The 576,716-nt window shown below is 41.8% G+C and overlaps 1 protein-coding gene across 2 annotated transcripts; it reads left to right on the forward strand.

The window, feature by feature from the left end:
- Positions 1-111,929: 111,929 nt before the first annotated feature.
- On the forward strand, positions 111,930-436,696 carry brinp1 (bone morphogenetic protein/retinoic acid inducible neural-specific 1). 2 transcript variants are annotated; one of them, XM_059638168.1, is made up of 9 exons: positions 111,930-112,438; positions 124,932-125,105; positions 218,968-219,235; positions 343,947-344,137; positions 351,433-351,602; positions 383,863-383,968; positions 409,404-409,640; positions 412,684-412,906; positions 426,273-436,696. In XM_059638168.1, the coding sequence occupies exons 3-9, from the start codon at positions 219,018-219,020 to the stop codon at positions 427,411-427,413; spliced, it is 2,286 nt and encodes a 761-aa protein (XP_059494151.1). In that variant the 5' UTR covers positions 111,930-112,438; positions 124,932-125,105; positions 218,968-219,017; the 3' UTR covers positions 427,414-436,696. The 2 variants fall into 2 exon arrangements, with proteins under 2 accessions (XP_059494151.1, XP_048415240.1); XM_048559283.2 differs by lacking the exon at positions 124,932-125,105.
- The last annotated feature ends 140,020 nt before the right edge of the window (positions 436,697-576,716 follow it).

Below are 576,716 nucleotides of genomic sequence, written 5' to 3' on the forward strand. Positions count from 1 at the left end.
TATCATATAATGTTCAATCTTCACAAAGGGACCTTACACAATTAGGTTATTCTCATTCCCGGTCTAGGATGGCAGTTTCCAGGTTGGTTCCAGAAAACAATTCAGTACACAGGAATCCAGGAATTCCTCTTCTGTGGTATTGCTATGATTTGATTTGCCCAATCTATATACAGATGAAAATCACCCATAAATGCAGCAGTAACTTTATTGCTTGTGTCCCTGAATATATTACTGTTAACAGAAGCTTGTTTGAAGTAAATTAACTTCTGCATTTGCTGACAAAAATTCCATTACTGCACTTCAGAAAGTAACTCATTGGCTGTGAATCACTTTGGAATCTTATGAGGACATGAAAGTTGATATACAAATGAATGTAATTTCTTCTTTTGTTTTGTTCTTTACTTGTATCTTGGTCTTCATATTGATTCATGTGAGAGACTGAAAGGTGTTGTTCATAAATGTTTGCTCTCCTTTGGCATTTTGCTTAAGTTGCCACTCTTCTGGAAGTTGAATCATTATCACAGAAGTTAACTTCAAAACCAATCATTCTTTTCATGTAGAACAACGCGATTGTGCTTCTGAGGTTGAAAATGCATTTTGCATGAGAAATTCATTTCTATCAAGTAAACTTTTAATTTGTGGAGCTAGTAGGAACTGCAAATGCTGGAGAATCTGAGATAACAAGGTGTAGAGCTGGATGAACACAGCAGGACAAAGGGTCTAGGCCCAAAATTTCAGCTTTCCTGCTCCTCCGATGCTGCTTGACCTCCTGTGTTCATCCAGCTCTACACCTTGATATCTCTTTTAATTTTGGGGGATGTTTTTGATTTTTAAAAGTATTGTTAATAAGCTTTTTGTATTGTTGGGGCGAGGGGTAGCAATTGTTGAGGGGGAGGACACAAGGAAAGGTAATGTAAATAGATTTTCAGGAGTTCACTGTCAGCATATGTGATAGCAGATCGGGGAAGTTGGGAATTAGCAAGAACCAGGTAAGAAAATATTTGACAATATGCTGGCTAAACTCTAATTGCATTTGTCTTATGACTTTAGAAACATTGTTGATTGTTTTTGGTTGCTTAAGTTAATTTTACATAAGTTTGCATGCATTTCTGAATGGCATTGTTAATGGGCTTTGCAAGGATGTCACTTACAACCACTGACCTTTACATCTGAACCAACACACTGCTTAAGAATAGTTTGATTTAATTTATTTATGATGGTCACATGTACCCAAGTACAGTGAAAGCTTTGTCTGCCAGCAGTACAGGCAGATCATAGTAAGCAAATACATAAAAAACATTGAGTGCTTAGACGAGAGAGGCAGACAGGTTACACTGCACAGGAGCTCAGCAAAGCAAGATCAACATTAACAAGGTCAAAGACAAACAGTGGGCTGGAAGAACACAGCAGGTCAGGCAGCATCTGAAGGAAAGGAGCAGTCAATATTTCAGATTCTACCCTTCTTCAGTACTGGATGTGGGGGTAGTGGGAGCTGCAGAAGAAGGGGGCTGGGGGAGGGGTGGAGATGGAATGGTGGTGACAGGTGGACACTGTTGGGTCAATGGGAGTGATGAATCCAGTTGATGGCTGGAAGGGAGGGTGAGAAGGTGTAATGAAAAGGAGGAGGTGGGGCTGGAAGGAGAGGCAGAGAATCGTTGGGAAGGTTGCTTGAAATTGGGGAACTCAATTTTGAGTCCTCTGGGTTGTAGGGTGCCCATGCAGAAGATAAGGTGTTGTTCTTCAGATTTGTGTTCCGGGTTGCGATATTATTTGGAGTTAGAGATTCCATTCAGCATTTTAATCAGGCTGTGGGAAGAAGCTGTTCTTGAACCTTTTGTTGCGTGAGTTCAGGCTTCTGTATCTTCTGCCTGATGGAAGAGGTTTTTCAGGGCGCATTACCAGGGTGGGAGGGGTCTTTGATGATATTGACAGCCTTTCCGCAGCAATGAGAGGTGTAATTGGAGTCCATGGATGGAAAGTTGGCTTCAGCGATGGTCTGGGCTGTGCACTCCACCTTCTGCTGTTTCTCATGGACCTGGGCAGAGCAGTTGCCGTACCAGGCTGTTATGTACCCAGACAGTATGTTTTCAATGGTACATCTGTAAAAGTCAGTGAGGGCCCCTATGGATGTGCCGAATCTCCCAAGCCGCCTGAAGAAAAATAGATGTTGTTATGCCTTCTTGACCATCGCATTGATGTGGGAAGTCCAGGGGAGTTTGTCAGTTATTGTCCCCCTTAGGAACTTGAGGCTTTCCAGCTCCTCAAACTCAGTCCAACTGATGTAGATGGGGGGCATGTTCTCTTCCTTTCTTTCTGAAGTCAATAATTGGTCCTTTTGTTTTACTGACATTGAAAGCGCGGTTGCTAACGTTGCGCAGCAAAATAAAATCCTCTAACTCTTCCTGTATTCTGATTCATCATTATTTGATATCTGTCCTACCACAGTTGTGTTATCAGAAAACCTTTTGGAATTTGGTTATACAGTTGTGTGTGTACAGGGAGTGTGGTAGGAGGCTAAGAATGAATCCTATAGGGGCTCTCCAATGTTGAGGGTTATTGTGGATGAAGTTCATATTGGAATTGAAATGAAACAAGAATGATAAGAAAAGGGCTCATTCTCCATCTCTACACAACATTAATATCTGGTGCAAGAAAATATGCAGGCTACCCCATCCAAAAGCCACCAGACATCTCCAGACCTAAGAAAATAAAACAATAAAATTCCTGGCCAATTGGGGAAATATAATCTGGAAAGCATCTCTCCCACTTCTTTGGTGCTTAAAGCTAGTTCAGAAGCTAGTTTGGTCTCGGTTAATGTAATTCTGCATCTAGGGTTTGTTGGCTTGTTCGCCGAGCTGACTTGTTTTCGTTCAAACATTTCGTCACCATGTTAGGTAACATCCTCAGTGTGGCCTCCGATGAATGTTATTCTATTTCACTTGGAATTGATAATGTCTGATCTGTTGTAGTGAGTAGTGTCATTTCCAGTTCTGTATGGGTTTGTATTTGGGATCCAATTCTATAAGTTTTTTGATTGCATTACGGGTTGAGAACCATGCCTCTAGGAATTCCCATGCATGTCTATATTTAGCTTGGGCTCCTACAGGGTCACATTGTCCCAGTTAAACTGATGGCCTTCATTGTCCAAGTTTACTGAGTAAAGTTCATCCTGTTGTCTTGCTGCTAACTAATGGTTGTGTATTCTGACAGCTAGTTTCTTTCCTGTCTGTCTGGTGTAATGTTTGTGGCATGTCTGAGGAGACCCATAGTCTCCCACCTGGGCACACCTTCACACAAACTGGCCGAGGACATACAACCGAGACTAGTTGATGGATCACTCCATTCTATTCACACACCCCAAGAATTCCTCAATACCATCAAGGGCATAAAAATAAATGACAACGAGGTTGTGGTCTCCGTTGACCTCATAGCGTTATTCACATCAATTGACATCCCACTAGGCAAAGAAACGGTGGCCACATTACTAGGTGAAGCAGGAACACAGACCAACAGCTCCATCAGCAATAACTACATACTCAAACTACTAGACCTGTGTCTCACACACACTTCATCTTTAATGGCCAAGTATATAAACAGATCAATGGCACATCCATGGGGTCACACATCTCAGGACTCATTGCAGAGGCAGCCATACAAAGACTAGAACACATTACCTTCCCCCTCATTCAACCTAAATTGTGGATCCGGTATGTAGACAACACATTTGTCATCATTAAATGCACCAAACTAAAAGAGAACCACAACCTCATCAACAGCGTACTCACAGGGATTAAATTCACAAGGTAAGAAGAATACCACAATCATCTTCCATTTCTGGGTGTTAAAATAGAGCGATTGATAATCAGGGAGTTCCAAATATCAGTATACAGAAAAGCAACTAACACTGGCCAAATCCTCAATTTCCACTGCAACCACCCCAATGTCCACAAACAAAGCTGTGTTAGAGCACTATTTAAATGGGTCACCACACACTGCAACATGACAGAACTACACAGGAAAGAGGAAGATCCCCCATACAAAGTCTTCGCTATGAACGGATATCCCCTCAACTTCTTTCACAGGTGCGTGCTAAATAAGCAACGTCAAGAGAACGCAGTACGCCCTAACACTCTGGCTGCATTGCCCTACATCGAAAACATATCAGTACTGACAGTAAGACTCCCAAGACCTCTAGGAATCATGGTGGCACATAAGCCCACAGCCACGCTCTAACAAACACTCACAAGGAGTAAATATTCCATACCCAAGGCATGGAGAATCAATGTAATTCATAAAATACTATGCAGCAACTGCCACAAACATTACATCAGTCAGGCAGGAAGGAAACTAACCATCAGAATGCATGAACATTAGCTTGCAGCAAACAATCTACAGCATGACAGACTTTCCTTAATATCAGTAACCTTGTTCAGCAAAGGCCATCAATTCAACTGGGACAACATAACTATAGTAGCCCAAGCCAAACACAGGCATGCACGGGAATTCCTAGAGGCATGCTTCTTAACCCATAACACAATCAACAAATGTATAGAATTGGACCCCATATACAAACCCATACAGAACAGAACTGGAAAGGACACTACTCACCATAACAGACCGGACAATATAAATTCCAAGCAGAGTGAAATACATTGCTTCATCGGAGGCCTTATTGATGATGTTACCAAGCACAATGATGAAAGGTCTGAACAAAAAACAAGCCAGCTTGGTGAGCAAGTCAACAACCTCATCCACAACCCGAGCTACAGATCTTGCAAAAATCCTAAATACTGTACCTACTCTGGAAAAACACGATCTCCTCCCTAGCCAGTGGCAGCTTCATCTCTCACACGAAATAATGTAGATTGTAAATGTTCAAGAAATGAGTAGAATATTGTTCCACAATTCCACTATTCTCTGCACACCTTTCAAGCCTGAATAACAGACGTAATGGGAACTGCAGATACTGGAGAATCCGAGATAACAAAGTGTGGAGCTGGATGAACACAGCAGGCCAAGCAGCATCTTAGGAGCACAAAAGCTGACATTTCGGGCCTAGACCCTTCATCAGAAAAGGGGAATGGGGAGACGATTCTGAAATAAATAGGGAGAGAGGGGGAGGCGGACCAAAGATAGATAGAGGAGAAGATAGGTGGAGAGGAGAGTATAGGTGGGGAGGTATGGAGGGAATAGGTCAGTCCGGGGAGGATGGACAGGTCAAGTGGGCGGGATGAGTTAGTAGGTAGAAAATGGAGGTGCGGCTTGAGGTGGAAAGAAGGGATAGATGAGAGGAAGAACAGGTTAGGGAGGCGGGGACGAGCTGGGCTGGTTTTGGGATGCAGTGTGGGAGGGGACATTTAGAAGCTGGTAAAATCCACATTGATACCATTGAGCTGCAGGGTTCCCTGGCGGAATATGAGTTGCTGTTCCTGCAACCTACGGGTAGCATCATTATGGCACTGCAGGAGGCCCAGGATGGACATGTCGTCTAACGACTGGGAGGGAGAGTTAAAATGGTTTGCGACTGGGAGGTGCCGTTGTTTATTACGAACCAAGCATAGGTGTTCTGCAAAGCGGTCCCCAAGCCTCCAGACCTGAATAGTTCAGTTGCAAACTTGAGAACATTATATTCTCTGTCACTGTGGGAACCTCAAATAACAATTTTTGTAGATCAGGTTGAAAGTATTTTAAATAACATTTAAAAATGTTTGTTCTTTTTTCGGCTTGAAGTTCATTTGAAATCATTTCTCAAGCTCCACACCTCAAAGAAAAATACAAATCAAAGGCACAGCATTTGGCAGATTTAATGGGAAGGCTGAAGGAAATGCTCATTGTTAAATCTGCATCATTTTCAGCCTGTTTCTCTACTACTCATCTGCACATTTGAGTAGGACCCCATATACAAACTCATACAGAACAGAACCGGAATATTACATGATTAATGCACGGCTCAGAGCCTTCATTCAGATTTCTCGTGAATACAGCTTTACCTTTATTCCTCATCACCCAAAGTAGACATCACAATAAGAACTGAAATGGACATACCACTGTCCTCAAATTCATTAACAGTTGGCTCAATGTCAATTTCAGGAAGTTTCATGGAGGGTTTCTCTCTGTAAGCTCAAGCAAGTGTTTTCATGCAATTTTCTACTGCTCCCTTTATTATGTATGCAGCACATCTCTACAACAGTCCCTTGCACTGTTGTACACTCACCGGTGGGAGACAGATGTGTCATTGACAGCACAGTGGCCATGTACCAGGACAAGAGCTTCCAGGCATGACCTGCCCTTCACATTACATGTAGTGGGAGGGGAAATGAAAATGAAATGTTTCTGAGATCACACAGATAACACTTCATTGCAAATAAAAGTTCAGGTTTGTAGCTGTATTGCTAATTCATATTATCACCTGTCTGATCAACCGCTCTCGTAATTGCAGCTAGAAGAATCAAGCTACAAAGGCAACCCATCTGAAAGCTAATATAACAAGGTGTAGAGCTAAATGAACACAAATGGCCAAGCAGCATCAGAGGAGCAGGAAAGCTGATGTTTCCAGTCTGGACCTTCTGAAGAAGGGCCCAGACCTGAAATGTCAGCTTTCCTGCTCCTCTGATGCTACTTGGCCTGCTGTGTTCACGCAGCTCTACACCGTGTTCTATCAGATTCTCCAGCCTCAGTAGTTCCTACTATCTCTGTAACATCCTTAAAGCTATACTATTTTGGAGGTCTGTCTAAGGGGATGCCATTCTTTCCCTGATGCACACTGTAGCATCATGCCGTTTCATTGTTCAATGCCAGGGCATCCCACACTGGAAAGCCTTCAAATTGTTGAAAACATCAACTTTTACTGAACAACTACAAAAGTAAAGAACTCAAAAAAATAATGACAGCAAGCTGTTTTTACTTTGGGAACAAATAGAAACTGCTTATGTTTCAAACAAGAACACATTTACTATCAATAAATGATTAGTGTACCCTGTTCATATCTGTTGATGTATTCCAGGATCACATCAGTCAGCTAACACAGAGGCTATAGGGAAACAAACATAGAGCAACTTAAGATACAAGCAAACAAGATAACAAAGTGTGAAGCTGGATGAACACAGCAGGCCAAGCAGCATCTCAGATACAAGCAGGAGAGATTTTGGAAACGTTCAAGCTAATGGAGACTGGAATATGGGAGATTGGTTAGAGGAGCATAGCAATAGTCAGATCTGAAGTGAAAGCGTGGATGAGTGCATCAGCAAGCGACGAGTTGAGGCAAAGGTAACATCATGTGATGTTATTTGTAATTTTGGTGATGGTGTGAAAAGTGGTTGAGATTTAACCTCAAAGTTCAATGGTTCACCGTGGAATAGGTCAAACTCAGAGAGTTATCAGGGCAGGAGAAGGATTCAGTGGCTTACGAATGAAGAATAATATGAGGGAGTGAAGACTCCAGTCATCCAAATATTCAAATAGAGTAAATTATGGGCTCAGCCAGTAATGGATGCTGGAAACGCAGTGGATAACCATTTGGAGTGAGTTTGGGGAAGGAAGAGATCTAAAGGTGTTCTGGCTGCAGGTCTAATGAAGTGCCGAAGAGGCAAAGTCTGATCTTATAGCATGCACACAGAATCTGAATGAAGTCTTTGAATTGTGATGTTGAGGAGCATTGTGTAGATGAGAAGTAGGAGGAGGTACAGTCTTACAATCTTGGAGATTTTAACCAGGAGTCTTTCCATTACACCCACTGAATGCTGTGACTTTGATCTGTGCTTATCTTTGAGGTGGAGAGTTTGAGATATGATTTCAAATAGACTTTGAAATATATGAATTAAAATGAATTTCAATTTCAATATCAAAGTGTTTCTGTAGACACCTGTAATAAATATGTAATTGTTAAATTTAAATGTTAATTTATTGATAATTAACACGTTGTTATTACTTCAGAACTGTCTCTACTATTGAAATGACACATATGTTTGAATTGCAAATTAAAATTTTGTGCATATTTAGACTTTGAAGAGATGTTTGTTGAAATGTTGCATCATCAGACTTTTGAAAATAATCGATCTGAAAGAAACTCGTATTAAATACAAAATGAAGAATGTTACAGTTCAGTCAAATATTTTAATTATGAACATATTAATTCTTGACCTTTTTGATGCACATTTCTGGAAATAATTGCAGCATCTAATAGAAAGGCCTGTCTAGCTGTAGGACTCTCTATCAGAACTACATTTTCTGTGTTAATTCTGAAATGGGCTAATGATAAATTTCCAAAGGACATTTTTTTTCATTATTTCATTCACATGATGCTGGCATTATTGGCTGAGCCGGCATTTTTTACCCATCCCTTCATGGCCCTTGAGAAGGTGGTAGTGAGCTGCCTCCTCAAAGTATTTCAGTTCATTTGCTGAAGCTAGACCCACAGAGCCGTGAAGCAGGGTGGTAAGTCTGGGATTTTGATCCCCCACACTGAAGGTACAATGACATATATCCAAGTCAGGACAGTGCGTGGCTGAGAAGGGGACAATGAGGTGGTAATGTGTGCAAATAGGCAGATTCCCATCCTGAGTTCAACTTTTCTAAGCTAATTACATTACCAGCCCAAACTGAGATAAAGTAAATTATCACACACCAGAGATCAAAGGGCGGGATCTTTCTACCCCATATCTTTAAGTTCTATGTTGCCTACCGAATATGAGATTACAAACTGCAGTTTGGTTGAGAACTGATGCTATAACAACAATTTGCATTCATGTAGCTCCTTTCCTGTAATAAAATGTCACATGACAGTTTAGAAGCAATAGCAAGCAAAATTCAAGAAATATAAAGAAATTCTAAGCTAAGCTAATCAATGAGAAAGGTTTTAAGGAGCACCTCAAAGAAGGGAAGAGTAGTAACAGCAACAAAGCCTTTTGGAGAGTAAACTCCAGAATTTAAAATCTTGCCAGTTTGACATGTACCTGTCAATGATAGCACAAACAAAATATGAAATGTTCAAGGCCGTTGCAGACATACTTTTTTCCCTAAGCATAATTGTGCTGAATTGGAGATATTGTTATGCATTCTGTTGTTTTTATTTTATTTTGTTCAATTCCCCCTGAATTGTTAAGACCTCAGCCCACAGTGAGATTTGAAGCAAAAGATTGGAGAAGTCATCCATTACAACATGCACATTACTCATATTTATTGATTTCTACCACATTGTAATTAAGACTGTATTCTGGTTAGGTCAAGAAATGGAAAACGATCAATCAACACAACTCTTTACTCTGCAGGAAATTCATGTCTAACAAGGTCTCTTTCCAAAAAAAATATTTAATTTACAAACTGGATTCAATTGCATCAATCTCAGGATCGATAAGTACCTAAGAATTGACAGTCCACTTAACTGGAGAGGTGTTTGTAAGCAACAGCAAAACAAGAGGCCCTCAGAGAAGTAAAAACAACTACCCTTGAGTTGGTGAAGCAGATGCTCAGGATGAAGGGTGCTGCATTGTCTGGACAATTGATTTGTTTGAGTAATTGGAAGATTTTCTCATAAATGTTCACAGAACTCAACATCATCTCTGGTTCTGAGACCTTGCATGCGAATTGAAGAATTCAGCGATCAAATATCATGGTGGCCAGGCATGAAGTCAGCACATGATGGGTCAAATATTGTATAGGGAGAGGGTATGGGGTGAGTTGTACTTAAAGTGGAAAACAAGTCCTGAACCCCACAAGTGTGTACACTTCATCTTTCATCTTAAATGTTCATCAAAATATCTATTGGCTTTTAAATTGCTTCAGATATAGAAATATGTTGAGAAACCAAAATGAACAAGGTAAGTGTTATTTTTTCCTCTGGTGAAATGCTCTGGTTCTAGTTTAAAGATCAAATAGTTTTCATCTCAGAGAGTGTGGGTGGAGAGTACTCAAACTCAGGCTAAAAGTGGAACTCAGTAGGGACAATGGATCTGCAGTCACTTGAGGCTGTTCGGTCATTTAATTGGATCATAACTGATCTGTAACGTAATTCCATCAACCCACTTTGATGTGTTAACCCTTAAAAACCCTTGCTCGTGACAAATCACTCAATTTCAGTTCTGGACAGTTGGTTTCAATGACGTGAACTGTGGTATCTTAACAGTAGTTCACTTATAAGCAAATTTCTCTTTGTGTTTTCTCTCCAATGGTTCAGAAGCCACGTTTGAAGCTAGTCCTGAGATTTTGTAACAACCAAATACTTCCAATGTCTTCATTCTGCAGCTAGTTCTGGTTCGTCAGTCTTGCTTTTACAAATTTCACTTGCTCTTTATGTTTTGCTTCACCTTGTTCAAAATAAATGGAATTTGTGTTTGTGCGTTTTTCAACAATGCCTAAGTAGGTTCAAATTAAGCATTGTTTAAAACAAAAAGTAGGCCTGTGGTGGCATTTTCCTGCTGGCTTCATGGCCTTATTGCCATATCATATCATGGCCTCACTACTTTTGCAGAAAGAATTCTACAGTCATTGAAAGCACTTTGACATATAAGAACAGCAAGATTGGCACTGATGACATAAAATATAGAGATAATGGGAACTGCAGATGCTGGAGAATTCCAAGATAATAAAATGTGAGGCTGGATGAACACAGCAGGTCCAGCAGCATCTCAGAGCTCCTGAGATGCTGCTTGGCCTGCTGTGTTCATCCAGCCTCACATTTTATTAACATAAAATATAGAGCTGTTTTTATCCCAAAGAAGATCTCAATTTAAAGTTGAATTTTTGAACCTAAATGAGTGATTAGTATGACATATGACCAACCATTAGAAACTTGTCATCACAAGTGTTGGCAATTCTGTACTGCTTTATCACCTAATGTGCCAAAATCAGCCCTTAGATCAATGGTCCACACTTTACTGTTCTTCTAAACCAGCTGTAATTTACCATAGTTTAATCATTTTCAATTTTCTTCCCATTAGTGCAATTGAGTGTCAATGGAGGCCTCAGAACTTGTAGACATTATTGACCTAAGGCCTGACGAAAGCTTCATTCTTTATTCTCTGATAAAATGTCACTGTTTCAATTTTCCCTTGGGTTGTAAAATACTGTAATCTTTCATTTTTTTGCCCAGTAGCTAAACATCTCTTGATATTCTACTTCAGTTCAATATTACAAATCATAAATCTGTCAACCACAGATTCTTATTTGTTTCTTTTTCCTATTTGTGCACCTCCATGTAAACAACACAAAGAGAACGGAGGGACTAGAGAAGGGCATGAGCTCCCTTGAGCCAGTTCTGATTAATATTTAGATTAGAGCTGACCTGCAACTAAACTCTACTGGGGGTTGATTGTAGCCACAGAGGCAAAAATCAAGAGCCAAACTCATTTTCAGGTCAGAAAGCCTCCTTTGATTAGTGTACATTCATGTTAATCTTTTTTTGTGTGGAAAGCCCTTAGGTTTTATGGAAACAAGATTCTGAACCAGTCAGGACAGGAATGGAGCAAGGTCAGAAGAGGAATAGGACTGACTTAGGCATCCTTTGGGAGGTACCACTGAGGCTGCCAGCTTTCCTAAAGAAGGAATCAGCTGATTATATCAAACTTTCCAAAGCACCACAAGAAAATGGCATGTCACAGGGTGAACAGGAAGTCTGGCCCCCATATCAGGGTAGACACTTGCTTCATTGATATTTATCTGTAACAAATGCAGAGGGCAAAGAAGTTGGTCCTCTTCCTGGGAGGTCGCAGGCAAAATTCACTTCATTATCTAATAGGGGTAACTAATTTGTTTAGAATAATTTCCTCTACTCCTCTTCCTCCATCTGTCTCACCTCCTCACCTTGCTCTTCTCCTGATGAGAAACTGAAGATTGTACATTTGAAAAGTATTAATCATATTTTCTGCCACCTTGGCTTCCAACCAGTGCCTAGGGATGTGCCCTTTACACCTCCCTGGTAAGGCAACAGGGTTGGCACGACCCCATTAGTTGCTTTGAACCCAACTCACGTCCCCATTGGCCAAAAGCCAAAGAACATTTGAAAGATGTGGGGTGAGAAGAATAAAAACACACATATCTAGAAGCCACCCCCTTAGTGAAGACTCTTAGGAAAACATGTGGTGGAAGGCCATGTACCAACACAAGAGGACCCAGGAGAATATCCGTCCTATTCTATGAGACCCACATACGGGAAAGAGAGCCAGCCCTATGTCAGAGAGGAAGGTGATTCTAACATCCCAGCTCAAATACATGGAATATTGTTGGTAATATCCTTTCTCAGATGGATAGAGCTAGATAGAGTAAATATTGTGGGAATTTGGGAAATGCTCACATGACATTTTTAATAAGGAATATGTTGTTAATAAAGTTGAGTTGAATCACAAATTGAATTCCAAGTACTTTTTCCAGCCTAACCTACAGAAGTGCTTGTATAAAGAGTTTTTTTTAATGCATAATTTGGTCAAAGGATCCAAAGCGCAGACAGCACACGTCCCCATTTTCCTCAACATTCAGATTTCATTGGTGGTTATGTAAACTACAGCACAATAGCCTGGTACTATGGACCTTACAGGTGAGCACTGGCCTCCATCACCTAACTGGTCAAGGCACTGGAATCTCATCTTCAAAAGCTCGATGGCCTGCTTAATGTCTATTTCACTGAGGATGGACCGTTGGTTGTATTACTTCTGAGCCTCAACTAAGGCTCCTACACAAAATCAGATCGATCTGCATACTCTTAGGGTTGGACTGAAGCAATGACGCAGATTCGACTCACAAAGAATGAAGTGGTCATGGATGCCATCATAAAAGTGGGCTCAAGCACAGAGTAAGTTCATGCTTTTGGTTGCAGACTAATTGGATGATGAGAGTGTGGAAGTTCTCTCTATTGATGTATCACATGGGCTGGTCACTCAGAGCTTTGAAGGACAATGGGTGATTTTGGTGATGTCCTGCACTTGGGAGAATCTATTGGTATTGCAAGGAAAGACAATGCCCACTGTCATTGACATGTCATTGTCAAATATAACATTTTGGTCATGCAACATGGGTATCAGTGGCCTGCAAGATGAGGTGGTGTACAGCCACGTCTAATATACCACCGCAGTCTGCAAGTGATACTTGTAATGAGCTGAATTGTAGAGTTTGAGGTCACATGGTATGTTGATCTTTGGCAGTGCACAGGCAACAGTGCTGCAAGGTGTGGGTCTTAACCAATAAAGACTATTTGACTAGACAGCCATAGATTATGGTGACACTGGTTGTCAGGCATCTTCTGGTAACTGTCTCTGGTACTAGATCCAATGTTAGGAGTTTGGCTCTCATGGCCTTCCTGCACCCCTTTCAGGTTCTCTCCTGATACCTGGGGTCTACCCTTTTTGCATAGGATATACATCCTCATTGCTACTGGACCTTTACCACCCAATAGGGGCCAATTAAATTTGTTTACATACTTGATACAAATGTACCAATGCTTGAGGTTTACATTCTTGATGAAGCACACTGACTACTTGGTCATTCAGGAGCTCATCACTAGACTGGAAGTGAATAGAAATTGAGGAAGCAATCAAGGTTTCTCCAGGGTGTCGTTCAGCCACATGAGACAATCAATGGACTGAAAGGGTAAAAGGTCTGCACTAGATGCTGCACAAATGGTGGCGAGTGAACATAGAATACCAGGGATTTGAATGGGCCTGGTATTTCCCCCAGCATTAAAAGGGTAGACAAACAGGCAGCAAGAATGCCCTGGACAATTTAGCAACCATCAACTTTCAAGGAATAGAGATGACAAAGTGTGAAGCTGGACGAACACAGCAGGAGGTGCTGCTTGGCCTGCTGTGTTCATCCAGCTTCACACTTTGTTATCTTGGATTCTCCAGCATCTGCAGTTCCCATTATCTCTGATCACAACTTTTAAGGAATGTTTGCATTGCCAAAGTGGAAGAGTGGTACACTGCTCACCTAGAGAGCATAGGAAACAGAAGACATTGACAGTATACTTTTTGAAGACCAGGGAGTATTGGCCCAAATATGCTCATGTCCCCTTCATCTACAAGACAAGCAATAAATAAACCTTGATCGCTCTCCCATTAAGATAAATATATTCTCCCTCATGTACATAACCAAAATTATAGACAGTATGGTTTTACCAAAGTCCTGTACATTCGTAGCAAGATTTCCTTACTCTGGTGCTCCAACCTCCTTGCAATACATGCCATCATATCATTTGCCTCGCAAGCTGTACTTTGTTATGATCCTCGATGAGATCACCAAAATTATGCAATGATCTAGTTAGGGTCCAGTAAACTTTAATATGAGTACAACATATTTCAAGCACCCAAGATTAACATGTGATAAAAATGCATAATATACAGTGATTGAGCACCCAAAGGTGAATATCAAATAGCAACTGCAACCAAGGCCCACAGATTTCTAATCGTCTTCCCCTAAACATTAAAGACATGATGGCTCATCACAGCTTATTAAAATTCAGAAGGGATTACAATTCTTCACTTTTGTTCACCTGGCCTTGAAACTCCCTCTCAAGAGCCATTCTGCCTTGGACTGTGTCAATGGCTGCTCACAATCCGGTCAATTACCCTCATTTATTGGGTCTAGGCTCCTGTGGACTCTGAAAGTGCACTCTTGATCTTATTTACAAGTATAATTCTTGCACTTCAGTGACAGCTAGCATCGCTGAGTCACTTCTGCTCGGGTTGTTTTTCTCCCTCGAAATTCCAATCCTGCTCAATTATATCAAGCAAATACTGTCTATGTACTTCTCAACCCTGCTCTTTCAGCTGTGTTGTTATTTGATTCCTCACTGCGTCCCCTTAGACAGTGTCTGTGTAGCACAGTTGCCTTCCCATTTAGAGGCCACCAACTTTTAATGTCAGTCATAGCAAAAACCCATTTTTTTCTGTATATTCTTTCTGGATGGAAATCTACCATCCTTACCTGGTCTAGTCTACATGTGGCTCTAGACTCACAGTATTGTGGTCAACTCTTAGTTGTCCTTTGGTCAATTAGGGATGGAAAATGAATGGTGCATTTGACAGCCACATGAATAATTTTTTTTTTACGAAGTAGATCTAATTGTCACACTCGGAAAAATGAAGCCTAGATCTCACTCCATCACATTGCTCATTTTTGTGATCCCTATACTATCCAGATTGAAATATTAAAAACTTGCAAGAAAGTCCTCGCCTATTGATGGGCAGATTTTCATGTAATTAATTTGGGAACCTTCAAATGGAGCAAATCCTTCAGACTCCCTGAATCTTGACTTTTTCATTGTATGCTGTCTTTCAGCAAAATTTAAGCACAATGACCAAGAAACAGGAGTTTATCATAATCTGCATATTAATTTTCTGCTTTTCATGTACAAGTATACCATATGCACAAAGGACCAGTAAACTGATTGCCAGTTCTTTTCAAAAATACAAAACCTTATTGTCCAGGCACAAAATGGCCATTTTGATAAGAGCTGTCACTGTACACAATTGTGTAGAACAAGAATCAATGCCTTTAGGAAAGGAGAAAGACTAAAATTCTTACAGAGAAAGCAAGAACTGCAGATGCTGGAGTCACAGAGAACACGGTGTGGAGCTGGAGGAGCACAGCGGGTCAGGCAGCATCAGAAGAGCTGGGAAGTTGATGTTTTGGGTTGGGACCCTTCTTCAGAAACTTCATAGTTTACGTATAGATTGCTGCTATGTATTTATGAAAAGAAGATTCATTAAAACTCTATAATTTTGCTTGAGTCATTCATGGAGCCAGAATTGATTAAGCAGATTCAGTGGTGAGTTTGTTTTTAAAAGTAAATGGTCTGTAGGATTCCCTATACACTGTTTAAATAAATGAATACCCACTGGTATTTATATTAGACTTTTCTACATGAGGTATAGGCCTCAAATCGCATGATGCACTAAGTTGGAAATGCACTGACTGTTAGGTCAGTAGACATTCATTTTTACATGAATCAGAAACATTTATATTTTATGCATCAAAGATAAAATTTGAATTTGAAAAGTTTTGTGTTGAATAAAATGATCTGTCTGATCAGATATAAGGAACTATTTACATGATCATCTTGAGTTTGTAACGGGAGTTTAATCATGCGTTCAGAAGGGCTGCTGCACTGTCATGCATGAAGATCGGTACTTTGTGCATGTTTAATAGTATTGACATTGTAAATTGATTTATTTTACAAATATAAACTTATATAACAATGCTGTCATTAATGGTAGCTAAATGAGAGCAATTGGTACGAACGGTATGCACACTAAAGCAATGTTTATTTTAAATTAGCTGTCAGAATAGCTAGTTTAATTAATTGTACCTAAACAGAGTCTGTTCCATGTAAAAATACAGAGCTGGTGGCATTCTCATGGGCAGAGTGTTAACCAGGAACGGCTCAATGGATCTCAGCAGTGGCAAACTAATATTTTGGTTGAACTCTTTGCCTGGATGATTACAATAGAAAATGTCAAAGGTGCTCATTTCCAATTTGTTAAAGAAAGTGGGGAGGTAAGGGATTAAATTACCCTTTACAGAGTCCTTTGATATCGGATGAGGGATATTGTTCATTTTCATTTGTTTGCCTGTGATTTGTTTTATACCCAATATGTTAGGATAATGAAACATTTTTCATTTTGTATATTATGGCCAACTTTTTTCCAAATTAAGCATTCCCTGATCAGATACGGCACAAGCGGATGCAGAGGGAAGTTTCCCTTTCATTTCCCAAATATGAGCTATAGAGCAAACCTCAGAAATTAACCTGCAGTTGCATCACTGTGATAATTTTCTGCTTTTCAATCATACTGCAGCTTCTCTAAGTAAGACAGGTTATTAATACCAACACCTATTAAGAGCTGGACTGAGCTGGTATAAACACGTTTCAGTCAGAATATTTGTGGTCAAGTAGATGTTTGCCCATTAGTCTGGGCTGGATTTGAAGCAAAATGTTCATGGCACCACATACATTGAAAGGTGTCAGCCAAGACAGTTTAGTTCCTTTGATATTCTTTCACAGTTAGATTAGTAGGTGGGTTTCAAAGATTAGTCTGATTATGCCTGGATTCAATTGTAAATTAAAACAGAATTGAATGTTTACAGAAGAGAAATGAATAGAAGGTATTTGGTGAAAAAACAGGGCAATGCAACTAAATTACTAGCTCTTCCATAGGACTGATACATACATTTTGCATTGAATGGCCTTCTTAGGTTTTTTATGACGTTGTCAGAGTTCACAATAGTTTGAAACAAATGACAAAGCTAGTTTTCAGACAAATTGAGCATTTCCCGAAGCGTGGGTGTTGTTAAATTGCTTTAAGTAGGAATATGCAAATGAGCAAGTAACCAGGATACAGAACATGTGATCAGCAATCTTAGTACAGTCTCGATTACAGCATGTTTCAGAGATAGTAGGAACTGCATTTACTGACGAATCTGAGATAACAAGGTATAGAGCTGGATGAACACAGCAGGCCAAGCAGCATCAGAGGAGCAGGTAAACTGACGTTTTCCTGGAATTTCTGAAGAAGGGTTGAGACCCGAAGCGTCAATTTTCCTGCTCCTCCGATGCTGGTTGGCCTGCTGTGTTAATCCAGCTTTACACCTTGTTATCTTAGAGTGCAGTATGAGCTGTGTGAGAGTTAACGCTCTCTTTTCCTGTAACACCAGTTGTTGAACTATCCTGTGACACACCTACAAATAAATGGACCTATGTTTAGTTTACTAGTCCTGGTGTGAGATTGGTAAATTTGTTTAAGCAAACCTAAACCCACATTGGCTGGAACAGAGACTGGTTGTTACTGTGGAAGCCCGAATTTTTGTGATCATCCTGAGAGTCAGGGAGGGATGTAACAATTCTTCTTTCGCTTTTCTTAAATTGGCTTGATGTTGTCATTTCCCAACAGTTGGCTTGGTTAATTGCTTAGTGTGGCAGGACAGTGTGGATTGCAACCATAATGTGAATAGCATTCTCTCTGCTGGTTTAGCTGATTTGGTCTTCATCTGTGCTTTGTGCTTTTATTTTGCATGCCCATTTTAAAATTATTGACACAATAAAATGTTAAAATGTACAATGTAGTATTAGATTGAGATAAAGTTGTTCTAAGCATAATTAAGTATGGAGATTTAATGAGATAACTGAGGAAAGGTGGATTAGAAGGCCAGCAAACATAATTACTATGCCTTGCAAGCAATAAACCTGCCCTTAACTCTACTTCAGTTGCATTGTTATTAATATTGGGGCGTTAAAACTTCTCCATTGAAGCTGAATAGTTTTGCTGCTGTTTATTTAACATTTTGTCGTTGTGTGAGATGAAAGGAAACATAATAATACAGAAAGCCTGGAACTTTTCAAGATTTATTCAGCAGTCTATGGATTTAATATGTAACAGTTGGAATTTGTGATATGGGATTTTGACGCTTTGCCAATTATAAAATGTGAACCCAAGTTCTGAAGTCTTGGTTATGCAACTGAAAATTACAAGAATCAAAGTTTTTTTGTATCTTGGCACTCCAAAGTGTGTTGACTTTTTTTCTTGTTCTTCAGCTTGAAATAATTTTGTCCTGCTTGTTAATTAAAGTGCAAGTTGATAATAGAATCGTACCAACAACACACCTCTGACCTCTTGATGAATCATGTTAACCAACTGGAGATTTAAGGAATCAGACAGTAGTAGAGGAGCAACTGAGGAGAAAAGAAGATGAATTAGATTCAGGTTGGGGACTTAAATTGGAGAAAATATTGAAATAGGGGAAAGTAACGAAAGTATTAAACATTTCACCATTATAAATCTCTAACTATTAACTACCTGTAGGAATGATACTACACAGTTTAAAGTGTTCTGACTCTGGGTGAAAATTTAAGAGCCTCTGGAAGTACATAAATCTTCTCACCAAAAGGTTACTTTGTCCACTCAATAACAACTCCCTTCTGTGGAACCTGACCTTGAGAACCAATGTGCAAATTCAACAATTTCTTAATGCTGACGGTAATATTTTGAGTGAGCTGCCATTTTCACGAGGCTGACAGCAAAGTGTTGCAAATCATCCAAAGGGTGTTACAGGTTACTATTTAACTGCCACAATATGTTTGGTGACTTGTAACTTAATTATATAAGGCACTGTCAAATGTATTATTATTTAGGCAGCATATGATTTCATTTTATTCTTGGGACTTTGCTTTTTTTTTCAGTTTGCTTGTATCATCAACAATTCTTCAGCTTGCAAGCACACCCAAATTTGATACAGACCAGTAGAAAGACTTTAGGGGAATCATAATGTATTGATATTTACATAGAAAACTTTTAAAAATTGTGCAACAGGAGTAGACCACTCAGCTATTCAATATGATCATGGCTGATTATACCTGTTTTTGCCTCATGCCTTTTGATCTCTTTAGCTCTCAAAACTATCCAACACCTTCTTGAAAACATTCAATGTTTTGGCCTCAAATTGCGCTCTGTGGCAGAAATTCTATAGTCTCATCAGTCTCTCAGTGAAAACATTTCTCCTCATCTCAGACCTAAACGGCTTATACAGTATCCTTAAATTGTGATCCACCCACAGCTTTGTGCTCCCCAGTAATCTGGAACATGTTTACTGTTTGCAAATATTGTTCTGTCCCCTTCCATTGCTGTTTCTAGTGCAAACTTGTACATTTAAATTTAAAAAATCCAACATCCTTTTAAAAAAATTCATTTTTATTGCCTAAATTTGGACACAAATTGGAGAAAATATTGAACAAAGGTAAAGTATGTTGAAATGCATTAGACCTTTGTGAACAGTAAGCCAACAAAAAATAACTCATTTTCTAATTATCTCAAAATTATTGGCACACAACAGTTCATTGCTTGATTATCTAAGTCTTAAATGTCTAGAAAAGAACATGGTTTGTCATCTGTAATGTGATAACTACCTTTTGGATATGATATATTAATTGGAACGCTTGAGAAAAATTAACACGAGGACCAAATCCAAACTCTTTCAACTTCCAAGGAAGCAATTCAGATCAAGCTGAACAAGATTTTAGTTAGGGCTGAAATGAAAACAGAAATTGCTGAAGAAACTCAATAAGTCTACACCAGACTCAGAATGCTAACTCTGTGTTTTCATCACAGATAATGCTAGACCTGCTGAACTTTTCTAACAATTTTTCTGTTCACGTTTCAGATCGCCAACATCCACAGTAGCTTGTTTTATTTTTGTGAGGGTTAATATGATGTAGTTGTATTATCTCTACCCCTCAGTTAGAAGGCCAAGGTTCAATTCCCACCAGATCCAGAGGTGTATGAATCGGTTGGTTTAAAAAAATTACAACGGTACCTTCGTACAGTGGTAGATGAAAATATAAGAAGATTTTGGTGCAACATCATGCACCAATTTGAGTTGAATGTGTCTTTTTCATATAAATATGTCTCCTAAGCATCTATTACTCTTGGATAGTTAAATTTTGCCTAAACTGGCAAGATCAGAGCAAAAACAAAATGTGATAGAAATCTTCGTTATATGGTTACTATATTATGCAACTCTGTCATGGATGAGTAGCATTTCCAAGTTAATAGCTGATGTCGCACAAAGAGCAACTGATGAGTTTCCACCGATGTAAAATAAAACTTTTTCTCTTCAGTAACAAAATGTCATGGTATTAGTCATTATTCAGTATTTTTAATATTGTGATAGCCCTACTTTGTCTTGCATATTCTGTGAAAAAGAGAAATAGTACATAATACAGACTATTCTCTTGACAGTTTGATATTTCTGTTCATGCTTAAACAACACTTTGGAAGAACAAGGAGTGAATTATTAGGTATAATGGAGATTGCCAAGAAGAAAAGGTAGCTGCTGCAGTCAGTTAGCACCCTAATGTTTTTATCTTTGCAACTTGGTTAAGAAACCACTAAAGTGCTGGGCAGAACTTTATACTGCAATGATCCTGAGCCTTGCTTATTTAATGCTTTATTTACACTTATGCAAGTGTTCTAAAAATGTAGAAATGTAGTTTTCTACGGACATTGCCAAGTATGTTAGCAGGAACTAGAGTACTGCCAAGATGGTTGCTTTGTGCCACATCAATCTGGATCAGAAACTCATGGAGATTCCAAATTAACTGTGCTGCGTATGCAATGTTGCATCTGATAACAGCTCTGAAAGTGTTGATGTTGAAGCTGCATAACGTTATACAGAACACAAGGTCACATTCTTTCGAGAAGAAGCTGTCCAGAATGAGGTCTTGATGGAGACAGGTTTACCATCTCTGGCTGCTGACAGTCTTTGTAATTAATAATGGAATTCTTTGACGCTGTAATCAGTAGAGTTGATCAGGTGCCAGTAGATGTAGTTTATTTGTACTCTTAAAAGGCTTTCAACACATAAGAGATTAATGTGTAAAATTAAAACAGATAGAATTAGGGATAATTTATTGAGATGGATAGAAAATTGGTTAGCAGACAGGAAGCGAAGAATTGAAAAAAGTTGGGTCTTTTTCTAAATGGCAGGCCATGACGAGTGGGGTAGGGATCAGTACTAGAATGACAGCTATTGACAACATATGTTAATGATTTAGATGAGGGAACTAAATATAATATCTCAATTTGCAGGTGACACAATGCTGGCCAGAAGGGTGAGCTATGAGGAGGATGCAGAGACGTTGCAGTGTGATTTGGACAGGCTGAATAAGTGGACAAATACATGGCATATGTAGTTTAATGTGGATAAATTTACATTACCCGTTTTGGTAGCAGGAATTGAAAGGCAGATTGTTATTTGCCTGTAAAATGAAATAAGAACACGTTCAATAAGATCTGGGTGACACGATGCGTGAATCACTGAAAGTAAGCATGCAGGTGCAGCAGATAATTAAGAACGCAAACTGTATGTGGATCTTCATAGCGAGAGGATTCAAGTACAGGCACAAGGATGCCTTGCTGCAATTAAACAGGAATTGATCAGACTACACCTGAAACATTATGTGGATTCCTTATCTAAGGAAAGGCATTGTTGAAGGTTCAGTGAAGGTTTAACAAATTGATTGTTGTGATGGAAGAAATGATGTACAAGGAGCAATTGAGTAAGTTAGAATTGTATTCACCAGAGTTTAGAAGAATGAGTGTGGGTCTCATAGAAATTAATAACATTTTAACTGCATTTGACGGGAAGAAGGTTCTCAGTGATTGGGCAATCCAGAACCAGGGGTCATTGTTTAACAATATGTGGCAAACCTTTTAGAAGTGAAATGAGAAATTTCTATGTCAAGAGAGTGGCTAGCCTATGGAATTCATCATCACAGAAGGTGGTTGAGGCCAAAACATTGTGTTTTCAAGTAGGAGGTAGGTATAGCTTTTGTGGCTAAAGGGGTCAAGAGCTCTTCAAGGAGGATGAAAATAAAGAGTTGAGCTTGATGATCAGCCATGATCATAATGAATGGTGGAGTAGGCTGAAGGGGTCGATTGGCTGACTCCTGCTCCTATCTTCTATGTTTCTATGCCTAACTAATCAATATAGCTTGTAAATGTTGCTGGGGTAATAATTTTCTTTTTCTGTGATACATTTTGTCAATGCTTATTTGGACAAAGTTAAGAGATCTGAAGCCTCGCTTCCTGATCATTATGATCCCAGCTGGTGAGTGAATAAAATCTAGCCTGAATGATCTTTTCAAAAAAATTTTAGTTAGTGTGGAGGTTATTCATTGAAACAGATTCATATGATACTGCAGACCTTTTTTTGTCAACCGAACAAATGTTTTGAAGCAAAAGATAAAAACAAGAAAGTAACAAGCTACAAAATCAGAAGTTGCTGGAAAAGCTCAGCAGGTCTGGTAGCATCTGTGAAGAAAACAAAACAGTAAACGTTTCAGGTCTGGTGACCTTTCCAGCAACAGCTGTTTTTTTTTCCTGATTTACAACATCCGCAGTTCTTTCCGCTTCTATAAAATAACAAGTTATCTAATTATTGAACAAAGTTAGAAAGATCTTAAAGCAAACAGAAAATGGAGTCTTATTCCAATTCCCAACATTAATGCTTCAGGGGAACTCCTGCTCTCTGACATATTCTGGATTAGATCACCGTTCTAGAAGGACTGTCTGACCTGGCTATTCTTTTGAAGAACACTTAATCTATATGTGCTTATTTTAAAATCCCAACTCTAAATATATATATATATATATATATATATATATATATATATAATATATATATATATATATATATATATTTTGCAGGGTTGTAAGAACATTAGGATTATTTTCTAAAGAACATTTTTGAGTGGGTGTTTTTATTTTGTATTTTCTTTCTCAGCCGTTCCACATTGCCACTGGGAGTGTATGCCTTATTAATGATATGCATGTTGAGATTGCCAGGTACATGTCATGGAAGGATATGGTTTGGCAATCAGCTGGTGTGGAGAGTATGAGATATTACTGGGAGTTGGTGGTGAGCACAAGTTACCATACCCTTGCATTGAAGGTAGAAGTAGTCATAAGTTTTTCTAGGGGAATGATAGAGTGTGAGGGGTGAGGCTGGAGGTCATAAGGTCTTCAAATAAAGTTAGGTTTTTTTAACTCATGCGTCAATTGCTATCAACTCCCTACTAATGACTTGAGATTGATGGGTTTTATTCTATCTTGCATTCATCCTCCCCAAATCAGAGCAAACACTTTGTTTATTGGAATACCTTTTGTCAAAGTGATTTGGCAAATTTTCTGATTTGAGTCACTCACCTCAGTGGGCAAACTCCTAAAAATTATCAGGTCTTATTTCTATATTCCTTCATCTGTCTCATCTCATGATATGCAGTTGTGTTGTTACATTTTTGGACAATTGCAATGGCTGTCAATACACATTGGTTATACCAGAATTGTAGCATTCTCTTCCAATATCTTCAAACAAGGACATTAGAAAAATGAGACATTGGAATACGAACCTGGTTTCCAGCCGGTGTATGTAACTACTCTTAGCAATACATTAACTTGGAAAAGACCTTTAAGAGATGGCAGTATTGGAAATTGGTTAGCTCAGTTGGCTGGATGACTTGTTTGCAATCCAGAATAATGGCAACAGCATGGGTTCAATTCCCCAACTGCCTGAGGTTGCCATGAATGATTTTCCTTTTCAATCCTCTCCCCTTGCTGGAGGCAAAGTGACCCTCAGGTTAAACTATCACTAGTCATCTGCCTCTAATGAGCAGCCCTATGGTTTTAATTAGTCTATGGGAACCTTAGCTAGGCCTTTACTGGGAACACACAAAATGATCTTTGTAAACTTTAACATGTTTCCAGGCGTAGAGTACACTCACATTCCCACACTGTACAGCTGCACACTGGGCCACCCAAGACCAAGCTTATGCCATCTGCGTGAATGTTCATAACTGAGATTCGCAGATTCAAAAGAAAGGGCCAAATTCACAACCACAGCACCATAAACCATCACAATTTTTGTCTGAAATAACCAAAACGGGAACAATTATCATAAGCATTGTGTGCAATCTCTACCACTCTTTGAAACCAAAATTCTTAATAGTCCTCGGTTTATTTACCTTAGAATGAATGGATATTCCAACTGGACCCATTTTGAAAAAAAGTAGGGTCATTCCTACAGTCATTCAGCTTGGAAACAGACTCTTCTGTCCAACCAGTCTATGCCAAACTTAATCACAAATTAAACGAGTCCCACCCGCTTGCTCCTGGCCCATATCCCTCCAATTCTTTCCTATTCATGTACTTATCCAAATGTCTTTTAAATGTTGTAATTGTGCCCACTTCAAACCCTTTCTTAGGAAGTTCATTCCACATGTGAACCTCCTTCTGTGTAAAAAACAATTGCTCATTGTGGTGTTTGTTTCAATGTATAAATCTTTCACATTTTTAATGACCTCATTTGTACTGTTGTGGTGGTATAATCCTGAAACTGCTAATCTGGATGAGCCTTTCAACAAAGTCCTTGTGGTTAATTGGGCTGAAAAGGTACCAAAATAAATAGAGTGGAGGTTGGGGATGTGGTGGGACTATGTGAGGACACTCGAAAGTGGATCAGACTCTAGTTGGCAGAAGATAGCTCAATTTTATAAACTTAATAGAGTGCCAGTGATTTAAGAAAATAGGTTGGTCAAAGCACTGCTGTAAAAAAGCTAGTGCTTACCTCATGTGATACGACAGTGATATCACTGCTTTTTAAAATTTCATTCCTAGACTGTGGGTGTTTATTCCAGCTATTATTACAAAGGGTTATCACACTTTGTTGAACTACAGCAGTCAACATTATGAATTATGGTATCCCTCAATGCCTGGGCAAGGAGCTTCTAGGGTTTTGACTCCTTGGTAATGAGGGAAAGGCAATATATGTCCAAGTCAGAATGACAAGTGATTTGGAGGGGAAATTGAAGATGATGTTCTAACACAAATGCTACCTCATCTTTTATATGGTCAATATTATAGGTTTGAGACCTGCTGTCAAAGCTTGGAACTTGGCTGAGATTTTCATCAAGCACTCATTGACCTTTTCTCTCTCCATGATTCTAAAGTATTTCAAAATGTTTCTGCAGTGATAACATTTCTTGCAGCCACACTATTTGGCTTTGAATAAAAAAAATGAATGTTGGTGGATATTTTTCTGTTGCTAGTTTGTGTAAATACAGTGTCTTCCATGAGCGCAAATCCTTAGCACTACTTCGTCACAAGATTTCCACTGCAAATATCAAAGCATCGGTTTTCTAACCTTCAGACCAAATAGTCTTCTAAATAGAACACTAATCCACTTTTCTACATTGCAACAATATTACAGTTCAAAAATGCTTCAATGTCTCTTAAGCATTTTGAGATATCCTGAATGCAGCATAAATATAACTTCTTTTCTTGCATTGACAAAATTGACAGAGCATTCTCAACAGATTATAGCTTAAAATATATTGTATCCTTTACAGATGGATGAGCGAGAGTGGGGAAGACCACTATTATCTGTGTCTAACTTGTGACCTTAATAACAGAGTAATATAGAAAGAAAATCTCTGAGGCAGATTTATTAACTCATCAGCTTATTTTCTTTCAGACACTGAATTTCCCTTGTGTGTCTTCATTATACTGCACATTGTCAGATCTTATGAGTTCATTTTAAGCACCTGAAGGTATATGTTTTTTTTTCTCTCCTGTGGGGACATGCCAGCAAAAAGCTGCTGCATTCTAGACTTTGCATGGGCTCTGCTCTCTGCTGGTCACACAGCATGTCGGTGAATTTAATGCAGAGACAAGCTGGCTCCTGGCAACCTTTGTGAACTTCTGGGGCAAATGTCAAATTATACGCGTGTGTTTGTGCTGTAATTAAGATTAAATACCACTGGATTTTTTTTTAAATTGGGGATTGGCATGGTGTGCACAAGTTTGACAACAGTAAAATAAACAGAACATGTTGAAAATATGCAGGTGGCGAGCGCAACCAAGTTAATGGGCTAAATTTCCAGAGCTCCACAGAGGTGCCTATGGAGGCATGACAAATTGAAGTGACCCATGTTGTGTTGGCTCTGTGGTATGTGTATCGTGCTTTCAGGATGTGTCAATATAACGTTGTGACTCTGCATGGCATTTTGTTTGCTGTCCATCTGATAACCACTCAAACAGAAATCAGTTGCTTTGATGCCTGCTTCATAACTTGTAATACCTTTTACCAATTTTTAAATAAAGTAATTGATCATGTTAATTAATCCCTGATGAACAATTAATTATTAGACCATTATCAATGACCTGGTAGGTTCTATTCTAAATAATTTTGCCCTGTGGCTGTATCACAGTAGCAGATATCTAATTACAGTACAAAATAGTGCAAGTAGCTTTTATTTTTGATAGGATAGAATTTTGAGAATGGCGCACGGGCCTCTTATTGTATCTGCTTCTTGGTAACTGGGAAATAGTAGGAGACTGGATTATAAGACTGTTGAAGAACTCATAGACAGCAAAAGCCAGGTTGTCCTCTGTCATTTTCACAGCTTTGGCATTATGCACTGAAATAATTGACATCTATAGAAATCTAAGAGTTGTGTGTATAATTTAATTTATGTCTACTCCACTGACACTGACAGCATTTCCAAAGTTTCCCTGTCTGATCCTTTCTTGTTGGAGTCAGAGGTACTCCACTGCATTATGTTGTAGTTTCCTGCTTCATTTCTGGAATCCACCCCATCAGCATGAATTGGACAGCAGGGGTAGTATCTGGGTACTTACTGTGAAAAATGGCCATTAATAAAGCACCCAAAATATGAGGTTGGGATCCAGAAATACTTCCAACATTGGGTTCCTAACATCAAAGGGAAGATTTAGTCCAATAATCTTTTGCCTGAACTGGAGGTTGGAAGTGGACATAGTTAGAATGTCTGAAAAACAATTTGACAAGCACATGAATAAGAAATGTTTGGAGAGATATGGGTCAAGCACAAGCAACTAGGACTAGTTTAGTTTGGGGCTGTGGTCAGCATGGGCTGGTTAGACCGACGGGTCTGTTTCCATGCTCTGTGACTGCATGGCTAAGTTTAGAGATATAACATGTTACAGGCAAATGCTAAGATGGGGCAAGAAAAGATGATTGGATCAGGACGTGGTTTGTAGTGGGTTGAAAAAGAAAGTCTATGTATTAGATCTCTACAGTGCGGAAACAGGTCATTCAGTGCCAAAAATCCACACCAACCCTCCAATGACCATCATGACCCCATCCTGTATCTGTAGCCCTGTATTTCCCATGGCTAATCCACCTAACCTATACATCCTCAGGCATTATGGGGAATTTAGCATTCTCCATCCACCTGGCTGGAATGTCTTTGGACTGTGGAAGGAAATCGGAGCACCTGGAGGAAACCCATGCAGACAATGTGCAAACTGTACACACACAGTTGCCTGAGGTTGAAGTTGAACCTGGGTCCCTGGTGTTGTGAAGCAGCAGTGCTAACTATTGAGCCACTGTGTCACCCAAAATAGAATGAAGACAAGAAAAATATAAATGGTATAAAGGATCCCAGTGCAAGGCGAACATGTGGAGGTATAGATTTTTTTTCACCAATCTCTTCAGAGATGTTGTGACACATTTGCAGAATGAGTCAGACATAAACCCTGGCCTTCCATCTCAGAGGCCACTGCGTCACAGGACCCTAAGAGGTTGCGTAGATGGAAAAGCAGACCAAAGCGTTTTAGCTACTGGCCAGAAGAAAATTAGGGCAGAGGTTACACTTGACAGTGAGCCTGGAAGATCGTGAAGCATTAACTCGAATGATTGGGTAATTAGGTTACCTCTGGACACTGAGGAATTTCCAATCGTGAGTATATTTCAAACTAAGTGAGGTAGGTGAACAAATTTTAGCACTTCGTGCAAGCCCATTCCTCTCGTGTCTCAACTGTAGTCATGTGAATTCAGCTCACTGGTCCAGACACTGCCAAATAATCAGCTTCCAAAGCAGATGGTCTTCTCATAGCTTAAGGAAAGCAGAGAGAAAAAAATAATTCCAGGATACTCAGCCTTTTTGAAAAGGGCGAACCTGACTTTAATGCACAGTGAGAGCTCATTGCAAACCATGCTGTGTGCCTGTGCTTTATCCAGCCAGTTACAGTGCAGGTGGAAATTGACCACAAAACTAATTGACTGCGGAAAACCAGTGACAGCAGGAGTAGATAAAGAGCGAGAGCAAGAATCTGATTTGAGATTCTCCTTTCTTCAAGGCAACTCTTGTCCTCTCTCTGCCTAAAGATCTATGACTTCAGGATTTGCCTGCTAAGTCAGCTGAGAGGCACAGACCCCACTGACAGTGATGGTGAGTAGGAGACTGAAGGCAGATGAATCGGAGTGGAATCAAAGCAAGTGCTGTGTTTTTCTTCTTGTTTCCTTTCCTTTTCATCTGCAACAACTTGCATTTGTATGATACCTTGTAGTAAAACGTCCCAAGGTGCGTCAGGGCAGAATAATTGGGCAAAAATTTAATTCATCACAAAATTTAAGGGCAGTAATCGAAGTCGTAAGTTTGAGGAGAATCGAAAAAGAGATGAAGATTCGCAGAAATTTAAGATGCAAATTATAGAGCGTGATCTATGCTTGAAAATGGCAGAAGCATATCTAATCACACCGTTCTCATCCTTGCATAAGTCTGTTACTGTTCACTGTATCTTAGCACAAAAAACCTGAAAATATTCTTTGTCAAAGCTGGCATCTCTAAATTCAATGGGAAGGGGATGAAGAATTAGACTGGTTATTTTGGTTTAGTGATTTGCTTCTGTTACACATTTTTGAGTAGAACTGGTTCATCTTTCCATCAAAGTAGATCAGCTTTGAAGGTCCTAAATGACTCTGAAGTGAAATAGAATGAAATGATCTCTTTTTTGTATCAATTTGGTTTCTGAGTGGTGTTTCAGATTTCAGCTTTGGATCACTGGGTCTGTGAGTTTGAAGGTTTTAGATTCAAATGTAACTCTGAATTTCATGTAATTTAGGTTGACACTTCAGTACACACTCAAGGAAGCTCAGCACTGCTGAGTGGTGCTATTGTTTGGATTTGTCATTTCCCATTCAGCTGGATACAAAAGGTATTATTTATACATGATTGTGGGTGGCATGGTGGCTCAATTGTTAGCAGTGATGCCTCACAGCAATGGGGACTGTGTTCAATTCCACCCTCAGGCAACTGTCTGTGTGGAGTTTGCATATTCTCCTTGTGTCTGCGTGGATTTCCTCTGAGTGCTCCGGTTTCCTCTCACAGTCTAAATTAGGTGGATTGGCCATGCCAAATTATGCATCGTGTCCAGGAATGTGCAGGGGAAATGCAGGATTACAGGATTAGGGGAGGGGTTGTGGGGTCTGGGTGGGATACTCTTTGAAGGGTTGGTGTGAGTCATTGGGCTGAATGGCCCACTTCCACACTGTCAAGGATTCTGAATAAGGGGCAGTGGAGTTCTCCTCGTGTCCTAGATCACTGGGCCAGGGTGACAGCTATAAATGCCACATTTCAAAGGACAACATGAATTGTACTTGTTTCTGGCACAGAAGACAGTTTCACATTCTACATGGCTGCAAACTATTTGATCTTTGCTTTCAGTCTGAGACCTTCTGATCTGTCAACTTTTCTCATATGTTCATGACAGCTATTTTGTTCTGAAATTGTCAAGAGTACTTACAATGAGAACCGACAGTGCTACAACACCTTGCTCCCATCTATGCAATTTATGTTGGAATTATGGTGAATTCTGTGACCCTTTTAAAACAATTGGTAAGTACTAACATGCAGTATGTAGATGTGAGCATGTATATGATAATTGAGCTAGTTTTAAATCTGATAGCGTAAGATGATCAATAGGAAAATGAATGAGAAACAACATGTAATTGGCAACTGACCCAATGTTTCCAGTGGCCCCAGAGTCAAAATTGTCCATCCTGTGTGAACTTTGAATATCACGTAAAGAATAGTTTGTCTGTCATGAGTTATGCTCGGTCTTACTGTATTTGTCACAGAATAACAGAGCAGCATGTTAAAATTGGTTGTTTTAAAACACTGTGCTGAGATCAACATCTGAAATACAACTGCTGTCCCAGGGCAGCCAGCAGAGAATAAAGGTGAAGATTGAATCGAAACATGTACTTTTTTCCTGTTCAATATTACACTGGCCTGTACATGATCCTTCATTCCATGATGCTTTCTTGCAGTGTAATTATTTAATTAATTATTCCATGTTTCTCACGAGCTCGGATACAATTCTTCTCACCTCTAGATGTATATTGAATGCTTTGTTCATTCAAAACTGGAGAAATATAACCATTCAGAGCTGACAGCGTTCCGTTATACTTTTGCTACCAATCAGTGAATGGGCATGTATCAGCTTTATACAAATTCCAAGTTGAGTCAGCAGCCTGTATGCTTTAAAATCTCAAAAGATGCCATGAAAACCTTGCATCTTCAGACTATTATTTTGGCAGAAGTGCATGATTTTTATTTTAATATCCTTGCATTAAACACCCTTCGGAGTCTAAGTCTCTTTGGGGAGAATGTAAATATCACCAGAAAGGCAGGATCTATCAAAGGGTGGCTCAGTGGCTCAGTGATTAGCACTGCAGCCTCACAGCACCAGGGGTTAATTCCACCTTGGGTGACTATCTGTGTGGAGTTTGCACATTCTCCCTGTGTATGCATGAGTTTCCTCCAGTTCCCTTCCACTGTCCAAAGATGTGCAGGCTAGGTGGATTGGACATGCTGCTGGATGGGCTGAAGGGCCTGTTTCCACACTGGAGGGATTCTATGAAAAAGAAATATAGAATGAAGACAGTGGATGGGAGTGACATGGCAGATTAGCTTAAAAATATGAGATTACCCTCATTGGTAGGAGAAACGACGTGCACACTATTTCTTAAGTGGTGAGAAGTTGGAAAATGTGGATGTGAAAGGGACCTAGATGTTGATTAGTTACTGAAGACTAACATGCAAGTGCAGCAGGCCATTACAAAGGTTCATAGAATGTTAGACACTACTGTAGGAGGGTTTGTGTAGAGGAGCAGTGAAGTCTTCCTCTAATTGTAAAAGAGCTTGGATGTGGAGCACTGTGTGCAGTGTTGGTCCCAAAGCCTTCCAAATAGAGATTTGTTGCCATAGACGGAGTGCAACAAAGGTTGGCCAGACTTGGGGACTGTCCCATGAGGAGAGGTTAGTAAACTTAGCATGTGCTCTCTCGAGTTCTGATGAATGAGAAGTGAATTCAGTGAACCGACAAATTACTAAAAGCGATACAGGGTGTGCTATTTAGGATTGAGATGTGAGTTTTCATACATGAAGGGTTGTAACACTTGGAATTCTCTACCCCTGAGGGCTATAGTAACTCAGCCATTGACTTTGGATAACAGTTGATAGATTTCTGATTTACAAAAGGTATAAAGGATTGTGGAGATAGTGTTAGTTAAAAAACATTATGGTGCTCATTCAGATGAGCTTACTAAATGGCAGAACAAGTTCAATGGGATGAATAGCCTGTTCCTGCTACTATTTCCTATTTTATCTGATGCGAAAAAAAATAACAATTTTGAGAATGAGATCAGAAAACACTTTTTTCAGACAAAGTAATCAAGCTTTCAAAGACCTTTCAACATCTGGAATGGTCCTTGGATATGGCAGTGGAGTCAAAAATGTAAAATATATGTTATAATTTGTCAGACCATAAGTGTTTATTTAAAGAGGTCAACGTGGTTTCTCTCATATGGTAATATGTTGACAATGCAATTAGAACGTTGTATGTCATTTTCCCTATGAACTGGTAAGACTGTGAGTCAGATTATGAGAGGTCAAGTTCCATGGTAACAATCTATCAGAGTACAAAAAGAGTATTGACTATTGGGTAAGTTAACTTTTGACACGATATTAAATCTTGTCTGTCCTCTGGAGGATAAAAGATTCCATGGCACTGTTTCAAAGACTGGAAAGGGTGTTGTCCCTCCTGGCCTACATTTACCAGTTAGCTTGCAATGAAAAAACGTTTGCCTAATTATCATTGCCTTGTTCTTTTTAACTCAATCATAGGATAAGGGCAGACATGCTAGACCGGCATTTATTGCATCTCGAATTTTCCTTGAGGAGATGGATGAGCTACCATCTCAGACTTCTGTAGTCCATGTAGTCAGTATTACCACAGCCTTGGAAGGGAGGGAGTTCCAGAATTTTGAACCAGTGCCAGAAAAACGGTAATATAGTTCCAGGTCAGGATGGTGAGAGGCTCAGACTTGCTCGCGTTGGTACTCCTATAAATCTTCTCCCCTTGTCCTTCTAGGTGGTAAAGGTAGTGGGTTTGGAATGTGGTGACAGGGACCCTCAGTGAGTTACTGAACAGCATCTGGTAGATGGGACATGCTGCTGCCCCTGGGTACTCGTGGAGAAGCAGGAGAATGCTGAAGTTTGTGGATCGGGTGTCAGTCAAACAGCCTGCTTTGTCCTGGATGGTGTCAAGATTTTTGGGTGTTGTTGGAGCTGTACCCATCCAGAGCAAATGGGGAATATTCCGTCACACTCCTAACTTGTGCCTTGCAGTTGGTGGGCAGGGTTTGGGGAAACAGGTGGTGAGTTACTTGCTACAGAATGTAGAACTATACTGCACTACATTTCAAACAAGACTTCATTGGCTATGGAATTTGCTGAGGTTATGAAAAGCATCTTATAAAGGCATAAAGTATGACCAGAAATTTCCACAAAGCAGTCATGATCCTTCCATGTTGCTGAGCTGTACAAATCAGAAAGCTCCTGGATGTCACAGAATGCTGATGGCGTGCAAAGAGGCTATTCAGCCCATCAAGACCGCGCCAACCCTCCGAGGGCATCCCATCCAGACCGCATATTTACCACAGCTAGGGCGGCATGGTGGCTCAGTGGTTAGCACTGCAGCCTCACAGCACCAGGGATCCGGGTTCGATTCTAGCCTCGGGTAACTGTCTGTGCGGAGTTTGCACATTCTCACTGTGTCTGCGTGGGTTTCTGCCGGGTGCTCCGGTTTCTTCCCCCAGTCCAAAATTGTGCAGATTAGGTGGGTCAGCCATGCTAAATTTCCCGTAGTGTTCAGGGGTGTGTAGGTTATAGGGGGATGGGTCTGGGCGGGATGCTCCAAGGGACGGTGTGGGCTTGTTGGACCAAAGGGCCTGGTTCCACACTGTAGGGAATCTAATCTAATCTAACACATCTAGACAGCATATACCCAGAAACTATGAGTAATTTAGCATGACTAATCCACCTAACGTGCACATCTTTGGACTGTGGGAGGAAACCAGAGCGCCCGGAGGAAACCCGCACAGACATGGGGAGAATGTGCAAACTCCACACAGACACTCACCCGAGGCTGGAATCAAACCTGGGTCCCTGGTACTGTGAAGCTGCAGTGCTAATCACTGAGCTACCGTGCTGCCCTGAAGGGAATGATGAAGGGAATACTGAACGGCTAGAGAAATTGAGGTTTTGGTCAAGAAAAAAGAAGAAACAATATGTCAGGTACAGACAGTAGAGATCAAGTGAATCCATAGAACAGTATAAGGGCAGTAGGAATATACTTCAGAGGGAAATCAGGAGGGCAAACAGAAGACATGAGGTAACTTTGGCAAACAGTGTGAAAGAGAATCCAAAGGGATTCTACAAATATATTCAGGACAAAAGGGTAAGTAGAGAGACAATAGAACCCCTTAAAGATCAGTAAGGCCACCTATATGTGGAACTGAAGGAAATCGGGGTCGATACTAAACAAGTATTTTGCGTCGGAGTTTACCATGGAGAAGGATGTGGATGATAGAGAATATCAAGAAATAAATAGCAACATCTTACAGAGGAGGAGATGCTGGATGGCTTAAAATGCATAAAGATTGATAAATATCCAGAACCTGATCAGGTGTACCCTAGAACTCTGGTTGAATCTGGGGAAGTGATTTCTGGCCCCCTTGTTGAGATATTTGTATCATTGGTTGCCACAGGTGAGATGCTGGAAAACTGGAGATTAGCTAACATGTTGCCACTGTTTAAGAAAGGTGGTAAGGAAAAGCCAAGAAACTATGGACCAACAAATCTGACATTGGTGATGGGTAAGTTGTTGGGGGAATCCTGAGGGACAGGATTTACATGTATTTGGAAAGGTAAGGACTGATTAGGGATAGTCAACAAGGCTTTGTGCATGGGAAACCATGTCTCAATAACTTGAATGAGTTTTTTGAGGAAATGACGAAGAGGACTGATGAGTGCAGAGGGGTGGACATGATCTAGATGGAGCTCAGTAAGGTGTTTGACAAGGCTCCTCATGGTAGACTGGTTTCCAAGGTTAGATCACATGGAATACAGAGAGAACTAGCTATTTGGATACAGAACTAGTTTGAAGTTAGAAGGCAGAGGGTGGTGGTAGAGGATTGATTTTCAGACTGGAGGCCAGTGACCATCAGTGTGCCACAAAGATTAGTGCTGTGTCCACTGCTTTTTTGTCATTTATATAAATAATTTGGATGTGAACATAGGAGGAGATGTTAGTAAGTTTGCAGATGGCACCAAAATTGGAGGTGTAGTGCATAGTGAAGAAGGTTACCTCAGAGTATAATGGGATGTTGATCAGATGGGCCAATGGGCCGAAGCGTGGCAGATAGAGTTTAATTTAGATAAATGTGAGATGCTGCAATTTGGAAAAGCAAACCAGGGCAGGATTTTTACACTTAAGAGTAAGGTCCTGGGGAAAGTTGCTGGACAAAAAGACTTTGGAGTGTGGATTTATAGTTCCTTGAAAGTGGAGTTGCAGGTAGTTAGGATAGTGAAGAAGCTGTTTAGTATGCTTGCCTTTATAGGTCAGTGCATTGAGTGTAGGAGTTGGGAGGTCATATTGCAGCTGCACAGAACATTGGTTAGTCCACTTTTGGAATATTGTGTTCCATTCTGGTCTCCCCGCTAGAGGAAGGATATAGATGAGATCACATCAGATTAGATTCCCTACAGTGTGGGAACAGGTCCTTCGGCCCAACAAGCCCACTCCGCCCCTTGAAGCATCCCACCCAGACCCATCCCCTATAACCCACACACCCCTGAACACTACAGGCAATTTAGCATGGCCAATCCACCTAGCCTGCACATCTTTGGACTGTGGGAGGAAACCGGAGCACCCGGAGGAAACCCACGCAGACACGGGGAGAATGTGCAAACTCCACAGAGACAGTCGCCCAAGGTTGGGATCAAACCCGGGTCCCTGGTGCTGTGAGGCTGCAGTGCTAACCACTGAGCCACCGTGCTGCCCACACTACTGTGCTGCCCACATGTCGTGAAACTTGAAAGATTTCAGAAAGGATTTACAAGTATGTTGCCAGGGTTGCAGGGTTGGATCTATAGGTGGAGGCTGAATATGCTGGGGTTATTTTCCCTGAAGCCTCAGAAGCTGAGGGGTGACCTTATAGGGGTTTATAAAATCATGAGGGGTGATAGATAGAATAAATAGAAAAGGTCTTTTCCCTGGAGTGGGGGAATCCAAAACTCGACCGCATAGGTTTAAGGTGAGAGGGGTAAGATTTAAAAGGGACCTAAGGGGCAACCTTTTCAAACAGAGGGTGACAAAGGCATCAAATGGGCTGCCAGAGGAAGTGCTGGAGGCTGGGACATGTACAGCATTTAAAAGTCAGAGGTCACACCACACCAAGTTATATTCCAACATGTTTGTTTGAAATCACAAGTTTTTGGAGCACAGACCCTTCATCGAGTCTCCAAAAGGTTGTAATTTCAAATAAACCTGTTGGTCTATAACCTGGTGATGTGTGACTTCTGACTTTGTCCATATCAGCTCAACACTGGCATCCCCACATCATTACATTTCAAAGGCATCTATATAGGTATATAATAGGAAGGGTTTACAGGGATTTGGGCCAATGCTGACACATGGGACTAGACTTATTTAGGATACCGAGTTGGAAAGGGTCTGTGCCCGAGCTGTTCATCTCTGTGATTCTATGACCAGGATAGAGTTGATAATGTTTCCAAAATAAGGAGACTAAGCTTGAGGGCATAGTTTAAGAATAATCTCCTCTTTAAGGTAGACATGAAGAGTTTTTTGATCCGAGGGCCAATATACGTGAAATTCTCTTGCCCAGCAGATGGTGGAGGCTAGGTCTTTCAATTTATTGTGAACTGAGATAGATAAGTTTTTAGTAATTAATAGAGGTGAGGGTTATGGACTGTAGAGATGAAAATGGACATGTCGCAACAATCAGAATAGCTGTGATGGTTTTGAATGGTGAAAGTGATCTCAAACAGGCAAATGGCCTCCACCTGTACCTATGTGCAAATGGTCACAAAATTCCTCAAGTCCCAACTTAGCCGCAAATGACTTTGGGTAACGACTTGGCCAGAGTCAGTGTTTTGTACCAACAGTTGTGCAGCAGTGGCACCTGACTGAAACTGACAGCAGAAGTTATAAAGTCCTGAGTAGCATAAGCTTTTCATTGCCTTGCTTCCCCTCCAAAGACGGGGAGTCATAGGTCTAATGCTAGCCCACACAATGTGAAGTATTCTTTACCTCATGTTACATTTCACCTCTTGCCCATAACATTAAATTTGTCTCTCCCGATCCTTGAGCTCTGCCTATGGAAGAAGAAGAAATTTCTTGTCCGTCTTTCTCAAACCTCCTGTAATTTTAATAGACTTCCAGGTGGGAAGGACTTCTTCTGGGGATGGGGTCCCAGTCCTGCTCTTACTGATCAAACAGTCTTTCCAACCTCTGAATTCTCCTCCCATGGAGGACATTAAATCACGCTTTATTCCTCTACTTTAGAGAGCCCCCACTTCATTGCATGATTTGAGAATAGGATGGAAAAGTCAGTGTAGGAGACTGTACTTGTAAATCTTTCAAAGGAATTTTCTCTTTTTGGATTTTGCAGCTGAACACTATTCAAGTAAAAATAAATATTTATTGCATCTAATGTTTTTAACCAGAGAAGTTTGCTTTTTTATATATTTTATTTAATCAGGGTGTGGATACTAAATCCCTCATATCTTTTTCAAAGTGATTTTGAAATCCTTTCTTCAATGGCAGTTTACTCGCATTTCTTGCCATCACCATGCCTTTATGCAGAACCTTTATTGTAACCACAAGCAAAGGATGTTCGCAGGAAATAATTGTGACTTTCAATGCATTCTGATACATTTTGGAAGGAGTCTTTATCCAAGTCAATGTTTTGTGAAGTCACTGGTACTTTCAAAAAGGTATGTTAAAGTGTATGCAAGTCTGATAATGCACTGTGCTTAATGGAATTTTAAATAAATATTGTCGGCCTTTGAAATAATAAAATCTTGTTTCCTTATAAATTGTAAATCTTTACTTTGAAGACAGAGTTGACTAAAGCTGCAGTTCATTGTTCTGTTTGAACAAATAATGTTTCAACATTTTTTGTTCGAGGAATAGCTTAAAATTGATAGGTGATGTGAAATAAGAGTTCATATTTGCATTTTAGCTCTGTGTACTTAATTCTATCAGCAGTTTTAACAAAACCATGCTTCCTTGACAATGTAATCTGTGAAGATATTTTTCCCCCAACCCATTCCATCAAAAATAAAATCAGCTGGTGATGGAGTACAATGTTGGTAAATGTGAGGTCATCCATTTTAGGTTGGCATAACAGCAAGGTGCTCTATTATTTAAATGGTGAACATTTGCAGTAAGGGACAGTGCAGAGGGACATGGGTGACCTTGTGGAGGAATCATTAAAAGTTGATTTGTAGGTGTCACAGTTAAGAAGGCGTTTGGAACATTCATTGCTAGGGGGCGGAGTTAAAAACAGGGAGGTTATGCTGCAGCTGTATAAGGCCCTGATGTGGCCATACCTGGAGTACTGCATACTGTTTTGGTCTCCTTACTTACGAACTGGCACTGAAGGGGTACAGAGGAGATTCACTAGGTTGATTCCAAAGTTGAAAGTGTTGTCTTATGAGAAGAGATTGAATAGGCTGGGACTATACTCATTGGAATTTAGAAGAATGAGGGGTGCTTTTGGAAGAACATATACAAGTATGAAGGGGATAGATAAGATAGGAGCAAGGAAGTTGGTTCCACTGGCAGGTAAAAATAGAACTAGGAGGCATAGCCTCCAAAAGGACTGAGTTCAGGAGAAACTTCTTCACCCAAAGTGATATGAATCTGTGAAATTCCTTGCTCAGTGAAGCCATTGAGGTTACCTCATTGAATGTCTTTAAAGCATTGAAATATTTTTGAACTGTAAAGGAATTAAGGGTTATGATGAGTGTATGGGTAAGTGGAGCCAAGTCCCCAAAATAATCAACTATGATCTTATTGAATGGCAGAACAGGCTCAAGGGGTCAGATGGCCTACTCCTGCTCCTATTTCTTATGTTCTTATATAACTCATTGCTACTCTGGGAGGTTTTTGAACATAATTTGGCTGTTATGGATTTCCAAATAATGCATTGCCTATGACATCCTAAGGGTACACAAGTGACTCTAACATTGGAAGTTCTTCCCTTTCAGCAATTTCAAAGTATTCTTGAACATATTGCAAGATTGCAAAGAAACAATGCATTGTGTGAAGAGGAGGGTAGGCCTCTGAAGGACAGATGTGATTGACCAAAGGAAAAATAGGTTAGCTATGAGGGAGAGAAACACGAGGGGAGAAGTGCTTAATTGCATGCGAATATAAAGTATTCACAATTCTAATATCTGCTGCTGACATTAGTAAAGGTGATGAATATTTAACTAAATTGTACCACTGCTGCTCAGCAACAAAAAGTTAATGACTGCTTCTGTCATTGTAATTCATCCTGAACACACTTAAATCACTCATTTAGACTTGCATCAACACTTACACAATGAGACCCAAATTACTGGCAACGAAAGTGTAACGTTACCATCTGTTATACCACAGACTGTTGAAATTGATTCTTGACCTTAGTGCCATGTGGCGCCAATTGCACATCACACTTTGCCCAAGTAAACCAAATTCATTAGTATGGTTGGCATGTTGCAAAAATTTAAAGTTTCAAATTGACGATAAGATACTTAGAACATCTTTTCCATCTAACAGAACTAGGAAGGGCCTAATGAGCTGTTTTATTACGGCATAGAGCACAGACTAGACAAACCTGCACCTTACCAAGACATGCTTCAGTCACATGCTTCAGTGACGGCGGCACCTAATTGAGACCTACAGAATACTGAATGGCCTGGACGAAGTAGATGTTGGGAAGTTGTTTTCATTTGTATGAGAGATGAGGACCTAGGGGCACAGCCTTAGAGTAAAGGGAAGACCTATTAAAATGGAGATAAGGAGAAATTTCATCAGCCAGAGAGAGGTGAATCTATGGAATTAACTGCAACAGCAGGCCATGGAGGCCATGACGTTGAGTACATTTAAGACTGAGATAGACAGGTTCTTGATTATCAAGGGTTACGGGGACAAAGCCGGAGAAATGGGTTGAGGGACTTATCAGCCATGATTGAATGCGGAGAAAGTTCGATGGACCAAATGGCCTAATTTCTGCTCCTTTGTCTTATGGTCTTATGGTCATATAAGAAATTAGTGAGACTCCATAAGATATGTAAGAGCAGAGGTAGATCATTTGACCAACTGAGTTTAGGAGAATGACAGATGACCTTGTTGTAACAGATGTGATTCTTAGGGGAGTTGACAGTTGAGAGGTTTATTTCCCCTTGTGGGAGAGTCAAGGACCACATTACATAATCTGACTGAGGGGTCACCTAGTCGGGAAGAGATGAGGAGAAATTTCTTCTGATCTACCATTCATTAAGATTATGACAACTATTCTGCAAATCTACTTTCCTGCCTTTTTCAATTACTCTTGTTTCACTTACTATTTGAAATACTCTCTATCTCACCCTTGAAGATACTAAATGAAACAGACTGTCTGCAGTAAAGGATCCCAGAGATCCACCACCCTCTGAGAGAATAAATTCCTCCTCATCTCTGCCCCGACTAGGTGACCCCTCAGTCAGATTATGTACTGTGGCCCTTGACTCTCCCACAAGGAGAAATAAACCTCTCAACTGTCAACTCCCCCAAGAATCATCTCATCTCTCTCTCTCTCTCCCCCAAGAATCACATCTGTTACAACAAGGTCATCTGTTGTTCTCCTAAACTCCAATGAGTATAGACCCAAACTGCTCAACTTTTTACTTAAAAAAGATTCGCTCCATGCCTAGTGAGCCTTCTCTGGACTGTCTCCAATACCAGTATGCTGATCTTGATGGCATTCCACTACCTGCAGGCCATTCTGAAAATATTCCCTGTCACAACTTTCTGTTCTTCATTAACTAACAAAACTTAATTTCTATGAATGTTCTACTCTGAACACCATTGACTTTTGTTAGGAAGACTTACTCTGGCACGACCTTATTGAATGCTGTTTGGAATGGCAAATATATTAACTCTATTGATTCCCTGATGAGTGCTCTTGTGTCATGGTGGTAATATCCCTACCTTATGAGCCAACAGGTCCAGATTTAAATCCCACCTGCTCCATATTGTGTAATAACATCTTTGAATAAGCTGATTAGAAAATATCTACATCTGTCTATTTCCTGTTACCTATACTGGTGATCGACTTCTCAAAGAATACAAATACTTTTGTCAGGCATGATTTCCTCTTGATGAAGTTTTGCTGATTCTGCTTGACTGCAATATGTGTTTGTAAACACTCTATGGTAACATCATTTATAACAGACACTAACATTTTCCCAATGAAAAATGTTAAGCCAACTGGCCTATAATTCCATGTTTTTGTTTTGTCTCTGTTCCTTTTTGAATAGTGGTGTTACGCCATCAGCCCTCCTGACTTTTTAATTTTTTTATGCTAATCGTATCTTCTACTACAAAGATCAATGCGCAGTATTTATTCAAATCCTCTGCCATTTTCTTTGCATCATTATTATTTCGTCAGCTTCCTTCTCTCAGAAGTCAGTCATCACTTTAGCTTCTCTCTTCCTTTTCCAGATATTTAAAGAAGCTGTTGGCATCTGGTCTGAAATGACTTGCTGCTTTACTTTAAAAGCTTCTTCTCCCTTTTATTTTAGCCATTTTTGATTGGTAATCAAAACTTTCCCAATCCTCTGGCTTGTCATGATTGTTTATTGTCTTTTCTTTTAATTTGATGCTAGCTTTAACATTCGTGTTGATGGCATAGTGGTATTATCAACAGACTGTTAATCCAGAGACTCAGGTAATGTTTTGGGGACCTCAGTTTGAATTCTGCCAAGGCAGATGGTGGAATTTTAAATTCAATAAAAATCTGAAATCAAGAGTCTAATGATTACCATGAGACTGTGTCGATTGTTGGGAAAAACTCACCTGGCTCACTAATGTCCTTTAGCGGAGGAAACTGCCATCCTTACCTGGTCCGGACTCCATGTGACTTCAGACTCACAGCATTGTGTTTGACCCTTAACTACCCTCTGGGACAGACAATAAATGCTGTCTTATCCAGCGACACCCTCATCCAGGAAATGAATTTTTAAAAAAGAACCACAACCCCATCTTTTTTACTGGAATCTATCTTTGTTGTGTGAGTCATAAACTATTTTTCATGTCTGCTATTGTTCTCAATTGTCTTTTCTGCTAAAATACTTTTCCCAAACCACTCTAGTTCACCCTGCCTTCATTCCTTTGTGATTAACCATATTAAAGTTTAGCACAATGTCTCTGCTCAAGTTTGTCACCCTCACTGGGGGTAAAGTGGTCTCCGTTTCACAGGGAACCTTTTACCCTGACATCATTCATTAAACCTGCCTTTTAAATATTCTTTCCTGTGTTGTCTTAAACTTCTAAAAGTCGACCACATGAGTCTCAAACTTTTGAAATTTATTCAAGCCTACCCAGGGAGAAACTTCACCCAAACTAGCCAGAATGAAGACTGATGACTACAAGAAAACAAAATATCCTACTCCCATCTTTAGTCAAATTAGCACTTCATTGTCCAAATTCCAGTCTTGCTTCATAAAAATAAAAGAGACAGATGGCTAATCAAAGTCATAGGTTAATGATGTTCATGTCTCATTCACCCAGTCAAAGATCAATTAATCTTCTCCCACTCTGGTACTGTTCGCCCTGTTGCTCATCAAGGTCTGTCTTTTCTTTCTGTTTTCCACACTGTTTCTGACTCTGAAATATTCTTATCTCCACCCATTTGCATTTTACACCTTTTGATCCAAGATAATTTCTTGCTGTCGCATTTATTTCATCTAATGCTAACAAAGTTACCCACCCCATTTCCTTCCTGTTTGTCCTTTTGAAAAGGACATAACCCTGAATAGTTAGCTTTGAGCTCCTTGTAACCATATCTCTGTAAAGGCTATAAGATAGCTATTTGCCTCTATTTTTGGCACTAATTCATTTTTTATTTCTGATTACAATGTTCATGCAAGAGGCAGAAATGTTACCCTTTTTTCTGCCCATTGACTATATGCTGTTGTTTTTTGATGTTTTTACACTTTGTCCTTTTCTGTCCCATTCTGAGTATCATTATCTAAATCACTGCCTTGCAATGCTATCCACATGCTTTGTAAGTCTGCATTTCTCCCAAATTTGCCCTCTTTTCAAATCAGAACAAAACCTTCTGACTTACAGCAAGTTTATGGCTCACAACAAAAAAAAACAAGAGTGAATGCATTCAGACAGTCATGTTCATTTGGAACAAAAACAGAAGTTGCTGGAAAAGCTCAACTGGTGTGGCAGCATCTGTGAAGAAAAAAATCAGAGTGAACTTTTTGGGTCCAGAACCTCAGGAAGGGTCACCAGACCCAAAACAGCAACACTGACTATTTTCTTCAAAGATACTGCCAGGCCAGCTGAGCTTTTCTAGCAACTTCTGTTTTTGTTTCTGATTTACGGCATCCGTAATTCTTTCGGTTTTCACTCACGTTCATTTCCTTCCTTCAGCATCAATCCAGCTGGATTTACTAAACTGTCCTTGTTTACTTGTACATGTTTGTCTGCAGGGAGGAACACAGGTTCCTCTTTAGCTCAATTGACTATCTGACACTGCCTTTAATTTTGATTTGATTTAAATTGATTTACTGTGGTCACATGTACCTAGGCACAGTGAAAGGTTTGCATGCAGTACAGGCAGATTGCACCATACAAAGTGCATTAGAACAGAACAAAGAATACAACATTACGGCTGCAGAGAAGGTCCACAGAGAGCGAGCTCAGCATTAAATTTAAAATATGAGATCCAAAAATGCTTGTGGTGCTTGGTGACATTTTGCGAGCTGTCTACAGCAGGTCTTATTCTTACATATTTTATCATTTTCTTCTCTCAACAAAGTCACCAAGCTATGGGGTGTTTGTAGGACAACTTGTCCCATCAGATTAATGGGTTTGAACACTTCAACTTGCCCATGTGGCAATATCTGAGGCCTGAGCATACCAGTGAAGTTTGGCCACCTCTAGCAGGTGTAATTACAACATTTAAAAGGTATCTGGATGGGTACACAAATAGGAAGGGTTTAGGGAGATAAGGGCCAAATGCTGGCAAATGGGACTAGATTGGTTTAAAATATCAGCTCAGTGTAGCCGTGTTGGGCCGAAGGGTCTTTTTCGGCACTGTGTGACTCTATGCCTGTATGCCTAAAACAAAAATGTAGGCCTAGCTATTCAATTCACCGGTTCGTTGCTCCTGGCACAGTTCAAGTGAAACCCATTCCACCCACACTAATCTTTATGCCATGCCTTAACACTGATTTTATTTACCCCGGTACAAATTCATCAGTGGGTCAGATAGTAACCCCAAGGTTCATGATGTTATGTCTTTAATCATTTTGTCAGGGTTAGCAAGTGATAAAATTGCTGTTTTCTCACTCATGAAAATCTAGTAATCAGCTCTTCTCTACTACAGTCAAAAAAACCGTTAATGACATTTTAACCGGGCAGAGGTGTAACCTCGTGTTAAAAATAACTTGTATCTTTGCTGCTACCAACCAGGGAGTTTGTAAAATGGAAAACTTTGTCACTCCTCCTCATGCAGTTGCAGCAATTATTATTTGTTTTGCTCTGGCTTTTCTCATTTCTTTAAAAGCAGGGCAAATATTTGCTTGGTCGTGAACTACGTTAATATTCTGTTCATCAATAGTAGATCGTAAATGTTTATTATTCATTTTCACTATGTGGGTAATGCTGGCAAGGATGCCCATGAACAGAATCACTAGATTCTGATATCTGTGATGATGGCAGCTTCATTAGGAAGTAAAGTAGGATTATCAATACTTTTAACTGCAGATGCGCTAAGACTTTGTTTATTTTCCTGCGCTCTACCAAGGTTAAAGATTGGAAAGCATGTTTCAATTTAATGTCATGTTGGTTACCTCATTATCAACCATCATTCCTGACTGAAAATGATACATCTCTGGAATGTTGCTTTAGTCATTTGGTTTTGAACCTGCTTATTTCTATGTGGTGTGCACAAGTCATAGAATCCTTACAGTGTGAAAGCAGACCACTTAGCCAATCAAAACTATGCTGACCCTCTGAAGAGCACTCCAATCCCCTACCCTAGCATCCTGCATTTCCCACATCTAATTCACCTTGCCTACCCAGTCCTGGAGATTGTGTCTAATTTAGTATGGCCAGTCCACCATTTCCCACACATCTTTGGATTGTGGAAGGAAACCAGAGCACCTGGAAGAAACTCACATAGACACATGAGTAAGATGCACAAACTCCACACAGACAGTTGCCCACTGGTGAAACCGAACCTGGGTCCTTGGTGCTGTGAAGCAGTAGTGCTAACCTCTGAACCATTGTGGCCCATCTGACCAATTCTAACATATAATAAGATCAAAACTGGTGTGATGTTAGCTAGGATGAGACCATGAATGACCACGTTAAGCAGTCGAGTGGATTCAAAGGACTGAATTGCCTACTCCCACTCCTAATTCTTATGTTCCTTTCTCTTTGAGATATCCTAGATACCTCAATTCATGGTAGAATTTGTCTTTTCAATGAGATCTCTGACACTAGGGTCTAAAATATAAACAAATGGAACATTCTGATTTGGTTCACTCCATGTGATATTAAGAAGTAGCTGATTATATTGTACCAGGAAAAGTGGATCCGCTTGAAGACCTGCTAATTAGATCTAGCTGCTCTAACATGTTGCAAGATAGCAGTGTCAACAGCACCGACTCAACAATGTGGAAGATTGCCCAGGAATGCCCTTCCACATACAACAAGATATTTTGTAAACTCTGTAGATTTTTGTAGAACAACACCCTCCCAAATGATGAAAGGAATCTTCAAGATAACTAGCAAGCACCAACTACTCATCAGTAGTTTGCTTGCTGATGCTCAGTTTGGATTCTACCATATCCTGTCAGCTTCTGACCTCATCAAAGCCAAGATGTCTTGTTGAGGAGCAGTTTTCGGTTGACTTTTTTATGGGGGCTTAAAGTTGCAAATTAAGTGCTGTGCATACTTGGTTATGCTTTTACACTGCAGTTGTATATTCCAGCAGCAGGTTATTTGCTCTGAAGAAACAAAACCTAAGAGCTACACAACTGATGCTGTCGATTGAGGAAGGGAGTGAGTGCAGGTATGTTAGGAACTTGAATTCAAATAGAACGGGATGGCAGAAAGCCATATCTGCAAAGCCCACAGAAAAACAATTAAGTCACCAATGAGGAAGTATTTTTGCTTACAGAAACTCTCCTCATCTGGCTCGATCTGCTGCCAATGGGGTGAATGTAGAGTCACATCAGTCACTGGCAGAAGCACGGAATTGTAACAGCACTGAAGATGGTCATTCAGCCCAGTGGGTCAGTACCAGCTCTCTAACGAAGAATCTCATGTAGTGTCATTCTTTTGCCTTCTCCCTGGAGCCCTGCACACTTTTCTCCCCCCTTTTCAAATGGCCACCTAACCCTTTTAAACGCCTTGATTAAACCTACCACCATCGCAATTACTTGAGCAGTGCATTCCAGACCAAACTATTCATAGCATGATATAGTTTTTTTCCTCATATCACTTCTTTGCTGCTTTTACCAATTGCTTTGTAATCATTACCCTCTTGCTCTCAATCACTTTGAGTGGAAATATTCTTTTCCCACTTATGCAATCCAAACCACTCATAATTGTGAATACTACAATCAAATGCCTTCTCTTCTGAAATGAGAACAATCCAACCTTCCTAGTTACCTTCACAACTGAAATTCCTCATCCTTGAAGCTGTCCTCTTAAAACTCTTATGCACTTTCTCCAATGTTTTTACATCCTTCTGAAAGCACAATGGCTATTCTAGGAAGTAATACTCTGGCAGAGGCCAAAGTAGTTATATCAAATATTTCAACATGACCTCACTGCTTTTGTAATCTTGACTTATACACACCCATACCTAGGTCCATTTGCCCCGGGCCACCATTGACAGTGGCAACCTCTTATACCGCCTCTCCACTTTCTTTCGACTAAAATATATCATCTCACACTTTTTCACATTGAACTTCATCTGCCAAGTACCTATTCCACTATTTGTCTATTTGTCCTTTTGAAGTTCAACACTATCCTCCTCAGAATTTACAATGCTTTCCAAGTTTAGTATCATTGCAAATTTTCAAATCGTGCCTCGACTTCCAAAGTTTAGATCATTAGTAGAGTCAGGAAAAACACAAGTCCTAACACTGATCCTCTAACAATTGCAAACCTTCCTCCATCTTGAAAAATATATCCATTAACAATTATTCTTTGTTTCCTAATACTGTGCCAATTTTGTGTCGATATTGCTAATCTCATTTCTATTCCCTGAGCTCTGTTTATTCATAAGTATGTTGATCAATACCATATCAAATGGTTTCTGGAAGTCCACATACACCAACTGTCAGCATTATACTCTAATAAATCCTAATATTATGTCATGAAAAATCCAGCATGTTAGATAAGTGTAGCTTTTTTATCCCACAAGATATCTCGACTGGCTATAATCCATCTTTGTACCTCTACCTTTAATATCACAAAAGATTCCTTGTTGCATTCTTCTTCCTGATTTAGAAGCTATCTTGCTGAAAAGGGATAGAAAAATATTCCCACTGAGAGAATTTGGAAGTACGTTTGTAAAGGCTCCTTTCAGAAATAAAGAGGTAAATATTTCCAATAACAGTGTTTTTCTTGCACCAAGTAACTCTCATCATAAAGTATGATGGAGTAGCAGTTTACCTACTCACATTATTTAGTAACTGCTATGGACTAGACCGAGTCCCCTCCAACCCACCACCTCAGATATATACAGGAGATAGCCTAGACCCTGTATTTTATCTTAGCTAAAGGCAAGTGTAAGGTGCTGCATGTCAGATGTAAATCAATTGATTATACTACTCAGCTTTAAGCAGAACACACTTTACTCTTAATCTATAGTTAAAATGCAAACAAAAGAAGACTTAACAGAATGATACATTAATTAACTGCTAAAAAAAACAACTGTTCCAATATAGTAACATCTCATAAATACACCCTTGGCAAAGATAAATTCAGCAAAACAAATTGTCTCACATGGGATTCTGGTAACAGAGAAAGTTCCAGCTTTCAGCTGGCACAGAGAGAAGATTAATAGCTTCCATGGAGCTTCAAGGCTCCAGCAACTACCAAAAGCAAAACTAATATCCTGATTCTGTGGGAACTTGACTCCCCTCATGCATGCTGCTTCTACTGTTCCAACTTAAAAAAAACCAAGGCCTAAAAATCTGTTTACTTTATTGATTTGGAGTAGACCACTTGTTACCTCTGTCTCAAACTCTCTTAATTTTAAAAGGTCAAAAGATGCCTCTTGAAGCCATAGTATTATCACACCCCTTAAATAACATTGTTGTTAAAATGTGTCCTCTTAAATATTAAAATAGAATAGCATTGAGTGGGCATTATTCAGTACCTTGAGCTATTTGGGGGTTAAAAAAAAACTTTTTGGAAAGCAGGAACTGGCTGTATATAGGAAATTGTTACATTTGCAAAGGGCAGGACCTGTTCCAGTGGAGTCTCTGAACTGCAGTACTGCCAGAAAGAAATTAAGTGACCTGGTTTATGGATATAATGAAGCAATTCGATTTTAGCATGGAATGTTTCCTGAGCAACAACTTTTGTCCTTTCTTTGAAATTCCTCATATCAAATCAGAAGAGTTGGAATCCCACTGGAGAGCCTCATTAATCCAAGTGGAGCATTCTAAAAGAAGAACTGGAAATCTACACTGCTGTCCCCATAAAAGAAAATGTACTTTGCTCATCAATGAGGGCAACCCAGTGCCAATAGTGTGTGTGTAAAGTGACCTCAACTGGAGACCAAAATTTATTCCAAATTAATGTTTCTCAATGTCTCCCAGCCATTGCAGTTAAACTGACAACCCTGGACTCACTTGGCTTATCCTTTACACTTTTGTTTTGAATAAGGGTGCAATGTTTGTGATGTTCCAGTCCTCTTCAACAGGTTTAGAAATGAATTAAAAATTATCACCAATCCTCTGCAGTTTTCATTGTCAATTCTTTCAGTCTTCTTGGATGCATCTCATTTGACCCTGGAGCCTTATCAGTTTTAAGTATAGGCAGTCTATCTCCCTTATGGCTTTAATCCTATCTAATGTCTGAAGTTCCTCTTGTTTCTGGTCTGAGTAAGATCTTCTTCCTTAGTAATGACATGTAAAATATCTGATTAATACTTCTGTAAATACATAGCGTAAGCTCCTTTATGGTTTCAAGTCAGCCTTTGCCCAATTCCGTATCTTTTGCCACTTACACTCCCATACAAAACTAGGGAATTTCTTTTTCAATTGAAGTATGTTTGTTGCTTAATGCTCAAAATATTGATGAGCCTTGTGGATGAATTCAATGTCCTGGAATGAAAACTGAACATGGAACAATTCAGTCGGTCAGACCGCATCTATGGAGATGGGAACATAGCTGATATTTTTTATCGACTTTCTTTCAGAATGGGGCAAGATTACAGATTTATTAGGTTTTAAGCAAATAAACAAAAAAGGGTGGGGAGAAGGAGAACAAAAGACGTCTGTGATGGGATGGAAAGTAGATGAATCTAAAAGACAGAAAGGTTGGGGTACAGAGCCAACGTCAGTGGTAATATTATAAATAAACAAAGCAAAATACATTTAGAGGAGGTGTGAAATGCAAGATCATCAACAGTGGCTTTCTGGAAGCCAAAAAACAGGAAGAAACCAAGACAGTGAAGCACTAACCAGCAAAGACAAAGGAGCCGAAATAGAAACAGAGAATATGGTCTAATGTTGTTTAATTCTGGCTAGAGTCCGAAAGATTGTAAACAGACTGATCAAAAGGTTAGAAACAATTCCTCAAATGTGTATTAGGGATTTTGGAACATTGTGGGAGTCTGCAAAGAGGAAGATCAGAATACGAGAAGGTCAAAAAATAAATAATAACAGGTGACCCGAAGTTCACAGGCTAAGTTGAAATGCTGTTCCATTTGGAAGGAATGTTTGAGGCTTGTACAATCGGAAAGGACAGCAGCCATTCATAATGCTGCCACTGTTACCTCCTCTGGGCACCTCTTCTTCTCTTGACCCAATGTCATTCCCTTAGGCCTTGCACGATCACCTTTTTTGGTCATTTAATCTTCTTTTCCACACTATCACAAACCTTGCCTTCCCTTCCATTTCTGATCCCTTCCTTCCTTTCATTTGCTTAATGCTAATTGTGTCTCTAACTTTCCCCACTTCTGATGAAGGGTATTTCACCTGACGTGAACTCATTTCTGTCTCCACAGGTGGCATGGGAATGGCTAAGTATTTCTTGCACTTTTAATTTCAACTTTTCCATAGTATTTTGCTTGTGCCACATTCTGTAAATTGCTGCATCTTCTCCAAAGGAATTTCTGCAGCTTTTAGTTTGTCCACATTATGCTCTCCATCAGCGTTAGATTGTGCAGTATTGCTAGAAAACTGGTGGGTTTAGTTTGAAGCTATGTGTCAAAAGGAGAAGGCTTAATACAAATTTCTTACCCTTCTGCTCATGGTCTCTCGCCAAGGTTCTCCAGGGATTAGATGAGATCAGAAAGGGTGTAAAGCTCTGTCTGTCATCAGTTTTGACTTCAGTACCTCTGGGGTAGATGAGGATCATGGTCCAGTGATACCTGAGAAAGCTTTGTACTGAGACCAAGATTGGCTCAATTCACAGTGGTTCAGCAGCCTCCTGACCTTCATTGTAGAGATATGCAGGTGAAAAATGAATATGATGAAGTACAGAACGTCCCTAGCATTTATTTAAAAGGATTGTGGGCCAAATGTTTCTACATATCGGTTCCTGTTGAGTTTGCTTTGCCTGTTACAATTTTAATAATGAAATCGTAACTAAGAAGAAAAATAATACTAGGAACAATAGAAAGCATTGATAAACTCTTCGGGGACATCAGTATATGAAAGAGTTATGAGTCTAATACCCAAATATCATAATATCAGATAGTGCCTCTAGCAAAGAAATATATCATCACAGGAAGCATTAAAATGATTGTGATGGTTTTACAGCAGAGGTATCAGTGTGCTGCTTCTGCACATCTCCCTTGTGTATATAAATTAGTAAAATATCTATGCTTTGTCTGACATTTAAGTAAAAAGATTTTGCATTTAGAATAACAGTGCTGAGTATGCAAAACAGGCAAAATAGTCACATGCACAGATATCCAGTGTGAGAAATATTTGTAAAACATGTTAAGAATAAGCGATGTGAAGTGAAAACTTTTCATTGTTGCTGGCAAACTTGGCAAATAATCATGAGAGAGGGTTAAATCAATCAGCAGGTTTGTGGACTAATGTCGCTCAATAGTTGGGATTGGTTTCAGAGCATAGATACATCATGGGTGGATAGAAGATTCCGGGAACTTCATTGCCAATATTTCTGAGAAGGTGTGGTAAGGAAACTCATCTGTTTCCTGCCCATATCAGAGGACAGAGGTAGTGCTGGGAGCTCTTCTCCTTTGGCACGGAGGAGGATAGAACTTATTCATGAGGCCAGCAAGGCAGTAGACGAAAGAGGGTAGGATTTTTTTAAAATTACAAGGTATGAGTTTACATGCTAAAAAACCAAGGAACTTTTTTTTCCTAACAAAAAGTGCCTTTGCAGAGGTGCTCAGTACAGTAGGAAAAATGTAAGTTTATTTAATAAGAGTTAGACATGCAGAAGACGGCTAACGTTTCCATTTTCAGATGGACCAAAACTGGGGTTTGTAATTAGAACAGCTGCACAGAGATTGATCTCACATCACCAAGTCACCCTTTATTTAACTTGTGCACAGTACGTTGGCTCTGACCAGCCAGCTCAGAGCCAGTCCCCAGCATGAGGAGACCTTCTGAATCTCCTGTTTATATCTGTCAGCCAGGGCTCCCTGATTGGGATTGTTAACATGGGCCAATCAAGGATCTCATAACCTACCACACCCATCTGGCCATCATTTAGGTCGTTATGTGATTACAAAGATCATTATGAATAAATCCAGTGTACTCATCATGATGTTCCTCTTTTTGCCTAGAAATTAAATTCATTACCATAAGGACTACTTGATATTGTTGAGGATGCATTTCAGGAGAATTTAAATGAAGACATGGGTAAAAAAGGATTAGAATGTCATCTCAATTCGGATTGGGTGTATTAAAGATAAATTAGCACACTGTGAACGAGCTAATGTGGAGGCAATCATGTAGTTTTATTGTGGACAGTGAAATCAGAGACCCTAGTAATGTTCCGGGTTAAAATCCTGTCTAGACAGTTGGTAAAGCTTGAATTCAATAGAAAATCTATAATGAGGAGTCAAATGATGACCATGAAACCATTGCCAATTGTCAGAAAAACCCATCTGGCTCACTAATCTCCTTTAAGGAAGGGAACTGTCACCCTACATAATCTGGACTACATGTGACTCCAGGCCCACAGCAATGCAGTTGACACTTAATCTCATGTCCTTTAGGATGGGCAATAAATGGTGGCCTGGCCAGCGATGCTGTTATCCCGTTAATGCATTTCTTTAAAATCTGGGCTTTCTCAAACTTTAACAGAGTTAACCCCTTCACGTTCCTTCAACATCATGCATGGAGATTAAGTACTGGTATTAACTTTCAGGATCTGTTTTTATTCTGGATGTTGTGTGCGATTCAATGTCCTGTTTTTATCATGTTTGTGCACTATGTCTGAGTTCTGAGGAGTGATCTGATTTTATCTCCCCTCTTCCACTTGTCACGACCAAAGTTTGAAATTAAAAAGGGTGATGATGATTACCAAATATATACCTATTGACATTTATATAGCTCGGTATTAGAAACAAATCAGTCAGATTTCAAAAGCAACAAAAGTCAAATCTATTGCAAACAAAATCCTCCAGCAAATGTGAGATAACAAGGTGTAGAGCTGGATGAACACAGTGGGCCAAGCAGCATCAGAGGAGCAGGAAGGCTGATGTTTCGGGTCTAGATCATTCTTTCCTAGTCCTCTGATGATGCTTGGTGTCCTGTATTCATTCAGCTCTTCATCTTGTTATCTCAGGTCCACCAGCATCTGCAGTTCCTACGATCTCCCTCCAGGAAATGTCTAAATTTTATTAACAAAAGGCACAAGCAATGCAAATGCATGCACAGGTGCCCATAAAAGCTCTAGTGGTACCTTAGTTGTATTCCTGCCTTTGAGCCAGCAGGTCTTGGGTTCTAGTCTCATGTGCTCCAACATTGTGCAGTAACACTTTGGGACAGTTGATTTAAAAATGTCTAAATCCAAGTACTCATCTTGGAGAAAATTAAAACACAACCTCCAAGTTGCAGCACAAAGAATTAGAACTCTGCAGAAAGTTATCTTAAAAGCACTTTGGCCGAGAAATAAGATAACAAAGTGTGAAGCTGGATGAACACAGCAGGCCAAGCAGCATCTCAAGGGCACAACAGCTGATGTTTTGGGCCTAGACCCTTCATCAGAGAGGGGGATGGGGAGAGGGTTCTGAAATAAATAGGGAGAGAGAGGGGGAGGGGGACCGAACATGGACAGAGGAGAAGATAGGTGGAGAGGAGAGTAGAGGTGGGGAGGTGGGGAGGGAATAGGTCAGTCTGGGGAGGACGGACAGGTCAAGGAGGTGGGATGAGGTTGGTAGGTGGGAAATAGAGGTGCGGCATGAGGTGGGAGGAAGGGATAAGTGAGAGGAAGAACAAGTTAAAGAGGCGGGGATGAGCTGGACTGGTTTTGTGATGCAGTTGGGGGAGGGGACTAGCTGGGCTGGTTTTGGGATGCAGTGGGGGAGGGGGAGATTTTGAAGCTTGTGAAGTGCACATTGATACCATTGGGCTGCAGGGTTCCCAAGTGGAATATGAGTTGCTGTCCCTGCAACCTTCGGGTGGCATCATTGTGGCACTGCAGGAGGCCCATGATGGACATGTCGTATAAGGAATGGGAGGGGGCGTTAAAATGGTTCGCGACTGGGAGGTGCAGTTGTTTGTTGCGAACCGAGCAGAGGTGTTCTGCAAAGCAGTCCCCAAGCCTCCACTTGGTTTTCCCAATGTAGAGGAAGCCACGCTGGGTACAGTGGATACAGTAAAACTCATAGGCAGATTGCAGGTGAACATCTGCTGAACCCACCCTTGTCTGCTTTCCGGAGAGACCACTCTCTCCGTGACTCCCTTTTCTGCTCCACACTCCCCTCTAACCCCACCACACCCGACACCTTCCCCTGCAACCGCAGGAAGTGCTACACTTGCCCCCACACCTCCTCCCTCACCCCTACCCCAGGCCCCAAGATGACTTTCCATATGAAGCAGATGTTCACCTGCACATCTGCCAATGTAGGATACTGTATCCACTGTACCCGGTGTGGCTTCCTCTACATTGGGGAAACCAAGCGGAGGCTTGGGGACTGCTTTGCAGAACACCTCTGCTCGGTTCGCAATAAACAACTGCACCTCCCAGTCGTGAACCATTTTAACGCCCCCTCCCATTCCTTATACGACATGTCCATCATGGGCCTCCTGCAGTGCCACAATGATGCCACCCGAAGGTTGCAGGGACAGCAACTCATATTCCACTTGGGAACCCTGCAGCCCAATGGTATCAATGTGGACTTCACAAGCTTCAAAATCTCCCCCTCCCCCACTGCATCACAAAACCAGCCCAGCTCATCCCCGCCTCCCTAACCGGTTCTTCCTCTCACCTATCCCCTCCTCCCACCCCAAGCCGCACCTCCATTTCCCACCTATGAACCTCATCCCGCCTCCTTGACTTATCCCCTTCCCACCTCCCCACCTATACTGTCTTCTCCACCTATCTTCTCCTCTATCCATCTTTGGTCCACCTCCCCCTCTCTCCCTCTTTATTCCAGAACCCTCTCCACATCCCCCTCTCTGATGAAAGGTCTAGGCCCGCAATGTCAGCTTTTGTGCTCCTGAGATGCTGCTTGGCCTGCTGTGTTCATCCAGCTCCACACTTTGTTATCAGGGTTTCTCCAGCATCTGCAGTTCCCATTATCTCTTGGCCAAGTAATAGCTAAGTTTGGGTAAAATCATTATTTATGCGTACGTTGTTCAAATGTTGGTTTGTAGCAGAAGTCACTTTCCTCACAACCTGTTAGTAACGAGTTGTCTTTCTGGATCAGAATTGGTTGGACACAATTTTTTGGAGAGGGTGGTATAGCTTTCGAATTTTCCAAGCTGGGCCCTCAACTTGGGGTGTTGAGGCATTCCAGTGTGTTTCTAACTTTCACAATTTGAAGAGTGGGAGGTATTTCTCCAGGGTATTTCTCCAGGAAAGTAAGCAAGAAAGTCCAGCAGGTCTTTTACACACAAACTGAATCTCATGACTTCTTTCTAAAAGTATTGTCGTCTCTGTGGCTCCAGTTGGCAGCTTGTATTCTTTGCGAATGCAATATTCTTTTCCTGCTGGAGTCAGTCTACTTCATTTCACAAAAGTATTTTGTTCAATAATTCCAAGATCAGGATAGACCATCAGTCAATTATATTCTAAATTAACATTTCAGATTCATCTCTATAATAATGCTATGTAGTATTCCTTATTTGAAGCCTACAGTGTGGAAAGTTAAACAGCTACTCCATTATACAGCACGCAGAGATTTATTTCGTTGGTAAGGAAAAGACCATATATTTGCTTCACTGTTATGATTTACATCCTCAGCTCGGTGTGGATCATTTGCAAATTTGTTGCCCCAATCTTTCAGTGGAAATGTGCACCTATCCCCCCTCAGTAAGGTAATTTCAGCAAGAGTGATTCTACAAGAAACGTTCAGGGATATTACCATACAAGAATGGAAAATTCTGCACAGCATGCGTTTTTTTTTCTGGAATAGTTATCTGAGAAGATGCACCTGTTTTCTAAAGAAAAGTGTCATTTTCACTGCACTGTATGAAATAAATTGGTATACTGACAGTCAATCATTGTAGAGGAGTTATTTGGTGATATTGTGGCAAATACTTGGAAAAGCAGAGCCCAAATATGTTACTGAGATGTCAACGATCAAATGGGGCTTGTTCAAGGTTATAACAGTCCAAATTCCCACTCTTTTTATCTGTACTTGTAAATTATGACAGTCACCAGGAAATCCAGGAGGGAATTTGGGAAGAATTTTGAAAGCCCCCAGTTTCATTAGATGTGGAACTGAAAGAGGTAGTTGACAGGGTAGCATGGATATATTTAAGAAGAATTCAGATCAATAAATGGGAGTGAAAAAGAAGTGTGCTTATGCTGCTGACATCAGAAAAATAATGAATGAGTTATTCCCACCCAGGATATAGACATGGACAAAGTTCAGTTGTGCATACTTCTGTGCTGTAAATGCTTCATAATATTCAAAATTGTGTACTTTTATTGACACAGTTCATTCTAAATAAGCGTTTGGCCATATTGCGGCGTTTGGTCAGAAAGTGGGGAAGCCTTCAAATTTCAGCACTCCAGTTCTAGACAACATTAAGAAGCAGCTGATGTCAGGTGGCTCAGTGGTTGGCACTGCTGCTTGACAGTACTGGGGACCTGGGTTCAATTCCACCTTTGAGCGACTGTCTGTGTGGAGTTTGCACATTCTCCCTGTGTCTGTGTGGGTTTCCTCCCAGTCCAAAGGTGTGCAGGCAAGGTGGATTGGCTATGCTAAATTGCCCAGAGTGTTGACGGATGTATAGATTTGGTGGAGGATGGGTCTGGGTGGGATGCTTTGAGGGTATTTACAGGCTTTTAATCATTTGCTGAAATTTAAAATTGCACATTTAAAGCATCTGAGTTTTTTAATTATGTCACAACATTACAGTTAACCTCAAGGTTTGTGTTAACCTAAAACATGCTTCATCAGTATTTGCTTAATAAATTCAACTAGGAGCATTATTGATATTGTTCATGAGTATAAATGCTGTGTTACTCAAGGCCTAAATCTGTGTCCCATGTAGTTTCAGCAGATTTTAAGAACAAGATGCATTGGAATTTGCTGCATTTATTCAGTTAGTTGGGTACCAAAGTTACTTGATTAATGTTTATACAGAGCAAAATTACACAAATGATGTTTTGTTGGAGTTATTACTATGAAGGCAGAAGAGTTTCTTCCATTTGTTAATTGCAGTGGTTTACGAATATATCTCTGATTCTGTGGAAGTAGTACACAGAGGAACCCTTTCCCAGCATGCTAAGGGTAATTGACATGTTGTGAAGTGGCACTTATGATGAATCATGAAATTTCTGCACTTAATGTGTGAAGACTGACTTGCGTTCCGAGAGAGGCAATTATTCTCAAAAGAATGCAAAGTTCGTGCAACATCTAATTTTGAATTAGTTGACCTTGTTCCTTCTGCGAATATGCTCCAAGTTATCCCTCCGTCTGTTATCCTGGCCTCTAACAGTGGAAATCAAAAGGAACTTCTGAGCAGTGCCAACTTGTTGCAGGTTAGGGATGGGGAAGTGTATTCAATGTCAGTATACATGATGTGCTGCATCGATGGTAAATGTTGTACAATCTTGTCAGCTTATGTCAGCAGCTCATAGAGTTCATGACAATGTTTGCTTCTACCATCCATTTAAAGAATAACTATAAGATAGTGGCTCAGTGGTTAGTGCTGATGCCTTACAGCACTGGGGACCCAGGCTCGATTCTACCATCAGGCAACTGACTATGTGGAGTTTGCAGCACAGACACAGGGAGAATATGTGTGTTTCCTCCATGTGCTACAGTTTCCTCCCACTGAACATGTGCAGGTTAGGTGGATTGGTCATTGCCTGCAGTGTCCTGGGATGTGCAGGCTAGGTAGATTAACCACTTGAAATGCATGGCTACAGGAATAGGAGTATAGGTCTGGGTGAAATGCTCTTTGCAGGGTTGGTGTGGACTTGATGGGCTGAATGGTTTACTTTTATACTGGAGGGATTCTATGATTCTCAGGCCTGTTTGTTGAGATGGTAGAGCAGAACCACCTCCTGGTCCATCTAGAAGAGCCTGCTTAGTTAATGAGTGATACTTCATTGCAAGTTGAACTAGGTACAAGTTACGTGGAAAGGAATCACATTGTTACAGAGAAGGAGGACCAAATGTTCGGTCTTAGCCTTTTGAAATCCAAAGCTATTCTGCTGACACTTTTATCATGGATGGTGCTTATGGCATTCCTCGGTATTAAGCCTTTTCAGATGCACATACAACAATGAGTAGGGCAGAACTGATGACGCAATATCAGTTAATACACAATAAAACAGAGGAAGACAGGAAGCAACACTACAAAGCAGTGTGAACTGAACATTACAAACTAAGTGGGGAAGAATATTCTGATTATTCATTTCATGTTATTTGTAAATCTTGGCCTGTGGAACAAACTAGGCTCAATAATCAAATATATTTTTCTTGGTTTATCATAGTCCTAAATTGTTGTTTTTGACAAATTAGGTGCAACTTGAACACTTTTGAAAACTTTTCTCTAATTCCATTGTAGCAAGTTATTTCCTGAATTGAGTTACACATTGTGTCACACCCCTGTATTATATTGGGTTGTAAATATGCTGGTGATGTAAAGGATAATGCTACTGTAACATCAAACGAGCAGTCCAGATTGAGGGGTGAAATGGAACAGGAGTGAACCACTGTCCAAGAGATCTGTACCAGTAATGTTTATATCTCAGAGGAAATCAAGTTTGTAGTATGGATAAATGTGAGCCCTACTTTAGGATAAGGACTAATTAGGTATGCTAGACAGTCAGAATAGTAGCAGCCTGTCAGAACAGAGCAGCTACAAAAGTGTAAGTAGGGGAAGAGACGGCCTAATGGTATTATCACTGGACTGCTAGAGACTTAGGTAAAGTTTTGGGGACTTTGGTTCAATCTGGAATTAAAAGTCTAATGATCTTAAATCCGTTGTTGATTATTGGAAAAACCCACCTGGCTCATTAATATCTTTTGGAGAGGGAAACTTTCATTCCTACCTGGTCTAACCCAAATGTGACTCCAGACCCATAGCAATGTGGTTGACTCTCAACTGCCTTTTGGGCAATTAGAGATGGACTCTAAATGCTGGCCAAGCCAGCGATGCCCAAATCTTATCAATGAATAAAAATAAGCGTAGATACATAACTTCCTAGAGATTGAATAGAGTTTGGGTTCTGTGACTGGACAGACAGTACAATTCATGCCATCCATACTGTACACACAAAGCTTGCTACCAATAGTACGAGTTTAAAGTGACACCTTGTCCAAATGGTGGCTAATCATGAGAACGCCTATATGGGAGAGTGTGTCGAATTACTTAAAAGATGGGACATTGATAAAGCATGTTGTCTGTAAATTTAAACCAGTGCAAAAACCCTAATGGTGATTACAGGAGAAATCATATTTTATCTTGGTGAGATGCATTTGTAACCAGCACGAATGAATCTAATGGTATTATTTATCAATTAAGAACAGAAGATAGTTCAATGAAAAAGAGAGCAAGTCGCTTTTCTCATGTGGTTTGTATCCAGTTGAGAAACCATTATCTAATGAAATGCCAAGTCTGTTTTTCTTGTTGCATTTTCTCTGTAAAAATCCAATTTTGTTGTCACAAATTTTCACCCTCTGGATCTTTCCAGGGATGAAATTTTCCAGGATTGCCCTTAGACCAAACTTTCAAATCAAAATCATTTCTGAAAGAACATCTTCTATAATCTGCATTGTAATCAACTAAGTCACAAAATCATCACGATGGTTGACATCACAATCATTGATAATTCCATGTCCTTGATAAGCAACAGCAGGCTCCATGTCACAATATTTGCTTTTTATTCACGCAATTCCCAATGTCCTAACCTGCTGCTGAAGATGCTTGTCCAGCATCCTATAAAGTTCAGGATACATCTGATTTGGTTCACCTTCCTCAAATTCACATTGCAGGCAATACTACAACTGAATTCTGATTACTCAGAGACAGACAAAAATCTGTGCTAGTTTTATGCTCAGTGATATATAGGCACAGTACGGATGCAAACTCAGTTTCTACTCTCATGGTAGAAGGAAGAGTGTCACAAAATTGATGCTGTTAATTATTTATCCTTGAGGAGGGCACTTTGCTGTCTTGCACTTTTCATTTCCTGTTACAAAGGAAGTAGAAAATATTGTTATTCAGTCTCTCAAGGTTATTTTGTTTCTCCATGTACTTTTACGAAAGTGAACATTTGCTTGTTCAACACTGCATAATCTTTTGCACACTGGTCTATTTGTCAGTTATATAAACTGGGAGATTTTTTTTCTGTCCAAGCTGCACAATATTCATGTTGCTCCTGCAGATCCATTCAGCAAACAGGCAACACCCAAACAGTTTTCAGGTAGGTGTGATTAATGTTTGGTCAGAATGGCAAATGAAGTTTTAAGGTGGTAGTGTTTGATGGGTGTGTGTCTGTTGACTAATCACTGTCTGTGATTACTTAAACCTGAGTGTGATGAACGAGATAGAGAAACAAAGCTAAAGGGAGGCAATGGCCTGGTAATGTTATCACTGCGTGTTAATCCAAGTAAATAGCCTGGGGACCTGGGTTCAAATCCTGCCACAACATATGGTGGAATTTGAATTCAGTAAAAAAGTTGGAATTAATTATTTAACTAGGAGCCATTGTACATCATTCAACACACAAGTAATGTGCATATGGGACTTGGCCCTGCAAAGATAGCTATGAATCCAATGTCAATTATTGGGGAAAAAAAACATATGATTCACTGATGTCCTTTAGGGATAGAAATTGCCAATCTTATCTGGTCTGGCCTGCATGTGACTCCAGATCCACAGCAATGTGGTTGATTCTGAACTGCTCTCTGGCAAACAAGGATGGGTAATAGATGCTGGCCTAGTCAGTGATGTCCTCATCCCATGAATGAATAAAAGAAAAACTGTGGGTGAGCAGTTAAAAGTATGAAAGCAGACATTTTGAAGCCTTGAATAAATTTTGTTCAAACATATAAAATGGTGTGTAACATTTCTGCATATTTCTCAGTTATAAAGCACAACAGTCAGACCATGTTGGTGGATAAATCACTTGGCCAATTTTTACCTGCTCAGTTTTCATCAGATCGGTGGGATTAATCCCTTTACGTATATCCAGCCATGAGTTGATGTGCAGGTGGCATTCTGACAACAGATGATACTGAGATGGAGAAAGATGAAAAATGGAATAGAGCCTTTACAGGCAGCAGATGACTCGAGACAACTGTGCTCGAGATGTGCACTATAGTCCAAAGCGTGATTAAACAACCTTTTTACTTCTTTGCAAGACACCAGCCTTCTTTACCTATTTGTGGGCTCCTATGTGAATCGCAAATTTATCTGTTTCCTCTTCAGATGGATTTTCCACCCTTGGTGTGTCATTTGTGAAGCAACGTTCCACACACTGTTATAAACCAAATCTACTACCCTAATAATGGATTTCTCCTACTGCAACAAATTTCTATTTTCATACCTAATGTGTTGCTTTTACTCATTGGGAGACTTATGTAGTACTAGACTTTTGGAAATGATGACCGCATATTTATGAGCAACCCCCAGGTCTGTGGACTTTATTTTGTCTTCTCCTTTTTTTCCAATTTCAAGCCTGTCCCTTACTATTCCTGTCTAGTTGGACACTTTAGACATTCAGGAATGTGTCCTGTTAACAACAAGAGAATATGGAATTATTGAAACACTAGTTTCTCTCTGAAGGTCAAATGTTGGTGCTAGGAAAAGTGAAGGGCAAACTGATGGGCAGTATCAGGATAGGTTTTACTCTGGTGACTACTTTGTGCTGTCATCCCAAAACAACTCTAAGTTTTTGACAAATAGCAAGCAGAATAGCATGCTGTGATAATGGGAACTGCAGATGCTGGAGAATCCAAGGTAACAAAGTGTGAAGCTGGATGAACACAGCAGGCCAAGCAGCATCTCAGGAGCACAAACGCTGACGTTTCCGGCCTAGACCCTTCATCAGAGAGCTTTAAGAAACAAGTCGTACACTGTAACTATATTTCCTGGTATGTAGATGATGCTTTTGCAGCTGCAGAGACTTTGCAAGTAGAACAATGATTAGTATCAATATTTAATTTAATGTAGTAAAATATTCCAAAACGCTTCACAGGATGGTTATGGAACAACATTTGACATTGAAGCTCACATTTGCGGGTGAATGGCCAAAAGCTTGGTCCGTGAGAGAGGTTTTAGGGGCCATTTTTAAGAAGAGGAAACACTCAGAGATGCAGAGAGGGAATTTCAAAGTTGAGTGTTGGTAGCTGATGACATGGACACTGGAGGTAGAGTGATCAAAGTCAAGTTGCTCAAAATGCCAGAATTAGAATTTACAATTTAGGAGTAGGTTTATTGTCACGTCTACTCAAGTATAGGAATACAGGGAAAAGTTTACAAGTCACCCCACACAGCACCATCTTAGGTACAACATATCTAGGTACAAATCTTAGGTACAAAATTGAGAAATAAAGAGGGTTGTGTGATGGGGAGATTGTAGAGATTGGGAGAAGCATGACCAGAGTGCAATTTGGAAAGAAGAATGAGAATCTCAAAATCTCCATACTATTTAATCAGGAGTCATTGTACATCATTCCACGCACTAGTTATGTGTGTATGGGAATTTACCCTGCTAAGACATCATCGTGAATTTTTTAAAGACCTCAATTTGATGGAGGTTGGAGAATTATATTTTCTATTGAGAATTATATGACTTTGGAACTCTCTTAAAAGTGTTAGAAACTGGTCTGTTAAATATTTTAAGTTTGGAGGTAGGCAGAATATATTTATTGAAGAGGTATAATCCATCTTCCTTCTCTCAACTTTACCTGGTTCATCTCTGACTCTTGCATTCTCTTCCTCCATATCCATTTCTATTTCTGGGGATAGGCTGACCACTAATATCCACTACAAACCCCTCGTCTCCCACAGATATCTAGACTATACATCCACACACCCTACTTCTATTTTTCAAGAGTCTCCACTTCTGTCACATCTGTTCTCAGGGTGCCACCTTCCTCAGGAGGACGCAGATGTGTCCTTCTTTCTCCTCAACCAAGGATTCCTGTCACTGTCATTGACTGGGCCTTAAATTGTGTTAGACCCATTTCCCACATTTCTGCCCTCACCCCTCCCTCCCCTCCCATAACAATAACGGCCCCTCTCACTTTCTAGCCCACAAAGCTGTGCATCCAAAGGATCATAAGCCACAATTGCCTCCACTTCCAGCAGGGTTCCACCACCATATACAACCTCTCCTTCTCTCCCTCATCAGCATTCCATAGTGATCATTCAATCTGGAACACACTGGTCCTCTCCTCATCCACTTGCCTCTGTGTTGATTACTCCCAACACAGCCATTTTCACTTCTTATTAGCATTAACACTACCTCTTCCCAACTGCTTTCAGTTTTCGACGTGTTAACTCTTTCCTCTCCATGAATCCTGTCAGACTTGCTTAACTTCTCCAGCACTTTCACCTCTTGTAGTTAGATTCTTATTCAGCAAAGGAATTGAAGGTTATGGGGAGAGGGGGGGTTAATGGGAATGCAGAATTAGAACATAGAACATAGAACAGTACAGCACAGAACAGGCCCTTCAGCCCACAATGTTGTGCCGACCATTGATCCTCATGTATGCACCCTCAAATTTCTGTGACCATATACATGTCCAGCAGTCTCTTAAATGACCCCAATGACCTTGCTTCCACAACTGCTGCTGGCAACGCATTCCATGCTCTCACAACTCTCTGCGTAAAGAATCTGCCTCTGACATCCCCTCGATACTTTCCACCAACCAGCTTAAAACTATGACCCCTCGTGCTAGCCATTTCTGCCCTGGGAAATAGTCTCTGGCTATCAACTCTATCTATGCCTCTCATTATCTTGTATACCTCAATTAGGTCCCCTCTCCTCCTCCTTTTCTCCAATGAAAAGATACCGAGCTCAGTCAACCTCTCTTCATAAGATAAGCCCTCCAGTCCAGGCAGCATCCTGGTAAACCTCCTCTGAACCCTCTCCAAAGCATCCACATCTTTCCTATAATAGGGCGCCCAGAACTGGACACAGTATTCCAAGTGCGGTCTAACCAAAGTTTTATAGAGCTGCAACAAGATCTCACGACTCTTAAACTCAATCCCCCTGTTAATGAAAGCCAAAACACCATATGCTTTCTTAACAACCCTGTCCACTTGGGTGGCCATTTTAAGGGATCTATGTATCTGCACACCAAGATCCCTCTGTTCCTCCACGCTGCCAAGAATCCTATCCTTAATCCTGTACTCAGCTTTCAAATTTGACCTTCCAAAATGCATCACCTCGCATTTATCCAGGTTGAACTCCATCTGCCACCTCTCAGCCCATCTCTGTATCCTGTCAATGTCCCGCTGCAGCCTACAACAACCCTCTACACTGTCAACGACACCTCCGACCTTTGTGTCGTCTGCAAACTTGCTGACCCATCCTTCAATTCCCTCGTCCAAGTCATTAATAAAAATTACAAACAGTAGAGGCCCAAGGACAGAGCCCTGTGGAACTCCACTCACCACTGACTTCCAGGCAGAATATTTTCCTTCTACTACCACTCGCTGTCTTCTGTTGGCCAGCCAATTCTGTATCCAAGCAGCTAAGTTCCCCTGTATCCCATTCCTCCTGACCTTCTGAATGAGCCTACCATGGGGAACCTTATCAAATGCCTTACTGAAGTCCATATACACCACATCCACAGCTCGACCCTCATCAACCTTTCTAGTCACATCCTCAAAAAACTCGATAAGGTTTGTAAGGCATGACCTACCCCTCACAAAGCCGTGTTGACTGTATTTGATCAAGCCATGCTCTTCCAGATGGTCATAAATCTTATCCCTCAGAATCCTTTCTAACACCTTGCAGACGACAGACGTGAGACTTACCGGTCTATAATTGCCGGGGATTTCCCTATTTCCTTTCTTGAAGAGAGGAATTACATTTGCCTCTCTCCAGTCCTCAGGTACGACTCCAGTGGAGAGCGAGGATGCAAAGATCTTCGCAAGTGGCGAAGCAATTGCATTTCTCGCTTCCCAAAGCAGCCGAGGACAAATCTGATCCGGGCCTGGCGACTTGTCAATCTTAATGTTTGACAAAATTTTCAGCACATCAGCTTCGTCTATCTCTATCCATTCCAGCATGCACACCTGCTCTTCAAAGGTTTCATTCACTACAAAGTTGGTTTCTTTCGTAAAGACAGAAGCAAAATACTCATTTAGGGCTTCCCCTACCTCCTCAGGCTCCACACACAAGTTCCCTATGCTATCCCTGATCGGCCCTACTCTTTCTTTGACCATTCTCTTATTCCTCACGTAAGTGTAAAATGCCTTTGTGTTTTCCCGGATTCCTTCTGCCAAGCCTTTCTCGTGCCCCCTCCTGGCTCTCCTCAGACCATTTTTGAGCTCCTTCCTTGCCTGCATGTAATCCTCTCTAGCTGAACTTGACCCTAGCTTCCTCCACCTTATGTAAGCTACCTTCTTCCTTTTCACTAGAAGCTCCACCGCTCTCGTCATCCAAGGTTCCTTTATCTTACCCCTTCTTGCCTGTCTCAGAGGGACATATTTACTCATCACTCCCAACAACTGTTCCTTAAACCGTCTCCACATGTCTATAGTTCCCTTACCATGGAACAACTGCTCCCAGCCCATGCTTCCTAACTCATGTCTAATCGCATCATAGTTTCCTCTTCCCCAATTAAATATCCTCCCATTCTGCCTAATCCTCTCCTTCTCCATAGCTATGTAGAATGTGAGGCAGTTATGGTCACTATCACCAAAATGCTCTCCCACCACAAGATCTGATACCTGCCCCGGCTCGTTTCCGAGCACCAAGTCTAGAATGGCCTCTCCCCTCGTCGGCCTGTCAACGTACTGCGTTAGGAAAACCTCCTAAACACACCTTACAAAAACAGCTCCATTCAAATCTTCTGCTTGAAGGAGGTTCCAATCAATATTAGGAAAGTTAAAGTCACCCATTACTACTGCGTGCACACTTTTCCAAAATCTGTCGACCTATGCTTTCTTCAATCTCCCTGCTGCTACTGGGGGGCCTGTAGTAAACCCCTAACGAGGTGACTACTCCCTTGCTGTTCCTAATTTCCACCCATACTGACTCAGTAGGCAGATCTTCCTCGACAAAGGAAGCTTCTGTAGCTGTGATGCCCTCTCTGATTAGTAGTGCTACACCCCCTCCTCTTTTTCCCCCCTCCCTATTCTTTTTAAATGTTCTAAACCCTGGAACATCCAGCAACCATTCCTGCCCATGAGAAACCCATGTCTCTGTTATGGCCACAACATCATAGCACCAGGTACTGATCCATGCTCTAAGTTCATCACTTTTATTCCTGATACTCCTTGCATTCAAGCAAACACACTTTAACCGATCCCTTGGTTCCTTCCCAGGAAAATCCTTCCCACTAGCTGGTCTACCTCTTGCTACTGCCTCACCTGCATCAACGCTCACCTCTGGTATACAGCTCAGGTTCCCACCCCCCTGCCATACTAGTTTAAACCCTCTCGAACTACTCGAGCAAACCTTCCACCCAGGACATTGGTCCCCTTCCAGTTCAGATGCAACCCGTCCTGCTTGTACAGGTCCCACCTTCCCCAGAAGGCATCCCAATTATCAACATATCTGAAGCCCTCCCTCCTACACCAGCTGCGTAGCCACGTGTTCAGCTGCGCCCGCTCCCTGTTCCTCACCTCGCTATCTCGTGGCACCGGTAGTAAACCGAGAACACTACTCTGTTCGTCCTGCTCTGCAGCTTCCATCCTAACTCCCTGAAATCACTTTTTCTATCCTCAAACCTATTTCTGGCTATATCATTTGTGCCAATATGTAACACGATTTCTGGCTGTTCGCCCTCCCCTTTTAGAACTTTATACACCCGATCAGAGATGTCCCGGACCCTGGCACCAGGGAGGCAACATACCTTCCGGGAATCCCGATCTTGCCCACAAAATCTCCTGTCGATTCCCCTAACTATCGACTCCCCTACCACGAGTACTTTTCTATTCTGCCCCCTTCCCTTCTTTGCCACAGTGTCAGGCTCAGTGCCAGAGAACTGACTACTATGGCTTTCCTCTGGTAGGTCATCCCCCCCAGCAGTATCCAAAACGGTATACTTATTGCTGAGGGGAATGCCCACAGGGGATCTCTGCACTGTCTGTCTGTCCCCTTTCCTCCCCCTAACTGTAACCCATCTATCCTCGTCCTGAGCCTTAGGAGTGACCAACTCCCGGTAACTCCTCTCAATTACCCCCTCTGCCTCCCGAATGATCCGTAGTTCATCCAGCTCCAGCTCCATTTCCCTAACACGGTTTTCAAGGAGCTGGAGTTGGGTGCACTTCCCGCAGATGTAGCCAGCGGAGACGTGTGCCACATCTCCCAACTGCCACATTCTGCAGGAGGAGCAAGCAACTGCCCTAGCATCCATACCCCACTTATCTGAACACCCACTCAATACTAAAGCAGAAAGCTTACTTCAAGTAATAATAACAAATTAATAACAAACTTATGTTCAATAGAGAAAAATTCAAAACACATTTAATCAGCCTTGATCTTATTGAATAGCCAAATGGGTCCGAATTGTTAAATAGCCTACTTCTGTTCCCAATTCATAACTTTCTATGATAGACGGTGGAGACTTAGGAAAGATCGGATTGAGAATCCCTCGTAATATGAATTCCTCTCTAGGATACTCTTACCTGTCTCATTTCATGATTTTTTTTTTGTTGCGATCAGGCTTTTGGAACTGGAAGTTTTTTTTCAAATCGTTTATTAATATTAATGAACAAAAATGGCTTATCAAGTTTGTTTATCGAGTTGAGTTCTGCATATTCATTCTGCTGGTATATTTTGTTGAGTGAATACTATTCCTAGACAGTTGCCCTCAATAGTCCAAGTGCATACATATGTATATAATGAACAACAAACATGAATATTTTAAATAGAGAGCCCCTCCATGGCTCAATAAAAATACTAGAGCTATTACATATATTTTCTCAAATGACCTCCTTCCTTCCAGTTATTTTGGATATAAATTTTTCCATTCTTGGAATATGCAGTAAGTTGAGTGCAGCCGCCCATTCATATCATTATCAACACGAGGAAAGTAGAAACTCGTAAATTGTCTCATTGTATCATTCCATGCATAGACGTTTTTCTTGAAAGATTGAAATTGCTTTCCAATGAAGGTAAGTGCTGAACTAAATAAGAAACAAAATCTCATTTGATCGAGGTAAACAAAAAATCTTTTGAATAAATTCACTGAAATATTTTGAGAAGAAAGAAATCAGTCCACTTTGTTTTTGGATGATGATCCTTTAAGAAAACAAAGATGATAAAAGGTATCCATGATCATAAGAGATTTTCAGAGACAATGAAGAGAAAATTATACCTGTGGCATGAGGTTTGCTAACTAAAGTTCACGATTTGAACACAATTGGTAAAAGAACCAAAAACAGAAATTGCTGGAAAAGCTCAGCAGATCTGGTAGCATCTTTTAATTTGGATGTGATTGGATTTATTATTGTCACATGTACCTAAGTACAGTGAAAATTTTTGATTTGCATGCAGCACAGGCAGATCATAACGTACAAAGGCCATTGGTCGATTAAACAAAATGAAGAATACACACTTACAGCTGCAATTTAGGTGCACGAAAAGTAAGATCAACATTTGATTTGAGAGGTCCATTTAGAAGCCTAATAAAAGTGTATTCCGTGTATTTGAACTTTTGTATCTTCTGCCTGACAGAAGAAGTTAGAAGAGACTGTAACCATGGTGGATGGGGTCTTTGATGATGTTGGTTGCCTTTTGAGGCAGTGAAAAATGTAAATGGCGTCAATGGATGGAAGGTTTGCTTGCATGATGGAGGAATTGTTGTTAACATTTCGGGTTTGCTGACTGGTGTTAACTAGGAAAGAATTTTTTTTTGTGCAGAAGCTAGGATCGGGGTAGTGGGTAAGGATGGGTGGAGTTAGAGCCCAAAAAGAGAGAGAAGAACATTTGGTCAGACAAAAGAGTGGATAAAGATAGGCCTGGGAGAAAGAATAGTGGTTAATGGAGGCAATTAGTGGCAAACAATGGGGTATATGCAGTAGCAAACCATATGATAGCCATGGTATTGAGGATGTGGATTTCTATTGGTTTTGTCTACACTTATAAACAAAATGCTGCAGTAGTTAACTACTGCCTTCTGGAGGATGAGAGATAATGGGAACTGCAGATGCTGGAGAATTCCAAGATAATAAAATGTGAGGCTGGATGAACACAGCAGGCCAAGCAGCATCTCAGGAGCACAAAAGCTGACGTTTTGGGCCTAGACCCTTCATCAGAGAGACGGCCCGAAACATCAGCTTTTGTGCTCCTGAGATGCTGCTTGGCCTGCTGTGTTCATCCAGCCTCACATTTTATTATCTTGGCCTTCTGGAGGATGACTGACAAGGGGATTTTCCCATCTTTACCTCTTAACATTCAGCTTGAGTGGAAAGATTTAATAGACAAGTGATCAATCTGCTTGGCCACATAACATATGCACTTTTTTACAACCAGGTGAAGGGGAGTGGCCAGCCAAAACCCATTTTTAACTTGATCACAATAATTCTTCCTCATTTATAGCCCAGCACACAGTTATCACACTCCAATTAAAATGTCATTCATGAAGAAATAACAGAGAAAATTACAAGGTTTTGTATGAAAGAAATGGAAATTTTATTACCCAAATTATTGCATTATGATACAGATTTCATATCAGAATTAGAATTTATTGTCACATGTACACAAATATAGAAATATATGTACACAGTACACACCAGTGCAGTGAAAAGTGTACAAAGCCAACATTCTCTGGCACCAGAGATAGTAGGAACTGCAGATGCTGGAGAATCAGAGATAACAAGGTGTAGAGCTGGATGAACACAGCAGGCCAAGCAGCATCAGAGGAGCAGGAAAACTAACGTTTCAGACCTAGACCCTTCATCAGAAATGGGGGAGGGGAAGGGGGTTCTGAAATAAACAGGGAGAGAGGGAGAGGTGGATAGAAGGTGGATAGAGGAGAAGATAGGTGGAGAGGAGACAGACAGGTCAAAGAGGTGGGGATGGAGGCAGTAAAGGTGAGTGTAGGTGGGGAGTTAGGGAGGGATAGGTCAGTCCAGGGAGGATGGACAGGTCAAGCGGGCGGAAATGAGGCTAGTAGGTAGGAAATGAGGGTGGGACTTGAGGTGGGAGGAGGGGATAGGTGAGAGGAAGGACAGGTTAGGGTGGCAGGGATAAGCTGGGCTGGTTTTGGGATACTGTTGGGGGAGGGGAGATTTTGAAGCTTGTGAAGTCCACATTGATACCATTGGGCTGCAGGGTTCCCAAGCAGAATATGAGGTGCTGTTCTTGCAACCTTTGGGTGGCATCGTTGTGGCACTGCGGGAGGCCCAAGACAGACATGTCGTTTGAGAAATGGGAGGGGGAATTGAAATGGTTCGCGACTGGGAGGTGCAGTTGTTTAGTGCAAACCGAGCATAGGTGTTCCACAAAGCAGTCCCACCAACTTGCTTACAAAACCAGAGTTTAAAACAAACACAGCAGAAAAGCAATGAAAGAAGCACCAAAAGGTCATAATCATAAAATGGCCAGATCGTAAAGTCTAAAGTCATATCTATGTAAAGTTGTTTGGAATTCTCAGCCCAATGCAGGTGCCCAGGCCTATCCACAGCCCGCAGACAAGGCCAGCCTGCAACTCTCACATGGATCACCAGGAGGCGCCATGTTCTCGCTGATGCTGATGCCGCCACTGCCTGTAATCACCAGGATGCCAGGGAGGTCGCCGCCATTCTGCGCAAGGCCTGGTCTTGTTGCCAATGCCTTGCTGCCACCTCCTTCAATCACCAAGAACCCAGGAGGCTGTCACCGCCAATCCCGTCACCGCCGGCAACCATGAGGTGGCTGCCGCCATTCCACACATGGCCTGGTCTCGCTGCCGTGCTGACGAAGCCCAATTGTCACAAAAGGCTTTAAAGAGAAAAAAGGACCCAAAGTCAAAAAAAACAAATTTAAAAATAGAAAAAAAGCAAATGGCTGCAGATAAGCCTGGGTTTAGCCCTGCTGCTCTGCTGCCATCCTTTTGAACAGTTAGACAACATCACATCATATCATGTTCCCACATAAAAGGCTCCATTCTCACCTTCAGTTACTTCCTCTGCGCAACAGTGTCAGAGGATTCAACTATCTATGTATGTCTGTAATATACAGTAACATCAGTAATCATTGAACCTTGACTGTATGTCAATCTGGGATATTGCACTCTTTTAAATACTTCCTTTATTCATTCACAGGATGAGGGCATCACTGGCTAGGCAGCATTTATTGCCCATCCCTAATGCCACAGGAAGCAATTAAGAGTCAACCACATTACCACATGTAGGCCATGCCAGGTGAGGATGGCAGTTTCCTTCCCTAAAAGACATTAGTGAACGAGATGGGTTCCTCCCCCAACAATCAACAATGGATTCAAGGTCATCATTAGTTTCCTAATTCCAAATATTGTATTGAATTCAAATTCCACCATCTGCCATGGAGGGATTCAAACCCAGGTCCCCCGAACATTAACTGGGTCTTTGGATTAACAGCCCAGCGACAATACCACTCAGCCATCACCTCCCCACTTTGTGCTCTAAATAAATGTCAGATATCTGACGCAAGAAGAACCCAGCTATTTGTGGTAAATAAAAACGGAAAGAATTGTGGATGCTATAAATCAGGAACAAAAACAAAGTTGCTGGAAAAGCTCAGCACGTCTGGCAGCATCTGTGAAGGGAAAAGGAGAGTTAACGTTTCAGGTCCGGTGACCTTTCCTCAGAACGATTTGTGGTAAATGTTGCGCAGACTAATATCGCAAACCACAAACTGTATCATGCCAGCAGTACATAGGTGCTAGAAGACAAGGAAAGAAACAAATTTAAAAGGTGACTTCCTAGCTTTAAAATTCTGCTTCATTTTCCTTTTTGCAAAATCAGCACAAAAATACAACTAAAAAGCGTCTATGACATCTTCATTAATTACATGCATGTAGAAATCTGCTGTATCAAGCCTGCACTTCTGAAAGGGACAGCATCAAGTAATTGTTCACACTTATTCAAAAAGGCAAAAACACAGCGACACATGGCACTGTCACACTTATTCGAACACAGGTATTTTAGAGAGCATAAAGTCACCAAAGAGAAATGGGGAAAAAAGTACATCTAACAATAGATAGGCACATCTTTAATATTCTATCAGAGATTTAACTATTGAAGGAAAATATAATTTTTTTGGATCAGCAAATAACTGACAAAGAATGATAGAATGCTGTGGGTACTGCTAAGTTAAAAAGAATAAAATCCTGGTATTTCTGATTGTGACAATGATAAATCTGATAGCATTTTTCAGATTTGGGAAATCACTGTATTCATCCAAATGTCTTTTAAACATTACTATTGTATCTGCATCTACCACTTCCTCAGGAAGTTCATTCCGATGCAAATGACACACTGTGTAAAAATAAAAATGTCTCTCATGTCTTTTTTTAAATCTCTCTCCTCTCACCTTAAAAACGTGCTCCCTAGTTGTGAAATGCCCCATCCTATAGAAAAGACAATTCCCATTAACTCTATCTAGACCTTTTCTTATTTTATAAACTTCTATCAGGTCATTTCTCAACTTCTTACGCTCCAGTGACAATGGTCCTAGCCTATCCAGCCTTTCTTTATAACTCAAAGGTTCTAAACACAACTGTCCCATACCTGTACTGGTAAATCTCTTCTGAACCCTCTCCAATATGATAATATCCTTCTTACAACGGGGCAACCAGAACTAGACAGTATTCCAGAAGAAGCCTCATCAATGTCCTGTACAACCTCAAGATGACTTCACAATTCCTATACACAAAGGGCTGAGCAATGAAGGCAAGCATGCCAAATGCCTTTTTAACCACCCTGTCTATATGTGAGGCAAACTTCAAAAAATTATGTACCTGCACCCCTAGGTCCCTCTGTTATACAATACCACCCAAGGCCCTGCTATTAATTGTATAGGCCCTACCCTCGTTTGTTAAACCAAAAGTGGACCCAGAACCGATCGCTGTGGAACACCAAGATAACAAAGTGTGTAGCTGGATGAACACAGCAGGCCAAGCAGCATCTCAGGAGCACAAAAGCTGACATTTCGGGCCTAGACCCTTCATCAGAGAGGGAACACCACTGGTCACAGGTCCCCAATCTGAAGAGCATTACTCCATCATTACTCTCTCTCTCCTACTATTAAGCCATTTACTTATCCAATTGGCAAAGCTCATCCCGAATCCCATGTGACCTAACTCTACCATGTAGAACCTTGTCAAAGGTTTTACTAAAATCCGAATAAACAACTACAGCTCTGCCATCATCAATCCTTTTGGTAATTTCCTCAAAAAACACAATGAAGTTTCTGAGACATGATTTTCCTTGCAGAAAACCACGCTAACTGTCCCGAATCAATTTTTGCCTCTCTAAATGTCCATAAATCCTATCTTTTATAATCACCTCCAACAATTTACCCACAACTGAAGCCAGACTCAAACGTCTATAGTTGCTCTGTTTCTCCTTACAAGCTTTCCTAAACAAAGGTACAACATAAGCCACCCTCCAGTCATCAGGCACCTCACCCATAGTTACAAATGATGCAAATATTACTGCAAGGGGTCTCATAATTTCCCCCTTTAATTACTGCAGCATTCTAGGATACACGAGGTCAGGACCCAGAGATTTATCTGCCTTTATATTCTCTCAGACCTCCTGAAGCTCCTCTTCTGTAATTGTGCTCCTGAGATGCTGCTTGGCCTGCTGTGTTCATCCAGCCTCACATTTTATTATCTTGGAATCTCCAGCATCTGCAGTTCCCATTATCTCTTCTGTAATGTGAACTGTTTTAAAAACATCAAAGTTTATTTCTCTGCATTCTCTAGACTCCATTTCCTTCTCCATTTGTACCTCTCCAATCACCTGGGGTTCAACGCAAAGCTGACTTCCTTGATCTTGAAGAGGTCCTACCCTCTCTCTAGTTATCCTCTTGCTCTTCATGTATTTGTGGAATCTCTTTGGATTATCCTTAACCTTAATTGCCAAAGCTATCTCATATCCCATCTTTGCCTTCCTGATTTCTCTCTTAAGAACGCTCTTACACTCTTTATTTTGATTGAGAGATTCAATTGAATGAAATTTTCTATATCTAAAAAAAATTCTCTTTTATTCTTGACTAGAACCTCAGTATTTTATTCTTCCATTGTTCCTTAATCTTACCAGCCTTACCCTTCATTATAACAGGAATAAAATACCTCTGAACTCTTGTTGTCACGCCCTTGAGCGCTTCCGACTTGTCAGACATCCTTTCACCTGCGAACAGTCTACTCCAATCAACTTTTGAAAGTTCTTGTCTCATACCATTGAAATTTACCTTTCTCCAATTAAAAGTTTTAACTTTTATGGAAGGTCTAACCTTTCCATTATCATTATGAATCTAATAGAATTATGATTGCTAGACCCAAAGTGTTCTCACACTTTTACTTCAGTCACCTGCCCTGCCTCATTGCCCAAACAAAGGTCTAATTTTGCTCTTTTAGTAGGAACACTCACATATTGATCAAGAGAAAATTTTTGAACACATTTGACAAATTCTTCACCATCCAAACCTTTAACACAATGGTAGCCCCAGTCAGTGTTTGGAAAATTAAAGATCCCCCCTTTTTGCAACCCTATTATGTTTACATTTATCTGAAATCTCCCTACATCTTTGTTTATTAACTTCCCTCTTACTATTGGGGGAGCCTACAGTACAATCCCTTCAAAGTGATCTTTCGTTTCTCATTTGTAATTTATACCAATATATTTTCACAGGACAATTTTTCAGAAATATCTTCCCTGGCCACTGCACTAATGCATTCTTTAAATCAAAAAAGCTACCCCTGCTTACTTGCCCCTTTTTCTATCCTTCCTGTAGCATCTAAAACCGGGAACATTGAGCTGCCAGTCTTGTCAATCTCTCAGCTAAGTTTCTGTAATAGCTCTGACATCCCATTCCCATGTTTTTAAACATGCCCTGAGTTCATCAGTTTTACCTGTAAGACCCCTTGCACCTATCCTTCTATGTACACTGCTACTTAGAATTCCTCTACTCCCCCTCTCTATCAGTATAAAGTCCCCCTTAATGGAACGAGCAAATCTCCCTGATAAGATATTTGTCCCAGAGATGGTAGGAACTGCAGATGCTGGAGAATCTGAGATAATAAGGTGTAGAGCTGGATGAACACAGCAGGCCAAGCAGCATCAGAAGAGCAGGAAAGCTGACATTTCAGGCCTAGACCCTTCTTCAGAAAATTTGGCCTGCTGTGTTCATCCAGCTCTACACCTAGCTATCTCAGATTCTCCAGCATCTACAGTTCCTACTATCCCCAAAAACTAAATATCTACTTGATAGAAAAACAGCCACTGAAGACTTTTGAATTATCTTTGTACCTTTCCTGACAGTCACCCATCTATCTAACTGATCCTGCTGGGCATTAACTTTTCAAAATCTAATAGCCATCTCACTTTGTACCTTATGTATGGCCTTAATAACATTAAGCCTAAAAATAAGTTCCAATAACACCTTATGTATAACATAAATTACCTTTCATTACTGACAGAAAATAATGTTAAAATAGAAAAAAAATGAAATATATGTATTTCAAATGCATAAAACTTAAATAAAACCAGCCACTCAGCTGATTAACTGAACAAAAAAAAATGATTCCCTTCAACAGATTCCTTTAGGAAATAAATTCCCAGAGCTGACCACATGTAGGACACCTGAAATGAAAACACACCACCTTAATTGACAAAAAAATGCTCGTTCTTCAAACAAATCTTTGCAATATTAAAAAAAACTCTAAAAGGCTTTGCTTTGTTAAAAAAAGCCTCTAAAACACATAGACATTTAAAATTTCTGTATTTAGAATAAAAAAAACACTCAGCTGTTCACTGCAGACCTTTAAAAGCTTGTTTAAGATATGAAGTTTTTTGGGGTTTTTCTTTAATGTCAATGAAACAAAATGATTAAAAACCTTATATTAGTAAAATATAATGACTGTTATAACTGGAAAAAAAACTATAATAAATCTTTAACTGAGCCTGAAGCTCCAGGGCCAGCTGCAAAATTCGTGCTGCCTCATCTTCTGAGGTACTACAGAGTTGTTGCTAGAATGAAACCATAATCAAGTAAATACTGACACTTTCAGAAGTGGACAGCAGGAATAATCCCAAAAGAAGTTGCTCTATTTGTATGGAAAATCAGAGTAGACCTTGAATTCCTGAAGTCATCCAGCCAGTGATATTTCTGTACCACTAAATAGTGATACACACTTTGGTATTTTGGTGCCAAATGTGTTTGAATGAGGATTATGCCTTAACAAGGATTTCTATGAACGGCAGATATAAAAAAGCCAATTTGCAGCTCTTTGCATCACAGTCAAGTTCATTGCCTCAGCAATGCGATCGACAGAGAAACAGATAAAGGAACAAAAACACACATTTTACACAAGAGTAATTTAGATTTCAAAAACATCCTGGTACCGAGACATAAATTTAGAGTGGACAAGAAATGAATTTCAAAGCTAATGTTTCCCATTTGAAAGACACTTAGAGCTTGAAATTACCTTGACTGTTTTCTACTCACTCCCCGCAACTGGTCCAGGAACTCCCCACCTACGACCGGGACACCACCCATGCCCTTCACCTCCTCCAAGACTTCCAATTCCCTGAACTTCAATGCCTCATCTTCACTGTGGATGTCCAACCCCTGTATACTTGTATACTCCATGTGGATGGCTTAAAAGCCCTCCGCTTCTTCCTCTCCTGCAGGCCCAACCAGTCCCACTGCACCGACATCCTTACCCGCCAAACTGAACTCCTCCTCACCTTTAACAGCTTCTCCTTCAACTCCTCCCACTTCCTACAGACTAAACAGGTGGCCATGGGCACCCATATGGGCCCAAGCTATGCCTGCCTTTTTGTAGGATATGTGGAACTGTCCTTTTTTCCACTGCTACACTGGCACTAACCTCCACCTCTTCCTCCTCGACATTGATGACTGTATTGGCGCTGCTTCGTGCTCCCATGAGGAACTTGAAAAGTTCATCAACTTTACAAATACCTTTCACCCCAACCTCATATTCACCTGAACCATCTCCAATACCTCCCTCTCCTTCCTGGACCCCTCTATCTCCAGCTGTGGTGATTGCCTCAACTGACATCTATTTCAAGCCCACCGACTCCCACAGCTACCTAGACTACACCTCCTCTCACCCACCCTCCTGCAAGAATGTGATCCCCTACTCCTCCTCCCCTAATTCCTTCCCCTCAGCCATGTCTGCTCCCAATATCCCAGTTCCACTCCCGCACATCCTAGATGTCCTCCTATGTCAAGGACTGCAACTTCTCCTCCTTTGGTGATCGAAAGTGCCCTCAAATGCATCTCTTGCATTTCCTGCACTTTTGCCCGCACAGTCCCTCTCCCCAACAAAAATAACGACAGATCTCCTTTGTCCTCACATATCACCCCACCAAACTCCACATCCAACATCATTTTCCACCACTTCTGCCACCTACAGTCCAAAATCACCACCAAAGATATATTTCCCTCCCCACTCCTATATGCTTTTTATTGGGGCTCCGCGACTCCCTCGTCCGCCTCACACTCCTCACTAACCCCACCACTGCCTGGCACCTTTCCCTACAGCCACAGGAAGTGCTACACCTCCCCCCTCACCTCCATCCCAGGCACAAAACAAACCTTCCACATTAGACAGGGGTTCACCTGCACATCCATCAATGTGGTCTACTGCATTCGCTGCTCCCAATGTTGCCCCCTCTACCAAGCGGAGGCTCAGAGACCACTTTGTAGAGCACATGCGCTCTGTTTGTGACATCCCACTCCCACTCCCACTCCCACTCCCACTCCTTGGGTGACATGTCCATCCTGGGCCTCCTCCAGTGTCACAATGATACCACCCACAAACTGGAGGAGCAGCATCTCATATTCCACCTTGGGAGCCTACAGCCTGACAAGTTAAATATGTTACCAGTTTCAAAATCTCCCCGCCCCATGACCAAACCTCCCTCTCATGACCTGATATGGCCTGTCATTCTTCTCTCCCACCTACCCACCCCTCCTACCTCACTGACCAATCCCCACCACTCCCTACCTACAATCACCTATCACTGTCCCACCTACCTTCCAAAGCCCCACCCCTCCTCTCTATTTATTTCTGAGCCCTTTCTCTCTCCCCATTTCTGAAGAAGGATCTGGACCTTAAATGTCAACTTTCCTGCTCCTGTAATGCTGCTTTGCATGCTGACTTTATCCAGCTCTACACCTTGTTACAGCAGTTCATAATTCATGTTTGCTTGATCCTAGGAAGAAGTCACAGTTTGTGTGCCTGATGAAAGAAGCTTTTCCTTTTGAAAGGTAGTCTAGGTGGCATAAATAGTAGAGGACATAAATCAGGATTATTGCAGGCTGTTTAATGCAATCACTAACATTGAGCCCCCTGTTATTAATATCCTGGGATTAGCCGCTGACACAAGCTGAGTTAGACCAGCCAAATACTTGGCTATGAGAGTAGGTCTAAAACTAAGTTTTGTGTAGTGAGTAACTCACCCTTTGGCTTCCCAAAGTCTGTCCACTATCTGCAAGCAACAAATTAGGAGTATGATTAAATTCTCTTCACTTACCTAGATGAGTACAGTTCGAAAAACACTCAAGGAGCCTGACATCATCCAGGACAAAGCCAGCTCACTTATCACTGCAGCCACCATAATTCACATTAATTCGCTCCACTACTGATGCACAGTAGCAGCTAGGCATGCTATCTGCAAGATACATTATTGTAGCTTACCAGTCTCCTCTAATAGCTCATTCCAAATCAGTGAACTTTTCCACCTTAAAGGACAAGTCAGTAGATAATAGATACACACAATGTCCTGGCACTATCATCCTTTTGTAATTTTTTCACTGTTACTGCATCAAAATCTTGGAATGTCCTTCCTAACAGAACCAGTGATTCAAAGTCATAACACCTTCTCAATGGTGATTAGGAATGGACAATAACTGTCGGCCTAGCCAATGGTGCCCACATTCCATGAATTATTTTTAAAAATCATTTGAAGAGATGGATATTCATCAGCTAACGAAGTGAATCACGTGTAGCTTTCTTACCAGAGGGCTGGTTTCCGTACTAATGGGCTTCAAAAAGAACAGACAATGAGGAGCCTTTTAGAATGTAGCAGTCCCCAGATTTTTAAAGACACAGATTGTACTCGCTTTTTAAGCTACTGCTACTTTTGTAGCTGGTGGTTCTCTGTCGACTGGCCAGTATCCCAATATTTCCATGGCTCCTGGAAGAAAACAAATTGTGACCAGAAGGGGCTTTGGTTACACAAGCAAGTCTATTGTCTGTCTGGAAGTATGTTGGAAGTCTGGAGTTCTTGCTGTACAATAGGACATAGATTGTGACCATTCTCATTTACTTGTGCTTTATTGATTTCTGTGGCTTTCTGTCAAGTATTGATTTATTAACTGATTGATTTATTGTTGTCACATGTACTAAAATACAGTGTAAAGTGTTGTTTTGCGTGCTATACAACATCAGAGATAGTGGATTCCAGGAGTCCATTGATTTTGAATTTTGAGTGAACCATAAACAATAGTAAGGCAGTCTTCTTAACCAGCCTTTATTGCCTTTTCTTTAAGTATAAGCCAGCACTGTAACAGTTCTGCACAAATCCATGTTTACTACCACAAATGGCTTCACTGATCATTACATCTATTGAAAGTGCAAGATGACTGATATGTAAGATTTTTGAAAGTGTTATTTAAATAATGGATCAAATACAGCAGCGGGGAGACAGAATTTAAAAAAAACAGCCTCTTAAGATTGTAGTTGTGTATTTCTATATGTGGTTGGAGTCTGAATTGTCTGAAATAGGAAGCTGTCAAAAAAAGAACTGTGGATCTGGGAATCAGAACCAAAATCAGAAAGCACTGGAAAAAATTCAGCAGGTTTATCAGTGTCTGAGGAGAGAAGGTAGAGTTTTTTGGGTCCAGTGATCCTTCTTTGGAACTGAATAGGAAGCCGTTTGGTCCATTAAGAGTGTTCTCATGGGTTAGAATGAAAAACAATTTGGTTCATGGAAGGTGCAAATATTCCTCTGAGCTAAAGTATATGAAGTTCTAAATATGGAAACAAAACTGATCACGTGACAGAAATTTAAAGCTGACGTACATTGTCCCATGTATAATCTTCGTATAAAAGGCATAAGCAAGAGATATCATAATTTTCCAAATGTTACCGGTTGACCCGAACAAAACTGATCTTCACACACTTTTCTGCTTCTTGATGCATTGACATGTAGGATGTACAGGAAATCAAACTGCACCTTATAAGTTCAAAGTGGAATCATGCATTACAAAACCTTTATGATGTAGAAGGATGCCATTTGGCCCATTATATTAATGATATTCCCTGAAGCTACCCAACCTAACCCTACATTCCTGCATGAGGCCTGCAGCTCTACAGATCATGGCTCTTCAAATAGACATTCAAATATTTGTTATTTCTCCCTTTCCTAGCCTTTCAAGCAGTGAGTTCCAGGTTTCCTAGCATCATATGCATGTGAAAATTAAATTCTTCACCTGCTCTCTAATTATTCGACCAAATTATGTTAAATCAATGCTCCTGGATATTTGCCTGACTGGGTCGGTAAATAGTTGATCCCTTTTTACTCCAATTAGGCTTATTGTAATATTGTCCACCTCAATTCAGTCATGCTCACCGTCCTGTTTCCTCTTAAATAAATGTTTCCAATTTTAGCAATCAAATGGCTACTCACGTTTCATTGTGGGTATTTCAGTCTTTTGGATAACTGCAGGATTACTCATTTGAGCCATGCTCCTCTGAGAATGGATCCTTAATCCCTTTCAAGGCAGGATCCTGTTCAAAACATCCTATTGCTGGGAAAATACTATTTTCCCAACATGGAGTTCTGTGGTTAAAGTAGCAGATAAATCACTCTCAAACTACATAAAGAATGCTTTACAATAGTTAACCCTATGTCAGTAATTAACAATCATTAAATTCCCACTGTGGAAACAAGCTATTTGGACAAACAAGTTCACACAGACCATCTCTTACTCCTATCTCCCCCACAGCTACCACACTTAATCTTCACATCCCACAACAGTATGGACAATTTAGCATAGCTGATCCACCTACCTTGCACACCTCTGGACTGTGGGAGGAAACCAGACTACGCAGGAGAAATCCACACAGACATCTGGAGAACATGCAAACTCCACACAGACAGTCATCCAACGCTGAAATCGAACCTGCATCCCTCGTACTGTAAGGCTGTAGTGCTAATTACTGCGCTGCTCACAAGTTGATTTTTTTTTGCACACATTTATGGTCTCAGTATATGAGACAACTCTTTTTCACTTCTAGTTTTATCTTTTGACGTTCATCCTGCAGCCTGGATGGGAAACGCCACAAAGAGAGCTGCCGATCGCATGAAAGCTTCTGACCTACAGGCGACAACAGAAACTGAGAGCAGACAGCAGCTATGGCATGTGGTTAGACAGCAAAACCCTTATTTACTCACTCCCATCCTCTGAACAAGTGCAGCGGGTGGAACCGCACACTGAAGCCAGCAAGGTGATTCATTGCCCACCAACTGCAGCTCCCCCCCGACCCCGACCAACCCTGCAGTTTCTGCTCACATCCAAGTTGGCAGCTCTTGCCGTGGCAGAGGCTGGAAGTAGCAAAAAAAAACACAAGAAGTATGCAAAGGTTAAAACGAGACAATCCTCCCATAGATCCTGGTGTCCTGCTAGATCTGGAGCGAGCTAAAAAGGAGGTCGCTCAGAAAGTCGACGTTTTGGGTCAGGACCCTTCTGCAATTCTGAAATAGAGTCCTGACTCGAAGCGTCAACTTTCCTGCTCCTCTGATGCTGCCTGGCCTGCTGTGTTCCTCCAGCTCCACACTGCGCTGTCTCTGACTCCAGCATTGTCAGTTCCTACTATCTCTGCTCAAAAGTTGATCAGATGCCAAAAAACCTGAAGACCAGAATCCAGAGTATGGAAGCACTGCTTGTGGGCTACATTCAAGCTTATCAAGATTCTTGGCGAGTCAGTAGGAATGAGTATAAATGCTGTTCCACCTTCACAGAGATCCAAGTACGTCCACGTGCAAATTCCTGCTGCCGAGACACTTTTCAGATCTGTGCCATTTAGTCCGTACCTCTTCCTAATGCTTTTTCCAGAACACATCACTTCATTATTGCATGTTAAATTCAATCTGCCATTTACTTTCCCATTCTGTTAGCTTATCTCCATGTCAGTCACTAAGTACAAATCCATTACACGATGGTGCACAGTAAGAAAGTCCAACTAGAGCTCTGCTGCACCGGCCGCTCTTTTCTCTTATCCTTTCTTCCCCGTTCTTTTGACCCTCCTTCCTGCTTTTATTTCAACTAATGATTTTGACTTACCCAGAGCAGAACAGAGGAGTTGGAAAGTTCTGCTAGCAAGTCCCGGAGCCAGAGGCAGCGAATACTTGAGCCGAGGGCAGCAAGTCCTGCAGTGGGCGACAGCGAGGGGCAGCGAGTCCCGGAGCAAAGGGCAGCGAGGGGCAGTGAGTCCCGGAGCAAAGGACAGCGAGGGGCAGCGAGTCCCGGAGCAAAGGACAGCGAGGGGCAGCAAGTCCTGGAGCGGGCGACAGCAAGGGACAGCGAGTCCCAGAGCAAAGGACAGTGAGCAGCAGGGAGTCCTGGAGCAAAGGACAGCGAGGGGCAGCGAGTCCCAGAGTGAAGGACAGCGAGGGGCAGCGAGTCCCGGAGCAAAGGACAGTGAGGGACAGCGAGTCCCAGAGCAAAGGACAGTGAGCAGCAGGGAGTCCTGGAGCAAAGGACAGTGAGGGGCAGTGAGTCCCGGAGAAAAGGACAGCGAGGGGCAGCGAGTCCCGGAGCAAAGGACAGCGAGGGGCAGCCAGTCCCAGAGCAGAGGACAGCGAGGGGCAGCGGACCCTGGAATGGAGAGTGGTGAAGGGGGAAGTGAGTCCTGGAGCCGAGAGCAGTGAATGGGGAAGCGAGTCCTGGAATGGAGGGCGGTGAATGGGGAAGCAAGTCCTGGAGCGGAGATCGGTGAATGAGGAAGTGAGTCCCAGAGCAGAGAGTGGTGAATGAGGAAGCGAATCCCGGAGCGGAGAGTGGAGAATGGGGAAGCTAGTCCCGGAGCGGAAAGCAGTGAAGAGGGATGCGAGTCCCAGAGCGGAGAGCGGTGAATGGGGAAGTGAATCTCGGAGTGGAGGCCTGCGAATGGGGCAGTGAGTCCCGCGGTTGGAGAGCGGTGAATGGCGAAGCGAGTCCCGGAGTGCAGGGCAGTGAAAGGGGAAGTGTGTCCTGGAGCGGAGAGTGGTGCATGGGGAAGTGAGTCTCGGACCGGAGCTTGGCGAGGGGCAGCGAGTCCCAGAGTGGAGGGCGGTGAATGGGGCAGCGAGTCCCAGAGTGGAGGGTGGTGAATGGGGAAGCGAGTCCCGGAGCGGAAGCGGTGAATGGGGAAGTGAGTCCCAGAGCGGAGAGCGGTGAATGGGGCAGCGAGTCCTGGAGCAGAGAGCGGTGAAGTGAGTCCCAGAGTGCAGGGCAGTGTGTGGCAAAGTGAGTCCCGGAGCGGAGGGCAGTGAAAGGGGAAGTGAGTCCCGGAGCGGAGGTCGGCGAGGGGCAGCGAGTCCCATACAGGAGGGCGGTGAATGGGGACTCGCTGCCCCATTCACCGACCTCTGCTCCAGGACTCACCAACATCCGCTCCAGGACTCACTTCCCCATTTGTTGACATCTGCTCCGGGAGTCATTTCCTCATTAACTGATCTCTGCTCCAGGGCTTGCTTCCCCATTCACCAACCTCCGGTCCGGGACTCGCTTCCCCATTCACCGCCCTCCACTCCAGGACTTGCTTCCCCATTCACTGCCCTCCACTCCAGGACTCGCTTGCCCATTCACCGACCTCCGCTCCAGGACTCGCTTCTCCATTTGCTGACATCTGCTCCATGATCATTTCCTCATTCACCGATCTCCGCTCCAGGGCTCACTTCCCCATTCACCGCCCTCCACTCAGGGACTCGCTTCCCCGTTCATCACCCTCCACTCAGGGACTCGATTCCGCAGTGGCCGACATCTTCTCCGGGACTCGCTTCCTCATTCACCGCCCTCCGCTCCAGGACCCGCTGCCCCATTCACCGTCCTCCACTCCGGGACTCGCTTCCTCATTCCCCGCCCTCCGCTCTGGGACTCGCTGCCCCATTCACCGCCCTCCACTCAGGAACTCGCATCACCATTCACCACCCTCCACTACGGGATTCGTTTCCCCATTCACCGCCCTCCACTCCGGGACTTGCTGCCCCAGTGGCTGACATCCGCTCCGTGACTCGCTGCCCCATTCACTGATCTTCGCTCCAGGGCTCGCTTCCCCATTCATCGCCCTCCGCTCTGGGACTCACTTCCCCATTCACCGATCTGCGCTCTGTGACTCGCTTCCCCTCGCCGACCTCCGCTCCGGGACTCGCTGCTCCATTCACCGATCTGCACTCCATGACTTGCTTCCCCTCACCGACCTCCGCTCCGGGGCTCGCTGCCCCATTCACCGACCTCCAAGCCGGGACTTGCTGTCCCTCACCTATGTCCGCTCCGGGACTTGGTGCCCTTCGCCGACCTCTGCTCTGGGACTCGTATCCCCAAGCTCTGACCTCCGCTCTGGGACTTGCTTCCCCATTCGCTGACATCTCCTCTGGGGCTGACTGCCCCTTGCTGACCTCCACTCTGGGACTCGGTGCCCTTCGCCGACCTCCACTCATGGATCTGCTTCCTATGTCGCTGACCTCCACTCCGGGACTCGCTTCCCCAGTCGCTGACCTCTGCTGCGGGATTCACTGCCCCTTGCTGACCTCCGGCAACTTTGTTTTTGATTCTTTTAGCTATGTTTTATTTCTGTAAAGTAACACAACTTTTCTTTTTTAATCCACTTTTGGTTTCTAAGGTTTATACCTGGGTATCTAAGGTACAAAGAGGCAACATTGTAAAACTTTTAATTGTATTCCTGTGCAAAAGTACTTGAGTATACGTAGCAATAAGTTATTCTATTCTATCTGTAAATTTAGTCTCATAACTGATTGATATTGTCTCTGTCTAATGTGCTGAAATTTTTAGCACAGAAGTTAAATGAGCATGATTCCATGGAGATCTCATGCAAAATCATTTCTTGATTTAAGGTCATGTTAAACAGTAGTCTGCTGTACCTCCCTGCCGTTCTTTTATGTTGTGGAGATGCCAGTGTTGTACTGGGGTGGACAAGGTCAGGAATCACATAACACCAGGTTACAATCCAACAGGTTTATTTGAAAATGCAAGCTTTCAGAGTGTCATCCCTTCATCAGGGGAAGTGAGAGAGAGGCACACAGGCAGAGAATTTATGGGCAGAGAGATCAAAAGATCAGACAAACGCTGTGATAGGAATGCCAAATAATAAATCTGCAGGTGATTGGAAGTGATAGATATTGTCACCTCTCTGCCTATAAATTCTGTGTTTGTATGCTTTTCTCTCTCACTTCAGCTGACGAAGGGGCTACTCTCCGGAAGCTTGTGATTTTGAATAAGCCTGTTGGACTGTAACCTGAGTGTCTTCTTATTTCTGACTTCATATATGTTGTCATCTGCTTCTGCGGCATTCCAATACCTCCACCTCATGACCATTTATCATATGCATGTCCAACTGCTTAATTTGCAATGTATTATTAGGTTAGTGATTGATACAGCTAAACCTGCCCATACTATTTGCCTGAAACAATAAGTTGATAGTAAACAAAGCAGAAATCTCATCTGTTTATAATCTGAAAATAGTAAGCTATATTTTCAACAGAATGAAGTTTGGGGCACTTAAGAATTGATTGATTCATTTGATTTATTGTCTCATGTCTTTAAGTCGAGCGAAAATCTTTGTTTATGAGCAGTACATGCAGACTATAGGGTAAGGGAAAAAAAAGACAGAGGAATACAAGTTACATCACACAGGGTGTATGGTAGGCTAGATCAACATTAGCAAGAACAACATTATTTGAAGTTAGACAGTCCATTAAGCAATCTAACAACAGCAGGGAAGAAGCTGTTCTTGAACCAGTTGGTTGCATTCAAGTTTCTGTATTTTCTGCCTGACGTATGGATTGTAGGAGAATATTACCAGGGTGTGAGGGATCTTTGATAATGTTGCCACCTTTCTGCGGCAGCAAGCTGTGTAAATGGAGTCTATGGATGGAAGGTTGGCTTGGCCTGGGCTGTGCACACAACCTTTTATAGTTTCTCCATACCAGGCCATTATGCACCTGGACAGTATGCTTTCTATGGTGCACCTGTAAAAGTAGGCGGACTCCTTAGGGACATGCCAAATTTCCTGAGCTGCCTTAGGAAGAGGCATCGTTGTGCCTTCTTGACCGTCGCATCGACATGGAAAATTCAGGACAGGTTGTCAGTTATCGTCACTCCCAGGAACATGATGCCATCCACCTCTTAACCTCAGCTCCGTTGATGTAGATGGGGGTGTGTTCTCCTCCTTTTTTCCTGAAGTCAACGATCAGTTGACGACATTGAGAGAGAGACTGTTCTCACTGCAACACATCACCAAGACCTCTAACTCCTTTCTGTATTCTTACTCGCTGTTCGATACCTGTCCTACCATGGTGGTGTTGTCAGTAAACTTGTAAATGGCGCTCATTTGAAATTTGGCTACACAGTCATGGGTGTACAGGGAGGACAGCAGGGGGTTAAGATCACATCTTTGGGTGGGGCTACAGTGCTGAGTGTTACCGTAGAGAAGTGTGCAGTTTTCTGCCTTCAGTAATAGCTGTCAGTGGGTCAGAAAGCTGACATTCCAAATGTAGAGGGCTGTAGCCAAGACCTAGCTGTCAGAGTTTTGAAGTCAGTCTGAAAGGTGTTGGAGGTGGAGCTGTAGTCAATGAGCAGGATTCTGATGTAGGTGTTCTTGGGGTTCAGATCTTCCAGGGATGAGTGTGTGGACACTGTGGAACTGTTTTGTCAGTGGGCAAATTGCAGGAAATCAAGGCAAGTTGGAAGACTGGAGTTGATAATGGGGCCTGACTAGCGTCTTGAGGCACTTCATGATTATGGAGGTCAGAGCCATTGGGTGTTAGTCATTAAGGCATGTTGCATGAGCTTTCTTAGGGACTGGGATGATGGTGGTCTTCTTGAAATAGTTCAGGACTTTGGTTTGTAGCAAGGAGAGATTGCAGATGTTGGTGAATGCCTCCACCAGCTGGTCCACACAGCATCTTGGCCAGGGACTCCATCCAGGCTCGTCACTTTCCTTGGGTTAACTTCCAGGGGGACCAATCTGATGTCTGCAGCAATGATGGAGGGACCAGGTGTGTCCCAGGCTGTCGGCGCAGGTGGCATTGTGCCACTGGCATTCTGCTCAAACTGAGCACACAAAGCATTGAGCGCATCAGGGAGAGACGTGTCTTTGTCTGCAATCTTGCTCTGCTTCATTTTGTATTCCATTATGCTGTTTAGGCCTTGCCACAGATGGTGGGTGTCTGTATGGTTGGTTGGTTCTGTAACTTAGTCTGGTACTGTGTCTAGGCATCTCTGATAGCTTCAGAGAGTCATATCTGGATTATCTGTATAGGTCTGGGTTGTTCGGCTTGAATGTTGCGTGTGGGTCTTCAGTGGGCAGTGAATTTCCCAGCTCATCCATATTTCCAGTTGGGGAACATTTGGATTGACATCTTTGGTACACAGTCCTCCACACACTTGCTGATGAAGTTTGTGACAGTGGTCGCGGACTCGTCCAGGTTTTTCCACGCAAGAACTTGAACACAGTCCATTGATCCCAAGCAGTCCTGGAGATGGTCTTCTGCTGCTCCGGCCAGCATTGGACATCTTTTTGACAAGGATCCTCCTGTTTCAGCCTTTGCCTGTAAGCGGGGAGGAGGAACATAGCACTGTGATCTGTTTTTTCCGAAATGCAGGCGGAAGATGGAGCGGTAGGTATTATTGATAGTTGTGAAGCAGTGATACAGAATATTCGGTCCTCTGGTGGGCTGCTGGACATGTGTTGGTGGTATTTTGGGAGCACCCTCTTGAGGTTGGCTTGGTTGAAGTCACCAGCCACAATGAATGAGGCCTCGGGGAATTTCATCTCCAGGGTGTTTGTGGCGGTGTAAATTTCGTCCTGGGCATTCTTCATATCTGCCTGCGGTGGGGTGTAGGCTACTGTCAGGATGTAGAGGTGATCCACACAGTGGATACTCCTCTCGAACTAAAACAGTTACTTTATAGCACACAGCCCAGGCATACATTAATCAATTTGTCTCTCTTATGGATGTTTTATCTTTTAAAATACTACCCTAAAGCATGGTGGTTAGCTATCAATTATCATCAATTGATGTATTCTCCATGACAACATCCCTACCAATCATAGTCTACTTGCCAACCAGTACGCACTCATCTTTCACGCTGTCTATGTGCTGGTTTTGGAATTTTGTGAATTGCCCTGATGGCTGCATGACCAAAGATCTTGACAAAATGTGGCCTGCTGCAGCAACAGAAGTTGCTGGTAAAGCTCAGCAGGTCTGGCAGCATCTGTGGAGAGAAATCAGAGTTAACATTAGTGAGGGGAAAGGTCACTCAAACAAAATGTTAACTCTGATTTGTCTTCACTGATACTGCCAGACCTGCTCAGCTGAAATAGTAATTTCAGTTCTGATATACAGCATCCATAAATTCTTTTGGTATTTATATTCATATAAATTGATTTATGATAGCTGTATAAAATATCACAGGGACGTAAGTTGTATTTGGGAGAAGTCTGAGCTACAAACCGTATTTCAATTGCTACTGGATTTTTCTTCTATGCTTAATAACACCTATTTTCCCAATTCTGTATAATTGTGCTCCCAATCCCTTGGTATGGCAGTAGTGAGTGCATTTTTATTACAAGGCACATCCAACAGGGCTTCCTTCCTAAAGGGTCCTGATCATGGGGAGCAAGGTGGTAATGTTACTGGACTAATAGTCCAGGGTCCCAGGCTAGTGTTCTGAAGATATGTGTTTGATTCCCACCATGACAAATTGTGAAATTCAATTTTTAAAATTCTGGAATAAAGGGTGGCACAGTGGCTCAGTGGTTGGCACTGCTGCCTCACAGTGCCAAGAACCTCGGTTTGATCCCACCTTTGGGTGACAGTCTATGTGGAGTTTGAAAACTGTCTGCATGGGTTTCTGTCAGGTGCTGCAGTTTCCTCCCACAGTCCAAAGATGTGCAGGGTAGGTGGATTGGCCATGCTGAATCGCCTGTAGTGTTTCAGTGATGTGTAGACTAGGGGGATGGATCTGGGTGGGATGCTGTGCAGGTTGGTGTGGACTTGTTGGGCCAAAGGGCCTGTTTTCGCACCGCAGGGGTTCTGTAGGAAGAAACTAGTTTAATGCTGAACATGTAACCCCTGTATTGTTGTAAAAATTTGTCAGTTTCATTAATATCCTTCAGGGAAGGACATCCTTACCTGATCTGGCATACATGTGACTCCAGGCCCACAGTAACGTCGTTGATTCTTCACTGCCTTCTGAGAAACTCAGGAGGAGAAATAAACGTTGGCCTCACCAGTGACACCCACATCCCAGGAACATTTTTTTTTGAAAAACATAAGCCAGTTACACAAGTGCACAATTTATACAATGCCACGAACTTTAAACAGTTTGTTTCATGCTTAGAATTAAATATGTTTGCAGGATGTGTACAAGCTAGGTAAATCAAGAGTTGAAAAGTTAATGATTCATTTTTTTCTTCTTTTTACATGGTGTGACAGAGGGTCACAAAATAATTACACGACATGCTACTCAGCCCACCTTTAATTCATCCAGAAATCTTAATATTCACTCCAATGTAAATTCCAACTATTTCTGAAGCAACTCTAAGATTAACAATGCATCTTTGTAATGCACTTTCAATGTATCTTTTATGCTATTTCACAAACTGATTATTCTTTTGTGAGTGCTAATATTAGGTGTGAACTTGAAGTTTCAAGTTTGAAACTGCTTCTCCTTTTCTGATCATACAGTTAGAAACAATATTCTGAATCATTTTTATTCCTGATTTTTGAAACCATTTTATGTATTTATAAGATTCACTTTCAAATACTTTTTTTTGAACAAAAAGAAATTACATCTCTGTAAAGTCCTTGGAACATGTTTACCTGGAATTGCATAGTCCCTTGCCCAGACCAGTGTTTACACTCTACGTGGGACTCCTCTAATTCCTCTTCATTTGACCCTATCAGCATAAGCTCACAGTTCTTTATCCATCCATTGTATATCAGGCTTCCCTACTGAATGCATAATCACCTCAACTACTCTCTGTCATTGGGCGCTTCACATTTTAATCAATCTCAGGGTATATAGGCAACTATTTTATAACACTAGCTGCGGGTTTTGGTCTTCCCAAAAACAGAAGATTAAAAGACAACCCCACCATTTGCATGTCGTCTCTGTCAAGCACTTCCATAAGATTTCTAACCAGTTATTAGTTACCATCTCTTTTCTAGAGAGGAAACAATAAACGTTGCTGCCTGTTCAATCTTTATCAATGTTTGTAGCCTCTTAGTTCGGTTATAATCATTGTAAGCCTGTGTTGGGGGAGGCAATGGCCCAGTGGTATTATTGTTGGGCCATTAATCAAGAGGCTCAGGTAATGTTCTAGCGATTCAGGTTCAAATCTTGCCACAGCAGCTGACGGAATTTGAATACAATAAAAATCTGGAACTGAGAGTCTAATGATAACCATGACACCACTGTCAATTGTTAGAAAAAAAACCCTTCTGGTTCACCAATGTCCTTAAGGCCATTCTTACCCAGTCTGGCTGATGTGTGACTCCAGACCCACAGAAATGTGGCTGATTCTTAATTGCCCTCTAGGCTATCAGGGGTGGGCAATGAATGGTGGCTCAGCTGGTGTCACTCATTTCCCATGAATGAATTAGAAAAAAAACCTGAGTTGAGCCTTCAGAGGTAACTCTGCCACCTCACAGTGATGCAGAAAACTCCAAGGTTAGTTTAGCCAAACTTCTACAAAAAAGGATGATTCAAATGCACATTGTAGACACAACTAATCTACACAGAGGAATACACAGATAGCAGAGAAGAACTTAAAAAAAGAATAAGGATGCCTAAAAGGAGCCATGGAACATCTTTGGCAAACAGGATTAAGGAAAATCCCAAGGTAGTTTACATATATCAAGGTAACTAGGGAAAGGATAGATCCATTCAAGGTCAAAGGAGGGAACTTACACATGGAGCCAGAGCAAGTTGGTAAGGTCCTCATCGAAAAAATTGTATTGGTGAGTCTCAGGAAGGTATGTTGATTTTCTGGGGCATGTAAATATAATAAAGGAGGATCTGTTGGGCATTTTGAAAAGCGTGAAGGTAGACAAATTCCTAGCACCTAATGGGATCTCTCCCAGAATGCTGAGGGAGGCAGAGGAGGAAATTACTGAGACCTTCTACAAAATCTTTGTATCCTCTTTAGCCACAGGAGGGCTCCCAGAGGAGTGGTAAATAGCCAAGACTGTTCATTTTTTTAAGAAGGGCAAAAGGACAATGCAGGAAATCAGAGGTCAGTGAGCTATATATCAGCAGTAGGGAAATTATGGCAGAAGATTCTTAGGGAAAGGATTTATTCACATTTGGAAAAACATGGACTCATTAACAATAGGCAGGGGATGTCATGTCTTACCAACTTTAGAAGTTTTTTGAGGAAGTGGGAAAGATGATTAATAAATGCAGAGCAGTGGATGTTGTCTACATGAGCTTTAGCAAGGCCTTTGACACGGTCCTTCATGGCAGGCTGACACAAAAGGTGAGGTCACATAGGATCTGGATTGAACTGTTAAGATGGATATAGGACTCATTTAGTCACAGAAGAGATTAGCGATGGAAGGGTGATTTTCTGACTGGAGATATGTGACCAGTGGCGTTCCGCAGGGATCAGTGCTAGGACCTCTGTTGCTTGTAACATCTATAAATGATTTGGAGAAGAAGGTAGTAATCTGACTAGTAAATTTTCAGATTACACAAAGATTGAGGGAGTTGCAGATAGTGAAGATGATTGCCAGATGATGTAGCAAATGTGGATAGAGTGGAAATTTGGATGAAGAAATGGCAAATGGAGTTGATTCCTCATTCTGGACAAATGCAAGGTGATGCATTTTTGAAGATCTAATATAGGAGGGAAGTAAGCTATAAATGGTATAACCCTTCGTAGCATCAACATAGAGAGGTGTACAGGTCCATGGTTCTCTGAAAGGGGCAAAGTAAGTGGATAAGGTGGTCAAGAAGGCACATGGCATGCTTGACTACATCAGTTAGGAAATTGAAGCTGGGAACTTGAAGGCTGAGGGGCAACTTTACAAAATTATGAGAGACATGGATAGAATGAATAGTTGGCAGTCTTTCTTTCGCAAGGGAGAAATGTCAATTACTGGAGGTCATAGCTTTAAGGTAAAAGGGGGTAAGTTTAAAGTAGGTGTGAGGGGCTTTTTTTTTACACACAGGGTAGTCAGTGCCTGGAATGGATTGCCAGAGGAGGTGGCAGAGGTAGATACAATGGCAAATGTTTCAGAGGCATCTTGACAGATACAGAGGTATATAAACCATGTCGAGGTAAAAGGTTTCAATTTAGGAAGGCAACGTGTGTCCGCGCAGTCTCGGTGGGCCAAAGGTCCTGTTCCTGTGCTATATTCTTCCTTGTTCACATTAAATTTTGGTTATTAGAGTGTGACTCATACACTGACACTGTAGGAGCTGAAAGTGGATAACAATAAACTGCATCCAATCATAAAAAAAACATTTAAAATGCAGCCTTTCTGTACCATCTGAGTGGGCCATTTAGTTCATGCAACTTGGTTTGAAGATATTGCCTTCATTACCTGCTATGTTCGCTCCAGCAATTTTCTTGATCCATCGACGCCAGATGCTGATACCCAATGGTCTGTGCTAACCAGGTAACTCATCTCTTCAATTCGTTACTTACTCTGTCTTAACAAAAGATTAACAGCATTAATATTTCTTGCAGCCTTCACAATTGACAATGGTGAGGTTCTCAATCTTATTTTTGCTCTGAATTCTGGTATATTTAATTTAAACATCCTCATTTAAGTTCAATTACTGTTGGCTTTCATTCATTTTACATATTTTATACCCGAGCATTAGAGGCACCTTTAGGCTGCATTTTGACTCATTTATCTTTTATTCATCTATTAGGCTATCTAATTTAACGATGTGAAAGTTCTGTTTTTAAGAGGATTTTTTTTTGCTAGTTGAATCTGCAGCCATTGTCACCGTCTTTTAACTGTTGCATGAACCTCAACTGTTCCATCATTTTCTAAGTCAAAGCATAACTCAGCTTCATAAAGAGAAAGTGGGACTCTATATGAAGAATAGCAGTGGCAGGAGAGATGAAACCGAGCAACTGTTTATACCTGACAGAGCCAAAGTATAGCACCCACAGGAAAAGAGTTCAGCTATTTCTAAGTGGCTTAAATCAGGAGATTTCATTGTAACTGATGACTATAGTTATAAATTCAAATTTTTACAAGATTTCATTTCTAAATTTCATTGCATAAAACAGAGATGGCTGAACAGGTGATGTGTTGCAGCTGTAGTATATAGGAATAGTAAATGTCAATGCTGTCCATGGTAGCCACATCCGCCATAAGTGTTGGCTGCTAAGGAACTTTGCATCTGAATTGATGAGTTGGAATCTAAGCTGTGGCTACAACAACACGTCAGGGAAGGGAGAGGAGCCAGATACCATTTCAGGAGGGGGCTACTCCGCTTAGATTAATTGTGTCACTTCTGGTCTATTTTCAGGGACAGGAATACATGACTGTATTTGACGCAGGTATGAGGATCCAGTATTTATCTTTGGAGGTTCCTCAGCCAGTGCCTTTATTGAATAGATGCAAGGTACTTGCTCCGAGTGTAGCCCAAGGCATGTTCTTTTCTATACTGTAAATACCCCATAGATTACAGATAACCCAGGTATTAACGGAAGAAAAGATTCTATAAATGTCGCTAAGGCAAAGGTCGAAGTATTTGGCAAACTAGTCAGACTAAAGGCAGACAGGTCACCAGGAATTGAAGGCCTGAATCCAAGGGTTTTAAAGGAAGGGCTGCAGAGGTCTAGAGACATTGGAGGAACTGACTAGATTTTGTGAGGGTTCTAACAAATTAGAAAACTGCTCAAGAGGGACGGAGACAGAAAACAGGAAACTACAGGCTAGTTAGACATCTGTTTCTGGGAAAATGCTAGAGTCCATTCTTCATGAAGAAATAGCAAGGCATTTATAATGTCTTAACATAATCAAACAGAATCAATATAGTTTATAAAAGCAAAGTCATATCTAACAAATTTGTGAACTGGTAAATGTAGTGTATTTGGATTTCCAAAAAACATTTGATAAGGTGCTGAAGAAAAGTTTATTGCACTTGGAGTGATATTAGGAGTACCTGAGCCCAAACGTCTCCTTGTTTGGCAACACTCCCCAGAACCTCACCATAAAGTAGATAAGTCCTGCTCTGACCGGCCTTGCCAAAATGTGGCACCTCACACTTCCTAAATTAAACTCCATCTGCCACTCCTCAGCTCATTTGCCCATCTGATTAAGGTCCAGTTGTACTCTGAGGTAACCTTCTTCACTGTCCACTATGCCTCCAATTTTGATGCCATCTGCAAACATACTAACTATTCCTCCTATATTCCTATCCAAATCATTGATATAAATGACAAACAACACCAATCCTCGTGGCAAACTGCTGGTTACAGGCCTCCAGTCCAAAAATCAACCCTCCACCATCACCATCTCATCAAACAAATAGACCTGAGTGTATAGGTTCATAGTCCCCTGAAGGCAGAGTTGCCGGTGGATAGAGTAGTGAAGGCAACGTTCGGTACATTTTGTCTTTTTTTGGTCAGTGGATTGAGTATAGACATTGGAGCGTCATGTTGTGTTAGTCCAGGACATTAGTTTGGCCATGTTTGGAATACTGCATTCAATTTTGGTCTCCCTGCTAGAGGAAAGGTGTTGTTAAACTTTAAAGGGTCCTGAAAAGATTTACAAGGGGTTGGAGGGTTTGAGCTAAAGGGAGAGGCTGAGTAGACTGGGCTATTTTCTCTGGAGTGTCAGAGACATAAGGGTGACCTTGTAGAGGTTTATAAAATTATGAGGGGTATGGATAGGGTGAATAGCCCAGGATAGGGGAGTCCAAAACTGGAGGGCATAGGTTTAAGGTGAGAGGGGAAAGATTTACAAAGGACCGAAGGAGTTAACTTTTTCATGCGGAGGGTTGTATGTGTATGGAACGAACTGCCAAAAGAAGTGGTGGAGGCTGTTTCAGTTACAACATTGACTTGGCAACTGAATGGGTACAAGAATACGAATGGGTTTAGAGCGATGTGGGCTAAATGCGGGTAAATAGGACTAGATTGATTTCGGATATCTGTTCGGCATGGACGAGTTGAGCCAAAGACTCTGTTTCTGTGCTGCACAACTCTACTACCCTGGGAGTAATATATGAGCATGGATTGAAGATCAAGAAGACAAGAGTTGGGATTTTTTTTCTTTATTCATTCAAGGGATGTGGGCGTCACTGTCTAGGCCAGCATTTATTTCCCATCCCTAATTGCCCAGAGTCAACCACACTGCTGTGGGTCTGGGAGTCACATGTAGGCCAGACCAGGTAAGGATGCCAGTTTCCTTCCCTGAAGGATATTAGTGAACCAGATGGGTTTTTCACAACAATCAACAATGGATACATGGTCATCATTAAATTTTTAATTCCAGACATTTTATTGAATTCAAATTCCATCATCTGCCTTGGTGAGATTCAAACCCAGGTCCCCAGAGCATTGTCTGGATCTCAGGATCAACCCTCCAGTGATAGGATAATTAGGCTATTGCTTCCCCTTCAACTAATGGATTTTTCTACAGGTTGGACCGACTTAGGTAGTTGAGTATCACAAGGATCAGGCCTTGGGCTTCAATTAAGTACCATTTATATTCATAACTTGGAAGAAGGGACAGAATGTATCCATCCAAATTTGCTGATCATACAAAAATAAGTGGGAGATCATGTTGTGATGAGGGCATAAAAATTTGTATGGGGATAGAGATATTAAATCAAAGAACTGCGGATGCTGAAGATATGAAATAAAAACAAAAAATTGCAGGAGAAGCTCAACAGGTCTGGCAGCATCATGGGAAGAAAGCAGAGTTGGTGTTTCGAATCTGGTGGCTTTTCATCACAAGGTAAGGTCAGAGAATGGGCAAACATTTGGCAGTTGGAACTTAATATAGGGAATAGTGAAGTCACGTATTTTGCTTGGAAGAATCAATAGGCAGACTATTATTTAAAGAAAAATCCAGATTATTTCGGCATATGAAACATAAAAAGTTCACATACAACTACAGAAAATAATTAGGATGGAATTTGCTCAAGGGTCAGAGTTTAAATATCTGAAATTTTGTTACAATTATATATTTAAGGCACAAAGTAAATGCAAGTCGTTTTGCTCACCAGGCAAACAATGTGGTGGTCTAGGTGAGACCACACCTACAGTACACATACAATTTTGTTCTCTATATTTAAGAAAGAATGTATTGTCATTAGAGATGGTTCAAAAGATATTCAGTCATTTGATTCCTAGAATGCAAGGATTGACTTGGCAAACATTACTAAATAGATGAGGCCTTTATTGATGAGAGTTTACAAGAATAAGGGGTAATTTCAATAAGATCCTGACAGGGTAGATGTTGAGAAGACTTTTTCACTCATGGTAAACTAGTTTCCTGCCCTGAAGGATATTAGTGAACCAGATGGGTTTTTCACAACAATCGACAATGGATACATGGTCATCATTAGATTCTTAATTCCAGACATTTTATTGAATTCAAATTCCATCATCTCATTTGCTGTATTAATTAATCATTACTTATCGCTTAATCATTATTTAGAAATCACAGTGACACCTTAGCCATCATCATCTGCTCTGCTTGCAGACAACGGTCACACAAAAACAGCATCACTCACGCTCAAAACAACAACAACAATGTTGCTGGATAGGCATTTGAAGTATACCAGACAAAATACTAAATACTAAAATACCTGGGTTCTAAACTAGGGGACACAGTTCCAGAATTGTGGAGGGGGGTGGGGGCTCATTTAAAACGAAATGCAAGTTAAGTCTTATTCCGGAAGTTAGTGAATGTCTCGAATTCTCTGTCCCAGACAGTAGCAGAGGATAGATCATTGCAAGTATTTAAAGAGGAGGTAGATAGATATTTGAAATATTGGGAGGCTGAGGGCTATGTGTAGCTGGCACAAGGGAACAGGTGAGGTGTGGGGCAGATTAGCCATGATTTTACAGCAAGGAGGGGAGCCTTCAGGGGCCAAATAGGCTATTGCCGCTCCTATTTCCAACATTCTAATGTTCTTAGCAGTGTTCTTGCTTATGAGTGACTGTCAACATAAAGCAATCAGCGTATCACATGGGATGTTAAACAGTGTCCCAGCAATCTCATTTGCTGTATTAATTAATCATTACATAACGTTTAATCATTATTTAGAAATCACACTGACACCTTAGCCATTGTACTATCCTAACAGATCCATCATCTGCTCTGCTTGCAGACAACGGTCACACAAAAACAGCATCACTCACGCTCAAAACAACAATGTTGCTGGTTAGGCATTTGAAGTATACCAGACAAAATACTAAGAGAATGACAGATTTACGATGCCAACCATTTAAACAAAACAAATGAATTTCTCATATCTGTTTAGAATTTGGCATGAGTACAAAGACTGGCTGCTGATGTTCCAACATTGTGTCTTTTTCTCTCTCTCTCTCTCTCTCTCATCCTTATATCAGTACACTCCGTTCAGTCAGATTTGGGCTTTGCTTGTTGCAGCAAAACAGTTTGTTGCTACTTCCTATATTTAAGGCACAAAGTAAATGCAAGTCGTTTTGCTCACCAGGCAAACAATGTGGTGGTCTAGAAAATGGTCCACAATGGCATTTTTGCCATGACAAACAAAAATGCTCTTGTAGGTCAATGAGCATTTGTGAAGAGAGAAACAAAGTTAACAATTGAGGACACTGATTTTCCAACTGATCAGAATAAAAATGGAGAATGTAGTTTGAGCAATTTCAAAGGCAGGGAAAACCAATAGGAAAGGAAAGAACAGAAAGGAAAGTTGGCAGTAGAGTAGAAAGATGATTAAATAACAACAAAAACATTTTATTTATATTGTGCCGGTAACAAACAAACCATACTAAGGTGCCTCGCAAGATCACAATAAAGCAAAACAAACCAGTTCCTAAGGTTAGGGAATGTTTCTAAGCCACCCTGAGGCCACTCTGCATATGAAGGCTTCGATCAGGGCAACTATGGAGTTGCATATCTGTTCACCTCCACCAGGATCGCATACAATATGGTTTGGTCTCACGTCCTGTAAAAGTAGGGATTGTCACTAAGCTAGTGTTTACAAGGATACTATTCTTGACCCAGGTCAGAAAGGCACTGCAAAGGAGACCAACCAGCTACAGAAATTGACGGACGTCAAGCTGGAGAGTGCAGAAGTTGACAAAGGTCAAGGGGGACCATAAAAGGAAATGAGACATAAAAGAAAAGCATTGAGGAAAGGGAGTTTCATGTGGTTCCTAGGAAAATGAAGGAGATGCTTCAGAATGAATCACTTCAGCAAGGTTCTATAAAGATATGGAAGTCCAGGCAAGGTAAGTAACGCTGCAGGAGCTGTAGAATCTCAGAGGGGTGAGTTCACCTTGGTTAAGCTCTCAGAAATTAAAAGAGAAGAGCTCTGAACTGAAAAGAGTTAAGAGTCAGAAAAAAAGCCTGCAATGCAGAAAAAGGCCACTTCTCCCATTGAGTCTGCACCGAACCTCCAAAGAGCATCCCACCCAGACCCACACTATCCCCATAACCACACACTTACCTTAGTTAATCCATCTAGCCTGTACACTACAGGGCAATTTAGCACAGCCATTCCACCCATACTGTATATCTGCGGATTGTGGGAGGAAACCAGAGATGGATACAGGGACAGCATGCAAACTCCAGAGACAGATAGTCACCCAGGACTAGAACTGAACATGGGTCACTGATGCTGAGCCAGCAGCACTAACCACTGAGGAACCCTGTAGCTACCTTTCAAACAAAAAACAGCTGGTTTAGTCTTCCTGTCAGCCTGAGTCCTACAGCTCAGTTTCTCAAGGGACAGCGGGGACACAGAACTGCAGAAAGTCCTGAAACAAATTTACTCCACCCACTATCATGCCAGAAATAAACCTTATCACAAAATCTGACATTACATTACTTTAATTAACTGCATGTTCATGACGATTTAGTACAAACAGGATAATGAATGCCTTTTCCCTCATCAACTTCCTTTCGTTAGAAAAATCTAAAAAGAAACTCTTGCTTGTTCTCTGATGGCTGTAGCAATGTATAGCCTTGAATGTAATAGGAGAGATATCGTTTTAAAGAAAAAAGGCTCATTTTGTGTAAGTTTTTTTTATGATACTTCCTGGATTTTAAATGGCTGTTCTTGAACACAAAGTGAACAAATTGACTGCTTCCAGAAATTTCCAGCAAATGAGACCATAAAAGCCCATTATTGCTTGACTTGGCTCAAATGTTTCACGTTATCAGTGATAAAACTCTATGGTTTCTTACGAGCACCAGATCCACAAAAGTTCCAGTTATATGACTGAAACTGCTCGTTTATTTGAGCCACCTTCAATTACACAGCTTTAACTTTTGCTCATTAGTCTGCTTGTAACACCACAAGAGTAAGCAGCTCCAGGTTGAGTTAAAGGTATGCCTCTGACCTCAATATCTCTCTGAAGTCTAATTTCTGGAAAGAAACCAGTGTTTCATCAGAAAAGTAAACCAATTCTTAGATTTCAATGACTAAACTTTCAACAGTTTGACTGCACGTGCACTTCTGCACAAGGGACTTCTATGTTTAGCTACCTGGGCATTCACTTACAAATCTCTAATTCAAGTAAAATAATTTGGATACCTTTAGTTTTAAGTAATTTGTAATTTACATTTTTTCCCCCTTTTTCTTACTTGGATGCACATGTGTGTCACCCCAGGTTTCCAATGCAGTCATAAGCCATATTTTGTTTCAATCCGAATGAATTTTGTGCAGGCAATATTCAAATTGGACTTCAAAAGTCAGGTTTGGAGCAACACACTGTTGCCTATTTTTAAAATGGGTAAGAGGAATAAGAAATGCAAATTAAAAACCATCTCTTATGGGCAGGAAAATGAATTCAATTTGCCTATTCTGTCTTGCCTGTGACCCAGCACCGGATACCGGATAAGCAGTTAGATAACTTAGCAATAGTGGAGTTGTTGTGAGAGATGATAGTGCGGTGGAGCTAAATGTCATGTGTACGTGTGAAAAGCAATGCTGTCTGATGTATCAACAAGGATCAGCAGGTAGATTGGAAAACCGTTGATCTCTGGGGGATGCCAGAGGTGACACTGCTGGAGCAGATGCAAAAGCTGTTGCAAGTGATTTCCTGGCTAAATTGAGATAGAGAAGAATGAAACCAAGTGAGAGCAGTCTTGTCCAGCCAGACATCTGTAGACAGAAATGCCTTCAAGGATGGCATGTTTGACTGCATCAAAGGGTGAAGGCATCGTAAAGGATGAGGAAGAAATCTTTAATTTTGGTATTGTCACAAAGAATGTAATTGTGACTTTGATAAAAATCTGTTTCAATGTTATGGTTGAGTAGACTCCTGACTGTATAGATTCAAACAGCTGTTTCCCAAAGTTTGGGGTGAGTGGGATCCCCTTTGCCTTACACCACCTGTACTTTTATCACCTACTATGATTTGCCAATCAGAAATCTTCCCTTTCGCTTTATCCTTCCCTCCACTCTGCCTCTTAGTTTAAACTTGTTATAACTTGAACATGATTTAGCTGAGATGAAGGATCATCAACTCAAAATGTTAACTTTGTTTCCCGCTCCACCGACACTGCCTGATCTGTTGATTCTAATCAGCATCTTCTGTTTTATTTCAGATTGTTGGTATCTGCAGTATTTCACTTCAGTGTGTTAGTCACACTATCCTTGTTATCAAAATATGACTATCCACCTTCAGCATTTTCTGCTTTTATATTGATAGCACAATATTTTTCAAGAGGCAGTTCTTGAAAAGTTGGCCTCTTTCCCATTATGCATAGCAATTAGCTTCAGCATTTCCTTTCTCTTCAGATTGTTTCATTGAGCTGTCTTTGAGTTGACTTGATTTGATGATTATTTACAAGTGGTTAAATTGTCATCCACAGTTAACTTATTTCCATATTTTCTTCTGGGGCAGTATTCATAATACGGTATGCAAACTGTTTTGTCATATGTTCTTTTCCTTTTTGTTGATATTTTATTCGTGCTTTCTGTATAATTACTTTTTAAAAAGCAGGACCAGGGAGCTAGCCAATTGCAATTGAAGCTTCTCTATGTTCAGTTTTCCCAGTGGAGATGAACATGTGAGGTATCCCTGACAGGTTTTATCTCTGCCCAATTGTCTGCTCTTAACTCAACGAAAAAGTCATTTTTTAATCTCCCTTTAATCCTTGTGGTATCTGCACTGAGTCACTGTGCAGGTGGCACATAAAGGTTTATCTGATCCTTTTAGCTCCCTTTAAAAACTGCCAGTTTTTTCCCATGTGGCACGGCAGTGAACTTAATTTTCCTGTTGGCTGCCTTCTGCATCTAAGACTTTGCAGGAGGCAAGAAATTCCAAGTGAGGAAAGCCATTTGGGCTCATCTTTATTTACCCAGTCAAAGCAAACCTACATATTCATCTACAAACCACCACCCTGTCCATTTGATTCTTAAACAATTCCAGGGTTTTTGCCTCTTTGATTCTATCGAGTAGTTCATGCTGGGTGATGAATTTTCTGTTAACGGCCTTAAAGTCATTTGTTAATTGTTAAACTTGTGGCTCTTAATCACCACATAATTTCAGTGTTAGTTACACTATTTGGTGTCTTATATTAGTCTGCAAGATCCCTTCGCATTTAGCTTCTGTTGAGGCAGATAAACATAAAATATTGCAAATTTTCCTCATCAGTCAGGCCTCTAGAACAGAGGGTTGGCCTTTTACAGTCTGGCCTCTAATATCCTCAAGCGTCAGTGACAGAACCGCCCACATTACTTGAGATGCCATCTACGCAGTGTGATGATGAATTTTGATTGTCTTCCACTATTTTTAGGGTGGCATGGTGGTTTGATGGTTGGCACTGCTGCCTCACTGTACCAGGGACCCGGGTTCGATCTCATCCCTGGGTGACTGTATTGTGTGGAGTTTGCACAAATTCCCCATGTCTGTGTGGATTTCCTCTGGGTGCTCTGGTTTCCTCCCTCAGTCTAAAAATGCCAAGTGAGGTGGATTGGCCATGCCAAATTGCCCAGTGTCCAGAGGTGTACAGGTTATGTGGATTAGCTGTGGGAAATTCAGCATTACAAGGATTGGCTGGGACATTGGGTCTGAGCGGGTTCGCCTCAGAGGGTTGGTGTGGACTCATTGGGCTGAATGGCCACTTGCACATTATAGGGATTCTATGATTTTCACTGTGTACTATAACATTAGTTCTTGATGATTATTTGACACTATCTGCAGTTGTGGCTCTGAATACGTTCAGATCTATAGGATGTGATCAACATTGTCCTTAATTGTGCAAGTACAGAGAGATGATGGAGTTTTCTCAGCTTCTGTGGCCACACTTGGTTTTAATATTTCTAAAGCCTTCTGAAGGTGCCTCCTCCAATTTACAACGTGGCACCATCCTACTGTCCCAGAAAGGCTGCTGGAGGACAAAGCATCATCTGTTATTCATCCAAACATTAATCCAGTGTTTACTGCCTATTTTTGAGTGCCCTTGGGAAGGAGGTGGTGAACTGCCTTCTTGATTGGCTGCAACCCATGAGGTGTAAGAACACCCTTGCTGCTGTTGAGGAGCGAGTTCCAGGATCTTAATGCAGTGACACTAAAGGAGCAGTAAGAGATTTCCAAGTCTGGATGGTGTGTGGGTTTGAGGGGAAACTGCAAGTGGGTGTCTGTGTGCATCTTCAGACTTGCTCTTCAAGGCCGGGACACAGGTTTAGATGATGCTGTTGGTTCCTTGGTCACTTATTCCATCTTGTACCATGTAGAATGTATACACTGCAGTCACTGTACATTGGTGGGTAAGGGAATGAATATGAAAGGGAGGGAATACAGCACCAAACATGCGGGCTGCTTTGTCTTGCACAATGTCAAATGTTTCAGTGATGTTGGAGCTGCAGCTGACTAAGCAAGAAGAAACTATTATCCTCATTCTCCTCAGCTGTGCAGGTGCTGGACAGCTGGGGAAAATCAAAGATGAATTACTTACTGCAGAATTCACAGTCTCTGGTCTGCCCCTGTAGCCACAGTTTTTCACTGTTCATTTCAGTTTCTGGTCAATGGTAACCTCTACATTGCTGGTTGTAGGGTATTCAGCTTTAGGTCATGAAGGAGAAATAGATATATTCTCTCTTGTTTGAAATGATGATTTCTTGGAGTTTCATGGCATAAATGTTACTTGTCACTTCACAGCTGAAGTCTGGAAGTTGCCCAGGTCTTTGTGCATATGTACACTAGCTTCTTCAGTGTCTGAGGTCTTATGAGTGGTATTGAATGTTACAAGATCATCAGTGGGCATTCCCACTTCTGACCTTGTGAAGGAAGGAAGGTCACTGATGAAGTGGATGGAGATGATTGTGCCTAGGATACTACACTGAAGAACACCTGCAGTGACAGTCGGGGACTTAGATGATTAACTTCTGACAACCACAACTATTTTCCTTTGTGTTTGGAATGGCTCACACACTTGCATTTATGTTTCAAACTGTGGAACTTGGGTGCCACTTCTAATTGATTGGAGTTCTGAGCTGAGCCCTCCTAATTATCTCTTACCTTTACGAGCAGCCACTGTAAACCATCTGGGACAGGATGATCATTTGTGTGCCATGGCGAAATACGCTTTTGTTCATTTGCTACTTTATCTGCATTCCTGTCATCTGTGCCTAACATAATTTACTCAAAACATTTGATACTGTCTGAGCTGGTTCCTCTCATTTCACGTGGATCTTTGCAAACTTCTTATTTCTGAACTCTAACGTGTACAGAATTTAAGCGAGAATTTTATGCTTGTAGTTTCAAAACACTTCACAGTAAAAAGACTTGACATTAAATTCCAGGTTATTGGACTGTCCTGTTACACTCCTATGAATAATAAAATGTGAGGCTGAATGAACACAGCAGGCCCAGCAGCATCTCAGGAGCACAAAAGCTGACGTTTCGGGCCTAGACCCTTCATCAGAGAGGGGGATGGGGTGAGGGTTCTGGAATAAATAGGGAGAGGGGGGAGGCGGACCAAAGATGGAGAGAAAAGAAGATAGGTGGAGAGGACAGTATAGGTGGGGAGGTAGGGAGGGGATAGGTCAGTCCAGGGAAGACGGACAGGTCAAGGAGGTGGGATGAGGTTAGTAGGTAGGAGATGGAGGTGCGGCTTGAGGTGGAAAGAGGGGATAGATGAGAGGAAGAACAGGTTAGGGAAGCAGAGACAGGTTGGACTGGTTTTGGGATGCAGTGGGTGGAGGGGAAGAGCTGGGCTGGTTGTGAGGTGCAGTGGGGGGAGGGGACGAACTGGGCTGGTTTTGGGATGCAGTGGGGGAAGGGGAGATTTTGAAGCTGGTGAAGTCCACATTGATACCATTGGGCTGCAGGGTTCCCAAGTGGAATATGAGTTGCTGTTCCTGCAACCTTCGGGTGGCATCATTGTGGCACTGCAGGAGGCCCATGATGGACATGTCATCTGAAGAATGGGAGGGGGAGTGGAAATGGTTTGCGACTGGGAGGTGCAGTTGTTTGTTGCGAACTGAGCGGAGGTGTTTTGCAAAGCGGTCCCCAAGCCTCCGCTTGGTTTCCCCAATGTAGAGGAAGCCACACCGGGTACAATGGATGCAGTATACCACATTGGCAGATGTGCAGGTGAACCTCTGCTTAATATGGAAAGTCATCTTGGGGCCTGGGATAGGGGTGAGGGAGGAGGTGTGGGGGCAAGTGTAGCATTTCCTGCGGTTGCAGGGGAAGGTGCCGGGTGTGGTGGGGTTGGAGGGCAGTGTGGAGCGAACAAGGGAGTCACGGAGAGAGTGGTCTCACACACCACCCCACCAACCTCCGGATACAACGCATCATCCTCCGACACTTGCGCCATCTACAATCCGACCCCACCACCCAAGACATTTTTCCATCCCCACCCTTGTCTGCTTTCCGGAGAGACCACTCTCTCCGTGACTCCCTTGTTCGTCCCACACTGCCCTCCAACCCCACCACACCCGGCACCTTCCCCTGCAACCGCAGGAAATGCTACACTTGCCCCCACACCTCCTCCCTCAACCCTATCCCAGGCCCCAAGATGACTTTCCATATTAAGCAGAGGTTCACCTGCACATCTGCCAATGTGGTATACTGCATCCATTGTACCCGGTGTGGCTTCCTCTACATTAGGGAAACCAAGCAGAGGCTTGGGGACCGCTTTGCAGAACACCTCTGCTTGGTTCGCAATAAACAACTGCACCTCCCAGTCACAAACCATTTCCACTCCCCCTCCCATTCTTTAGATGACATGTCCATCATGGGCCTCCTGCAGTGCCACAATGATGCCATCCGAAGGTTGCAGGAACAGCAACTCATATTCCGCTTGGGAACCCTGCAGCCCAATGGTATCAATGTGGACTTCACCAGCTTCAAAATCTCCCCTTCCCCCACCGCATCCCAAAACCAGCCCAGTTCGTCCCCTCCCCCCACTGCACCACACAACCAGCCCAGCTCTTCCCCTCCACCCACTGCATCCCAGTCCAACCTGTCTCTGCTTCCCCAACCTGTTCTTCCTCTCACCCATCCCTTCCTCACACCTCAAGCCACACCTCCATCTCCTACCTACTAACCTCATCCCACCTCCTTGACCTGTCCGTCTTCCCTGGACTGACCTATCCCCTCCCTACCTCCCCACCTATACTCTCCTCTCCACCTATCTTCTTTTCTCTCCATCTTTGATCCGCCTCCCCCTCTCTCCCTATTTATTCCAGAACCCTCACCCCATCCCCCTCTCTGGTGAAGGGTCTAGGCCTGAAACGTCAGCTTTTGTGCTCCTGAGATGCTGCTTGGCCTGCTGTGTTCATCCAGCTCCACACTTTGTTATCTTGGATTCTCCAGCATCTGCAGTTCCCATTATCACATCACACTCCTAAGGATTTTTGTTTTCACTTCTTGGGTGATTTTTCATACCAACTACCTGTCTACATAGTGGAAACTTTAATTTGTTTGAACAAAGTGGGTTAACTGAATGTTTAAAAGCAGAGTTATTGGTCCAAATTTCATTTACATTCACGCACAGTTCCTTCCTTTTTTTTCAAGGGTAGAAACATTACTGTCGAGGGTAGGATGAAGAAATCACCTTTAACTGTATTCGATCATCTCAACTTTTTAAAAGTACATTCATTCATGAGATGCGGGTGTCATTAGCTAAACAAACGTTATTGCACATCATAATTGTCCTCTATAGAAATTAAGTCAACCACATTACTGTAAATGTGGACTCACGTAGGCCAGACTAGCTAAGAATGGCAGATCTTCTTCCTTATGCACATTAAATAAAAACTACTTTTATGACATAAATTGGTTGACATGATTCAGAACCTCCAATGTCCCAGGTGATAACATCTATTCTCTACAGCTCGCACAAACAGGTAGCAGTAAACTATGTTTTGCTGTTTATATATTGTGGCCTGATCAATGGGTAATCCAATAGAGAATTTTGTTTGTTACAATGTCAGCGATAACTTGAGCTGGAAGTTACTTTGTTCTGATATGACAAAACATTTTTGTCCATTGTTGTGATTTAATTTGCATTTTTGGATAAATTGCTATATTTTGTCCAGTTAAGGGTCTTGGCAATCTTCTACTTTCTGGGTAGCAGAAACAGAAATAAGTCCAGCTGCAAAAACACCTGGTTTACTCAGCGATAAAACAATGTTATTGTTCTGACTTAACAAGTCTGATTCTCATTTCATCAATCTATAGCCACTGAGATTGTCAAATCTACTCACTATCTCTCATAGTGTGCGAAGCATTGTACTGTGGCCGAAAATCACTTGAGACTAAACATTTTCCAAACTTATACCATATGGGGCTGCAAAACAAGGTTTTGATAAGAGTTGGAAAGATCCTTCCACTAATAATGCAAGGTTTCAAGGATAGGGTAGGAGTATGTGTCTAGGTGGGATGCTCTTCAGAGGGTCAGTGTGGATTTAATGGACCAAATGGCCTGCTTTCACACTGTGTAGGGATTCTATGATTGAAACAAGAATTGGATCTCAACTGAACTGTTAGGGTTAAAAATTTTTCTTCCTTCACGCATTCCTGGTCTGCCCTTTACCAAAGCAACAATGGAAGAGACAGTTTATTCCTGAATACATAAATATTCGGCACCCCATGTTGCACTAACATTTCTTTTGAAACCAATGACAGGAATTGCTCATTACCGCATTTTGTTTGAAACATTTTGATAGCATAACCTGGGGTTGCTGAAACCCCAATAGTTCTTCTCTCAGACTAGCTGACAGGGTGCGAAGCGTCTCTCAGTTTTGTTTCTGGATTGGGGAACAGACAGTCAAATATATCATCACGATTTTCTTGGCAGCACCAAGAGCCTGTTGATAAATGAAGCCTTACTCTGATTTGATGTCCATCTGTTTAGGAGATGGGTACTTGCTGTTGTGCGCTACACTTCCATTTGACACTTATTTTCCAAATTATAAATTGCAACCGTATTTTTCCATAGTGCTGCATGAGAATGTTTATGCAGATAATTCTATGCTAAATCGCATACAGTTGCAAAAGCATACATGGGCCACTCTGCCCAATTTTTCTATGCTCTCTCTTTCTAAGAGTTGTCAAACATAGTCCCTTAGCCCTGTAAATGTGTCCAGTTGACTTTCAAAAGTTCTACTTCACACATTCAATAATGCTTCCAATTCATTTCAACCCTCTGTGTGAGGGGTGGCATAGTGTCTCAGTGGTTAGCAATGCTGCCTCACAGCACCAGGGGCCTGGGTTCAATTCCCCTTCAGGCAATTGTCTGTGTGTACTCCCAGCATCTGTGTGGGTTTTATCCAGCTGCTCTGGTTTTCTCCCACAGTCCAAAGATGTGCAGGCTGGGTGGATTGCCCACACTAAATTGCCATAGTGTTCAGGAATGTGTGGGTTCAGGGAACTGGTCGGGGTGGGATGCTCTGAGGGTGGGACTTGTTGGGTTGAAGGGCCTGTTTCCACACTGTAGGGATGCAATGGATATGGAAACCTGCTCTCATTTACTGTTTAGCATTGGGTGTGTCGTCTTTTCTCCTTGAACTGGAACTTTCTCCATCTTCAAGACTTGTCACTGCTTATATGCTGTTTTCCTGTCCAGTCTTCTACTTTAGCCTATCTCTGCTGGATTCTTTCACAAATTGCATTATTTTTAATTTAATATTTTAAGACTGTCGGGGTTGAAGTAGGCCATTCAGCACATCAAACTCCTGCACCATTCAGTGTAATCATGCGTGACCTGATAATCCTCAGCTCCACTTTCCTGCCTTTTCCCAACAACCCTTGATGCCCTGATTTATAGACAGAACTTCAATCGCAACACTGAATTTTTCCATTTCTTTCTTTGTTGCTTTCCTTATCTCCTTAACTTTATTATGATCACTATTACCTCGATGCTTCCCCCCAATAATAACCTATTCGATCTACCCCATTTTACTGCATCTAGCTCTTAAGGATACTGATTAAAATAAGGTTCTGTGCACAAAGTACAATTCTTGACTTATTGCCATTTACTGCAATTCCTCCCCTTTCCTATACTGAGTATCAGAAACTGCCTGCCCACCCCCCACCACCATTGCTACTCTATTACTTTTATTATGACTATTTGCTGTTACTACAGATTCATCCCTCAGTTTCCTTCTTTATATTAAGCATCACCACCCAGCAATACTGTGAATGTTTATTTGCTTGTTCCTTTTACTGCAACCAACTGGATTCTTTTTTTCAGCCACGTTATCTATTTTAGTGAACTTCCACACTAATTGAGCATAATTAGCATCCTCAATTTCTATGTATGAAATTAGCTCAATATAAAACCCAAACATAAAACACTTTCAAGGAACTGCGTTATTTTTGTGGTGCAATCGAAGCGACTGCTGTAGTTGGAGATGCAGTTCTTTGGAGAAGCCTTCAAGGAGAGCTTGTGTTTTCTTGTCTGTGTCCGTCTGACTATCCACAAGGTCAAGGCTCAGTGGTTAGCACTGCTGCCTCACAGCGTTAGGGACCTGGGTTCGATTCCACCCTCAGGTGACTGTCTGTGTGGAGTTTGCACGTTCTCCCCGTATCTACATGGATTTCCTCCGGGTGTTCCGGTTTCCTCTCACAGTCTAAAGATGCGCAGGTTAGGTGGATTGGCTGTGATAAATTCCCAAAGTGTTCAGGGATATGCAGGCTAGATGGGTTAGCCATGGGAAATGCAGGGTTAAAGAGGTAGGGTGCATTTTGCTGTGATGCTCTTTGCTGACTTGATGGGCTGAATGGCCTGCTTTCAGACTGTAGGGATTCTATGAAGAACTGGCCAGTGGGCAGGGCTGAATTTAATCAGCGGATGGTCATGCGTGTGTGAGATCTTGCTGTGCCCGGGGGCTGCAATTTAAGAAGAAACATAGGAAGTTTCTGTCTCATGAGACCAGCCAATGTAACGGGAAGGAACATCCCCCCAGCATTAGCTACGCATGGCTCTCAAATCTGACAGAGGAAGGCAGCTTGTTCCATGAGGTTGGCAGGACTGTTGGCTCGACTGCATGCTCCAGATCTCTGTACAGTTCTGCCCAGCACTTCCTGCGGTCAGTCGCTTTTCACTCTTGTGATTTCATGACAATGATGTGTAAATGCATTTATTTACCTTCGGCCAGCACAATGGAACTGGCAAGGGAATAATGAAACCGAGTGGCATAACTCCAAAGAGACTGGCATCCAGTCACCAAGATCCCCCTTCACTTACACATGGAGTGTCTTTGGTACTGATCCAGCTCCCTCAGAGCTAGGTCTCATAGTGCGCAAAAACCCTGACACTTCCGTTGCTATCTGTCAGCCAGGGTTCCCTCATTGGAACAAATTAACAGCCCCAATCAGGGAATTCCTATTCTATGAGGTTCAAATGGCTCGTTACCGTCATTACACTATGGATAGCCAAACAATCTGAGGAAGGGTCATCAGGAATTGAAAGCCCTTAACGCTGACGTTTTTTCTTCACAGATGTTGCCACAGGCCTGCTGAGCTTTTCTAGCGACGTCTGGTTTTGGTCCTGAATCTTATATTAAACCCTGGCTTCCATTTGGTATCTGTGAAAGGTGGGGAACAAACCCATTGCCCATTTGGATTCGCTTTGGAGAGAGGAACATCTAGTCCGGAGCTAAAGTTGGGATAAAGGCGATGATGCCGTGTGAGCACGGATCCTCTGACCGGAATACTGAAACATTCCGCCCTGCCTGCGTGCAAACCTCAAGGCTTCGTTTTGCAAACAGTAATTTATTCAGCAGAAAGTAATACATTCAGAAATCGTTGCATGCAGGCAAACATCGACAGTGCATTGCGCGGGAAACAGTCATGTGAAAAAAAATATTTTCTGCAGAAAAAAAATTAATGTGGATACAGACTCAACGTGGATACAGGTTCCTGGCGTGGTTCAGAGTTGGTAATTCCGACTGAGATCTAGACTAAAGTGACTCGCAGGCCCCCGGCACGGGGGTGGGATGGTGTTAAACTGCATTCTGCTAGCGCCGGAGAAGAGAGTGAACTTTTCACCGGCTCACACACTCCGTCCCCGGTGACTGGCAACGGCAGGCTACAGACAGACCCCCCCTCACACACACACACATATACAAAATCCCTTCCTCATTGCCAGCTTCTCAGTCACTAGTCACTCCTAGAGTTGGACAGGTCGTGAGAGCAATTCCAGAGTTTTTGTTTTTATTGACAAAAGATACACAACAATCTTAAACTTCGTCTGCTGGTAACAGAATCAGTTGTGATTTCCAAAGATCCACTTCACAGTGCTTGCTTGATGTGATTTAGGAATTGGAATCAGAACCTGGAGTTTCTCTCTCTCTAATCTGCTTCAGCGACTTGCCAATCGTTTCTGGCTAAATTGCAGCTCTCTCCCTGTGTCTCCAGGGTTTAGTGTCCCCATCGCTCTCTCTCCCCCAATCGATTACTGTTCCCTCCTGTCTGCATCGCCTACAGCTCGCAGATAAGACTCTAATACCGACTTAAACATTAGGTTCTCCTCTTTTAAAAAAAACAGAATTACAGAAATTCTCAACCCACCTTTTATTGATCCCGCTCCAAAACACCTTTTAAGAGAAAAAAAATCATGTTTTTCGTGTAGATTTTGCAATTAATGACTTTAATCTCTGTCTCTAGATGTTTCACTTGGTGTACGTCCCGCTTTCTTATAATTTAAAATAAATCACACCCACCCCCTCCCGAGGGTACGAACCCACGGGGGGGCAAAGGCGGAATAAACACAGCGCGTTCAGCTCCCTGATCCGAGCTGCCAATCAATTTCTGCTTGCAGCTTGTGTATGAGGGAGTCTGCAATTTTCCCCTCCTTCCATCCCGCCCCGTCTCTCCGCCTCCTTTTTCTCATTCTGCTCATCTCTTTTTGCAATCTCCTTCCTCCTTCAGTCTATCCCTTCTCTCTCTCTCTCTCTCTCTCTGTGGCTCCCGGTTCATTCAGTCCATCTCAGTCCCTCCTCTCTCTGTCTGTCTCCAACAGTACAGGACTTTCTCATTCACTACAGATTCCTCTCACACGCTCGGAGCTCCCAATCCGAACAGCCTTTCCACACACAGACACTCGAGAATGTTACTGTATTTGGTGCTCCTGGTCTCTCAAGTCTCGGCGGACGGTCGATAATGAGCGATTTCCCCTTTTCGGTTTTATTTTTATTTTGTTTTTAAATATATCAATCCTCAACAACCCGCCTCAAAGTCTCATCGCTCCGGCATGAAAAGAAGGGATTTCTGTCTCTCCTCGTCAATCGCCTTCAGCTTCCCAGGTCCCTGCCCGAACCGGAGCTGGAACTATAGGGTCGGCTGCAACTTTATACTGAGCTGCTTCGACACCGGGTCTCTGTGCATCTTAGCCGCCCAGGAGAACGGTCATTAGGTGAGACATTTCTGCTGCCGCTGGAGGAGGGAGAGAGAGGGCTGAAAATATTTAACACGATAAAATATTTTGATGGGGTCGGGAGGGGGTGGTGCGGATGGTCAGTGCTTGAGATTGAGAGCTGCAGTGTGACTGAACAAATGAACGGCCGGGCTCTGTGTATGTGTAGCGGCGCTTGTGTTCCCCAGCCACCACATCCCTTTCCAGGTTGGATTTGGGCTCGGGAATGTTGCTGGGATCTGTCGGGAGAACCCGACGGGAGAGGGTAAGGGGTGTGTGTACCTGCAGTGCTTTCAGACTCTCTCGCTCTGAATCGCAGCCATCTACAACCCCTGCCCTTCCTCTTACCTGCGCGTCTGCTGCATGTTTCAGAGCGGGGCTGGTACAAATGGTGTTTAATGTTTACGGTCAAGGTGTGAGCTGCTGAGAGAGAAACCTGCTCGAGGCTGGAGGAAGGAGAACAGCGTGCAGTGTGCAATATATCGAAGGCGAAATGCAAACACGGAGTTGTAGGGGGTTTGAACTAACGGGAATTTGAAATTGGGAAAAAAAATCAACCATATTTTAAATACGTGCGTCTTATTTCATGCAAACTTTGCAATCGAGTAAGCAGTTTATTTTTTATACGTGTGAAGGATGCATTTTAATGGAAGTTCTGTTCCGTATAAATATTCTGTTTTTATTAATCTTGTACTACAGTATCTCACTTACCATGTAATTTTTTAAAAAGCTTTTTTTTAAAAATAGAAATATTCTGTCACCACTTTTTGCTGCTGCAGAGGTAGGCTTAATTTTGTAAAGTCCAACATTCCTTTTTTAAAAGTTTTCATGGATGTGAGACAAGGGACCGGGATCTGCAGAAAGGCGATGCTATCCCACTAGGGGGAGCCGTTACTCTATCCAAATTACCTGTGACTGGAGTGAGGTTTTGCTGTGGACGAGCTCAGTGTCTCTTTAAATGACAACTATTCGGCAAAAAAAAAGAAAATACACCTATAGTTTATTCTGTAGGGTCATCACGTGAAAGGGACGATTTATCCTGCAACATGCAGATTACGTAACATGCCATCTCTTTGGCGATCCCATAGATTGATGCAAACAGCACAGTCTGTTCTGAATCTCCTGCCTTCCAGCGTTGACAAGTTAATGATTGATTGGGTGGGTACTGAGCAAACTACCTACTCCCAGATCATTGACTACCACAGACCACCTGACCGAACCAACTGATTGATGTCAAGAAAGGTGGAATTATTCTTAATGTGCAATGCTGGTTCGCCCTAACCTGCCCATTCCCCAACCCCCAACCCATCACCCACATTGAATGTGCAACTGCCTTTCCCTGGTGCAGAATTGCTGACCTGCCTTGCCCGCTTTCCTGCTCGCCAGCTTTTCCCTAATACTGCCCTCTCCCCCACCTTACCCTAATAGTGCCCTGTCCCCCTGCCTTACCCTAATACTGCCCTGTCCTCCTGCTTTTCCCTAATACTGCCCTGTCCCCCTGCCTTTCCTTAATACTGCCCTCTCCCCCTGCTTTTCCCTAATACTGCCCTGTCCCCCTGCTTTTCCTTAATACTGCCCTGAACCCCTGCCTTACCCTAATACTGCCCTGTCCTCCTGCTTTTCCCTAATACTGCCCTGTCCCCCCGCCTTTCCTTAATACTGCCCTCTCCCCCTGCTTTTCCCTAATACTGCCCTGTCCCCCCGCCTTACCCTAATACTGCCCTGTCCCCCTGCCTTACCCTAATACTGTCCTGTCCCCCTGCCTTTCCCTAATACTGCCCTATCTTCCTGCCTTTCCCTAATACTGCCCTGTCCCCCCGCCTTACCCTAATACTGCCCTGTCCCCCTGCCTTTCCCTAATACTGCCCTATCTCCCTGCCTTTGCCTAATACTGCCCTGTCCCCCTGCCTTTGCCCGGTACTGGCTGGTTTCCTGTTCCTCACTCCACGTAGCTCCCTTGAATTTTTGTTCTTTGTTTTTATTTTAAAGGGAATTAATCATATTCCAGCATATTCCAGTGTCTGGTATCACGTTCACCATCAATCCACTCCTTCCTCTTTTCTAATCACAAAGTGATTCCTTTTCAAGCGGATGGGTTTTTTTTTGGTTTTAACCTGGTGACCATGTGTCCTGGGGAATGGGGCGCATTTGGATTCGAGGCTGTCCGGGGGCGAGTGGACTTCTTGAATTGGAAGGCAGCGTTCTGTGTGCAAAACCCCTGTAACCACAGAGAAAATGTGCCTGGGACTGCACGGTGGAGGGGGAGGGGGGGTGCAACCCACCGTGTGGCTCACAAGTGCTGTGAAGTTTCACTGTCCTTCAGAATAGAGTGGGTAGCAGAGGGGGAGGGAGGGAGGAGAGAGAAATAAACACGCACTGGTGGCTGCCACATCTGGCCCAGTGTTAGCCTGTAAGCACCCTGACTGTTCTGTTGCCCATTGAATCACTTTCAAGCGCACTTTGGCCAGTCTGTGAGAAATAAGACGGTGATCTATAGCAGAGGTAAGTCTATTGCTTATCAGTGTGAGGGAGTCATTCAATGGAAATCCATCCTCTCTGTATTATACGCTGAACACGCGCAGCAGGCCCTGGGAAAAAGCTCTGTGATTTTGTTTTGTGTCTGTGTGATTCTGGTTCATCTTGCAGTGGAGCACAAGCCTTGCAGTCTACAAAAAACTGAGCAGTGCTGCGCGCACAGAAACCAGCAGCAAGCTGCTGCGAGAATTTATTCAGGTAGCAGTGATGAATGTGGCTGGTGCAGATAGACTTGCAAATAGATTGTTTACTCACCCTCCTCAATTTATAACCAGAATGGGCTTTTAGCTATGAGTTCTCGCCAGCAGTTTAATCTCACATCATTAACTGGCTGATTGTCCAATGCCATTTTCTGATTTTATCGAAAAGAAGCTGACAAAATGAGAACCATTCTTGATGACTGAAGGCTTAAAATGTAACACAAAACCCCTGCACAGCCACCCTCAAAACTGTATTACCCATCATCTTATTCTCTGAATAATTTAATCACAAGTCCAATCACTGTGACCTTTATTTTGTGTTTTTTTTTCATTTCCTCTGTGTGTGTGTGTGTGTGTGTGTGTGTGTGTGTGTCTTGCATTTACATTCGCAAGAGCGGGGCAGCTTGTTTTCACATGGTAGTACTTGGTACCCATGCAACTGAGTATAGGGACCCTGCAAGCTTTGTCGACCGTGCAAACTGTGACGCTGCAAATGTTTTGCAACTTGGCATCTCCCACAGATGCCACAGAGCAGAATTTCTGCTGCCAAATTGAAAATCAGGGATGAAAATTGCCAGGGGTTTCTGTTACTTAATACATGCCTTTGAAAAATGAAGCATTTTCCTGTTCTCTGTTGTTACAGGTTGGAGGAATGCTCACAGGTACATTTTTAAAAAGGCAAAAAAGACAGTCAATGAATGAGTGAAGAAACTTTGTTCATTTAATGAAAACTACAAGTTGTATAATTAGCCAGGGGTTTTTGCAGTACAAGTGGCTTAAAGAGATTATTGTTGAGTTCTTGGCTGTGGGTGGAGGTGAATCTAGAAATTTTGCTTAATGCTGGTGTACAAATCCTTTGCCAGCTCCCACAAACTAAAAGTGCCTACTTGTTTAATGTAGGCATTAACCGACTTATTGTGGTTGTGTTAATATTTCTGATGTAAAAAGGAGCTTCAGATGAATTAATGAATCAGTGTGAACATGCTTCTAACATACAGTGTATGTGCTAGACTCTGATGATGAGCAAGTAGGATTAATTTCTGAGAAACAATGTTTAGTTATCAGTAAATGTTAAAAAGTGGAATTGACTGGAAGAGTACCGGAACTGAAGGTCTCTCTATTGTTTCTACCTCATGAGTCACAGTTATAGCCACCTGCACCAACTAGACATTACTAGACATGTCACTTTCAACATTTCTGTTCTAAATGTCTGCCTGAAAACTCCTGAAATACACAGAATTAGAATCAAGGATAACTGATTGATCTTGGCCAGTTTCAACACTCCAGACAGTCACTGTCATTAGTTGTAACATTCAGTTATATCACGGGTGATCTGTATCTTCAGTCAATCCATCTGTCTTGGTTCTACAACCAACAAAAGGCTTGTCTAATAAAAATCTATTGAGTTCGATTTTGAAATTTTCTATTACCTTGCCTCAGTAGTGCTTTTTGAAGGGAGAATTCTAGATCTTTGTGCAAAGTAAAGATTCTTAATAACACCCTTGAAAAAAGCTGGCGCAAATTCTAAGATCCTACCCCAATTGAAAGAAATGGCTTCTTATATCCTTCAACTGTCTTAAACACTTCTAATAGATCATTCCTCAATTTATTTTCAAGGAAATACAAGTCTAATCCGTCCTAATAATTTAATCATTTTAACCATGGTACATCCTGGGTCGGTCTCTGCAGTACCCCTTCCAGAGACACAGTTTCCAAAATGAAAGACAGTCCTCCAGATGGGAGTGTGGACAAGCTTTAACTATCTTAGACTTATATTCCTGCCTTATTCAGATTGAAGGCTAACCTTCCATTCGACAGATCAGTGTTAATTCTTGCTGGTTGGTTTTATATTTTTAGAAACTGATTATTTTATTCAGGCTGACAGCAGGTTTGGCCCTAGGCCCTCCCTGTATTTGATCTCTTGAACTCCCAACACCAACATTTTATCCCGAGCGGGTCTGTTCAGGATGACAACATGAAGCAGGCATTGAACGGGAAATATCCATCAACAGGCTAACACACTTTTAAAGTGTAATAGACTTCTGGCACAATGGTAGTGTCCTTATTTCTTATCCAGCAGGTTCAGGTTCACCTGCCCTGTAGGTATGTCAGAACATGTCTGACCAGGTTGACATAACAAAAATAACTATAACAAGTCAATGGATTAAAAAAAAAGTGATTCCTACTCTCCCACTGGCACTAAAACAAAGGCCGCTCAAGCTTAATTCCCCACCTCTGGACCAGGAGCCCTGGGTTCAAATTCCACCTGCTCCAATGTGTTGGAACATGTCTGACCAGGTTGATTTAAAAATATCTTTGAAAACTTGCAAAGCCCTGTAATGCCTTACCCCTTCTCATCCTGGAGACCAGTTACTAGTGGTGTATCATCCTGGAGACCAGTTACTAGTGGTGTACCGCAAGGGTCAGTGTTGGGTCCGCTGCTGTTTGTCATTTTATAAATGATCTGGATGAGGGAGTAGAAGGATGGGTTAGTAAATTTGCAGATGACGCTAAGGTCGGTGGTGTTGTGAATAGTGACAAAGGATACTGTAGGTTGCAGAGAGACATAGATAAGCTGCAGAACTGGGCTGAGAGGTGGCAAATGGAGTTTAATGCAGACAAGTGTGAAGTGATGCACTTTGGTAGGAGTAACCTGAAGGCAAAGTACTGGGCTAATGGTAAGATTCTTAGCTGTGTAGATGAGCAGAGAGATCTCGGTGTCCATGTACACAGATCCTTGAAAGTTGCCACCCAGGTTGACAGGGCTGTTAAAAAGGCATACAGTGTTTTAGCTTTTATTAATAGAGGGATCGAGTTCCGGGACCAAGAGGTTATGGTGAAGCTGTACAAAACTCTGGTGCGGCCGCACTTGGAGTATTGTGTACAGTTCTGGTCACCGCATTATAAGAAGGATGTGGAAGCTTTGGAAAGGGTGCAGAGGAGATTTACTAGGATGTTGCCTGGTATGGAGGGAAGGTCTTACGAGGAAAGACTGAGGGACTTGAGGCTGTTTTCATTAGAGAGAAGAAGGTTGAGAGGTGACTTAATTGAAACATATAAAATAATCAGAGGGTTAAATAGGGTGGATAGGGAGAGCCTTTTTCCTAGGATGGTGACGGCGAGCACGAGGAGGCATAGCTTTAAATTGAGGGGTGAAAGATATAGGACAGATGTCAGAGGTAGTTTCTTTACTCAGAGAGTAGTAAGGGAATGGAACGCTTTGCCTGCAACGGTAGTAGATTCGCCAACTTTAGGTACATTTAAATCGTTGTTGGATGACCATATGGACGTACATGGAATAGTGTAGGTTAGATGGGCTTGAGATCGGTATGACAGGTCGGCACAACATTGAGGACCGAAGGGCCTGTACTGTGCTGTAATGTTCTATATGTAACATTGTCAAGGTCCACTGAGAAATCTGTGCTTGTTAAATTCTGAGCTCATGTGATTTTCAAGTTTTTGTGGCTACGCCATGGGCAGCATATTTTCAGCTTCTGCGTTTACCAAGATTTTAGCTACTGGCCCCAATGTGGCTCATCTTGGTAATGCTCACTTTGATAACAAGGGTGTGTAACTGTACTAAAAGTGCTACCGAACTGCAAGCTGCAATTGTTGCTAAGAGTGCAAGTGTCTGCTCTTTTTAGTTTGGTTGGTTGAAACTTGACATTGAGAGAAACTGAAACAGATTGAAAAATATTATTGAGGGCGTGGAACATTTGACGCAGAGAGAAGGCAAAGAAATTAACTTGTACCTGATGATAGTGATCTTAATATTTAACCAAATGAATGTATAGGTGGAAAGTTGAGGCAATAATGTATAACAAGAACACACTGTGCAACTATTTAAATGATAGCTTGTGTTTATATCCTGTTGAACATGCAGTTGTAATGCAGATAATGAAAATCTACTACCTTTCAGCCATAGGTCCCCTTCATGAACATAATGTTTAATAATTGACTGGATCGTTTGCTATTCCTTGAGTTTGATGGATATTATGAAGGATAAATGTTACATTAAATTGTTGATCCAAAAACATGAGAGTAAAGTTGAGTAACATTTGGCCCTATCATTTTACCAATTAGGCACTCCAGTGGGTGGTTAGCAGTTGGAATTGTTTGTGAGAAAACTATACTTGAAGCCAGGGCATTAGATTTATTTGTAAAATAAATGTATTTGGAAGATGGGAATGTCATGATTGCAAGGTCAGATCAAATGGGCATGAGGACCTTCTTTATCTAATTTGTGACCTGTCAAAATCGTTTAATGAAGTTACCAGTCTTTTACCTTATCCCCGTGATTTAATTATGTCTTCTGAGCAGTGCCGACAAATACATTCTGTGGACTGGAATCCTATATCGAGCTTTTGAAAAGTCTGTGTTTATTTGTAAAAATGTTCCCCTTTTTGCCTTTGAGGAGATGCATACAGCCCTTAGTGGTGCTTGTTATGAAGTTTGCTCAAACATTGAAAAAAAGAAGCCTTTCACCATCAGGAAGCGTTTATTTTTGTAATATTTCTCCATTGATACATTTTAGGAATATGTTTGATGGTGCTGTAACAATGAAAATAAAAATAAATGGTAAAGGTGAAACTTCTATTTACTCAGATGTAAGCAAAGATGAATGACAAGTTTACAATGTTGAAGGTGAATTCGCAAAGTTTGTAATTTTCAGTCAGATAGTGAAATCTTAGCCTCATGACTATGATGGGAAGAATAATACCTGCCATCAGGAGGCAGGAGGTTGGTGGGGCTGGGGTGAGATGCAGTAAAATAGCTGGGAGATGCACCCAGGATGGTCCACCTTATTCATGGGGAGGTTTCTCACCAGCAGACTGCAAAATGGATCAACATTCAGCTGATTTGAGTAATCAAGGGTCCCACCGAGAGAGACTGCAGATGTTCTGCCATTGGAACTCACCGGGGCTTCTTCACATTTGGTTCAGTTTTCAAGTTTGCCATCAGTTTGCACAACTTTATATTTGTGCAGCTCACTGGTCCAGGGGTATGGCTCTCGCTGTGGACCTTTTATTGACTAAGTACGTGAGAGGTCCCCAGTTTCAACTCCTGGACCAGCCCTTCTGCCATGCCCCTTCCCGCCTGAGATGCTGCTTCATCTTCTCGTGTGCCTCAGCAGTAGCGCCTGTGCTTCAAGCCCAGAAGACCCATGTTCAAGTCCCACCTGATAGACGTGGATAACGTGTCAGTCTGAAAAGGTTGATATTAATTTGTCTGCTGACAGCAGGGCAGCTTTCCTGCATCAGTAGGGAGACCACCAGCTTCATGGAGTGAATTTCCCTGTGGGCACTCAGTGGCTGGTAAAATCTTAGCCGCAGGATGGGGCCTGGTCAGGTTAGTCTCTGTAATCCCAGTGGCCTGCCATCCCCGGGGGTGTTTGCCGAGAAATCATGGGACCTTCTCCCTCGTACATCCTGAATTTTGATTTGCCCTTAACATCCATGAGGAAATTTCCATCATAAGGCTCCCCCAATGTTTAAAGCCTCTGCTATTCTTCCTTGGCATAGGAATGGATGGCCCAGTGAATAGGGTGGTGGGCCCGATATTTAGGAGGCCACCTGCAGTGCACTTGCTGAGCCTGTCAAATGGAGATTTGAAAAAGCAGGGTAAGACCCAATGCGATTGGGTAAATAATGAATGAACGTTTTTGCTGTTTGGTGAACTTCAAGAGTGGGTGCAAATATAAGATAATCACAAAAAGAATGAAGGCACAGGCTTGAACAGCTTATTTTTTATGTATAGAGTGGTTGGAATTACGTCATTGGTAGCAAAACAGAACATAAAAGGATCCTTGGAGTTTAGACAATTGTGATCTTAAAGTACGTTCCACTCAATGAGGCAATTTTGAGTGCAGTCACTGATGTACTGTAGCCCGTTTGTGCAGAGCATGGCCTCTCAAGCTGCAGTGTCAGGTCTTCATTTCTTTCAAAGGGATTCTTTATAACCTTTGCTCATCCGCTACCAACTTACAACTCCAAAAAAATTACATTTTTCAGTGCTTAACTGACACAAGCACAAGATTTTCTTTTTTCTGTGTTTGGTGTTGCTGCTTGTTGACAAGCCCAGTTTGCAGGATTGTATTTCGTCACGATTAGGGAGTAGGCCACCAATGTAAGATCTACCCAATGGTGCTCATGAGTCTGTTGGATCCAGTCTACACACTGCAGTGCAAAGATAACCAGCTTGTGGCATCTATATTGCATCAATGTGGGAGTAGGAGCAATTCTCCCATTTAAGACGCGTGGTGGATTCTTGACATCCCTCAATTTAGCTTCAATTTTCCTCTGGAAAGAGTATTGTGTCCTCAGGTTAAACTCACCACCAAATATCTCTGTCTCATGAGAGAGCAGCCATGTGGTCCATTGGGACTGGGGTGACTTTATTTTTGTTTTGAATTATTCATGAGATGTAGCATTTGTTGTCTATGACTAATTGTAGTTAATCGTCAACTGTACTGTGTCTGGAGTCACATGTAAGGATGTTGGCTTCCTTCCCAAAAGGATATCAGTGATCCAAATGGTTTACTAATAACAATCAGTGGTGATTGTCTGGATGCCATTAGACTACCTTTTAATTCCAGAATTATATTGAATTCAAATCTCCCAGAACATCAAACTAGGTTTTGGATTACTAGCCCAGTGACTTTACTATTACTCCTCTGTGTGTTTCAAAATGGACTATGAGTGACATAAGGCTGTACTGAATATTCTGGGGCATGCTATCGCTCTGGACAGCTACAGCAAAGGATTACATGTGTTATTCAGGGAACCACACTGGTTCCTTGTTGAGAGGTTACAACTAGCTGTGAGCACGCCACATCAGAGTGATAATGATCAGAGAAGCTGACATTAACTAGTGCACTCAAGAAATGTTGTTGCAGAAGCCCTCAACAAGTGTTATGTGATGTGGAGGTGCCAGCGTTGAACTGGGTTGGACAAGGTCAAAAATCACCAGCTTATTGTGCAGCAGGTTTATTTGAACCCACAAGCTTTCCACATGTTGTCTCTTCCTCAGGTGTAATGAGAGAAGAGTCATCAAGACAGAATTTATAAGTAAAAGATTAAAGGATTATATAACTGATGCAAATGTATTTAATCCCGAAATTGGCTGGAGTCAGCCAGTCAATTTAGGCTTATATACATTGGCATCAATTTACATGACCTTTGACCTTTTATTTATAAATTCTGTGTCTTGACACTTCCTTTCCCATTACACCTGAGGAAAGGGCCCCGCTCCGAAAGCTTGTGTGTTCAAATAAACCTGTTGACCATAACCTGGTGTTGTGTGATTTTTGACCAAGTGTTATATAATAGATTGTTTCTAAGTGGCTGGTTATTAGCCGCCACTTCTGATATTCCTACTCCATTGAAGCCTGTGGAATAGCAAAGCAGTTACGTCACCTTGCTTTCTTTCGCTGTCACTGCTTATTGCCTTCCTTATCGAGGGCTGTTTTCAAAACCTGTCAATCAACTTCTGCTACAGCTTCATGAGCAATCCATGGGCGCTAATTATTTCTCCAGAATTTGATCACACCTTCCTCTCAAGGTTTTTTTCCAATCTCCAGATTGAATATGCAATCTCTCCAAGCTGTTGCAGGATTTATATTCTGCAGGCAATTTCCCAACACTTCTCATACTCCTTTATGCAAATTTAGTTGACTCCAGACATTCTGATACAACTAGACTCAGTACCTTCACCCCATTGTTCCGTCTGAGCTCAAAATCTAGAAGCAAATTACTGCCTTCCTTGACCAGAACTTCCTGTGTGACTTGCAGTCAGTGACATACTTTTGAAATTTGCCTCTGTACAGTGTAGGAGAGGCAGCAAACATTGTGTGCACAGCAAGATCCCATATTCACCATGTAATAATCAATTACTTGCTCAAACAGTGTTGAATTAAAGGATAAATATTGAACAGGATTCTGGAGATAACCTGCCTGTTCTTCTTTGAAATGGTGATTTGGCATCTTTCATTACTACTTGAGAGGGTGGAAGGGGCTTCAGTTCAATATCTCATCAAAAAGATGGTGCCTCTTTTCCTGAGTACTGCACAACTTTGTTACTTTTCTTTGCATGAATATCTGGGTGAAAAATAATGAACCCAGAACTTCATCCTTATCTAATCATGTCAGTGTTCCTTCGTACATGCTCCCAACATGAGGGACATCCCTCTTTGGAAGGTTGCTTCGATGAGACTGGAAACTTGCATGCAGAATTGAGGCGCAAGGTATTTTTCAAAATCAAATGACCTGTGTGGCATTTGGGTGGAATTATCGGCTTCTCAGTACATGATTTGATTCATAGGTCAACCACAGAATGTTAAACGTGACAAGAGAATTTAACCAAAAACCTGTTTCTCATCACTTATTTCCTGATAAGTAATGTCAACCTGATCTGTAGTGGGTACTTGAACCTTTCACAGCACATCATTGAACTCCCAATGCAGCCAGCACACACAATGACATCATTGGTATTTTAATGAATGTATGGGTCAGGAAACTTGGCATTGTTCTGCAGCTAAAATGTCTCAGTGTCACCAATTAGAAGTAGGACAAAGAAGGTCAACCTGTCCAAAATTTGGATGAAAGATGATAAATGTACATCATCAAGGAACTTGCTTTCAGTGAACACGTTGTGAAAATCTTAGCATTTGGTGCAGTAATAGAGAATGTTACTGTTGTGATCATCGGATTTTATTTTCTTTTTTCTTTCATTGAATATGGGTTTTACTGATAAGACCAGCAATTGTTGCCCATTTCTTGAACTGAGAAGCTCGCTAAGACTTTTGAGAAGGTAGTTAAGGGTCATTCAGATTACTGTGGGTCTGGATTCACATGTCAACTAGACCGGGTAAGAATGGTATATTTCCTTCCTACAGATCCTTTCCCTGGGTTTTTACAGCAATCAATGATATTTGCTGTGACATCCTTATGGAAGCCGGCTTTCAATTTGTGCTCTCTTAATATCATCATTGGGATTTCAACCCAACTCCCCAGAGTATTAGCCTGGATTTCTGCATTGGATTACTGGTCCAGTGACATTATCATTACGCAGCTATTACATTGAAAATTCGCATTGTGTTATTTGTGTCACTTTATTAGCAACTTCGGCTGCTCAAAAATGAAATGCAGACACTGCCAGCAACATGAACAAGGTTGCATGTATTTAAGTGCTGCTGAGATGGTTTAAATGGGTGACATTTGACTGCTAATTTTTCTTTTTTGTTCTAAAATTGTTTCTTGCATCAGTGGTTACTATCCCGGAGATGATTTGACAAAGCAGTTGATGGGTGGTGCCATCTGAACCAGGCTGTTATTGTGGAACCCTGCCAGACTTAAAATAGCCCTGTGTTCAATGGGTCTACGGTCACTGTATTGGCACAATGTTGTGGTTTTAAATTGTGAGACCAGCAACTACTTTGGATTTAACGAGTCAGCTTTGTAGTTTATTCAGATTCAGTGCTATTTTCTTGCACAAATTGTTTTGGCTGATAGACAGAGGTCTGGATTAATTCCTATCGGGGAGTCATGTGAATATGCATCTTTGTACTGCAGTATTATTGGGGCTGTCGAGTCTCTTCAATCAATCAGCCCACAGAATTTATTCAAGCACCAGTGAGAGAGGCTGTAATTGTGCCTGTGGTGCTCTGTTTGTCCTTGTTCATTGCAGAGTTCCACAGCATTCGGTTTGATCAGCCTTGCCTTTCCCATTGATTGCCTCGCATATGTGACTCACTTTTACAGGAGCTACTGTCATCCAAGTGCAGCTGACCACTGAAGACAACAGAGCCACCCCAACCCCAACATTACAAATTCCTCCTGTGTGCCTGTGGCAGTACACCGAGACCATATGCCACTCCAATTTTGTATCTGCACTCTCCATTGTATACTCTTTTTGAAAATGGTCGATTAACTGAGGTGGGTAAACTATTGGATAAGGTGGATAAAGTAGTATTTCCTCTATCGGTGGTGTTATTTATCAAAGGGACATTACATTAAAAATGAAAATCAAAGTTTTCAATGGTGACACGAAACACTCAAAGCATGGTTAAAATCTGAAAACAAACACAGGGAACGCTGGAGAAACTCAGCAGGTCTGGCGGCATATGTTCCAAGAGAAAAACAGAGTTAACGTTTTGAGTCCAGTATGATTCTTTGACAGAACAGTGTTCTGCAGAAACGTTAACTCTGTTCCTCTCCCCACCAATGCTGCCACACTGACTGAGTTTCTCCAACAGTCTGTGTTCGCTTCAAATTGCTAGCATCTGCTATATTTTGCTTTTGCTATTAGTTCAAATTTGGGTCGCTATCAAAATGGAGCAGAAATTGAAAGATTGGGGAATTAATTTTATTTTTGTTTGGTAAGAACACTGGAAGTTACATAATCTAGGTAGCTATGCCCAGGGAATAGGACTTAGAGAATGAATGACCTGTTTATATTCTTCGAAGACCTAGGGTCAGTTTCTTTACATTCAGCTTCACATCATTGAAATCAGGGTCTGAGGCATAGGCTTTGGTTCTAAATGAATACCTGTCCTGTATACTTTAAAATCAGAGATTCATATCAAGAGCAAAGATTGCATGGTTTATTGTTTATGGTATTACAAGAAGCAGAGGGCATGGATTGAATTCACAGCAAACATGTTGTGTATTAATTTATGTGTTTCATATAACATAAAACAGTTTCTCAGTTTTCAGTTGGCTTTGTCTCACTGTTGTATTTGTTGGATTATTTATACTGCCTTAAGAAGCACAGGAGACACATAAGAACATAAAAACTAGGAGCAGGAGTAGGCTGTTTGGCCCTTCGAGCCCGGTCCACCAGAGGGCTGATTTCATACATTGTTCCTTTTGCAAAAGCAGGTCAACACTGTTTAGATGTTTTAAAATCTGGGGCCGTGGTGCTGTTCCCTGGGGCACAAATTTAAAATAATTAGGATAAGAAGTAAACGGAAAAGAAATCTTCCTTATCTAACAAGTGGTCAAGACTTAGACTGAGCTGCTTGAACAACTGGTAGTGGCAGGTTCATTCCCAATGGTAGTCGACTGTTATGGGAAAAATAGAAAACACAATAACAGGGAAAGGGCAAGCAAAAACACACCAAGTGAATTGCTAATTCAGAGAGCCAGTAGGGACACAATGGGCCAAATGGCCTCCTCAATTCTGTGTAAATACTGTAGAAGTCAGACACAACACTGATTAATGTACCACAAATTCACTTATAATATAAGGATGTCATGCCCCCACCCCTCCCAAATCAGTGTCCAGAATTCAATTCTGCAACAGAACATGAGCCTATGATGTAGCCTACTATTTAATTTGCCCTTTTGCCGTTTTATACTGGAATCTTTCAATATTCTGATGCTGCCTCAGTGAAGATTCAGTGTCGAGCACAGTGGGGAGGCACCTCTTGCTATTTTACTGAAGAGCCCTTGTGTCTATAACCTGAACCCCTACACCCTTGCTCCCTCTCATCCAATGACAAAGCCCAACCTGTCCCTTCTCTGCTTCTTTGTGACATACAGGTTCTTTTGACATTGGACAGACAGTAGTCAGAGAGTCCAGAAGATGAATTGGGGGAATGGGGTGGTGCTTAGTGGGCACATTCCAATTGTGAAGGTGATGAACCTTGGCAGAAGTGGGAGGGTATGGAGTGAACATTTCTGAGGATGGGAGCAATTATGCCAATCTAGTTGACAGGGGAGGACAGCTGGGAGATTGAGAGTTCTTTTTAATTTGCAGAGTTTGCTGGGAGCTGGTTAAAATGTGAGGTTCTCAGCCTCAGTGTTTCAATTGTGAAACAGTCCAGATATATTGTTATTTCATCATGGACGCCAACAACTGCATTATGTTGTTTCCACTCTTTAGTGTGATTAATTTATTTGTGATGATCCTCTGTGACTATTTCAGAGGTTAACTTAAGAGTGAATAGTTCCATTGATCAGTTTACCGTACACTTCCACTTTGATGTCTACAGGCATCCCACACTGCCAGTCTGTGTGTTCTGCAGTGTTTCTAGTTGTCCATTTCTCCACCTGTCTGAGTTGCTGTCACTTAATGTTGGCCACATCATTCCTGTTTTCTCACTATGTTGACGTTCCTCTTGACTTTCTGGATTATCAGTGAGATTGTAATGTTGAAACACAAATGTGGATCAGCTGACAATTCCGACAAGAAAAGACCAGTTAACATTGCAGATATCAGCCCTCTATTAGAGTAGGTGATCAGACGGACTTATAATGTTAACTTAATTCTTCTCCCCAGAGGTACCAAGTGACCTGTCGCACATTTCCAGTTGATTCTGTTCTGTTCTGTAACTTCATTTTTATCCATTCTCAGGATATGAAATTCACTATCAAGGTTGATATTTATTCGCCGTCTCAGTTTTCCTTGAGGAGAACTTCCTGAAATGCTGTGGTCTGTAAGTGCTGGGACTCCCAAGGTGCTGTTCTGGAGACTGTTAGAAGAGTTTTGATTCGGATGGAACAACAGCAACATACACCCAAACCTCTATGATGTATAGTTGGATGGAGACTTGTAGGTAGTAGTATTCACATGCACTTTTCAGTTTTTTCAGCTATGTTACAACAGTTGCAAGACCAGCAATTATCCCTTATCGTCTTTGAGAAGGTGGTGATGAGCTGCCATCTTGAACACATGGGTGGCATTCTAAGCCACTTCGTAGCATAGAAGGGCCATTCATGTTGCTGTCGGTCTAGATTGGTGTGTAAGCCAGACCAAATATGGATGGCAGGTTTTCTTTCTCAAAGGATTTTCATGAACCAAATTAGTTCTGGTCATCATTACTGAATGGCATTTTTTTTCCCCGGAGTTATTTATTTAATTGAATTGAAGTATTTGCAGTGGTGGGATTTAATCACATGATGTTAAGCATGTTTAAACCGTGAGGAGATGATAGCCTATTGATATTATCACTGCACTATTAATCCAGAGCCTGAGGCAGTATTCTGAGGATCTGAGTTCCAATTATACCAATGCAGATGGTGGAATTTGAATTGAATAAAAATAAAATCTGGAATTAAGCATCTAATGATGACCATGAATCCAATGTCAATTGTCAGAAAAAAAGAAAAATCTGGTTCACTATTGCCCTTTTCGGAAGCAAACTGCCATCCTTACCTGGTCTGGCCTGTGGCTGCCATAAGTTTCTTGAATTGATGAAACTGAGAAGCAGTATATTCAGATAGATGCAAGTTACTGCTTTTGATCTTCTCTGGATGTCATGGCTAATGTTTATCCTTCAGACAATTCCAGACCCACAGCAAAATGGTTGCCTCTTAACTGCCCTCTGGGCAATTAGGAATGGGCAACAAATGCTGGGTTGACTAGGAATGCTGTCATCCCATGACTGAGAAAAATAAAACTATTCTCTTATACAGCTAAAATTGTTTTCCAGGTTATTAGTCATGGTTTTTGAGTTTCGAGTTCGGTGACATAACCTCTATGCTAGTGCACCTTAAACCTTACCCTTTAAGTGTTGGATTTGGTCAAGGATTAGGCTTTCCGTTATAATACTGCAAATTGTACTTGTTTTACTGGCCATTAGTTAGTGCCTTTAACCCGACATCCATCCACTCCTTTGCCGTCTGTTTATTCCGACCCCTGCTAATTTGTTGAAGTGGTTTTGACCAGTCCAAGGGATTGCCCATTTTTCAACATACACCATTCTCCAGTGCACTAATTTCCTTTTTCCCATTCTCTGTGTTTGACTGTTGTGTTGTTCTCTCATTAGAGAGAGACAGCTGGCGGTAATTTAACCTGAGGGTTTGGAGGTATCAGAAGATCTTACGCTATTCACATGCATAATTAATGCTGTTCAAAAGCTGTGAGAGCATTTTAACATTATTGTGTTATAATCATTGTTAAATATTGTCGTTTCCGTGAGTTATTAATTGAACTTTGAATATTGTGTCTGGGATGGTGTCAATATGAACAGCCAATAGATTTTTCGTTGAAGTGTCTTGACTTGGTACTCAAGCCCGTATGGCTAAGGGACAGACTTGACAAACAGGTTTTTATTCCAGCTATCATTTTCACATGTTCACAAAGTAAAAATTTCAATCATTTTGTACATGATAAGGTATTTTGGCAGATTAACAGAAGCTGTTGCACAGGACTCCATCAGATCATATTAGTCCAAGCTTCCATGCACTGCATATTTTAAAATGAGATAGCAGCTGCAGATAGAGGAATCATAAATCCAGGCTTAATGTTGGGTTGCATCTGCTGGGAGTCTGTTGTTGAACACCGATTGATGTTAGGATCAGAGTGAAGGAGCCCATCATTTTCTTTACACTGGCAGAAACTCACACTCTATTGGCCATACTTGAAATTCCTCAGTAACTGGTAGTATTCAAGGTGGAGGGTGAAATTATAGGAAAAACAGAAGGGCCGAGCAGGAGATCAGAAATTACCTGTTGATCTGCTTTTCGAAAGAAGTTGAGGTTTGTTGGAGGACCAATGTCTGTTCCGTGGTGCTCCAAGCCTGTGTACCACAATGGGGTCCCACTTCTACTGGCAACTCAGATACCTGTGCTCTCATATTATGATATGTCATTGAATTATGTGATATAAGTTGAATTCATGTGTGCTTTATCCCTGTTTTTGGCTGCCATCAAGTTTCTTGAATTTGTGAAACCAAGAAACTGTTTATTCAGGTAGATGTAGTAACTGGTTTTGATCTTCTCTTGATGTCACAGCAAATGTTTATCCCTCAGACAACTCCAGAAGGTAGCAGATGATCAGGGAGTTATTTCTTTTGTCTGCTGTTTGTGAGACCTTGCTGTGCATGTCTTATTTTCTGTGCAATCTTGGGATGTGAGCATCATTTGCAAGGCCAGCATTTATCCCTCAGCCCTAATTTCCCTCTGAGCACCGTGCTTACAGAGGTTAGTTCAAAGTCAAATGCATGGCTGTGAGTCTGAACTCAACATGTCACGTGAACCAAGTCATGGTTGATTTCCTCCTCTGAAGTAGATTTGTGAACCAGATGGGTTTCTTTGACAGTCCAGTAGTCTCATAACCATTATTAATATAGCTGGTATGTCATTCGAGTTGGCACCTTTACAATACAACAGAAATGGCATTTAAGAAAATTCTCTATTGGCTCTAAAACCATTTGGGACATTCTGAGGCCATTAAAAGTGCCATAAAAATGCAAATGCTTTTATTTTCATTCTTCAAAGAAGATTCCTTTCTGAGTCCTGGCCATAACTCTGTCTCAACAGGGACCTGCAAAACAGCAATGTAACTGTCTGTTTGCTCTATGGCTAGTAGCTCTCATCATTCCAGATTGGATGCTACTTGTAACTTTACAGTACCAGTAAATTAAAATATGTGTAATTTGTTGTGTATGGCACTTGGATATGTTTCAACAATTCATTAATGTGCTATACGTAAATGCATGTCTTTATTTTGCACACGTGGCTTGTGCAGAGCTTCCACACTTCTGGGCCATGGGGGAATAGCTGGAAACTCGCTGTGTGCTGCTTGCTAGTTGCAGGGATCAGACGATGATGTGATTTGACTCATTTAATAACCCTTAAGTGAAGGAAAGTAAAATTTTCCCTAATTTAGTCTGTGATTGACATTTAAAACAATTTAATTTGGGATTAGACCTAACGCTAATTAGCAATCCCGACAGGCATTCCAAACTGTTAGGAACAACAGCTTTATGATTAATCTAGAGAAGCACAGTGCTGTCAAGGAGAGTTTGTTAATTATCTAAATTTGAGGTAAGAGGATGGGAAGGGGAGAGGATGGAGGGGGCAAACAAGAGATGTTTGAGATATGAGTTGCCCTTGATATCTCTGCACACAAGCTGTGCCAAACTTTTGAATCGTGGCAGTACTTACAATATGTTCTTAGCTCCTGTTCTTTACAATGTCACTTAGAGTCCCATCAATGCTGATCTTTTTAGAGATGCTCATTTCAGTGAGATGAATGAATTCGCCAAGCAGTTTGCATGTCTTGATATTCCAAATGTCACTGAGACTTTGAGATGGGGTTTGTCCTTTCTCTACTTAACCAAGTGACTACAAGTACCTGCGCATCAGGTGGGACTTGCTAAGGTTCGAGATGACCATTTTAAATGCAGTTCTTTCTTTCTTCAGGCATAATTGGGAGAAATGAAGTCAGATGATCTATTTCTTTGCCTTTATCTTTTAATATAAAATGTAAAGGTTCCTGGCTTATTAGACGGAACAACACCAAGGCTAGAAATTCAGATGAACAGGTAAAGAACATGATCAGATGGCAATAAATGATATGTTAAAGCTTTATGGGAGGAAGGAAAATCTGTCAGAAGGAAAGACCTGGTTGTAAATTGGGGAAGAAAAGTGTGTCTTGAGATTTTGTCTTAAGCTTTAGATAAAAGGGCAACAAGTTTAAAGGAGCATTGGCCACAGTAGAAAGGATAAAGAATTGGTAAATGGAGGTTGGTTAGAAGGGGCAAAAAGATTAGGCACTAGAATGAAAAAGTGACAGAATCGGTGAGGGGAAAAATTGCATTTGGGAGCAATGTGGGAGATTAGAAACAGGACTAAGCTATTCTGCTGCTGAAGTCTACACTGTTCAGCTAGTACATGATCTGTATATCAACTGCTTTTATCAGCCTTTGCTCCATATTCCTTGATAGCCACTTGACAAAAAAATCTGGTTGTGTCGTTTTTGAAAACGCAAATTACCCCAGTGTTCACTGCCTTAAGATGTCGGGAATTCCAGAATTCTGATGCCATTTGCATGTAGATGTGTTTGCTGGTTTCACTCCCAAATGACCTAACTATAAATTTATGAATATTTTCCATGTTCCTGACTCCTTCCCAGCAGAATTCACTTCTCTGTATCTATCCTGTTGAATTCTTTTGACATTTAAACAGCTCAATTAGGAGACCTTACAGTCTCTGATCCTCAAGGGAGTACGAGCTAAGTGTATGCATCTGAACTCAATTTAATCCTTGGAACCCACTATTATTCTGGTGAATGAATCTTTGTTGCATCCACTTTAAAAATCAGTATATATACTTCCTCTGAGGGCTCATGCAGCACAATGTCCCTGCTTCTGAGCCACAAGGCCTAGGTTCAAATCCTACTTACTCCAGAGACTGTCATAACTCATCTGGACAGGTGGATTAAACATATCCATATTTTTCCTGGGTTGTGATGTCCAAAAATGAATGCTATTCTCCAAGCAGAATCTGACCAAGCAATTTATTCACAATGTACATTATGGCACAATTATTAATTAAAAATCACACAAACAAATCCTGTAGTTTCATTAACATCAATGCTGTGAGTCTTGTGTATCATAATATTGACCAAACAAAAAAAAAGAGAGCCATTGCAGTAATTAGTCTTGTTGATTTTGCCCAAATAAAATGGTTCTGATGCTTATTTGTCAAATTGGCAAATAGAGCAGCAATTTTAAATTCTGACATATAATCGTTCACTATTAACGTCAAAAGCCATCATTAGTAGACAGATGTTCAAAAGAGTGATGATTAGGGCAAGTGATTTGTTACCACAGTGATCCACCTAGAAACTGGACTGTTCGCTGCCTTGGGACCTGTAATACAAAGTGGTTCAGTGCAGAGACCCTAAACTGCGCATTAGTGTGTAGGGCTTGGCGTGACCCAACATGGGACTTTGAACCGCACTGAATTGCTTTGCCTTGTGATTTTCAAAATTTGATTTCCTGCTGGATAAATTCTTCAAAGGCTCTCAGATGCAAACCCAGAATCTGTCTACTGCAGTTTCTCATCCTCAGCCGCTCTACGAAGACTAATCTGGTCACTTCTTGACACAAACTGAAATGTAAAAGTAAGATTGATTATCACTAAATTAGTGATATCTGTGTATCCCAGCAACAACATATTGTGCACTGGAAGGCTTCTGAGTGTGGCCTAATTTAGTAAATGTGAATGAAATGCTCATTGTTCTCACTGCAGGAAGCAGAGGGTAATCTTTCTAAATGGTACTCATATTGGGTAAAATTAAATGACTTCAGGTCGCTTAGCAGTCAGCAATAAAGATGTAGCAATGGATTTTTGGTGGCTTGATTCATCATGTAGTATACAATGTTTTGTTTTAGTTGCTATAGTTACTGTTGTATCCCACCTTGATTGTGAGCAATGTCTCTGATTGCTTTTGAGTTTAGGTATCAAGTAGGTTCACATCTACTGCCAGACACTTGAGCTCAAAAATGTACATTGACCCTATAGTGCAGCACTGAGGGCCTGTTGGAAGCGCCACATTTATGGATATGGCAATTAACCAAGGCTCTAGCTGCCCCTCAGATGAATGTAAAAGACCCTGAGACGCCATTCAGAGAAGTGCTCAGAAGATTTTCTCAGTCTTCTGACTAATATTAGTCTTTCAATCAACACCTGAATGTGGGCATTTTAGCCATCACTATTTGTGGGAGTTGACAGTGTGTAAATTGCTTGCCATTTTGCCTACTTTACAACGGTGATTACTTTCCAACAGCAGTGAAGCAATTTGGATGTCTTCTGATTGCTAAGGGTGACTTACAGATGCATTTTTTTGCCTTAATTAAGAGCTTTGGAGGGTAGTACATGAGTGGCATCCCTCCTTTTGAGTCTGAAGCTCCTGGTTTGAGTCACACCTCAGAACAGCATAACCATGATTTAGAACAAATCTACCCAGGTTGATTATTAGCGTGCAAATTCTCCCAATGTATGCCAATGGCAGACAGTAAGAATGGGAGGCATTCCTGTTTACCTTGAAAAAAAGCAATCCAAAACATCAGCTTTCCTGCTCCTCTGATGCTGCCTGGCCTGCTGTGTTTCTCCAGCTCCACACCTTGTTACCTCAGACTTCAGCATTGGCAGTTCATACTGTCTCTTGTTATAGAAAGTAAAGCAGAGTCTTTATCTCTCTTTAAGCATTTCCTTTTAAAAGCAAATTGTCCTAACTTCTCTAATCTTCATTGTGAGGTGTACTCAATGGAAGTTTTCAAATTTGCAAAGTGTTTGAAACAATGATTGAGGATAAACCAGTTCCGTTGATGAGCATATCAATACTCAGAGACCACAAGACAGGTGGTCAAAGAGCGATGTAGAGAATTTTTGTGAGAACAAAGTGTGAAGCTGGATGAACACAGCAGGCCAAGCAGCATCTTAGGAGCACAAAAGCTGACATTTTGAGCCTAGACCCTTCATCAGAGAGGGGAATGGGGAGAGGGTTCTGAAATAAATAGGGAGAGAGGGGGAGGCGGACCGAAGATGGATAGGGGAGAAGATAGGTGGAGAGGAGAGTGTAGGTGGGGAGGTAGGGAGGGGATAGGTCAGTCCAGGGAAGACGGACAGGTCAAGGAGGTGGGATGAGGTTAGTAGGTAAGAAATGGAGGTGTGGCTTGAGGTGGGAGGAGAGGTTAGGTGAGAGGAAGAACAGGTTAGGGAGGCGGGGACGAGCTGGGCTGGTTTTGGGTTGCAGTGGGGGGAGGGGATGAGCTGGGCTGGTTTTGGGATGCAGTGGAGTGAAGGGAGATTTTGAAGCTTGATCAATGTGGACTTCACATGCTTCAAAATCTCCCCACCCACCACTGCGTCCCAAAACCAGCCCAGCTTGTCCGCTCCTCCCACTGCACCACACAACCAGCCCAGCTCGTCCCTGCCTTCCTAACCTGTTCTTTCTCTCATCTATCCCCTCCTCCCACCTCAAGCCTCACCTCCATTTCTTACCTACTAACCTCATCCCGCCCCCTTGACCTGTCCATCCTCCCCGGACTGATCTATCCCCTCTCTACCTGCCCACCTATACTCTCCAATCCACCTATCTTCTCCCCTATCCATCTTCGATCTGCCTCCCCCTCTCTCCCTATTTATTTCAGAGCCCTCTCCCCATTGCCCTCTCTGATGAAGGGTCTAGGCCCGAAACATCAGCTTTTGTGCTCCTAAGATGTTGCTTGGCCTGCTGTGTTCAACCAGCTCCACACTTTGTTATCCTGGATTCTCCAGCATCTGCAGTTCCCATCATCTTTGTGAGAACTGCGTGTTTTTATAACCAGGAATGCACTGTCATTGGGTGGTGGAAGTAGATTTAATAATAAGCTTCAAAAATAATTGGCAATATTTTTTGTACATTTGTGGGATGTGGACATTATTTGCTCAGCCAACACTGTTTTCCTCATTTCTGTTTGCTCTTGGTGGTTATGAGCTGCTATATTCAATTATATTGTCCATGAAGAGACATCCCCAGTGCTTTTAGGAATGCAGTTACAGAATTCTGATCCAGTGACACTGAAGGAATGATGGTATATTTTCAAGACGGGATGCTCTGTGTGGATTGGAAGGGTACTTGAGAGTTGTGGTCTTCCCATGCAGCTTTCGTCCTTGATCTTCTAAGTAGTAGTAGAAATCATGGGTTGGAAGGGGCTGTCAATGGTCTGAGAGTTTTTGGAGAGTAGTTGGTACACACTGTTACTTCGTAAGGCAGTGGATGTTGAAGTGATGGATGGCGTGCCAGTCAGATGGATGCCAAGCTGTTGGAACAGCATCCATCCAGACAAATAGAGGGTATTCCATCACACTCCTGACTTGTGTCTGGTAAATACTGGACACACTTTGAGGCAATGATAGGTCAGTTACTTTCTCAGAATTCCTAGCCTCGGATCTGCTGTCAGAGGCTTAATACTTAAATGGCTGCTGTAGGTATGTTCTGGCCGATGATAACAGCCAGGATATTAACTGGTGTGGTGGGGTGGGGTGGGTGAGGTGGTGTGGGGGAGTAGGGGTTCGATGATTGAGCTTCAAGGGTATATAGTGAGATTCTCTCTTGTTGGAGTTGGGTATTACTTGCTACTTGTCAGCCAAGCTGAGACATTGCCCATGTCTTGCTGTATGAGAAAGGTGAGGAATTGTGAATAGTCATGAACTTTATACAATCATGAGCAAACATACAAACTTCAGTCTGAATGACAGCCAGAAGATCTTGAAGGAATCAGCTAAGGGTGGTTAGATCGAAGACACGACCCTGAGGGACTGCAGACTCATGCTGTGCAATGGTTGTTTCCTCATCTCACGTCCCACCTGCTTCGGAGTTGTGTAAAAATATCTCCAAACAGGTTAATTAGAAAACATGTACCCTGAGGAACTCTTGTCATGATGTCCTCAAAATTGCACACCCTTCTTCCTTGGTGCTGAATTTAAAGGTCATCACAAGGTCAGCCAGGTGGACTTCATAGAATATGAGTTCTCTGAGTGGCGTTGTTAATCGGGTCCAATCAGGGAGTCTTGGCTGTCAGTCAGGAACAGGAGTGTCAGAGGTTCTGTTCTCTCTGAATGCTGGTTCTGAAGAAGCTGGATCAGTGTCAATGACTCTCCATGCCTAAATAACAGGTGACGGGATACCAGCCTTTGTGGAGAAATTTAAGTGGTGATGAGACAAAGGCATGCGGCATTTGTCTTTGAGTTGGCATAAGCATTTCTGGCATCATGCCGTTATTTGGAAAGTTCAACTCGTTTGATCCTGCTTTCGAAGACTGGGCCAATTATGTGGAAAGAATGCATAATTTTTATAGACAGATGAAATTGGGGCAGATGAAAAGCAACAAGTATTCCTCCTGACAGCTTGTGGACATGTGGCTATATGGGAACACCACCACCTCCAAGTTCCCCTCCAAGTCACTCACCATCCTGACTTGGAAATATATCGCCATTCCTTCACTGTTGCTGCGTCAGAATCCTGGGATTCCCTCCATAATAGCATTGTGGGTCAACCCACAGCAGGAGGACTACAGATCTTCAGGAAGGCAGCTCACCACTATATTCTCAAGGGCAACTAGAGTTGGGCAAGAAATGCTGGCCAGCCAGCGATGCCCACATCCCATAAAAAATGAATAGAAAAACTAAAGCGCTTTTTAAGTTATGAGGAGCCTAACTTTCCCTGAGGCACCAGATGCTAAAATCTTTCAAGATTTGACAGAGTTAGTAAAGGAATATGACGACCCCAAGACTCCTCTAATTCTCAGACACTTGCATTTTCACTTGGTAATTCGAGAACTGGGGAATCCATATTGGGATCTTTGATGAGGTTAAGATGACTGGCAGAGGCATTTGACTTTCTTTTAACCCTGAATGGAATGCTGAGAGACCATTTAGTATGTGGGATTAATGATGTTCCCATGCAAAAGTGCCTGCAAGCTGAAGCCCAACTGGACTTGTAACAGACACTGCAGCAGGCTTCATCATTGGGAAATGCAGCAAGTGGAGCGTTGAGTAACGGGGTATTCTGATGGAAGCAGACACCCTCCCAGTCTGACTGAGCTTGGGGAACACACGTGAGTGAGGGAATTGCAGAGCCTGTCACTCAGGACATACCCTGAACAGAGGGACTCTAGCTCAGCCCACAGCAAAACCCCAAAACAAAGCTAAGCCTCAGCTAAATGGTTAAAAATATTTTTCAGGATCTGGGCCAGCAAGCCATTTCTAGTTGCTGCCAGTATGCGGTTTTGAGACAGCAAAAGAGTCCCACTAGACCTAAATTGAGTGAGAGAATCTGTAGGCTGGTATCCAGGAGAGTGCATACCCTGGGGAAGCCCACCCGCATCTAGTTTGGAACATTTAATTTACTTAGCAACATTCAAATCAGAACCAATCAAAATAAAAGTCTTGTTAAATTGTCACCCATTTCTAATGGAGGTTGATACAAGTGCAGCCGTTTCAGTGACCACAGAACCAACCGTTAACAGGATTCGGCCTGGACTCCAACTCTTCAGTTTGTGCAAGACCTCAACTAGATGGAGAACCTGGACCGAGGAACCTTTTATAGATTAAGAGTATAACTTCGGTTCCGGTCTCTTATGAGAAGCAGTTGGTTCAGTTACCACTGACTGCAGTAAAAGGCTCGGGCCCAATCCTGATGGGGCAAAATTAGTTGAGAAAGATTCACCTGGATTGGCTCAACATTTTTTGATTAGTAAATGGCTGCCTGCGTGATGTCCTAATTCAGTACACAGAAGTTTTTCAGCAAGGTCTAGGGACTATCAAAGAAATCACTGCCACTTTGCATGTCGACCAAGAAGCAATTCTACAATTCTGTAAGCCCCACCCAGTGCCATTTGCTTTATAGGAAAATGTAGAGGCAGAAATCAGAAGGCTGGAAAGCGAAGGAATCATCAAACCAGCCCAGTTTGCGAATGGACAGCATTGGTTGTACTGAATGTGAAGCTTGATGGGTCAGTTCACCTCCTTTTGCAGCTGGATAAACACCCAATCCTTCTCACAATGGATTTATAAGCTGGCAGGAGCCGCCCTTTGCAAAGCTGGACATGAGCCATGTGTACTTGCATACTGGTATGCTACAACTAATACTCATAAGGGTTTGTACCAGTATATAAGACTGCCATTTGGGGTATCAACAGCCTGTGCAATTTTGCAATGGACGATCAAGAACGTATTACAAGATCTGCCCTAAGTTGCCATTTATCTTGATGACATGGTAATGACAGGGAAGACCAATAAGGAGAATCCAGAGAACTTGGACAAAGTCCTTAGATTATTCTCACAGGCAGGCGTATGCCTTGGAGCGAAAGAGAAAAGTGTGTTTCAGGCACCCCAAGTGACCTATTTGGGCTACAGAGCCGATAACGCTGAGTTACACCCATTGGAAGATCAACTGAGGGTGATTAACAGTGCTGGAACTTTTTATGTCTGTACTGAAACTTAGGTCTTTTCTTGGGCTGCTGAATTATTACGTTAAGTTCATACATAACCTGGCCTCCCTGCGAAGCCTCTTCCAGGGATGCCTAACCTGAAGAAGTTACCCTCCTCCCTCCGGACCAACCTCAGGGAATCTCTCTCCCATTGCAACTCTCTTCTTTACTCTTCATCTTCGGTCCGCCTCCCCCTCTCTCCCTATTTATTCCAGTTCCCTCTCCCCATCTCCCTCTCTGATGAAGGGTCTAGGCCCGAAACGTCAGCTTTTGTGCTCCTGAGATGCTGCTTGGCCTGCTGTGTTCATCCAGCCTCACATTTTATTATCTGGCCTCCATCCTGGCAGCTTTGTATCAACTCTTGGGGAAAAAAAAGTTCAGCCTTGGAAATGGTTGCATATCCAAGACATACCTTTCAGGGAACTAAGGAAACAGCTATCTCCCTCCTACGGTGTTGGCAAACTGTGATCCCAAGCCAAATCTGGTCTTAACATGCCATGCCTCCTGTATGGTATCAGGGTAGTATTAGTTCACTTGTGGTTCAATGGAGAGGAATATGCAATAGCATATGCATCTAGGACTTGGGCTAATGCAGAACATAAATAGGCCCAGACTCAGAAGGACTAGCGATCATAGTTAGAGTCAGAAAATTCAACCAATACCTTTTATGGTGCAGTAAGAATGGACCACAGTCCTTTTGTGGCCCAAAATCCTTTCCTGCTCCTAAGATGCTGCTTGTCCTGCTGTGTTCATCCAGCTCCGCACCTTGTTATCTCGGCCAGAAATCCCTGTTAGGTCTCCTGAAAGATGACAAGGCAGTGCTCCCCATAGCTTCAGGCCAGATTCAGTGGTGAGCTCTAATACTAAGTGCATATAATTACAGGTTGGAACACCATCCGGGAGGCCACGTAGCAAATGCAGATGCCTTATGCCACCTCCCACTAGTGGGACACCCCTGGTGGTACCACTGGAAGAGTCTGTAATAGTTTCAGATTTTGTGAATACATTGCCAGTCACAGTGGACAAAACAGACTTTGGATGTAGAAAGATCCAGTCCTGGCAAAACGGAAACAGCTGGTGGTGATGGGGGAGACCAAAGGGCCGTTGCAACCAGAATTGAAACTTTCCTGGACCCGAAGAGACCAGATCACTGTAGAGGATAGCATATTATTATAGGGAGCAAGCGTGATTGCCCTGAGTAAAGGTCACTGCCAGATACTGGCTGAACTCTATGATGATCATCCAGGGGTTTCCAAAATGAAGGTGTTAGTGAGATGTTATGTCTGATGGCCAGGATTGGATGCAGGCAGAGCTGCATTGGTGGGGCAGTGCCTGGAGGGCCAACAAGGAGAAAAATTACTATCAGCAGCTCCCTTACATCTGTAGGAATGACCAGATAAACTCTGGACTCGGTTACACGTTGACCTTGCGGGTTCTTTCACAGACCCCATGTTCTTAGTCATTGTAGATACCCACTCAGAGTGGTTAGCCATGCATGAAGTTCATTCATCAAACATGGGAACAACACTAGGAAACCTGTGTGCCTCTTTTCTAATACATGGACTCCCAAAAGTGTTCGTCACAGGTAATGGGCCATTGTTTACCAGCAGGGAATTTGAATATATCCTGAAGTTGAACGGTATTCAACATGTAAGGACATACAAGGACAGTCCCGTACCATCCATCATTCAGTGGTCTGGTAGGAAGATCAGCCTAAAGTTTGAAGGCAGGGTTAAAAAAAAAGACCCTCAGCATCATTAGATACTAATAAATGAATCTGTAGGCTCCTTTTTTGATTGAAGGATCCCCCCCCACCGTCCTGTGCAAAAACATTGACAGGTCCAGCAGAGTTGCTAATGGGGAGAAGACTCTGCACCAGGTTAAATTTGATCTTCCCGGATCTGGGGGAGAGAGTGACGCAGCGTTAGGGACAACAATGCCAGACAGAAACTAAGCAAGACAGTTTACCTCAGGGGATGGTGTTTGTTGTGGGACCCATGGGAAAGGCCCTGCATAGCCAATGCGTCAGGTCCGGTGATGTATACATTTCGGATAGGTGTGATGGTCTTGACCAAGCAAGTGGACCATATTGGAAGCTGCAAACTCTCAAACAGTAACGCCTAATAGAGAGACACGATGTCAGTGGCAGTCATTCTCACCTCACTCCTTGAGTTCAACTCTTTTGTCCCTGTTTGGATCAAACTGGGAATGACATCAGGTGCTGAGTAGCCTTGGTGGAACCCAAACTGAGCATCATCAAGCAGGCTATTGGAGAGTAATTTTTCCTTTATACCAATATTGATGAATCCTTCTGTCGTTTTGCTGGTGACTGAGAATAGCTGAAGGACAGTAGTTGTTTCTTTGTTTTGGTATATTGTATACAGGATGTGCCTGGTTTCCACATACCTGGACGGTGGCCCCTTTTGTAACCGTACTTGAATAGCTTGGCTCGGTCAGAGCTAATTCTGGAACACAAGCCTTCAGTAATAATTGGAGAGTAATGGGATAGTGACTGATTGATTGGATGGCACTTTCAATGAAATGGCACAGGTATGATGGATGAAAGGTCACATTCAGAGTTGCACATTACAATGAAATAAATGATCTCGTACAGCTCGTACTTCATTCCTCATGAGCACCGTGGAATCTTTCACGTTGATCTGAGCACACCAAGAGGGCAGTCTGCCACCTCCACACTTCACGTCACCTCTGATGAAGAGTCATCTAGACTTGAAACATGAGCTTGCTTTCTTTCCATGGATGCTGTGTGACCTGCTGTGATCTCCAACACTGTTTGTTTTCAGTACACATTCCAGCATCTGCGGTAATGTGCTCCCACATAATGTTTTCTAAATAGCTTTTGCGAAGAAATTGGAGGCCTTGATATTTGGAGCAGCATGTTCTGCTGCCTAGACAAATGACTCAAGAGATAATGAGAACTGCAGATGCTGGAGAATTCCAAGATAATAAAATGTGAGGCTGGATGAACACAGCAGGCCAAGCAGCATCTCAGGAGCACAAAAGCTGACGTTTCGGGCCTAGACCCTTCATCAGAGAGGGGGATGGGGAGAGGGAACTGGAATAAATAGGGAGAGAGGGGGAGGCGGACCGAAGATGGAGAGTAAAGAAGATAGGTGGAGAGAGTATAGGTGGGGAGGTAGGGAGGGGATAGGTCAGTCCAGGGAAGACGAACAGGTCAAGGAGGTGGGATGAGGTTAGTAGGTAGATGGGGGTGCGGCTTGGGGTGGGAGGAAGGGATGGGTGAGAGGAAGAACCGGTTAGGGAGGCAGAGACAGGTTGGACTGGTTTTGGGATGCAGTGGGTGGGGGGGGAAGAGCTGGGATGGTTGTGTGGTGCAGTGGGGGGAGGGGACGAACTGGGCTGGTTTAGGGATGCAGTTGGGGAAGGGGAGATTTTGAAACTGGTGAAATCCACATTGATACCATTAGGCTGCAGGGTTCCCAGGCGGAATATGAGTTGCTGTTCCTGCGACCTTCGGGTGGCATCATTGTGGCAGTGCAGGAGGCCAATGATGGACATGTCATCTAGAGAATGGGAGGGGGAGTGGAAATGGTTTGCGACTGGGAGGTGCAGTTGTTTGTTGTGAACTGAGCGGAGGTGTTCTGCAAAGCGGTCCCCAAGCCTCCGCTTGGTTTCCCCAATGGAGAGGAAGCCGCACCGGGTACAGTGGATGCAGTATACCACATTGGCAGATGTGCAGGTGAACCTCTGCTTAATGTGGAATGTCATCTTGGGGCCTGGGATAGGGGTGAGGGAGGAGGTGTGGGGGCAAGTGTAGCATCTCCTGCGGTTGCAGGGGAAGGTGCCGGGTGTGGTGGGGTTGGAGGGCAGTGTGGAGCGAACAAGGGAGTCACGGAGAGAGTGGTCTCTCCGGAAAGCAGACAGGGGTGGGGATGGAAAAATGTCTTGGGTGGTGGGGTCGGATTGTAAATGGCGAAAGTGTCGGAGGATGATGCGTTGTATCCGGAGGTTGGTAGGGTGGTGTGTGAGAACGAGGGGGATCCTCTTAGGGCGGTTGTGGCGGGGGCGGTGTGTGAGGGATGAGTCGCGGGAAATACGGGAGGCGCGGTCAAGGGCGTTCTCGATCACAGTGGGGGGAAAGTTGCGGTCCTTAAAGAACTTGGACATCTGGGATGTGCGGGAGTGGAATGTCTTATCGTGGGAGCAGATGCGGCGGAGGCGGAGGAATTGGGAATAGGGGATGGAATTTTTGCAGGAGGGTGGGTGGGAGGAGGTGTATTCTAGGTAGCTGTGGGAGTCAGTGGGCTTGAAATGGACATCAGTTACAAGCTGGTTTCCTGAGATGGAGACTGAGAGGTCCAGGAAGGTGAGGGATATGCTGGAGGTGGCCCAGGTGAACTGAAGGTTGGGGTGGAAGGTGTTGGTGAAGTAGATGAACTTTTCGAGCTCCTCTGGGGAGCAAGAGGTGGCGCCGATACAGTCATCAATGTACTGGATGAAGAGGTGGGGTTTGGGGCCTGTGTAGGTGCGGAAGAGGGACTGTTCCACGTAACCTTCAAAGAGGCAGGCATAGCTGGGGCCCATGCGGGTGCCCATGGCCACCCCCTTAGTCTGTAGGAAGTGGGAGGAGTCAAAAGAGAAGTTGTTGAGGGTGAGGACGAGTTCAGCTAGGCGGATGAGAGTGTCGGTGGAGGGGGACTGGTCGGGCCTGCAGGACAGGAAGAAGCGGAGGGCCTTGAGGCCATCTGCATGCGGAATGCAGGTGTATAGGGACTGGACGTCCATGGTGAATATGAGGTGTTGGGGGCCAGGGAATTGGAAGTCCTGGAGGAGGTGGAGGGCGTGGGTGGTGTCACGGACATAGGTGGGGAGTTCCTGGACCAAAGGGGAGAAAATGGAGTCCAGTTAGGTGGAGATGAGTTTGGTGGGGCAGGAGCAGGCTGAGACGATGGGTCGACCAGGGCAGGCAGGTTTGTGGATTTTGGGAAGGAGATAGAAACGGGCCGTGCGGGGTTGGGGAACAATGAGGTTGGAGGCTGTGGGTGGGAGGACCCTGAGGTGATGTCCACGTTCTTTAAGGACCGCAACTTTCCCCCCACAGTGATCGAGAACGCCCTTGACTGCGCCTCCCGTATTTCCCGCAACACATCCCTCACACCCCGCCCCCGCCATATCCCCCCTAAGAGGATCCCCCTCGTTCTCACACAACACCCTACCAACCTCCGGATACAATGCATCATCCTCCGACACTTTCGCAATCTGTGTTCATTCAGCCTCACATTTTATTATCCTAGACAAATGACTGCATGTTTTCACATGTTCTATTCATCATGTGGAGAACTTGTTCAAGGAGCCAGTCTTATGACTTCCTTGCTGTGCTCAGAGTTAGAGAAAACAGTGTATTGAGTTACGGTGATAATGGGAACTGCAGATGCTGGAGAATCCAAGATAATGAAATGTGAGGCTGGATGAACACAGCAGGCCCAGCAGCATCTGCTCTCTGATGAAGGTTCTAGGCCCGAAACGTCAGCTTTTGTGCTCCTGAGATGCTGCTGGGCCTGCTGTGTTCATCCAGCCTCACATTTCATTATAGTGTATTGAGTTACTCCTGGTTTACCCTTGCTGTGTTATAGCCTTAGCTTGCATCTGAGTCTCCAAATCTGTGGGTTCAAGTTCCCACTCCAGTGATTACAGACACTTGACATGCAAATCTGTGGAAGAGTTGTGCTTTTAGAGGTGGCATCTTTCAAATCAGATATTAAGAAAAGATCCTGTCTGCTTTAATAATGGAAAATAGTGCTGGGAAACCTCAGCAGATCTAGCAGGATCTGTGGAGAAATAACAAAGTGTGGGGCTGGATGAACACAGCAGGCCAAACAGCACCGGGGAGCAGGAAAGCTGACTTTTCGGGTCTAGGCTCCTCTGTGCTGCTTGGCCTGCTATGTTCACCCAGCTCTACACCTTGTTACCTCAGAATCTCCAGCATCGGCATTCCCTACTATCTGTGGAGAGATGTCTGCTTTCTCAGTGAGATGTGAAAGATCTAATATCACAACATGAAAAGATCATTTGAGATCTCCTTTAGTGCCCTCAGCATGAACCTTGAAATGTCTGCTTTTGTAACTTATTTCCACGCTGATTACAGAACTTTCTGTGTGCAATTGGTTTTCCATTTTTTTGTATAACAGAAGCCATACTTCAGAAGACACTTAATTGGCTATAAAGTGTTCTGGGACATTGTGAGGCCATGAAAGACACTGTGAAGGCTTTGTTCTTTTTTTATATTTTGCAGTTACTGAATGTTACAGATGGTGGGGGTAGTTGATGATTCAAATTTCAGAGGCCACTGAAACCCTTCTGCATTTCTTGCTTTTGATGACAGTTAAACAGGAATGGTGCACTGTGAAAATGCTACATCTGTGTTGTATTGATGCAATAAGAGTATTATATGCATGCAGTGATAGTAGTCACTCCAGTGGACTATGCACAGTTTGCTTCCTGAAGTACGTAAATTATCAGATAGATAGCAGTCTCCAACAATGGTGATGCTGACGAGATCAGGAAGAATTGAGAGTGAGGCAACTCATTTTACAGTGGTGTATCTCAATCAGTTCTGGTACAAGTCCGTCTGGCTACTTACTTCATTAATGTGTATGTCTTGGAAATCTTGGAAAAACGCAGGGGAGGTAAATAAAGAACATGTGTGAAAATGCTAAGCAATGTATCATGCGATTCAGGATGAATTGGATTTTCCACAGGGGTAAAATTTTGCCAAGAGGTTCATTCAGTTTCAAAAAGCACTGATGGAAATTCGGTGCAGGTCATATTCTGTTCAAGTATAAAGAAGGGAGTGTTGGAGCTACCAGATTTTGGCTACGTATTTTAACTAAAGATGCAACTGCTCCCTCTGGTAGAATATAAAAAGAAATCCTTGATGGGGTGGAAAGAGCAAGAAGCTTTCTCACTCTCAAGACCTGTACAAACTACTTGCTTCAACCAAAGGATGAGGTAGATGTCCCCATTGTTTAAAATGTGTCTGAACTGAAAGTGATTTCAACATTCACAATTGTACAGCTGAACTCAGGTTAAGAAATTTGATTATTGTAGGGGAGGGTATATGTTGCTTGTCTTCACTTCTCAGACTGCTTTAGAATGATCCCAGAGATAAGAAGAATCTAAGACACCTGGTTGGCTTGGTCATTAGGGAAGGTGGAGGTGTGATGTTCATGTTATTGGACTAACAGCCCAGAACCACAGCGCGGTTGATGGTGAAGTTGGAAATTAATTAAAAAAATGTTATTCCAGTGGTGACCAAATAACTATCAATTGGTTCACTAATACCTTGTAGGGAAGTAAATCTTCCATCCTTACCTGGTCTGACTTACATGTAACTTTAGACCCACATCACTCTTAGCTACTCTCGGGTCAATTAGAGATGGACAATCAATGTTAGCCGAACCAGTAATATCTGCATGCAAACAGAAACTGGAATTGCTGGGAAAGCTCACCTGGTCTGGCATTATCAATGGAGAGAAATCAAAGTTAATGTTTCGGGTCTGGTGACCCTTCTTCAAAATGGATGGTCGCTCAGAAAATGTTTTTTCTTACACAGAAGATAGGGTGGGGGGAGGGAATAAGGGATAAATGACAGATGGAGATAGAACCCAAACACAGAGAAGAGCAGTTGGACAAAGGTGTGGATAACGATCTGGCTAGGAGAATGAATAGCTACTGATGGGGACATTTAGTAGCTAACAATGGGTTGTATGCGATAGCAGACCATGTGATAACAAAGCCTGGTGTGTGGGGATTGGGTTAAGGACATGGGAGAAGTGCCCTAAAATTGTTGAACTCGATATTGAGTCCGGAAAGCTGTCGAGTTCCCAACGGGAAAATGAAGTGCTGGCACTGAGCTTTGCTGGAGCAAGGTAGCAACTCTGAGATGTGGATGTTGGCCAGGAAATAAGATGGTGTCTTGATGTGGCAGGCAACGGAAGCTCAGGGTCTTTTTTGCAGACAGAACGTAGATGTTCTGCAAAGTGGTCACTCAGTCTATGCTTCATTTCCCCAATATAGAGGAGATGCGACTGAGCAGCGGAAGCTCTCTGATGAAGGGTCTAAGCCCGAAACGTCAGCTTTTGTGCTCCTGAGATGCTGCTGGGCCTGCTGTGTTCATCCAGCCTCACATTTTATTATCTTGGATTCTCCAGCATCTGCAGTTCCCATTATCAGCAAAAGCAGCAGACTAGATTGCAGTAGGCTAGGTTACAATACAGTATACTGAATTGTGATGCCCACATCCCATTAGAGATTTTTGTTTAAATGCAGGATACAGGGTAATTCTCTGCTTTTGTGCTTTGCTGCTACGCAGCAAGAGTTTGCTAATCATGCCTCACACTAGGAGACTGTGCTGTGGCAAGATGGTTAGATGCTCCCTCAGCCATAGGAGGATTGATAATGTGCAGTTGGCATTTTTCTAACCCAACATTGAGCTGACTAGTCTCATCATTGATCTGTCTGCCCCTCCAACTGTTGCAAGTGTCATAGACATTTGTAAATTTATGGATATTTTCTTTCCGCATGCAAGTGCCCTAAAAAGAGGTGGCAATGTATTAAACAGATGTCTAGTTGCAAACTACCTTCTTGAAGGTATGAAAATAAACGTTTTGTAGTTGCTTTGTTTTTTCCTTATTGCAATATGTTTAAGGATGGATCCAAATATATTTCATGTTCTGTCGGCTTCTGGAAGTATCGGATGTTGGATTTTGATCTTTACTCTAGCAGCACTATTCAAATACATATGCTCACTGGAATGGTCCTGGCTATTTTCAGATATTTTGCTTTATTTTTCTTTTGCTGCATTGCAGTAGAGAACTCACAGACTGAAACTATTTGATGAAAGTGCAGGTGGAGCGATTGACAGCTGTTCCCAGTCATGGGTTTGGATTTCAACCTCAATCGTCATTTAAACTCAGTTATGCATTCTTGAGAGGGGCTTGGATATCTGCCAGCACTAAAAAGATGGCACTCAGCGCAGAGAGACCACAAGTTAAAATGCCTTGACCAACTGAAGTAAAATGATTACAAAGAGAAAACCTGTGGTTGGGCAGTTGATGGAGGGATGACATGGCGATCAGGAGGAGAACATTGAACGTTTTTTGAGTTTGGCAAGAAATAATTATTATTTTGTCTTTGTTACCCTCTGCAGTAACCTCGTGTAAGTCACTGTGAGCTGGCTTTCTTTCTTGCAAACTGTTTCAATTATCCAACTGCTTATGATGGTTTTGTCAGAGATGCATTAGAGTAGAGACTCATCCTTATGTTTTTAAGTTTTTGTTTCAGTCCACTGATGAATAGCTGGGAGAGTATGGAAGCTGCATCATTATGTAACTGAGCTAATGATCCAGTGACCCAAGTTCAAATCCTACCACAAGCCGTGGGAGTTTAAATTCAATTAAATTATTTATGGAAGTGAAATGCTAGTGTAGTCAGTGACGACTGTGAATCTACCAAATTATTGTCAAGGCCCACTTCATTTGAACGCTTTTGGAGAATTTGTAGAATATAGAACACAGTATAGTACAACACAGTACAGGCCCTTTGGCCCACGATGTTGTGCCGAACTTTTACCCTAATCCTGAGGTCTATCTAACCTCCACCCCTACCTTATACTATCATCCATATGCCTATCTAATAGCTGCTTAAATGTCCCGAATGAGGCCGACTCCACTACCCTCTCCGGCAATGCATTCTGCACCACGACCGCTCTCTGAGTAAAGAACCTACCTCTGACGTCTCCTCTATATCTGCCTCCACAGGTCTGTATACAAGTCCAGACCCACAGTAATGAGTATAATTTGTAACTTTCCCAAAAATCTCCAGACAAGCCATTCAGTGGAATTGAGAAAGGTTGCATCTTTCCTTTTATGTTCTGAAGGCTGCTCACTATCACCTTATGAAGGGTATTAAATGCAGATATTACTAGTGATTTCCATATCTTGTGAATGAATAAGAAAAATCAGCAGCGTATGGCATGGTTGTAATTTGAGTCCCAAAAACACACGAACAGTTATAAATGTGATCATGGGGTAGATGAATTTGTTTAATTGCTTCTGGGCAATAATTCAGCAGCACTCACCTTAAACAGACAAGAGAGTAGATGTCACCTCTCAGAATGACTATGTTCAAGAATGAAAAGGCGTGGGATGGGGGCAACAGCATTTAGAGTGGAGTGTTGGTGGAGAGAAAAGGCCAGAGAGAATTTCCCAAGCTCTGCCTGACACACGGTTGGGAGTTAGTGAGGATGTGGTGTGCACCGCCTGCCCTACAAACCAGATCGAAAGACCAAACGAGAACAATATGTCGCTGTTGCCGACCCACAGCAAGGAGTAAATTTGAAGGTCATCAGGAATTTAATTGCTTACATTGTGGTTTCTCTTCCCCCACTGAGGAAGGATGTTCTCTCTGTAGGAGGTGCAGGTTAGTAACACGGCAGGCAGCCGTTCAGTTTCAGCATCGCCATGTGAGTGCTGGTCACTTCTGGGAAAGGGGTGGGTCTGGGGCTGGGAGCAGCTCTGAAGCCTTGAAGTGAAGGGAAGGTTAGGGGGGTGGGGTGCAGTGGTGGCAGGCCTGACAGGAAATGGGGTCAGGAAGGCCTATCTGAGAGGCCATGGGAGTATGGGTAATTTTCAGGAATTGGAGAACCCTAATGGAAGGATTCACCCCCTTCCCAGGCTCCTAGTCAAGCCATCAAGGCATCCGTAATAGCCCTGCTGTGTGTATTGCCTTTGCTCTCTCACCCCACTGGTAAAATATTACTAATGCCGGCGGAGAGGCAGAGGTCATTAGCAAGTGGCAATTCCTTAACCAATTAATGTTCTCAATGGGCTCACTGGTGAACATGGGATGGGGGGGGGGAGGCACGTGAGCAACGGGCAAGAGATGTCCCAAATCTGATTTTGAACTGATCTTGGGCCCCCACCTCAACGACCACCCCACCCGACTAGTACACCCAGCAACCCTCATGTTCCCCCCCCACCCCGTGCACGCACACACACACACACACACATACGTGCACACACATGCACATGCACACACACAAACACGCACGTGCACACACACACACACACACGCGCGCGCGCTCTCTCACACACACACACACACACACACACACACACACACTCCTCCTCCTTCCCCCAGGGTTATTGCAGTGAGGGTGGGGAGCTGTTGGGGGTGATGCTGCATTAATTTCCAATCATTAATACAGCTATGATGGAATCTCTGGCCTCCCCATCAATAACTCAGTGCTGAGTTGCTGCATTTGGAGTTTTGAATCAAGCATTATGTTGCATTGTGCACTGTCAGCTGAATATTTGAAAGGGCTGAGCTGAGCAAAACCTCCACTCGTTGGTTAAGACCTGCCAGATCACATTTACAAGTGAAGATGTGGTGATGTATTGATCTATAGAAGTGAACCTTTGGATCTTCAATTTGTTTTTGCTGAAATTAGTAGGAGGGGATGTGGCTGAGAAGAAAGGACAGGAACAAAATTAAACAAATTTCCTTCAACACGTAGAGACATAAATTCTAAGGGCAGGTAAAGGAAGGCCTTCAGTCTCAGGTAAAATGTGCTGTGCAATATTCATTGAGAAAAAAAAATGAATGATACAGTTTTCAAGTTGAAACATCAAATGTTTTAAGGGTAAGTTGAAGAGAATAACTCTTATTCCTGAAATATGGTAACCCTCAGTTTAAACTCACCAGTAATTGGCTTCTATGAATCAGACAGCAGCCTCTGTGCCCTCTTGGACAATGCTGACTTCTGCTTCACCTTTTGTTCTAAGTACCTTGCCAGGACCAGCTGAGGACCGGATAGACACTGACACAGAAAACTGGAGCATCCCCATAAACTGCAGTCTGATTAAAGGAGGACATTTTAGGAGCTAGGTGCCAACTAATATTTGCTGCTTCGATCTGCCACCAGGGAGGAAGATCAAAAGGATTACGTTAATTATGTGCAGAATTACAAATGTAACTAGAACATCTTGTTTGTCCACATTTATCTGGAATGTGTGTTGAGTTGGATTGGTTCCACCAAGTGCAGCAAATACAAGATCAGCTCAGCTGTGGCTTGAGGCTGATTTATGGATAATGACTTGCATATATCTACTTCCATGATGCAGAAACCCTGAAATCTACAACCTCTCCCCAGAGACACTGGAAGTCTAATTTGTGAGGGGGCACTGGGAGCTCTGAATAACAGCCAAAACTGAAAATTAACAAAGCTCTTTTAACCCCTTTCAGTTTGTTTGGTTTTTGGCTGACACAGACTGAAGGGTCTTTTGCTGCGCAGTAGATCTCTATGACTCCATGAACACGAGGAGCTTGGGACATCAGTTGTAGGAGTGTATGAAGTGAAAACTTCAGTCTTCAGCTTCAGTTTCCAGTGTTGCCTGAAAAAAAAGTTAATGCCCATCACTTAAATGGTGCCAGCTATGGCTCAGTGGTTTTGTGCTCCTAAGATGCTGCTTGGACTGTGTGTTCATCCAGCTCCACACTTTGCTATCTCTGGTTCAAATCCTAATCGAGATACTGGAGTCCCAGCTATGAACTGTGCAAAGCTGATTTGTTAAAGTTTCTGTTGGTTGCCTTAAGTACGGTAGAAGGTCCCTAGGTACGAGGGAAGGATAAGTGAGTTCTGTCTACTGTTCTTGGCTTTATTTGCCCTTGATTGTCATGAGGAGATAGGTCAGGGACAGGGACCCAAAATACTGCCAGTTAGTGAATATCTTTAACAAATATTTGCTGGGCTGTACAACAGCTTTAAAAAGAGTCACTTGGATTTTCCAGAGTTTGGAAATACCTGTAAGATGAAGAAAGATAGGGACGGTGTTTGGGAGAGAGTAAGTGCCTTCACAGCATGAGTGCACCCCCCAACATTTTCCATTATTTCCCCCAACCCCACACAAAGATTCTGATCACTAGATAGCCCATCCTCCAGGGTTGGTAGCCCATATGTGACCCTGTGGCCTCTCGGAGAGTCAAAATGCGTTGATGAAAGGATTGTGTTTTTGTAAAATTTGTGTTCTATCCCCACTCTCGCTCAAACTGTTTTCTACTCAACATGAACCAGTTCAAGACGTAGGCTAAGAGATTAAACTTCAGCATTATCCAAGGAAAATCTGAACTCTTGGCTTTCCTCTCAAAAAATTTGAACAACTTCCTCCCTTCCCAAACCTATGAAACTCATCACTGTTAATAATCAGGTATAATTGGTCATCCGTATATGATCGTGGAAATTTATATTGTCACTTCAAAAGACTAATGTGTAGAAAAAAATGTACTTTAGAACATTAGACAATACAAGTTTTATAGGTCTCTTCCCATATCCCTTAGGTATCTGAGTATATAAGTTTGGTCTAATGTAACTAATTGGGCTGTAATTTTTGACAGAGCTCTAGTTGAAACTAAGTCCTTCCCATTCAAAGCTAGGCACTTCAACAATTGTACCAGGATAGCAGAGACAAGCTGCACCTGGAGTTTAAAGAAGGTGGAAGCATTATAAGCTGTTCTGGTGTGACTTATCGGATGTGAAAGGCAAGTGACTCTCAGGCTGCTGTTGGATGATCAAACCCCTGTGTCACGCAGGTTAATTTAATTTGACACCATCCAGCACTTATAGAGGATCAGTGCATAGGTGAGTGCAAACAGCAACACTGGTAAACCGCCAACTCTGCGACATAAGGCCTAGCTGGTAAAGAAGGAGCTCATTGAAAGTTAATATTAATTACCTCAGATAAGGCAGATTCTGAATGAGATAGTATTTTTAAAGGGAGATTCCACGAAGAGTTTTAAGGCCAGCATCAGATACAAAAGCTTGCGTGCTGCAAAATTGAGCACCCTGAAACGACTTCTCAAGAGAGAAGATTTGAGATTTAAGGCCACTGAGATGTTTGAAAAATTGGACTCAAATAGGTTTTCCTATGCATCAAGAATTGCTATATCCCAGTTGTTAGTTTGAAGATGAGGAGAAGTATGAGAATGAGTAATTCATTCAAAATCTCTTCAGCACAAAGCTTATTGATGTACAAGTGCTGCTGTGGGCAGTTGAACTGAGAAACTTTAAATGTTCCAAAATCAAAACCAATCATTTCTCCATCTGACGCAATTCAAGATTGTTAAATGTTATAAATAATGAAGCAGATAATTGGATGCACAAACTGAATAATCCAGTTGTTTTTCTTCTGCCTGAACTGTCTTGCAATCCTGGTGATATTTCTTTATGATGGCAGGGAGTAAAGAGGAGAAACAAATCTCGGGATCAGTTTTCCTTCATTGAGAACTAAATAAAGGAGATTTGAATTGGAATTGACAAAAGGAACAAAAGCAAAAAAAAAAAAAAATTTCAGTCAGACGTTGATTTAAGTTCCTATTTGTCAATTTTGATAGTTTAAGTGAATGTTAAAAGTCAAGGTTTTTTCCAATAACAGTGAATTGTCCTGTTGAGCTTGTCAATGTTTCGCTTACAACCAACATCGCCATAAATGAGTTTACTCACCTGTCATCTGATTTGGCGTTTGTTGGACATTGTTTTAGTGAGATTAGTTTGCTGCAAACTAGCACACATTGCCTGCATTTGAAAACATCATAAATTAGGTGTGAAACCCTTTTGATTTCCCAATGTGATGTGATAGATGCTATATCAATGCAAGTCCTTTACATAAGTGCTTATCACATCTTCCAGAAACACCTTTGATTGCTTTCATACATAATCAATTACATTGATGTACAGTGACTGTTATAAGGCCAAACTGTAAGATGAAGAGTAATTTCCTTGCAGCTGGAAGTATTCAATTCTCTATCTCCTTGCATGACATGTAAAATACGAGGCTGACTTACGGCTATCCTGTATCTTTCTTTCTCCCGTTATTCGTCTGTAAGCCAAAGATCCATTACAGAGATAGTAGAAACTGCTGATGCTGGAGAATCTGAGACAACAAGGTGCGAAGCTGGGTGAACACAGCAGGCCAAGCAGCATCAGAGGAGCAGGAAAGCTGACGTTTCAGGCCTAGACCCTTCTTCAGAAATGGGGGAGGGGAAGGGGGTTCTGAAATAAATAGGGAGAAAGGGGGAGGTGGATAGAAGATGGGTAAAGGAGAAGATAGATAGAGAGGAGACAGACAGGTCAAGGAGGCGGGATTGGAGCCAGTAAAGGTGAGTGTAGGTGGGGAGTTAGGGAGGGGAAATGTTGGTCCATTGAGGATGGACAGGTCAAGGGGGGGGGCAGGATGAGGCTAGTAGGTAGGAGATGGGTTAGGACTTGAGGTGGGAGGAGCGAATAGGTGGGAGGACAGGTTAGGGAGACGGGTATGAGCTGGGCCCAAGATCTGTGCCTTCTTTGTCAAAAGGAAGCACTTCAAGTCAGATAAAAAAGGGAACTTTGACCATCCTATGATCATAGCCAGAAAAATACAGGAAACCAAAACAGCATGCATTATATCTTGACTTTCACAAATCAAAGCATTTAAGGTGCTTTATGGGAAGCTACCAGACATCGTTTGATGCAAAACAACAACATTACGTATTGAGGCATGTGGCCAGGAGGTTTGTCTGTGTCTTAAGGATTGTCTTGAACAAACAGAGGGAGGAAAAGAGTCAAAGGTAGAAAAGGAAGAGAGTTCCAGTGCTTGGAGACCATAAGAAAGATGGCATGACTGCCCATGGATATGCAAGAAGGCATGACTGGAAGAATACAGAATCCTCAGAGTTGTAGGACAAGAGGACAATAGTGAGATATAAGGAATGAAATTGAAGAGGGAATTGAAAACAGACTTCATAATTTTAAGACCGTAACACTGCCACAGACAGATTCAAAGTGGAAAGGTTTGAAAAGGTATAAACTAAACTTGGGTTCATTTTTTGCAGCAATTGTGGTTTATATTGACATTGACTGGGCATTAATATTTCATAGATAAGTATAAGAAATTGACTCATTGAATCACCTGTTGGACAAAAATATAAAGGAGCATTTAACGGACAATTACATTGTCAAGATTTGTGAAGCGCTTAGCAGAAGACTTGATGTACAACATCTGATAATTCAACAAAATGATATTCGAAAGAGCTTGTAAAACCCCTGAAGCTGTCCTCAATTCTGTTCTTTTAGGAGTTAAGCACCTTGCGTGAGCAAGACTGGAATACTGTCACGAACATCTTGTTACCCTCTCAGTTCGTGATGTGCCGTGAAAGTCTGAGTTAGTTGAATTACATTTTGGTTTAATTCTCAAATTTCTGCTTTCTCCTCCACACTTATAACACAAATTGAAATCAGCCCATGAAGGCCAGTACCCCATCACCAAGTGACCCTTTGTTTGTATGTACTTAGTACATGACACTGACCCAACTAGCAAAGAGCTGGCTCCTGGAGTGAGCAAAACCTCCTATTCATATCAGTCAGCCAGGGTTCCCTGATTGGACCAGATGAACAGCCCCAATTGGGAAACTCATTCTATGAAGTTTATCTGGCTGATTCTATTTCTAGTCACTACACCAAGCTGTGTACTGTCTTTCATTTCTTCATTATTGACAGATTTCGTTTAGCCACAACACCATATTGAGTTCTCACAACTTGCTGTGCTTTCCAATCAAACACTCCTGAAGGCAGATTTCTTCTCTTGTGTCTTTAATTTCCTGAACTATTCTCAAACTCTCATCACCTTCTGCATCCACTATTTCATATTTTCCAGTGTTGAGCTCCATGAAAGAGATCCTACTTCGGGAATAAAAAAAATGCAGTCCAGCTGTGCTATCATAACTGGGCTAAGGGATGTGCTCGGAATTTGTGTTTTGTTGTGACTCCTGCTAAAGCTGTTCAATTATTGCTTTGAAGCTTCAGCCAAATCAAGGTTTTGAAGTGTAATTGAAATTTTCAGCAAATGTTCCTTTTTTAAAAACTTTCCCCTTTGTATATTGGTAACAGGAACACACAGACACTTTTAATAGAAGGCAGGCATGATATCTCAATCACTTTGTAGACAGAGACTTAGTATCTAAGCAGACATTACTCATACAATGGGATAGAGAAGTAACCTGTACAGGATGACTTTTAAAACTAAAATGATGTAAAATAAAAACAAAATTTGCTTGGAAGTAACAAAATCTTGATTAAGAATTTTACGAGATAACTGGCCACTTTGTACATTTGTACTGTGATCTGAAGAGAGTGTGTGCCTGTGAATGTGTAACTTTTTGTTTTTCTGCACCCTTGTACCCCAGTGCATGTCAAGCTTTTTGTTTGCATGTGGAGGTGAACATCGCATTGGGTGTGTTTTGAAAATAGCCCTCCCAGTGGCATATTCATGACACAAGACCATTGGATGCATTGAAATTTTGAAAGTTTCAGGTATGGGAGAGGAGAATTGGCAACTCACTTGTTTCCAATTAATTCACCATAATGCACTTTGAAGAAATTGTTAGTGTGGCCCTGCGAAGATGGAGAAATAATTTTCAATCCCCAATTCACCAGAGGGGGAAAATAAGCAGTAATAATTAGAATTGAATGCAGAGGTTAGACTGGAACTGCACCTTGATGAATTGGAGGAAGATGCATCATTTGCAAGTTTTACATATTTTTTCCCTTCTGGTAACCGAAAAAAAGTTTGGTGCATTTTGGTGGACAGTGGTTAGGTCCAATGCAGGGAACAGTTAAGTTGTTTTAATTGCCAATTAGAGGTTTTGGTCTGGATTGGACCAGTACCTCTCAGTTGGCCAATTTGGCCACTTGCCTGTACAGTGATGATCCTGGCTGTTTTCCTTTTCTATTTTGCCAGTCAGTGGCAAGCCTGGTCACGGCTGCCATTTAGATTTGCCCGTTGTACTCCTCAGGCGAATCCTACCTCATGGCTGGACTTGGTGCTTCTAATTGGGCACTGAGGTTACCCATGGCTTTCAGTAGGACATCTGAATTTAGAAAGAATCGTATGAGATCCTGTATAGCCCAGTGTTGGGTAACTAACCCAGGATTCAAAATCAGTCCCTGTGTATACAGACCTGCCATTGTTCCTGATCTTATGTTCCTCTTTGATGTTCATGTCTATGTATGTGCCTTTGGGCTTAAGGAAAGGCCATGGAGTGTGGGAATGGGACCTTGTAGATTGTATTAGAGTAAGATGACTGGAACTTAATGAATCAAATGGAGCCCTACAGTGTAGAAATGATTTCATACATGGAACTGTGTGCCCTGCCCACCTGAACCATTTGGTTTTGAGTGGAGTGGGGGCAGATTGGCTATGCCCAACCCCTTCACCTTGCCCCCACCAACTACCAGTCCTTTGTCAACCACAACTCACGTCCTTAAATAAACTCTACGCCTAATCCTGAAGCCACTGGTTTTCAAGCGCTGGGCAGTGAATTCACAATCTAGGCAAACAACCCCAGTAACCTATTCACTGGGTTGACTTGGAGCCCCAGTAAACATGATTGCCTTGTTTTTCAGCTCTTTGTGCCAATTAATGGCACCATGAGGAGAGGTTTCATTGTGCTTCATGCTGTGCTCTTGCTTTAAACAACATTTGCCCAATTCCTCAATGGCTGCCTTTCCATGACTTCCAAACTGTCAATGTCCTATTTGGCTCTTCTCCGAATGGCTGGTAGCTCTGAGGGCTGGATAGGCACCGAGGTGAGGATTGCATTGAAGGCTCAGTGATGTTCAGTGAGCACTGGATTGACTGGTAATTTTGGTAATCTTGTCCAGATTTCCAAATGCAGGTTCACCTTATTCTCCAACAGATGGAATGACAACTGTTCCACACAATAAATTCATAGCTCTTTAGTTTCTATGTATTTGCATGTCAGAGAGTATTAATGCATATATACTGCTTGCAAACAGTAGTGAGCTGTCCGAATGAGAGGAATGATGTGCCTTTCAGGGGAAGACACAAAGCACTTCATAACTGCTGAAATCCTTGATAAGTTTAAACGCTGTTGTAATATTCACCATTTCACTGACCTTTTGGTACGCCTGGTGTATAAGTGTAAAGGTGTTCTTTCTGCCGTGAGATAATGCAGCAGGAGTTAGCATCCACACTAGGAGAAATGAGAACCATTTGAAGACAGCGTCTCAATGCATTACGTTTCTAGTCAACACAGACATGAACATTAATTGAAATCATTCGGTGAAACCACAGCTGTGCTAAACTTTAAAGGTAATGAAATTGGAAGGAGGGCAAAGTTAGCTGCTGTGCATTTGGAAAGGAGTTTAGCAGAAAAAAAAATTGAGGAATATTGGCTGGCCTAAAAGAAGATAGTTCATGACACACAGTGTGCCCCAGTGAGGATGATGGATTTTGAGGCAAAAAAGCAGGCGTGATTAGCAAAGGAAATTAAAGATAACATCAAATAAAAGGGAAAAAGAAAACTGGCACTAGGTGGTAAACCGCAGGTTTTGGAGAAATTTGAAAAGACAATTAAAAATGACTGAAAACTAATAAAGGAAGAGAAAATAGACTTTTGTGGGCAAATTAGCAGTTGATTTGAAAATGGACAGTAAGTGCTTCTTAAATGTATAAAAAGGATGAGCAAGGCCAAAGTGATCATAGGCCCTTAGTGAATCAGGGTGGGACTATGATAATAGGGAACAAGTAATTGGGGGTAGAAGAGTTGAAATAATACTTTGCATCAGCCTTCGTGGTAGAGCACACTAATAGTGTTTCAAACTACGCTAATTAATGAAGGGGATAGAAGGTGGGATGGTAGGAAATAAACATGACTGTCACTTTAAAAAAAAGCACAAGGCAAAATAATGGAGCTGGAGGCCAAGAAGTCCTATGGACCTTATGGGTTCCGTCCTGGAATTTGTAATGAAGTAATCACTACAACAGTAGATGCACTGGTAATGATGTTCAAAGAGAATTGAAAAACTGCCAATGTAACACCCTTATTCAAAAAAAACAGGGTTGGGTGATGTGAGACAAGAAACAAGTAACTGCAGTCCAGTTAGTTCAATATTTGTCATTGGGGAGCTATCCGAGTCTATTATAAAGGATGTAAAGTATAGCATTTACAAATACATTATATGATGAAGCAGAGTCAGCACAGCTTCATGAAGGGGAAATCATGGCTGAAGAACTATTAGAGTTCTTTGAAGATATAACATGCATTATAGATGAAGATGAGCCAGTAGCACAATATATTTGGATTTCCAAAAGGCATTTGATCAGGGACAGCACATAAGGTACTTTATAAGATAAGAGTGTCTGGGGTATTTTATTATGATGGATAGGCAATTGGATAATAGAGCTGGGATAAAAGATGTATTTTCAGGATGGCAATCTGGAACATCAAAGTCCACCACCAGTATGGCTCAGCAGCACTACTATTGACCACGCAGTTTGAGTCCTAAAAGGCATAGTTATTAGATTGTATCAGCAGCAGGTGGTAAAGGGAACAACATGAGTGGAAACCATTCTTGACTGCATCTTCACTAATCCGTCTGCCACAAATACATCAGTCCATGACAGCACTGGGAACAGTGATCACAGCGTGGTGCTTGTGGACATGACATCATGTCTTCACATTGACAATGCTATCCATCATGTTGTGTGGTAGTAGCACTGTGTTACATGGAATAGAGTTTAAGCAGATCCAGTAGCTCAAGGCTGGGCATACATGAGGCACTATAAGCCATCAGCAACAGCAGCATAGTTTTCAAATACAACCCAGTGTCGTGGCATATCCTCCACTCTACCATGAGCATCAAGCCAGGGGAGAAAGATAAGAAGGTATGGGCATGCCTGGAGCAGCACCAGACAAATGAGGATGTCAACCTGGTGAAGCTACAAAATAGGGCAACCAGCATGTTAATCAGCATAAGCAGCAAGTGATAAGATAGAGCTGAGTGATCCCACAACCAATGGGCCAGATTAATGCTGCATTTTTCCCACATGCAGTCAGGAAAGATGGTGGACAAGTAGACAACAAGCGGAGGAGGAGGCTCCACAAATATCCCCATCCTCACTGATGGGGAGCCCACCACAACAATGCAATAGTTAAGCTGAAGCTTTCACAGCAATCTGCAGCCAGAAGTGCCAAGTGGACGATGCATCTCGGCCTCTTCCCAACATCACGGGTACCAGTCTGCAGCCAGTTTGATTCACTCCACATAATATCAAGAAATGATTGGAGGACTCAATGCTGCATTAGCATAGAACCTGACAATATTCCAATAATAATAACAAAGACATGTGCTCCAGAACGTACCACGCCCCTAGCCAACCTATTCTAGCACAGCTGCAGTATGGCCATCACAATGTAGAAAGTTACCCAGGTTTTGACTGTTCACAAAAGGCAGGACAAATCTAACCCAGCCAGTTACCACCCGATCAGTGTACTCTCGCATATCAGTAGAGTGATGGAAGGTGTCATTGACAGTGCTATCCAGCAGCACCTGCTCAGCAACAATCTGCTCAGTAACGCCTAGTTTGGGTTCCACCAGGGCCACTCAGCTCCTGACCTCATTACAGCCCTGTGTCAATCGTGGGCAAAAGAGCCAAACACCACACCAGAAAGAAGGTGAGAGTGACAGTCTTTGAGATTAAGCCTGGGGTTTACTGAGTGTGTCACCAAGGAGCTCGAGCAAAATTGGAACCAATGGGAATCTGGGGTCAAACTCTCTGCTGGTTAGAGTCAATATGAAGGCACGTGATTTACAACAGCACTTTGGGCTGGGCAACAAATGAATACAAAATAAGCTCCACAGGGATCACTGCGGGGAGCACCCTTACTTATAGTACACATTCATGATTTGGATGAAGGAACTAAAGTTTGCAGATGGCACAAAAATAGGCAGAAAGGCAAGGCTTGAGGATAACTCAAAGTGTTTGCAGAGGGATTTCGACAGATTACGTGAGTGACTAATGTTTCGTTGGATGGAACACAATGTGGGAAAATGTGGATGGACAGTATTTAAAGGTGGAAAGACTGCAAAAAGCTGCACAAGTGCATTTGGGCTCCTTGTGTGTGAATCACAAAAGCCAGTGTAGATCTTCATTAAGTGGTGGGGAGGACTTGGCCTTTATGTCAAGAGGAACAGGGGATTAAAAATAGGGACAACTTGCTAAAACTATGCAAGAGCTAGTCAGACTTGACTTGGAACATTGTGAATATTATTGGGCCCCTTATCTAAAGAAAAATATCCTGGCATTTGGAGATCATCTAGAGATCATTTACCTAAATGATTCTGGATATCAAGGAATTTTCTTCTGATAAGTGGTTGACTAGCTTGGGCTTATCCTCACCGGAGTTTAGAAGAATGACTGAATTGAAACATACGAGGTGCTTTGAGATCTTGTCAGGATGGATGAGAAGACGTTGATTCTGCTTCTGGCAGAATCAAGAACCAGAGGGCATAATCTCAGAGGTCACCTGTTTAAACGAGAAAGGAGGGTTTTCTTTCAGAGGTTTGTGAACCTGTGGAATTCTGTGCTACAAAGGGCTGTCAAATTTGAGCCGTTGAGTAGATTCAAGACTGAAATATTGAATTTTAATTAGTAAGGAATTCAAGGGTCATGCAGAAAGGCAGAAAAGTCACTTTGATGATTATCAAATCATCCATAATCTCATTGAAAAGTGGAGCAGACAAGATGGTCAAATGGCCCACTTCTGATCCTGCATCTTGTTATCTTATGCAGTTTGGTGACTGAAATCAGAGCTGTTTTCATTATAATTTGAATGCACTTTCTGTATGATGATCTGTCACACCTGCCAACATTCTGACACCCCAGTGACAACAGTGGATTAACTAAATGAACAATTTCTGGAGGAACGGAGGCTGATCTTCACCACTACATCCCACGATGAGATGACAGAATAGATATCATCAGCAATATTATTAAATCACTTCTCCACTGCTTAGATTCAACCCAACCTCACAACACTGGGGTAGACAATACCCTTTGACAAGTCCTTACACTCATATATTCTAACTGTGTGTAGAGCACTAAGAGCGATAAACACACAGGAACTGTTTCTCATTCACTACTTAGATGGTGCCAGTTTGAAAAGTTGATCGAAATGATTTTTCCCAAAACTGATCAAATAAATGTCAAATTCCCTCCTTGAGGAAATGATGCTACTCCATTTTTAAAAATATTTACCTTTTTGTATTCAGTGGTGCACAAACTCGAGTCGTCAAGTTGGGATAAAGTTCATGAAGTCAGACTGTCTCATCATTCAAAGTCCATTTAATTGGAAAATACACATATAAAGGACAATTTCCCTCGATAGTCCATAACTTATGGTGTTGCTGTTGGTGTTATTTTAGTGGGCTATAAAGTGTGTAATGGGCACTGAGACAATTTCTGATGATTTGTATTCCAGAGACTTATTCTGTATCTTTCTGGGCAGATTTTGATTTCATGCAACATCTCTGATTCACAAACTTAGACCTTAGCTTCTGCTGTGAGCTTAAGACCACATTTTTTCTTCATTCATTGTTATTGGTGAGGTTTTACGGTTAGGTACCCCAATTTATGTTTATTCATTTATTATTATAAATTCAGTGGAAAACATATTTCACCAAAATATAAAACAACTATTTGTCAAACCTTAACCCACTCAATGTGAACAGAAAATTTATAATTATCTGTATGGATTTTAGTGGTATAAATGAGAGTGTTCAAATCTGCATTCATGATCGTACATGCAAGAGAATTGAAAAATCTGTTGTAGCTAAGAAGACCCTGTCGTAGTTGGATTATAGGCCAGGCCTGAACTTTAAGAGGCTTCATTAGATCACATTTAAGATTGCACCATGATGTATTGCCTTGTAATTAAGTTCCTCTCATTTTCAGCCCAGGACTTTGTTCACTCTCAAAGGGCACTGCTTCCACAAGAGATGCATGAAATCATTTTCTTTGGATAGCATTCAAAGCTTCTTAAAAAATATCCACTGTTACTTCTATCACACTGATATGACAAAATAGCTTAGTCATGTTTTTCATTAGTGCAGTGCTGCTTTTGAAATTATTTTCAGTTTGATGTAGATGGACATCTGTCTGATACGATCAATATAAATACTTTGGTGCTGCAACTCTGGAATATTCTACTGGCAATATTCTCTTTTGCCTTTCTACTTTGCACCGAGACCACAATTGTTTCCTTTGAACTATGTTATCATCTCAATCAACAATCCACTGAACTGTTTTCATTTTCAGGTATTTATATAGATTTGTGATCAGTGAGATAATTGTTTTATTATCCACTGCTGTTGTACACTGCAGAGATTTAAGGTAGTTTTGAACCTTTTAGCCCTGGTGGTGTTTTTAATTTAAATCCCCCTTTTCTCCACACTCCTTAATAGCCTTATTCCCAAATTACAATCTAGTTCCATTTTAAACCCCTTAGTTGATTCCGAGTCTGTGATTTTTCTGCATGGTATGATCAACGTTTTCAGTGCTTAATGCATTTTTAAATTGTAATTTACTTTTGCACAGCCCAATTCTAGTTAAATATCCTTGACCTGGATTGCGTGGACTTATATAGATTATACTATTGCACGTACAGATTACTAATAGTGTCATCACCCACATCACTCAAAGTCTAGTAAGATTCCATCCTGTGTATCTTTTTGGACTCACTGCCAGATTTGTTGAGTTTATCCATCACTTTCTGTGTATATCACTACTGTATTGTTCTTGTATATCTCTGTTATTTCCCTTGCACATCTATTTAATTTTGCACAATTTCAGGAAGCATAGGAGCCTAGCATGATCATAGCCATTTTGCTTTAAATTTCAAACAGATGCATTTGGTTTCATCCCCTCAAGGACATCCCCTTTACCAAAAGACAATGTCTTTCCTATTCAGTACAACTACACCTCTTTGTTTTCATTTTGTCTTTTTTCTGAACACGTTATATCCTTGAATATTAAGTGCACAGTCCTCACTATTTGTAAACTACATGTCTGTTAATGCTACTGCATTGTATTCCCACATGGCGATTTGTGTTTGTCGCTAATTAACTTTCGTCTTCACATTTTGTCCATTTACTTACATAGATTGTCTTTGTATTCCCCGTAGTCTTTTCTTTTAATCTATTGCTGGAATTACTAATTTCTCTAGTAAAATCCAACATGCTCATTATTATGCACTGTATCCCTTTTTTCTACCTCTGCATTATGGCTTTGATTCCTACCAAGTCCAATCACAATAGCCTCTCTGCAAGAACATTGGTCTCAGTTCTGTAAGTTAAAATCCATTACATTTCTTCCCTCTTTTTATTAATTAAGTTATTTTATCTCTAATCTCATCCTTCAGGATTGTGCACACATGATCTGAGTTGATGGTAAATGCCAGTGCCAAATAATTAATATTTCTTCTGTTTCACTACAATTACCTGTGATTTAGTTCTAATGCTCCCAAGTATTTCATTTTTATTAATGTGCCTGTAAAATATTTTATGTTGCTTTATAATTTAATTTCAGTTGACCTTTTTCCTTAGTTTATTTAACTTCTTGCCAAGCCCCTTCAAATTCTCCTTTATCACATTCTCCCAGTTGTGTATATTTCCAGTTTATGTCTCTTTGTGTATTCTCAATTTTTCTCATTCTTTTTTTTATCCATGGTCTTTCTTTTTATTTTAGTTTTTTTGGGCTTTAAAGGAATATTTTTTCATGGGCTTTCATGGACCCCGGCTAAAGTATTTTTTACCATTGCTCTTCCATGCGATTTACTGAAATCGAAGATTAAACAATTATCTGTTTGTTTCATTTTTAAAACCATTTTTAAAACCTCAGACACATTAAACTTTAAAACTCTTCATCATTTTGTACCAAATTAAAAAAACAAAATCCTTCAAGTTTATCATTTTAATCTTCATAAATGAGGACAGTGAACAGCCAAAGCATTACTCCAAAGAAAAACTTCCTTTATTAATTAATGGGATGAGGGCATCACTGGCTAGGCAGCATTTATTGCCCATCCCTAATTGCCCAGAGGGCAGTTGAGAGTCAGCCAGGTTGCTGGAGGTCTGGAGCCACATGTCGACCAGACCAGGTAAGGATTGCAGATTTTCCTTCCCTGAAGGACATTAGTCAACCAGAAGGGTTTTTCCTGACAATTGATTCATGGTCATCATTAGATTCTTAATTCCGTATATTTTATTGAATTTAAATTCCACCATCTGCCATGGCTGGATTCAAACCCAGGTCCCCAGAATGTTATCTGAGGCTCTGAATTAACAGCCCAGCGATGATACCACTAAGCCATAAAAGAACAATGAACATCAATTCTTCCTGTCACTGGCATTTTACCTTCTCTTTTAAACTGGGTGGATGGAAACCCTGGGCTAAATTTTGAACCCTCAACATTATTGTAACCCTGAATCTGAGCGCATCTATTTCAAACACATTAATTGTATTTCTAGATTAAACATGTTAAACATCAGATTCTGTCATTGAGTGCGTAAGTCCGTCCTGTACGAATAGCACTGTAGTATTCAGTTGTTCAGTGTTTGACTGTGCATTTGTGTGCCTGTGTTACTTGTTCCTGTGCGTGGTCACAGGGAAACAAATTTCACTGCAAGAAGCAGCAGGAAGCATGAGGCACAGATGCTTTAAAACTATCATAAATAGACTTCTTTTAATGCATAGAATTTGCTGTGCCCTCTCTGTTTATTTCTGAGGATGGAACACAGGAATATAGTGTTCTGATGCAGTGTCACTGAACTCAAAATATTGACTCTGCTTTCTATCCACAGATGCTGCCAAACTTGCTAAATTTCTCCATAGTCTGTTTTTGTTTCTGATTTCCAGCATTCATAGTTCTTTTATTTTATTATGGCTTACTTGTCAGCACTTTTTGTATTGACGACAGTTCATGGTATGGTTAGGTTCTCATTTATTCCTGCCATTAGATGTGTGAAAATTGATTTACCCACCATCAACCTCAGACAAGATCTCTATCGCCTTCATTCCTCAGGGGCCTGCTGCAAGTACTTCTTTTTAAATTGTGCATTTAATCATGTTTCCAAACCAAATTAGTCACTCACAGTTTGGATAGTTGGTTCCATTTATTTGGATTATTGGGTTAAGGTACATGGGTAATGTTTGTGTGGGAGCTATACTCTGCCCTGTGTAGACACTCAGCTCCGACAATTGGATCATATCAGAACAACAGGTCTTTCTGGGTTCACTGAATTTTGCAAGGAGTTATTTAGAGCTTAGAATAACAGATGGTTGGCAGTGAGATACAGTCAGTAATTGAGAGGGGTCTGATAGCATTGCCACTGTTTCCAACACCATGTGATTGTGTGATTCGTTGTGTGTCCCTGCCAGCCTGGTTTTGTTGTATCGTTTTCAGACTCTTGAGGAGATTATATTTACACTTTGCAGTGGGACTCATTTTAACCTGCTGGTTGCTGCAGAGTGTTTTTTTTTTGTGTGTTGATATCAACTGTGATACATTTTTTGGTTCTGTTAGACAGGACTTTTGTCCAAAAGGCATTTTTGATTAAAATTCCAAAGTGCTTGTGAGCTTTGATGCTTTGAAGGAGCGGCCTGAACCCTAGGTAGCATCAAGGAAGTTAAGTGACCCGTCTGCTAAAAAAGAGTTATTTTTAATGGAACTATATAAGCAGTACAGAAGAGATTACCAAGAAAATACAAATGGAAGGTTTAGTTATCTTTTGAGGTTTGCATGAGTGGAATAGAGATGGTCACTCCCTCTACCAGCTTCAGAGAATTGTGCACCACTGCCGAGGAAAAGCGATATCCTGGAGTGCAAAACACAGGCCACGAATGATGCAATGCTAGTTCTGCACGAGGCAAAACAAAAGTTATGAAATTAAAAAAAAGACAAAATGAGAAAATCAGCAGGTCTGGCAGCATCTGTGGAGAGGGGAAAAATTAATGTTTCAAGACTAATGTAACTTCTGAAATATCTTCAGAGAAGAAGTTATGAATGTAGATTATGTGCATGAGGGGTTTTGATGAAAGCGCTGTTCCTATTCCACAGACTTTTTTTTTCTGCGTGTGATTCCCACGTCTATTTTAAGTCCTGTTGCAGACCTGCCTTGATTTCCAGCATAAAGCTGTAGGTAACATTGTAGCATTCAAAGCCAAGTGCAGAAAAGAGACTTGGAAATGTATTGGCAGACATTAGTTGAAAATATTTCAAATTGTGCTACAGTTCCTTCCTCAACCTGCAGAATTGAGTGTCGTGCTGTTTTCGATGCCTACCCTTATCCAACTTGAACATGCACATTGAAGTTAACAGATATTCCTTTAGGTATGCCAGTTTTGCAGAGTGATGGCATTAACAATGGATGAACAAGCAAGCAAAGTCTTGAGTCTACCAACGGGCTCATTGCCAAATGGGAAGGCAGAACTTGGCAATGTATGAAAGCAGCCGACCAGGGATGGTAACTTTGGCTCCTTGACTAAGGCTACAAAAGTATTTTTTCCAGTCTAGCAGTGGTAGGTTATATCTCAAAATAGTTTGTTGTATCTGAAGCATGTGGTAAGATTCACGAACTGTGGTAAGACAGTGTCAAGCTGATTTTTCTGTAGCACTTGTTTTAAAATTATTCTTCCATCTTAACAGACGTGATTTGTGATGTGGATATTAAAAGTCAGCACTCAGATGAGATATACCAGTTTGATTGGCACAGGCGGCAAGATGGCTCAGTGGTTGAAACTGCTGCTTCATGGCACCAGGGATTCGACACTGGGGTTACTGTGCGTGGGTTTCCTCTGGGTGATCCAGTTTCCTCCCACAGTCCATGGCTGAGCAGGTTAGGTGGATTGGTTATGCTAAATTGACCGTAGCATCCATGGATGTGCAGGCTAGGTAGATTAGCAGGGTTACAAGGATAAGGTTGAGGTGTAGGTCTGAGTGGGATGCTCTTCAGAGGCTTGGTGTAAATTTGATGGGCTGAATGGCCTGCTTCCCCTCTGTAGGGATTCTATGACTGATTTTACTGCAGCATTGGAGGATAAATTGAGCCCTGTGGTGCCCATTCTATGGACACTGGAGGATTACAAAACAGTTTCTTTTTGTCAGGAAGTGCGTACAGCACTTTAGACTGGAGGGACCTTGCCCAGGTCATTGGGTGAGTGAAATGAAAGCATCCTTTTGCAATGTCTGAAGCCTACATTAGGACCTTTGTTTATGCGAGTAAGGGGCCTAACACTTACTTCAAGTTCCTGCTAAAACCTTATTACAATGTAGCCACACCCAGTCAGTACTTCTTAGAGATAGTCGGAACTGCAGGTGCTGGAGAATCTGAGATAACAAGATGTACAGCTGGATGAACACAGCAGGCCAAGCAGCATGAGAGGAGCAGGAAGGCTGACGTTTTGAGCCTAGACCGTTTCTGAAGAAAGGTCTCAGCCCGAAATGTCAGCTTTCTTGCTACTCTGATGCTTCTTGGCCTGCTGTGTTCATCCAGCTCTACTCCTTGTTATCTCAGTATTTCTAAGAGATGTCTTTTATTAATTACATAGATGCCTCTGTCATCCCAGACCTGATTTCCAGGCATTAACCCTTGATTTTTGGAGGTCATCCCCAGTATGAAAGGCATGAAATGTTAGGAATTTTCCCCACAACAGTTGGAGATTAAGCAACATTCTGTCCACTGGTAATCTTCTAAAGTATTGCAAACTTGAAGCAAGCAGAGTCAGATTCATAAGTATTAATATTTTTTCATTATTTTGATCTTCCTGGACCTTGATAAAATTGAAACTCAAATCACATGGTGGCAGGTCTTTCTATGTCAAGTTATTTCAAGGCCCGTTTTAACATCCAGAATAATTCTTCCTGTCATGAGTCATTCTTTCCCAATAGTTCCTATTGCTTTGAAGTGTGCAGGATTCATTAGTTCAGACATGTTGTTCGCATTTGTTGAAACTGATTTGTGGCATTGCTTGTGTTGACTGCATTGCCAAAATGTTGCTGTCCTCCTCAATTTTCAATGCGATTTTGGTGCATCAGGCTGTTAGCTTTGTCACAAAGACCGAAGAAGGAATGCAGGAGGTGGTTGGAGTTCAAGCAAGGTGTTCACTTCTGAGTTGGGTATTCAACCTTACCACAGCTATCCTCTTGACTTGCAGTCAGTCAGCAAAAAAAAACTGTCACATACGGAATATCATCAGCTGAAGTTTGTATGCAACACATCTAATTTATGGCCCTATCTGTCCCTCCAAATTGTGTCATGAATTTGAAAAGTGCATCTTCCAGGTAGAAATTGAGTCACGTTCAGCTGTTATTGCTGAGCCTGAGCTGTTAGAACATGTAGTTGATTGCGTGAGAGTCTGATTCGCCCCTGGGCAGCCAGCACAACTGCTCAGCACATTGTACTAATGGCAGCTACCAGGTTCAATTTGATCAGATCTGCCATCAGTGCAGTTGTTTATGGTAGCATTGTCTTGGCATGTTACCCAATGAACATGAAACTCTAGCAGAAATTCCACTTGTAAATTTAGCAATGGGATTTTGTCTCAGTAAAGGTGCTAAATCATTTAAGACTCCTTTGCTTCAAGCTCAGCCAAAATAAGTGAACCAGTAATCAGCATTCCTGAAGATTATAATTTTCAGTGGCTCATTAGACATTTGATATCTTCTCTGTATTACACAGACCTCACAATAGCAAATAGCACAACCTCTCTTTCCTTTCCCTTACCTTAGTCCATCTCTCCGCTCATAATTTTGTATCAGTAATGCACCTTGTTGTAAAATATCTGTTAAATAGCTGTTGGGAGGGGATTGGTGGTCAGAGTTCACCCTTCTGACTTGTGTGTTAATTAATTAATCAATTTAAGAACAGCAGGGTGGCTCAGTGGTTAGCACTGCTGCCTCACAGCACCAGGGACGTGGGTTCACCTCCACCGTTGGGCGACTATCTGTGTGGAGTTTGCAAATTCTCTCCGTGCCTGTGTAGGTTTTATCTAGGTGCTTTGGTTTCCTCCCGCAGTCCAAAGATGTGCAGGTTAGGTGGATTGGCCATGCTAAATTGCCTATAATATCCAGGGATGTGTAGATTAGGTGGGTTATACGGGGATGGGTGTGGCTGGGTGCTCTGAGGGTCAGTGTGGACTTGTTGGGCCAAAGGGCTTGTTTCCACATTGTAGGGATTCTGTGATTTTTGATCCAAGAACTCTTGTGTACTAATCAATTAATGACTGAAGACTGGGCACCCGCAAGGCCGTTTGGGGCCATTAACAGCAGTAGAATTGGACTCCAACACAATCTGCAATCTCATGGCCTGGTAAATCCGACACTCGACCATTGCCGGCAAGCCAGGGGATCAACCCTGGTTCAATGGAGAATGCAGGAGGGCATGCCAAGAGCAGCACCAGGCATACCTAAATTGTGGGGTCAATCTGTTGAAGCTATCAAACAGCATGACTTGTGTGCCAAACAGCATAAAAGAACAAATTATAAGCAGAGGTAAACAATTCTACGACCAATAGATCAGATTCTTCTCAGCCTCCTCCAGTGGTGGCTGGCATCACAAATACTAGTCTCCAGCCAATTTCATTCACTCTGAGTGATGCAGCAGATGCTATTGGCCAAGGGGTCTTAACGTTCTGGCAGTAGTACAGAAGACGTGCCGCTCCTCTAGCCAAGCTCTTCCAGTACGATTAATTAACATGTACCTGGCAGTGTGGGAAAATTGTCCACATTTGTCCTAGTCTCCTCTTGATCATCAGTAAGGTGATAGAATTATCATCTACAGTGCTATCAAGAAGCACCTGCTCAGTGATGCCCAGTTTGTGTTCCGCCAGAGCCACTCAGCTCCTGACCCCATTACAGCCTTGTTTCAAACTGGGACAAAAGAGCTGAATGCCAGAGGTGAGGTGAGAGTGACAGTTCTTGACACCAAGATTCGACTGAGTGTGGCATCAAGGTTCCCCAGCAAAACTGGAATCACTGAGAATCGGGGGCAAACTCTCCAGTGGTTCAAGTTGTACCTGGCACAAAGGAAGATGGTCATGGTTGCTGGAGGTCAGTCATCTCAGCTCCAAGGCATCTCTGCAGGAGTTCCTCAGGGTAGTAGGCTCAACCATCTTCATGCGCTTCATCAATTACTCTCCTTCCATCATAGGGTCAGAAGTGGAGAATGTTTGCCAATGTTTGTACAAGGTTCAGCACAATTTGCAACTCCTCAGAGGCTGAAGCAACTCATGTTCAAACAGAATTTGGACAGTTTTCGGGCTTGGGCTGGTAAGTGGCAAGTAACATTCGCGCCATAGTAAAGCCAGGCAATGATCATCTCCAATAAAAAAAAACCTAACCACTGCCCCTTGGCACTCAGTGTTGTTACTAATGCCCTGACTGTCAACATACTGGAGGTCATCATTAACCAGAAATTCAACTGGACTCATCATGTAAACTCAGTGAGTATAACAGCAACTCAGAAGCTAGGAATGCTGTGGTGAGTAACTCACCTCCTTTCTCCCCAAAGTCTGTCCATCAACTAAAAGTCACAAGACTATGATTGAATATTCCCTATTTGCCCTGATGGATTTGACTGCACTAACAGTCAAGAAGTTTGACACCGTCCAGGATAAAGCAGCTGCTTGATTGGCACCACATTCACAAACATCCATTCCCTCCATCATTGATGCTCAGTAGCAGCAGTGTGTACTATCTACAAGGTAGACTGCAGAAACTCACCAAAGATCCATGGACAGCGCCTTCCAAACCCATGATCCCTTCCTTGTAGATGGACAGAGCAGCAGACAGATGGGAACTAGTACCTAAAAGATTCCCTCCAAGCCACTCACCATCCTGCATTGGAAATGTACCACAGTTGCTTCACTTCTCTGGGTCAAAATCCTGGAATTCCCTTCCGAAGTGCATGGTGGGTCAGCCTACTGCACATGGATTGTAGCTGTTCAAGAAGGTGGCTGACCACCAACTTCTCAAGGCAACTAAGGGTGGGCAATAAATACTGGCCCAGCCAATAATGCCTATGACCCATGACTGAATAAAAAAAAAGTTTAAAGAGTATTGAAAATGGCTGCGATTTCACCGCAGAGCAAGGTGATCAGCTGTTAAATAACTTCCATCGCTAACTGTACTGCCAACTGATTTTCACTTGCCATTTACATTTAATTTTCATTTATAGGCAGGCGATGGCCGAGTGGTATTATCACTGAACTGTTAATCCAGAGACCTAGATGATGTTCTGGTGACCTGGGTTCAAATCCCACCATGGCAGATGATGGAATTTGAATTCAATATAATATCTGGAATTAAGAAACTAATGATGGCCATGAATCTATTGTTGATTATTGGGAAAAACCCAAATGGTTCATTAATGTCCTTTAGGGAAAGAAACTGCCAACCTTACTTGGTCTGGCCAACGTGTGACACCAGACCCTCAGCAATGTGGTTGACTCTTAACCGCCTCCTGGACAATTATGGATGGGCCATAAATGCTGCATAACCATGCATAAAAAAATGTTACCTTGACATTGTTGTGTAAATGTCGGTGACTTGCAATGGCTATTTAATATATCAGAGAACCTGTGGGGTGGCCAAGATGTGGTCGAAAGTGGAATTGCCCATGTAGTTTGCATTTCGCGCAAGACGCCATTTTAATGAAGAAGTTAAAGATTGCATTGGAATTGATTGTCTGGTGATTCATTTAGGGTCTGATTGCAGTTTATTTGCCTACATCATTCAGACGGCTGTATACAAATGGAAAGTGCATGACCTGCTACTCTCTCCAAACAGTGACTTGCTAATTGGGTGCAAAATAGTGGTTGTCAGGGGATTTGAGTGTTAAGGATAGATCATCTTTTACTGTCCCCTGGTTGCTGGAAGTCAGAAGAGTATCTTTAAAACCTAGGAGATTATCCAGGACACTTAGAATTCACCAACATTTTCAACACTAATTCTAAAGGATTTCTGAGGGATTCATTTCCAAAGAATTAGGTACTGTCTATTATATCCTTATTGGACACCTCACAGGAACCACCAAGAATAAAAAAGAATGCCTAGTCATTTGTGCCATTTGCCTCCTTGCTGTATTGGAGGAATGGGAAGAGGAGATGAAGTCAGGTAGAGCACCAACTCCTGCAGAAGAAAAGGAAAAGACAGGGAGGTGGACTTGTCTCACCTCCTCACCACAACCCCATTTCGCCTTCAGACACAGAGCGTCCTCTTCATTTGGGCCTTAGGACCAGGTCTGAGAGGCAGTATGCTCTCTCGTTCGTGCTCTTAACCATCCTAAGATATGCAGCTGGGTTCCAACCAGTGTAGACTGCACCTTCGATAACAAAGTGTGGAGCTGGATGAACACAGCAGGCCAAGGAGCATCTCAGGAGCATAAAAGCTGATGTTTCGGGCCTAGACCCTTCATCAGAGAGGGGGATGGGGAGACGGAACTGGAATAAATAGGGAGAGAGGGGGAGGCGGACCGAAGGTGGAGAGAAAAGAAGATAGGTAGAGAGGAGAGTATAGGTGGGGAGGTAGGGAGGGGATAGGTCAGTCCAGGGAAGATGGACAGTTCAAGGAGGCGGGATGAGGTGGTAGGTAGGAAATGGAGGTGCGGCTTGAGGTGGGAGGAAGGGATGGGTGAGAGGAAGAACAGGTTAGGGAAGCAGAGACAGGCTGGGCTGGTTTTGGGATGCACTGGAGGGAGGGGACAAGCTGGGGTGGTTTTGTGATGCAGTGGGGGGGAGGGGAAGAACTGGGCTGGTTTTGGGATGCAGTGGGGGAAGGGGAGATTTTGAAGCTTGTGAAGTCCACATTGATACCATTGGGCGGCAGGGTTCCCAAGCGGAATATGAGTTGCTGTTCTTGCAACCTTCGGGTGGGATCATTGTGGCACTGCAGGAGGCTCATGATGGACATGTTGTCTGAGGAATGGGAGGGGGAGTTGAAATGGTTTGCACTGGGAGGTGCAGTTGTTTGTTGCGAACCGAGCGGAGGTGTTCTGCAAAGCGGTCCCCAAGCCTCCGCTTGGTCTCCACTTGGAAACCAAGCGGAGGCTTGGGGACCGCTTTGCAGAACACCTCCGCTCGGTTCGCAACAAACAACTGCACCTCACAGTTGCGAACTGTTTCAACTCCTCCTCCCATTCCTCTGATGACATGTCCATCATGGGCCTCCTGCAGTGCCATAATGATGGCACCCGAAGGTTGCAAGAACAGCAACTCATATTCCGCTGGGGAACCCTGCAGCCCAATGGTATCAATGTGGACTCCACAAGCTTCAAAATCTCCCCTTCCCCCACTGCATCCCAAAACCAGTCCAGTTCTTCCCCTCCACCCCACTGCATCCCAAAACCAGCCCAGCCTGTCTCTGCTTCCCTAACCTGTTCTTCCTCTCACCCATCCCTTCCTCCCACCTCAAGCCGCACCTCCGTTTCCTACCTACCACCTCATCCCACCTCCTTGACCTGTCCGTCTTAGCTGGACTGACCTATCCCCTCCCTACCTCCTCACCTCTACTCTCCACTCTACCCATCTTCTTTTCTCCCCATGTTTGGTCTGCCTCCCCCTCTCTCCCTATTTATTCCAGTTCCCTCTCCCCATCCCCCTCTCTGATGAAGGGTCTAGGCCCGGAACATCAGCTTTTGTGCTCCTGAGATGCTGCTTGGCCTGCTGTGTTCATCCAGCTCCACACTTTGTTATCTTGGATTCTCCAGCATCTGCAGTTCTCATTATCACATATAGACTGCACCCTCGGTGTGAGTAAGTGGCGCTGGTATATTGTGCAGTGAAAACTGCTTCAAATCAGTGCTTGACTGCTAGACCTGCAAGTGTCTGTTTTAGCCCCTTCAGGCAGACTCATAGTATTGTAATCTGTCTTGAGGATCAAAATTGTTGACTAAAACCAAATTTTCCTTATCGTGTCTTCTTAACATTGCAGCAATTTAGCACCTGTTTTCTCCTCAATAGGAGAATGATTTAATAATAATGTGCATACGTAATGCCCAGGCCATCACTGCCATGCTCAATGTTGTCCTGAAATGATGCCTCAACAGTTTGTTTTTCAACTAGGAATGAAAATAGGATTATGACCAAGAGCTTAAATATGACTGCTGACTCTGTGTATTGTTGCTGATTACATCACACCGAGAGAAAGCTCATTTGAGATTCATGACCTGCGCAAAAACTATACCAGGGAACTTGGTTTTTCTAGGTACAGTGGGAAATCAGGTGACATGTTGACTGACTCAATCTATGATGATGTCCTCATTGTTTTTTTGAAAAGCTAAAGACGTGACAGCGACAGATTTATCGTCAAATACAGGCCAGACACTCCCTCTCCTGTCTTTCCAGACTTGGTGATTTGATGAGGGCGGTCTCCAATACGTTAGAATGACATAGCTTCGTGAGTTGATCACAGCATTTAATTGAAATGCTCTCTAGAGAGAAAAATATGAGGGCTTTATACCCCATGAGTTTGGGTCAGGTGGAATGTAATTTCTTTTAGAAATCTCGAACAGGCATCCAACCATCCTAGAAAATGCCCACTCCAGTTCCCTGAAGAATGGGAGTGAAGAAAGAGAGGTGATCTTATTGAAACATGTAGGATTCTGAAGGGACTTGACAGGATAAATGCTAAGAGGATAGGTCTCCTCATGGAAGAGTCTAGGACCGGAGGGCATAGCCTTAGAATTAAGCCATCCCAATGTAAGACTGAAATGGGGAGGAATTTCATATCTCAGAGAGTTGAGAGTCTTTGGAACTAGTTGCCACAGACAGCTATGGAAACAAAGTCCCTATGTATATTTAGGGTTAAGATAGATAGATTCTTGATCAGGAGGGGAATTAATTGTTACGGGGAAAGGCAGGAAAGTGGACATGAGGAAAATGAATCAGTCATGATCCTCTTGAATGGTAGAACGGGCCTGAGAGGCTGAATGGCCTGCTTTTGTTCCCTGTGGTCTTTTGGGAGAAGGGTCATGACCACCTTTTCACAAGAGGCCAATTGTTAATGTCAGGCCCAAACTCTGCCTCGAGCAAGTAGAAACAGAACGTGCTGGGCAAACTCAGCAGCATTGGTGTGAGAAAACAATTAACATTTTAAGTCCAGTGATCCTTCCTCAGAACTATCAAGTCCCTTCAGAAAAATTAGTTTTTTCTGCTGGCAGCAGTAGTTGAAGGTGGAAAAGGAGTGAGCGGATTTATGAATTTCGAGGCCAAAGACTGGAAAAAAAATGGTAGGCAGACAGTAGTAGACCAGGAAAGACGAGAAGCTAAGTGACACTGATATAGAAAATGGGTTGGCTGTGCTGAAAGCAAGACACTTCAAGACAGGACTTAATTTGTGGGGGTAGATAAGACATAGGAGGATATATATCAGCTCTGAATTTTTAAATGCGACATTGAGTCCTGCAGGCTGTAAGGTACCTAAGCAGATGATAAGCTGTTGTTCTTCATTTTTGAACTGGCAACTGGAAGATTGGGGTTAAGTTTTAGGAATAGAGCAGAGGTGTTTGGCAGAGTCGGGACCCAGTGTGCGTTTTGGTTCCCAGGGAAGAAGAGACCACATTGCGAGCAGCGAGTACAGTAGGTTTGATTGTGATGTGCAGGTAAATGGCAGCTTTACCTGGAAGTTGTGTCTGGGGCCTTGGATTGTTAGGAGGGAGGAAGTAAACAGGAAGGTGTTACAGGAAGTACGGTGGCAATGTGGGTAAGTGTTGGGAGTGGAGTCGATGTAGACCAGGATTTTCAGAAGGGAACGGCCCCTGTGGAATACTAATGAGGGAGGAGAATATGTTTCTGGTGCTAGTATCCCTTTGGAGGTGGTGGAAATGGCAGTTTATGATCCTTTGGGTGGGGTCAGGGGATCCTGTCACTGTTGTGGGCAGATAAAGAAAAGTTGAGGCCCAAAGTGTGGGAAACGGCTTGAACATGGTTGAAGACATTGCCAACCATGGTGACGGGGAATCCACAGTTGGAGGAAATGGCGGATATTTCTGAGGCCCACCTGTGGAAGGTGATATTGTCAGAACAGATGCGATGGAGAAAGTGGGAGAATGGCTTAGCATATTTACAGGAAGCAAAAGGAACAGGGAAACTCATACACTGTGCTGTTACGTGAATCAACACTATTCAAATTTCCAAATAATAGTTTCAAGATATTTTAAATATGTTCAAATACTTATTGGCAATTTGACTGGACATGCAAGGAATAATGGAGGGTTTCTTAAATCTAATAGTGCTTTCATCACATTCACAACATTAGTCCAGTATATGTGATTGCTTTCCGTATTGAGCCATATATTATTATATATTAGCAGGGTGGCACAGTGACTCAGTGGTCAGCATGCTGCCTCACAGCACCAGGCACCCAGGTTCAATTCCACCCTTGGGTGACTGCCTCTGTGGAGTCTGTACATTCTCCCTGTGTCTGCCTTTCCTTCCACAGTCCAAAGATGCGCAATTTAGGCAGATTGATCATACTATATTGTCCATAGTGCCCTGGAATTATGGGCTAGGTGGATTAGCCATGGAAAATGCAGGGATGGGGTAAGGGAGTGGGTCTTGGCAGGATGCTCTTCAGAGGGTCAGTGTGGACTCAATGGGCCAAATAGCCTGCTTCCACAGTGCAGGAATTCCATACCCTGTGGTGTGATTGTCATTGTGCCTGAGGATGGAATTCGTCATTAATTCAAATTTTTACTCTTAAATAATGCATCTTAAGCTTATCTCTTAAAGTCATTCTGTAATAACAGGTTGTTTGAATCAAGCTTTCGCCATGTGGAACTCTCTACTTTAGTGTTCTTCTTTGGAGTGATATTTCAGTTTTTCACTGACAACAGACAGATCCCTTGCATAATTGCTATGGCAGCTCAGCTTCATTGGTAGCGCACATTCTGGGGTCAGAGTTCATGGGTTTTGCTGTTATGGATACCTGAAAATCTCAAACCTGAATTCAAACACCCTGGAAACTGCCATTTTTGTTCCCCTGGAGGGCAGGAATGGGACAATGACTACTCTTTCAGAAGAGACTGACCACTACTGTCAGGCCTGAACTCTGAAACTAATGCTGGTTAGAGTGCGTTCATTGTCAGAAGGTGCATCCTTACCAGGACGATTTGAATCAGAGGCCCTACCTGCCTCTTGAAGTACATGTACAAGATCCCATATTTTGATTTTAAAGAGAACAGTGGCCCTACTCTCAATTTTCTGCTAAACATCTCTCCTTCAAGCAACATCATCCGTTGTGAATGTGATCATTCATTTGTTTGATGATGGCGGGATCCTGCTGAGCATAATTTATTTCTCACATCTGCCTAAATTGCATCAGTGATAACACTTTGAAAAGTAGTTCATTGGATACAAACGCAGTTTGGGGTGTGAAACACAGGGATACCATGTATCTGTACAAATCAAGAAACATCATGACCTGGTCCCATGTGCATTTGTTTGATTCTTTCATTGGTTTCATTGAAAACAGCAGTGTTTGTTGCCTATCCATAAGTGCTACAATTGAGTGGCTTGCCAGGCTAAAATGATTAACTATGTTGAAATAAGTTTCAATTCCACCAGCAGCTATGGTAGGATTTGAACGCATAGTTTCAGAGCCTACACTAGGGAGGAAAATAATCAGCCAAATCAATCGAGTTTTTTTTTTCTCTTTCTGTCATTGAAACCAGTTGTATGTGAACTGACCTTCATTTTTATGTTTTCTCTCTATGCATCTGATTGATTTGGTTGATGGTTAGGTTTTGTAGAGAGTGAATGTGATTCATCAACACCGTGTTTCTTTAACATTTTGCTTTAGTTTGTATTATCAGGATGTTGCCTGGTATGGAGGGAAGGTCTTATGAGGAAAGGCCGAGGGACTTGAGGCTGCTTTTGTCGGAGAGGAGAAGGTTAAGATGCGACTTAATAGAGACATACAAGATGATCAGAGGATTAGATAGGGTGGACAGTGAAAGCCTTTTTCCTCGGATGGTGATGGCTATCATGAGGGGACATAGCTTTAAATTGAGGGGTGATAGATCTAGGACAGAAGTTAGAGGTAAGTTCTTTACTCAGAGAGTAGTAAGGGTGTGGAATTCCCTGCCTGCAACAGTAGTAGACTTGCCAAGTTTAAGGGCATTTAAATGGTCATTGGATCAATGGTCATTTGGGCCAGCACGGTGGCTCAGTGGCTAGCACTGCAGCCTCACAGTGCCAGGGACCCGGGTTTGATTCCAGCCTCGGGCAACTGTCTGTGTGAAATTTGCACATTCTCCCCGTGCCTGCGTGGGATTCCTCCGGGCGCTCTGGTTTCCTCCCACAGTCCAAAGATGTGCGGGCTAGGTGGATCGGCTATGCTAAATTGCCCGTAGTGTTCAGGGGTGTGAGGGTTAAAGTGGGATGGGTCTGGGTCGGATGCTTCAAGGGGCAGTGTGGACTTGTTGGGCCAAAGGGCCTGTTTCCACAATGTCGGGAATCTAATCTAAACATATGGATGATAATGGAATGGTGTAGGTTGGATGGGCTTCAGATTGGTTTCACAGGTCAGCGCAACATTGAGGGCTGAACGGCCTGTACAGCGCTGTTATGTTCTATGTTCTGTGTTCGATCAGTTTAAATCAGGAGAAGCTATAAGTCAAAATCAGTACACGTTGGCATGCTTCCATTTGAGGGTTATTGGTAGACAACCGTGAATGTTTTACACCTTCAAACATTTGAACCTACTGGGAGACAAAGGTGGAGATGGCCTGATCGATTTCAATGTCGCTGTGTTGCTGCTGGTTCAGACCACTTTCACTGAATTGGACTTGATAAACCATTATGAGTGCCCAGCTCATGCATCTGAGGCCATTGCTGTGATGGGAGCAATTACTCATTACCTGCATGCAATTACTTTCTGCACTGGGAAACTCTCCGATGGCCAGCTCACCACAGTTTTGTTCGACACTGAGCACTGTGAGTTAATGAGCATGAGCTTGTTCATTTTAATTTGGTACCTGCATCAAAGCAGAGAACCAAGGGTCGATGCTATGGGAAATCAGCCAGAAATCCGCAGCCAGGTCTTTTGATTTACAGCTCTCTGTGCTTTGTCATTTACGCTGACAGCGTTTTTCTTTTCTCCCCATACTGTAACCAGAAGCAGTTAGTGGGATAACAGTGATAACAGGGATGATCAACGCCTGATATGCATTGTAACCACAGCACCAGAGGGAAAGCATGTGGGCACTTAATGAGGACAGCCAACTTCACAAGTAAAGATACAAACATCTTCTTAGTGTGGGAGTGGAACCCAGGGAGAGACAAGCAAGATATCTCTGAGGGGAGTTTCTTTTTTTGAAGGTTGGCATGGAGATGTACCTCTAATGAAATGCCAAGCCTCCAGAGGATGATTAAAGCTGTCCATATTTTGTGAAGGTTGAGACAGGAAAGTGGGAGATTTGTAAAGACCTATTTGGTTTAAGCAAATTTCTCTTATAGAGGTAAAATCAGAGATCCACAAATCAAAGGCTCTGAAAGTGTGTTTTGTGTTGGATCTTTCAGAACATACTGAAGCTGCTAAATGGTTATTCCTTCAGGCATTTATTTAAGCAGCTAAATTCTAAGATTAGCTGCATAAGGTTTTATAGCTTTGGAGTTTAGTTGCTTCTCATTTAGCATTAAGTTACTGCTTTTATTAAAACAAGACAAATTGCCCCCCAGGCCAAGGACGTAAAATACTTGTCATCATTTACCTCCAAAAATACTGGCTTACACCTTAGTACAAAAGTTTGCAAGGTGAGAACCGAAACATTATAACAAATGTATGTATGTGGGCTGTGAGCACCATTTTCACAATGCTTGTGCATCATATTTAGGCAAGGCAGCCAAAGGAGATGTGTGGATTTCCATGTGGAAATTTTGTGGGATGATTTAAAGATTGCAAACCTAGAACTTGTTGAAAGAAAGATTTTTAAACTACGTAATAAGTTACAATGATTGAGGTTACAGTCTGAAGACTGTTATGTCCTAGCCTGATGTGGAACAACAACAACTTATATTTTAGTAAACTCTAACAGTGTCGATGTCAAACAAAATTTTACGTTCAGGCAGACTGTAACTTAAAAACTAATAGCAGGAGAAGGCCTTTCAAGCCTACTGCACCATTTATTGTGATCATGGCTGATCCTCCTTCCCATCATCACATTCCCCCTTTCTCTCCATACCCTTTGATGCTTTTAATGCTTAAGAATTTATCAATGTCTTTCTCGAATATTAAAAGTGTGCCAATCTTCACAGCCTTCTGAGATTGTAAATTGTAAAGCTTGTCTACCTTCTGAGTGAAGAAATGTTTCCTTGTTCCTTCATGGCCATCCTGAAATCCACTCATTTACAGACTTTCAAACCAAGGAAAACATCCTCCCTATCTAGCCCCGTTAGACTTCTGTACATTTCAATCAATACGTTTCATTCTATTGAATAAAGGTCCAGTCAAAGCAAGCTTGCCTCATATGACATTTTGCCCACCCCCATGCCAGCCTAGGGAATAGTTTGCTGCACTCCCTCGATGGCAGCAAGTAGATCAGGAGACCAATACTCCAGGTGTGTCTTCTTACCAGAGCCCTGCGGCATGGCAGCACCCCCGCACCCCCACTGCGGTACCCCAGACTCTCATGCTCCTGCAATGAAGGCTAACATGCTATTTGCCTTCATAGTTGCTTGCTGCACCTGCCTGTTGATTTTATTGTGCACGCTTTCCAATATATCATGACTTAAATAATACTCTGTCTTTCTGCTTTGTAACACTAAAGTGCACCTTCACTTTTATTCACATTATACCATATCTGCCATGTGTTTGTTCACACACTCGACTTATTGAGATCGCTCTGAGCTTTCCTTTAAAACCCCCTCAACACCGCTCAGTCCTACCCAAATGACTAAATGCGTGGTTAAAGCGCAAAGATTTAAATCATTTCTTCAAGAAAAAAAACAGAGCTGACCAGACAGAGATATTTTTGGAGGAAATTCAGTACTTAGATTGTATTCCTGGTCACCTGTGATAACCCTTGACCCAGCAGCAATACCATGCAGGGAATTTGTAACTTCTTGAAATGCCTAGGTAGTCGATTGAAGTTTTTAAAATATGGATGTTAAAGAGTTTGCATCAATTGTCATTTTCTTAAATAATAAAAGATACTGCTCCACGTGACCCGACAGCAGCACTGATAGGAAAAAGTATTGATCTCCCAAACCTTAGATCCTGGCTCTCTGATGGTCTGCGAGGTTCAAAGCTCAACTTCCAATAAATATCTAACAAGAAAAGAAGTACCAGCTTTGAGGATAATTAATTCAATTAGATATAATAATAATAATAATAATAACAGTTACTTTTATTCATTTGCGCCTGCACCACCATTCAGTACGACCATAGCTGATCATGTCGTCTCAGAATCCTGTTCCAGCTTTCTGTCCATACCCCTTGATCCCTTTTGCCGGTTGAATATATCTAAAGAACTGGCCCCAACAGCTTTCTGTGGGATAGAATCCCACAGCTTCACACCTCTCTAAGTGAAGAAATTCTTCCTCACCTCGGTCCTGAATGGCTTGCCTCCTATTTGTAGACTATGACCCCATGATAACATTGGAAATATTCTTCCTGCATCTAGCCTGTCAAGTCCCATCAAGATTTTATATGCTTCTATGAGACCGTACCCCCCCCACCCCGGCATTCTTTTAAATGTCAGTGAGTACAAGTCCAGTTGATTCAGTCCTTCCTCAGATGTCAGTCCTCCCATCCCTGGAATCATTAGTTATCATTTTAAATCAATTATTCACCAGATGATCATGTGATTCAACCCCACCAGACTAGACTGGAATTTATATTCGACTCAAAACTCCACCCATTCCACTTCAGCCAAATTTCTTCTGAATCCCCAATTGGATTTCTTGCTGAATTCATACTGATAGCTTCTATAGTCTCTTTTTGTCCAAAAATAATAATAATTTTAAATATGTTTATTAGGTGAAACCACAGCTCTCTCTTTTCTAAAAAAAGAAAATTACCCCAGTCTGTTTAACCTTTTGTACTAGTTTTAACTTCATCCTGCTTGGAAAACTTTGTTTAACTGACTTTCTTGACTCTGTACGATTTTTACAATGTACTCAGTGAGTGGGTTCTAACCAAATTTCAAAATAAGTTAAATGTAATGTCCCCATTTTTTAATTTTCTTGTCCTCGAAATAATCCTGAGTGAGTAGATTACTTTTGTTAGGGCTGTGTTGCCGATGTTGCAACATTCAGTGATTTCTGACACAGCGCTCCTTAATTCCTTTGTGGCTGAACCCAATTTAGATTGCTATTTTCCAAATTGTATGTGACATCCTTATTTTTCTCAGAGTTTAAATACCTCAGATTTAGTTCTGTCAAAATTGACTTGCCAAACATAAGCTCATTTTCAAAATCATGTAAGCTGTTACAATTCTGCTCAGCATTGGTCATCCTCAGCCTTTTGGCAACATGTGCAAATTTAGAAATTGTTTTGTTTCCAAAGTCTGAAACTTTTATGTAAGTTGTGAATGGCACTGGTCCTTGTTGGTGCACTGTGAGTTTCAGCTTTCATTTTGCTTTGGGTAAATCTGGGTTGTGTGAGAGCTTTTCTTTAGGTTTCTCACCATGAGGACAAACGAGTTTTCTCACCCTAACTCACTAGACTCACCTTGTTCCTTGCCTACTTTTCCCTGTGGCATCCCTCATGCCTGATTTCTGATGTATCTTATGACACTCTGTTCCTGGAATAGCTCGCCACTCACTGAATGTCTCTGAATTGACCTTCATTCCTGGCACCCACGCCATCTTTAGCTCAATCTGAAACTGCCCTGCATGGTTGCTGATATTTGCCCCAGACATGACAGGTGGGGGTAAATCAGTGCCCTGCTTAGCGGTCAACACCCTAAAGCCGTGGTGGATGGCCGTTGCCATTTCATGCCTTTCTATTCCCTCAGCAGCAGCAGTGGAGGCAACAATACGAGACCATGCCAGCCTGGTCTGAGGTTGCCACCTGATGCAAAGCTGTCTGGAGGAATCTCCAGCACTGTAGGAAGAAGGTCAGTGTCCGCTCCACCAACATAAGTGCGACCATCTCCTGTCTGCTCCCTTGCACTCACTCTACCTCTGGTCCTGTACCCACCTCCCATAAAGGGCTCTACCAGTCTCCTCATTGCAACACCTTTCCCCACTCACTGTTAACCATCCCAAGCCCCAAACCTACAAAGCCTGTATGCTGTCTGCTCTGCCCACTCCCCTTCTTGTGACAGCCCCTCATGTGCACCAACAGTAACAGCTGTTCCAGCCACCTCTGTAAATACCTGCCATGAGGAAATCAGCCACAACTGGACAGAAAGAGTCTGGCGGGCAATATTCAGCCTATTGTTTGGACCTTCATCCTTTATGAGGAGAGAGTCCTGAATCTGATCATGCCAAGGAGGGCCGAGGCTGGTAATGAAGGCTGCCTGTGACAGACTATACTAGGATTCTCTGAGCTATGCCCCTTGACTGGACTGCAGCCTGCTGACAACTGTGAGAAAGCTTTAAGGCCTCAAGCAGATAATACTTATGGCAAAGCATATAAAGGCAAAACCATGCAAGATGGACATGCTGAGAGCATCTAGGGGGGTCTCAGAGTCAGTGTTCTGAGAACACTAAGTGCCAAGAAACCAAGTAAAGAGCTTTGGAAGGCTGTGTTGCTGATGTTGCAATGTTTAGTGATTTCTGAGATGGTATTGCCTAATTCCTTTGTTGTTGGACCCAGTTTAGATTGTTAGTTTCCAGATTTTTCAAAAATTGTAAATACCTCTAATTTAGTTTTGTCAAAATTGACTTGCCAAATGTAAGCTGAATCTTAAAGTCGCATAATCTGGTCCAGTCCATGAGCTGGGCATATATCCCTGAGCACGTAGTGTCCTTGCTGCAGCATTACAAGGAGAGTTGCCAGCATTCCTGTTCAGCTGCAACTTCACTTCCATGGGTTTCAGGGCCTCTTTTGTCATTGCTGCTGCTGCCTGGTTGCAGTTCCAGCAGTGGCCATGGCTTCTGAAGGCTGTAGGGATTGGGGAACAATTGGCTCTCTGGATTGGCTGTCAACTGTTGAGGTCTGAAAGGGTGTTGACTACTAACACCGGACAATTTGCCTGCTGCGTTTAATATTGGATGAGGGTTCCCATAACCAGTTGAGATGGCATTGACCCCTATTTTTGGGCAGTGGGGAAAGCTCCTACTGCTCTGTAAAATCCTGGATCTTAATTTGAACAGAATCATAAACGTTTTCAAAAATGGCAATTTGTGGCAGCTTCAGGGGGATTTAGAAGCCATGTTTTTTCTGTGCTGAAATGTAATTCAAATATAAATAACAACATTTTGTATATTAATACCTGCCTGTGATTTAAATTCTGAATGATATGACAAGATAATCCTTATATCTGTGTATTTGTAGATAACAAAATACTTGCATTTGATTGGTGCTTGATTATATCATTAAAATGTTTCACATCATTAAAAACTACTTTGGTTGTGCGTAAATGTTGGTGAATATATTACAGGCATGCCATGAACTGCAAACAGGCAAAGGACTATTTGAATCTTTGATGTTTTAATCAATTTTGTCCTGAACTTCAAAACTAATTAGATTGTTAAGTGATCTGAAATGCTGTTTAGTGCAGTTCAAAAACAAATCTCTTATTTCAAGGGAAAGAGTGTCATGTATAATTTCCTCTCCCAATATCTCTCTAAAAGATTAATATTATTTTTATTGTTCCAATCAAATGAGTAGAGGTCAAACGGTTCTCCTCTTTTCCCTCTCTTTGGGTTTTTTAAAAATTTAAAGTGATATATTTGGACTATTGAATTGTTTCTGTGTTATGAAAGTATGTGATCAAAAGTTTTTTTGAAGTTCCTTCATAAAGAAGGAAGTTCTTTTAGTTATTGTCAAAGAAATATGGAAAAATAGGAATACACACACACACACACACACACACACACACACACACACACACACACACACACACACACACACACACATACTCTCTCTTCCCCCCACCACACACACACACACTCTCTCTCTAACACACAGTCTCTCTCTGTCTCTCCCAACCACGCACATGCAAGAACACATACACACGCAGGCAAAAACTAAGGTTTGAAGAAGGGAGGATTAAGTAATATTGAGTCCAGTAAAATCAAAGAAGTTGTATGTCTCTTGAAGGCTGCTGACTTGCCTGGCTCCAAGTTTCTGTCATTGAATCTGTTGCTGTCAGCATTAAACTACTTTAATGATGTAGATATATATTCTTCTGTCAGCCTGGAAATGAATCCAGTCTGCTCAACCACCTTCTTGTCACTACATACCCCAAAGCACAAATCAGACTTAAATTCATTTCCGAGTAAATATTTTAGTTATAGAAGATATGAGAGTTCACTTTGCAACTAATAATGGTTGAATGGTGCCTGATGGTTGTTATTTCCAAAAGTTTTAGATGTCTTTGTGAGTCTTCCCAGTGACAAGTCAATTAGTGAATACTCTGCAAGAATGAACACTAAACTATGAAATGACTGGCATGACTATAATTATTCCATTACTCTGAAATATCCACAATATCATGTATTCACTTAATGCCACCAAGCACAATTTGTCCTTATGAAGGAGGCTTGGAGATAAGAGATTATCTATGAATTTAGGCAGCAAGTTAGAACAAGGACAAAATGCTGCCTTTCCTGTCATAGAATTGTGCAGCATTGAAGGATACTATTCGGCTTCCCAGCTACAGCAATATTTCATGCCCATTTCCATGCTCTGTTATGTGCAATGCAATGTCTAAATCCAAAAAAAAGCCGCATAAAATTTTGTGTAAAATTTTGTGCATTGTAAAAGATTGACTTTTGTTTTTGCCACTTGAAAGTTTCATGTAAAGGTAAAATATTTAAGTTGATGTGTATTAATCATAATTTGCAGTTAAAAGATGACATTTATATAGAAAATTATCTTGAAGCATACCAACCTATTCATCTGCTTGTTGGTTAAAGGAAGTCCCGATTGGGTTGTTTCACACATAGTGCCGATTCAGGAATATTTATTTTTCCCTGTGTGGACTTAAGGTAATTATTGATGAGGACAGACCAAGCCAAGCACAAAGTAAAATTTTGTTTGTCTGTTCCTCAGGGAGAGTTGTAGTTCATCTTAGGGTCTTGGACTGTGTCAGATGAAAAGCATAATCCAGTTGTGAGCAGTTCACTGCTTCGAATATTTTCTTGCCCCTCAATTTTTCTTTGTGAATGTGTCAATTCTCAGCCTAGGGATCTTCTTCTGGCAAGATAAAATAGTGCATTAGAAACTCTTAATATTTCATACACAGTTCACCACAGCTGAGTTGGACTTCTTTGACCTTAGCAAGGCAAAAGTTGAGTGAGCTAAAGCCTCAAGACACCTCGTGGGATTATGCTTGTGCCTGAGAGCTGGCTTAAACATGGACAGAATTACAAGCTCTTAGATGTAACATGTTCAGGATGGATAGAGAAGGAAAAATAAATCTGAGGGACTTGACAGTATTAAGCACAGATAATATCACAGTTCAGTAGAAAGGTGTTATATTAGCAGACTAGATTGGTCGTGTTTGGATCGACTTGAGATGAAGATTAGACAAGAAAGCAGTAAGTGAGCAGTGCAGCCTTATAGAGGTTTATAAAATCATGAGTGGCATGGATAGGATGAATAGTCAAGGTCTTTTCCCCAGGGTAGGGGTGTCCAAAACTAGAGGGCATAGTTTAATGTGAGAGGGGAAAGATTTAGAAGAGACCTCTGAGTCAACTTTTTCATGCAGAGGGTGGTGCGTGTATGGGCTGAGCTGCCAGAGGAGGTGGTGAAGGCTGGTACAATTACAACATTTAAAAGACATCTGGATGGGCATATGGATAGGAAGGGTTTTGAGGGATACGGGCCAAATGCTGGCAAATGGAAAAAAAAATTTAGAATATCTGGTTAGCATCGATGAGTTGGACCAGAGAGTCAGTGTATGTGCTGTATGTCTCTATGACAGGCCCTTAATGCAGATATGGGAATATGTTTGATGTATAAGGAGAAAACGTAGGATACCCAAAGTGAGATCTCCATGAATACAACTTAAAACAAAAGAGTAAGGAAAACAATGATATGACAAAAATATCAGAGATGAATGAGTTCAGTCATGTGGAGAGTTTGGAGAGTTGGGTTTGTTCTGCTTGGAGCACAGAATATTAAGATGTATGGTGACAGTGCATTGAGAGTTTAATGGAATGATTAGCGATAAACTGTATCCTGTGGCAAGTGGGTAGTGTTCGGAGTTTGTAGGGTTAGAATGATTGGCAAAAACTGAAGGAGAAATGAGAAATTGCAGAATATGAAGGATAATAAGGTCTGAAAGACAACATCTAAGGATAGTAGAGTCAGGATTCCAGTAAAGCTTTTGAAAGGTCTTGGATGTGTATTTGAAGAGAATGTATTTTTAGAGCGGAGGGGTACCTTGCAGAATTGGCACACTGAGGTGTCAATATAATGCTGACAGCATGTGCCAGCTGATTGCATAGCAAAAACACTTTTAATCAACCACATTGACTACTGGATAGTGAAGGTGGATTGTCCTCAGTTGAGTCAAAGCGGGCCCTGCTGTCAGTTGGAGGATGCTGGTACTGCACATCAGGGGAGGGGTGGGCTAGTGGACTGTCAGTTTGCACAATGTAGCTTTAACATCGTCGTCATGGCTTTGGATGTTTATGCACGGGCGATCTGCCTGACCATAGCCCAGGGAGTGGGTAGTGGTCAGTTCTGAATGCAGTCATAGGATTGGCATGCCATTAGCCAGGGAGCTTCAAACCAGTGGTCTGGCCAGTCATGCCAAAAGGCCAGTTAAGGTCAGTCAGAGGACAGGGCAAAATACAGTCTTGGGTATCTGTCCATCGATCTTTCTTTCAGAAGCTCCAAAGGGGAAGCATATAGGGAGGCAAATCAGGGGCATTTATAGTGGTATGATAAGGACAGTGATTGGAAATGGGTATCTCAATTTTAATGGGCAGCATTTGGAACAGAATCAGAGGGCATGGTGGGCTACAGAGTTAATGAATGACCACCACCATAGCTTCCACGAGTTGAGGGGTACGGTAAAGGAGCAGAGAGGGCTTAAGAAAATTGTAATGTTGGGGTTCAGGGCACACGGAGGACAATTGAAGGTAAACTTCAATGTGGTGTGTCTCAACGTAACAGGCATGAATTGAAATGAGCTGTAAGGGTAACGTGGGGTTGCAGGGTCTTGCAAAGATCCCTGTGAGCATATAAGGCCTGGTACTGGTGGTGCACCCCTAGATGCAAAGTGTTTCTTATAAATGTCTGGAGCAACAGCTAAGGTGGGCAGAGCTACGTTTGGTGGATACCACACCATGCCACTGACAAAAGAAAAACATAAAGCAGGCATTTGTGTAGTCCTACATTGGATTTGCCATTATGTCATTGGTCATTTCATACGTATTCGGAGTAAGGGTGTTTCTGGCTCAGATCCAGCACAAAGTGATTTCTCTTACACCAAGGGCGCTTGCAAAGTGAACTTGGGCATCTAAATAATATTGATAGTAGCTCCAACAGCACTCAAGAAGCTTGCCAACATGCAGGTCGAAGCAGCCCGGTTGATTGGCACCATATCCACTCCCTTCACTGCCGACACTTAGTAGCAGCCAGGTGTGCTGTCTACAAGATGCACTGCAGAAATTCACTAAAGGTCCTAGATAGCACCTTGCAGACCCATGACCACTTCCATTTCGAAGGACAAGGACAACAGATACATGGTAACGCCATCACTTCCAAGTTTTCCTCCAAGCCATTCACCATCCCAATGTGGAAGTATGTTGCCGGTCCTTCAGTGCTACTTGGTCAAAACCCTGGAATTCCTTCCCTAAGGGCATCGTAGGCCTACCTACATCGCATGGACTACATTGGTTCAAGAAGGTGATTCACCACCACCTTCTCAAAGTCAGCTAGCGATGAGCAATAAATGCTGGCACAGCCAGTGATGCCCACGTCCCGTGAATAAATAGAAATAAAGAAAACTGGTCCAGCAATTGGCTTTAAAATGTTTTGATGCAAATACTAGTGGGTCTCCTGGTGTGAAGTTCACTCTGTGCTCGATTCATTTCAGTTCTCCTTCATTTCTGTAAAAGAAAGCCCATGTTTTTGCATTTGTATTTGTCCCAATGCTTGCCAGTATGTGATGTACCCAGGTGGAGAATCAGTAATGGGCAGTGGGGACAGGTTAATGCTGACTTAGCAAATTTTCCACGTAAATACAGCTCAGGGACTGGTAATAGGTGTGGCCTGGTGATTAAAGCTGGCCGACCATGGCATCAAAAAATAAGGAACTGCAGTCGCCAAGGTCTGTGGGAATCCTAATATTCCCAGTTTATTTGTGTCACACCCAACTACCCCACTTCCTCCCCACCTTCAAGTTTATACCCAGCCCCCTCTTCTTTTTACCCCTTTGGAGAGTTTCGTGCCCCATTGTTTCATTGTTTGACATTTCGTTGGAAGCTGTTATTTTTCATTTGAGACACAATGATCAAACTAGCATCAAAAAAATAATTTGCAGCAAATTACAGGAAAAATTGTATCAATCCAACTATATTAATTCAATGTTGCTTTTGATGGAAGTCATAATGGGTCATTTGCTGTTGCTGTGACAGCTGCAGGGAATTAACTCATCAAATGCCTGCTTTCTCCTCCCCCTGTGTATGCAAGTTCATCTCTTTTCTGAATTGGGAAGGATGCAGGTTTCTTGAACACATTTAGTTTCTGCCCTCTACTTGGCAGGAGAAAACGTGAATTCAGGTCTGAGCAGCTAAGTATAAGTTGAGGACGGATTCACAAAGATGTAATGTGCAAATTTGCTGAGACTTAACGTTCATTTGTAATGAGTGTTTTCTCATCTGCCACTCACTGCAGTCTGATCAATTTCTACCTTTGTGGGAATGACAATTGGCAACTTGGGGACCTTTATAGGATCCCAGGAGTGTGGGGCTTTGAGTCCACACTCACCCTTGATACATGGAACATAGAACATTACAGCACAGTACAGGCCCTTTGGCCCTTGATGTTGTGCCGACCTGTCATACCGATCTGAAGCCCATCTAACCTACACTATTCCACGTACGTCCATCTGCTTATCCAATGACGCCTTAAATGTACCTAAAGATGGTGAATCTACTACCGTTGCAGGCAAAGCGTTCCATTCCCTTACTACTCTCTGAGTAAAGAAACTACCTCTGACATCTGTCCTATATCTTTCTCCCCTCAATTTAAAGCTATGCCTCCTCATGCTCGCCGTCACGATCCACAGAAAAAGGCTCTCCCTATCCACCCTATCTAACCCTCTGATTATTTTGTATGTTTCAATTAAGTCACCTCTCAACCTTCTTCTCTCTAATGAAAACAGCCTCAAGTCTCTCAGCCTTTCCTCGTAAAACCTTCCCTCTATACCAGGCAACATCCTAGTAAATCTCCTGTGCACCCTTTCCAAAGCTTCCACATCCTTCCTTTAATGCGGTGACCAGAACTGTACACAATACTCCAAGTGCGGCCGCACCAGAGTTTTGTACAGCTTCACCATAACCTCTTGGTTCCGGAGTTCAATCCTTCTATTAATAAAAGCTAAAACACTGTATGCCTTCTTAACAGCCCTGTCAACCTGGGTGGCAACTTTCAAGGATCTGTGTACACGGACACCGAGATCTCTCTGCTCATCTACACTGCTAAGAATCTTACCATAAGTACTTTGCCTTCCGGTTACTTCTACCAAAGTGCATCACCTCACACTTGTCTGCATTAAACTCCATTTGCCACCTCTCAGCCCAGCTCTGCAGCTTATCTATGTCTCTCTGCAACCTACAGCGTCCTTCGTCACTGTCCACAACTCCACCGACCTTAGTGTCGTCTGTAAATTTACTAACCCATCCTTCTACGCCCTCATCCAGGTCATTTATAAAAATGACAAACAGCAGTGGACCTAACACCGACCCTTGCGGTACACCACTAGTAACTGCTCTCCAGGATGGACATTTCCCATCAACTCCCACCCTCTGTCTTCTTTCAGCAAGCTAATTTCCGATCCAAATTGCTATATCTCCCACAATCCCATTCCTCTGCATTTTGTACAATAGCCTATTGTGAGGAACCTTATTGAACGCCTTGCTGAAATCCATATACACCACATCAACGGATTTACTCTCATCTACCTGTTTGGTCACCTTCTCAAAGAACTCAATGAGGTTTGTGAGGCACGACCTTCCCTTCACAAAACCGTGCTGACTATCCCTAATCAATTTATTCTTTTCTAGATGATTATAAATCCTGTCCCTTATAACCTTTTCCAACACTTTACCAACAACTGAGGTAAGGCTCACTGGTCTATAATTACCAGCGTTGTCTCTACTCCCCTTCTTGAACAGGGGAACCACATTTGCTATCCTCCAGTCATCTGGCACTATTCCTGTAGACAATGATGAGTTAAAGATCAATGCCAACGGCTCAGCACTCTCCTCCCTGGCTTCCCAGAGGATCCGAGGATAAATCCCATCCGGCCCAGCGGACTTATCTATCTTCACCCTTTGTAGGATTTTCTAATACCTCTTCCGTGTGAACCTCAATCCCACCTAGTCTAGTAGCCTGTATCTCAGTATTCACCTCGACAACATTGTCGTTTTCTAGAGTGAATACTGTTGAAAAATATTCATTTAGTGCTTCCCCTATCTCATCTGACTCCACACACAACTTACCACTACTATCCTTGATTGGCCCAAATCTTACTTTCGTCATTCTTTTATTCCTTAAATACCTATAGAAAGCCTAAGGGTTTACCCTGATCCTATCCGCCCACAAATTCTCATGTCTCCTCCTGGCTCTTCTGAGCTCTCTCTTTAGGTCTTTCCTGGCTACCTTGTAGCCCTCAAGTGCCCTAACTGAGCCTTCACATCTCATCCTAACATAAGCCTTCTTCTTCCTCTTGACCAGAGATTCCACCTCCTTTGTAATCCACGGCTCCCGCACTCTACAGCTTCCTCCCTGCCTGACAGGTACATACTTTTCTAGGACACACAGGAGCTTTTCCTTGAATAAGCTCCACATTTCTAATGTGCCCATCCCCTGCAGTTTCCTTCCTCATCCTATGCTCCCTAAATCTTGCCTAATCTCATCGTAATTGCCTTTCCCCCAGCTATAACTCTTGCCCAGTGGTATACACCTATCCCTTTCCATCACTAAAGTAAACACAACAGAATTGTGATCGCTATCACCAAAGTGTTCACCTACTTCCAAATCTAACACCTGGCCAGGCTCATTACCCAGTACTAAATCTAATGTGGCTTTGCCCCTTGTTGGCCTATCTACATACTGTGTCAGGAAGCCCTCCTGCACACACTGGACAAAAAACTGACCCATCTATAGTACTCGAACTGTAGTGTTCCCAGTCAATATTTGGAAAGTTGAAGCCCCCCATGACAACTACCCTGTCTCTCTCACTCCTATCAAGAATCATCTTTGCTATCCTTTCCTCTACATCTCTGGAACTATTCGGAGGCCTATAGAAAACTCCCAACAGGGTGACCTCTCCTTTCCTGTTTCTAACCTCAGCCCATACTACCTCAGTTGACGAGTCCCCAAACATCCTTTCTGCAACTGTAATACTGTCCTTGACTAACAATGCCACACCTCCGCCTCTTTTACCATCTTCTCTGCTCTTACTGAAACATCTAAATCATGGAACCTGCAACAACCATTCCTGTCCCTGCTCTATCCATGTCTCCGAAATGGCCACAACATCGAAGTCTCAGGTACCAACCCATGCTGCAAGTTCACCCACATTATTCCGGACGCTCCTGGCATTGAAGTAGACACACTTCAAACCAACTTCTTGCTTGCCAGTGCCATCTTGCTTCCGTGAAACTTTATTTCGGACCACCCTACTCTCAACCTTTTCTATAGCCGAACTACAATTTTGGTACCCATCCCCCTGCTGAATTAGTTTAAACCCACCCGAATAGCCTTAGCAAATTTCCCCCCTAGGATATTGGTACCCCTCTGGTTCAGGTGAAGACCATCTTGCTTGTAGAGGTCCCACCTACCCCAGAAAGAGCCCCAATTATCCAAGAATCCAAAACCCTCCCTCCTGCACCACCCGTGTAGCCACGTATTCAACTCCTCTCTCTCCCTATTCCTCGCCTCACTAGCACGTGGTTCGGGCAACAAACCAGAGACAACAACTCTGTCCGTCCTAGCTCTCAGCTTCCATCCTAGCTCCCTGAATTTCTGCCTTAAGTCCCCATCTCTCTTCCTACCTATGTCGTTGGTGCCAATGTGGACCACGACTTGGGGCTGCTACCCCTCCCCCTTAAGGATCCCAAAAACACCATCAGAGACATCACGCACCCTGGCACCTGGGAGGCAACACACCAACCGTGAGTCTCTCTCGTCCCCACAGAACCTCCTATCTGTCCCCCTAACTATGGAGTCCCCAATGACTAATGCTCTGCTCCTCTTCCCCCTTCCCTTCCGAGCAGCAGGGACAAACTCTGTGCCAGAGACCTGTGCCCCACTGCTTTCCCCTGGTAATCGTCCCCCCCAACAGTATCCAAAATAGTATACTTATTGTTGAGGGGAATGGCCACAGGGGATCCCTGCACTACGTGCCGGTTCCCTTTCCGTTCCCTGACCGTAACCCATCTGCCTTTTTCCTGTACTTGAGGAGTGACTACCTCCCTGTAACTCCTCTCAATAACCCCCTCTGCCTCCCGAATGATCCGAAGTTCATCCAGCTCCAGCTCCAGTTCCCTAACGAGGTTTTCGAGGAGCTGGAGTTGGGTGCACTTCCCGCAGATGTAGCCAGCAGGGACACTAGTGGTGACCCTTACCTCCCACATTCTGCAGGAGTAACATTCAACTGCCCTGACCTCCGTTCCCATTATTCTAAATTCCCAAGACTGTTAAAAAATAAAGAATAAAAAATAAACTTGTTATCTTACCAATCAGGCACACAGAACCTTTTTTTTGGTCATAGGAGGAGGATGGGTGGGAGACACTACCCGAGTAGTGTTTCGGGTAACGCAACCACACAAATATATTACCTCACTCACTCACCAGTCCCGTGTCGGCTCCTGCTCAGCGCACCACTGCCTAAACAGTGACTCACCGGCTTCCCGACAGGCCCCTGCTCCAAGCTCTTGCTCCTGCTGCAACCAGAAATGGAAGGCACCGGCACTCGAGGTAAGCTTTTTGATGATTCAAAAACCGTGACTCACCGGCTTCCCGACAGGCCCCTGCTCCAAGCTCCCGCTCCTGCCGCAACCCTGATCCTGTAACTCTGTATTTCCCATGGCTAACCCACTAAACCTACACATCCCTGGCTACGATGGGCAATTCAACACAACCAATGCACCTAATCTGCACATCTTTGGACTGGAGGAAGAAATAGTGAAAATAGTCACCTGCGGTTGGAATTGAACCCAGGTCCTTGGTATTATGAGGCAACAGTGCTAACCACTGAGGCACCGTGCCTTTACTCACCTTTCTTCCTGAGCTGAGGCACACTGAACTGAGTTATCTCTCAGTTGTACAGTCCCGGTATCACACTGGTCAGATCTTCGCCAAGGTGATGATTGTTTCCCAATAACTTTCACATTGTTTTTATCAGGTTAGCAAGTGAAAACCCAATTAAATTCCATGATCTATTTACTTACATTGACTTGATTTTAAAATTCTGATTTTTTTCCCTCAAATTCCTCCTGGCCTTTCCCGTCTATATTTGCTCTTCTCTTCAATCCTACAACCCTCAGAGATATCTATGCTCTTCCAGTTCTGACCTCTTGAGTCCTGCTTGATTTTAGTAATTAAATTTTGCTTGTGAGATGTGAGCAGCACTGATTAAAGCCATCCACCATTTAATTCCCACTCCTCATTGTCTCTGAGAACCCAGTAGTGTCTTGTCTTCTTGAGTGACTGTAGTCCTTGTTGGGTGCGTAAATCCACATGGTATGGGGGAAGGAGTTGCCAGGTTTTGGCCTAGCTGTAGTGAGAAACTGTGGTGTAATTCCAAGCCAGGACAACGCTTGTCCTTTTCTGGAGTAGAGGTCACGGGGTTAGAAGTTGCTATCAAAGGATTTTGGTGGTTTCTGCAGTTTATCTTACAAATGGTACATGCTGCTGACACAAGGCAACAGTGGGCAAAGAGGTGAATTTTGGATTTTATCAGTTTGGTTCTGATCAAGCAGGCTGCTTTCTCCTGAAAAGTGTCAAACTTCTTGAATGTTATTAGAGCTGCAGCCATCCAGGCAAGTGGGGAGTATTCCATTACACTCCTGACTTCTGCCTTAGAGAAGGTGGCTTTGGAAAGTCAAGAGGGGGTATTACCTTTACTGCCTGGGCTCTAACTCTTAAATTCACTCTCAAATCCTCTGCAAACCTCTTCCTCTCTTTCCTCCTGTCAAACACACCTCTTTAATTCTGATTATCTACTTTAGATGCTCATTATGTGGCTTGGTGTCAAGTTTTGTTTGCAGATGGTCCAGTCATCCCCTTGGGATGCTTTCCTATGTTAGAAGTCCTGTATGAATGCAAGTTTTTGTTGCATGATTCGGAATGTGGTGTAATTCTGGCATTGCACATTAAAATGATTCAAATTTCTGTTATTCAATACGGCCCTTTGTCTCTGTAACCTCTTCCTGGCGTATATCCATCTGAAAATTGTGAATCCTGTGGCAATAGTCTCCTTTGCATCTCCCAGAACCTTGACTGTGCAATTGAAAACTGAGCCCTTCACCATCCAAACTCAAAACCTTGAAATTCCCCATCAGACCTATCAACCTTTTCATCCCCGTTCTCTCTTCCCTTCCCTTGTGCCCTCTGTCTTCTCTACGGCATCTGTCTCTCCCACTACGGTCTTTGTCCCATTCTCTCGCAGTCTATTCCAGCATCTTTCTCTCTGCTCTTCCTTTCTCACCCTCGCCCCTACTCTCCCTCACCTTTGCTCTCACCCTTGAACTACCAAATACACCCCTCTCCTTTCCCACTCTATCTTCCAACCTTTGCTCTCTCTCTCTCTCTCTCTCTCTCTCTCACTCTTTTCACCTCTCCATCCTCTTCCCTGTCCCTCTCAATACCCCTCTTTACCTGTCATCTCTACACATCCTCACTATCTCCTCTCACTGTTGCCCCTCTCTATCCCCCTCTCTTTACCATTCCCCATTCTCTACTACTTCTCCCTCTACCACCCACATTCTCTCTCCCCCACTCTCTCTTTCTGCCCCCTCTCTTCTTTCCTCCTCCTAACCCTCTTACCCATTTCTTCCCATCTCTTCTGCCTTTCTGTCTCTTCTGCCTCTCTCTCTATTCTACTTCTCTCTTTCCCCCTTTTCTCTTTCTCTCCTCTCTCCTACCCCTGCCTTCCTCTTTCCTCTCTCTTTTCCTCCCCTCTCTCTTCCTCCCCACTTCACTCTCTCTTCCCCCTCTCTCATGCCACTCTGCCTCTCTCCCTCCCCGTGCACCCCTTTTTACACCATTCTGTCTGCTTTTGAGGCCTTGCTTCGGCAATGCCCATTGGAGCTAGGTATTTGTCCCCTTCCTTGACTTGGTGTCAGTTATTCTGTCTGAATTATAATTTTGTGAAGTGTTTGAGATGTTTTACATTTTTAAACGATGCAATACAAATGAGGTTATTGTTGTCTGCGCCTCTTAATCTCGCCAGTATAACTTGCACTCTATGACAAGCATGTTGTGATGCTTCAAGGGTGTTTAATGGAACTGTGCAAGAGATGGAATAAATAATATATTGACATAGTGGTAAATATTTCCTCACAGCTTTCTGATTGAAGGTTCAGATTTCAGTCATGGTCAGGAAAGGGTATCACTGACAAGAGGATGCAGTGTGCTTAGTGCTAGCTGCTCAGTTGCTAACTGGTGACGTTTGCCGACATTAAACTGATGACTTTGCTTTGGTAATCCAAGTGTAGAGAATCATCTCATTTGCAAGCTTTCCCTGCTGATCAGGCTAGTGAGGTCTGACTGCAGGGTTATGTATATATGAATGTGCCTGACAAGCTGCAGTATCTCTTTGCTGCCAAACTTACTGAGGTCAGGCCGTGGTTGACGGGAAAACTTTAAGCAGCTGAATAGATTTATATGTTAATGAATAAAGAAAGAAAAATGTTAGTTGAATTGGACTTTGCTTTAATTAATGGCATTTCCCGTTATAATTCACAGTGTTGGTTCTTCTGCAGTGGACTCTAATTCCCTTATCTGGATGGCGATGGTGGTGAAGATGGTTTAATGGGTTTGAGGCACACTGAAATCCCCTCTAGCATTGTCCCACAGTCCCCAATCACAGTTCAGACTGACACTTGAGGCCTGGTTGATGGGGCCGGCCATCAGAAAAGAGAGAAGAAACAAAAGCACTGTGGATGCTGGAAATCTGAAACAAAAGCAGAAATAGCTGAAGAAACTCAGCAGATCTGGCAGCACCAGTGGAGAGAAATCAGAGTTACCGTTTCGGGTCCAGTGACCTTTCCACAGAACCAGCTCTGAAGACTGGTCACATGAACTGAAACATTAACCCTGCTTTCTCTCCACGGATGGTGCCAGACCTACTGAATTTCTCCAGCTATTTCTGTTTTTGTTTCAGATTTTCAGTACCTACAGTGCTTTTGTTTACTTGCTTCCCTGTGGAACTCCACTTGTCACTGGCTGCCATCCTGAAAAAGATCCCTTTATCCTCAATCTCTGCCTTCTGCCAGTCCGCCAGTCCTCTATAGATGCCAATACTTTGTCCTTAACACTGTGGGCGCTTGTCTTTACTTAGCAGCCTCCTGTGCAGCACCTTGTCAAAGACCTTCTGGAAATCCAAATAGATCATGTTGTTTCAGTCTACTCAGTTCTATAGTTGAAGAAATTCAATTCTTCCAGCAGTGGATTTAAGTTTAACAGCCTGGTAATTTAATCATAATGAAGGAATTGATAGCTGGAGTGGTAAGAGGAAACCAGATGTCATTTGTGCATGTGTATGAAAACATGTGCCTTTGATGATGTCACCTCGAGACAACACATAGGTGATGAGTAGGAGGGGGGAAATGGATAAATCCTAGAGGGAAACACTCGGGGCAAAGGTGCAGGAAGAGGAGGAGAAGCAATTTCAAAAGATTTTCTGGTCATGGTTAGGTGGATAAGAATGACATCAAGTGAGACTGGTCTCACCCAGTTGGATGACACTAGAGAGTGGTTCGATTGGAGGAGGTCAGTACGTTCAACCAGATCAAATGCTATAGACTGGTTTCGCTGGATGAGGAGGGTTAGTTTACCTTTGCCGCGTAAGATACAATTTGAGATGGGAAGATCTGTTCCGATTCTGTGGCAGAGGTAGAAACCTGATGTGGTGGATTTGAACATGGAGTTCCGGGAAAGTTGGGAGGCAACAATGTATTCATAGGCTTTGGAGTCGCAAGGGAGCTTGGAGATGCAATGGCAATTTGTAAGGGTGGTGGGGTCAAGGACAGTTTTGTGGGGAAGGGTGAAAATGGCAGGTTTCAAGGAGATTAATGCAAGCAAGAAAAATGTGATAGAAAAAGTCACATCCTGACCAATAGTACAATTGTGCTCTTACCCTCCCTCTTCAGTTTCCTGCGGCAGTTTCAAATACATGAACACATAAAATAGGAGCAGAAATAGACCTTTCAACCTCTCAAACGTCTCTGCCATTCAAAAAGATCATGGCTGATCTGTGTCTCTTTGGAATTCCACATTCCTTGTTACCCCCGAAAACTTTGGATTCCCGAAAGAATAAGAATCACCTCTGTCTTTAAAAGCATTCACTTATCTCGTCTTTGGAGATAGTATGTCAAAGTAACACAGCCCTTGGAGACAAAGGAAGATACTTTTCATCTCTGTTCTGCAAGGACGATCCCTAAGTAAAAACAGAGTTAATGTTCCGGGTCCAGTGACCCTTCCTCAGAACGTTATGGATGATCCCTAATTTTTGAACAGTCCTCCCCGTTTGAGACTGATCCACAAGAGGAAACCTTCTTTTCATGTCCAGAACATTCAGAATTTTATAAACGTCAATGAAATCACCCCACACTCTCCTAAACTCTAGCCTATTGTCACAAGATAATTCACTCATTCCGGCTAATCTGGAAAATGTCCTCTGACCTGCCTCCAATGCGTTTTTACCGTAACTTATTAAGGAGACCAAAATGGCACACAGTTAGAGTTAAAGAGTCATTCAGTGCAGATTCAGGCCCATTGGCCCACTGGGTCTAAGCCAACCAACAGACACCAAGCCACACAAATCCTGTTTACCTGCATTTGGCCCATAGCCTACTATGCCTTGGCATTTTAAGTGCTCATATGGATGTTTCTTAAATGTTGCAAGAGTGCATGCCTTCATCACCCTCTCAGCCAGTGCATTCCATATTTCTGCCTCCCTCTGGGTGAAAACGTTTTCTTCAGGTCTCCTCTGTACCACTTTCTCCTCGCCTAAACTTGCATCCCCTGATCTTAGACACCTCAGTCATGGGGGGAGTATTCTCACAATCTACCCTGTCTACTTCTCTCATAATTTTATATACCTCAATCAGATCCTTCCTCAGCCAAGGAAAACAAACTGTGCCCATCCACTTTGTCCTCATAACTGAGACTTTTCATCCCAGGCAACAACCTGGCCAATTTCCTCTGCACCCTTTGCATTGAATTTTATTTTTTTGAGCAACGTAAAACGTTTGGGCTTACTTGAACCTCTTAATAAATGTGTGTCATTGTTTACTGCAGCTACTCCAGTGCAACTCAATGCAAAAGTCTGAAGTGACAGCAAATTAAAACAGATTGTGAAAAGTGTCAGGATTGCCTTCGCACAATTCCCACCCACAGCTGGAAGCTCACACATAGGAAACATTTCAATTTAGTTTAAGAGCTCTACTTTTCTACAGCACATGGTTTATGACCTCCCAGGGTAGTAACTGCTTGGTGTTAATATGCAGTTTGCAAATCAATTGCACTCACAAAAGAAATTCAGTTTGATAACTGTTTGCTCTCTTTCTCTTGCGTGGTCTCTCAGGAGATAATGTCTGAACACTTATGTTTGTATTTGTTGTGTTTAGTTACAAGCCATGAACAAGTGTAAACAGACATTATGTGTTTGACCTCACCGAAAACCTTTAGCATTTCTGCAGTCTCTCCTTATAATGCTTAATAGCAAGCAGATGAAAGGAAATTGCCACACTGACAAGCTATTTAGCACACAGTCTGCATATAAGTTTGGGTTCCCGAGGCCTGGTTTACCTAATGCCTCTTCCGTTAGGTCTGCGCTATCAATCATTTTGACTGAATTGTATTTGTGCATATTATTTGGAAGTTTTGGTTGCTTGTTGATGTTAAGCTGCTCCATTGAAAATGAGGCATTAATGTCTTCAGAAGGAGGCATTAAACAAAAGCCCTTTATAAAAGCTGGCAAAAATCTTTGTTCTGGGAATGTTCTGAAAGTACCACTCTGTACTGGGGAGCTGCAGTCTCTAGCTTTGTTTTTCTAATTTGGTGAACTCACTGGTTTTATTCAGTAGACCATTTGATCCATGCCAAGCCAGACAATCCAAGGTTCAAAAGCCACCCTGAGCTTCATTAGCTAACCTCAGTCAGAGCAAGAGGAGCTGTGGTCAAATTCAAGCAAACACAGCAGTTTGCAACACAGAAGGTTCGCGATTTGGCCTATAGCATCCGTGCCTGCTCTTTGAAGGAGCTTTTGAATTCATCCTATTCTTTTAACACTTAAGTTGCACTCTTTCCCCCTTGCCCTTCAGTTTTCTTCCTGTTCAATGATACGTCCAGTTCCCTTTGACTGTAGTAGCCCTTTTATAACTGGGGAATGGAAAATGAGTGTTTTCCAAGGTGCAAACTCTTCCACTGGAGCGACAGAATAAGGCATGCCTCCTTCACAGTTGCAGCTGGACATCCAAGCAGCAACCATGCCTTTGTAAGGTTTATTATGGAGACAACAGTAACAGTCAGTGCATACACAGTAAATTGTCTTCATAAACAACAAATGAACTAAATGACAAATAAGTTGACTGAGGGATAAGTGTCAGGCTGGATTTCAGAGAACCAATTCTTTTGTTTCTTTTGAAATGTGGCAGAACATATTTTTACATCTGATTCAACAGATATAAAGGGCTTTTGTTTAATGCCTCCTTCTGAAGACTAATGCCTCATTTTCAATGCAGCAGCTTAACATCAACAAGCAACCAAAACTTCCAAATAATATGCACAAATACAATTCAGTCAAAATGATTGATAGCGCAGACCTAATGGAAGAGGAGTTTCCCTGGTAAAAAAAATGTAGAAAGTCATTACAATGACCCTTAAGATAGGTTTTTTAAATGTTACTAGTCGTCTGAACTCCTATGCGCCATTGCGGTGAGTGTGATTTAAATTGCATCCCACGCGACTTTCATATTTCATCCATGTGGACTGCACTAATAAGAAGTGGATGGGCATTTTTGTTCTTCAGATAGTAAATCTTTCTACTTCATCTCTTGGCCAAATCCTCCCCCAACCCTGTGACAATTATAACTTCATGCTGACTGTCAAATATCTGTCAGTACTGCTCGAAACTGCCCACTGGGAAATTTTGCCCTCAGTATTGCAGTGAGACTGGAAGAATGAAATTAGACCTTATCCATCTGCACAATAAAGTGTAAGTGCTCTAACAGGTTAGACTAACACATGACTTATTAGAAATAAACCTCTTCCTCGTGTGTTGCAAATGATCCATTCTGTTATGAAATAGGAAAAATGTGAATAAATTATAATGAAACACCAAGACCTTGTCAATGCTCAATGGTCTTGAGGAGGACAAATGCAGCACAAGGCAAGGAATTAATAAACTGTGAAGCTGGATGAACATAGCCGGCCCAGCAGCATCTCAGGAGCACAAAAGCTGACGTTTCGGGCCGAGACCCTTCATCAGAGAGGGGGATGGGGAGAGGGTAAACAACTGCACCTCCCAGTCGTGTGTATCCACTGTACCCGGTGTGGCTTCCTCTACATTGGGGAAACCAAGCGGAGGCTTGGGGACCGCTTTGCAGAACACCTCCGCTCAGTTCGCAACAAACAACTGCACCTCCCAGTCGCAAACCACTTCCACTCCCCCTCCCATTCCTCAGATGACATGTCCATCCTGGGCCTCCTGCAGTGCCACAATGATGCCACCCGAAGGTTGCAGGAACAGCAACTCATATTCCGCTTGGGAACCCTGCAGCCCAATGGTATCAATGTGGACTTCACCAGTTTCAAAATCTCCCCTTCCCCCACCACATCCCCAAACCAGCCCAGTTCGTCCCCTCCCCCCACTGCACCACACAACCAGCCCAGCTCTTCCCCTCCCCCTACTGCATCCCAAAACCAGTCCAGCCTGTCTCTGCCTCCCTAACCTGCTCTTCCTCTCACCCATCCCTTCCTCCCACCCCAAGCCGCACCTCCATCTCCTACCTACTAACCTCATCCCACCTCCTTGACCTGTCCGTCTTCCCTGGACTGACCTATCCCCTCCCTACCTCCCCACCTATACTCTCCTCTCCACCTATCTTCTTTACTCTTCATCTTTGGTCCGCCTCCCCCTCTCTCCCTATTTATTCCAGTTCCCTCACCCCATCCCTCTCTCTGATGAAGGGTCTAGGCCCGAAACGTCAGCTTTTGTGCTCCTGAGATGCTGCTGCGCCTGCTGTGTTCATCCAGCCTCACATTTTATCATCTTGGATTCTCCAGCATCTGCAGTTCCCATTATCACAAGGTAAGGAATTGATGTGTTTTCTTGCATATTTGCCTCCTGTGCAGTATTTACCTCCTTTGATGTGTTGGCCTTTTTTCGTTACTGCTGTTAGTCATGTCTTCATAATCTGACACACAGCAGAAATATAAAAACACAAGAGAATATGAATTGTGGGCAGGAATAGGCCATTTGGACCTCATGCTTGCTTTGTCATTGAAAAAGATATGGCTGATTTGCTTAGTGGCCTCTATTCCACTTTGCTGACAGCCTTCCTCATAACCCTGAACTCTCTTAGACCTTTAATAGAATCGTAGCTGATTTGACATTCCTCACATTCTCTTCCCTGCTTATTCCCCATAATTCCCTGGCTGATAAAGATCTGTCTCGGCCTTAAATATATACAAGGAAACTGCCCCACAGCTCTGTTTGACATGGAGTTCCAAAGACACTCAACCCTCTGACAGAAGAAATTCGTCCTCATCTCAGCTTTAACTTGGTGCACCTTAGTTTTGAGACCATGGTCTCTGGCCCTAGACTCCCCCAGCATTAACCCTGTCAAACCCGTTAATCCGTTATGTGTTTGAGATCATCTCTCATTCTTCTGAACTCCAGTGAGTAGAGTCCTAACTTGTTTAGCCTTTGTTCATGAGACAATCCCTCCATACTGGGAATCATCCTAATCAACCTTCTCTGAACTGCTGTTGATGAATATCTTTCTTTAACCACTTCTCACTGTGCTCCAGATGTGGTCTCACTAGCATCACATACAGTTGCAGCAAGACATCCCTACTATTATACTCCATCCCCTTGAAATAAGGACCAATATTCCATTAGTCTTCATGATAGCCTGCTGCATCTGTGTGGTAATGTTTTGTCGCTTGTGCAAAAGTACCTCTGAGTCCTTTGTATCACAGCTTTCTGCAGTTTTTCTGCATTGAAATAATGCTCTCTTCTTTGGTGTTTCATTCCAAAATTAACAACTTCATATTTTCCCACATTATACTCCATTTGCCAACATTTTGACCACTTAATTAAACTGCCAGTATCTCTCTGTCTGTTTGTGCCCCTCTGGCAACTTGCCTTTCCACCTATTTTTGTGTCATCTGCAAATTTGGCTACAGTATATTGGCTCCTTTCCTCCAAGTCATTAATGTATAATTGTAAACAGTTCCAGTTCCAGTGCTGATCTTATGTGGTACCCCACTGGTTACAGGTTTCCAACCTGTGAAAGAACTGCTGATTCCCACTCATTGCTTCCTGACCATTAGCCAATTATCTGTACGTGGCAGTATACTACTTCACACATCATGGACTGTTATGACTTAACCTTTTGTGAAGGACCTTGTCGAACGCCTTCTGAAAATCCAAATACAACGCATTGACTATTTCCCCTCTATCCACTCTGGTTGAGTCTTACTCAGGAATATACCTAACTCAGTCTTATACATGTTTAATAATCCAACCACCACTGAACCGTGAGGCAGCCATTTGGAATTCTGTTGGTGAAGCTTTCTCCTCCTTTAAGATGTTACTCAGAACCTACCTTTTCAATCAACATTTCGACCATCAGTTCATTTGTTGCCTTTGCCTCAGTGTTGAGTTGTGGCCACTGGTATTCCCACGAAACACCATAGATGTTTTACTTTGTGAAAAGTGCCACCTCAGTGCAAGGATTTGTTGTTAAGTACAAATGAAACTCATCATGAACTGCTTGTATCAACAATTTAATTTGTGATTCTCTGTCACTTTGCTGCTTTTCTCCTCTGCCTGCCTGAAAAATTTATTTTCAGATTATTCAGGTCAAGCAGAGATCAATCGGAATTCTCCTGGAATTAGTTGTAAGCCTCCCATTCACATTTTCTCGTTGGATTTTACAGAGTTCCTGTCCTAGCAGCAGCCTCTAGCCACCATATCCCAGCACACACAGTCCCTCTCTGCCCAATAATCAGTGCTTCATAAAACACCCTTCAGCTGCCATCGTATTGACAGAATTTTAACCCCAAGCCCACCGTTCCTGATGAAAGGACAGAAAGTGAATGACAGTTCCACTCTCTCTTTTTGCTGGCTCCCACATAATTTTCATTAAAACTTAAGATAGTGTAGCACACATAAGAGAAGTGTCCAGTCTTGAGGTGAAGGATTTTTTTTATTTAATTGGGGTAACCTGTCTTCAGCTGACTATGAGCATGGACTATAAGCCAGTATCAACACAGTGTGGAGCTGGAGGAACACAGCAGGTCAGGCAGCATCAGAGGAGCAGGGAAGTCAATGTTTTGTGTTGGGACTCTTGCTATCTCCAAGAGGACTATAAACCAGCCTCCCTGACAAACAGCAAGGCCCTGTATCACGCTCACACCTTCTTGCCCAACCCCTTTGGCAGTAACATCTGATGCATTGACAGTGTGAAAGTGATTTTCTTGATTAAATTTCACATTACATTGGTTTCAGTTTAAATTGAACGTGCTTTGATGCAATTGCGGAGATTTTAGCTCAATGGGGAAACTAAATGTACTAGCACACGGTATAGTTAACATGCATTCATGATTATGTAGAATTGGGGATATATGTTTATTTTGAAAGAAATGATAATATAATTTTTGTGTTTCATTGTATCTACATATAAGGAACTGAAAGGAGACATACTGTGGCCTCATTGGGGAAACAACTTAGGATCCCAGAGAGTGAAACCTGCCATTCAGCTTCTGTTCATTGTCTTTATGACAATGTCTATTATATTGGTCTAGCACAGAGTTGCTAATGCTATATTTCAAGTGCCAGAAGCACCAATATGAGATATGTTTTGGTTGTGTTCAGTAGAACCATCTAAGATGAGGTGGATATCTTCACTACCATCAATCTTTGGAGTTATAAAATCATACAACATGGAAATAGGCCTTTCAGTCCAAAACAGTCCATGCCCAACATATTCCCAAACTAAACCAGTGCCACCTGCCTGCTCTTGTCCCATATTCCTCCAAACTTTTCCTATTCATGTGCTTCTCCAAACCTCTTTTCAACATTGTACCTGTACCTGGACACCACTTCCTGAGGAAATTCTTAATGGAAATAGTCTAAATTGCTGGTACTAAGTGGAAAACACTGCCTGCTCTAAGTCTTCAGCAGAAGTGAGCTTCAATCTTGATAAATAGAATAATTTTATGACAAAATTACTTAACAGCCGGTTACATTAAGTTTGTGATATCTGATGGCCTGTTGTGGGGTCCAAACTTCAGCTGAAGTACAGCTATTGGTACATTCTGATCCATGCAAAAGACTGATCAGCATCACCCAGGAACAGACCTTTCTTTTTCCATTGGATGGAACTTATTCTATGTTGGGCATTAACCTTTTCTGGTCTAGAATGCTTCATACAACAGCTAACATATAATAAAATACATCTTGCTAGAGATAAGATCTTCTTCTCAATAGAACTATGTTGGGTGGAATGGCCATCCACTTTTCAGTCTCTTCCCATGGGTTTCCCAATAGCAAGTTAGATTAGCTATGTTTCCTCTCTGCCTCTGCTTATGTCCGCACTGAATGGACCAGAGAGTTACTGGTATCTCTACAGCTGCATTCCTGCAAGCAGTGAACATTTGAAAGGGGAAAAAAAAATCAGCAGAGGACAAATAAATCAAACATATGTATTTGCCATAACAATTGTCCCCCTTTGTCAATCAAACAGTATCTCACTATTGCAAGTGATCTGATAAGTTCAGTAGCTCTGGCGGGGTAATTTACAAATGAGGTAGCAGGGGAAAACAGCAGCTGATAACTAGACATATTGCTGCATAATGAACAGAATGAATGGAAAAAATGACAATGTCAGGCCAATCCTTAAGGGTCATTGTTGGGTCAGAGCAAAAGGTTTCTTGCCTTACCTTGTCATTTCTCAGAAATGTTCTACGTTTGGATGTTCAGCAACTCATCACTTGACCAGGTTGATTCCATTGTCCCTAGGGCCAATGGCATACCCACATGCAATCCCAAAGTGCATTGGTAAAGATTGGCCATCATGTTGAGGCTGTGGAAACTGCTTGCACTGAGCCTCCATGAAGAGCCTATGCCATTAGATGTGGCTGATGGAAAAGGAGTCAAGTATCACGTGCGCAATGTGAGAATGAGTGTCCCTGCAAAACCTGAGGGCTGAAAGAGCAGAATTCTAACTAACCATTACCCTGCTGCACGATTGTGGACATGGTTCCTTGGGTCAAACATCAATGATGATAATTAGATTAGATTTAGATTTGATTCAATTTAGATTTATTGTCACATGTAATAAAAATGAAGTGAAAATTGTTTTCTCTCACCATGCTTTGGTGCCATCTTGAAACACTGAATATAATGTCGTGTTTTACTGCAATACAGTTCATCTTTCCATCTTCTTTTTTGTAATCTCCGCAACTCCTCCATTCACTGCTTGACATTGGCTGGGGTCTGTATAAAACGGGTTCCGGGGTCTCAGTGTGGATTCACCTCCACCGTTGCTGACACTCCCGCAATCACTGTATCTAAGCTAGAGCCATGGGCCTGGCCTCATACCTCCTACTCTCCTTTCGGCGCTCCTCCAGATGTTGCTGGCAGTCATTGGTCGCTGGGTCCTGGCTCTGGGCTCTACCACAGCCTGTATGACCTCCGCATCAGAGCTGGAGCCAGCCATGAATCTTTCTCAATGTCAATTGTATGCTGTGTGTTATGTATCAGCTTACCTAACATCAAAACACAAAGATTGGGTTCTTGTTGAGACAGATGTCTTTGTTAACAAAACTATTTAGACTGCTGGATATCTCAGACTTGCATATGAACTGCATCCTCTACTAGTCTTTACTATTACATTGCATATACTTGACTGGCTCAGTTCACTCTACTGATTCCATTGCTCAGAGCAGAGAGTGACTGGGAGCATTGGACTTTGATCTAGGAACATCGCATACTGATGTCTAACTGTCTTAGAGGTACACTGCTTGCCCAGCTTGGAAGTTATGTAAGAACACCAAGGGCAGGTCATCTCCATGTGTACTTTCATACTGTCCTCATTTTAAGAAGTTCTACAATGGCTTCTTCTAAGCTGTCCTGTTCTCTTAAATCTGTCCCACTATAAAATCCCAGCTTTATCTTCTCGTTGATTATTATTAATCTCATTCTAATTTCCAGTTCTTTGAAGGATTTTCTATAATTTTTATACGTTGTTCATTATGGTCTCTCACCGTTATTGATTTTCACTGAAAACCAATTACTTCTGCTAAGCCAAACCAGGTTGTCTTAAAGGAACTCAATGCTATGCAGCCTGTGGCCCATTGGAGCCCAAGATCAATTAAAAGGGCAGGCTGCCAGGTCATAAAGACAGGAATGAAAGATGGTATTGTCACACCACAAGTCTGACTTGTTGCTGAATAATGATTTTATTAATTAGGAATGATCAATGTTCAGTCACGTTCAGAACAAGTCGTGCTGCAGCAGGTAACACGACTAGTCATTGTGAATGTGTAAAGCACAAATCCGTGTTATTCCTAAATGAGCAGTCATGAGGAATCCCAACTATACATTATATTTTCCTGGCTTATTCAGTTTATTTCTTTTATATAAGAGACAAAAGCCCAGCCTTGCTGGCAGAAAATGACCCAATCTAGCAATAGCCACATTAAACATGACAGGGATAAAGGCTTCAATATTAATAGCCTAACTGACGGGTGAGAATGGAAAAGACTGGGTCTGCAAGAAATATTCATGCGAACAAGGCACAAGAATTGGCTATTTGGCTGTTTGACCCTGCTCTCCCATTCATGGCTGATCTAATCTTAACCTCAACTCTACACCCAGTAATCTTTCATTCCCATGATAATCTAGAATCTACCTACCTCTGCCTTAAAACCATTTAAATATTCTGCATCCACTGCCTTTTGATGAGGGCAATCCCAAAGACTCTTAAACTTCTGAGAGAGAAAAAAAAAATCCTCATCGTTGTTTTATATCGAAAGCCCATTATTTTTAAACTGTGACACCCCAAGCTCTAGATTTTTCCAAAAAGAGGAAACATCCTGTCAACATTCATCAGGTTGAGTACCCTCATGATCTAATATTGTTTCAATTCAGTCACCTTTGACTCTTCTAAACTCTAGAGGACACAGGCCTAGCCTGTTTAGCTTTCCCTTGTAAGACTATCACCTCTTTCCAGGTCCAGTAAATCTAAATTCGATAAATGATCTTTCCACCATCACTCTTTTAAATAAATCTTTGGCTTCCACCATTTGTATCATTTGTAATCTCTTCGACCCACACTTCCATCCTAACATAATCACTATTCCCATTAACATATCATTCTATTGTCCCTGGTTGTTGCTGTCGTGGGATAGCACGCCTCCGACTACAGCACAAATGTGCGAGAATAATTAATGCGATTCAAATAGACATACCCTTTGACTGTTTCTAAAATAAATGATTGATTGTTTCAGCCCATGTTCTTCAGGGGTATCTTTTAAAATTTCCCCAATGTTTGTCTGTCTTCGAATGATTGTTAATTTACTACCTCAGGTTGATTTGCTTAGTCATCGGAGGTAATGGGGGAGGCCAGTCACTCGTGTCATAATTCAGTCTCTAGTCATTATATAACGACAGCTGGGGACCATATTTGTTGAATTTTGTATCGGCTATTGGCTCAGGAGTAAAAAAAAGTATTACTTTGTGTATCCAGATATGGCATAATTCTGTTTCAAATTATTGTAAATCTTTTCTTTGTTCTTGGGCATTTTTCATTTATCTGTTCCTTTTCTCAGTATGTCAGTCTAGTAGCTTGTAAGTCATGGCCTGTTGACGTTTACTTCTCTGCCTTTTAACTTCTAAGAAAGCAAGTGGTCGTAGGTAGGCCAAGACACAGAGACAAGTGCTTTGTGTTTAAGAGATAGGCCAATGGCAGTAACTTAGTTGTTGTGTTAATTGAGACATACTTCTAGATGGCCAGGACTCATTTACAGGAACACTCCTTAATACTGAAGCTGAGGAAAATTATCCTGTGTAAAAGACTAACATAACATCTTGGAATGTTGCCTAGATTTGATAGCAACCTCTTGTATTCATTGTTGCTTCGAATGAGTAACAGGATTAGAATTTATTCTTGGCACTGTCAGTTTTCCAGTTTCATTCAGGCCAAGGAGATCAGATCTCCAGGTCTGATGCCCCAGAAATGGAACTTTCTGGAATCCCAGTCTTATTCCTGCTCTGGGACAAAACTACTCTTTCATACGCTTTCTAATTAAAGAGTATTAATCGTGCCTTATTGAAACCTTATGGAAGTACCACAAGGATCAATGCTTGGGTTCTATCCATCCATAATCTAGATCAGTGATTTGGAAATTGGGATTAACTGTAACATTGCCAAATTTTCAGATTACACAAAAATACAAGAGAGCTGTGAGGAGGATGCTAAAATGCTTTAAGGGATCTTGGCGAGTCTGAGTGAGTGGACGAACATTTGACTGATGCAATAGAATATGGTAAAATGTGAGATTCTGTATTTTATTAGGAAATATAGAACTAGTGCATTTCTTAAATAGTTTTGAGAAATGTTACACTTCAGAGGAACCTGGGTGATTGTGTTCATGACTCATTAAAAGTGAACATGCAGGTTCAGCAAGCAATTAAGAAACAAGCTGATATTAGCCTTTATTACAAGAAATATGATTTTAGGAGTAAAGATGTCTTATTGCAATTATATAGAGGCTTGTGTATAGTTTGGCTTTATTATCAATGAAAGATATACTTCTCATATAGGAAGTGCACTGAACATTCGCCAACTGATTACTGGGATGGATTAAAATTATAGAATCCCTCCAATATGGAATCATGCCATTCAGCCCATCGAGTCTACACTGGCCCTTCAAAGATCAGAGTTAGTTAATAGCGGACTGTGTTTAGGAACAAGGCATTCATCTCATAAGTAGCAGCTGTTGCTGCTGCATTTGAAATGGTAAAATTGATGTTTTAAATTCAAAGGATTTAAGTGTCTGTGAAGACATTCAGTGAGCATGAGGTTTTGACACAATTCTAGTTGCCACTAAGATTATGTGTCTCAGTATCTGTATATATTTATTTGATTACTGCATGTGCATTTTTGCAGTGATTTGAACAGAGTCTGACATGTGCTTCTTCCAGACCATTTTTGGTAACTTTCCAAACTGAAACACATTCTTCGTTCCTAACCATTTTCCTTTTAAATTTGACCTTATACCAATGAATGATAGTGTGTATTAACCCTGAACCTATGCAATTGTATCATTACTGCTTTGTCCCTTTTAAGCCTGGCCCAGTCTCATCTGTCTCAAAATCTCTTATTCTTTTTAATGGATTGCCTGAAATACTAGCACTTCAAGGGAGGAGATAAATCAGTCAATATTTGTTCCACAGAAAGATTCTTACAGTTTCACCAGAACAAACACGAGGGCTTTGTTCAGATTTACTGCACCTGCAGATCAGCTTCTACAGCAAGTAATTGGCTTTACTGCATTGTAGGGCCATCTGAACATATCATCCAGCAATAAAATGCCTCTTCCCTGTTAACACATTTCAAGCTGGCAAAGTCAAACAACAGCTGATTGCATTCACACACTGAGAGGATTTATCCTTGATTACACAAGTCCCTGGGTTAAATTCATACCAGCATATATATATATATACCAGGTGGTGCCGTGGTAGTGTCCCTATCTCAGGCCTAGGAGACTCAGGGTCAAGTCCCTCCTCCTTCTGAGGTGTATAAAACCACTCCTGAACAGGTTGATCTGAAAATGGCATACTAGATTTAAATACATCCTACCGTCAGCCAGAATGTACTCCTGTGGGCTGATTCCTATATCCAGGGCAGTCAAGTGCTCCTGAGGTATTGTGTGAGGCTGCATTGTTCATTTAACCTCATTGCTCTGGGAAGTTGAAAATGTCGTTTTGCTTTGTGAGAAGTTCTAGAACAACGGTGAACTAGAGGAATGGCTGTGATTGCCATTGTCGCTAACCTAGAACGTTTGCACTTAGAAAGACAGACTGACAGCATTGGATGAAGTGTGCCTCTTGTTTAGGGTGTTATTTGGCAGACACTTGACGGGCCACATGGCCTCCTGCACTAATTCTACATTGGGTTACGTAATTTCAGCCACTTTTGGTGGTAAGGAGCGGCAAAGGTAAACATTGGTCCTTTCGAGGATGAGAAGGCCAATTTAATAACTGAGAATGAGGAAATAGCTGAGACTTTGAACAGTTATTTCTTGTTGATCTTCACAGTGGAAGACACAAATAACATGCCAAAAACTAATGAAAAGAAGGTTATAGGAGGTGAGGACCTGGAAACTATCATCACAAAGGAGGCAGCGCTGGGCAAGCTAATGGGGCTACATGTAGAGAAGTCTCCTGGCTCTGTTGAAATGCATCCCAGGGAACTAAAAGAAGTGATGGAGGAAATGACAAATGCGCTAGTAATTATTTACCAAAATTCACCGGACTCTGGGAGGTTCCTGCAGATTGGAAAACAGCCAATGTAACGCCACCGTTTAAAAAAAGGAAAAGACAAAAAGCAGGTGACTATAGGCCAGTTAGCTCAACTTCAGTAGTAGAAAATGATTGAATCTATCATTAAGGAAGAAGTAGCATGACATCTAGATATAAATTGTCCCATTCAGAATACCCAGCATGGATTCATGAAGGGTAGGTCATCTTTAACGAACTTGGTGGAATTCTTTGAGGACATTACTTGCATGGTGGACAATGGGGAACCTGTGGATGTTGTGTATCTGAATTTCCAGAAGGCATTTGACAAGGTGCCACACCAAAGGCTGCTGCATAAGATAAAGTTGCACAGTATTATAGATAATGTATTGACATGGATAGAGGATTGGTTGACCAGTAGAAAGCAAAGAGTAGGGGTAAATGAGTGTTTTTCTGACTGGTGGTCAGTGGCTAGTGGTGTGCCTCAGGGATCAGTGTTGCGACCGCAATTGTTTAAAACTTATGTCGATGATTCAGAGTTGGGGACTAAGTATGGTATGTCAAAATTTGCAGATGACTCTAAGATGAGTGGTAGAGCAAAATGTGAAGAAGACACTGAAAGTCTACAAAGGAATATAGATAGTCTAAGTGAGTGGGCAAAGATCTGGCGGATGGAGTACAATGTTGATAAGTGTGAGGCCATCCATTTTGGTAGAAATAACAGCAAAACTGACTCTGTTTTAAATGGTTAAAAAATTGCAGCATGCTTTCGTGCAGAGGGACTTGGGTGTCCTTGTGCATGAATCGCTGAAAGTGGGATTGCAGGTGCAGCAGGTAATTAAAAAGGCAGATGGAATTTTGTCTTGGGGGATGGAGTTTACAAACAGGGAGGCTATGCTGCAGCTGTGTAGGGTCCTGGTAAGACCACACCTGGAGTACTGTGTGCAGTTTTGGTCTCCTTACTTGAGAAGAGATATACCAGCACTGGAGGGCGTGCAGAGGAGATTCACTCGGTTGATTCCAGAGTTGAGAGGGTTGGATTATGAGGAGAGACTAAGTAGACTGGGATGATACTCATTGGAATTCACTTGGTTGATTCCAGAGTTGAGAGGGTTGGATTATGAGGAGAGACTGAGTAGACTGGGATGATACTCATTGGAATTCAGAAGAATGAGGGGAGATCTTATAGAAACATGTCAGATCATGAAGGGAATAGATAAGGTGGAGGCAGGGAGGTTATTTCCACTAGCAGGTGAAACTCGGACAAGAGGGCATCGACTCAAAATAAAGTGAAGCAGATGTAGGACTGGGGTCAGGAGGAACTCCTTCACCTAAAGGGTTGTGAATCTGTGGAATTCCCTGCCCAGTGAAACGGTTGAAGCTACCTCGCTGAATGTGTAGGCTGGATAAACTTTTGAATAGTGAAGGACTTAAGGGTCATGGTGTGTGGGCGGGTAAGTGGAGTTGAGTCTCAAAGAGATCAGACATGATCTTATTAGATGGCGGGGCAGGCTCCAGGGGCCGGATGGCCTACTTCTGTTCCTAGTTCTTATGTTCTTAATTCCATATATTTGGGAATTGTTTCAATGATGCTTTGGAAAATTGAGACACAGTATGAATGAAGGTGTCAATTTGGCTCAGTTGTTAGAATTAGAAAGGAGTAGGGACACATGCTTTTCAACGATTTGAGATTTTCTCTGCATGTGTTTCACCTGGATGCTTGTGAGCTGTTGGAAGCAGCACAGTTATGGCTACATTTGCCCACGGACGAAACAGAATTTAACGCCACCTTCTTGCCTGCTGGCTGGAGAGATGGTGAGAACCTCCATGTTGTATATGTTGGGGTAGGCCGATCAGAACCCCTTGCCCATCAGGCACTTAACTGGCCAGCATGTACGGCCTTCCCATGATTTAAAAGCCAGGAGTTGGAAATCCTGATCCAAGAGTTGGCAGCCAATCAATGGCTGGTATCCCTCCATTTTCCATCAATGCTGGAAACTGGTTGTTGCTGATAGTAGACTCAACTGAGGCCTACAATCAACAAGGAACCCAGGCCACAGGTGCATGGGGATGAGATTGACTGGTGGGAATTGGGATGAAGAGTCAGAAAAGATTGAAGTTTCCTGACCTTAATTGGCTTCAAGTCCTGGTGAGTCCACCATTCCAGTGTTGACCAGCTTTGAATGAAGAATGTGTCTTCAACAACCACCTGCTCTATCTCCCCACCCACCGGTCACTTCCCCTGCCCTACCAATGATAAAAAGAAAGGCAAGTGCTATTCAAACAACCGTCCCACCTGTTGCTGGTTCAATTCTGGCTGTGGCGAAATGATGTTCCGTCCATAGGCCCAGACAACTGCAGCCCTTCCTGCCTCCAGAAGAGGAATTCTGGGCTAAAAATGATTACAGATTTTCGAAGAGACAAGATGTTTTACAATCGTGATAAAATGTTTACTCCTGCAATGGATCACAATTATATTGTTCATTCGGGATCTGCATATCATTTGAATGTTATTTTAAATTGTTTTATTGTTTTTTTTAAGATCTGTGCCTCTCCGGTACTGTGTTATCCAGTCACTGTGTCCCTTGTCTGCTTACATCTGTCACTTATCTGGTTGCAGATGGCATTTTGTACCAAGCTATTTCTGAATCACTGATCACTCAGTACAAAGCCACCTTTTTGCTCAGATCTAATCATTAGTTTAACGTGCGACTTCAAAACTATAATGTCCTGACGTGGGAACAAGTTCTAATTAGACAGTTGGGATTCGTATTCGACAGCCAGAATTAATAATTCTGATGGATTTGTAACCTATTGTAAGAGGCAACAGCGGTTAGCTGTGCTCATTAAAACTAAGATTGTCAACTTGTAAAATTCTTGGCCGGCCTTTTCGTCAGCTTTCTCAACCCATGACTTGATGTCATAATTTGGGCAGGCACATGTTACTGGAATGCAACGAAAGGTAATTTTAAGGCTTTCACTTGTTTCATAATGAGGAATTGAGATTTGACTGTTCTACAGCCAAGTGGTTGAAATATTCCAAAGCAACATTTTTTTTGGCTGAGGGCAATCAGTGTACGGGTTGTTGGGTGGAATTGAACATTTAGTTGCTGCTGGCACCTTCGGTTGGGAGTTTGTGCTAGCATGTCAATATGTCAATGCAATATTTATACGTAAGCGTGTTCATATAGGCTTCAGAAATAGTTACACCCTGTTCCAGTACAGCTACAATGTGGGTATCTGCATACTAATATGGAGAATTACGCAGGCAAATCTTGAGCATAGAGGGAGGACAAATCTAACCCAGCCAATTGCTGCCCATTAATCTAATATCAATCATCAACAAAGTGTCATTGACAATGCTGCTAAGTGACACCTGCAAAGAAGTAGCCTCACTATGGCTCAATTTGGATTCAACCAGGACCAGTCAGTTCCTGATCTGACCTTAGTCCAAACATGGACAAAAAGAGTTGAATTCCAGAGGTGACAGTGACTGCCCCTGACATCAAAGCCTCATTTGACTGAGCGTGGCATCAAGGAACGTGAACAAAACTGGAGTTAATGGAAATTAGCGGGAAAGGAAAAAAAAACTCTCTGCTGGGTACAGTCATACCTAGCACAAAGGAAGATGGTTTCGATTATTGGAGATCCCATCATCTCAACCACATGAGTTCCCCAGGGTAGTGTCCTCGGCCCAACCATGTTCTGCTACTTTAGCAATGACCTTCCTCCATTATAAGGTCAGAAATAGAGATGTTCACTGATGCTTGCACAATGCCGAACACTGTTCCTGATTATTCAAATACTGGGGTTGTCCATATGGAACAAGTCCTGGAAAGTGTGCACTGTTAGGCTGATAAGTAGCAAGTAGCATCATGCCTTTCATGTGCCAGTCTTTCATGTGCCAGACAATAGCCATCTCCAACAGCAAAGAATTAACCATTGGTCCTTAAGATTCACTGACTTTGCCACTGCTGAATGCTTCAGTTTCAACATCCTGGTTTTACTGCTGACCAGAAACTAAATTGGACCGGACATGTACAATATTGTACAAGAGTAGGTCAAAACCCAACTCCTGTCTGCCCAATGCCCACCCGCTGTGTACAAGGCACAAGTCAGGAGTGTGATGGAATATTCCCCACCTGCCTAGATGGGTGCAACAGCAGCAGCCCTCAAGAAGTTAGACACCATCCAGGACAATGCTGCCCACTCGATTGTCATCACATCGACCACTATTAAATCAACATTCAGTCCCTTCATCCATCAACATATTATGGCAGCAGTGTGTGTCATCTACAAGATGTATTGCAGAAACTCACAAGACTTCTCCAACATCACCTTCAAACCCATGACTTTTAGCACTTTAAAGGACTAGAGTAACAAATGCATAGGTACACCACAGTCTGCAGGATCTGCTTCAAGCCTGACACCATTCTAACTCATACCAGTATTGTCGTTTCATCATTATTGCGTCAGAACCCTGGAATTGCCTTCCAGTCAGCATTGCCACTGCCCCTACATTCAACCACTACTCCCTGCAGGTTCAAGAAGGCAGCTCACTACCATCTTCTACGGGGCAATCAGGGAGAGGAATTTTTTTAAGAAAACACTGCTATATGCATGTGTGTATGTATATCAGATTACACAGCTGCTTATGGGAGATACTGTTCTGTTTCTTTTTGAAGATTATCGTTGATCTTTACAACACAGGAGTCCAATCAGCCCATTGCATCTGAAGAGACCCAGAATCCACCTTGCTGCCTGGCTCTCACCTTACATGCCTGTATCTTCCTCTGTAATAAACAAGACATTCTTTCAACAACCACAATACCTCCAACAGTTGTGGCATGACGAAACATTGTATACTTTACCAGGATTCTACATGAAGACGTATTTCCTGAGCAGTCTGCTGTCTCACTTCATGTAATTTTAAATTAATAACTCGTCATCAGTCATTCTCCAAGCAGAGGATATTGTCTTTACCCCAAAATCATAATACTTCATTAATTCCAAAATAAAACCTTTACTCAATCCCCATTTGACCTGTTCTGCTTCACTGGAGACCATCCCAATGGAAACAGATCTCCATTATTTCCTGACCCATTGTGTTTGTTCAGTGCCTCGTTTCTTTTTCGATTTATGATTTTTTGATTTACATTTCTAACTACTGGATCTTCCTGGCTGGTCAAGCGAAAGATCCTTTTGAGGGTTGGGACATTGAATCAGGAGCTACACCAGAACCTGGAGGCTGCTGCCACTTAAAGCCACTCTTGCAGTGACCTGTACAGCTGGAAAGTGAAGAGACCCATGTTCAAAGTAAGCTGGATATTTGCATCAAAATCATAGAATCACAGAATTGTTATGGCAGATAACAAAGCCATTCAGTTGTTTGATGTATGCCAGTTCTATACTCTACTGTGATAATTTATTTCTGTTACTTGCTGTCACTATATCCAAGCAATTAATGATGTCAGTGACTGAGACCCTTACTTATGCCACTGTATAATTTCATGGTATCTTTACACTGTCCTGTACTCTCCCTTGCTGGACCAACACATTATCATCAGTCCTTCGTTAGTGCAATCACTGGTGAGGGATTCAGAAACTCAATTTCTACTATCCAAAGAACAACTAAAAGATAAGGGTGTTATTGGGGTTAATAAAATATTAAATAGTAAATATAAAACAAATCTAAAATGTCACTTAAGGGTATGGAGTTTGGAAGGAAAGTGGGTGAGTTTAAATGCAGCTAGTTGCTCAGCTTGAAGAATCAAGGTAAATGTGATGGAAATGACCTTTGCTCATCCCCATCTTTTCTTTGATGTTATTCATGCATTGACAGATGTGTTAAAAATGCTTTCTGTTATTCCTTCTCCTCCAGGACTCCACAGAATGGAGCAAGAATGAACAGAAAGTGGCTGAAAGAAAAGCATGAACTGGAGGTTTATTGAATTCATCTACCTACTGTTTATATGGGATCATATAACAGTAAAGCCTTCCCACCAGGATCCTACAGCCACCCAGAACCATGTCACTAAGCAGTTTGATTGGCTTATATCGGACAGAGGTCCTTTCCACAACTCGAGGGGATATTTATCCTTTGTGGAAAGATATCGTCAAGGATTTACAACCAGATACAAAATATATAGGTAATTTTTCCAACTTTACCTCATACATTGTACGTGTGATTTTTGTCTGTTAGGCAGTGTACGAGAGGCATCCATTTTGTGTACATTGAGCACTTCTATTTATGGAATCTGTAGACACAACAAACTCCAGCTATTTTTTTAAAATATTATGGGCTGTCACTATTTTGAAATGAAGACTCCTTCATGCTTTTGCCTTTGTAGTATTTTAATACCACAGCAACCTGATTGCCAAAGGAACCAAATATAATTTACTTGCCAAGTAAAATTTTATCGTGGATTAAGGAAAACATTTTAACTTTCTGTCAGTTATACATTGCTTGAACAGATTACTGTTGAGCTAGATAACTCCTTCATATAACAACACGCCAGCAACAGAATCTTGCCGCCATGGTGAGGGAAATGGTTGATTAGGTGGATAGAAAGGTTGGCATCAGGAATATACCCTCCCTTATCCTGTCACCTCAGAAGTTGTGAGCAGGACAGGCCATGGTTGACGATCCCACCTCATTGCAGCTTAGGGTCATCAAGGGGTAAAAATGCCTATTTCAGGCTCTCAATGTTCTGAGGCTACAGTTCCTTCAGCTCCAGGTGGCATTAGAGAAAGTAGAGCTACACAACTGGTGACCCATCATGGGCAGTTTGTTGGTGTTAGGTTATACAAAGAAATTGGGAGTGCAGTGGGGGTACTCGATCAGCATTAATTGGTGCGAGACCTGGGAAGTGGACCGAGGGAAAGTGGAGTGGTTGGGGTGGGGGGGGGGGGGGGGGTGGGGGGTGGTGGTGGTGACCTCTGAGAGCCTTCTCCTAGAAATTGCTGTTCAACAGCCTGCCTCTCCTGTCCCTACAACCCTAACACCACCCTCTCAAACAACGCCAACAGTTATCTGTGTAGATCCTCTGTCTGAGGCTCAGAGTGTGGTAGGGGTGGTCAGGAGGGAAGGTGAAGGGACGCGGTAGTGTCCCAACAGTAGCCATGGTGTCTGTGGTGGTACCAAGGTCTGGAGATTTTGATCCTCCAGAGTCCCAGGAAGGGCAGCAATTCCTACTCCAGGTTTGTAATCCTGACAGAAAGACCCTGGCAGTCAGCTGCCTGAGCGATTAAAGATTCGGCAGGCTGTCTGACCAAACTAGGTCAGTGCCACAATGATGCTGCCCAAAGGCTACAGGAACAGCAACTCATATTCCGCTTGGGAACCCTGCAGCCCAATGGTATCAATGTGGACTTCACAAGCTTCTCCCCTTCCCTTACTGCATCCCAAAACCAGCCCAGTTCTTCCCTTCTCCCACTGCATCACAAAATCAGCCCAGCTCGTCCCCGCCTTCCTAACCTGTTCTTCCTCTCATCTATCCCTTCCTCCCACCTCAAGCTGCACCTCCACTTCCTACCTACTAACCTCATCCCGCCTCCTTGACCTGTCTGTCCTCCCTGGACTGACCTATCCCCTCCCCACCTCCCCACCTATACTCTCTTCTCCACTTATCTTCTCCTCTGTCCATCTTCTGTCCACCTTCCCCTCTCTCCCTATTTATTTCAGAACCCTCTCCCCATCCCCCTCTCTGATGAAGGGTCTAGGCCCGAAACGTCAGCTTTTGTGCTCCTGAGATGCTGCTTGGCCTGCTGTGTTCATCCAGCTTCACACTTTGTTATCTTGACCAAAATAGGGGGCGGGGTTCTCTTCAGGAAATTCTTGGTGGGAGAATTGTATTTCAAACCTCCATGGTCAGTCAAAAGGCCCAAAAGCCTAACTTTCATTTGACATGAATTTATCTACCCTTCATCTTTTGAAGCCTCATTGAATGTGAGCCTCCAGACATTGAACCTTTCAGTTACCCACGTACGGGACTGAAACGCAAGTTCTGTTGTACAGTTTGCGGGTTCTCTAAGGAGTTTTTCATTTCTCATCTTAGTGTTCTACAGTGATTAAATGAATGCAAGTTTACCAGCCCTTTGTTAAAGGTTCTGTTCCATGCCTGTCCGTTGTTTTGTTTTCAGATTGAGAGCGTATATGCACAATAAACAAGACAGCACAACAAATTACAGCTAATTTTGATATTTCTGTTTCAATTCTGTGTGTCATGATTGTTGATCATGATGCTGCAATACCAGTTTAACCATTAGGTGGCGTGCTTGTCAGACTTGTGCAGAATGTGCAGTCTTACTGTTGAATATACATGTGGGAGTAAATTTCATTGAAACCTGGTTTTAGTTTTCATGGGTCAGACATTAATGCCCACTGATTTGCTTAAACTTGAATTGTTTTGCGTCAAATGTCTTTGAATCATTATTTTGTGAATGGAAATCAATGTTTGCAGAAGAACATCTGATTGAACTATCAGATAGAAATCCAAATAATCTGGAAAATGCCAATTCTGTCTCCACACATGTAACGAAGAATTGTGATAATGTTGGGAAAATTGACAGACAGGAAAAATGGATGTGCCATATCAGAGTTCTGGCAGCCCAAATTTACAATGAGAAATTCTGAGGGCAATTGCTCTTCTTTTTAGAAGTATAATTTCAGGCTTTTGGATTTGGGATGTAGCAATGAGAGTGAATGAGCAACTGAAAACATAAGGTGTTACCCGAAAGACAGCCTGTTCTCTTAACTGCTGGAACTGAGCAGGCCTTGGGTGCCCAGCTTGCTTTTGGATGTTCTAATTCTAAAATAGGTTCATTAAGTACCTTAGGTAGCATAGATTCTGTACTGTAGAACATAGAAGAGACAGAGGCAATGAACCATTAGCTTATAGATGCTGAAAAAAATGGTAGCTTTGGTTGTCCATTAAGAATAGGGTTTGCAAATCTGATTGGGCCAATGTGTGGCTGCTTCATTAAAAAATTCCTTACTTCCAATTTTACCACACTGTAAAATGACCTTCTATTTTGCCTTACTTCAAAAACTCTCTACCTAATCAGTTGAAGTGTTCAAAGAAGTCAGGAAAAACAATTTTTAGTGACTTCAAGGTTTTGCTCTGGGGTGCCTTGCTGCAACATCTAGCTTTAATCTCAGATTTCTGGAGACTGTAGTGCAAAACCTAGCAGGTTAAAAAGAAGTTAAGCAACCTGGGATGATGTTTGATGGATGATGTTTAAACTCACGTTCCACCAGTTGTCATGGTGGGATTAAACCTGTGTCCCCAGAGCATTAACCTAGCTGCCCAGTTACTAATCCATTAACATAGATTATGATATGTGGATGTCTCCTGCTCCAACCCTGTCCAATTTGCCAGTCAACAAGTGTGAAACTTCTGAGAGTTTTCATTTTTGGATCCTGTTACAAAGTTGAGGCCATGGAAATTGTTTTAGAGGGGCATACTTTGTTTGGGCATCATGTTTGTAGAGCAACTAGATCATGACATCTATCAACATGCAACACAGATGTAACACCAACTGAGCCATTTTGGCATTCAAGTCGATAGCTGATGCATCCCACGGATATCTGAAAGGGAAAAGGTACAACTGAAAAGGTGGGGGAGGGTTTGAAAGTGTAAGCTGTGTATGACCACTGGAATGTAGGATATGAGAAGGCAGATTCAGTCTTCAGATAAAATCACCTCCTATACTTTAAACATTGCTAGCGAGTTTTGAGAAGATTTGCTCAGCGAGCAAACTTACATCCTTAAACATTGCTGCTGGTTATGGAGCTATTGATGACTGTTCCAATACTGTGTAGCACTTTCTCCTTCATGGGAGTCAAAATGTACGGGTCTATCTTTCCTCCTCAGTTACTGTTGCTCCAGTTGCGCTTCAGTGAGAGTTGTACAATCTGTTTTGGTAATATAATTGTCATGGTTGATTAATTGATCGCATACACAAACTCAGAAATGCCTGAGGCTTGCTGCAGTGCTGATGGGAGAAGCTGACATGCAGCCCACATGTCTTGATTGATAGGTAATGTTGACAGGTGAATGTTGGGGATGTGGTGAATTAAAAGCAGACTGAGACGAGAGGTGCAGTCAGTAGGATATGACATTTAAAGATGCATTCTTTGACCTTGAACACTCATGCAAGGTCATTGAACATCTTTCAGCACTGCATCAGAGTCATCGGAACAAGACACCGGGCAATGACCTTCTTGGCTCTGCTTTCTCTCTTGTAAATGACATGGTTGGAGGGTCTCCTTATCCGTCATCCACCAACATCCCAGCAACTGGCAGAGAAAGAACATCTCACTTTGTTTGCATTTTTTCCACTCTGACCTCCAATGGGATATTTGCAAAGTTTGGAGCATGATGTATCTCGTATTGTTTCTGACTGTTTGCTTGGACAGATTGATTCACAGCACACCATCTAGCACCTCATCCAACCCACATTGCACTTCTGTTTTAAAAATAAAGAGTTGCAACCTAACATAAAGTCATACCGTGATGTTAAAGTTTTGGATCCCTGATACATCATGCAGCAAATGAACAATGTGGCCTGGACAACTGTACAAATATACCGTGCAGGTATCACAGGTCATTTACAGTTGAATCAAAAGATGCATTCCTTGCACCCAGTTGTGCAGCTATCCATTTTAGCCCTTCCTTGAATATGTGCCGCATGACATTGCCAGAGTCTTCTGATGGTGGTGATACTTTCTGTGGCATCCAATGGTAAACGATTGAGTTGAAATTACACAGTCAGTTTTCCAGCATTAGTTTAAAAGTGCACAGCAACCCTGTTCTTAGTTAGAAAGAGGACAAAACTTTGAGATTTGTGCTGCAGAATAACTGGCTTAAGAACCACTTACCAATAAAGTAATGGAGTGATAATTATACTCCTGACATTTGAACAGTTATAAATTCATACCTGCTAGACATTCATTAATGTTACTCCATTACACACTTTAATTTTTCTTCTAAAATCAATGTTAGATACTCTGAGGCGATGTATAGTCATAATTAAGAACTTGATGACATGCATTATTGTGATTAATGCATTTCTAAATTGGATTTCGATGCAGCAATGTGCACTGAGTTGTTAGAACTGAGTGCTGTAGCTTCGTGTTTGCACGCATGCAGAATTGGATAAGAAAATTTAAGAAACGGAATAAAAAAGGTGGCAGCTCAGAGTACCCTGGCGTGGAGCCTTTAAGACCCTTGAAAATTCGTAGTTACTTCAAAATGTTGGAGCAAAGTTGTTTGCTTACAGGTTTGCCTCATTTTGAGGGGTGGAAAAATGAAATAAACGCCCCTAAAGTGGAATGTGCAATCATGATCTCTTTATTTTTGAAGGGAAAGAGATCTGAAGCCTTGAGATTGAGTTTACATCAATCCCTCTAGACAATTTTGTGTTTGATCATTTGGAATTGATTGAACTTTATTTAAGCAAAACAATGAAGATGTTTGGGACTTTATTTAATGTATCCAAATGCTTCAAAATACTTAGCAGCAGCTACATTCTTTCACTGGGAGTCTAACCGCAAATATGTCATTTTGATTTGTGGATTGACTCCCTTTGCAGGCATCCGCTTATAACCACCCATTTATAAGTCAAAGCTTTTTGACCACCACGATTATCATGGTAATTTATACCAGTGATCGTGTCTTAATCCTGCTGCAAAGACTTGTTTTCAATGGCAATAAATATCGTGACCTACTGCAATTATCTTTTTGGGAGACTAAGAAAGAGATGTGGAAAATCTGACAGCTGAATCTGTCACTCAGGTTGATTTGATTGCCTGCCTAAGTAAAGTTGCAAAACATAACTGGACTTGGCAGTGCACTGAGAAAATGGCCGATTGTTTGATTCAGGCACTTTGCGCAGTTCGCTGCACTGCAATTCTAAATATGGTCATCTATTGTTTTAATTAAAAGCCAAACCCATCCACTGAATCCGTGTTTGACCTGAGCACTTCCAGGAACACAGTGATAAAAAGTTCACAAGTGAAGCCGTCTGCCGAGAGAATATTCATTTTAAATGATCCAATGCACCAGTCTTCAGAACCACCAGCATTCCCCAATGGGTTTGTTTGGGTAGAGAAGTTTTAAAAAGTGCACTTGATTTGTCTCTGTCTAGCTTAGTGGACCACAATAAATAAATAAATTCATAACTGCAAGCCTTCTGCTCACCATCAACAACCCTCAATCTTGTCACCGTTTGAGAAAAATGCTGGCAATCTGACTGTTAGCATAAAGCATGAGTGATTAGTATTAAAGGGATGGTTCTAACTTGGGGAAAAAAAATCTGGCTTTGGGCCCAATGGGGAAAACAAAACAAAAAAGTACTCTGAAGCAGCAACCTCACTGATCTCAAATTAATAGACTTCCCATTTTACTGATTGATTTGTTTTGATTTGATTTGATTTATTATCGTCACATGTACCTAGGTACAGTGAAAAGTTTTGCTTTGTATGTAGCACAGGCAGATCATATGCAACGTTCACAGGGCGATAGAACAGAGCGAGGAATACAAAGTTACTGCTGCAAAGAAGATGAACGAAAAGCAAGATCAACGTTAGATCTGAAATTTGAGAGGTCCATTCAGAAGTCTGAGAACAGCAGGAAGGAAGCTGTTTTTGAACCTGTTGGTACATGTGTTTAACCTTTTGTATCTTCTGCCTAATGGAAGAGGTTAGAAGAGATTATAACTGGGGAGAGGGGCGGGTGGTAGTGTAGGGTCTTTGATGTTAGCTACCTTTCTAAGACAGTGTAGTTGGAGTCATGGCATATTCTGGAGACAAGGGATGGTCAATCAATCTGTTATCAGCATGCCAGTTAAACCTTGAAGGAAGCTGCATAAATTCAGATTTCTATTTTTCTGCCATATTGGCCGTGACTGAGAGATCAGGAAATCTGGCAGATAACGGAGGTAAGCATGCTCAGATCCAGCTGGGAGATTAATTTAGGGTACTGCTTGTAGACCAGAGGGACATTTCCTTTAGCGCCAATAAGTTTACTCACAACCATTTCCATTGCCTCCATCTTGTGGCCTGGCACCACTTCTTCATAGCAATACCATTGTGACTATCCCAATTCTATCATAAATATCTGATTTCCTCCCCTTTGTCCCTTATCTCCCTGTATCTCTCTCTGACCTGATGCCGCATGATTTTCAAACCCCCATGATCGCCCTGGATTCTTCCAAGTAGATTCCATCCACCATGGTTTCCACTCAATAACCAATAAATCTTGATCTTGTGATCCTGGCTGCTTTTTCATGACTATTCTGTGCCTGACCTGCAGTCAAGCCTGTTAATCAGTTTGGCTTCTCGATGGATATCTGTGCAAAAGGAAATAATGGTGTTGGTACCCTGCTGCCCATCATTCCTCTACCTACTCTGAAGCTTGTCCCATTACTTACTGAGGTTCAGGCACTTGTTACATTGGTCCAATCCAATCTATGTCAATCAATCAATGCCTTCCTTTCCAGTATGTAAATAAGAAATTTATAATAAGTATAAAGAATGCGATCAGTAAAAAAAAGCTCATTAATGAATTTTCTCCATAAATTAATTTTGGCCTGGTATGTGTGATCCTTTAACTGTACATATTGGTGAACCACCATTTGATATAATTGCCAATCTGTTGTAAAAGGGTTTCCTTTACACACCTGGAGGACTACCCGAGAGGCTGTCCTGAGGAGTAGAGATTTAAGCGAACCATAACGGGAAGTTCATCTCTGACTCCCCTGACGCCCACTTTAAGCTGGGACTGTGAGTCTGAGCTCTGCCATCTCCAGAGAAGCAGTGATTTCCATTTCTACCACATTTAACATACAAAGGAAGTCATTGTAAAAGCATTCACGTAGGAAACGAAGACATATATGATTAACATACAGGGATTTGGATTCCAGATGTGTATTTTGAAGAAGATTTTGCAGGCTGTTTACAGCTGGGAGGGAGGAGGGAAGTTTCAGAGGTCTAACATGACAATACTTTAAACTTAAGGCAGACAATTTTGTTTGTTGCAGCTGTGTTTATAATATGGCGACTAAAACACAGTGATGGTGAATAGATCTTTATACAAGTTTATTAAAAACTCATGTACAGGCACATGAGACGATAATAAATGTTGTTGGAAGATATTTTGGAGTAAATAAAGGTTTCTAAATTTTCAGTGTACACGTGACCCAAGAGCTTTGCAGCAGCATTGAAGTTCAGAGTTTCTGTCTGCGTTGCTGTGTGATTGATCTGGATATTTGCATTCACTTTGTGATATTTTCATTTTTAGCCTGGCTCTGAGTGTGTGAAGAAAGGAAGCTGAACAGCTTCTTTGTGGGCTGTCAACAGCTGTGCTTTCAAAAAGGGAAAAGAAAATTAGCTGTTCTTCCTCTCACTCATAACAGTATCTTCTCTTTTTCCCAAGTTAAAAAAAAGCCTGAATCAGCCAGTCAATCTGGAGAGCAGCTGAGCTGTACAGAAAGGTTGGATTCAAGTCTTTGCTAGATTTGTTGATTGTATCCTGGGCGCGGATTGTTGCTACAATTGTCCTTCTATCCTTGAACGTAAATGAGAAAACTCAGCGCACCTTCCCTAGTTCTGATAGGGATCCAGTGATAGCTGAATGTCACGTGTGCGGACATGATGGTTCAGTGGTTAACACTGGTGCCTCACAGTGCCATAGACCTGGGTTTGATTCCACCCTTAGGTAACTGTCTGTGTGGAGTTTGCAAATTCTCCCAATGTTTCCTCTGGGTGCTCCAGTTTCCTCTTGCAGTCCAAAGATGTGCAGGTTAGACCGGCCATGCTAAATTGCCCATAGGGTCTAGGGATGTGCAGGTTAGTGTAGGTTAAATGGGCTTCGGATTGGTTTCACAGGTCGGCGCAACATCGAGGGCTGAAGGGCCTGTACTATGCTGTAATGTTCTATGTTCTGTGTTCTATGTTAGGAGAATTAGCCATGAGAAATGTGGGGTTACAGAGATAGGGTAGAGGCCTGGGTGGGTAGGTCGTTGTGGACTTTATAAACCAAATGGCTTACTTCCACATTATAGGGATTCTGTGATAAGGGATGAAGGTGACGCTGGATTTGATTGTCATGTCCCTGTATTGTATGACATTCCTGATGTGCACCCTCCCGACCCTATATGTAATGATCATTTGGGTGTGGCATCAGGGACATGTGGAGCTCTATGTCAACATGAAAACTGCATCTTCAGGAGAGAAAACTGAGAGGAATGAATGTGAAGCATAACAGATTTGATTAAATTCAAAGAAAGGACAAGCATATGTCCAATGAATGAGTTTCACATTGTCAGGGTCTCTTGAACTTTCTTTTAGTAAATGCTGTACTTTGTTTTTCTGGTGTAATGTGCGGAAATGTAACTAGAATGAACTTATGGGTCCTATGGTATTATTTTTAGAAAAGTAAAGAAGTTGCTCTTGGTGGTCGAGTTAATATTCATCCCTCAATCAACATCTCTGAAAACAGATTAACTAGTTATTTGTCCCATTACAAATTCTTTGACATTGTGCTGTATTAGGTACTGAGCATACTACCCATGTTGACAAGGACATTTTCTGCCTATTACATGCTCTGTCCATCCCTGCAACATCAGGTAGGGTCAGAACTATAGGTCACTGAGCCACTATCCTTGATGCGATAGGTGGCATGACTGCCCAAGGATTTTCAAGGCACATTGTATTAGCACTATTGAAGAGGAGTTGGTCATTCAACCACTTGTGTCTATGATGCCGTTCAGTCACAGTTGAAGGTGAATATTCTATTTGTCTTTTCCACCAGTGTTTTGCATGTCTGGGCATCCAAATTTCTTTCTCCTTTCAAAATCTAGAGAATGTGTTTTGATTTTTTTTCTCTGGGATCCAGAGTGGGATGCCTCACTCATTCATGCTGCTTTCTCATTTGTTTTTGTTCTGTTGCTCCAACCTGACAAATAATTATGCCTCCTAACTTAAGCTAAGCTTTGGTTATTCGCTACTTCTCATTGGACAACATGCCACAATAGGATGCACTCCATTAAAGCATGTTGTGAAGGCTCCAGCATCTAACGGATTGCCGATGTTTCAACACTGTTTCCTCTAATCTCCCAGTAGAGGGGGGCAAGCTCAAACGCTTGGATAATTGGTCTCTTCCGTGAGCCATTATTCTATTAACAATGCAGCTTTCTATTTCTATAGGATTTTTAACAGGGTAAAACTGAACCACTGCAGGAAATATAGGGCAGGTGGCCAAATGCTTGGTCAAAGAAATAGATCTTAATGAGTGGCTGAGAGGAGGGGAGGTGGGATGGAAGAGATTCAGTGTGGGAACTCCAGAAACTGGGTTCTAGGAAAGTATAGACATACCTTCCGGTTGTTGAGCTATTAAAATAGTGGATGCCCTACAGACTAGAATTGAAGGAGTCTAGAAATTGCAGGGGGTTGTTGGGCTGAAGGAGATTTTAGAGAGAAGGAGGGAGGGAAAAGCAAGGCAACAGAGAAATTTGTAAAGAAAATGACAATTGAACGTATTGAATGTTTCAAACAGCTGCAACCAATATTTATTTTTGAATAAAAGATGAGTTCACCAGGTCACCTGTTCACATAGATGGCCTAATTCAGTGCTATATTGGAGAGCATCTGTACTCCAGCAAGTGACCAATGACCTCCATTGGAATTACAGCTCTTAGCACCAAGGCCCGAAGTTTTGCTCCTGAGTTGATGGAATGGAGTAGGCAAAGTTCCTGGCTCCATAAACCCAACTCGGGACAATATGTTAGATTTTGGCTCTGGGATGGTAAGTGTTAGGAGGCCCACAGCCCTGAGGAAGGGCTTGAAAGTAGCCAAAGGGTCTTCCGGGTGTGGAACTGGGCTGTGGGAAATGCTGACCCCCTGGTGCTCCAGCGTTTTGTCTCTGCTTTTAAATAAAAAGCAAGTTTTTTAGTCCTTACCACCTCACTACTCACTCCAACAACCCATACGTATCCATGCTACTTTATGCCCACCTTCCACTCCACATACCCTCCATCCCAACCAAGGCTTCCCATCCCCACAGCACCTTGTACCTCCGATGCTAGCCAATGCCACTGTAGCCCACCAAATGGCCTTCCACACTCTGCATGACTCTAGTTAGCCAATGAAATCTTGTAACCCCTAATCCAACCTAGTGTCAACTCATGCCCCATCATCCCCCACCTTTTCCCTTTACATCCACCATGTCAGTTTACCTGGTAATGACAGACTTAAGGACCAGAGGTGAAATACAGCACAGTTCTTAATTTAAAGATGAATACATTATTTGATTAAAAATGTTTCCATTGATAAAATACCATTCACTATATTTAACTTCCTTCAGTGACAAAATTCTGCATCAACAATGAACATTGGCATTCAAAGACTTTAAAACCTGCAATCAAACTGTGAAATGATGGGTATGTGCATGTGATAATGATTTATTGTGAAATCAGTCATTCAGCACAAGTCTTGTATTGATAGCTCTCATGCCTGTGCCAACAGATGGAATGAAATTGTAAGGGCTGCATTTTTTTGCTGCCAATCGTTTAGTCTTCCAAAATTTAACAGTGGGAAGGTTTAAATGCCTTAACTGTCTATCCATTCCAATGAGCTTGATGATTCCTATGACAGCTTGACAGTTAACTTGGTAGCTTGAGACACCCAAAAAAGAAATGTAATGGCATTCATATCCATTTTTATCAATTACAAAGGACACTGTGCCACTCCATAAGGTATCTTCCAACCAATTCGAAAAGGTACTTCATTTCTCCAAATAACTGCAACATCTTTACATCTTCTAAACGTTGTAAAGCAAAAAAAGTTATATGTTAGATATCCCACTGATGGAACTTAAATCTGTTTGAAGGCTGATGCATTTTTACATGTAATCTGCCCCCATCGCTCAAGATGCGGGATGTGTCTGGGTGGGATGCTTTGAGTATCAGTGTAGACTTGTTGGGCTGAAGGGCCTGTTTCCACACTGTAGTCGCTGTATGGTTCTGTGTGCAAAGTATTGCATGTCCTTATCTTCACAACCGCACGCCCCACTGCCTCAACCCACAGGACAAAAATGGTGGCTTTAAAGTTTTAGCAAAGATCTGCAGCTCAGATTGTGGGTGAGGTTGTTGACTTGCTCGCTGAGCTGGCTTGTTTTTCTGTAGATGTTTCGTCACCATGCTAGGTGACAACATCAGTGAGGCCTCCAGCGAAGTGATGGTATTCTACTCCATTTGGAATTTATACTGCCCGGCCTGTTATGATGAGTAATGTCATTTCCGGTTTTGATCTCTAGGGGTTTGTATAATTGGACCCCATATACAATCCCATACAGAACAAAACCGGAAATGACACTACTCACCATTACAGACCGGATGGTATAAATTCCAAGAGGAGTAGGATAACATTACTTCATCAGAGGCTCCACTGATGGTGTTACCTAGCATGGTGACGAAACTTCTGAACGAAAACAAGCCAGCTTAGTGAGCAAGTCAATACCTCAAAAAAGGTGGGTGCTGAGGTCAGAGATGGGATTTCCAAAGTTGGCTCTCCAACACCGTTTTCATGAGCTAGAGAATCTGTCTGTCTTTATCAACTTTTGGGCCCATGGGTCAGATTGCAGTGAGGTTTCCTCATTCCATAATTCCCACACACAATAGGCATTAATTTTTAAAGGGTACAGTGATGTGTCTTACGAGGTAAATGATTTTAGCACTTCAACAGAAATTGTTCTTTAGTGTTAACATGAATGTTCAACTTATTTGTTACCTGTACAGTGGCTTCAGCATGATTCGCAGAATCAAAGTGATCGTTGAGGCAGTGAGGAGATAGGCCTATTTGGTGAGATTTGGATTTGCTGTGGTTGGCAGCCAGATATCATTGGAAGTTCTACCCTAAAATTAGCAAGGCAAAAAAAAACTCAGACTGAAAGGTCGAAATAATTGGGCAGGAATCAACTTTGATAAAACTAACTACTTTGTGTCAACTTGATGGATGCTGTCAGAACATGAAGTGGAATTTAACGTGGAAAGCACGATTTGTTAGTCTATTTTATTGTTGAAAATACAGTCCAACCTCACTGAAATAATAATGCAAAGATACGTTCAAAACACGTTCATGTTTTCATTTAAAAATCAATTTTTTCCTCACTATAAATGAGGTTTGGTGCTAAAGTGCAAAATGTCATGGCATTGAATTTGCTAACGCATATTCTGTGTGAATGTTCCTGTACTGAAACGTTGTAGCACCTTTAGTTTTCTGGCTGGTCTGACCCACAGTGCCACATGATGGGCTGCAGAGTGTGATGATAAGGCGCCAAATTTCATAACCTGATACTGCCTGTCATTGATGTATGTTGAAAGGATTTTCAAGTTGACTCTCAATGTGTTTAGCCACATAGTAAACGCACATTCCATGGACTGGAGTAGAACTTGAACCTGGAGCTTGTCCCTCAGAGGTGGGTCACAACCCACTGTGCCACAACAGCTGACGTAACATTAGAGGACTGGCTAAATATGTAACTCTCCCCATTGAGTTTGGCTCTCTCCTGTTCTTTGGAATATAGCAAAAGTAATATACCCCAAATTGTGGCAATTGCTATCATGCACTGAGGTCCAGTAGCATGTGGTGTTAGGTTTAAATAACATTGGGAATGATGCGAAAAGAACTTACAAAAACACTCGTGTCATTTTTGTATTTGGCGGAACGAGCAAAACCAGAAGCCACCAAAAGATGGTTATCAAAAAATTCAAGAGAATTTGGAAAAAACTTCTTTATCCAAAGATTGACGAGAGCATGAATGTCGCTACCATAGCAAGTAGTTGATGTAAGTAGTTTTATATAAGAAAATGTAAGCAGGCATATAAAGTGAGGAGTTAGTGGAGAATTGTACTGGTAGAGTTCATGAGGAAGGATGGCAGGAGGCTTGAATGGATTACAAATGCCAGGATAGCCTGTTTGGACTCACTGATTTGTTTGTGTACTGCATTTTTTTTGCACTGAGCCAAAATCAGTCAGCTGTTGTGCAGCCATGTATAAGTAGCAGATATGCCTATAAATGTTCCCAAAGACAAAGGCTTGGGCATGGGGAGAATGAAGGAAATATTTGTGGCCATCAAACCAGAATGAGACAGAGGGGTTAGACTTGCTGTTTTTAGAGCAGATATTAAGGTGAGATTTGGCAGAAGTGTTCAAAGTTCTAAGTATTTTCTCAAGTAATTTAAAACATTTTGATGTTACTGCTAGGACAGTTGATAACTAGAAGTTACTCATTTAAGATAATCGGGAAAGCTAAACAGAGGTGGATGAGCAGAATAGATTTAATGCAATGACTTGTTATAATTGGAAACACATTGCCTGAAAGGACAGTGAAAGCAATCATAATTTTGAAAGGGAAATTGGATAAATTCTTCAAAAGGGAACATTTGCAGAGCTGTGGGGACGAACAAGGATGACATACTAATTGGACAGAGCTTAATTTCCGAGAGATACCCCCCCCCCCCCCCCCCCCCCGGATACATTCGACTGAATTATCTTTCCACTGTAAGGATCTAGGAAGGTGGACTGGATTGCCTTTGGTCCATGAAGATGGGGTTGGAAGTGGTGATGAGGCTGGAAAAATGGAAAGGATCTCCTTTGGTATTGCTGCCTGAGGCATTCCCAAATGTAATACCTATTCCAGATGCAAGATGGGAAAGGGGTCAGCTTCTGGCTCCCTGGATGTAGGCTGTTAATTTACTTCATTAAGGCTCCAATTTATGGCCAACTACAATGGTATTTTCTCAATACAGAACAGCTTTCCTCTATATTTTGAGGAGGCAAGTATAAAGTTCGATTGACCTGTGTGTGATTAGGTTGAAGTTTTGTTTGCAATGAGTGTGCATTGTGTTTGGTTGGTCGAGTATGAGTGTGGACTCAGAGAAAAAAAGAAACAAACTTTGGTAAGCACTGAAAGTTGAATCTAAAGAGTGAAGTAGACATTTTAATAGAGTGTGTAAAACACCTCTAAATTAAGTTCCTGCACACATAGAAATTAGTGTTAAATCTGCCCAGTTCTGAGGCATATGACATATATGTCATGGAGGTGGTGGGAAGACCTGCGTCATACTCACGAAACACTGTTGCCCGAAAATTGAAAATAAAGGCCACCATTCGAGTGGAGCTCCCCCCCCCCACCTCCAGAATGAGTGCTGCAGTGAGGGGAGCTCAACCTTTGCATACAATCCAAACAAAATCCAATCTGCAAATACCTTATAAAGAAGAAAAATGAGCAGCAGTGAGCTCAAAACAGTTCTTCAGTCCCAAGGTCCAGCAAACATAAATTACTCGTCTAAATTATTCCATCATAACCTCCTGCCAGCTGTCCGTCATCCGGGATGTTAGTGGTGTTAATGAGGAAAGAATAATTGATCTTAATCAGTACAGAAGGCTGTGTATACCTCTACATGCCATGTTCACTTTCCCATCCTATCTGTTCCAGTCACGTTCCTTCTCTCTCTTTGTGTCGTCATTGCAAATATTGTGAGATTATGGAGTTTGTTACCAAATTTTCAGTGATATTCATTTTCATTTTTAATCCATGTTTCATTTTAGTGGGGTACAAGTGTTTGAATGTAAGAGTTGGATTTCTCATCAGCTTTGAAGCTGATGTGGATTTGATTAGTGATGGAGACAACTCCCATTTCCCTTAGTTTTTCCCATGCCTCCAGCCACTTTTCTAGTTCTGCTCACTTGGGCAGATGCTCCAACTGGTATTTCTTCAATCTTTGTTCTATGACTTCTTCCTTGACTGTAGGAACATAGGAACAAGAATCACCTATTCAAGGGTGCCAAGTCATTGAAGATTAAGATGAAGAGGCCTTTCTCCACTCAGTGGGTGATAAATCTTTGGAATTTTCTTCCTGAGAGGTTTGTGGGAGCTCAATCAATGAGAAGGAGCAAGACAGAAACTGTTAAGTTTCTGGGGACTAATGACATCTAGAGATGTGGAGAGACTGTGAGAAGGTGGCTTTGAACTACATGATCAGCTGTCATTGGATAGATTAATGGTGCAGGGTTGATGGAGTCCATTGTGGTGGTCATTGCCAGTAGCTCTCTTTTCCACAGCCTACCGTACCTTCTAATGCTTCTTGCGATTATATCCCCTCAATTGGCAACTTGCCCGGCAAGAAATTTACCATGCCATTTATCAAAAGCATCAATGCTGGAATTATGTTCTTGGCACCTTCTCTAATGCAAACATGGAGCAGAACCAAGTTTGTAATCTCGGCAGTGTACGTGTATTACTCTGACGTGAACAGAAAATCTAACAGTTTTCCCGAAGTTTGTGTCAAATTTTGGAGTTACGGGAGTAAACTGAGTTTCTTTTGAGCTTTCAACATAATTAACACAAATGTATGCGATAGCACCAACCCAGCTACTGAGTAGGAAGGTTGGACGATAGTGGAAACTGGATAGCCATTACAAGGGGAGATATAAAGCAGAATATTATAAGGGCCTGAACAATATGGGCTATGGTAAGACTTGTTGCAGAATCAGTCAAAAATTCCAGAATTGTGCTTCATCTTTGATGCTTTTCAAAAATGGTGTGGTGAGCTTCTTGCCAGGCGAGTTGTCAGTTGGGAGGAGATTATTGTGGGAAGCATCGGGTGGAACAGTAGGCTGTGAAAGGGAGGGTTACTGGCAGTGACAACTGCAATGGACTCTATAGGGAGAGCACAGAGGAATAGGTTGGGCATCAGTAGAGGTGTGATATCAGGGAGCAGGGAGGACAGGTGTAGGCTGAATTCAACATAGTGGTTCTCCATGCAGGGGGTGCGATTGGAATAATCTGTTTGGGTATTGATTTATTCTTGTCACATGTACTGTGAAAAGCGTTGTTTTGTGTGCCATGCAACCAGATCATAACATATAAAGTGCATCAGGGTAGCAGAACAGAGTGCAAAATACAGTGTTACAGCTGCAAGGAAGGTACAGAGAGAGAAAGAGATGAGAATTAACATTCGAGAGGGATGTTCAAGAGTCTGATAACAGCAGGGAAGAAGCGGTTCTTGGATCTGTTTGTACATGTATTCAATGTTTTATACCTTCTGCCTGAAGAAAGAGGGTGGAAGAGAGTATAACGGGCTAGAAGTGGTCTTTGATTATGTTGGTTGCTTTCGAGAAGCAGGGGATATTGTAGAACGAGTCAATCGATGGAAGGCTAGTTTGTGTAATGGACTGGGCTGTGTTCACAATTCTCTGTAGTTTCTTGTGATAGTGGGAAAAGCTGCTGCCAAACCATGCATCCAGATAGGATGTGGGGGGAAAAAAATTGCAAGATCAAAGGAAATGTGGAAGCTTCTTGGGGTTCCTTCCTAGTGACCAGGCAAGGTCAGAGCTAATGGTGCCCACCATGAGTTGTGTTCCCTGCCATCATTTGCCTTTCTCTAAAGGCAAAACGCAACTACAAGATGGCTGTGATGAAATCCAAGATAGTTGTAGCCAATGCCAGCTAGCTGGGCAAAGTGCGGATCCACATCTGCTGCACTCCAGGTGATTGAAAGGCCAAGATCATGAAGCAACCATTTGCAAACTGGGCTATGTTTAGTTTCTAGTCATTTCATCATCAATTTACTATGTATGCAGAGTGAAAATGCTTATGGGTCAGAATGTGGTATAAAGGCTTATCATCCGTGATTGTGAATCAAAAATAATGATGAAGGGAGCAGCAATAACAGAAATAACTGGCCAATGCTGATCAAAGGCAACCAATTGTTCATCCAGGTTCCAAGGGTGCTGTGTGAACTGGATGTCCTTGCTGCTTTATCTGTCATCTATGTTTAACAATGGCCTGTCCTGAGTGCAGTGAGAAGATGAGTGATTGTTTATGTTAGACTAGGACAAGAAGCGTTCAGGAGGCTTTCTCTTTTTGATGTAAAGTGTTGGTCACTCAGCTGGCACTGCAGCATCTCCGGGTTCATAGAATTCTTACAGTGTGCAAGCAGGCCATTCAACCCATCAAGTTCACATCAAACCTCTGAAGAGCCCCCATCCAGACCTAGCTCCCTACCATATCCTGTAACCCCACATTTACACCAGATAATCCACCTTGTCAACATATCCCTGAATACGATGGACAATTTCAGCCTGGCCAATCCACATAATCTGCATATCTGCAAACTGTGGAAGAAAACCAGTGGACCAGGATGGAAGCCCAGGCAGACACAGAGCAAATTCCACACTGACAGTCGCCCAAGGCTATAACCAAAGTTGGGTCCCTGGCACTTTGAGGCAGCAGTGGTAACCACTGAGCTACCATGACAAGTTGTGGCTGAAGCTGAATGAATCATAGAGACATTATTTGTGTAAAATATGTCTCATTGTACCTGAATTCCTTTGCTAGTGAGCACGCTGTCAAATTGCTAATGTCTGTCTGAGTGTACAGTGACCTTTCAAAGAAGCAGCAGGTGCAAGGGATGCTGGTCTCTTGATGTATGAGTTCCTCGGGAAACTGCACATGGTAAAATGGGGCTGGATTCAGATGTGACAGATACAATAGAGGCAGGGTAGGTCATTAATCGCTAGAAGAGCCACTAGACCTTGGGATACAATAGAGGCAGGGTAGGTCATTAATCGCTAGAAGAGCCACTAGACCTTGGGATAGAAAACTTCCCAAACAATGTGATGCCATTCAGACTTAACCACAAATGTAAAATTCAAAAAAAGATGCATTCCTGGAAGTTCCATCGCATCTCCCATTTCTCTGTCCAATCAGCCAGTTGTTTTCAATTTCTGATATCATTAACATGAGTAATTGAAGTATTTACAGAAAGTGGAAAGCGAAGAGGTTTTGTTTGTGGTCCTTTTGACTTTTTCTCCAAGACTGCTCACTGTAGGATGTTGAAGGTTACTCTTTAATGTCACCAACACAATTGTGGAATAATGGCAATTGAAACTATAAGGTGTTAATGGAAGTGGTGGGTTCAAGAATTTGTACAGACAGAGTAAAACACCCAGGAGTGACCATCACTATTAAATAGGACAGATCAGCAGTTTCAATTTGAAATATTGATACTTGAAAGTGTAAAGACTGGAGCAACTGTACCTGGTCTGGCCTACATGTGACTCCAGACCTACAGCAATGTGGTTGATTCTCAACTGCCCTCTGGGCAATTAGGACTGAGCAATAAATACTGCCGAAAAGTGATGCCTTCATTCTGTGAATGAATAAAGGAAAAGGGCAGAATCTACACCAGTAAACAAGGGATGAAAACAGAAAGTTCTAGAAAAACTCCAGCCTGTTAGCATCTGTAGAAAGACAAATATAGTCAACATTTTGAGTCCAGTGCAACTCTTCTTTGGAACTCTGAAGAAGAGTTGTATTGAATTTTAAATAGGAACACTTTAAAGCATTAAACATTCAAAACATGTTTGTCTCTCTGCATATACTATCAGACCTGCTTCATTTCCTCCAGCATTTTCAGTTTTATTCCAGATTTCCAGCATCCACAGGATTTTAGCTTTTGTAAACAGTTGTGGGAGTTAAGTAATCAGTAGGACGCCATAAAAGAAAAATGCCCAGTTTTGAGCAGAGCCTTACAGAAAGTAAATTAAAACCACAGAACACATGTAACAAAGCTTCATTGGGATGCTGTTGGGGCTGGGGAGTTATGGTTTCTGAAGAAGATTCTAGATTTTGGGAATAATTCCATGATGAAAGAGGAGTGATCTGATGAAGCTTTTTGAAGCTGTGGCGGCTTTAGATGAGGCGAAAAGGGAAAGATAGTAACGATAGAAATTTCTTCCCTCAGAATTGTTTGAACCTGAGGTGAGGACTTGAAGTAAATTGAGGAGAAATGGGATATATACTTGGAGCAGAGGGACAGTGCAGGCCAGTGATTATTTGAGCAAGAACAGGCACTTAACAAGAGGGAAGAAGGAGGCTTTTGTGGTAATGTAGGACAGGCAACAGCAAAACTGTTGAGCCTGATGCAAATTTTCCCCTTAATGTTATAGATTCTGTCTCGTTGTGCTGTATGTATCCGTGATTACCTGGTCACATGGTTAGAGTTTACTAAATGGTTTCTATTGCAAATATTGATGTTTGCATGCTTAGGCGCACCCTTTGAACTTTTGATTTCTGCCTACAAACAGACATGAAAGTAAAATGTTGCAGGTGCTGGAATTCTGACGAAAAAAAGAATAAAAAATGGTGGAAATACTCAATAAATCTGTCCACACCAATGGATCCAGAAGCAGAATCCTTTGCAACCTGTGACCTGTTGTCAGAATCAGGAAGATGTCATAGTTTTTAAACAAGTGAAAGTAGATGGAGTTTTGTAAAATAAAGAGAAAGCCCATGAGAGCATAGAGTATAGGAGAGATAAAATCTAAAATGATTCATAATGCATAGGTGAAGAGAGTGTTAATGTGATAAATAAAGAAACAAATTGTGTTTGTAGAGGAGGTGTGAACAAGAGGTCCAACAATGAAATGTGTGATGATGCTGTGGCTTTCAGTGAGAGGCTAGGGGACAGGTAGTGAGCAGTCTATGAGAAGATAACAACCTGTGAGGCCTTAGTTGTTTTTTAAAGCTGGAACAATAGAAGCAGCCTGACTGGGTGTAGTCGAGATCTCACAAATCAAGGATTTTTAGCTAGCTTTCAGCAGTTGCTGTTGTGTGCTTGAAAAAGTGGAAGCTACTTTTTCCTCTCTTGATTGCGGCCAAAAACTGAGGGTTCTGTTCCTGGTCTGCTGGATTGCATGTGAGACAAAATCTGTTTTTTTCTGAATTTTCCTTTTTGCCACAGAGTGTGTTTATAGAATGGTACAATATTGGAATGGTTAATTAGTAATAGTTGCTCTATGTATTATTCTGTTGATTTTCCAATGGAGTTAAGTAATTCCAAGTTCTTCTTTCTTCAGTTGTATTTTCACTGCAATGTTTAAATAAATTTTGTTCTACTTATTGCTGAGTTGTTTGACCAGTCGAATCGCACCTGGAACACAGCATCTGCCATTTACTCTTAAAATGAGAAAAAGTTAGGGTTTAGCCTACCTTGTTAATATATATTGAGGGGATCTGGTCCATAACAAATGATGGTGGAAAAGGAAGATAATAAACAAAGACGTGGAGAAAAGGACAACTGAATGGGGGCAAAAGATATGATCTGAAATTTTTGACCATAATATTGAATCCCAAATACATCAAAGTGAGCCATTTTAAGATGAGGTCCGGGTCCACCAGCATTTTGGAGAAGTCAATTATCTCTGTTAGCTGGACATAGTTTTGCGATGCTGAATGACACCAACAGCTTGGGTTCAATTTCCATACTGTCCTGAAACCCACTGGTTAAATCACTACCAGCCATCTCTCTGTCTCTTGAATCAGAAGCAGCCCTATGATCCGTTAGGGACTATGGCAAGTTTATTTAGAGTTTCATTGGAACAGTGCGGGTGGCTGAGAACAAGGAGTACAGTGCAAGCCCTTCAGCTGGAGAATGATAACACCAAGCGACTGGAAACTCAGGGTCAGTTTACAGACTGAACAGAGATGTTCCCTTAAGCAGCAATCTGCTCTTCTTTACATCGTGATTTAAGCAGAAATTACTGCTAACTGATTTCAAAGAATTATAAGTGAATCATTGCTTCACTTGAAAGCAATATTTATGGTCTTTGATGGTGAGTAGTGTTTAGTATTTTTCCTCAGTGATTTTAAAATGTTTGCTGAGACGAAAATTTTCTTCATTTGAAAGTTTGTTCTTTTTTTTGACCTTCATTGAGACATGAACATCACTGGCTGCTCCTAGTTGCCCTTAAGAAGATGAAATGTTGTAGTCCATGTGCAGTGGGTAGATCCACAATGCTGTTCAGGAGGATTTTGACCCAATGACACTGGAGGAACCTTTGAATCTGTATTAATCTTGTATTTTCAAGCAGAGAAATGAAGACCAGATTGAATGAGAAAGTCGATCAAACTGAGGAACCTGCAAAACCATTATTTTACAAGGACAGGCAATCTGTTTTAATATGCTTTAGTTTACTTGCTCATTTCCTTCTTGTACCGTATTCAAAGTTGATAAAGGACAATAAAAATTGACAGTGAGTGTGTTTTCTTTGTATGCAGTATTCTGTTTGTCTTCCAAAACATACCAACTAAAATGCATGCTTGATTACCTTTTCATATCCATCAGGGGAAAAAAAAAGGATGGACTATCAGCTAGCAAATACGAACCCCTTCAGCAAATCAGTGACACTTGGGGAGTTGGCTGTGTCACTAGCATGCCAGGGTCCCCTAGCAACTAAGCAATAAGATATGATTGATCTCAGTAAAGGGAAGAGAAATCATAAAAAAAGGCAGGCTGCATCAGTATAGACAGGGTGTCTCTAAGTGCTTCCAAACATCCTTTCTGATGATTTCCTCCTCTATTTCCTGATTGAATTTATTGTTACAGGGTGTGCACTTTGAGGATTTCGAGGAGAAACAAGCTATTATTCACTAAGGGATGTTTGTCACCTACAGAAATTAATACGTCAACACAGAGCTTTAGTCATTGCAGGAGAAGCGAGATGGTGTGATTAGAGCAGGTTTTGTATAAAACATTTTTGGCAGCTGAGGCAGCAGCTGATGTGGACAAGTTGAATAACACACTGCAGCTTTGCAATTTTTACTGTCAATTGAAAGAAGATTAGGTATCCATGTGGAGAGCTCCCAAGCTACTAAATTCATTACTTCTCCATTTTCCTGAGAACGCATACTGCCCTTTATACGTTTATATTGCTATTTCACATCCCAATAAATGGAGTTGCAGTGCAGCTGGAATGTGTAGAAGAAAGACAGAAAAATCAGTCTTATTATCTAGAGAACCTCTTGTTATTGATACCATATATTGGCTGAAGAATTAGACATATATAAAATGATTATGCAGAGCAAGAGTGCAGCAGATTGAAGATTGGAAGTCACAAGAGCAAAATCAGTGTCTGTAAACATCAGGATAAGCTCCAGCGACATTTTAATTTTGAAGCTTTTGGTGGTGTCTTCTACTTCGAGAGGTAGTGAAGTTGGAGCAGCACTTAATTATGTGGGGAGAGGCCTGCCTTTCACACCCTGTTTGCCCTGAAGGCGAACCTTCCCAGCTCAGCATGGACCTGATTGCATGTGATTGCATTCTCACCGAATAAAATTCACAAAGAAAGGAGAGAACAACAACCTATTACAATGATGCCACCCGAAGGTTGCAGGAACAGCAACTCATATTCCGCCTGGGAACCCTGCAGCCATATGGTATCAATGTGGACTTCACCAGTTTCAAAATCTCCCCTTCCCCTACTGCATCCCTAAACCAGCCCAGTTCATCCCCTCCCCCCACTGCACCACACAACCAGCCCAGCTCTTCCCCCCCACCCACTGCATCCCAAAACCAGTCCAACCTGTCTCTGCCTCCCTAACCGGTTCTTCCTCTCACCCATCCCTTCCTCCCACCCCAAGCCGCACCCCCAGCTACCTACTAACCTCATCCCACCTCCTTGACCTGTCCGTCTTCCCTGGACTGACCTATCCCCTCCCTACCTCCCCACCTACACTCTCTCCACCTATCTTCTTTACTCTCCATCTTCGGTCCGCCCCCCCCTCTCTCCCTATTTATTCCAGTTCCCTCCCCCCATCCCCCTCTCTGATGAAGGGTCTAGGCCCGAAACGTCAGCTTTTGTGCTCCTGAGATGCTGCTTGGCCTGCTGTGTTCATCCAGCCTCACATTTTATTACCTATTACTCTTTCTGGCTGTAATGGTAGAGCCTAAGAACAACAGGGAACTCCAGGCTAGCATACACAGAAAGCCAGCACGTACAGACCAGACACTTAATCACACCAGCAACCACCCCAACACCCATAAACAGAGCTGCATCAGGACATGATTCAAACCAGCCACAACACACTGCACCAACCTGGAATTGCGCAAAGCATAACAGGATCACTTATACAGAGATTTTAAAAGGACTGGATACGCAAAAAGGCACAATCTGCCATTATCTCAGTGACAGACAAGAAGACACAGCACTCTCCTAGACCCACTAGTCACCCTACCGTACATCAGGGACATATCAGAGATGACCACAAGACTACTCGGATCTCTAGCTATCAGGATGGCCCACTAACCAACAGACATCCTGTGACAGCTACTGATGAATGTAAAGGATCTCATACCCACAACCAATGAAACTAACGTAATGTACAAAATACCATGCAAGTATTGTGAGAAACATTACATAGGCCACACTGGAAGGCTACACAAACACCAACTAGCCACCAAGAGACACAACCAATTCTCATTGGTCTCACAGACAAGGAAGGACACACATTCGACTGGAGAACGCATCCATAATAGCACGAGCCAAACAGAGCCGTGCCAGGGAATACCTGGAGGCCTGGCATTCTAACCAGAATTCCATCAACAAGCACATTGAACTGGACCCGATACGCAAACCACTGAAGAACAAAACCAGAAGTAAAACGAACCACCCCAGCAAACAGAGGCATATAAATAACAAGCGGGACAGAACACTGACGCTTCACCCGAGGTACACTGACCAGCAGGATGACAAAACCCCTGCAACCAAACCCACTGGCTCGACGAGCAAGTCTACACCCTCATCCATAACTCAAGCCATAAGTCTTCTCAAAAACCTTATCCGCGTGACATGCCCGACAGGTTAACCTGTGCACGCAGCCGACCATATCAGTGGGGGAGTTGGCGGGGCGCGACCTTGATTAACAAGACTAGCTGCCAGGGCTGGTTCTCACTCCCACCACAAGGGGTGCTGAAGGCAAGAGCTACTGCCACCTGTGACGAGGTGGGATTTCCATCCTTAGCGTTTTGATTCCAAATGAAGGCCTGCAGGTGGTCTCAGAAATGCCCGATTGGCATTTTTAAAACATTCATGATGGGCATGTTGGCATTGCTGGTTGGGCTGACATTTATTACACATTGCTAGTTACCTTTGAAAAGGTGGTGGTGAGCAGTACATCCTGCTATGGAGGGAATCACAGAAGTTTGAACCAGTGACCACTGAATGAACAGCAGAATATTTCTAAGTATGAATGGTGAGTGGCTTGGAATGGATCCTGCAGGTGACGGTGCCCCAAATGTATCTGTTGCCCTCATTCTTCTAGATAATAGCAGCCATGGGTTTGCAAGGTGCTGTTTAAGGAGCCTTGGTGAATTTTGGCAGTGCTCCCTGTAGTTGATACACACTGCTGCACCCGAGCGTTGTTGCTGAAGGGAGCTTGTGGATGTGGTGCCAATCAAGTGTAGGCTGCTTTACCCTGGATGTTGTCAAGCTTCTTGAATGCTATTGGATCAGCACTGTTCCAGGCAAGTGGGGTGCATTCCATCACACTGCTGACTTGTACTTTGTAGATGGTGAGTTGGCTTTGGAGAGACAGACGGTGAGTTAATCACTTTAGGATTTCCTAGCCTCCATCCTTTTATAGACACAACATTTATGTGACTAGTCCTCTTCATCTTCTGGTCAGTGGTAACCCCAGGACATTGTTAATGGGAGATTCAGTGATGGTAACACCATTGAATGTCAAGGGGAGATGGTGAGATTCTTATTGATAAGGGAGTAATTGACTGGCATTTGCACAGCAGAATGTAACTTGCCACTTGTCTATTTTGGATCTGGATATTGACCAGATCTTCCTGCATCTGGACAAGGACTGCTTTGGTATATGAGAAGTCTCAAAATGGTGTTAAACACGAATATGGGAGCATTGGTATGCTAAGCGTTGAGTTACTTGCCAACGATATCTAAGCCTGTGACTGCACTTGGCTGGTCTAGCTCAGTTTCTGGACTGTGGTAACTCACATGGGTTTGAGCAGATCTTCTCTGGCAGAAACAGTATTGGTCTCTTTCCAGCTCTCCAGCCAAGACCCTGAAGCCATAATTTGATTTTACCTTCTAAATATAAAATTTAAATTCCCATTTCTTTGACATGAGTGCATTATTAGCCCATCAAAGTCTGTATCTTCTAATTTAGATTAATCATGTAACTATTACATTTATCTAGCCTGAATTATTAAGTTCTGTAATATTTCTTTGGAAGGAGGATAATTACCTGAGTGTTGTGTCGATATTTCCATTATTTGCCTCATTTATTTTTCCTTTTCCACTGTGATTCTTTTATCTTCTGTTCCTTAGTTTTTTTGTTTGTAGCATTTGACACGTTCCCTGGCTTCTATCTCAGCCTGAACCAGGCTGTTTGTAGCCTTGCCTTCCAATATAAGTTGCTGTTGTTGTTCATTTCCTATTGACCCGAATTGAACTTCTAATCCATAACCTCTCCATAATTCTGATTGCTTACTCTGAAACACCATCTGCTTTCACATGTGTCTTAGCTCATCCGTTGTTTTGCCTTTAGTCCATATTGATTTTATCTTAACTACTGCAATGTTTTTCAGGCTGACTTGCACCCTCCATATTGGACGTCTATTAAAGCTTAGCTCCCAATATGCTAACTTCTACCATGTTCATTCTCCCAGTTTTCATTGATCTATATTAATGCTTCCTCCAGCCTGACACCTCTCCGTGATCCAATTCTGCCCTCTTTCACACCTCCAGCATACATTGCTTCACAATTGGTCGGAATGTCTCCAGTCACGTAACCTTTAAGCTTTTACATTCCTTTCAGAGCCTGTGCATCCTGCTCTCTTCTGAGTGTAAATACTGATTAAAAACTGGTTGTTTAATGGAGCTTTTAATCATCTGTTCAAGTATCTGCTCATTGTTTTTATTAGCTAATGCTTCTGTGAGGTGCTACTGCAATGCTGTGCAATATTAAAAGCGCGTAAAAATTCGAGTTGAACTGAATTGAATCAGCTTTATTGTCACAAATACTCACATGGGTACAGTGAAAAGTTTACAAGCTGACACTTATGGCCACATCTTAGGTACAAAGGTGCCTAGGTACTGATTCTTGAGTAGGGGAAAAAGTTAGAAAAATAGAGAAATACAAAGTCCAATATTTACAGACATTCAAAAGTACAAAATCTTCATAATAAATTAGAAACATCAAAAAAAGAGAAATAAAAATGTTCAGAATAACAGTCCTTCTGCAATAACATAAAAAAAGAAAAATAGAAACAAAGAAAACAAAAGAGAATTTAAGTTAATGAGAGATAGTAGGAACTGCTGATGCTGGAGGACCTGAGGTAACAAGGTACAGAGCTGGATGAACACAGCAGGCCAAGCAGCACTAGAGGAGCAGGAAAGCTGATGTTGCGGGTCTGGACCCAATTTTTTCTGAAGAAGGGTCCAGACACGCAACGTCAGCTTTCCTGCACCTCTGATGCTGCTTGGCCCCCTGTGTTCATCCAGCTCTACACCTTGTTATCTCAGAATTTAAGACAACATCCACTTAGCCCATTTCGTGGCTCTGATCTCGAAGACCCGGCCCCCCGATGGAACCCTGGGCTGGTCCTACCATAATGTCGATGTAAATGCCGCATGGAGTCTCAGACTGACTAAAGCCACCAAAGGGAGATCTAGATGAACACTGGTGAAAACAGCCACCGAAATGAGCCCCAGACCGGTCCAGACCAACCATGACAGCGTGAAAATGCTGCAGACAGAAATGCAGGCCATTGGAATCCCGGATCCAGACTTACCTTGCCTTCAGCCGTTGCCGAAGCAACCCAGTCATAGGATGGACCGGGACCCAGCCATGAGAAACGGCCAGCTTCACATCACATTCCCTATGACAGTAGCCTCCGAGAACCTCCTTCCTCACCCGAATCTGCCAAAAAAAGGTAAAATGTAGGTAACTTGATATTAGAAAAAAAGTGTTATAAAGAGAGCAAAAGAAGAAGGACGCCGCCAGCCTGGTACTCATAGAACCCCCCAGTGTTGGGGCAGTCATTTGGCCCGACAAATTCACACAGGACTTGTGAAGACCATCCCACCCAGATCCACCCCCTTACCCTGTCCCTGCATTTCTCATGGCTAATGCACCTAACTTACACATCTCTTAACACTGTGGACAATTTAGCATGGCCAGCCCACCCAACATGCACATCTTTGGACTGTGGGAGGAAACCGGAGCACCCAGAGGGAACCCCTGCAGATAAATGAGAGAATGAAAAGCATCAGAAAATTCCCAGTTATTCGTAGAATTCCTACAACATGGAAACAGGCCCTTGGGCCCAACAAGCCCACACCAACCCTCAGAGCATCCCACCCAGACCCATCACCCTTTAACGCACCTATTTTATACATCCCTGAACACTGTGGGCAAGTTAGCATGGCCAATACACCTAACTTGCACATCTTTGGACTGTGGGAGGGAACCCACACAGACACAGGAAGAATATGCAGACTCCACACAGAGAGTTGCCCGAGGCTGAGAATTGAACCCAAGTTCCTGGCAGTGTGAAGTAGCAGTGCCAATCACTGAGCTCCTGTGCCATCCAAGAAGCAGATGGGCCAGGAGCCCAAATACTTCCTAATTTACCATTGCCATCTTTGCCCGTTTGGCAAAACATTGTCGTTGCTGTTCTGCATGTTTGGATATTTCAAAATTCCACAGTGGCCGTGTTGTTGAGAAAATTGTGCATGACAAAATGAAGACAAATGCTTCTCATTTGTTAAGGTCCTTCATTGTACCTTGGGCAGCAAATAATTTTTTTTTGCATCGAAGATTATTAGATCTTGCAGAAATAAAACTTTTACCGCAAGGAATCATTTCTGGAGTCTTGGTTGGTTTTTGAACAAATTAGCATCTAATCCCAAGGCACTGCTTGCAGAAGTGAATATCTGTTGGTTTAATTCACTGGTTTTAAGCAGCTTCAGCGAATTAAAAAGTTCTGATCAATTCACAAGCTAAATCTCTGGTTGCAAATATTTGATTTGCAAATTATTAAATGGTATGCTGGTCAATGTAAGTTTTGCATTGTAGAAAAGCACTGCAGTAAAAGCAAGTACCTCAGCATGTCTATGGACTAAAATTTCAATAGCGGAATGTTGTATGGAGACTGTGTTGAATGTTATTTCAGTTCCAGAGGCCACATTGATATTTCTTTCTGTTCAAAGCCTTTGGCTTGTGAAGGACCAAAGGAGTTTAAGCATAAGTAGTAAGAACCTGGCAGGAGATGGGAGATAGGTGTTGAAGGCTAATGAGGCAAAGCCATCAGTGAAATGTTCCTTCTGTCAAATGTGAGCTCTTTCAGTCAGGAACATAAGATTTTTCTTCCAAAATTTTACCTGACTGACTGGATTACTGGCTTAATGACACACAATAATATACCTTCGTCTTTTCAAATTCCACCAGCTGTCATGGTGGGGTTTGAATCTGAGCACCGAAGCATTTGTCTGCATTACACTGGATTACTCGTCCAGCGATGTTATTACTGTGTCACACCTCCCTCCCCAACATGAGATTTTCAATACTTTGGGAAATCGACAGAGCTAGTTTAAGTTGTTTGAGCATAATCTAAAGCATTGAACAATATCAGTGGAAGCCAAACACTGAGGGGTAACAAATTGATTTTGAAGAATTGGAGACAATGTAAAATAATTACTGGACAGGTTTCTTTACGATATTATTTTGTGTGATGAAGAGTATTGGCAGGAATATTGAACCATTATATTTTGACAATTTTTACAATTGACAGTTGGCTAATTAGGCCATTTATTAGCTCAGATACTTCTCACTGTTTAGCTCAGGGGTGACAGTCAGTTTATGAATCAGAATATAGATTTCAACTTGGCTTCAGAATTTATGAAGTATGATAGCTCAGTGCATTAGTGAGAGAGTTCTTCATTGTAAGAAGCTTCATGTTTCAAGTGAGTAGTGTCTCGCTGTTTTGCTTAATGCATCTTTGAAGTAGATAGGAGAATTCCAATTTCATTCACCATTCTGACCATGAAATCAAATGAATTAGTAATGTTGTTCATCACTTTCCTGTTGTACCCACATCTATTGTCCTGTTGCATAAAGCCAAACTTTTAAAAAACCTCATTGGCAGTTATGAGATTTGAGTCATTCTAAGGATGTGGAGGGTGTCCCTTGAATGCAAATTTGCGCCCATTTCAATAACATCTGGATTGAGGTATAGATTTAGAGAGACTAGCGAGTTCTTACTCTGTACTGAATTTAAATTTCACCTGTAAGATGGACCTCAGCAAAAATTGAGTCTGGATCTCTTGGAAGAAAAGAACTATTGATTGAAATGGGAAATAATTGCATAAATTGAGTAACTGAAATATAACTGATGATTGACATACTCAGTTCCTGATTTAAAACATGCACAGGTATGGGAAATAGAGCAAAGAGAGGACAAACAGGTAATGCGCAAAATTGTAGCATCATAACACTTGGCTTTAAATCAATGTGCCTTAATTGGAACTCCTGTTAGGATGAGCTAAGGAAATACAAGGGAACTGTCACATAATTGTGTGCACATTGTAGATCTCTGGACTGCCAAAAGGCAATTGAACGTGAAATGGACAATTTGGAAGGGTAGGTATTGATGAAAAGAATTGTATGAGAATCCAAAAGAAGGTGAGTCAGGTGAAATATTGTGAGAAAGGGCAGCACTTTTGTTTTGGTGCATGCCCAGACCTTTTTTGAGCTATCATTGTGTCACCCTGAGTGGAAGGAATCTGAACAATGCCCGATTTCAATGTTTAAAATGGAGTAGCTCTTCAAATATTGTAGACCATGTTATAAACAGTGACCATTTGCATCTGCTTGGATTTTTCTTTGCTTTTTTTTAAAATTTCAGTTTCTATTATTATAGTCCCACTAAAACTCTCAGGCGTTTGTAGACAGGACAATCTTAAACGGGTTGAATCTGACTGTTCTGTGCAGTCTGTTCAATGCAGAGTGAAGTGTGTTCCAGATTATTGTATGGCCATACATCCTCATAGTTTAGAGGGGACATTGGTAACCATGGGAAAATAAAGTGCTAGGTCAAGTAGAGTGGTTAAAAAAAAGAGCTCACACAGACCATCAACCTTGGCAAATCCTCGCTGGTTAACCTTCAGGTTGTCGGAACTGATGTATTGGAAAGGTTTGATTTTATTATGGGTCTTGTAGTGTACAAAAACAGTGGAAACATGTTGTCGACTGCAGAAATAAGATAAAATTATCTCTGGACAATGGTTGTATGGTGTTTAAACTGGCACTTCATCTTTTCAGGGGTCAGAACATATTTACATCCCTGTAAATCAAGGAAATCTGATCTTGTGGTGCCTGTAGCTCTTGAGATGGATTTGTTTTGTTGAAACTCATTTCTGTGCCCCACTTACATATCAAGTTCTTGCATTCCAAATATCGCATCAGTTGCCTTCCAAATGTTGCTGCAATCTATCTCTTTATCCAAATGTATGATCAAACACTCCATATTGTAATAAATGTCTGTGTGAATTAGAGAAGCTGAAAATGCTGAAGATCGTAGATCAGGCAGCATCCATACAGAGAGGAAATGTTAATGTTTCAGGCCACCGAGGCCTGCACAGTGTAGACAATGGTGGGATTTATAGTAGAATCTTGCAAGAACTCCAGTGAGACCTATCTCAGTGTTGGGAACTTCTCGTGCATCTTAAATGCTTTTGCTGAGAGTGGTGGGGAGTTTCTCACTAAGCAGCAGTGGGTTGCTAATTAAGGGAAATATAGCTTGTTAAAGGCCTTATTAGCAGCATGGCTTGCCTCAGTAATCTTCAGCCTCCTATCATACCAAACACACTAAACAAGTTAGATGCAAGAATTCTCGATGTTGTGACATCAGCTTGTCCTGATGTTGCTCAGCACCAGATGTTATCTCAGCGCATGCTCCATGAGCACAGCTCTGTGTATCCCTCAGACACAGACATTTGCTATTCCTTCACTGTCTTCATCCTCTCCAATCCACTTGTAGGCTGCTGGAAAGCATGGGCCTGTATTGCAACTCGCATTGAAAAGTTGCTGCAAGAACATGGATGCACACAGCACATGGGTTGGCCCAGGCCATTCAACCACACGGTGGAGACTGCACTGACTCGAACCAGCCTGCCAGGCTCTGATGTTGCGTCCTCTACTCGTCCTCAGGGAAGAGGGCTCTCCTTCTCCAAAGAGGACAACCCTATCTGTGCCATCCCCCTTCAAAACCTCCAGGCCCCTGTTGGTGAATGGTAACATCATCTTTCCCTTCTCTGCAATCTTCACATTTTATGTTGAACACTAAGCAAGTCAATTCGAAATACCAGTGTCTATGCAGAGCACGATGGACTTTTAAATATGGTGTAGGCGGTAACAATGCTGGCCTTTTGGTAGATATCTGCTAAGTGGTGAACCATTCTGGGGAGAGCGTGTGGTATGATTGGATATAATCAAATGAAACACCTTCATGGGAGTAGAATAAGTAGTTAATGAGGCTGTTTTGCTAAGATGCTGTGAGAAACCTCACTTTGCCTTGCAGTGAAAATCCCTCCAAAAATAACTCATACTTAGTCAAAGCAAAGAAAGATTCAACCTTATGCCATATTATCAGAACATTGAATTGTTATCAAAAGGCCACCACCATGAAGTGTTGACTCACTTCTACCTACTTCGCAATCGCTGATGGATCTATTGAATATCTGCAGAATTCTCTGTTTTTGATTCCAGTTTTCAGCATCTGCAAAACTTTGCTTTCTCCTACACATTGGCCCCAGTTAAAATAACCATAACAGTCTTGGACCAATGCTTTCAAAGCATCCATTTTATTTCATTTTGAAAGTAAAAAACACAGGAGCTGGACCGGAAACTCATAACAAAGGCAGGACACTGAATAATCAGAATCTGACTGCCGGAACGGACTAGCGTTTCAGTCACTCAGTTGAGTTGATGGACGTGGGCCTGATTGAGGCATAACAGGGGTGAGCAAGCGAAGTGTAAGATAACAAAGTGTGGAGCTGGATGAACACAGCAGGCCAAGCAGCATCTCAGGAGCACAAAAGCTGACGTTTCGGGCCTAGACCCTTCATCCAGGGCTCATCTCAGGCAGGGACCCTGTTGAGCAATTATTACAGCAGCTTTGGTGCAGAAATCCTCATCACTCATCGTCCTTCAATCATAATTATCCATGAAAATAATTGTCTGCGATACTGAGTGACTACTGCAACGTTTATGCAGCACACTAACAGCTTTACGTTTTTCATTTCCGGCGGCTCTTCTCATTGACAAATTTTATTTGGATTTAGAAGTGCAGATGTGGATTGGATGAAAGGCAGTAAAACAAGGCATGCTTCTTTTTATTTGTTTGAGGCTTTTCTTGACTTGTGAATCTCATATTTTAAATAGTTTTATTCAATGAAAGCTTTTGTCTCTTCTTGTAGTATCAGTAATTCGCTACGAACTTTTGTCTGTGGTCTGATGTCACTTTGTTTCACCTGGACCACTAAAAGATAATCTAAAAGCACATTTTCGAATTAATATCTACTTCATCACCAATATGACTTGATTGCCCACATGGTACTGGTTTGTCTACTCTGATTGTGTACCCTTTGAGTCAGACAACAGCTAACACCAGGTTTTCAGCATTCTAAACCAAGCTTGTTGTATCTCTTCTACCTCAGTGATGGAGATGGGTCCTTTCAAGTTGTGCATTGCTTCAGTGAAGCTCAGGCCTCCATGACTGCTGTTGTTTTTTTCTCAGCTTCTATTAAGAATCAAAATGCCATGCAAATCAGATTTGTTGACTTGGCTTATCGTATTCTGAATTCTCAGCAGAGTTTCCTCACTTTGGTGAAATTCAAAATGATAATTTTTAACCGATTTGATACTTATGAAACACGCTAAGGATTTCCTGATGGATTGGACCTGTGTAGTTTTCTTATGAGATTTATATTCAGCGCAGAATTTCATGGCTTCAGTGCCTCTTCATTACTCATCAACAGTTTAGCATCAGATTAGAATCAAGTAAATTCAGCAATTTTTTATGTTTTAGTTCAATATTGGGTAAAATTCAAGCCAGTATTCATATACTCTATAATCTGTGTAAATTGGATCGTGTATTGACCAAATGTTTTGCTTTTCCTGTATCTGTAACTGTGGACTGAAATCAAATAAAAACACAATGAAGGCTGGAAGATTGCTGCATGCATGCAAGTATATAACCTGACACTAATTGCAAAACACTGTTTATATGGCTGCTTGTGAACCAGAAACTGAAGTGTCTTTTTGAAGATGAGATTGAGCCAATGGGATTTGGTTTGCAACAAGAAGCTGATTAATCAATTGGCTGTTGACCAGTCATTGACAACAGTGCCTTCTGCCTGCAGTAACCCTGTGATTGGTTCTTGGGTAACTGAGCAGCTCGGGTTATGAAAAAGATAGGGAGAAGCTTTCAGATGACATCTAAATCAGGAGCAGTCTCCCCCTTCTCTGCAGTAAACTATGTTAAATCTGAAGATAGTCATTTTATTCAAGGAATCACTGCAGTGTGGAAACAGGTCCTTCAGCCCAACAAATCCATACTGACCCCTCAGAGCATCCCACCCATACCCATCGCCCTGTAACCCACCTAATCTACACATCCCTGAACACTACGGGCTATTTAGCATGGCCAATCCACACTAACCTGCACATCTTTGGACTATGGGGGGAAACCCATGCAGACATGGGAGAATGTGCAAACTCCACACAGACAGCCACCCGAGGGTGGAAGCGAGCATGGGTCACTGGCACTGTGAGGTAGCAGAGGCAATCACTGAGCCACTGTAGTTCCCTTGAGTTTTTGTAAGCTGTCACATATCGAACTCTTTTAAGTCTGGTTTTCATAGTTAAAACTTGTCCTGTACTCTTTCTTGATTTTATTTTCAGCAAGCATGGATTTAGATTATTCAGCCTCTCTATACAGCTGACTGAGCAAAATCTTCTTATCCTTCATATGCTTTTGTAAGTACAATGTCAGCAAATGATCGAAAAACCTAAGGTAATTGCCAAAACAGAGAAAAGAGGCCCTACTTTCACAATTCCTGTCTTAGCTGCATGCTTGCACTTCATCACGTACACAAATGTTTTATGCTGTTTAAACATATTCACGTTGAAAAAGGTACTGAGCTTTGTGAGGAAATAGTGGGTGAAGAGTATTTAAGTATAGCACAACCATACAGATCAAAAGATTGTGGGCCTGAACATACAAATCACACACAATTGGAACAGAAATAGGCCATTCACCCCTTTGAATGTGCTTCACCATTCGGTAAGATCATGGCTGATCTTTGTGTGTTTTAAACTCCCGATTCCAATTTGCCCCTGAAGTTTTTTAATTTCCCTGTGTATCAAAACTTTAAATACCTCTGTGTTGAAAAATATTTACTGACCAGCCCTCGCTCTCCTGTCTTTTCTGAGCAAGAGAGATTCAAAATCACACAATCTTCTCAGATTGAAAATAAAATCTCCTCATCTCTGTGCCAAAAGGGTGATCTCTGCTTTTAAGATGGTGCCTCTTCATATGGACTCACTCGCAAGACGAAACATCATTTCCACCTCTGCCTCTGTTCTGAGGAGTTCATTTTTGCTGATTGGGGACAGCAATGAGATGCAACCGAGCTTTTCAAGGATTTTTGCTGAGTACTATTGTCAGGAAGGTCTTTATGAGGTCAGGAAGAGAAACAAGTTCAGTTGTTGCAAGATAGTCAATACCCATTATGTAAGCTTCTAACATGATAAATGGTCAGTTGCTTAAGGTACTGGAGGAATCATTGTATCCATGGAAAAGTACCTAAGCAGTCGGGATAATGGCTTCTAGGAAAAATGGCAAAATATTCTAAATAGTTTTCAATAACAGAATCTATTCTTGAAAGTTGAAAGCCTTATCCCTGAGGGAAGTTGTTCGTTCTTTCGACACACGATAACATATGAAGCGTGTCCTCCTTGCAAGCCGGTACAACAAAAACACTAACCAATCTCTGTCCACGTAAATGGCCGATGCAGACAAAGAAACAGAATTGGAAATAATGTCCAGCAGCAATCATTGCAGTCTACTCAAATAACTTAACAATTGCTTCTCAACACAAATTTGTCATTCCATTATAAAAACAGAAAACCCTGGAGAAACTTTGCTGGCCTTGCAACCTCCATGGAGAAAGAAGTGGAGTTAATGTTGCTAGTGAAATGATGACTTCTGCAGAACAACCAGGTGTGTTAGTCCATTTCCTCTCTCAACTATTTGAATATTTCTGTCTTCCTAGCCAAAGCAACATTGATTTATGATAGATTCCATTCAGTTTTCATGGTGAATGTCCTTGAGACCCATTACAATCCAAGATAACAGCAAAAGGAGTAATAGTGTTAAGATTTAAAAGTGACAACATTCAGTTAGTCTTAACAAGCAGAATGGTCAAACAAGTTGTTTAAACTCTAATATTCATGGCACTTGGGATTGCGATGGCTCAAAGTAGACAATCAAAATGAATTAGATTACCGATATCTTTCCTGTTAGTTTGAGACCACCTGTCTTCACAATTTCACTTTCCCTCAGCATGTTAAAATATTTTGGAATTGGATGAATTTTGGAAAAACTAAATTGCAGGTTAAATCCTCTAAAATAGCTCAAATATTTTGGGTTTTCTGCACGTACATTGTAATGCACAATGGCTTGTTAGCTGAAACTTTCAGCTTAATTCAAATAGGGACATTGGAATGTGCAAAATCCTCCTTAAGCAGCTTAAAGCTCCCTGACATTTGCTCCATTCTGTTTTCTGCTTGCGTGGCATGTTTGAATGATTGATTAAGTTTTGATTTGCACAAAGCCATCCCTTGAGCTTAAACACTATTTCCTCACATCATCCCATGGCTATGCTGTATACAGAGGTGCTAAGAGTGGTATAGCATTAATTCCTGTCACATCACAAGCTCGGATTGGGTTTGGATTGCTTCTGTATCTGACGAGTGGCAAATCTGAAGCAAATCTGTTTCAACAACCTTCCACCTTGAGTTGGGTGTTGTAGATTTTACAAGGAGTTTCTTACATGAGAGGGACATTTATTTGGGATGTGACCATAGTGGTAAAGAGGCATATATCTGTGCCTGGCACAAAACAAAAGGTTTCTAAATGTATGACATAATTCGAAACATTTTAATGCTCAAAGAAAGTGCGAAACTTCCAAACTCCAGCCTTGGATTTATGTATGGGCACATAAAACTAATAAGCCAGTGTTTGATTGATCAGACTCGTCTCTGTTTCCAATAGGGAAATCTCAGGTTATGTGAAGTAGACAGATATGGAAATTGATGTTCAATTTGTTTGTGTCAGGAGGTGATTTCTGACTGTGCAATCATTTTTTCTCATTTGCATATCATATATAATTGATCCATTTGCAGCATCAATACTCTCCCACTGCACCAAATGAAATAGTATTGAGGAAGGGAAGGGATGGTTTACATTGTAAAAATTTGATTTTAGGCCAAGATTTTCCCTCCTGTGAGATGGATGTTACCATCAGGCTCAATTAGGTGTCAATAGCCCATAGACTTTGTGACACAGCCACTCAACTAATCACGGAACCAAAATGGTCAACTAATGGTCAGATCCATATCGGTCTCCATCTTTGCACTCTTCAGCTAGTTTTATTCATTTCGAGAAACAGGCTGGAGGCTTAGATACTGCAAACACTATCGACCTTGACAACATTCTGGCAATAGTACTGAAGAAGTGTGCTTCAGAACCATTCAATCCTGTACCCAAGCTGTTCCAGTACAGCTTCAGCACTGGTAACTACAAAATAATGTGGAAAATTGCCCAGCTATTTCCAGCGGATAAAAAAGAGGACAAATCTAACTTGGTCCTCAATCTACTCTTGGTCAACAGTAATGTGGTGGAATGTGTCATGAACTGTGCCATGAGGCAGCACGTGTTTAGCAATAATCTGCTCATTGACTCACATTTTGGTTCAGTCAGGGCCACTCAGCTCCTGATCTCATCTCAACCTTGATGTAAACATGGACTAAGAAGCGGGACACCAGAGAGGAGGTGAGAATGACTGCCCTTATCATTTAGATTGAGTAGGGCATCAAGGAGCCCTAGCAAATCTGGAATCAATGCGAAATTGGCCTGGAATTGTCAGTTAGTTGGAGATGTATCGAACTGATAGGAAAATGGTTACGGTTTGTACTCTGTACAGAAGTTCTTCAGACTTATGTCCAACCATCTTTAGCTGTTTCATTACTGACCTTCCCTTTTCGTAAAGTCAGAAGTGGGGATGTTCACTCATGATTCTCATTTAGAATTGTTTGCCACTCATCAGATACAGAAGCAATCCAAATCCAAATGTAGCCAGACAGTATTTAGGTTTGGGCTGACAAGTGGCATGTGACATTCTGCCACACAGATACCAACCATTGATCACATCCGCAAGACAACGTCTAGCCATCACTGTTGATATTTAGTTTCATTACTATTACTGAATTCTCCACTTTCAACATCCTTGGAGTTACCATTGAAACTGAACTGAACTGAACTCGAAATACAAATGCAATGGTTACAAGAGCAGGTATGAGGCTAGAAATTCTACAATGATGACTCTTTACCTGGTCTGGCCTACATGTGACTGCAGATCCACAGGCAATGCAGTTGACTCTTACCTGCTCTCTGGGCAATTAGGGATGGGCAATATATGCTGGCCGACCCAGAGATGCCGACATCCTGTGAATGAACAATAATAATAGGACTTCTGCGGTTTTAGAAGACAGTTCACCATCTCATTCTTAAGGACAGTTGAAAATGGCAATAAGTACTGGTGTCAACAATAACACCCACATCCCATTATTGAATAAAAATTGCAGTATGAATGAGTATTTCATTAGTATTATTGATATTCAGTGTGACACTGTGACCAATGGATTCGAGAATGCATCATTTAATTTGATACATCAGTCATAACAGTATCTATGAAACAATAAGAAAGTATTCAGTTGGATCTTGAAACAATAAGTCAATGGAAGCAACATTTTCTAAATATGTTGCAAATCTTTTTTTTATTAATGTCACGTCAAAGAAACATTTCTTTCGGGATGATACATTTGTTAAGATTTCCTCAATGGTCTAGCCATGCTCTTGGGCATTAATTCATTTGATGTTTTCCTTTAGGTTACAATCAAATATCCTACTATCAATTAAGAGGAAACATAATACAGGGCCACAGTGATGAGTAAAACCTTTGAAGTGGATTAAATTTTTTTGACTATTTACTTTTAAAAAACACAATATACCTGAATTGTATCTTCAGGATCGAAATTGAGTTTGTGAGGGAACACACAGAATTCTGAGACTAAGGATCTATTTGGTCAGTTGACTGACCATGTGGCCATCTAATTACTCTGTAATTTTGCAGTAAGTTTGGTTGATGTGTAGCCAGCCCTGGCTTCTGGATGGTGCTGTTGGTGTGCTACTCTCGTAGTATTTTGTTGCAAGAGTGTAGCCTGACAAAAGGTGGCAAGCAATAGGTTTGCTTTCTGAAATGTTCCCTTTCTTCACTGTTGTTGTCTTCCATTGGCTCAAATACACGTTTGAACATTGTGAAATATTTCTATTGGCCACCTGGTTAGATCCAATGGACACATAAGTCTGCAAAGTGGACAGTGACTGAGCTGCCGTCTGGAACAACTGATTACAGTTGTTCATTTCCAAGAATGCATTCATTCAACATGAAGCTCAGAGAAGTCCAAGAGGAGGTCTGAAAATGGTCTTGAAGATCGTATGTGTTCAAATTGGTGGATGTGGAGAAATCAATTCTACGCTTGAGACAAAAAATAAGGAGCATACATTTAAAAGAAAAGCTATTAATAGACCAAGTGAGAAAATTCTTGACACGAAGAGTAATGTGGATGTGGAAGCTGCTACCACAGAGAGGCTTGATGTATCTATGAGAAAGGGAGGAATGCACGGGGACAGATCATAACATTGGTGGGGCGAGGGGAGCGGGGGAGCTGATCTAGAATTAAAACACCAATTTAGACCAGATGTCATAACAAAATGGCCTGGTTCTATGATAAAATGTGAGGCTGGATGAACACAGCAGGCCAAGCAGCATCTCAGGAGCACAAAAGCTGACGTTTCGGGCCTAGACCCTTCATCAGAGAGGGGGATGGGGTGAGGGAACTGGAATAAATAGGGAGTGAGGGGGAGGCGGACCGAAGATGGAGAGTAAAGAAGATAGGTGGAGGGAGTATAGGTGGGGAGGTAGGGAGGGGATAGGTGAGTCCAGGGGAGACGGACAGGTCAAGGAGGTGGGATGAGGTTAGTAGGTAGATGGGGGTGCGGCTTGGGGTGGGAGGAAGGGATGGGTGAGAGGAAGAACCGGTTAGGGAGGCAGAGACAGGTTGGACTGGTTTTGGGATGCAGTGGGTGGGGGGGAAGAGCTGGGCTGGTTGTGTGGTGCAGTGGGGGGAGGGGACGAACTGGGCTGGCTGAGGGATGCAGAAGGGGAAGGGGAGATTTTGAAACTGGTGAAGTCCACATTGATACCATTAGGCTGCAGGGTTCCCAGGCGGAATATGAGTTGCTGTTCCTGCAACCTTCGCGTGGCATCATTGTGGCAGTGCAGGAGGCCCATGATGGACATGTCATCTAAAGAATGGGAGGGAGAGTGGAAATGGTTTGCGACTGGGAGGTGCAGTTGTTTGTTGCGAACTGAGCAGAGGTGTTCTGCAAAGCGGTCTGCAAGCCTCCGCTTGGTTTCCCCAATGTAGAGGAAGCCACACCGGGTACAGTGGATGCAGTATACCACATTGGCAGATGTGCAGGTGAACCTCTGCTTAATGTGGAACGTCATCTTGGGGACTGGGATGGGGGTGAGGGAGGAGGTGTGGGGGCAAGTGTAGCATATCCAGCGGTTGCAGGGGAAGGTGTCGGGTGTGGTGGGGTTGGAGGGCAGTGTGGAGCGAACAAGGGAGTCACGGAGAGAGTGGTCTCTCCGGAAAGCACAGAGGGGTGGGGATGGAAAAATGTCTTGGGTGGTGGGGTCGGATTATAAATGGCGAAAGTGTCGGAGGATGATGCGTTGTATCCGGAGGTTGGTAGGGTGGTGTGTGAGAAAGAGGGGGATCCTCTTAGGGCGGTTGTGGCGGGGGCGGGGTGTGAGGGATGTGGAGCAGGAAATACGGGAGACGCGGTCAAGGGCGTTCTCGATCACTGTGGGGGGAAAGTTGCGGTCCTTGAAGAACTTGGACATCTGGGATGTGCGGGAGTGGAATGTCTTATCGTGGGAGCAGATGCGGCGGAGGCGGAGGAATTGGGAATAGGGGATGGAATTTTTGCAGGAGGGTGGGTGGGAGGAGGTGTATTCTAGGTAGCTGTGGGAGTCGGTGGGCTTGAAATGGACATCAGTTACAAGCTGGTTGCCTGAGATGGAGACGGAGAGGTCCAGGAAGGTGAGGGATGTGCTGGAGATGGCCCAGGTGAACTGAAGGTTGGGGTGGAAGGTGTTGGTGAAGTGGATGAACTGTTCGAGCTCCTCTGGGGAGCAAGAGGCAGCGCCGATACAGTCATCAATGTACCGGAGGAAGAGGTGGGGTTTGGGGCCTGTGTAGGTGTGGGAGAGGGACTGTTCCACGTAACCTACAAAGAGGCAGGCATAGCTGGGGCCCATGCGGGTGCCCATGGCCACCCACTTAGTCTCTAGGAAGTGGGAGGAGTCAAAAGAGAAGTTGTTGAGTGTGAGGACGAGTTCAGCTAGGCGGATGAGAGTGTCGGTGGAGGGGGACTGGTCGGGCCTGCGGGACAGGAAGAAGCGGAGGGCATTGAGGCCATCTGCATGCGGAATGCAGGTGTATAGGGACAGGACGTCCATGGTGAATATGAGGTGTTGGGGGCCAGGGAATTGGAAGTCCTGGAGGAAGTGGAGGGCGTGGGTGGTGTCACGGACGTAGGTGGGGAGTTCCTGGACCAAAGGGGAGAAAATGGAGTCCAGATAGGTGGAGATGAGTTCGGTGGGGCAGGAGCAGGCTGAGACGATGGGTCGACCAGGGTAGGCAGGTTTGTGGATTTTGGGAAGGAGATAGAAACGGGCCGTGCGGGGTTGGGGAACAATGAGGTTGGAGGCTGTGGGTGAGAGGTCCCCTGAGGTGATGAGGTCGTGAATGGTGTTGGAGATGATGGTTTGGTGCTCGGGTGTGGGGTCACGATCGAGGGGGCTGTAGGAGGTGGTGTCGGAGAGTTGGCGTTTGGCCTCGGCGATGTAGAGGTCAGTGCGCCATACTACCACTGCGCCACCCTTGTCTGCGGGTTTAATGGTGAGGTTGGGATTGGAGTGGAGGGAGCGAAGGGCTGCCCGTTCTGCGGGGGAGAGGTTGGAGTGGGTGAGAGGGGTGGAAAGGTTGAGGCGGTTAATGTCTCGACGGCAGTTGGAAATGAAGAGGTCGACGGAGGGTAGGACGCCTGGGGGTGGTGTCCAGGAGGAGGACTTGTGTTGGAAGCGGGTGAAGGGGTCAGTGGAGGGAGGGTTAGGTTTCCGGTTGAAGAAGTAGGCATGGAGGCGAAGATGGCGGAAAAACTGCTCTATGTCCAACCGTGACTGGTATTCGTTGATGTGTGGTTGTAGGGAGACAAAGGTGAGCCCCTTACTCAGGACTAACCATTCGTCCTCAGTCGCCCTCACCCACCCCCAGGCCTCCTGCCCTCCCTCGACCTCTTCATTTCCAACTGCCGTCGAGACATTAACCGCCTCAACCTCTCCATCCCTCTCACCCACTCCAATCTCTCCCCCGCAGAACGGGCAGCCCTCCGCTCCCTCCGCTCCAACCCCAACCTCACCATCAAACCCGCAGACAAGGGTGGCGCAGTGGTAGTGTGGCGCACTGACCTCTACATCGCCGAGGCCAGACGCCAACTCTCCGACACCACCTCCTACAGCCCCCTCGATCATGACCCCACACCCGAGCACCAAACCATCATCTCCAACACCATTCACGACCTCATCACCTCAGGGGACCTCCCACCCACAGCCTCCAACCTCATTGTTCCCCAACCCCGCACGGCCCGTTGCTACCTCCTTCCCAAAATCCACAAACCTGCCTGCCCTGGTCGACCCATCGTCTCAGCCTGCTCCTGCCCCACCGAACTCATCTCCACCTATCTGGACTCCATTTTCTCCCCTTTGGTCCAGGAACTCCCCACCTACGTCCGTGACACCACCCACGCCCTCCACCTCCTCCAGGACTTCCAATTCCCTGGCCCCCAACACCTCATATTCACCATGGACGCCCAGTCCCTGTACACCTGCATTCCGCATGGAGATGGCCTCAAGGCCCTCCGCTTCTTCCTGTCCCGCAGGCCCGACCAGTCCCCCTCCACCGACACTCTCATCCGCCTAGCTGAACTCGTCCTCACCCTCAACAACTTCTCTTTTGACTCCTCCCACTTCCTACAGACTAAGGGGGTGGCCATGGGCACCCGCATGGGCCCCAGCTATGCCTGCCTCTTTGTAGGTTACGTGGAACAGTCCCTCTTCCGCACCTACACAGGCCCCAAACCCCACCTCTTCCTCCGGTACATTGATGACTGTATCGGCGCTGCCTCTTGCTCCCCAGAGGAGCTCGAACAGTTCATCCACTTCACCAACACCTTCCACCCCAACCTTCAGTTCACCTGGGCCATCTCCAGCACATCCCTCACCTTCCTGGACCTCTCAGTCTCCATCTCAGGCAACCAGCTTGTAACTGATGTCCATTTCAAGCCCACCGACTCCCACAGCTACCTAGAATACACCTCCTCCCACCCACCCTCCTGCAAAAATTCCATCCCCTATTCCCAATTCCTCTCCCTCCGCCGCATCTGCACCCACGATAAGACATTCCACTCCCGCACATCTTAGATGTCCAAGTTCTTCAAGGACCGCAACTTTCCCCCCACAGTGATCGAGAATGCCCTTGACCGCGTCTCCCGTATTTCCCGCTACACATCCCTCACACCCTGCCCCCGCCACAACCGCCCTAAGAGGATCCCCCTCTTTCTCACACACCACCCTACCAACCTCTGGATACAACGCATCATCCTCCGACACTTTCGCCATTTACAATCCGACCCCACCACCCAAGACATTTTTCCATCCCCACCCCTGTCTGCTTTCCAGAGAGACCACTCTCTCCGTGACTCCCTTGTTTGTTCCACACTGCCCTCCAACCCCACCACACCCGGCACCTTCCCCTGCAACCGCAGGAAATGCTACACTTGCCCCCACACCTCCTCCCTCACCCCTATCCCAGGCCCCAATATGACATTCCACATTAAGCAGAGGTTCACCTGCACATCTGCCAATGTGGTATACTGCATCCACTGTACCCGGTGTGGCTTCCTCTACATTGGGGAAACCAAGCGGAGGCTTGGGGACCGCTTTGCAGAACACCTCCGCTCACTTCGCAACAAACAACTGCAGATCCCAGTCGCAAACCATTTCCACTCCCCCTCCCATTCTCTAGATGACATGTCCATCATGGTCCTCCTGCACTGCCACAATGATGCCACCCGAAGGTTGCAGGAACAGCAACTCATATTCCGCCTGGGAACCCTGCAGCCATATGGTATCCATGTGGACTTCACCAGTTTCAAAATCTCCCCTTCCCCTACTGCATCCCTAAACCAGCCCAGTTCGTCCCCTCCCCCCACTGCACCACACAACCAGCCCAGCTCTTCCCCCCCACCCACTGCATCCCAAAACCAGTCCAACCTGTCTCTGCCTCCCTAACCGGTTCTTCCTCTCACCCATCCCTTCCTCCCACCCCAAGCCGCACCCCCAGCTACCTACTAAACTCACCCCACCTCCTTGACCTGTCCGTCTTCCCTGGACTGACCTATCCCCTCGCTACCTCCCCACCTATACTCTCTCCACCTATCTTCTTTACTCTCCATCTTCGGTCCGCCTCCCCCTCTCTCCCTATTTATTCCAGTTCCCTCTCCCCATCCCCCTCTCTGATGAAGGGTCTAGGCCCGAAACGTCAGCTTTTGTGCTCCTGAGATGTTGCTTGGCCTGCTGTGTTCATCCAGCTTCACATTTTATCTTGGAATTCTCCAGCATCTGCAGTTCCCATTATCTCTGGCCTGGTTCTATGCTGTAGATTCTGTGTACGGTTTGTAGATTCATGCATGATCTTCACGAAAAGTGAAGCTCATAAATCAGATGTTTGTTGTGTCAATTTCACAACACACATTTCTTCCCCTCCGGGTTTTGGCACACGTTCTCCACATGAAAAGCAAGACATCACACCTGCTGGCTAGCCTGCCCACATTTGGAGAGCATTACCCTGTTCATATTTGGGAAAAAAAACTCAGACTTTATCAGAATATGTATGATGTGGTGGAGCTTTAAAGCAAGACACAATTACAGTTGTGATTTCTATCACAATATGCAAAGAAAATTCAAACAAGGTGTGCTGAAATTCTCTAAAACAACCAACATTGTTTGCATGTGATTGAAGTCAATCTGATGAAGGGACTAGGCCCGAAACGTCAGCTTTTGTGCTCCTGAGATGCTGCTTGGCCTGCTGTGTTCATCCAGCTCCACACTTTATTATCTTGGATTCTCCAGCATCTGCAGTTCCCATTATCACTGAAGGATGTTTGCTTTTCAGCCTTAGCTAAAATGATAGTACTCTCATCTCTGATTGCGGCCTTATCTACACTCACAGGAAAGTGTACAAGATCGCAGAATACTATTTTACAAAAAGTAATGGAATTCTACTCTGGCTGATATTTATTTGTCCACTAACATTGGGGAAAAAAGTTGTTATTTTGTTGGATTTAATGGATCTTTACTGTGACCAAATTGGCTGCCAAGTTTCCCACATCCTGGTAGGCAATAAATGGTAATGGATTTTGTGACAGGCTGAAGTCATTAAAGTGCAACAAAAATACAAGCTTCTTTTTCTTTCCTTTTATCATCAATACATGGAAGTAGGCCAGGGCACAAAATAAGCCCTTTGGCTATCCACGTGAATGCTTCCGCTCTGCCAAAGCAATACTTTTGAATTACAGTCCTAATATGGGTGCATAAGTAACATCTCATGAACTTAAAGCATCTTTGTTCGGTGAACCATCTGGATTTAGACCTTGTCAACTTGTTTACAGCTAAGATTACAAATTGTCATCAATTCAAATCACTTACTTTAACTAAAAGTCAAAAGAACTGCGGATGCGGGAAATCAGAAGCATTAAAAGCAATTGCTGGAAAAGCTCATCAGGTCTGGCGGCATCTGTAGAGAGGAATCAGAGTTAATGTCAGGTCCCAAGATCCTTCCACAGAACTGGGGAAGTTCCTGAGGAAGGGTCACTGGACTGAAAACGTTAACTCTGATTTGTCTGCACAGATACTGCCAGACCTGATGAGCTTTTCCAGCAATTTCTGTTTTTGTTACTCACTTTAATTGTTGTGACCCACATGATCAATGAGTTTGCTTTTTTTTAGAATGTTTGATCTACTGCTAATGATCCTCATTCTCCTCCATACTCTGCCAATGGTTTTCTCTTTTTTTTCTAATTCTGCCTCTCTTCACTGTCATGTGCCAGGTTGAAAAGACCAAAGTGCCTGCTTCTGTTTGAAAATATATCTTATGTTCTTAAAGTCAGTTCCTGCCAAAAGGGCTCTGATCAATGTCAACTGAAATGGTTTCTCTGTAACTAGCTGGTGCTCATTTTAATTTAGTATGCAGTTGTTAAACTGCTGGCATTGGATTAGCTGCCCATTGTCGATCTCTCCTGATTTCTCATTTGCATAAAAATAAATTGCGGCCTTCACACAAAACTCTTTAATGTACTCATCTGATTTATAGAATTTCCCAAAGTCATAACTTCCCCCACTGGTTTTTCATGGTATTATTGACAGGGAAGAAACCTTGAGCGCATCTGCCAAGTTTACAGTCTGTGGCATTGCTTCTTTGCCACTTTCAATGTGTGTACTAGATGAGAGAGTGCATAAGCTGAGGCCTTTCCTAAAGTACGTCACAGTTTCAACAGTGAAGTCAGCAACTTCACCTAAACAAATACATAAGCTTTATTGTGGTAACTGCCTTTTTTTTGGCATTATTGTCAAAGTTTCTTTGTTTGCCTTCTACCCCGTCAGGCCTACTATGTAAACTTGTTCTCAACATGAAATGTTAGCTATTTGTGCCTGTTAGCAGCCCTGCCCAGTGTTCAACATCTTTTTACAGTACTACAAAAGGCAAAATAACAAATGCCTCCTCAACTCAGCCTCCCTTACAAGTCTTAGCAATTTTCGGGATATTTTCAGTTCCAGTCAACCACAGCATATAAGAGTGTGGCACATTTCAGTATGTTCGCGATGCAAGTATCAATGAGGAGTGACCTTATAGAAGTTTGTAAAATGATAAGCGGTCGTTAAGGTGTTTTTTTTTCCCCTAGGGTGTGGGATTTCAAGACTAGGGTCATATTTTTAACTTGAGAGGAGAAAGATTAAAAAAAAAGACATCGGGGTGACAACATATTTTACGCAGAGAGTGGTTCGTGTGTGGGATGAACTCCCAAAGGAAATGGTGAATGTGGGTACAGTTACAATGTTTAAAAGACTTTTAGACAAGTACATGAATAGGAAATGTTTGTAGGGATCTGGGCCAAATGCAGACAGTTGGGCCTAGTTACTTTGCAATTATGGTCACCATGGACTGGTTGGACTGGAGGGTGTGTTTCTGTGCTGTATGACTTATACAAGAAATTGGTATGAATACTTCCGGACCATGATCTTTAGATTTGGTTGGTGATCCTCTTGATTCTGGATTACTAGTTACACCAAGCTTTACAATCAGTCTCTGCCTGTTTCTTGGGCTGCTTGGTATTATCAGTCAGATCCTCATGTTAGTGTGGAAATTATTGCCAAGACATGTGTATTATTTCTTGATGAACGCTCACAAAGATTTCTTGACTGCCTTAGCCTTGGGCTTGCAAACCAGAAAAAGATTTTGCTTTTATTCCCCACTGACGCTCTGCCACTGATTGACCAAGCAGTTCCCCTGAAGCACATACCTTTTTCAGGAGATAGCCAAAGTATCTGGCTACTTTTTCAGAGCAAATGCCAGATAATCTGAAATAAAATGCTGTCAAAAAATAAATATAAATTTGCTTCACATTGCATAAATGAGTTTTCATTTCCGTGGGGACAAACGTTTTTGGGGCCTAAGAATGTTTTTAATCTGAAATCGTGTGTGGTAAATAAAAGATTTAATTTACAGTTATTGGCAGAATCACAATATTTACTTTCCAATCAGCAGAATTGCAGCTTGATTGAAGTCTTGGAAAATTTTCAGACTTATAAAGTGGTCTGCACCTAATTCGAATGTAAATAAAGAGAAAATAACAAGAGAGATAGTGAAAACAGGCCATTCAGCCTATCTGACATAGTAAGAACTGCAGTTGCTGAAGTCAGAGAAAACACAGTGTGGAGCTAGAAGAGCAGGAATGTTTCGGTTCAGGACCTTCAACTTTCCTGCTCCTCTGATGCTGCCTGGCCTGCTGTGTTCCTCCAGCACACTGTGTTGCCTCATTCAGTCTATCTAATGTGGATGGTGGGACGTCTTTAACGACATGAAGGGAAAAAGATCATTTGATAAATGGAAAAATCTGGGCTAAGAAATGAAAGCCAGATTGATTTGTGTAGAATATATCTTGCTTGATTAATTTGATTGAGTTCTTTAATGAAACACTACAGACCCTTGATGAAAGTGAAGAGTTAATGTTATATATGTAGTTTTTCAAAATCCCATTGCTAAAATATCATAGAACAGACAATTGCCATCAAAATTGAGATCCATGGACAAACTGGGCAACTGCTTTGATACAAAGTTAACGAAAGTTCAGAAAGTTGAGAGAAATATGGATTCTTTTTCAGACTGGATGTAGTGTTATTCTCGCATTTTGATAAATATTAACCTTTGGGGTATATTGATAATATTGATCTGAATAGGCAACACACCATTTCAAAATTTGCAGTTGTCACAAAATGCAGAAAGAAGGAGAATGTGAACAGACTTCAGGAGGACAAAAACAGACTAGTGAAACCATGAAAGGCATGGTAGATAAAGTTTAACTTGGAGAAGTGTGAAGTGATGGTTTGAAGAATTAGAAGTGGTATTTTAAAAAAAAGGTGTAATTCTAAAAAGGAGGGTAGGAACAATGTTGTCTGAGGGAGGTACATGTACAAATCTTTGAAGGTAGTTCTTTAAAGATCTATTAAAAAAAAAGATGCTAACCTTTTCTAAAATACTCAGAGCCTTCAGGGCTCAATATCAAATTCAACAAATTGTTGTTGTCAATAGCTTTAAGGCCTGAGGACCTTCTCCTGTGTCCTTACCCCAACCCTCACATACCAGGCTTTGTTTTTACATGTGATAATGGGAATTCCAGATGCTGGAGAATCCAAGATAACAAAGTGTGGAACTGGATGAACACAGCAGGCCAAGCAGCATCTCAGATCTCTGATGAAGGGTCTAGCCCCAAAACGTCAGCTTTTGTGCTCCTGAGATGCTGCTTGGCCTGCTGTGTTCATCCAGCTCCACACTTTGTTATCTTTGTTTTTACATGGTCTGCTGCCACAACTATCCCATTGTCAGCCAGTAATGGTCTAAATTAATGGCTGTTGATTCTCTCAGGCTGATCTTTACCCATATCCCTTTGCCTGCTCAACTGTTTTTCCCTCTCTCTGGGCTTTATCTTCACCTATCATTTACTCCTCCCCCATGGCCATCTTCGGCATAAAAACCAAACTTTTCCTACCTACAACCAATTCTGAAGATCACTGGGCCCGAAACTTTAAGTTTACTTTCTCTCCACAGATGCAGCCCAACTTGCTGAGTTTTCCCAGCAATTGGTGTTTCTTTTATTTCTAAAACACCGGATAGCCTGCACCTGAAAAATTGTTCATCCTGAAGAATGCATAATAGGGTTAATATGGAGCTGTTATTGAGAGAGTAAGGGGGATTTTCTGGAAGGATATGCAGGAAATAACAGCAGAATTGACTGCAGAAAACCTTAAATTTTCTGACTAATTGAACGAAAACATGACCGACTTCGAGATTAATTCTACTTGCCTATCTCCATTCTCCTTAATTCTGTTTTAAAATCTTTTAATCTTAGTCTCAAGCAGACAAAACAGTGAGTATTCACAGCCCTCTGGAGTTAAGGATTGACATATTCCTCACAAATTGAAGAACTATCTCCTGTTTTCAATTCAAGAGGCCAACCCCTTATACTGAACTATCGTTCCATGTAGTAGATATTACCTAGTCAGCAAAAATTCTGTCAGTATCTTGCCTTCAACCTCTCAGCACACACTATTAAGCTGTTACGAGGGTGTAAATCTTCAATTAAATGAAAATACAAGAGAAAACAGAACAGTGAAATTTGAACAGAGATTTAAGAGAGGTGTTCAAAATCATGTAGGATTTTCATTGAGTAAATAAGGATAAACTATTTCCAGCTGCAGGTGAGCCAGTAACCAGAGGGTATAGATTTTAGATAATTGCCAAAAGAACCTGAAGTGACATGAGGAAATAGCTTCTTAGTGAGGTTTTATGATCTGGAATGCACTGCCTGAAAGGTGTAGTGAGCGCAGATTCAGCCCCTGATTTTTAGAAAAGAACTAACTCCGAGATATTTACGGCACAGAAGCAGACCAACGTGACCCATCATGTCTGCACCAATCAAAAAAGATCTGACCACACTAATCCAATTTTCCAGCTCTTGGATCATATCCCTGTGGGCTATGGCAGTGCAAGCGAATATCTAAACACTGCTTAAATGTTATGAAAGGTTCTGACTCAGTCACCTTTTCAAGCAGTAGGTTCCAAACTCCCAATCTCTCTGTTTAAAATAAAATTTCCTCAATTCTCCTCTCAGAATGTGGTATACTTGCATGCAATGTAATAGAACAGGGGCGTTGAACAAATTAGAAAGCCCTTTCAAGGAACTGACTCCTGGAAAATGATTGTATTTATTTTGTATTTTTTTCAACATTAAGATGCTGGCAAAGATTTCTTTAAAGCAAAATTTGAAAATAATTTCAACTACGTAGGGAGAAGGGAATGGAGACAACCAGGTCCCAGATAGGTTGGGTCATAGTGCAAATAGTAGACAAGAGATGAAGTTGAGGGAAATGTGCATGCACTGGTAGACAGGAAAATAAAAACAACAAATAGACAGTGTCAATGTATAAATACAAGATGTAATTGAAATGGCCTAAATGAAGGCCATTACATGTAACATGAATCATTGGCTAAACCCAGCACACAGAAATGAATAACAAAGACATAGACTGTTCATACAGATCTTTCAGAAGAGGAGGAACATTATGGTCTTCTATGTCAGAGAAAACTGAAAGGTAAATTAAGTTGATTTAGTGGGAGGAGTTAAGTGACATACTTTCTACTCTGGTTAGACTTCTCAATATAGGATATGCTACGAAGTCACTAAGCTGAGACGAGAATGACACAAGTAACATCTCTAAATGTTATTTCAGGACAGAAGAGACATTTGAATCAAGAGACTTCAGGAAAAAGGTATAAATTTGGCACGTCAAGGTGTTGGAATGATAGTTGGTTGATGTAAGATGTAACTGCTGCATTTCTTGGCTCATCAGGAGATGGTTCACAGTCAGACCTGGTATTTATAGGTGATCCACGTGATTCCCAGGAAATGGAAACTGTAATGCCAGAGGCACTCAGTTTTCCACGCAAAGGATAACGTTTAACATGACCAGGAATTCAGATATACAAAAACTGATGAGTTAAATGTGTAACTTTAAGTGCTGGGTATAAACATGTAAATGGCAAATCAAGGAAAGGAAGATGTTTGGCAAACTTTCACTAGAGGATCAATGGATCATCTAATATTGCTGAATGTGAGGCCATTTGAAATAAGACAACTGAAACAAAATGCAAATGTTATAACCAGTAAATTAAAAATGAAGTGCCCTGACATGAGGAGAAACTTTTTTAACCTTGAGGTGGTAAACTCATCATAGAATCCCTACCATGTGGAAAATCAGGCCATTCGACCATTGAGTCTACTCTGACCCTCCAAAGAGCAGTGCACCCAACCCCACCTTCTCTCCCATCCCTGTAACCCTACATTTTCCATGGCTAGCCTACCTAGCCTGCTCATCCCTGGACACTGGGCAATTTAGCATGGCCAACCCAGCTACCGACACATTTTTGGACTGTGGAAGGAAATCAGAGCGCCCAGAGGAAACCCACGCAGATGCAGGGAGAATGTGCAAACTCCTCACAGACAGTCACATGAGGCTGGAATTGTACCTGGGCCCTTGGCCGTGTGAGGCAGCAGTACTAACCACTGAACCACTGTGCCATAAACGTATTAAAATCATTAAGTATGTCTAAGAAAGAAAGATTTCTGGATGCTAAACACATCAATGGGTATGAGAGTTTGATGTTGAAATAGAGGATCAGCTGAGTCCATTTTGAATGACACAAGTCTTGATGGGCTGAATGGCCAATCGCTACTCCTATTTTCCATGTTTCTAAGAATCACGTATACACATTTTTATAAAATCACAGAATTGTAGAATCACAGCAGTGGCACGATGTCTCAGTGGTGAGCACTGCTGCCACACAGCGGCAGGGACTGAGGCTCAATTCCACCCTCGGGCAACTGCCTGTGTGGTGTTTGCACATTCTCCTCATTCTCCTGTGTGGATTTCCTTGGGTTGTGTGTAAGTTAGGTGGATTGGCCATGGGAAATGCAAGGTTATAGGGTAGGGTTGGGGTGGGATGCTGTTTGAAAGATCACTGTGGACTCATTGGGCCAAATGGCGTGTTCCACATTAGGAAGTCTATGATAAAGCATTGTACAGCAATTAAGGAAGCCAATCAGCCCTTTGTGCTTGTTCAACCTCATTACTTGTCAAACTGCATTTTTTTCCCTTTCAAGCATTTATCCAATTCCTGTTTGAAAGCTATTAATGAATCTCTCTCCAAGCTAATGTTTAGGCAATGTGCAGCTGATCATTAAAAATCACAGTGAGTGGAAATTTCTCCTCCCTCCTCCTTCTGGTTATTTTGCCAATTATTTTAAAACTGTATTATCCATCTGGACTGTGCCAAAATGCCTCATAAATTTGAACATGTCGATCAAATCTTATATTAAGTCTGCGGCCAGATAATAAATGGAACCCATCAGTTTTTCTGGGAATGGATTTTACAGAAGTAACTTTATTTGAAAATCTTTCAACTTTTACACTACAATATGGTTGGCATTTGAAATGGATCTTTTGAGCTGACATTCAGCTATTTGATTAATAAGCAGTGTAAATGGCAAACATGATGAAAAGGTATGGATCGTGATGAATTTGCGTTTTTTTCTCACAAAATGTTTCGTCAGATGTTAGACTTTATTTTGATCAAGTTGCAGGCCGGCAGGCTATATGAGGCTGCAGTTCTACTGCTGTGATTGGGCTGATTTTCTTTAAAGGAGTTCCAGGAACTGGCCAGCACACATGATTGATTTACAGTGCAGTAAATTGCTCAGACCTATCTATCATATTAATGTTGGAATTTATGTTCTCCTTCCCCCTCCCATCTGTGGCAGCCACTACCACACACCTTTCCTGGGCGAGAATGACAGAAGGTCCATGAATCATAGAACCCAATCCTCCTTGAAGTAGATTACATGACATGACGCGACTGCAAAATGTTAAATCCATCATTACGCTCCTCTCCTATTTTCTGTTCTAAATGCAATACGGGTAACATGGCTTTAACCCTTCCTTCAGAATGTTCAGGAACCAAATCTGAGCAGTCAGAAGAAATAGATGCTATGGTTACTGTTTCAAATACTATAATCTACGTCATTGCAAATAATATAGAGCGATCAAAACAATACTTAGAATCATAAGATCTGGCAATTTTTTTTATTGAAGCTAGTTAATTAGTCCCACTCCTCATTTCCTTTATTAGCCCTGCAATTTTTTTTTTCTGTGTGAATATTACCCATTCTCTTTCGAAAGTTACTGTTGAGCCTGCTTCAGTTATTCTGTTGTACAGTGTGTTCTGATGTATGAGGTAGGTTATGAGGAGATTAATGTTTGTATTACACTGGGTCTACCCATTCTATTGGTGTCTCACCCGTGTGTGGGTGGAGACAGAGAGTTCTTCTCCAGCTTGCAGGAGAAGTAGATGTATCTGTGCCATCTCTCTGAGGACTGAATAATTATGCCTGACCAAATTAGGTCATACTTATTACTATCATGCAAGAAACCTTTTTACTGTCTGAGAACGTTGCGTCTTATGGCAAAATGCCACAAGGTGCCAGGAGTGGTCATCTGGGAAATATGCAACATATTAAGTATCATAACTTGCTTCGGCAAGACTGATCAATGTATGTCAATTTGATATTTTCAATTGAAATCTCTTATCACGATCATTATTGCCCAGTTAATTGGATTGGAAAGCTTATATTCAACAACTGTGACCCTTATGTGCTTTAGACAGCACAAATCTAAACTGATGAACAATTGACTATAAGTGAATAGGATTTGGAGGGGCACATGGATGCCTAATGGATAAGACACTGCCCTCCTAAGGCAGGGATTGTGGGTTCATGTTCCTTCTGGGATGCATTGAGTTCTGTTTTGGGGCAACACAGTGGCTCAGTGGTTAGCACTGCTTCCTCACAGCACCAGGAACCCGTGTTCAGCTCCACCCTCTTTGTGGAGTTTGCGCATTCTCCCTGTGTCTGCATTGGTTTCCTCTGGGTGCTCCAGTTTCCTCCCACAGTCCAAAAAGAGATGTGCAGGTTAGGTGGATTGGCTGTGCTGAATTGCCCATAATGCTGAGGGATGTGTAGATTAGGCGGGTTATGGTGAGATGGGCCTGGGTGGGTTGCTGTGAGGGTTGGTGTGGACTTGTTGGGTCGAAGGGCCTGTTTTCACACTGTAGGGATTTTATGTTCACACTATAAAGAGCAACACTACATTGATAGATTTGGTTTCCAACTCTGCCTAATTAATCAGTTTCCTCAACAACAGTGAAACAAATATCATGCTAAATGAGGCAGATTTGGAGTCAGTAAAAAAGCTAGGCAGCGCATTGCAACCAGTAGATTGTGTACTCACTGAGATAATGTAAGACCAAGGCAGCCACCATGCACCTAACAAAATGTTCCTCTAAAAAAAAGCAATGCTTTAATGACAAATAATCTGTTTTTACAGTCTCGAAAGGGGGTGAAATAATGGCCAGGATATGGAGGATAACTTCCTGGCTGATTTTTAAAGGAATGCCCTGAGTGCTGTTACATCCAACTGGGAGAATAATTGGGGTCTTGCTTGAAATTTCATCCATAAGACAGGTACTGCTGGAAATGTACCATTCGCCTTGTATTGGGGCAGGCCTTGATATCGTCATTACATGCTGTTGTCAGCGCACTGACTCTGAGCCAAGTGTTACATTTCATTCAACTGTTGGATGAAACACACAAGTCTCAGATGAATATAAGTCACCAGTTGTCTGTACCCAGTAATGTTCCTTATGTAACTTTAAGAATTCACACTGGTTTAACTATTGGACAGCAGAGTGGTGGAAACCACGATGGACTGACGGTCGTGCTCATTTTCGTTTTGAGGAATAGTGTAATTTTGACTTTTTAAACCCTTTCTTGGGAGATGGGTGTTGTGTTGCCCACCCTGAATTGCCCTTTGACAAGATGATAGTGAACTGCCCTCTTGACCACTGCAGTCAATGTTGTGTGGGTACAACCAGTGTGTTAATAAGGAAGGAGTTGCAGGATTTTGAGGCAATGACAGTGAAGGACTGGTAATATAGTTTCAAGTCAGGATAGTAATTGGCTTGGAGGGGAATTTTTGGGCAAGGTGATTAATTGTACAACAATTCGTTTGAAGATCATTGACTGACTAAGAGGATTACAAAAGGTGCTGCTTATGTGTCGGGAGAAAGCATTGGACAGCCATACAGAAGTGATATATTTTGCTCAGTTATACATTGACTTTAACTATATATCTCACCTGTGACTATGGCTGTTAATTGAAAGGATAAGGACTGAAAATCTTAAAGCTGCTTCAGCACTGACAATCGGTAGCCAAAGGCTGAAACTACAAGTAGATTCAAAACATTCTTTTCCCACTGTTCATTCTTAATATATTATGTAGAATCAGGTGTTTAAGCAGCTAACGTTACATGGCATTAATATTAGAAAAGCTTTTCATGATGTTTCAGATACTGCAGTTAAATGTTGACAGGTTTATAATGAGTTATGTCACAGGCAAGCACCAACATGAGCTATGAAAATAGAATGCTGTGATCTGCTCAGCGATTTTAACATGTAATACTTAATAACAGTGGCCTGCACTCAGATCTCTGAGGAAGAACATTTATAATCTTGATCTAGTTCACCAAAACTTCCATTAACCACTTATCTTTGTGCTTCTGAATATTTCTTTGAATTTGTCATGCTATTAGATTTCCCTTATTTGCATTTGATTGTAGATCACGGAACAGTGGGAACGTCGAAAACCAGTGAATCTACTTTGACAGGGATACTCCTGTTACTATAGGCAGCACAGTGGCTCAGTGGTTAGCACTGCTGCCTCACAGGGGCAGGGTCTGGGGTTTGATTCCGCTCTCAGGTGACTGCCTGTGTGGAGTGTGTACATTCTCTCTGTGTCTGTGCGGGTTTCCTCTGGGTGCTCTGGTTTCCTCCCAAAGTCCAAAGCTGTGAAGGTTAGGTGGATTAGAACTGTATAGCACAGGAATGGTACCTTTGGCCCACATTTGCCATGCAAAATTGCCCATAGTGTCCACAGATGTGCATGGTAGGTGGATTAGCCATAGGAAATGTAGGGGGAGGGGGCGTGAGTCTGGTTGGGATTCTTTTCAGAGGGTCAGTGTGACCTTGAATGACCTGTTTCCACACTGTAGGGATTTTTTGAATCCTTTCACACAAGTAAAATGTTGGCCATCATTGTGTCTGCTACGCCCTTCCACCCTAAGAAGCACATTCATATAAATACTGGCGTGATTTGTCATGAGGTCAACCAAGTGCATCACATAAAGCATGAATTCCCTGATTGGGGCTGTTAATCTGATCCAATCAGGGAGCCCGGGCTGACAGATAGCAACGGAAGTGTCAGAGGTTCTGTTGGCTCTGAGGAAGCCAAGTCAGCATCAGAGAGTCTCTATGTGCAAATGATGGGTGACTTAGTAATGGGATACCAGCCTCTGCGGAATCATTTCACACCCAAACTTTCTAATCTCTTTTTACAGTGACTTTTTTTTTCTCCCATCATCTCCCAGATTTTCACCTAACATATTCAAGCAGCTCTGGAGCCTGTCGTGTTTTTTCACCTGTACTGTCATGTGCTAGGAATTTACTTTAGGTCTATAATTTATTAGAGTGCCAGTGGTGTTGCGTTTCTAAATCCACAAACATAACCATTTCACCTGATAACTTGTATCCGCACAGGTTTAAACAAGACCACAGCAAAAGCAAGACTTCAGTTGCACATTTTATATCTGAGATTGTTATCCAAACTTATTAAAAGATATGGGGTGAAGGCAAACATTTGCACTTAGTTTGCAGGTTAACAGTGATATCACTTATTGGCAGAACATATCCCAGACTCTGTTCCTATTCTCATCTTCTTGTGCAGTGCTTTACAGATAATTAATTATGATTAAAATGAAGTCAATGTTATAATGATAAAAATAATTACATTTGCACAACACCTTTCAGGACATCAGAAAGCGTTTTACTGTCAATGGAGTACAAGTGTAGTTACTGCCATAGTATAAGAAATGCAGCAGTTAATTTGTTAAACATAGCCAGTTTCTATGAACAATAAAGAAACTTTATTGATAAGAGTTTAAGTTAGATGAATATGAGGTGTTGCATTTCTGTAAGACAAACAAAGGCAGGACTCAGAGACAATGGTAGGTCCTTGGGATGTGTTGTTGAACATAGAGACTGAGGAGTTCAGGTACATAGTTCCTTAAAAATTGCACCACAGGTAGACAGGGTGGTGAAGAAGGTGTTTGGCACACTTGCCTCCTTTGGTCAGACTATTGAGTAGAGGAGTTGACACGTCAGGTTGCAGCTGTACAGGAAATTGATGAGGCCATTTTTGGAATACTGCTACAATTTTGGTATCCCTGCTATAGGAAGAATATTATTAAATTGGGAAGGGAGCAAGAAAGATTTACACAGATGCTATTGGGACTGGAGTTATACAGATAGGCTAGCACTTTTTGCCTAGAGTATAGGAGATTGAGGGATTGAAGTTTATAAAATCATAAGGGGCATATATAATATGAATGTCAAAGGTCTTTCCCAAGGATAGTGGAGTTCAAAACAAAACGGCATAGTTTTAGGTAAGAGATGAAGGATTTTAAAAAGGACCTTTCGCACAGAGAGTGTGGTTCGTATGTGGAATGACCTGCCAGAGGAAGTGGTAGTTACAGGAATAGTCACAACAAATAAAAAGACATTGGACAGGTACATGAATGGGAAAGGTTTAGATAGATGAGGGCCAAATGCATGCAAATGAGGCTTATTTAGTTTGGGGAAACCTGGTTGGCACGAATGAGGGTCTGGTTCCATGGTGTATGACTCTGTCTCTGTTTGTTTTCAGTGCAGGTTTTAATGCAAGGAATGTGATAGCCGATTTGAAACCAGCCAATGAGAGAAATGAGATCATTGGCACTTTGTGACTTTACTTTCTTGTTGAGTTCTGCCTTTGCAAGGTTTGTTGATTTGGTAGAACCATCATGAAAAACATTTTATTTATATCACACCTTCACATGTTCTAAACACGTTATTTTTCTGCAAAAAAAGTGCGTGAGATTGTTTGGAATATTTAGATTTCAAGCCACGACTCTGTGCATAATTATTCTGGACACAGGCACAGACAGAGCATGATAATAATTCACATTCGGGAGGTTTGTCCTCTCTCCTCTGTCATTCGTGAGTCATTCATTTCATTTCCTCAAACTTCCATTTTATGACTTTCTGAAAGTATTTGTAAATATAATGAGCGTATTGTAAAGACCATTTTTTCTGTGTTTTAGGCAAAATGGGAAAAGAGCTTTCAAAAACCACAGATTGTTGAAAGATTAAAGTAGTTTTTGAATGCAAGTAACTTGACACGAATTGTAGGTGTTGTTTATACTGCTGTTTGTCCAAATGATATTAGGGAGTGTGCAGATGCGTCGGAACCAGGAGTGTATCCAAATGGACATTCGGCTGACAACAAGTAGCTGATTGGTCTGTAGACAAGTCATCAGTTATTGATAAGAGTTTAAGTTAGATGAATATGAGGTGTTGCATTTCTGTAAGACAAACAAAGGCAGGACTCAGAGACAATGGTAGGTCCTTGGGATGTGTTGTTGAACATAGAGACTGAGGAGCTCGGGTACATAGTTCCTTAAAAATTGTGCCACAGGTAGATAGGGTGGTGAAGAAGGTGTTTGGCACACTTGCCTCCTTTGGAGTTTTGAGTTTTGAGAAGATTTGTAGCTCAGGTTGAGGTTCTGGATGTGAGTTTGCTCGCTGAGCTGGAAGGTTAGTTTTCAGACGTTTCATCACCATTCTAGGTAACATCATCAGTGAGCCTCCGACGAAGCGCTGGTGTTATGTCCCGCTTTCTATTTGTCTGGTTAGGTTTCCTTGGGTTGGTGATGTCATTTCCTGTTCTTTTTCTCAGGCGATGGTAGATTGGCTCCAAATCAATGTGTTTGTTGATGGAGTTCCGGTTGGAATGCCATGCTTCTAGGAATTCTCGTGCATGTCTCTGTTTGGCTTGTCCCAGGATGGATGTTTTGTCCCAATCAAAATGGTGTTCTTCCTTATCTGTATGTAAGGATACGAGTGATAGTGGGTATAGTCGTTTTGTGGCTAGTTGATGTTCATGTATCCTGGTGGCTAGCTTCCTGCCAGTTTGTCCAATGTAGTGTTTGTCACAGTTCTTGCAAGGTATTTTGTAGATGACGTTCGTTTTATTTGTTGTCTGTATAGGGTCTTTTAAGTTCATTAGCTGCTGTTTTAGTGTCTTGGTGGGTTTGTGGGCTACCCTGATGCCAAGGGGTCCAAGTAGTCTGGTAGTCATTTCGGAAATGTCTTTGATGTAGGGGAGCATGGTTATGGTTTCTGACCCTGTTTTGTCCATTGGTTTGGGTTTGTTGCTGAGAAATCGGCGAACTGTGTTCATAGGGTACCCATTGTACCATCCCCTGAGAAAAAGAACAGGAAATGACATCACCATCCCAAGGAAACCTAACCAGACAAATAGAAAGCGGGACATAACACCAGCACTTCGTCGGAGGCTCACTGATTATGTTGCCTAGAATGGTGACGAAACGTCTGAAAACTAACCTTCCAGCTCAGCGAGCAAACTCACATCCAGATGACAAGGTTATTCTACCTCTCAACAATGATGTGATTGATGCTCAGGTAGTTGAACAGCTTGGGGCTGTGAACAAGACAGAGAGAGACCATCAAATCACCATAGGCTCAGGAGTTTTGTTCTGCTCTCTGCAGTAAGAAATATTTTAACTGTGAAGAAAACAAGCTTATTTTTCCTTCAGCGAATGTTCTAAGCTGTGACTTTTAAGTGGTAAGTCAGAGACATTTTATAAATGTGAAATTAGTCACCTGCAAACAAGTTAAAGCATCTGGAAAAGGAAGGTTGTGAAGCAATATTCTTAGCAGCATAAAAATCATCTGGAACTACTGACCTGCTTTGCTAGTTTTGCCCAGTGCCTGTATTACCCATCTCTTTCATGTGTAAGCAAGTGCAGGTTTATTAGGGTTTAGAGTTTTAATTATTAGAACTATATCTTGACAGTTCATAACTGCTTGCCTGTATCTAGACTCCATTTACTTGTAATGAACAGTAATTCTTCTTAAGTACGGAAATATAATCTGTTCTATTAATCTTGGCCTAAAAGAAAGGTAAGTAGGACAATTCTGTATACTTTTAAAAATCTTTAACTTTTGGGATGACTGAGTGAGTAGAAACCCCTGTGCTGGTTTTCACTAGAGTGTAGGGGGTTAAGGGGTTGACCTTATAAAAGCTTATAAAATTTCGAGAGGCATAGATAAGGTGAATCACAAAGGTCTTTTCCCTGAGGCGGGAGAGTTCAAAACTAGTGAGCATGTTTTTTTAAGGTGAGAGGAGAAAGATTTAAAAAGGACCAAAGAGACAACTATTTTACACAGAGAATGGTTAGTGGATTGTATGAGCTGCCAGAAGAAGTGGTGGACACAGGTAGAGTTACAACATTTAAAAGACAATTGGGTATGTGCATGAATTGGAAAGGTTTGGGGGGATATAGGCCTAATGCAAGCAGGTGGGACTAGTTTAATTTGGGAACATGGTCGGCATGGACCAGCTGGACTGCGGGTCTGTTTCCTTGTTGTATGACTCTATTATGATCAAATGTATTTGTTCTTGGACAGGAATTTCCACTATAATTAGGGAGCAAAGAGCTGGTGGATAATCTAAATGACCAAATAATCGAACGCATTACTACATTCAAATGCAATGCAATAAAATAGAACAAACTTGTGACCAGGGTAACAATGAAGTGTAACTTGAATTTACGTTGCAGTGAGACTGGCTGAAGTACACAGTTTATGCAAGGTATTAAAAACAATGTATTTATGACCTAAAATGTAGAAATACATGTTGAGGTGTTTCACACAGGTATCACGTAAAGACTTTGTGGTTAAGAAAATGAGATCAGGAAGTTCAACCAAAAGTGCTTTCAAAGAAATGGGTTTGAAAGAGGATCTCAAGGATGGGAGGAGATGAAGAAATTCAGGGAAGGAGGTCAGTCATCAAAACAGCAGAGCTAAGGTAGCTAATCGGACAAAGGTTAAGGGTGGTGATGAAGTAGGGAATAAGTGCAAAAAAAAACTCAATGTTTCAAGAATAGCAAGATCAGTATGGGCCATGAAGACTAGTATAGCATTGGATGATAGTACAGGGACAGGGAATGGAAAGGTGTTTATTGAATTTAAACAGTTTTTTTTAAAAAAGCTTAAGTTCTTGGGGGAGAAGATATCACACAAAACATCACATATTAAGGGAATAGATGATCAGGAGTTTATGTGCAATTGGATGAGGTAACGTTTTTAAGGAGCCTGGTACTAAAAGAGGCCAAAGGATTCGAGACCACATAATGACAAAGAAGACAAGTGACAACAAAAAGGAGTAAAGCTGATTGCATGAAGTTTTACATAAAGCTATTTTATAGGAAATCAAATTTTGTGCTGTCTAGCTGAAGCAATTTTGATTTTCAGATAAAATGTGGCCAAGAAAATAACACAGATGTTAATTTAAGTTGATTTTTCAGCTATCTAAATAGTTTTATGAAGGATTAACTCGATAAAAATGGCCTTCAAAAAAATGTTTCAGTCCATTGTGATTTATTTGACTCATTGGCTTGTAGTATCTCTGATGAGGTTGAGTAGTGTAACTCAAAGACTTTCACTTAATAATGTAACATTCTGAAGTGCTGTTTAATTACACCTAATTGGATTTCTAAATATTGAAAAATAACTAGGTTTTGATTATTGACAAGCCTTGACTGGGTTGTGTTGTGAATATTTAAACAATGATGATATAGTTGCATTGCACTGGATATTTCCAGGCCGTTTGAGCAAATGATCTAATCACACAGCTATTTGACCATTGACTGGACTTGTTGAGCAAATAGAATGATCTCAAGCCTGAATCCCCAAAGCTGCCTGTTAGTATTCAGTTGTATGACGTAAATACATTGCTAGTTTTATAAACAGTGTGGTCGTTTGCAGAAAGCAACAGTGGGGAAGGATGAGGAGAGCAATTAATAAAAAGCACAAGTGTTAAAGATGACGAGATCATCAAACTTCCAGTCTACCATCTCTTTTCCTTCCTCAAATGAGCCATGACAAAATTTCCAGGGCATCATGTTCAATGCTGTCCGTAATGCATAAGAGAAGTATTTATCCCAGGAATAGTGAAAATGTCCTCCCTAACTGCTCTGTGGGTGTACCCAAACCACAAGAACTGCAGCCAGTCAAGAAATCTGCTCACCATCACCTTATCAAAGACAATTTGGGATGATCAATAAGCGCTGGAAAAGTAACTGATGCCCTGTCTGGAGAATGAATAAAAATAACATTTTAATAAAACAGTCAAGGCAACTATGACCTACATGAGCAGTAAACTCAGCTGGAAGGTTAGTTTTCAGACGATTCGTCACCATTCTAGGTAACATCATCAGTGAGCCTCCGATGAAGCGCTGGTGTTATGTCCCGCTTTCTATTTATCTGTTTAGGTTTCCTTGGGTTGGTGACGAAACGTCTAAAAACTAACCTTCCAGCTCAGCGAGCAAACTCACATCCAGAACCTCAACCTGAGCTACAAATCTTCTCAAAACTCATGAGCAGTAAAAACAGAAAACTTTGAGAGATTTGCTGAAGGTGCCCAGTTATAAAGTATTAAGGAAGACTGTGACCTTTGGTGCAGTGAGCTGAACTCCTTTTAACTTTTCCAAGGGATATGCTTAGTTGCAGTAGCCATTACATTTATACGTGAATCTCATAAACATTAAATGTAGACATTAGATGAAAAGAACTGGGTCATTGATGCATTGACATGAAAATGTTGAAAAAAAGAACTTGCGTTTAGAGAACATCCTCATAGCATTCTAAAGTCAATACCGTACAATCACTTGAACAAAAGCAAAATACTATGGGTGCTGAAAGTCCGAAACAAACACAGAAAGTGCGGGAGAAGCTCAGCCTGTCTGACATCATCCACGGAGGGGAACAAACTTACCTTTTCAAGTCCATTATGACTTTTCTTCTTCAAAGAAGAATTACAATCACTTTTGGAATTTTTGAAAAATGGCAACTAGTTTTCATAGTACAAGCTCCCATAAGCAGCAATGTGATCATCGGTTTCACTGATGCTGCTTAGTCACTGGCCGATTTGACATTGCATTGAAAGACAGCACAAGCAAGAGGGGTATACTGTCTTAGCTTTGCATTGGCCTAGATTTTAGGTTCAAGCCATTGGACTAGGACATTGAGCCCACAACCATTAAACTCTCAGTGACACAAGTGCTACCAATATGCCACAGCTAATACAGTAGAAATTCTCTGGATTTTGTTTTGGAGAGATCTCATTATTTCACCGTTGGCTGGTGTCATCACTGTTTGTACAGAACAGTAGTTCAGTCTGTGCTGGAGCATTGTGCCCAGTTTGTGGCAGCACACCTGTGCAACGACATGAATGTATTGCAGATGGTGTGCAGAAGATTGAATGTCTCCAGGAACGGGAAACCTCAGTGACACAAATGTTTTGAGAAACGTGGGACTGTTTTCCTTGAAGGTTTAGAAGGGATTTGCAAGAGTTATTCAAAATCAGGAGGTATCTGTACAGAGTAGTTAGGGAGCAATGTATTGCCGTTGATTGAAGGATAGAACAAGATGACAGCACCATTAAGACTGTTGACAGAGGAAGCACTGGAGACCAGAGAAACTTTTTCATGTGGCAGGTGGTTGGGCTGTGGTTTACACTGTTTGAGAGTGTGGTGTAGGCAATTTTAATCAAGGCATTCAAGACAGAATTGAATATAAAATTGACAGTATAAAATAGAGGAATGTGCAGGGTTGTGGTAGGAAAGACAGGGGACCTGAACTCAATTCATTGTTCCTTCAAAGAACCATCACAAACACAGAGGACCAAATGGCCTCTTCCTGTGGTATAGATTTTAAACACCAGTTGACCAAAATTAGAGAAGGATTGCTGGCATATCCTCTGAAACTGGTGAGTTCCCAGCAAAGGCACCCGATGACACTGAGAATGGGTCATTCGCCCATCTGAGAGCTGTTTCTTTTTCTTTGTCACAGCAATGCCACATTCGAATTCCTGATACCGTACATGCGTCTTTAATGTGAATCAAATAATCCTGGGAGACCGTAATGACAGATGAGCAGCTGCTAGGCTGGATTCCTGATGGCTCATGACTTTGAAAACTCTTCTGACGATGCGAGTAAATCTTGTTTAGAATCCTGCTGATTGAAATCAATGAAATTTGCCTGGAATCACAGCGGTTGACTTTTTTTTTCTTTCTTTATGGTTTGTAGCTTGGACAAATCTACTAGTGCAAAGGGCTGCAGCCTTTCAGTCTCTTGAGTATCCCATTGGCGGCCTTGGCTAGACGAGAAGATTTGTAAAGAAGAGTCCCCATGTGCAAATCAAATAACAGTTTCTGGAATTAATGTGACCACAGCTGCATCTTAGTTGATGAGACACAGTCCCAAAGGAGTCTGCCGCTTAAATTAGGAAAAGCTGCTGACATCAAATCGAGGGTTATGCTTTCAGTCACTGAGTCTGGAAAAGTTCATCCTTTTTAACACAATAAGGGGTGTGAGCATACAGTTCCAATTGCTTTAAAAGAACTTAACTCTGGGGTGGCATGGTGGCTCAGTGATTAGTACTGCTTCCTCACAGCACCAGGGACCACCCTCAGACGACTGTCTGCGTGGAGTCTGCACATTCTCCCTGTGTCTGTGTGGGTTTTCTTCGGTTTCCTCCCACAGTCCAAAGATGTATGGGATATGTGGATTGGCCATGCTAAATTGCCCACAGTGTTCGGTGTTGTATAGAATTGGGGGGTGGGTCTGGGTGGAATGCTGAAAGGGTCAGTGTGGACTTGATGGACCAAAGGGCCTGTTTCCACACTGCAGGGATTCTATGACTAACTGGGAAATTTCTGATGCTTTTCATTCTCTCATTTGTCAGCCATGGTTCAGTTTGAAGCAACTCCCACTCTGGGTCATAAGATCCCAGGTTAAAATCCTTCTCCAGGAATTGAGCCTCCAAATCAAGGCTAACCTTCTGCTGCAGTACTGAGGCAATGTGACACAGCTGGAGGTTGTGTCCTGTTAGAATCCTTGTTATTATCCTTTTTTATGTACATTTTATGATTGATTCAGTGAGCTGAGAGTTGAAGGTAACCTTTGGATTGTAAACAGCAATTTGCTTTAAGAAAGAGAGAGAACAAACAAACTGATAATTGTTGACAGGACCTGTTTGGAAGTTTGTTGCAGGCTGATTCTTGTTGAAAGAACACTGTAGGTACTTCAGCTCCAAAGTGTTAGCAGATGTTCAGATGTGTTATGCGATGTGCCTTTAAGATGAATTTGTTCTGTCATGTTTCTTTTGAAATCAAGGGTTGTAAACTTTGAGTCCAGCTCTGCTCTGTGCCCAACCAACTTCTAACTTTAAAAGAAGTCAGAAGCTCCGAAAGAACCAGGAGTTTTAGCTTTAGCTTTAGCTTTCAGTGATTCCTGGGGACTTGAAGCTGCTTGCTGTCTCTGTTATTCCTCTATCTGTTACAGCTAAAAGCTGGGGTTCTCTTCTTGCTGCCAGGATTGCATGTAAAACAATCTATTTTACTGAATTTGCCCTTGCCAAATGTGTGTTTATGGGATCTTACTGTAGTGGAACAGTTCCTGTTTAGTAGCTAAGCTATTAGTTAAGTTCTGTTAAGTTTTCCAGTAGAATTGTTTCAATTCTTCTTTCCTTTGTTTGCATTTTAACTATGTTGTAAGAATAAAGTGTGCTTTGCTCCCAGCCTGGTAGCTGACCAATCAAATCACAGTCAGAGCACAACTCAATGCCTTACACTTGCCACTAATCAATTAAAAAAAGTTGGGGTCTGGGCTACCTTCTTAATATATTTTGAAGGGGTTTGGTCTGGTCCAAAAGAGATTTTAACAGAAGCACCACAGGGAAGCCGGTGACAACCAGCCTAACAAAGGCAGTTTTGAAAGAAATAGAAAGAAGAACCAAAGTATGAACTGTGTTTTTTATTGGTTAGAAGGGTTATAGCTGCCAAAGCTACAGAATGGAGTTTTGATTGTTCCCTGCTTTTTTTCCCCCTATTTTCAACATATTGAATGTTTGTAGAATCTCAATTATTAGAATTAAATGAATATTCCTTGGAGCCTAATGGACATTTTGCATTGATCAGTGTCTTCAGAAGTCAGCAAAATACAATCCCATGTGCTGGTGATACTAAACGTCATGTAAGCTGCTTCAGTGAACTGGCCTGTTCAACCTGCTTTATTTTTTTCTTTTAATTTATCCCTTATCTGTGTTCATCTGACTATCTATGTGTGAATGAGTGCTAGAATCAAAGAAGATTGGGTTAAATCATTGACAGTAATTAGATTAACTTACTGTTTTATCTTTGCTCTGTTAAAGTTACTGCATTAAAATAAATAGTTATTAAAATAATTATTTTTCTAAACCATAAATTTGGTATCTGGCATAGATTATTTACAAAATCTGGTTAAGAATCATTGAGATCAATTTTGTGAGGCATTGTTTTAATTTTACAGTGTTGTAAGTACAGGGATGGGGGTTCTGATTTGATTTTGACTATCTATAATTGTGTTGTGACACTGTTTCAGGTAAGATATTAGCACAGGGTCTTCCTTAACCTTTCAGGTGGATGTTAAAAATCCCATGGCGGTATTTGAATCACTACAGGGAGTTTGGCCAATGTTTATCTTCTGGCAAATGCAAAAACAGATTACCAGCTCATATGTCAGAATGGATTTTGTGGAAGCTTGCTGCTGTATTACCTATATTACAACAATGCTAACGCTTCAAAAGTGACCAGTCTTAATTTGCTGTAAATTGCTTTGAGATATCTGGTGGTTGTGTAATTCGCTATATAAATGCAAGTGTTTATTTATGTTTTAGCTGTTGGAACATTTTATATGAATGAACCAGTGATCAGAGAATTAAGAGCATGAGAATTGTCAAAGTTGCCTTTCCAGTAACATCATAAATTCAGAGTTCAGCCAGTAACTTTCACTAATATGTATTTATGCTGAGGCAGTGTATTAACAATGTTGAACTGAGTCTGGAAGAGTGCAGCATTGCACTTCACATTGACACTGCCATCTGCATTCATACTTCCTGTTCTCCACATGGCACTCTCAGCTGTTAATGCTTTCAGAAATGCCAAGCAGTGGGAAGATATCTACCCACAGATGAAGCATCTCAAGAACATTTTTTCTGACCAGCTATCTTTATCAAATCAAAATCAATTTGCTCCCCAGTCCTTTCATGAAGACACTGACGTTCTGTTATATAGTTACAGTTTCAATTTACCCTCCAGTTCATCACCCAAGTAGCCATTCAGTATGGGCTTGAACATGCTTCTAACCTGTGTTGCAGCTCTGATTCAGCCCTTCTTTTCTGTACTGATGTTCTTGCGCAAGAGGGAGCAAATTACACTGAATGGGGATGGTCAGCCCATTGCTTTCAACATAGGATGCCGACTTAATGTTGAATGCTAAATTGCATGCTATATGTGTTCAGTGTCTTTGAGTGACTGCCTGCTTCAGCAGGGGACACAGGTTCATGCGAGCATCACACAATTTAAAGCTGGATTGTATTAACTTGGACAGCAATACTCAAAAGGTGGAGGTTCATTGTGGCTGGAGAAAGTGTTAGAAATCATGGTGGAAGGAAGCCATATCATTGAAGTTAACAGCCATCAATCAGCCAAACTGTAACCACTGGAGTATTAATATGGAAACTATAGGAAAACCAAAGATTCATGGAAGCTGGACAATGAAAGACGGTACGAGAATGATTGTGAACGCAACATGATATTATTCAGTTTATAAGTTTGGATTGTAATGTTTACATCATGGGTTTTTAGCTTTAGATTGTGGTCAAGTGGACTCTGATAATAAGAGGGTGATAAAGTGTGAGACTGTTGTACAATGGGGAATTGGCTTTGTGGTTACTGCAATTTGATGAAGCAATTGTGGGTATACAAGACAGAAAGAGGCTGTGTTAATTTCCTTTCCTGCTGCTTAGTCAGTTGTGTATATCTGGTGGCACATTAACAGCTGTTAAGTGAACACTAGTACAAAGTAAAGGTTTTATTGCCCTGTTTATGTGGAAGTAAAAACAACGTGCCAAGAAAAGGTGCAGTGGTTATTAAATGTACAGGTAATTACTTCATAATAGTAGTGATAGTGGCAAGGCATGTGCACTTGTAACTGTGAGGTTGTGCAGCATGTACGGACCATCATGAATCTTAGCATATTGCTGAATAGTGCAAGCCTCCTCTGGATTGGTTCAGACTGTGGAACAGTTACTTCAGTATGTTAACGGCCTTCTTCAGTACTTGGCATTTCCTCCTTGTTTCCATACTGCCAACATTTATATGCCACACTAGATTCATAAGCCATGTTGGTAAGGGATAAACCTCATTGCCCAATAGCCACCTTTTGGTGAAGATTTGTAGCTGAAATCCAGATGGCACAACAATCTGTCAGATAATGAAGATGCCATGACTGCTGCCAGGACCCTAGGTACCAGCCTGGGTACAATGATGTGTACGTTTGCACACAAGCTGAATGTTTAGAGTGTGGAATTCCTCTTGGTTATGGTACATCTTCAGAGTTGACTTGCTGCAGTCGAGGAACAATGTGTTTGTAGCCAACAGCACCTCACACAATGGAAAAGCGTGTAGCCCTGGCAGAGCTGAGTGCAAGCCCCACCCACTTCTCTTCCTGGAAGCACTCTTGGATGCAGAATGTGCATATGCAATGGGGATGTGGAACTCTGCGATGTTGCAAATTTCTCCTGTTGCTACCTGGAAGCAGCCAGTGTTGCCTTCACACCCACCAACAATGATGACCTCACCCTGCTGTCATGGTTGGAGTTGTGACTGTAGCAGGCTAGAAATGTCAGTTTAAAAAAAATCTTCGTGCTGCGCGGATATCTTACGCATGATCACTTCGTCTTACATGCGATGTGGGTGTCACTGCTATAACCACTATTCCTAATTGCTGACAAACTAGGCTGTTTTAAAGAATAGTTAAGAGCCATCCACATTTCAGTGGACCTGCAGTCACATGTAGAGCAGGTCCAGATAGCTAATTTTCTTCCTTTACCGAATCATATGGGTTTTCTTACAATAATGATTAGAAGAATGGCATTAAACTAGCTTTTCAAAAAATTTCCAGAATTTAGAGAGTTCCGATTTTACCATCTGCCAAGATGGGATTGAAGCTAACATCCCAGAGCATTAGCCTGGATTATCAGTCATGTAGCATTACCATTTATACCTTTGCCTCCCCATTGAACTTCACAAAGAAGAGCTGGTTAAATTTGGCTTCTTGATAACAGTTCTTCTGCTTTTCATTCTTCCTGTAACTTGTCCTGCTCTGTGTCCATTAACACTGACAGATAGCTCTCCAGGGATCATTGCACCAATGACTGAACGGTGGTGGTTGATGGGAGTCCTTAAAATTAATACCAAGTTCGTCAGTGTATGCTACATCAAAGACTCCTACAACTGTCAAAGGATCAGTCAAAATCAATTCGTGACCAATTTGATGATCTCCTCCTTAATGAGCACAGTCTCAGCCATGCGTGGTTTCGAGAAGAGATTGACTGGAGCATCAATTTTGAGAACCAAAGTCCTGGCATCAAGTCAGGTTAAATCTGCCTTATTCCATACCATTGTGGAAGCTGGCCCATAGGTTCACATTAATGCCTCAGCATAATGGCACATGGTGCGATGCACTGCAGTAGCATGTGCACAGGATGCAGTCATTATTTTAGAACCAAGTAACTCCTGTAGACTGGAAAAGAACAAGTGCTAGGGAACCAAGGTTTGCCATCCTAAACTTATAGTAGAGCTCCATTGATTGTGATAAAAGTGTTAATCTTTATTTACTGCACACTTTGTGATTCAAGGACTTAATCTTTACGTTGGCCTTGACAATGATTGAGTTTTGAAGCACCCAGCAGAAATCAGACAGAGGGCTTGGTTACTTTGGAAATTTCAGATACTTTATTGAATAAAATAGTGGAATTATTGAACAGCCATACGGACTAAAGTTTGGAAGCTGGTCCATGTGTTTATCCAAATATTCGGATGGCAATCCTATGGAGGTCAAGATTAGTGAAAAAAAAGATGTGAAAGTTTGTCTTGTAAAAGAAAATGTATCAAACATTATTCCGTATGTGAAAAGTCATTGTATATAGTGCTAGATTTAAATTTTCAGTCTACTGAGAAAACATAACCAAAAAATGCAAGTGGGCCAGAGCAGCTGAGACATGGAATTAAAGGATTTCAAGCACAGAGAGGAGCCTTAATAAAAACCAAAAGAACTGCGGATGCTGTAAATCAGGAACAAAAACAAAGTTGCTGGAAAAGCTCATCAGGTCTGTCAGCATCTGTGAAGGAAAACATCGAGTTAATGTTTCAGGTCCAGTGTTCCTCAGAACTGTTCTGTGGAAGGGTCACTGGACCTGAAATGTTATCTCTCTGTTTTTTTCCTTCACAGATGCTGACAGAATGTATCCTTCTTCCTCATAGACAGGATTGAACCCAAGACTTCCTTAGTTTGAGGAGCTTCTGGAAAGTGTACTCAATGAGGCTGCTTCACAGAATCCCTATAGTATGGAAACAGGCCCTTCGGCCCAACAAATCCGCACTGACCATTGAGCACCCTACCCAGGCCCATCCCTGCACTTCTTTGGATGGTGGGAGGAAACTGGAGCACCCAGAGGAAATCTACACAGACACAGGGAGAATGTGCAAACTCCACAGACAGTCGCCCAAGGGTGGAATCAAACCTGGGTCCCTGGCAGCGTGAGGCTGCAGCGCTAACCCCTGAGCCACCCCATCATCTTAAATTGCAGAACTGTGGTTAGGTTTTCTTAATGACCTTTGACCATAAACAGAACTTTACATGGTGCCTCAGTGATTCTAGCCTCATCAGGACTGCAAAACACTGCATAACCAGCAGCTCAAATGAGCATAAAAGCATAATCCCTAACATTCTCAGTTATGCATGTAATTATCACTGTGAGAATGGCAGCTAATTGGGTAACTTGCTCTCCTAATTAGGGTATTAGAATAATTCACCATGTTTGTCTGCAATGTTATTATAAATATTCTCTCTTGTAAAATAATTAACATGACCTGAAGCTTGAATTAAATAACACTGGTAACCCTGGGGCTGAAACACCCGAAAAATAAGTTGCTCAAGAGGATAACAACCAGTTTTCATCATTGCTTGGCATTTCACTTCAGTGAAGTACATTATTCTGTCAGTGATGTGGGAAGGCAATAATTCAAAGGCTGTTACTGCCTGACATCTCCAGTCAGTGTCCCATGGTGGAAATTATTTGGAGTTTTGAAGGCAACCAAAAATAATTGAAAGCCTTAATCCAATTTTGTTCAGCTTATTCCTGAGGGTCTCATAAGTATTGACAGAATTTCTCTGGCTTTGAGCAATGTAGTGTTGGTCTTTAAGTCAAAGAGGTGACCCTGAGCATGTGATAAGATATATCCGTACACGGACTCTGAACCTCTCCAGATATTAATTTACTAGAAAGAGCCCCGTGTGCTTTCAAAGTTAGTGAATTGCACTTGTAAATATGGTAAAATGATTAAGTATAAACATCCTTTAGATCAGAATCTACCAAAGGCATGCTGTCTTCATGAAACAACTAGTTTGCCATCATTTGGGGTAAGAGAAATGGCATGCACAACTTTAATCACAATGCTGTTACATTACTTGATGTCTTTAATATGATTACCATTATCAAGTTGTGAATCATGTGGCATATATTCAGCTTGTTAATCCAATACCAATTCTATGAAGCTGGTATTAAATTAAAATTGGTCCTACATTCTTGTCCCATGGTTCTGCAAATTTTGTCTGTATATTTGTTTAAAGTAATATTGTGAAATGTTTTTTTTCTTGCAGACCTTTCCTTTTGAATCTACTTACCGGAAGATGATAGATGGCAGACAGTATTTTAGAAGGCTGTAATTGATTCAGGGAATCTTGCTGAAGTGCAGATTGCAATTCAGTACAGTCTGAATTTTGCATTAAAATTTACACACTTGTCTTCTGGCCTTTTCTCATTCCACTTGTACTGCAATGTGCTATTATACAACACAAAAGCTGGTCAATGTTTTTTAGTTGTTTGTCTCTGTGGAGTCAACTTCACAAATGATTTAAAAGATAACGAACAATTCAGATAAAGGTAGGCAGTCGAGCTGAAGACAAAACAATGACAAGCAAACGAGCATATCAGAAAAAAAGTTGCAGCTTCGGTGTCATACATTAACATTGATGAGCAGCGATGCAGGGATTTCCTTGTCAGTGATCTGTCAGCTGCCAATATTTTGTTTCATTATTGTCCTCTTCTAGATTGCTTTCTGTGCCACCCTCAATTGGTTTTGTGGTTGGCAGATGACTTGTCCTTGCCCTGGAGGTTTAACAGTTTGACCAGAATAGCTGAAGAAGCTGACAGCCAGGATGAGAGATCAATGTAATCAAGTTGATCTCAGTTAACAAGCAGTTGTAGCTTCCCCTATTTGATAACAGATGGTAATGGTTATGACCAGTCAGCTAATACTGATTGGAATCAGTTGTCACTGGTTGTATGATTGGTTAGAGACAGTTGGCTCTGGTTTTCCCAGCCAAAAAACCACTGTCTTATTACCCTTTTTCAATAATTCTGGTTGAACACAATTTATATAAACTCTAATCAGCAAATGAATTAAGATCTGGTGTATCTTCTCAAGAACTAGAAGAAAAAACTTAAATAATGGCAAAATACTGTGGAAGCTGCAAACCTGAAATAAACATGTGTTATCAGCTGGTTGGGCAGAATCTGTGGATTGAGAAACAGATTTAACATTTTGAACCCAGTGTGACATTTTCAGAAATTTGAAAAAAAACACTAACTGTAGCTGTAAATTCCAAACCATTTTTGAAAAAAAAGAACTAAATTAAAACAAAGCACAATTAAAACAAAGCATTGTATAAATTATACAAATGAACACTTTCTGCACACAACTTACATAGATTCCAATTCATCTCCAGAAAATGTTGTTTCTTATAGAATCATAGAGTCATTGAATTATACAGCAGGGAAACAGACCCTTCCATCCAACTTGCCTGCACCAATCAGACATCCCAATCTGATCTAGTCCCATTTGGCAGCATTTGGACCATGTCCCTCTAAACCCTTCCTACTCGTGTACCAATTCATTAAATGTTGTTATTGTACCAGTATCCACCACTTGTTCTGGCAGCTCACACCATGCACATGCCACCTTCTGTGTAAAAATGTTGCCCTTAGGCCCTCTTTATTTTTTTTTCTTTACAACTTAAACCTGCACCATCTCATTTTGGACTTCCCCACCCTGGGAAAAATGCCTTAACTATTTACCTTATCCGTACTCCTCATGATTTTATAAACTTTTATAAGATCACCCCTCAGCCTCCAACACAATGGGAAAAAATGTCTCAGTCTATTCGGCTCAAACCCTCCAACCCCAGCAATATCCTTGTAACTCCTTTCTGAACCTTTTCAAGTTTCACAACGTAATCACTATAGCAGGGAGACCAGAATTGTATGCAGTATTCCAAAAGCGGCCTAACCAATGTCCTGTACAGCTACAACATGACCTCCCAACTCCTATACTCAATGCACCGACCAATAAAGGCAAGCATACCCAACACTTTCTTCACTGTCCTGTCTACCTGCGAGTCCACTTTAAAAGGACTCTGAATCTGCACTCCAAGTCTCCTTGTTCGGCAGCACTGCTCAGGACCTTACTGTTACGTATGTAAGTCCTGCCCTGAATTGCCTTACCAAAATGCAGAACCTCATATTTATCTAAATTAAACTCTATCTACCACTCCTTGGCCTATTTGCCCATCTGATTAAGGCCTCGTTGTACTCTTCTTTGCTGTTCACTATACCTTCAATTTTCTTGTCATCTGCAAACTTACTAGCCATAACTCTTATGCTCACAAACAAATCATTTATATAGATGACAAAAAGCGGTGGACCCAGCACTGATCCTTGTGGCACACGACTGGTCATAGAGCTCCAGTCCAAAACACAACTCTCGAACAGTACCCTCTGTCTCCTACCTTCGAGCCAACTTTTTATCCAAATGGCTCGGTCTCCCTGTATTCCATGTGACCTAACTCTGCAAACCAGTCATGTAGAACCTTCTTGAATGCTTTACTGTACTCCATATAGACAATGTCAACAGCTCTGACTTCATCAATCATCTTTGGCTCTTGTTCCAAAAGCTCAATCAAGTTATTGAGACACGATTTCCCATGAACAAAGCCATAATGACTGTCCTTAATCAATCTTTGCCGTTCCAAATACACGCAAATCCAGTGCCTCAGTATCCTATCCAACAACTTACCCAACACTGAGTCAGACTCATCAGTCTGTAGTTCCCTGACTTTTCCTTACCATCTTAAATCATGGCACCATGTTAGCTGTTTGGTTGTTGAGAGAGTGAGAATGGAGAGTTAATTGTCGATAATAAAGAAATGGTAGATGTAGTCAACAAAGATTTTGCTCCGTCTTCACCACAGAGGATACAAAAAAAATTCAGTAATAGGAAATCAGAAGCTGGATGGAAAAAGAACTTAATGAAATTACAATGGTAAGAATTGGTACTCAACAAACTGATGGGAGCTGAGGGCTAATAAGTCTCTGGGTCTAAATGGATTTCATCCTATGGTCTTTAAAGAGTTGATAATCAGGTTGTTGATGTATGGTGCTAATTTTCCAAAATTGCTTAGGTTCATTAAAAGTTATAATGGTCTGACAAGTTGCAAATACCCCCCTTTATTCAAAAGTGGGGGGGAAGCAGAAACAATCGGCAAGTTAGATCGACATATGGAAGGTGTTAGAAATGATCGTTAGAGATTGTAGCTACATACTTGAATATACTCAAGGTAATCTTGAAGTGTCAGCATGGTTTTGTCAAAAGGAAATCTTGTCTAGCCAATATAGCGAAGTCCTTTGATGAAGTAACTCACTATGGCTGGAGTCAAGCCCATGGACAACTAGATTTAGATTCCCAGAAGAAACTTGTCAAGCTGCCATGTCAAAGCTTATTGAAGAAAATAAAATCTCATTGTGTAAGCCAAAATACATCAACATGGATAGAAGATTGGCTGGCAGAAAACAGAAATAAATGCATTAAAGTTTCTGTCTGGATAGCAGAGTGTGATCACTGAAATTTTACAGGAGTCTCTGCTTCAGTATCATCTTTGGTAATTTGCATCAATGACTGAGATGAGTGAAGGCATGGTAGCCCAATTCACAGATGACACCAAGATAGGTAAGAATTTATGGCTTGAAAAAAACATGAAGTTGCAGACAGTTATAGGTAGAGTGAGTAAGCAAAATTCTGCTAGGTAGAATGTAATGTGGGAAAATGTGAAGTTGTTCACTTTGGCAGGAGGAATAAAAAAGCACAATGTCCCTGAAGTGAAGAATGACAGCAGAATTTTGAGAGGGATCTAGTTATCCAAGTTCCTGAGTCACAAAGGCTAGTATGCAAATACAGAAAGTAACTGAGAAAGTTAATGGGCTGCCATCATTTATTACAAGAATTGAACATAAGTTGAGAATATTACGCTTCAATTAAACATAATTGAGACTGCATCTTGAATATCACGTGCAGTTTTGATCTTCTTATTTAGGGAAGGACTTACATGTGTTGGAAGCAGTTTTAAGGTGATTTCTTAGATTGTTGCTGTTGCAGATTGTCTAATGAGGGTATGTTATGCAGTCAGGTTTCCACTAGAGCTTAGATGTCTGGGTCAGTGCAGAGCTACTGTTCTAAAAGAAGAAGTCACTCTTTAAGGACAGTGATGAGGAGCTTTTTTTTTCTCACTCTGAGGGACGTGTGACCTTCAAACTCTTTGTCTCAGAAGGTGTTTAAACAAAAAGTCATTGAATATTTTAAAGACCGAGGCTGAGAATTCTTGTTGGACAGTGGCTGTGGGTTATCAGGGGTGGAAAGAAATATAAAATTTGAAACACAAGAAATATCAGCTATGGTCATATTGAATGGTAGGTCAGAGTGGAGGGGACAAGCTATCTACTTCTGCTCATAGCGTGTACGTGAACAAGTGAGTCACCCTGATGTAACACGGCACAAGGTCCAGCCTCTTGTAACTTGCAAAAGAGGGAAGTTCAGGTGCTGCTTGTACATTGGAATCAGGAGCTTTGTGGAAACGGACACTCACTTTCATGGAGTCACGGATATTGCACGGAGGGATGAAATGGCAGCCTGGGTCAATTTCAGGATCCCTACTCCATTCCTGTGCTAACCAATATCCAGTGCTGTTTCTGGGCTGATCCAGGTTGTGACACCACACTTGGCTGTCCTGATCTGTCCAGCTCTGTTGAGGGACAGGTATGCCTGAATCCTCCCACCAAACTTCATGGAATCAGTCTGGATTTTAGAGGACTTGATGTTCGTGACAACTCAGCTGAGGGCTCCTCATAATGGAAGCCCATGTTTTTGGCTGCGATGAAAACTGAACAACTTTCCCACAATCCATGTTCCTGTTCCTTCATGGCAATACATCTCTGCCAGTGTTGATACATGCCATCTATCTGAACCGTACCACCAGCAACTTCAGGTAGTCTGACCAGACAGTGGAAGGGGCAAAGGATTAGCCAAACAATTCCCAAAGACCATAGTTCTGCACACTTTTTGATTTATTTTGGCTCCCAAGATCAGTGTGATCTGATTCACCACTACCCTACTCTTTCACGGAATGTGAATAGCACTGAGAAGGGCAGCATTTACTGCCCGTCCTTCATTGTCCTTAAACTCAACGATTTGATAGACCATTCTAGAAGTTGACTAATTGTGATTCTAGAATCATGTGCATGATCTCATTCGTGATGATGGATTTCATTCCGTAAAGGATGTTAGTGAATCTGATGGGTTTTTGAAACAATCAGTCGGAGGCTCATGACATTACCATAACACCACCATCTCGCCATCAGTCTGAGAATGAAGAGTGTAGCAATGCAAGTTATTACTGTTGAAAGCCAAATGATGCATTACTTAAGACAGGATTTAGTTTGATACAATCCACAATAGTATTTTTGTGTCAGAGAGATAGGATAAGAACATTTAATCTTTATAAAGGCAGCAGTAGTACTGGAACAGCTGGTCTGAGTTGAGTAGTAGCATTTATATTTCCTTCCATTTGTTTGGAATTTGAAATGTATTCAGCACCAAGCACTCTGCATTCATTAATGCATCTGTATGCAAAGCTAGCTTCCAAATGTTTGATAAATGTTTCAGTCCTGAAGAGGCAGTAATCTCTGAGCCCTTGAAATTAAGATAAGATAGATTTCCCAAGTGCACAGGCCACGTTGCATCAGCTTTGAATCTGAACTAGAATTACACCACATGCAATATCAAAGAGGAGCCAAGGTGTGACTGTACTCTCATTAAGTTGTGAAGCCCTGATGTGGGTGGTACAGTGGTTAGTCGTTAGTACTGGAGACTCAGGTTCAATTCCAATCTCAGGCAACTGTCTGTGTGGAGTTTACACATCCTCCCTGCGGCAGCATGGGGTCACCCCTGAGTGCTGTGGTTTTCTCCACAGTTCAAAAATGTGCAAGTTAGGTGAATTGTCTGCAGTGTCTAGAGATGTGCAGGCTGGGTGGGTTAGCTGTTGGACCTGCACGGGAGGGTGGGGTGGGATGCTATTTGGAGGGTCACATGGCCTGCTTCTACACTGTAGGGGATTCTGTGAGTCTGATCCTGGATTTACACAGCCATGTAAGTATCTGTTTAATAGTGAAATTGCTTATACCTTACCTGTAGTGCAGATACACTTGAAGTGAAGGCAAGCTCAAGTAACTTAGTTTACTTGTTTTTCTTTAAACTTGTGGCTCCTTTGTCCTCACCGATGTTTATTTCTTCCTTTATTTATGGATACTTTTAACTAAGCTGATCAAACATTGATGAAACACCTTTGGAGTGGGTGAGACTTGAACCTAGGACTTTAAGTTCAGAGGTAGGGAGACCAGCACTGTGCCATAAGAATCCCAAACCTTGTCCTTGGGCCATTATCTAATGGGGACAACATTATTTTGTCTCTTATCTAAACTAGATCTAGATATTTTTAATAAACCTGTTCAAAGTGCTTGAAGACAACTCTGAAACAGGAGGTACTTGAACACTGGCCTTCTGAACCAGAGTTAGAGTCAATAACATTGTGCCAAGAAAGCCCGAGTTTAAGTGCTGTTTGCCAAGTGAGTTTTACATATTAGAACAGGCCAAGCCAATTCTGCTCCAGGTAAGTAACATCCAGCTGTTAGTAATCAACATGAACATTGATAAGACTAAAACCATGTTTATGTAGAGTGTACATTTGGCATTAGTCAGCCCAAGCCTGGTGTTGCCTGTGTAATAGTGTATACAGAAATTTCAACCGGTTTATTACTCATGGAATGTGTTTGCCCAGATGCTTATACTGAATGAAATGAGCAAAGGACCACGGTTCAAACTTGGTTTTAGTAGAACAGACAGTTTTTTTTTAAAGTATTACACAAGTTAAACTCTCTTTTCCCCAACTAGGCTGACTGCCTGAAACGCACACACTACCTGCTCTAGTGAACATGGTTGGGCTGCTGGATCCAATTCACTAAGCTCCCTCATCAGGGCACCCAGGGTTTTCTGAGTACAAAGTTGGGTCTTTCATTGAGTCTTCATGAAGAGAATAGCTGCCGGGTGCCCCTTTGTGTCTCCCCCAACCTTTCTGAGCCCTCCTGGAACATTCTGTGACTTTAACCCTTGGGTCACAGGACAGTGGTTCCAACACTGAGTGAGGTTAGGCCAGGTTACACCATTCTAGGTGTATCCATCTCCTTTCCAAGATTGGGTTACTCCATGGTACCAAGGGGTCTGGCCGAAACTGGGGGATGCACAAACATAATGTCTCTCTGTATAATTCCGGCTGAATACTTCTTCATGAGATTTGGGTGATAATGACTCTCCCATTGTTCAATATGCAATGCAGGTCTGAGCTGATCTTTGCCTTTGGCCTGTGGTAACCTCAGTCTCTTTGCATTCCTTCAGGGTTTGCTTGCAGAAACTGTTCTGCTGATTGTATGTTGGGCCTCGCTGCTTAGGCTGTTGGCCACTTAGCCAGGCTGGGTGTTTGTTGTATCTTGTTGAAGGACAGGACATTATTATATTTTGAACTTAGTCAAATTGTAAATTCTCTAACTGTAGGGAAGATCAATGCCGAGTCTACAACTTGACTGCATTTTGTTACGTATCACTGTTACTTCAGGTATTAGCTGTAAAACTAAAGATGACTAGTTGGGTGAATATTGTTCTTTACTTCCGCGTGTGCAGCTACAATCTTGTTCACTATATCGGATCGTATACCTAAACAGAGCCAAACTCTTTGTAGCACTGCGTGTGATAAATGAGGAGTTAGTACTATTGGTACAGAAATTTAGTGAGGTTTTTCTGTTTCATACTAAAAGCATTTTTCATTCTTCGTGCCTGATTGGGTTAGTCATAGGATAACCTACAGATCAGATTAATTGATACAGCAAACCATGTCATATAAATACATTGCACAGAAAGTACAAGCTGAAACAGTGCGTCTTGAGATTGTTTTACCTCTATTCGGAAAGGATGTAGAAGTATAAATTATCTTAAATCCACAGTGTAGTTAAAAAATTGAAGCATTTCCACAATTGTACCAAGCTTGGAGCTGCACATTTGATTTTACCTGATTTTGACCATAATTACCACTGTTAAGGAAGCAAATATCAGAAATAGGAGTCAATCAAATGGAAGGAATGTGGCAAATAACTTTTTTTATTAATTGATTATCATTTTTCAGAAAAAGGTATTAGAAGCGCAACGTTAAAGTGCTGCTGGATGTGCACCTGGCTTATGTTCTATGTATGATTTTGTGATATGTTCTGGATAAACATTAGAAATATGCCATTGTGCTCATCCATAGACATCTATTTATCAAACGTAAGAGGACTTTTTAATCTGTGTGTTCAAGACACATTTTTTTCATTCTATGCAAGAATGATTTGCACCTTACCCCATTGAAAATCTCTGGTGTTCAACATGATGAGTTTTAGTGCATTACTGGCTATATAGACATGAGTACAGTCATTCTGCCACAATCACATCTAGATGAACAACTGTTACGATAGTACAATTTATTTTCAGGTGTCAAATATCAGTGAAAATTGAAATATGAAATCCTACTGTAAATGTACCTTCCCCATAGTAAGTACGTTTTGATACATGATTTTGGATGTGCATTGATTATTGAGTGCTTTCAATGTATGTTTACTTTAATATTTCCGAATCAAGATAAATGTGAATCAAGTGGATGCCAAATAGGAGCATTCTCAGCTGAAAAATAATCCATCGAGCCTGCACTGTGGCATTGTCACAAATTGAATGTAAGAACAGCAGGAGGCCATTCAGCCCCTTAAGCCTGGTTCCCCCATTCAAGTCAATCCTGGTTGATATATATCTGAACACATTTCTCCACCTTTGATACATTTCATATGACAGCCTTGCAGAGTTTGTTTGGAAATTTTCACTTAGTTCAGCATCCACAGATTTTTGAAAAAAAGTGTGTTCCAAATTTCCTGTACCTTAATTTAATGATCCCTAAATCTTCTGGAATCCCTGACTGGAAGAATTAATCGTCTCCCCTCTCTTCAGTTAGTTCCAGTATTTTAAACCCATCAACGAGATAGCCCTCAGTCTTGTAAAGTAAAGCAACCAAATGTTATGAATATATAACTTGACCTTCACCACTTCAGCCTTGGTATAACACTGGCGAATATTTATTGTATCTCCTCCAAGGTTCCTTCTTAAGGTGCTGTGACCAAAGCCAAATCAACTTCTGGAAATGGAAGATAGTTAATACTGTTTAAAATTGCAGTGTTGTTTCGCCTCCATTGTATTCTGGCACTCTTTAAATTTTTTTTTCCAATTAAACCTGCATGTAACGAGCACTTCCAAGTACAATTTGTAATGGTCCTTCTTCTAATTTTATATTCACTGATATGAAAACCATGGTTTGTTAGAAGTATTACTGCCCAGTTTCTGATGGACAGAATGCAGCCATGGAACTTACAGAGTAAATGAATGGGTTGCAACATATTTGGAATCCAATCATTACTACTAGGTGCAATGCACCAACTTGGTTATTTGAGAAATGCATTTGTACATCATACAATTGCACTAGTCATTATCATGTGAGCTCTGTTGTGTCTCTCTTTCATTTCAGAATGTGTGGCTATTAAAATGCTTTGAACGAGACATGGTGTGAGGAGTGTCCAGTTAGGATTGGGTAGAGAACCAATTACTATAAGAAGCAGGAAGGAAGATTTGAAGTCAGCGACTTTGCACTGCTTAGTCAATCAGAGTGGCTGTGGATTTTACAGTCCCTTATCTGTGGGAATGAAAGGTGCTATGAGATAGACTTGACATTTCTTCAAGTCTCAGAAATAAAGTTTTGAAGAACTGAATAAGAAAAAAGCCTGATTAAATAAGTGTAGCAACTCCATTAGCTATATTAAGGAAAGAGTGTAACAATCTGTATAGCATCCAAGACCTCACTTAAAAGCAGCAAAGCCAGACTGGGGAAATTTTGAGGGCCTTGAAGACACACATTGAACTCTGTACTTAGGTTATTTGTGAGTGGTATGTGTTCAATGTTAGAGGTGACAGGGAGATGGAGATTACTGATCAATATGTGACAACACTGAGACATCCAGTTGATAACGATTTGAACAATTAAAAAGTGATCTCATCAGAGATAGATTTGTCTTAAGTATGATCCTACAATGAATGTGCAGCTGCTGAGAGAGGAGAATCTTACTCTTGAGGAAGCTATTAAACACATGCGGAGACTGTGAGGATGTCGGGTATCAGTGAGGGAATATTAAAAGGTGAACAGATGAGGCCTGGCATTTATACTGAAAGATATCCCATGCTGAACAAGAACAACATGTTGAAAGAGCGAACCGTCTGCCTTTCCAAATCGACCGCTTTTCCTGATTTAGATAAATGATTTGGATGTGAATGTAGGAGGTATGTTTAGTGAGTTTACAGATGACACCGAAATTGGTGATGTAGTGAACAGTGAAGATTATCTCAGAGTACAATGAGACCTTGAACAGATGGTCAAATGGGCCAAGGATTGGCAAATGGAGTTTAATTTAGATAAATGTGAGGTGCTGTATTTTGGCAAGGCAAATCAGGGCAGGAATTATACAAATAATGATAGGGCCCTGGGGAGTGTTGCCAAACAAAGACACCTTTGGGGAACAGATACATCGTTTCTTGAAAGTGGAGTGACGGGTAGACAGAAGGTTAAGAAAGCATTTGGTACACTTGCCTTCATTGTTCAGAACATTGAGAATAGGTGTTAGTATGCCATGTTGCAGCTGTACAGGACATTGGTGAGACCACTTTTAGAATACTGCATTCAGTTCTAGTCTCTGCGCAATTTGAAAGATATTGTGATACTTAAAGGGGTTCAGAAAATACTTATAAGGATGTTACCAGGAAGGAGAATTTGAGCTCTGTGGAGAAGATGAATAGACTGGGGGTTTTCTCCCTTGAGCATCAGAGGCTGAGGTGTTTAGAGGTTTATAAAATCATAGGGGCATAGATGGATAACCAAGGTCGTTTTCCCAGGGTAATGGAGTCCAAAACTAGAGGGCATTGATTTAAGGGGAGAAGAGAAAGATTGAAAAGGGACATGAAGGGCAACTTTTTCATGCAGAGAGTGATGCATGCATGGAATGAGCTGCAAGAGGAAGTGGTAGAGGCTGGGACAATTACATTTAATCGCATCTGGATGGGTACATGAATACCCATCAGGGGACTCGATCAGTTTTGGAAACCTTGTTGGTATGGATGAGTTGGACCACAGGGCTTGTTTCTGTACCGTTTGGCTCTATGACTATATAAACAGTAGATATGAAGCAGAATTCACTCATCTCAGCTGAAACAAGTCTGAAGTTTGGAACAGTAACCCTACGCAGAAGTGTTTTGTGGCATTTTGCAGACCACTAATCCTTCAACACCTGGTCAGATCTGAGAAGATTGTAAAGATTTTATTTTATGGATTTTGAACATCTTCCTGGTAAATATGCTGTCAAATTAGGTGTGAGTGTGAAATCAACTCTGCATTTGTCACCGAGAGGTCCAGCTGCCCTCACATCCAGCATGAAATACAACATTGAAGGTTCAGCAGCTCTACTTATCCAGGAGATGCTGAAAGAAATAAATAAAATAAGAACATGAAATCATTCTTTGAGGTTTTAGTAACTGATAGTAAGCAAGTAGAGACAAACTAGGCAGTTAGCCCAGAACAGCAGAATAAAAGCATGATCAGGAATAAAAGAAAGGAAAAAGATGCACTTGACAATGCCTAAGCCAAGTACATTAATCATTACCTGTTGGCGAAAGGACTTTGCTGAGATTCTGACATATTAAGAGCTATGACACAGAGCTGGCAACCCGAAGATGTGAAAGCAGTGTGACAATTTGCTGGATTTACGAACAATCGCAAAGGGGCCTAATTTGTGATCAGTCTGTGAGCCTTGCCCCAAGCTCAATACTGAGCATGTATTGAGCGACAAAACCAGAAGAAGCTTTCTTTAGAATCAAATAACTAGCAATAAAAACCTGACGTGTTTTGGAAACCATCAACTCAGCAAAAGACATTGAATCTGAATGACAAGCATCTTCCTCTGATCAAGCACTTGCCAAGGGAACAACACACCCCAGTAGAAGAATCATGACAGGAGCAAGATACCAGACTCTCTGATGACACCAAGTCACACACATGGTATTAAACGACCTTGACACCTTTGAGATTATAAATGAAATGCATTTGTTGGGCCAGACAAAAGTGAGACAGACAGTGATTAAGAAACAGCTTTTGTTCAGGAGTCACCATTTTCATTGGTGACGATGGATACTGGGAACTACAAATGATAGCTCACAATTTTTCTTTCGATAAGTTGCTTTGAGAAGTTGATTTGTACCTTGTTACAGTCATATGACATCTGCCATACACTTTTTACTTTGGAATAAATAGCCATTAAAATACGTTCCATGAAACACTGGTGATCAGATGTCATCAGATGAAAGGTCATTCCTTTCAGCTGGTTTAGATTGGGTACAACTGGTGAGTGAGAGAAAATTATTTGTGTGTGCTTAACTTCAAGAAAAGGAGAGAAAATCTTAGCCCCTCAGTTATCTTAGTGAATATCCAAAATAATATTGATCTTTTTTAAAAAAATTTGATGGTAAGCTACTGTTTGTACATTTGCTTAACTGTGAATTAAAAGATAGAGGGATGAACTTGGAAATCAGTGCTGTCCCAGTCAGTCCACTGGATCAATGCACTGAAGATCCAAGATGATCAGAGCAGAGTGTAACTAATTTTTCTCCTGGTCTGGACACAGTAAGATGACCATAATCCGGGCAGTAGTAGGGGCATTAAAGCTGCCTGCCATTCTTCCTCGTTAGGTAAGGATGGGTCCAGCCAGATTTCACAATGTTGCTTGCTATGTTTTGACCCAGGAGAAGATGCTAGGGAGAATGGAAAATAGATGAGAAAAGAATAGGTTCAGCTTCCACCACTCACTATCTGGGTTAAGAGGGAGGCTGGCAGCTTAGACAACATTGAGCCAAAGATGGCAACAGTTCTTGCCGACCTATAGCAACTAGGCTTTCAGTCAGCTAAATCCTAAACTCAGGAATAACCCCAATGTCTATTCATACCCCTGCTTTAAAATACTTCTCAAAATTTTCCTGCTCAACCAAGTTTTTCGTCATCTGTTCAAATAATTGCTTTGATTCAAAGTATTTATATCAAATTATGATCTGCTGTGAAGCGCCCTGGAAATGTTTTTGTACTTTAAAAGAGCTGTATAAATGCAATATAATGTTGCTGAAATTTGGCCCATGCAGAAGTCAGTTCCCTGAGAAGCAGGATAAAAAGAATGACCAAGCAGTATTTGCCCTCGGAAAATATTACAAAGAATTTGTTGTAAAAGCAGTGGAAATTTCAGTTTAGTTTATCAAGTTAACTACTTTTATTTTGGAGTAGTCATTATCTGAGTGTGATCTCACCGAGCGAACATGTTGTTACTGTCAGTCAATTCCCACATTTCAATGTATTCAAACAAACTGTTAATTTTCAATCAGAATAAACTAAGTTTGTAAACTTGTGTTGTGTTGTTGCCTGGAAGAGGTTCCTCAGATGTGATGGAAAAATATTTTACATTGCAAGATTAAGGACTAGTTCATAGTGTGACAGCCACTGCCCTTGATTCATTGGCAAGTGCTGATCTGCTGAATGCTTGTATGAAAGAGTTTGCTTGGCATATAAGACATTTTTAAAGGCTAAAGCACATAAACGTCAATCACGTCACTTATTTAAAATGCCATAAGCACCAACTTCAAATTTAACTTTTATCTTGTCTTTTACAGGCATAGTTTGTTTTCCAGGGCCAGTCCAGCCTGGACTAACATTCCTCAGGCAGTCAATGATTATTGTCAATGCCGTGAGATTGCTTTGCAATGTTAAATATGCCATGTAATTGCCTGTTGATTTTTACAGGTGACATAGATGTTCTGTGCTGGCAGGCTAAATGGCACATGTGAGCCTGACTCAGCCTTCGTCTGATGGCTGTGAAGTGCACTTTCTGCAGTAGGACCTGGACCATACTTCCTGTCTATTGGAGCCAGATGTACCTTCACCGCCACCTTGGCTGAGGTCAACCAACTCAACACTGGCCCAAGCCCTGACCTGCCATATAAAGCTCAGACTTTCTGAACTAATGGAGCAACCCAGGATAGTCAAATGCCATTTCTTGATCCATGATTAAACATCACCTATTCTGCCTTATGCAAATTGAAAAGACTTCACCTCCATCCCAATCTTCAAACAAATTGGAACCTCTGTAAGATCATGGGCCCTTATCTTAGGGCATCCTTCTACCCTGATGTATTTATGTGTGCATTGTTGAATGCTACTTGCCACTGATTAAAGAACAAGAACAATAATTACGTTGCGCTTTTGATAAGGCTGTGCCAAGCCATGTGACAGGAGTGGGTGGTTTGCAATCAGCTCTCATTTTGTATTTCCAACCCTGCTCCTGTAATTATGCCCCATATACCAATACAGGTTGTCCTCATTTTACATGGCTTTGAATGACACCATTTTGCCATACACTGTACTAGCCATTATTCCAATAATTTGCACCTAATTTGCAGTAACGCAGTTGTTATTATTAACCACTGATATGTTGACAGATGTAGAAGTTTTGGACTGAAAACCAAGTTTCTAGAAAAGCTCAGCAGGTCTGGCAACATCTGTGAAGGGAAAAATGGAGTTAACGTTTCAGGTCCGGTGACCCTTGCTCACAGCAGTTCTGAGGAAGGGTAACTGGACCCGAAATGTTAACGCTATTTCTTCCTTCACAGATGTTTCCAGGCCTGCTGAGTTTTCCCAGCAACATTGTTTTTGTTCCTGATTTACAACATCCGCAGTTCTTTTGGTTTTTCCTTCAAAGTTTTGGATGTGTGAGCTGTAGACATAAGGCTTTCAAGTTGCGCTAAAAATATGTAAGGCAGTAGTCAAACCCCAGTTGGAATCCCATGAACCCCACAGTTTTGTGCCCCATATCTAAGAAGAGATAAACTGGCATTGGAGGCAGCCTAGACAAGGGTCACTGGGCTGATACCAGGTGCAGAGGGACTGTCTTATGAATTGAAGTTGAGTAGGTTGGACTTATCCTCGTTGAAATATAGAAGACTGAGAGCCAACCTCATTGAAACCAAAAAGGAATCTGTGTGGACTTGACAGGATAGATACAGAAAGGTTGTTTCCCTGCATGGGACAGTCTAGGACCAGAGGGCATAATTTCAGAATAAGGGGTCACACATTAAAGGCAGGGATGAGGAATTTTGTCTCCAAGGGTTGTGAATCTGTGAAATTCTTTACTGCGAAAGGCTATCAATGCTGTGTCAATAAGTGTATTGAAGCTGAGGTAGACAGATTTTTAATCACAAAGGAAATGAGTTCTGAGGGAGAGCAGGAAAGTGGAGTGAGGGATTTTGAGTTAGGCTATGATCTCATTAAATAGGTTGAATAGCTTCCTTCTGGTTCTATCTCTTAAGGTCTGTAAGTGATGCAAAAAGTGCCCTTTAATGGCTTAATTGACGTTTGTCCCGTCTCTCAAATGCTTTGTTTCTTTTCTGAGGCCCTATGCTCACTGTCCAAACCCATCCAGCTAATAATAACCATGAATCCATTATTGATTGTTGGGAAAAATCTATTTAGGTCACTTTAGAGAAGGAACATGTCATCCTTACCTGATCTGGCCTTTATGTCTCTCCAGACCCACTGCAATGTGGTTGACTCTTAACTGCCCCCTGGGCGTTTAGGAATGGTGACCTAGCCAGTAGTGCTGTTACCCATGACTGAATTTTGAAAGTTCATCCAAGTCTTAATGAGCAACTACAATAAAAATGGAAGAGGGAACTTGCGGAGTTCCACTTCCAGTCCTTAAAAAATGCAGCGCATGCATTTCCTTTCTGCTCATTTGTCCAGCTGGCCAATGGCCAAGACAAGCACCACCTGGCACCTCCTCACAGGAGTCAGGCTGAGATCCAGAAGTCAGCAGAGAGATGGATTGAGCAGAAGTGGTACCACTCGATGATTGGTGTGCCAGCATCTTGTGCTCACTGGCATAAAATGTCCCTTCCCACACACCCTTGTGGACATTGTCTTCTGTACTTTGGCAGATTCATAAGATGTGCATCTTAACTTTCTAACTATATTCCATTATTTAGAGAAACATTGCCATAACATAAGAAAAGTATTTTCAAGTGTTCTAATCTCCTGCAGAATCTGAACACATTTATTTTACAAACTGATCTGTATGTTGTAGGAAGTTCGCCTTCTGGCGTATTTTATTGCCACACCTCTAGCACAGAAGTAAAATTTTCCCCAAATTACCTTCTATTAATACTGGAAAGTTTCTTCTGGTTGCTAGGTATCAATGACATTGTAAACACTGTCGGAGTATTTTGTCTCAAAATCATAAACCAACTCTTAAAAACTTTTAAAATATCAACATAAAAAGAGAGTGTAAGAGATAATCAGAAAGCATTTGCAGTATCACAGTGATAATAGGAACTGCAGATGCTGGAAAATCCAAGATAACAAAGTGTGGAGTTGGATGAACACAGCAGGCCAAGCAGCATCTCAGGAGCACAAAAGCTGATGTTTCGGGCCTAGACCCTTCATCAGAACCCCCTTTCCCTCCCTCATTTCTGATGAAGGGCCTAGGCCCGAAACGTCAGCTTTTGTGCTCCTGAGATGCTGCTTGGCCTGCTGTGTTCATCCAGCTCCACACTTTGTTATCTTGCAGTATCACTGTACAAGGCAAGTGGGTGAAATCATTCCTTGTGTTGCGTGTTTCCTTGGAAGGACTTATTGAGAAGTGTAGGGATCAGTAAGGTGGCACATCCAGGAACATATGCTCCTTTAGGAGGTTGAGAATGGATGCGCAACCTGCACTTCAGAGAATTGTGAGGGGTAAGGATAAATGGAGGTGAGTGTAATTAGTATTGATTTCAAGAAACTCTAATTTAAAACGATGCATGTTCACACAAGAGCGTTTCATGAAAGCAGGAAGATCTATGCATTTATTCTCATTATTTGAGTAATATATCTTGCTGTATCATTCTACACTGCTGTTTTAGCTCTTGGTAAGTGAAAGTAATTTTGCACTCCGCACAACAGGCAAAACCCAGCAGCTAACATCACTTGCAGAGTGTTTCGCCTGGATGAAACATCTGCATGCTGTGCTGCTCCTGATCTGAATTGGATTCTTGTTTGAAGCAGAACATACAAAACACTGGCCACAATAAGTGGGAACAGAAAATACTAAAAATATTCAGCAAGACAGCTGGCATCTGTGCAAAGATAGTTAATGTTGCAGTCCCCACAAATATCATCTGACTTGCTGTTTCTTCAGCATTTTCTGCTACAACAAGCGGAAATAGGTTGGCCCAGCTGTCGTTCATTGAGGCGGGGTGGGGGCAAAATGCTTGGGTGCAGGATACCCTTCATCTGCGCTACCTGACAGACACTAGCGAAGCGAGCGGTGTTTTTGTTGATGAATGTGCCACTTACTGTATGGTTAATTTACCTTTATGTATCAGATCAGCAGCTACTGAATCACTGTCATCTGTTAATGACAGAATAGGACACTGCACTGATGAATATTTAATAATTTTCAGTGCAGCGAAATCCAAATTGATAGCAATCGAAGGAAGCCAACCTGTCAACTTTCTCACTCTGCTAAGAATGCTCAGCTGCTTAGTAATTACATTCAATCTATCCAGAGGAAAATGAATGTCAAAATGGTTGAAATTGCTGGAAGAGGTAAAAGCCCCAAGAATATTCAGCTAATGTATTACACAGTGAGTCATATTTTGTGCCTGTACTTTAGTGGTGATTTTCTGCTCCTCCTGATTATCCTGGACTCTAGAATTAAAGTTAGTGAGGACTATTGCATTTGGTGAGGTTGGTCAGTGTCTTTTTTCTTTTCCCAGACCAACCTGTCCAGAGATGTCATGACGCACCTCTGCAATAGATGACACATGAGATCAGGCCTCCTGGTTCAGATGTAAGGACACTACCACTACCAGGAGAACCCTTATGGATAGTCATTGTAGACTCAATGATTGGAGCATTGCCATAGAGTATGGTAATTATAGATGTGCCAAGTGCATAAGATACTAACCTGCATATTAGCACCACATATTAACTTGAAAAATCAAACTTAACACCAGTGACACCCACTCACCACTTCTGTTGACCACTGCAACAATAATCACTTGTTTCAGCCTAATGATAGAATGCAATGAATGTTCGAGTGCAGGCATGTTTGCTGAAGATGGACAGTTTGTCCCAAATTGGCCAAAACTGTGCAAAGGATTGAAGAAATTCAAGCACGTAAAATTGCTTATTTGTTATATTATAATCCAATTCTCTGCTGTACTAATAAAACTGCAAACGTTATTACTCTGAAATATGTCAAAGAACATGTTTTAATGGAAAGTATATAATTGCTTACTAAATTACTGCCCAGTTGTTTTCCTTCATGGAAGATTGTACATTTGTAATTAGGTGGCTTGTATTTCAGCTGAAATTTCAACTCTAGATCTATTATAGAAATGTACTCAGTTTCAAAATTCAATTTTGTCTCGTTACACCTAAAGTAGAAACTTACTTTGTATCTCAAAACCTGAGTAGTAGACTGAGTGCCAGTCATTACTAAATTAACCTGGCCACAGGAAAGCTGGGTGCCGGAAGAGGAGTAGATTATTTGTAGCCTTTTGTTTCATTAAAATCATCGTCATAGCTGTTCTGCGACTGAGCCTTTTTTAATGCAGTTACCCCTTAATGCAGCGCAGTTTCCTCAACTTGTTGGTACTCATATGAACCAGCAGAATTGTTTATTTGGAAAACTGTTTATTTTTGTTTCTGATGACTTTTTGATGTATCCAATAGTTCTGTCTGTGATTTATACCCTACTATGGGACTTGGCTGTGTAAGCCAAGTCAGCATTGTGGCCCAGTGTTATAGAAATGTTTCATCGTTAGTGGTACCATCTTCCAGATGAAATGTTAACCAGCTGAGCTGGCACTAAAAGACAAAGTGGTCCTACATGAAGAAACCCAGGACCTTCTTGTTGTTTTTGCGATCTTTTAACCCTGAACCAACACCTCCAAAAGCAAACTATTTGGAGATTAATCTTGTTGCTGTTGATTGGGTTTCTGGGATGAATTGTCTACCATGTTTGTTTACATACTAATATTGAACATCAAAGACAATTCTCCGAATTTAAAGAGTTATGAACACCTGGAAATCAAAGACATAATATAAAATGAAAGACATAATAGGAACTGCAGATACTGGAGAATCTGAGATAACAAGGTGTAGAGCTGGATGAACACAGCAGGCCAAGCAGCATCTTAGGAGCAGGAACGCTGATGTTTCGGGCCTAGACCCTTCTTCAGAAATGGGGGAGGGGAAGGCGGTCCTGAAACAAATAGAGAGGGGGGAGGCAGATTGAATATGGACAGAGGAGAAGATAGGTGGAGAGGAGACAGACAAGTTAAAGGAGCGGGGATGGAGCCAGTAAAGGTGAGTGTAGATGGGGAGGTAGGGAGGAGATAGGTCAGTCCAGGGAGGACGGACAGGTAAGGGGGCAGGATGAAGTTGGTAGGTAGGAATTGGAGGTGCGGCCTGAGGTGGGAGGAAGGGATAGGTGAGAGGAAGACCAGATTAGGGAGGTGGGGACGAGCTGGGCTGGTTTTGGGATGCAGTAGAGGGAGGGGAGATTTTGAAGCTTGTGAAATCCACATTGATACCATTGGACTGCAGGGTTCCCAAGCGGAATATGAGTTACTGTTCCTGCAACCTTCGGATGGCATCGTTGTGGCGCTGCAGGAGGCCCAGGATGGACATGTCATCTGAGGAATGAGAGGGGGAGTTAAAATGGTTCGCGACTGGGAGGTGCAGTTGTTTCTTGCAAACCGAGCGGAGGTGTTCTGCAAAGCGGTCCCCAAGTTTCAACTTGGTTTCCCCGATCACACTTTTCTGCATATTACAAACAAATCTTAGTATTACATTTTCTCAAAAAAAAACTACCTTAATCAATTAGCGGTTAGGAATTCAGGGTCTAGCTGGCCAAGTATATCTACCCGGGAATTTTTGACTCATCTCTATGAAAACTCTTTTGTTAACATTCCTCCCTATCATTCCTCATATTGCAGATAGATATCAGCAATTCCTTTCCTTATTGCCATTACCTCTCAAATCCCATTCTGACAGCTCCTGACTTATTCAGTGAGATGTCTTGCAAGTTGCTTCACCTGAAAGTGATGTCACTGTCTAGACAGAACTCATTATGTAAAAGGAGATACAGAAGGAAGTCTGTCAGTAGTTGCAATGTGCCATGAACTAGCTCTGCATTTCATTGGAAAATCATTCAAGAAGTTTTACTCCATGAATGTCACTGAGAATTTTGCTGTCATCATTTGCTGTGAAAAATTCAGAAACTTCAAGTTCAGCTACAGAGAATTACTCTGCTCATTTTGAAAACGTACTAAAAAAATTAAACAGTCATCATGTGTATGGAGTCATAGAGACGTACAGCACGGAACAAGCTCTTCAGTTCAACTCATCCATGTCAACCAGATATCCTAAATTAATCTTGTCCCATTTACCAGCATCTGGCCCTTATCCCTCTGAACGCTTCCTTTGCATACACCTATTCAGATGCCTTTTAAATGTTGTAATTGTGCCAGCCTCCATCAATTCCTCTGACAGGTCATTCCACAAACGCACACCCTCTGCGTGAAAAAGTCCCTTTTAAAACTTTACCCTCTCAATGTAAACGTATGCCCTACAGTTCTGGACTCCCCTACACTGGGAAAGAGACCTTGTCTCTTTAGCCTATCCACACCTCTCATGATTTTATAAACCTCTATAAGGCCACCCCTCAGCCGCTGATGCTCCAGCATCTCCCTGTAGCTCCAACCCTGGCAACTTCATAGTGAATCTTTTCTGAACCCTTTCAAGTTTCACGAATGGCTGCAGCTTTTGCTTCTGTCATGCCATATACTTGGGAACTGTATTCAGCGTGTGCATCGCAATAGCTTGCACCACTGTCTTCTGTTGTTCAAACTGCCAGTCCATTGACTGAGATAACAAGGTGTAGACCTGGATGAACACAGCAGGCCAGGCAGCATCAGAGGAGCAGGAAAGTTGATGTTTCAGGTCAAGACCCTTCTTCAGAAATAGCCATTGACTGAGTGGTTTTTGAGGACAGTTCATTAACGAGCGTTGGGTCGCTCTCAAAATTGTCCCATAAGAGAAAAATAGGAGATTACTTTTAAAGTTGTAAGGTTTTGAAGTTAATGCTTAATGATTCATTGAGTAGATTTAAAATATTGTGACCTTACTTTCTGTGAGGATATGCATCAGCACATGTCGAAGTGGCTTCTGCTGGCATTTAGTGCAATTAGAAATTGTAGCCAACGATTCACTTATGGCGATGACAGATTGCTTTATAGAACACATTATGTGAGGCTGCAGTTGCAAATGGCTATGGGTTGAGATTCAACCATCAGCCACTGGAAACATTTCTCACCGTTTTCTTTTGAAACTGTGGAGATCGTGGATGATTTTTGCAGGAGTGTTGTTTTGTGACTAATAAATGTCTGTGAATCCCCAGGAGCAGATATGACCTTAGTGTGTTTTTTTTTATATCTGCTGAAGTAACCTAGTGGATTAGTGGCAAATAGTCAAATATAATAAGCTCCCTTAATGTGCAGCTTGTCAAAAGTAGCTTGCAGATATACTTCAAGTAAATACCTGCACTTTAAATCAGTTGAAAATTGGAAACAAAGCTCAAATGCAGATTAAAATGAACATGTTTCCATTATTTCTGATTGATGGAGTTTGAATATTGTGTAATATTTAGATATTAATTGGCAGTCCTGTTTTTCGATGGCAGTTATCTTGCTTTATATGTTGTGTCATGAGATGTGGGTTGCACTCTTTATAATGCCATGCTATGGGAACAGACTTCAGATGCAAAGATGGGGAATTATATTGATAAAAGCAATGGGATAGGAGTGAATGAAGGCTGCCTTTATGTAGCCCCAAGAAATGTTCAATTACAAAGTGACTGAAGTATATGCCTGCCCCAATGTTACGCTTTCAGGAAGGATATCTTTCACTAGTGAGAAAAGGCAAATTACAGCTATATCAAAGATGATTTTTTTTAACGAATGCAGAGAATACTGGAGGAAATCAGCAAGTCCCCTCAGCATCTATGGACAGAGGAACAAAATTAACACTTCAAGTCCAGTACAATTTTTCTTCCAAGCGAAAAACCACCTATGCTGACAGATCTGCTGAGTTTCTCCAGTATTGTCTGTGTTTGTTGCAGACTTCCAGCATCCACAATATTTTCCTTTTATTTGAATGACATTTATGAATTTGCATTGCAGAAATATATTTGATCGGTCTAGCTGACATTTATTGTTCATTCCCAATTCATTGCATCAGGCTTTCCAGTGGGAAACTTGTTTTCATCAGTTCTTTTGGTGCTTTGAGTTGAATGTCATGCAAGTTCAACCTGTTCCAGACATTTTGGGAAGAGGGTTTTTGTTGGAGAAGGTGATTTTTATACTTGCTTCCTTTAAGGTTTCTTGTAAAGCCATGTGTAATAAACAAAGAGAGCTGCAGACCTGAGGCAGTTGGACTGTTGCTTCTCTGTTTCTGTCAGTGTTGTATTTACCACCATCTGTTCACTGTGAGGGTTGTGTTTCATGCTATTACCACAGACGTGAGGTGCGTGCTGAAACAGAAGGCTGGCTTTTTAGTGATGGCCTTTGGTAATGTCAAAGTCTGTGAGCCTACATGATGCAAGCCATGTTTGGAGAAAGCAAGTTCCACGCCACTGAGCTAAACTGCATTGCTTGATTGAGTAATTGAATGCAGTCACTGCATCACTAAAATCTGTTATTTATTTCAGCTACGGAGTTGTTCTGTGTCTGGCATTCAACATAGCTACAATAACAATGAACAACATACATCCCTTAGAAATGTTGTCATAATCAACATCAAATTATTTTTGGTAGCACTCAAGTTCCCAGGTAATGGTCAAAACTTGTCAAAATGAAATCGCATAGGCTGAAATAGCATGGACAAGTTGGCAACTTTGTTTTATGTTTTACTTCATTGGGAGATGCACACTGGATTACCAACACACCATCACCCATTCCATACCATCAAACAAAATCAAGATCCATGCCAAAGGGTTTTGAAAGTTCTTCTAAACTGAGTGACCAATCCCTCCCCTAAACCTAACATGAAGTTTAAAATTTTCACTAAATGCCAGAGAAACATTTTAAATCCTTAATGTGATTCGGTATGCAGAAAGCAAACAAAATAGCTTAAAAACAGAAAATGCTGGAGTAACTCAGGTCTAGTAGCATCTGTGGAGAAGGAAACAGAGTTAACATTTCAAGTCTAATATCACTCTTCTATGGAACCATTTTGGTAACTTGGTTCCACATGCATGATAGCGTTATCTCAACCCCTCTATTATTTTAAGACGAATACCAAAAAAAAATTAAGACTATAATTGGAAAAAGATCAACATGAAAAGTTCCCAAACCAAGACGGGACAATTGTGTAATGAAAGAGGAAGCAGTTGATGGTTTACAGGTTCCATTCATTTAGTGATGACAAAATGATTCAAATTCATGCAGCAGATGAATCACTGAGATTCATACTTTTTCATTCACTTACTCTGAGACGTAAGTGAAGAATCTAAACTTGAGTGCAGTGCCGAAGACAGACTGATGCACCATTTCCAACTAATGCTGGTTCCAGTGATGTGTAAAGTGAGCTTCCCATTCACTAGCACTCTATTATAAGCACCACCTGACTAAAGTCAAACCATGTGTCCCTTATGAAAGGCCCCAAGACATTATTGAAGGAAATGCAGGAGAAATCTCCTGATCAACATTGATCTGTCAATCAATACTTAATTATTGGCGAGTTTTGAGAAGTTTTGAGTTTTGTGTTTTAATTATTATTTGATCCTTTTTTTGTTACTATGCTACTGTTGGTTATATTGTTATGTGTGCTATTATGCCATCCACTCCCAGCTCGTGGCTGGAGTGGTTTGCTACTACCATATCCTTTCCTTGACTGCGTCTAAGGGTTTTACTTTGTTTACTGTAGCAAAGGAAAGCCACAAGTGAATCTTAATGAGAAAAGAGTCTTAAGTAAGATGCATGATCACAATCAGGTACAAGTTGTATTTGTAACTTAAAGATAGTTGCTTGGATTTTGAGGGATTCTGGGATATAGATCGTCACTCTGCAAGATTCAAAGCTGCTCCTACCATGCTCTTCCTAAGTCCATTTGACACCTCATGATTGGGTGGAGCTTACTGCTATCTCCGATATTAACCCTATCAGAATCATCTATTTATACAACACTCTGTGCAAATTGGTTTCCACATTTCCTACATTACAGCACCATTACAATTCACAAGCAATTCTTGAGGATTACTTTGTGATATCCTGAAGTGGAGGGTGCTATGCAGATGCAAGTTTGAATAATTTTTCCATTCTCAACTGGAAGCCTTTCTCTGCAGCTCCTTCAGCACTGCTGTGATAATTGGGGTTAATGTGAATGATTCTGTTTTAAGCAGGATAGATAAATATTTTCTTAGAAGAAATAGCTCGAAGCAATGAATAGTTGAACAAGACACAACAGTTCTGTGCGCACACGCTTGTGTGTGTGTGTGTGTGTGTGTGTGTGTGTGTGTGAGAGAGAAAGAGAGAGAGAGAGAATTGCCACTGCCATCTAGAAGGACAAGGGCAGCAGATATATAGGAACAGCACCATCCCCAAGTTCCCCTCCAAGCCACTCAACATTCTGACTTGGAAATAAAACACTGTTCCTTCTATGTCACTGGTTCAAAATTCCGGAATTCCCTCCCTAACAGTATTGTGGGCCAACCCACAGCAGGTGAACTACAGCAGTTCAAGAGACAACTCAGCACCACCTTCTCAAGAGCAACTTGGGTTGGCCAAAAATGCTAACCAACCAGTGATGCCCATATCCCACAAATGAATACATTTTTAAAAAACCCTTCAGTGCTGATTTGGACGGTACTGATAGATGTGAAGGTTAAGAGTTATGCTGGCATTATTCTGAGTTGGAGAAGCGGTTAATAGTACTTCATTGTTTAAAGGAAAATATGTGCATGGTTTGTGTAATGAATAGATTTAATGGACCAACTGACCTTTTTTGTTGTAACTCAATGAAAGCACATCACTTGTAATGTATGGATTGGCAAGGCTGCTCAGATAGATTCTGTGAGGAATGATACAGTCAAGACATCTTCGGTATTTGAATTTTCAACAAGCCTTTGTGTTAAGAGAGAAAGGACTCACCAGCGTTTCTCAACCTGGTCTTAACATTCAATGTACCTCAGTCAGGAGTGACAAGATCAGTTATTTGCAAAAGCATCAACAGAATTCCAGGAACACACAGTATGGAACTCTTCAGGAAATCTCCAATAACGGGATGTTGCACTGAACTCCCACAGGGAGACTGGAGAGGGAGGGAGTAGGGGGTCTTGTTAATGGTTGGTCAATTGCTAATTGAGCTCTGAAAGATGTGGAAAAACATGAACAAATAAAAAAAATTGAATCTTTTATTGAACCCAGCACAACTGCGGAGATTACAGAAGGGAATGCTGCTGGGATCGATCTATACTTTTAGCTGCAAAATGGTAACACATGATTGGAAGGCTTCCACATGCACAATCATAGCACAGTTTGATTTTTTTTCATGTTTCTGTGTAGATTTTGACGAAAGCAGCACCAAAATAATCAGGTTGCACTGAACTCCTGATTTTCCATTTAAATATATAAGCCTGGATGTCACATACTAGGGGGCATGCAGTTAAGTGAGAGGGGGAAAGTTCAGAGACACAAGGGGTATATTTTTTACAAACAGGGTGGTAGGAGTCTGGAACACCAGGGCTGTTGGTGGAGACAGATAAGAAAGGGGTGTTTAAGAGACATTTAGATAAGCACATGATTTTGCAAGGAATGGAGGGCTATGGACTGAGGCAGGCAGAAAGGATTAGTTTGAGGTCATGTTCAGCACTACATCATGGGCCAAAGTGACCATCACTATGCTGTACAGTTCTGTGTTCCATAAGCCACCTTTCAAAGCCCACTCAAGGTAGAGAGATACTGACTGTTTTCATGAACTGACAGCTCTCACATACCGAAGCTGTTCTGAGACTCAACAGAAAGTTGATTCTACAAGATTGGTCATTATAGAGGGAAGTAGAATCGGAATTGCTCATCGTGTTCAGTTGGCTGGCAGAGAGGGTGGGTGTTCCAATAGCAGATGGTCAGATTTCTAAAGTAAATTGGTTTATATTTTTTCATTGGAAATATGGAAGCCTTATTATTTATACATGAGTTTGCAGTTAACTGTGCAAACAAAATATGTCTGACTGCAGTCTGAGGTATTTCATCGATGGAGAAGTGCCTGAAACCGACCAAGCATGCTGCAGTCATTGTCGAGAGGCATCGTAGTAACTACCTTATAATTTGAAGAGGCTGGCTGGATCTTGTCATTCCTGACCAAATTGATCTGAAAAATTCCAAGTGCTACCTCTGACCTGTGAGATGTTATCACTTTTTGGAACTTTGCTGGGGCAGGTATCAATGAGATCCTCGAGCTGTCAGCTGGAGGCTGATGATATAATGGGACTCAGTCAACAGAGACAGGCCAGCAGTCATGTACTCGAGACTGCTCAAAGGATAAAGCAACTGTGTAATTACAGCAGTAATTCAATTCCCTGACAGGGCCAGGAACAGCAAACTCCTCCCCAGTCATTCCTCAGGTTGAATCACACGGTTTGTTTTCATGGAAGATGCTCAAAACAGAAATGAAAGTGGTGGTGGTGAAGGAGGGGGTGTGGAGTAGAGAATAATTTGATGCAGTAAATCAATATTCTGTCTTTTTGTTAACTGGAGACTGCCGGTGTGGTTCACTTAAAGGCACAGTTTCTTCATTACAAGACAAGATGTAGAGGATGCCTTTTCTTTGTAGTGCTGAAGACTGATTTTTTTTATTAGAGGTAACAGATTTTTGAAGAAACTACATAGACAAGCAGATACCATGGAAGCAGCAATTTGCTTCAAATGAATGGGCTTAACCTCGAATTGGAGTTGTAGTCTGTTCAGATTTAAGATGCTGCTAGAACACAGAATCAGAGAAGTCTTATGGTGCAGAGGAGGCCATAAGCACATCATAAGGACATAAGAAGTCAGAGCAGCAGTGGGCATTTCAGACTCTCAACCCTCATTTAATCCATCCACGGCTGATCACATCTCAGTCTCAGCCAGACTTTCCTGCCGCTCCCCATAACCTATTGTGTCTGCACCAGCTCAGGAAATGAACATGATTATGCAGAGTCAAGTTGCTCCTACTTGCTCATTTCCTGTACGTTATCACTGCCTTAAATGCCTCAATTGAACATGTCTCCGCCACACTTCCACACAATGCATTCTTAACATGCACTGGATGAAGATGTTTTACCTCATCACCAAACTGGCTATTTTGACAGATAATGGGAACTGCAGATGCTGGAGAATTCCAAGATAATAAAATGTGAGGCTGGATGAACACAGCAGGCCAAGCAGCATCTCAGGAGCACAAAAGCTGACGTTTCGCGCCTAGACCCTTCATCAGAGAGGGGGCTGGGGAGAGGGAACTGGAATAAATAGGGAGAGAGGGGGATGCGGACCGAAGATGGAAAGTAAAGAAGATAGGTGGAGAGAATATAGTTGGGGAGGTAGGGAGGGGATAGGTCAGTCCAGGGAAGACGGACAGGTCAAGGAGGTGGGATGAGGTTAGTAGGTAGATGGGGATGCGGCTTGGGGTGGGAGGAAGGGATGGGTGAGAGGAAGAACCGGTTAGGAAGGCAGAGACAGGTTGGACTGGTTTTGGGATGCAGTGGGTGGGGGGGAAGAGCTGGGCTGGTTGTGTGGTGCAGTGGGGGGAGGGGACGAACTGGGCTGGTTTAGGGATGCAGTAGGGGAAGGGGAGATTTTGAAACTGGTGAAATCCACATTGATACCATTAGGCTGCAGGGTTCCCAGGCGGAATATGAGTTGCTGTTCCTGCAACCTTCGGGTGGCATCATTGTGGCAGTGCAGGAGGCCCATGATGGACATGTCATCCAGAGAATGGGAGGAGGAGTGGAAATGGTTTGCGACTGGGAGGTGCAGTTGTTTGTTGCGAACTGAGCGGAGGTGTTCTGCAAAGCGGTCCCCAAGCCTCCGCTTGGTTTCCCCAATGTAGAGGAAGCCGCACCGGGTACAATGGATGCAGTATACCACATTGGCAGATGTGCAGGTGAACCTCTGCTTAATGTGGAATGTCATCTTGGGGCCTGCGATAGGGGTGAGGGAGGAGGTGTGGGGGCAAGTGTAGCATTTCCTGCGGTTGCAGGGGAAGGTGCCGGGTGTGGTGGGGTTGGAGGGCAGTGTGGAGCGAACAAGGGAGTCACGGAGAGAGTGGTCTCTCCGGAAAGCAGACAGGGGTGGGGATGGAAAAATGTCTTGGGTGGTGGGGTCGGATTGTAAATGGCGAAAGTGTCGGAGGATGATGCGTTGTATCTGGAGGTTGGTAGGGTGGTGTGTGAGAAAGAGGGGGATTCTCTCAGGGCGGTTGTGGCGGGGACAGTGTGTGAGGGATGTGTTGCGGGAAATACGGGAGACGCGGTCAAGGGTGTTCTCGATCACTGTGGGGGGAAAGTTGCGGTCCTTGAAGAACTTGGACGTCTGGGATGTGCGGGAGTGGAATGTCTTATCGTGGGAGCAGATGCGGCGGAGGCGGAGGAATTGGGAATAGGGGATGGAATTTTTGCAGGAGGGTGGGTGGGAGGAGGTGTATTCTAGGTAGCTGTGGGAGTCGGTGGGCTTGAAATGGACATCAGTTACAAGCTGGTTGCCTGAGATGGGGACTGAGAGGTCCAGGAAGGTGAGGGATGTGCTGGAGATGGCCCAGGTGAACTGAAGGTTGGGGTGGAAGGTGTTGGTGAAGTGGATGAACTGTTCGAGCTCCTCTGGGGAGCAAGAGGCGGCGCCGATACAGTCATCAATGTACCGGAGGAAGAGGTGGGGTTTGGGGCCTGCGTAGGTGCGGAAGAGGGACTGTTCTACGTAACCTACAAAGAGGCAGGCATAGCTGGGGCCCATGCGGGTGCCCATGGCCACCCCCTTAGTCTGTAGGAAGTGGGAGGAGTCAAAAGAGAAGTTGTTGAGGGTGAGGACGAGTTCAGCTAGGAGGATGAGAGTGTCGGTGGAGGGGGACTGGTCGGGCCTGCGGGACAGGAAGAAGCGGAGGGCCTTGAGGCCATCTGCATGCGGAATGCAGGTGTACAGGGACTGGACGTCCATGGTGAATATGAGATGTTGGGGGCCAGGGAATTGGAAGTCCTGGAGGAGGTGGAGGGCGTGGTGGGGAGTTCCTGGACCAAAGGGGAGAAAATGGAGTCCAGATAGGTGGAGATGAGTTCGGTGGGGCAGGAGCAGGCTGAGACGATGGGTGGACCAGGGCAGGCAGGTTTGTGGATTTTGGGAAGGAGATAGAAACGGGCCGTGCGGGGTTGGGGAACAGTGAGGTTGGAGGCTGTGGATGGGAGGTCCCCTGAGGTGATGAGGTCGTGAATGGTGTTGGAGATGATGGTTTGGTGCTCGGGTGTGGGGTCATGATCGAGGGGGCTGTAGGAGGTGGTGTCGGAGAGTTGGCGTCTGGCCTCGGCGATGTAGAGGTCAGTGCGCCATACTACCACTGCGCCACCCTTGTCTGCGGGTTTGATAGTGAGGTTGGGGTTGGAGCGGAGGGCTGCCCGTTCTGCGGGGGAGAGCTTGGAGTGGGTGAGAGGGGTGGAGAGGTTGAGTCAGTTAATGTCTCGACGGCAGTTGGAGATGAAGAGGTCGAGGGAGGGTAGGAGGCCTGGGGGTGGTGTCCAGGAGGAGGACTTGTGTTGGAAGCGGGTGAAGGGGTCAGTGGAAGGAGGGTTAGGTTCCCGGTTGAAGAAGTAGGCATGGAGGCGAAGACGGCGGAAAAACTGCTCTATGTCCAACCGTGACTGGTATTCGTTGATGTGTGGTTGTAGGGAGACAAAGGTGAGCCCCTTACTAAGGACTGACCGTTCGTCCTCAGTCAGTCGGAGGTCTGGGGGGATGGCGAAGATGCGGCAGGGCTCAGTGTGGCTGTCTCCTCTGGGGTTGCAGGCTGTGGGGGTTGTGGGCGGAGCGATGAGGTCGTCGGCCGTGGGCGGGGTTCCGTCGGCCGTGGGCGGGGTTCCGTCGGCGTCGGCCGTGGGTGGGGTTCCGTCGGTGGTTGGAGTATCGGGGTGGGCGGCAGCAGCTGCGGTGAGGGTGGTGTGTGGGGTGTTGTACCTGGAGGTGGAGGTGGTGACTGCAGCAGCGGTTCCGGAAGTTCTGTGGCCGGCGGAGGCGGATGTGACGTCATCGGTGGGCTCTCCGGCCGTGTCCTCATGGTCAATGGCGGCGGGAGCATGGTGGGGGAGGGGCAGGGACAGAGTCGGGATTTGGGAGGCGCAGGAATCCTCTTGTGGGTGGCAGGGGCCCGTGAGATTTTTGGTGTCCAGTAAAGCTGAGTGAAACTGGGTTTTCAGTCTGTGGATCCTGCGGAGGATAAAAAACAGCAGAGGTCCTTTGCAGGCCTGGGAGAGGGAGGCTCTGAGCTGGGGCAGGCTGGATTGCAGTGTGTGGAGGTGCCGGCGCATGGCTGCAAGTGTCTGTTTTGGACTCGCAGGGAGAAACGCTTCTGAAGGGTCTGAATATTCTGGGTGTAGAGGTGGTCACGGTTGGTGCCAAATTTGGAAGGCTGAAAAGTGGACTGTAGTCCCTTGGGGATGATCCGATTCCATAGGCAGGTGCTGAGGAAGGTGATGTGGCTGTGGTACCTGATTTGCTTCACGACATGGTCGAGCAGTTTCAAGGCCGAAGAGATTACAAGAGAGTTGCAATGGGAGAGAGATTCCCTGAGGTTGGTCCGGAGGGAGGTGGGTAACTTCTTCAGGTTAGGCATCCCTGGAAGAGGCTTCGCAGTGAGGTTAAAATAGTATCAGAGATAATGGGAACTGCAGATGCTGCAGAATTCCATGATAATAAAATGTGAGGCTGGATGAACACAGCAGGCCAAGCAGCATCTCAGGAGCACAAAAGCTGATGTTTCGGGCCTCGACCCTTCATCAGAGAGGGGGATGGGGAGAGGGAACTGGAATAAATAGGGAGAGAGGGGGAGGCGGACCGAAGATGGAGAGTAAAGAAGATAGGTGGAGAGAGTATAGGTGGGGAGGTAGGGAGGGGATAGGTCAGTCCAGGGAAGACGGACAGGTCAAGGAGGTGGGATGAGGTTAGTAGGTAGATGGGGGTGCGGCTTGGGGGTGGGAGGAAGGGATGGGTGAGAGGAAGAACCGGTTAGGGAGGCAGAGACAGGTTGGACTGGTTTTGGGATGCAGTGGGTGGGGGGGAAGAGCTGGGCTGGTTGTGTGGTGCAGTGAGGGGAGGGGACGAACTGGGCTGGTTTAGGGATGCAGTAGGGGAAGGGGAGATTTTGAAACTGGTGAAATCCACATTGATACCATTAGGCTGCAGGGTTCCCAGGCGGAATATGAGTTGCTGTTCCTGCAACCTTCGGGTGGCATCATTGTGGCAGTGCAGGAGGCCCATGATGGACATGTCATCCAGAGAATGGGAGGGGGAGTGGAAATGGTTTGCAACTGGGAGGTGCAGTTGTTTGTTGCGAACTGAGTGGAGGTGTTCTGCAAAACAGTCTCCAAGCCTCCGCTTGGTTTCCCCAATGTAGAGGAAGCCGCACCGGGTACAGTGGATGCAGTATACCACATTGGCAGATGTGCAGGTGAACCTCTGCTTAATGTGGAATGTCATCTTGGGGCCTGGGATAGGGGTGAGGGAGGAGGTGTGGGGCAAGTGTAGCATTTCCTGCGGTTGCAGGGGAAGGTGCTGGGTGTGGTGGGGTTGGAGGGCAGTGTGGAGCGAACAAGGGAGTCACGGAGAGAGTGGTCTCTCTGGAAAGCAGACAGGGGTGGGGATGGAAAAATGTCTTGGGTGGTGGGGTCGGATTGTAAATGGCGGAAGTGTCGGAGGATGATGCGTTGTATCTGGAGGTTGGTAGGGTTGTGTGTGAGAACGAGGGGTTTCTCTTAGGGCGGTTGTGGCGGGGGCGGGGTGTGAGGGATGTGTAGCGGGAAATACGGGAGATGCGGTCAAGGGCATTCTCGATCACTGTGGGGGGAAGTTGCGGTCCTTGAAGAACTTGGACATCTGGGATGTGCGGGAGTGGAATGTCTTATCGTGGGAGCAGATGCGGCGGAGGCGGAGGAATTGGGAATAGGGGATGGAATTTTTGCAGGAGGGTGGGTGGGAGGAGGTGTATTCTAGGTAGCTGTGGGAGTCGGTGGGCTTGAAATGGACATCAGTTACAAGCTGGTTGCCTGCGATGGAGACTGAGAGGTCCAGGAAGGTGAGGGACGTGCTGGAGATGGCCCAGGTGAACTGAAGGTTGGGGTGGAAGGTGTTGGTGAAGTGGATGAACTGTTCGAGCTCTTCTGGGGAGCAAGAGGCGGCGCCGATACTCCATCTTCGGTCTGCCTCCCCCTCTCTCCCTATTTATTCCAGTTCCCTCTCCCCATCCCCCTGTCTGATGAAGGGTCTAGGCCCGAAACGTCAGCTTTTGTGCTCCTGAGATGCTGCTTGGCTATTTTCACAAATTACTTTAAATCTATGCCATCTTATTCTTCTTGCCTTTATGAGTGGGAACAGTTTCTCCAAATCTACCCTCTCCACCTGCTCATGATTTTGAAACTCTCTGTCAGATCTCCTCTCAGTGCACCTCCCACTTGTCCCAACTTCTTCAGCCTTCCTTTTAACTGAAATTCCTCATTGCTAAAAGTATTCTTCTCAATCATGTCTGAAATGATTCCAAAGTGTTCACATCCTTTGAATAAAGATGCGCCAAGACTAATAGGTACTCTAATCTCTGTAGAATCTATTTTTAACGATAGTGTTTCATAGACTAACTTAATGAAGCTATAGAAGTGGCTGTGTTTAGGCAAATTGGAAGGCCCAATCCACTGGTAGTAGGGAAAATGTCATCATTATCCCGTCTTTCAAAAGATTGCCAGAATCTGGCACAACTGAGTCATGAACATGAAGGATATATTTCCCTCCCCACCCTCATCTGCCTTCCGGAGGGACCGCTTTCCGTGACTCTCATCCGTTCCACACTGCCCACTAGCCCCACCACACCCGGCAACTTTCCCTGCAACCACAGGAGGTGCTACACCTGCCCCCACACCTCCCCACTTACTCCCATCCTAAGCCCCAAAAAACACCTGCACATCTGCTAATGTTGCCTGTTGTGTCTGCTGTTCCTGGCGTGGCCTCCTCTACACCACTGAGACCAAGTGGAGACTCGGAGACCGCTTTGTAGAGCACCTATGCTCAGCTCGTGACAAACGAGTGCACCTCCCAGTTGCAAATCACTTCAACTCCCCCTCCCACTCCCTGGATGACATGTCCATCCTGGACTTTCTCCATTGACACAATGATGCCACCTGGAAACTGGAGGAACAGCACCTCAGATTCTGCTTGGGAGCCTACAACCCAATGGTCTCAATGTGGACTTTCCTAGTTTCAAGATCTCCCCACCACCAACTTCATCCCCTGACCAGCACCCTCCCCCATCCCCACCTCCTTGACCTGTCTGTGTTCCCTCCCACCTATTAGTTCCTCCTACCGCAGTGACCAATCCCCATCCCCACTTCCTACCTACACTCACCTTTATTAACTTTGTCCCCGCCTCCTTGACCTGTCTGCCTTCTCTCCCACCTGTTTGGTACACTATCTACCTGTTATCACCACACCCCCATCTCTATTTATTTTAGAGCCCCCTTCCCCTCCCCCATTTCTGAAGAAGTGCCCAGACCCGAAATGTCGGCTTTCCTGCTCCTCTGATGCTGCCTGGCCTGCTGTGTTCATCCAGCCCCACACGGTGTTATCTGAGCCATGAACTACTTTGGTTATAAAGGGACCTAATGTGACGCCTCCAGAAACAGTTGTGAGCTCTGCAATGCTATGAAGTGCTAATGGTGGGTCTTTCACCATAATCACCTCCTAAGGATAAACCTTCCTATCTCTAGAGTTTTATCTGCAACATTGATATTGTAATTGGATTGTGTTCAGTTTGTGATCAACGTAATGTGCTGGTAATACAAAATGGAAATCACCAGATTTAAAATGAACAAGACTGTCAAGGGTTACTGATCTAAAAGAGACAGATTGAGCTAGAAAAGATTCTGAAGAAGGGTCACTGTTCTTCACAAGTGTTTCCAGAATTGCTGAGTTTCTCCAAAAATTTCTGTCTTTTCTTCTGAATTTCCAACGTCCGCGGTTCTTCGTTTTATACTAAAATAGAGATCAGACATGATTGAATTGAATGGCAGAGCAGTTTTGGGGATTGAGTAGCCTACTCCTTGTTCTTGTCGATGAATGTTCACTGAACTCTCAGAGTAGGTATCACTTGTGGAATCTGATGTCTACCAAAGAAAGATTTACGTCCAGCAGCAAAAGTTATGGGGAGGAAAATGAAATCAAGTAAAGTCGGTTAGAATTTTGTTCAAAATTGAGAAATTCTGTTGCAGACTTGTAATATTATAATGTGATGCTCTTGCACTTCTTTGACAGCAGGTAACTTGTGATTGAGTTGTTTTTGGAGAGATTTGCTGTTCAGCTCACAAATATGTATTTGTCATCTTGTTCTTAGTCTGTTTCTGACTGCACAACATTGCTCAGGGTCCTATATGTTGTTTTTCTTTCAAGTCAAACTTTAAACTTTGTTAACTGTACCCCATTATTACTAATGGTCCTATCATGCTGAATCTTGGCACTTCTGTGGTCACACAGTTGGAATGATTTTGTGATATGTCATGACAGGCCCTGTAGCCATTACTCAACAGAGTTCAATTCCCTTTCCACCTTCCCTTGCTTTATCGCATCCAACATAGCGGCAAGCTCAGGGAGGAGATGGGTCATGTTGATTAGTGGGATTGTGGTCATGGTGTTGGAGTGCACGAGCAGTGTGAACGAAGGAAAAATGGCACAGAATCACAATGTGAATTCTTAGGGAAGTGGTGAGCAAGAATAGTGCCAGTATAAACTATAGAGGAGGAAGCCAGTCTGAACAAGGGCATAGTTGGCAGAAATTTGACAGTTGGAAGGAAGTGGCTAAGGGCAGGTAATATGAAGTTGTGCTGATGAAAGAGGATGGGAGGAGAATGCTGACATTTCTGTTGTTATGTAATTGGGAATCTAACAAGTAGAGAAATCCAACTGTCTATTTCCAGGTGAATAAAAGCAAAATACTGCAGATGCTGGAAATCCAAGATTTAAGCAGAAAGTGTCGGGGAAACTCAGCAGGTCTGGCAGCATCGGTGGAGAGAGAAAAACAGAGCTCGTGTTTCAAGTCTAAACATGACTTTTCTTCTGAGTTCTAATATAGCATTACGGACCGATATAGGATGTGGAGCCTGGTCTTCTGGTTCAGAGATGGGCACGGTCACTGTGCCACGAGAATGTCTGTATACAACCCTGTGTGGCGACATGCATATCACTTTCAAACCTTCTGCCTTAACCACTCGGCCATGACTACAGGCCTCAACGTCTTTTGTACACTTGATCTTAAACTCTGTCCTTTCTGGTTTTGAGATTGCTCGCTGAGCTGGAAGGATAGTTTTCAGACGTTTCATCACCATTCTAGGTAACATCATCAGTGAGCCTCCGGTGAAGCGCTGGTGTTATGTCCCGCTTTCTATTTATCTGTTTAGGTTTCTTTGGGTTGGTGATGTCATTTCCTGCATTTGTGATGTCATTTCCTGTTCTTTTTCTCAGAGGATGGTAGATTGGCTCCAAATCAATGTGTTTGGAGACAATCTGTCCTTTGTTGCATGGCCAAAGAAAGTACAACGTCCAAGAACTTGAACGCTGTTGCCATATCAGAAGAAGATAGTTAATAACACAAAGCCCTTGCAGATCTTTGTTCAAAGCAAGCAGATAACGTCAGTTGACAATTTTGTTGAGTTAAAAATGATTCTAACAGGAGTTTTATGCGGTGTTTGTGTATCAACAGAGATCTATTCAGCTGAACCATTGAGCAATCTGTTTGGTTTTGAAATTGTAAGATGGCAAACAGAAGCATATACACTAGAGTATTGTAAGCTGCCCTACATAGCAGTCACCTGTGGCCTCGACAGAAATCTCAGGCTAATGTCAACCATAAGGACGTTATAGCTCTACTGTGGACATTGACAGTGAGATGTCTTCTTCAATACAAAAGTGGAGATGACAAATTTTGACCCATGATACATGGGTAATAGTGTAATAATGTGCTGTCTTCCAAGGGAGCACTAACATTATGGTGACATTTTTAAAAGGTACGTTTGTTGCAATTTTTTCCTCTTTAAAGGTTGCATCTCTTCCATCATTTGCATTTCATATATTTCCAGAAACCTTGTTTTGCTAACTACACAAGTTTTGATTTATCAACTATTTGATCTGGATTTTTTTTTACATTTAACCAGTTCAGAAATGTTGATATGTGTCCATCAACTTCGCATTAATGGCAGTAGCTTTTTGTTTAGGTGGAGAAAATATAAGTGGAACAAAAGTTCCTGGAATTGCCTTGTGATACCCACAATCACTGTAAATTATTAACCATTTTTTCAGGTTCATTTTCCAATTTGCAGCTGCCAGACGCCTTTATAAGTAAGGTGTGAGTACGGAAATAAAGTTCTACCTCTGCTGGGGTGAACATCTGTCCATCAACCTGACATCTGTTTCCTGTGAATTTCATGGATTATAGAATCCCTACAGTGTGGAAACAGGCCCTTTGGCCCAACAGGTCCACACAGCACCTCAGTGCATCCCACCCAGACCCATCCCTCATAAACCATCTAATTACACCTCCCTGATCACTACGGGCAAGTTTTCACATCTTTGGACTGTGGGAGAAAACAAGAGCACCTGGAGGAAACCCACACAGACACAGTAAGAATGTGCAAACTTCACACTGACAGAGGGTGGAATTGTACCCAGGTCCCTGGTGCTATGAAGCAGCAGTCCTAACCACTGATCAATATGATCGATAAAAACGGAATCAGATTATTGTTGAACTATTGGGCGAGACAGCAGTATGACTAGTGTAAAAATGATCAGTACAGAAATCACTGCAAGTGTAAGTCACCCTGCAATATTTTGATTATGTATTGTATGACTGGAAAGTGAAAAGATGATGCACGATGCTCTATGTGCCACCGAAATGCATTGCATTCTTGAAGCCGTCAAAAGAAACATACCGTGCTTCATTGATAACCAAGATGGAATCATATTTAAATTGTGCATGCACTTTTAGCTTGTCTTGAACCCAAGTAATTTAGGTAGGTTATACCCCTAACTTACAAGTGTACTATGCCAGCTGAACCTTTCACAAAACAGTTAGGGAGTGCTGCATTATTCGAAGTTCCTTGTTTTCAGTGGAGACTCTAAATTAAGGATTCTGTTGGATCTCATAGGAAAATATTGTCTGGCAATATTCAAAGAAGAGAAAAGTCTCCTATTGTCGTCACCAATATTCCTCCCTTCCAACATAATGATCAGGATTATCCTTATTTTCTATTGTTTGGGCTTTACATCATTCTGAGAATGTGAGGAAGATCCATGCACCATGTTCCTTGCAGTGATTGTCCTGCTTCAGAAAGGACATACATGAAGAAAACTAGAACAGTTGGTTGATGAGTCATCATGCATGAGACTCGTACTCCGGGTGGCAGATCAAGAGCAGCTTTGGCAGAACTTTGAAGCAAAAAAGGAGGAAAGGAATAGAAATGGAAGTTGCAAAGACTATGAACTGTTCACTTATTCGAGATTTTCTGAAGCAAAGTAATCAAAATTTAACTCCAAATTGTGATCTGAAAAGAAATTCAAAGTGAAAAGAAAATAAATCCAGGATGGTTATGTGAATTAAAATGATAACCAAGTGAGATTTTAAGTATCATAGACACGTTGCATGTTCACAAAAAATGTTTGTCAATGGCAATTGTGTGCTCAGGTCGTGACCTTTTTGTTTCAACTATATTATTGTTACTGGTGTATCATTTCCAAAATGGAGTATATAGTAATTATTTTTTATTGAAGTTATTTATGATTTGTCCTTGTGAACAGCGCTTGTTGTTATGTCATATATGCAAGACATTATACAGGCATGGCTTATGCTTGCAAATGAACATTTTTTTTGGAAGACTTTATGCTTCCTTTGAGCCATAACATAATTGTAACAAAAATGATTCATGACCATTCTGATTCTTCAGCCTCCCTGGTGACCAAGAGAAGGATCTTTTGAGTGTTTTTATGCAAATATTTGTTTTAGCATTGGTGAAAACGGTCTGATTAAAATCTCCCGTCCCCTGTGCAACTGTAATTGTTGCTACTTTCAACAGCAAGCAGTTCAGCTGCATGAAATATTTGAACTGATTCAGGAATATGATGTAACATAAAGAAGAAAAGTAGGAGGATTGAATTGACCTGGGATCAATATGACTTAGATTGGATTGAATCTCTACTGCAAACAGTCATGCATTGACACAATACTGCATTTCAGAGATGTGATAAACAGACTGAAAGAGGCTGACAATATGACACTAAGGTAAGTAACCACACTGCAAAATTGGTTAGTCTTATCTTCTGAATGCGACTGCAAGGACTGAAGTGACTCCAAAGCAACATCCAGCAGGGAGCAGAAATTTTATAATGCATCAAGTGGATCATGGGAGGAGTCGAGTCTGTACAACACCAAGGACAGCAACCCGCTTTTCCAAATAGGAGAAGATACTGTCAGTAACTGTGGAGGAACACAGTGCACAAGTGAGAATGTACGAAGAGTTGAAGACTATTTACCTCCTGAGTACTGTTCCCACACGTAGCAAGATTGTGGTCAACCTGTGATATAATTTCATGCACCCATCCTCACCCCATTTCCGTTAGCAGACTCTGTTAACAAAAATTTATTAATCTGCAATTTAAGATTCGAGATTGATCTTAAATCTGTTGCCATTTTTTTGTAGAGAACCTTGAGCCTTTACCACCATTAATATTTGCAGAGGTTCTTTCTATCTAAATTCCGGTCGGGTTCAGAAAAGGTTTCCAAGGATGTGGCTGGGGTTGGAAGGTTTGAGCTATACGGTGAGACCGAAGAGACTGAGGCTATTTTCCCTGGAACTACATAGGCTGAGGGGTGACCTTATAGATATTTATAAAATCATGAGGGGCATGGAGAGGGTGAATATTCAAGATCGTTTTTTCCAACAGTAGGGGAGTGAAAAACTAGGAGGCATGGGTTTAAAGTGAGAAGAGAAAGATTTAAAAGGGAACTAAAGGGCAACCATTTCATGCAGAGGGCGGTGCATGTATGGAATGAGCTACCAAAGGAAGTAGTGGAAGCTGGTACAATTACAGCATTCAAAAGGCATCTGGTTAGGTATATGAATAGGAAGGTTTTAGAGGGATAGGGGCCAAATGCTGGCAAATGGGACAAGATTAAATTAAGTCTTTGGTTGACATGGACAAGTTAAACCGAAGGGTCTGTTTACGTGCTGAACAACTCTATGACTCCGATACCAATGAACAGGACTTTGTCCTCTATTTTTGTCACCTTTCTAAAATGTTCAAACTTGTCAAGCATGATTATAAATTACAAATCCATGCTGGGTCATTTCGGTATGACTGAACATTTTTGAGCTATTGAACTGCATCAGAAATTGCCATACAACAGATATTAAGGTAACGTGTCTATAATCTCCTAGTTTTTTTCTTACATCTTTCTTAAACAGTGATGTAACATAGACAATTTTCTAACATAAAGAAATAGTTCCTTAATCATTGGCCATCTGCAATATTCTCACCTACTTATTTTAATTGTGTGGGAAGAAAATAATCTGGTCCTTAGAGTTGGTAGCCGTTTGTGTCCTTATATTTTTTTTACTGTGTCTTCACTTCCACTTATTTTGAAACGTCCCCATTTATCCTTCAATATTAATTTGCTTGGGATGTTGAACAATCTCACTTCTGCCTTGATTGTAAATATTGCTGTAAAACAATTATTCAGCCTGCCCTCATTTCCTTACTTTCACTTCCAAACTGGCTGCCTGCTATTTACCCTGGATAGCTCTTCCAAACTAACATGTTTCTGATCCAGTAGTTTGAGTTTTCCCATTTTATGGAAGTTGTGTGCAGGGAAGCCCAAGACATCCTGATGTAAGAAAATGTGCTAGATCTTAATGGCACCAGACATTTGATTGCCCTGCCAGTAAGCTGCATTTTGGACAGAATTAGGTCCTGGGAGAAAGAGGTGTCCTCTTCCTCTTCAACACCCAACCCCTGTCTGCTGCCCTCCCTTCCCTGCTAGATTCAGGCTGGCAGATGCAAAACCCAGCAGGATCTGAACCAAGGCCATAGCTGGTGCCATGATACCGCCCAAACAGATTGATGATGCCCCCTTGAAAATGGGTGTTATTTTGATAGGGATTTGGGGAGTACTAGGACATGTGGGTAAAGGGATGGAGGGGAGTTCAGAAATGAGAGAAATATTTAGTTCTCAACAACCAAACCACTGTGATATATCCACTCATTAAAGTCATGGGCACATTGCTGCAGATGGAGGATTAGCTTTGGGAAAGGTGACATCCATACAAGCCAAGTGGGTTGCACCTGAACAGAGCTGACAACGAGCTCATTGCAGGGCAGTTTGTTCATGCCGTTGGGTGGGCTTTTAGCTAACTTGGCAGGATCCTAGGGAGAATTGTAGAGGAGAATATCAAGGCTCACAAAATACTTGGGGATGCAGCTGTCAGCAACATTGGCAATAGCAATTTAATAAGTGAGGTCAGAGTGAGAGAGCAAGAAATGAAGTTCAAAACAGAGTTAACATGCATGTACATAAATGCACAATGTATGATAAATAAATTTGGGAAATTACAGATGCAGATTTCCATATGGAAGTACTATGTTATAGCATTAACAGAGATCTGTCTCAAGAAAGGGCAAGACTGAGTGTAAATATTTCTGGCTCATGATTATTTAGGAAAGATAGACAAGGAAATAAAGGAAAATGGATAGCAGTATATGTTCAGAAGATGATTGAACTGCTGGAGAAGAACGATGCCTCAGAAGGTTAGAGAACCGAGTCAGTTTGGCTGGAGCTAAGGAATAAAAAATGTTCAATTGTACTGTTCCAATTAAAATCTTTCAAAATCTGGTATCCTTATGTTTTGTTTCTGTGGTGAAGGTTTGTCCTGACACATCTCTTCCTCCAACTCGAATAAAGGCTTCCTATGAATGTTAGGCCCCCTGGTGAATTTTGTGGTGAGATTTGGATGGATCTCTCTTGGATTTGGGATTCCTTGAGTAAGATTCACGAGGAGCCTGGTCTTCATCAAGTGTAAAGTCCCGCCAGACCCGGCAGGGAGTGGGTAATGGAGCTTTTTAAGGTCTTCATCTCTGAAAAGTGGCTTTCTTCTAAGCTTTGTCTCCCACCAAGGAAATCTTTGCGCATAAACTTGGATTAATAGCCTCCAATAACTTTGAGAACATACAAGGCTGAATGAAGAAGCATAATCCTGGCGTGTGTTCTATTTAGCGATATTTGTTTCTGTTTGTTTTTGAAAATCACGTTGTTGCTTACCCACCTCATGGGCTTTAGATCGTCTGACGAGTAATTTTCTTTCACAAAAAGTCTATTGTGCCAGCTTTTCAGCTATTATCTGTCTGTTCATCACGTTTAGTCACAGTCTTGTATCTCTTGACTGCAAATCTGCTGGCTGTCTGCCCAAATATCCATCTGGCTGTCCAGGGAAAAACCTGAAAAGACCTAGATTGATACAACAACTTTCATGACCTCCAGACATATCAAAGCACTTTACAACCAATTTTCTTTTTTGCACTGTATTCACCATTGTAACTTTGAAGATATGCTGCGCTGATACTGTGAAATGTAGGAACCAGTTTAGGGTTTGTTGCTGAGGACATTTCTGAGACGGTTACCATTGAACTATGGTTCTCACTGTAAATTTTGCAGTGTGCATTTGTCCAACTCACTTCTATTGTCAGCTATTCCTTTCCGTCATTCCTGGGTTGATGACTTAGCAGCTGCCAATTGAGTGTTTTTTTACAGGTTCACCATTGTTCAGACAAGGCTGAATGGCCTCAGCATGCCCTGGAACCATTCTGTGATTATAATCTTTAACTTCAATTATTCCCAGCCCTTTCTAAAAAGCCTTGTAATTTCTTTACTGATTAGGTGCTTGTCCATTTTGAAATCCCCAGTTGTGTCTTCCTCCATCACACTCACAGACATTCCAAATTCAAATTGTTTGTTTTTCATTGTGTCATCATTGGTTCCTTATTCCACCCACCAAAAAATTTGTCTTCTGGTTCTTAACACTTATTGTATTAGGAACATTTTTTTCAATATCTACGCTGTCTTGCTCCCTACATGGTTTTGTTCTATCTAATGTCCTCTCAATCTTCTCTGAGGACCACAGACACACATAGTGCAATCTATCAATATAAACGGTGTCTTTCATCCTCAGAAAAGATTTTTGTCAATCTTTCCTGGCCTTTTTAATACTCTTCATGCCCTTCTGACAGTGCAGTGCTCCAGATTGGATGTGTTTTTCTAGTTTAGTGTTTTCTAAAGTTTTGCTATCATTTTCCTTGCTTTTGTACTCTTGTACTTCCTTTATGAAGCTCGAGGTGGCTTCTGTTTTAACAACATTTTCCACCCGCCCTGTGCCCTTCAATAATTCATTTACATACACAGGAGATGTTCCATCTTTCTGTCCTTCACTGTGTAACCACAGTACATCACAACTCAGAAAAGTAGATTTCTTTCTGATCTATAGTTTCTGAGCCTTGTTATATCCTTTATTATTTTTTTTATGAATAGCTTGGTGGGAAAGATGGAATGTATAACCATTAATGCTGAGATATGTCTGCTTTTGTTAACTCTAATCTGTACTTGACCCTCTCCAGCATATCTTCTCTGTCCAATTTGGCAATATTTCCCATTGTTAATAGAGCCAGGCTTCTGTCTGTCTTTCATTCCCTTTCCCTTCTGCGTTTCGAGGAATATTAAGGACCCAGTCATAGAGTCATACAGCATGGAAATGGGCTGTTTGGTCCAACCAGTCCAAAACTAATCCCAAACTAAATCCCACCTCCCTGTTCATAGCTCATAACCCGCCAAACATTTCCTATTCATGTAATTATCCGAATGTATTTTAAATGTTGTAATTGTATCCACACCCACCACTTCCTCTGGAGGTTCATTCCGCACACAAACCATGTTCTGTGTAAAAAATTTGCCCCTCATATCTTTTTCAAATCTTTCTCCTCTCACCTTAATAATGTGCCCCTTGGTCTTGAAATCCCCCCAGCCTAGGGAACAGAAAACTACCAGAAAGTCTATCTGAACCCCTCATTATCTTATAAACTTCCATAAAGTCACCTCTTAACCTCCTACGCTCCATTGGAAAATGTACTTGCCTATCCAGCCCTTGTTCAGAACACAAACCTTCCATACCCAGTAACATCCTGGTAAATCTCTTCTAAGCCATCTCTAGCTTCATGATACCCTTCCTATACCTGGGTGACCAGAACTGGATACAGTACTCCAGAAGAGGCTTCACCAACTTCCTGTAAAACCTCAACATGACTTCCCAACTCTGATACTCAAAGTCCTACGCTGTTTTTGAACCAGCCTCTATCATCACCATAACATCATGTATGCACATTTCTGTTCCACTGTCGTCACCAATGTAGCACACTTTGTGCATTTATAATCTTGCACTATAATGTGAATGCTGATTTTATTGCATTACCTATCAGTCTGACTTTTTAAAAATTAATTAACAGGATGAGGGTGTCACTGGCTAAGCAGGATTTATTGCCCATCTCTAATTTCTCAAAGGACAATTCAGAGTCAACCACATTGCTGTGGGTCTGGAATCACACGTTGGCCAGATCAGGTAAGGACGGCAGTTTCCATCCCTAAAGGACATTAGTGAACCAGATGGGTTTTTTTGAGCAATTGATAATGGATTTGTGGCCATTAATTCAAAATATTTTTGTTGAATTCAAATTCGAACCCAGGATGTCAGGACATTATCTGGGTCTCTGGAATAACAGTTTAATGATAATATCACTAGGCCACCACCACCACCACCCCCCACCCCCCGCCAGCCCCTTCTCCTCGTACAGATCTCAGCCCTCTTTCTCCCTGTGATTTTAAAACGAATATAGACCGCAGTTCCTGGCTGTTCTCAGAGTGCACTTGCAGCCACTCAATGACATTCCTGATCTTTGCATCAAGGCTGGAATGTATTGTCCTGGGTTTGAGCCTGTGGTCTCGGAAATACCTGCCTGATCCCTGAACAGGGATGCTTTCTCAACCTTCCTCACTCCGTTGTGGCATTCTTCATCCACGTCTTTGAGCACTATGTTAATGTTTTCTCATTCAAGTTCCTGATTCTTATCCCCCGGTAAGTTAGTTTAAAAGTTTGCAAAGCCACTAACAAACTAAGCCCAAAAGGATCTTGCTGTCTGCTCTTTTTGAGTGAGACCTGTCTAGTCTGTAAAGGACCCACCTCCAGCACCAGTTCAAATCCAAATTCCTACCGTCAGCATCATTTCTCCCATTATGCAGTCACCTGCCGTTCTTTCAATCTATAAACTCATTAACTTGAGGAAAGCAGGAGTAATCTAGAAATTACTGTGTTTTGAAGTACTGCTTGCTAGTCTCTTTCCAACCTCACTAATACCTGATTGCAGGACCTCCTGTCTCTTTTCACTTGTATCTTTAGTACTGACATGCATCATGTTCTTTGCCTTTCACCCTTTCCCCTCAGAGTGCTCTTCCTCCATGCAGGGACATTCTTTACCCTGGCACCAACGTGCCATTCTTTAGTTCCGATACGGAATAGCTTGTTCAGTCTGCAGAACGGAGATTCCCTGCTGTGACGCTAAGTAAACTAAATAGCAATCACAAAACACTTTTTAAAGACTGTACCATAAAGATCATCACTTACTCTCCAGTCTGCACCCTATGTTTTGCTGATGGTTTTACTTCCTTTCTTTCTGAACCTGGCTCCTTGATGCTTGTACTTGCTCTGCTAGTCTGATCTTCTCTCCTTCATGCTGCTTCCTTCGAAGCTCTTCAAACAACCTTCACTTGTCTTCATCAACCCCACCACTACCATTGGCACCTTTGTGGTACTTTCACCAGTTTGCCCTTGGCACTGTTTTCTCTCAGGCTCAGTTTCTCCAATGCCATTTCCTTTTGATTTTTTTTTCTTCATCTGTCCTCCAACTGCTCCCTCTCTTTTCTGATGATACCCTACCACCACCCTTTGCATTGCGGTCCAGCACAGTTTTCCCTTAGGCTCTATCTTGCATTCTTCTCTCTTATGCTTTCTATTACTGTCTCTCTCTTTGTTACTCTTCTTCTTGCTCTCACTACCACTCTCCCCCATCCCCAATCTTGTCTTTCCATTTACTTCATTTGACATCTGTTGTGCTTTCTGATTTAATCACTAATATGCAAAGTAAGAACATCAATATTTCTGTTTTCTCCTCTCTGTATAATAACAACTTGCATTTCTGTAGAACCTGAAATGTAATAAAAACAATCAGTTAGATCCTTCAGTCTGTATCATTCTACAGTTTTCACTCGATGGACTAGAATGAACTGTTTCATCTACATTTTGACTTGTACTGTGTACGGATAATTGCACTAAATAAATACTTCAAACAAGTAAAGAGATGGTATTTCATATTTACTGAGAATTTCTATCACTTTTGATTATATACGCATGAGTTAGTGCTGTTGTTTTTGTGTGACACAGATATTAGCAGTTATGTCTGTATAATTAATACTGCATTATTTCCATGTCATCAATATTAATTGAATTGCACATTACTGCTCCTTCATATCCTGTGAATAAAATCTTTGGTGTGCTTCTTAATCATATCGAATTTATTTTCATCATGGTCAATGAGAAGTTAGGAAGGAGAGAAGGAATAGTATGCATGTATGCGTGATTGTGCATGTATACTTTGCGTATAAATTTCTGTGCAGGATGTATATCAAGCTATGTATAGTTCTACCTTTGGCGTATGTATAGAGGCAAATTGTAATGAGAATACAAAAGTATCATTCATAAAATTGAAAACTGCAATGCATATTTCATCATAACCATCATCGAGCTACATTGTTGAAACTGACTTCCCCCAGCTATTCCAGTTTGATTCTACGATACTATTTTCAATTTCTGCATCTGCAACAAAATAAATAAATGTAAACATAGCATTAATAACATTAAGATTAAGAAGAACTATTAATTATTCTTTCACAGAGCCATACAGCATGGAAACAGACCCTTAGGTACAACTAGTCTATGGCGACCTGGTACCCAAACTGAACTAGTCCCACTTGCCTGCATTTGGCCCTTATGCCTTTACTATTCCTGTGCTTATCCAAATGCCTTTTAAATGCTGTAACTGTACCTGCATGCATCACATTCTCTGGCGTTCATTCCACACACGGACTACAGTGTGTAAAAATGTTGCCCCTCATGCCCATTTTAAATCTTTTCCTCTCACCTTAAAAATGTGCCCCCAGGTTTTGAACTCCCCCACCCTCGGGAAAAGACCCTTGCTATTCAGCTTACCTATGCCCTCATGATTTTCTAAACTTTGTTCAGTTTGCTTCATGCGTACATATAAATCTTAAATCATACCAGGCCTTTATAGGCAACTTGTGTAAAAGACCGGGAGAATCCATCTCTTGGCTTTTGGCCTTTCCATCATACCAATGTCACCTCAGGGGTCACTCAAAGTCTCAAAACAGTATACCAAGCATGTGATCTCCAGCTAGTGGTCCTGAGTTATCTTGCTGATCTTGTGTTCCAGAATTGCTGGGCATCTGGAAAAGGCATCTGAGAGCTAAGATCAAATGGATCACCGGCAGCCTGTCAACTTGACATCAAACTGTACTGTCATGATATCACAATTGAAACACTAAACAGTGTTACACTGCTTCCTCGAGCCTTACACCTCTGTGCAACATGACCTTCATGGCTTCCATGATGGTATTAACTTGAAACAAGTTGCTGACATGAAAACAGCAGTGTTAACCCTTACCACCGGCAAAAACAACATATTGAGCTGCAGATTAAGACTGTAATGCAGTCAAACGGATGAACAAATAAGCAGGGGGATGGGGAGGTATTGCAGTGCAAATGAAGCCTAGCCTATTCAGTGCAATCATGAATCCTTTGGAATCATTTTATTTTAAAACTACTTAGGTGTTTCATTTGAGAGAGCAATTCAGATATGTTCTACTGCTGATGGTGGGTTAGGTTAAATCGTTTCCTTCATTTGAATTTCTTTATCTCCAAATTACAGAAAGCCTCTGGGGCTTAATTGAGAGCTGAAGCAACTATTTGCAATAATCTAACAATCAATGTATAAGTTACTTTCAGAAACATGAAATGTGCAGAGGGCTGCATTAGGTTGATCAGAAAGCATAGGTGCTAGATCCATGATTAATGGTGATGAAATGTAATTGTCCTTAAAAAGAGTCCGGGATGAAGTAATTACAATAGTTCGAAATAGGGCCAGTGTAATTTTTTATATTGATTTTTCACAACAACTTCAGTATCTGTATACAAAGAAAAGATTACTGCATGCAAAAGAGCAATTGTATTCAGAAAGAGGAGCTCTAACACTTTTAGCTTGGTTTAAAATGGGTTTCCCTTTGATTTATGCATTTGCAAGATGTGACAACACTTACAAAGCCAGCATTATTGTCCATCTTCATTTGCAGTGGAGAAGGGGGTGTTGATATCTGAGTGCCCAGAATCACACACAAGTGGTGGTGTTACCTTATACCTACTACCTTCTGTGTCTAGGTGGTAAAAATCATGGATTCAGAAGACACTGCAATAAAAAAAAGTCCTTGGTGAGTTGCTGCAGTGCATCTCTTAAGTGGTGCTCACCACTGATGGTACAGCAGTTCTAGAAACAATGGATGTTTAATGTTACCAATTAAACAAGCTGCTGTATCCTGCACATTGTTGAGCCGTATTCCTTCTACCTTTCTTTCTGGTTTCATGAGCCTCCAAGGAATGTGCAGAGCAGTAACTTCTGGAACCAGGCATCATTGTTACAATCAGCGTGCTGATCGCTATGCAGAGAACTTTAAACGTTGGAGAGGATGTTGATGTTGAGCTTCATGAGTGTTGTTAGCAAGGCACTCTTCCATGCAATGGGATGATAGTTCAACTTTGAGCTACCAAGAGCCACAGATTTCCCAACCCCTGACCTATTTTTGTAGCCACAATGCTTTATGTGGTTTGTCGAGTTCATTTTCTGGCCAATAGTGACCCCCTAAGATGTTGATGTTGGGGTATTTGACAATGGTACTGCGCTTGACAATCATGGGGAAGATTGAGTCTTGTGCAAAAATATAAGCCAAAGACTCTGCCAGGCTTCCACCGTTAGCAGTTTGGCTACTCATCATCAAGCATAAGCATCAACAGATCACTTACCATAAAAACCGAAAGGACTGCGGATGCTGTAAATCAGGAACAAAAACAAAGTTGCTGCAAAATCTCAGCAGGCCTGGCAGCATCTTTGATGAAAAAAGCAGAAGTTAACGTTTTGGGCCCAGTGACCCAAGGAAGGGTCTGAAGAAAGGACACTGGACCCGAAACGTTAACTCTGTTTTTTCCTTCACAGATGCTTTTCCAGCAACTTTTTATTTGGTCACTTGACATTGGTGGGCATCAGATCTGATTCAGATTCCTATCCTGTCCTAGCTCCACTCAGCACAATGGGCCACTGAATAGTGATGAACGAGTGTTAGCTTCATTTGTGATGATTATGTCAATGATATTTTGGTAGGAACTATTGATCATTGAATCATGCAGGGATTGAATCTTACAGCACAGAATTAGAAGATTCAGCCTGGCCTTTAAAAGAGATGCCCAGTTCAGCCCAGTATTTTTCACAGTAGCAATTCTATTGATCTTCAAGAAACTGCTCGACTGCCTGTTGTTAAATGTTCCTAATAACCTGTTTCAATCCAACTTTCAAGTAGCATGTGAAAGGGCTCAGAACCTCTGTGTGAAGATAACACCCCTCATTTCCTTTTAGTTTTTTTTACAACTATTCCAAATTCAGGACTTCTGGTCACTCACCCACTTGCCTGGTTCAAATGTTAAAAAGCAGCCTGCATAGTTTTGCGTATCTCTATTAGGTCTCCCCTTAGTCTGTCAATTTTAAGAACAAATTCAGCACTCCAATCTGTCGCATAACTGAAGTCTGTCATCCTGGATCATAGCCAAGTGAGTACCTTCAATTCCTGATCCACAGCCTTGACGTTCTTCCCTAAGTGTGATAGCCAGCTGTCACCATTGATAAAGGTTCAGCGTGGTTTCCTGTTGAGTTCCAACGTTTACGAATCCAGTTATTTCGCACCTGCTTCCGAACTACCTTATCATCTTATCACAGAATTTTTAATTCACTACAGTTTGAACGCAGGCCATTTGGCCCATCGAGTCCACACCACCACTCTGAGGAGCATCCTATCCAAACTCACCTTTGACACTCTCCCTGTTGCCCTGCATTTCCCATGTCTAATTCACCTAGCCTGCACATCTTTGGACTGTGGGAGAAAAACGGAGCACCCGAAGAAAACCCACACAGGCACAGGGAGAATATGCAAACTCCACACAGACTGTTTCCTGAGGGTGCAATTGAAGCCTGCTCCTGGTGCTGTGAGGCAGCCACCATGCTGCCTACCTTGTATTGTTACCTTTAAGGATTTAAGAATGTGCATTGCCAGCTCTCACTGCTCTTGTACCTGTATCAGAATAGTGTCATGCACATTACATGAACTCCCTATTTTGTTCTCGAAAAAGCATATCACTTCACACTTAACCAGTTTACATTGCATCTGTCATGTTTCTGTCCTTTACACCAAAATGTTTATATCCTCCTTAAATTAGCTATTAATTTGTTCAGGATATGATTTGTTGACAAGATTTGTATTTTTTGTTAAGTTTCAAATTATGTTTCACAAATACGAAAGCCCACTATTTCGACAGAAATGCAAAAACAGCAATTCAACCACCAGCTCTTATTACATGCATTTTTTTTTCTAGTCAGAAAATCTCATTTTACCGCTGGGTCCTAGTTCATATCTCTCTGTGTCAATTATATCCCTAAGTTATAACCATCCCTTTATTGCATGCTTCCATTTGCCGAATAGGTCAAATCTGTTTTGAAAACTTCCAGTATGAGAATCAGATTTCTGAAGAAGGGTCTAGGCTTGAAACGTCAGCCTTCCTGCTCCTCTGATACTGCTTGGCCTGCTGTGTTTATCCAGCTCTACGCCTTGTTATCTCTTACCCTTGATCCTCTTACTGATTAAAAATCTGCCTACCTCAGTTTTAAATGTACTTAATGACCCAGCTTTGACAGCCCTCTGTGATAAATAATTTCACAGACTCCCTGTGAAAAAAAAAATTCCTATTTATTTGTGTCTTAAATTTGCCACCATGTGTTTCTGCGAAGATGCCTTCAGATCCTGGACCCTCCAACAAGTGGAAACAAACTCTCCACATAAACATTGTCAAGTCCACTGAGAATGTTGTATTTTTCAATAAGGTTGCCTCTCATTCTTCTAAACCCTGATCTGAGTACAGGGCCCATCCTACTCAACATCTCCTCATACCTGGTGAACTTCCTCTGGACTACCTCCAACGCCAGTAAAACCCCCCTTAGAAGGGGTTAGCTGCATGTTACCATGAGTAGTTTCGGAGAAGAGGATGAACTTGAATGTTTAGAGGCACCGGGGTCTTGGCTGCTAACTGGAAAGTTAACAAGGGATTCTCAATGTTTCTTTTCATGTACACCGGTTGCTCATCCTTCCACAAACTCTTGACTGGCAAGTGACAAGCTTCACCCACAATTAAGGACCTCTTTGCCGAGAGGTAGCTGATTAATCAGAGGCTAGCAACACGATTAAAACATAACATCAGTGAGGTAATGGTTTCTGCTGGTATGACACCTGCCTAAGGCCTAGGATCATTGGTGAATCCCAGGTCACAGTGACGATGGGACAGGGGTCACAGAGCATTAGGGATGACTCTCATTGGCCTCTCTCTCCTTTCTGGTGCCTTTGATCAGGAACTTACTACATTTGAGTCGAGGGACTGCTCTGACTCTTTGACCTTCCACAACACCCTCTCCCCTGCCTGCCTCCACACCCTTCCCAGGAAGCTTCAACAAACCCTTCACCCTTTCCTTGTCAAACTCCCAATTTGATGAGACCTCCCATTCATTGGGTTTACAACTAACAGTGTTATAATGAAATGCTAAGAAGTGATTCATTGCAAACCTTAAGGGCCTCACAAATTTAGGATATTCACAGGCTTGATTACCATAAACTTACTCAAGTTGGAGACAGGAAGACAGCCAGCTTTCTCCCAACTCATTAAGTGCCCACCCAACACTAACATTAACTGCAAGATTCTTTCATGGCCTGTAAATTGAAAGATCCAGCAGAGGGAAGTGATGGCCTAATGGTATTATCACTGAATCATTAACACAGAGACCCAGGTAATGTTCTGAGTACCTGAGCTCAAATCCTGCCATGGCAAATGTTGGGAATTGAATTCAATAAAAATCTTGAATTGGGGTCCTAACAATGACTATGAATCTATTGACCATTGTGGAAAACACCTCTGGTTCTATAATGTCCTTTTGGAAAGGAAACTGCCATCTTTACCTGGTCTGGCCTGCATAAGACTGCAGACCCACAGCAACGTGGTTAATGTTGAACTGCTCTCTGGGCAATTAGGGATGGACAATAAGTGTTGGCCTAGTCACTGATGTCAACATTTTTTAAAAATCTTCAATATGAGGAGATGTGGGTAGCTGGAGGAGGATGAAGTAACGTCATTTAGAGTTTACCCAAATACTTTGGCTGAAAATGTTTGCTTCAATCTCCAGCTTTAATGTTCCATCTTTCCACACATTATTAATGTTAACTATTCCCATATTGTCATTGCAGAGAATTTGCACGTTGGAAGGTGAGAAATACAGCAGTTGAAAGGAGGGACTTAATCCGGAACCCCATCCCACTAATGCCAGAATTCCAGAGAAGCATCCGCCTGCTGGGAAGGAGACCTTCAACCCAGCAGGTGATAGACACCATCATCCGAAAATACGGAACTCATGTCCTATCATCAGCAGTCCTCGGAGGTAAGCTTCTGTTGTTATCTACCACACTCATCAACTGCTGGATAATGTTGGAGAATCCTGACAATTTGGAGACGGTGTTAAGTTGATGGTGCTCCATTTGCACATTGCAAGTGGCTAAAAGTGGAACTTAAGAACTTGAATTTGCAAATTGTATTTCTTTAAGGCACACGGACTCATGACTTTGACGTAGCTGCCGTTCCTTCACGATGGCTGAATTAAGCTGTCTGCCCCACCTCACTGAGATTACCTGATTGACTGCTGTAGGTCAAGAAGGTGGTTCACCATCATCTTCCTCAGGGTGGGTAGGGATGGGAAATAAATGCATACCTTGCTAGCAGTGATGGTCATAACCTAAGAATGATAGTAAAAAAACATATTCAGGATAGAGCTGCTTGGTATTCTTCTGGATATTATGCCTTCTTACTGATTCCATTCCTTGAATTTTAAACTGTGAAAATAGGCCATTGCTTCTACCAGGTTAATGGGCCTTTCAGTTGCATTAATTTACTCCTGTCATGGTGTGTTGGTTTCTCTATGCTAGCATGTTGTATTTCCTATAATTGGGATTCACTCTATTTTTTTCCAATGCAAATATAAGCATTTAATTCAAAAGGGAATTATGAGTGGTTGAAAATCATTCAAGATAAAGCATCAAGAGATGGATGGAGAGATAAATTAGGAAGTGTCTTTGAGCAGGAGAAAAGTGTAAAAAGATACTGGTGGAGAGACACATTAGACATAAATGCAATGCCAAACAACTAGAAACACCTCAGGGCATGCAAAAATGTGCTACCTAGAGCAACACTGACTTTATTTGTTTTTATGCAAAAAGAACAGGCAATACGCTGTACAACTGACGTTTTGACAAGTCTACTATTATGCCCATTTAAGTTAGCCCTTTGATCTTTATTAAAAATGGCAATTTCTGTCTATCGCTTGACAGCATCATTTTGTTGAAGAAACAACATTGGTGACAGCAGGTGAATAATGAAAGAGCAGTTAGTCAGATAGAATAGAAAAGCTGATGGCAACATGTTACTCCTTTGATGCGTACAGAACGAGAAAAAATAAAAAGTATGAGAAGTGACAATGATGTAAATTCCTTAAGCTTCAAAAAGTTCAATGTAGCTGGGAGATCTTTGTTGATTGTATGAACTTAACATGATTAAACAGACTGACAGCACAGCAATCCTCAATCTCAACTTTTAAACTATTCAATTCAGAAAGATTGTTCTCTCATTTACTGAGCAATTCTGTCAAATACACCTGCATTGATCAACACTGATTATGTTGTGTTGAAAATTTGAATTGCTGACCCTTGAGTCAGGGTGTTTATTAATCAAATGTATACCTGCTTTTGGATGAGTGGTCCATTGGAAAATATGAAAGCCTGTGCTTCAATCTAGTGGGTATTTCACCAGAACATCTTCACTTTGAATTTGTGCAAATGAGGATTATGAAATTCTGCTTGATTTGACCAAAATCCATTTGAGTGACAATATACATAGGACATTGAATAATTAAGATGCTATTTTGTGGAACCCTAATTAATTGCATTCTCCGCTATCATGAAGCTGGACTCAAATCCCAATGAGACAGTAATACTTTTAAGGAAAGGACATTCTCTTTCCGCAGGTCACATGTTCTGACAGACTGTTTTTTTGGTCAACAAGGATCTGGAGCTAAAACAATTTACATTGCATGGAGTAGGCACCGAGTGAGTGATGTTAGGAGGAAAAAGATATTTTGAATATATCGATTGGGATGCCACAAAGTGCAGTGGACTTTTCAGCTTAGTTCATCCAGGCCAGAATTAAAACTGCTATAGACTCCTTACAGTGGGGAAACAGGCCATTCAGTCCATCAAGTCCACACCTCCCCTCTGAAGTGCAGCACCCCTGGACCCACCCTATCCCTGTAACTGCAATTCCCATGGCTAATCCACCAACCCTGCTCATTTCTGGACAGTATGGGGCAATTTAGCATTGCCAATCCCCCTAACCTGCACATCTTCAGACTGTGGGAAGGAACCAGAGCACTTGGAGGACACCCACACAGCCCCAGGGAAAATGTGCAAGCTCCACATAGACAGCCACTTGAGGCTGGAATCAACCCTGGGTCTCTGGCACCGTGAGGCTGTGTTAACCACTGAGCCACTGTGCTGGTCTATATGATCAGCTGTACTTCGGACAATCCAGCTGACTCGTGAATCATATAGGTACATGATGGAAACTGTCACTATTCAGTATTTGTCATTAATCTGTCTCAAATAGACTAATAGAATGAATGATGTGCAATGCTCTTTTGAGGTTTCACAGTCTAGTTTAATAAACATGACCATTCTTACATTTGTTTGGTTAGATGGCTTGTTTACAACATAGAGTGATGCCAGCATTGTGGGTTCAGTTCCTGCACCAGCTTCATTATCTTCTCAACTTAGTAGCTCGTGAGCTGTGGTGACCCCTCAGGCTTAATTCACACTAATGAGACATCTGTCCTCTAGGACTGTTGTGACTTTATCTGTATTTTTGGTCACAGCATTTGGAAAACTTTGGAATCCTTCCTGCCTTGTCAGGAGAAATTTTTTTTCAACACAGAAAGAGGCCACTCAGCCCATCATAATTACTATGAACTCCATTTGATTTGCTAATATCCTTTCAGGAGCGATATCTGCCATCCTTACCAAGCCTGACCTACATGTGACTCCAGATCCACAGAAGCTTGCCCTATGTTCAGCAACCCACTCAGTTCAAAAACATTTAAGGACAGACATAAATGCTGACCTTGTCTGCTCTGCCAACACACCATCAAAGAATGCAAAAAGAAAAAATCTCTTTCAGTTTTGAAAGAACTACGCAATTAGTCTCACTGTCTGTCTTTTCTACATAGCCTTGAAATGTTCCCAATTCCCTTCTGCAGTTATATTGATTCTGCTTCTACCACTAATTCAGGTGGTGCATTCCAGGTCATCGTAAATCAGGGCATAAATAAGACTATCCTGATCTCACCTCTGGCTCTTTCTCCAATTACCGTAAATCTATATTAAATATTTTATCACAGTCCAAATCCAGCCACTGCTTTGACAATTTCACCCTTCCTTTCACCCTGCAAGATATCCGAACATAAATCTTGAATGGCTTGAGTTTTCCTTACTCCTAAATGACCTCCTACTGCTAATTCATGTGATACCCATAATGCCTTCTTTCTGTAACCTACCGGTAATACAACTTGATGAACTTTTGCTCATTTTTCATTTGCCTGAAAATGTGATGGTTTCCTTTTCCTCATCAAGCTTCATGGGATGCACTCAGATTCTTCTTCTATGTATGCTGTTTGTTACAACTGCTTTAATTCCTCATCCTTCTGTTGTAATTCACCTAGCTTCTCCAAACTAAATATATCCATATTGTCCTCCTTCTGTTCTTGTTTTCTTTACTCCAACCACTTGATCAGATATTGTTTCTGATCATTGAACTTCAACTTCTTTAACTTTACTCCTCGATTTCTCCTCTTGCTTCACCCTGTAGCTTTATGACCTTGTTCCCACACAGTCAGGAAAAATCCATCACACTCCTCACTCAATCATACTCCTATATGTTTCTTATGATAAACGGCGAGTCTAAGGTATTGTGTTATGGACACAATTTGATTGGTCAAACTATCAGGCTTGAAACAAAACACTCATTATTCTTACATGTAGTTAAAATACAACATAATATTAATTTTAAAAATTGCTTAATTGTAACTCTGTCAAAATACTTAACATATAATATATGTTAACTACCACAGATTGACTGTTACAAGACAGAAACACCTTGTAAACACGCCCTTGGCAAAGGCAAATTCAGAAAAATAAATTGTCTCACATGCAGATCTCTAGTTCAGGAGGAAAGGACATCAAGAGAAATTTCTAAGAGAGAGATAAAACGCAAGCGTTTTTGCTGTAGCAGGGAGAGATATGTAGCAGCTTGCAAACCCCAAAAGCTACAAAAAGTTAAACTAAAATCCTGACTCTGTGGGAACTTGATCCCAACCCTTCATGCTGCTTCTATTGTTCCAACTTAAAAAAAATGCCAAGGTCTCATAAGCTATTTATTGGCTTGAAGCAGACTGATTGACATCTCTGTCTCAACCTCTCTTCATAATAAAAAAACGGACATAATGCACCTCTGAAATCCACAGTATCATCATATGCCCTGTATATTCCTGCATTTTCAGGACTATGGAAAGGAGTGCAGGGTCTCAGAAGCGGTTTCAGGCATTGGTCCTGCAGCATCTTAATCACCTCAGACATCACTGAGTATGTCTTCTTGACTCCAATTGAAGTTTGTTTGACTTACTCAGATAACTCAACAAAAATGGGAAATAGAATCTGTTTCCTTCTAATTGTTGTGATTCAATTCTGTACATTTCCCCATCTTTAAACCAGGTGTCAAGTAATCTATAATCTTTGTTAGTTTGCAACTATACATAATCTAATGCAATGATGGCAGTGTTAGAAAGAAGTATAATAACTAGGGGAAATAACCATTATTATATAGAGCAAGCATTCAGGTCAAGAAAGCTGCACTAATTTTATTTAAGACAGTATTTCATTACTGTTGTATCTGTAATTAAAAGCAAAAGAACGTGGAGAGGAGCATGCTGAGAGAATGATTCTTGCCATGATGTTCATTAAACATAAACATTTCATTTCTTTTTGTCATCATCGCTGCAGATAGAAAATTACTTCACACTGAGTGATAGGTGGGAGTGAAGATCGTCTTAGCACAGGATTCGGATAATTCATGGATCATTGCCATTTGAATTCTGTGCTAGAATAATTTTCCCTGTAGTCAGTACCACTCACCCATGATGTTTCGGAACTGTATTTATGCACCATTTTCAGTGATAAAACCAGATGTCAAGATAGTGTGCATGTTCTCTCGTTGATGGAAACAAGTGTATAAAGTCAAGCTGAGCTGATTCATGTTTAGGTTGACACCTTATCTAACATTATCAACGGAAGAAACTATACCCTTCAGTGGCCTTCAGATTACCATTGAATATAACTGCACTCAATAAGACCATTCAACTCATGATGTCTGTGCTGTCTCTTATTTTGTATTTTGCTGCTTTTTCCACAAAATTCAGTAATGTATTCCCTTAAAAGAAATATCTGTTTCAGTTTTCTCCCTCACCACATATGCACATTATATACAAGGCTATGATTGCCAACAATTGCTGTTGAGCAGTTGATGGTAAAGTACCTCCCGAAAACACTGCAGTCCATGTAGGTCAACCATAGTGTTGTTAGGAAGGGAGTTTCAGGATTTTGATTTAATGACAATGATGGAATAGCAATTTAGGTCCAAGCCAGATGGAGTGTGACTTGGAGAGGATTTTGCAGTGGTCATATTCCCATGCACCAATTGCCCTTGTTCTGAAAAATAGTAGTGGGATTAGAACTTGCTGCAATAGGAGACAGCTGGATGAACACAGCAGGCCAGGCAGCATCAGAGGAGCAGAAAGGCTGACGTTTGGGTCGGGGCCCTTCTTCATTTACATGGTATCTGAGACTCCAGCATCGGCTGTTCTCACTATTTCTGAGGGAGTTATAACCCCACTGTGAACTGCATTTCTGAAGAAGGGCCCCAACCCGAAACATCAGCTTTGCTGCTCCTCTGATGCTGCCTGGCTTGTCGTGTTCCTCCAGCTCCACACTGTGTAATCTCAAACTCCAGCATCAGCAGTTTTGAATATCTCTTGTTGTAATAGCAGCTTCGTTGAGCTGCTGCAGTGCATTTTTAGATGCTACACATTGCTATCACTGTGGATTGGTTTTGGATAAAATGCCAATCAAATAGGCTACTTAATCTTGGATGGGCAGCAGGCCTTAGAGTATCTGTGGAGAAGAAAACAGAGTTAATGTTTCGAGTCCCGTAACTTTTTGTCAGAATGGTTTTGATGAACCTGTAACTGAGTTTTCCTCCTGACACCTGTTGATTTCAGTTTTACCGGGGCTGTTTGATGTCATTGCTGGTGAAATGTAGTCAAAGGCAGTCACGTCTCACTGTTCCACTTGAATTTAATTCATTTGTCAATATTTGGACTAAGGCTGTAATAAGATAAGTGGCTATAGTGGAACCCAGACTGAGTGTCAACGAGCAGCTTATCGCTTGAAGAAGTGCTGCTTGACAACTGTCGACAACAGTTTCCATGACTTTGCTGGAGTTTGAGAGTACTCTGATATGGTGGGAATTGGCCAAGTTGGCTTTGTCTTACCTTTCATGGTTTCTGGGTGTTTTCCCACATTGCTAGGAGTTACCAGTCTTGTAGGTGCCCTGGAACAGCTTAGCTAAGGGCACAATTAGTTCTGGAGCATAGGCCTTCAGTGTGTTGCCGAAATGCTGTCAAGTTCTCAAGTGACTGCCATGTCTAGTGTTTGTAGCTATTTCAGGTGGACTCACTCAATTTGATTGACAACTGATACCCGTAAATTATGGGAACCTCATCAAGAGATCAATATAGATTGGCCACTCAGCACTTCTGGATGAAGATGGTTGCTCATGCTTTTGCACTTAATGGCTGGGTATTCCCCATCATGGATGATGAAAATGTTTATGGAGCCTCTACAATGTTGTAGTTTAATTGTCCCTTAACTTTCATGATTAGATATGGCAGGATTGCACAGTTTAGGTAATGGTTGTGTGATCACTGAACTATGTATGTTAAACACTCTTGAGTTTATCTTCCAGGTTATCTTTTATTTGGTTTTGAATAATCTATTATAATTATTACTAGAAAGTTATAATTATTACAATTTAAACTATGCAGTGTGACGTTTTCACTTGACCTTTTAATTCAGAAAAAAATGGCCAAATATTGAGAATGCCTCTAACTTTTTCAAATGTTCAACAATGGGTTATCTTGAGAAGTGGTTTAAACATTATTGCCAAGATTGAAAAAGAAGTAATCACCACAGACAAGGGGAGAGATTGATTCATTCATAGTAACCTCAGCCAGTGCAAGAATTGAACCCACATTATTGGTGTCACTCTGTATTGTAAACCAGCCAACCAGTCCACTGAGCTAGCTGACTGCATCCAGTCCCCCTCCCCCCCACCCACAGTGCATTAACTAAATGATGTCAGGATTATAGCACGTTAAGGAACAGAAACAGGCTATTTGTTGTATAAATTTCCATCATCCATCATGTCTTGTACATCAAGATTTTATTGTGTGGTATCACTGGCTGTCATTTCTCCATTCCTGTGTTTGGTAACTGGAAGTGTCCATTGTTCTTTTCCCTGCAGGTGAAGAAGCACTTACCATGTACATGGACAAAAGTAAGTTAGATGGAAAGTCTACAAATGCCAGTCAAAGTGTGGAGGCCCTCCATCAACTTGCCTCATCCTACTTCATTGACCGCGATGGGACCATGCGACGGCTCCATGAAATACAAATCTCTACTGGAGCAATCAAGGTACTTGGCTTCCATAATTTACAAGAGAAGTAAAAACCTATAGAATGGTATGATAATGATCATTCGTTGGGTCTGAGAGCCAGAAAAATCATCACTGGTGGCAGCACAAATACAATAGTAATGCTATGGTTGCTTTGCTGTGTGACAATCCAATTGGATCGGGAACTTAAAATTAATCATCATGACAATATCCATCAGGCGCTGTCACCCGAAGGGAATTTGTGTGGTGTCTGGATTATCAATCAGATGGCTTGTTGGGTATGCCATCACTTTTTTAAAATTTCATTAACGGGATGAGGGCATCGCTATCCAGGCAGCATTTATTGTGCATCCCTATTTGGCCAGAGGGCAGTTCAGTGCCAACCACATTGATGTGCATGTAGGCCAGACCATGATAGCAGTTTCCTTCGCTAAAAGACATTAGTGAACCAGGTGGATTTTTCCCTGGCATTTATCAATGGTTTCATGGTCATCATTAGATACTTAATTCCAGATATTTTTATTGAATTCAAATTCCACCATCTGCTGTGGCAGGATTCAAATCCAGGTCCCCAGAATGTTATCTGGGTCTCTGTATCAACAGTCCAGTGATAATACCACTAGGCCATTGCCTCTGCTGTGCTTTTAAGCCAGCAATCCCTTTGTGAGTTCAAGCCAAGTGGCTTTACAACAATTCCAAATGCATGATTTTTTAAAAAAATTACTATCTCATGAGATGTAGTTATCGTTGACAAGGTTAGTATTTGTTGCCTGCCTCTTGAATTGAGTGGCATCCTAGGGCATTTCAGAGAGTAGTTAAGAATTATACACATGATGTGGGCCCTGTGTGGGTCAGGTTAGGCAAGACTCCTTGTCCCAAAGAACAAGAATGTATTTTATGGCAATTGCTGGTAGTTTCATGGCACAATTATTGTGATTAGTTTTCAATTCCAGATTTTGTTAATTGGATTTAAATTCTACTAGCTGCTGTGGTGGGCTTTCAAGCTCCTGTCTCTAGGGCATTAAACCCTTGAATTAGTGTAGTAATATTACTATGATGCACTGATGTAGTTGAGAATCCAGATTGCTCTCTAAAACCAGCTAGGCAGCTTTAGGTGACATTAAGATAGCACAAAGTGGACAAACAAGAACAAGACAAAATTGTGGCATATCTGTGGGCCTGTGAAAGGTTATCTGGATGTTGTTTCAATCAAGGATTTACTTAACAGATTCATGATATATAAAGCTTTGTATGTGGTGTGCAGTGTTTCCACTTGATAGGCGACACACCGTATCACACTGTTAATTCATGTGAATTATCCTCAAGACTAGAGTACATCAATAACTTAATCACCAGGTAACACCCCATGCACTTTACAGACAGCTGTCATTTTGTGAGTAGCCTCAAAGGAGTATTTGAATAGTAACCTTAAAAGGTCAGGCCAGGTTAACAGCTGAATTGTACAACTGTGCTGCAGAATCGACACATCACTGAACTCAGCTTGTTGATTATTATAATGAAAGATGAACATTGTTTTCAACCTTTAAAACATTTCTGGATGTGCAGGAAAACATGCATGGCAATTAGTGTTCCCTGACTTTTAACAACCATTGAAGGACAGTTTGCGTTAGCTTTGTTGACGTTTTGAGTGAATAAATCCAAAGACCTTTCAGTAGTGCAAACATAAATGCTTTTCATACTCAATGGCACAGTCCGAACGATGGAAAATTTCAGCCTGCTTTGCCAAATTATGCCCGATGTAAAGAATTATTAATTTTCCATTTTTTTTTAGATGAAATACAATTTGATTCAGTCTCCCAACCATACACATCTATAATTCCCAGGTCTGATGCCAGGCTGGGTCAAGTTGAATAATTTTAGTCTGGACCGACCTTAGTTAAACTGCAGAGTGTGTAGAGAAGATTTACGAGGAAGTTGCCAGGACTAGTAGTGCTGAGTTATAGGGAGAGGTTGGCCAGGATAGAACTTTATCCCTTGGAACGTAGGAGAATGAGGGGTGACCTTATTGAGGTGTATAAAATCATGAGGGGCATAGATAGGATGAATGCATACAATCGTTTTCCCAGGAATGGAGAATTGAAAACTAGAGAGCATAGGTTTAAGTTGAAAGGGGATAGATTTAAGAAGTACCTGAAGGGCAACTTCTTCATGCAGAGAGTGGCGCATATATGGAACGGGCTACTGAAGAAAGTGGTTGAGGCAAGTACAATAACAACATTTAAAAAAAAGATTTGTACATGATAAGTTGAGAAGGGTTTAGAGGGATGTGGACCAAATGCAGGCAATTGGAACGAGCTGAGTGGGCAACTCTACATCACTTGCAAAGAGATTTTAACTTCAGCCGGAGGTTGATTGCTGTTCAGTGAAGAAAGTGTACACAGTGGGATGTGAGTGATAATGTATGGCTGAGATGGGTGAAGTGAAGCAGTGATGGGTTTGCTGCAAGAAGGTAAATGGCATGCAAAACAAAAAGACTTTTTTTTTCCCCTTTTTAACACTTCTAATACTTAAAGCTGTAATGTCAGGAGTGAAAACTAAAAGAAGAAAACCTTGCCACTCATGACCTCAGGGCCCCCAAAGTGCTTGTTTGCCAAGCAGAATGTTTTTTCATAGTGTAGACTCCAAAACACAAAGATCTTGAATTGATAGAGCAGGCAGAACGCAGCAAAGAGACATTTTGCAAAAGGGTAGACAAAACTTGACACTGAGCAAAAGAATGGGAATAGTTGAACAGTAGTTGATCAGAGACGTAGACTTTAAGAGCCGTCAAGGTGCAGGGAGAGAAGTGAAGAGACAGAGGTTTCAAGAAGAAATTTCATAGCTCACTGTCATATTACGGTGACATGTGTGAGATGCTCGCTTCCAATAATTCTGTTGGGACTGTTGTCGGATACAAATCTGCACAATGTCTGACCATCAGCAAGACAAATCTAATTGCCAGAAGTTCAACTTGAAGGAGTTCCTCCATAATTCATGACAAATTACTTGGGCTGAATCACAACCTGTTAAAGAATTACTGCTAGATATGTAAGAACAATGTCACTTCGAGAATGAAAGTGAGAAATGAGAGATCTGTAACTGAGCAGCTCCCCTGTCATGATATATCAATGTCTCTGACACATTAAAAGCTTAAGTGTTGAGTAAATAGTTGACTTAAAAGCTTGACTCTGTGTAGACAATGAACAGTAATTGTGCATCTTATTTTGTTGAAGGTGGAGTGATTTCGCAGACATTTTCAATGCATTTCTATCCCTGATATTTGAGGGGATTTTGGTAATGGTACGAGTCATTGTTATGAATCTAAGATCGCTGGTGACAAAATTGGTGAGAATGTGTCAGTTGTTGTGAGCATGTGAGACTCGGTGTGAATTTATAAGTACACTTGCTGTATAACCTTCTGCTGGATGACTGTATTTTATCCCTTTACAAGAAAGTGCGATTGACATTGTGAGAATCATTAACAATTCGCACATTAATTGAACAGCTGAGCAATAGCCATGACTTTCCATTCCTTCCCTGTTCAGTACATATGCTGAGATTCTATCTCCAACATGGGCACTCAAAATGTAATGATCAGGATAAGACACAAACCTTTCCATTTATTTCATTCCAATCTCCACAGACACCAACAAGTTTTAAAGAGAAATTTGAACTTTCAGTTATTAGTTGGAAGAATGACATGTTGGCATTGCATATTTTAAAATACTTTTACACTAAGAAAGGACTAAAAATGCTATTCAATAAATGTCATGGGCAGTTTGTACATTAAACCATAAAAATAAATTATTCTTAGTGACTAGTCGCACACCCTAGGAATATGTTTCTTATAAAAGCCTAGAACATAGAAAGGTTACAGCACAGAAAGAGACCTTTTAGCCTGTCATGCCTGTGCCAGCTGAATTAACCAGCTGCCCATTTTAACCCAACACAGTGCCTGCTCTGCAGCATTGTAGTTCCAGTGTTTCAGGTACAGATTCAGGTTCCATTATAAAGCATTGAAGATTTCCTTCAAAATAGAAAGTGAATTCCAGTCTTCAATGACTCCCTGGGCGAAACAATTTCCCTCCTATCAATTCTGATCCTTCTACCAATCACCTTAGATCTGTCGGTCTCCAGTAATTGACACCTCCGCTCAGGCAAACAGTTCTTCCCTGTTCACTCTCTCCAAGTCCCCCAATTACTTTGTGTACTTCAATTAATTCACTCCCTTAATCTCCCCGTACGCAGGAAAGTAACCCTAGTCTATCCAATCTTCCCTCAAGCTCTGGGGACGTTCGTGTAAATCCCCTCCATACTCTCTCAATAGGAATTATGCCCAACCCGTGATGCTGTGACCAGAACTATACATAAAACTCTAAGGTAACAAAGTGTGGGGCTGGATGAGCACAGCTGGCCAAGCAGAATCTTAGGACCACAACAGCTGGCGTTTCGGGCCTTGACCTTTAGGCCCGAAATGTCAGCTTTTGTGCTCCTAAGATGCTGCTTGGCCTGCTGTGTTCATCCAGCCCCACACTTTGTTATCTTGGATTCTCCAGCATCTGCAGTTCCCATTATCTCTGATAAAACTCTAGGGGTTGCCTAACTAGTGTCTTGTTTGGTTCCAGTATTATATCCATGCTCTTGTATTCAATACCTCATCCAATAGAATAGATCCCATATGCTTTCTTTGCTCCCATAACCATCTGTCCTGTCACCTTTGAGGACCTGTAGGCATACAACTAAAAGCTTCTCACTTCCTCTGCCCCTCTCAGCATCCTCCCTTTATCGTCTATTCCCTTGCTTTGTTTTCCCTTCCCAAATGCATAACCTAGCATTTCTCTGGGTTTGCTACTTTTTCAACCACTCAGCTAAACCTTTGATAATGTCCTGTAGTCCACACCTATCTTCTTCACAGTCAACTATCAGTAATTCTTGTGTTTTCTTCCAAAGCTTAGTTTCTTTCCATCTTCCAGTGGCTTGTTTCCTTTTTACTTCCTCAGCCAGGTCACTTTCAGTCCTTGAACTGACTTCCACACTGAAAGTTACACTGCTGATCCCTTCCTCTGTCCCTGGGTGGGGCAAATCTTTCAATCTCCTTTACCACACCACAGATTGCAATCTGAGTGTGAGCTCTCTCCCGTGTTCTGATTGGTGAAAAATCACATTCGACTTTCTCTGCTTAAAGTGCAAGCCTTTTCAGCTTGATCTCTTGCTGTGTACTCCTCAGCTGGCTAATACAACATGAGACAAGATGGTTGCTACTGTCTGTTTTGCCTCGGTTTTTAAAGGGAAGCCTGTCACCTGAGTTTTAAGTGGCTTCCTTTACCCTCTCACCCTTGCCAATGTTAATTTTCAATTCAAGTGGAAATGCTAATTAGAATTTAATTAAATCATTATTTGACTATATCTGAGCTTCATCTTAAAAATAAAGAAACATTTTACACCATCATTGTTTGCAATTTAATAGCTATACTATCTTCAATGGGAATTTAGGCGATTCAGAATGTATTCATGGTTTAGTCAGTAACTGGTGCAATTGTTTCGAAACGTAAATCCCTCTCAATAAAATATTATAATTTTGATGTCTAATGATTAAACACCCAGGCTTATTGCTAGGCACACTCTGTCATAGGCTCTGTAATTCCTTTCAGCTACCTTACACTTTAAGCTACAGTAATCTTACAATCCAAAAGATACATTCCCAAATACCTGAATCTTAGAACTGGAACAATTCACATATTCAAAGGGAATGAAATATTTTAAACAGTTAAAGTAAAATTATAGCCACTAAATTATGAGAGGAAAGCAGCACACCAGGCTGAGGAGTGACAGAGGTGAGATTCAAAGGTGAGTGGCGAGGTTTCACCACATTCTGCCTAGCAGGCTCAGGGGAAGTGGAATAGAAGACCAGATTTGGGATAGTGGGAAAAGAGAGCTAAAAGGACGCCTTCCCACAACTGCCATCGGGCCGCAAAAGAAGTGCTCACCACACGGCTTATATATGCACTCAGTGTCTCGCCCATTGCTAGTAAAATACTAGAGGATAGTAAAGACATGCCCGCAGTGGCACTTGCATTCACATAAACATCCATGCCCATCCAAGCCTGATCTGCTCGCCCACTCTGAGGGAGTGCTAAGTAAACCACTAAGGTCTCTGCGAGAGGAATGGAAGTTTAAAAAAAAGTTCAGTGAATTCAAGACTGTGGTGTTTTGTGGCATTCAGTCATCAAATCCCTACAATATAGAAACGGAACCTTTGGCCCAACAAGTCCACACTGACCCTCAGACATCCCACCCAGACTCATATAACCCACCTAATATACATGATGGGGCAATTTAGCATGGCCAGTGTACCTAGCCTACACATCTTTGGACTGTGGAAGGAAACTGAAGCACCTAGAGAGTGTGCACTCGGGGAGAGTGTGCAAACTCCACACAGACTGGAATTGAACCTGGGTCCCTGACACTACGAAGCAACAGTGCTAACTGCCGAGCCACCATGCCACCCTTTTTTTTAAGCATGTTTCTTAACTCTGGAGTTAGTGACCTGCATTGGCCTTGATGCACTTATAGCACAAATACCTCTCAGTCGGAGGATTGTGGGTTCAATTCTCCATTCCAGAAGCCTGAATAAACAATTGGGGCTGTCACTTCATTAGTGCAACACTGTTTGGGGCACCAGGAATGGATAGTGAGTTTAGCGGCATGAGACAGTTACCCTCTCAGATGAGTGTAAAGGCTGGCATGATACTATGCAAGAAGAAGGGAGTTCTGCTCAAAGACATTGGGAAAATGCTTGGCAGTAGTAGCATTTTTTTTAAAAATTGGGCAAAGTCAACGTGGTTTTGTAAGTGGCTTCCGCTTGCAGAAAGTTCCAGGGAGATGCAGCTGATTCCAGTCATACGATGATAGAAGCTAGATTAAGAGTTCATCCATATCTGCATCTTCTGGAAGAGATTCAACGGGAAAATACAGAAGTGAGTGTAGGCTTATTATAAATCAAAAGTTGTAATTTCTCTTCATTCTCTCTGGTCATTTCAACAGGTTGAGTAATTTAATCCTGTTCTCATTGGAGTCAACAAGAATGAGAGGTTATCTTAATGAAAGACCGCAAACATTTTATTAACCAGCACTTAGGGGACCAGGAGTCTGCCAGTTGATCAAATATTCCAGATAATCAAGAGGTCCATATAATCAATGTAAAAACCAAACTAAGTAATAGAAATGTAACGCAGGGGGTATATGCACATCACTGTTATGCTTGATTTATAGTGTATATCAATTAAATAACAATGTAACTGTGCCTTAGATAAAACTTACCAGCAGAGAGCCTCCTCACTCGCACCCTCAACTGATTACTTAGACATTGCGAAGATTGTGATATTTGAAGAGAAATTGAATCAATTATTGATATTTAGCGTGGCCATTCAATTAAACAAGATATATATTTAAATTGAGTTAAATAAATTTTAAAAAGCTGTAATAATTGGACAGAATAAGACAGTAAACTTTGCGGGTTGCGGGTGGTATTAGAGGTATATGATTTTTGCCAGTTTGTCGAGAATGTTGGTTCATAAGGTGCCAGTTAAAATAAAATTTGCTGTCTTCAAGATCCTGAAGTGGATAGCAGAGTAGATGCTGCATGGTGTGATTATGATTGCGGACCAGAAGCTGAAATTAATACTACAATCTAGCTAGGAACTAATCAGTTTTTCATTTGAGAGAGAGAAAATTGGAGATCTGAAGTACTTGAGAGAATAAATCCTCAAGATTTGACAGTTTTGAACAAAGTTAGAGTAGGAAAACAAAATGCAGCGTGTGTTCATCCCATACCCCAACATCCAGAATCAATGTGGCTAACACGCAAACCATGATTAAACTACCCTGCAGAAAACATCAAATGTGAAATATAGTCAAAACAGATCCACTGGATTTCTCAGCAACCACCCCAGATGTTGATGACAACTTTGGTCTCCAAATCCCATTGAAATTTTATCTCTTCTACCAGGGATTCCAGTTCCACTTTCAATGACCTCGCTCCAGAATTCACTCAAGAGCCTTTCCATTGTGGACAGACTTAACAACTGCTGCCCTCCCGAATGTTCAGTCTCCTTTCCTGGATTGTGCTTCCATGGATTCTTGAAACCATAACCAGTATCTACTCATAGGAACAATTTCAGGTTTCCTTCAAGTAAATAGAGAAACCCCAGGGATTTTGGGTTTTAATAGTACTATTCCTTAGCTGCACCAAGCAAATATTGTTTGTGGGTATCTTTCAACCCCATTCTGCGTTAAACTGACGATTAATGGCTCGTTATCTGAGCCCATGTGACTCACAGATTCTTTTCTGAGCCTTAACCCCAGCACTTAGATGTACCTACTGGTTTTTAGGACTTTTATAAGTCCAAATTCACATACTATTCCTGACTTCCAATTGCCACCCTGCCATCGCTTTCACCTGGTTCATCTCTCATTCCTCCCTCCACTTCCTTGACATCTCTGTTTCCACTTCAGTGGATAGACTGGCCACCAATATCCACCATAAACCACTGACACCCACAGTTACCAGAAATATACATCCTCACACCCTGCTTCCTGTAGAAACTCTATTCCATTCTCCCAATTCCTCCATCTCCATCACATTTGTTGCAATGATGCCAACTTTGACAAAGCAGCCTCCAAAATGTCCACCTTTTTCCTCAACAGAGGATTCCCCTGCACAAGGCTCTCAACTGGGTCCGTCTCATCTCCTGCACGTCGGCCCTCACACCCTCTCTTCCCTCCCGGCAACAACGATAGGGTCCCCCTTGACCTCACCTACCACCTCTCCAGCATCCACATCATTAGCTTCCATCTACACCAGCAAGATCCCATCACCAAACACATATTCTGCTTCCCCCCCCTTGTCAGCCTTCCGCAGAATCTGTTTCCTCTGGAACACTCTTCCTTCACTCCCATAACCATCCCACAGCCTCATGGCACCTCCCCTACAATGGCAGAAGGTGTAACTCCTGCTTATTTACCTGCTGCCTCCCCAGTATCCAAGGACCCAAGCATACTTTCCAGGTGAAGCAGTGCTAACTTGCACTTCCCACAATCTAGTCTACTGCACTCGCTGCTCACAATGTGGTCTCCTCTACACTAGGGAAACAAAGTGTAGACTGGGTGACCGCTTCATAGACCACTTGCATTCTGTCTGTAAAAAAGACCTTGAACTTCCAATAACCTGTCATTTCAACACAGCTGATGTTCGCTGGCCAACATCTCTGTCTCTGGCTTGCTGCAGTGCTCCAGATAATTCAACGCAAGCTGGAGGAACAGAACCTCATTTTCCACCTGGGGAGCCTGCAGCCTTCCAGACTCAATATTGATTAAAATAACTTTGGGTTTGAGCTCTCCCATATCTTTATGCTGAACCCACACATACCAGGCCTTGTTATCTCATGGTCTGCTATTACACACAGCTCATTGTTAGCCACTAACAGTCTCCATTAATAGCCATTCACCCTCCTAGTCAGATTGTTATCCACTCCTTTGTCTGCCCAACTGTTCTCTGTCTTTGGGCTCTATCACCACCTATGATTCACTCTTAACTCCCCCCACTCCCTATTTTCTGCATACAAACCAACATTTCCTAGGCATCATCAGTTCAGAGGAAGGGCCACTCGACCTAAAATGTTCGCTTTGATTTCTGTCCACAGATGCTGCCAGACCTTCTGAGCTTTTCAAGCAATTTCTATTTTTGCTTCTAACTTACAACATGCGTACTTTGTTTGGTTTTTATTTGGAATTACAGGTCAAAATCCTGGAACTCCCTTTCTAATAGCACTGTGAGTGTCTTGCAAAGCCTAAGGATTGCAACAATTCAAAAAGCAGCTCGCCATCACATTCTCCAGTGTAGTTAAGAATGAGCAATAAATACTGGCGTGGCCAACTACACACTGTCACTGCGTAGAGCCTGCTTCAGCAGCATCTTTCTTGGGGTGAAGCCATTTCTCCATGCTTCAAGGTTTCTGACTGACTAGGACCCCTAAGGTAACAACCTTCTCCTCTGACTGCCTGTGCCCAAATAACAAAATCAGACTGTTGAGTTGACACTTTTTTTTGTTTCTGTGTGACCTACAGAAAGTATTACCACAAACCCTGCCCTCATTCCTAGGCAGAATGAAGGTAACAACCATGGGAACAATCAAATGTAGCAACAATAGGAATACCTGGTTCCCTGAATGTTACAATATTCACAGGTTGCGAGCTTACACAATATGGTTAGATTCCAAAGAATGGATTTTGTACAATGTTTTCGCCTCCTTGGGGAATCAAGAACAAGTTTCGAAATGAGAGGTCTCTCAATTAAGGTGGAGGGGAGGTTGAATTTCTTCCCTCAGTGTGTCATTAATCCTTGGAATTCTTTTTCATTAATCATCGAGCAGTCGAGGCTGGATCATGTTCAAAGCAGTGTTGGACAGATTCTGACCTACAAGCCAGTCCAGAGTTGTGGGGCAGGTCATGAAGTGAAATTAAGGCCATGATCATATAAGCCATGATCTCTTTAAATGTTGAAGGAAGCTCTGAGTGTAGAGCAGCTCACTCTTGCTCCTCTTTCTCATGGCCTTTTCACTACAGAGATATCAAACCTAAAGCTACAAATTCCCTAATGGTTTGCAGTTAGGAAAGGTCTAGAAAATAGGTCGGACTCTTTGAAATTAAGTTTCTTAAATGTAATAACACCGTTAAGACATTTCAGCATGCCTCAGTTTCCCCTGTGGCACAATCTGGGATGATAGAAACAGTTAAACTGAATCTGTTCATGTGTATGTGCTGCAATTAATATAAATGCAAATGAATGATTGAAATAGATTACCAGATATACAATCCTAAAGCAGACAAAATCCATTGTAAATTTCATTGGTGCTCAGTCAAACCTTCAGTGAGAGGTCAGCCCTAGCTAATGGTAGACAACCCACACGTGGCTTGATTGGCAAATATAAGTGAATGGATTATGCATTATTCAGTATCAGGCAAAGTCCAATAGGACCAAGAGCATTTTACCACAGAATGTATGGATCCCATGAGGTTGTGTCATCAGAGCTACTGCTTTACACAGGACAAACTGGTACTATAAAAATGTACTTTTTAATATATCTGTTGATAGCTGATTAGTGTTGTGTTGATTAAGTGTCCAATATGATTTTTTTTTTGCTAATGAGTGAGCACTGATGAGAAATGACCACATGAAAGAAACTGATTTGGTGGTAAGAGGCAGTGGGGAATACCATCAGCAGAGAGGCAGTCATTAACCTGGGCGATTTACCAAGCATACAGATCCCAGGCCAATATTATTTCAACTGCCTGCGTAGCTGCACTCCTCATGTCTGCCAGCTGTCTTGCTGCATCTTGCACTGCTTCCATTCCAATGTGATGTAAGATTCAAGAAGTTCAACAGGTTGTCCAGGTCATCACCAATTGTATCAGAACTCTGACATCAGTTGAACCTGAAAAAGTTTGAATTCACCCCATCAAGTTACATACTCCTCTACACAAATCCTCCCCATCCCGTTACAGGTTAGATCTCCTGTAACATGATTCCAAATGTGCTAAAAATCTTTTTGCTACCATGTTTAGCTCTCTATGCTAATGTGCCAAACATTAAAGATGGGGAATGTTGCATTATGGCACAAATTTTAGACCACACAAGGACTATACCTTTCAGACAGTTAAATACATATAATATTCAGATATGAAGTTACCTGCCTTACTTTCGATCAGTGTCTCGGTGTAATAAAGTCAATCTAGTCAGTCAGCTTTTGGTGTACACAATATGCAGTGATATTAGTAAACACCAAACCCAGACAATGTGTAAATTTGTGAAGCTATAGCTTTGTAAATGGTCAATGTAGTAAAATAATCTTCACGATGTCAGAATAAACCATGGTGTATGTTTATGGGGGATGATATACAGTTAACCACAAATGGCATCAGAAAGCAACAAAGAAACAATTTTTAAAGAAAAAATCTTTATCACCAATTAAATAAAACAGATCATTTTGAATTTCAACGTGGGGAAAAGTCAGTTGGAGTAAAGAAAGCACTTTCAAACTTCAGTATATGACAAAAAGCGTTCAATGGATTGACGCCTGCATTATCACAACACTTAAGAGATTCAGGAATGTGCCATAGCCAAAGTGCAGCGGGCACAGAACAGTGCCACATTAGCATGTATGAGGTAAATAATAACTGGGATGACATAATGCAGTAGAAAGATACCAAACTGTAAAGCTTTCTTTTATATAATAGGTTTTTGGGTTGACACAATAAGCAAAAGGATTTTCAGTGTCACTGGTTGAGTTCTTTTGTCAGGGCAAGCACAAAATTACACACAAACCATTTAGGGGAAACATAATTTTTTTTTGCATTCAAGCTGATTTTTCTCCCTTTTTCATGGCCAACAGTGCATTTTTTTTTGTTTATGTGAGAAACAGACAGTAATGAATCACAAAAATATTAAGGTAACCTTGTGATGTGGCAGGGAGAAAAAGCTAATAAACAAAATCAGAAGATAGCCAAATGGGGTGCAATTGTTTTGAAATAATAAAAGCAGCATTTGTTTGTATACACATTAATTATTACAGGTGAAAGGACGACAGTCACAAACAGAGAAAATGCAGCAATACCCTTGCCTTAAAATTTCTTTCAACTCTCCATTAACAGTATTTGGTTCTGGTAATGACACTTGACAACCGTATTTGCCGAATGTGACGTGTTTTTTTGGAAATCTTCACATTTCTTATTACGTTAGTTCAGGTGGCTGGACAGCTGCTTTGCGATGCAAAGTGATGGCAATTACATGGATTTGATTCCTCTACTAACTCAAATGACCACGAAGACCCTGCCTTCACAAGCTGCCTTCTTACCTGAGGTTTGGTGGTGACTGTATTCCACTGTGACCATAGCAACTTTCTCTACTAAATGCCTAATGTAGGATCGCATGTCACACTTTGGAGATCAGCATGATGTCGGTATTCCAATGTGACAAATGGTCATCTCTTTTTCATGAACTGGGGAGAGTTTGCTCATCCAACAACAATGGAAATTGTTTTAGAAGAAGCTTAAATGATGCTTGGAAACAGAGTATCCAAAATTGGGCCTTGTCCACTTCACAGAGCCTCAAGAAGCACAAGTTTGGAACACCATAAGTATTGAGATTCCTTCAATAGCAATGTTATCAAAGTGTATGCCAACTGATTTTTGTAATCCCAGCTGATGTTATGACTGGACAAGCCAAATCTCAGAATGAAATCTGACTCCATGGACATATTGTTATTCTTTTATTTTAACATGGTGGTCTTTCACTGAAACAATATTATGCTTCAGATTTGTTTTTAATGATAAAACAGAAATACATTGCACAATGTGAATAAAATAAAAACCAAACTATCTAAATATGACATTAGTGGAAAGATCTGAGAGAAAAAGAAAGCCTTGTCTCCTCCCCAATACCATCATTTTACAGTTGCTCAAAAAAAGAGAATTTTTTTTCTTCCCTGCCCAAGGTTTGAATCATTTCTTTTTCTTTCAGCTCCCATCCTGCGTCCTTCCTTGAATCCTCACACCTCGGAAGTTTAAGACTTTTTCATTCTTGAGCATACAAATGCATGTTTTTGACCCAACACTCCTGATCTGGAAGTATTCAGAACTGAAGGTCTTACACTGACACAACTCATTGCCTTAACTGCTCTGAAAAAGATCCTTTTTCGAAGAAAAACTTTCAATCAAGGCTCCTTCAAATTGAATTGAGAAGCTTTTAAGAATTTTTCTGTAAAAAATCTTTCTCATCCCAGCTTCTGCTAAATCAAGGAATTAATACATTTCCCTTTTCCTTACATAAAACTCGGCAGTATAAATAAGCTTCCATTAACACTGCAGGAGACCTTCATCACACATACTGTCTTAAAATGAAAATTCTATGAATACTGACCTGTTTGGATATTAAACCTGTTCACGCAAATGGGTGACCGCACACCACCAGCTTAAAACCCAGCTGATAGAAAATGTTAAGACCAATACAATTCAATCATCTGCAATGTATAACAAAGAAACATTCTGTTTGTAAACTTTATCCATCACTGCATGTCTTCTTCATTGAGAAATAGAATGGTAAGATTGACAAAACTGTCTGAAAAGTACAACAATATTTTGCCCATGAAGTTCCTTAGCTCCTTTCTAAAGACGCCACAACTTGTATATGTAGGCGGGAGGCTGGGGCTTAATTTAGTTGGATTTTTCCGCACGTCGACATTGGTAATATCATCACCAAAGGAAGTGCAGACGTTTTAGCTTCATATCTGCAACATCTAGCAGTGTCACGTCCAAAAATGCCTGTACGGAAACACAGGACGAGGTGAAAAGTAGAGATTTCCTGAATTATTCAAATGCCCCACAGGATACATTGATTTTGATTTCAGTGGAGATGTGAAACCAGATGCGTTTTTCAAAAAGTCTCTCAACAAGAGGGAATATTTATTCAGCACTTCCTTCTGAAATTTAAAATAGGTAGGATACATTCAACAGTAATGCATGTAATGGATAAATAGCTATAGTTGCTATTAGAACTGGAGTAAATCGCTCACAAAAATATAATGTGCCTTAATCCAAATTTTAGGAAGGCATCTCTAGTTGAGCATTGTAATTTACCATTGTTCATACCAGCCATTTGCATGATGGATGTGACTGATAATCTGGTGTAAATTTACAGTTTAAGACTATCATTGTGTTTTGTGCTCACAGCGAATGTCCAGCAAGCACTTAGTTGAGATTGAAACTGCAATCTGGTGTGTATCATAATTTCATGTAGCTCAATTAAAACCTTGTGAGAATGAAAATCTGATCAATCGGTTCTGGATTTGGATCCAGGTTCTGGAGATGAAAAGTAATCTTGACCCAGCTTCTAACATTTTGTACTCGTGTCAGTGCTGTTGTCCGTACTTTGATTCATTATTCAATTAACTCTCCCCTGCCACTTTTACTCAGCCCAGTGTATCTTAATTATTTATAAAGCAAATACCAGCTGTAATTGAAACTTATTTTCAACTATAATTGAAATCCCTTCATTTTGCTTTAAATTAGGTAAGTCTGCTGCATCCGACTGCCATTTTACATTTCTGATGTCACTGTTCGGCCTCTGCTGTGCAAAATATGGTATCAGGTGCCTGCAGAATATAAATCCCACACACTGCTGTTTACTGACACTGTATCTGTTTAAACACTCAGCCACACAGGGGTATTCATTTGTGTTTGTTCAGCTTTCTGGACATAAAAAGCACTTTCTATAACATGATACCGAAGATGGATAATGATGTTTTTTTTCAGAGTTAAGTACGTACTTTGTGGTTACATCATAATAACATGCTGAACTGCTTATCAGTTCATTTGAGTCACACAGTGTGCTTCACTGTGCTGGGAGTCATTTGGCACTTGGTCAAATTTGTTGTGTCTTTATTTTAGTCACATCATTGCGTGATTCAAGACATGCATCTTAATAGGAAATTGCGGGGCCCCCTAGCTGAAATATTCATACAGTCTATAAGCACTGCTGAAGTACCAGAGGACTGGAGGGTGGCTAATGTTGTGCCATTGTTTAAGAAAGGCTGTAAGGAGAAGCCTGGAAACTATAGCTCTATGTGTCAGATATTAGCAGTGGATAAGTTATTGAGGTAATTCTGAAAGATAGGATTTACATGCATTTGGAGAGGCAATTATTGATTAGAGATAGGAAAACTGTTCTTCATAAACTTGATTGTGTTTATTATTGAAGTAACCAAAAAGTTTGATTAGGCCAGAGCAGTAGGTGTTGTTTATTTAGACTTTATTAAAGCCTTTGACAAGATTATGCACAGTAGGCTAGTTAGTAAAATTAGAGCAGATGGGATTCAGTGTGAGTTTGCCAACTGGATACAACATTGGCTTTATGATAGGTGACAGAGGGTGGTAATGGAGGGTTATTTTTCAGACTGGAGGCCTGTGACCAGTGGTGCTCCACAGGGATTGGTACTGAGTCCACTTTTGTTTGTCATTTCTAAAATTAATTTGGATGTGAATAAAGGTAACACGATTAGTAAGTTTGCAGGTGACACCAAAATTTGTGGTATAGTGAACAGTGAAGAACATTATCTAAGATTACAAAGAGAATTTGATCATTTGCGTCAATAGGCTGTGTAATGGCAGATAGAGTTTAATTTGGATAATGGTGAGATATTGCATTTTGGTACGATAAACAAGGACAGAACTGATATAGTTAATGGTCAGGTCCTGGGTAGTGTTGTAAAATGCAGGGCTTCAGGTGCATAATTCTTTGAAATTTGCATCACAGGTAGATAGGATGATTAAGAAGGTGTTTAGTGCACTTGCCTTCATTGTTCAGGCCTTTGAGTATAGAAGTTGGGGCATTGTGTTGAAGTTGTACAGGACATTGGTGAGACCTCTTTTGAAATACTGTGTCCAGTTCTGTTTGCCCTGTTACATGAAAGATATTATCAAATAGGAGAGCATTCAGAAAAGATTTACCAAGATATTGCCAAGAATCGAGGGTCTGAGATATAAAAATAGACTGGAAAGACTTTGACTTTCTTAACTGGACTGTCGGAGATTGAGGGGTAACCTTATTGAGGTTTAAAAAGTCACAAGGGTAATAGATAAGGTGAGTGACAAGGGTCTTTTCCCTGAATGTGGGGGAGTTCAAAACTAGGGGACAAATGTTTAAGGTGAGGGGAGAGAGAATTTTAAGGCCCTGAAGGGTGACGTTTTGCACAGTGTATGACTCACATATGGAATGGACTGCCAGAGAAAGCAGTGGATGCAGGCACAGTTACAATGCTTAAAAGACATTTGATAATTATATGAATAGAAAAGGTTTGGAGGGATATGGGCCAAGTGCAGGTAGGCAGGGCTAGTCTAGTTTGGGAACATGGTCGGCGTGGACTGGTTGTACCGAAAGGTCTGTTTCCATTCTGCATAACTCTAAGACTCTATTCAAACAGCACTGACATGTGTCGAATTCAGTCCTGTTGGATTATGCTTTCTGAAACCTTTTGTCAATTACTGTTTGAAGTAATTCCCAGAAAGCTAGCCACCAGGATACATGAACATCAACTAGCCACAAAACGACATGACCCACTATCACTCGTATCCTTACATACAGATGAGGAAGGACACCACTTTGATTGGGACAACACATCCATCCTAGGACAAGCCAAACAGAGACATGCACGAGAATTCCTAGAAGCATGGCATTCCAACCGGAACTCCATCAACAAACACATTGATTTGGAGCCACTCTACCATCCCCTGAGAAAAAGAACAGGAAATGACATCACCAACACAGGAAATGACATCACCAACCCAAGGAAACCTAAACAGATAAATAGAAAGCGGGCCATAACACCAGCGCTTCATTAGAGGCTCACTGATGATGTTACCTAGAATGGTGACAAAACGTCTGAAAACTAACCTTCCAGCTCAGCGAGCAAACTCACATCCAAGGTGAAGAGAAGTTGTGTAATGGTACAGCTAGATGCCACCAGTATCCACGTGGATGCTGACCTGGTGCTTATGAGTGATATCCCTAAGAAACAGTACACAGACAAAGAAACAGAGAACTTGAATGAACCCATGGGGAACCCTAGAAGTGACATTATGGAGGAGGGAAAATATCCAATGCTACAAATGAGGCTGATGTGTTCAGGAAGATAGGAATTGAACTAGACAGAAACAGTCCCCTGGATTACTATGTACAATTTTGATCTCTTCATTTGAATAAGGATATTGTTGCAGTTGAAGCAGTTCAGAGGAGATTCTCTTTACTCATTCCTGAAATGGCAGGCTCCTGATATGGAGAAGAGAATATCAAATGGGGCCTTTAACTGTTGGAGTTCAGAAAAGTGAATGATGATTTTAATGAAATCCTCATCACATTCCTAAGGGCACTTGACCAGATGGATTCTGAGAGGATGTTTCCACCTGTAGGAGACATTAGGACTAAGACAATGCAATTTAAGAGCAAAAGGTCTCAATTTTAAGATAGAGACGAGAAGGGTTTATTTCTCTCTTGAGAGTTGAGGGTCTACAGAATTTTCTTTGCCAGAAAGCAGTGGGAGCTGGGTCACTCAGTTAATTCAAGGCTGAGATAAACATTTTTTTTTGTAGACATGTGAGTTAATACTCATGGGAGCAGAGGGGAAATTAGAATTCAGACTACAACCAAATGATCTTACTAAATGAATTGAAAGGCAGGCTCAGAGTGGCCTATTCCTTCTCTAATGATCTCGGTTCCTTTTGAGATGAACATGAGAAGAAGATTACTGTGAATGGATGGAGCGTGGAACCATATTGAATATTGAATAAAATTTGAGGAGATCAAGGCAGGGTAACGTATATTGACGATAGTAACAGTCAAATATGTCTCGTTAATGGCTTAAGCTGTGGACACTTCAGTATGGTGGGAACAGCAGAAACTAAAAAGGGTTGGTTTAAACAGGAAGTAAAAGATAATTGAACATGGAGCTGGTAGAACATAGAACACTACAGTGCAGTACAGGTCCTTCGGCCCTCGATGTTGCGCCGACATGTGAAACCAAACAAGCCCATCTAACCGACCCATATTTTGAGAAACTGAGAGAAGATAGATCAATAGAGTGAGGGTGGCTTTTGAGGTGGGGACGGTGGAGAAAATAGTATTTTGAAGAGGCAAAAATGGACATGAAACAGCAGAAATCTTAATCCATTCAGGACCAGTAACAGCGTGTTTAGCTTTTCCAGCGTAGCTACATTGATCTGATACCAAAAATAAAAGGGTTTAATTTCCCAGCAGTAACATCCTTCATCTTCAAATCAGGTAAAGCTACCTGGAGTTAATGCTTATTTGGTAGATCATCAAATTATATGTTAATTAATTATGCTGTAAATTTTAGACAGGTACTGTTTTATGAAGCTTCAGTATTAGAAGCCAGGGTATTACCTGCTAATTGTAAAAGGAAAAGTACAGGTTTGAGAATTACACGCAAATTAAATCTTGGTGATGAATGGTTTGATTTTTACTTGCCCTTCCAGTGACCAGTGCATTGTTGAGAAAGTATGCCAGTACCGATCTTGCACAGCGTTATTCTCTGCCCTGTGTTAGCAAAGAGAGAGTATTCTGTCCAAGGAGATTGATGGCAAATGAAGCAGGCAGTTCATTAACCTTGGAATAGCAACCCTGTATTCTGAGTCGGCATGGCAAGAGCGCTCGAGGGCCTGCAATAGCAGCCCCCAAAACTGATACAATACAGCCAGCTGAGAGGAAATGATGGTTTTGTCTCTAAAACATCAATGTTGCAATTCATTACACCTCAAAAATGCTGAGACTTTTTTTGCACAATGTCTCAAAACGCAGCACACACACAATGAATTACATCTACATCCAATGACAATGGTGGTCAGTGGTTTTCAAACATTTTGGGAGAGGGGCTCTTTTTCAAATAGATTATGAAAAGACTTATGCGTACATCACAATCCACTATCATGCTCATACTATTAAACTGTAGCATATTAGGAAGGTTTTAATACATGTTTTCTCAACAATAAGAATTTGTTTTCGCAGTGCTGCTCCATTAACCTGCTGAGTGAGATGGTCAAATCTCTTTGCACCATGCTCGTAGTTGTAATTCACTCTACTTCTGGCCATCATATTTTGCCTATTCTTAATGTGATGCCCTCTCCACCAACCACAGTGTCCTGGGCATTTCTGTCACTGTCCTGCCCAGTAAGCCATCTCATAAACCTCTTTGAAGGTCTGCCTCCTGCAACCTAACTTGAACAACCATTAATGCAGGCAAATACAGCAACCATTTAACACAGCATGTGATCCCATAATGAATAAACTGCTCCTATTGCCCAATTAATGTGGTTTAGGTGTTGTTCAGAACATCAGGAATGCTCCCTGTTCATCTTTCAAGAGTTGTTTAACAAAATTATCACATTCCACCTTTATTTACAGGTAATTATTTTGAGAAAGGAGACAAAATGGCTATGTGAATTTTAACCTTTTTCAGATAGAGAATGCTTCCTGTTACAAGCTAGATTGAGCCTTTTTTTAGATGTTACACATATCTGATAATAATTGTAGAAACTATTCACGATGGTTTTATGGATCTCACAAAGCAAAGCCTCCGGATAATTTCTTGATCTTTCCATTCTACGGAATGCCTAGCACTGGTCATCAGCTTCTTGAGATATAAACTGTTGTACTTGGACACATAAAGCAACACTGATTGGTAAATATAAGTACCAATCCTGCTTTCTGGATGATTCGAATTGCCCCCTTTTTGATGCAACATGGGGTACTAACAGCTAAAGACCAAGGAACAACCAAGATCAATGGTTTCTGTGACTGTTACTCAATGTCAAATTAGAAATTTTCAGTTCAGTGCACGGATTTCTTGTCTTGCCTTTAAGTTAATTGGAATGGAAAAGCAAATTGGCGCCACAAATGAATGGATCAAATTGTATATTATCCATTTGTCTGTTTAATGACCATAAACTTGAATTTATACATTTGGCCAGGACATAAGAACGTTGGATCTTAGGCTAAGGCACTGGAAATTGACATAGAAGTTGGTGCTTTCCTGATTTTGACCTTAAACTGTTTTTTAGTGAGAAGGCCTAGATTTAACCTTTTGCCCTGCACTGTCCAGGTGATGTGTCTGGGAAGGATTGCAGGCTTTCCTGAGAATTGCACTCATGCCACTTTTTTTAGACATCAATACAGCCGAAAAAATCCAAAAGATTACCTTGTTTGTGCCTTCGTTGGAATCCTCTTCCGGTTTAGATTGGAGCCAGCTCAAGCCAGACAATCAGCAATCACATGGGTGTACCATTCCAGGTAGCTGTATGGCTGCCAATGTCCACAAAGGCAATATTATTTCTGGGATTGAGGATATTATCTGCATCATCATATTTTTGTAGGAAGACAGCTAGACCTTTGCTGAATATCTACTAGTTTGTTGCAACTTTTGGAATTAAACTCCTACCTTTAGTGGGAAATGCCATGAGATTTGAAAATCCTATTTCAGGCTCATTTGGGAGAAAATCCTAACGAACATCTTTTGTTATATCACACTGTACATGGTTTCACATTATTTGGACTATAGAACTCTCAAACGATTCTGGATTGATACCTATCATCCTAACACTACACAAGTTTTAATGTGTAAGTTTGAGATGGAAAAAAAATCAGTTTTGAAAGAATTCTGATACAGAAGACCATTGAACACTATTTAAAGCCTGAGTTTGACTTCCAGGTTGATAGGATAGTTGAATTGGGCTGCCATCTATAGGTGAAATAGGTTAATTGCGTCCTATATTACCCTGCCTGTGCTTCCAAGGTCACTCCCTTGTGACTTTCAGGCTTCCTTTGTGAGGCAAAAGGGAAAAAGTAAGTATGTTTTACTCATTTTTCTACCTACAGTTGTTTTAACTCACTGAAATGGATAAAATTCCACCAGGACACAGAAAAACAAACTTATGAAATCTGACAGACTTAAAGTTTTGCTAAAGGCCAGAATTCATCACTTCATGTCTCGTTAAGAGTTCAGTGCTCTCCTACACTATGGGAACAAACTTCTAAGAATCATTAGTACCCCGTTATAAATCTAGGATTAAAGAAACCAGTTATTGTGCATAATGATTGCTTGTTTTTCCCACTTTCAGAAAAGAAGTTAGAAGATGCACACCGTAGAAAGCCTTTGACTCTTTAGAAGGTGAAATAACACAAAAGGGTATATGTTTGGAGCTATCGAGATCCTTTCAGTCTCTTGTTCAGCTATTCAGATGAGACACCTCAGTCAAAGCAAATGTCTAATCTACTTTGACATATTGATGCATTGGCTTGATTTTCAGAGCCTGCAGTATATTATTACATAAATAGTGATTGACATTGACATTTGCTTTTTAAAATTTACACAAGAAATAATGAGCCAAAAACAACACACAGGATAAGGGACTTCAGTTATCTGAAGACACTAAATAAACTTTAGCAGAGAGGTGAGGGGAGTTTACATAAAAATGGTCAACATCATAAGAGGATCTATTTGAATAAATTAAGAGAAAATGTTTCCTCTAATAGGATGGTCAGTATTCCAAGGTCACAGATTTAATGTAATTTGCTTGTAGGGATTTCAGGAGTTGTTTTTTACATGAGTTCTTATGACCTGGAATGCCCCACTGCCAAGTATAGTAAAGCAGATGAGCAATAAGTTTCTAATGAATGAAAATCTTTAAAATGGAAAGAATAAAGTGCAAGAGTGAATTGCAGTTCATTGGATACTCTTCCAGCGAAATGGTACAAAAACAGTTGGTTGAATGGCCTGCATTATCATGTTGCTAATAATCAATTTACCAAAGCAGGAGTCAGTCTATCTTCTACCACAGTTTATTTTCATTTCAGAGTTCAATTCAAACTCCAGTCTGTTCTTTTCCCTACCTGACCAATTCCCATTTCTGTGAAACACCAGCTGTTTAGTTGCAAATAAGCCCACTCACGCAATTAACCAAAACAGGGCAACACAGGCTTACTACCAAGTTAACCACTTAACTAATGAAGCGTACAATGACTGACAAGAGCAGCCCACTGAGGACAATGCAGCAATAACAAAGGCATGAAGGGGTGTGGTGAGGTGAAAGAAAAACAGCCTTTGTAATCTTTTTTAAAAAGTCACCCATTTGGCAAACTAAAGAATTAACAATTAATATGCAGTACCCACGAGGGCAGTGCAACAATAACAAAATTAAGGAAGGGAGGGAAAAAAGTGAGCCCTTTTTTATGTTTTCACCAAACCCACTGCGAAATCAAGGAAACCTTTTCTTAAAAGCCATGCTGTTCAGTGCTATTATTACCTCTGGAGCAGGTTAGACTTGAACCCGGGCCTCCAATGTCAGGACGTGCCAATGCACCTCAAGACCTCCCTGCCATCACTGTATGAACTTGTGCTTACATGAGCATCAGCTACTCCCTATTACCTCTGATTCATTTTTAAAGAGACCATCATTTCCAGCATTATCATTCATCTGTACTGTGATTTTATGACAAGTGTCTTCATGTCAACCTTTCTACATCTACTCCCTTTATAGCAACACTGTTTTGCTTTACAACACAATTGATATTTGTCATTTAATTAAAGTTAGGATCACATTTATACAGCATTAAGCAAAGATGAAAGGCTTGTATTAGTGAATGCAGCAGCTTCTTGATAGTAAAGAAAACATACACTGATTAAAATTAAGCATGCTAAGAGGTTGCATGTGTGAGTAAGAAGGAGCCAATTATTAATTATTAAGAAATTACAAATTTTGCAAATGGATAACCTAAATAAAAGAAGTGGAATAAATGCAACATTTATTACATTTGGCAGTTTCTAGACTTTTCATTAGCCTTGCCACTCAGTAAGTAGAATGCAGGTTTAATGGCTATGCTCACTGACCTACATTGGCTCCTAGTATGGCAGCATCTTAATGTTCAAAATTCTTATCCCTGTTTCTAAATCCTCCATGGCCTTATGCTTCCCTAGCTAAGTAAGGTCCTCCAATACTCTTAAGACCTCTGGACTCCTCGAACAGTATCAAATATTAATGACTAACACTCTTGTGAAGCACTTCGCAACTTTAAAGGCACTACGTGAATGGAAATTGTTGTTACGGGAAATTTTTGCCAGGCACATTACACAGCAGTGATATTATGCACAAAGCATAAATTAGATAATTATTGCGGCTACACTCTTGTGACAGAAGGAAGCGATCATATTGCTTTTTATTGTAGTGTGCAGTCTTGTGTGTTTGTTCTGTCTTATCTAATTGAATCAATGTACAGTTTTCAAACAGTTTTATTAAACATGAGGTAGAGAGGCAATTTAATTGGAATTTTAAATCCCTATCTTTTCACAGGTAACTTGGGACTGTCTGATGACTTCTCAATAGTTGAGTGCCATTATCTCATTTTCCAAAGACGTAGATAACTTAAATCTTGCAGCAGTAGAAAGGCTGTACCTTGCGGTCAAGGTATTTCAATTTTTCACAGGTTTTAGCAACAATGAACAATTTTGTGCTTTTAGGATTTACGACAGTGTTCTTTAATTTTGGTCCCTGATAGCTTTGGAAAAATTCTCAAGCTCAAGGTGTTCCATTCCAACAGAAAGGAAATGTTATGTATTTTTCATTATTTTTGTATTGTAGCCATTTCACAATACCCTGACGTTTGAGTCGTGAACACTCTTACAATTCTGAGACATCTGAACAGCAAAGACACTATTGTACTTCTGATTCTGGTGATGAGACATGACTTGTGAGGCATATTGTCTGAGTGCTACAGTATTGCTTTAAAAATTTCACCAGGTACTCATAATGTCAATTTCTAAGCTGAATCAAGTGATAATTGACATGATTTATGAGATCCAGCATGACTGCCAGTGTGATATAGTGAAAGAGCTTCCCTATATGTTAAGCTCACATAAAATGTATTGTAAGGACTGGGATTTCAATGAGACGGTTGTCTTGAAGTTTATTAACATCGCTAATGCTATCATTATTAACCGTTTATGCTCCTGAAATATGTCAAACTTACATAGAGTCTGACTTCTGCGCTAGCTGACTGCGTTTAGCAAAGGTACAATAACAGCAGTAACAACAATATTGAGGTATGGTGACTGAAAGTGAAAATTTAACAAAAATTGCTCAATCACTGCAGGTTAGGCAAGCATCTGTGAAGAGAGAGCAAGCTAAGGTTTCGAGTCTGAATGACTTTTAGTCAGAGCTGATGTGGAGGGGGCATCATTTATGCAACAGTGGGGAGTTGGAGTGCTGGGAGAGAAAAGGTGCTGATAGTGCAGATTAATTGGTCAGAATGGCAGAACAATAGTGTGTCCAACTATCAGACTGGAAAGCACTATTCATCCCCCTGGAGTGGGGGAAGGGGAGAGAGGACATGGTGGCAGAAAATGCAACAAGTAAAGCTAAAAGAGAGGGAAGAAATGGGAGTGAGTTCATAATCTGAAGGTACTGAACTCAGTATTAAGTCCAGAAGGTAGTAATGTGCCTGGTCTGAAGATGAGATGTTGTTCCTCCAGTTTGCTGTGTGATTCACTGGAGCATACCAAGGACAGACAAGCGAGCATGTGGGTAGGACACTGTGTTCAGGTGACCAGCTATGGGAATGCCAGGGTCATGCTTGCTCTTGGACTGGAGGTGTTCTGCAAAGTGATCACCCAGTTTTTGTTTGACTTTTCTAATGTAGAGTTGGCCACACAAGATTGGAGGAGATGCAGGTGAAATACTGCTTCACCGAGCAAAACTGCTTAGGCCATTGGATGGTGAGCTGGGAGGAGGTGAGGGGCAAATGTTGCATCTTCTATGGCTACATGGGAAAATGCTGTGAGAAGGAGAGTTAATGTTGGTCATCATTGAGGAATGGGCTAGGGTGCCCCAGAGGGAATGATTCCTGCAAAATGCAGATAGGTGAGTGAAGGGAAGATGTGTTTGGTGGTGGTGTTCTACTGGAGTTGTGTGAAATGGTGGAAGATGATCACTTGAATGCGGAGGGTGGTAGGATGAAAGTTAAGGACAAGGGCGACCCGATCACGCTTTTGTGAGTGATGGGAAGGAGCACAGGTGGATCTGTTCAGGTGATGCTGCTTTCCAAAACAGCGTTGGTGACATGGCTTCCTTCTTCCATAACCATGGCTTCCAGCCCACTGTGGGTGACAGGGCCCTCAACTGCATCTGACCTATCACCCATTCCAGTGGGATTGTCTGTTCTTTCCAGTTTGTCAGTTGGACACACCATTGTTCTGCCCTTCTCACATTCCGGTCACTTATTGCGCTATCAACACCCTTTCTTCCCCAGCACTCCACACCACCCACCCCCCACTGCTGCATAAATGCTTACCCCTCCACACTTCACGTCAGCTCTGATGAAGAGTCAGATAGACTCATACTGTTAGCTTGCTTTCTCTCCACTGATGCTGCCTGACCAGCTATGATTTCCAGCATTGTTGCAAGAGAATAAGTGAAGACCTATCACAGTTGCTGTGTCCCATAGGAACTGTTAGATGTGACTAACTTAGCCACAAGGAGAAACACTAGTGTAAACTAATGCTACAAAACTGGTTCTGCGATACACTTGAGTCCTTGTGACATGGTGCAGGCATGCATTCATTAAAGGGATACAGCTCTGTTGTTCTGGGATGTGATTAAAGAAAAATGTGTTGGCCAGGTTGGACTGATGCCACTCAATGTCATAATTATATTAATTTAGAAGTATGCCAGGCTGCAGGAATGTCTCATTTGGCAATGACCACTCTTTTTAGGAGGGTGTGGGAGGGCGCAGGGAGGCTGTGGCAACTAGCATGCCACTTCAAGGGTGAAATATTTACAAGAACTTCAGGTTTGGTTGTTGACGTGAAGTCTTCCCTCTCTAGGAAGGTACAATGGCTTCAGGATTCTTAAGAGAGCATTTGGGAATCCTGTCGACGTAGGACAGAAAGAAGAGCAAGATGCTGTCCAAGTGTTGCCACCTCTGGCAGTGGAACAGTTGATGCAGGGAAGTGACACATTTGCTGTTCTCTACAAGGAATTGGGGAAGTTATATCCAAGCTGAAAGCTGTTAGCTCTGAAATGGGTTGAGCTGAATTGGAAGGTGATACTTACATATTCTCGAGATGTGCTGGAGAAATTGTGAATGCCCTGGTATGCAGTAACTTCCAGCTGAAATATGTTTGATCATCAAGGCAAGATAAGTGGGACTTGCCACATGTTTTCTAGCTAGTAAGCATGCCTGTCACTACCCTTGAACTCCACTCATATTTGTTACAACAGTGGTAGATATGTAATGGGGACAAGCAGCATTTTATACTGAATGAGGGGGCAGTTCTGGTGTTTGACCAATGAACTAGTAGGCTTGTAGAGGCAGGGCATGAAAAATGTACCAGTTAATGCTAATTGACAATTAACTGACAGTCTAAAGATGCACAAGGTAGGTGGATTGGCCATGCTACATTGCCCACAGTGCCAAAGAAGTGTAGGTTGCATGGATTAGTCATGGGAAATGCAGGATTACAGGAATAAGGTTGAGGGAATGGGTCTGGGTGGGATGTTCTTTCAAGGGTCAGTACTGACTCGATGAGCCGAATGGCTTGCTTCCACCCTTACGGGATTCTGTGATTTTGTTTAAATTTTAAACCAGACAGATTAAATTTGATTGGCCAAGATATTGCACTGAGGAATGAATCAGTGAATGGGGGACACCTGTTTTGCTGAGTTGCACTAGGCACAATATATGAGCACATTCTTTCTGTCAGCAAAGAGCAGGGTCTTTAATGTTGAAAAGTAGTTTTCAGTACACTCAAATGTGCCATACCGCAAGCCTGACTGGCCATCCTAAATTGGTTGTCAGCATAATTCTTTGCACACTTAGGCTTATCGAACAAATGTTGTTCAGTTTGTAAAATCACATCTCATGTTGCAAGTTTTGCATACTCAGGCTGGTTGGGTACATCAGTAACTTGCTGTTGTGAACAGCCAAAGAGAGATGCATTGTGATATGACCCACCAGTCACTGTGACATACGAGCTGCACACCAGCACTGAAATTCGTACAGCATATGACTCCCTTGTGAGAAAGGCAGAATGCCTTTTTGACCAGACTGCAGTATTCTGTCAGTGGTAAAACCACAGAAATTATTACTGCATAGTAGCAACTTGAAACAGCTAGTTTAACCTGTTGCTCAAGCCTTTGAGTACTTTGAAGTAGAATTGGGACTTACCAGGATCGGGAGTGACCATGAGCCATTTTAAGAGATTGTGCAGCATACATCAAGAAAGTATCTGATCAGAGTAGCTGCATCAAGTTTGTATGGTAAGCAAATAGCTCGGCCCTATTTACAATGCTGCCAACAAGGGCAATCTTAGAGCTATGGATCTGGAGGAAACTCAGTGTGCATATTGACTAAAGAAGGAAGGTTTGCAGTACACAAAGATATCTGCAAAGATATTAATGATTTCTACAAATGTTGCAATTGCTGAGAATGCCAGTCAACAATTAAAGAACTCTGGTCTCAGGTTAAAACACTTCAAGGGCTGTCACTTACAAATTGCCTGACCATTATAAACCTTGTCTGTGCCAGACACGTTCCTTTAAAAACCATTAGCTGTATGTGTTTGATGTCACATTTCTATTGTTTCTTCTTGTGGTCAGTAGGCAATGAAACTTCTCTTTTTTTTTACCTCAAAAAACCTTGGTAATCGGCTCCTTTGTTTTCTAGGGAGCTACATCATTTTATTGAAGTATGATAGCTGTATTCTGAAAAAAATACATTCATTGCAATCAACCAAGAAGGGGTTAAAAAAGGGGTACTGATTCATGATTTCTACCTGAGTCGTGCCATATTGTGTAACAAATTTTCTGTAATGAATATTCAGAAGGTTTGTTGGTGGATGCTTCCTTCAACTGGAGATGTTCTAGATTCTGGCGATTATTTATATCACCCTCCAAACCGTCTTCTGAAGCTACTTGCTTAGTGCATATACCCATCAACACACCCATTATGAGACTCGTGCTGACAATGGTGTTTTAACCTCATCTCACAATACCCAAAGATCATTTGTACTCTGCCTTGGGATTTTCAATGGAGCTGTGTGTTGCTGAATGATGCTTCTACAAATGTCACCAGGCAAATGGTTCCCAGCTGAGAGAAGAGACCTGAAACTGCATCATCACTGGGATGAAAAGAAACTGCAATAACCTTTCATGATTTCTGGTCATAATTTCTCATTTTCAGGAGCTCGGGGAAGAGGATGAACTACATAATAGTACACCTGATTCCATCTACCCATTCTGGCACAAGATCATTCTCTACTGAGTTAAAATCTTTGATTGAATGCACATTGTCAGAGAGGCAGAGACATGTGAAAAACTACATTTTTCTTGTTGCCTTTTCATTATAATTTTGAGATTAAGCAGCGGTAATTTAAAGTCAGAGGCTTTGTGGACTCTTAGAAAATTAAAATGGTTAAAAATGACCTTAAATTGGAATAACACAGAGCCACATGATTTACACTCACAGTAATAATTTTTAAAAAGTCTTATTTTTCCAATGGTCACATAAGACTAAGTTAAGCTCAGTCAACAATTCATAGGCAAAAATAGAAATTGCTGGAAAAGCTCAGCAGGTCTGGCAGCATCTGTGGAGAGAAATCAGAGTTAACATTTCAGGTCAAGTGACAAGGGTCTGATTTCTGTCTGCAGGTGCTGCCAGACCGGCTGAGCTTTTCCAGCAATTTCTGCCTTCTTTTCTGTGATTTGCAGCATCCACGGTTCTTTCGGCTTTCATTTTGTCAACAAGTCATATCTAGAATGTCAGATAAAGTAACTTTTTTCACAATCAAAACTGATTTTAGAGCTCTTTAACTTTGATAAAATATTAACCCCACTCCTGCATTGCATCATAATAAGGCCCCAAGCACTCCAACTGTGTTTTATTTGTCTTTTTCACGACTCACTGTTTCTGTGAAGCAGGGTAAATTGAAATGAGTCCAGCTTTTCAACTGTAGGAAGAGTTGATGGTGATTTGAGTGAAAGCTTCAGGATGTTCCAAAATACTTCATGGCCAATTACTTTTGAAGCATCATCATTTGTAACAGAAGACATGCAACAGCTAATTTAACACACCAAGTATTTGATAGACAGCTTGAAATAAATGATCAGATAATCTGCTTCAGTGGTGTTGCTGAGGGATATATATCGAGACTGAAAAAAACAGGAAGAACTCTCTGCTCTCCTTTGAAATATTCAGATGCTATCTTTTTCATCAAACCTTGCTCGAGCTTCTCAATCAAAAAAATTGGGATTGATCAATCTAAAATTTATCAGTCCAGCATAAAGATTTATATTGCTAGTAATATAGCGCTGAGAGCAGAAATAAATTGGAGAAATAGTTCAGGAGCTACAATTATTCAAAGTTACTGTAGATGCTGACATCTGAGTTCAAATCTAGTTCAGCGTGACCGGAAGAAATCTTCCTCTCTTCTAGAGTCAAGGTCTCTTAAGAAAATGACTTTTCGATTCATCATGTGAACTCAGGTGTGAACTCAGTAGCACAAAGCATCAGGTTGTCATAAAGCTGCTATTTGTATTGTGATGTTACAGAGGTGCTTATTCTTTGCAGATGTATAAAGCATGTAACAGTTCTAACCCAAAATATTAACCTGTCTTTTTGGAATGAAGTAATTTATGTAATCTCTTATGCGGTGCAGCCCAAGCTCTCATTTGTTGTTTGTGATATTGGTACCTTGGGTAGATATTGGACCTTGTCACTTTGACCTAGAAATAGTGTGGATAGGCAGCCAGTATGAAAAAAATGGAAATGATGACCTTTACGTATGGATCCTGAAGTCTGTAACTTATCAATATGCCTTTGTGTTTAACATGGATATCACAGTATCTTGAAATGTGCACCATTATTGTTATTGTACATGATTTGCATTTTGTGGTTTTTTTTATCATTGTGCTGTTTTTATATAAAGGAAAAGCCAATTCACAAACCTAGCCAACTGAATATGACAATGCCGTGTTAATAAACTGTTTGTATGGATTTATTTCATATTATTGTGTATTAGAGAATACCAAAGTAAATCATAGCTTTGGTACAGCAGTAGTTAAATAACTCACCAAACATCACAGACAAATGCGCAGTGCAACCTGAGGGCAGGTTATGGGATAGGATCTGAATGAAACCTTGGCATTTGCAGATCGTTTCATTGCAGTGAAAAGACAGCCCCGGGAGGAATATTGCAGTTATGTACTGTTGTGTAGCGAGGAAAAAGCTCTCATTGACAGTCACACTGTTCATGTTATTCCCAAGTTCAGTAATAGTGTGCAGCCCTTCTGTTAACATCTTTGACACACAGCATCATCCAGGACACCGCATTGCTCTTGCTGCTTCATTTAATGAAGGTAACCTATAGAATGCCCTCATTATGAGACATCCTTCATTAGACAAGGTTGCTGTATAGTATCACAGAAAACAGAAAGACAGTGCAGATTGTCTGCAATGTTGAATGATTGCAAAATGATTCTTGACTTGTCTGAATGCTTAAAACTGCAAAGGCAAAATCTCTATCATTGATCTTTGCTGCTTAGGCTAGAAATGGAACTCTCTCTGAATGAGACCATATCCATTTTCCTCCCTTTTCATTCAAAATTATTGAAGCTTACACCGAACGTCAGAGAAAATTAAAGAGTATTATCTCAGTCATGCATAAATTCTTTAATTAGTTTTCCATAAACCTATTTCAAACATGTTTATCCGTATTTATATTACACTGGCAGAGTGCTGAAGAAGTCTGAATCAGGGAACAAGGAGGTATCTGGGTGCATTGGTTAGACTGACATTGAAATGAGCCATCACAGCATTTAACAAGACAAGATGCTGAATTGTTACCTGGGGCATTATTGACAGCCATAGCTTAAGATGTGTTGGCACTTCATCCATGTATGAGCTGCATGACTGGGGCTTCAGCCACTGCAATGAAAAGTATCCTTTGTTGCCATTTGAACAATTTGGATAATTGTAGCTGGGCAATCGGGGCCTGGTATAGGCTCTTTAGATTATTCACTCTTCTCCAAAGGTTAATAAAGCCTCAACAATTGCAATTAACTATGTTAATGTTGTGAGGCTTCATTTGTAAGTGAGCAAATTATAGAAAATTTGACATCTGATGTTGAAAGACTGGAGGGAACATTGTAAAAATTATATAATTTTTATTCCAACTATTAAACAAATTCAAAATAGATGATGTAAAGAGTTAAATAAAATTGTAATATTTAAACTAGAGTAAATTAGGAGAGAGCGAACCTATCAACCTTTATTAACATTTTGAGGTAATTGATATTTTCAGAAGTCTTATGATGACTTGATCAGTTCCTCTTGAGTACATTCTGATTTTATAAGCTTTATGCTTGTCTTATAGACATTCAATGACTAATTATATTCCAGAAACAAAGATATGCAACAGTCATGTAAGCTACTGTCAGTATGAGTGGGCTGGGTGAGGTTTACAGGTCATGTAGAAGCCTCCACATTCAGTCAGAGGTGGCAGTCATCATTCTTTGACACACACCCATGATTAGATTTAATTCAGTTTTAACATGAGAAATTGAGATTGTGCTGATTCCATAATGTAAATTTAAAATACTTTGGTTTTGCAGGTAACAGAAACACGGACTGGACCTCTGGGGTGTAGCAGTTACGAGAACCTTGATTCAGTGAGTTCTGTTCTACTGCAGAGTCCTGAGAGCAGATTGCATTTGCAAGGTAAGTTTTCAGGAAGGCAAGGGGTAATGGAATGGGTGGGTTTGGGGAATGCAAATTTCAAACACATTTTAGTGTTCATATGAAGCATTTATATGACACACTAGTCCCCATAACAACAGTCTACTTTGTTCAATGAAGTGACTGCAGTCCTATAATGAACTATTGAATGAAGAACATTAATCTGGAATTTGCTAAAATTTTATAAGCTATGCCAATATTTATATTGGTGCAATATCCACATTCAGCTGATCTTGCTGACTCGTGCCAAAACTTTATTCCGATATTATTAACATGCAGCAAACAGATATCTAAAAGAACAGCGTAAACAAAAGAAAATCAGAATAAACTATCTGGCAATGAGGAAAGCACAGGACTCACACAAAAGGTGGAATTTAATTTTGGTGATGGGGTGGGGAGTTTTCTGCTCCCTGACTGAAGACCCATTGAGATTCTCACATCACCTTCTTTGGGGAAGGTGTATTATTTAATTGCCAGTCTGACATTTAAGTGGCCGGCAATGGGCGTTCGCCAGGATTAAGGATCTAGGGAGTGGAAATCCTGCTGTCTGAGAGTTAGTTCAGTGGCTGCAGGGGGGAATGTGTGCATAGGAATGATGAATGGTGCTCTCCATTTCTGGCACTGAGATGATGTTCCCTAACCTGACAGGCTTTCACTTGTCTGTGTTCCTGACATTGTGACTCCTTTGTGACACTTGGCTGCCTCTGTTGGCATTCGGGCAGGATGGCTCTTTGCTCTTTCACAGGGATTTGAAATAGTGGTGTGCAGGGTTGTGTTAATAAGTGACGGGGCATTTTAAGAGAGAGTTCACGAATGAGCAAAAATTACAGTGAATGTTGGAAATGTCACTTAAAACTTTCCCCAATGCAGCCAGATTTTCTCAGACCTTTACTCGATGATTGTTTTTACACTATTATTACACCACTAATTTAGCATAAGATTTTTTGAAATCCTGGACTCTTGCCATGTATTCAAGTCACAAGGATGGAGGTAAAAAAAAAGGCTAATTGGCTTATAGTGCCTCATCAAGAAAAGATACCAGACTCCTAATGATGATATAAAGTGTATAAATGATGCCAGGTTTATGTTTCCACTATTCTACCGATCAGCCTGTAACAGTACATGGGAACCTTGTATTAGTCTGAACTGTGTTCACTTGCAGTGTATGACATATGAAGTGGAAGCCTGGACTTGTTTTTATTCATGATATTTACTATCCCTCCTGAAGACAGGTCTTGCACAATGAAAAGGACTTTCACCCTTGTAAAAGATTTTCATTTCTAAGATGTTTCTCTTAAATGTTCTATTGAATGGATGTGTGGATTTAACTGAATGGAGATCGGTCTGCCCCTCAACCCCAGGCAAGATGTGGAGTGTAATGCTTGTGAGTTGTAATTACGGTGGTGTTTCAGAATTTACTCGCTTTCTGCAAGTGAACAATTGACCACGCGATAATTCCTATTCATTTATCCCCGATCTCACTTCTGCATGAGCGGTCCATGCTTGTAGAGTTCAACCTTCACCCATGTTTGCAGCCATGCAGCAAGGCACCCCAGCGGTTGCTGTCAGCATTACACCATCAGAAAACAGCCTCCACATATTTCATCCTGCGCAGTTTAGTGAGCAAGATCAGCCTGCAAAATCAGATCAAAATGTGAACCAGTGCAGCAGGCAGAGAAGACCTGGTAACTTCCTTCACTCACTTCTCAAACCATAGTGCTGCTACTGAGAACAGCTACCAATTGTTCATTTATGTGCGATATTAGGGGAACAAGGCTTGTCTGTTACAATCTGTTTGGATGAAGTAAACCTCGACAAAGGGTTTCTCAAAGCACCATGTTGCCACTCAGTAGCGTAACTTAACCTTGAGTCAGTTTGCAATAGCTGTGTAAACTACCCAGTAGGAGCAGAGAAATCTTCTGAACAAAATCAATCCAATCAGATCAGTTGGAGCAGGACCTGCCCTGACACAGTTTTAGCTCTGCCCTAACATTCCTGTCAGGTCAGATCCCAATTAGAGGGACCTATCGTCCACAATTTCAGAGACTTGTGTACCAGATGCAAAGAGCCTGTTTAGCCCATTAAGCTGTTCCCTCTGATGCATATTCGTGTGATTCCATTCTTCTCACCTTTACATGTATCCATAAATATTTTATACATAAATAGTTGTCCACTTCTCCTTTTTAAATTCCTTGTAATGTTGTTTGCTCCTGTATTATGGATTGGTTGTGCCATTCTCTGACAATTGTATTTAAAGATTCTGCTCACCTTTCCCACAGTTCTTTCAGTGCTGATCTATATCCCTTGAACTACATTTACTGACTTTATTGACAATGACGTGTCACTGTGCTTGATTAATTACCAGCATTGTCATTGCATTCGTAATATATTGGACTGGAGCTGAGGTCAAGTCTTCTATCTTGAAAAGTCAATGGCCAGTCGAAATAGCTGTTCCCTGTTTGACTGACTTATACTCCTCAAGGTTTTTAACACCACCAGTAGATCGCCTCTACCTCAACCATCTCCATGCTTTCTACCTTTAAAGGGTGGTACCAGTAAGAGTCGTTTGGATGTTAGAGTTATGAAATCACAAGCACTTCAATATTAAAGTGTGTTTGTAGGCAATCAATTTCACTGGAAGTTTAACCAGTAGTTTCCATTGGAGGTAAAAGAAAGCTAACCTAAAATCTGATAGAATATTGCATGAACATAGCCCAGTCAGTAAATGCCTTTATTGAGTGGGGCAACTTTAGGTTGGCACCCTGGTCAATTATGAACCATGTTGCTTTTAGTTAAATCACATTGGCACACTTTCCCACTGGAGACATTCCAGGGAAATGGAGTCCAGGGTGTGTTTGTAGTATTAAAATTGATCCATTTGTATGTCTACAGCAGTTACACAGTAGTCTCCTGCCCCCTTTACTGAAGCTTATTATTTTCTGCAAGTAAAGCTTTTTGTTGCCAGGTGTACTAAATATGGCGCTGCATTGTATCCTTACAGTCCCTGGTGAATTGAAAGCACCATCCCTTTTAACTAATTTCATTCAGAATGGTAATGAACAAAAAATAATGTGTGAATATTCAACTCAGTGAATCCCATGAATTAATCTATTTTTGATTCATTAATAGAGTGTGGCTATGTGTCATGCCATACACCTACTCACTACAGCTGTTGTACATAATCATGTATTATATTCTCTGAAGGAGAAACACCCAGACAAATGTAATAAAGTAATGTAGGGAATAGTGACGATAGTTTTTCTAATTCTTACAAGTTACAATCATCTTATGTTTTCAAAGGTTTCTTTTTGCTGATGACCCAATGGCCGTGGTTTACAGTCAGCTTCTGGAAGCTGAACTTTTCAGAATTTGCAATCTCAGTTCTTTAACAATTCAGAGCTAGAGCTTAGCAATGACCCCATTTGTATTGATCACATCATTAGAATTAATATTGCATTTCATACTTCCTTCATTTCTTTGAGCAGATAATGTAACACCTGTGCACACAGGTATAAATGTATTGGCAATGTTTATTGGTTAAAAAGAATGATAGATTTGCATTAATAAGGTACCTTTCGCAACCACATTCCCCCCCCCCCCAACCCAAAATGCTTTGTAGCTATTGACATACTTTCAGGTGTGTAGTCACAGCTGTAATTGGTTAAAAGTCTTAAAAAATAGGACCATATTTTCACAGATTTGGGAAGGTACCAAAGAACTTAATAAATGGTGAAGAGGAGGCACACTCCTATTATTAACAAAGTAGCATCTTTTGCTGGTAAAGTAAAAGGATAATGACACAGGCAGGAAACTCAAACTCGGAAAGCCTTTTGTGTGTGTGCTAAGTTTTAGCAGACCCCGTTTCAGTAATCTCAACCCACAGTGTAAGAGTTATGAATTGACAGAGTGTTCATAAATACTTGTGAAGGACAAGTTAAGATTTGCTAAAGTGTCATTCTTTAAACTCAAGTGGAAAACAGAATTGAACGATCAGCGAGAGTCTTTTTTTAAGCAGAAAATAGCTGGATTGCTTTAATTGACAGGGCATCTGCTACAGATGTCAATACACCATGACCAGATGATCCACAATTTCAATAGTGACATGTCGCAAAATCTGCAGTTAAAGCTGAGAGCATCATGAATGTTTGACGGAGTTTTAAGAACAATAATAATTATAAAAATTTCTTGAAAATGAAAGAAACACTTTCTTGCAAAGCATTATTTCAGCCAGGATCTGAGTTCATATTTGAGTGACAGTTTGAAGACATTATTAAAGGATCAGATAGATTTTATGTATGGACTAAATATAAGCTGTTTTATATAAAATGTTGACTACTTTAGATTTAAAAATTTTGTAAAGGAATAGTTTTCACTGTCAAAATGTCTGTAAGAGATGTTTTACATTATTGGAACTTCTTCATTTCCACATCTGCATTTACTGGATATTAGGTGAATAGTGCTGTGAGGAGTTATGTGACTTGGTAAGAGGAGACATGAGTGATAAGTGGGGGTAATAACTTGGCATGCAAAAGCCATCTGGGTATCAGGTGAATGGTTGGAGGATGTATTGTTTTAGTTGGAATTGAGGGGCCACAGGGTATGAGGGGCGTGAGTGGCGTATGACATGTGTTGACGTGAGAGATCAATGGAAGTGTCTGGATGTGTTGACGGTTGAGGGTTAGAGGTCTGACAGCATCTAAAATAACTAAGAAGGCATCCCAGGTATCAAAATGGGCCCAATAACCAGTTCACCTCAGTGATTGACCACTTTCATGGCTGTCTCTGAATTGTGTCTCAGGTCTGCAGATCTGACTAGCTAATAGTTTCACTTCCTTGAAGCAAACATTGGGTCTAATGCGATTCCTCAAACCAAACTGAAATTTCCAAACTCAAGCTGGACCCCTTGGTAGAGAGAAACCTGGCCCTAATAATTTCTGATATTGCTTGGAATATGCTTCGTGCTTCAAGAATCAATAAAGCAATGGGAATACTAACTCGAAAATCAGAGCTCCCCTGAATGAAAAGAGTTGGAAATCACAAATTGTTTAGCGTCATTTCATTGAGCCAAGCTTTCTCTGACGTCAATAACAAATGCTGTAAGATGAAAAGCTTCAATTGGTGAACTTTAATGAGCCCAGTTCTGTAATATTACCATGGTAATTGAAAGGCAACAGACTGCATCTTCATTTTTGAATCTTTTTCAGATCTTCCTAAGAAAATATTTAAATATAAGACAGCCAAAAGAATCCAGCCAGGTTTGTTGCCTAATTAGAATCACGCATAGGAATGGAGAAAGGATGAAATTTCACACTTCATCATCCAATGCTGATCCAAAAATAGGTGATAGTTATTATTCTTTGAACTCATTCATTCTCACTTCTATCCTGGTAATTGTACTGTGACTGCAGAATTGATGGAAGGTCATTTAAAGGGTCACCATCTAATTTGTTAATGTTGGGGCAATGGCAAAAAAGGACTTAACAACACAGTGCCTATATTCAATTAGCTAAGAGGCTCTCTCCTTGTGATGGATATTTCAATTAAAATGATGAAATGAAGTTTAGTTGCTTCCTGCATTGACTATACTAAAGCTACTGGAAAAAGTCAGACTGCTTCATGACTGTATGAGGAAGGAATATATAAGTTGCTCAGCTGACCAACTGCTCACAAACCAGGTAATGTTGAATGTTTAGTTGCTGCGTGTTCTTCACAAAGTGATCTTTACTTTCTCTGACATGAGAGCAAGGCGAGAAAGCTGGCTCTCAGCCTGGTCACTCAGCAGTGTGTCGGGGGTCTCTCGGCAGCTCGTGGCGGTGTCTTGTTTCGGCATGCGAGTGAATCCTGCCTAGGCATGTTCCAGAGCCACCGGGGAGAACAGAGAGGTGGCGGTTTCAGCAGCAGCAAAGATATCTGGGCCGGTGAGAGCAGACAGCAGAGCAAGGCGGGTGGAGGACTCATCAAAGACTATTGAACTTCTAACTTATTCCTTTATTTACCTAGTTTAAACTATGAATGATTTTAACGTTAACAATTATCTATTACTTTGTTTTTTTCTACTATTCCATGAAGTAACGTTTAACTTTTAACTGTGATAATGGGAACTGCAGATGCTGGAGAATCCAAGATAATAAATTGTGGAGCTGGATGAACACAGCAGGCCAAGCAGCATCTTAGGAGCACAAAAGCTGATGTTTCGGGCCTAGACCCTTCATCAGAGCAATGACCCTCTGATGCAGGGTCTAGGCCCGAAACGTCAGCTTTTATGCTCCTGAGATGCTGCTTGGCCTGCTGTGTTCATCCAGCTCCACGCTTTGTTATCTTTTAACTTTTAACTCTCGTTTTTCTTACTACTTTGTAGCTGAGATTTTTTGTACCTAAGATGGAGCCGTTTGTGGCGACATTATGCATTTTTCACTTGTAATCCTGTACTTCTGCACTTGAGTACACATGACAATAAAATCTAAAATCTAAATCTAAATCTGTCTGTACTTTCATTTGCTTGAGCAATTCTCCAAGTGGTGTGGTAGCTGACACCAACATTGAGAAGAGTTACTTTCGGGTATGACTGCAGTGAAGCTGAGCATTTGGTATTGCATATAACAGGCAGCCAATCCAGTCAATACATCCAACTGCATGTAGGCAGTTGCGCAGAATAAATGCAGAAAAAGTAAGAGAGAAGGGCCAGTAACTATTTACTATAGAAGTGCTGAATTCAGTGAACTTGAATGCTTCTAGTATATAAACACATCTGTGCAAAAGAGGCAAAGAGTATGTGACTATCATATAAATTAGTTCTATATACAACAAGACAATGAAAAGGAAATTTAAGGTTTACTTCAGGTTCATGATCAAATCAGGTCCTCATGGCTACATTGTAAGTAATTGCTCTAAAATGTTTTTTATATCAATATATGCATATATAAAAGCTGGATAGATCAAATTTAAAAGTATAATGGTCGCAAACCCCTGTGATTTGTATTGTGGAAATCTTACTGAATGTGGGAGTTCCAGGATGGCTTGAATTTTTGAATCAAAACCATTGGCAGCAAGTACTTTTAGTTGACATAGCAGATCACAATTACTAAGCATAAGGAACGGCAGGAGATATTGGTCAATAATGGAAGATGGAGGAGTTTTCTGGTACAGAGGTGGAAAGAAAGTGGAAGTTTGGAAGAGAGTGACCATTTCCCAGGATTACAGGATGATTTGGAAAAAGATGTATACCCTCTTGTGTTGCTTTTTTGGTGAGTATGATTTCAAGACTGAACACACGATCCAGGTTTGGTGTATCTACGCAATGCTGCCCTGTCAAAGAAACTAAGTATTGCATTACTAACAATAGACAAGTTCGTCAAGGCTTTCTGTCTTGCACTCACACGATATTCTACCTGATATGCAAACATGTAATGTTGTATATGAATTAGTGTTGGTGTGTTGCTAAGTATGTAAGCTCTGTGCCTCCAAGACAGATTGTATCAAACAACAAATTGCTTTGGCTGTTCACAACAAGCAAGTTATTGACCATACCCAACTAACTTATGCTTGCAAAACAGAGTCTACAACTTCAGATATGATTTTGTAATTTGGACAGTATTTGCTAGATAATCATGAGTGTGTAAAGTATTTTTTTCCCCATAGAACCAATGTAGAATTGTCAGTTGGGTTTGTACTATGGTGCACTAGTGTGTACTGGAAGCTCAGTTCGTAGAATCGATTTCTTGTGGAAACAGGCCCTTCGGTGCAACAGGTTCACAACAGTCCTCAGAGTGTCCCACCATGACCCAGCCCCTACCGTTTCCCTATAATGTACCTATTCTACACATCCCTGAACACAATGAGCAATTTCACGTCACCAATCCACCGGGCCTGCACATCTTTGGACTGTGGGAGGAAACCAGAGCACCTGGAGGAAACCCACACAGACACAGGGAGAATATGCAGATTCAACACAGACAATTACCCAAGGACGGAATCAAATCTGGATCCCTGGTGCTGTGAGGCAGCAATGCTAACCACTGAGCCACCATGTTGCCCTTTTACAGATAAAACATGCACATGCACTGTGTCTGTCTCAACTCGAGAAAATAGTTGACAACCATTTCCACAGAATCCCTGCAGTTCAGAAGGAGGACATTTAGCCCATTAGGTCTGCATCAACCATCCGAAGAGCATTCTCAAGTGGTTCACTCTTACTATGACTATTCCAGCCAGCCTGTACAACCCTGGACAATACAGGGCAGTTTAGCACATCCAATCCACCTAATGTACACGTCTTTGGACTGTGGGAGGAAACCTGCACAAAAGAGGAAGAACATGCAAACTCCACGTGGACAGTCACCTGAGACTGGAATCGAACACAGTGCTAACCACTGAGCCATAAGTTCATTTTTCAGGGCAATGCCTTCACCAATCAGTGTCAATCTGCTTAGTTTGACATCCATGCAATACCTGGTGGATAACTATCAGTTAACATGACATGGTCAGTGCACAAATGTTTTGTGAGGGAAGATGGCCTGCCAGGATAATAAGTTTGATTTGTTTTAGGATTGATTATGGAGGAAAAGGAAAAAAGGCGGTGATGCAGATCTTGCCAAACAGAATGTTCCAGGAGTTTAGTGATGGACGTGAGATATAGAAATCTCACCATGAGTGGCCATGTGAAACAGTGCATGAACAGGCAGATTAAAGCAAAGTATTAATAGACATCCTCCAGCCTACCCCAATGCAGGTGAGAGAGGAGCATAAAATTCCGGCAGCATTTCGCTTGTTACCTGTTCACACATATTTCATAAGGGGGGGCCATCAGGTGATAACCCAACCCTGAATCCCTGAGGCCCTAAGATTGTAATGGTCTCTAAAGAGTTCCATTCTATCCAATTTGAGTTTGTTTTAACAGCGGATGAGGTTGGCAACAAGAGCCAATGCCATGCAGCCAAACCCTGACCAGGTTTCGTGGATGGGGTTCGTTGTTGGTCAGAACCTCAGTTCCCAAGATTATTCTTCCTACCATGTTTCCTGTCCACACCTAACTCTGTCGGTATCAGTCTCTGCAATCTCTGCCCTCCTCTTGCCAAGGACAGCCAGTCCAATCCCAGCCTGAACCAGGACATGCCAGGTCCACAGCATATGCATGACACGATGGCTCAGTCATTAGCACTGCTTCCTCACAGCACCAGGGACCCGGGTTTGATTCCAGCCTTCGGTGACTGTCTGTGTGGAGTGTGCACATTCTCCCCATGTACGCATAGGTTTCCTCTAGGTGCTCTGGTTTCCTCCCACAGACCATAAATGTGCAGGTTCAGTGGATTGGCTGTGCAAAATTGTCCATAGTGTTCAGGGATGTTCAGATTAGGTAGGTTACAGGGGGATGGATCTGGGTGGGATGCTCTGAGGGTCAGTGTGGTTTTGTTGGGCTGAAGGGCCTGTCTCCACACTGTAGGGATCCTATAATTTTTTAAAAATATCTATTTGGGACTGCCTGCAAATCCATCAGCGGCTACGGCTCATGGTGTCACTGCAGGGACCAGAGTTACCTGCTGTTAGGTTAGCCAGCAACTCACAGAAGCATGAAGCCATTGCCAATGGTTATGGACATCCTTCCTCATGCTAGCCAACAGCCTAATGGACCTAAAATAGGAGGGACACGTAGGGTATCAAGTGAGCCAAGGGTAGTCAAGATCATGATCAACTTTTATACCAGGTGCTGGGCATATCATATCCAACACATGTAAAATACAGACTCAGATTTCTTTTGCCAAGTTCTTATTTTTTCATCAGGGTTTCATTCTCAGTCAACCTTATTCCTCCATTCTGGAAATGAGCTCAGCCTGACTTAGTTCTTGATGATGAAGCAATGCAATAAAATCCTACAGCTCTTATCTCCATCCACAATCAGCCTTGTACTCCTGTTACCCAGAGATCAGTATGATCAGTATCAAGGACTGGTTATCTGAATGTACGTTAATTTAAGATTCTTTTCTTCGGTTTCCAAATCTTCTATGTGCTCAGCTCATTCTGACTTACTCTTGAGCACATGCCAGATCTTTAAATCATTCCAACCCTGTTCCTTGGTACTCTGCCCAAGTTCCATCAATTCTTCTCCACATTTAGAAGCCTCCCATAATATCTGCTTTTCAAGTATGCTGTTAGTTGCTCACTTTTAGTTGCCTTTCATTTCTGTGCCTTGTCTGTCTTTTCACTCTAATCTCATAAGCACTCTGATATCCTTCTGGATGCGAGGACCTGTGCACAAATAGACATTTTTTACCACCTGTAAAGTTACCTTTTAAACCTCCTGCCTTTGTTTCTCATGACCGCCATCAAAACAAAACCTTTCCATATTCAAAGAATTCCAGTGACAGCACCATTGCCAACCCTCCAGCACAAGTAGAGGATGGAGGATTGTCATTCTGTACTGATCGGCTCATCTTCTGCTCTCTCATATGTTCTTTGCAATTTTCAAAGTTTGAGGTAAGAAGCGCAATGGAGTACATGTCACTGTTTGTAACCCTCCAGTGAGATATCTGTACCGCAGCAACTCAAAGTACAGTCAACAGAACATGCTAAACATCTGCGCTATCTTACTTCTCCCCCAGACGTGTCAATCGTTTTATGTATTTTCCATGGCTTTCATTGTAATTCAACATGGCAGCATTAGATTTGATTAGTTCTGTTTTTAACTGTCCAGTCAATCCTAGAAATACTTGTCACTGCACCTTAGCATTGTTACTTATAAATTCTCTACAAGATCCATCTTTGGCCCGTTTTTTATTATCTATATGTTGCCTTTTAACAACAACATCCACAGACAGAGCCAACTTCTAAATCTAACTGTCTCTTTTTCCACTTCTTCCCATGGCTACTTTTGCCCAATCAGCGTTTTCGTTTAATGTGTACCTGTTGTTGGAAACTCAAGGGCAGCAGCCCCAACAAACTGGACCCTGTGATTGCCAATTCTACTCCTCTTCCTCATCATTGTTTCAGTCCTTTGTAACTCTAGCATTCTCTATGACTTGGAGTGGAGTTTCTGACCTGGAATCTTTAACATGATAAAGGTTTCCAACCTCTGATTTCACAATCTTATCTGCATTTGCTTCTGTGCCTTGAGCGTCCCCCACCCCCATCCCCACCAACTATTATATGAGCTTGACTTATTTGTTCATTCCCCCATCCTTCACTTTCTGGAAGTTCAACTCATCCTGAACATTACTTCTTGAATCCTCTCCAAACCAAGCCCCAGTTGTCAGCAGAAGGTCTTAAGGGAAAGAAGTTTGCTCCTGATTCCATACATATAATGCTCCTAATACCATCAACTTAAAATCTTCATTGTCAATGGTTTTCACAGTTTCATCGCTCTTTCATTCGCCTCTTTCATCGCTGCGTTCTGCTGTGATTCGCCTGGATTGATCTATTGGTTGCAGAATCGCTTTGCTCTCTCTAGCACTTGCTACTTATGTTGTTTGACCTGATTCATAGCTTCACCAGGTTGACCCCTCATTTTTAAGTATGCCTGCTGCTGCTCCTGCCATGCCCCCCTGCACTTTCCACTGAACCAGTGTTGAACCCCTGGTTAGGTGGTAATAATTGAGTGGAGGATATATTGGGCCATATGGTTGGAATAAGATTCTACTGCTGTTGGTGTCCACAGCAGATCACAGATGCCCTGTCTTGAGTTGCTAGACCTGTTCAAAATCAGTCCATTAAGCATGCTGATTGTGCCACACAACATGATGGAGGGTATTCTTAGTGTGAAGGTGGGAGTTTATGGTGGTCACTCTTACCAATACTGCAATGGACAGATACATCTGTCCATGGTAAGGATGAGGTCAGTTACGTTTTTTACCTCTTGTTGGTTCCCTCACCACCTGCTGTAGCAATCTGTCAGCTATGTCCAAACGCACCTGACCAGCTTGAGCAGTAGTGATGCCACTGAGCACACTGCGTAGTGGACATTGAAATTCTCAACCCAGAGTACATACTGCGTTGAACAATGCTCATGATTTATCAGCCAAGGCAGGACGATGCGTGATAATGAGAGGGAGGATTCCTTGCCCTTGTTTAGCCTGAAGCCATGAGAATTCATGTGGTCCAAGTCAACACTGAGGATACCTTTGACAACTCCCTCTTACTCTGCTGTCACGTCTGCTATGTCCATCCTTCCAGTAGGACAGGACATCCCCAGGAATGGTGATGGCATTGACTGGCACATAGTGTGTAAGGTATAATTGTGTGAGTAGGACTGTCAGGCATTCACTTGCCCAATCTGTGAGACAACTCTCCCAATTTTGGCACCAGCCCACAGCCCTTAGTGAGGATAACTTTGCAGTGCTGTTGGACCACAACTAATAGTTTGGAATTAACACTGAGTGCTTTACCAGAGCATTTAAGAAAGCAAATCTATCAGTAAGTTGAATCTGCATGCTTCTTTTACAAAGTCTCTGTTTGCCATTCCTGGTGTCGTAGTCAATAGCACGTGTTCCATACAGTTTCATTCCTTATTTGAGACTTTCTAGCTCTGATTTAATTGAATGGTTTGCTCAGTCATTTCAATATCTCATTGTGGAATTGTCCATCATTGCTGGCAATTAAAGGGATGCCACGCCCTGAAAAAATATATTGAAGTCATTTAAAAGCATCTTTCTTTTTGCGTCATAGATAATACTGTGGCATGGTTGCTCAGGTAAAATAAAGGGTTTTGCAGCAAAATCCTCACATTTGCATTTACCTTTAGACTTCTCATGCAAGTTCTGGTCAACCAGGAATTGAAAAATTTACAAGCTGACTGGGGTCTTTGTTAGTAGTGAAAGCAAATCTTGTCCTTAAGATTGAAAAGTACATGACATGATAATGGACATGATAAAGGCTGAATCAGGGAATGTCATTTAGACCGTTGATTTTCAAACTTCTTTGTTGGAGAAGCTTTTTATTATTAAAATCACAAGTAACAAACTCTCCCACCCACATTAAAATATCATATGATCTTTGTAATATGAAGCACTGCAGGAAAACTAGCACTCCCCTAACTCACTTTCTTCCAACGTGGCACTATTGCAACACTTGAAGATTTACTTGACTCCAGATGGCAACAAAGATATAATCGTAAAAAAGAGATAACACAGTGTGGAGCTGGAGGAACACAGCAGGCCAGGTAGCATCAGAAGAGCAGGAAAGTTCATCGTAGAATCCCTAAAGTGTGGGAACAGGCCTGTCAGCCCAAAAAATCCACACTGCCCCTCAGAACATCCGATCCAGGCTCATTCCCCTAATCTACACATCCCTGAGCACTGTAGGAAATTTAGCACAGCCAATCCGTCTAACATGCACGTTTTTGGACTGTGGGAGGAAACCTGAGCACCTGGAGGAAACCCATGCAGACAAAGGGAGAACATGCAAACTCCAGTTGCCTAAGGGCATAATTGATCCTGGGGCCCTGGTCCTGTGAGGCAGCAGTGCTAACCACTGAGCCACCATGCCAATGTTTCACACCAGGATCCTTTTTCTACATCTGCCGTTCTTTCTATCTCACAATAATAAAAAAAAAGCTGTGTAGTGACATTAGAATTCAGATATGATGGATCAACATATGATAATCCATCAAATAAATATGAGAATTTTTTTGAAAGTACTTCATGAAAATGGTGTGTGTAATCGTGTAGATTTTAGCCAAGCTCTCTGTATTCACCAGTGACAGAAAACATAGGAAAACCCCCACTGTAACCTCTGTAATCAGTTCCTCTTAACTTCTCCTCCCACTATACTCAGATGTTAACCCCACTACCCCAACATCACTTTCATCAGTTGTATCCCTCTTGTGCACCTTCATAATAAAAATATTTTTGTGTACCAGGAGCTCACTGCCTAATAAATCCTGGGCTGTAAACAGATCCACAGTAACCAGTGCTTTCTCAGAGGGAGTGAGGGCTCAGAAACTCAAATGCTATTTCTCCAGCCCCATTCACAACCAATAGTTTGGAGCCAATTGGTGTACAAGTGCTTTATCAGTGCATTTAAGAAAGTAAATCTATTGGTAAGGTGGGTCAGCCTGCTTTTCTTGCAAAGTCTCTTTATCCCTGCATGTTGCCCCTTAATTGTGACACCTCGCCATTATTGGATCACTGCATTCTGCTCCTGCTTACATTTTGCATCATTTCACTGGATAGCCACTGCAAGTACAAAACCGCACTTTCACGACTTCTCAGTTTGAATATTCAATTCAATGTCAAATGAGATACAGAAGCCGAAGAAATGGGCAAAAGATATATTGGATTAAGGGAAAGAGAGAGGAAACGAGGTAGAAAGAAAAAAAAATAAACCTTTTGTTATGCTGTAGTAACAAGTACAGTCTGATGGAATGAATCTCCACACTTGTCAATTTTCCATTCAAGAGAGGTTGATGGGCAGTGACTGAGTTCATCGTACAGTTTACAGTTTATTTACACAGGAATAGGCATGTCTAGTGATTAGGACCAGGTGAATCTTATTGGCTGTGAGATCCTTGATTGAGGTTGTTAACTTGACCAATCAGGGAGCCCTGGCTGACAGATATACACAGAGGATTCAGAAAGCCTCATGACTTCAGGCACTGACTCCGAGCTGGCTGGTCACAGCTAGAGTACTGTGCACATGTAAATAAAGGATGATCGGTGACGGGATGCCAGCCTCTGTGCAGTTAATTCACGTGTAATGTTTTTTTTCCCTGACAAGTTCAGTGTGTGTGCATGAGTAAGTCCAGAACTATAAACCATTGCATGTATTTCAATGGCGAGTCTCCCAAGGAACTCCTTTCAAATAATTTTTGGAGGAACAGGCCACTTCAGACACTGACCTCCTTGTTTATGCACTGGACTGCATACGTGTATTTACTAAAGTTTACGGTCAGGTTTTCACATTAATGTAGCCAGCTCTATTCATCGCTGCAAAATCTAGACCATTATCTGATGTACCGCAGCGAAAATGAATCCATTTCTGCGAAATGCTTTTCATCTCTAGAGCGAGATGATTCCTTTTTAAGGAAAAGGTACAAGAGTAATTCACTGGAGAGACATGGCTGAAAGTATTATGCAGTGTTATGGTGCAATTTTAAAAAGGTTGTTTTCAAAGTAGTATCTCAGTGTTGCTGCCAACCGTAGTTTTGAAAGCGAGCTGCACAAATCAGTAATGGAGTAAATATATTTACCAGATACATCTCATAAAGAAGTACATTTGCCGCAGGGAAAATGCTTTCAAAATCAGACTGTAATTGTTTTGCAGTTAGTGGTTTATTCACAGAGCCATTTAAAATGAGCTTTGGCACCCTATTTGTTTAGTGAGTAACGCTGGCCTGTTTGCCAGTCTCCGTCCTTTTGAAGCAATTGTTTCTTGTCTCCATGATTCATCACCTCGACCCCACATCAAAGCAAAAGTCTTCATCAACAAAAAGGCAAGCATGTAATTTGGCCGTATGCCAATTGTCAATTCAAGACCACAGTGGAAAATGTTGAATTCTTCCTTGCTTGTGGGTGTGTTAGGTATCTCCAACCTCTTGCAGCCCTTATTCAGCTGAGAGCTTTGATAGAATAAACCCTGTCTATTTCCCTTCCTGAGGAACTACACTTCTCCAGGTCTGGCCTCTTGAAGGTTTCTCCCCACTCCCTTCACAAAAACACTGATTGGTAGCCATGCTGCCATTTGTTGAGATATCTATTCAATATCAAAACCTTTGCACTTCTCATTCTGCTTGTTTAAAACCCCAACTCCAAGCATTGGCTAATTTGACTGCGTCTCAATGTCAATGTTTGTCAGTCCAACTTTGTGAAATGCCTTGGGATATTTTACTAACTTGAAGACATCATATAAATACTCATTATTGCAGTTGAGTGCCACTGTACTCAGTGCTAGGCCATGACAGTTAATCCACCATCTCCTATTTTCCCTCAGAATTGAGGGTGACTCAGTTCAGTGCATGAGCTACAGAGTCTAACACACATGAGAACGGTAGTGTTTGAAGGATTGAGGCTGAGGTTGGTTTGAGGCTTGTGAACTCTCTTCAACAACTTGACATTGTGCTTGCACACTCCTTAAAAAACAAGTATTTTGATACGTTCAGTCCCTGACTTAATAGTCAGCGGCACAGACAGGCAGTTCTATGGACATGAATGAGACACTAGGATGTTGTGTTGCCTCCGTGGTACCAGGATCCTGGATGTCTCGGAGAGGGCACAGGACATCTTGAAATGGTAGGGAAAACAGATAGAAGTCATTGTCCACATTGGCACAAATGACATAAATAGGAAGAAGGAGGAGATCCTGTGAGGACAATTCAGGCACTGAGGTTGGGAGCAAAAAAGCAGGACTATCAGGGTAGTAATCCCATGGGCTAGTGAGGCTAGGAACAGAGGCAGAGTACAGTTGAATTCATGACTACAGAGCTAGTGTGGGACAGAGGGCTTTAGATATAAAGATTGTTGGGATGTCTTCTGGGGATGGTGGGACCTATACAAGAAGGGTAGTTTGCATCTGAACCGGAAGGGCACCAATATCCTGGGCAAGAGGTTTGCTAGAGCTTTTTGGGAAGGGTCTAAACTAGTGTGACTGGGGGGTGGGAATGGAACAACAGGCCGGTAAGTGCAGGGACTGTGGACAAAGGAGAGACTAAGATATGCATAACACAGAGTAAGAGCAGGCAGAGCGAAGTCGTGGGGCTCAGACGGACTGGAGGCCTGGAGCACATTTTCTTCAATACACTAAGTATAACAGGTAGGACCGATGAACTAAGAGCATGGATTACTGCATGGAATTATGATGTTATTGCAATTACAGAGACATGGTTAAAGGAATGACAGGACTGGCAGCTCAACATTCCAGGATATCGCTGTTTTAGATGGGACAGAAAGGGAAACCAAAGGGGTAGGGGAATCGCGTTGCTTGGGGATCTCATCACAGCTGTATTGAGGGAGGATACATCAGAGGGATATTACAGTGAGGCATTACACATGGAGCTCAGGATTAGGAAGGGTGAAATCAGAATGTTAGGAGTTTTCTATGGACCTCCCAATAGCCCATGTGTGACAGAGGAGCAGATATGTAGTCAGATACTTGGAAGGGTGTGAAAAAGCAGGCCAGTTGTGGTGGGTGGCTTTAACTTTCCTCTTATTGATTGGGACTCCCTCATAGCCAGGGGCTCGGACAGAGATCAATTTGTTAGATGTGTCCAGGAGGGCTTTTTGATGCAGTATGGTGACAATCCTACCAGAGAGGAGGCCGTATTAGACTTGGTATTAGGGAATGAGTCAGGACAGGTGATGGATGTTTTAGCAGGAGAGCATTTTGGACTTATGGACTATAACTCCATAACATTTCGAGTAGTCATGGACAAGGACAAGAGTAGCCCTTGGGTGAGGGTACTTAAGTAGGCAAGGGCCAATTATATCCAAATTAGAGAGGATCTGGGAAATGTGGGTTGGAAGCAGTTACTTGAGGGCAAATCTATGTCTGGCATGTGGGAGGCTATTAAAGACGAGTTGATTAAAGTGCAGGACATGCATGTCCCTGCAAAACTGAAGGATAGGAATGCAGGATTCAGGAACCATGGATGACAAGGGAAATTGTAAACTTAGTCAAAAGAAAAAAGGAAGCATACGATAGGTCGAAGCAGCTACAAGCTGATGAAGCCTTTGAAGAGTATGGAGAAATTAGGAAAGAACTTAAATGTGGAATTAGAAAGGCTAAATGTCTTTAGCAGACAGGGTCAAGAGAATCCCAAGGCTTTTTATACATATATTAGAAGAAAGAGGGGAACAACAGAAAGGGTAGGCAAAGAGGAGTCAAGGGCAAAGGAAGGAAGTTGTGTGTAGAGCCACAGGAAGTGGTATAGATCCTTAATGAATACTTTGTGTAAGTATTCACCAAGGAGTAAAACTATCTGATGTTGGGGTCAGGCTTGAGTATGTGAAAACGCTAGAGAATGTCACTATATTGAAGGAGGAAGTTTTGGGTATCCGAAATTGCATTAAGATAGACAAGTCCCCAGAGCCTATCCCCTGTTACTGTGAGAGGCAAGGGAAGAAATTGCTGGGGCATTAGCAGATATCTTCACATCCTCCTTGACCACAGGTGAGGTTTCAGAGGAATGGAGATTAGCCAATGTTGTTCCTTTGTTTAAGAACGGAAGTAGAGATAATCCACAAAATTACAGGCCAGTGAACCAGACATTCATGCTCGCGAAGCTCTTTAAGAAGATACTAAGGGACAAGCTATATGCACATTTGGAAGAAGGTCATGTCTCACCAACCTGATTGAATTTTTTGAAGAGGTGACAAAGATAATTAATGAGGGAAAGGCTGTGAGTGTAGTTTGTGTGGACTTTTGTAAGGCATTTGATAAAGTCCCACATGGTAGCAAAACGAAAATCACAGGGGATTTGGAATGGGCTGGCGAGATGGACACAGAACAGGCTTGGTCATAGAAGACAGAGGGTAACAGTAGAACAGTGTTTCTCAGAATGGAGACCAATAACTAGTGGTCTTCCAAAGGGATCAGTCTTAGGTCCTCTTTTTTTTTGTAGTGCATATAAATGAACTGCAGGAATATGTGTGTGGTTTGATTATAAGTTTGCAGATGACATAAAGATTAGTGGAGATGCTGATAATGCCAATGATTGTGAAAGGATACAACAGGATATAGACAGATTGGCGACTTGGGCACAGAAATGGCAGATGGAGCTTAATCCAGACAAATATGAGGTGATGCATTTTGGAGGATAAAATTTAGATGGGAATTATACAGTTAATGGTAGAACCCTTAGGAACATTAACATACAGACGGATCTGGGCGTGCAGGTCCACTGTTCCCTAAAAATGGCAACATAGTGGCCAAGGAAATTAAGAAGGCATATAGCATGCTTACCTTCATCGGCCAGAACATGGACTACAACAGTTGGCAAACGAAATTGTAGCTATATAAAACCCTTGTTAGACCATATTTGGAGTATTATGTGCAGTTTATTTTGGGCACCACATTACCAGAAGGACATAGAAGCTTTGAAAAGAATGCAGAGGGGGTTCATCAGGTTGTTGCCCTGTATCGAGGGCATAGGCTATGAAGTAAGGTTAAAAAGACCAGGATTGTTTTCACTGGAAAAATGGGGGCTCAGAGGCGACCTGATGGATGTCAACAAAATTATGAGAGGTGTAGATAGGGTGGATAGCGAGAGGCTTTTTCCCCCAGGGTTGAAGTTTCAATTACAAGGAGGCACAGGTTCAAGGTGAGAGAGGGAATGTTTAAGGGAGATGTGCGAAGGAGGCTTTTCATGCAGAGAATGGTAGGAACCTGGAAAGCACTGCCAGAAGAGTTGGTGGAAGTAGGTATGTAGGTGACATTCAAGAGGCATCTGGATGGTTACATGAATAGAGAGGGAATAGTAGGGCACGGTTCGAATAAGGGCAGAAGGTTTGTTTTTGAGTTTAGTCAGGGCATGATGTTCAGCACAGGCTTGGAGGGCTGAAGCGCCTGTTGCTGTGCTGTACTTCTGTTTTATTCTTTCGAAGTGATCCTTTTCTGTTTAGGTTGGCCACAACCCAAAGGTTCCTGGGGCAAGTTAGAACAGTTCAGGAACACTGAGGGATTTCCCTGAAGCACTTCCACTGTTCTCTTTGGAGTCTCCTGCTGCGTGAGTCTCGAGGTAGTTGAGCCTCATTCGGCCTCCACATAAGAACAAAACAGGTGCTTCTAACAAGCATCAGAGATAATGGGAACTGCAGATGCTGGAGAATTCCAAGATAATAAAATGTGAGGCTGGATGAACACAGCAGGCCAAGCAGCATCTCAGGAGCACAAAAGCTGACGTTTCGGGCCTAGACCCTTCATCAGAGAGGGGGATGGGGAGAGGGAACTGGAATAAATAGGGAGAGAGGGGGAGGCGGACCGAAGATGGAGAGTAAAGAAGATAGGTGGAGAGAGTGTAGGTGGGGAGGTAGGGAGGGGATAGGTCAGTCCAGGGAAGACGGACAGGTCAAGGAGGTGGGATGAGGTTAGTAGGTAGCTGGGGGTGCGGCTTGGGGTGGGAGGAAGGGATGGGTGAGAGGAAGAACCGGTTAGGGAGGCAGAGACAGGTTGGACTGGTTTTGGGATGCAGTGGGTGGGGGGGAAGAGCTGGGCTGGTTGTGTGGTGCAGTGGGGGGAGGGGACGAACTGGGCTGGTTTAGGGATGCAGTAGGAGCATTACTGGTTAATGGTCCCAAGTAACAAATTGCCACTTTTTGTGATGTAAATATGCATATGCCAATTGCTGTAGCATGTTGGACGAGACATGTTAATTTTTACTAATTCGCTCTTCTGGCTCAAATCTTAAGAATTGGGAACAGACTTCAGATGAAATATTCCTCATGTGCCTTCTGGTTGCCACAGATTTAGAAGGGCATCGGTAGTGGATGCAGAGGAAATTTACCAGAGTGGTGCAGTTTTGAGGAGTTTCAGCTTGAAGTAGTCAAGAGAGGACAGGCTTGTTCCCTTCAGAGCAGAAAGAATTCAAGGGGATAAGTAGAACTTTAAGAAATTTAAAGAGAGCAGATCAAAATTATGAAGGAAAGATCTATGATAGAATAAGGCTATGATAAAATAAGTATTGGCTTCACTGACAAGATTGTAAAAACCAAAAGATGTAGATTTAATGGAATGATCAAAATAATGAAATAGAAGTTGAGAGATACCTGTGAAAAAAAGATTGGATTTAAATTTGAAGTAAAAGCATTTGTATTGGATCACTCTTAAGTGAGCCAGGAAAGGCATGATGGACCATATTACTTTCCTCTGTGTTGTACAGTTCGATTATTTCGAGTTAAATGTACAGAATCACAAAAGTATTGTGACACAGAAAGAGGCCATCAAGGTCATCATATCTGTTTTGGCTATTCTTTGAGCAGAGTGACTTAACACTAGCCTAGATAGAATTGTGTTTACAGTTCAAAAATACTTCATAGACCTGTCCTTGCATTGTGAACAAGAAAAAACATCACAAGGGCAATTAAAATTAACAGGAATATTCTTTAAAATCAAAACTAATCTGATTTTTCTTTTCACTGAACAAGATCTGTCCCATCCATTCTGAAAACCCGCAATAATACCAGCATTCCTATTCATTTGTAGAACATTTCTCTCACAGGGTTACATGCAGTGAACCTGTGGATATCAGACCAGCATGCACCAGTCCCTTCTGTATTTCATTTGTGTTTCCTTAAGCCCCCAAATATTTGAAGATGATTTGACCATCAGAGAGTGGAAGAATGCTATAGGAATTGACAGAACTGCAGATGATGGAGTTTAAGCAAACATTCTCCGCAATATTTCACTGTTTCAGGGTTTTCAGGAAACCAAGTCAATTCTAACAAGATACGGCAGGAGGTAAAATTAAGTTATAGCATTTTTGCAATTTATCCAAAGGTGACACAGAATGAAAATGACCTTTTCCTTACTGATATTAGGTGGAGGAATCATTTAAAAAGTTAATAATTGGCACTTTGGTCAACTGATAGCTTATTAGCTACTCTATTGAAACTGCACTGACCTTTGGGGTCCAAGACTAAGAGCCTAACATTTCTTTGGAAACTTATTAATAGTTGCATTTTATTTCTGAGAGCCTGCTATTGACATTAGACTGAATTTAATTTCCTGATGTATAATATAGAAGGAATTGTGGAGGGACATCATGGTGCTGTAGTAATATCTTCACCTCTGAATTAAAAGCCCCAGTTTCAAGTCCCACCTGCTCCAAAGATATGTATAGTAATGTCTCTGAACAGGTTATTTAGAAAATATCCTAAGTGCTAACTATGGGCCTTCAGCCTTCTTCTCAGTTGGAAGATTTGGGTTCAAGTCCTACCTGACTTGGAACTGTGTTACACACGGTTGCTTAAATTATCCATAGAGCTAATTGTTGAAAAGCTCACAAACAACCAGTAGTCAATATAACACTTCGACTATTTAATTAATGCCTCTTAAGCATTAATATCCAGCTTACAATGCAAACCTAAGGTGAAGGATTATCCCAGCTAGCTGTGTGTAAGATGTCCATAGCTAAAAAATAAACAAGTCTGTTGCAGCCGCACCTTCATTTTTATGCTCCAGGTATCCCAATGCATGTCAAGAAGGAGTTCAACAGTAACATTTTCTTGCTCAAGCTGATGTTGTTGTCTCTCTGAGTAATATAAAGACACAATCAGTATTAATTCATTGCTTGTAGCAAACAACCACTTTAACTGCAATCACCAAACACCAGTATTTATTGAATCTGCCCTTTCCTTTGAGCCCATATCTTGCTTTACAGTCAGCTCAATGGATTTCAAGTCCTTTTTGTTGCATACCACACCTTATCTGTATAGGCTGCTCTGTACTAGGCTTAGTTCAACTTGGGCGATGGTTGCAGGTTGACCCAATGCGGTTTCAGTGGGTTGAGAAGACAGGAGCTGAAGAGGCCAGAATGAGATGGATTCTCTGCTGTCCCAAACCAGACAATCTCAACTGGAGTGTTGTGTACAGTTCTGAGCATTGCGCCTTTTAGGAAGGATCTGAGTACAGAACAGAAGAGATTTACAAGAACATTGTTTTTAAAAATTCACTCGTGTCACGTGGTGATGACGGCTGGGCAGCATTATTCTCACATCTGTAGTTACCCCTCAATAAGTTGGTGGTGAGTTATCTTCCGAATCACTTTAATCTATTTGATATAGTTCTGCCTACAATGCCAGGATTAGAAGAGTGCAGAGATCTCAAGGGGGAACTGAACACCATTACAGAGATGGAAGTGTTAGGCCATGGAAGTGTTCGAAAACAGGGTGTGACACTTTAAACCAAAGTGTTGCTCGAATAGGAACCATTGTAGGTCAACAGACATGGAGGTCAGAGGGGAACAAATGTGCTGTGAGTTCAGACACAAGCAGCAGAGTTTTAGATGACCACTTCCACCAATCACCTAACCAAGCGATATACCCTAGCAACCATGTATAACAAGGGGACCTTTGTATATCCCAGAACAAGAATGACAATTTTTTCATGGAATTATGCATTTGTAATTGCCAGGACCTGCTTTAGCCACTTTTACACTGCATCCTTTAAATTATCCAAGAGCAGTCAGACTCCCATTATCGAGGTCTCCCAGGTCCTAAAATTATCTTTTGTTTTTAAATAACTATTAAATAATTGTCAGCTGAAAGAAATAATTGTGGAGGACTAAAATACTGCAAGGCTTGTGTAATCTTGGTGAAAGATTTTAACAGTTTAGTGGTCACGATCATTACTCACATAAGCAGAAATTGCTGGAAAAACTCAGGAGGTCTGGCATGATCTGTTGAGGGAAAGCAGTGTTATATGTTTGAGTTTCTCCAGCAGTTTCTGTTTTTGTTTCTGATTTCCAGCATCTGCAGTTGCTTTGTTAATTACTTGGTTAGCTTTAATATTTATCTTAGGATAATGGTAGACAAAAAGTAAAAGCTTTAAGTTGGGAATAAGTCAATATTATGGCATGGGGATGTGCATCATCAAGTGGTGACAAAAGAAAAATGAGTAGGTGGAGCCAGGCTCATGCAGACCCAGAGTTTCAGTTTTACTTTCAGCTGAAGAAGTTGGAGGTTTTGGAGTTGAAGCTGCTAGATGCAGCTCTCTCTCAGCTGCTGCAAAAACCTGACTTCTCTCTTGGCTGCTCGATTTTTTTTTTTTGGTCAGTATTTCATTCTGCTTGACTAGAGTGAGGAAATACCAAATGAAAATAACACTGTTTAGCTGAATTTGCCTTTGCCAAAGGCATGTTTATGGGATGCTGCTATATTAGAACTGTTGATGAGTAGTAGTTAAATAACATTATTTTGTTAAGTATTTAGCTAGAGTTAAAGTTGTGCCCTTTCTTTTGTATTTTAACTACGATGTAAGAATAAATATTGTTTTGCTTAAAGTCTAATAGCTTGACAAATCAAAGCACGTCTGGAACACAGATAACAAGGGGTAGAGCTGGATGAACATAGCAGCCAAGCAGCATCAGAGGAGCAGGATAGTTCCGATTATCACACCTTGTTATTTCAGATTCTCCAGCATCTGCAGTTCCTACTATCTTTGAAACATCTGGAACACAACACCTTACACTTGCCTATACATAAGATAAAAGTTAGGGTCCAGGCTATCTCCTTGTTAGATTTTGGCGGGGTTTGCTCTGGTCCATAACAATGATCAACTTATTAGACATATTAGTACACAGCTCCAGAGCAGGTGGGACTTGAACCCAGGTAGTAACATTTATTATGGACCAGATCAAGCCCCCTGAAAATATTTTAAGAAGATAGCCTACACCCTCATTTTTTTCTTATTTTAAAGGTAAATGTGAGGTGCTGTGTTCCACATGCAATTTAATTGGTCAAACTACTTGACATTAAGCAAAACACAGTTTATTCAACCGCTACCATGCAAATACAACAAAAGAAAGAAGAATTTAGAATAACTTAACCCTACTAGAAAACTTAACAGAACAATACATTATTTTATCACTAACCAGATAACCAAACCATCACTGTTCCCATATAATGACATACCATAAACACATCCTTGGCAAAAGACCAGTTCAGAAAACGGATTGTCTCACATACAGCTCTCCAATCCATGAGGAAAGGACATCAGTAGACATTTCTGAGAGAGCCGGGATCGATTCACTGCCTTTCAACGCTGCTGAAAGCTAACTAAAAATACTAGATCTGTGAGATCTTGTCCATCCCCACTCTGGCTGCTACTGTTGTTCCAATTCTAAAAGAAAGGCCTCACAAGCTGTTATGTTCTCATAGACTGCTCGGTACCTATCCCCCAGATTTCTCTCTAAAAGAAACCAGGGCAAAACACACCACTTAAAGCCACAGCATTATCACACACTACCATTGTGGCATTAGATTTGTACTACAGATCTTCTGGTATTTAGTGAATCAACTAACTAAGTACACTAATGCATTTCAGCTGTTGAGCAACATGCATTTCATTTGAGTTATCTTAGAGAGAGAGACATTAATATGATACATTTAAATTGTGCATCTGTTTGTCACCTTAACGATAGTACACTGGCAGAAGCAAGCATATTTTGCTGCATAAACTCAAATTGTAGAGTGTTTCTGTTAGGAGCCACATTCTTACGTATATAAATAAGTATCTGCTTACCATGCATGATCCTCCAGCAAAATAAAATTTATCATCATTTGCAGACTTAATTCTCCTGTCCTATGGCTGTTTGTTTATTGAAACATGCAATACTTCCATGCAACTTAACTGTGCTGTGAAAGAAAATGAGGTATTATTTTAGAGGTTGCACTGGAGAAGTCTGAATCATTGATTGGCCACTGGTTTTGCATTCTGGTGGAAAGAACTGAATTAAATAAAATCATTAATGCATTCCCCCTTTGCTTATCTGCTCCTGTAGGTCTCCAGGTTGTTCTTCCTGAATACCTGAGAGAGAAGTTTGTGCAGTCAGCCCTGAGCTACATCATGTGCAATGGAGAAGGTGAATACATCTGTAAAAACAGCCAGTGTGCTTGTCAGTGTGCAATAGAATTTCCACAATGCAACTGTCCTATCACTGACATTCAACTCATGGAGAATTCATTGGCTGGACTTTCTGAGGCCTGGAACACAGCTTATAAAGATTTTGAAACATCAGGTAAATTGAATAAACTTTGAGAGCTCTCTTGGGATAAAAATAAACATTTTGAAAAATTGCATGTCACATAGCTTAAATGGGCACAAGTGATTCGAATAAAGCCTCATTTGGGATTCTCACATTGACAATTATTTTGCAGTTACTTCAAAACTTTGATTTCTAATCTTGCCTATCACAGCCTGGTACTAATTTCACTAATGTCCCAACACGCAGCAGCCAGAAACAGTGTGATTTCTGGATTTCTTCCCAGAAATCCAGCTTTGTAAAAATGGAAGTCCCTCAGCAGGTGACAGACTCTTTCTTTTAATGACCACTATGATTGATTATTGTTATTTGGTTCCATTTTAAAAGATGTATTGGCTTCAAAATGCAGTTCACAAATTGAGCAAAACCCTGACATTCCATTGTAGCTGAATAATAAATGCATCAAGTTTAATCTGTTCCCTATTCTGACTTGAATTTAAACAAGATGTGGAGGTGCTGGCGTTGGACTGGGATAGACAAAGTGTCAAAAATCACATGCCACCTATTCAAATCACTTCACTACTTCACCTGACGAAGGAACAGGGTCCTGAAAGCTTCTGACTTCAAATAAACCTGTTAGACTGTAACCTAGTGTCATATGACTTCTGATTTTCACTTTAAACAGCCATTAAAATCCCACAGTTGACTACAACACTCCACTCAGGGAGACCAACCAGCAATTTTCCTTATCGATATTTGTCATTCAGTGACCTGTGTTAGAAAGTGCATGTTAAATGGATCCTGGGCCTGATAATGAGGGAAGAAGCCTGGTGCAAATCCTTTTCTTAATGGTTCGCTTACAGACTGTTGCATTACAGATGCCCACCCCCACACTGGAGTGTGCCAGCAATCTCCCTTTATTCAGGCTCTAAGTACTTGAAAAGCAGAAGTCACCATGGGTTACTGAGAACCATAAGTATCCTCTCTGATTAGAGAGACAGAGAGAGAGAGACAACTGGTATTGAGTTAAACATTAGGAACACTGCAGGTGAGGGGTGAGGTTGAGTAGTCAGGTGACCTCAGATTGTACGGGAATTGAAAACTGTTGGCAACCCTCTGTACAAACATATGAATGCTCTTCACCTTTGTAGTTCACCAAATAATTAAGACTCATGTAACAAGCCACCACTGCAGTTATAAGCGAAGAGTATGGTGGGGATTTACTTTGATATTCTCCTCCCTCTGTTTGTGTAATTTGCCAACACTCGAACACTTACAGAATCTTGGATGGGAACCTGCAGATTTATAACATCAACCGCTGCACGAGAGACAGATGAGAAAAAAAACACACACACAGAGTAGTCGCTTGTCTCATTTTATTTCTATCACAACTGAGGCTGTCGTAAATCACTTGTGTCATCAGTGCTGATAATTTATTGGCCTTTTACACTGAGAAAACACCATCATTTAATCACTACAACTAAACACTGTATTCTTCATTGTACAAAACTATATTCCATTAGACGCTGAGATCAGGGATATCCACTGATTCTGGCTGATGCTGTTTGTGAATTTTTATGATTACCTCACAAGGCACAGAGTTGTGGAAATATTGTCTGATTGTTTTGATGCTGTGGGTCATGTTCTCTGAGCCCTTTGTCCTTCAATACGAATTCAGAAATGTTAAGCAAATAAATATAAACAATATGTTGGCATAATAATTTGATACCTTGTGCTGTGTCCCAATAGTGAGATGGAGACTCACATCAATGGTTGGTTCTCTCTCTCTCTGCCCAATTTCTGTTTGAATATTTTTCAAGCTGTCTTAACCCAGATTTCAACAATGTCTCCGCATGCCTTTTGCTGTATATCCTCAAAATCTACTTTTTTACCTCTGTATTTGGTCATTTCCACAACTGCCCTATTGCAAAATCCATGTTTTGTTCTCGGGGTGTTAACTGCAAATGAAACTTAATGCAATTACAAGGAAGAACTTACATTTACATATAGACCATCGAAGTTTGAGATTGTTTTGAAATTCTTTACTGTCAGTTAAGTACTTGTGAAAAGTGTCTGTTATAATGTAATTTTTACACACCAGTGTCCCATACAGCAGGTATAATGGGGAGTTGATCTTGCATTTTCTGAGTGTTGGTTTGGAATAAGTTTTGAACAGTACATTGTACAGACCTTTTCTTCCTGATCTTCCGAAAAGAACCCTGAGTTCTTCCTCATCGATGTGAGAAGGTAGCCGTGGCATGGCTTAGGGTCTCATCTGAAAGGTGACACCGCAGACAGTCTATCACTGTCTCCAGACTACATTAGAGTAGCAGCTTAGATTGTGTGTGTTTAATTCTCTAGAGTGGGACTCAGCTTGCACCTTTCTTTCAGGAGAACCATCAACAGCCACGGTTGACAGGAGTGCAGGCTACTTTAAATAAAAACCGAAAGAACTGTGGATGCTGTAAATCAGGAACAAAAACAAAGTTGCTGGAAAAGCTCAGCAGGTCTGACAGCATCTGTGAAGGAGAAAACAGAGTTAATGTTTCAGGTCCGGTGACCCTTGTCACCGGACCTGAAACGTTAACTCTGTTTTCTCCTTAACAGATGCGGCCAGACCTGCTGGGCTTTTCCAGCAACTTTGTTTTTGTTCAGGCTATTTTAATGTTGATCAAATACCATAATGATGGAAAAGGAAAAGTCTATTCAAGAATGCTCCCATGTTTTCCAATTACACATGGAGGCTAATCTGAAAATACACGGTTCTCCCAAATCCAACTCGTGGCTTATGTCAGGCAAACCTTGGAGAGAAACAGGATAACCTTTGTGGAAAACATTGGTTTTGGATCAACCATGTGAAATTTGTGTCTTCTTTAAAACAAGTTACCACCTCTAGAAATGAACAGCATGCACCATGGCAGCTGGCATTTTGCATTGGAAGATGCCTGACCAGTCCAAGCCAAAGAGAATTGGGGGAGTGCCTAGAGTGGCCAACGTTTAATCAAAAATGTAGAATAGAAATTAGTCTGTCTTTGCAGAACTTGTTATTCAAAGCCCGCCTGTCATTATTTCATTTCAGATGAATTCAAGTCCTTCTTGAAGCGTTTGCCCACCACACATTTCCTGACCGTGGGGAGTGTCCACCAGCTCTGGGGCAATGACTGGGATCTCCAGGCACGGTACAAAATGCTCCAGAGCTCTGTGGAGACGCTAAAATTGAAAATCCAGCGCACTGCCCGCAAACTCTTCAGCCTCAGCATCCGCTGTCGTCACAACCCTAACCACCAGATGCCTCGAGAAAGGTAAGGAAGACATGGAATGAAGGGAGTGCTGGTCAGGGGTGTCTTCATTTTCAGTCGGGGTGAGGTACTGGTGTTTTCATGCTGTGGTGCAACAATAGTCATAGTTCACCCTGAAAAGCCACCACACTTGAAAAGAGAACCAGGAAAGAGATGGAAGAGATTGTATCTCCTAAATTTCCCACACCTGCTCCTACTCTGACAAGAATGCTCTGATCTTCACTGGGAATGTAGAATAATTTAATCAACTCAGCTTGGAATTCCCATAGGGTAGCATCCTTTATTGACATCAAAAAGGCAGTCTTACAAATGAAAAACAGTGGGCCATTCAATAGAAGTGGCGGTGAGGTAGAACTGCATGTTATTGACATTTATTTGAAAACTAACATTGTTGGATAATCTTGCTGAGGACATTTAGAGAGGTGAGGTGGCCACGGATATATTCCATCAGGACTGTATATGCAGGAATGGAAGGAAGAATCATTGTCACAGTTCACTAGTTACCAGCAGATAAATGAGAAATTCAGCTAGCTGGATAGAAGTGTTGGAAGATGGTGAAATCACCTGAGCCAATGGCTGTAGACAGGCCTAGGGAAAACCAAGAAGTAGTTTGTAAGATTCACACAGGATGTTATTTATGACTTTGATGAGAGTTGTTCTAATACAGTAATAGAGAAGGATATCTGTTTGGAGGATTCAGACATGGAATCCCAGGTAACATTGGACTGAATTTAAGGTGGCACAACATATTTAACAACATTGGAAGGGCAGGCTAGCTTGGAAATGAGATGTAGCTTGTAATTGCAGGCAGGTCAAGTATATGTTTTTAGGAAACAAAGGATGTTGACACTACATTTTAAGGACAAAAGGACAGATCTGACATGGAAGGAAACAAATGGATAAATCAACATTTTAAGCTAGGAAAATTTATCTAAAATGATAACGAAGTGTTTTTGCAGATGAAAAACCATTTCATCTCACTCTTGGGAGCTAATGCCATTAAAGTGAGAAGGGAGATGTGTTTTCCAGTCATGAAAATAATATGTAACACAGTGGCAGCACTAAGAAATCAAGAACTGAAGAATAATTCAAAATGTACTTAGAGTTTCTATAGATACTATAGAGCAAACAAAGGTGTTGATAATTATATTTAGATACTGAGGATAAAAGAACAATGCTAGTTATTTTCAGTTTGTCCTTTTTTTTAATTTGCTAAGTTAATGAGCATGGATTGAAAACTTCATGGACAGAAAACTGAGAATAGGAAATAGAGATAACAGGGTGTAGAGCTGGATGAACACAGCAGGCCAAGCAGCTTCTGAGAATAGGAAGTGTCCATTTTTCAGGATAGAAGAATCTAAATAATAGGGTTTTATAAGGATTTGTGCTTGGACCAAGTCACTTATGATCAACAGTAGCATTGATGAGGGGATTGAGTTTAACATATCAAAGCTTGCTGGGACAGTAAGAAGCAAAGCGGCTGTAAAAACTATATAGAGTTATTGGATCAGAAAGCACCAGTTGGATTTTGTGTGAAATGTGAAATTATCCACTTGGCAGCAAAAATAAAAAGGGGTTTTTCTTAAAAATGAAAGACTAATAAGGGTTGTTTTCAGGCAGATTTGGGGACCTTTGTGGATAATTCATAGAAGTTTATCATGCAAGTTTTCTAAAATCACTTTCATAGTATATGCAAATGATCAAGGAAGCAGGATATAAAGCATGATATGGCCAACATCAGTTCTTAGTTTACTGTTGTTGGAGATAATAATTGCTGAGTCAGATTGGTGGATCTGCCTGAAACATACAATGCATATTGCTACAGAGGCCGAACCCCTCGAATAGTAAACCAAAATACAAGCCCCAACTCTTTATTACGGGAGTAGAATTTCCCTTCTAACAATTAACCCAAACCACCCACAGAAGCTCACCTTTCCCCTCGTAATCTGTTAAAAGAATGGTTAAAAGAATGAAAGTCCCTAATCTCCACTTTACAAATTAGAAGAAACACTTTATTTGTTTAACCCTAATAATGAACAAACTAACAAAATTACTAACAAACTGAATAGCTCCCCCAGACTACTAAGTACTTCCTAACTGGCCTAAATTTTATTGGAATGCTGTTCAAATAAACACAAGCCCCACTTATATAGCCCTAGTTAATTTAAAAAAAGTAATCATTCCGAGTACGCCCAGTCTATGTGTTCTCCATTTTATCTCCAATCTTCCTTCCATTGATCTCATGTCACAAACACCTTTCTTCTGATGATTCTGCTGCCTTGCATGTTTATCTCTAATTTGTACCATGAGGTTTTTGAGCCAAAATGCGGTGGTACTTTTGATGGGTCTTTTCAGTAATTTTACGTGAAAGCCAGGTTTGTATATCAGAAGGTGAATTTGTTTTCATTGCAGCTGAAGTTTGGCTCTCCCTTCAAATGACAGTTGGCTCTCACCTATTAAGTCATTTCCAAGAACAAACTGTATTCCAGGAATTGACACTCTTTTCAATTATTCCCACTGTCACTTCTCCAGTCTAGATTGGACTTTCCAACCTGACCTTCCACAGGGGAACGCTAAATCTCTATCTATCTATTCCACAGATTACCACTGTCTCGGGTCGCATTTTGGAAGGAGTGCAAATACTTTAATCTCTTACTGTTAGAGACTGACCAGCTGCTCTATTTCTCAAAATTGTAACTTCTATACCTTCTCCCCCTGTTCTTACTGAGTAAACAACCCGAAGTTTTTGCAGATATCAGATGCTGTCTCATTATCCTGCCCGTGGCTAGGCTGTGCACTCTCCAGCAGCTCCTTGATTTCTTTCAGGATTTCCTTCACTACCTCAACTAATCCCACTGGTTGAGCATCTTTTGCCACATCGTTTTTCCCAGTGCCCCTCTTAAACCACCAGCACCGTGACTTTGTGTGTACCATCTTATTACAGTGAAGGCACCTGAGGCCTTTCACCTCTTTTTCACCCTATTAGGTTTCTTTTTTCACATGTGGTAAACTGCTCCCTGTGTGATCTACTTTTTGTTTTTCAGTGAAGGATCTCCCATTTTCCTAATTTCTATCGCTCAAAGAATGAAATTGCTGTCGGAAGTGAAATTTCCATTTATGCACTAATAAACATTCATCCGCTGTCTCTGCAGCTGTTCTTTCTTTGGTAACTTTCTATTCCTCAGTATGAGTTCTTTTCATCTCTGGAAGTGAGTTTTTAAACTCTTCCGTCAAAGTAATTTCTCTAAGACCCTCATATGTCTTTTCTATCTTTAATGCTGTCACCCATCTGTCAATTTTGCTCTGTTTAATTCTTTCAAACACAACATAACTCTGACCTGGTTCCTGCTTTATGTTTCTGAACTGTTGCCTATATGCTTCTGGTACCAGTTCGTAGACACTCAAAGTAGCCTGGTTAACCTCTTCACATTCTCTTGACACCTCATCTGACAGTGCTGCAAACACCTCACTAGTCCTGCTGGTCTGAATTAACATTATCCACATAGTCTCTGGCCAATTCATCTGTTTAGCAGGTTTTTCAAATGAAATGAAAAAGACTTCCACATCTTTTTCATTGAATTTTTAGAATGTTTCGATGTATTTGTATCTATCCTGACCAGGTCTTTGGCTCATCACCACTCTCCGCCTCACTAAACCTGTCTTTTACCTCCACCTTCATCCTTTTAAATTGACTTTCCTGTTCAATTTGTAACTTCCAAGGTTCACACGCTCTCTCTTTCTCCCTCTCTATTCTCCCTCTTTCTTTTTGCTCAGCTAAGAACCTTCTCTCTCTTTCTTTAACTTCTAACTCCAGTTGTCTCATTCGCAGTTTAATTTTTTTCTAACTCCTCGGCACTTGCCCTGTCTCTGTGATACACCTAAGTGTTTGACCAACTCCATTTACAGTTTCAGCTTTCCTCTTATCCCTGGTTAAACCCAGTTCTAGCCTGTCTGCTAATTTCACAAGTATATCATTCCTTTGTCTATCTAAACTTTCTTAGCAAATTTGAGAAGCGTTTTCAAATCCCAGAATCTCTTTAGTAAGGCTAAGAGCCAGTTCCCTCATTTTTAATTTAATCAATAACTACTAACCAAAATTAAGCAGATTTTTCTCTCTTAAGTTTCATTTAAACATCTGGGACAATAATCCTCAAGTCTGTTTCAATCTGTCCAGATCCTAGACTTGAACCATCTAGATGCTGGACTTTAATAAACCAGATCCCGGACAAGCTCCCAATTTGTTACAGGAGAGAATGGCCAAATCCTTCTAATAGTTAAACCAAAACACAGGCTCGCACCTGTTACAACAGGAGTAGAAGTTCCCGTCTCATAATTACCCCCAAAACACCCAGAGAAACTTGGCTTCCACCTTATAATCGGTTAAAAGAGTAGTTGAAAGAAAGAAAATCCCTGATCTCCACTTTACAAATAACAAAAAAACAATGTATCAGAGATAATAGGAACTGCAGATGCTGGAGAATCCGAGATAACGAGGTGTGGAACTGGATGAACACAGCAGGCCATGCAGCATCAGAGGAACAGGAAGGCTGATGTTTTGGGCCTAGTCCCTTCATCAGAAATAGGGGAGGGAAAGAGGGTTCTGAAATAAATAGAGAGGGGGGGAAGGCGAATCGAAGATGGCTAGAGGAGAAGATAGGTGGAGAGGAGACAGACAAGTTAAAGAGGTGGGGATGGAGCCAGTAAAGGTGAGTGTAAGTGGGGAGGCAGGGAGGAGATAGTCAGTCCAGGGAGGACGGACAGGACAAGGGGATGGGATGAGGTTAGTAGGTAGGAAATGGGGGTATGGCTTGAGGTGAGAGGAGGGGATAGGTGAGTGGAAGAACAGGTTAGGGAGGCAGGGACGAGCTGGGCTGGTTTCGGGATGCAGTGGGGGGAGGAGAGATGTTGAAGCTTGTGAAACCCACATTGATACCATTGGGCTGCAGGGTTCCCAAGCAGAATATGAGATGCTGTTCCTGCAACCTTCAGGTGGCATCGTTGTGGCACCGCAGATGCCCAGGATGGACCTGTCATCTGAGGAATGGGAGGGGGAGTTGAAATGCCCGCGACTGGGAGGTGCAGTTGTTTATTGCGAACCGAGCGGAGGTGTTCTGCAAAGCGGTCCCCAAGCCTCCGCTTGGTTTCCCCAATGTAGAGGAAGCCACATTGGGTACAATGGATACTGTATACCACATTGGCAGATGTGCAGGTGAATATCTGCTTGATGTAGAAAGTCTTCTTGGGACCTGGGTTAGGGGTGAGGGAGGAGGTGTGGGGGCAGGTGTAGCACTTCCTGCGGTTGCAGGGAAAAGTGCTGGGTGAGGTGGGGCTGGAGGGGAGTGTGGAGCAGACAAGGGAGTCATGGAGAGAGTGGTCCCTCTGGAAAGCAAACAAGGGTGGGGGGGGAAAAATCCCTTTGGTGGGGGTTCGGATTGTAGTTGGCGGAAGTGTCAGAGGATGATGCGTTGGATCCGGAAGTTGGTGGGGTGGTATGTGAGGACAAGGGGGATTCTTTTTTGGTTGTTTTTGCGGGGAACTCGCAACTCATCTCTCACACCCCTACCGCCATTTCCTACCTACTAACCTCATCCTGCCCCATTGACCTATCCGCCCTCCCTGGACTGACCTATCTCCTCCCTACCTCCCCATCTACACTCACCTTTACTGGCTCCATTCCCGCCTCTTTAACTTGTCTATCGCCTCTCCACCTATCTTCTCCTCTGGCCATCTTCGATTCGCCTCCCCCTCTCTCCCTATTTATTTCAGAGCCCTCTCCCCCTCCCCCATTTCTGAAGAGGGGTCTAGGCCCGAAATGTCAGCTTTCCTGCTCCTAAGATGCTGCTTGGTCTGCTGTGTTCATCCAGCTCTACACCTTGTTATCACAAAAAAAACCAATGTATTTGTTAAACCCAAACAATGAACAAATTACCAGAATTACTGACAAACTGAATAATTCACCCCGAGACTACTAACTTCTGCTGGAATGCTGTTGAAATAAACACAAGCCCCATTTATAAAGATCCAGATAATTAAATAAAACTTAATTGCTCCAAGTTCGCACGGCCTATGTCTTCTCCGCTTTATCTCCAATGTTCCTTCCGTTAATCTCAGGCCACAAACACCTTCTGATGATTCTGCTGTCCTGCATGTTTATCTCTTTAATTTCTTCCATGAGGATTTTGACCCACAATGCGGTGGTACCGTTGATGGGTCTTTGCAGAGAGCTCAGTAATTTTAACTGAAAGCTAGGTTTGTATTTCAGATGCCGAACCTGCTTTCACTGTAGCTGAAGTTTGACCGTCCCTTCAGGTGGCCATTGGCTCCCTCCCAATTTACTAAATGCCCTTATCTTTATCACCATAATGACATAATAGTTATTCTCATGTAGGTTTGTGTTGCTGTTGTCAACCCCATCAGTTTTGTTTTAATTCAACTGACTTTGAATTACACAGTGATAATGGGAACTGCAGATGCTGGAGATTCCAAGATAATAAAATGTGAGACTGGATGAACACAGCAGGCAAAGCAGCATCTCAGGAGCACAAAAGCTGACGTTTCGGGCCTAGACCCTTCATCAGAGAGGGGGATGGGGGGAGGGAACTGGAATAAATAGGGAGAGAGGGGGAGGCGGACCGAAGATGGAGAGTAAAGAAGATAGGTGGAGAGAGTGTAGGTGGGGAGGTAGGGAGGGGATAGGTCAGTCCAGGGAAGACGGACAGGTCAAGGAGGTGGGATGAGGTTAGTAGGTAGCTGGGGGTGCGGCTTGGGGTGGGAGGAAGGGATGGGTGAGAGGAAGAACCGGTTAGGGAGGCAGAGACAGGTTGGACTGGTTTTGGGATGCAGTGGGTGGGGGGGAAGAGCTGGGCTGGTTGTGTGGTGCAGTGGGGGAGGGGACGAACTGGGCTGGTTGAGGGATGCAGTAGGGGAAGGGGAGATTTTGAAACTGGTGAAGTCCACATTGATACCATATGGCTGCAGGGTTCCCAGGCGGAATATGAGTTGCTGTTCCTGCAACCTTCGGGTGGCATCATTGTGGCAGTGCAGGAGGCCCATGATGGACATGTCATCAAGAGAATGGGAGGGGGAGTGGAAATGGTTTGCGACTGGGAGGTGCAGTTGTTTTTTGCGAACTGAGCGGAGGTGTTCTGCAAAGCGGTCCCCAAGCCTCCCAGCTCTTCCCCCCCACCCACTGCATCCCAAAACCAGTCCAACCTGTCTCTGCCTCCCTAACCGGTTCTTCCTCTCACCCATCCCTTCCTCCCACCCCAAGCCGCACCCCCCGCTACCTACTAACCTCATCCCACCTCCTTGACCTGTCCGTCTTCCCTGGACTGACCTATCCCCTCCCTACCTCCCCACCTACACTCTCTCCACCTATCTTCTTTACTCTCCATCTTCGGTCCGCCTCCCCCTCTCTCCCTATTTATTCCAGTTCCCTCCCCCCATTCCCCTCTCTGATGAAGGGTCTAGGCCCGAAACGTCAGCTTTTGTGCTCCTGAGATGCTGCTTTGCCTGCTGTGTTCATCCAGTCTCACATTTTATTATCTTGAATTACACAGTGCTTGGTTTAAATTTGTTGGCCAAGTTCAAACTTGTTGTCTTGGGAAAAGTGCTGCTTGTCTGTTGAGTACGAAATGTTTCAATTTGGGCACTCGCTGTATACAGTACTTGTAAATTCCAAGCACAGACAAAGCTCAGTGTCTTAAAGGGACCAGACACTCTTTTTCCACAAAATCATCTTTTTTACCAACCAATCAAACTTCCTGCCTTCCAATTCATGAATAGTCTACCCAACTTTGTAACAGTATATCAGTTGGAGTCTGCTAATAAATCAAGCCTTTTTATAATTTACCCATCCCTTAATGCAGGAGCAGATACAACAAGCAGTTAGGAAGACATTTTATGTGTTAGCCTTTAGTGCAATGTAAAAGTTTGCAAAGAAATCCTGTCATAGTTATGCAAAGCTGCAGTGAGACCAGACCTGGAAAACTGTGAACCTTTGGTCTTTTATCTAAGGAATTATGTTCATGCCTTTGATGGGATGCAACAGCCAAAGTAATTTAATTGTTGAAATGATAAGACTATTCTTGGAAAAGTAGGTGGATAGAATGGGCCTAAATTCCTGGAATTTTGAAGAATAAGTAGTGATCTCATTGAACCAATTGATGTTCTCAAGGCTTTACCTGTATTGTCAAAGAGACAACATTTACCATGGCTGCAAAGTCTCCAAATAGGCTTTGAATTCAAAGTTGGCTATTTAGGAAAGCAGAAATATATTGACTTGGAGAGTTGTATATATTTACTATCTTCAGCATTGAATGTTCAGTCAACCAGCATACTCATAACTATGCTCAATTTGGATATTTGGGATTGTGGAATAGAAGTTCAGATATGATCTAATTGAATATTGAAGCAATTTTGAGGGGCTGAATCTACTGCAGCTTCTATTAATTGTGTTCCGACATATTGTGTATCTCACATATTTGTGAAGCCTTGCATTCTTTAGTTCACTGCAAGGTATGAAATACCTCACTTTCTATTACTCATATGACAAGATTCAGTGCATTTGCGACATTTGATCAATAGAAGGAAGATACTTTGGCAGTCACAGACTGCTTTCTTTTTCCCAGTTTCCCCTTTGAACAAGGGGCATCTACTAGTCAATCTTTAGTAACACAGGGACTGAAGAAAAGGACTTATATTCAGATGTGATTTGCTGACAACCTGGCAATGAGCCCCTACGGTTTACTGCAATCTTTCAGGGAGAGTTTCAGAATGTGATCAATTTAAGGATCAGCTTGTCTCAAATGCAACAAATTTGGACTTTAATAACTGGCTCCCATCTTATCATGCAGTCCATTCTATAACAGAATGGTTTGAACTGCACTGAGATAGAAATATAGGAACATAGAATGGAAGTAGGCCATTCAGCCCTCAAACCTGTTCCAGCTTTCAATAAGATTGTGGCTAATCTGTGGCCTAACTCCATATGCCTACTTTTGGCTCATATTTAGTACATTTCTTTAAGAAGAATTTATCTGTCTCAGATTTAAAATTAACAATTGATGCAGCTTTTACTGTCATTTGTGGAAGAGAGTTCCAAACATTTACTACCCTTTTTATGTAAAAGTGCTTCTTAACCTCTCCTGAACAGCCTGAACCAAATTATGGTGAGATATCCTTTGAAGCATGTATTGATAGCACACTGTACAATTTACCTGCAACAATTGTTGTATTTTTAGTCATTCAATACTCTCACTATATCTCAGTGTGAAGAAATGTTGAAGAAAACATCTGTCGCTGTGACAAAATAATCAGGAGATTAAGATGAACACCGACAACAGTTAGGGAAGCTCAAAAATATCATGGACTGCCGGGGTTTCCATCTTTCTAAATGATGACTTCTGTCAATTGAGAGTTCAGGAAATGGAATTGTAACATACCACAATCTAGCATTCACTTAAGATCCTGGATTACCTGTGCCTCAACTACATGAATCTGCCCTCCCTCCGTATCCTTGATATTGAAGCAGAATACAGTCAATTTATCTCAGTATTGAAAACGTGTAATTTACACAGCAATCATTGCCTTTTGAACAGTTCTCCAATACTTTTAGCTTGATAAAAGTGTTTATTGGTACCCCTGTTGTTGATTGACCCACGAGAGGAAGCAATTTCTCATCATTTGCCCTCTTGAATTCCTTTGCCATTTCAAAATCCTCAATTTGATCATTCTCAATTTTCTAAACTCCAGAGTCCAGTCTCTCAATCTGTATGCAATTACTCCTTAAAATGTGTGTGTGTGTGTGTGTGTGTGTGTGTGTGTGTGTGTGTGTGTGTGTGTGTGTGTGTGCATAACCATCAGGAAAGTACATAATCATGTTGTGAAAGCTCATGGACTCATGTAAACCACTATACTCATTTGTTGATGCATATACAAGTTAATAGTCATTCTGGAGAGATACCGGAGGCTCACTGCTAATTATGAAGCTTCTGAAACTTTAGCCTGGAGTCAGGAGGGAGGGAACAAAATTAGCTATGGATGAGGGAAGAAATGAGAAAAAATTGGACTGGAGGGAAATAATTTAAATAAGACAACTTTATTAAAAAAAAAACATGATTGCTTAAACAAAATCATATTAGCAGGTTTACAGAGCTATATATAATTCAGTGACCATGTTATAAAATGAGCCAGACTGGTGGGAAAAATCACTAACTGATCATTTGCTAACATTTTATCTGCTATTAGCATGATCTCAGCCCACTGAAGAATAGACACGGTTCGGGGAAAAAAAAAGAAAAATTAGAAAGATGAAAAAGGAATAAACACATTTCAAAAATTTGGGGCCTTTGGGGTTATTCATACAGATGATAAAATCAAATGTAAGAATATGAGGAATTAGCATTTGGTCCATCAGCCTGCTTTCTCATCCTGTATGATCATGGCTGATCATTTAGAAACATGGTTAACATTCCTCACTGTGATAGACTGACTTGGGCTAGATCTGGCTAGCATATTTTTGGAAGTGGTCAGTTTGAACCATTAGAACATCTACCTGATTACTAGTTTGGATAGACAACAGTTTGAAGTTTAATGCTGTTGATTTACTGTGAGAACATCACAATGGAAATCAAAATGAAATTGGGCATCATGGTGTCTCAGTGGTTAGCACTGCTGCTTCATAGCAACAGGGACCCGGGTTTGATTCCAACCTCGGGCGACTCTCTCTGTGGAGTTTGCACATTCTCCCCGTGTATGCATGAGTTTCCTCCAGGTGCTCCAATTTCCTCCCACAGTCTAAAGATGTGCAGGTTAGGTGGATTAGCCATACTAATTTGCCTACCCGTAGTGTTCAGGCATGTGTAGATTAGGTGGGTTATAGGGGGAATGGGGTCTGGGTGGGATGATATGAGGTTCACTGTGGCCTTGTTGGGCCAAAGGCCTGTTTCCACACTGTAGGGGTTCTGTGGTCTATGACTTCTATGAAACTTGAAATACTGTGGATGCTGGAAATCTGAAATAAGAACAAAACAAAATGGAAACTTCCAGTTGCTCAAGTGGCGTTTATGCAAGGAAGAAGTTGACCTGAGATCGCAGCCATTGACCTGCAGAGCTTTATTCGCTTTCTTTTTATTTCTTTCGGCAGCAGGAATAGGCCATTCAGCCCCTCAAACCTGTTCCAGCAATTCATCACATCAAGATAGAATTAAGGTTTCTATCTTACCCACCTTTGCTGAATAAAATTCCATTTAGCATGGTTTTAAAATGTTCAGTTCATCGAGCCTCAACAGAGACTGTTTGAAGTAGAGAATTCTTGAATTCCACTATCCTTTATGTGAAGAAGACATTTTCGATATCCACTCCTAAGGAGGCTATCTATTGTCTTCTAGACTCCCCCGTCAGAGGAAATATCACTTATTTCATGACCTTCAACATTTCAAATATATCACTGTTCAATTTTTTATATTTGAGGGAATAACTAGTGCAATTTTTCAGCGGAATTTAAGCCTTGTAGTCTTGTTATCATTCAGTGAATCTACTAAAGGGCAGCGCACTTTTGTTGAGGACATGTGCCTAGAACTGGGCACAATGCTTCCAATACAGCCTAACCCGAGATGCTGGCAATCTGAGGGGAAAGCTGTGTCCTATTAAGTGAGATAACAAGGTGTAGAGTTGGAGGAACACAGCAGGCCAAGCAGCAACAGAGGAGCAGGAAGGCTGATATTTCAGGCCTAGACCCTTCTTCAGAAAAACTGAGTGAGCAAGGTTGAGTTGCAGAATGTAAATGATATCTCTCGAGTATGACGTGTAGAGCAGTTTGAACTGCTTATGACATGCTGCAGACAATTAATTTAATCCATCTTGTGTACAGTGAGTGGTTGCTTTGCTTCAGACATCAGAAATTTGTCTTTAGATGTACGTGCCCAGTATGTGCGTTGTGACAATGAGGTGGCTTTAAGACATGTGTTGAATCCTGGTTTCTTGTAGAGAGTGAATGGGATACAGTTTGTGAGCAGTCTATGAGAAGATAACAACTCGTGAGGCCTTGGGTACGTTTAAATTTGGAACAATAGAAGCAGCCTGACTGGATGCAGTTAAGATCTCACAAATCAAGGTTTTTTTTATTTAGCTTTCAGCAGTTGCTGTTGTGGGCTTGAAGAAGTGGGGAAGTTACTTTTCCCTCTCTCTCGATTACAGCCAAAAATTAGGAGTGCTCATCCTGGGCTGTTGGATTGCATGTGAGACAAAATGTGTTTTCCTGAATTTTCCTTTTTGCCAAAGGATGAGTTCATGGGATATTACTGTATTGGAACAGTTAATTAGTAATGATTACTGTATGTATTATTCTGTTAAGTTTTCCAATAGAGTTAAATTATTCCAAGCTCTTCTTTCTTTTGTTGTATTTGCACTGTAGTGTTTAAATAAATTGTGTTTTGCGTAACATTGAGTAGTTTGACCAGTTAAATTGTACTGGAAAACATGGCCCTCTACATTTACCTTTAAAATTAGAAAAAGTTAGGGTCTAGGCTATCTTGTTAATATGTTTTGAGGGGAGTCTGGTCCGGTCCATAACACTTTAAAGCACATGTGAACAATCCCAACTGGAGACAGGGAGAAGCAGCAACTGTCCCCTTTTCACCTCAGAGAAAAAGAGAAAGGATCAGTGAGTCGGTGGTGGGGGCTCTCAGAGGTTTCCTGCTGAATTGTCAATCTGTCTGTTCTCTGTGATGAGCTGAAACACCTGCTTTGTAAATATTCCAGATTTTATGTTGTTAAGATTTCAACATTTCTTTTTTTTAAAATGCCACCATTGTCCCATCCAGATTGTTGCCCATCACTAATCTCACTCTGAAACCATGAATAGTCCTTGTGGCATTTTCTAGAATTTTGAAATAACAGGAAGAATAGATATATGTCAGAAATTGCTTGATGATCTCAGCAGGTCTGGCAGTATCTGTAGAGAGACAGCATTTTGAGTTCAATAATCCCGCTTCAGAACACAGGTTACTTGATCTGAAATGATTGGATTTGATTTGATTTAGTTTATTGTTGTCACATGTACCTGAGTACAGTGAAAATGTTTGTCTCTGTAGATGCTGCCAGACCTGCTGAGTTTCTGCAGCAACTTCTGTTTTGTTCCAGATCTCCAATGTTTACAGTTCATTGTTCGATATTAGAGGTACAAACCATATCAAGGTAATATGAACCTTGATGGTGATGCATTTTATCCTGAAATGATACGTTACTATAATGCTGCCATTTTTCTTTTCATTAATATGGCATTTTAGATTTGGCAGGGCACTGATCACTTCCTATTTCCTTGCAGCGCAATTTAATCGATCTGACTCAAAGTGTGCTTTGTTTTCAGGTCAGTTCATCAATGGCTGAATCGGGTCCAGTCGTTCCTATACTGCAGCGAGAACGGTTACTGGGGCACCTTCCTTGAGAGTCAGAAGAGCTGCGTGTGCCATACGGTGGCCACTGTGTGTCAGCGGTCCATCCCCTGCAACATCGGCAGCAACAGCAGCTGTGCTATGTGTAGCCTGGCCAACATCTCCCTGTGCGGCTCCTGCAACCGAGGCTTCAAGCTATACCGGGGACGCTGCGAGCCCCAGAACGTGGACTCGGAGCGCAGCGAGCAGTTTGTCAGCTTCGAGACTGAGCTGGACTTTCACGACCTGGAGCTGAATTATCTCCTGGCGAAAAAGGATTCACGGCTGTCCATCCAGACCATGTTCATCAGCAATGAGATCCGCCTGGACACCTTTTTCGACCCTCGGTGGCGGAAGCGGATGTCGCTGACCCTGAAGAGCAACAAAAACCGTGTGGATTTTATCCACATGGTGGTGGGCCTCTCCATGAAGATCTGCCAGATGAGGAATAGCAGCCTCGAGCCGGTGTTTTTTGTTTACATTAACCCCTTCAGCGGCAGTCACTCTGAGGGCTGGAGTACGCCCATTGGCGAGCACGGTTACCCGAGCTGGGAGAAGACGAGACTGCATGACTCGCCCTGCTACAACTGGACCCTGCTGCTGGGCAATAGGTGGAAGACGGTCTTCGAGACCGTGCACATCTACTTGCGCAGTCGGTCCAAACTGCCGGCCTCCCTGCGCAACGTGACGGCCCAGGGCCCCGTGGACCTCTCGGACCCCAGCAAGCGGCAGATCTACATCAAGATCTCGGACGTGCAAGTGTACGGCTACAGCCTGCGCTTCAACACCGACCTGCTGCGCAGCGCGGTCCAACAGGTCAACCAGTCGTATGCGCAGGGCACGCAGTTCCACTCCTCATCCTCGGTCATGCTGCTGCTGTTGGACATCCGAGAGCGCATCAACCGGCTGGCACCCCCCGTGGCCGCGGGCAAAGCACCCCTAGACCTCTTCTCCTGTATGCTGAAACATCGTCTCAAGCTCAACAGCAGTGAGGTCATGCGTGTCAACCACGCACTGGACATGTACAACTCTGAGATTCTAAAACAGGCAGATCTACTGACAACTAAACTTTGTTGACTTTCCCCTGCTCCCCCCCACCACACCCAAAAAGGAACTTGTTGAGATGTACAGTTGCGAAAATAAAGCATAGCAACACACACACACACACACACACACACACACACACACACACACACACACACACACACACACACACACACACACACACACACCCAGCCCCTCTCTATCTCTCTCTCTCCCTCTCACACATACACACACACACTCTCTCTGTCTCACACACAGGTACACAAACACACACATTCTCTGTCTCTCTCTCTCTGTCTCACACACGCACGCACACACAGACAAACACACAAATTCTATGTCTCTCTCTCTCTGTCTCACGCACACACACACACACAGACAGACACAGACACACAGAAACACCACAGAATGGTTTCTTTACAAAACACGGGGAACCTGCAAGATGTCTCAGCAAATTGATTTGTCCAAGCATGTTTTCTTATCTCTACAGGCAAGGACACCTTTTTAGTTCCAACTTTAAAAGAAACAAAAAGGGGAGGCCTTTCAGGACCCGGGAAGCGGTCGGGAATACTCATTGTGAACTACTGCCATTCCAATATATTAGCATTCTTATGATTTCCACAGGTGCACATGCTAGCTGGTACCTAGCGTGAATTTGTACAGAAAATTTAACAGAGAAGAAAAACAATAAGTTCCACTGAGGCAAGTGGAATATAAATAAGGCATTAAAAAAGATAAAATTAAGGGATATTGAAATGTTAAGTATGAGCACACGTGGAGCTATATGTTGGGAAAATTGCAGGTTTTTGAGGTGATGGGGTTGTGGGTGGTTTTGTGGACAAAATTAAGATGGATTTCATTAAGCCTCTTGCCATGTCCCACAGCGCAGTAGGTCCTTTTTGGCAACATCTGTACCCAGGCTGCCAGAATGTTCCAGAAAATATTTATCTCGCCAATCTCATACCATGCAGTTGGACAACTGCCCTCTTAAGAGATGGCCCACAAGCATCTAATTAAATAATGACCACAAATTCAGATTCAAAGAGACCCAGTAGGTATTGCACACTGATGGACATCATGGGTTGAATATTGCAGCCAGAGAATAGTGTAGTGCAAGTTACCTTTTCCAACATTCGCTTAGATTGTAATTCAGATTCATCCTCCAATGGTACATCTTCAGCATTGGCTAACAATCAAACAGTCAGCACTTCAGCAAAAACCTAATTGGAAAAAGCTCAAGAGGGGCCATAGAGTCAGCTGGTAAATTGAGAAATAAAGTTTCATAATTTGACAATATTTACCCTCACTCATTGCTTAATGATTCACTGATGTTTAACCGCTGTCTGCTGACTTAATTCAATGCGAGCATCCTTCTCTTCATCATCATGTTGGGAAGGAGTGGATGATGTTTTAGTTAATCTCAATAAAAAGAGAAAATGCTGAAAATCCATACTGTACTAGGCAGCGCTGAAAAGAAACATCCAGTCATTGTGTGGGAGATTGTACCTCTGGTCTTGATATGCTCAATATGACTCTGTCAAATGTTGACTGACTTGTGCACTTCCATTGTTTACTTTGTATTTTTGGCTTCAGATTTCCATTACCTTTCTTTGGGCATATATTTTAATTGTAGCATTTGTGCTTTTCTATTTTGATCCCCCTCTCTGTGCAAGGGGATCTTATTTTTAGCTACAAATTGCTCAAACTGTTCAGTCAATGAAGTTCTCTGATGATAGATCCTCCTATTTCTCCCCCCAACACCTCATCTTTCTGATATTGCCTTGATATTGGAACCTTGGAGACAATAAATTTTATCACATGTACATAGTCAGACTCTTGTATCCAGGCAGGTGTGGAGTGTAGAAAAGTGAGTGGTCAAAGTGAAGCAGCCAAATAACTTCCTCACACAACATTTCCCCACTCATTCCGCAGATGAACAACTGGGAAAAGTCTGTAGCATTTAACACCAAGTGTTTTGAGAGATTATAAATGTGAGAGATTACTTTTGAGGTGTTTCTATTACTCTGGAGCCTGCAATACATGAGATAATGATCCTATATATTATCCTCTGTATTCATGGATTTTACATGACAAAATGACTAATGACAATCATCACTGACCCTCACCGCAGTTCAGTGTCTATGCCTTGGTCAGTCTAACGTTGATGTTGAGAGTCTCCTATATTTTAAAACCAAGCAGCCAGCAGAAATGACTTTAATATTCTTGTCCAAGCTCCCATTTCCGTTTTCATTACCTCGTGTCACTGAGTTTTATAATTCCACCAATCCTTTAAACCTGTTAAACGCAAAAGCCTCTTTTGTGAAGATTGTGACAGATTCATTTATCATATTCTTTGTAAAATACAAGTAAAGTAAGATCTAAACATTTGCTTACCTAACACTCATTCCCATTTCCTTCAGATAAATGCGTTCTTCTTCTTAATTTTAGTGTTTCCTGCCCTTCCCACATTCACACAATAATAACTAAAGTCTCCTTTGTTGTAAAAGTGACAGGCTATGTGTCAAGCTCAAGCACATTTTGGGTTATTATAATTCACTTCTGCACTTTGTGGGTTTAGGAAGAGGAAATAGTTCCCAATTATTGGAATTGCACCTAAGGACAGAAATTCAGAACCGGTGATCCGAACTTCTGTGAGGAAGGGTCACCGGATCTGAAATGTTAACTCTGATTTTTCCTTCACAGATGCTGCCAGATCTGCTGAGCTTTCTCCACCAACTTCTGTTCTTATTTCTGATTTACAGCATCCGCAGCTCTTTCAGTTTTTATTGGAATTGCATGTTGTTCGCAAGTTTGGGAATGTTGTAGAGTCATACAGCATGGAGACAGACCTCACAGTCCAACCAGTCCATGCTGACCATGTTTCAAGACTAAACTAGTCCCACTTGCCTGTGTTCAGCCGATATACCCCCAAAACTTTCCAATTCATGTACTTATGCAAATTTCTTTTAAATATTATCGCTGCACCTGCATGCACCACTTCCTCTGGCAGTTCATTTTGCAAAGAAACCAAGCTCTGTGCAAAAAAAAATGCCCCTCATGTTCTTCTTAAACTTTCTCCTCTCACCTTAAAAAATATGCCTCCTAATTTTAAACTCCCCTATCCAAGGGAAAAGACCCTTGCTATTCACCTTATCTGTGTGTCTCATAATTTTATACATCTCTATAAGGCCACCCCCTCAACCTCCTACGCTCCAATAGAAAAAAGTGTCAGACTGCTCAGCCTCTTTTTATAACTCAAACCCTCCATTCCTGGCAACATCCTGGTTAATCTTTTCTGAACCCTCTCTAATATCTTTCTTAAAGCAGGGTGATCAGAACAGTACTCCAGAAGAAGCCTCACCAATGTCCTGTACAACTTCAACATGACATCCCAACTCCTATCCTCCATGTCATTAGCTTTGATGGTCCGTGTTCTTTCCTTGATCTCCAACTCTTCCCAGGTTGGAAAACTCAATCCTTGTTAGCATTTGAGTGGACTTGCGGAGTGCTGCAGAGGGCTATGGAATTCTATCACTGTCTCCCCACTTGCCAGCTAACTTCCCTATAAGGAGACTCAGTGCCTTGAGTAATGTAAATAATGCTAATAACTTTCTTTTTTCTTATTTCCCACTCCAAGTTAAGATCTGCCTGGTTTAGGTAGCTTTTTTAGTTTGGCTTTCTTGTTTGTGCTTAGGTGACATTGGTAAGTCAAGAGAAAAAAGTAAGTTAACAGACATAAGTAGAACATTCATGAATACTATGAAGCTGGTACTTTATCTGTCATTGTACAGATAACATTTAACTAAAGTGACTTCATCTGACCTAAGGTCTACACTTCAGGGTTAAGCCAGAGATGAGATAGAAGATGCAGAATCACAAAATGAAGTTTAATTCTCCACTTTATCAAGACAAAACTTTTCTACTCATTTATCCATCTATTTCTTGGGTGCATGATGGAGATTGTTTTCTTGAGTACTGAGATTTCAAATTCTGAACCTTGAAGACCCTTTAGAGGCCATGTTTGTTTATAGGAAGTTGAGGAGTGATTCCTTGAGTCACTGGTGAGGACTGTGTTTGCAAATTGGTCATCTGTGTAGATTTTGTAAATGTTTATAATTTGAATGTGTTCATTTTTGGGAGATGCTCAACGTAAACATGAACAACATGAGAGCCAGTTTTGGAGACACTTTCTTTCAATTCTGGTTGTGTTGTTTAACCTCTCTAATATCTGAATTTCCATCTCCAATAAACAGTAACAAAGTACACCTTATATTACAATTTACTTATTTTCTGATGAATCTGATCAACCACTATGCTGACAGAGTTTATTTAAAATATACCTTTGTGTGATCATATCAGTGTAGCTTTAACAGAAAAATCAGCACAAATTGGTACCTATACAGTATAATTATTAAACTTACATGTGCACAAAAGTCACTTGGTAGTGCAGAATTTGAATATTGCTGAAAGGAGAGAATATTCCCAAAACCTTCTGTCTTGCATTCATCAAGGCAAATGCAAGAATGCCGAATTTCAAACAATCACAATAATTTATAATATAGAAGAAAAGGGTGCTGATTGCTAAGCAAGTTAACTCTGATATTTCTTTCTTTATTCTATCATGGTATATGGACATTGCTAGAAAGGCCAACATTTATTGTTCTCCCCTTAGTTGTCATTGAATTGAATAGCTTGCTTGGCCAGTTTAGACGTCATTTAAGAGTCACGTAAATAGCAGTGGATTTGGAGACATGCGTGGACCAGACTGGGTAAAAAGAACAGATTTCCTTCCATAAACGACATTATGAACAAACTGAAGAAGACTGAAATTTGGCTCAAAACTTCAGCTCTGTTACTCTTTCTACTGATGGTACCAGCCCTGCTGAGTATTTCCAGCAATTCCTATGTTTATTTTAGAATTGTGAAACAAATTTGGGCACGACTTCTTCAATCACATCACTGTGCAGCAATGGCTCAGTTGATAGAATACTTGCTGATGTGTAGGTGTCAGAAGTTCAAATGTCCTTCCAGATATTGAGGCATAAACTCTAGACTGATAATCTCATCAGTGCTAACGGAGAGTTGCACTGTTATTAATAGTCATTCCTTCACAGAATTTGACCATGACTGACAAGGCCAGTATTTATTGTCCAGCCCCTGTCATTCTTCTGATGGTCTTTTAAATGAAAAGTTAAACCAAGGTCCCATCAGCCCAGTAAATTTACCAGTTCTTGAGCCATGATTTAGAAGGAAAGGAAGAAAGTTATTTCCGCTGTTCTAGCTAGCGTTAGTGCTTCAAGCAACTTCACTAAAGAAAGGATTATTTAATCATCATCACATTCCTTTTTGTAAGAGCTTGCTATTTACAAATTGATCATCACAGTCCCCATGTATCAGAAATCACACTTGAAAAAAAAATACTTAATTGGCTATAAAGCATTTCAAGCACATAGCCACAGATGCTATATAAATGCAATTGTGATTGGAAGTGTTTCCAAGCAGCCGATTGACAAAGTCAAAAATGTTTACCCTGATTTCAGTGAATATATAGTGGGTATTTGCTGCATTGTAGTCCTTGCTTCAGTCGATAACAATTTTATGTGATCACTCTTAGTTTTATGAAAACCAGGCACTATTGTTAAATTATTGATGGTGTGTCCCCTGCTAATTATGCATGCAAGCAATTGAAGCACTCGACTGGAAGCTAATTATCACTTAAAAACCATACATAATAAAAGGAGTAACAAGATATTGCAGTAATCACTGCGTTATTTAAAATAATATGTGCTGCTTTTATCTTAAAAAGTGCTGATTATCCAGGTTTGAAACTGCCAATATGCACGAGAAAATTAAATGAGTGTCAAGGGAAATTTTGTACACAATTTCAGTTGAGAAATTCTGGGTACTTTGAAACTTCTCAGTTTAAAAGATTAAAGCAAAGCTTTATCTGAACGTACCATCCAACTCCAGAGAGAAGTATACATGTGTTTGATGGTGTTCTCATACCATCTGATTTTGTGGTGTCCCTTCAAGTGAAATGCCTCTGATGACACAGAGAGAAATTTCTCCCTTTCCAAGGGCATCTCTTTCCAAAGTGTGGCCAATTTGAAAGCCACTCTCACATTTGGACATCCATTTCTGGAAAAGTGACATTCCTTGATTTTAGATGCTTGTGTACGTCAACCTTGAAACTCTCCCTTTACTCTCCCCTTTTTGCTTTGTAACTAAAGGCAGGAGATCCAACGTAACAGCTGTTAACATCTGAATGTAATGGATAGCTTTATTGTTCGAGTTGTGGAGGATAGGCATGAACTTACTAGGCAGCAATACTTGAAGGACTTTAGAAGGAAGGGGAGTTTAGAGATGGGGGTGGGGTTAGCTTGCAAGAATTGAGGTAAACAAGAGTTGATTAATTGAAAAGAGGCCTCCATACTATACCCATCACAACTGCGAGGTAGTTTATGAATCGCTGGCTGCATTCTAACAAACGCCAAGTCACTCCTCTGCACAGAGGCATTTAGTGACTCCTGATTAATCAATGCCTCAGTTTGAAGATTCTCGGCCATTGATTCCAAATCCTTGGATGACCTTGACTCTCACTTGCTCTGAATTTCTTGCTGTCTCTCAGACCCAATGAGATTTCTATAATTGCTGGAATTCTAGCCTCTTGCGCATTCCTAATATTTATTGTTCCAGCCCTTCACCTGCCAAGGCTTAATGCTCTGGAATTTCCTCTCTAAATCTCTCTGCCTGCTTCTCTGTCTTTTCTCATTTATCATGCCCCTTACAAACTAGCTGTGACCAAGTCTTTGCTTATCTAGCGTGACTTTGCTCAGTGTCATTTATTTTTACTTGATAATGCCTATCAGGTGCTTTGCAACATCATGTAGACTCATCAACAGCATGGAAACAGACCCTATGGTCCAACTTGTCTATGCTAACCAGATATCCTAAGTTACTGTAGTCCCATTTGCCAGCGTTTGGCCCATACCACTCTCGAACCTTTCCTACTCGTATATCCCTCATTTTAAACATTAAATATGCCACATAATTGGAAGTAGTTATCTCCTCTGCAGTGACTGCTCACAATTAGACTGGCAATGGATAATTTGCACTCAACAGACATTGCCATTCCTGACATGAATATACAAAGAATGCAGTTGACGACATTCTGTTGTTTGAAATGTATGCACAAAATCCTCTCAGCATTGTTCTTAAAGGGGAAACAGTACAACTCATACACCCCAATACAACACAAAGCGTTCAAATTTCTCTGCTGATATCAAGGAGAATTACATGTCAATTCTAGTAGGTGCCCTTCACTTTTTGCTTTCTGTTTTCTAAGCTTTTACCTGCATTTCCAAATCTCCCATCAGCGTAGTAGGAACAAAATGGTGATTCTAAATGGTCGCTGAATGTTTTCCTTGTAAGAACTAGCCTTGAAATATTTGAAATGGATCATTCATTGAACAATGCAGTGTCTCAAAAGCCAAAGTTGACCAACAGAAGGTATTGAGCATGTAGCAGGCCACGTTACTGTTATTGCTGCACAGTGAAACAGAATCCATGTGGAAATTGTCACAGAGGTGATCCAAAGCAGCCAGTAGAAGATTGCTAATGCTTACCATCTCTGGGTTTTGTTTTAATTTCTCAATAGTTGAAATTATTGTAGAGACGAGTCATCTAGCCCAAGTGGCCCTGTTGATGTTTGTTTCAAAAGAGGCTCCTCCTACCCCCTTACAACAAATTGTATAATTGCATTATATTGCTTTCTCCTTCATGGTGATCTAGCTTTCCCTTGAATGTGCCCATGCTATTGCACCTTATGATAGTGTATTCCACAGCTCACCGTCTTTAGTTAAGGAACATGCTTCTGAAACTGAAGAAGGGTCACAGGACCCAAAACTTTGACTCTGCTTTCTCTCCAGAGATACTGCCAGACCTGTTGAGATTTTCTAGCAATTTCTGTTTTCATTTTTGAATTCACCATTCGGGTTTCTTTGTGGCCAACTTATTTTTATGGCCTAAACAAAAAGTCTACTCCAAATGCTGCCCTGTCACTTGAATACTGGGGCTACGCAAATTAATTGAATTCAAACATGGGACGGAGGATCTCTGAGCTTAAAGGAGAGCTTTCCAAAATCACAAGATCTTTTGCCATTTTAAAATGATTTTAAAAAGCTTCTGTAAAATGAAGGCTATATAATAACTTCTGTTTTGTTGGTCAGGCTTCCCGAAAATAATGATCAAAAAAGAAACTTGAGTGTGTAGTTTAAACCTGGACTCTGTCTAGACATATAACAAGAGTGCAACTGTTAATGCCTCTATGAATACTGCATGAATTATGATTTACGGTCAAATTGATAACCTTGAAATTCAAGAGCTACTCATGGCATTCCTAAGGGTTACCAAATGGACTGTTGGCAGAGGTAAGCACTCCCAGCTCGATATCATACACTGCTTGTTAAGCAATACGTCAGCAAGCTCTGCTGCATTGATTCCTTAACTCTTCATTACCTTTCGATGGTTGACCTGCCGAACGGTGTTGATCATGATAGATATACACCCTGTCCTGGAACAGAGGGGATGGGGAAATAAGAGGGAAGAAGCAAGAATGTAAACAGTACAACGCGTGTTTACAACTCTTTGACCACACAATAATGAAAACCCTGCTTCATTCAATCTCTACAACTTGATATAAGCATCCACCCCCCCCCCCTCCCCCGCCTCCCAGACTTTCTATTTCACTGTTCATTAAATCCTTCACCTGTAACTGAACAAAAATAATTTGGAGAGAAATAAAAATGTGTCCTGAATAAATCAGTGATTTGTTTTTTTTGGATGACAGAGGATTAAAGAGCTTTTGAATGTCTTGGACCTGGTATATGACATCACTGGATATCATTTAACCTGTTTTGAATACAAAAAAAACTGCCTGTGGATGTTGTCTGTCCGTCAACTTGCCTTTTTAATTCTTATCCTGTGGAGGTGTGACGTGTTTGTATCTTTTAATGTAGCAAACTTGAGACTTTCCACAGTGCTGTTAATATGTGAAAAAAAAGAAAATGGCAACAATTAAGATATGTATGCTTCAATAAACTGTTTTCTAATAGCTGGCAGTCTGTTACAGTGTACGTACTAAATATATAGAGAGTGACCTCTCATCATGTCGCGGCAGTACCAGAAACAGTAAGCACTAAATAAAAGAGAAAGAGTATTTATTAATTCTGTCACTGATGCGTCATGTTTATGCAAGAGTTTGTTTCATTCAGACTTTTAGGGGGAAGATGGTGGCGGCATGACTGTTTTAGTTTACACATTCTATTCACCCTTATTACAGCTTTCCAAAGACATGGTTCAGTTCATTTTGTAGAGACACCATTATATCCTCGATTGTACAGCATTGTAAAGAACTCCCAAGTCTGCTGACTGGCTGTAGATGTATGTTTGCGGCTGTCTATTAACTGTTGATTTCAAGTCTTTCTGGAAATGTTGCAATAGCTTCATGACAAATGAAAATGAACAAATTTAAGTCCTTATCTTTACTCTTTCAACTTCACAAGGAGGGACCTCTGTGGCCCAGTAAGAGCCACACAATCTTCAACAATTGTACGCTTCCCATGACCATGTTCTCTGAACCTTAACTTTTTGCATCACCTCTGCAGCGTGCGTTTAGTATTGATGTTATACCAGTTTTAGAATTCCTTCCTCTCTGGGCCCAATAATGTTTGGCCAATTTGCTACAGACTGGAGATTCTGAGAGTTTTAACCACTTTGGTAAATTAGGAAAAACAAACCAAAAAATGTGTGTGTATTTTGTAACTCAGATTAAAAGTGCTTGTATTTTGCCCTTTTAAGGAACATACATTCAACTATACTAGCATCTTGTTGTAGTGCCTATTTTTGGTCTCAATGTGTTGCCATGGAATATTGCTAGAGTGTGCTGAGGTAGGGCTAGAATTATTAACTTTTATGAACAAATATAATTAACAGTGTCAACATCTAAAAGGGACCCTGACTTGCAGCAAGAGATTGTCATTATGCCATGTGACACTGCATCACTTCCTGAGATATATAATGCTTTATTTGTATATCACCCTTTACACTGCATTTACCGCTAAGTTTCTGGCTGTACCTGTATATTTTCTACTATTATATTAAAGCCACAGAAGAACATGTTTCAAGAACAAAATAGGAATGAACTATTGTATGTAGTCAGCTATTAGCTAGAGGAAATTCATGACACAGCAGACCTAAAGAATTGACTGAATCAATATTTAAAAGACAACTCTTCTTCATTTTTGAAAGTGAATAGGAATCCATAGGGATTAAATTAAAACTTACATTGCTTTTTAATAAAGTAATCTAATAAGGATCTCCTCAAAATATTCAAAATATCCAATTAAACAGTTGAAATTTCACTTCAAATATTTGATAGCTTCCATTCAATTGAATGAATTAGCTTTGGAAGAAAACTATATTGATTTTGAAGAATAGGATGACCATACTGCATGTTGACCAATTGTCATGGATGTAAAATGATACCACAGAAGAGCTATTTTACAAGCCGTGCTCTAGTTTGTTGCTTCACAATTATATGATTGTGGTAGTCTGCAAAAGCACATCACTTTTTGTCATCTAATATCAACATTTGGTCTCTGGGTAACTTTCTTCTCCATGCAAATCCGTGCCTATGCAAACATTGCTAGGCTTTCCATGTGGACTTACTGTCTAAGTTTGGAAAGAAGGGAGAGCTCTGAAAGTTTTTTTTAACATGGGACTGACTGTCAACTTTGCAATATTTAAGGTGTATCTATTTCCAGTTTTTTTTCCCCGGGTTAAATGATGTGAGGGCATTGGTTATCAAAGATTTCAATTATTACTCACAAGCAGAAAGAAAACAGTGCAAAGTCAAGTCACAATGACTGCCTCCTGTGTTCCAGGCTAACAGTAATGTAATTTCCCTGAAAGGATGGTGCGTTGACTATGACAAGCTTCTGCCTTGTCAATGTTTATATTTCTCATTGTTTATCCATACAAACCATCCACAGCACAGAACAAGCAACCTACTCTGAAAGGCTTTGACAATGGCTCACTTTCTTATGATGGTAACAGGTACATGAAGCAAGTCTCAAATTCACAAAAGAGCTGCCTTCTACTTGACCCATAATTTGGTACATTCTCATACCATTGCTGAGATCGAGAGGATATGAGAAATATTTATCCCAACATCTTTTGCCCAATTAATTGGAGTTCTTATTTGGTTTATAATGGCTTGCGTTTATAAAACAGCATTTTGTGATGTGTTTTGCTGTATTAACAAAATAAATTCATAGCTACCAAATAGTTTGTCCAGGCTGTCTTAACACTTGGCTCTTTGCCCAAGATTTTCTGCTGCTCAGTTCTCTCCCTTTAACATTTTAGCTCTCCCTATTTGGCATGGAAAATCCAATAAATATACAAACAATTTCATGTAATGTCTTTGATGGAATGGCTTGCATGTGTTCATAAAGCTTAGAGCAAAGTCTTCTAGCACTTTTTTTTGCAGTCCTGCACCATTTCAATGTCCTTTCTGTGTGGCTTTCCGAAAACTTTGACAACTTGTCAGGATTTTGACACCATTGGTCCTTCCAATATCTTACTCAACCAACTGTTCTTCAAGCCTAAATCTCAGTAGTAAGTGTAAACACTCTAATGTAATAATGGTTGGTGTTCAATCTGAATCCAACATTGTTCCTCATCTTCCTCTGAATGCCAGCAAGCGCCAACAGATTTTATTATTGCAGAAACTCTGGATATTATGTGGTTTGTCCTTCTTTGCCCTCCCCTCAACTATGATGAAGGTAAAAGTAACATCTTAATTGCTACCTTGAATGTGATCAGTTTGGGTATTGTACGATTTCAGCGTGTTGATTTTAAGAAATCAACGGATTGAAATATGATTTTTTTATATGCGACTGACAATCCATCAGGTCGTAAATCCAAATTAATATATTCTGGAGAGGTGTGTGAATGTTTTGTGTGCAAGAAATCTAACAGAAGAAAATGTTTTCTTCAGTAGACCGTACTCAGCGAAATATGTCATTAATGGATTTAAGCCAACGTTGTGTACATTTTGCAATTGTGTCTGTGCTACCTGATAGGGATGTTCTGACTTGAAATCAAATATATCCTCTTCAGAAGAGAAGAGATAATGAGTAAGGCACCACAAAATCATTTATGTGTCTTCCCTAATGACATAGATAATGTTAATGCTGGTAGCAAGTTGGTTGTCTGCCATTTAGTTGGGTAAAATGGTATTACAATGAGAGGAGGTTATGTATGTGGTTCAGAAAAAAATACTTTAGGCTTTAAGAGAACATAATTGTAATTTTAGAAAGTCTGAAAAAGTTTGGTTGAGAAACTGATGAACTGGGCAAATTACAATTTTTAGGAAGTTAATTCATGAGTATTCTGACAAGGCCATCAATTATTGACCAGCTCAAGCTGGTGGAGAGCCTTGAATCACTGGAGTCTTTGTTGTGTACATAGACCCACAGTGCTATTAGGGATGGTCCTCTGTGATTTTGACCCTGAAATGGTACAACAACAATCCTATGTATTGTTTCACGTATTTCCAAGTAAGGGTAATAGATGACGTCAGAGGCGAGCTTGAAGTTGGTGCAGTTGTTACTTACTTGTTGCCCTCATTCTTCTGGGTGTTGGAGGTATTGGGCTTGAATATTTGGTCAAAAAGGTTTTCATGTGTGGCTGTAGTGCGTCTTGTTAGATGTAATACTTAAGAAAAGCTTGAATTAAAAATTTGAAGGGAAAATTAGTCTTGCAACATCCACCATTAAAGAACCACTGAAGGAAATTGTGGAGGTAGCATGAGCCAATTGCATGTGTTTTGAGCACAGGAATATCTTTAGGAAAATTAGTTTTTAAATAGTAGTTGAGATTGAAATCAAGCAAAAAGGTTAGAACTCAGTGAGACAAGTGACATTTTCTTTTCGAAAAGAGATGATTTGTTCTGCAAAGGCTATTAATGCAATTCATGGTAAAGTAACTGAGATGCAGCAGTCTCTTTATCAATTGTATCTGGACTGGACTAGGATCTTACTCATACAGAATTGTTTCAGCCTTCATATGAAATATACGCTCCATGCTTTGCTTTGTCAGACCAATGCACCATATTGAGATGTAACACGCAGTTGTTAATAAACTTGCAACCTAAGCCCCTGTCAATAATGAAATAGCAATTCCCAAAATGAAAAATCACATCCTGGGAAAACCCAATATCATTTTCTTCTTGTTATGTAACAGGAATCAATTCAAGTCCTAAATTTCCTTCTATTCAATACGAATGCATGCTGGTCAAAAGGATTTGCGAGGTGGTTTGATGGGAATTGTGGTTTAGACCTTCATTGACCAAAAGCTTTATTGGTCTGAAAGGTAAAATGAAGCCAACTGGTCAATCAAAGCAACACAGTAGTTCAGGACAGCGTGAGAGCAGACAATATGCCGGGTGGGATCAGGGAGACAAACATCTGCTAAAGGACAGAGAAAACAAAAGTGTCTTGACTCCTAAAAGAAGTATTTGGGATCAAGGTCACTATGATTGCTGTTGGAAGCCAAGATCTTGAAAGTTTGAGCTTGGGAAGGGAACAGCTCATTCCATGACAGCCTTTGTAATCAGTCCATTCAAATATAGCTAGTTAATGATTGGACTCCATCGCTTTTGCTGTCTAAATTAATTATAAGAATGGGTTCCCCAAACACATAATATTCTTGAAGTTTCATGTATTGACTTGGTACCTGAAGTAGACCAAGAAGCACTTACATGGAGATAATGCTTCTACCCAAAGTATTATGGTAATGTTGTAGCACTTAGATACAGCTACTCATACATTGGCATGTGATGAATCTTACTTGAACTGAGTAAAGTATAACCACTGTCACCAAAAAGGGGTAATTATGTTGAATCATTTTGGAACTTCAGAATAAGAGGTAAGAAGGTTAATTGACTACCAATGAATCAATACATTGAACTTGAAACATATGGAATTGCAATTGAAATGACGCCTTCATGTTTTACTTACTTCTGATGCACTTTCAACTTCCCCTGGAAGCACTGTTTCCATACTGATGTATGGATCATAAGCTCTAGTGTATCTCAGTTGAGTGATTGCAATCTCCGTATCGGCCTTGACCACGAATGTTGGAAAGCTATATTTCTTTGAAGTGTCACAATTAAGGTTGATCCTGTCCTCACTCAATGACTGGATAGCAGCCAGGACTGGAACATCAAGCTGATTTTCCCATCACTGACCTAAGAACGCTGAGGCCATTTGTAGGCTCTCAATGATAAAAATACTGGGTGTCTCACATGAAAAATATACTGGCTGCATGGTTACTGAGAGCCATGAACGAAATGCATTATGAGCAGAACTGGAATGCCTTCATTTTTGAAGAAAAACACAAAGCCAAAATGCTCCAAATCATCCATGCCAACTGATAGAAATTATGCATTGCGGACAATAAAAGTGGTCGTGTGGTCAATTTGAAGAAAGCAAAGAGAATTTAAATCTGTATTTATTTTTCTTTTTCTTATGCCTGAATGTCATCCATAATGGGATCAAGTTCTAATATGTTTTGAATCCAATATCTTACAATAAAATTGATCAAGATTTGTGGAATTGATAGCTTTAAACAATCTAATAAAAATGTCATGAATCAGACCATATATTTCACATCAACTTTGTTAAGTCTGATTGATTCAGCATTATGTCAGTGTTAAGTACCTAAGGACTAATGTGAATGTGAGTCATATACACTGAAGAATAACATCACTAAGTAGGAACATTTCTCAAAACAATCTGTGAAAGAACATAAATATATCATGAAATACGGATAATTTACAAAAGTACATCCACTGTGGAGTAATATCCAGGCTCAGAATTAAATTCATGAGATTTCAGAGTCAGATAACAATCCTCAATTTAGGAGCCCCCTGTACGCTGATTCAAAGAGTCCTTGACTGTGTCCACATCATTTTCAGCACTTCAGCTCTCACTTGTTCTGTTCTCCAAACATGACAGGCTTTGCTTGATCTCACCTTTCACCCCAACCAGACTTTAGATTGAATGGATCCTTTGCCATTTCTATCACCTCCAGTGTTATCCCACTATCAATCAGTTCTTTCCTTTCAGCAAACTGAAGGGACAGTTTTCTCTGTGATTCCCCAATTCGCTCCTCAGTATTCCCGACACTTGCTGCCTTTCTATTTGTGCCCTTCCACAAAAGGATAGGGTTGCAATACCTGCTCTTTTAACTCTTCCCTCTTCTCTGTCCAAGGTCCCAAACGTTTGTTCCAGGTATACTTCCTTCAATGTAATATTTAGTATTTTGTATTTCCAGCTCACAATGTGATCTCTTCAACCTTAGGTAGACCAAACACAAATTATCTGCTCAATTTTCGGGCCATCTCTTTCAAATCTGCTCAGGTCACTTAACCTGCTGGACAATTGATAAGATCATGGCTGATATGATTGTGGCCTCAAATTCATATTCCTGCTGCCATGATCATATGAAATTGTGTGCTTTAAAATCCTTGGAGATGTCCAGGGGAGATTCACTACCATCAATCCTTCTGATGGTATTAGTATTAATTGCTAGTACCAAGTGGAGAAGGACCACACAAAACCAAGGTTCAACCTTGGTAAACAGTAGAGGTTGATTACTTAGTACTTAAGAGTGAGGTACATGATGCCTGAGGTGTTTTGTTGTTCCACATGATAAATCAGACTTAAGAGTAGGTATGCATGGCTATAACCTACATGGACTTAGCACTACAATTAAAGATCCTGCAATAATGGTACACAACTCCATGTCTCGTCCGAACATCAGACCTTTCACCCTGAAGGCAGAATAATCTCATGATGCCACTTAACCCTTTCAGGTGGTAGCAGGCTGATATCACATTTACCCACTCCCTGTATGGCTCCCCCGTTAGCAAGAAACTATCAACCTTTGTTTTAAAAAGAATTCAGTGACATTGCTGCTTCTGCTCTGTAGAGAAGAGAATTTTACAGTCTCATGACCCTCTGAGTGAAAAGAAAAATCCTTCTCGTTTCAATTTTGGACAGAAGACCCCATATTTTTAAATTTTATGTCCACTAATTCCAATCTCTTGACCAAAGTGAAACATCCTTTCAGCATCCAGCCTGCTGCACACCGCTTGGATCTTCATGCTGATATTCCAGTCAAATCTGATATTGACTCTTTATTTTGCCTTCGCTCTGGCTGCTTTGTCCTCAGCCTCCTGCACTGTGGACTGAAGCTCAGTCTAAGCTCAAGTAACAGCATCTCACCATTCAATGCAGCATTTTACAGGCTTCTCTGCTCAATATTGATCTCAACCATTTGATCAGTGACTTCTACCTCTATTTTGTTTGTCCTTGCACCTCTAACCTTTAATATCTCCTGTCATCCACCCCTTGGCTGGATGGCTGGTATCTGATGCAATGGTACCAACAGTGTGGGCTCAATTCTCACACCAACTGAGACTTCCATGAAGGACTTTCCTTTTCAACCTCTCCCCTTGCCTGAGACATAATGATCCTCAAGTTAAACTATCACCAGTCACCTCTCTAATGAGAAAGCAGCCCCATAATCTGGTAAGGCTACCATAATTTACCTTGATCTTTACTCTTTTCCTCACACAACCTTGGTTGCTTTCTTATAAAACTTATTATATTCCTCACATATTCTTGTTCTGGTCATCAACATGAAATCTTAAGAGATGAGGTTCTACAAAGAGAAGACAGGAAACTAGGCAAGAGGTTAAAAAGTAGTTCTTAGAAGGGAGTAATATCTAGAGTAGTACCAGTGCCATGTGCTAGTGAGATTAGGGCAGATGAATGCAAGCTTGAAGTGGTAGTGCAGGGCCAAAGGTTCACATTTTTGGACATTGGGAGATCTTCAGGGATAGAAACAACTGGAATAAGAGTGACAGATTCCATCTGAATTGGAAGGGGACCAATATCCTTGCCCCAAGACTTATTAGCATTACTGGGGAGGCTTTAAACTTGGAAGGGGGTGGGGGCAGGGAAGTGGGAGCCAAAGTACTTGTGAGAGTAGAAATAGGCCTGAGGCTGGTACAGTTGAAAAGAGGAACAAGTCAAATAGTCAAGGCAGGGAAAAAATTTGCATGTAAGACTGATCAATTAAACTATATCTGCTTCGATGCAAAAAGCCTAACAGGTATTAGAGAAAACTGGCTCAGGTAGGGGCAGGACTGGCAGCTCAATGTTCTGGAGTATAGATACTATAGGAAGCATGGAAAGGAAAGCATAAGAGGAGGGAAGTAACATTTGTGGTGAGGGATAACATTACTTAGGGAGGATATTCCTGTGCGATCATCCAGTGAAGTTGTGTGTAGAACTGAGAAATCGGGAGGAATGATCACCTTGTTGGGATTGTATTATAAGTCCCCAATAGTCAGCTGGAAAATGAGAAGCAAATTCGTAAGGCAGTCTCAGATATCTGTGAGAATAATAATGTTGTATTGATAGGGGATTTTAACTTTCCAAACATAGGCTGGAACTGTCATAGTGTTAAGAGCTTGGATGGGGAGAAATTTGTTAAGTGTGTACAAGAAAATATTCTTATTCAATACATAGATGTACCTTCTACAGAACGATTGATACTTGATCTAATTTTGGGAAATGAGACAGGCCAAGTTACTGATGTATCTGTAGGTCTCTTTAGGGCAATTGATCATAATCCCATTAGGTTTAAAATAGTTATGGAACAGGATTGAAATGATCAAAAAGAAACTGATCAAAAAGTTAAAGTTCTAAACTCAAGTAAAGCCAACTTTGACAGTATTAGACAGAAACTTTCAAAAATTGGTAAGAGGAGGACATTCGCGAGTGGAGGGATGGCTGGGAAGTGGGAGCCTTTAAGAATGAGATAACAAGAGTTCAGAGACAGTATGTTCCTACTTATGTGAAGGGCAAGGCTGGTAGATGTAGGCAATACTGGATGACTAGAGAAATTCAGGCTCTGTTCAAGAAAAAGGACAAGGTATTTATCAGGTACAGACAGCTGGGGTAGAATGAATCGCTAGAGCGATACACGGCAGTAGGTGTATATTTAAAATGCAAAATTGGGAGTATAAAAAGGGACCATGAGATATCATTGGCAAATAGAGTCAAGAGAATCCAAAATGATTCTGGAAATATTTACGAGGATGTTTCCAGGATTGGAGGGTTTGAGTTTTAGAGAGAAGCTGAATAGGCTGGGGCTATTTTCCTTGGAGCATTGTAGGCTGTGGGGTGACTTCAGAGAGGTTTATAGAATCATAAAGGGCATAGATAGGATGATTAGACAAGGCTCTTTCCCCAGGGTGGGGGAATCCAAAACTAGAGGGCATAAGTTTAAGGTGAGAGGGGCAAGATTTAAAAGTGACACGAGACAAATTTTTCATGCAGAAGTTGGTGCGTGTATGGAATGAGCTGCCAGAGCAAGTGTTGGAGGCTGGTACAATTATAACATTTAAAAGGATTTGGATGGATACATGAACAGGAACGGTTGAGAAGGATATGGGCCAAATGGCTGGCAAATGAGACTGGGTCAGATTGTGATATCTGATCGGCATTGACAATTTGGACCAAAAGATCTGTTTCCATTCCATCTGACTCTCCAGTTCTTTAACTCTGTTCTTTTTCCCAAAAATGCTGTATTGCAGAAGTCCCCTAATTATCTTTAAAGGAAAAGTGTAATGAGATTTTTTTACAGAATGTAATGGGATGGTTTGGGCATTATTTTAACTTAATATATGAAAGAGAGCACTTCTAACATTGTGACACTCTTGTGGCATAGCACAAATGGCTTATCTAGCTTATGGTTCCAAGTTTCAAGCCTGGAACTTGAACTTATGACCTTCTGACTTTGAGGAAGAAAGCCATAGATCAGTCAAGACTCATATTTTTCAGTTCTCTGATCATTCTATCTTAAGCTTCTTGATGAGAATATCAAATAAGTCTTGATTATTTGCTGATTTATACCCACAAGCATGATGAAGATTTTGTTTTCTTACCAATATAAATATTGTTTTTGTGCTGCTAATTATCTGCAACAATTAATTGTGCATGGTGATTTGCATTCAGTGCTCTGAATGTATATGCATTGCCGTGTAATCATTATTTAATTACATACTTAGTGGCACTACTTCAGTTTAGAAGTAGTTACCATCAATCAAAGTTTATGTTTTACATATCTTTGCAACTCTTTATCAATTTCTTATGTAAGCCTGCTTAAAGAATTTGGTGGAAGCATATCCTCCTTGTTTTCAAATTCCTGTAAAATCAAACAAAGTGTTATCAGAATTTGAAGCACAACTTTGAACCAAAAAGGATTGCCCTTGATACTTCAACTTGAACTCCATGACAACTCTAATAATTAAATGGCAGGTGGAATGTGTGTGATTCTTCGGTTGAAAAGCTATGTCTCAAATAAAGGTTACGGAACATGTGGTGATCCAGAAAACTGCAAATGATATCGTGAGATTTCACATTCTTTCAAATTTTGATAATTAAACATTTCTGTTATCAGCGTGATTGGCCACGTTAACACCTTCATGTGCCTTGAATTCACACTTCATGCGATCATTTTCTGGGCCCTTGAAAGGAGTGGTGATTTTTCTTTTTTGTGCAGCCTGTGGTGTGTGAAACTAGACCTCAAGTAGCTTCTGTGCTTCCTTCATGGTAGCATGCGCAGCACTTTCAAACTACTTATTTGGATGCTTGGGACATCTTAAGATGATGAAAGAGCCGATGGATGTTTTTTTTCAAATGCTCTTTCAAAGTAGTACTCCCTCACAAAATATTTTTCCCTGAATTCAAAATCAATGCTGCATTGCACAAAGGAATTAGCCAGTTTGGGAGTTAGTAAAAGGGGATATGAGGCAATTGGCCTGTGCTGATATTCCAAACTTGCCCTTAAAAAGCGCCTTAACGTCAGGGTCCTTGAGATCTGCTTGAGAATCCAAATTTGCTGCTTGGTAGGGAAGACCTATGTTCAATCTCACCTGTTCCAGAGGTGTGTAGTAACATTTTTGAACAGGTTGGCTAGAAAATAGATTTTTCCTGCTGCTTTGTATTGCCATAGGATACATAATACATAAATTTCAACTTACAATTTTGAAAATTTAAGAGATTCGGTGATGTGGTATTTATAAATTTCTCATATGAAATATTTAATTCTAAATTGGTCTCCCAATTTTTGCAATTTTGTTTTTTTTTCCTGCCCTTCTGCTTGCTGTCTTTTTTTTTTATTTTTAATCAGTTTGACTGTGCAGAATGTCTGTAGAAAAAAACACTGTTCATTGCCAGAGTTGAAACAGAATTGCATTTTGACCTTTAAAAGAACTGATTTCTTCTCCTCCATGATGAATAAATTTCTGAAACTTTCTGGACGAAGTTAATTGTTTCCAAAGTTGATGGTTCATGATTCTTTAAGTTAAGATAAACTTCCATGACATGGAGTCTGAAACTAAATTGAAAGAGCTGTTAGTTTCTGACACATAATGTTAGAGAGCAACACAGTGCCTCAGTGGTTATTACTACTGCCTCATAGCACTGGGGACCTGGGTTCAATTCCATCCTTGAGTAACTGTGTGTGTAGAGTTTGTGCATTCTCCTTGTGTCTGTGTGGGTTTTCTTCAGGTGCTCGGGTTTCCCCCCGCAGTCCAAAGATGTGCAGGCTTGGTGGATTGGCCGTGCTAAATTGCTTCTGGTGTTCAGGGATACATGGATTCAGTGGGTTATAGGAGGATGTGTTTAGGTGGAATGCTCCTTTGAACCCTCTTCTTTTATATCCTTGATGACACATTAATTCCTTACAATAGGATTGGTTCTAGGTTTTCAAAACCATCAGACCTAAATTTAATTGGGTTTTGGTATCTAAGGCCTGGTTTAAATTAATTACCTAAATTTAAAACCCTGTTGTCTTGGTAAAAATGCTTCTTTACCTGTGAACAGTATAACCTTTTAATGCTATTACGGTGTTTAAATTCCATCTCTCTGTGCATCTGCTGCTGCCTGCAGATATATTTCTTTTATTCTTCACGACAAAAGCAGTGTAAAACAGTTTTCTAAGATCAAAATTAGATAAAACAGTTTGAAGTTGCAGACAGCTCACTCTGAAATGGTCAGAACTGGCTTGTTTCTTCACTTGAGATCATTACTCTGGAGCTTACAAAACAGGGAAATTGTTTTAGGGAAAATAAATTATTTCTAATATAAACCTTCCCCTGGACAATATTTCAAACAATGGGTGGTTCGAGTTTTGACTGCACTATCTGGCTGTGTTTTGAGACAGGTCCAGCTGAAGGATTTAAAAGGGCATAGATTGAATATTTAAAGAAGAAAAATTGTCCAGGGTTACAGAGAAAAAGGAGGACATTGGCCCAAAGTCAAAATGCTCAGAGAGCTGATGCAAATAGAATAGGCTGAATGCCATCCTTCTGCACCATAGCAGTTCTGTGAATTCTACAAATCACAACATCCACCAAATCAAAGTAGCCGCCTGAATGTTCTCTACAAAGTGGACAAGCTGATTTGTATTTCTGTATTTTTGATTCACCATGTTACGGTCAGTCCTGCTCACTACTGGTAGCCTGCGTCCAACAGAAGGTAATGTTGACTAGCAAAAATCACCTCCAGGAAAAGACACACTACACCCTTCAAATCTAGTCCTCGTTACAGAGCCTGTTAGTGAGACAGCCTCATACAAATCACCCAAAGACACTGAAGCCATCTGCAGTGTTATATCGGCTGGTCTCAGCAGCTATTGTACGCACTAAGGACTGAATATCAGACTATTTTGCCTTAACCAACTGAGAGACGTCTGACACTCAGCGCTTTAGTTCAAGTGGGAGAAAGAAAGGCGCATGAATTTTCAATTTTGCTTCTCCAATTTCAGGCAAGATCATGTTACACCATCTATATCTTCACCAAGCTATTAATGAATCAGGAGTGATAGAATACAGTATGGAAACAGCCCAATTTGTCTATGCCAACCAGATATCCCAAATTAATCTAATCCCATTTGCCAACATTTGGCCCCCATCCCTCTAAACCCCTCCTATTCATGTACCCATGCAGATGCCGTTCAAATATTACTATCATACCAGACTCCACCACTTCATCTGGTAGCTCATCCCATACACCTACCACCCTCTGTGAGAAAAAGCAGTCCCTTAGGTCCTTTTAATATTTTTCCCCTATCACATTAAACCAAAGCCCTCTAGTTTTGGACTTCCCTACCCTGGGGCAAAGATCTTGTCCCTTTATAAACCTTCATAAGGTCACCACGCAGCCTCTGATGTTCCAAGAAAAGTAGCCCAAGCCTATTCAACCTCTTGCTATTGCTTAAATCCTCCATCTCTGGCAATAACCTTGCAAATCTTTTCAGGACTTTTTCAAGTTTAACAAATCTTACCTATAACAGGAGACCAGAACTGAATGCAGTATTCCAAAAATGGCTTAAACCAATCTCCTGCACAGGCTGAACGTACCATCCCAACTCCTGTGCCATGGAGTTGTATGATGTGATCGCCAACAAGCCAGTGGTTATTAACAATAGTGTTGTGGTTGCTGGTGAACCCTGGGTGGGACTCTAATGGACGATTGTGAGGCAGTGACTGAAACCATGACTATGGTAGTGACATCAAGGAGGTGGCTTGCGGAGGGGGAGGAGTGGAGGGGGCAAGGAGGGGAATGAGCATGAGGACCCTAGTATCAGCAGAGGTAATGTTGGGGAAGTGGAGGAAGGGTGTTTTGGGTGGCATCTGCGGCACCAGTGGAGGATCCTCATGGCTATTGTGGCCATGTGTAGTTTTGGTCTACTTCTGTGTCTTTGACAGCAAAGGTCGGTCTGGGATTCCTTTGGGCAGCTTTTGCAATGCCTTTCCTTCCCAGGATCAGTGACCGAAGATGAGATTGTGTCTTGGGGCAGCTTCTGCAGCATCTAGTGTCATGGGATGCCAGTGGCTGGGTGTGGCAATCTTATAGTGGAACTACTTTTTTTCTGAACTCAGGAGCTATGAATTTAACTGAGATGGACTTTGTCTTAATTTGTTTTCTTATCTATGCCCACTGTTATTAATATAGGTTTGGCTACTTGAACATTTTTAACTATACTTTTTTGGTCAAAGATCAAGTGACAATAAATGACTATTCCATTCTATTATTCTGTTCTAAGCTCAATGAACTGACTGGTAATGACAAGTGTAACAAAAGCCTTCCTCACTTTGCTGTTTACCTGTGACTCCGCTTTCGAGGAATTATGAACCTGCACCTGTAGGTCTCTTTGTTTGGCCACATTCTTCAGGACCCTACAATTAACTACCTAAGTCCTGTCCTGATTTTGCCTTTCCAAAATGCAACACCTCACATTTATCTAAATTAAACTCCATCTGCCAATTCTCAGCCCATCTGACCAAGATCCTATTGTACTCATAACAGATAAATGTGATAACAGCAACAGCTGGGCAAAAGGTAGGCATCCATTCCAAAACTGCTAGTTGACCTCTACCAGATATTTAAAAATACATTATACTTTGAATCTAAACAGTGGAAGACTTGGAACCGCTGCACGTGATTCATTTAAAAAAAAGCCTCTGAATGAAATGTTATTATTTAAACTGTGCATACGCTCAGGTATTGTACTAGAATGTCTTCCTTGCTGATGATTTCGCATTCATTTCAGCAAAGATGAATATGCCATTGTGAATGCTGAATTGCCCAAGCCTAGTATTTGATACAGACAATGACCATAAAAGCCTGGCCAATTAATCTGCACTAAATTAATCTGCAACTTTACTGACAACATCTGCTTATATATTTTCCATCAACATCGTAAACTTTTCAATGTTGAGGAAAATAGTCAATATTTTTAAGATAAGCTGCAATAAAAATGACTGAAATTACTGTCAGAATTCAGGATTATTCTGCTCTGTAGCATTGGGATGATAAAATTTCTAAGTTTTCAGTAATTGCATTTTTTTATGCATCCTTTGTGTTTTATCAAGAAACATGGTTGACCTCAAATGACATCCGAACTTTGTCATTACTATAAACAATCAATTTTCTAATTATATTCCAGCCTCTGCCAACATTTATTTTTCCTGAGCTAAAATTCACTGACTGAAGATTGTTAACAGTTTCTAATTAGTTTTATTTTGCAGCCTTCAAGAAGTGCTGGCGGTAAAATTAGAGTTTATGCCTTTTTGAGAATGGTACAGGACACTTGTGATATCATTTGCATTGCACTTCTCATTCTTTCTTTCTCTTGTCATGAAACATTAATAAATAAATTAAAGAGATATCAGTTCAAAAATCTGAGAAATAAATGGTTATGCACTCCAAATATTCTGACAGTTTGAAAATCCTTCGTGAGCACAAAAGCAGTGTAAAATGCCAATATAAGATCCAAATGAGATAAAACTGATTGAAACTGCAGTCAGTGCCCTCTTCAATTGTCAAAAGATGGTTGTTTCTTCATTTTACATCTTCACTCAAAAACAGATAAATTTCTTCACGGGATAGAAGTAATTTATAACGTATGCCTACACTTGGATGTTTCATACAAAAAGAATGGTTTGAGTTCAGAATGCACTGACTGTGAGTATGCTGGAGGATGGCTCAACTGAGGGATTCAAGTGGGCATTACATGATTATTTAAAGAAGGAATGATATCCAGGGTTACAGGATTTAAAAAACGCACAAAATTGGTACAAAGTTAAAATGCCCAGAGAGCCAGGACAGACGGAATGGGCCAAATGTTATCCTTCTGCATCATAACATTTCTGTTCAGGGTTCACGAGAGTTCACATGTTTGAGAGATGCTGTTGAAATACTTGTTGTAAGTTTCTTCATTGCACCTTGTAGATGGTAGGCACTACTGTCAATGTATGCTGAGATGGAGGAAGTGACTTTTAAAGTGGTCATTAGGTGCCAATATATTGTGCTGCTTTGTCCTTGATGGTGTTCAGGCTATTGTTTGTTGGTGAAGCTGCACCTGTCTAAATAGTCTTTGAGTTTATTCTCAGTGATCTGTGCCTGTACAAGACCTTTTAAAAGTGAATTCCATTTTGTAGCAAAATACCAATTGCACGATGTTGCCTCATTAAATTTCAATGACAGCTATTCCACAACTGCAATTTGAACTTAGTTTAGAAACAGGACGAACTGATTCCTCTTTCTGTATTTTCGAACAATTGTGCCAAAGATTCACCATTGTCGCCCTGGGTCCAACAGAAGATGCGGCCGGATAGGAAAGGAACCTGGGGGAGAAAAACATTCATCAAGACCTTAGGTTTGTACGTTCTTAAGTTGATAAGAAATACGGGCAGAATTAGGCCATTTGGCCTATCAGGTCTGCCTTGCCATTCGATCATGGCTGATATGCTTCTCACCCCCACTTTCCTGCCATCTCCCCTTAACCCTTCAACTCATTGCCGATTAAAAATCTGTATAAATCCTTAAATTTACTCACTGTTCCAGCATCCACCGCACTTTGGGGTAGTGAAATCCGCAGTTTCACAACCCTTTCGGAGAAGTAGCTTTTCCTCAATTTTGATTTAGAATTGCTATAACAAAGAACTAAGAAAATTACAGTACGGGAACAGGCCCTACGGCCCTCCAAAATGCTGCCCATCACAACTAAAATTCCCTACCCTTCTGGGGACTGTATCCTTCTATTCCCATCCTATTCATATATTTGCCAAGATGCCCTCCTCCAGTAGTGAGCTCCAGGTGCCCACCACCCTCTATGTGAAAAACCTGCCTCATATATCACCTTTAAACTTTGCCCCTCGCACCTTAAATCCATGGCCCCTGGTAACTGACTCTTCTACCCTTGTAAAAAGCTCCTGACTGTCCACTCTGTCCATGCCCTTCATAATCTTCATAAATAACCCAAGCTTCTCCAACCTCTCCTCATAGCTAATGTCCACCATACCAGGCAACATCCTGGTAAATCTTTACTGCCCCTCTCCAAAGCCACCACATCCTTCTGGTAGTATGGGGACCAGAATTGAACTCAACATTCCAAACTATAGTTCTATAAAATTGCAATATTACCTGCCAATTTTTAAACTCAATGCCCCAGGCGATGAAGGCAAGCATGCCGTATGTCTTATTGATGACCTTTTTCATCTGTGTGGCCACTTTCAGTGACCTGTGTACCTGTACACCCAGATCCCTCTGACTATCAGTACTCTTACAGGCTCTGCCACTTACTGTATATTTTCCATCTGGATTAGAACTTCCAAAATGCATTACCTCATATTTTTCCAGATTAAACTCCATCTGCTATTTCTCTGCCCAAGTGACCAACCAATCTATATCCTGCTGTATCCTTTGATGGTCCTCATCATTATCCACAATTCCACCAACCTTTGCGTCATCGGCAAACTTCCTAATCAGACCAGTTACATCCTCCTCCAAATCACTTATATGCATTACAAGTAGCAAAGGTCCCAACACTGACCCCTGAGGAAAGTCACAAGCCACAACCCTCCATTCAGAAACATATTCTTCCACTGCTACCCTCTGACTTCTGTGACCCAGCCACCATTTTTTATCCATCTTGCAAGCTCACCTCTGACCCCATGCAACGTTACCTTCTGTATCAGCCTGCTATGAGCGACCTTGTCAAAGGCCTTACTGAAGTTCATGTAGACAACATCCACTGCCCTACCCTCATCCACCATCTTTGTCACTTCCTCAAAAAACTCACCCAAGTCAGTGAGACACAACCTCCCCTTCACTAACCATGTTGCCTCTCACACCCGTTGATTTCCAGATGGGAGTAAATCCTGTTTTGAAGAATCCTCTCCAATAATTGCCGACCACTGACGTAGGACACACCAGCCTGTAATTAGCTGGATTATCCTTGCCACCCTCCTTTAACAAAGGAACAACATTGGCTATTCTCCAATCCTTTGGGAACTCCCCTGTGGCCAGTGAGGATACAAAACTTTCCCTCAAGGACCCAACAATTTCCTCCCTTGCCGGTCTCAGTGTTCTGGGGTATATCCCACCAGGCCCTGGGGACTTGTCTACGTTAATACCTTTCAAGACCCTCAATACCTCCTCCTTTTTGATTTTAACATGACACAAACTATCTACACACCCTTCTCCAACCTCATCATCCACAATGTCCTTCTGTATGGTGAATACTAACACAAATAACATACCCTAAGAGTATGACCTCTCATTCTACAAAGCCACACAAGAAGGAGTATCCTCTCTCCATCTATTTTATCTCTACTTTTTATCATCTTGAATACCTCAATTTAATCTCCTCTCATTCTTCTAAATTTCAGACAGTATGGTGCCAAAACTGTTTGATCTCTCCTCATATGACAAGTGCCTCATCTCTGGGATCAATCTAGTGAACCTCCTCTGAACTTCCTCCAATACCACCATATCCTTTCTCAAATAAGGGGACCACAACTGTGTACAATACTCCAGGTGCAGCCACAACAATGCCTTGTTTAGTTTCAACAATACTTCCTTACCTTTCTTTCCATTCACTTTCTTTATTATCTGCTGTACCTGCACACTAGTTTACTGTGACTCATGAATGAGAATACCCATATCCCTCTGCACTGGAGCACCCCGAAGTCTCTCCCCACTTAGATAGTAGATCACCTTGCTGGTTTTCCAACCAATATGCATGATCTCACACTTATCCACATTAAACTCCATCTGCCACATTTTGGCTCACTCTCCTCACCTATCCATGTCCATTTGTAAGGCTTTTATCTCCTCATTGATATTTACCATCCCATCTATATTTGTGTCGCCCACAAATTTAGTAGAAAACCTTCTACCCTTGTATTCAAGTCATTAATGTAAGTTGTAAATGGCTGGGGTCCAAGAACAGGACCCTATGGCACTCCAATTGTCCCTTCTTGTTGTCCAGAGGGAAAAAAATCCCGATTCTTTGTCTTCTGTCCATCAGCCAGTCACCTTTCCAAGCTAATAAAATGCCCCTAAGCCAATAGATCCAACATTGTGAATTAACCTTTTGTGCAGCACCTTATCAGATATATTCCGGAAGTCCAGATGTATTACTTCTACAGGATCCCCATTATCCACTTTGCTTGTTACATCCTTGAAGAACTCTAGCAAATTGTCAAACATGATATGCTCTTCATAAATCCAGGCTGACTCTGGTAGATAACATCTTGACTTTCCAATTTCCTCATATTGCTTCCTTGATAATTGATTCTAACACTTAGCCAACAACAGATATTAAACTGACTGGTCTGTAATTTCCCACATATTGCCTCCCTCCCTGTTTGAATAGGACATCCAATTTTTGATACTGCTGCAGCTGTGAATCAAGACCAATCAACTATAACCTCAGGTTTTAAACCATTGAGTGAAATTAAGACAGAGATAGATAGGTTCTTGATTACTAAGGGGATCAAGGGTTCAGGGAGAAGGCAAGAGAATGGGGTGAGAAGCACATGAAGCATGATCAAATAGTGGAGCAGATTCAATGGGCTGAATGGCCTAACGCTCCTCCTAAATCTTATTGTCTTACAAACCTAAATCTTTCATGATTTTAAGTGCTTCTGAACTACATGGCTTTATTTCTACCTGTCTGTGCCTCCCTGCCTTCGTTTTAAACCTTTTACTTGGGTTTGTATGTGCGCTTATGGTTTTTCTTTTATGTTATCTTTCTTCGTGTTAGGAAGGAATAAATTTCTTCCTCTTTTCCTTTCTAGGAAACTTCAGTAATTGGCTCCTTCATTTTTTAGTTAGCTATAGTTAAATTGAAGAGTGAGCTATGTGCTGAAAGGAAAGTCATTTGCTGGCATTAGCCAAGAAGCATTTGAAAAGAAGGGAGATGACTCTCCCTCCTTCCAGTTATAAGACATAATATATTGACATCACATTTTGATTTTGTTGTAGCATTCCTAATAAAGTTATCATTTGGATAGTATTTCTTTAATGGATCAGCTAATGCTCATCTGCAGATTACAAAGTACACATTGCATCTGTACATAAAATCCATAAATTGACCACTGTCAGTGATATAAACTCTAATCAAATGTTGCCTGCACTCGACCACGTAAGCTAAATATTTTGCAAATCATCTCATTTATATTAATCCAGTTAGTATTTCTGTGAACTCACCTCGAGTTATCTATGTTTGGCATTCATGCCCAGTCCTTTTTGGTCTCCCCACCAGCATGCCACTGACAAGCATCTATCTCTCAAGGGTCCAAGTTGCACATATTTTGTGACCCAAAAATAATTATACTGGAAGTTAAATTGGCTCAAACCCAGAAAAAATAAAATCAGGTGATTTTGTCTAATCTCAGTGACCTGTGCCTGTTCAGGGCCTTTTGATAGTGAGTTCCATTTTGGGGCAAATATCAAGGGATAAGATATCCTGCATTAGTTCTCAAGTCTAGTAGTGAAACTTATTAGTCATATGAATTGATTTACATTGGAAGGATTTCATTGACGACCTTTCTAATATTACCATGATGAATGGGGTCCGACATATTTCTGAAGCAATTTACAGGAGAGGGTGAGTGTCAATCTGCTGTAATTTCAACAAAAAAAAGTAACATGAATCTGCAGTAGCCCTGGGGTCTATGCAATCATTTGTAGACTAGTTTGAAATCTTGGCACTTTTTTTTTCCGAGGCAATGACTGATTCTCTGTACCATCTGAATGCTCCATCGTTGATGTCAAACAATGATGAGACAGAGTACAGTAAGGAGGTGGAACGCTAAGTGGCATGGCGTGAGGACAACAGTCTCTCCAACAACAAAATGACTTCAGGAAGCGAAGTGGAGGGCACAGTCCTGTCTATATCCTGTGCTGAAGTGGAGATGCTAGAGAGCTTACAAGTTCCTGGGAGTGATGTTCACCAGCAGTCTGTCCTGATCCATCCATGTTGATGTGACACTTAAGAGAACACAACAATACATCCACTTCCTAAGGAGGCTAAGGAAATTTGGCACATCCACAATGTCGCTGACCAATTTTTACAGATGCGCCGGAGAAAGCATCTTATCTGGATACATCAAAGTATGATATGGCAACTGTTCTTTCCAAGGCCACAAGAAGCTGCAGAGAGTCGTGAACACACCCTAATCCATCATGCAAACCAGCCTTCCATCCATTGACTCCACGTACACTTCCTGCTGTCTCGGGAAAGCAACCAACATAATCAAATAACCTACCCACCCTGCTTATACTCTCTAGCAACTATAGCTTCCCCCACCACCCCCCACTCCCGGTGTTATCAGCTTTTGAATGGATCTCTCCAATGTTAAATCTGAGCTCTTTCTCTCTGAACCTTCTCTGCAGCTATAACACTGTATTCTACACTCTGTTCTCCTACCCTGATGCACTTTGTATGGTATGTCTGCCTGTATAGCACACAAAACAGTACTTTTCACTGTACTCGGCACATGTGATAACCAAACAAACATTACTCGCAACTTTGGCGTGGCCATGTTGTGTTTTGTGGGCAAGTCTGCACTTATTTCACAGAGCAAATTAGACTTGTTCAAAGGCTGGGATTCTATAGCTTGGAAACAGACAACATTGCAGGTTGGGTGGTGTGATAAAAATCACATGAGACAATGCTATATTGGGCTCCTCAACACCATCAGGCTGGGACTCAGTTAATTTGGTTAATGCCATAGAACTGTTGGCTCATGTTTTAAAATGAAATATTTCCCGGTGAAATCACAGGAGTGGATGGGTCAGGTGGCAATGTGGCAATTGCTGCTTCCTTGGCACAACATTTTATTTCCCCCTCTGCAACCTGACATTCCACCTCTGAGAGGTTGTAGAATTTCTGTCCTTATCGTCTTGCATGCTGGCTACTGTGTCAGTGGCCAAGGGAATGAACTTGATTTTGGGTCACACTGTAGACTGACATTGAGAAAAGTCAATGGTGCCAGGATGAGCTTCCCTGGTGATGCTGTAGCCATTCCTTTCAGAGGAAATACTTCACCCTCTATCCCTAGCTACCGGCATACTGTGTTATCTCGACCCAGCTGTAGCACCCATGCACTTTTCTAATTATGGACCCCTTTGAGATTAAGGGATACATACACATCCAGCTCAGTCAAGTGGACCTTTCATCCACTTGCTCCACTGCAGTTAGTTCTTCTAAATAACCCAAAGCTACTTTCCAACTCTTCCAGGCCTGCTTGGTTAGGTGGGGCTGTTTCTGACTGCTCCAAGGGAGGTGGCCTTCATACTTTGAAAGACCAACTTGAGGAGTTGTCACCAATTCCTGGGGCCACTTGTTATCTTAATTCTGACAAATTGTTTTGCCACATGTTTTCTTCCACGAATATTGGAGGTTTTGATGGCTTCTGGATACAGTTCAAGGTTTGCACACGATCACATTGTGAACAGGAGTCAGCGTTGGAGGGTCTTCATTAGTTGCTTCTGATTATTCTTCCACTTGTCTGCTTGGTCCTGATAATGTCTTCATGTCTTTGAACCCCTCCACCCACCTCATGACTATTTGCCTCAGTCACCCTGTCCAGCTCTTGCACATTGCAGGTAAACTTACATCTTCAATTGTCATGTATGATACACAAGATGGAAAGCTAGAGGTTCTGCCAACTTTTGCAACTCCCACCTGAAGGCAGCCAAGCCAGTGCAAAAGATAGAAAAAAATTAAGTACAAGTGATGTGAACTGTAAGTTGCAATTGGTTAGCTTTTTTGCTTTTTGTATAAACTCTGGATGGTGGGTTTGCATTATGTTGAGGAGGGCCTTCATATTGTGCCTTTTCATTTCCTGCATACAAACACCCATTACGCCTGTTTAACAGTCACCCTGCAGTGACCCATCAATCATGTCAGCACTTTATAGGCCAATAGATAATGATTCATTTAAATTATGCCATATGAATCTTCAGTATAATTGAAGTAGTTTCATGTAGTCATATTTGCATTTTTATTACCTTGTAATGTTGCCAAGAGAATCCACTTTGTTTATTTTGTCTTGCTTTGTAATTGAAAGTTTGAGATAACATGCTTCCCTGCCTCTCAATTTGAGTTTGTTGCAGGAAAGGAGGGGAATTGTGGAAGTAGAAAGCCCAGAGAGCTGCTGCTCACTGAAGACAGTTGTTTTCGAGTGGCAACCTCTGAAGCCGAGGGATAACCTACATATTTGCTGTATTTAAGATGTTAAAGATGATAGTCTACCACTCATCTATAGAAGAGGCACTCTTCCACACTGTATAGTAATGACTTCCACTGCATAATTAAAGAGCTGCACCATGCCTTCCCACATCACCCCATGCTGCAGTTAGCCCACTCTTGACAGCCCTCGCAGCATGAGGAGATGGTAGACAGGCTTATTCTGCAATGGCCAAACCCAAGTTAGCTAGCTTGAGTCAGGGCAACATAAACATGCTACAGTTAATCTCCAAGACTCACAAGTTACATCTCCCTGGGGCAGCATGCTGCAAATCAAGCAAAGTTGTCACACAAATTAAAGATTTTGTAAAAATTTGCAAAATTTCCCAATTTTCCTCTCTTCTATGACAGAAAGCATGAACCAGTTTTTTGTTCTTAATAAGAATTATGATTTATTTCAAATAAATAGATTCCAGATAATGCTGAACAAGCATGAATTGTCAACATATAGCTACTAGTTAAAAATCTTAAACCACCTTATAAATCTACCCCTACACACACACAAGCTGACACAAAAATAATCATGGATATTATCAATGGAGGGAAAGACTGGGAAGGTAATTCAACGTTCCCTGTCTACAGGATTTTCTGAGGCTATTATTTGGCTTATCAGCACCTGCTTTTTAAAAAATTCATTCACTTGTAGCCATGACTGAATGGTCAATATTTATTGCCCTTGAGAAGCTGGTGGTGAGATGCCTTCTTGAACAGCTACCGTCCATGTGCTGTAGGTTGACGCACAATGTATGTAAGGAGGGAATTCCAGGATTTTGACCCAGAGACAGTGAAGGAACAGCAAACTATTTCTACGTCAGGATGGTGAGGGGAACTTACAGGTGGTGGTGTTCCCTTGTAACTGCTGGCCTTCTCCTTCTAGGAGGAAGTGGTTGTGGGTTTGAAAGATGCTATTGGGGGATTTGTGGTGAATTTCTGCAGTGTATCTTGAGAGTGGTTGACTCTGCTGCTACTGAGTGTCAGAGGTGGAGGGAGTGGATGCTTTATCTTCTTTTTCTAGATATTTTCACTTGGCTTGAAGGAGACGCAGAATGACTTATTCACAATTCATAAAGCCTCTGACTTATCAGTTAAATAACACAGGTTTCTTTTATTCATTTATGGGACATTGATGTCATTGGCTAAGACAACATTTATAGCCTATGGTTAGTTTGCAGCAACTAATGATGGTAAATAAACATAAGACTTAAAGGGCTTTTGTTTTTACTGCAGAGTAAAGGACAATGTGTTCCGTTCTGGAGTTCTAATGGCTTCTGGCCCAAACATTCATACCCAAAGCTGTTTAACTACTTGAGAGCCAATCACATAGTTGCTGGCAGGCAAATGGCCTTTGTCATTGACAATAGATCATCATCTTCCAGACCAATCAGCCACACGCTGCCAGCCAAATATCCATTTGTACTTACCCCTTGGTTCCAGCTTATATGCAGCTATACATTCTCCTTGTTGCAGTACAAACATCAGTGCAATCAGCTCTTCCAATGTTTTCAGGTATCTTGCTTTTAAATAGTATAACAATGCTTCCACATCCCTTTGTTTTAAAAACAGTCCTTTTTTGGTTACAGTTTATAGTCAAAATGACCAAAACATAAAACATTTACAACCCAAAAAAAAGGCAAAGAGTTTCCAACTTTTGATTCTAAAAAACTCCCCACTGAAGTACAAATGTGTGGACATTATGTTTAATGATCAGAATTCACAGATGAATAATTTTCAGTTGGCAGGTGACCAACACAAATGAACCTAACAATAAAACGAGACCTCAGTCTTCCAAGAAAAACAGGTAGTTCAAATGTTCAGTGGATTAGAATTTATAGCCAGGACTAGGGTGACACATCCTAAATAAATACCATCACACCATAAAAAGGAATGAGCTACATAAGTTTCAGCAGGTTCAGATTTTTTGCAGGTTGGGTGCAAGATATCTCACGGCAAATTGGTACACATTACAATTGTTTTCCACGGGAACAAAAGAGGCATTCAAGTTTAGTTTCTGCCCCCATTGTATTTTTATGATCAGCTGGTCCTGTCTTACACAATAAATTGTCATGTTCACTCACTGATTGTGTTATATTTCACCCTGGATTAGGTCCCTGGCTCCAGGCGATTTTCTTTCCAAAGTTGAGCAATCCAAGTGGGAATTTCCATGGTTAGAATGAATGCTGTCTAGTGTCTGGCTCTGCTGGAGACAAATTTGAATTGATTTCATATCTAGCCAGTACTTCTTCCATCCCTCGATGATTTGGTCATCATCAGCAAAATTAACATGCCTCAGACAAAGCCCAGGAGCAGTTGTCAGACAATGCAATGATTTGAGTTCGATATGCGTACAGTTCAAGGATGCATTCCACAACATTCAGATATACCCTGAAGCAAACTATTAATATTAAATCATTAGTGGATGTAAATGCATCATTTCCTGATTTAAAGTATCTTGGTGGTTTTTCTAAATAACCTGTCAAAATAGCTTTATTTTGAAGAGAGTGATTATTTAAATTTGGACGACCAGTTTGAGTTAGTTAAAACAATATTAAAACATTTGTGACACGCTCCTCTGGGTACTTGACTCTGCAAGTACAATCAGTTTAAGATTAAGAATTAGAAAATTAGTTGCCACTAAATAAAGTTAAATTAGCCCTGACCCTGTCACCAAACTATTTCAGTTTGATATGTATTTGATCTGGATGATATCCGCTTGGTCAATCTAGTTGAGAATTTATGATGATAATGTATTGCAAATTAATGGCAAAGCATCACTGACAAAATTCCTGAGAAAATGCCTTGGGATGAAGAATTAGCAGAGAATGATCCAAAGACATGGTTTTCGCCAGAAACATCATGTATAACTGGAAGAATGATAAGTGTACTGATTATGTTAATACTTTGGTAACCATCGAAACACCTGGCTGAGATAATACAATTTCATCCTTGGTACTCTGTGAATCTGTGTTGAAAATCTGCTGGTTTTGCTTCAGGAAAATGATCAATTTACAAGTTGTCAAGAAATCCACTTAATTCAATCTGCCCCTTAGAGGAAAGCATCTCGCTGTCTTGACTTGATCTGTCTTATATCTGACTCCATTGTTAAAACAATGCAGCAAAATCTTACTTCCCTTTAGTCAGCCTGGTAAGCCACTGAGGTCATTGGGAATTTCTCATGGCCAACCAAAAATAATTACTACATGCCAGCCTTATCTATAACATCCATAATCTGAAAATAAATGGAAGAATTAGCGATGCCGCTCCTTATCCTATAGAATTGAATATGCTTTGATTGCTGTTGCCTACCACAGGCAATATGTGGATTTCCTTATGTGATGTGCATTTATAATTGACTCATTTATGTCTTTATCCTGCATCTCTTGGCATTCATGTCAATACTTGAATTGAATATATGAACAAATAACTATATTTTCACATCTCCTCCTTCCCCTAGTACTGTGTCTCTTTGGGCAAGCTAGCGTAGTGCAATCTGTACTCATGATGAGGGGCCAGTAGGATATCCTTTCATTCCACATGTCTGACACCAATTTCTTGCAATTTCACTTCTCTAGCCCACTACCACTTCCGCCTCTTTGTCCAAAGTATCCTCCACTTCTCCAGTGTAGGTAACGGAAGTTGCAGAGCAACATCTCACCTTTTGATCAGGCCTCTTTGCAGCCCACCACTCTCAACAGTGAGTTCAGTGGTGCTCGTGATATGTACACCACTCCTATTTTCTTGGAGAGCAGTTGACAATAAGTGTTCTGTTTTAACTTAACATACCTTCTGGACGCTGATCTCTTAGGCAGATAGAAATTTATTGTTTCTTGCATCTGTGAAAATACAGAAACTGCACAAAAGTTGCCACAAAACAGTGACATTTAATTTCATAAATTACGTATTTTAAAAAACGTGACAAAGCCAAACATCATTTTTTGTTTATTCCATGTCATCTTGGTTTTGTGAACAGGCCATTGCCGAAGACCAGGACCTGCGCAACAGCTGAGGGCAGGGGCTTTCTCAAACTTACGAGGGTCCTGTCCAAATGCCAAGAACTAAGGGCCTATTGAAACTGCCATGGGCCACAGATATGCCGAAACTGCAGAGGACCAAGGGGCTGTGAAAACCACCGAGGACCCAGTCTTGCCGAAACTGCAGAGGACTGAGGGCCTGCTGAAACTATTGAGGACTGGGCGCCCATTGAAATTGCCGAGGAGAAGGACCTGTTGATACTGCCCAGGACTGGGGCCTGATGAAACTATGCCTTTATCATCTTGCACAATCAACCCTATTCTTGTATAACCACATCAGACTTCCATATTATGCGACAATACGCTCCTTATAATTTCTTTTCCTTCCTGCATCTGTACATGTTTGACGAGCAGCAAACTGTATATTTCTGATGAGAGTCCATTGGCTTGAAAAGTTCATAGAATCTCAAATTCTACTCGCATTGAAGGACAAGTACTCGCATCCTCAATTGCCTTCCCATCTCCCTTTCATCTAATATTATTTATGGGATTAGATTTCACCATTTTGAATGGAGTAAATAAGTGGGGAAGCCTTGCAAAAACCTTGCAATGCCCTTGCTAGAGCTAGAATATTGTGAACATTTCAATCCCTTCTTCTAAGGAAAGATGTGCTGGTGTTGAAGATGATCCATAATGGGTTCACTAGACTGATCCCAGATATGGAAGGATTGTTTTATGAGGAGTGATTGAATAGGTTGGGCTTGTTCTCATTGCAGTTTAGAAGAATGAGAGATGACCTTATTGAAGCATGAAAGATTCTTAGGAGGCTTAACAGGGCATATGCAGAGACGTTGTGTTCCCTAATGGGACAGTCTAGGAACAAAAGTTATAGTAATGGGGTCACCCAGCAAGGACAGAGATGAGGAAGATGTTTCCTTCTCGCAGACAGTCTTGTGTTTTTTTAACATGAAGGGTTACAGAGAATGGATGATTTAATATATTCAAGGCTGAGACAAGCACAATTATAATTAGTAAGTAAATCAAAGAATGTGGGGAAAAAGCAGGAAAATAGAGTTGAGGATTATCAGATCAACCAAGATCTACAGCAGACCTGATGAACTAAATATCCTACTTCTGCTCTGATGTCTTAAAGTCTTGACTCTTTAGCTGCAATATTACGGATACAGACAAGTCCCCCTATGGCGGGGGTGGAGGGGGGGGGGGGTTGGTGTCTGCTGCCATCATTACCTAAGAGGTTGCCAAGTTTCATATGACCCATGAACTTGAGACTGCTGTTCCCAGAATCTGGATCGTTCAAGAAAATTGTCAATGCATTGGAGCACCTTGAAAAGCAGCATTGCAAATCAACTCTTGCGGCTTCCTCTACATTGGGGAAACCAAGCGGAGGCTTGGAGACCGCTTTGCAGAACACCTCCGCTCAGTTCGCAACAAACAACTGCACCTCCCAGTCGCAAACCATTTCCACTCCCCCTCCCATTCTCTAGATGACATGTCCATCATGGGCCTCCTGCACTGCCACAATGATGCCACCCGAATGTTGCAGGAACAGCAACTCATATTCCGCCTGGGAACCCTGCAGCCATATGGTATCAATGTGGACTTCACCAGTTTCAAAATCTCCCCTTCCCCTATTGCATCCCTAAACCAGCCTAGTTCGTCCCCTCCCCCAACTGCACCACACAACCTGCCCAGCTCTTCTCCCCCACCCACTGCATCCCAAAACCAGTCCAACCTGTCTCTGCCTCCCTAACCGGTTCTTCCTCTCACCCATCCCTTCCTCCCACCCCAAGCCGCACCTCCAGCTACCTACTAACCTCATCCCACCTCCTTGACCTGTCCGTCTTCCCTGGACTGACCTATCCCCTCCCTACCTCCCCACCTATACTCTCTCCACCTATCTTCTTTACTCTCCATCTTCGGTCCGCCTCCCCCTCTCTCCCTATTTATTCCAGTTCCCTCTCCCTATCCCCCTCTCTGATGAAGGGTCTAGGCCCGAAACGTCAGCTTTTGTGCTCCTGAGATGCTGCTTGGCCTGCTGTGTTCATCCAGCCTCACATTTTATTATCTTGGAATTCTCCAGCATCTGCGGTTCCCATTATCTCTCTCTCTCTCTCTTGCAAATCAACTCTGTTTCTTTCTCCACAGATGCTGCCTGACCTTTTATCTCCGGCATCTATATTTTTTTTTCTCTTTAAATCATGCGTTTTTGCTGGGACTGAATTCAGACAGGATGGTCTTATTCAGTTCTGATGAGGGGTCATTGCACCCATGTTAACTCTGATTTTTTCCAACAGATGCTGCCAGATCTGCTGAGCCTCTTCTGCAATTTCTCTTTTTCTTTCTGATTTCCAGTATAAGCAGTTCTTGCACAAAAATTTTGTTCTTATTCAAGATTTAAATTTTGGATTGAATCTCAGAATGGAAACCAGCGAAGAAATAGTCAACAATACATTGTCTTGATGCAAGTAAACAGGAGGCTTTCTTATGTAGCATTCAATCAGAGAGACATTAGTGAAATCGTGTATTAACATTTCTTCAGTAAATAATTCAAAGTCATAATTAGTTCCTTGTGGGCATTGCTAAAGAAATTAATGTTAGTTAATTAAGCCTGTAATAGCTTTGATCTGTCTTTTGATCTTTTGCTATAAAAAGCTGATTTCTTTTTCAAAAAAGTGATAATTTGTTGAATCCAAACTATAAGTAACTCAAGTTGTTAACCCTGGGCCACACGTTGTCTAATAGAGCTGACACATATATCATGGAGCAAGGCTTAGACATGTTTGAGGCTGTGAGATTATTGAAAAAGAAGTGGGATTTTCAAAGCCTATATCATAACACACGTACAATGTGTTTAGCCTGTAAAGGTCGCTTCACTGATGGAATTTGGGGTGTTGATTAGTGGTACCACAGACTGAATCTTTCCCCTGTGCTCCCAGTTTAACATCCTTATTCCAACTTTTCAGTAGCACTTTCACTGGAAGAACAAATTCCGTTTTGGCCCCCAACACCTGGCGAAACTTAAAGATATGAGCTCTGACCAACTTTTTAAACTGATCCAATGACTTTCTGGAAATTTTCTTTCTAAGAAAAGGTTTTTGGAGGCTAACCATTTCAGCCACAAATTTTGGCAGACCTTTTCCCATTGAATGGTTGTCAAAACAGATAGCTGCTGGGTCTCTCAGTTAATTTGGATTTTATGTGTTTTCTTTAATATAGGGAAGTGTTTTCTTTTATAAGGTCACCCTTCATGCATTCCAGACATTCTGAAGCACTTGACAGCCATTGAGATACTAAATAAAAAAGTTCTTGTCGTAGGAAGCATAGCATCCATTGGGTGCACAGGCTTCAAACACATCATCTATTCTACTAATATTGGTCAAAGGGTAGATATTGGCCATTACACTAAGAAGAACTCACCTTCTTCAGATTAGTATGTTATATATCAATTTGAGAGGGCAGATATTTTATGCCACATACAACAATTCAAATAGTCCCTTAATCCTGCACTGGTTTGTCAGCCTGAGTGTTGTGCTCATGTCAACAGAGTGTATCTTAAACTTTGACACAGTAGTGAGAGGACCACCTACTGTGCCAAACCTGGTGGGGGTATGATGAGTTGAAACTGAATAGACTTACAGCATACTGATCTTTTCCTTTCTTCGGGATCAGCAGAGTCGCCTAAATGAAACTGCTGTGAGATAAATTGTTGCTGGCAATAGCACATTTTGTGAAGATCTTTCTAAAGTGATCTGATAGTTGACATAACCTGTAGGGTCGAAAATGGCTTTTGATATGTTACACAACAAATGTTTGGGGGAGATGGGACCCTAGTTAGAAAGATGGCAAAATCACTATCCAGAAGATCTTCTGATGTCCACTTTTCTTCTGCAAGTGTTTGACTTATTTCATGCTCATGCCCATTTACACTTGATGTGAGGGAATAAAAATAATTATTTTCAAACTTCCCCTAAAGTAGATTGTTCATTGTACCACAAAAAGCAGTTTGAACATGACAATCATCACGTATAATAAAGAAAATACATAATATCCAAATTGACTGTAAGAACCAGCAGCTATCTCTTTTGATAATCATTCAATAGGTAAAGAATTGCAAAAATTTGCTGATGACTTGGGGTTAGGCTCCAAAAACCTTCACTTGAAAAACAAATTTTCAAAAAGTCAATGGATCAGGTAATAAAGGTAGTCAGGCTTCCTATCACTCATAGAACCATTCAGGAAGTAGCCACATCTTATGGAACAGGTGTTCCATTGACAAAGAGCAACCTGTAGTTATTAAGGGCTGGGAAATATAATTAAATAGAATCATAGAATCCCTACAGTGTGGAAGCAGGCCATTCAGCCCAACAAGTTCACACCGCCCCCTCAAAGAGCATCCCTACCAGATCCACCTCCATACCTGATCTGAGCAACCCTACATTTCCCATGGCTAATCCACCTAGCCTACACATCCCTGGACATTATGATCAATTTAGCATGGCCAGCTCACCTAACCTGCACATGTTTGGACTGTGGAAGGAAACTTGAGCACCCAGAGGAAACCCATGAAGAATGTGTAAACTCCAAACATCACAATGCACTTAGAAGAGCAAAATAATAAAAAAAAAAGTGGCAGCAAGACTTTTCAGTTGGTGTTGAGGCAAATGGCCATAATATTGATTAATGTCACTATTGGCTGAGGAGTGTAGAAAGCTCAGGGGAAGCTGGAAGTGAAGGTGGTTGTAGAGATAGGGAGGGGCAAGATAGTGACAGTTATGAAAACAAAGATGTGACATTGATTAACGGGGAGTCAATATAGCTTAGAAAAGGCAGGAGTGGGTAGATATGCATTAGGAAATGCATTAGGAAATAGGTAGCATGGTTTTGGATAACATCGAGTTTGTGGAGATTTGAATTTGGAAGATTGCCCAGGAGCACATTGGAATTGCCAAGTGTAGATGTAATAGCAAAGGCAGGAATTTCAGCAACAGGCAAACTGAGCTGGAGCTAGGCAATGTTTCAGATATAGATACGGGCATTCTTAGTAATGGCACAAATATGTGGTACAAGGCTCATCTTATGACACCAGATTTGTAACCAATCTCATTCAAACATAGACAGTTGCTAAGGAGAGTGATAGCTAGGGAATAAGATTTGTAACCTGAGCCAGGGGAACACAGGTGAGCATGTCTGTCTCAAATGTCTCTCATTCTCTAGCATGCAAAACTAATTCTTCTATCAAAAAATTCTCCCCAAGACTCCAATTTTCAGAAATTTTGTCACCCAGGGAGTGGCGAGCCTGAGCAATTTTCTACCATAAAGCATCTGAGGACAAAACATGGAATATTTTCAAGGAGGAGTTAAATATAATTCTTCATGCCCTAAAGTACTCAGTGGATCTGGGGAGAACATGGAAACAGAGTACTGAGTTGGATGACAGCAAGAACTGCCGATACTGGAGTCAGAGTCAATACAGTGTGGAACTGGAGGAACAGAACAGCTCAGCCTGTATCAGAAGAGTAGGAAAGTCAATGTTTTGGGTTGGGACCCTGATTGTATTGAATGACAACACGGGTTCAAAAGGTCAAAAGGCCTACTCCTGGTCCAGTTTTTATGCTTCTATGTTTCTATGCTGTCGACCTGGTGCCAATGTTGGGGACATATAGAACATAGAACATAGAACATAGAACATAGAACATAGAACATAGAACAGTACAGCACAGAACAGGCCCTTCAGCCCACAATGTTGTGCCGACCATTGATCCTCATGGATGCACCCTCAAATTTCTGTGACCATATGCATGTCCAGCAGTCTCTTAAATGACCCCAATGACCTTGCTTCCACAACTGCTGCTGGCAACGCATTCCATGCTCTCACAACTCTCTGCGTAAAGAACCTGCCTCTGACATCCCCTCTATACTTTCCACCAACCAGCTTAAAACTATGACCCCTCGTGCTAGCCATTTCTGCCCTGGGAAATAGTCTCTGGCTATCGACTCTATCTATGCCTCTCATTATCTTGTATACCTCAATTAGGTCCCCTCTCCTCCTCCTTTTCTCCAATGAAAAGAGACCGAGCTCAGTCAACCTCTCTTCATAAGATAAGCCCTCCAGTCCAGGCAGCATCCTGGTAAACCTCCTCTGAACCCTCTCCAAAGCATCCACATCTTTCCTATAATAGGGCGCCCAGAACTGGACGCAGTATTCCAAGTGCGGTCTAACCAAAGTTTTATAGAGCTGCAACAAGATCTCACGACTCTTAAACTCAATCCCCCTGTTAATGAAAGCCAAAACACCATATGCTTTCTTAACAACCCTGTCCACTTGGGTGGCCATTTTAAGGGATCTATGTATCTGCACACCAAGATCCCTCTGTTCCTCCACGCTGCCAAGAATCCTATCCTTAATCCTGTACTCAGCTTTCAAATTCGACCTTCCAAAATGCATCACCTCGCATTTATCCAGGTTGAACTCCATCTGCCACCTCTCAGCCCATCTCTGCATCCTGTCAATGTCCCGCTGCAGCCTACAACAGCCCTCTACACTGTCAACGACACCTCCGACCTTTGTGTCGTCTGCAAACTTGCTGACCCATCCTTCAATTCCCTCGTCCAAGTCATTAATAAAAATTACAAACAGTAGAGGCCCAAGGACAGAGCCCTGTGGAACCCCACTCACCACTGACTTCCAGGCAGAATATTTTCCTTCTACTACCACACGCTGTCTTCTGTTGGCCAGCCAATTCTGTATCCAAGCAGCTAAGTTCCCCTGTATCCCATTCCTCCTGACCTTCTGAATGAGCCTTCCATGGGGAACCTTATCAAATGCCTTACTGAAGTCCATCATGAAGTCCATATCACTGGGACCTCATAATAACTTAGAGTGGGAGAATAAGAATCCGATTACTATGCCTCAGGTGGATACCAAGGCTAAAGTAGGACTTAAAAGGAAGATCTGCCAAGGGGTAAATTTGACTGGGGCCTAAATGAAAATGCAGATCAATAATGGCCTAAACTAATAGAACTATTTGAACACAAGAAAATTGACAAAGGCAAACAGGATTATCATGTTTCAGAGATAGTAGGAGCTGCAGATGCTGGAGAATCTGAGATAACAAGGTGTAGAGCTGGATGAACACAGCAGGCCAAGCAACATCAGAGGAGCAGGAAAGTTGACGTTTCGGACCTAGACCCTTCTTCAGAAAATTATTAGCATGTTAATTGTTTGGCTGAAAGGTTGATGTGGTATAAATTATTTTTGAGTAAGGGGCACTGGGATAAGTACTGAAGAAAGAGAAAAGGGTGGCATGCACCATTGGAATGGCATACAATTGATTTGCACTCAGATGGGTGTCCTGGTGAATCATATAATTAAGAATTTGATGAGGGCTTTAAACTAAATGATGGGGTAGTGTTTGCGGTGGACTTCCTCCAGGCGCATTGCAGAGCAGATAATGATGATGAAAATGAGGTCCTGGATTAACTCGGTCACCTTGCAGAATACTCCAGTCAGAGTGTGCCACATCATTCTAGTAAGCTGTGCTCTGCACAACTGGAGCAGACAAAGAGATGCTGAAGAGCGAACAGTATAGCAGCAATCTTCCAAGAGGGAAGATGAGGATATTGAGTGTGAAGAGAGTGAACCATCAATATGTTAGAGCCCTGCAATTTTGGATGCAACAAGCCAGATGAACTGATTGGCATTTACTTCCAATGGATCTGAGATGGGTGTCCTTATTCATTGACTGTAAATTGGTGTTGTTTGAAAGATAAATCAGTGCCTGTTTATTCTTAGAAATGATTGCAAGTGTTTTAATTTCTACTTCTTCAGTTTTTCCATTTTTAAATTTTTTAAGAAGCTTTTATAGGCTTTCTGTTTCGGATATCTCACAATGACAAGGCGAATTGATGGATATGATGGAAAGAGTAGCGCTCTTTCTGACAGAGTTCTAACATCGTATGGCTTTAAGGACAAGTAGCTTCTGTGCCTTCATTTTTGTAACTGCAATGACAACGGCAGTTGATGGACAGCTGAAGATGTAACAATGCATTTAGAAATGTGATCTTCCACTTCCAATGAAGTGTCACCCATGCCCTCAGAAGCTTTCCTATTAACGTTTCTTTCCTACAACATCAAGTGTGAAGGGCTACTCATGGCTGGAACTGTTTGACCTGGATCACAACTGGGCTTTACTTTTGCCACAAGATAGCATGAGAAGCAGAGAGTGGGCATATATATAAAACAAGATGCAGAACTCCATAGTGGACTGCATAGAGAGAAACCCTTGATGAAACTCACCATGATGTTTAGCTTGGTTACACTCAGCCCCATAACTTCTACAATGGAATATAGATTAGTTAAGTGAGTGCACAAAACAATAGCAGATAGAATATAACATGAGAAAATGTAAGGTTGTTCACTTTGGCAGCTATAATAGAAAAAGAGAACATTATTTTAAAAGGAGAGAGATGGCAGAATTTGAAAGCACAGAAGAATCTAACAATTTTTTTACATGAATCATAAAAATTTAGCACACAAACATATGTAATTAGGTGGTCAATTGAAATACAAGCCTTTATTGTAAGAGGAATGGTGCATAAAAAGATTGCTCCAATCATCCAGGGGAATTGGTGAGTCTGCACCTCAGGTATTATCTACAGCTTTTGTCTCCTTATTTAAAAAGGGATGCACTTGCATTTGGAGGCACTGTTACTGTATTGATCCTCAAGATGAAAGGGCAGTTCTATGAGGAAATGTGGAGTTGGTTGGGCCAATGCTCTTTGGAGTTGAGAATAACGGGAAATTATCTTTTGAAAACATAACATTCCCAGGAAGATTGATATAGTTTAAGCTAAAAGGATACTTCTGCTGGTGGGGATATCTAGAAATAGTTGCCACAAACTCAAACTAAGGAGTATCTCATTTAAAATGACAATGTGAAGGCATTTCTTCTCTGAGGGTCAGTAATTTTTGGAAATCTCTGCCTCAGAGAACTGTGTCTCGTTGAACGTATTTAAAATTCTGTTATAAGGATGCTTGAACTGCAAGGGAATCTAGGGTTTATATTCTAAACAGTGAAAGTAAAAATGGATTGTTACATCACAGACAGAGGCTATTTGGCAGAGAGTTACAGACAGAGTGCCAGTTCCAGAGAAATATAGATAGGCTTACTCCCACACCTTCTCCCCTTAGCCCTGCAGTTTGGTTCTGTTCAAATAATTGATTTTCTTTATTCCTTGATTGAACTTGCTCTCTCACCACTCAGGATGTACATTTCAGATCCTAACCTGGCACTAAATTTAATAATAACTTTTCCTCATGTTAATTCTGATTCATTTGGTGTTGCTAATCAAATTAGTTTCGTCTGCTACTTTAAATTTTCTTCAGTTGGAACACACAGGAATAGCAAGCTTCCTTCATTGAAAGATGTGATTGAAATTGGCTGGGACTCGTAAAAGAACCTGTTCACTTTTTCTGATGCTGGCCCACAAACCAATATGATTCCCCTTGATGGGCAATCAAGAATGAGCACTTTTGGGATAACTTTTGGGCTGCAGATTTAAAATAGCGATGAGGAGGAATTACTTCTCTCAGACGTTAGTGAATCTGTGGAATTCACTAACCCAGAGTCTGATGGATGCTATGACACTGAATAAATTTAGGGAAGAGATAGATAGATTTTTAATTAGCAACCGGTTAAAGCATAATAGGGAAATAGGCAGGAAACTGGTATTGAGTCACCAATGAAATCAGCCGTGATAATATCGAATGGCAAAGCAGGCTTGACGGACTGAATTATCTACTCCTGATCCTAGTTCTTACGTTCTTATCTATATCGAATTACGTTTCACTACTTATAGAGACATTGAGTCACACAACATGGAAATAAACAACTTTAGCCCAGCCAGTCCATGCTAACCATAATTCCAAACTAAACTAGTCTCACCTGCCTGGCTTGGCTCTTATCCCTCCAAACATTTTTTATTCATGTACTTACCCAAGTGTTTTTAAAATGTTGGAACTGTACTCGCATCCATCACTTCCTCTGGAAGTACATTCCACACGAAAACTGCTCTCTGTGTAAAAATGTTCTCCCTCATGTTTTTTTAGACTTTCTCCTCTCACGTTAAAATTATGCACCCTAGTCTTGAAATCCCTCCACAGTAGGGAAAACACACCCGCCATTCACCTTATCTGTGCCCATTGTGATTGTATAGATCTCTGTATCATACATTCCAGTGGAAAAATGGTCCCAGCCTATCCAGCCTCTCCTCCTAACTCAAGCTTTCCCTTCCCAGCAACATCCTTCTTTGATGCAATCTGAACTCATATGATGTAGCAAAAAAACGTTTTCTGTAGTGATGCTTTCTTGGAGTTTCTATAGAGAGGGTGTTTTTTAAAATTGTAAATTGAATGACTTCCCCCCTCCAGAGAAAATATGTAAGTGACTAAAAAGAGTCATTTAGTGTTTCTCCTTGAACTGTCCCTATTCTCCATTGCAGTTATATTGTGTGATTAGGAGAATCCTATAGGAAATCTCCCTATACTCAGTCATAGTCAGCTTTTACTTCTAGTAGTTTATCAGGACCACATTAGTATTCAATTTCAAATGCACATTTATATAGAATATACACACATACAGAACATATATATTGACCATTTACCTCATTGCTCTTAGTCGGATTTTAAAGCATTTAAACATACGTTCACACAATGACATGCTATGTACTTCAATAGTATTTTACTGCGTAAAGCACACTGGAATATTTCATTGTTATGTATGTTAATATTACATGCAACAAATGTGTTAATTAATTTGTATTACTGAAAAGTTTCCTGTTGTAAAAAGCTTTCTTTTTTTCCACAGTACCTGCAGTCTTAATTTTGATTGCGCTCTCTCATTGTGTGATGAACTAAACTTTTTGGTCATTGTAATGTGATATAAATTTGACTGGTTGTACTGGCTTTAATGAACCTGAACGTACTTTGTAAATTTCCAGTGCCAGACCCTAAAGGTCGTATGCTGAAGTATGATTGTAAAGCACATTATCTAAATTGTATTCATTTATGGCTCCTTGGTGGCAAAATGGGATGTTGTTTTCAATTTTAACTTTGAGCTGAACCATCCTTAAATGTTCGGCATAATTTTTTTTGGAATAATTTGTTTTCACTAGTTGAATGTCACGTACAGTTATGAGTATAAAAATTGAAGATACAGCCTATAGCTCCTGAATTCTCTGAGGTGCTAATAAAATGACATTTGAAAGCAGTTCTCTTCTAATGTAGCAATAGTTAATAGTTGTGCAGTTGACTGATCTGCTTTTAATGGAATTTCATTTTCCTACTCTCCATAAAATGCATGTGACACATTCCCTAAAGACTGCACCAGTCACCTCACAGATGTTATTCTCAGATTGTTTCATAAATCTCGCATACAGCTTGGACTCCTGTGAGATTCCACTTGTATCCACAACAGGTTATAAATGGGATACAAGTGCAATGAATAAGGGAATGCAGTTATTTCATTAAAATGAAATATTAAGTTACAAAGCTCTGATGGCACCTCTCATTCTACTGTAAAATCAGAAAAAAAATGCTTCATTGCCTCTAAGAAAACAATTTTCCTACCTTTGATTCATTTTCAGACATCTAGGGATGTTTATCATTGGGAATTGATTGCTTATTGTTTATCATTGGTAATTGTCAAGGACAGCTAGGGATGGGCAATAAATGTTATATATCCCAAAAATGAATAACAAAAACAAACAGATTCACTTGATGGGAAGGAGCCTGTGGGTAATTGCTAAGGTAGAGATCCCCAATTACAAGAAGACTGGAGTCTGATATACTCCTAGAACCAAATCTGTGTTCTGCCACGTTCCCAGCCTGCAATCATCCACTGTGCTTTGCTGGATTTTCCATGTTTCCCTGCCCTTTCACTATTATATTTAAACCATTTGTATTTCTACTGGATCCATATTTTGTTTCTACGCATGATCCATTGTTACCCGTTTTCTTGGATACATTTCCCATCTTCCACTATATTAAAGATTTCCAAGATCAGGACAACAGCTGTGCGGTCATTAAACAGGTTATCAACATGCAAACAGGAGTAGGCCAATGGGCCCTTCAAGCCTGGCCCACCAGTTGATAAGATCCTGAATAATCTGATTCCAGGCTCAACTTTACATTCCTGAAAACTCCTGATAATTTTTCATCCCTTAAGTAATCAAGAATTTACCTACCTCTGCCTTTAAAAATACTTTTATTAATAGAGCTACTCTTCCACCCTTTCCTAGTTTCCTATCCTTCCTAAGTACCACATACCCTTCGATATTCACATTCCAATCTAGGTTGTCCTGCAGCCAAGCCTCAGTTTTGGCCAAAAACAACGTTGCTGGAAAAGTTCAGCAGGTCTGACCAGCAATTTTGCTTTTGTTCTTAATTTACAGCATCCGCAGTTCTTTTGGTTTTTACTCAGTTTTGGCCAGTTCATTTGTTTTGTTGAATGTTGCATGCATTCAAAAATAATGCCTTAAGTTTGGATATTGCATTACTTTTGGAACCTCTAGTTTTACCTCCTGATTGACTCTTAGATTCACACTCTCTATCCTTTACTGTTATTGCCAGGTTGTCATTTCCCACATCAATTGCTTCCTCTGTTACATTTTCCCCACTGTTTGATTCATAACAACTGCCCAAATTTTGCCCCTTGCTCCCATTAGTTAGTTTGTTCATCCACTGTATTTAGGTCCTCAAGATGTCACTGCTTTCGTTGAGAATGATGAATATATGATCATGCCAACCTTTCTTCAGGAGGCACCTTGTTGTCTTGTGGATGTCTCTTCCCTCTGTTATTGTGATGATAGGTCTTGGAAGATGTTGGATGCTCAGAAAAGCTTAAAATAAACTGCTTCAGCCTCATGTCTTGCTTGATTAAATGGCCCTTTATTGAAAATTTTATAACTGTGTATACTCATATATTTAGTATAAAGTTCTACATAGTAACCATTCCCATCCAGAATCTTTCTGCTCTGTGCTGATCTCTCATATTGCTACTTACATAGCTGACTATTTTCATATTTGGGAGTTAAGTCTTTACTCCATGGTCTCCTGCACGACTCATGGCCATGGTCCAGAGTTACCATGTAGAATGACTATGTTCATTCATCCAGTGGATCAGGTACACTTCTCCAGCCACTATTGCGGTCAGGATGGCTTTAAATGGTGGTAGTCTGCACAAGCCTGGTCATCTGCTGAGGTGTATAACCACTTGGCAGCACATTGAGCAGGGAGCACAGTGGCTTTGTGGTTAGCACTACTGTCTCACAACACTACAGACCCAGGTTCAATCCCACTCTCTGAGTGGAGTATGCCCATTCTCCCCTTATCTGTGTTGGATTCCTTCAGGTGCTCTCGTTTTCTCCCACAGCCTAAGGAAGTGCAGTTTAGGTGGATTGGCCATGCTAAATTGTCCATACTGTTCAGAGATGTGCAGGCTTGGTTGGTTAGACGTGGGAAATGCAAGGTTACAAGGGTGCAGTGGATCTGGGTGGGTGGATGTTCTTTGGAGGGTCAGAGTGGACCTGATGGGCTGAATGGTCTGCTTCTACACTGTGGGAATTCGATGAAGAACAAGCACCTGAAGGAGTAGGCATGGATTAACCTGCAAAAAATATCTTAATAGAGATCATAGGAACAGCCGATGCTGGAGAATCTGAGATAAAAATTATCTTAGTGCCCATTTGAGGAGGGAGTACCCCAATTTTACAGGTACTGTTGTGATTGACAGCAATTAAAGTCCTTCCATTTAAATTTCAGCCAGGTTTTAATCTTTTTCAATGCCACTTTCCAACGAAAGTGGCAATAACAGTCCACACATGATGTGGAAACTAGGACAACACTGAATCTAATTTTAGATTTTCAGATAGCTGAGTGATAGTAGAACTAAATATTTATATTTACAATCCATATAAAACTCACTGGTGGTCCAGATTATTTTTCTACATTAAACAAATATGATAAATGTTTATATATTGAATTCAAAAGATACTGTATTAGTTGACAAATACACTTTACTAAAAAACAACAGCAGCAACATGGTTTGATACGATTCAGTATCCTCTGACTATGCTGTACATCTATGTCATAAAAGATGTATAATGACATTCTCTGATATAGTTGTTTCCAGAACATGAAAACCCCAATTATCTGGGAAGCTAAAACTCAATTGGAATGTATTGCTTCATAATGATCCTTGACTTGCTTCAACACCAACCAATGATGTCAGAAAATGTACATCCTGGCCCAAAGCACAAAGAATACTCAGCAGGTTTGGTAGCGTATGTGGAAAATGTAGAATAAATGGTCAACAACTAACCATTTGCACTAAACATCTGTTCTCTCTGGCCTGATTTAACGTGAATCTGAGGCAGGAGTCAGCTACAGTCTTGCATGGTTGTCCTCCCATCCTGTGCGAAAGAAAAGTATATTTCTTTACTGACCATTAAAACGAGACATGCCGCATAATGATGGGCTACTCTAATCAATTAGTCCAAATCAGTGTTTCTGCTCTTGAGCCTCCTCCTATCATTCTTATACTTATAGCATACCCTTTAAGTCCTTTCTGTCTCAAACGCTTAATAAGTTTCATCTTAAGATTTATTTGTCTCAACCATTCCTTGCAATAGTGAATTCTATGTTTTATATGTAAATATTCTGCTCAGCTCCTTCTTGAATTTATTGGTGAGCATCAGATTCTTAATACCCCTAGTTAGAATTTCTCCATGTGGTTGTACAATTGTAAGGTGGGGCAAAAATCCCCATCGGTTTGTGGACGTACACTGGACTTAAACCCCTCCGAAGGCAGAAGTTATGGGAATTATATTATATTGGATTAAAGTCACAGGGAATCCGGAAAACATGGGCTGCAACTGAGCCAATAAGAGGCTGGCTGTGACAGACTGAGAAATATACAACCCAGGGGCTGATGCCTGGGACAGGGGTTAGCTAACTGAAATCAAAGGAAGACCTCCATTCATGCCTCAGCTAAAAACAATGTGAGCCAGACTGCAGGAAGCAAACACCAACAATAACTTCAGATTCTTTGGAGCCTAGAAAAATATAAAATCATTCAATTCCAAATCAGCGCTCAGGTACAACATTACTGAACATTCAACACCATTGAATTACGTGCAAACCTTTTCAGCTTGGATATTAAATAAAGAAGTCCTCACACCACTATGCAAACTTGAACAGATACCCATCCAAGAGAAATGCTGGATGTTCCACAATTCTCAAACCCATTCACTTCAATCAATAAACCATTCCTAACTATAGCGGAGCTCAGGAAGACCTTGCAGCCGCGAGAGGAGGAACAATAGCCCAACAGATTAGGCAAGAGATAAGCGGGGCCTGCAGTTGGGTATACCTGGAGATCCGGAGCCCAGCACAACAGAGAAAAAAAAAGGAAATAATTGCGAGGGAAGTCAGGGTAAGAGAGTGAGAACCCTATACTGTGACTAGGACACAGCAATACCAATCACTAAACACCAGCAACTAACTGCAAACCACCACTCAACATCCAGAGGTGATCAAAGGCACCCTGAGACATGAATCATCAATTAGAACAACACCAGCAACATTCACCACCGTCCGCAACAGCCTTCACCAACCAGGACAACACCAGCAACATTGACCATCGTCCGCAACAGCCTTGACCAACCGGGACAACTCCAGAAACATTCACCACCGTCCGCAACAGCCTTCACCAACCAGGACAACACCAGCAACATTCACCATCGTCCGCAACAGCCTTGACCAACCGGGACAACACCAGAAACATTCACCACCATCCGCAACAGCCTTCACCAAACGGGACAACTGCAGGAACATTCACCACCGTCCGCAACAGCCTTCACCAACCGGAACAACACCAGGAACATTCACCATCGTCCGCAACAGCCATCACCAAATGGGACAACACCAGGAACATTCACCACCGTCCGCAACAGCCTTCACAAACCGGGACAACACCAGCAACATTCACCATCGTCCGCAACAGCCTTCACCAACCGGGACAACACCAGCAACATTCACCACCGTCCGCAACAGCCTTCACCAACCGGAACAACACCAGGAACATTCACCACCGTCCGCAACAGCCTTCACCAACCGGGACAACACCAGGAACATTCACCACCGTCCGCAACACCCTTCACAAACCGGGAGAACACCAGCAACATTCACCACCGTCCGCAAGAGCCTTCACCAACCGGGACAACACCAGGAACATTCATCATCGTCCGCAACAGCCTTCACCAACCGGGACAACACCAGCAACATTCACCACCGTCCGCAAGAGCCTTCACCAACCGGGACAACACAAGGAACATTCATCATCGTCCGCAACAACCTTCACCAACCGGAACAAAACCAGGAACATTCACCAACGTCCGCAACAGCCTTCACCAACCGGGACAACACCAGGAACATTCACCACCGTCCGCTACAGCCTTCACCAACCGGGACAACACCAGAAACATTCACCACCGTCCGCAACAGCCTTCACAAACCGGGACAACACCAGCAACATTCACCATCGTCCGCAACAGCCTTCACAAACCGGGACAACACCAAAAACATTCACCACCGTCCGCAACAGCCTTCACCAACCGGGACAACACCAGGAACATTCACCACCGTCCGCAACAGCCTTCACCAACCGGGACAACACCAGGAACATTCACCATCGTCCGCAACAGCCTTCACCAACCGGCACAACACCAGCAACATTCACCACCGTCCGCAACAGCCTTCACCAACCGGCACAACACCAGCAACATTCACCACCGTCCGCAACAGCCTTCACCAACCGGGGCAACACGAGGAACATTCACCATCGTCCGCAACAGCCTTCACCAACCAGGACAACACCAGCAAGATTCACCATCGTCCGCAACAGCCTTCACCAACCGGGACAACACCAGGAACATTCACCACCGTCCGCAACAGCCTTCACCAACCGGGACAACACCAGCAACATTCACCATCGTCCGCAACAGCCTTCACCAACCGGGACAACACCAGCAACATTCACCATCGTCCGCAACAACCTTCACCAACCGGGAAAACACCAGGAACATTCACCATCGTCCGCAACAACCTTCACCAACCGGGAAAACAGCAGGAACATTCAGCACCGTCTGCAACAGCCTTCACCAACCGGTACAACACCATCAACACTCACCACCATCCGCAACAGCCTTAAACAACCGTGACAACAGCAGGAACATTCACTATCATCCGCAACAGCCTTCAACAACCGGTTACAACACCAGGAACATTCACCATCATATGCAACAGCCTTCACCAACTGGGACAACACCAGGAACATTCACCAGCGCCCGCAACAGCCTTCAACAACCGGGACAACACCAGTAACATTCACCACCGTCCGCAACAGCCTTCACCAACTGGGGCAACACCAGGAACATTCACCTCCATCCGCTACAGCCTTCACCAACCGGGACAACACCAGGAACATTCACCCCCAACCGCAACAGCCTTCACCAACCGGGACAACACCACGAACATTCACCAGCGTCGGCAACAGCCTTCACCAACCGGGACAACACCAGCAACATTCACCATCAACCGCAACAGCCTTCACCAACCGGGACAACACCACGAACATTCACCATCGTCCGCAACAGCCTTCACCAACCGGGACAACAACAGCAACATTCACCGCCGCCCGCAACAGCCTTCACCAACCAGGACAACACCAGCAACATTCACCATCGTCCGCAACAGCCTTGACCAACCGGGACAACTCCAGAAACATTCACCACCGTCCGCAACAGCCTTCACCAACCAGGACAACACCAGCAACATTCACCATCGTCCGCAACAGCCTTGACCAACCGGGACAACACCAGAAACATTCACCACCGTCCGCAACAGCCTTCACCAAACGGGACAACAGCAGGAACATTCACCACCGTCCGCAACAGCCTTCACCAACCGGAACAACACCAGGAACATTCACCATCGTCCGCAACAGCCATCACCAACCGGGACAACACCAGGAACATTCACCACCGTCCGCAACAGCCTTCACAAACCGGGACAACACCAGCAACATTCACCATCGTCCGCAACAGCCTTCACCAACCGGGACAACACCAGCAACATTCACCACCGTCCGCAACAGCCTTCACCAACCGGAACAACACCAGGAACATTCACCACCGTCCGCAACAGCCTTCACCAACCGGGACAACACCAGGAACATTCACCACCGTCCGCAACACCCTTCACAAACCGGGAGAACACCAGCAACATTCACCACCGTCCGCAAGAGCCTTCACCAACCGGGACAACACCAGGAACATTCATCATCGTCCGAAACAGCCTTCACCAACCGGGACAACACCAGCAACATTCACCACCGTCCGCAAGAGCCTTCACCAACCGGGACAACACAAGGAACATTCATCATCGTTCGCAACAACCTTCACCAACCGGAACAAAACCAGGAACATTCACCACCGTCCGCAACAGCCTTCACCAACCGGGACAACACCAGGAACATTCACCACCGTCCGCTACAGCCTTCACCAACCGGGACAACACCAGAAACATTCACCACCGTCCGCAACAGCCTTCACAAACCGGGACAACACCAGCAACATTCACCATCGTCCGCAACAGCCTTCACAAACCGGGACAACACCAAAAACATTCACCACCGTCCGCAACAGCCTTCACCAACCGGGACAACACCAGGAACATTCACCACCGTCCGCAACAGCCTTCACCAACCGGGACAACACCAGGAACATTCACCATCGTCCGCAACATGCTTCACCAACCGGCACAACACCAGCAACATTCACCACCGTCCGCAACAGCCTTCACCAACCGGGACAACACCAGGAACATTCACCACCGTCCGCAACAGCCTTCACCAACCGGGGCAACACGAGGAACATTCACCATCGTCCGCAACAGCCTTCACCAACCGGGACAACACCAGCAAGATTCACCATCGTCCGCAACAGCCTTCACCAACCGGGACAACACCAGGAACATTCACCACCGTCCGCAACAGCCTTCACCAACCGGGACAACACCAGCAACATTCACCATCGTCCGCAACAGCCTTCACCAACCGGGACAACACCAGCAACATTCACCATCGTCCGCAACAACCTTCACCAACCGGGAAAACAGCAGGAACATTCAGCACCGTCTGCAACAGCCTTCACCAACCGGTTACAACACCAGGAACATTCATCATCATATGCAACAGCCTTCACCAACTGGGACAACACCAGGAACATTCACCAGCGCCCGCAACAGCCTTCAACAACCGGGACAACACCAGTAACATTCACCACCGTCCGCAACAGCCTTCACCAACTGGGGCAACACCAGGAACATTCACCTCCATCCGCTACAGCCTTCACCAACCGGGACAACACCAGGAACATTCACCCCCAACCGCAACAGCCTTCACCAACCCGTCACCACCAGGAACATTCACCAGCGTCAGCAACAGCCTTCACCAACCGGGACAACACCAGCAACATTCACCATCATCCGCAACAGCCTTCACCAACAGGGACAACACCAGGAACATTCACCATCGTCCGCAACAGCCTTCACCAACCGGGACAACAACAGCAACATTCACCGCCGCCCGCAACAGCCTTCACCAGCCGGGACAACACAAGGAACGTTCACCACCGTCCGCAACAGCCTTCACCAGCCGGGACAACACCAGGAACATTCACCATCGTCCGCAACAGCCTTCACCAACAGGGACAACAGCAGGAACATTCACCACCGTCCGAGACAACCTTCACCAACCGGGACAACAGCAGGAACATTCACCACCGTCCGCAACAGCCTTCACCAAACGGGACTACACCAGTAACATTCACCACCGTCCGCAACAGCCTTCAACAACCGGGACAACACCAGCAACATTCACCATCATCCGCAACAGCATTCAACAACCGGGACAACACCAGGAACATTCACCATCGTCCGCAACAGCCTTCACCAACCGGGACAACACCAGCAACATTCACCACCGTCCGCAACAGCCTTCACCAACCGGGACAACACCAGGAACGTTCACCACCGTCCGCAACAGCCTTCACCAACCGGGACAACACCAGGAACATTCACCACCGTCCGCAACAGCGTTCAACAACCGGGACAACACCAGGAACATTCACCATCATCCGCAACAGCCTTCACCAACCGGGACAACACCAGGAACATTCACCACCGTCCGCAACACCCTTCACCAACCGGGGCAACACCAGCAACATTCACCATCGTCCGTAACAGCCTTCACCAGACGGGACAACACCAGGAACATTCACCCCCATCCGCAACAGCCTTCACCAACCGGGACAACACCAGGAACATTCACCATCGTCCGCAACCGCCTTCACAAACCGGGACAACACCAGCAACATTCACCACCGTCCGCAAAAGCCTTCACCAACCGGGACAACACCAGGAACATTCACCACCGTCCGCAAGAGCCTTCACCAACCGCGACAACACCAGCAACATTCACCACCGTCCGCAACAGCCTTCACCAACCGGGACAACACCAGGAACATTCACCACCGTCCGCAAGAGCCTTCACCAACCGCGACAACACCAGGAACATTCATCATCGTCCGCAACAGCCTTCACCAACCGGGACAACACCAGCAACATTCACCAGCGTCCGCAAGAGCCTTCACCAACTGGGACAACACCAGGAACATTCATCATCGTCCGCAACAACCTTCACCAACCGGAACAAAACCAGGAACATTCACCACCATCCGCAACAGCCTTCACCAACCGGGAAAACACCAGAAACATTCACCACCGTCCGCAACAACCTTCACCAACCGGGACAACACCAGGAACATTCACCACCGTCCGCTACAGCCTTCACCAACCGGGAGAACACCAGAAACATTCACCACCGTCCGCAACAGCCTTCACAAACCGGGACAACACCAGCAACATTCACCATCGTCCGCAACAGCCTACACAAACCGGGACAACACCAGCAACATTCACCATCGTCCGCAACAGCCTTCACCAACCGGGACAACACCAGGAACATTCACCGCCATCCGCAACAGCCTTCACCAACCGGGACAACATCAGGAACATTCACCACCGTCCGCAACAGCCTTCACCAACCGGCACAACACCAGGAACATTCACCACCGTCCGCAACAGCCTTCACCAACCCGTACACCACCAGAAACATTCACCATCGTCCGCAACACCCTTCACCAACCGGGACAACACCAGCAACAATCACCATCATCCGCAACAGCCTTCACCAACCGGGACAACACCAGGAACATTCACCGCCATCCGCAACAGCCTTCACCAACCGGGACAACATCAGGAACATTCACCACCGCCCGCAACCGCCTTCACCAACTGGGACAACACCAGGAAAATTCACCATCGTCCGCAACAGCCTTCACCAACCGGGACAACACCAGGAACGTTCACCACCATCCGCAACAGCCTTCACCAACCCGGACACCACCAGGAACATTCACCAGCGTCAGCAACACCCTTCACCAACCGGGGCAACACCAGCAACATTCACCATCGTCCGCAACAGCCTTCACCAGCCGGGACAACACCAGGAACATTCACCCCCATCCGCAACAGCCTTCACCAACCGGGACAACACCAGGAACATTCACCATCGTCCGCAACCGCCTTCACAAACCGGGACAACACCAGCAACATTCACCACCGTCCGCAACAGCCTTCACCAACCGGGACAACAACAGCAACATTCACCATCGTCCGCAACAGCCTTCACCAACCGGGACAAAAACAGCAACATTCACCGCCGTCCGCAACAGCCTTCACCAACCGGGACAACACCTGGAACGTTCACCACCGTCCGCAACACCCTTCACCAACCGGGGCAACACCAGCAACATTCACCATCGTCCGCAACAGCCTTCACCAGCCGGGACAACACCAGGAACATTCACCCCCATCCGCAACAGCCTTCACCAACCGGGACAACACCAGGAACATTCACCATCGTCCGCAACCGTCTTCACAAACCGGGACAACACCAGCAACATTCACCACCGTCCGCAACAGCCGTCACCAACCGGGACAACACCAGGAACATTCACCACCATCCGCAACGGCGGTCACCAACCGGGATAACACCAGGAACACTCACCATCGTCCGCAACAGCCTTCACCAACCGGGACAACACCAGGAACATTCACCACCGTCCGCAACAACCTTCACCAACCGGCACAACACCAGGAACATTCACCACCGTCCGCAACAGCCTTCACCAACCGGGACAACAGCAGCAACATTCACCATCGTCCGCAACAGCCTTCACCAACCGGGACAACACCCGCAACATTCACCATCGTCTGCAACAGCCTTCACCAACCGGAACAACACCAGGAACACTCACCACCGTCCGCAACAGCCTTCACCAACCGGGACAACAGCAGCAACATTCACCATCGTCTGCAACAGCCTTCACCAACGGGGACAACACCAGCAACATTCACCATCCTCAGCAACAGCCTTCACCAACTGGGACAACACCAGCAACATTCACCATCATCCGCAACATCCTTCACCAACCTGAACAACACCAGCAACATTCACCATCGTCCGCAACATCCTTCACCAACCGGAACAACACCAGCAACATTCGCCACCGTCCGCAACAGCCTTCAACAACCGGGACAACATCAGCAACATTCACCATCCTCAGCAACAGCCTTCACCAACCGGAACAACACCAGCAACATTCACCATCGTCCGCAACAGCCTTCACCAACCGGGACAACACCAGCAACATTCACCATCGTCCGCAACAGCCTTCACCAACCGGGACAACACCAGGAACATTCACCATCGTCCGCAACTGCCTTCACCAACCGGGACAACACCAGGAACATTCACCACCGTCCGCAACAGCCTTCACCAACCGGGACAACAGCAGGAACATTCACCCGCATCCGCAACAGCCTTCACCAACCGGGACAACACCAGGAACATTCACCACCGTCCGCAACAGCCTTCACCAAATGGGACAACACCAGGAACATTCACCCGCATCCGCAACAGCCTTCACCAACCGGGACAACACCAGGAACATTCACCACCGTCCGCAACAGCCTTCACCAACCCGTACACCACCAGGAACATTCACCATCGTCCGCAACACCCTTCACCAACCGGGACAACACCAGCAACAATCACCATCATCCGCAACAGCCTTCACCAACCGGGACAACACCAGGAACATTCACCATCGTCCGCAACAGCCTTCACCAACCGGGACAACACCAGCAACATTCACCATCGTCCGCAACATCCTTCACCAACCGGAACAACACCAGCAACATTCGCCATCGCCCGCAACATCCTTCAACAAACGGAACAACACCAGCAACATTCACCACCGTCCGCAGCAGCCTTCAACAACCGGGACAACATCAGCAACATTCACCATCCTCAGCAACAGCCTTCACCAACCGGAACAACACCAGCAACATTCACCATCGTCCGCAACAGCCTTCACCAACCGGGACAACACCAGCAACATTCACCATCGTCCGCAACAGCCTTCACCAACCGGGACAACACCAGGAACATTCACCATCGTCCGCAACAGCCTTCACCAACCGGGACAACGCCAGGAACATTCACCACCGTCCGCAACAGCCTTCACCAACTGGGACAACACCAGGAACATTCACCACCGTCCGCAACAGCCTTCACCAACCGGAACAACACCAGGAACATTCACCCGCATGCGCAACAGCCTTCACCAACCGCAACAACACCAGGAACATTCACCACCGTCCGCAACAGCCTTCACCAAATGGGACAACACCAGGAACATTCACCCGCATCCGCAACAGCCTTCACCAACCGGGACAACACCAGGAACATTCACCACCGTCCGCAACAGCCTTCACCAACCGGGACAACACCAGTAACATTCACCACCGTCCGCAACAGCGTTCAACAACCGGGACAACACCAGGAACATTCACCATCATCCGCAACAGCCTTCACCAACCGGGACAATACCAGGAACATTCACCACCGTCCGCAACACCCTTCACCAACCGGGGCAACACCAGCAACATTCACCATCGTCCGCAACAGCCTTCACCAACCGGAACAACACCAGCAACATTCACCCCCATCCGCAACAGCCTTCACCAACCGGGACAACACCAGGAACATTCACCATCATCCGCAACCGCCTTCACAAACCGGGACAACACCAGCAACATTCACCACCGTCCGCAACAGCCTTCACCAACCGGGACAACACCAGGAACATTCACCACCGTCCGCAACAGCCTTCACCAACCGGGACAACACCAGTAACATTCACCACCGTCCGCAACAGCGTTCAACAACCGGGACAACACCAGGAACATTCACCATCATCCGCAACAGCCTTCACCAACCGGGACAACACCAGGAACATTCACCACCGTCCGCAACACCCTTCACCAACCGGGGCAACACCAGCAACATTCACCATCGTCCGCAACAGCCTTCACCAGACGGGACAACACCAGGAACATTCACCCCCATCCGCAACAGCCTTCACCAACCGGGACAACACCAGGAACATTCACCATCGTCCACAACCGCCATCACAAACCGGGACAACACCAGCAACATTCACCACCGTCCGCAAAAGCCTTCACCAACCGGGACAACACCAGGAACATTCACCACCGTCCGCAAGAGCCTTCACCAACCGCGACAACACCAGGAACATTCACCACCGTCCGCAAGAGCCTTCACCAACCGCGACAACACCAGGAACATTCATCATCGTCCGCAACAGCCTTCACCAACCGGGACAACACCAGGAACATTCACCATCGTCCGCAACAGCCTTCACCAACCCGTACACCACCAGGAACATTCACCAGCATCAGCAACACCCTTCACCAACCGGGGCAACACCAGCAACATTCACCATCGTCCGCAACAGCCTTCACCAGCCGGGACAACACCAGGAACATTCACCCCCATCCGCAACAGCCTTCACCAACCGGGACAACACCAGGAACATTCACCATCGTCCGCAACCGCCTTCACAAACCGGGACAACACCAGCAACATTCACCACCGTCCGCAACAGCCTTCACCAACCGGGACAACAACAGCAACATTCACCATCGTCCGCAACAGCCTTCACCAACCGGGACAAAAACAGCAACATTCACCGCCGTCCGCAACAGCCTTCACCAACCGGGACAACACCAGGAACATTCATCATCGTCCGCAACAACCTTCACCAACCGGAACAACACCAGCAACATTCACCATCATCCGCAACAGCCTTCACCAACCGGGACAACACCAGGAACATTCACCGCCATCCGCAACAGCCTTCACCAACCGGGACAACATCAGGAACATTTACCACCGTCCGCAACCGCCTTCACCAACTGGGACAACACCAGGAACATTCACCATCGTCCGCAACAGCCTTCACCAACCGGGACAACACCAGGAACGTTCACCACCGTCCGCAACAGCCTTCACCAACCCGTACACCACCAGGAACATTCACCATCGTCCGCAACACCCTTCACCAACCGGGACAACACCAGCAACAATCACCATCATCCGCAACAGCCTTCACCAACCGGGACAACACCAGGAACATTCACCGCCATCCGCAACAGCCTTCACCAACCGGGGCAACATCAGGAACATTCACCACCGCCCGCAACCGCCTTCACCAACTGGGACAACACCAGGAAAATTCACCATCGTCCGCAACAGCCTTCACCAACCGTCACAACACCAGGAACGTTCACCACCGACCGCAACAGCCTTCACCAACCCGGACACCACCAGGAACATTCACCAGCGTCAGCAACACCCTTCACCAACCGGGGCAACACCAGCAACATTCACCATCGTCCGCAACAGCCTTCACCAGCCGGGACAACACCAGGAACATTCACCCCCATCCGCAACAGCCTTCACCAACCGGGACAACACCAGGAACATTCACCATCGTCCGCAACCGCCTTCACAAACCGGGACAACACCAGCAACATTCACCACCGTCCGCAACAGCCTTCACCAACCGGGACAACAACAGCAACATTCACCATCGTCCGCAACAGCCTTCACCAACCGGGACAAAAACAGCAACATTCACCGCCGTCCGCAACAGCCTTCACCAACCGGGACAACACCAGGAACGTTCACCACCGTCCGCAACACCCTTCACCAACCGGGGCAACACCAGCAACTTTCACCATCGTCCGCAACAGCCTTCACCAGCCGGGACAACACCAGGAACATTCACCCCCATCCGCAACAGCCTTCACCAACCGGGACAACACCAGGAACAATCACCATCGTCCGCAACCGTCTTCACAAACCGGGACAACACCAGCAACATTCACCACCGTCCGCAACAGCCTTCACCAACCGGGACAACACCAGGAACATTCACCACCGTCCGCAACAGCCTTCACCAACCGGGACAACACCAGGAACATTCACAACCGTCCGCAACAGCCTTCACCAACCGGCACAACACCAGGAACGTTCACTACCGTCCGCAACAGCCTTCACCAACCGGGACAACACCAGGAACATTCACCACCGTCCGCAACAGCCTTCACCAACCCGGACACCACCAGCAACATTCACCACCGTCCGCAACAGCCTGCACCAAGCGAAACAATACCAGGAACATTCACCATCGTCCGCAACCGCCTTCACCAACTGGGACAACACCAGGAACATTCACCATCGTCCGCAACAGCCTTCACCAACCGGCACAACACCAGGAACGTTCACCACCGTCCGCAACAGCCTTCACCAACCGGGACAACACCAGCAACATTCACCACCGTCCGCAAGAGCCTTCACCAACCCGTACACCACCAGGAACATTCACCAGCATCAGCAACACCCTTCACCAACCGGGGCAACACCAGCAACATTCACCATCGTCCGCAACAGCCTTCACCAGCCGGGACAACACCAGGAACATTCACCCCCATCCGCAACAGCCTTCACCAACCGGGACAACACCAGGAACATTCACCATCGTCCGCAACCGCCTTCACAAACCGGGACAACACCAGCAAAATTCACCACCGTCCGCAACAGCCTTCACCAACCGGGACAACAACAGCAACATTCACCATCGTCCGCAACAGCCTTCACCAACCGGGACAAAAACAGCAACATTCACCGCCGTCCGCAACAGCCTTCACCAACCGGGACAACACCAGGAACATTCATCATCGTCCGCAACAACCTTCACCAACCGGAACAACACCAGCAACATTCACCATCATCCGCAACAGCCTTCACCAACCGGGACAACACCAGGAACATTCACCGCCATCCGCAACAGCCTTCACCAACCGGGACAACATCAGGAACATTTACCACCGTCCGCAACCGCCTTCACCAACTGGGACAACACCAGGAACATTCACCATCGTCCGCAACAGCCTTCACCAACCGGGACAACACCAGGAACATTCACCACCGTCCGCAACAGCCTTCACCAACCCGTACACCACCAGGAACATTCACCATCGTCCGCAACACCCTTCACCAACCGGGACAACACCAGCAACAATCACCATCATCCGCAACAGCCTTCACCAACCGGGACAACACCAGGAACATTCACCGCCATCCGCAACAGCCTTCACCAACCGGGGCAACATCAGGAACATTCACCACCGCCCGCAACCGCCTTCACCAACTGGGACAACACCAGGAAAATTCACCATCGTCCGCAACAGCCTTCACCAACCGTCACAACACCAGGAACGTTCACCACCGACCGCAACAGCCTTCACCAACCCGGACACCACCAGGAACATTCACCAGCGTCAGCAACACCCTTCACCAACCGGGGCAACACCAGCAACATTCACCATCGTCCGCAACAGCCTTCACCAGCCGGGACAACACCAGGAACATTCACCCCCATCCGCAACAGCCTTCACCAACCGGGACAACACCAGGAACATTCACCATCGTCCGCAACCGCCTTCACAAACCGGGACAACACCAGCAACATTCACCACCGTCCGCAACAGCCTTCACCAACCGGGACAACAACAGCAACATTCACCATCGTCCGCAACAGCCTTCACCAACCGGGACAAAAACAGCAACATTCACCGCCGTCCGCAACAGCCTTCACCAACCGGGACAACACCAGGAACGTTCACCACCGTCCGCAACACCCTTCACCAACCGGGGCAACACCAGCAACTTTCACCATCGTCCGCAACAGCCTTCACCAGCCGGGACAACACCAGGAACATTCACCCCCATCCGCAACAGCCTTCACCAACCGGGACAACACCAGGAACAATCACCATCGTCCGCAACCGTCTTCACAAACCGGGACAACACCAGCAACATTCACCACCGTCCGCAACAGCCTTCACCAACCGGGACAACACCAGGAACATTCACCACCATCCGCAACGGCGGTCACCAACCGGGATAACACCAGGAACGCTCACCATCGTCCGCAACAGCCTTCACCAACCGGGACAACACCAGCAACATTCACCACCGTCCGCAACAGCCTTCACCAACCGGGACAACACCAGGAACATTCACCACCGTCCGCAACAGCCTTCACCAACCGGGACAACACCAGGAACATTCACCAGCGTCCGCAACAGCCTTCACCAACCGGGACAACACCAGGAACATTCACCACCGTCCGCAACAGCCTTCACCAGCCGGGACAACACCAGCAACATTCACCACCGTCCGCAACAGCCTTCATCAAACGGGACAACACCAGCAACATTCACCTCTGTCCGCAACAGCCTTCATCAAACGGGACAACACCAGGAACATTCACCACCGTCCGCAACAGCCTTCACCAACCGGGACAACACCATGAAAATTCACCACCGTCCGCAACAGCCTTCACCAACCGGGACAACACCAGCAACATTCACCATCGTCCGCAACAGCCTTCACCAACCGGGACAACACCAGGAACGTTCACCACCGTCCGCAACAGCCTTCACCAACCGGGACAACACCAGGAACGTTCTGCACCGTCCGCAACAGCCTTCACCAACCGGGGCACAACCAGCAACATTCACCACCGTCCGCAACAGCCTTCACCAACCGGGACAACACCAGGAACATTCATCACCGTCCGCAACAGCCTTCACCAACCTGGACAACACCAGGAACATTCACCACCGTCCGCAACAGCCTTCACCAACCGGAACAACACCAGGAACATTCACCATCGTCCGCAACAGCCTTCACCAACCGGGACAACACCAGCAACATTCACCATCGTCCGCAACAGCCTTCACCAACCGGGACAACAGCAGGAACATTCACCACCGTCCGCAACAGCCTTCACCAACCGGACAACACCAGCAACATTCACCACCGTCCGCAACAGCCTTCAACAACCGCGACAACACCAGGAACATTCACCCCCGTCCGCAACAGCCTTCACCAACCGGGACAACACCTGGAACATTCACCACCGTCCGCAACAGCCTTCACCAACCGGGACAACACCAGGAACATTCACCACCGTCCGCAACAGCCGTCACCAACCGGGACAACACCAGGAACATTCACCACCATCCGCAACGGCGGTCACCAACCGGGATAACACCAGGAACGCTCACCATCGTCCGCAACAGCCTTCACCAACCGGGACAACACCAGCAACATTCACCACCGTCCGCAACAGCCTTCACCAACCGGGACAACACCAGGAACATTCACCACCGTCTGCAACAGCCTTCACCAACCGGGACAACACCAGGAACATTCACCAGCGTCCGCAACAGCCTTCACCAACCGGGACAACACCAGGAACATTCACCACCGTCCGCAACAGCCTTCACCAGCCGGGACAACACCAGCAACATTCACCACCGTCCGCAACAGCCTTCATCAAACGGGACAACACCAGCAACATTCACCTCTGTCCGCAACAGCCTTCATCAAACGGGACAACACCAGGAACATTCACCACCGTCCGCAACAGCCTTCACCAACCGGGACAACACCATGAAAATTCACCACCGTCCGCAACAGCCTTCACCAACCGGGACAACACCAGCAACATTCACCATCGTCCGCAACAGCCTTCACCAACCGGGACAACACCAGGAACGTTCACCACCGTCCGCAACAGCCTTCACCAACCGGGACAACACCAGGAACGTTCTGCACCGTCCGCAACAGCCTTCACCAACCGGGGCACAACCAGCAACATTCACCACCGTCCGCAACAGCCTTCACCAACCGGGACAACACCAGGAACATTCATCACCGTCCGCAACAGCCTTCACCAACCTGGGCAACACCAGGAACATTCACCACCGTCCGCAACAGCCTTCACCAACCGGAACAACACCAGGAACATTCACCATCGTCCGCAACAGCCTTCACCAACCGGACAACACCAGCAACATTCACCACCGTCCGCAACAGCCTTCAACAACCGCGACAACACCAGGAACATTCACCACCGTCCACAACAGCCTTCACCAACCGGGACAACACCAGCAACATTCACCATCGTCCGCAACAGCCTTCAACAACCGGGACAACACCAGGAACATTCACCACCGTCCGCAACAGCCTTCACCAACCGGGACATCACCAGGAACATTCACCACCGTCCGCAACAGCCGTCACCAACCGGGACAACACCAGGAACATTCACCACCATCCGCAACGGCGGTCACCAACCGGGATAACACCAGGAACGCTCACCATCGTCCGCAACAGCCTTCACCAACCGGGACAACACCAGCAACATTCACCACCGTCCGCAACAGCCTTCACCAACCGGGACAACACCAGGAACATTCACCACCGTCCGCAACAGCCTTCACCAACCGGGACAACAGCAGGAACATTCACCACCGTCCGCAACAGCCTTCACCAACCGGACAACACCAGCAACATTCACCACCGTCCGCAACAGCCTTCACCAACCGGACAACACCAGCAACATTCACCACCGTCCGCAACAGCCTTCAACAACCGCGACAACACCAGGAACATTCACCACCGTCCACAACAGCCTTCACCAACCGGGACAACACCAGCAACATTCACCATCGTCCGCAACAGCCTTCAACAACCGGGACAACACCAGGAACATTCACCACCGTCCGCAACAGCCTTCACCAACCGGGACATCACCAGGAACATTCACCACCGTCCGCAACAGCCGTCACCAACCGGGACAACACCAGGAACATTCACCACCATCCGCAACGGCGGTCACCAACCGGGATAACACCAGGAACGCTCACCATCGTCCGCAACAGCCTTCACCAACCGGGACAACACCAGCAACATTCACCACCGTCCGCAACAGCCTTCACCAACCGGGACAACACCAGGAACATTCACCACCGTCCGCAACAGCCTTCACCAACCGGGACAACAGCAGGAACATTCACCACCGTCCGCAACAGCCTTCACCAACCGGACAACACCAGCAACATTCACCACCGTCCGCAACAGCCTTCAACAACCGCGACAACACCAGGAACATTCACCACCGTCCACAACAGCCTTCACCAACCGGGACAACACCAGCAACATTCACCATCGTCCGCAACAGCCTTCAACAACCGGGACAACACCAGGAACATTCACCACCGTCCGCAACAGCCTTCAACAACCGCGACAACACCAGCATCATTCACCATTGTCCGCAACAACCTTCAACAACCGGGACAACACCAGGAACATTCACCACCGTCCACAACAGCCTTCACCAACCGGGACAACACCAGCAACATTCACCATCGTCCGCAACAGCCTTCAACAACCGCGACAACACCAGGAACATTCACCACCGTCCGCAACAGCCTTCACCAACCGTTAGAACACCAGGAACATTCACCACCGTCCGCTACAGCCTTCACCAACCGGGACAACACCAGGAACATTCACCACCGTCCGCAACAGCCTTCACCAACCGGGACAACACCAGCAACATTCACCATCGTCCGCAACAGCCTTCACCAACTTTGACAACACCAGGAACATTCACCACTGTCCGCAACAGCCTTCACCAACCGGGGCAACACCAGCAACATTCACCACCGTCCGCAACAGCCTTCACCAACCGCTACAACACCAGCATCATTCACCATTGTCCGCAACAACCTTCACCAACCCGGACAACACCTGGAACATTCACCACCGTCCGCAACAGCCTTCACCAACTTTGACAACACCAGGAACATTCACCACCGTCCGCTACAGCCTTCACCAACTGGGACAATAGCAGGAACATTCGCCACCGTCCGCAACAGCCTTCACCAACCGGGACAACAGCAGGAACATTCACCACCGTCCGCAACTGCCTTCACCAACCGGGACAACACCAGCAACATTCGTCACCGTCCGCAACAGCCTTCACCAACCGGGACAACACCAGGAACATTCACCATCGTCCGCTACAGCCTTCATCAACCGGGACAACACCAGGAACATTCACCAACGTCCGCAACAGCCTTCACCAACCGGGACAACACCAGGAACATTCACCACCGTCCGCAACAGCCTTCACCAACTGGGACAACACCAAGAACATTCACCACCGTCTGCAACAGCCTTCACCAACCGGGACAACACCAGGAACATTCACCACCGTCCGCATCAGCCTTCACCAACCGGGACAACACCAGGAACATTCACCACCGTCCGCAACAGCCTTCACCAACTGGGACAACACCAGGAACATTCACCACCGTCCGCAACAGCCTTCACCAACCGGGACAACACCAGGAACATTCACCACCGTCCGCAACAGCCTTCACCAACCGGGACAACACCAGGAACATTCACCACCGTCCGCAACAGCCTTCACCAACCGGGACAACACCAGGAACATTCACCACCGTCCGCAACAGCCTTCACCAACTGGGACAACACCAAGAACATTCACCACCGTCTGCAACAGCCTTCACCAACCGGGACAACACCAGGAACATTCACCACCGTCCGCATCAGCCTTCACCAACCGGGACAACACCAGGAACATTCACCACCGTCCGCAACAGCCTTCACCAACTGGGACAACACCAGGAACATTCACCACCGTCCGCAACAGCCTTCACCAACCGGGACAACACCAGGAACATTCACCACCGTCCGCAACAGCCTTCACCAACCGGGACAACACCAGGAACATTCACCACCGTCCGCAACAGCCTTCACCAACCGGGACAACACCAGGAACATTCACAGCTGTCCGCAACAACAACCGCTCTCAAGGACCATCTGGAGAAGAAAGAAAACCAGGATACTCACTGGGTTGGTCCAACCATCTAACGACATCGACAGACACCGCCAGCCTGACTGTTATCGGTAGCTGCAGCCCTCCACCCAGTCCCAGCTATGGCAAGCAACTACCGACCGAGCCAGTCAAAATTGTGGCTTTCACACCAGGAGTGAAGCTAAGGTCATCGGTAATTGGGCTGGTCTTAGTCAGGGAAGTGGGGTCTGCGTTTAACAAGGTAGGGCACCGCTGAGGAAAGAAAGCGGAATAGGACTTGGAGTCAGCAGGTAATTTTTCTCTCTCTCTCTCTCTCTCTCTCTCTCCCTCCCTCTCTTTTTTATTAACATACGTAACAACCTCCGCTGTATCTAATTATCCACTGCACTAAGCCTTAGCTGCAAGGCTTAATGCGGGGGTCGGGGGGGTGGAGGTATTAAATTAACTGGGAGTCATGGTCTCCGTTAGAGACGGGCGGGTTCTCAGTGTGATATTTTCTGATTTTTTTTTCCATAAATATATTAACTTTACTTGTTTTTTTTCAATAATATCAGAGTTTTCCTTGCTTCTGAAACATCTGTCTCCTGTGTTTTCCACCACACCACATTCCATGCACAAGCCCAGTCTCAGGAAACTAGGCAGCACTCCCTCCACTATCAAGCCTTTTTTTCTAATTTTGAACATTTCAATCAGCTTTGGCTTTTTACACACTGTTCTGTTCTGAGGTGAAAGCTGCTTTTCAGTCTTGATTACCATTTTTTATTGATGTGCCACAAAAGACATTCTACCTGGATACATCGCTGCGTGGTTTGGCAACTGCTCTTCCCAAGGTCACAAGAAACTACAGAGCCATGAACACAGCCCAGTCCATTAGGCAATCCAGCTTCCCTCCATCTATACTTCCCATTGCCTCGCGAAAGAAACCAAAATAATCAAAGATCCCTCCCAACCCAGTTATAGTTTCTTCCACCCTGTTTTTTTGGGCAGAAGTCATAAAACTTTTCAAATACATATAAAAGTATATATGTCTTAATAGATTCAAGAACACTTTCTTTTCAGTGGTCAGTAAGCTGCCGAATGGACCTGTCAGATTTTAAATTTAATTAGATTAGTTTGGACTTCCTACAGTGTGGAAACAGGCCATTCGGCCCAACAAGTCCACATTGCCCCTTGAAACATCCCACCCAGACCCATTCCCCCTATAACCCACACACCCCTGTACACTACGGGGCAATTTAGCATGGCCGATCCACCTAACCTGCACATCTTTGGACTGTGGGAGGAAACCGGAGCACCCGGAGGAAACCCACGCGGACACAGGGAGAATGTGCAATCTCCACACAGACAGTCGCCCAAGGCGGGAATTGAACCCGGGTCCCTGGCGCTGTGAGGCTGCTGTGCTAACCACTGAGCCACCGTGCCGCCCTTGCTGATCTCACTCTCTGTGCACTTCCCTACAGCCTTAACATTGTATTTTTTGCTCTGTTCTATTACCCTAATGCACTTTGAATGGTATGGGCTGAATGTAAAGCACACAGAGTGAAACTTTTCACTGTGCCTCAGTACACGTGACATTAATTTATATTTTAAAAAATGTTTCAAATAATTAACCTGTGTACAATGAAATTTCACAAATAGCGTCAGGTTTCATGAACTGTTAAACTGTTTTGTTTTTGTGATTTGATTGAGCAACTTTTAAAAAAACAGTCATGGGGTGAGGCTGGGTCAATATATATTGCCCATCCCTAATTGCCCAAAGGGCAGCTAAGAGTCAAGCGTATTGCTGTAGGTCTGGAGTCACATGTCGGCCAGACCAGGTAAGGATAGCAAGTCTCCCTCCCTACAGGACATTAGTGAAACAGAGGTGTTTTTCCTGACAATCGACAATGGATTCATGGCCATAATTAGGCTATTAATTCCAGTATTTGTTAATGAATTCAAATTCCACCATCTGCTATGGTGGGATTCAAACCCGGGTTGTTTTTTATTCATTAATGGGATGAGGATGTTGCTGACCAGGCAGCATTTATTGTGCATTCCTAATTGCCCAGAGGCAGCTCAGAGTTAACCACATTGCTGTGGGTCTGGAGTCACATGTAGGCTAGACCAGGTAAGGATGGCAGTTTCCTTCCATAAAGAGCATTAGTGAACCAGGTGGGTTTTTCCAACAATCAGCAGTGGATTCAAGGTCATCATTAGATTTTTAATTCCAGATGTTTTTATTGAATTCAAATTCCACTATCTGCCATGATGGGATTCGAACCTGGGTCCCCGGAGCATTATCTGTGTCCCAGATTAACTGACCAGCCATACTACAACTAGGCCATTACCTCACCACTGGTAATGGTCAAGGCATATTGGTGAAGGCAGTTGTCCTTAGCAACACCTAAATAGCTATTTTGGACATTTAGAATTAAGCGATTAAATGCACATTTCTATTATCATGCCTAAGCTGAGTTCTTTGTTAAAGGCAACATTTTGCTCTCCTGAAGTAAACTCCTTTCATGGGTACATTGAACAAGATTGCTCACTGGTACTGAATTACAAGTAGTTTCATGGCTCAGTGTCATGGTACATTGATACTCACCTGAGAACGTTTAAATAATATCTTACTCAAGGCCCTTGAAACTGACACACAGACAAATCCCTTGTCTCACTTTCTCTAAGCTCCTCTTAAATCTGTATGTAGAGGCTAAAAGGGCCACTAAGAAATAATGTTATACTATTTTGCGACATCATTTTAAAAAAACTAAATGTTGGACACCTTCTATGCTGCTGTCCATATGGTTCAGCTGTTCTGGCATATGCCCTAAGAACCAATGTCAAAACAAAAGCAGTGCCCGGTGGCCAGTTCCAAGTGCAGATGTTTCCTGCTGTGTTTTAGCTCAGTTTGAATCAATCCTTTTTCACTTGGCAATAAATCAAAGGAACTCCAGAACTGAGTGGAAGCTCACACAATGCAATGTCAAGTTAAACAAAGGTCAGTTTACAAAAACAAATCCTCATTTGTCTTCAGTATGCCATGGAGTTAGAGCCAGGTATTTCTAAATAGTTAGTTATCTTCCTATTCTCCTCTCATAGCTGGAACGCATCAATTAATTTACAGCTTAAATTATGAACATAGGAATAATTTAAAACCATGTTCACGTCTAATGCTTTCCTGCACAGGTTACTTTTTAGGTGCGTTGTCAGGCCGACTGTGACCATAAACTCAGAAATGATTAAAAAAATCCATTGATCGCAAATTAATTTGACTAGAGAAAACATGTGATTTTTTTTGTGAAATTAAATAATGAAGTTGGTCGCACAGCCAAGAGCAGAACAAAATGTTATTTTTGATATTTAAAATAAATCCCATTGTGTCACAATTCAAAAATACTGCAGAATCCTTGCAGAGAAACTAGGCAGAAGATGCACAGCACTGAGCAAATATATTGTGCACAAACAATGCTCTTTACCTCTGACAGTGGATGATAAATAATGGGAGATAAACTTTGAAAGGCAAGGCCCAAAGCTTGGTTAGAGTTTTTAACTTCTACTTCTGCACAAGAAGTTCAACCAGTTTAAGGCTTACATTGGGAGAAAGCCAATTTTACTAAACAGATATATTTGTTTGCAACAGTACACTGCAAACAATTATTTGAAGGTGAATCAGTGTCAAGAACAGTGGGAGCCAGTCAAGGAGAAGTTGGAATTACTTCAGAACAAATATGTTCCCACAAAGTCAAGTGGTGGGGTTCTATAGATACATTGTGTCTTACCCCAGTGCCAAAGAGTGTATTGAGTAGAATAAGGTCAAAAGTGAACTCTGATGTCAGATTCTGTGAGCTCGATATTATGAAATCCAACTCCAGAATGAAGGATATTTTATATATTATTGCACTCTTCTTTCACAAGAACAAGTCAGATGGCAGAGAAGTGACAAGTAGAATTCAATACGGAGAAGTGAAAGGAAAGGCTTTTGGAGACTGCAAACAGTCATGAGAAAGACTGTGAAATCGAGAAACTTTGGAATGCACATCCACAGATTCCTGAAAGTAAAATGGGTAAACAATAAAGGGATTACTTTCCTTTTTGTTCAAGGTCTGGAGTCTCGAAGCAGGAAAAGTATGCTCACCATCATAGAGCCATACAGCACAGAAGAAACTATTTGTCCTAATGAGACTGAAGCAAACCATCTGCACGAATCCCATATCCAGTACTTGGCCCATGGCCTCGAATGATATGAAATTTCAAGTGCCCATCCACGTAGTTTTTAAAAGTTGTGAGGTTTCCTGTCTCGCGATTTGAGCTATAGTGGGAGGCTGAATAGGATGGGGTTATTTTTCCTGGAGCGTCAGAGGTTTACAGGTTTATAAAATCATGGAGCGCATGGATAGGGTGAATTGCCAAAGTCGTTTTCCCCAAGGTATGGGAGCCCGAAACTAGAGGGCATAAATTCAAAGTGTAAAGGGTAAAAGGGACCTAAGGGGGAAATATTTAATGCAGAGGGTGGTGTATGTATGGAATGACCTGCCAGAGAAACTGCTGAAGGCTGGTACAATTACAGCATCTAAAAGGGATCTGGATGGATATACAAATAGGAAGGATTTGGACGGCTATGGGCCACATGCTGGTAAATGGGGCTAGATTAATCTAAGACATCTGCTCGATAAGGATGAGTCGGACTGAAGAATCTGTTTCCATGCTGTACATCTCTATGACTCTACCCAGATTATATTTGTACATGCTATGTCTCCTCTAACTTCACATTCAGGCTTTGGTTACCACTAGCCTCAATGCTTCTAGTCTGCCCCTCCCTGGGTCTCTAACTTTTATACTCTGTATTCTTTTTAACTCGTCCGAAACTGCCTGTCCTAACCTTGCCCACACCAAGTCTCACTCACCTACCAACTGCTGTCTACCTTGCCAACCCACATTGCCTCCAAGTTCTTTATAGAATCACTTATTTGTTATGGTGCACAGTTGGCCATTCAACCCATTGAATTTATCTTCCTTAAAACAAGTTATAAATTGTCATCAAGTGCCCAGTTACTTCATGGATTCACCCTCCTCTCTAATCTCTTCATCACTATAACACCCTACCTCAAAGAGACCCAGTGATTTGGGTCTGTTGCACATTATTCCCTGTATCCTGCTGAATTTTCTTCCTAAATCCCTTCACCACTACTCCTTTCCTTTATCCTTTAAGATTTTTCTTAAAATATAATTTTTAAACTATGTTTTTGACAACCCATTCTAACATTTCTGAGGAATGATCTCCAGCTCTTTTTTTTCACAGATGCTGCTAGACCTGCTGAGCTTTTCCTGCAGCTGCTGCTTTTGTTCCTGATTTACACCACTCACAATTCTTTTGGTTTTCATTCTAACATTTCCTTTGGTTTATTGCCTGTTTTTTGTCTAATTATCTGCACTGGGATATCATTCCACATTAATGAAGTTATACAAATGCAAGTTGTTGTTCTAAACTCAAGGGGTTCCGAGCCAAGTTTGTGCAACTTTCCCTCATAATTTATCCATTTAAAACAAAGTTTTATTTTTATTGTCACTACACTATATTCCTTTCAATGCCGATATATTATTGCCGAAGCCTGTTATCCCAACGCTCAATGCAGTTTTTCAGGTGAAATGCGATCGAAGATTTTTATGAGCGTATCATGATTTCTTACCCCTTCTACTTCAGCCCCCTGAGACACAGGCATTTTTAATTTGTACTTGTCTGGAAGCATTTGAAAACTTTTGCAGCTGGAATCTCAATTCTTTTTTCTTTCACATGATTCCTATTCCCTCAACATCATAGAAAAGACATGCATTTGTCCTCCTTCAATCCAAAGTTTAATTACCCCACTTTCATTACCACACTGAGTTGCCTACCTGCCAACCTATTAGTGTCGCTGCCTGGTGTATCTGATCCATTTTGAAACAGGTAACTTCTTGAATGAAGGAGGGTAATTGAGAGGAGGACAGTGTGAATTGACAACATTCACAGGATTGCCGAATGTGGACTGCAGCAGAGCGTAACAAAGCTAAATCTTGCACCGATGCAAGCTCCAACCACTGCTAACAAATTTTCCAAATGAGTTCTGGAAAGGGTTCAGAGGCTTCATTTCCATATTTTGGATAAGATATGAGAGATAAATTTTGTCTCTTTCATAAATCAATATATCAAGATTATGTCAAAGATTGTAGGAACTGCAGATGCTGGAGAATTTGAGATAACAAGGTTTAGAGCTGGATTAATACAGCAGGTCTGGCAGTATGAGAGGAGCAGGAAGGCTGATGTTTTGGGCCTAGACTCTTCTTCAGAAATTGGGGGAGGGAAAGGGGGTTCTGAAGTAAATAGGGAAAAAGGGGGAGGCGGATGGAAGAGGGATACAAGAGAAGATATGTGGAGAGGATGCAGACAGGTCAAAGAAGCAGGGATGGAATGAGTAAAGGTGAGTGTAGGTGGGGAGTCAGGGAAGAGATACGTCAGACCAGGGAGGACGGGCAGGTCAAGGGAGCAGGATGAGATTCGTAGGTAGGAGATGGGGGTGGAGCCTGAGGTGGGAGGAGGGGATAGGTGGGAGGAAGGACAGGTTAGGCAAGCTTCAGAAGCTTCAAAATCTCCCCTCCCCGTACTGCATCCCAAAACCAACCCAGCTCGCCCCCGCCTCCCTATCCTGTCCTTACTCCAACCTATCCCCTCCTCCCATCTCAAGCCCCATTCTCATCTCCTACTTACCCTAACCTCATTCCGCCCCCTTGACCTGTCCGTCTTCCCTGGACTGACCTATCTCCTCCCTACCTCCCCACCTACACTCACCTTTACTAGCTTTAACCCCACCTCTTTGAGCTGTCTGTCTCCTCTCCACCTATCTTCTCCTCTATCCACCTCCCCCTCTCTCCCTATTTATTTCAGAATGCCCTTCCCCTCCCCCATTTCTGAAGAAGGGTCTAGGCCCAAAACGCCAACTTCCCTGCTCCTCTGATGCTGCTTGGCCTGCTGTGTTCATCCAGCTCTGCACCTTGTTATCTCTTATTCAGATTATTTGTGTGATTGCTTTCATTTGTAATTAACTTGTGAATAGGAATGGATTCACTGCTTTGTATAGTAAAGAAGTCATAAAATTTGCCGTTGAATTTTATTTTTGTGTAAGGAAAACATTGAAACAGACTTCCAACTGCAATCTGTTCTTTGACATTTGTTGAAATCACTGCTGCTGTTTTGGGGAACCAATGCAAGCATTCTAATGTAGTCCACAGTGATCAAGAATCTATGATGCTTTTTACTTTTGTCCCCATGACATTGATAGAAGATTGCAGAACTCTCTGGGAGAGACCTTGTGCGTGTCCTTTATAAACTGGCAAACCTGCTGTTTAATGCATTAATATTGGTTCAGATAAAGCATTAGGCAAAGACTACATACAATGTACATTGATATTGTTCTGCCCACTGTCTTCCGTGCTTAAATAAATGGAATTTTCATGAGATTGAAAATCAGAATTCTCTAAATGCTGGAAGTCTGCATTCTGAGCAGAAAATGCTGGAAATTCTCAGTAGACTAGAAAACACCTGTGGAAAGAGAAAAACATAGTTTGATCAGAACTGGGAAACATTATAGATATAATAGTTTCTGAGCTCGGGGTCAGTGAAATTAACAGACAAGGATCTGCAAGAGTTTTGATGGCAAGAATGATTGAATGACAGGAAAAGGAACAAAGAAACAAAAGATGTACCCAGACCTAGAATTCTTTTGTTTGGAAGCACAAATGTGATAATAAACAAAACATTTCAGGAAATGGAAACAAGAAAGGTGGGGAAGTTCAGAGTTTATAATCTGAAATTATTGATCTCATTGTTGAGTCTCAGAGGCTGTGAAATGCCTGATTGAAAGATACTGTGCTCCTCCTAAATATTATTTTGAGCCTGATTGGCAGGTTGAAGACAGAGATGTCAGCATGACAGAAAGGTGGTGAATTAAAATGGTAGATTTCCAGAAGTTCTGCTTTTCAGTTATAAATAAAAATATATACACATGAAACCCTTGTTCTCCATCTGATATTTACATCCCTTTATTTAACCTGCTCCAGGCATCTGAGCTGTTGGCCAGGGTTAATTTTTATTTTACATCGCTCCAAAAATGCTGGTATTATTTAAAATAAATCTTTTGGCTACCCTACGTTGACAATGGTAGTATTTCTTCATGGCTGCAGAACTTCAATCTGCTTTAGACACAGGCTTTGTCAACCAATTTGGTTGCCAAGTGCATCACAGGGCATTATGCCAATTCAGTGCATTGTCTGCACTGTTAACTGATCTCAGTGAAGAAGATTATCTGCATATCAGCCTCAATAAATACAATCTGTGAGCAGCCAAATCTAATAAATTGACTCTAAAGTTATGCTTGACCTCAGTGAAGATACTTTACTGCCAATTTTCTCTGCTCCCTTGATTCCCGCAGGCACAAAGATCTTTGTTGAATTCCATTCCATGTGACATTACATTTAACAGTGCTCCTACTTCCATCACTCCATTCAAAAGATGCAGAAAGTCCCGTTGTTTACATGATCCAAGGGTACATGCAAACTGCCAGATATTCCAAAGCCACTTGATTGCACCTGTGGAATTCAAACAAATGAATGTAGCTCAATAAAAAAAAGCCACAGTTTTTACAATAAGATGAGGGAGCTGCCTCTGTAGTGACTGCTATTTTAATTAAGTGTGAATTTAGATTGCATTGTTCAATTATGCAGCATTGGGAACACTTGCATCTCACAGTGATAGCAAGGAAATAATGATTTTATATATATATGTGTGTGTGTGTATATCTATATATATAATATAGATATAAATATATGCGCACAGTTTCTGGAATGTGTTGAATATTGGTGAAAGTTAATGTGTCAGCAATAATGGACAAGTGAGATTCCGGGGAATTATAATTGAAGATCCGCAGCTTGATTGAAGGGCGGATTTGGGGGTTGACAACATCAATTAAGAAACCTATTCTCAATTACAGCCTACAGTGTGAATGCATGACCATTTCGGCAATTCAATCAAACCTTAAAGCAGGAATATTGTCTTGCACAGAAAAGGCAATAAAATGAAAATAACTGCAATGATGGAATCAGTAAACCTTACCATGTCTCAGCATTATTCAGTGCAACTGTCACTTAAAAAATACTAATTACTTAATGAAAGGAAGTAATTTCTACACCTGAAACTATTTTTTTTAATGAAGTGATTTTAAAAAAAAATTCTGGTCCCATTATTATTTCTTTAATAATTGGGATATAGTGACTTTAACACAAACTTTGAAACTTCATTTAGCACAATCAATTAAAAATATTAACCAAACCAGCTTGATGATTATTGGCGAAGATATTCAAGTTGTCAGTTAAATTAATTCCCAACCTTATTTTTGTTCTTTTGCTCTGTATCATGTAATGTAAGTTCTGTAAACTGTATCTACGGTACTTCATACAAATTGAAGTTCAACTTCTTAAATGAAGAGCCATTGGCGGTGTCACAGGGGATGAAGCAGAGGTAGAAGCACCCTGTTGGCCAGTTGTAGTGAATGAGCAGAATTGAGTTAGAAGAGGCTCTTTCTGGTGTTTACTTGGAGTAGTGTGAGTCACCAAAGTCTTATCAGATCATAGGGCTGCTCTGCCATTGGAGAAAGATGACTGGTAGTGGTTTAACATGAGGCTCACCACATCTCAGGCAAGGAGAGAGGTTGAGAAGGAGAGTCTTGTAACTTCAGCCGCTGATGGGAATTGATTCCATGCTGTTGGCAACACAGTGTTTCACAAATCAACAATCCAGCCAACTGAGCAAAATCAAACTCTCATTTACCTGGAATGCTGGGGGAGAATGAACTTTAGACTCTGAAGTTCAAACATCTCCTCTTGTCAAAATGTTGCTGTCACTAGTTTAGTCTGAATTGTGATGTCTCACCCAAAGTGACATTTGTGCCTAGTGGAAGACGCCTGGAATTTCCATCAATTGAATATGACTGCTTCGTTACCCACTGCAGAAATTGTGGCTGGGATCAATGCTAACATTTCACTGGAAATCAGTTACAAGGTGGACAATGACCTTCAAACATCTATTTGTGTCCTGCTAATTGAATCACAAACTGTAACTTTGTGGTATTGAAAATGCTTCAGAAAGGAAATAGAGCGGCATTTATTTCAAGGATAATCACGCATAGAAATAGACATTGCTACAGGAGTATAGCACCTTAACGTGATCACACCTGGAAAAATTTGCACAGTTTTGATCTCCTTACATTGCAAATTATGTAATTGCATTTTAAACACCTTAGACGGGAATTCATCCAACTGATTCCTGGCATGACAGTGTTACCTGATGAGGGCATGTTGTAGAGATTGCGTCTAAACCCACTGGAGTTGAGAAGAATGAGAGGTGATCTTCTTGAAACACACAGGACCCTGCGAGGTCTTGACAAGGTGAATGCTGGGAGGGTGGCCCCTTTTATGAGGACCAAAGCTAGTAGACACAGCTTGAAGAATTTACAGAATGAGGATTTCTCTTTTAAGACTGCCAGCAGGAGGCTTTATTTGTTGCAGAGGGTAATTAATCTATGGAATTCTCGTTTCCATGGAACAATGGAAAGTAGATCACTGAAGCCTTATTTAGATCAATTATTGATTGACAAGGAAGTCAAGGATTTTGTGGGCAGACAAGAAAAGAGACCACAATCAGATCAACCATGGTCTTGTTGAATAGAATATCAGGCATGAGGGGTTGAGTGGCCTAATCTTAGTTTGAATGTTTCTGTTTTTGTGACTCAAAGTTAGACATCCTATTCACCTACTTCTAAAAAAAGAGGCTGTCACTATCGAATGTCTGGTCATTTTGTTGCCATGGAAAATAATCCACTGAGCAACCACCTTCCTATCATTCTGTAACTAATTAAAGCTTGTGAGCCAATTAATCCATCATCTCATTTCCTCCATTTACTGCACAGCATGTGATAAAAGCTGCAGAAGTAACTCAACAATTCATTTGCCATGGATCTATACCATTTAGATGTGAAGATATTAAAGCTGGCAGTCGATTAAGTATTCTCACAAGCCTATTGTTTTTAGTCTATTAATGGCCTGTGTTAGTCTATTTAGAAACCCTGTCCTACTAAATCAATTCCATAACAACCCTGATATCTAAACATCTTATTTCAGAAAGTACAGCTCTAAGTGTTTCTAACAGGCAGAGGCGGTCTTATTCCCCTCTTTCTCATTCTGTTGGTGAAGGCATTCATCAGTTTACTTTCTGGCCACAAAATCTGATCCTAAAACACTTCATATAATTCACTGAACATAAATCTGAATAAAATATATTGGACAAAATGCTTTGTTTCCATTTAAGATAACTGGCCTCTTTATTTAGCAGCACTGCCTCTACTTCTGAGTCAGAGGGCCGAGGTAAATGCTTACCTATTGTGTAAGCGTATCATAACAAATCTGAACAGCTTGATTACAAATACCTATATTGTGAACTTGCCTTTGGAAGGCATATAAATGCTCCAAAAGGTTTGATTGGTCTCAGTGATCTTTCAAGGGCAAACATAAATATTACTGATTTTAGATACAGATTTCCTGGCTGTGAAAAAGTTGACCTCTGTACCCCATAGTCATTGAGGTAGAACACAATCCTTCCCATATGACAGCATCACCCCTGACAACGCCATGCCGCTCCCTTGCACATCTGCCATTTGCAAGGATCAACAAAGAAGGTCTCTCTGACAAAGATAAATTTTGGAAGACATGAAGCAAATAGACAGGATCCGATACATTGAAAGTGATACGTGAGTATCCTCAGTTGTTTGCTGCTGCTTCAGTTTCTTTGCAAATGCTAACTTTTTTTTTGCCTTGAGTGGGCATGAGTTGAATAAACACTAGTGAGGCTTTTAACTTCCGTAATCCTTTCGTATTTAGTATATTGATATCATTTTGCTTCAATATTCTTGTTTGAACCAAAATTGTTATTGACCAACAAAATATTTTAAGACCATAGGCTTGACCCTAACTTTTTCTTATTTTAAAGGTAGATGTGAAGTGCATGTACCCGTGAGATGCAACTGGTCAAGCAACTCAATGTGAAACAAAATAGAATTTACTTAAACACTATCATTAAAAAACAAACAGAAAGAGGAATTTAAAATAAAGTAGCTATTGGAAAACTTAACTAAATAATAGATACAGTATCTATCACTAATTAACTGTTCCAATATAGTAACATTCCATAAACACACGGTTGGCAAAAAGGTAAATTCAGACAGCGATTCTTACAGGCAATTCCCCAGACCAGGAGGAAACAACATCAAGAGAGATTTCAGAGAATTTTGCAGCTAGGAATCATTTTACTGAAGTTCCAATTCTTCTGGGACCCAAGCAGTGTCTGCTTGCTACAGCTAAAAACAAACTGCAAGGCTTTAAATTCTAAAGGCCACCTCTGTTTGTTGACTTAGGTCGTCTCTTGCAGCCACTTTGTGGTCTCTGCCGTTACAACCGCTCTTCAAAAAAAAGGACTAAATAACCTTTTTAAAGTGACATCATCATACAAAATAGAGTGCTGTTTACTCGAGAAGTATCCAAATTAATGCAGGAAGCAATAAGTTGGAAACAACTACTTAGCTAACTGTCGCCCCCATGAGTCTGATGTGGGATGCTAAATGTCCACAGTTTATATTCGTTAGAGGAAATGCACAGCTAACTGAAATTCATTTTGTTTTTCAGCGAACACTTGGTATTTCAGTTAGTTTCAGTGACGTGTACGTTATCACTAATAGCTTTGGATTTCAAAGCAATAGAGTCATGAATTGCTTGGAAGATCAGGAGGAATATAGTTTGAATGTGTTGTCATGAATAGATACACATCTGTCTTTACTGCCTGTACTATTGATTGGCCCATTTGTATATAAGGGTACATTTTTCTTACCCTTGGAGCAAATGATCTAAATGAATAATTCTAGCAGCGAGCTTTTTGTGGGTTTAAAAAATGAGATTATTCAATCTCACCGATTTAGGCTGAAAATAATGCATGTGATGCTAGTTGTCACTTATCTCACAGACACTGTCAGATGTACAATGAGGGGATACAAAACAAAGTAAATTATTATTACATCTTATAATTGCCTCAGCCCTAGTTACATTATAGATTGATGGCCCTCACCCCCTCACTTCTGCTCACCCTCATGCTTCTCAAAACTCCATGCTACTTACCCAGCCGTGACTACGGAGAGACTTCAGGAAATATGTACAGACAGGAAAATAAATTAAACTTTTAACAACTTAATGCAGCTCCAACTGATAAACACTTAGTAATTAAAGTAAATTCCCTTTCAAGAAACCATTCAAACTTTTAAATCCCCTCAAGGATTCAACCTGTTCTAAAAATGAAGAAATTCCCATCTATCACTCACATCAAAAAGAATTAAACAGGCCTGACAGCATCCGTGGAGGAGAAAACAGAGTTAACATTTCAGGTCCAGTGACCCTTGAACTTCTTCTGAGGAAGGGTCACTGGACCCGAAACATTAACTCTATTTTCTCATCTACAGATGCTGCCAGACCAGCTGAGCTTTTCCAGCAACTTTGTTTTTGTTCCTGATTTACAGCCTCCACAGTTCTTTTGGTTTTCGAAAAGAATTAATATGTTAATAGCCTTCCTTAAACAGTCAATCAAGTTGCAAACACAGGAATCTCAGTAGAGATCATTGTAATTTTTGAAACTCAGCCAAACATTCATAATTTTGTCACCTATTACAAATGGCCTGTAAATACTTTCACTTCAAAAAAATATTCTGTTGCCCTTTGAAAGGCTTGATTGAACCTTCCTCTATTGCAGTTTCAAGAAATATGTTTCGGATTCTTGACTGTTTGATTGGTGAAATATTTTTCCTCATGTTTCTCTTGTTACTTTACTCATCATGACAAAGCAATGTCCTCTGGACCTCAATTCTTGTGCCACTGCATGGAATTTTCGCCAATCTATACTGTCTAGCTTTTGAACGTTCTGTAAAATTTCTTCTCTTTCTGTAGTTAAAGAGAGCAGTCCCAGCTTTACCATTCATTTCAGGTTGGTCATGCTGAAGTCACTTTTCCTGGAACTATTCTTGCCCATCCTTTTAGTACCAACTCCTAAGCACACAAACCCTTCCTGAAGTGCAATGCTTGGAAATGAATGCAATATACACTTTGAGGTTGAAGGAGTGTTTTTTATAAAAGCTCACCATAATCTGTTTATGTTTCTACACAACCATTCTTTCATGCGCTTTATTGTTTTATTTCCTAGCTTGTTCTGCCACTTTCACTGATACTGTGTGCTCAGTACCTCTGCTCCTTTTCCTTCTTAGAATTATATCCTTTACTTTATATTGTCTTTCTACTCTGCCCACTAAAATGTATAATTTCATCTTTCCCAGCATTAAATTTTATCGGCTGCATGTCTGCCTTTTTCGTCAGCCTATTTATATTGCCTTGGAATACTGAAAGGATGAATAATTTTGAATCAATGAATGATTTTATTTTAGGTGGATTTTACAGTGAAACAACACAGTAACTTGCAATGAAAGGCTTTCTCTGTTGCCATGATCTGGCACCATTTTAGATTAAGAATAATATTAAAAAGTTAAAAAAAAGCTTAAAGAGAGTCCATAACCCTTCCACCACCACTTCACCAATACCAGTGCTGGAGCCAGCCAATGTCAAATTTGCCAATCCTCAGACACCATTTTTCACAGCTGGGCCTACCACACTGACCTTACCTCCGCCAATGTAGCAGCCAATGTCAGGTCCTGCACTTGCAAATGGCTGCCAGCTGCTTCCTCAGTTCCACTGCCAGAGTCCCACTCTGGGCCCCCTTACGGTCATCATGCTCCAGACCTCCGTGAATCTGCCTTCTGAACATTTTCCACCTTCCTTGTCAATACCATCACTGACAATACCGCCACTACCGAGCTCTCCCCAGAAGCTAAGTAGAAGCAAAAACGAAAAAGATTTTTTTAAAAAGCAAGCAAAGAACAAATAAAAGAAAAGCTGGTGGAGTGGATGCGCACCAGGCTCGGGACCCCAGATACTGATTACTTTGCTGGAATATATCACTCAGCTCAAAATTATTCACTACACGTCCAAGTCATTTGCAAATTTTAAGTTGTACTTTTGTACCATGTTTAGCAAAATTACACATTTCTCGCTGTATTTTTACATTTAATACGTGTGACAATAAATGATTCACACCCAAGTGCAGGTCACAAATGTGGAGTTGTTCTGATACTGAAGCCTGGGGAGTCACATTATTTACCTAATTCCATTTAGAAAACAAAGCGCAGTTTGCCACTGTCCCTGTTACCTGGCACTCAGACTACACTGTCTCCATGTTATTACTGCCCCGTTCATTCAATGAAGCTCAATTTTGAGTAACTTACAAGGAAAGATTACACAAATTACTATTGTGTTTACTAGAAATTAAAATGTTTAGTGGTGTCTTAGTCAACTTTTTTTAAGATATTGAGGGAAAGAATACAATAGATGGCCCAGATTTACCAATGACCATCGAGTTGTTTCTAAGATTGGAGTTGAGCATGGCAACCCTGCTGAATGCCCATGTAACAGAGTCCAATAGAATTGCCAGTGAATTGATCGCTCCACAAGGTGGGGCCACTCCAAAAGTGCTTATTTTAATTTGGAGAATTTGGACATTTTTGCTGCAGATAACGAAGAGTTAATCAGGAAAAGTTGTGCAGTTAAGAACATAGACTAAATGCTGGGTAACTGCTAAACAGACCTTCCAGCTTATGACAGCCATTGGTAGCGGAGCCGTTACGCTCTGGACCCGAGCCTGATACTCCCCATCTCCCATGGGGATCCAATGTACTTCTTGTCCGCCTTGGAACCAACAACTCTGGCTTCTTGACAAAATCTGCCCCTGCCATCTACCCCATTGTGGTATGATATTGCCATCTACACCCAAGGCCCAACACCCTCTCTCCCCCAGGGACACAGACAGATGATGTCTTGATGACAAAGGACCAGGCTGCTGTATCATAATAGACTTGAGGTGAGCTAAGCTTTACTGTACTGTATAAGTCACATATAAAGAGATACTGCATTGTCAAATATCACCCTGAAGTGCCTGATGTAAGACAAACCTTGCATTAAACAATATTGATGTTTTGCTCTCATCATTCACATGCTATAAATCATGACATTTCACATAATGCTGCCATAGATCATTACTGTTTTACGTTTGGCTACACTCTAATGATTTCACCTCTTGAATAACATCATGCTGAACTCAATCATACTGATGAACCTTGGGTCAGTAATGTGTCTACAGAGGGCTTTGTTAATTTTCAAAATGGCACTTAGGTCCATGTGACACAACTAATTTGACCTTTCTCATGCTCAGCAGTGGTTATCAGTGTTAACCTTTAAAGACCTGGTTGGTTAAGATGTACTTTTTAAAACATTGCCAAGAAGCATAAATGAATACAAAAAAAATCATTTTGTAGCACAGATTTCGAACGTACAAAGAATTAGATATTCCTTTTTCAAAGCTGTACAGCAGAGGTAATTCAATCCCCCAAAGGTAGAGAAAATATTCTATTCAACTTCTGACCTGCAGTACCTGCTCGTTAATTGCTTGTCAATTTTTGTTAGACTCATTTTTTGTACGTTGTCATGAAAGGTGATGGTTGCATTGACTTCAATGCGAGAATGTTTTAAAACCTGTCTTATCAGTGAAATGTAACAGGTTGAGCCAGAATTGTACAACATTCATTTGAATAACAAAGACAGTGTTGATATCATTAACACTCATTTCTTCACTCACTCATCAATCACTTCCATAATACATCTCCAGCAATGGACACATTAAAATTCCAGCTTCTGACTATGATCATAATACCAGTTTCACTGGGGCTAATATGAGTATTCAGACATATGGCTCTACTGCTGTGGAACAAATGAGAGATTTATGTGGTAGAATAAGCAGATTCTCAAATTTCAAGGACTTTAGCTGTCAGACGTGCCTTTGCAAAGGAAGTATGAATAGAGGTGTAATGGTTTTTGTCGATGTTTTTCCGAACAGCTCCCTGACACAGGATTCTGTACTCTGCGGCCTGTTCCGCTGGACGTACACTGAGACAAACATCGACTGCGCCTGGAGGATCATCAACTGGTGAAAAGCGCAATTTGGTCCGCCCAAAATTTATTGGTCTTCCTAAGTAAGGAGTAAACTCTGACCAAATGTTGCAGTTTTTTACATTCCAAAGTGCAGGATTATGTGCTGAGGGACAACCTAAAGCCTGGGATAGCTATCACAAAGGCGCAGTGGGGAAAGATCATTGCCTTAAGGTCTTTCGGCTGAAGGTAAATGTGATCTGTTCAGTTCATTGGACCTTCCCAGCACCTCAGTTATATATAAACATAGTCCTGGACAAGTAAAAGATCCCTTTGGTCTGTTTGTTGGATAGATTCAGACTTCAATGTCTGTTTGTTTTGGGTGCCTGGGTGTTCTTGTACATCAGTCAATGAAAGCAAGCATGCAGGTACAGCAGGCAGTGAAGAAAGCTAATGGCATGCTGGCGTTCATAACAAGAGGAATTGAGTATTGGAGCAAAGACGTCCTTCTGCAGCTGTACGGGGCCCTGGTGAGGCCACACCTTGAGTATTGTGTGCAGTTTTGGTCTCCAAATTTGAGGAAGGACATCCTGGCTATTGAGGGAGTGCAGCGTAGGTTCACGAGGCCAATTCCCAGTATGGCGGGACTATCATATGTTGAAAGATTGGAGCGACTGGGCTTTTACACACTTGAGTTTAGGAGGATGAGAGGGGATCTGATTGAGACATATAAGATCATTAAAGGATTGGACACTCTGGAGGCAAGAAGCATGTTTCCATTGATGGGGGAGTCCAGAACCAGAGGACACAGTTTAAAAATAAGGGGTAGGCCATTTAGAACAGAGTTGAGGAGAAACTTCTTCACCTAGAGAGTGGTGGATGTATGGACTGCTCTGCCCCAGAAGGCAGTGGAGGCCAAGTCTCTGGATACTTTCAAGAAAGAGATGGATAGAGCGCTTAAAGATAGTGGAATCAAGGGTTATAGGGATAAGGCAGGAACAGGATACTTATTGTGGATGATCAGTCATGATCATAATGAATGTTCGTGCTGACTCAAAGGGCCGAATGGTCTGCTCTTGCACCTATTACCTATTGTCTAATGTTTTCTTCATATGCTCTTGGACAGAATTGAAATACTTCATTTACTATGTATATAAAGAAAGATAATTTTATGAGCAATGTAGATTTTTTAAATTAAAAAATGCTCTAAATTACTTTTGACAGGCCCAACTGATGTCTATCTGCACTCTTTCTGTTCTTTATTGAAATAAAACTCTTAGTTTTAAAATTAGTAATAAAACTATTACTGATCTTGAGCTTCAAATCCACTATCCTGCATATTTCTCTTTTTGATGGATTTCCGGAGAGAACAAAAATCTGTCTATCTTAAATTTATAAGTTCAGCGATGAGGCAATCACAACCTTCTGGGCTCCTATAATGCGTAACTGTTGAAGTGAAGTGAATTAACTTCTCCTTGTCTCAATCCTAAATGATCTGCCCTAAATGGGAATGCATGGTGGCTCAGTGGTTAGCATTCGATTCCACACTCAGGTTACTACCTGTTTGGAGTTTGCATGTTCTCCCCGTGTCTGTGTGGTCTTCCTCCAGGTGCTCCAGATCCCCCCCACAGGCCAAAGATGTGCAGGTTAGGCGGATTGGCCATGCTAAATTGCCCATAGTGTTCAGGGATGTGTAGATTAGGTGTGTTATAGGGGGATGAATCTGGGTGGGATGCTCCAAGGATCAGTGTGGACTTGTTGGTCCAAAGGGCCTATTTCCACACTGTAGGGATTCTATGATCTATGATCACCATTAATAAAAGCTAATTTCTGAAATAATGCAAGCTATGATTATGATCAGAAAATGACAAGCTCATTGCCTTGTTCCAAAAGTGATGGAATTCTAACCGGAGATGAGATGTAGTTGCCCGAGCTTACATTGAGCTTCATTAGAACAGCACAGCGCACTGAGAATATGCAACATCATTTTGTGCAGCACTATCACTGTGCTATACGGGGTAGATTTTGAACAAATCCAGTAGCTCTAGATTGGGAAGCCATGAGGTACCATCGGGCATCAGCAGCGGCTGAATTATACTGAAACACAATCTCAACCTTCATTACATGGCATATTCATCACTCTGCCACTACCATCTAGCCAGGAGATCAAGCCTGGTTTATTGATATGTAAAAGCAGAATGCCAGAAGCAGCACTGGACACATCTGGTGAAGCTAAAAGGAAGAACTACTAACTGCTCAAACAGCAAATCATGAAGCAATAAAGAGGGATATGTGATTTGATAAACAGCGGGTCGGATTTCAGCTAGACAGTTCTGCCATATCCAGTCATTGATATTGGTGGACAAGTAAACACTTCCTCAATGTAGTGCCAAAGATAAGACTGAAACATTTGCAACGACCTTCAGGCAGGAGTACCAAGTGGATGATCCATCACAGCCTCCTCCAAATGTCAGCAGCTTTACAGATGCTATTCTGTAACTAGTTCAATTCACCTCACTTCATACCAAGAAATGGTTCAAGGCATTGGAGACAGCAAAGGCTGTCAACATTCCTGCAAAAGTCCTGAAAATGTGTTTTCCAGAATGCACTGCACCCCCAGCCAAGTTCTTCCACCCCCAGTTCAACACTGGATACAGCAAAGGCCCTGGGTTTAATCAACATTCCTGCAAAATTCCTCAAGTTATATGTTCCAGAATGTGCTGCAGCCCCAGGCAGGTTCTTCCAGTCCAGGTTCAACATTTACCTGATAATGTTAAGAATTGTGCATGTATATCCTGGACACACAAAGTAGGACAAATTCCACCTGGCCAATTACCACCCTGTCAATCCAGTCTTGATCACAGTAAAGTGACAGAAGGTAACTGCACTATCAAACAATGCCTGCCCAGCAATATTCTGCTTGCTGATACCTAAAATGGGTTTTCATTACAAATCCAGTTCAAACATGGATAAAATATCTGAATTCAAAAAGGGAGGTGAGAGTGACTGCCCTTGCTGTTAAGGTTACATTCAACCGAGTGTGGCATTAAGGAACTCTAGAAAAACCAACATCAATTTGAGTCTGGAGAAAATTTTCCACTGGTTAGAATCATACCTACTACAAAAGAAGATGGTTGTTGGAGGTCATTCTTCTGAAACCCAAACATTTTGCTACCTTCAGGCCTTTCACTTATTCCATTTCATTATTCAGCATCACTCCATATTTCTTTGTCAACATTTATCTTACCATTTAGAAAAAAAAACACCAAATGTATTCTATACCATTTCTTCATATTGACAGATGTTTTCTTTATTGCTGTAGTAAGAGGGTTACGGTAATAGGGAAGCTGGATAATATGTACAAATGCTGCCCGCCCTGGTCAAATGATCAAATACCTTCTAATGTGTCACAATGCCATACTTTGTTCTATGAATTTTCTTGGGATGTTTCACCACGTTATGGATAGTATGTAATTACCATTGTTGTTGATGTTGCAGACTCTGGAAATTGGAAATATTACAAAATACTGGAAACACTCAGGGCATCAGGCATCATCTGTGGAGAGAAAAGCAGGTGTATAATGTGAATGGACAACAATTATTAAGTCAAATGGTTTAGTTTTCTTGTAGCAGATAATATTTACCGAGTCTGAACAGAGAATATTACACTGACGCCAAACATTAACTCTATTTTGCACTGCAGATTTGGCTAAACTACTGGCTGGATGTACAATCATTTTCATTATAGTTGGAGGACTTATTGAAAATAATGAAAAAAAACTTCAAACAATACTCCTGTTACATGAAAGGAAATTTTAAGGGTATTCACATTGGAAGGCCTTTAGCTACGTTTAACAAAGTACCTATTAAACTTTTATCCTATCTCATTAGTTTTTCTTTTTAACATAGTTTCACAACAATTCAATGTTGTGAGTGCAATCTTCTTCATGAGAGCTTGTGGATCAGAATACTTCCAATTAGCTTATGGATTTTGTTCTTTCAAATATGTGCTGCAAACAGTGCAAGTAGTTTGAAAGATACTAAAGTAATATAGGTAAGGGCAATTTGAGGTGATGCATTAACCAGTTGGAATGACATTAAATCGATTTCCTTGTATCTCTTAGCTTTCAAAGCTGACAGTTTTTCAAGTTGTCTTGAGTACCCTGCATTTGATAAAACAAATGCTTTATTTTCTCCTCATTGGCTGGGGCTGCAACCATCAGCACCAATCACATCTCTTGAAAGGTGGTGATAGAAGCTAACTGACTAGGGAAGAGGATCTAAAATTAATTAAATGGTAGCATCTCCATTATCCCTTCCAACAAAACATAAGACAATTTTTAAAAATTGCATTTTCTTCAACACAGCTACTACTGTGTTTTAGTACATTTTCTGAAAGAAATTGAGGGTTTGGTTAGCTCAGATGGTAGGATGGCTGGCTTCTAATGTAGAGCTAGTGTTATCAGTATGGATTTCAATCTTACACAAGCTGAGGTTACCTCCTCAACCTGTTCCCTCCCCTGAGGCATGTTGACCCTCTAGTTAACCTACTACCTGTTGTCTCTCTAATGAGAGAGTAGCACTGTGGTGACGTTACTTTATATAGAGTCAGATAGCGCAGGAACAGTCACTCCAGTCCAACTAAACGTAATCCCAAACTAAACTCATCCCATCTCCCTGTTTCTGGCTCATATCCTTCCAAATCCTTCCGATTCATGTAATTATCCAAATGTTTTTTAAACATTGTAATCATACCCACATCCACCACATCCTCAGGAAGCTCATTCTACATGCGAACTTAGTGTAAAGGTTTGCCTCTCATGCCTTTTTTAAAAAAAAGTCTCACTCCTCTCAGCTCAAAAATGTGCCCCATAGCCTTGAAATCCCCCATCCTAGGTAAAAAGCAACAGCCATTAAATCTACCTATACCCCTCATTATTTTATAAACTTTAAATAAACTTATAAACTATAAATTTTAAAAATCTCATGTACCTACTGCCCTTGGCCTTCTAAGTGGGAGAGGATAGAAGTTTTTATAGTGATTTCCAATGGACATTTTAAGTTGCTGCAATGCATCTTTCCAAATGGTTGTCCTTACAGCCGCTGTGCATTGAATGAGTGCATAGTGAAGATGATGGATATAATACCAATCAAACTATTGCTTTGATGTTGAATTCAGAAGTGTTATAGGAGCTGCATTCAACCAGGAAAGAGAAGAACATTCCATCATACTCCTGAATTGTGCCTTGTAGATGACAGGAGGTGAGTTCTTTTCCAGAGAATTCCTTGCCTCTAACTTTGGTCTTTTATCTATGTATTTATAGAATGAGAGCAGTTCAGTTTCTGGCTAATTGTAGCACCCAGGATAAGTGGGAACTCAGTGATGTTAATGCAATTGAACGACAAGGGGAGATGGTCAGAATTTCCCCTGTGGGAGATTATCATTGCCTACACTTTTACCACATGGCTGTTACTTGCCACTTATCAGCCCAAGCCTGAATATTATCCTGATTTGGCTGCATATTCTTGAATTGCTTTAGTATCAAAGGCCGCAATGAAGGTATTGAGCATTGTGCAATTCTCAGCAAACATCCCATTTCTGACATAACAGTTAATGGAGCAGTTGAAAATGTTTGGGCCTAAAGCTTGACCTCAGAAATTGCTGCAGTGATGTCACTGGACCGTGATGATTAGCTCACAACAAACACAACTACCTCCCCATGTGCTAGCTATTAATCAAACATTAGAAGGTGGTTTCCCCGATTCAATTTTACAAGGTCGCATTGATGTCATACCAGGCCAAATGCTGTCTTTTTGTCAACGGCAATCATTTGCACCTCTCTCCTGATGTTCAACTCTTTTGTTCATGTTGAACCAATGCTGTAATCTGGTGAGGAACTGAGTGGCTAATATGGATCCAATGTTTAGCAACAGCGAACAGATTATTGACGCATATGTGCCACTTGATAGTACTCACAACATTCTTCTCTGTCACTTTAATAAATTGATTTTATCCTGCTTTTCATGGACAGGGCATAACTAAGCAATTTTCCCTAACATTGGGTAGATGCATGCCCTATAGTGTACAGAAATTTTTTTGGGTAGAAGCACCATTATTTCTAGAGCACAAAATCTTCAGTAATATTATTAAAGTGTTGTTAGGGCTTTAAGTAATATTTATCCACAACAGAGACTGAATAAATAAGAAAAATAACTCATAAAGCTACACTTTTATTTATATTTTCTGTAATTTGAAATGATTTTTCTCTTGCTTATCACGCAAAATGAATCACACAAAATGGTCACAGTTGTATCCTCACTCATTTGTTTATTCCTGTCATCCTACAGAAAGAATGTGCAAGCCTTTATACCGGGCCAGTTTTTAATCTGCTGCTTGTTCAAATATCAATAAATTATGTTATCATTCGTAATTCTTCTCAACAGATAATCCTTTAATTTCTAGATCAATAACAGGTACCTTAGCCCATACAGAACTTATATCCATTGTCTACTTAATTCTCTCCAACTACACAAACTGTACCTATGAGCTCTTGTGGTGTATGACTAAAATAAGCAAGATAACTATTTCTTTCCAGAATGCTTTGTTTATTAAATTGATTGAAGTAGGAAGCCAAATAAATAGGTTTAGAGAAAAAATTTCTCTGGGAAAGACATGCTAAATTTACCACACTACTTTATACACAAAGACGCGATAATGGCTTATATTTTATTGCTGAAAAGTGTGTATTAACATAGGAATGTGGGAATTAGGAACAAATCTAGGCCATTCAATCCTTTGAGTCAGTCCCATCATTCAATAAAATAATAGTTGATTATTTACATGGTCTCGAATACAAGTCCTGTCTGCACCCTCATTCCCCCCCTCCATCCCTTGCCCATAAAGCCCTTGTCTACCAAAAATCTCTCTAACTTTGCCTTCAATGGATTTGATGATCCATACTCCATGTCTTTCCAGGGAAGAAAATTCCACATAACAGTGACTTCAGAGAGAAAAAACAAGCCTCTTTATCATGACTTCAAAAGCAAATAAATCTCTTTTCCTTAAACTGTGTGCCTTAGTTTTAGTCTTCTGCCTGAGAGGAAACATCCTCCTCATACCCACACTTTGAACTCCCTTAAGGATTGTGCGTATTTAATGAGATTCCATCTATCTTTGAAATACAAGAGTACAGACCCAACTTGCTCAATCACTCTTCAGGTTCAAGTGCACATTCTCTGAACAGATCCCAACCCAGTTTGTTATCTCAGGTTGTCCAGCATCTGCAGTTGCCATTATCTCTTCCAGCCCAGTTATATCTGTTTTTCAAATAACAAGACCAAACCAGTGCTTAGTATTCGAGATGCAGTCTCATTAAAGTCCTGCACAGCCATGATAAAAATTTCTCTAATTTTATACAATCCGTTCACCTTGCAAAAATCAACAACATTTCATTTGTCTTCTTGTTGTGCCTGCAAGGCTTATTTAGAAATCAATCAAGTGTTCCCCAAAGGTAAACCTTGGAAGAACCAGGAAATTCACTCCTGACAGAAGAACAGATGTACAGCATTCAAATCGATTGACCCAGACCAGTTCAGAAAATCCCCAGATTTGACCTCTGCAAACCCATCAGGGAGGCAAAGATGCAACATCAAACCAAGTTAGAGGCCCAAACCTACAAAACAGTCTCCTACCTTCTATAACAAGGCCCAAAAGGCATTATGGTACACAAAATGAAACTATGCAAGGAGGTGGACAATGACACATCCCTCCCTGATGTGCTCAGTTTGCGCAAAATACCACCCGGGTGACGAAGCCTGCACCTCACAGTCCTGTTCCCTACAGCACTGCTTCAGAAGTCAGATCAGTCTCCCTGAGGGTCAACCAAAGGAAAGTGATGGACCCGGATGGTGTCCCCCGATGAGTACTCAGATCCTGGGTGGGCCAACTGGTGGGGGCATTCACTGACATCTTGAACCCCTTCGCCTGACAAGCCGAAGTCTCCACCTGCGTCAAGAAGACCACTATTAACCCCATACTGAAGAAACCACATGCTGTGTGCCTTAATGACTCAGTGGCTCTGACTTCACTAAACATGAAATGCTTTGACAGGCTGATAATGGCCCACATCAATTTCAATCTCCCAGCCTGCCTGAATTGCCTACAGTTTGCCTACTGACATAAAAAGTTCACAGAGGATGCCAAATACCAAGCCCTGACCTCATCCCTGGAACATCCCTGGACAAAAAAGACACCTATGTTAGACTCCTGCTTGCTGATTACAGCTCCACCTTATCCCCTACAGACTGATCCCAAAACTGGGTGATCTTGGTCTTGGCTCTACCCTCTGCACTGGATCCTCAGCTTCCTGATCCACAGGCTGCAATCAGTGAGGATAAATAACTGCACTTACTCCACAATAACACTCAACACTGGAGCCCCCAAGGATGTGCCCTTAGTTCCTTACTGCACTCCCTGTACAGCTATGACTATGTTGCTAAATTCTGTGCTTACGTCATCTACAACTTTGCTGATGACACCACCGTAGTGATACGATGTCTAAAAACAAGTCAAAATACAGAAGGGAGGCAGAGAGGTTGGTGATGTGGTGCAATGGGAACAATTTTTCTCTCAACGTCATTAAAACTAAGTAGCTAATCATTGACCTCAAAGAAAGGAGGAGGATATGGCCCCATCTACAGCAATGGAACTGAAGTTGAGAGAGTGGAGAGCATCAAGTTCCTTGCAGTGATGATAACTGATGATCTGTCCTGGACTTCCTACGTAAATGTGACAGTCAAGAAGGCACAACAATGTCTCTTCTTCCTCAGGGAGCTCAGGAAATTTGGCATGTCCATAAGGCCCCTCATCAACTTCTACAGATGCACCACTGAAAGCATACTGTCCGAGTATATAATGACATTGCTCTACCCAGGACCAAAAGAAAATACTCAAGGAGGCTTGCACAACTCAGACTGTTACAGAAGCCAATCTTCCCTCCATGGATTCCACTTACACGGCCTGTTGCCACGGGAAAGTGGCCAACGTCATCAAGGACCCATTGTGCCCTGGTAATGACCTCCTACAATCTATTCCATCAGGCAGAAAATACATAAACCTGAACACACGCAAAAGCAGGTTCAGGAACAGCTTTTTTTGGCTGTATCAGACTGTTGAATGGAATCTAGCCTCAAATAATATAACCTGCAATGTAACCCATTTGCTTCTAAGTCATTTTGATCTGTACATACTTTGCTTGCTATTATTTGCCTGTGCTGCTCGTAAACAAAGCTTTTCACTGTATTTCAGTACACGTGGCAATAAAATCAAAATCAAAAACAACAACTATAAGAATGTCTGTTTCTAAAGCACGACCACATTGAAAAATCTAAGAAACAAATGAACTACAGATGCTGTAAATCAGAAAAGTAAACAGAAATTGCTGGAAAAGCTCAGCAAGTCTGGTGGCATCTGTGGAGAGAAATCAGAGTTAATGTTTCGGATTGAGTGACCCTCCCCCAGTTCTGAGAAAGTGTTACTCTGCCTGAAACGTTAATTCTCTGAGCAAGGGTCACTCGATCTGAAGCATTAACTCTGATTTCTCTCCACAGATGCTCTTAGAACTGCTGAATATTAAAAAATGTCCTTGGGTGGTTTACACAGTTGTGCTGTAAAAAAATTGGATTGTGAGTGAAATGAGATAAAAACAAAAAATTTATTTCTGAGGTGACAGGCCTAATGCTCATGATGTCTGTGCCAGTTAAAAAATCCCTACTTTGTATTCTTGGTCCTTAGCATGGTAAATCATGGCAGTACAAATTGATATCAATGGTTTATCTAACTACAGTGAGAATCTCTGTTCTACTACTGATAGAGGCAATTGCATATTGAGATTGGTAATAAGATAAGCTTCAAGAAGAGATTCAAAGGAGAACTGAGATTTGGGAACAAAAACAAAGTTGCTGGAAAAGCTCAGCAGTTCTGACAGCAGATGAGAAGGCAAAAACAGAGTTAATGCTTTGGGACTGGTGACCCTTCCTCGGAACTGATGAGGGGTCGCCAGACCTGAAACATTAACTCCTTTTTTTCCTTCACAGATGCTGTCAGACCTGCTGAGCTTTTCCAGCGACTTTGTTTTGTTCCTGATTGACAGCATCAGCAGTTCTTTTGGTTTTTATTTAGAGGTTTGGGGAAATTTGGGGAGGGAATTGTGAAGTTTAGGGCTGAGAGGTGTTGTTGTTGTTGGAGATAAAAGGGCCAGTGTTGGAAGGAAGAATGCAGAGTTCTAAGCATGTGTAAGGCTGGAACAGAGGGTTAAAGTGGGAAGACCATGGAATAGAAAAGGATAGAAATGTTGCAAAACAGGTGAGCATGGCAAGGATGCAAGACAGGACTTGAGCAATCAATGGAGTTGAAGTTTATAGAACATGGTAGATTGGGGGGAGGAATATTAGAGTGAAGAGGTCATGGGGGACAGATGAGATAATAGCAGGTGTGTAGATTTGGACGATGGATCTGGGGGAAAAAAAATCAGTCTGAATAGACAATTGCCACGACAGAAAAGTTACATTCACTATTCACTGACATATACTTGACAATTTAAAATTCACTCTTTTGTCTTCAAAATAATGGAGAATTGTTCATCATCAAATCACTGACATTTCTGTCCATCTAAAACTGTGTAAGGCAAGGGAGGATAATTAGGTGTCATTTTACACACTGAAGTTCATCTTCTGACTTTTTCAAATCCCTTAGCCAATCTTTATTTCCCTGCCTAGCCAATTATTCTCAGTACTTATTATCTTTTTCATGATTTTAATTTTAATTTCACTTTTGACACTGACATTTGATTCTCCGAACCTGTTTAATTTTTTAAGTCATTCTGGATTTGCTGTATATAAAACATTTAATATTTCATAGGCCTAAATCAGTTCCTTTCCCATCCTTTACTTTCATCATCTTTTGTACAGAGTGCAGATAATAACTGGATGAAACCTTTCTGCTTGAAAATTATAATGTTGTATGTTATGAATCAAATTCACACAGTAAGATGCATAAGCCCTGCCTTTCACTTTAGTCTGACATATCCTTGATTCAGCTCTTCTCTCCCTTCTGGGGGCTTGTTGTCTTTACGCATGCACGCGCACACACGCGCACACACACACACACACACACACACACACACACACACACACACACACACACTGTATGTAAGAGATGTCCATGCTCTTTATTTCATGCTTTGATCTTTTTTGATGGGCTAGAATTTAGAAGCAAAATACCAGTGACTTTAAGGCACTTAGCAGTATTAATGTGCAAATCGTCCAACGTTTTTTAATGAGGAAGCAACATCCCAGGAGTTGTGAATCTCCACAAATTAGATTAGATTCCCTACAGTGTGGAAACAGGCCCTTCAGCCCAACAAGTCCGCACAGTCTCTTGGAGCGTCCCACCCAGACCCGTCCCCCTATAACTCACACACCCCTGAACGCTACGGGCAATTTGGCATGGCCAACCTACCTAGACTGCACATCTTTGGACTGTGGGAGGAAACTGGAGCACCCGGAGAAAACCCACGCAGACACGGGGAGAATGTGCAAACTCCACACAGACAGTTTCCTGAGGCTGGAATCGAACCCGGGTCCCTGGCGCTGTGAGGCTGCAGTGCTAACCACTGGGCCGCCGTGCTGCCCCTGATCGCATGAAGTTATTTAGTGCTCTGCTGTTAGCTTTGTGAAAATGGTAACTTGCTGTGCTGAGTCTCATGGAAATATTGTACTTAAGCTTGTCAATCATACTTAGAAATGCATTTCATAAACCTGTTACACATATTACATTTTATTCCAGTTACTTTTTTTCTTACTATTTTCCCATTGTTTTTCCTCTTCTAATCTGAATCCAAATTTTCATCCCTCTCCTAATTTTGCTCTCAATATCTGACTTTTATTTGCTCCCATTTCCTTCTCCTTATGTATTTTTTATTTCCTCAATCTATAAATCCCTTTGCTTCAGGAGATGTACTGCCAATCCTGTTGCCTTTATCATTACAGTGCCTCCAGCCATGGATCTTTTCTGGTTTTGGGTAAGGTAATTCAGGCTGTAGGTCAGACTGGAATCATTTGAAACATGAAGTTCAACAATGCATCAAGCCACTGGCCAGTTCAGAGTCGCACCAGGCCAATATAACAACCAACCAAATTTCCCAGGTATGATGTTTTATTAATTTTTTTAATCAATTACAATTGATACATGTTATATCTGTTGTTTTTAAACTATTTGAGTTTTGTATCTGCATCACCTCACACTTCCAGTAGGAGTTGGTTATCTTAGCTCTTTGCTTTTGAATGCTGAGCGATGCCACGTGCATGGGTTCAAATGTGGCACTGGCTGAGGTTACCATGAGAGACTCCCCTTCTCAATGTCTCTCCTCACCTGAGATGAGGTGACCTTTTTAGTAAATTCAATCCTGGTCATCTCAGTCTAATGACAAAGCAGTTCTTTGGGATTGTGGTGACTTTATACTTCTAGTGATATATGGGACAGAAAAATTATTAATCTAAAGGTGCAATATGAATGGTCTGCAAAATCTGGGCCAATATTTCTTTCTACATTCATCATCTCGTAACCAGTTATTTACCTTCTTCAGTTTGAAATCATGTTGTGCAATTTCTGACAAGTCCCATATCATTTAAGAGAGTACATTGCAAATCTTTGCTTCTGTTCTGTAACATGACTTATAAGCATCATCCAGAGTAAATGTGGGGATAAAAGCTTCCAGTCTTATTTTCTCTTGTTTACAGGTATACAACATGGAAACAGACCCTTCGGTCCAACTGGTCCAGGCAGACCAAATATCCCAAATTAATCGAGTCCCATTTTCTAGCATTTGGCCCATATTCCTCTAAACTCTTCCTATTCATGTACCCATCCAGATGCCGTTTTAATGTTCTAATTGTATAAGTCTCCACCACCTCCTCTGGCAGCTCATTCCATATGGTGCATGAAAAAAGTTACTCTCAGGTCATTTTTAAATCTTCCCCCTCTCACTTTAAACCTAAGCCCTCCAGTTTTTGATTCCTACCCTGGGAAAAGGACAGTGGCTATTCTTGTTATATATGCCTCTCAGAATTTTATAAACCTTTATAAAAAACCTCAGCCTCTGATACTCCATGGAAAATAACCCCAGCCTATGCAATCTTGCCCTGCAGCTCAAATCTTCCAAACCTGGCAACATTTTTGTACATTTTTTCTGAACCCTTTCAAGTTTAACAACATCTTTCCTATAGCAGGGAAAGCAGAACTGAACACAGTATTCCAAGACTGGCCACCCCGTATAGCTGCAGATTTTGTACAGCAGGAAGCAAGGCTGCATTTACTAGAGCAGGGAGGGTTGTTGTTGGCTTTGAAAACTTCGCATTCTCCTGAGCTTAAGGTCATCTTTTTTGCTGAGGTCCGCATGCTGCAATATGATGAGCCTGCTGTTTGCTGAAGGCATGAAGGATGTGTGTAGTCCACTTCAATTCCACTAATGCACTGCTTGTTATTTGTCTTTTTATTGTCCCTTCAATAGCCTTTGTAGGCAAGATTTTTCTTTCTTTAAGCCTTTGCTGCCACCAGCATCTGTATAGAGCTTTTGTTCATATACACATACGTATGAATACCATGTGAAGGTAGAAAAAATAATATATCCTTTCCAGTCTACTTTTCAGCATTGTGTGACTTCAATACATCTGCAATTGTTTTAAAAAGACGTGAAGATGAGGTCGGGGTTTCTTATTCAAGTTCAAATTTGTGAAGGAGCATTGGTTAATATTTATTTCTAAGTTTCTTCAGCAGTAATTCTATTCTGTCACTAACATTAAAGTACTAGGTCTGAGAAGAAACTTGAAGAGAGTTTTTCTATGAGGATTCCAATGTAAGTATTGGGAAGAACATTGTAATTTCAACACGGAGTTTTAAAATTTAAAACCAAACTCTCAAATCCTGTTTATTAACATTCATATCGAGGAATGATGCTAAGGATTTCAAGAGGGAAAAAATCATGAGACTACTTTCAGCAACAAAGAACTTCAGTTTCCTAGATAGATTGGTGACTCTGGGGATGTACTCTCTGGAGCTGGGCAGGACATTTGATAGAGGTATTCAAAAGCTTGAGGAGTGTGCACAGAATTGTTGGAAAGAAAATCTTCCCATTGATCAAAGGACTGAGAATTGGAGGACCTGGCATGACTCAAAGATGCAGGAGCGACATGAAGAACATTTTTAATTGCTATTAAAAAATAAAGCTAAAAATTTCACAACCTGTGGTGCTAAAATTGATGAAGATGTGAAAAGTATTGCCTGAGAATATGGTGGCAACTAACTCAACCATGATTCTCAAAAGATCAGTAGCTGAAGAGGAAACATCTTGAGATTATGAGAAAATATGGGGTGTGGCCCTAGGTCATTATGTTCCTACAGACTGCTGGCACTGATACAATTCGCTGAATGGTCTCCTTCCTCAGTGGTAACTATTCCATGATTCTAAGACATTGTCTTACTTTACTTTTATGCCTTATGGAATCAAGATATTTCTTAGGAATTGTTTTTAAAAATGTACTTAGAGGATTTTAAATGTTCTGAATTTTTTTCAATTTAAAATGATAGGCTTGAGAAAGCATCTAGTGGATTATCTGATCTGCTGTGTGGGTTGGTGGTTCTGTATCTAAGTGTAACTCATTTCTGCTTGAAATAGAAGACTCTTGTTGAGTAATTACATTACAGAAATTGCATAACTATGATCTAGATTACTGTAGAGACTGTTAGGAACACTCTAGCAACAGGTATATCTTCTACAAGCTTCCTTCATTACTCTGACCAAGTCCTGCTGATGTCATCACAATCCGCACTATTATCAAGTATTAACCCTTTCAAACAACTGTGTTTATTAACGTTTCCCAGATTTCAAGATTGCTTTTGTAAATCAGTGCTCGTAAAGGTAACAACTAAAGTCAGGAAGGAATTTTATAATATGTCTATGACTGATTATGGATGGAGGAAGGAGTCAAATGTTTATGGATGTGGTGCCAATCAAGCAGGCTGTTTTGTCTTGGATGGTGTCATGCTTCGTGAGTATCGTTGCAGCTGTGTTCATCCAGGCACGTGCGGATTATTCTATCATACATAAACTGAAAGAGCTGTGGATGCTGCAAATCAGAGAAAAAAAAAGTTGCTGGAAAATCTCAGTAGGTCTGACAGCATCTGTGGAGGGAAAAACAGAGTTAACATTTTGGGTCTGGTGACCCTTCCTTGGAACTCAGTTTTCCCAGGAGAGTTCCTTACTTGCTTCATACTATTTTTTGAAAAATTAGGCCAGCAATTAAGGCCCTTAAGTGTTCACTTAATACTCAGTAAAGGGCCTTAACTTTGTCATATGTCCAATCATCTGCCTTCCAGCATATGGGACCAGTTTCCTGAACCAGAGTGACCTGCTTGCCACCAAGATTTTGGAGTACTTTTTGAGGAAACGGCTGCTGCTAACCATGAAGTGATTTTGGCCCCAGTAGAGTATTTCACAACATTTAGCAATTCATTTGTTATGTTTCACAATCAAAGAGAGTGAAAATGTTTATTGTGACACTGAAGAATCCAATTATCAGTTATCACAGCCAACAATAATATGCAATAACATTATATCCCTCAAGCGAATCGTATCCAAGCTTATATTAAATTAGTTCACGTACAGAACAGCATGATTCCAGTAGCCTGTCATGCTCCAAATTATCCTGAAGTAAGACGGAGTCTATGATCTTTATACCCTCAGGTCACGTCCTACGGTACAGCAATGATATCATATCATATCTTAGATATACTGACTGTCAGGTATAAGATAGCACAGTGCTGTGATTAGAATAATACTGAACACACACACGCACACACACACACACACACACACACACACACACACACACACACACACACACACACATTATAGCTAAAATACATTATCTCCCCAGGAAGAGGTGCATGACAAAACGTTACACAGCAGCTCGGGCACGTGTATGTAGAGCTCTCCTGTCATCCTCTTTATAATTTACTGTTTGTTAATAAGGAACCCAAGTATTCATTAATGTGGGACTGGTAGGTTTGTCTTACAGTCGATTAACACAGAAGTAATTTGTCTGAGGAACCGAGAGTGTGTTTTATGGGCAGTATTGCAAAGTGGCTAGAGTGCAATTAAGAAGACCCAGTTGTGTTCATTTCTGGGACTGCTTCTGTTGCAAGATATAATTCAACAATTTATATAGTGTTCTGGGCTGAACAAACTCCAAACAAAGAAGAACAAAGCTGCTGGAATTACACATAATGGCAGACAAGAAATGTTTCAAAGGTCTAAGAAGTGATGGTGGCCAGCATGCAAAGGAATTTTTAATTCAATATGGAAAGGTTAAAAGAATTGCCAAGACTGCCCAACCATTCAGCAGTATCGTGTGGAAGGGTATCCAGGCCATATGTTCAGCAAGACTTATGAATGTATGATGTAAGTCTGGATATTTCAGCTTTCCTTCAGGAATAAGTATGGGAACTTCTACACTGGGACCATTTAGGCATTGCCACGCTTTCGGTCAGAGCTCAGTTAGTGGTGTGGTGGACAGATCTCTCATAGGAAATCAAAAATCTCTTAGCACATTGTGAAATTGCTGATTGCACAAGACTGTCAAGTCTGGTAAACACTCCTGTCATCACCAAAGGCAGATCAAGTGTTAGAACGGAGCAAAATTTACAAGTAACAAAAACTGAGAACAAGAATGAGCAATTCACCAAATCGATGTGATTTAAGAATCTTTTACTGATCAAACACAGAATAGTTAACACAAGATAGCACTGGTCACTCAGTGACGTGACTGAGAGTATGAAAAAAAATTGCGTGACTACTCAAATAATCACTAAGGAGACAAAAAACATCCAGACTGAATGACAAATCAAAAGAAGTAAACTCCATAAGCCTCCATGAGAACCGAAACAACATCAAGAAATCCAAGGCATGGTCAAGAAAGAGAAAACATCTGGTCTAATAATCCATGACTTTGCACAAAAGGGAATTTGCCTTCCAACGAGAAAGTGATCGCTTGATCCAGATATTCATGATGCTAAAAGGAAGAAAGTACTTATTTCAACTAAGCAGCTTTCTTCAAATGTTTAAAGATCCTCCAGATAATGTAATGGATTAACAACAATGTCTGCAAAGAACAATGTACTTCTCAAGAGTTATTCAAAGAAAAAGAGACCTTCAGCAGAGAAGTGATCCTTGGATCAACCAGGGTCAGCAGCCCTCAAGCAAAAGACCAATGATTTTACAAAGTCTGAACAGAATACATTCTCAGAAAATGGTGAAACATCCGTTCCACTTACATTTACGAATTTCCTGACTTTGGACTAGATGGAGAAATGATGAATGTATTTTGTTATGCCTCTGACTGTATAATGGTATATGGAAATGGTATAATACAATATGGGATGGTATAATACCAGGTTTGAAGGGGCTAATATTAATATTATGTTGGATCCAGCCAGTCTACTGATCTCACGTGGAATCTATCGACGGACACAAGGAGACAAGACCATCGGAGGAATTAGATTTGCCTTTACTGCCTCTCGAAGGTCCTAGAAATTATTCTTGGCCAAATGCAGTTGCACTTATTTCTATCAAGCCATAAATCTTCCTGTTATCAAAAAACACTGTCTCTTCAGTAGTTACTCTCTATAGTGTTGTGTCCTCCACCATTAATCAATAGATGGGTGCAAGGGAAAAGAAAGACAAATCAGGATTAATGGCAACAGATTTCCTTAAACAACTTTATACTATACTACTGGCCATCCAGGAAAGTCTGACAGATAAGGCCATAAAAAAAATGGGGATACTGGATTTTACGGTAAGCAATACATAATATAAAAATTGCAATGGAGTAGTGAGTTTTTTTTATGAAATCACAATTGATGTGTGTGATTCTGGGTTTCACACAGATGATTTGATGGAGGGAGGGATAAAATCAAGTTTAAAACCAAGAGTGTTAGGTCAGGCATTAGGGGTAACCTTTTTGGGATGTGAGCTTATGGAATGTGCTATCAGAAGAGAAGGTTGAAGCACGGGCCTTGTTGAGTTTACTGAATAGTTTAAATAGGTGCTTGTCAGAAAGTAGGATAAAAGGATATAATAACATATAATCATCGAATTATACAGCACAGAAATAGACCCATTGGCCCAACTAATCCATGCCGAACATAATTCCAAAATGAACTAGTCCCACCTGGCTGCTCCAGGCTCATATCCATCCCAACCTTTCCTGCTCATGCACTTATCCAAGTGACTTTTAGACATTGTAATTGTGTCCACATCCACCACTTCCTCAGGAATTTCATTCCACATGTAAACCACCCTTTCTGTAAAATATTTGTCCCTCATATTTTTTTAAAATTTCTCTCCTCTCACCTCAAAATGTGCCCCCTAGTCTTGAAATATCTCATCCTTAGAAAAAGGCATGTATCATTAACCTTATCTAAACCCCTCATGATTTTATAAACTCCTATAAGGTCACCTCTCAACCCACTTTGTACCTTTAAAGAAGCCCCAGCCTATTCGACTTTTCTTTAGAACTCAAGACTTCCAAAGCTGGCAAATCTGTGGTAAACCTCTTCTGAACCCTCTCCAGCTTAATGATATCTTTCCGAGAACATATTGGACATATTGGAAACTAAGGTTAATCCCATTCTGTATAACTTCTGAAAAGAGGTAGATTTGATGCAGAACTATAAGACGGCTACGTGTGCCAAGCGGCTATTCACAGAATCCCTACAGTGTGGAAACAGGCTATTTGTCCCAACAAGTCCACACTGCCCCTCCGAAGAGCATCCCGCCGTGACCAATTCCCCTACCCCTGCATTTTCCATGCTTAACTCACCTAACCTAAACATTCCTGAACACTATGGGCAATTTAGCATGGCCAATCCACTTAACCTGCGCATTTTGGATTGTGAGAGGAAACTGGAGCACCCAGAGGAAACCTCACAGACACAGGGAGAATGTGCAAACTCCACACAGACAGTTGCCTGAGGATGGAATCAAACCCGGGTCCCTGGCGCTGTGAGGCAGCAGTGCTCACCAATGAACTACCATGCCACCCTTAATGATCTCCTATTTTCACACGCTGGTGGAGGGTGGGCATATGGACTTCATGATGGTGTTGTATTGCTTTGGGTCATGAATGGCTTTCAGTTGTTTCGTTTGTCCAGTATTTTAAAATAAAGTTATACTATAAGTCACAGATATTACATATTAATTATTTATTAAATGCACAAAGCCAAATTATTTGACATATGGTTGCGGTAATGACCACAATTTTCCAGTGTTCTTTATATAAAAGCCTAACAATCTTTTCATTTTTGCTTTAGTTGTTTTTAGCAAATGCAAGTATGACTCAGGTAATATGCTTGACTTACAGCATGAAGGATGGCGCATTCCATGCAAGTCTTTAAGATCGAAACCTTCAGTGAATGGGCCATTACTGTTCATCTGAAAATAGGCATCGAATACAATTTGTAATTGAGATATGCAACTTGCACTAAATTAGCATAATTCATTAACATTCGAAGAATAAATCATAGCTGATTTGAGAAGATAGGCATTATGGCTTCTGTTTTACAGTACAGTCTAATGTGAAATTTCCATGATCTGTCTGAGCAAGTTATATGAAATTAGAACCCTTCTGTCATGTGCAATTTCAAGATGCTGAGAGGGTAAGAGAATGCAGAGATTGCATGTGGCTGCTGTTTTGTTTATTGGAACTACTTATGCTCAACAATTAATTGAATATGAAAGGTAATACTGAAGTCCTCTAATCCCAGTAACAATCCACACTCACAGGACAATCAGGCCATTACATTGCAGTGTATATGCCATGCTAAGCCACAACGGTGGTATCTCAACATTGAGGAACTATTCCTTTCATGCCTTCCTTACTGTTTCTTTTATATGTACAGTACATCCCAAAGGTAGAATTTCCTGCTCCTGAATTAAAGAAAGGAAGATTTTCAATTGTACAACTTATCTGTGAAGGAAAAAAAAGTCAATTTGTGACAAATAGTCCCCATTAACTACTATGCACCCTCCCAGCCTGATCGTTATCAACTCTTTGTCTGTCCAACTGCTCTTCTCTCTCTTTAGGTTCTATCCTATCATTTACTCCTTACCCATCCTCCTTTCCTTTTTTTCTGCATATAAACTGATGTTTATTCCAGCCATCTCTAGTTCACCAGTCCTGAAACGTTAACTCAGTTTTTTGCCTTCACAGGTACTCCCAGGCCTGCTGATCTTTTCCAGCAACTTTGTTTTTGTTCCTAAGGTTCATATTAATTTGGCTCCATCCATTCTGTTAATATTACATGCGTTTTTTTTAGTGGAGACAAGAAATTCTGTTCCAGCTTTCAGAGGGAGAAAATGCAATGTACCAGTAAATTTGCTGGACAAAATGCAGTTGCATTTATTGGTATTGTACAATAAACCTTTTCGTGATTGAAGAATAATACTTGTTCTGTAATAACCTATTATGATGCATCTTCTAGCATGAATCATTGGATAGGCCCAAGACAAACAAAAGCCAGACAAAAGCCAGACAAGACAAAACAGTTAGCTACTATGAATCCCCCTGATTCGTAGTAGCTAACTGACTCAATCAACCTTTACGCCCGGTATCTCTTAATAGTAGGTGTGGCGAATACCATCTCTACCATTGAAAAAAGAACAAAGAAAATTACAGCACAGGAATAGACCCCTCAGGCCTCCAAGCCTGCGCCGATCCAGATCCTCTATCTAAAACTGTTGTCTATTTTCCAAGGATCTCTATCCCTCTGCTCCCTGCCCAATCATGTATCTGGCTAGGCACATCTTAAATGACGCTATCGTGCCCGCCTCTACCACCTCCGCTGGCAATGCATTCCAGGCACCCACCACCCTCTGCATAAAGAACTTTCCACGCCCACCTCCCTTAAACTTTTTTCCTCTCACCTTGAAATTCTGACCCCTAGTAATTGAGTCACCCACACTGGGAAAAAGCTTCTTGCTATCCACCCTCTATATTCTATACCCCTCATGATTTTGTAGACCTCAATCAGGTCCCCCCTCAACCTCTGCCTTTCTAATGTAAATAATCCTAATCTACTCAACCTCTCTTCATTGCTAGCAGCTTCCATACCAGGCAACATCCTGGTGAACCTCCTCTGCACCCTCTCCAAAGCATCCACATCTTTTTGGTAATGTGGAGACCTGAACTATATTCAGTATTCCAAATGTGGGCGAACCAAAGTCCTATACAACTGCAACATGACTTGCTAACTCCTGTACTCAATACCCCGTCCGATGAATGAAAGCATGCCGTATGCCTTCTTGACCACTCTACCGGCCTGGGCTGTCAGCTTCAGGGTACAATGGATCTGAACACCCAGAACACTCTGTGCATCAATTTCCCCCAGGGCTTTTCCTGTTACTGTATCATTCGGTCTTGAATTGGATCTTTCAAAATGCATCTGCCTGGATTGAACTCCATCTCTCCCAATTTTCTGCCCAACTCTCCAATCTATGAGTTATCCTATAGAAAAATACCACAGAGGGTTTCTCATCTTTCATTGATTAGGAAGGTCTTCAGGAGCACACTGGCACAGACTGAATGAGAAAGGGGCTGTATTCAATTAGTTTAATTGATAGACATTGCCACAGAACCAGTAAACATTTTAGTCACTCTACTGTTCAGTTTTCTCATTGACGGCATTTCACATTATACTGCAGAGTGAAAAGCAAACAATGTGTTATTAGAAAATTACATAGAAACATGCCCCGTCGTTGGAGTCCAAACTGAATGTGACAGGTTACAACATGGGTGGTAGCAAATGATCTGCGTGGAAAGTCGTAGAAGACACCAAAACATCTGCAGAACTGTGAGATTGATGATGATAGGGAAGAGGAAGTTAAGGAAAACTTCTGGCAAGTGATCATTACACAACTAAGGACAAGGGCAGCATGAAGATGATGAACTATTTCAATTACTTGGTTCAGTTATTGCACTGAATTGGATCATTAAAGAATTAAAGTTTGACATTGAAACATTGAGGAAATCAGAATTAGAAGATAATCATCTTTATTCAAGGTTAGAGTTAAGGTCATAATGTTGTCACTCTGACCTTGCTAATTTACTCATATTTGTAGCAACGAGACTGAGTTCACACAATCAACATGGTCTATGTGATAAAAACTGATGGAGTTCCAAATTGCTTTTGGAATCAAAAATAGACAATAACCCTTGCATGAATTGCAACTTTAATTTGTCTCTTGACCTAATTTCTTTCATGTGGACAAATCTGTCTTTTCAAACGTGCAGCAATTTTTGAAAAGAAACAGAAAGTACTGGAAGCACTCAGCAACGAGACAAAATGTTTGGAGAAAGAAACAAAGTTTACATGCAGGTTGGTGGCTTGTCAGACACCTCCTGCCTGGCCTGCTGTTATCTTCCAGCTCTACACCTTGTTATCTCTGATTTCTTAAAACCTATTTTTTTTTAACCATATGCTTGATCATGTTGAATCAAGGTACATAATGGCATAAACCTTAGGTAGTTCAATATCACATTTTATATAATGCTACTGAAAAGCATTTCAGAATGTTGTACCCCATTGAAGGCACCATATAAATTGAAATTCCTGTTATTTTGATACCTATAACCAGTATAAAGGCACAAGATCTTTTGGTATGTACCACTATATAGGGAAAAAAGTGAATTAATTGTGTACATCCTTACCACCATACCCACTTAGAGTTGTACAGCATGGAAACAGACTCTTCAGTCCAACTAGTCCATCCCAAACATAATCCAAAACTAAACTCGTCCCACCTGCCTGCTCCTGGTTCATATCCCTCCAAACCTTTCCTATTCATGTACTTATCCAATTGTCTTTTAAACGTTGTAACTGTACCCACATTCACCACTTCCTCTGGAACTTCTTTCCATACACGAATCACCCTCTCTACGTAAAAAAAAAGTCCATGTCGTTTTTAAATCTCTCTCCTCTTATCCTGAAAATGTACCCCTCTTGCCTTGATCTCATTCTGTACTTAGGGAGGTAGTTTTATTTTTACTCATGCGCAAATATAACATTCAGCTGTTATCCCTTTCTGGTAGTGAATTTATTAAAAGTCAGTAAAGTTCAGTTCAATATTTCGTGCCGATATGTATCGATTGGGCCTGAAGTGGGCAGCAATGTAAATAAATATATTGATTTTTTTAGCTCCAATACGTATATAGCAATTGGATTAATATATATACTGTGATTGTTAGTGTTGGGACAGCCCAGGAATGCACATGAGATATTGACTTTTTTCAAGCTTATTGCTCAATAATCTAAAAAATGAAATTTTACCTGTTGTTTAATCATCATCGATCAACAACTGTCTGAAGCATATTTCACTCCCACTCACTCTCTTTTAACAGTTGTAAACTATAATATGTTGAAGTGTTTAGCAAACATTGTGCTGGGATTTTGAAATGACTTCTTTTTAAATTTCTGTGTTTATTTTGCATGTTTTCACCACTTGATGTGCAATGTAAAATTTCCATTTCTATTTGGTAAGAAGCTGAAAATCTGTCACCTGCTGTTCTTAACAAACTGGACAAAAATCAATTTTCCCACATGTTATATTTTAAAATTTTGAATTAGTTTTTATTGCCATGTTTAATCAAGTGCAGGGATACAGGAGTACAGTGAAAAGTTTATAGTGCCACAGTTCATGGCATTGTCTTAGGTATAAGGTTCTGAGGTAAAAAATCTTGGATGAAAAAAACAGGAAAATAAAGGAACAACTTAAAAGTTCAACATTATAGTCCTTGTCGGTGCAAAGTGGTAAATACGAAATAACGTTCAAATTGCCCATGCCAACCAGAAATTAATCCAGTCACTTTTGCCACCATTTGACCCATATTTCTCCAAACCCTTCCTATTCATCCCATCCAGATGCCTTTTAAATGTTGTAATTGGCCCAGTTTCCCCCACTTCCTCTGTCAGCTGATTCCATACATGTAACACCTCTGTGTGAAAAAGTTACCCCTTACACCCCTTTTATATCTTTTTCCTCTCAGCTTAAAATTATATTCTCTAGTTTTAGGCTTCCCTAGCCTGGGAAAAAGATCCTGGCTATTCACCTTATCCATGCCCCTCACAATTTTATAAACATCTTACTGTCACCCTCAATCTCTGACTCTCCAGGAAAAATAGCCCCAGTCTAACCAGCCTCTCCCTATTGCTCAAACCGTCCAACCCTGACAACATCCTTATAAATCTTTTCTCCACCATTTCAAGTTTAACAACATCTTTCCCATGGCAGGGAAACCAGAACTGAATGCATTATTCCAAAAATACCCTAACTAAAGCTCTGTGCAGGTGTAACATGACCTCCTACCTCCTGCACCGAATGCACTGACCGATGAGGCATGTGTACCAAACGTCTGTTTAGTTGTGACTCCACTTTCAAGGCTATATGAACCATCATCAGATTCTTGTTCATAATTCTCAATTGTCTAGGAACTACAAGCTATGCAGCCTTTTTCTTTTACCACATCAGAACTTTGAGACACATAAATTAAGAGCTGAAGTGGGCCATTTGGCCTTTCAAACCAGCTCTGCATTTCAAAATGTTCATAGCTGAACTGCTTTGGTTCCGATATTCCTATCAACTCCTGGTAACCTTTGATTCCCCTGCTCAACATATATCCAAATAGCTTTGCCTTAAAAAGGTTTGATGACTCCATCTCAACTAATTTCTACGGCAGAGAGTTCTAAAGCCTCATAATCCCGAGAGAAAAAAAATCATCTTCATCCTGAAAGAACAATCTCTAACTTCAAAACAGTGTCTACTAGCTATAAACAGTAGCTGTTGCATTCTGCTAAACAATCATTCACAGAAGATGCAGTGGCACAGTGGTAATGTTACTGAGCTAGCAACATCGAATTCCAGGTCAGTGTTTTGAGGACTTGTGTTCAAATCTCCTCATTGCAGATGGTTAAATTTAAATGAAATAAATCTGGCAACAGCGTTTGTCTAATGATGACCCTGTAACAACTGTTGATTGATTCTCACTAATTGCCTGTAAGGAAGGAAATCTTCTGTTCTTACGTGGTCTGGACTACATGTGATTTCAGATCCACAGCAATGTGATTGATTCTTAAATACCCTTGGGCGATTAGGAACGGGCAAAAAGACTGACTCAGCCAACAGTGGCCATATACACATCAGATCTTTGAGATCTATAAACAATTCATCAGTGTGCTAGGAATAAATGGGTGGGTGAAGGATAATATGAATGAATGGTCGTGTGAGTAAAGTGGTAAGTAGTTAGTGCGTGTGAAGCAAGTGAATGGGATGGCTGCAGTGTGAGGTGAGGTTAGGAAAGATTGTCACATGGAGTTTAATTAGACTGGGTTGGTTTGGGAATCAAAGAGCTGGGAAGATGATTTTATTGGTGGGTGTCTTGGATCACAAAGTGCATCCAAATGCTTCTTTGGATTCAGGTAAATTTAGTTAAGAGAAAACTCAACAACATAAATGCACTTAAATATGAACACTTATCAAGTAAATAAAAAGATGAAAAGAAAGCAGAAAAAAACAATTCCTCCTGCCCCTCGGGGAATCTTTGATTGACGGCTGGTCTGCAGTCTTAGGTTTGTTTGGCACCAGTGGCGATCCTGGTCCAAGGGGAAGTCCAATGATTAGGAACAAAACTGTCTCTCTTATACAGTGTAACGAGTTGCAAGTACAGAAAAACAAGTTGATTGTGCTGTCTTCAGCATGTACAGGAATGTGAGTCACCCATCACAGGACTTAGTCAAGGTCATGCAGCTGTCAAATATCATCAACAATACTAACCAAAGCTGCAGTGGGTTGCTAGTTAGGCCTGGTTAAGGTATGGTGGTTACAGGGTCAGGGTCAGGGGTGTGGTTGAGGAGGAGGGGGAGGAGTGGGTTATGTGTTCTGTTATACAGTTACCCAAGAGTTAGACTAGGAGTTTTGTTATTGTCTAATGCTTCCTGGATAGCCAACTGGGATCTATCCACAGTCTCTGACTTTAACTTAAAGCCAGAGACATTATCAGAGAATTCCAATGTACACTGGAAGTTCTAACATTGTCTTTGATTATCCAGAGGCTGATAGATCTGTGTATCAAATTTGAGTAAAGAAGTAAAAAGCAAAATTCATACCCAATGGACAAAAATATTAAGGAGTAGTTGAATGATGAGTGTAATTATTGCTAGAAATCCCATAGGGGATCCTTAAATCAAATTGACAAATAGATCTTCAAATGCAGGAATTACCAATCAGGTTTCACAGAAATGAATTAGAACCAACACAGGTTAAGTAAAAGGTGGCTGATACTCACCGGATGAAAAGCTAAATTTCTCTTTCAACAGCCAGCGCAAAAAGATATGTCACACACAGCCATAAGCTCTCACATTACTCTTGCAGACATGTGATAAGACATAGCAATAATGTTTCAAAATATGCTATTCTTCATTGACACATTGTAGGTCAGGCTAAGCTGGCAGAGCTTTCACTTTTGAGTTTCATGACTATGATTATTATCAACAATTCTACAACATACTCTCTCTTGGGTCATGACAGTCCTTCTGGAGTATCTTTTAAAGTTTTCTTTTCAATTCACCATGAATTCTGATTCATGGTTTGTACACTGTTTTAGCAGTTTTGAGCTGTCCACACAGCTTTCCAGGATTTGACAAGAGACAAAATAAAACTGCAGATGCTGGAATCCTAGATAGACAAACATGAGGCTAGAAGAACACAGCAAGCCAGGCAGCATCTGGAGGAAAGGAACAGGGTAATACCTGGAAGAAGGGTAATACACAAAACATTGACTGTTTCTTTCCTCCAGATGCTGCCTGGCTTCGATCTTTACAGCTTTCTCTCACAGTGCTACCAAGAACTCTTGCACTTGTTTGTTGATTGCCTTTTATATCCAACTCTGAATTGATTGGCCAGCCACACAACTTTTGCATATTAACTTTCTTCCTTTTTGATACTGCTTCCAGGTCAAAGGTTACCACATCACATGAACTAGTATTTCTTACTATTCACAAAAATTACAATTGTTCCCTTCACCAATTATATAATTTCTTAAAATAAACCCTTCCACTCATCTTCAAAATAAGTACAGAATATCTAGACATCTTAAATGAAAATACAAACTTTCTTTATAGCACTTCTTCTCAGTCAAAAGTCTTCGCATTAAAATCCAAGAACACTTGGCCCACCTAAATTATCAACCAACAGCGATCCGAAGCATTCCCCTAATTTGCATCCAATTATTTCTTTAAAACAAAAATCAGCTTTGCTCCCAGTCTTTAAATTAAAAGGATATTTTACTTGTTGGAGTTTTTGTGTCGAGATTGTACTCTTGTGGAATTAGATTTGTGAGATGGTTTAATTTTATGCCACAGTCCAGCTTAACTTTGTGTCTCTGAATAGCTTTGGCACAGATATTGTCTCCTATAGCTACAAGCAGTACTGAATAATTCAATACTTTAATCCTGCATACCATTTCTAATCACTGACTAGCTCCTTGTTGTAAGGATAATTTGTTGAGTAGAAGCCTTGTTTAGAGTCCCATTTTTTTTGACATGTGTTATTTCCCTAACAACGAGGTTCATGTACTAACTCTGAGCTATTGAAGCTATTCTCCTACCCATTTACACTGCACAACACCCGAACTTCACAAGCCACCTCACAATTTGTAATTTTGTTACCAAATCACTGTTTCTTGATGACCTGTCTTGGAACTTTCAAAAGGCTCATGAAACATTCTTTCCTTCACCTCATTTTGCCCTCCAAGAATGGTTTATGCTAATCTCTCGACCCCTATGCTTTATTCAAGTTATTACATAGGAGCATGTTGGTGTTGAATCTTAGATATTTGATGTGACGCTCTTTGACCTTTTTGACTGCAGGGGATAATCATTTATATTCGTATCCTCATTAGGCTGACATGAAATTGGTCAAGTTTGGATATGATGACATTCACCTCCCCTTGTTAATCTACATTTTATCATCTTTATTGAATTATATCAAAAATTTGCAATGTGCCCTCTTTGACTATGTTTTCCAAATGAACCATGGAAAGACAAAGATAAATGTTCAAAGTTGAGAGTAAAGCATAGAAAAAAAAAATCAATAAACAAGGAAATGATCATTTCAAAAAATGCAAAACATCACCAGCAGTCAGCTGGTCCTTTTATTCGAATTGCATTTTGCTACATTTCTTGAAAGACCCCAATAATGCAAAAGTCCTTCTTTATCTGTTAGGAGGCCATCTGTAAATATTATTGGGTTTGTACGCAAGCAATCTTTCAACTGTCAAATGATAAAAATAGAATGATTTGTCATTGCCTGAACACAATAACTGCCGCAAAAAAAATCATCCCTTTACTTTTTCTCGTGTTTAAAGGTCACTTATAACTTCAGTAAAAGGTAGTATAAGGCATATCTATTAGTGGGAAATTAGGCCAATTATAACAAATGGTATTGTGGAGATTTGAAACGCTGAGTTTTGCAACACATACTCTGTTCTAACAACCTGGTAAGTTTGTAGAAAAATGTTAGTTTGGAGAGAGTTTTTTTTTAATTATCTCTTATCAGTATACCACTGAGTTGGTGACAAGGACAAAGGGATAATATGTGGTGGTGATTGATGCAGGTACACAAGAATGAAAAACATCACGCTCATGGAAATTGAGTCTTTGCAATATCTTTGCTTATTAGTTTTATGGTGTTTCTTTTGCTTGATCAGCTCGACATATAACATGTGCTCGACATATAACATGTATCCTTCCCTGTGCTTATGGTGCAGGTGACCAAATTATCATTTGAAACCAAATTTCAATCACAGATAAGAGTATTCAATTTGTTGCTAATTACACTGGAATGATGAGTGACCCAATCATAAGTTTAATTGGGAAATGGACTAAAAGGTATGGCAGTACGTAAGTAAAAACGTTCTTTAAAAATTCAAGAGATAATAGGAACTGCAGATGCTGGAGAATCTGAGATAACAAGGATGAACACAGCAGGCCAAGCAGCATCAGAGGAGCAGGAAGGCTGACGTTTCAGGCCTAGACCATTCTTCAGAAAATCCCAAGGCCCGATGGCCTATACCTTGGGGCTTTATGAAGATGCCTGTGCGAAAAGTAGACTTGATCACGATTTTCCGTGGATTTTGGAATGATCCCAAAAACAAATGTTACATAAACACTTAAGAAAGGGGAAAGATTGGGGAAGAAACAAAAATAGAAAACTACAAGCGAGTTAGCCTGCCACCAGCCATCTTAATTTTGCTGGAATTTATCATTAAGATACACGCTTACAAAATTACACAATTTTGAACAACATAACATGGTTTCTTGAAAGTGAAATGTATTTGTCAACTTATTTGAGCTTTTTGAGGTTACAACTAATAGAGTTTACACAGGTTAACCACTAGTGGCAGTACACCCTAGTTTTCCAAAAGACATTTAACAAAATGCCACATAATGGGTTAATGTACAAGGTAAGGTCTTGAGTTTTGAGGAAGGGTCACTTCACAGATGCTGCCAGGCCTGTTAAGCTTTTCCAGCAACTTTATTTTTGTTTCTGGCTTACATATTAGCATAAATAGAGGATTAGTTAACAGAGAAGAAACTGAGAGTCGGAAAAAAATTGGATGTTGTCCCAATTAGCAATCTATGAATACTACAGTGCTGCAAGGATTAATGCTGGTCCCTAGCTATTTACAAACTATGTTAACGATTATTCAAAGATACAGAGTATTGTATATCTGAATTTGCTGACAAGACAAAACTGGACGGGAATGGAAGCTGCGAGTGAGATAGAAAGAAGCCACAAGATAAGTAGAATAGGTAAGTGTTTGGGCATCAAAATGGCAGATGGAATATAATGTGCAAAACTGAGAGGTTATTTACTTCAGTCATTATGGTTGAAAAGCAGATTTCTTTTTTTAAAAAGTACACAAGTCATGTAAGTACTGACCTTCAGAGAGACTTTGATGTAATTGTGCAACAAATACAAATTTACCTAGCAGTTACCAAAAGCAGTTAGGAAAGCAAATACCATTTTGGTCTTTATTATAAGGGGATTGAAGAACAAGAATGAGGAAGCCTTGCCATAATTAAAAGGGCCTTTGATGAGACAACGTCTGGAATACTATGCGGAATTTTGGTCTCCATATGAAGGAGTGAAAATTTGTATAGTCAATACATTAGGAGACAGTATAATGAAGGTTTAATAGTTTGTTAACAGTGATGGAAAGCTTTCCTATGTTCAGGAGCTGAGTCAATTGAGTTTATATTTTCTGAAGTTTAGAAGAATGAGAGGTAATCATGTTAAAATATTCAAGTATATGAGTTGCCTTCATAGTGTAAATACTGAAAATAAAATTAAGTACTGTGATAATGTTTCCCCTGCTTGGGGAATCAATAACACCCTGGGCACAGTCTCAGAATCGGAGGCCAATCATTTAGAATTGAGATGAAGATGAATTCCTTCATTCAAAGATTTCAATCTTTAGAATTTTATGCTCCCAGGGTTGTTCCATTATAGCTCCATTCTTGAGTCTGTTTAAAAATAGATCAATGGACTTTTGATTTCTTGGGGAATCAACTGATATAGGAAGTAGACCGGAAAGTGGAATTAAAGCTAAGGTCAGCAATGGCCAGATGGGATGGTTAAGAAGGCTTACAGAATCCCTACGGTGTAGAAACAGGTCATTCAGTCCAACAAGTCAACACAAACTCTCTGCAGAGCATCCCACCCAAACTTGTTCCCCTACTCAAAAACCCCACATTTCCCATGGCTAACGCATACACCCCTGGATACGATGGCCTTTTTAGCATGGCCAATTTTCCTAATCTGCATATCTTTGCACTGTGGGAGGAAATCAGATCATCCAGAGGGAATCCACATAGACACAGGGAAAACATGCAAGCTCCACAGAGAGTTACCACTGGTGGGATTGAACCTGGGCCCTTGGTGAAGGGTGGGAAAGCTGGGGGTGTGGGGTTTAAAGGCAGTGGTACTAACCGCTGAGTCACTATACTGCCCACTTGATGGCTTATACAGTCTTTTCCTACTTTTCAATATTCTTATTGGAATTTTAATTGTCTCAAGTATGTTCCACCATTTCCCCTTCAACTGTTTGCTTTTTGACACTGATTAGTGACACAGATTGCTTTGGAACATCATGTGAGTAGATATAACTGATACATCAAAGTTTACTCAGAACATCAAAGACCAAGATATCACATGTAGAGGAGAGACATGGTTAGGTAGCAATTAAATGTATTTAACAACATTATAATTAACTTTCAAATGCATCATGATTGGGCTGTAAACGCTAAAGTCTCTATTTGATTAAAAAGGATGTCTAAAATTGTTTATGTATGGCATAATGCAAAGGACATTCTATGATCGTATTGTAAGCCAGGGAACACTTCTGGTTTGTTTGCAAAATAAGATTCTATGCCAAATCATGAATATTAATTGCATCATAATCATAATATAATTACAGCAACAATGCTGCTTTGGGACGCTACCTCATAAATATAAATGCCTGCTACTATTAGTCTTGTTGCTTTTGTAACTTCAGCAGTATAATGAAGGGATTCAACTGAAGACAGCAGGAGCAAGGACAGATGTCTCAGTAATATATTGAGAGGGAAGGACAATCTGAGGTATCTCAGTGAGCCGCTGAACAATGTTCTTTGAATCACTCTCACTTATTTGATGTTAGGTAGTTCAAGCTTCCTTTGTAGAATGACTATTTATTGGAATTATATTCTGGCTAATTGTTCACTCTCTGAGTGTATCCTATTCTTCTTCTTATATTCTATTTTTTAAAATTCACCCATGGGATGCGGTCAGCACTGGCTAGGCAGCATTTATTACTCATCCCTAACTGCCCAGAGATCAGTTAAGAGTCAACAACATTGTTGTGGTTCTGGAGTCACATGTAATCCAGCTTGGGTAAGAATGACAGATTTCCTTCTCTAACGGACATTAGAGAACCGGATGTTTTGTTCCCCCAGCCAATCAATAATAATTTCATTGATCATCGTTAGACTCTTGATTCCAGATTTTTATAGAATTTAAATTCTGCCACCTGCCATGGTGGGATTCAAACCCAAGTCCTCAGAACATTACTTGAATTGTTGGATAATAGTCTCACAATAATACCACCAGGCCATCACCTTATCAAAATGCACCAAGCTCTATTCATCCAACATACTGTCCTCTAAGATGACCAATATAGATCAGCAACACAGTCATTTTAAAATTTTCTTCCATTTTTTAAATTCCTTCCCTGGCCCCACCATTTACATCTCTGTACCCTTTAAGCCTGTGAATATCAATGTTTTCTTCCAATTCTGGCCTCTGGCACACCCTGAAATGGTTTTACCATTATGATCCATGCCATCCCCTGATGGAACCTCTGATCTCTGGTGTTCCTTTCTAAACCTCTCCACACTTAAAACTTCCTATGAATCATATTGCCTAGCTTTTCACAATGATGGAGGCCCTTTTTGTCTTCGCCAAATATTGCCCTGGAGAACCAATTCCAGAAGTCCATCCTCAAAATGGGCATTCACCATTTTCACCAGTCGTGTGGAAGGGATAGGAGGGTGGGAGGTGGGGATAGTGGTAAGATTCATGAAGCAACTTGATTCACATCCAATTTTTGTTCATGGAAAATGATTGCTTTCATACTTACTCTTGGAATTCATGAATAATATTCTGCTTTCTGAAATGTACTTATTAGTCCTGTGTAAGACAATGATTGAAAAGTGGCCTGTCAAGCAAGAAGTTAAGCAAGCCTGGTCTAAGCCTGTTAAAGTTCTTTGGAAAGATAGTGTATTCTTTTGGGCAGGTCAAGGAACAATATTTGGAAGATAATTGGCACCACTGGGACAGTTCAAGTGCCATTTATGATTATTAAACTGAGACATGAATGCATGTTAAAATGATTAAATTCATTGCACATGAGATGATATGGACACTTCTTTCTGCGCTGTAACATTCTAAAAACTCTGTGAATGTCAAGGTGTCAACTTATTTAAATCATCTGGCTATTAAACTAGAAACAAAACCTGTCTGCCATTTAAAAGAAGGAGTCACTGCTTATTGTTTCACATTGTCAATATAAGATGACAGTTATAGATTAATTTGACATAACTCGTGTCACAACCTATTATTATCACAGTGGAGTACCTGTTAATTGGTCATTCATAGTTCACAAGCTACAATGTCTTTGACATGAAGCTAGGAGTACAAACACTTGCTTTCTCAAAGGGATTAAGTAATTGAAAGTTATTAGATGAATGAACTGATTTTTTTACATCAGTGAGAGAGTGTTTTGTTTTTAATAATGAATTTATCATTAGACACTCGGAACTTTATAGTATTTCATCTTGATTTAGGTCTTGAGATCTGCCCATAGTAGATACTGCAGGTGCAGAGACTATAATTTTATAGGATAGTACATGAGTTGCATGAGATGATGCAAATTGGCACGAGTTGCTTTAGTGCCCATAAAGGGCCAGGCAATTAGAAAAGGGGCACAGGTTGGCAATGGGGATATATTTACGGCACTGGGACTTAAATGGGCCATAGGTTTTCATACATTCATAAAAGGCCACGGGGGTGGGTGGGGACATAGATTTGCACTGGGACTTAAAAGGGCGTGGATGTTGGTGTGTTTCATAGGTTGGCATAGATGTATGAGAGACCATATGTAGAGGATTAGGGGCATGGAGTACCAAATCCTGACTGGATGGGGAATTTATGAAGAGTCTAAGGGGTAGGACAAAGTGGCAGGGAGACCAAGGCTGGCTTTCCAGAGAGCCTGCCTCCAAATCAGCCCTGAAGCTGCCTTTGAACTCATTCCAAAAGCAGTAGACCTGAGGCCCATTAGTACTTGCATTCATGGAATGCAAAATTAGAACTTCCAAGGTAATTTCTCCAGTGTTTGGTCGATAAAATATCCTACTTTATTCTTCTGAGCCCAGAAACAAAACTTCTGCCTTTGACCAAACATTTTGTCACCAGTGTCATATCCTTCTGTGATCTGGTGTCAAATTCAGCTTGATAACACCCTTATGAAGTGCCTCAGGATGTGTTACTTCATCAAAGTTGCTGGTTATAGTGTTGTTAATCAGTCGTAACTGAGGCCCTATTCCTCTCTGACTTCAAGATGTATCCAGGTCTGACGTGGGTCTCTTGAATTGAAGTTGTTGCAATTTGTCAACATGCTTGCTTTATAATTCTGCTCAGACTCACAATGCAAACAAGTCGACGTAGCTTTCCAGCTCAGTGCGGCCAAAGGACATAGGGAAAGCAACCCTTTTAAGGCAGTAAATTACAGGCCCTGGAGGAGGTAGGTACTGTCCAACTGTCTTTGTGCTGTTGGCACAAAAGCAATAAGTCAAACTTCTTAAACTGGGTCTGTCCATCAGTTGAACTTAATGTGCTAGGTGTATTGGTATTACCATCTGCCACGTTGAATGATAGGAATGGCTGCAGTTGTGAGTGATATGAAAGCAGCTCGACACTGCAGGCTGGTCGTGAGGAGGACGGCTCCCTTGTATTGTAGAAGCACTATCAGGCCCACTTACCTGCAGTAAATGATGCTTTAATGTAGTATGAGGCCCATGGATAAATTCAACAGAGCAATTAATTTCCCACTACCTTGAAAACATCAGTAGCACAAGGATTTAAAGCACCAGCATCTAAGAGATTTCAGCAATTTTAATATTTATTTAAGGTAGCTTCTGAGGACTTTAGAAATAAGTCTGGCAATGTATATAGAGAGTTGTTAGTTATATTTTCTCTTTGTGCAGTGATGGCTCTACTTTTCTACTTAACTGTTCTCTCCTGAGGCCAGCAGCAAAAGGGAATGAAAATAGTATCTTATTTTAAAGAAAACTCATGGGGCTTGGGAACTAGCAAGCTGTATTGCCAGCCTCATTGTTTCAATTCTGTGCATTCATTTAAAGCTCAGGAGCTCATCAAAGGTACAGTAGTCCTTTGGAAATTCCTCAAACTGACATTTTTCACATGTGAATTTGGATGGTGCGGATCATTGGTTATTTTGACATCGAAGTTATAGCGGAATCCGAGCAATTCACAGTGGAAAAATAAACAGTAAAACTAAAGAGTGTTGGAGCAAAATAGTGTGGATGATGGAAATCTGAAGCAAACACAGAAAATGCTGGAAAATCTCAGCTGGTATGAGAGCATTTTGAGGAGAGAAACATGTTGAGTCAGATATGACTCTTGTACAGAAACAAAATGTCATATTTGGAAAGGAACATATTGCTAGCATTGGGCCTCTGTTTTGAAGTATACAGAATGAGTTTGTCCAATATGAGTCATTTTTACTAGATTTCATTGTTTCTTTTTTGATCTGAGTTGTGCAAACCTACAATAATAGAACACATGTATGTAACAGTAGAAAAGCTACATGCACTCATGCACAGACCCATGCATACTGTTGGCAGCTTTGGGTCCCGTATTTAAAGAAAAATGTGCTGGTATTGGAAAGGGTCCATAAGAGCTTTACAAGAATGATTCTTGAGATGATGGGCTTGACATTTGAGGATCAGTTGAGGACTCTGAGTCTTATTTAATGGTGTTTAAAATGATGGGGGGGAGGGGGGTTCACGGGGATATAATTGAAACTTACAGAATACTGAGAGGCCTGGATAAAGTGAACATATGAGGGAGATGTTTCCACTAGTAGGAAAGACTAGGACCCAGGGACACAGCCTCAGTTGACCATTTAGAACTGAGATAAGGAAGAATTTCTTAAAGGTGGTGACTCTGTGAACTCATTGCCACAGAGGGCCATGGAAGCCAAGTCATTGAGTGTCTCCAAGGCAAAGATAGATAACATCTTGATTAGTAAGGGGAGCAATGATTTCAGGGAGAAGGCAGGAGAATGGTTTTGAGAAAAGATATCAGCCATAATGAAATGGTGGAGCAGACCTGATAGGCTGAGTTGCCGAATTCTTTTCCTATATCTTACAGTCTTAAGCTCAAACAAACAACTGAAGACAGATACAAACATGTGTCCATTTATAACTTCACAATCAGATACCAAATCTGATTTGCACACAAAAGCAGACATAAGAAAATGAACACCATATTCACACAGACAACAATGGACACCCCTGTGTATGCGCAAGAGAATACTGGCTCAGAAATAGCAAGTCTGGTCATTTTACGTCGGCCCTGGCTCAGGGGTCTTGTAGCCAGGTGTAGTATCTCCATGACTGCACAGGGTGAAATAAATGTCTTTGGGAATGACCATGAGCTGAAGTAATATCTACCTCTAAGTGCCTCACTCCCACATCAGGTGACCCACTGAAGTCTCAGGGCAATTTTCAATTCGCTCAGAGATAGCAGAAACTGCCAATGCTGGAGAATCTGAGATAACAAGGTGTAGAGCTGGATGAACACAGCAGGCCAGGCAGCATTGGAGGAGCAGGAAAACTGATGTTTCAGGTCCGGACCTTCTCGTAAACAAAGCTTTTCACTGTATTTAGGTATATGTGACTACAATAAATCAAATCAAATCAAATCTAGTCAAATATTGTCATCGCTAGGTATCCCAAACAAGCCATCACGTCTGTTAAAACCGAGAAGTGGACTTTCTTTCTCTAGTTACACTATTTCATAGGTGACAACATAAATTTAATAGCTTTGTTTAGTTTCCAATATGGTCAATCATATATATTTTTTTCTATATTATGTTTAAAATAAAGTAGATCCATCAATCAGGTTTATTTTATAACACCAAGTTATTCTAAAACAAATGGTGACAGTGCAATTACTTTTTGACATTAGGAGATACATATGTTTCCCTCTGATTAATTCAAAACACACACGTATTGGATTAAAGGAGAATCATGGATTATTCTCTTCAGAGATTCACTTTAGGAGGACAAGTCTTGTGGACAAAAGGCCTTAGTTCTTGAAGGATAGGGCGTATGGATAGGCCATAGAATGTCAGTCTAATATTCTGGTGCACAAAGACGTCATGAAACACAGACGGATGTGTCTTGGATCTTAACTTACACATCTTGCCCAGGAAATGCAGTATCTAGGATTCTTCCAGATGCTCTTCAGGAAGATAATTAGGGTTTAGGTTGGACTGGATCTTCATGTCCTATACCAGATTCAGAATGAGAGTCTTTTCAGAAACAGGAAAGCTGGGTTGGGAAGTCCTTTGCGTTTTCCAGACTGGCTACTAACTGAACAAACAAAATAATTTCCAGAGCAGATACATTGTCCTAACAATCATAATCACAGACACCGATCTTCAGTAAATAAGCAATTATCATAAAACAAGAGACTTTCAAGAGCTACCATGATTAAAAATAAATGTCCCACCATCTTGTCATTGATCTCGTTTAAAAACCTTTAAAATTCAAATAAAAAAAAGATATGAAGCCATGTTTAAAAGATCGTGAAATGTTTGAGACTTCTTGTCAAGTGGTAAATTAATCTCTTTTTCCTCAATGAGGTAGGTCGAGCTGCCAATATGCTGTTGGATACGGGAGGCACACAGTCTTTTACTATGGAAAATCATGACCTCTGAACCAAAGAGTTTCAGAAATACCAAGGTTGACATTGACAGGATGGCAATATATCTAAACCTTTGTATCAGATGTATCCGGGATGTAGTCAAATAAGGATATACAAGTTCAATACAGAGGAAGGAGCCCTGTTTGAGATTACAATTGTAGTTCTGACTGCAGTTATCAGACCAAGCATGAACAATGTCATGAGTGCAGGTTCAAAGAAAATCTCTATGTGGGTTAAGGGATATTTGTAAACATGAATGCAGAATAGAGTATGTTTTTAATTAGCCTTCGCTCTCTGAGTCCATTTCAGCTGTTGTATGGTGAGAAAAGGAGGAATTGGTTCTGGTGATGAATGTTTGCTCAGTGGTTAGCACTGCTGCCTCACAGCGCCAGGGGCACCCTCGGGTGCCTGGCTGTGTGGAGTTTGCTCATTCTCCCTGTGTCTGCATAGATGTCCTCCAAGTGCTCTCGTTTCCTCCTACGGTCCAAAACCTAGGTGGATTGACTTTAATAAATTGCCCTGCAGTTTCCAGGGATGTGCAGGCTAGGTGGGTTAGCCCTGGGAAATGCAGAATTACAGGATGGTGGAATGCTTTTGTGGGAGTTGGTGTGGACCTGATGGGCTGAATGGCCTGCCTCCATTCTGTAGGTATTCTAATTTATTGAGGCCATATTTGAAAACCTCACAAAGATATTTCCTGTTTCTGGGGAAGTATCCATCTATTGGTTTGTACAAAATTTTTCCTCCCAATTTCATGATAGTGTGTCCCCAAAAACACAGGGTTTGTTTTTGTGGTGCAGTGGTAGAGTCCCTACCAGTTAGCCAAGAGATCTGAGTTGAAATCTCATCTGCTTTTGAGCGTATGAAAATGCCTTTAAACAGGCTGTTGAGAAAACAACGCCCCAGAAAATACTGCAAATCCAATTTAGGGGAATTAGAAAAAAATGCAAATGCCAATTCTGGAAATGAAGAGCAAATTACAGAATGACTCTGAGAACACTATCAACAATTTTCCATCAATTTAGCAACAGGAAGCAAATAAAAAACATATGCATTATAGTTTGCAAACTTCCTATAAAAGTGATGCTATGCGCAAGTTCCAACCCAATACCTCAAGTCTCTGAGATAATGAAATGTGAGGCTGGATGAACACAGCAGGCCCAGCAGCATCTCAGGAGCACAAAAGCTGACGTTTCAGGCCTAGACCCTTCATCAGAGAGCTCTCTGATGAAGGGTCTAGGCCCGAAACGTCAGCTTTTGTGCTCCTGAGATGCTGCTGGGCCTGCTGTGTTCATCCAGCCTCACATTTCATTATCTTGAATTCTCCAGCATCTGCAGTTCCCATTATCACCTCAAGTCTCTGAATCTGCAATAAGTTTAGCAACATTTCTTTTGTGACAAGAGAGGAAAAATACACTGATGCAGTTGAAAATGGGAAAGTAATTTGATTACTTTGGAGGTGAGAGACATTGTTTTAAACAATCTAAACAAAGATTTATTGTATCAGTTTACTGTTGGTAACATTCTACGTTCTGATTCAGAGGTTATGACTTTAATTCCCTCTTCAGTCTGTGAGCACGTAACCCAGGTTGACATTTCATTGTAGCACTCAGGGAGTGATGCATTGCTTTAGATATTGTTTTTCAGATAAGGTGTTAAACTGAGATCCTGTGTGCCTGCTCAAGAGGTTTCAGTGGATATTATAAATTCCATGGCAGCGCTTGAAGTGCAGCAGGTAATTCTTCCAATGACCTAATGCCACAGAATTAAATCAATTGTTCATCGGAGTGATGTTCAATGGTCTGTGTCATGTACAAAATGGCGCTACATAAGCTCTCAGTAACTGACCTGTTCATTCTATAGGATTCATTCATGGAAACATGATGAGATGCTATATAAATACAAATTAATAGCTCTTTACTTCAATGCTGTAGCATTTGGAACAAAATATATGAACTGCGTCACAAGTATGTGTCAAGGGTATGATCTTATAGCCATCATAGAAACATAGTTACAAAGAGATCAAAGCTGTGCACTAAATATTCAGAGACGTGTGACATTGTAAAATGACAGGCTGGAAGGAAGGAGTGGTGGGATATCATTGCCGGTACAGAATGGGCAAAGTACAATAGCGAGAAAAGATCTTGGATCAGAAGAGGTGGAATCCGTTTGTGTCCAGGTACAAAGGTAAAAACGGGAAGGAGACACTGGTAGGAATAATCTATAGGCCCCCTCAGGGGTGTTTACGCTTGTGGGAGAGTATAGGACCAGGGAGCATAATCTCAGAGTAAGTGTCACCCATTTAAAACAGAGATGAGGAAGAATTTCTTCTCTCAGAATTTAGTCTGTTGAATTCTTTATCATGGACGGCTGTGGAGGCTGGGTCATGAATTATAGTCAAGACTGATGTAGACATTTTTTTAATCAGTAAAGGAGTCAATGATTATGGGGAAAAGACAGAATAATTGAGCTGAGGAATATCAGGGCAACCATGATCTCACTGAATGGCAGAACAGTCTTGATGGGCTGAATGTCTTACATCTGCTTCTATGTTGCATGGTCTTCTGGTCTTCATTAACAAATCCCTTGTTTTCACACATGCAGTTCTGGTGGTGACAATTGCAAGATTGAGTTTGAACTAATTTAGTTTTCCCTTGTCCGTGAGTATTAAGACTCCTTGCAGATCTACTACCTTCATAGTTGGACATCGTCACCTGGGGTTAAAACATGGGGCCTTGCTGATCCATGAAGACTTATCGACTTAATCAGGTGTGCACCTTAATTCTCAAACAATTTGTGGTGTTTTTGTTGCATTCATACTTTAAGTTCTTGAAATGTTTCCTCAGTGCCAGATATAACTTATCAGAAAAACATTTTGCAGCCATGGTAATCAATTATCCACAAGTGTACAATTTATTTTGATTTGCTGCATTATGCAAATATTCGAACAAAGTACATAATAATGCCACGGTGTTAGCTGGACCTCATAAAATGCAAAACCATCTTCAAAAGTTTTATTTCTGTTGATGAAGTAATATAACCATTGACCTGTTACAAGGTATCATTCTGCAAAAGTTTTAATGGTTTTATTTGTTTTCCTACTAGAAAGGCTATATGAGAAGATAGACAGGATTTCTGACATCTGGTTCTCTGTAATTAGAGTTAATTAAGCAATAGGCAGGAAGTATTTGTTTACTTGCTGATTTCTGGATGCCTTTAATTTATGTTACCTGGGCAACAGTGCCAGGACATTTTCCCATGTTCACTGGTGTTTTAGGAAACTATTGTTTTGATGCTAATGAGATAGTTTATACCAGTAACTGCTGATGCCTCTGAAGATACGCCTTGCGGGAGGATTAAAATGCTGAGATTTGTTTTAGGTCTTTCCTCCTTTCCCTATTTAATCCTATGAAATTCTGAAACTTGTGATGTATTGTTCGTATCATAGAAGCCCTACAACATTGAAAACAGGTCATTCTCTCCACTGAGTCCACGCTGACATCTAAAGTGCATCCCACCCAGAACTACCATCCGCACTATCCCTGTAACCCCACATTTGCCATGATCAATCCACCTAACCAGCACATCTTTGGACCATAGGAGAAAATCAGAGCACCCACAGGAAATGCACATTGACGCAGGGAGAATGTGTAAATTCCGCACAGAATGTCACCCAAAGATGAAATCAAACCTGGGTTCCTGGTGCTGTGAGTTAGGAGTGCTAAGCACCAAGCCACCAATCATTTATCTTTCTTTTGTTCAATAATCTCCAATAATTCTTGTCAATTAAGTTTGGATCCTTTCAGATGTGGTTGAAACAGGACAGAGAAGTCAAAAGAACTGGTGCAACGTGATGTCAATACCAGGTGCCATTGCCTGTGTAAATTCATGTTCTCCAGTATAATCGCTCACATAGACATTGCTGTGAATTACTGCTGGATTTTAAGTTTGGAGGCATTAACTGTTAATGTTTCATGTTGCCAGCAGCACACATTCCACTACAATGATGATTTTTATTTTTGGAGAAGTTTTAATTTGGGCTTCAGGAAGCACTCCATTTCACTGATACCTTTTCCCTGTGGATTGCAGTGCATTCAATCTTAAGTGGAATGAATGCAGAAGCACTTAACAATCGAAGTATATTTGGGAGAAATTTGTTTATGGCAGTTGTTTGTTGATGGAACAAGAGAAATGAGCCTACTTAATGCTGTGGTGAATGGAAAGTGAGTAATGTTCACAAATTCAACCAGGGAGACAGTAAGACATTTAACCGTATGCAAGCTGTAATGATATTTGGATAACCCAATGCAATGTGCCAGCTAGTTAATATATCACAATCAGTGTAAATGTGCAATATTGTTGGCAACTTGGAGATGTAATGCCAATGTTATTAATACACTTTAAGTAATGCTATTTTTGCTCATTGGCCATGCATATCATGAATTAACTGTTGACATTCCACATCATGCAGCATCTTGATATGCCAACCATTCCATTTGCTTGGCTAAAAGGATAGGCTTTTTAAAATATAAATTCCTACTTTAGAAATAAAGCCAATCTGACTCCAAATTAAAACACAAATCGATTCTAAATGGAGCATCATACCTAACATGCATTGTCTGACCTAAAATGCCACCTCTTTACACTGATAAAACCTTCAAGTCTCCCAGGACCATGGATTGAAAGTAATTCAGGGATTTGCATAAACATGTTAATCAGTTAAAACCTTCTAACTAATTAAAGGTTTAACAGCATCATAGGTTTGTTTAGTACAGCCTCATCAATGGTGCAAACCTTTGAACTTTTACTTATAAATTCTGTGTCTGATACTACCCCTCTCACTGACATCTGGAGAAGGGCTGAGGTTCTGAAAGGTTGTGTTTTCAAATAAACCTGTTGGACTATAACCTGGCATCGTGTGATTTCTGACCTTGTCCATCCCAGCCCACCGGCACCATCATATCCTCTTTTCCTTTGTCACACTCGGGCAGTGTCCATTTGTAAGTTTGGTTGTATGGCTTTCTGTCCAATGTGAAGGAGCGACTATCATGTTACCAACGACGACTGGCTAGCTGAGATGTTATTCTCTGTAATTTCGGTGTTTCAGCCTTTGTATTGGCAGAGTTCTAATCTGCAGCAGAGGAAGAATGAATTACCCTGAGCACAGCAATTCTGGCCGCGGCTTCCTGTATATAGGAGCACATTGACTAAATGGCTCTTCCCTATGATTCGATAATGTTCATGTTCACTGGCAATGCTGGTTTTTTGTCTTGTTTCTGCATCTTCCCTCACAATAGTGCAAGTGTGAAGATGCGATACAGCTGCAGCAATATGCTGCTCATTTGTCCACACAGAACAGGTTTTGAGCATTTTTTAACCCAAAGACAGTGTACGAACCACATTCTGGAAAAAGAAGTGGAGATTTAAGTTTTGAATATATCAATTATACGTTGCCTGGTTTGGATAAACTATCTTTGCTGATAGAAAGATTGAGAAGCAGATTCATGGTGATTGGCAAAAGAAATAATATGAGGATATGAGGAAAATCTTTTTTTTTAATCTGGCAAGTGGTTAATTCCCGAGGTACTCTGCCTGAGAACAGGGTCCTTCAAAAAAGAAGTAATTATCTGAAGAGGAAAGTATTGTAGGACTTCTGGGTGGTCAAGCAGAGGAGTGTGGTTAGGAGAGTTTTGAAGAGCTGGTATTGGATATACTAGGCTTAATAGACTCCCTCCGTGCTGCGATCAATTTACATTTTAATGATTCTAAAACATGAATACAGAGCCAGTTTGTCATAAGATCATGAAAAATAGACATTTTGTTTCTCAAGCTTGCTCCAGCTTCAATAAGGAAGTGTTATTATGGGGGGACAGCTTTTAACCCACTTTCCTGCCATCTCATAAATAAGCCTTGATACCTCTGTCAGTCAAAATCTGTCTGACTTAACTTCAGGCAGATTCAATGAGCCATCCCCCATTGTTCACTGGGGTGAAAATTTCTAAGATGGGAGACTTACTGAGAAAAGGAATTCCTCCTAATTTCTGCCTTAAAGGAGGGAAAAGAGGTCTTCTATTTCTGTAAGGAGATGAAAACTGTACCCAATGCTTCAGGTGTAATCTCAACAATGCCCTGTTCATCTGTAGCAAGTCACCATTGTTTTTATACTTTATTTATCTTATAGAAAAAAAAACAGAATCTGCAAAGAGGAGACAGATTTATAGAGTTTCCATTTATGCCAAAGACTCACGTTTGTGCTTGAGAAACTTCTGTTTGACTTACACATCTCTTATTTGTATCAGATCCAGGGGTGAGAAAGGGCTTCCTTAGATTTTCTGAAGAAGGGCCTAGGCCTGAAACATCAGCTTCCTTGCCCCTCTGATGCTGCTTGGCTGTGTTCATCCTGCTTACCACCTTGTATCTCAGAAATCTCCAGCATCTGCAGCTCCTATTATCCCCTCAGATTGCTTGCCTTTCAGCACGAGTGTTAGCTACAAGATTAAATTTCTTTGAGATGTACAATCCTTTCATTTAACTAACTCTGTTCTTGGGAAAATCATGCTTGTGAGATATCTCTTTAAGTCCAAAGAGAAACAAGAACGGCTTCTGGGAAGAGGGCTGTTTGGAATTCCAGAAGGGGCTCACCACAGTGATGAGAAATTAGCCTGACTTGAGGGTTCCGAGTTCAAATGAAAGGCAAAAGCATGAACTAAGAGTGGCACAGTGGCTCAGTGGCTAGTGCTGCTGCCTCACAGCACCAGGCACATGGGTTTGATTCAACCCATGGGCAACTGTCTGTGTGGAGTTGGCACATTTTCCCTGTGTCTGCGTGGGTTTCCTCCCACAGCTCAAAAATGTACAGGTTGGGTGGTTTGGCCATGTTAAATTGCCCATGGTGTCCAAGAATATGGAGGCTGGGTTGATTAGCCATGTGAAATGTAGGGCTACAGGGATAGCGTAGCGGGGTGGTGTCTGGATGAAATGCTCTTCAGAGGGTTGCAGTGGACCCGATGGGTCAAATGGCCTGCTTCCACACTTGGATCTCTGATTTTAAACGGAGACTTGACATTGCTATCGGGATGGGAATTGGTAATAAGAAAGGATGAGTCACAACTAATTGGAATGCTCAGTTACAGTTGAGATACCATAAACACACAACTTGTGGTGTAGCTTCAACTTGGAAGCTGCAGGGAGAACAGAGAAGGCACATTTGCAAAGAGCTGTGCATGTGATGTCAGCAAAAAAAGAGAAAGCTGAAAGTAGGATGAGAGTTGGATAGTTTCACTTTTGATTCTTTAGCTTTGTCAGAACTGGCCATACTATTTAACAGAGTTGGACTAAAAGGATTTGGTGAGGGGAACCCTACTAAGGCTATTGTAAACCTAGTTGAGGAGATCTTGTGGGAGTATCTTGTTTTTTCGTAATCATGTTGATACGATAGAATATGCTAGTGAAGGAACAAAATCCATTGAATTGGTAAAGTGAGCGATTCTATCAATGGAGGCTGAATTGGAAACACTGTGAGATTGCATGTGATGCCACATTTAAGAGGGAGGTAAGTTGAAGCAATAAAAATAGAAAGCATGAGAGAAACTCAGCTGTTCTGGCAGGATCTGTGGAGAGGGAGAAAAAATCCAACAGTTTTGAGTCCAGAATGATGCATCTTTGGAACCTTAAACAGTTTTGAATAAGTAGTTCCAAAAAAGAGGCGAGGAGCGGGACTGTTGCTGAGATAGGATGAGTGTGAGGCACCAGAGAGAAAATGGTAGCACTTTCCCTGATGGAATGGACAAAGACATTAATCTTTTTATAGCATGAAACATTCTTACTGATGATTGAAACCACTCCAATCTGGGTGGGAATCTCATATGAGGCTGGCATGATGTGGTGTCTTGGCCTCCCACTCCTGGTTCTGGAGGAGAAGGGATCCGTCAGTATACTAACCCATTCAGCTGGAGCTCCAGGTCTATACCCTCAAAGTGGGACATTGATTTCTCTCTGTCTGCTTTGACCGAGTTAAATGTCAAGGCTGCTCTGGGCTGATGGTGTTTGCTCAGTGCAGAATGACCATTTAAATATGGCAGCGATATCAGGGACAGTAGTCAATTCTGGGGCGTCTGTTGAGTGCCCAGTTGCTTTGGGAACAGTGAGTGATAAAACGGGATGGAAACAGACATAATACTTGCCACAAGGCTGAAAAGCCAATGAATGCAGCAAGTTTGATTAAAAAAAGTGAGAAAACTTTCTCAGTCTCAGCAAGAATAGCTCCACCAAACTCAATGCAACTCACACTTAGCCAAACTCTTGTAAGATTTAGCCCTTTGATTTTGGTTTGACTGTTACAGCAAAGGTGCTAAATTATTATGTTTTCTATTGCTTCTTTTTGTCAGAGTTGTTGATGCCTTTCTTTCTGAAGTCTCCACAGGGAATGGAAGTAAAAATTTGGTGATAACTCACCACTGCAACACATGCAAATGGAAGTTCTCAAGTAAAAGATTCGACACCTTGTTGATGTTAAAATTGAACTACTATTTGGATCTGAGCAGTTTCGCTTCCCAAGTATGTTGGCAAACAGAGGAAGGAAGTTCCACTTGACCTAGAAAGGTAGCAATGTGAAACATAGGCTCAAATTTCTCTTACGCATATTTCCCCAAACAGCTATCCTGCTGAAACCAGGAATTGCAGTTACACTTTGCTTTTCTACTTATATGTTCTCTAAGCTTTAATCTACAGGCTGCATGTTAGAAGTATGGCACTGAGCTGTTTGAAAGATTATGCTTCGCTCATATATTATTTGTTGTGCTTCATTGCAAATAACACTTCTGGAGTGCAGTTTCAGCACAGTAATATATCGTGGCATGTGTTATATGAGCCTCAGGGATAGAATGCACCACAATAATGCTTAGTGACATACTTGCAGATTACTAACATCTACTGACATCACCAAAAAAAATCATTTATATTGAACCTATTACTGACCACAAGACATTTTGCAACTTGCGCATATTGATTGCACATTGATAGATTAAGTTGTTCAACATTAAGAGTGAAATACTGAGGATTAAATCTTCTTAACGCAGGCATTTTTACTTTTGGAAGGAGCAAGCACTCGTTATTAGAAAACGATTAAGTCATGAGTTTTATATGACACAACACTGGCTTGGAGATGCAAGGGGACAGCATAGTATTCAAAAATGACAAGTGCCATTTTCTTACAAGGTACAAAATTAGCTGAAGGTTAATTATATCGGAAACCATGTTGATAAAAGCCAAACAAGAAAGGACTGAATTTTTGTAAAGTACTGTTCCCAACTATTGGGCATCTCAAAGCTCTTGATGGCTAATGAGGTATTTTTGAAAGATAATTAATTGTAATTAAGGAAATGAAGCAATCAGTTTTCACACAGCAAGCTCTGACAATCAGTAATTTGATAATGACCAAATAATTTTTTTCTTGCATTGGTGATTATGTAATAAATGTTACGCAGAAAATGAGGGATACTTCTCTGCTGTTTTTTGAAATAGTGCCAGGGTTATGTTACATTATGTTGTGAGGGGAGACATGGGTTTAATATCTCAGTAGAAAATTGGTAACAGCACAGAACTCACTCAGTGCTTTACCAGAGTAGCAGTTATTACATATGGCAACAGACATAGCGGCCTTTTCAAAACTGGAAAATGTTGATAAGGAAAAGAGAAAAGGGAATTTGGACGTTCCAGTGGTGTAAAGAGAAAGCTGGGTAAATATACCTGAACTAACTTTGACAAATTTGCAGCAACCCTTATTAACTCAGGAGATAGACAAAGGGGATAATAGGGGAAGATCTAACACTATTTAATTAAATAGTTTATTAATGAAAGGCAATATTTAACAGCTCTACTTTTATACTTTAAAGAAACTCTATCAAACTCTATCAATCTCTCATGTGGGAATCTTTTAAAGACAAGTTGATTAAAATGCAGGCCACGCATGTTCCTATGAAAATGAAGGACAGGAATGACAGGATTCAGAAAACTTGCATGACAGGGAAAGTTGTCAACTTCGTCAAAAAAAGGAAAAATTCCTCAGGTATAGGCAATTAAAAACAGACAAAGCCTTCAAAGAATATAGAGAAAGTAGGAAGGAATTCAAACAGGGCGTTAGGAGGGTTAAAGGGGGCTACCGAATGTCCTTGGGCAGCAGATTTAAAGAGAATCCCAAGGCATTTCGTAGATATATTAGGCGCAAGAGGGTAGCTAGGGAAGGAGTGGGGCCAAGAAATGATAAAGGAAGAGGTTTTGTGTGTAGCCAGAGGAAATGGATGAAACTGTTAATGGTTATTTTATGTTGGTATTCACCAAAGAGAGGGACATGAGGGAAGTTGAGGTTAGGGAAACATGTGTGACTAACTCTTAGGTAGGTCAACATCATGATGGACGAAATTTTGAGTGTCCCTAGGGCCAGATGGGATTTATTCGAGGACACTGTGGGTGACAAGGGGGAAATAGCTGGGGCCTTAACAGATATCTTTTCATCCTTTTTGGCCTCAGATGAGGTTTGAGAGGACTGCAGAATGGTCAATGTTGTTCCTTTGTTTAAGAAAGGAAACAGAGATAATCCAGGTAATCATAGGCTGGTGAGAAAACACAGAGAGACAGGGTTTATTCACATTTGGAAGTGAATGGCCTTGTTAGTGGTAAGCAGCATGGATTTGAGCAGCGAAGGTCAAGTTATGTCATTGTCACACTATACCTTGGGCCTCCTACTGAGCTGAGTGCCACCAAGGCTGTATAACATATCTCTACCAAAGCAGCTTCACTGTAGGTGTAAACAACAGTTCATGCTGAAACAAAATGGCTGCTGGCACCTGATCAGGCAGTCCATGTCTGTCTACTTTTGACAGGAATTGATTGTCCAAGGCCTGGCTGAATGAATACTGTCTCTTCTAACTAGTCTGGCTAGGTTTAAATTTGGCTTCTACATTTCCAATTTTTAGCCATGCTCACGATAACACATTAATATTGCTGTAACAATCCTGGAAGCCATGAATCACCTGACCATACTAGTTTATCGAACTCCCTTGTCTCTAACAGCATGTTCATTAGCATTCTCTTGTAGGCCATTCTATCAAATCGTCCATAGGAGAGCTACCATGCATCGTTGTCCTCTGCTGAGCTATTCATGAGGATCATCTTTCCTCCCGTTGTCGTTGCAGCCAACTCATACCCAATTCAGAGCGAGTAATTGTATTCTTCTGCAATTGTTGTAGTGCTACTCTCATTCTTCCTCCTAAGGCTGCTGAGGCTGGCCATTTGGCAGTTCTTGGTTATCTGAATGCAGAAACTGAAAAAGAAAACAGATTAAGGTAAGTGAAGATGAGCTTCACAATTATTTTCTAATGGCTGAATGATTAGGCTGTGGTGTATGGAGCAGCAAGCAGTCAGTGGTGGGGTGTGATCTGAGATGTCATCTGAAAATACACTCACCTGAACTTTCTTACCCATGAAAAGTACTTTTTCGGATCAGCTACCACATTTTCAAGTTTGTGTGTATTCAATTTGGTGCAATGACATCCTTAGTCACCTAATACTACTCCCCTTTAGAGAATAACTAAAATGTGTGTTTGCTCAGCACATTTATCAGATCCCCTTTGAGTATAATCTGCAGGTGATTGCACGCTACAAACAGTTAAAAAGGAGGCAGCTGGAATTTTGCAAGTTGCCTGTTTCAATGGAATTGTGACCACTATACCTGAAAATGGGTGCAGGTGAATATTTTGCTCCATGACTCTCAATTATCTCAACAATATTTTATTCTTTTCACCAGCAGTGCTGCCCTTGATTATGATTGAATCACTAAATAATGCAGCAGGTGTTGTATTATTCTACAAAGATGGATTTGTGTTTGAGTTGGCCTCTTCCTTTTAGCTTGATTTCTGTCCAAGGGGCACGTTTTTTAAGGTGAAAGGAGACAGATCTGAAAAAGACATGAGAGGCAATTTTTTCACGCAGAGGGTGGTTCACGTGTGGAATGAACTTCCTGACAAAGTGCTGGATATGGGTACAAATTACAACGTGTAAAAGACATTTCAATAGGTACATGATTAAGAAAGGTTTGGAGGGATATGGGCCAGGAGCAGGCAGGTAGGATTAGTTTAGTTTAGGCTTATGTTCGGCAGGGACTGTTTGGACCGATGGGTCTATTTCTGTGCTGTGTAACTCCATGAATCTATAATTATTGTCGAGAAAGATTTTCACCTTTGCAAAGCTATTTGGATCAAAATTCAAAGGAAAGGCTTACTTTCCCTTTATGTTTTTGACACAGTCTCTTATGTGTTACAGAATCCTACTAAATATGAGATAACTATAGTGATGGCCTAACATTCCAACTGCTTGTATTATGAGAGGAAGGAATAACCTGCAGCTTAATGGAGGTGATGCTTTACACATTTATGAAAGCAAGTTTTTTTTTGCTTGTGCTGAATAACATTTCACTTCAGAAGGAGATGTGCCCTGGCTAGTGGTATATGCCAGTGCGCGGAAATCATTGCAGTGTCAGAGAAAACTTTCAGTGGACGCATCCGCTCTCTTAATGGTGACATAATTCATAAAGGTCTATCTGATTCTACTTGTAACAAATTAAAACATGCATATTTTATATTCTGCAAATTAAACATGGAGACACAGAAATTTAACTCAAAGTGATCCACAAATGGCTAATTTCCTGCTTCTTGGGAAGCATTGGTTTTGATCCAGGATTGTTCTCCTCATATGCTAACTTAACTGGTTCCTCTACATCCAAGCCCTTAACACTCTGTCAATCCCAGTCTATGTTTTGAAAGTTAGAATCCCCCATAACCATGTTATTATTCCTCCAAATAACTGAGACCTCTGTACAAATTAGTTTCTCAACTTCCCTCTGACTATTGCGGTGTCCAAAGTACAATCCCAGTAAGGTGATCAGCCGTTTCTTATTTCTCAGTTTTTTCCCAAGTACATTCCCTGGATGTATTCCCAGAAATACGCTCAAGTACAGTTGTAATGTTATCTGTAATTTTAGAAAATGCCACTCCTCTCCTCTCTTGTTCCCCTTTCTATCTTTCTTATGGCATCTATACCCTGGAACATTAAGCTGCCAGTCCTGTCCATCCCCAAGCCACATGTCTGTAATCGCTTTGATATCCCAGTCCCATGTGCTCAACCATGACCTGAGTTCATCTGCCCTATCTGTTAGGCCTGTTCCATTGAAATAAGTGTAATTTACTCCATCAGTCCTACCTCATTGTTTACTTTGTTCCTGCCTGCCCTGAATGTTTGACTTACTCCTTTTCCCAACAGTCTCAGACTTGCTCTCTTTCCTCACTACCTCCCTGGGTCCCCTCCCACCTGCTTAATAGTTTAAATTCCTCAGAGCAGCTGGAACAAATCTCCCCACCAGTATATTAGTCCCCTTTCAATTCAGGTGTAGTCCATCTACTAGTCCATCTATCTTATGCAGGTCACTTCTACCCCAGAAGAGATTCCAATGATCCACAAATGCAAATCATTCTCCCCTGCATCAGCTCCTTAGCCACACATTCATCTGCTTTATCCTCCTGTTCCTCCTGTCACTACCTCATGGCACCAGGTGTAATCCACATATTACTACCGTTGAGTAATTCCTATATTCTCTTCTGAGAATCTCATCCCTATCTCTTACTATATCATAAGTTCCAGCGTGTAGAATAATCTTCTGCTGCTTCCTCTTGCCTTTGAGAATATTCTGCACCCTCTCCAAAACATCCTTGATGGGACACCAGGGAGGCAACACACCATTCTGATGTCTTGCTGTTGGCTGCAGAAAGGACCATCTGTGCCTCTGACTAGATAGTCCCCTGTCACAATCAACCACTTGGAAGCTGGTGTACCCCTCTTTACATTAGAGCCAACTCAACTTAGATAAATCTTAATTCAGATCAATGTGCGATGCTGCATTTTGGAAAGGTAAATCAGGACAGGACTAATTCACTTAATTATAAGGTCCTGGGGAACATTACAGAACAAAGAGATCTTGGAGTGCAAGTTCATACTTCCTTGGAAGTGGAGTCACAGGTAACCAGGATAGTGAAGAAGACATTTGTCATGCTTGTGTTTTTTGGTCAGTACAAAGGAGTTGGGAGGTCATGTTGTGTATTTATTTTTCCTTTATTCTTTCACAGGATGAGGGCATTGCTAATCAGACAGTATTTATTGCCCATCTATAACTAGCCAGAGGACAGTTAAGAGTCAACCACATTGCTGTGGGTCTGGAGTCACATGTAGGCCAGACAGGGAAGGATGGCAGTTTCTTTCCCTAAAGTGCATTAGTGAACCAGATGGGGTTTTCTCAACAATCGGCAATGTACTTATGGCCATCATTAGACCCTTTATTCCAGATATTTATTGAATTCAAATTCCACCATCTGCCATGGAGGGATTTGGACCCGGGTCCCAGGAACATTACCTGGGTTTCTGTATTAACGGTCTAAAAGGTCATTGCCTCCCAGTGTATATACAGAACATTGGTTAGGCCACTTGTGCAATTCTGGTCTCCCTGCTTTAGGAAGGATGTTGTAAAACTAGGAAGGGTCTAGTAAAGATTTATGAAGATTTTGAGAGAGTTGGAGGGTTTGATCTGTAGGAAGAGACTGAATAGGCTGGGACTATTTTCCCTGGAATTTCAGAGGCTGAGGAGTGACCTCACAGAAGTTTACAAAATCATGAGGGTCATGAGTAGGGTAAACAGGCAGAGTCGAAAACTAGAAGGGCATAGGTTTAAGGTGAGAGGGGAAAGATATAAAAAGGACCTAAGGGCAATTTCTACTTGCAGAGGGTGATGTGTGCACGGAATGAGTTGCCAGAGGAAGTGGTGGAGATGGGTATGATTACAACATTTAAAAGTCATTTGGATGGATATATGGATAGGAGGGTGTAGAGCATATGGGTCAATTGCTGGCATGTAGGACTAGATTTATATAGGATATCTGGTCGGCATGGGTGAGGTGGACCGAAGGGTCTGTTTCCATGCTGCATATTGCGATAGCTCAACGTGCAAATTGCTATAAGGAATTGATTGTTATTAAAGTTATAACTGAAAATAAATTTTTTTTTTGACTAGTTCTGTATGCAACTTTTTTTTTAATTAAGAAAGGGCAAATCTCTATTCAGAGTTAAGAGAATGCTGGTAACCTGACATCATTCATAATTTGCTAATTTGTGTCCCTGTAGTTGTCAGGTTAAATTTAAATTACATGCAAGAATTAGGAGCAAGTGTAGGCCACTTTACCCCTTGAGCTTGCTCTGTCATTTGAGAAGGCCATGGGTGATATGGCTGTGGCCTTATCTTCAACTTCCTGTCTGCCCTCATTATTCTAGACTTTCTTGTCCATCAAAAGCCTGTTTAACTCAATGTATTCAATCACACAGATTTCACTGCACTCTGGAGAAGAAAGACCAGTGACCCTCCAAGAGAAAAAAAAAGCTCATCTGTTTTCAGTAGGAGACTCCTATTTCTCAAATTGTATCCACTCATTCTAAACTTCCCAAAAGGCGAAACTTGGTTTTGTATTCAGCCTGTCAAGTCTCCCCAGGATCTTTACATACTTGGGTTCAAGCAGTTCCATTCTTTTAATTTGAATGGGTGTAGGTCAAACCTTTCTTCAAAACAGTCCCTTCACCCCAGGAATCATTTGGGTGAATATTCCCTGAACTGTTTCTCTCATGCACTTGTATTCTTTGAGGTAATGAAACCAAAATTGTGCAGATTATTCCTAGTATGGTGTTACTTATAATATTCCTCATATTACGGTGAGGCAATGGTCTAGTCGTATTATCGCTGGACTGTTAATCCAGAAACCCAAATAGCATCCTGGGCACCCAGGTTCAAAATCCTGCCATGTTAGGTGGTGGAATTCGAATTCAATAAATGTCTGGAATTAAGACTCTAACAATGGCTGTAAATCTGTTGCTGATTGTCAGGAAAAAACAAATCTTGTTCACTGAAGTCCTTTAGGGAAGGAAACTGCCATCCTTACCCGGTCTGGTCTACATGTGATTCCAGACCGACAGCAATGTGGTTGACATTTGACTGGGCAATTGGGAATGGACAATAAATGCTGCCTAGCCAGTGATGCCCTCATCCCATGAATGAATAAAAATAAAACTAATGTTTAGTACTTTTATGCTCAAATCCTCTTAAAACGAACACCACTATTCCTCTGATGAAGGGTCTAGGCCCGAAACGTCAGCTTTTGTGTTCCCGAGATGCTGCTTGGCCTGCTGTCTTCATCCAGCTCCACATTTTGGTATCTTGGATTCCCCAGCATCTGCAGTTCCCATTATCACCACTGTTCCATTTTCCTTGCTGACCACTTACACCACCTGTGTTCTAACATTATGATGTTCATACATGTGGAGACCTAGATCATGCTGATTTTTATTCCTCGAGTTGAATCAGGTACTGCTTTTTCTATTCTTCCTGAAAGAGTGGACAAGTTCACATTTTTCTACATTATACTCCATACTCCAACTTTTTCTTTTGGTCCACTTAACTTACTTAAATCCTTCTTGCAGAATTGACGACTCCACTTGACAAACTGCATTCATACCAAGCTTTATGTGAAAGCTACAGTCAAAACAGTTTAAATTTCTGTACTTGTGTGCACTTGTCTTTGACAGCATCCAGAGTAAAGCTGTTGAGTATATGTCCTGCTGATCTGCCTCTCAATGCCTTGATATTTCAGAGCAATTTGTATTTCCTGCCATTATGTCTTGTTTAAATTTTGTGGATCTGGAAATTTGAAAGCGCTGCGCCCATTCTTTCCATCGTCCATTGGAAAAGAAAAACTGTAACAAGGAGCAAATTAATGCAACATGTTTCTGAATTTTTGACGTGGAAGCCTTGAGAATACGTAATCCAACAGAAAGAAAGGAAAATGAAGTGCCCCAGTCCTCCAACGATCTTATTGAGTATTAATTTGTTATAAGTTCTTGAATGACCCATTTCACTAGGAATGCTTTGGTAAATGGGTTTGATGCTGACCATTATTTACCTGCCATGCAACAAATATAACATGAGGCAAGAAGTAGATCCTTTTAGATAAAATGCGATGCGACAAAAGTAAGGAAGAAATGATTTACTTTTCAATTTTGATGGTCCTACTGATATCTCTTCAATGACACCAATCAGATCCGAGTCTGCCAGAATGTTGACACTGTCAATAATGTAAAAATAATATTAACATTCCAGTTAGGGTGAAGCAACTGGGACATATTTCAATGAAAAAAAATCCAATTAAAAACAAAGACATGTGACAAGATGAGAGAAAAAGCAGAATGCAAGAATCTGAAATAAAACAGCAAGAATACCCTAAAGTATGGAAGTGTCTATTGGCCAACTCTCATTTTAGGTCAGTTGAATTTTGAATTGTCTCCTCCTCATTAGTCAAGGATATCTCATCCCACTCACTGCAGTAAAAAAAAGGTTCAGTTTTGTATTAGCCGCTAAGCTCCTCATGTCTACAGTTTCTTTATGATTCTCATAAATATTTCAATGATTGGCTCCTTCATCTGGCATAGAGTCCTTATTTTTCATGGGTTATTGAAATGTTTCATCGATAAGCCTAAACCAAGTCATTTATCCCTGTTTAGAGGGGTCTTATCTGAGGATTCTGGACTCATCTGTTTGGTTGATTACCAGTGCAACCCAAAATTCGTCCTTGGTTTTACCTACCTAATTCTGACGAAGCAATATCTCTTACCAGTCTTACCCTTTGTACATCCACACTTCCCAAAATATCACAATTTCAACAAGAAGCTGTCTGTCTGCTTTTCACACAAAAGTGTTTAACTTCACATTTAGCAGGATTGTATTGCATCTTCCATTGTTTGCCCACTCACTTAAATTGTCTCAATCATTTTGAAGCCTCCATGCATCCTCATCACAAATCATAAAACTGCCCAGTTTTTACATCGCCAGCAAATTTGATAATGTTGTATTTGGTTCTCGCATTATGATTATTTATACATATATATGCATATATCAGGAATAGCCAGGAACCAATCATGATCCTTATGGTACTCGAACAGTCACTGCCTGCTTTTCAGATAAAAACCCATTTATTCTGACTCTGTTTTCTGCGTGTTAACTAATTCATAATCCATACCAATCAATTATCCCTTTCTTATGTGTTTTAGCTTTGCACACTTCCGTTTGGCCCTTAACTAGATGCATCCTCAAAAAAAACTCCAGTCGAGTTGTTAAGCATGATCTGCCTTTTATAAACATTCTGTTAGCAGAAATTTTACCATTGATTCTATAATCTTCCTCACTACTGATGTTAAGCTAATTGGTCTGCAATTCTGTAGGTTTTTTCCCCATCTTTTTAAATATTGGAGTTATATTTTTCACCCTCCAGTCTGTAATAACTCTTCTAGAATCAGTAGGATATTGAAAGATGATCTCCATTTCCTTACAACTACTGATGTCATTCAATTCTGCCTTCTCACTAGACCCTTGTTTTCATAACATTCCTGTTAGCCAAGGTATGTGTTTAATTCTTCTGCCATTTCTTTATTGCCTATTAAAATTTCCCAAGCTTCTGACCTAAAGGCATTTACATTCGTCTTTACTGATCTTTTTTCTCAATATATATGTATAGATACATTTGTAGTGAGTTTCTGCATTTCCAGCAGTTTTAACCGTAAAGTATGAGAGAGAGAAAAAATGTTTGATTAAGAGGGGAATCACTTCAATGCTGGCTTTAAGACACATTCCCAGACTGTGTATCACATTGCTGACTGCAGGACGTCCTTCCTAGCCTAGTTCACTGTGATGCTGACTGCACAAGACTCAAACCAGGTGGAATTTAATTTCATATTCTATATATCAAAATTTATAAAACTAGTCTCAATGATAGGATATGAAACTATAATTTTCATTAAAGGAAAAAAACAATTAGTTTACTTCATTGTGATACTGGCGTCAGAATACTCTGCACTGGTTTGAGACAAGTGTCCTGCAATCAGTATCAAAATGTTCTGAAGTGCTATAGTAATTCTACGGTGTAGGAAGTGAGATGTAAGTTTAAAAAAAATGCACATTTAAAGCCTCCCCTATATTGTCTGGTGACCATAAATGATCCCACAGTACTATTTTGTATGCTGGCCAATATTTATCTCTTAACTGTCAGCACTTAGAACATAGAACACTCCTGTACTGCACAGGAACAGGCCATTCAACCCAGGATGTCATGCCAAAAATGATGCTAAATTAAATTATTCCCTTCTGCCTGGTCCATATCCCTCCATTCCTTGCGTATTCATATGCTTATCTAAAAGTCTCTGAAACATCAGTATCGTATCTACCTCCCCCACTATCACCCCATGGCAGCGCATTCCAGACACTTAACTCTCTTTGTGTGTAAAATCTTGACATTCACATCTCCCCTGAATGAAGCCCCTCTCACCTTAAATGCATGCCCCCTAATATTAGACACTTCGTCTCTGACCGTCAACCCAATCTGTACATCTCATAATTTTATATCAAGACTTCTATCAAGTCTCCCCTCAGCATCCGCCACTCCGGAGAAAACACCTTGAGTTTTTCTAGCCTCTCCATATAACTCCGGTCCTCTAGTCCAGACAGCATCCTGGTAAATCTCCTCTGCACCGTCTCCAATGTCTGCACATCCTTCTGATAATGTGGTGACCAGAATTGAATGCAATACTCTAAGTGTGGCCTAACTAAAGTCTTACAAAGCATGGAATTCTAATTCTTGTATTCAGTTCCCCAAACAAAAAATGTAAGCATGCCATTCACCTTCTTTACCACCCTGTCAACTTGCATGGCCACTTACAGGGAGCTGTCATATGGACCCCCAAGATCCCTCTGTACCTCCAATGTTGTTTAGGATCCTGCCATTAACTGTACACCTTTCCTTAACATGTGACCTCCCAAAGTGCAACAACTTGCCTTTACCCAGATTAAACTCCACCAGCCATTTCTCTGCCCATATCTGCAACTGATCTATATTCAGCTGTATCCTTTGACAACCTTCTACACTATTCACAACTCCACTGATCTTTGTATCATCTGCAAGCTTATTAAGCCATCTGTCTACATTTTCGTCCAAGTCATTTGTAAATATCACAAACAACAGAGGTCCCAGATCCCTGCGGAACACCACTAGTCACAGACGTCCAACCTAAAAAGCACCTCCTACCACTACCCTCTGCGTTCTTTGTGCAAGCCAATTCTGAAACTGGGGCCAAGTGGATCCCATGTATTTTAATATCCTGGATGAGCCTATCATGAGGGGCCTTGTTGAAAGCCTTACTCAAGTCTACATAGACAACATCCACTGCTCCTCCCTCTCAATCACCTTTGTCACCTCCTCGAAAAATTCAATCCACTTAGTAAGACATGACCTGCCCTTGTTTGGTGTCTAACTTCTTACATCCTCAGATGTGGTGCCCTATTTCCTACATTACAACAACGGCTCCTTAAAAAGTATGTCTTTGATTGCAGCTTGTGTACCCTAAAATTGTAATAGCCCTATACTTGGAGGCGATGACCTGGTGATTGTCGTGAGACCACTGATCCAGAAAGTCAGCTAATATTATGGAGGCCTGACTTTAAAGTCAATAAAAAAAAGAGAATTAAGGACTGACAGATGACCACAAAACCATTGTCCACTGTTGGGAGAAAACCGTCTGACACACTGATGTCCTTCAGAGAAGAAAATCTGCCATCCTTTCCACATTTGACCTACATGTGACTCCAGGCCCACAGCAATGCGGTTGACTCTCAACTGTCCTCTGAAATGGCCCAGGAAGCCACTCAGTTGTATTACTTGCTACGAGGTCTCCACAAAGAAATGAAACCTGATGGACCGCCTGACATTGACCCAGGCACCAGAAAAAACAACTGCAGAAACAGCCTTGTTGAACATGAAGGGTCCTCCTTTTGAACAGCAGGGGTCTAAGGTCAAAAATGAGGGTGCTTTCTCACAGACCAGTAACACAAAAACTTGACATTTCATATTGACAGAATCATGCTTGAAAGACAATGTCCCAGACACCGCCATCACCATCCCTGGAAATGTCCTTGTCCCACTAGCAGGACAGACCCAGCAGAGGGGGTGGCACAGTGATATACAGGTGGGAGGGAGTTGCTCTGGGAGTGCTCAACATTGATTCCAGACCGCATGAACTCTCATGGCTTTAGGTTAAACTTAGGGATTAAAACCTCCTGCTGATTGCCACATGCTGTACTCCTTCAGCTGATGAATCAATCCTCCTCCATGTTGAACAATACTTGGAGGAAGCTCTGAGGATGGCAAGGGCACAAAATGTACTGGGGGTGGTGAGGAGGGGGTGGGAAAGTAGGGGTAGGATGAAGGGATCTCAGTGCGCACACCAAGGGTGGCGAGGCTGCTGATTGAGCCTTAAGGACATAGCTGCTAGACTGGGCCTGCGGCAGGTGCTGAGGGAACCAACAAGAGAGAAAAAAACATACTTAACGTCATCCTTACCAATTTACCAGCTGCAGATGTATTTGTCCATAACAGTATGAGTAAGAGCGACCACCGTACAGTCCTTGTGGAGACAAATGCCTTCACATTGAGAATACCTTCCATCATGTTGTCTGACACTATTACATTGCTAAATGGGATTGAATTCGAACAATAGAGCTATCAACTCAAGGCTGGCCATCCGTGAGGTGCTGTGGGCCATTAACAGCAGCAGAATTGTACTCTAGCATCATCTTCAATCTCATGGCCCAGTTTATCCCCCACTCAATCATTACTGTGAAGCTAGGGGATCAACCCAGGTTCAACGGACAGTGCAGGAGGGCATGCCAGGAGTAGCACCGCACATCTAAAGATGAGGTGTTAACCTGGTGAAACTACCAAACTGGAGGTGGAAGCTCGATAAATAACCCCATCCTCAATGATGGAAGGCCCCAACACATCAGTGCAAAAGATAAGGCTGAGGTTTATGCAGTAAACTTCAGCCAGAAGTGCCGAGTAGATGATCCATCTCGGCCTACTCCATCATTACAGATACCAGTCTTCAGGCAATCAATTCACTCCAAGTAATATCAAGAAATGGTTGGAGGTACTGGATACCTTAAAAGCTATGGGCCCTGATGACATTCTGGCCATAGCACTGAAGACTTGTACTCCAGAACATGCTTGCTGAGCCAAGCTCTTCCAGTACTTTTACAACATTGGCATCTACCACAATGTGGAACATTTCTCAGTCATGTCCTGTACATAAAAAGCAGGACAAATCCAATGCTGCCAATTACTGTTCCATCAGTCTACCATCGATCATCCGTAAAGTGATGGAAGGTGTCATCAACAGTGCTATAATGTAGCACCTGCTCAGCAATAACCTGCTCAGTGACGCCCAGTTTGGGTTCCACCACGGTCACTCAGCTCCCAACCTCATTACAGCCTTAGTTTAAACGTGGACAAAAGAAATGAATTTCAGAGGGGAGGTGCGAGTGACAGCCCTTGATGTTAAGGCTGCCTTTGATCGAATGTGGCATCAAGAAGTACAAACGAGCAAAACTGGAATCGAAGGGATTTGGGGGGGGGGGGTGGTGAACTCTGTGCTGGTTGTTGTCATACCTGCAATATATGAAGATAAATTTGATTGTTGGAGATCAGCCATCTCAGCTGGAGTTCCTGAGGGCAGTGTCCAAGGCCCAATAATCTTTCACTGCTTCATCAATGATCTTGCCTCTATTATAAACTCAGAAACAGGAATGTTTGCCAATAATTGCACAGCGTTCAGCACTCCACACAACTCTTCAGATATCAAAGCAGTACATATTTGAATATACCAAGACATGGGCAATATCCAGGGCTGACAAGTGGCAAGTAATATTTGTGTCACACAATTACTAGGCTATGACCTTCTCCAATAGGAGACAATCTAACCACAGGCCCTTGACATTAAATGGTGTTGCCATCACTGAATTCCCCACTATTCACATCCTGGGCTTACCATTATCCAGAAATTCAACTGAACTCACTGCATGAAAATGATGGCTACAAGATCCGGTCAGAAAGTAGAAAAAGTGTGGTGAGTAACTCACTTGCTCACTCCTCAAAGCCTGTTTACTTTCTAGAAGGCAGGATTTAGACATCACGATGGCTCAGGGGTTAACACTTCTGCCTCAGCTCCAAAAAAATTCAAGAAGCATGACACCCTACAGGACAAAACAGTCCACTTAATTGGCACTGCATCCACAAGCATTCATTCCCCTCCATCACTGCTACACAGTAGCACCGGTGTGTAACATGTATAAAATGCACTGCAGAAATTCACCAACGCTCCCTCAACAGCACCTTTCAAACCCACAACCACTTCCATTGAGATGGGCAAGGGCAGGAGATACATGGGAATACCAATGCTTACAAGTTCCCCTCCAAGCAAGTCACTGCCCTGACTTGGAAATATATCACCATTCCTTCACAGTCACTGCATTAAAGCTCTGGAATTCCCTCCTTAAGTGCACTTGTGGGCTGTCCTACAGCATGTGGGCTGCTGCGGTTCAAGAAGGTAGTTCACCATCATCTTCTCAAAGGTAACTAGGGGCAAGCAATAAATGCCTGGCCAGCCAGCGATGCCCATGTCCTATAAGGGAATAAAATTAAATATTCACTTTTTATTATTTTAACTATATTCTGAGAAGTCCCATATTGAGGACTTTGTTATATTGTTTTCTCAGATGTATTTACAAATTGACAACTGCAGCAAAGAGCCACAGCCATTACTCGCAATCATCAAGGGAAGATATAATTGATTTAATAGCTCACTTAACAGCTTATTGAGAGAAACATGATTTAATACCCAACTGAACAAGCTGCCTTGGTTTGGTATCTACCTTTTGACAACCTGAGCTACTCTGTTTACTTGGAAAGCATACAACTGAGGCATGGTGACAGAAAAAGAGACATCTTAGTGTCTGTTTACCATATATTTCTCTGGGCGAGTAATTCAGGATTACACTCTGGGGGCACTGATTCAAATTCAACAATGGAAACAGATGGAATTTACATTCAAATGACAAACCAGGAGTTATAAAACTGATTACAATTAAGTTCATGAATCTTTAATGTCTGTAAAACTGCTTCTAGTTTGCTTACATCTTCTTGGGGAAAGGTATCTGCCACCCTTAATTGGCCTGGCCTACATGTGACTCCACATCCACAGTAGTGTGTTGTAAATTAGCTGCCAATTGAAATGCAAACCATGGCTCAGTTCAAGGGTAATTGCTGTCAACAACAAATGATGATCTTGCCAGTGATGCCCACATCCCATTGTAAAAAAGGAGTTGCATAAGATAATGGTTCCAAAGACATTAATCTTAGCATTACATTGGCCCGAATCATTGTACTGATGCTACAGTCTGTGGGTGGAGGCAATGAGTTCTGCTTCAGCTTTTGGAGGGACCAGATGGATCTGCCCAGCTCTTTAGGGTCATTAGTAATTATGGCTGATTGAATGGAGTTGTACTTACTCCCATCATGCAACAAAACACCTTGTTATCTAAGAACAGTATCTCTTCCATAGATATTTTTGGGTGGTGTATCATCATAGATAGATTGAACCAAGGCAAAACAAAGTCAAAGGAGGATTGATGGCAGCAAACAACTCAAAAAACCCTTACCCAACAAAACATACTGGTAGAGTTGGCACTTATCACAATAACCTGGGAAAAAAGTCACAAACATTACTTCTCTCAGAGGACACACCTGATTGAAATAAAAACATTCAGAAAGAATAACATAATGTAAATTCAATTATCAAAATCTTTACTTTTGTTTCATTTTACTGTTCACAAATTAAATAATAATTTAATTGTTTC

The sequence above is a fragment of the Stegostoma tigrinum genome, chromosome 29, assembly GCF_030684315.1.
Source record: "Stegostoma tigrinum isolate sSteTig4 chromosome 29, sSteTig4.hap1, whole genome shotgun sequence".
NCBI classification, from domain to species: domain Eukaryota; kingdom Metazoa; phylum Chordata; class Chondrichthyes; order Orectolobiformes; family Stegostomatidae; genus Stegostoma; species Stegostoma tigrinum.

Coding starts and splice junctions, on each gene's coding strand:
- brinp1 (XM_059638168.1), top strand. CDS start 219,018: ATGAACTGGAGGTTTATTGAATTCATCTACCTACTGTTTATATGGGAT. Junction 219,236..343,946: donor ACCAGATACAAAATATATAG/GTAATTTTTCCA, acceptor TTGTCATTGCAG/AGAATTTGCACGTTGGAAGG. Junction 351,603..383,862: donor TCTCTACTGGAGCAATCAAG/GTACTTGGCTTC, acceptor TTGGTTTTGCAG/GTAACAGAAACACGGACTGG.